Genomic DNA, 576,716 nt, shown 5'->3' with positions numbered 1-576,716 from the left:
TGGACTTTGGTGCTCAAACATGTAAAAACTATGAACATAGCAAACATTTCTCATGTGTTTTATGTATTTGTACCTCTGTACTTGTTATTGTCTGTGTCCTATGTGAGATTCATGTCTTGTGTTTATTAGCTGTGTGGGTAACATTTCTGCATCGTGATACAATTAATTATAATGCTTCGGCGGCAATACCTCTCCTACTAATCCCTAAATGGGTGGCCGACTCTCACATTGCCTATTACTTTTCTATTCTCTATCCCCATATACGAGTGGTCGACTTCTGTGGTCGATCCAAAACTCTTTCATTATCATTTATATACGAGTGGTCGACTTCTCTGGTCGATACAAAACTCTTCTTCATTATTTTAACTGTGGCTGGACACATCCTAGCGTAAATATTGTATACATATGTATTTCAGCAGAAACCTCATCACTGCTTGTAATCACTCGCAGACCATCTACCACTTGTTGCTAATAAAGTTTAATCTAATCGTCTCAGGATCACTACGTATTGTTCGCTCTAATTGTGTCCACTTACTTCGTTTTGGCGCCGTCCTGCTTCTCTTCGTCAGAATAATAAAAAAACACAGAATAATGAAAATATAGAAGACTGTTTTCTCTGTATATATGCATATGTAATTTCTTTGCATTTCATAACATGTATGAAAAGTTTCTCTACATAGTTTATAGGGTGTTCTCCTGCCTGTATGGAAGATGATTTTAGCTCTTAAAGCCTAGGTTATGTTCTTGTTTTGTAAACTTCATGCTGCATGTTATCTTTTGTTACTATGTATAGTCTATGATCGGTTTCTGAACTACTCAATTAGTACTTCTTTTGTTCCAATTGATCCCTTTTTAGTCTCTTCTTTTTATCTTGAATAGAGAAGAAGGATAGACGACAGATTTTAGTTCAAAATGATGAAGAGAGAAGAACTAACAGCATGGAAAGAAAGGAAGTAAACTCTTAGTTAACTCGGGTACCTGTTAGGCGTCAGGTATCTAACACTGCAGAGTGCTATTGTCCCCTGAGGTTTCTCTGTTTCTGATGGTACTGCGTCCCTGTCAAAATGACTGGCTACAAATTTGATTTTCTGCTGTTCTGTCATGTTGTCAGGTATGATGCCCTCAAACTGACGAATGAAAGCAACAGGATGTATACTACCTTTGCTAGAAAAGTTACGAAATTTGTAAGAGTTGGCGTTACTGATTACTTCATTAATATGAACAATGGCCTTAAATTTTTCTTGTTTAATCCCACATTTCGAGTTTCTTTTTTAACACTACTTCCATATTGTCTATGTTTTTTCTCACCTCAGTTAGCTAAGGTATATTTCCGAACTGTTGTTCCATTTCTCTCAAACGACCCTGATCGTATTTGTATTACCATTAAAAAAAGTTTCTGTTCGTAAAACATTATGGCTAAGGGCTGCATTTTCATCCTTTAAGTCTATGGCCTGTTTGTTTTGCCTTTCATGGGTGTCTTTGCAAGTTTTGTTTATTTTACTCTGATCATTACTTAATTTAATGACTTCATCCCTAACTGACAATACAAAAGTATCTTGAGCATGCATGAGATCATTTACTCGTATTTTCACTACTTCGTCATCAATCTTATGATTAACTTCTTGCTTACACGTAGCTAATTTTTGACCCCATTCTTTACTCTTATGTTCAATTATTTTCTCACAAGCCCCTATACCAGTTTCATGAGAATCAAACCAGGTCCCTAAATGCTTAAACATACGGTTAATTTTTGCTATCTCCCCGTTTGTTGCTTCTGTTTCATCAGTAAGTAACTTTTGCCCTTTCTTTAATTAATTTGAATCCTATTTCAATTCTTTTTCCCCATTTTGTATCTTTTCTTCTAGCATTTCTTAAAATTCATTTTGCCCAGATACTAACTCCATTAATATTTCAACCATACTTTTATTATTACCTTGCATAGGCCATGTATCAGTTGACGCTGTTCTATGCCTTAATATACTTGTTCGACTTGTTGATTTATTAGCAATGGCTGTCAGGGACAACACCTCTGATATCACCATTCATCTTATTTAACTTATCATTGACACTAATGCCATCTACACCAGAATCCACCTCTCTAGTTTCACTTTTGCTCCTATCTGAAATTACGTTTTCTTGGAAGATTTCAGTTTCTACATCAGATGATTCTGGTAAATAGCTATCGTCCATTAGATTTTGTACACTTTCCTCATCTACCATTGAATCTAATTTTTCCTGTACATCTCCGTTACTGACTTTAGCTTAATATGCTCTTTAGGTATATTACTGATTTTATCTGGCATGCCCTGTAATTGGCTTGTTCTTCAATTTCATTACTCTGAGGATGCACTGCCTCTCTACTTCTAAGATTGTACCGCATTTCACTTTCCCCCGACATTTTGGTTTTAAAGAAATTATTACGAAACAATTTTCTTAAAAATCCCTATGCTTCCTCTCGCTAATTGTAAAGTGAGTAGCGTACACGCTACCTTCTTCTCCGGCGCGATGCTGCTGCTCGCAGAGTTTTTTTTTCCCTTTTTTGTCGCTTTGGGTGTCTTCGGCTGCCGTAGTCGACCACAGACATCTACCTCTGCCGTTCGCCGCTGGATGACGTTGGACTGCAGCTGGTGGGGGGACAGGTGTTGCTCCCATGTCATCCGCCTTGCCTGCTGTACGCTGCTCTGCTGAGTGCTCCCTGAAGCGTTGTTTCTCGTTGTTTCTCGTGTCGATGAAATAAAACGTAATCCCTTTGGACCACGCACACACTTATAACTTTACACTTCGATTTTACGATTTCACTTTCAACTACGCGATGTGGATTAATTAGCTACTATTAAATTTTGTTGCCTAGCCTAACAGTCCAAAGAAATTTACAAAAATTCAAAGAGGTTATAATTTCGCAGTTCGAACAGTGTCGCTTTTTATCTTTTTCACTGTTCATGCACTTCTGATTCGGGCGTTTTATGATAATCATTACAGTTCACTGTTCTCACTATGATTTTCACGTCTCACCAAGTTCACAGTTCTCCTTAACGGGTATTAGCTTCTTCTTTAAACACACGTTCCCTGCAAGGGATTCGGTGTATAAATTATGTGTCCCTTTGGAAGTCAGATCTGGAAGCTGGAGAGATCTGGAGAGATTGAATAAGAGTCTCTGACCGTTCTTTCCTGTAGTCTTCTAAAGTTGTGTCCCCAGCGCAGAAGACAGCTCGTGTCCGATTGTGTTTTTTGCAGGATGCCACTTGCTCAGGTTATTCTCTGTATCTGCAGAGGGCAAGATCTATAGTACTGACAATGATGATTGGCGACACTTCGCATTAATGTATTTAAATATTCACACATTTACACTGTCTGTAACAACACTCGACATAGCTTTCTTAATTGTATGGTAACTTTTCCATCCGGCTTCCGAAATATGCTACACATGTCCGGCTCTCCTGCGCGCACTAGACAGAGTGAGTATTACTTATTCACAACTAAGTTACACCCGATATAGAGTACAACGTGTCCGGCTCTGAAGGACACCCGAAACAGAGTATTACGTATTCACATCTAAGTAACGCGCGATGCTGAGATACGTGTCCGACCCTCCAGAACGGCCGAAACAGAGTGAGTAGCTCAGCCAAAGTACTTCGTCTCCCAGGCGCGCCAATGCAACCCAAAGGTGTCTTAAGCACATCTGTTGCAATATCGTTACACTTACGTTTCTCAAGCCTAGTGAAATTCAATAAAGAAAAGCGATAGACTCGTAGGGTACCCCTGAAAGATTGCCTTACTACAAATTGCGTTAAATACAATGAAAAGTATATAAATAGTTAATAAGAGAAGTTAGGCGTTTTGGCGCCTAGCACCCGAACGTGCCGATCAATCAGAAGCAAGTTGAGTACAATTAGCGGGAATCTTCCACGGGACTGGTATATACTTTACTATCTGTCTTTCGCTTGTACCTCAGCCCACTTTTGTATCATACGCTGCTTCACGTGTACCGAACTTGATCAATACGAGCTTCTAGCAAAATAAAATACTGGCGGCTACATCTAGGAATATCACACCACACTCGAACTCTGGCATCAGCTCTCACCAACTGAGATCGGGGCCCATCTGACCAGGCAACGGTCTTTCAGTCGTTTAGGGTTCACGTGATATGGTCAGGCGCCAAGGAGGGGCACTGCAGGTGATTTCATGCGGTCCGCAAATTCACTCGCGTCTGTCGTCTACAACCACAGCCAATTAACTCCGCTTTCGCCGCATTGTCCTAATTGATACTTTCGTCGTATGTCTCTCATTGATTTCTACGCTAATTTCACTCAGTGTTGCTTGTTTGTTAGCAAACGCCGCTACTCTCGGTTGGTAAGTGGAGGCCATCGGCCACTGCGTTGTCCGTGGTGAGAGGTAGTGCCTGAAATTTGTATTCTCTCCACACTTTTGACACTGTAGGTCGCGGAATACTGAATTCCCTGATGATTTCTGATGTGTTGGTGAATGTGCCAACACCTTGTAGATAGAGGAGACCGAAAATGCACGCTATCTAACGCAGACGGGCGTGAATTCTGGAACAGGATAAGTAGTGAATTCTAATAAGAAAAGTATGCAGCTCCTCTAATACTTAACTTTTATTTATCCTTGTTGTGAATACAGCATTCTTGATGAGACATTTCATACGATAACTATCAAATTATGTAAGGCTAATAGCGCCTTGCTAAGTCGTAGCCATTAACTTAGCTGAAGGCTTTTCTGTCTCTCGGCAAATGAGAGCAAAGGCTTCGTCCGTATAGGCGCTAGCAACGTCGTCGTACAACTGGGGCGAGTTCTCGTACGTCTCTCGAGACCTGCCGTGTGGTGGCGCTAGGTCTACGATCACACAGTGGCGACACGCGGGTCCGACATGTACTAATGGACCGCGGCCGATTTAAGCTACCACCTAGCAAGTGTGGTGTCTGGCAGTGACACCACAATTTCCAAAGTGGAATATCCCATGTGTCTAGGTCCAACTACCATACCGCCTGCAAAATATGTTAACAACCGCCGTGCGCCCATGATCACATCGGACACATCAGATACCTATACATGTAAATCACCAGAGTACAAACGACAGCTTCGCCAATGTATTGCCCTTCTGTACCCTGTGCACACGATAGCACGGCCATCTGTATATGTCGATATCGCTATCCCATGACTTTTGTCAGCTCAGTGTATATGGAGTGTCCTAGAATTGACAGCAGATTATTTATCACGTTAGTATTCCCAAAGCTATCGTACTGAGAGGTTAAATATTTCCAACTGTCCGGCACCGATATTACGGTCCGAACCAGTCCAAACCCTGCGCTGGATAAAAAAAAAAAAAAAAAAAAAACGATTGTTGAACAAGACATGCATATGGTGGGATCATTTCCTTTTGCTGTGTTAGTTTTTCTGTAAGTTACTACTTGCCATCATAAGGTAAAACTGCCACTGGTGTGAATACTTCGTTCCGCCCTCACCGTTATCATCTAGTATCTGTGGACTGACAGCTATGCAGTTTTAGGGGAGAACTAGATTTCTACAGATTATCAAGAGCTCCGAACCACGGTGCAACTTCGCATTTTTCATTTATGCAATAAATACCAGAAAAGAAGTCCTAGGACACTAAGTTCTGATTCACAGGTCTTTACTTTTGTAGTACATTACATAAACCCTTGAACACCTCGCTATAGATACTGAAACTGTACTGAATCTCATGTCCTTAGTGTGGCAACTGTATGACATCACATGGGCTTTCCGCTTTGTTTGATGTCTTGTCTACTGATTTACAGAAATTCTCAATCAAGCAAAAATCTGAAATGAAGTCATAATTTCGAGACCCATTCGTAAAAATCACGTAATATTTCCTCTTGCTTTTTTGAAATATGTTGACAAGGTGGTTTCTTTAAAAGAGCAGCGACAGGTTTCCTGCAAATTCCAGAATGAGATTTTCACTCTGCAGCGGAGTGTGCGCTGTTATGAAGCTTTCCTGGCAGATTAACACTGTGTGCCGGACCGAGGCTCGAACTCGGGACCTTTACCTTTCGCGGGAAAGTGCTCTACCATCTGAGCTACCCAAGCGCGACTCACGGCCCGTCCTCACAGCTTTACTTCCGCGGAGTTGGGAAAGTAGGAGACGAGGGACTGGCGGAAGTGAAGCTGTGAGGACGGGGCGTGAGTCGTGCTTGGGTAGCTCAGATGGTAGAACACTTGCTCGCAAAAGGCAAAGGTCCCGAGTTCGAATCTCGGTCCGGCACACAGTTTTAATCTGCCAGGAAAGTTTCCTGCAAATTGTTTGTCCAGTCTGATCTTGTACTCCATCTACACTGAGGTGAACAAAAGTCATGGGATAGCGATATTGACAGAGGGTGGTACTATCACGTACACGACATACAATAGCGCATTGCATTGGCGGAGCTGTCCTTTGTACTCAGGTGATTCGCGTAATAAGGCTTCCGACGTGATTATGGGCGCACAATGGTAATTAACAGACTTTGAACGCGAAGTGGTAGTTGGAGCTAGACGCATGGGGCATTCCACTTCGGAAATAGGGAATTCGAATTTCCGGGATTCACAGTGTCAAGAGTGTGCTGAGAATATCAAAATTCAGACATTACCTCTCACCACAGGCAACGCAATGACCAATGGACTTCACTTCACGACCGAGAGCAGCGGCGTTTGCATAGAGTTGTCAGTGCTAGCAAGTAACACAGCGTGAAATAATTGCAGAAATTAACGTCAAACGTATCCATTCAGCCAGTGTCGCGAAATTTGGCGCCAATGGACAATGGCAACAAACGATCGACGTGAGTACCTTTGCTAACAGCACGACTTCGCCTGCAGCGTTTGTGCTGGTCTCGTGACCAAATCGGTTGAACCCTAGCCGACTGGAAAACCGTGGCCTTCTCAGATGAGTCCCGATTTCAGTTGGTAAGAGCTGATGTTAGCGTTCGAGTGCGGTAGAGACCACACTAAGCCATGGACTCAAGTTGTCAACAAGGTACTGTGGAAGCTGGTGATGACCCCATAATGGTGTGGCCTACGTTTACTTGAAATAGAGTGGGTCATCTAGTTCAACTGATCATTGATTGGAAATGATTGTGTTCGCCTACATGGAGACCATTTGTAGCCATTCATGGATTTCATGAAATTCTTATGTATGACAGTCCTCCATGTCAGAACATTCTGGACAGTTCGTGCGAATTGGCCACTCAGTTCAGTTTGCGCACAAAATCCTGCACCGGCAACACTTTCGCGGTAATGGACTGCTTTGGAGGTGGCATGGCTCAACACTCATATTTCTGCAGGGGCTTCCACCGACTTGTAGAGCCCACCAGATTTCGAATTGCTTCTCGGGATAAGGAGGTCCAACACGATATTAGTAGGTACCCCTTGACTTTTATAATATAATAACCACGCAAACGGCGGGAGTTTAGGTTCAGGAAGAAGAAACAAAAACACGAAGGCTGCGGATAACATTGTAATTCTGATAGCGACTGCTCAGAATTAGGAAGGATAGTCGAATGGAAGACATAGTCAGAAGTTATAAAATAAACGCTAGCAAAAGTGAAACAAATTAACGGGTTGTAATCGAATTATGTCAGACAACGATGAGGGAATTAGACAAAATGAGATACTGAAAGTAATAGATGAATTTTGTTATTTGGGTAGCTTAATAACTGACGATAATCGAACTAGAGAGGGTATAAAATGTAGACTGGTAATAGGAGGAAAACGAGAAATGTTTTAACTTCAGATGCAAGTGGAGTATTAGGAAGTCTTTTTTGAAGGTATTTGTCCGCGTTGTAGCCTCTTATGGAAGTGAAATCTGGATGATAGAAACTGCAGATACGAAGAGAACAGAAGCTTTTTAAATATGGTACTACAGAAGGAAGCTTAAGATTAGATCTGTAAATCGAATAACAAATGAGGATGTACTGAACCGAATTGGGGAGAAAGGAAATTTGACATCTCATCTTTTTAATTTGCAATTCTCTCTGTTCTCTGACTAATTTATGACACCGTTATTAAAATATAGTTATCTGCTCCTATCCGTCACTTTATTTTATGACTCATATTTTGCGATACGTTTGGATTTTAGGCATAGATTGTCCACATTTTGATTCTGATGACATCTGTGTTGATGAGTTTACAAGTGCTGTAATTAAAATTGGTATCGCATCGCATTTTATGAACTACAGAATTTTTCCGATTTATTTCATCCAAAATAATCGTTGATGCTAAATCAGTATTTTGCTAGTTTATTACTTTCTGTTAATTAATAAGCTGTCAATGATGATTTTCTTTGATTCTCAAAAGTTCCAGCAAATCCGGATGGAGGTATGCTTGCTAAAAAAGGAAAAAGAACGAAACCAGATCTACATAGAGACATTGTGCTTTTAATTATTTACAGCGTACAGTCGTTTTAACGTGGTGAAAACAAATAACTCGGCAAATGAAATGTAGTAACCTGTGTTTCCGTGGCCGGTACACCTACTTAGGTTCCAACGTATCTGTGCTCGGAGAGCCTCGGCGGGAAGGATGGAGTACATTGTGTGCCATCTAGCGGCGCCACGCTGAAGCCGTACCTCAAAGCCTTTCGGCGCCTTCTTTATCGTGGTGTTGACCCCTGGAATCTCGGATAGAGACACTTCACTCATTTAAGAATGCTAACAAATTTCTAGAAATGACTGTGAATCTGCGAACTGCAGTTTTAGCAGCACCGATCGCTAGGGGAAATACTATGGCTTCAGCGGTCGCCACACAATATTGGTATCATGCGCTGCTTACGGGTTATATGCCCTTTCCTTAGCACCGGAGCTGTTTTGGAACCTCCCTACAGTCAAGGAGGATGTGAAATTTCGAGAATTTGCCGAAATAGTCCATTATGTGTCCTCCGTCGCTTGCTCACACAGCCCTTATCGAGATAGTGGGAAGGATCGGACCGATCCCTAACGCAGAATCCGGCACCAGCTGGCAAGATACCACTTTCCTCCGTCACCAACGATACATACACATGGTTGTAACACACTTACGTGAGATCCATCCCGAAATTCAGTAACGACATTCCTTCCCCCTGTTGTAAAAGTTAAACAAAACAGTAGTAAACCTTTTGTTCTCTGACAAGCAAAATCTATGACGGCTTGCTGTTGGCTACATTCAGTTTCATACGTCAGAGAAATAGTTGAAAAAAAAAAGACCATGTTGGGCTGTCGGTCGAAAATAGGAAGTACCTGCTCTAGCGCTTTTTTTTCCTGAATCATTAGTCTTCTAGCAGGTTGGATGCGGCCCGCCATGATTGCGTCCGCAGTTATTTGCTGCACGTATTCCAATATCTGTTTTCCTCTACAGTTTCTTCCTTATACAGCTCCCTCTAGTATCATGGAAGTTATTCCCTGACGACGTAACAAATGTCTTGTCATACTGTTCTTTCTTGTTGTTAGTGTTTTGATGTATCCATTTCCTCACAGATTCTGTGGAGAACCTCCCCATTCCTTACCATATCAATCCACCTAATGTTCAATATTCTTCTGTGGCATCACATCTCAAATGCTTCGATTGTCTTCTGTTCCGGTTTTCCCATAGTCCAAGTCTCACTACCACACAATGCTTCGTTCCAAACGTACATTCTCAGAAATTTCTTCCTAGAGTTAAGACCTACGTTTCATACTAGCAGGCTTCTCTTGGCTAGGACTGTCCTTTTTACCAGAGCTATTCTGCTTTTTATGTCTTCCTTGTTCCGTCCCTCATTGGTTAGTTTGCTGCCTAGGTTGCATAATTCCTTAACTTCATATACATCGTAATCACCAATTTTGTGTTAAGTTTCTCGCTGTTCTCATTAGTGCTACTTCTCATCCGTTTCGCCTTTCATAGATTTACGCTCAAAACCATATTCTGTACACAATAGGGTGTTGATCCCATTCGACAGATCCCGTGATTCTGCTTCACTTTCACTGAGGACAGCAACGTTACCAGCGAGTCTTATCTTCGACAAAAATGAAATGAAATGATCGTGTGGCATTGATAGCCAGGAGGCCCCACCCGGGGAAGTTCGGCCGCCGAGCTACAAGTCTGCTTACTGATCATGAAGAGGACAGCACAACACCCAGTCCACGAGCGAAGAAAATCTCCAACCGGGCCCGCTGCATGGTAGGTACATACGTTACCACTCAGCTAAGCAGGCGTACTTAGCGTCGATATTTTTGCACCTTAAATTTTAATCCCGCTCTTGAAACTTTCTTTTATTTCCGTCATTGCTTGTTAGATGTAGAGATGTCAACTGAACTGCCTATTGGGCTATTAATTATCGCTGTATCTATAGCTTCAGTGAACTTCAAGCGTATCTCTCCATTCCTTAATATTTCCGTATCCCACATCTTTGCGCTCTGATTCTTCCTCACTAGTCTCTGAAACTTCAATCTATTCTTCATCATTACTAAATTGTAATCTGAGCTTACATTTGCTCCTGGGCACGCCTTGCAATTCAGTATCTGATTTCGGAATCTCTGCCTGACCATGATGTAATCTAACTCAAATCTTCCCGTATCTCCCTGCCTTTTCCAAGGATACCTCCTTCTCTTGTGGTTCTTGAAAAGAGTATTCGCTATTACTTACTGAAATATGTTTCAGAACTGAATCAGTCTTTCTCCTCTTTCATGCCAAGGTTTGTCATCGATTTGATGAGAACACCCCTATCAATGTACTGACTCTCTTCCCTAACTTCCCATTCATAGCGAACCCCACTCTCGGTACACAATTTTCTACTCCTGGTAATATTACCCTATACTCACTTGACTAGCATTACAGGATAGAAAAATAGCTTGAAATATTAACGTCAAAAAGATAGAATCTCCAGCATTTGTTACCTTTATCTATCCTTATAGAGCGCAAGACAGCCTAACGTGCAGTCGCAGAGTTGCAAATTCGGCTGTACTGTTGGTATTGTTGCATAATAAGGCGTTAAGCTATCGTGGTCTTTGTTCAATCCTACGGTGTTCAGGGTCAATTTTGGGAGGTTTTTGACATTTATCTAGTCGAATTCTGGGGCTTCGGTGACACTGTACAAACAACTAAAAAATGTAGCTTCCAAAACGCATTTGATTAAAACGACGTTGAAAACTAGAAACAAGAAAATAATGAAAGAAATCCGTTAACATGATCAGATATGAAGATTTTTATTCAAACAGTGATTTAGATGGTATCAAAGTAAATAATTTTTTTTGAAACTTTAATTCCTGTTTCTCCTCTTTGAAGAGTATTATTCAACAGCATTTTCGTTAGTAACATTCGATGACATGTAAGAAAATTATTCAGTTTATTTCCAGCTTCAGATTTTTAATTTTCACTTCACCCTAACACTGTGAGTAAAATATTTTTTTGTAAATAATTTCTTGCTTTATTTTATAACCCATTGGGAACCGTGGGTTTAATCATGGACGCATTTAATTTAGGACCACTAATTCGAAAAAGGTGGCATCCTAATCATACTAATAATTTAGGTAGAGGTACTTTCCACACCGTAATGGAATACGGTAACCTGTTAGATATAAAAGTAACCAAACTTCAAAAAACTACTCGGTAATATCCATGACTCCTTTGAAAAATGAAATGTTTTGAGTGTCTCCTATAATATTTAATTTTTGGGCATGACATGTCTTCAAATTTACCAGATTAGCTATGTCAAGAATGGCAGATTTAGAATCTTACCACAACTTGGACAAATTTCTGTCGACCTCCATACCGTGTATGCTTTGTAAGATATCTCATTTACAGTTCCGGTAGGCAGAAAACATTACCGATACAGATAGTGCAAGACACAGTCAAGGAAACAATAAAATGTCTAGCTGCGAATTTTTTTATTTGGCGTTTGACTCTGTATTGTGTCTGTAAAGTGACTTATAGTAGTTGTCATTAAGTTCCGTATGAAATTGCTCTGACTAAAGATGCCCTCTTACTGAGAGAATAAAGCACCAGAACGTATTATAATTACGCTAGCTGACTGCTCTTGACGTATGATTCGATAGAGGTGCACATACGGAGCACAATCGGTACTTTTTGGCGTCTAAAGTAATGTATTGTTATTAAATGAGCAAATTTCTCATCACTGAATTTAACCTTAGGTCCCATAAGCATAATATCAATTACACCTAGGAGGCAACGCATATACCATAATTGTGGGTTCAGTGATAATTTGCAACAGTTAGCTGTTAATATCTAGTAATACAACATTCCCACAAAAAATTTTATCAGTACGGCATAAAAACTGTTGGTCTGCAGTTCTCAGAAAAAATTATCTTCTGGAATCTGAAAAAACTTTATTAAAATAGTAGAACTCCTTTCTGCCCATACAGTCCATACAATGTGAGAAGTGGTCTCATCGAACTGACGATTGATCTGAAGTCACAGACCATTTCTTTTATTATTTTTGTGCAAGGTATCGGTGCAGGCCTCGTGGTTGCTCATTGTCCCTATCATGAAAATGTGCTTCAGTACCCAAGGAATATTTCTTCTCCAATATGGATTTACACATTCGTGATTACGGCGAAGGATTACCTTTTCTTCCAGAGTAGGTGCATGGAGAATTATTGTGTACAATTCGCACTATTACTTCTTGAATACAAATCATACGCTGCTTTTATACATCGCTCTCCATCTTCCTCATTATAATTCAGTGCAGACACACTCATTATCACAACATATCACACCCAAACAAAAGCGCACGTTCAGACCGGCACAGAGTGGAAAAGAATAGAATAAAGAAGAAGGTTTCGTTCCATTTCAAACGTGTAAGCCATGTAGGCTGTGACAGCCCCATCAGCCTTCATTGGCCAAGTCCACTCTCACTTCAAACATCGTACCGAAGACACTCTAGCATAGTAAAAGCAACAGTAAGTATACAGAAAATCGTTAAGTGGATGGAGATATGACAGTAAAGATTGCTCGCGAACAGTAGACACATAAAACATAATTTTTCGAAGTTGGCAAATTATAGCAGACAACTTTCAACTTTCTTTTCTTTCTTAAGGTCATAAAACGTTCTTTTTCGCACCATTCACAGTTATATGTTGACAACACGCAGTCCATTTTTTTCATTACCTGTGATCGATAGCAATTCAGGTACACTGCTTGTGTTGGAGAGGTCATCGACTGTGACCACTTGTAAACAATAATACTCTCACACCCTACACTAGGCAATTTTTATCTGCCTGGGACATATTGCCTCAAAATTAAATTAAAAGTAATTCCAGTCCACCAGTTGTGACCATGGTTTCCAGGAAGTCTTCCCTGGTTGTAGGGCAAATACACGAACTGGAAATCTCCCTTGCAAATATTCTTATTTAAGGCTCTCCCCATGCCAACAACAGCTCGCCCAGTATTTGGCTGAAATGTCCCTGACTATGAATGGGCAAATACTCCGACAGCTACTCTACCTAGAGGATGACCAGTATATAAAAAGTATGCTATCAAATGGTTAACGTACCGTGCAGTGGCAGTCGATGAACATCTTTCAGACCTGTGCTATAATAACTTCTTTGGCATTAAGGATCTATCAGTATGCAATTTATCATCCATTCCATTGTGCCAAATCAGACAACGACATGACTTTATAGGAAAATAAGAGAAACAGCGAAGAAATTTGGATTAAATGAAGTTACTCAAACGTTACTGATTACTGGTTCTACACCGGGAGCAAAGTAGAATGCACACCAGCCGTCAAAAAAGTTTCTAGACTGATTTTATTCCTCGCGTACAAGCGACGTCAGCGCAGCAACTACGGTAGTAGCTTGAACTAACAACTGTAAACAACAGATGTGCGTTAGACCACTAACTTGTGAGCGCGCAGTCTAAAGTATTGGACGTGCACAGTGTTGTATCAACACTGTTGTGTCACAAATCTCTAAATCAAGTTTCCAAGACATTCTCCAGAATGTTATGAAGAAGAGAAAAGTGTGGGGAAAGTGTGTCCTGCACACATTTACTCCCAAACACGAACACTGTAGCCACCTGCCACGACTTGATGGAAATGCAGAACACGGACCACTCTTTTCCGGAACAAATCATCATGGGTGATGAAACTTGATCTTATCAGTGCGGACCTACCATAAAACGACAAAGTGCACAAATTCGTATGACATAAGTAACATTCAAGCCGAGGTGACGAGCGATTTGAACAGCGTCCCAAAGAAAGGCCTTTCTGACGGTTTAACATGGCTCTATGAACGTTCTGTATTTGTATGCTTGGTGGAGGGGTTATGTAGTTCACCTACTTTTTTCTGTTTCTTATTAATCCAGTCTCAAAACTTTTTGGACTGATGGGGTACACACTCCGTCCCTGTGACCTCTAATCTTGGAGCATAGGACTTCTGTGCGCCTGTAAATTCCTGCGTTGTGCCATGTTGTAATTCAGCAAAAAGATTCGATCGCTTGGTGCTTGATTAAGGATTGTTTACTTATTTCTGGTTATAAACCTTGTGTCACTGGCTATAAATCTAAGGAACCGAGACACTGCTGGACAGGAATAATCACAGGCAATGATGGTCGAGTGGTGTATTTATAACGCAAAATGATGTAGATTTTACCACATGGGAAATCAGGATGACAGACGTCAATAACTTTCATGTTTGATACAGGTCATGCCCCCAACATGAAGGTCGATATCGGACGCTCAGTAAGGAATATGCCCTCCTCGAGAACTAATGGACGTTTTACACCTGTTATTCACGCTGGCTACCAAACTGTTGAGGAGTCGTTAAGGGATATAAGGGATATTGTCCTACTCATCTCTCAATGCGGCTCTCACTTTTTCCGAGGTTCAAGAAGCGGTTGTTCGTTCAGAAACACTTCTGTAAAGAACATCCCTAACAAGCCCTACAGGACATAGGTGCTGGGAATACGTAGGCCTCCAGGCATCCCATACGTTCAATATCTCCACAGAGGTCCTGTATTGACGGGCATTGTTGTCCATAAACAGCAAGTCGGGACCTTCCGCACCCACAAACAGACGGACAGGATATAGATTAATCCGCCTGTCATATCGCAGCTGTTTTCGGCCATTGTGCGTAATGCCTACCAACACCATAACGCATATGCCATACCGATGACGTTCATGAGCATTCTGGTGACCAGAATCATTTACTACTGTGAAGCGGTGTTCGTGGGCTATCACTCTGAACCACTAGCTGTTGCCGACCCCAGCATGCTCCTCTTTCTCGACGATGGCGTGGTTGAAGAGGGATGTATTGAACAGACTCCCGAGCATGCAAACCAGCATGCTTCAATCGTCGCGAAATGGTTCTGGCAGAGAAAGGTGTACAGGAGCAGTTGGAAGGTCAGCAGCTATTTGCCTAGGAGTGTGATGTCTCTTCCTTTTCGCCACTAGGGCTACGTATCGATCGTCTTGCGGTGTGGTGGACGAACTACTACCACCGGCATGCTTTCGCACAGCATTTCCACCTTCAGTGTCCTTTCTAAATCGCGAGGTGACACTTTCGGACACACTCGCGAAAGAACTTGCCCCCCTTCTGACAGCCGTGTACCGCAAGTCTCTAGAGGAACGGAAGGTTCCAAATGATTGGAAAAGATCACAGGTAGTCCAAGTCTTCAAGAAGGGTCGTCGAGCAGATGCGCAAAACTATAGACCTATATCTCTGACGTCGATCTGTTGTAGAATTTTAGAACATGTTTTTTGCTAGCGTATCATGTCGTTTTTGGAAACCCAGAATCTGCTCTGTAGGAATCAACATGGACTCCGGAAACAGCGATCGTGTCAGACCCAACTCGCTTTATTTGTTCATGAGACCCAGAAAAAATTAGATACAGGCTCCCAGGTAGATACTATTTTCCTTGAGTTCCGGAAGGCGTTCGATACAGTTCCGCACTGTCGCCTGATAAACAAAGTAAGAGCCTACGGAATATCAGACCAGCTGTGTGGCTGGATTGAAGAGTTTTTAGCAAACAGAACACAGCATGTTGTTATCAATGGAGAGACGTCTGCAGACGTTAAAGTAACCTCTGGCGTGCCACAGGGGAGTGTTATGGGACCATTGCTTTTCACAATATATATAAATGACCTAGTAGATAGTGTCGGAAGTTCCATGCGGCTTTTCGCGGATGATGCTGTAGTATACAGAGAAGTTGCAGCATTAGAAAACTGTAGCGAAATGCAGGAAGATCTGCAGCGGATAGGCACTTGGTGCAGGGAGTGGCAACTGACCCTTAACGTAGACAAATGTAATGTATTGCGAATACATAGAAAAAAGGATCCTTTATTGTATGATTATATGATAGCGGAACAAACACTGGTAGTAGTTACTTCTGTAAAATATCTGGGATTATGCGTGCGGAACGATTTGAAGTGGAATGATCATATAAAATTAATTGTTGGTAAGGCGGGTACCAGGTTGAGATTCATTGGGAGAGTCCTTAGAAAATGTAGTCAATCAACAAAGGAAACACTCAGTCTTCAGGCCACAAGTGGCCCATCGAGACCATCCGACCGCCGTGTCATCCTCAGCTGAGAATGCGGATAGGAGGGGCGTGTGGTCAGCACACCTCTCTCCCGGTCGTTATGATGGTTTTCTTTGACCGGAGCCGCTACTATTCGATCGAGTAGCTCCTCAATTGGCATCACGAGGCTGAGTGCACCACGAAAAATGGCCACAGCACATGGCGGCTGGATGGTCACCCATCCAAGTGCCAGCCACGCCCGACAGTGCTTAACCTCGGTGATCTCACGGGAACCGGTGTATCCAATGCGGAAAGGCCGTTGCCTCATCAACAAAGGAGGTGGCTTACAAAACACTCGTTCGACCTATACTTGAGTGTTTCTCAACAGTGTGGGATCCGTACCAGATCGGGTTGACGGAGGAGATAGAGAAGATCCAAAGAAGAGCGACGTGTTTCGTCACAGGGTCATTTGGTAAGCGTAACAGCGTTACGGAGATGTTTAGCAAACTCAAGTGGCAGACTCTGCAAGAGAGGCGCTCTGCATCGCGGTGTAGCTTGCTGTCCAGGTTTCGAGAGGGTGCGTTTCTGGATGAGGTATCGAATATATTGCTTCCCCCTACTTATACCTCCCGAGGAGATCACGAATGTAAAATTAGAGAGATTCGAGGGCGCACGGAGGCTTTCAGACAGTCGTTCTTCCCGCGAACCATACGCGACTGGAACAGAAAAGGGAGGTAATGACAGTGGCACGTAAAGTGCCCTCCGCCACACACCGTTGGGTGGCTTGCGAAGTGTAAATGTAGATGTAGATGTAGACTCACTACTGTGGCCACCGTAGTGTCACTTTGAGCGACTTCGAACCGTCCAAATGCTCGTCCACGATCGCAGGTACTCAAATGAAATATTGCAGATATGTTGTCATAGCACACGGAATTTCGCACTAAACAGTTCGACAAGAATCTTCGGCAAATGCTGCACTGCATGAACTGTTGAATGCATACAGTAGATTCATGCACAGGCTTCGCTCGAGTTAATAAGACCCGCCATCTACATTCCCTTTTACTGTCATTGGCTGGGTGTTCCGCAGCAATTGTCGGTTATTCCGTAGCAATTAGCTGTTGTTCCCAAGCAAGTACCATTTGTTGCTTAACAATTTCAAGCACTGTAGTATGAGAAACAAGAAAGTAGTAAATCAGAATAAAAATATGTTCAAATGTGTGTGAATTCCTAAGGGACCAAACTGCTTAGGTCATCGGTCCTTAGACTTACACACTAATTAAACTAACTTATGCTAAGAACAACACACACACACACCCAAGCCCGATGGAGGACTCGAACCTCTGCCAGGAGGGAAATCAGCACAGTGTTACAGTGTTTCATTAGAAGATGCCCTCAGGTCATAACCATTACTTGCTCACATTAACTACAAATTTTACGCTCTTCCTTGTGCTTCTGTTCCTACAAATGGCAGCTGAAAATTTAGCGCTCCACAATTACTTCATGTTTTTGTTTGTTTACTGTTTACATCCTTCAGGAAACTGACAAACATTTGCAACACTGTTCCAGAAATGTGTTGCCTGTCACCATGTACAAGTACCTCTCTTGATAACATAAGTCACATCAGGTACACAAAAATATAGATGACCTTGAAAACTTGACATTTAATGTTCTGGTAAGAAAACTACATTGTTGCATTTACTGTACGTGTGTCTACAACAATGTGGCAACATAAACTTGATAGGCAGTACGTGACTTTAGACACCAAGTATGTAGAAATGTATTTCGCTTTATAGTGACAAGTAGACACTCTTGAATATTTAAGATTCTGCTAGGCGAAGTCCTACACAGCTGACTCGAAATTTTTAATACCTGTAGTGGCATGCCTGATCAAACGATTGTTTTGAAGAGGCAGCAGGATTATTTATGAGACTTCAATTTAGAAAGAAGACGCAGTACTGGTTTGGCTAATTCATCGTTTTATTCGGCATGTCATGGCGTTCTTTTTCACAAGAGAATGTATAACTTAAAAATAATTGAAAAAAGGCTCACAAAGTAGAGTTTTGAAACGATACAGCAGAGCTGAATGCGTTTCTCTTGTTTTTTATTAGCTTTGAGCAGAACATTTTTTTCTTCAGTAGAAGTCTGAAACATCCGATATAATAAGATCCTGTAAATGAAAATATTTTTCTCTGTGTTCTGGTGACATTTTGTAACCACCATTTTTTAGATAAGCAAGAAACAAATTACAAAGATCTCTGGCTGGCAGGCTCAGACAGCTGCAGTTTTAAAACCATGTAGTACAGAGAGTTCTGCTTCACACAGAACATGTTGGTCATCTTTGGTCTGGAAACCGATAATTCATCATGACATAGGCTTCGAACGTTCTCGATTTATGTCAGTAGGACTTGTTCAGATCACATATTTCTCGTAGTCGCATTAAAACCATTTTATTTATAACAACATGGTATCAGCAGACGTCTTATTTAACACAATATAGTAAACGCCACATACACCGTCCATCCAAAAAGTACCGATATTGATTCCATTTCTGGTGTATAAGCGACGTTGTAAGCTATTTGTCGTGTCCTTCACTGTTTAGGTATCGATCTCCACAAGACAAAGAACAGAAATGTGCAGCGTCTCGGTGGAAAAGAATTCTTTGCAGCTTTAACAGGTGCATTCCATGTAGCGCTACAGTGGATGCACCAGATGATTTCTGCAACTCGGTCCGTATCAGCGAAGCAGCAACCTGTTAAATCTCACCTGCCTTACCTGGTGTGCACTCTTTCCGATGTTGCGCTCCAACTAGTAGCACATACACAATCATCGAATTAAAAGAGAGGCCTGTGAAGTGGTTGATTGGCCAGAAAATAAAATTCTTAGCAGAATGCTCTATCGTCGAGACTCTGTCTTTGCCATTTAAGTTGGTGTACATGAGAAAAGATTTAAAATCAAAAATAAATGTACATCATGCCAGAACTCATGGACTCTTCGCGGAAGCCACTAATTCAAAGTAGTCGTCTTTCCAGCTTAACTCTGGCGGACGAGCGACACCATTACGATATCACACAAAATATGCTGCCACACGGGACATTATAAGAGAAACTCTCCGCTACTATTACGTTTCCACATGGGACTGCGACCGAAAGGCCATCTATAATTATCTACCACGACAGTGAGTATATACACAGTAAGACAGTAAATGAAGTCCTACTTACCAGTACGAATGTGAGACATAACATAATATCATAACCTAACCTTCGTTGATCTGATATAACCATGTCTAAATCTTTAGTTAATATCACAGTTAAAAATATGTTTTCACCATTAGAAAAATCACTTCCAGTGCAACTGTACGTAATTATATTTCACAGACATTAGGTGAACTAAGAATAAATCTAACTGCGCCGCTGAGGTAGCGCTTCCATCTGCTACATGATCTGAACTCATCCAACAAGCATTGCTATCTATTGAGGACATGCGACACTACCTCTACATTTTTCAGACTGTGGCTTCAGACAAATCACATACTTAGCGTTTTCTGAGTCACACCAGTAACGCACACTTACACGCAGTTGAAGCACTTCTTGTAATAACTTTATGATCGATGTTTTGGAAATTTGTGGTAAGTTCCTTTGGGACCAAACTGCGAATGTCATCGGTCCCTAGGCTTACGCACTAGTTAATCTAACTTAAAGTAACATACGCTAAGGACAACACACACATCCATGCCCCAGGGAGGACTCGAACCTCCGACGGGGTAGCCGCGCGATCCATGGCAAGGCGCCCGAGACCGCACGGCAACCCCGCGCGGCAATCGATTTTTCTGTTATAAAGGAAGAGACTATCCTGCTGTTTCTAAGGGTGTTATTCCATCAAGACTGCGTCCTACTTTTTAGTGTCGATGGGAGTAATCGTATGACAGTCTTCTAGAACATTTGAGACACCTTGCTGTAGCCCCTCTCTGGAACCTCGCTTCCGCTCTTTTAACAGACTCACTTCTCCACCTTGCATGACAAAGGTCGAGCATGGCTGCCGTTAATCTCGCGAATTCTGATGCGCTACGCGATTAAAATCCACTTAACTCTGGAACCAAACCTAATATTTATATGTGGGTTGCATCCATAAATTGCAAAATCCACAGAGCTTATTTTATTCTCTGTTCGAACACAAATTATACTTTTCGTCAGATGAAGAGCTTACTGTAACGTTTAATTCGGAAATGAGCATGGAAACTGCCTTGTTTCAGTGTCACTGTAATAACAATGGTGGCAGCTTAAACTAACAACTGTAAATAATACAGGCGCATTCGAACAGCTGTTTGTGAGCTGTTAATGTTAGGTGGTGCATGTGTGGTCATAGTCTGTCACGGTGGTTGTGTCGCAAATCGCAATGGTCCAACTCTCTAAATGAAGTGCTGAAGACATTCTCTTGAATGTTCTGAAGAAGAGTAAAGTGTGGGCAAAGTTATCCTTCACATCTTGCCCCGGAACAAAAACAATGGCATGTGGTTGATTGTTGCAACTTGATTGAAATCCAAAGTACGAACAACTCTTTTCTGGGAAAAAATCTTCTTTGAACATGAGACTGCTCTCTCGATGAGAACCTACCACAAAACTATCAAGTCCTGAAATTCAAATGAAAGAACAATAGTTCGACGGCATACAGACATTCAAGTCAGTGTGACGTGCCAGTTGAACAAGATCTTTTCTGACGCAATCACGTTATATGAAAATTTTTATCATTGTACTCAAGTCGAGGGATGGGGAGGGGTGGGGAGACAATGTAGAACACCTAAAGCACTAAATTCACCATTAACGTATCTCTATTTTTTAGTAATCCAGTCTTGAAACTTTTTGGACTAGGGTAGCTTCAGAAACATACACTGAGGTGACAAAAGTCATGGCGTAGCGATATGCGCTTATACAGATGGCAGTAGTATCGCGTAAACAAGGTATAAAAAGGTAATGCGTTGGCGAAGCTGTCACTTGTACTTCGGTGATTGTGGAAAGATTTCTGAGTCATTACGGTCGCAAAACGAGAATAGAGTCTCAACTCGAAATGGTAATTATACGACGAACGAGAGCAGCAGCGTTTGCGTAGGGTTGTCAGTGCTAATAGACGAGCAGCACTACCTAAATAGCCGCAGAAATCAATGGTGGACTTAGGACAAACGTATCTGTTAGGATAGTGTGGCGAAATTTAGCGTTAATTGGATACAGCGGTGCTTTTGCTAATGCGAGTGCCTTTGCTAACGGCACGACATCACCTGCAGCACCGCTCCTGGGCTCTGGATCATATCGGTTGGACCGTAGACGACTGGAAAACCGTAGCCTGGTCAGATGAGTCCTGATTCAAGGTGGCAAAAATTTCTGGTAGGGTTCGAGTGTGGCACAGATCCCACGAAACCATGGCCCAGGTTGTCAACAAGGCACTCTGCAAACTGGTGGTGGCCAACAATGGTGCGGTCTGTGTTTACGTGACATGGACTGCCTCCTCTGGTCCAACTGAACCATTCACTGACTGAAAATGATTATGTTGGCTACTTCGAGTCCATTTTCAGCCACCAGACGCGTTTCGCTTTATTGAGGTAAGGCATCATCAGTGGTCTGTAATTAAGTAGTCTGGTGAAAAAAATCACGCAGTTTTGTAGTTGCAACGACACAACAAAAATACCCTCAAGAATTATAAAGCAACTACGGACACTATGGCCACACAAATGAAGAATTCATTTTTATTAATTAACAAGGTTCCTGTCGACGGGCCATCCTTGTTCGTGATTGGTTTGAAAAACATTTTGGACAATTCGCGAGAATGATTTGGCCAGTCAGATCGTCCGACACGAATCACATCGAACATTTATGGGACGTATTCGAGAGGTCAGTACGTGCACAAAATCCTGCACCGCCAACATCATGGCTCAATATTTCTGCAGGCGACTTCAACGACTGGTTGAGTCCATGCCACTTCGACCTTCTGCACTATGCCGGGCAAGAGGAGACCCCACACGACATTAGGAGGTACCCTATAACTTTTGTCACCTCAGCATACAGAGAATTCAGATTTGACAAATGATTGAAACATCTGTATACGTGAAGATGGTCTCTTAAGTATAACGTACTAGCTGAATTAGTAAAATTTATTAATGTACAGCAATTTGTAGTACGACACAGCGATTTTTCACAATTTCCTACAGACACGTTGTAGATCATCTCTTACGGCCAAGAATGAATTCCTTAACGCAAGCCGGCCGCGGTGGTCTAGCGGTTCTAGGCGCTCAGTCAGGAACCGCGCGACTGCTACGGTCGCAGGTTCGAATCCTGCTTCGGGCATGGGTGTGTGTGATGTCCTTAGGTTAGTTAGGTTTAAGTAGTTCTAAGTTCTAGGTGACTTATTACCACAGATGTCGAGTCCCATAGTGCTAAGAGCCATTTGAACCTTAACGCAATAGACGTGATTCGTGGGAATGCTGTGTACAATTGGAAATCAGTAAGTCAACTGGAATCGCAAATAGAAGATTGTGGACTTTTAATAGTGACAGCCCGACAGGATGCAGCACTTAGGATATGTTACGATGGACTACGAGCTCTGGTTTCATGTATGGGACATAAAAGAATGTGATAAGCGCAATATCTATAGCATGACATAGCACATGCGTGGCAAATGTGCCTGATAATGATAGCACGAGTTCAATAAAGCACATTACCCTGCAACAGAGAGCCGGTCGGAGTGGCCGTGCGGTTCTAGGCGCTACAGTCTGGAACCGAGTGACCGCTACGGTCGCAGGTTCGAATCCTGCCTCGGGCATGGATGTGTGTGATGTCTTTAGGTTAGTTAGGTTTAATTAGTTCTAAGTTCTAGGCGACTGATGACCACAGAAGTTAAGTCGCATAGTGCTCAGAACCATTTGAACCATTTTTTGCAACAAAGAATGTATTCTTTTATTATAAACAATTATGCGTGAAGATGGTATCTTAGCTCTTACTGATGTACTTTCCTCTTCATACTACTGGTCTCGCGGTTCTAGGCGCGCAGTCCGGAACCGTGCGACTGCTACGGTCGCAGGTTCGAATCCTGCCTCGGGCATGGATGTGTGTGATGTCCTTAGGTTAGTTAGGTTTAAGTAGTTCTAAGTTCTAGGGGACTGATGACCACAGCAGTTGAGTCCCATAGTGCTCAGAGCCATTTGAACCTCTTCATACTGAATTTAAATAATATAGTGCTAGTTGTAATTTTGTGGATGAGAATACAGTCATCTACATTTGCATTTGCGGTGTTAAACATAGATTGTTTATGGATTGTTTGAAGACGTTTAACTTCAGGTAACTAAGATTCTTACGCCCGCGTACTTTCAGTAACAGGAAACTGTTGCGTTTCATAGACAGCTATCAGTAACTAATGTTTGACTATAGACCATTGTAAGCAATATAAATTAAATAATATCTCCCAATAATATAAGAGATTTTAATTGTTCAGTTTGTATCAGCGAAGTTTGTGTTTACCTTAATTCTTGAGGTGGTTTCTTCCGAAACACAACTGTGTTCGTGTAACATAGTAGCTACGACTTGATCTGTGCCGAAAGCATGTGTCTATCGAAGCACAGCTATTATGAGCATTCATAGTTACCTCTGGGGTACTGCAAGAAAACTACAAGACATATAGAAAAAACCTATCACTGGATAGAGTATCTCCTCAAGTTTCAATTCATAGTACGCGCCGTGGCGTAGTTACAGAGCGCATCGCTGGGGGTAGGTATAGCAGAACACGTGGACAATTCATCTGCTTCATATTGTCACAAAGAATTATTTTGCGTTATCAGGTAGGCAAACCAATGAACCGGTTACCAAAGTGGACGGCTGTCGGTGTGCCTTTCAGACCATTTAATTGCTCGCAAATATTGACATTTATCATGTCAGAAACGGAGCCCATATAAAACATCTGAGATATGGGTTAAAAACTTGGAGAGATGCTCTATCCAGTCATATGTGTCTTATTTCTGTGTGTCTTGTAGTTTTTTCTCAGTCATCTTCTGAAACCCCGAAGGTACTTACGAATAACTCTGTACACTGAAAAGAGTTGTGGGCTCCTAATCTGTCCCTAATAAAGTCCTGCCGGAGGACGATGAGAATTAATTGAATGATACTTGAACGCCACATCTCTTTTCAGTCTGATTCCCGTTTAGCACTTCCATCTGTTTGTTACCTTTCTTCTTCCAGCCGTTCCATCTTTGATGATTTTATCCACTCTTTAAATCATAGAAACATATCTGCTGGTAATGGTTCTTACATTTCTCTTATTTCGAGATGTGGAAGCGTTGTCTCAATCACCAAGCGCCGAGAACCACACTAACAAATATTGAAACAGTCTTCGGCTTTCTGGAGCCTGATAACGGGATCATTGGCCTAAAGGAGAAAAATAATTGAAATTTCATTAGAGATTACAATCTTTTGTACGATTTTATAGACATAACGTCTTTGGATCTTCAGTGACTAATCACGACACAGTAATCTTGACACAACCCAAGCCGCTTTTTTTAATTTTTTTCTGGTTAATGGTTTCGTCTGTCCATCTTCAGACGAAAATGTTGAGGTGGTGGCAGCGCCGCAATAGTCAACTTTACTGGCACCAGGCAGACGTAATGCTTGCAATGCACCAAGGTTGGTGTAAAATATTTTCCCCGATCGTGCCTTTTGTCCATAGCTTCATCGCTGGAGAAGCTCTCATAGACAGATACAACGGCCGCCCTCATTAAGTTTCAGTGTGCAACTACAGTAACGTGTGTATGGAAGGAAGAGACGTACCGACAGATTGACGGTTTGGATCGGGGGTTGAGCTCGAATAGCTCAGTTGATAAAATCCTGTACAAATTTGAGTCATAGTCTGGCACATGGTTTTATTCTGTTAGGAGGTGTCGTTACAGTGTAAATTTCGCTGTAGAGTGAAAGACTAATACAGCAAAAAGTCTCTTAGGGTGACCGTGAACTTCTGACGTGAGCATCGAGGAAACACACGCGTCATTGCCAGGCTGCACCTTCACTCAAAACTTTTGGCTGTGCCCGTTCACGAGAAGTATGAGTTTCCCGTCCGATCTAGAACGGATTATGTAACCAATCGTATTTACTATCAATTGCGTTTCAACATTATGACATTTATGCATTCATTATTCTTCGATGGTTAACCAAAAAGTAAGCTTCTCATACCTCTTAAATTTAGCGTGTATTGCAGTCTGTAAAGGGGTCCGCATCTGAGTAGACGTATCTCAGGATCTCAGTTACTCCAATCTCGTATACAGCAGCTGCCGCTCTTCTATCACCGAAGGTTTAGTGCCTGGAGAGGACGACTGTGTTTCTTCCTGCCGCAACCTGGATCGTTAGCTGTGTAGTAACGTTTCCGAGGCCGCGTAAAGTACCGTCGATTGAAAATTGTAGCCATGCTTTTCTAACTGTAGAGGTGGACGTTAAAAGTAAGCGATGTCGGGATGTTTGTGCATGCAGTTACTCCAATCTCTATAAAGTCTCCATGTCAATGAGTATATCAGCGACAACATTGTGGGGATTTTACCTCTGTGCTCGTTCATCCAGGAGTGTTCCTGCAGCGAGATATGCAGGAGAGCTTGTGACACTGCAACACACAGCCCACAAATCCCTTTCAACATTTTCCAGAGATAGGGTCTAATTTGCATGAGCAAAATATTAGTTTTCTGTAATTTCGAGATTTCACCTGCAAGTAAAACAAAATAAGTTTCTTGGTGTTTGACATGCATTTTGTAGAACGATATGCAATTTTATATAAATCATAAGCGTTATATCGGAAGGGAAATGTTAGATAAAGTTAGTTCCTGTATTTGTTAGAGAATAAACAATGATCTTAGCGACGAGTCTGCGCATTGATTTGTTACTTGAGAGTGTGCACACTTAGTGCTCCAGTACCAGCCATGATGTAGTGTGGATGAGTGTGTCACATGCAACTCGAGAAATTGGCCAGTATGATCCCAAGTCATATTTTACGTGACACATTGAAAGTGACGTTCGCCGGCAGATAAATTAAGCTCCAGATAACACCAAGAGCCTGCCCCTAAATCGTCTGTACTTAGTGTGTTCTCGTAACAGCTGGGGCTAATGGAGCACTGTCACAGACGCCGAACTGGTGTCATCTCAATAGCATCGACAACATTTGAACCGTACGCTAGTCATGTAAAATTCTAACTTCTCGTTCTTGTCATTAACCTCAGTGAGTGTTATGTGGGCTAGTGTTCTGGACTTTTACTATTGTTACAGAATCGAGTGCCGTTGATGAATATCTAATCCGTGAGTTAATGAAAGAAACAAGTTCAAAAAATTATGAGTTCTGTCTTGTTAGAAAACAATACAATTTTTTCATTAATAAGATCTCTTTCCGACAGTTTGTTCAATAGCATAAGAAGAAACAGTGAAAAACCGTCATTATTTGAATGGAAGTATTATTAAAATAACACTAAGTTAATTTAAATGGAATAATAGAGCCAAACTAGAATTTTATTTTTCTGGAATTTTCATATTATGGTTGATTTTGTAAAAGTGTTCTCTGTTTCTTGCTTGGGGTTTCGTATTTCGGCGTTTGAACTGCGTTGAAGTTTGACAGTTATTGTTCCGTGCAAAAATTGTAAATAAGTTAAAAAATTGAAATTCTATAATCTCCATTTGTGGAGATGAGTTTTCCCACTACAGGTAAACTTTTATTGAAGATCACGTAATTTTGAATGTAATAGAGAGAACTCACTAGTTAGCCATTCCTATAACGATTATCTGCATTTTTAACACTACTGCATTTGATTTTCTTTAGTGATTGAGAACGATAATATTTTTCTATCGAACTGAGTGACGTACATCTGTTAGTTTCGTCTGCAAACTGATTCATCAGCTTACCCTTGTTCAAGTAAGTGACAAAGCGATTACTCTTCTGATAGCTAAGAGATTAGTCAACGTAATTTATTCAGTTAGATTGGCGTAGGAACCTGGAAATGTTTTCACTGAGCGGTTGTAGGTTATTCAAAATTTCGCGCTACGTTTCATTTATCTTATATATGTGATCTGCAGTATTTTACAACTATCATTCAAAATTTACCTGAGAAGAAAAGTAAGTTATTTGTAGACGTAACTTGCTGTACATTTTCCTCACTAATCGGTTATTATTTGCGATACGACAAGGCTTACGCTATCATGGTAATTTGTGCAGCCAATTAGAAAGAGGGAAAGTTTACAAGCTTCTGCGAGGTTCATAAATTAGGAGAGAGATAATGTTTTGTGCCTAGCCGATGTCAACATTTGCGAGCTAACAATACGGTACCCACGTGCGCCACAGCCATTACGAAGAGACTGTCGTGCTGTGCCATGCCAATTCCATAAGCACGTATGTTGTATCAGCAGTGATGCCAACGAACTTGTGACGTCACACTATGCGGCTTGTCCCCTACACTTCGCGAACGCTTAGCTCCGTGCTGGGCCCACGGGAAATCAAAATTTAATTGAACTAAAGATCTTAATCTTGTTGTGTGCTGTCGAGAACTTGAATACATTTAAACACGCAATCAAGTACTGTGAAATAGTTACTCGCCCCCTGCCGGAGACGGCTGCTGGCATTCGTAAGACCTCCGGTGTCACGTGCTGTGACGGACGCGCCACGGCCGGCCTTTCCCGTGGTCCTCGTGCTTGACTTGTTCCCCCAGCACTCCTCGGTTGCCCTTGTGCCAAGAGCCGCTGCGCGGGCCTGACTTCCTCCGCTGTCGACGACCCACTGAGAACTCATTCAGATTATTGTCAACTAACTACACCTAGAACTTGTTGCACCGTTTGTGCCGCTACAATATGCCACAAACTATTCATCTGAACCCACCTTAACTCTGTCATTCACAAAAACCCCCGCGAGCAACACTTGTTCCAGTAATGTGCAGTGACCAGAGTTCCACTCGCCACTCCACGTGGCAGTTTACAACGCTGTAACTCTTCAGCACAGACAATGGAACAAAAGTAGCGAAAGACAGCAAAATTATCATTCCGTATCCCACCAGTCCACAACTCGCCAATCAGCACGAAATGTGTGTGTCCACTGGAGTTGCTTCTCTGCGCCTGTGCGATTACAACCTTTCCGGCGAGATAGAAGTAGGATAGTGCAGGACCAGTTGCTGTTACTGGTCGTCGTCCCGTTCTGGTTCCGGCTCTGGGAACACGTACTTGGTGACAGAGCGCCGCTCCGGAGAGATCGGCATGTAGGCAGCGTCAGTAGGGTTGCCGTCGTCCGGGGACCAGGAACCCAGGTCGAACGTGTACCGCACCTCGCCGTCCTCGCCCACGAGAGCGTAGCGCGTCAGCAGCACGGGCGGCCCCTTCTGCAGCGGGCGCTCGGTTTGCCGCTGCCGGCTGCGGACGCTGCCGTCTCCGGACGTCGGCACCGCGGAAGACGACGTGGGCGGCGACGTGTCCGCGGTTCCCGGCGGCTGCTTCTTCTGCTTGCGCGTGCTGGACGCCCGAGAGCTGCTGGACGTCGGCAGTGAAGTCAGCACCACGCTGCTCAGGCGCTTCCGCAGCTTGCTGTTGCACAGCACGAAGAACACGAACAGCACCAGCCTGCACACAGCACAACCACTTTCGTGCATACAGCCATGTTTACTTACCTCCAACTCTCTGCAACTACAGGGTGAAAAGTATTTAAACCGACAAACTCTGCGAGGTTGTAGGGGACATAGTGAAAGGTCTCTGTTGGATTCCTTTCATGTTAATTTCTTAAATATGTTGTCATTTACGGCATAATTTCCTCTTCTAAATTTACTGTGGTGTTTCTGACTATCTGGGAGGAGACTGAGCAGTGGAATGTGTTACTTTTACACATAAACAAGAACGATCTGTCACACTACTACACAGTTTATATGTAATTCATGTCACACAGTCTCATACGGAACCTACATCCACTTTCTTTTATATACTGTATATGATAAGATACTGTCATCCCCCTTCCCTTCTGTGTGAGAGGATGAATGAGCAAATGTATTTCTAGTTGCATGCTTGAGGGTAGCAGACAAGCCTGTCTGCTAGAGAACAGTAGGACCAACGTCGGAACAGGTAGCTACGCTTTCTAAAAGCAGAGAGGTTTCTATTCTTAGTATGGTCCTGTCCATCCCTTGTCATGTTGATATAGGGAGCTGCCTCTCTGGTCACTTCCGTTTGTATTTGTAAAGCACGCTCGGTAGGAGCCCAGCAGGTCAGTCTGTCTGTGGCGAGCGTCTGAAGTGGTAAGATCTCCGGCTAAGCGCGTCTCTGCTAAGTCCGTAGGACAATGGATTTCTTAAGTTCAGCCTAACTGAAAATTTAATCACCTTTATTTCAGGTTTAGCTCTAAAATATCTAATGTTATCTTAAATTGCAACGCAGTGTATTTCGAGTGTGAAGTTCAGAATATCTTCCAGTAGTTGCTTTGTCACTACTTTGTGAGTAAAGTGGAACCACATGTTGATCAGAAACTCTAACTAAGATCATCAATCTTAAATGCGAATGTGCGTGAGATTATAACGTCTCGTCTTGACAATATTTTTCAATATAGCAACTTTTCTTTATGTTCAACCCACGTGGAGTGTACTTTGTGAGACCAGTACCACGTGCTTATACAATTGTTTGACCCATCAGGTTAATAATAAGACGATAGTAACCAGTTCGAGGTTTTTCTTTAGTAAATTGCGTTTCGATGTAATTTATTTTTATCAAAATTATTGTGGAGTTACACTCTTTGTGTAAACCAAGTTGATCACGTGAAGCATGTGGTGTAAGCATCAAAGTAGCCCTCAGCTATTCTTTTCGGGAAGATTTCACAGAGAGTTAGTATGAATTTAGTATACCAGTGTGTGGTAATTTCATGACGGACAGCATTGCGCTACGAACGTAACTTCTTTGGGTGAAAATTGAATCGGTTGGTTGTGGTTAATTTCCTCTTGCATATGTTTCAACGTTCTTCGTGTGTTATTTTATGAATGCAGTGTTGTCTGCAGTCTCCCAATCTTGGCTCCATATTTGATGTGTTCCGTAAGATTACAATCTCACATTTTCACAATCCTAAATAAGGCACCAGTTTAGTTATGAATCAAGTTTAATATGCTGAAATTTCAATGATCAATGTTAAAATAAATTTCCAAATATAAACTGATTTATTTCTTTTTATTTAAATTCTCTTTTATATATATATATATATATATATATATATATATATATATATATATATATATATATATATATATATATCACCGGTTGTCGGATGACTATTAAAAGATTATAATTAATGTTAGTCTGGTTGGGAATTTGGTAAGCTAGACTGGATTCCTGGTGAAACAGTTGCGCAGTAATGCAAGGTTGACTTCCCCAGACAGCTCACACCTTTTAACACACTTTTCTGGTCTTGAACATCAGCACCGCTTTCATAGCAAAATAAACCAACAATGCTACAATAGAAACAAATATTTTTCCCTAATGTCATTTTTTCCTACGAGGATTATTTAAACTGTCGGAGGCTGTATTACGCTCTGCAGTTGATAGAGGCCGTATTACGATCTTCAGTTGTAGGCAACTGCTGTCCACCAGTGTAGCAGTGCATTGTCTCTGTTTACTAATGGAGCGATACACCTAGAGTGAGTACACTGATATGGTTGGTGCCTACTACATAGCGCACCACAACGTACGAGGCCGGCCGGGCTGACGTGCGGTTCTAGGCGCTACAGTCTGGAACCGCGCGACAGCTACGGTCGCAGGTTCGAATCCTGCCTCGGGCATGGATGTGTGTGATGTCCTTAGGTTAGTTAGGTTTAAGTAGTTCTAAGTTATAGGGGACTGATGACCTCAGAAGTTAAGTCCCATAGTGGTCAGAGTCATTTGAACCATTTGAACAACGGACGAGTTGCACAGCGGGTTTATCAACAACAATATCCTAATCGCCGTATCCCGCATCATACGACCTTTCATGCTGTGTACCAACGTCTGTGTGAGACCAGGTCATGTAGCAGATTACCTGGACAGGGATGCCGTCACACGGTAAGAACGCTGCAATTTGAGGAAGCTGTCTTGCAGCATGTGGAGCAGGATCCTTCAATCAGCACTCGTGCAATTGCACGTCACATGGGGACGAATCACACGAATGTGAGAACAGTCCTTCGAGAGCAGTTTTTACGTCCATTTCACTTACAGCGTGTCCACAACCGAGAGCACAGTTTTCGCTGTGGTACCTGGAACAGTGTGAAATGCCTCCTCTGTGTTGTTCACCGATGAAGCAACGTTCGGGCGTGATGGAGTCTTCAACATGCACAATTCGCATGTTTGGAGTGAGGATAACCCAAATGCCACAGTTACTAGCGCTCATCAAGTGCGGTTTTTCGTTAATGTGTGGGTCGGTGTTACTGGAGACTGTTTAATTGGGACGTATCTGCTACCTAGTTGTTGTTTCTTGGTCATAAAAAAATGGAAAAGTGTTTGTTGGTTTAATTAATTTGCTGCCAGAGAAGTCTTCCTCTACCGGTTTAAATACTCCTCATAGGAAAAAATGACGTTAGGGAAAAATATTTGTTTTGATGTCCCCAACAACCTCCCAGAGTTTGTCGGTTTAAATACTTTTCATCCTGTATACTGCAGAAGAACCGATGATATTACTGCAGGCAAAAATCTTTACAAGAAATGGGTCAGTCTGACCACGTTTATAGTCTACTGGTTCATACACTATGAGATCCGCTAGTATAAACTGGTGTCCAAAATTAAAGTAACAAAAAGAAATTTTGCAATGTTGCGTTTATTTTGCCACAAAACAGTGCAAACAGGCGACAGTAAAGTAGAATACAGAACGCAAACAACTGCAACACGAGCAAGGGTAAAAAAAAAAAATGCTCTTCGTTTTTCTCAACTTAACTGATTTGCGCACACATTCCGACAACTGGTTAATGTGATCAGTAAGGAGTGTGGCGACTCTGGCAGCAATACAGGTCTGAAAACGATGGGTATACTATGAATGATGTCATCAGTCTCATGTTGAGGTAGTAACGCCCACCGCTGGAGAACTGCCCGCAAGTCTTGGAGCGTGGTGGGTGCTGACCTGATGCAACCCGTCTCCCTAGTGCACCCAGTCATGCTCTGTGGGATTCACATCGGGAGAGCGTGCAGGCCACGAGATCTGTGCAATGTCTTCCGCTTCCAAGAAAACATCAACCACACGTGCTCTATGAGGCATTATCGTTCTTCAATACGACGTCTGCACGGCTGGTTCCGGCGGAGGTTCGAGTCCTCCCTCGGGCATGGGTGTGTGTGTTTGTCCTTAGCTTAATTTAGGTTCAGCAGTGTGTAAGCTTAGGGACTGATGACCTTAGCATTTAAGTCCCATAAGAAAAAAAATTACGAAGTCTGGACCCACAGCACCTCGCCATAACCGCAGATGACGTCCCAATATATCGTGAGGATACCTGCCAGCAGTTAAGCCTTGCCGACTCACCAGCACATTTTCATGAAGAAGAGTTAGAGTGGTAAACATAATCCCTGCACACACCATTAGGGATCCTCCTCGATCTCGTTCTTTTTCCATAATGTCTGGGTCCCGAAATCGTGTTCCATGTTCCCTCCAGATGCGAATCTGGAGCGAACCACTCTCCAGAATGAATCTGGACTCATCTGTGAAAACAACAATGGTTTACTCCTCGACTGTACAGGTAGCGTGTTGATGACTCCACTCTGGTCATTCCCTTCTGTGAAGACGCATCAGACAGACTACAACACGTCCAGTGGACGCTGAGAACTCACATGCCGGTAGCCGTGCAGTACTAAGGCGGTAACGTCGTGCCCTTACGGCCAAATAACGGTCCTCTAAACCACACGTGGTCTGCCCTGCCCTGGTCTTCGGGATACAGTTTCGGTCTCTATAAACAGTCGCCACACCAGAGAAACAACACAACGATTCACATCAATAAATCGGGCCAAATCAATTTGCGACTGTCCTACTTCCTTTCCTTCTGTGGCCCTCCACCACAGGGAGTCCGGTAAGTGTGCCATACTGCACCGTTTGTGACTGTGTGCACAGCGACTGTGGATGTGGGGGTGACGTGCGCAAAGGCTGTGCTGATTCCCAAATTCTGCCTCACACAGTGCAATATGCAGACAGTTAAAATACGATGGCACACAGAACGATGTCAACAAATTTTACATACATATGACACACACAATTCCGTCCCTATGGTTACCAAGGGAGACGGAAGGCAAGTGGGCTTAAAAAATTTGATTTGTAGATTTTAGCATATTTGGAATACCTCGCCTTTCCTGCGTGAAGCAGTTTTTGTTTTATATAAATACTACAATTTTTTCGTGGGACATGATTGTTCTTCTGACGCACGGCATTTGCCCGGATGATCCTGACACTTGGTGCAAGTACAGCAGACGTGCCAGCTATGACCACAAACATTCTTTACCTGCATCAGTAATGAATGACATTAAACCCATACTTAGAGACCTTTGTAAAGATAAAGATACCTTGTTCAAGAAATGTCTTCGTGGGAAAACCCAAAATTTAATGAATGTGTGAATTCTGTCATTTGGAACCGGTTACCGAAAACTGTATTTGTTCAGCTTACAACCCTCAAATTTGGTGTTTATGATGCTATTTTATGCTTCAATGGTAGTGTGATTAGAAAACTGGATGTTTAGGAATTATTGGGCATAAAATCTAGTGTAAATACTGCAAAATCGTTGGCGCAAATAGATAAAGAGAGAATCCGCAAATCAGATATTGAAAATTTAAAATGTACAAAAGAAGCCAGACAGAAAAGAAGAGGGACCAAGAGAAGAAAAAAGACCAATACGGTTCAGATGATGTTCAGTATGGTGCAGGAAAATATTAGTGGTAAGTAATTCTCATCAATAACTATACTAGAATTTCAATATTAAACTTTAAATGGATTTTTCTCAAAACTACATTTTTTTTGTTTCAGATACCATTATTTGATAAACTAATGGGGTTAGAAACATGAAATTTGGTCAATTTGTACTGCAGATGCTAATAAGTTATTACAACTAAATTGAGAACCACCAAACAATCAGAAACTGTTTTATAATATTTAATGTACAAAAAAAGTTAAATTTTACTAGTGAAAGAATAAAATTGTTTTTCTTCAAAACCATAAGAGGTATTATGTTCGTTTTACTTGTGAATTGAGGCATATATGTTATATATATGCAGTAAATTTTTCGTTGTTTTATCACTTATAGTTCTTTTGAAAAGTGTACCTATTCAAAGGGTAAAATAGCATTGGCACAATAGGTATAAAAATTGCCTTCCGTCTCCCCTTGACGACTGTAATTTAAAGTGGAGCAGCCAGCCAGAAAGTTAAAGAATAAAATAAAATTTGACGGACCATGAGAAAGCAGACCCGTGCTAGACAGGATAAACGCGAGAGAGGTGGAGAGTGTGCGAGATAGAAATCTTAATGTGTGTTCAGACGTAAAGATTCTGAACAAAATATACGTTGGACAAATAGTGAAACAGACTGTTTAAAAATTCAGCTCATATACGGGGAAAAGCCTGTAAGGGTATAGGAGAGGACGTGTACTCAGAAATTATTGTTAAGGAAAAAATTCGTTACGTTGCGCCATTTCCGAGTTATTAAGGATAGAATTGAGCCCATCGGGTAATCGTGTGCGCAAATTCGGGCACACTGCCAGAGATGGTGACGCCAAGCGTGTTCTTCGTTAGTTTCCTCAAATCGGAACAAACGTAGCTTTTGGTCACCTAGCTTAAATTTGTCGCTTCTGAAAGGTACATTTCGACTAGTAATGAGCGTTTCAAGAAATGGTGACTCATGGACCCACAGATGTCTGTGCATCACCGCATTTTAGCGTGTGCAAGTGCTTGAGTTTATGCGCGTCAACTCTAAATAAATCAGAAATGGCACAACGAACAGATTTTTCTCTTAACAATCATTTATCAGCACAACCTCCGTTGCAACTTCCTTACAAGATTTTCAGACTGCTTCAGAAAAAAAACATTAAGAAACAGAAGAGGAAATAGATGAAGGTGAGGCAGAAGTTATGCTAGAAAAACGAGGCGGAGCACAAAGAGACCAAATCTGCAGCAAGACACCTGGAGTAGAATGTATGATTTCATAGTTATTAAGCTCTTAGGGAGAGCCAATCACGAAAAATCTATTCCACCTGGCAGGCAAGGTGTATGAGGGAAGCGAAATATCATCCAATTTAAAAAAAGAATTAAAGAAATTCATTTCCAAAGAAGGTAGGTGAGGACAGGTGCGAACGTTATCGAACTATCAGTTTAATAAATCGTGGTTGTAAGACACTAAATCGAATTATTTAGTGTAGAGTGGATAGAGTGGTAGAGTTTGATTTGAGGGAGGATCAGTACCGGGTCCGGGATACATGTGACGCAGTAGTGACCCTACGACTTATCTCAAAAGGTAGATTAAAAGAAAAAAAACAATATTTATACGATTTTTAAATGTAGAGCAAACTTTTGACAACGTCGGCAGAGATACACTCTTTGAGACTTTGACATTAGAGGGGATAACATAGGAGTGAAAAGTAATCTATACCTTATACAGTAACCAGACTACTGATATAAAAGTCGAAGGACATGAAAAGTAAGCAGTAGTTTCGAGAGAAGAGAGCCAGTACTGCAGCCTGTCACCATGTTATTCCATCTGTACAGTGGGCAAGCAGTAAGGAGAACCAAGCAGAAAACTGAAAAGGAATTAAAGCTCAGTTCGCCGACGACACTGTAATTCTTCCAGACCCGAAACTTGTAACAATACAATAAAATCATTTCTAAAAATCTTGTGGTTGGTTGCAGTAGTTCCTACAGTGTAGCAAAAAACTGTCCTTTTTTTCATCCGTCGTCAGTCTTCTGAATGGTTTCAAGCGTTCCGCTGCGAATCTTCCTTCGTGCCTTCTCCATCACGTATTAGCACTTGCACACAATCTCCTCATTTATTTGCTGGAGGAATTACAATCCTACAGTTTTTGCACCCTACAGCTCCCTCTAGTACCCTGGAAGTTTTCCACGATGTCTTAATAAACAGAGGGGTCCAAAAAAATGTATCCATTGTTTAAAAGTCCATAACTGGCAAACAAATTGACGGAGTTGTCTCATTTTTGGTGAAAGTGTAGCTTAAAGTCCAACTTAAAGATATTGCTGTAGGTGTTCGAAATGGCCACCATTAACATCCACACACAAACGATGCCACCGAACTGCAGCACGAACTACTGACTGCAGTGTGTTCTGTTGGATTTTGCACATGGATGTACGATGGATTCTTGAAGTTCATCCAATGTGCGTGGCTTTTGTCGATAAACGACGTCCTTCAGTGTCTGGGGAACGTGGTGGATACCCCACAGAATCTCTACGGCCTATCCAACTTCCACCGGCACAGTTACCGGTGAGGTGTACCTTCAGAAGCTTCAGACATCCATTTCACCTGCCATTCAAGACTTGTATGGAGACAGAAGAGTTTACTTTCAACAAGATGGTGCCCCAGCCCACTATCAAAGTCGTGTTAGGGCGTATGTCGAGGAAAATCTACCAGGGAGATGGATAGGCCATAGAAGTGCTAAGGAGTATCCACCACGTTCCCCAGACCTAACTCCTCTGGACTTTTACCTGCGGGGAACACTAAAGGACACTGTTTACCGACAAAAGCCACGCACATTGGATGAACTTCGAGTCTCCATCGTACATTCATGTGCAAATATCCAACTGAACACGTTGCAGTCAGTAGTTCGTGCTGCAGTTCGGCGGCATAGTTTGTGTGTGGATGTTGATGGTGACCAATTCGAACACCTACAGTGATTCTTTAAGTTGGACTTTAAGCTACACTTCCACAAAAAATGAGACAACTCCGTCAATTAGTTTGCAAGTTATGGACTTTTAAACAGTGGATACATTTTTTTGGACCCTTCTGTATGTCTTGTCGCCCTGTACTTTTTTCTTGTCTGTTTTTTCCACAAATTACTTTCTTCCCCGATTGTAAAGAGAAACTCCTCATTTCTTATCTTATGACTCCACCTAATTTTCAACATCTTTCTATAGCACCACATCTCAGACGATTTGATTCTCTTCTTTTCCAATTTTCCAATAATGCATGATTCACTACCATACAGTGCTGTCCTCCAAGTGTTCATTTCCGGAATTTTCACAGAGGATAGTACAGCCATCAGCCAATCTTGTCACTGATTTCTTTTCACCTTGGGTTTTAATCCCTCGCATGAAATTTTATTTCCGTTATAACTTCTGCGATGTACAGACTGAATAGTAAGGGAGGAAAGACTGCATTGTTGCCTGGAAAAGTTACCATAAAATTAAGAAACCTATGTCGAGTACTGTAAAGGACAGTGTAAATGTGTAAATATTTGTATAATAACCAAACAGGATACATTAATGAGAAGTGTCGCCTACCATCATTGTCAGTACTACAGATCTTGCCCTCTGTAGATACAGAGACTAAGTTGGGCAATTGGCATCCCGCAAAAAGCACAATCACAGGTTCGAATTGATAGTGTAGCGGCCTCCGCCGACGACCGACGAGCTGTCTTCTGCGCTGGGGACACAATTTTAGAAGAGGACAGGTTGGTGGAAAGAACGATCAGAGACTCTTTTTCAATATCTACAAATCTCGCCAGTTTTCAGATCTGACTTCCAAAGGGGCACATAATTTATACGATACTAATTCACAAGACACTCTACTTCAATTTCGCTACAAGATGACTTTCTAACAGCAAGAAACACGCCATCGCTAACTGTATTTAGCCTATCCTTTCTGAATACCCTTAGGTCCTACGCAACAATTACGGCTGAACTTATCTCCGTCTTTAGCTCTAGCTTTCAGTGCCTATAATGTAAACTGGCAGTGGCAAGGAAAGCGTTTCTGAAGAAGAGGAATTTGTATAGATTTAAGTGTCAGGAAGTCGTTTCTGAAAGTATTTGTATGGAGTGTAGCCATGTATGGAAGTGAAACATGGACGATAAATAGTTTGGACAAGAAGAGAATAGAAGCTTTTAAAATGTGGTGCTACAGAAGAATGCTGAAGATTAGATGGGTAGATCACGTAACTAATGAGGAGGTATTGAATAGAATTGGGGAGAAGAGGAATTGTGGCACAACTTGACTAGAATAAGGGATCGGTTGGTAGGACATGTTCTGAGGCATCAAGGGATCACCAATTTAGTATTGGAGGGCAGCGTGGAGGGTAAAAATAGTAGAGGGAGACCAAGAGATGAATACACTAAGCATATTCAGAAAGCTGTAGGCTGCAGTAGGTACTGGGAGGTGAAGCAGTTTACACAAGATAGAGTAGCATGGAGAGCTGCATCAAACCAGTCTCAGGACTGAAGACCACAACAACAACAACAACAACAACGATTTGAGTGACAGTGCCTTACCTGGCTCTTTAAATATACTCAGTTTCTAGACGGTTCACCACTCCCCTTTTTACGGGTATATAGTAAGACACTTGGTTGCCTACGTAGAGCGATCCTGGTGAGGTAACGCCCACAGGTACGCAACACACCTAACGTATGGGCAACGCGGGTACGACGTTAACTACTAGGAAAACTACTGTGGCCCACACTTACTTATGGTAGTCTACGGTAGCCTACGATAGTTTTACAACTTTAATCGTAGCTGGTACCCTTTCACACTGAATTGTAGCAGCGCTCTTAAAGAACAATGGACAATAAAACCAGCTGAAAGGTCAATGAAGTATAGGAGAAAATGGAGATGGCAGTTACCCCTGCGGCGTGGCGACGACGCAGAAGAGGTAGGCGAGTGCAGGCACCCTGGCCGGCGGCCCCAGCAGCCATGGCAGGCCCAGCAGGAAGAACAGCATGACCGCGGTGAGGGCGCGCCGCCGCAGCTGCGAGGGCCCGTGTCTGTAACAAGAGAGCAGCCGCGTCACGTCGCCACCCCAGCCAGCACGCTGACCATGTGCCGCTGCAGCAGCAGCACTGCTCCAGTACTCCTGTGAACACTCAATGTGTCTGGACAAACGGCGTGGTGATGATCGTTGAGACGCCCCTACCTTTCTTGAAATACTACACTTGATTCAATTTGTGGGCCTAGCATATGAAGAAACCGTTTGCCTACTACTGCCCGTGGCTTTTCTATAAATAAATACCACGCGAAAATGGCAACTATTGATGAAAACAGTTCTCTGCAGCAAAGCGTAATTACCAGATAGGTTATCAAAATATCAACAACAAAACACTCAACTACATCCTTTTCATTCACAAATCAAAATTTGATTATTCCACAGAAGTCACGGTTTGTTCACATTCACGAATTTGATGATAAACACAGTAAGGTTGACCAATAAATTACACTACTGGCCATTAAAGTTGCTGCACTACGAAGATGACGCGCGACAGACGCGAAATTTTATTCGACAGGAAGGAGATGCTGTGATATGCATACGATTAGCTTTTCAGAGCATTCACACAACGTGCTGACATGAAGAAAGTTTCCAACCGATTTCTCATACACAAACATCAGTTGACCGGCGTTGTCTGGTGAAACGTTGTTGTGATGCCTCGTGTAAGGAGGAGAAATGCGTAACATGAAGTTTCAGAATTTGATAAAGGTCGGATTGTAGCCTATCGCGATTGCGGTTTATCGAATCGCGACAACGCTGTTCGCGTTGGTCGAGATCCAATGACTGTTAGCAGAATATGGAATCGGTGGGTTCAGGATGGTAATACGGAACGCCGTGCTGGATCCCAACGCATCACTGGCAGTCGAGATGACAGGCATCTTATCCGCATGGTTGTAACGGATCGTGCAGCTACGTTTAGATCCCTGAGTCAACAGATGGGGACGTTTGCAAGACAACAACCATCTGCACGAACAGTTCGACGACGTTTGCAGCAGCATGGAACATCCGCTCGGAGACCATGGCCGCGGTTACCCTTGACGCTGCATCACAGACAGGAGCCCCTGCGATGGTGTACTACAGCATCTTGATGGTCGTATCCGTGTTTAGCGACATCGCGGTGAACGCACATTGGAAGCATGTATTCGTCATCACCATACTGGCGTATCACCCGGCGTGATGGTATGGGGTGCCATTGGTTACACGTCTCGGTCACGCTTGTTCGCATTGACGGCACTTTGAACAGTGGACGTTACGTTTCAGATGTGTTACGACCCGTGGCTCTACACTTCATTCGATCCCTGCGAAACCCTACACTTCAGCAGGATAATGCACGACCGCATGTTGCAGGTCCTGTACGGGCCTTTCTGGATACAGAAAATGTTCGACTGTTGCCCTGGCCAGCACATTCTCCAGATCTCTCATCAATTGAAAACGTCTGGTCAATGGTGGCCGAGCAACTAGCCCGTCACAATACGCCACTCACTACTCTTTATGAACTGTGGTATCGCGTTGAAGCTGCATGGGCAGCTGTACCTGTGCACACCATCCAAGTTCTGTTTGACTCAATGCCCATGCGTATCAAAGCCGTTATTACGACCAGAGGTGGTTGTTCTGGGTACTGATTTCTCAGGATCTATGCACCCAAATTGCGTGAAAATTTAATCTCAGGTCAGTTCTAGTATAATATATTTTTCCAATGAATACTCGTTTATCATCTGCATTTCATCTTGGTGTAGCAATTTTAATGGCCAATAGTGTATTACTCTTGCCAGTGTCGACACTAACAGTACGTATTCAACACGGGTCGCTTAAGGCGATGGGACATCCCAATGCCCCATCCGCCAGAAATACCTGTACCAGCGAAAAATGTACTAGATGGTGAATCTCATTAGCTGGCGCATGCTAACCCAAAAAGTACAAGCAGAACCGGTTCTAGAAAATTTTTCCACACAAACGACTATCAATTGGCGTGGCCCCGTCCCACCCTCTCTCCTCTGCACCCTTGTACACTTCACCCGTGTTATTTTCCACTACTAACTTCTGGTGTGATGAATACTGGCTAATAACAACAGCAGCAGAAAATGGTATAACGGGAGCAGGATTCGTTATGAACAGGAAAATAAACTAAAGAGTGAATTACTGTGAACAGTTCACTTACAGGGTTCTCCTCATCGAAATCGACAGTAAACAACGCCGACAGCGATAGTTCGGTGAACATGCTGATGTCACAAGTAGAAAATGAAGAAATAGAAAAAAGTATATGAGGATATTGAACAGATAATTCAGTACGTAAAGGGAGATGGAAATCCATTAGTAATGGGGACTGGAATGCAGTTGTAGGGGTAGGAGTAGAAGAAAGGACCTCGGGAGAATGTGGGCTTGGTACTAGGAATGAGATAGGAGAAACATAAATTCCAGCTAGTAATAGAGAATACTCCGTTCAAGACTCACTGGAGGAGGAGGTGTATTGGCAAAAGCCTGGAGATACAGGAAGATATCATTTAGATTACATCGTGATCAGGTAGACATTCCTAAGTCAGATATTGGGCTGTAAGGCGTACCCAGAAGCAGATGTAAACTCAGATCACAATGTAGAAGTGATGAAGAGTAGGCTGAAGTTTAAGAGACTTGTCAGGCAGAATCAGTTCGAAAAGAAGGGGGTTACGGAAGTACTAAGAAATGAATAAATGCGCCTAGGTTCCCTGTGGTTATAGATACCGAGATGGATAATAGTTCGGTAGTTAGTTCAGTGGAAGAGGAATGGACATGTCAAAAAACTGCAATCACAGCTATTGGAAAGAAAAATAGGTACAAAGGAGTTAACTGCAAAGAAATTATGGGTAACAGAAGAAATACTTCAGCTGCTGTATGAAAGAAGTAAGTACAAAAATACTTGGCGAACGAACTGCTTGTTTTTGTGTGATAATTGCCCTCTTTATTTTTGTTTTAGTTTTGTAATTCAGTTTCTCTACAATGTTTGTGTCATATCCATTTTTTTCCACTTCCATTTCTATAGCTAATAATTTGATTATCTAGGGCACATACCAGACAAAAACAAATAGTTCATCACTAACACACATGCACACATGATCATTAAATACCCACGAAAACAAGCAGATGATGCACTCTCACTTACAGCAACAAAGTAGCTCAAAGGGTAGGCAACGTGCACAAGAAACAAAGACTAAAAATAGCCTACAGAACAGCTAACACAGAGGGCAATCAATACAAATACAGACAAAAACAACACATCTGGTACTTAACAACTGACGTGCCAGAAATGCAAATCAATTTATACTGAATAAACAAGTAGAACTTTAATATCATTCACACAGAAGAGCCTTACAAAGTAACAGCTGTCATTCTACATTTGCTGAATATCCATGAACACTGGCTTTAAAACTCTCGGGCGTAACAACAGGCACCCCTAAAAACTAATAACTGAAGAAAGTCATAAAATACAAAAAGTCACAATCGAAGGAACCAAATAATAAACGAATACATAGTTTTCTGCAACGGAAATCTGTTCTCTGGCCTCAAAAAACTTTTAGCAACACCAACCTATTCACATAGAATTAATTAATGCTGGGCCTTACTTTGATATTCCCAGTCCTTAAAGTTCTAGACCAGTAACTTTTATAGTTTAAGGACTATATGGCTTCTGACGACAGACGGTGAAAGGAAAACTGTAATGCAAAATATAGAAAAACAGGAAAAGTACTGCATATGGAAACAACGTAAGTACACAAATCATTATCTGTATGTTCAGATTTGTAAATGCATTCTTAGAAACTCGAATTTACATGTATACGAGTAGTGAAGGTCTTTTTCCTGTTGTCTAATAGAAAGAAAATAAAGGTCCATTGATGACGCTGAAACAGAACCCATTTTATCACAAGACCTTCTTAAAATTACAACACACAGTCTGAAAAATTATCCTTCTTTTGTCGAGAGTACACTTCTTCAGAACTTGTTGCAGATAAGCCAGTGAAACAAATGACTCGATCAAGCGCTCGCAAATCACCACATTAGATTCAGAATTACATAAACAATTTACTTTCAGAAATGGCACAAAAATTTCATTTGAAAGACTTCATAGTCATTTACTAAACACATGGCAGTAATGCAACTGCAATAACAACGTACACCAACGAAAAAGAAAAAAACTCCAGTACTTGACTTGGTACCTCTATCCATAAAGCATTACGTCTTCTTAAACTACGTTCAAAATAATTCTGTATTACAAAGAGACTGAAGACACTGTGGACTCAGATAAAGCACCACCAAGGTAATCGATTGTAATCATTAATTTTTATACATATGCTAACAAACATTATTGAAATTATTCATCCGAGAGGAAATTCCTAATGTCGAAACATAAAATAATAGATTTATTCTCCTCTTTGCCAGAACCGTCGCAAGACTCATGTTACCTAACTGAACTCCGATACCTTCCACTCGACTCTGGTCACAGAATGTTATTTAGGTACAGCAGTGGCACACTGCCAATGTGCTCACCGTACGTCATTTTTGACCAAACTGCCTGTCAGTGTGCGTGCGAGAGGTGAAATAACTTTCCGAGAACTGGGATCTATTTCTGTTTACAACGTCAATTTGACACAAATGACTAAACAAAATTATGAGAAGGCACACGAATTAATTAAAGAGTGTGCTTTTGAGTTTATTTAAATATCAAGCTAGTTACGTAACGAGTAATTTATCGCTGGAAGATTTCCAGAGTATCTGAAATATGTTGTAATTAAACCTCTATGCAAGAAAGGCGATAAAAAATATCACCAATGTTCTGTGAAATTGTGTGATAATGCCATTGGGCAGAGAAAGGCAAGAAAACGGTTGCTCCTTTTAAGGTGAATCGATTTGACATTGGTGATTCTCCACGTGTATGAACACCTTCGGGGTTTGATGAAGATCGTTTAAACGCATTAATCCACAATGATCCATGTAAATGTGCCCGAGAACTGCAAATGTGGTGAACTGTGATCATTCCGCCATCGCGCGACATTTGCATGTGTATGGGCTCCTCATGTCCTAAGCCAAAATCACAAAACTCTCCCAGTGGTCTTATGTGCATCTCTGCTCGCTCGTCATCAATTGGCTCTGGAACAACACCGATCATTCCTGTCCTGTACCGTTGCTGGTGACAATAAATGGTAACTTTAAGCTAACGTACGGACAAGAAAGGAATGGTTGAGCCCAAACAAAGCAGCAACTTCCCGTACAAAGAGCTGCGCGCAGATAATGTTATCCACCTGGTGGAACAGTGAAGGTGTGGTCTCCTACCGAAATTGCTTCCCCGAGATGTACGTACGTACGATGATTTTATTCCTTACTTAAAACATAGATACCTTACTATCTGCCGGCCGGAGTGGCCGTGCGGTTCTAGGCGCTACAGTCTGAAGCCGAGCGACCGCTACGGTCGCAAGTTCGAATCCTGCCTGGGGCATGGATGTGTGTGATGTCCTTATGTTAGTTAGGTTTAATTAGTTCTAAGTTCTAGGCGACTGATGACCACAGAAGTTAAGTCGCATACTGCTCAGAGCCATTTAAAACCAAGCCTTACTATCTGTAATAGGCGGAAGAAAATAATCAGAAGTTAGCACAAGTTATCGGAATTTTGAATCAACTATTACTGAGTAGCTTGAAGATGAAGCTCTCTTTGATCAAGAAGATAGTAGAGATTCAGAGACTGATAGCAGTCAGGAAAACGAGCAGACCCCTTACATCGTCCCAAGTGAAACAAGCAATGAATAATCGAGTAAACCACTGCCAACAATCAGTAGAATACAAATACACAATATCGTGAATATTCCACTTGATGCAGTAAGATAGAGAGAAACCAAAAAGGAAAATCCATTCGAAATGAATGGTTTCACGTCCAGCGATGTTTTATATCCATCATTTTCACTGGAAAGACAATTTGACGGTTATACGTTGTACAACACTGCTAAGTCTCTGCAGCAAAGCACCATTGTAGATGAAAGACTTAATAACAAGTAAGGGAAGGTTTTATTCTATAATGAATGTAAATCAGGAATTGATTCTCTTATACCATAAGGCACGTACATACGCTTGAAAGGGACAGTCAAGAAGATCGAACATTTGTCTTATGGAAAAATGTATTGGATGTAACAGCAATAAATATCTTTTGGTTAATTTCACAGTAACATATGAACTACACAGAAGCAAGAGTTAATGAAAGCAAAACTTTTCTCACATGGAGAACGCTTTGGAATTTCTCGCGAACAGACGAAGTTTGCGGAAACTAGAAGATCATCGAAAAGAAGATGCTTCATTGGCCCATGTCGATTAGACCGAAAAGTGATCAATCATTCTGCAAATGCACAAATAATATATGCAAAGAACACGGGGGAGTTATTTGTACAGAGTACTACTTTTAATGAGCAAATATTCTGGTGTGGCTCAGTGAAATTGACAGTTTATTATTCTATTCTCGAAAATTATATAGTAATTTTTAATATTGTGTTTCGTATTAGACTACAATCAAGGTCACAATATCAAAATAAACACTTTCTTACTTATTATGTGCTACCAACCCCTTCAAAATTTGATCATATTTCCTTTAATGTGGTTTGTGGGTTTAAAGGGACCAGACTGCTACGGTCATCGGTCTATTTCCTTTAATACCAGTATTTAGTACTCGTTTTAAGGTAATGCAGGCACTCATGACTCCAAGGGTTAAACAATACCTATTTCCGATCCAGATATTACCGGAGACAAGGAATATAAAAACAAAATAATTGGTATACTTCGCTTAGTTTCATTCCATAATATCGTAATTTTTTGGGATAATTCATAGAGCAGTCCGAGTCTAAAAGTGTGGAGTATAAAATACCAGCTGTGTATTCCCAAGAACGTCATGTAGAGGCCTGTTGAAGAAACTGGGGTTACTAACTGCTGCTTCCCAGTGTGTTTATGCCCTAGTGAAATTTCTCGTAAATAATACAGAGCCTCCCAGAAATGGTGAGACAAACTGCGGGAGGTTGCAGAGGGTATCTTGGGGAACAAATCGAAAACAGGAACACGTGACTGGAAACGCCACACAACGACGCTACAGGGCGTTTGAGTTATAGGCGCCAGCACCTGCTACGAGGCCACACTTTCGGCAGCAAATGTGATTTTGTACGCTGCTGGATCGTAGGTGGAACGTCTTGCAGTGCTGTTTGTTAATCAGTGATCTACCGTATTGCAGGGATGTGGACTGTTATATTTCATTCACTGTTCCAAACATTCCCAAACATTTTCTATCGGAGCGAACTAAGTAATTTAACACGCCTGTCAAGGTGCAATTCTGTATCCTAATGTTCGTCAAAGCAAGAACGAAAGTATGCAGCTCTGCGAAAATGGCTGTTGTCGCCTTGGAAGATCCCATTTTCAGCACACTCGTCATAAGAGAGGGAAGGATATATTCGTAAATTGTTATTTCTCACTGTCATAAATAACTACCAAAAATATTTGTTACCGAAAAATAACGATTATCGGAATAACTTACACCGAAAAGTAATACATTAGCACATCTCTGCTCATCATGAAGATGTAGGAAAAAGGTAACAATTGGTCACTGACAATCTTGACGTAAACATCCTGATTCATTGAAGAATTTTCTGAGGATATCAGCTGAGTCGTGATGTTGTTTCTTTGCAATGTTTCGACGCGTTTACTACCCGGAACCTTCAGTTCACCTGAAGATAACGAGTAAGACAGTCATCGAAACGTTATGAAAACATGACGTCACGACTCGGCTGATAAACCGAGAAGATTTCATCAGTGAAATACACTGCGAAAGTCTGCATTTCGATATCCTGGTTGATGTTTACGGTAATTTGAATGATTCTGCCAAAGTCATGGTATGGGATACACCCCTAAAAGCAAAAATAATCACTTCTGGTCTGAAGCATGTGCTCCCCACACTGTGGGATAACCGTCTTATTGGGCTGTAGGTTCACTCGATGCTTTGCATCATTTGAAAAGAGAAAAAAAATCGTCAGACCACACTACATGTATACAGCCAATTTTCTGCGTTACGTGGTCCAAACGTGCAGTTCCATGTGCTACTATGATCAATAGCCCTTACGAAGTATCGATGTCCTTATTTCCACTGAATACAGTGGCCTTCACAATGTATAGCGAATACATAGAAAGAAGGATCCTTCATCGTATGATTTTATGATAGTGAAACAAACACTGGTAGCAGTTACTTCTGTAAAATATCTGGGAGTATGCGTACGGAACGATTTGAAGTGGAATGATCATATAAAATTAACTGTTCGTAAGGCGGATGCCAGGTTGAGATTCATTGGGACAGTCCTTAGAAAGTGTAGTCCATCAAAAAAGGAGGTGGCTTACAAAACACTCGTTCGGCCTATACTTGAGTATTGGTCATCAGTGTGGGATCCATACCAGGTCGGATTGACGGAGGAGATAGAGAAGATCCAAAGAAGAGCGGCGTGTTCCGTCACAGGGTTATTTGGTAAGCGTGATAGCGTTCCGGAGATGTTTAGCAAACTCAAGTGGCAGACTCTGCAAGAGAGGCGCTCTGCATCGCGGTGTAGCTTGCTGTCCAGGTATCGAGAGGGTGCGTTTCTGGATGAGGTATCGAATATATTGCTTCCCCCTACCTATACCTCCCGAGGAGATCACGAATGTAAAATTAGAGAGATTCGAGCGCGTACGGAGGCTTTCCGGCGGTCGTTCTTCCCGCGAACCATACACGACTGGAACAGGAAAGGGAGGTAATGACAGTGGCACGTAAAGTGCCCTCCGCCACACACCGTTGGGTGGCTTGCGGATTATAAATGTAGATGTAGAATATTCACTCGGAAAATGGCGGAGGCTGGACTTGCATTCACGAACAGCAGCAGTTTCTGCCGAGTCTGAAATCAGTTCTCATTGACAACTCTCGCTGCTCGTCTTCTGTCTGCTAGAATGGGACCTTTATACATCCACTGTTCTTATTGCCTGTAACGTGACTGTGAGTAGTATACCATTCCATGTAATCAGGTTAATGAGTGCGCATCGGTACACGAAGAAATCGGACAATTTGACTTATGGTTTGGTCATGGGGACTTCCTCACATAATAGCTCGTCTTTATCGTTCTCATCGTCTCCCCGTTGAGTCATCTTACTCCAGTGCCATGTGCATTTCACACCATTGCCACGTCCTACGCCAGTAGAACCAGCTGTACGGTGCTACGAAATAACCAGTGTGCTCGTTTAATATGGTGATTAATATTTGATCTGGTGAGATTACAATAACTGTGAGTTCATATCTTTGAGAAGTGCGGAATACCTGGTAACTACAACGCCGCCTCCACAGCTGCAAGCCGGGAAGAGCACTGTGAATAGCAGGTAGAGGAATATGGCGGCGTTGACTACGACGCAGGCAGCGGTTGGCAGCAGGACAGAGGCGTAGAAGGCGGCTCCTTGGGGGTAGCACAGGAAGTCTGCAGCGCTGTCCTGACGTAGCGGGTAGCCCGCCGTGGGTCCCGAGGCTGCCAACAGCACCCCCACCGGCAACAGCGGCGACAACCACGAACACGCCGAACACACCAGCACGACGTGCGGGACCCGTGCCTGCACACACGACGCAACACACATCAATGCGTTGTTGTCATTATTTAACACGGGTAATCATTTGCTTATCAATACCGCCTCGAAAAAACAATGTTACGCAATTAATTTATTGTTTACTTGTCTACAGGCCTGGTATAAATTGAGATTCCTCCTCCACAGTACCTTACAAACGGCTAGAGGAGCCAAAACAAAACGTTGCAGGAAACTGATAAACTGGAGTGTTGTAGGGTAATTTGTTTTAAGGGGGGTAGGACGTCAAACGGGCCGACTTGGAGCAGGAGAGGCACCACAGGACATTTTAGTTTCCACTGTCTATAATTTTACAAATAAATTCACAAAACTTTGAAAGTATGATCAGGAAGGATTCAGGATTGATACTCATAGTAGTGGAAGCTCAAAAACGTAACAAAATACATTTTTTTCGTGTGAAATTTCATCATTTTTTTCCCTTACTACTGGTTGCATTTGTTGCTATAGGCACACTTTTCTTCTTAAGTAAGAGAGATACTTCGATGAATTTTGCACACCATACAAACTATTGTTACATGTGTATGAAACTCTAGAGTTTATTTAATTTATGAAAAAATGAATGAACTGTTACATTTTAAACTTCTTGGTTAGAAAAAACTCAAATTTTATAGTTAATTATCTCAATTTTTACCACAGTTTTTAACAGATTTGGAAAATTCTAGAGTTTCATACACCTGTATGTACTGCTTGTTTGGTGTGCATAATTTATCGAGGAATCTCTCTTACTTAGGAAGAAAAGTGTACGTACAGAAACAAATGCAGCCAGTAGTAAGTGAAAAAATGATGAAATTTCACATGTAAAAAAAAGGTATTTTGCTACGTTTTTGAACTTCCACTGCTATGAGAGTGAGTCCTCAATCCTTCCTGGTCATGCTGACAAAGTTTTATGAAGTTATTTGTAAAAGTATAGACAGTAGAAATTAAAATGTCGTGTGGTGCCTCTCCTGCTCCAAGTCGCCCCGTTTGATGTCCTACACCCCTTAAAGGGAAACAATCAGTACTGGGTTAGCTGAAGCGAACAGCAGCGACACAGAATCGTATGACGCGTTGGTTGGCCGGTAGGGAGGTGAGGGGGGCGTTAAAGTTTCCAAAGTGGTCAAACAAATCTAAATTGTTGTGACTTTCGTCCGGCCGTAACTGTAGATTCTTTGATTGCTCTGGGAGAAGGCTCTGGATCACGAGAACATCCGATGAAAGGAAATATTGTTGTTATTAAACATCAGATTGAGAAGGGGAAGCAACATATACTTGCATGGCTCCCTTTCCCGTTAAGAAAGTGCTGCGTACCATTGTGGAACAGCGAGGCTCTGTGCCAGCGATGTGCGACTTGAGAAGTAGAGTTTGCTAAGAAACTCCCGGACGCCACTTGCACTGAAAATGTACCTCAGGGCCAGTTTAAAACTGAGTTGGAAGGATATTACGAGGGGGGGGGGGGATGTAAGTAGTATGTTAACGTCGGCCTCGACTGTCTTGTCCACACAATGACACGTCGGACACGGTTGGCAATGTGAAAAAAATTTGGCACATAGGAAGTAAATGATTAAGGTTGTCCAACAACCAAAGCCAACAGATTTACAATAATTGACACTATAATTATGAGCTTGGATTTAAAACACATATAACATTTTAACACTTAAATCATTAGCCATGACAGAGTCTGAGTGGTTTGAAAAGTTTATAAATCACGCAGAAATGTTCATTCATTAACCACTCTGCGTTTGTCACACATACTAGTTTCACATGCAACAAAATAACAGTATATCTCTGTAGATTTACACAAATTACAAATCTTATAATGACGCCCATGTAATGGTGCGTTCGTATTTTACAGGAGATAAAAAGAGAGTGATATCGTCTGGCGGTGGACGATGGGTTGTGCGCTTGTTTTTGTAATATTCAAATGTCTCCAGAGTCTGTCTTTAATATCGGTGTTTTTACATGCTTGCTGAATTAGTCTGTAGTTTCTTACGCGCGTCAGTGACGCTGGATTCATTTCTCCTTGTAAATCGTCAAAATACGTCATTACAATACGTAGTTAAATATTATACACTGGCAAGTAAATGGCTCTTGGCCTCTTTCATTACTCAAATCAGTGTTTTATGTGACGAGATGTGGCGGTGTGAAAATGCAGCATCTCAAGTCTTAGCAAACTGGAACATATGAAATATTAGTTCACTTTATTACATTAATGAATAACAAATTTACTTAACTTTGACACACTTCTTTGCCGTAGGAATACTGCATAATTTACAACCGTCGCTGACTAGCCAAGCATAAATTTACGGACTTACAAACTGTTCTCTTGCTCTATGAGTACAATGTTCAACCTTTCCTGAAGTACATATTCATCAGAAACTTTAACATCTCTTTGACCTCACACTGCAATGCTCACTCCTCATGACGTCACGAACTGCGCAGGCGCTCCCACGCTTGGTCCTGTATTGATTTCTGGCGCGAGGGCACTGCTGTGCTCAGGAGAGGAGACAAGCGGTAGCGCATTGCTGAAGATCGCTGGTATGGTATGACAGAGGAGGTCAAAGGCTAATAATGAGGGTGTACAAAAAAGCAGCCACAGGAATTGCTATCACGTCGTTAATTAACATCCTGAAGAAGGAAAGAAATGTGGCGATGAAAATGATGACAGATTAAGTTCCCACGATATAAAAATGTTATTTATAAAACGGAATATATTAGTGTCTAATGCATTCTTATGTATGAACTGTGTTTCTCGTCTACAAAACAAACTTGTTACTTTCACTCATGGTATTTTTTTGTTGACACAGTGCACTCAAGGCTCCGTTCAGTACTGTCTGGTTTTGTCACAGTTCATGGTGTTGTTTCTTTCCTGGCAGTCTTAATTGTTTATTAATAGTGACTACAGTGTGAATAGATTTACGGATGAAAAACTGGTCGATATGTATATTGTGCATAGGTCCACTGAATGCAATGCACGAAGTCATTATGCTGAACTGATCCCATAGTATCGGCAGCGGCATCACGGGTTCTTTTACAGTGAGGGTTGTGTATTGCTCTGCGTTTTGTGTTGTACGTTTTTTGATTTGATATTACAGGTTATTTTACTGGTGTGGACGTATTTTTAAGAAACAAAGGTAATTGGTTCCACTAACCGAATAAATCATAATCAAATTATAGCCTTTTAACGAGCCACTGGGGCCTCAAACCAGAAGCGGAGGGTTCTTTGTATACCCATGTCCCTTCCCCCTTTCCTCTTCCAGTTACGAATGGTGTTCGGGAAGAACGATTGATAGTAAGCCTCCGCGTGAGCTCGAATTACTCTAATTTTACTTTCATTGTCTTTTCGCGAGAGATATACGAAGGAAGATGCAATATATTGGTTGGCTCTTCTAGAAAATTTATGTTCGTTCTCGGAACTTCCTATTTATTTCATTCCTAAGTGATTTATACTGCTCTATCCCTGTCTTTCCTAAAACATTTTTATATTTCCTACTGTCAACTGAAGTATTTCTTCTGTTACCCAAGATTTCTTCTCAGTAAGCTTCCTCTTACCTATGTTTGTCTGTCCAACACCTGCAATTGCTCTTTTTAGAGTTGTCCCTCCCCGTTCAACTCAGCTGCCTACTGTGATATTCCTTATCTTGGTAGCCATGTATTTAGTAGACATCAAACACATCTCACCATTCCTCAGTACTTCGGTTCTTTCACACTGATTCTTCCACGCGAGTCTCTGAAACTTCACCTCTTCACTACTAAATTATGGTCTGATTCCATGTATGCCCCTGGGTACACCTTATAATCCAGTATCTGTCTAATCAGGGTGAGATACAGCTGTAATCTTCGCGCATCTCCGGGACTATACTGAGTGTACCTCGTCAACTGCATCAACTGAAATATGGATTGTTTCGTTGATCAAGATTTGCGCAATATGCACCTCATGTCTGAGTATACCTTGTCCTTTTGTGGTAACTGAAATATGGATAGTTTGGTTGATCAAGATTTGGCCAATATTCACCTTATGAAAACGTTCATTGAATGGAGTGGAAGAATTGCACAATGACGCAATGCTGCTACAGTAGCCCACAGTGACAGCAGCCCCATCACAGTAGTGCAGCAGCTGAATCACCGAAAGCCGGGACTGTAGCCCAGCAACACAAACCAGGCCGCAGATACCAGCCAGTGACCTACCAGCTCAGCAACGTCACCAGACAAGGCTTCCTCAGACAATGCTTCAGTGTGAGGGACTCCACATCAGGCCGCCATCCCTGCTCCAGATACGTCGAAGTGAGCTGTTCAACCGCCAGCACGTGGGAACGGGATTTCAACCCCCAGGATCAGCCCGTCGGGAGGTCATCGCAACTGAGCCGTCCGATGACACACAGCCTGTGGCGGTCGTCGCTGCATCTATGACACTGCTTCCGCCAGGCCACAAACCAACGACCTCTGCCTGAATGTCCAACCCGGGCACAGGGACGTCGCCTCGCTGCTGCACCACCACCCAGCAGCCGTAGCAGCCTGGCCTCCGTTACCGTACACGGGGAATGCCTTCATTGAGACGCCACTACAAGTGGGGGTCCAAGGATCACCTCCCGCTATCATCAGCCGGTTTGTTTCAGATGTGGTGAACCGCGTCTGTTCGTGCTCATCAATAAGGTTTTCTATCAACTGACTGGTTGCCTTTCTCACCGACTCCATCGCCAACTCCAGAAGAGAACTAGTTGCCCACTCCTTACCCTGCAGTAAACCCCGTTATAATATCGTGTGAGGGTTATTGCATTAATTTTTTAATTTGTATGTTTTGGTATGCGCTTGTTACTAAATGAAAAAGTGACGAAACACGCTGCCCTTTTCGATCTTCTCTATTTCGTCTACGAATCCTATCGTATACGAGCCCCAGACTGATGGTAATTAACCGAGTATCAGTCAGACGAGTATTTTGTTAGTTACCTAGTAGTCCTCGGAAAATATCCTCGGACAACCTCAGAAATTTTGTTGGCGGTGTTCGAGTTCCTCTTCTGCAGCAGTCAGTAGATCATTTGTGAACTCTGTACCAATAAACGGCCATTATAAATTAATTAATTTTTAATGATTTGACTTATTAGTTACAAATCTCACATTATTTGGTAGTTTCCACTTATAACAGTGAGTGTAACTACAACCACTGTGACTGTGGTTGATGTCATTATTACATTATTATGAGTATCTACTATTAATGACTTCCAGCACTGACTACAATCAGTTTCTGTCGTTTGACGATATTTTGGGATTTATTACGAAACATATCACTACGATTTCTAGGTCTTACTCTCTCTCTCTCTCTCTCTCTCTCTCTCTCTCGCTATGATGAAATCAAAGCTCTTTCATACATGTAAGCCCAAGTGTGATAATGCTTCTAGTTAGTTGTAATAATGACTTAAGGTACATTATGTGTAAATAGCTTTCAGTATAATTGCGTCTCTCCCCTGTTAACATCTGTGTTGTATCCGCTTTTATGACTTTCACTGGACTTCGCGCTTCACGCCCATACACCGGTGTCACATTCGACAGATGCCTCGATGTTCATTCTAACAAAGCCTGTCTTCCACCAGGCTGTATGGCGTTTCAGAGGTAACTTGTGGCGTAGGACAGAGAGCAGTGCTTAACACATTGGCTGTGGTGAGTGGCAGGCTAATGTGCACCTAATCTGACTGATTTTTGTTCGGTTCGGATGGACTGCAGTGTGCGAGAGAGAGAGAGAGAGAGAGAGAGAGAGAGAGAGAGAGAGAGCATAGCTTGGTGGAAGATGATCAATACCACCTGTGCTAATGACACAGCCCCCTGTGCAGCTTCATTAACCACACATACAAGGTGCGACAATAAAGTAATGAGACTGATTTTCTTTGCAAGATGTGGTAACCCTGCAGTCTTGCATAGGCACGATATCTTTGTCCTTGGTCCGTAAGCTGCTTCTAGTCCAAGCGGCACATCGATGCAACTGCTCAGTCGTGAGTTGTGCTGTAATAAGTTAACAAGTGTTTGTGTCTCTCGTCACGGAAATGGAACCACATAATATTGCTCACCGGTATGCTATTTCTTTTTGCGTTGAATTGGGTGAAAACGCGACAACTTATGGTAAGCTTCAGAAGGCTTTTGGAGAGGAGGTTATGTCAAGAGCTCAAGTTTTTGTTGGCATGAAATATAAAATGTTTAGTGAAGGTAGAACGAATGCCAAAGTCAAAAGTGAAATGCATGATTGTGTGCTTCTTTGATTCCAAGGGAATTGTTCATAAAGAGTGGGTGCCTCCTGGACAAACAGTTAACCAATATTACTACAAAGAAATTTTAGAAAGACTTCTTAAAAGAGTTCTTCGTGTCTGTGCCAACATTGCGGATAATTGGATTCTGCAGCACGATAATGCGTCATCCCATACTGCTCGGTCAGTACAGCAATTTTTAACCTTAAAACAAATTTCAGTACTACCACAGTCACCTTATTCACCAGATATCGCTCTGCGCAACTTTTTTCTATTTTCAAGAGTCAAAACGACGGTCAAGGGACACCATTTTCAAACAACGCAAGACGTCCAAAATCCTGTGACGAGGGTCTTGGAAGGTATTACAGAAGATGAGTTCCAGAAATGTTACCATCAATGGCAGAAGCGCTGGAAAAAGTGCGTGCTATCAGAAGGAACTACTTTGAAGGAGACAACACTAAACTTGACTAAAATGGCACTCAACATTTTTCTTCACATCAGTCTCATTACTTTATTGTCGCACCTCGTATCTATTTCACATGCCCATAGCACGTTAAGCTGCAGTGTGCACAGGTTCGGTGCTCTTCCTCGACCAACCACTAACCCTCATATTGCGTTGTGACTTAGCTAACTGCCAAGTTCCCATTGCCGCTTGGAGAGAGCCACGCGCCTGTTGTATCGCGAAAGGTGAGTGCGCGTCCATGTGAAGACGATGGAGGCCGAGGTGTGTGCAAAGCAATGGACAGGGGGCGATGAACGCTTAGACGGCTCAGCCTCGTGGAAGCAGTGTCCTCGTGGTCGATGTGTTTGTCAGGCAAGGTGTAGATTTCTATACTGGGGAGTTGTCAGGGTGGTGGCAGGCAAGACTTGGCGTCCAGAGATGCAGACATGGAGATATGCAGACACAGTGATGTGCGGGTAGGGGGATGTGCAGACACAACCAGTTCACAGAAATATTTTCCTGCGCTGAAGGGGTGGGTACCCTGCCCCCACGCCCATAGCCTCTCGGACGCTCGCCCTCTTCCCCGCCCCTTATTCAATAGCTGTGTGAATGCCATGCTGGTCGAAACACTTTTCCATTTGCTTACTATGCTTCTGAAGTTAGGACAGGACATAATGGAGATTAAAATGAAAAAGGGAAATTGCTGAAATAATAGTTCGTGTTTCCTACTCTATAAACAAACAGAAACCATTACGTGACCTCAGGACAACCCTTAAGTAGCAGGATATGCATCAAAGTATATGTTCATACTTCACATTTAAAACCAAGCAAAAACCTAGATCTTCTTTTTTCAACAGTATTTTAACACATAATTCTTAGCTGGCGTACGTTTATACAATAATAAATATATCTGAGACTCCAGAATGTCGTTTTTAAATGATTCTGTGGAACACTGTTTTCATCTTGAATAGTGAGAGTGTTAGCATGTCGAACTAAATCACAGCTGTATTCCATATCCTAACTGTGGATAACTGATTTATACAATAACTGATAGTCTGCAAAACGCAGTCCAGTCTCACGAAATTTTGACGAACAAATAAGGAATCGGCACATATAGATGTAGGAATACTTAGGTACATGCTTATCAAAATTTAAATCTTTATGTACTTAAGATTTCTATTTCTGTTTGTTTACACTTACGTGTTACATTTACATATTACTGATCTTCATCATAAAACTAAAAAAAGTTAGTTACATTTATTTAATTAACTAAAAACCTTACTGTGTGACGTATTTTCACTACAGCTATACTGCTAGCTTTTGCTGACATTACAACACTAAACATTACTCAAATGACGTTTTTGTCGCCAGAAATTTCAGTTACTCATCACCTTCTCTCTGCTGCTATTTCTTCTCTAATTACCATGTTTTGTCTCTCTATTCTGTCTTGAGAAATCGTTAACAATTTTCCATACGATACAAGAAACATCGTATTTCATTTAACAAATTTACTATAGCATGTAGTTATTTTTTCTCAGACATTCACTTTCGTATATTTTTTAATGTCATAGCTAATAAAATAGCGAGAAATGCTTCCCCATTCTTAGACAGCTTGGACTCTTTAACTTTTGTTTCCAAATGGAAATACTGAAATACGTATTGGGGAAGTGATGGTCGCTTTTATAACTTAGGTGACAAACGTCATGAGATAGCTCCGAACACCGTGCCCGACGTCCTGTTACCTGGCGTAGTGTAGCATTTGCACGTGGTATGGACTCAAGAAGTCATTGGAAGTCCCCTCCAGAAATATTGACCCATCCTGCCACTAAATCCATAATTGCGAAAGTGCTACCAGTGCAGGATTTTGTGCAAGATCCGACAAATCGAATACGTCCCATAAATGTTCTATGGGACTCATGTAGGGTGATATAGGTGGTCAAATCATTTTCTCCAGTTGTCGAGAATGTTCCTCAATCCAATCGCGAAAAATTGCGGCCCGGTAACATGAGACCGTTGTTTGTGAGCATTAAGTCCATGAATGGCTACGTATGGTCTCCAAGTATCCAAACATAAACATTCTCAATCAATGATCGCTGCCGTTGCACCAGAGGATCCTGCCCAATTCATGTAAATACAGCCCACAACATTATGGAGCCACCAGCAGCTTGCTCAGTGAATTGTTGAAACCTGAGTCCGTGGCTTCGTGGGGTCTGCACCAGAGAAGAACCCTACCACCAGCTCCTACAAACTGAAATCGGGACTCATCTGACCAGGCCACGGTCAGATGATATGGTTGCAGACCAAGGGCAGAATCTGCTGGCGATGTCGTGCTGTTAGCTAAAGTACTCGTGTCGCTCTTCTGCTGCCATAGGCCATTAATGCAAAATTTTACCACACACTCCTAACGGATAACTTAGTCGTAAATCTCACATATTCCTGTGGTTATTTCACGCAGTATTACCTGTCTGTTAACACTGACAACTCTACGCTTACAGGCCGGCCGGAGTGGCCGAGCGGTTCTAGGCGCTACAGTCTGGCACCGCGCGACCGCTGCGGTCGCAGGTTCGAATCCTGCCTCGGGCATGGATGTGTGTGATGTCCTTAGGTTAGTTGGTGACCTCAGAAGTTAAGTCCCATAGTGCTCAGAGCCATTTTTCTACGCTTACATCGCTGCCCTCGGTAGATAAATGAAATCCATCGACCACTGCGTTGCCTATGGCGTGAGGCAATACCTTAAATTTGGTAATCTCGGCACAGTCTTGACATTGTGGGTCTAGGAATATCGCATTCCCTAACGACTTCCGAAATGGAATTTCCCATGTATCTAGCTCCAACTAACATTTCATGTTCAGAGACTTAATACCCGGCATGCGGTCGTAATGGGGTTGACAACTTTTTCACGTGAACCAGTTGAGTACAAATGACAGTTACGCCGATGTACTGCCCTGCCAGGCAGATGACGGTTGGAATGCTGACATCACAGTTACAGATTTTCTGCGGAAAACAGTTATGTTGGCCGCTGATGCAGCATATATGTGGATCGTGATAACCCCTTCAGCTCAACTAAGGCCTGAAGATGGAGCATTGAAGCGCTGAAACTGGTAGCTACACGATAAATACACTACTAGCCATTAAAACTGCTACACCACGAAGATGACGTGCTACAGACGCGAAATTTAACCAACAGGAAGAAGATGCTGTGATATGCAAATGATTAGCTTTTCAGAGCATTCACACAATGTTGGCGCCGGTGGCGACACCTACAACGTGCTGACATGACGAAAGTTTCCAACCGATTTCTCATACAGAAACATCAGTTGACCGGCGTTTCCTGGTGAAACGTTGTTGTGATGCCTCGTGTAAGGAGGAGAAATGCGTACTATCACGTTTTCGACTCTGATATAGGTCGGATTGTAGCCTATCGCGATTGCGGTTTATCATAGCGCTCGCGTTGGTCGAGATCCAATGACTGTTAGCAGAATATGGAATCGGTGGGTTCAGGAGGGTAATACGGAACGCCGTGCTGGATCCCAACGGCCTCGTATCACTAGCAGTCGAGATGACAGGCATCTTATCCGCATAGCTGTAACGGATAGTGCACCCACGTCTCGATCCCTGAGTCAACAGATGGGGACGTTTGCAAGACAACAACCATCTGCACGAACAGTCCGACGACGTTTGCAGCAGCACGGACTATCAGTTCGGAGACCATGGCTGCGGTTACCCTTGACACTGCATCACAGAAAGAAGCGCCCGCGATGGTGTACTCGACGACGAATCTGGGTGCTCAAATGACAAAACGCAATTTTTTCGGATGAATCCAGGTTCTGTTTACAGCATCATGATGGTCGCATCGGTGTTTGGCGACATCGCGGTGAACGCACATTGGAAGCGTGTATTCATCATCGCCATACTGGCGTATCACCCAGCGTGATGGTATGGGGTCCAATTGGTCTTGTTCGCATTGACGGCACTTTGAACAGTGGACGTTGCATTGCAGATGTGTTACAACCCGTGGCTCTGTCCTCTATTCGATCCCTGCGAAACCCTACATTTCAGCAGGATAATGCACGACCGCATGTTGCAGGTCCTATATGGGCCTTTCTGGATACAGAAAATGTTCGACTGCTGCTCTGGCCAGCACATTCTCCAGATCTCTCACCAATTGAAAACGTCTGGTCAATGGTGGCCGAGCATCTAGCTCGTCACAATACGCCAGTGACTACTCTTGATGAACTATGGTATCGTGTTGAAGCTACATGGTCAGCTGTACCTGTACACGCCATCCAAGCTCTGTTTGACTCAATGCCCAGGCGTATCAAGGCCGTTTATACGGCCAGAGGTGGTTGTTCTGGGTACTGATTTCTCAGGATCTATGCACCCAAATTGCGTGAAAATGTAATCACATGTCAGTTCTAGTATAATATATTTGACCAATGAATACCCGTTTATCATGTGGATTTGTTCTTGGTGTAGCAATTTTAATGGCCAGTAGTGTAAGATCGGATGAAGGGCTGTAGGCGTTTCATTTTTTTACAGTAGTGTGTAGCTGTGGTCCCCAAAACCTCCAGGGAAAAGGATGGACATAGGTAAAGTTGATGGAGGGGTCGGGAAAGATGCTGATGCGACAGCTCGAAAGCAGAGGTTTGTGGGCATCAGCTGCCTTCCATTGGCCTGCCTGAACTACCTGGCAAAGGTGGCGCCTGAAAACCTCCGGCAAAGCCTGTCGTCGGGCCGTGTCTGGCCGGCCTACCTGCGCGCCGACGACAGTGCTGAGGCGCAGCAGCTGCAGCACGGCGGCGGCCGTGGTCCAGGCGGCGGCGGCGAGCAGCACGTAGTGCAGCGCAACCCCCAGCGCGACGCAGCCGGCGGAGGCGCGCGGCTGCCACCAGCCCTGGCCTCCCAGCGTCACCAGCGCGAACAGCAGGTCGCGCGCCGCCACCGCGCCGCCCAGCTGCAGCAGCACGCGGGACCTGACAACAAGCCGCGCGCGGCGGCCGTGAAGCCCCAACACCACGAGTGTCACCTCACAGGTTAGAAGAGGCGTGCTTCTCGTTCTACAGTCAGAACCACAACTCCGCCGACAAAACTGAAAGAGGGCAATGTGTCAGAAGCACACAATTACACATCACAACATTTATTACGAGGAACATTTCATAAATCTTTATCTACATACATACTCCGCAATCCACCATACGGTGCGTGGCGGAGGGTACCTCGTACCACAACTAGCATCTTCTCTCCCTGTTCCACTCCCAAACAGAACGAGGGGGAAAATGACTGCCTATTTGTCTCTGTACGAGCCCTAATCTCTCTTATATTATCTTTGTGGTCCTTCCGTGAAATGTAAGTTGGCGGCAGTAAAATTGTACTGCAGTCAGCCTCAAATGCTGGTTCTCTAAATTTCCTCAGTAGCAATTCACGAAAAGAACGCCTCCTTTCCTCCAGCCAGAGACTCCCACCCGAGTTCCTGAAACATTTCCGTAACACTCGCGTGATGATCAAATCTACCAGTAACAAATCTAGCAGCCCGCCTCTGAATTGCTTCTATGTCGTCCCTCAATCCGCCCTGATAGGGATCCCAAACGCTCGAGCAGTATTCAAGAATAGGTCGTATTAGTGTTTTATAAGCGGTCTCCTTTACAGATGAACCACATCTTCCCAAAATTCTACCAATGAACCGAAGACGACAATCCGCCTTCCCCACAACTGCCACTACATGCTTGTCTCACTTCACATCGCTCTGCAATGTTACGCCCAAATATGTAATCGACGTGACTGTGTCAAGCGCTACACTACTAATGGAGTATTCAAACATAATTTCGGGATTCTTTTTCCTATTCATCTGCATTAATTTACATTTATCTATATTTAGAGTTAGCTGCCACTCTTTACACCAATCACAAATCCTGTCCAAGTCATCTTGTATCCTCCTACAGTCACTCAACGACGACACCCTCACGTACACCACAGCATCATCAGCAAACAGCCGCACATTGCTATCCACCCTATCCAAAAGATCATTTATGTAGATAGAAAACAACAGCGGACCTACCAAACTTCCCTGGGGCACTCCAGATGATACCTTCACCTCCGATTAACACTCACCATCGAGGACAACGTACTGGGTTCTATTACTTGTCTTCGAGCCACTCACATATTTGGGAACCAGTCCCATATGCTCGTACCTTAGTTAGGAGTCTGCAGTGGGTCACCGAGTCAAACGCTTTCCGGAAGTCAAGGAATATGGCATCTGTCTGATACCCTTCATCCATGGTTCCCAAGATATAATGTGAAAAAGGGCGAGTTGCGTTTCGCAGGAGCGATGCTTTCTAAAGCCGTGCTGATGCAGCTTCTCTGTCTTAAGGAAATTCATTGTATTCGAACTGAGAATATGTTCGAGAATCCTGCAACAAACCGATGTTAAGGATATTGGTCTGTAATTTTGAGGATCCGTCCTTCTACCCTTCTTATATACAGGCGTCACCTGCGCTTTTTTCCAGTCGCTCGGGACTTTACGTTGGGCAAAAGATTTGCGATAAATGCAAGCTAAGTAAGGGGCCAATGCAGTAGAGTACTCTCTGTAAAAACGAATCGGAATCCCATCAGGACCTGGCGATTTATTTATTTCCAACCCATTCAACTGCTTCAAAACCCCAGGGATGTCTATCACTATGTCCTCCATACGGGGATCTGTACGAGACTCAAACGGGGGTATGTTTGTACGATCCTCCTGCGTGAAAGATTTCTCAAATGCTAAATTTAAAATTTCAGCTTTCGTTTTGCTGTCTTCCGTTGCCAGGCCAGACTGATCAGTGAGTGACTGGATGGAAGCCTTCGACCCGCTTACCGATTTTACGTAAGACCAGAATTTCCTTGGGTTTTCAGCAAGATCTTTTGCTAAGGTATGACGGTGGTAGTGGTTGAATGCTTCGCGCATCGCTCTTTTTACAGCAACACGAATCTCTATTAACTTTTGCCTGTCCTTAATTTCCCTATCTTTCTTGTACCGCGAGTGCAAATGCCTTGCTTCCTGAGCATTCTCCGAATTGCGCTGTTAAACCACGGTGGGTATTTTCCGTCCGTAACCCACTATCTTGGCACATACTTGTCCAATGCGTGATTTACAATGTGTTTAAAATTTGTCCATAACTCTTCCACGTCCATCGTACCGGAAATAAATGCAATCGATTCATTTACTAAGTGGGATGCTAACAACTGCTTATATGCTATTTCTAGTAAGAATACTCTCCTAGCCTTCGTGACCGACTTTTTAACTTTCGTAGCCATAGTCGCACTGGTTGGTGTTACTCTGGATTGTTTCATGCAACAACAACAAAAATTACGTCAGACGTAGTTGGGAGCTTTCGGAAGAAACCTGTGTTTTTGTTTTATCACTGCATACTCTAACATAAAATTGGTGAGACTTGAAAATGAACCCTCCAGGGGTCTCGGGTACTGTGACTGTTGGATACCAGTGGTCATACATTGAGATCTAAACTTTACGCGGCAAAAACCCAATAGCAATTCACATTGCGTTAAGCGAAGTTTGTGGTGAGGTTACAGTGAAGCATAGCACAGTTTCACGTTAAGCTAATCGTTTCCGTGGTAGTCGTACGAACATAGACGATAATCCAAGACCTGGAAGGGAAAAAACGTCAACAGATGAGCGATGTGTGAAACTTGTGGCTAATATTGTTGAAGAAGATCGCAGTATGCCGGCCGGTGTGGCCGAGCGGTTCTAGGAGCTACGGTCGCAGGTTCGAATCGTGCCTCGGCATGGGTGTGTGTGATGTCCTTAGGTTCGTTAGGTTTAAGTAGTTCTAAGTTCTAGGGGAGTGATGACCTCAGATGTTAAATCCCATAGTGGTCGGAGCCATTTTTTTGAAGATCGCAGTGCGACTTGTGAGCGACTCTCTGAAGCCACGGGAGTTCCCCCAACACCAGTATTCCATATTCTGACAATTTGGAGAAGAGAAAAATTTCTGCGGCATGGATCCTACACTGTTTGACACTGACCTGAACATTGTAACCCTGCTCAAACAACGATTCGGACGTGCAGCTCAAGGATTCTTCTGTCGAATTGTGGCTGTTGATGAAACGTAGATTACAGACTTTGAATCGGAATTGAAATCACAGTCCAATGAGAGGAGAGCCTCAGCTTTTCCGCGTACAATTAAATTTCGACGCGCTCAGTCGAAGCCCAAGCAAATGATAAATTTTGTTTATATTCTCCAAAGAATCATCATGGCATGTAGAATCCCATGTGGAACAAGTGTTACAGCAGTATATAATCGTAACTTCATGCAAAACCTGCGCAGAAAAATGCACAAAACCAGACCTCAGTTGTTCGAGGCTGGGCCACTCATTCTCTACAATAATGTTCGCCTGCATATCGCCAATGTTGTAGCCACAAAACTACGCGAATGCGGATGGAAAGTGTTGTCGCATTCTCTCTACATTCCAGACATGAATCCACCAGACTTAGACTTGTTCCCCAAGTCGAAAAAACCCTATGCTTGGATGTCGTTTTCTTTCTCTGGAAGAGTCCGCAGCTCGTGGTCGTGCGGTAGCGTTCTCGCTTCCCACGCCCGGGTTCCTGGGTTCGATTCCCGGCGGGTCAGGGATTTTCTCTGCCTCGTGATGACTGGGTGTTGTGTGCTGTCCTTAGGTTAGTTAGGTTTAAGTAGTCCTAAGTTCTAGGGGACTGATGACCATAGATGTTAAGTCCCATAGTGCTCAGAGCCATTTGAACCATTTTTCTCTGGAAGAGCTTACTACAAACATTACCAGAGCCATTCGACAGACGAACAGAAATGGTGTCCTGGATGGAATAATGAGCTTTGGAGACGTTGGGATTCAGTCATAGACAATCAGGGAGACTAAACTGAAGGACTGTAAAGAGATAGTGAAAAAATTATTTGTGAAATGTCCCTGTAACTTATCAATCTACAGAAATGAAACAATTCTTCCCCTCAGAATTGCCCTCTGTAGTGCTGGTCTGAAAAGGCAAAACCTTGTTCCAGGCTGTGCAGTTTAAGGTAAGTAAACCTTGGGACTCTGTGAGTCGACTCTTTGTCCCGCGGATGTCTTGCCTCGGACCAGGCTGCCCCGACTCTTTATTGCGATGATTCTGGTGTATTGCGGGCTAGTATTTCTTGCGTCTTTTGCGCCCTACCCGAAATGGTATTCAAGGACACTATGTTTTGCAACACCGGGTGGTGTGGACGTGCGTCGCAATTGTTTGTTGTCTCATTTCAATGACTGGAATAGCAGTCGTGTTGTGGGGCACAGAACTGACATTGCAATCCATAGACGAAATGCACACTAATCGTTGTTTGTCGCATGTATCTTTTAGACAGTATAGAAACCACGACGTAAAAATCAAAACGTTGAAAAGTTTATCCGAAAAATGTAACGTATATCTTTGTCGGTAACAGAAAGCACAAAGAACGAAGAACTTAAAGCGTAGAACTTGACCAGTTAAATGAAGTTGGTTCAGGTACGACACTTTATTATTCTTATTGGCTACTGTAGAGTCCAGAGGAAGCAGAAATATTGACGAAAGTACAGAGGATGTAAAGTATGTTAAAAATTTATTTTTAAGAACGTTTTACTTGTTATTACCTATAGTTAACAACCTTTCCCAAATCAATAGTGAAGTAACAATTTAATTGCGGAAATCGGTGCACACAATAACGTAGCTGTGTTTGGTAACATTTAAAGGTCAAGAAATACGTACGTTGTCTCATACGATTTCATTTTTTCACAGCTCTGAACCATCGTGTGAGACAAAGTAATCACGAAATTCATTTCGTATTTCCCTCGCATCGTTCGCCTATCCTCGCGGAATATTTTGCATGGAGACAATTGCCTCAGAAGGTGAAATTTCAAATCTCCATGATCCTGGTATGAAACTCAGATCAGAATTTTGTACATCCATAGCGCCAGGGGGAATAACTTTGACCATCGATGATGCATTTATTCGAAGTAAGTTATGGAAATAGGCCCAAGGAAGAGTCACTGTTTCTACTATCATAGGATCCAAACCAATGGTTTTTAAAAGTAATCGGAATTTTGAACTCAAAATCCCAACCATATACTGAATAATTCGTCGATCTTGGCTTAGGTGATAGCTGAATACTCTTTCCGCCATTATTAAACCATTGCTACAACTGGGAAAATTTTTCATCAAGATTGGAGATAATGGCAGAGTCATCCACAACGAACATATACGGAACATTAATTTCTCCTACATTTAATGGCACAGGCTGAGGCAAATCCAGGTGCCCATTAGAGAGATCATGGTATAGTGAACAGTAATAGAACACTTCTCCATCTGAAATGCAACCCTGGCACCCTATAACTAGGTATTTCAAATTACAATTATCGTCAGCAAATGCCAGAACTGCAATGCTATGAATTCATTTGTATTTAAAATATGTGCTACCCCTTCCATTAGGTGCTACAGTTTCAATGTATCTTCCACCAATACTGTCAATACAGAGAGGGAAATTCCACCAGAACGAAAATAATTGTTTTTTGTGTTAATAACTGTGTTAATAAATAAGTGATGATTATTTTGTTACAGGAAGCTTCTGTAAGTAGTTGGATAAAAACCGTTCTGAGCCACTTTCTTTGCGAGGGTTGCATACATTCAGAGGTAAGCAAACATTCAGGGGCAAATTATCCCACTCCCTATCTCTTAACCTATTGTTCTTCTCCATATCAGCCCTTAACCTATAGTTCTTCTATGTCACTTTTGATTTTTAACGTACCATTCTGCACACACTTTGATATCAAATAATTATGCAAAGTAATTAATTAATCAATTAATTACAACCTCCCCTTGATGAAATCATCAGCTTTCCATGTCAACCCCTCCCTATCCCCTTAACACATTGTGCCGCTTTTTCCTCTCTGCCAACACTTTTGATATAAAAAGAGGCTCACTTGTGCTACAAGTTCATCAACTAGTTAATACTGTTCTGTTCCGTGTCACCACTTAACTCACTGTACCACTCCCTATCCCCTATCTCTCTGGGAAATCCCCCAGCCTTCCTTCCTCCCTCCCTCACAGAAACCCTGCCCCATTTTGATATAAAGATTGAGCTATTAAATTGATTGATTAATTAATCTATATCCTTTCCTCTGTGTATGTGTGTGTGTGTGAGACAGTCTTTTTTCCTTCCACTCTGTTGGTGCTATTAGGTCAAAATCCATGCTTTTTCGAACCCAAAACTCCAGTTTCAGCCCACCATCCCTTCTGGGTAAAAAGAGAAACTGATTACTGTGTATAATATCTCACTGACTATTTTGCAACATACTTAAATGCAGGGCAGGGCTATGTATTTCAGATAGATCACTTAGAAGACACCCCAGCAGTGACACCCACAACACTCTCACTTGCCACCAGTGCTGACTTGCTGGGCGTGCACCACAGGGTCATGCGCCAACTGCTGCAGCATGCTTTTGCAAGCTTCGATTGATGAATGTGTGCAGGGTGCTGGTATGGAATATGTGCAGTCTAATTCCATCTGACGGCCTTGGGAGAGCCAGTCCTGACAAAACTTTACCATCTGGTGAGCAAGATGTATGAGGCAGGTGAAATACCCTCAGACTTCAAGAAGAATATAATAATTCCCATGCCAAAGAAAGCAGGTGTTGACCGAACTATCAGTTTAATAAGTCACAGCTGCAAAATACTAACACGAATTCTTTACAGATGAATGAAAAAACTGGGAGAAGCCAACCTCGGCGAAGATCAGTTTGGATTCCACAGAAATGTTGGAACACGTGAGGCAATACTGACCCTACAACTTATCTTAGAAAATAGATTAAGGAAAGGCAAACCTACATTTCTAGGATTTGTAGACTTAGAGAAAGCTTTTGACAATGTTCACTGGAATACTCTCTTTCAAATTCTAAAGGTGGCAGGGGTAAAATACAGGGAGGGAAAGGCTATTTACAAACCAGATGGCAGTTATCAGAGTCGAGGGTCATGAAAGGGAAGCAACGGTTGGGATGGGAGTGAGACAGGGTTGTAGCCTGTCCCCGATGTTATTCAATCTGTATATTGAGCACGTAGTAAAGGAAACAAAAGAAAAATTTGGAGTAGGTATTAAAGTCCATGGAGAAGACATGAAAACGTTGAGGTTCGCCGATGACATTGTAATTCTGTCAGAGGCAGTAAAGGACTTGGAAGAGCAGTTGAACGGAATGGACAGTGTCTTGAAAGGAGGATATAAGATGAACATCAACAAAAGCAAAACGAGGATAATGGAATGTAGTCAAATTAAGTCGGGTGATGCTGAGGGAATTAGATTAGGAAATGAGACACTTAAAGTAATAACGGAGTTTTGCTATTTGGGGAGCAAAATAACTGATGATGGTCGAAGTAGAGAGGATATAAAATGTAGACTGTCAATGGCAAGGAAATAGTTTCTGAAGAAGAGAAATTTGTTAACACCGAGTATAGATTTAAGTGTCAGGAAGTCGTTTCTGAAAGTATTTGTATAGAGCTTAGCCATGTATGGAAGTGAAACATGGACAATAAATAGTTTGACAAGAAGAGAATACAAGCTTTCGAAATGTGGTGCTACAGAAGAATGCTGAAGATTTGATGGGCAGATCACATAACTAATGAGGAGGTATTGAACAGAATTGGGGAGGAGAGGAGTTTGTGGCACAACTAGACAAGAAGAAGGGACCGGTTGGTAGGACATGTTTTGAGGCATCAAGGGATCACAAATTTAGCATTGGAGGGCAGCGTGGAGGCTAAAAATCGTAGAGGGAGACCAGGAGATGCATATACTAAGCAGATTCAGAAGGATGTAGGTTGCAGTAAGTACTGGGAGATGAAGAAGCTTGCACAGGATAGAGTGGCATGGAGAGCTGCATCAAACCAGTCTCAGGATTGAACACAACAACAACATCAACAATTCCATCTCTTGTACTGTTAGGATTCTCGGTTGCCAGCACATGCAAGAACTCCTTCCAAGGCAGCTGATGTGACTGGACATGTAAGTATGTGTTCCAATGTAACTGACTGCACCTAAGGAAAACTCCTGTCTTGTTCGAAGCAGTCTATAGAGGCTCCTCTGTACCAACAGAGTGCAGGGGAAAAAAGTTCCCTTCCCATACACATGAAAAAGGATATAGATCTAACTAATTAATCAATCAATTTGATAGTACAGTTTTTTGATATTAAATGATGCAGGGTTTCTGGGAAGGAGGGAGGAAAGCTGGTGGATTTACCAGAGGGATGAGGGATAGTGTGGGGTACAATAGATTAAGGGATAACATGGAACAGAAAAATTTGAAGTGCAATTGAGCTATTTTTTATATCAAAAGTGCTGGCAGAGGGGAGAAAGTGACACAATACGTTAAGGGGAGAAGGGGGAGTGACAAGTAAATTCCATGGAGTTATCAGAGGAGGCAGTAATTGAACAATTAACTACTTTGCATAATTAATTTGATATCAAATGTATGCACAGAACAATAGGTTAAGGAATCAAAAGTGAATAGAAGATCAATAGGTTAATGGCTGACAAGGAGCAGAAAAATAGAATAAGGGGAGGGGAAGGGTATAATCTGGCCCTGAATATATGCTTGTCCCTGAATGCATGCAACCCACATAAACAAAATGGCTGAGAACTCTCTTTACCCTACTACTTCTGTAGGCAACTCGTCTACCAAAAGGGCTTGTGTCTAGAGGAGGATTCTGAACTATTTACTCAGAAAGAACAGTCAGGGTGCCAAACCGAAAATTTACATCAGAGAGAGAGAAACATTTCATGAAAAACAAAAAGAGATTGAAACTATCATTTTCAGCTTCTGAAGACATCACAGCACAAGTCTTAACTTGCATAAAATCTATATTTGAGGCCATGGCGAATAGGGATAGTTGTTCTATATTTGCAGATTTGTATTCGGTTCAACCTGCAAAATGCTGATTATTCACATCATATTCGGCCTTTACCTCGTCAGCACATATGGATTATTACATAGTTCACCCTCTGTTTCAATCTGAGCGAAGTGAGCTAAACAGTTCACATTTGTCCTGCAACTTTCAACATTATAGCAGCAATTTTAGTGAGAAAGAGGATTGATATATTATTGTCCCTTCAGTTTTTGGTGTTGATCAGTGTGTGTGTGTGAATATTCAGTGTTTTGCTATTTTTTGCAGTTAAATTTATTCATGCTAATTAAATAACTCTTATATTGCACTTTATAGTTCAGTTACATTAGTTAGATATTGTGATGTACTTCGAAGAACACATAATAGGCTCACACACCTCTGGAATGAACTGGAATATTAATTGCTTCGGTATCTTTAAAGTGTACACTAGACTTGTGCACGAATTTCCAGTAGCAAGGAATCTGAGTGTGACCAGATGTTGGCTGGTGTGATACTTTATTTAAAATCAGCACTTTTCTTTTGAGTAGCAACGTTGACTAAAATAATTTCAAAATCGACTGAAGATATTCTCAAAACTTTCTAAGCCCTATACGTATTCCAACTTTAAAGTGTCCTACAGATTATTCCCATACTGATTCCCACAATTAAATAATTTGTGAACCCACAACCTTCTCTGTTGTTTTTTCTTACGTTTATTCCCAATATTAATTGTACAAAACAGAGCTAACGAATTTCCCGAGAGAGCAACTTGCTCTGACATCTTCTGCACTCGACTGACCTGAAACATAAATGTTGGCGTAGACACTATTCTTTGGCGCGAAGCAGCGTCTGGGCTGAGACCGAACGAGTCGAAGCAGCACTGATTCCGAGCCCCAGTGTGTATTTGCCTTTAGAGGAATCGAGTACCAACTGTCCTAATGCCTGTCCAGACCACGCCTAACGCATTGAATTCCTCTCCTACTTAAGGACTGATTCCATTTAGTGTTTACAATGAGAGTGGATAGAGTTAGGATAGAAGGAGATAGCACAACTGTAACAGTGCATCACAGACTCAAATACGTATATTTTCATAAAAGGCCACAAACATATCAAAAATACAGCTCGTAGACTGAGCTGGGTAAAAAGGCACTTTCCAGAAAGGAAGGACGTGCTGACAATGTAGCTGCCATGGGTCAGCCAAGCAGATAAAGGTGCATTGATGAAATTGTGAGGGTTCTCAATAAGCATGCAGTGGTTCGCAGCTCGTGGTCGTGCGGTAGCGTTCTCGCTTCCCGCGCCCGGGTTCCCGGGTTCGATTCCCCATGGGGTCAGAGATTTTCTCTGCCTCGTGATTACTGTGTTTTGTGTGCTGTCCTTAGGTTAGTTAGGTTTAAGTAGTTCTAAGTTCTAGGGGACTGATTACCATAGAAGTTAAGTCCCATAGTGCTCAGAGCCATTTGAACCATTTTATGCGCCTGCAGTCGAAAACAATAATTGGAATAGAGTGTCTCGCAGTTGTGTCAGCAAAAGTTCCAAAGGACATGAACGTATTACCGAACCGGTAGACCACTCACACATAGGTAATCAGACGACACAAATGAAGAAGACACAAATAACTGAGAACGAGCAAGAGAGATAGAGTGTAATGATGAAACATGGCAGCAGAACTTGGCCGACTACATTAACGTCGGCACCGAGGCGTTGGTGGTAGGGTTGCGATCGTATTCACGAGTTTACAGGGTTATCCTGGATGAACTGATTGTCACAATAACTAACCGTTTCTTTGACTAACCGGCAATCGTCTTTTCAGGTGCCCGTAGGCACTCACAAGGGGATGGTCCAGTCCAACAGGTCGAAACTTGCTCTGAAATATTTTGTACATGAAGAATACACCGAAAAGAACGCAGTGTCAAAATTTTATCCTCTAAGATACACTGTAAATATTTAAAAGAAGTTTTGACTAATTGCCAGATTTGTAGCTCGCGAGATGGCTTGAAAAACGTACACTCCTATCATAGCTGTAGGGAACAGTGCATGCACATTACAGCAGACACGTAGCCTTGGGCGATGGTGCATCGGTAAAAAGATATTACGATCGTAATTTGTAAAGTGAATTTAAGTCTCTGTAGCACAATTTCTCTGACACAATTGTTCACAGATGCAATTCGCTATTTCTAACTCATTTAGTATCCACAATATTTAGCAATTACCTTTGTGTTGTCACTAAGTGTTAATGGAGATAAAATTGTATTAATTTTCTTCGTGTTTTCTTTGTATATATATGAAATATGAAGCATATGTTATGCAACTTAAATGACATACGTTTCATGTTGACGTACATATTTGTTATTTATTAGTTAATTTCTTGGACTTGCACTCGAATGATGTCGAAATTTCGTTAGAAATTGTGAAAATATTAGAAAGAACAGCAAATTGACAATTCTCTGCTGATTAAAGTCCAGAACAAAAATAACCTTCCTAACCAAAGAAAACATGTACAACAATAGCCTCCAGTGACAAAGAAAAAGCCTGTTAAGTTTTTGGTTAAACGGAGAATGGAGAAAACACTTTAACTTAAGCAATGTGAAAGCTAGTTTCGCTTCTAAAATCTGAAAGTGAACTGCGTAAAAGAAAGAAATATTTACACAAAGTATGAAATATATGCCAAAATTAGACCCACAAAAATGTGAAAGAAACACTATTGGTAAGTTTTAGAACTGTCTTTCAGGATCCATGCACCGTTACCAAGTGAGAACTATGAGGCTGCTGCCTCTGAATTGCAAGTGAGATGTACATTACTCATTTCCTTACTTATTCGACCTGGTTAAAGAGATTCGGGAAATTACACGGGCAAGGAAGTCGTGAAATTACTAGGTTTATTTGTTTATTTCAAGTGAACGTGTACCGGACACATCATCAATAGGTAAAACTACAGAGAAATTTGTATCTGGCGTGAAGATAAAGCTTCCTGGTATACCATAAAAGCTTGTGTATAAAGCTAATCAGTCAGGTTCCGTGCAAGAACTGAGTGCAAACTGCACTTTACCTTTTAGAGTGAAAAAAGGCAGAGTCCCTGGTGCAGTCGATGATTGCTAAGACACATTCACATACAACATAAATACATAAATTACTGTTTCTGGTGCTTTATATCTATCTTCACAAACATCAAGGCACATTAGTACCAAAAATTTAAAAAAATGGCTGTTTAGTTTCAAAAGTCTTGTGATCAACATAGTGTGGAATCTGAAAAAATTCTGTCACATCCGCAACGATTTCTTACCAGTTGCAAGAAATAATTCATTGCTTTTGTTTGACTCTTGGCTTGGAGACGACATCCCTGTCGTCAGGAGAACGACGAAAACACTGTTAATATAATTCTGATTCCACTTGGAACTAATAGTGTGCTTCAGTCTCTCGATAAAGAAGTTTTTGTGACAGCGTAGAGCATTTTTCAGAAAATTGTCGACAGTATAATTTCGGATAGCTCTTTGTCATTTCAGGTTTATCAGGAGAGCAGTATTGTTAAACTTACTGTAAGTCATTTGTGCACTGTCACTTTGGATCAACGCGTTTTACCAATTTGATTAAGTACGTCCTGTATGCAGCACAATATGCAGAACAAAGGTCACTGTCATTTCTTACTGCATTCCAGTTCTGTCTAAATAAAACTAGCAATTACTGTGATGAGCCTAATGCATTAATTTTTCTTTTATTAGATGTGCTTAGTGTAAGGGAAAAGTCTGTTTCGTCATTCAAGAGACACTTCGCATTATTGTGGCGACTGCATGGAATAAGCAAGGAACTGTTTTACTGTAAGTAAAATATAAAAGTACTCAAAAACTGTCATAAGACCTGTGTTGCAGGAATTATTATAAAATATTTCATGTGCACAAATTAAAGCCCAGACAGACGGAAGTCGTCTGTAATATGACGTCATACACTGCCTTGGTTTTCTTTTCTTTGTTAGTCACTTGTTTAAAATTCATATCTGCAACAGTTTAGCTGTAAATATGAACTTTAAGTTATTCAAAAAAACCAATGATTTGAGACGGTTTTAGTATCGTTTAAGTGCCTGAAATGGATGCGTGTACATTTTTGACTTTGCTCTACGCGGCGCTAATTTCTCCTGCCGTGGACGCGTCTGATCATTCGCTGACTTGCGCGCTAGGCCGGAAGCGATGTACAAACCACTGTTATAGCCGGTTCCAGCTGCAGAAAAAATGAGTAACCTTAACAGCCTTTTAAAAAAATACTTGCATTACCCCTCAGCAGCGAAAATTAACTTTGTCTCGGAAACTGGCAGAAAATACAAAGAGATTCTTGGCGTATGTGAAGTATATTAGCGGCAAGAAACAATCAATGCCTCGTCTGTGCGATAGCAATGGAGATACTGTTGAAGACAGAGCTCCGAAGCATACTAAACACAGCCTTCCGAAATGCCTTCACAAAAGAAGACGAAGTAAATATTCCAGAATTCGAATCAAGAACAGCTGCCAACATGACTAACGTAGAAGTAAATATCCTCGTAGTGAAGCAACTTAAATTACTTAATAAAAGCAAGTCTTCTAATCCAGACTGTATGCCAATTAGTATCGTTTCAGAGTGTGCTGATGCATTAGCTCCATACTTGACAATCATATACAACCGTTCGCTCGACAAAGATCCGTACCCAAAGACTGGAAACTTGCACAGGTCACACCAATATTCAAGAAAGGTAGTACGAGTAATCCACGCAATTACAGGCCCGTATCATTAACGTCGATATGCAGCAGGATTCTGCATCATATATTGAGTTCGAACACTGTGAATTACTTCGAAGAAAACGGTCTATTGACATACAGTCAACATGGATTTAGAAAGCATCGTTCTTGTGAAACACAACTAGCTCTTTATTCGCATGAAGTGTTGGGTGCTATTGACAAGGGATTTCAGATCGATTCAGTATTTCTGGATTTCCAGAAGGTTTTTGACACTGTAGCACACAAGAGGTTTATAGTGAAATTGCGTGCTTATGGAATATCGTCTCAGTTATGTGACTGTAATAGTGACTTCATGTCAGAGAGGTCACAGCTCGTAGTAACTGACGGAAAGTCATCGAGTAAAACAGAAGTGATTTCTGGCGTACCCCAAGGTAGTGTTGTAGGCCATTTGCTGTTCCTTATCTACAGTATATGAACGATTATATCTATATAAACGATTTGGGAGACAATCGGAGCAGCCGTCTTAGGTTTTTTGCGGATAACGCTGTCGTTTGTCGACTAATAAAGTGATAAGAATATCAAAACAAACTGCAAAACGATTTATAGAAGATATCTGAATTGTGCGAAAATTGGCAGTGGACCCTAAATAACGAAAAGTGTGAGGTCATCCACATGAGTACTAAAAGGAATCCGTTAAGCTTCGGTTACACGATAAATGAGTCAAATATAGAGGCCATAAATTCAACTAAATACCTAGGAATTACAATTAATAATAACTTAAATTGGAAGAAAATTTTGTGGGGAAGGCTAACCAAAGATTGCGTTTTATCTTCAGGACACTTAGAAAATGTAACAGATCTACTAAGAAGACAACCCACACTACGCTTTTCCGTCCTACCTTACCAGGTAGGACCGACGGAGTACATCGAAAAAATTCAAACAAGGGCAGTACGTTTTGTAATATCGCGAAATATGGGAGAGAGTGTGACTGAAATGATACAGGATTTGGGCTGGACATCATTAACAGAAAGGCGTTTTTCGTTGCAACGGAATCTTCTGACGAAATTCCAGTCACCAACTTCCTCCTCCGAATGCGAAAATATTTTATTGACACCGACCTACATAGGGAGAAACGATCACAACGAACAAATAAGGGAAATCAGAGCTCGTACGGAAAGATATATGTGTTCGTTCTTTCCGAACTCTATACGTAATTGGAATAATTGAGAATTGTGAAGGTGGTTCGATGAACCCTCTGCCACGCACTTAAATATGATATGCAGAGTATCCATGTAGATGTAGATGTAGTTGCGCATTGTCCAAGGATTCAGTAGCTGTAATTATTGAACTCCACTCCCTAATGTATGCACGCACTCAGTCGGCTGGCGTCCGTGAAAGGAAATAAACGATTGCAAACGGTAAGTGGGTATTTCTGACCCTTCCACAGTCGCGAAGTAGTATTTCTGTGCCATTTTTCAGTTTATCTCTCTTCATAAATGTTTCGTGGTTTTTGGTGTTTTTAGTCAAAATGGACAACGAAGAAATGGAGGCTGAGCGTATACGCCGTTGCCTGGTGGAATTATCAGACAGTGAAAACGACTTTACGACAGATTTCACTGAAAATGAAAATTGTGTAAGTGAGCGCAGTGGCAGTAGTGGTACTAAACAAGATGCAAGTGAAGGCAGTGACAAAGAAGATAATATACCACCAAATTAGCTACAAAGTACTGCCCACAATGCTGCGTTACCAGAATTAGTCGAGCGATCGGAGAATTAGTTACGCAGTTCATTTTATTTTGGTAAAGATTGATCCAAATGTTGCAAAAATCCACCTCAACAACAGGTTCGGACCTGTTCTGAAAATACCAACAGGCAGATACCTGGCGTGAGTTTAGTGACAAGACTATCAAAGACAGAGCTTGAATGCTGCAGTCTGTTCTGCAATGAAAATATGCTTAGTATTTTCTTGAAATATACAAACTTGCAGATTGCAGAAAGAAAGGCAGCTTGTGAAGTAGTTGCAAATCATTATTTTATGAAGAAAATGACCATGAGCGAGCTGAAGGCTTATATATGCTTGTTGTACACTGCTGGAGTTTACCGATCCGGGACGCAGGTCACCCTTGACCTTTGGGTTTCAGACAGAACAGGCTGACAATGACACGGCAACGTCTTCGATTTATTCAAAGCGGTGAAGAAAGAAAACAGCTGGACAACCTAGCACCAGTACGTTAGATATTTGAAATATTCGTTGAAAACTGCAAGAAAGCCTGTGTACTAGGAGAATATACAACCATAGATGAAATCATGCTTGCATTCAGAGTCAGATGTAAATTTAGATAGTACGTTTCATCAAAACAATACATTTAATATTTGGCTTGGTCGACGCAAAGAATTTCTATATCTTCAACCTCGAAATATAAGCTGGGAAGCAGCCAGAGGGACCGTTTCCACTGAGTAATAAACCATTTGATGCGGTGAATCGGCTGGTGCAACCCATTTCAAAAACAAGCCATAATGTGACTTTTGATAATTGGTGCAGCTATGAAATAGTGTCACATCTGCTGAAAGGACACAAGATAACTTCCGTGCCAACAATGCGTAAGAACAAGAGGCAAATCCCTCCTGAAGTTTGGAAAACTGGTGGTATAGAAATATATTTATCTAAGTTCGGTTTCCAAAAGGATATTACACTTGTTTCTCATATACCAAAGAAAAACGAAATTGTTTTTCTCATGTCTGCTCTTTACCACAATGCTGAAATTGATGAAGCGACAGGAGATAAAAAGAAACCAAAGATAAACATGTTTTATAATTCTACGAAATGTTGAGTTGACGTTGCAGATGAGCTGTCAGTGACTTATGATGTAAGCCGCAACTAAAAAAAAAAAAAAAAAAAAAAAAAAAAATGCCTCAGACTTTCTTCTATGTAGTAGCCAGCATAAATGCTGCTATTTCTATGCGATCAAATCACAATGAAAACCAAAAGCGTCGTAATTTCATAGAAACACTAGGCCATATGCTCGTCAGTGAACACTTGAGTGCCCAACAAGAACTACCTCAACTGCCAAGCACTTTTGCGTAAGAGAATTAGAGAATTTTGTGGAGAATCTTCACAAGAACTGACTGCCGGTATCCAAGGTGTAAGAAAAAGGTGCCTCATGTTTCTGAAGGTCTCATAAGTACATTTGTCAAGAACATATCGTTCCATTCTTCCAACAGTGTGCTATGGCAAGAGATGATTAAGAGCTTATGTGAAAAGTTTATTGTTCATTTTGTGTTCAAGAAATATTTATCTCGTAAACACTTAGCAAAATATCCTAATTACTGATAAGAATCTGGGGTTTTATAGATTTTAAAAAATATGTTGAGAGCTGTTAAAATGATTATTTTGGAGACTTTATATAAAAAATATAAATAAAAATTAAGTAATAAAACATTTGTTCACTTAATAGGTCTATTTCTATGAAAATCCTTTAATTAATACATAATTCGTTAATTTAATTTCCATCTTTTGTTAAAAAGCGCCAAAAAATACTAAAAAATATAAATCGAAAACAGGGTCAATATGACCCTCCACATCCTTGATGTACCCGTTTTGCACCACATCCTCGCCGGGTTAATGGAACCGAATAGTATTAATGCAAGACGATAGAGTGCAATTCTCGTTGCTTTCATAATATAATAAGTAAATTATCCTTGTACTTTGTGTACAAGGACTGAAGTTAACCAACTGGGTGTACAGCATCTGTATGCACATTTTTCTACAGATGGTTGTGGATCTCGGCTGTTCAGTACAGAATGTCAAATGGAAACACTTTTTGATGGGAAAGTATTCTCTCATTTTATCCCTTAATATATCTCTAACTTTGATGTTACTGCCTGTACAGTTTGGTATTGTTATATATTACTGCATATTACCACTGTATGTAAGACTTGCACCCTGCACCTTCTTGTTATGCATTTCTCACTGTTGCAAATTGTTGTCTGTACACAAGGGCCGAAGATGGCGTAACTTATAGCAGAAACTGGTTGGTCAATAAAATAACAATTTGGAAATTAGATGGCTGAAAACGGTATGCAAAGGTTATAGCCTGTATATTTTTAATGGGTCGCCCTACCAGGAAAATGTGTAGGACTAGTTAAAGGATCTTGGAATTTAAGTTAAGCCTGCGTAAACAGGTGTTTATTTGTTCTGTAGGATTCATGAAATTAACAAAAAATTGACATAGAGCAAAGTTACTGAATTAAACTGACCAAGAATAATTTTATCACTGTATGTGTTAGTGTTTCATTCTTCTGGTGGATTCAGGCAGTCACTTTGTCTCCAGTGCAGATTTGTCTTCCAATAATTCATTCGTAGATTACGGTTTTTTCCCACTACCTAAGATATCCAGTCATTGCTGGGACATTCAAGTGTTGGTTTCGTACTGTCTTATGTCAATAATTGTCAGTTTTTGTATTCATTGCCATTCTTTAGATCGAATATATCCTCTAATAATTTCTTATTACTACATATGTCAGCAAGGAGATTTATAACAAACAGGCATTAATGTGGACTATTATTTCATTTCCCAGTTAGAGATCACCCTGTTTGTCATCTTTTGTGAGGTGCGACACCCATGTCTCATGTTTGCTATGGTTACACCTGTCCTACTAGTTATCCGTTGTGTGATACCTTTTATTAAAGGCATATGAGCGATATGAGTATTGGGTAGTCCAACGTATGTGGATCATTCTGACATCTACAGCGGAATTTCAATAGGCTCAGCAGCACTTTCACACATCACCACATGCATTGCAACAAAATGGCTCTGAGCACTATGGGACTTAAATTCTGAGGTCATCAGTCCCCTAGAACTTAGAACTACTTAAACCTAACTAACCTAAAGACATCACACATATCCATGCATGAGGCTGGATTCGAACCTGCGACCGTAGCGGTCGCGCGGTTCCAGACTGTCGCGCCTACAACCGCTTGGCCACTCCGGCCGGCGGAACATGCTCGGATTTTCTTTCACATGTTGACTAGATTGTTGTCGTAATGGAAATGGAATACCAAAGCCGGATTTTCACAGTATTTCTTATTCAGACGACTTGTTTCAACATTACATTTCCGTCATCTTCAGGTCCTACTATTAACCAAATAAGTACTTCCCGTCATTGGCTCTTGTATCATAGGCCTCGGTTCGTAATATACTCTCCTCATGAATAAAGGTCCGCAGCACCTAGTTATTGTACGGATCATATGTTACATGAGCCATTGTTTGGAAGTACTTACACTGAAGAGCCAAAGAAACTGGTACACCTGCCTAATTTCGTGTAGGGCCCCCGCAAGCACGCAGAAGTGCTACAACACAACGTGGCATGGACTCGAATAATCTCTGAAGTAGTGCTGGAGGGAAATGACACCATGAATCCTGCAGGGCTGTCCATAAATGCTTAAGAGTACGAGGGGATCGAGATCTGTTCTAAACAGCACGTTGCAAGGCATCCCAGATATGCTCAATATTGTTCATGTCTGGGGAGTCTGGTGACCAGTGGAAGTGTTTAAACTCAGAAGAGTGCTCCTGCAGTAGCTCTGTAGCAATTCTGAAAGTATGGGGTATCGCATTGTCCTGTTGGAATTCCCCAAGTCCGTTGGAATGCACAATGGACGTGAATGGATACAGGTGATCAGACAAGATGCTTACGTTCGTGTCACATGTCAGAGTCGTATCTAGACGTATCAGGGGCCCCTAACACTCCAATTGCACACGACCCACACCATTCCAGAGCCTCCGCCAGCTTGAACAGTTCCCTGTTGACATTCAGGATTCATGAAGTTATGGTCGATTCTTTTCGGTCGTCGATGGTCTCGTTCTCGTAGGACCCTTTTCCGGCCTTAGTGACGTCGGAGATTTGATGTTTTTCCGGATTTCTGATATTCACGATACACTTGCGAAATGGTTGTACTGGAAAATCTCCACTTCATCGCTACCTCGGAGATGTCCCATCGCTGTTGCGCCGAACTTAACACCACTTTCAAACTGACTTAAGATCTTGACAACTTGCCATTGTAGCAGCGGTAATCGATTTACCAACTGCGCCAGACACTTGCCTAGTACAAGTGTAGCCGAGTGCAGCGCCGTATTCTGCCAGTTTACATATCTCTGTATTTGAATACGCATGCCTATAACAGTTTCTTTGGCGATTCAGTGTATGTGGTTAACAGTAGGACCTGAAGATGACGCAAATGCAGCCTTGAAAAAAGTCGTCTGAATAATAATGACTTTGAAAATACGGCTGTAGTGTTCCATTTCCATTACTTATATTGTCAGACACTGTCCAACGTCCACAAGAAGAATGGATTTTCTCAAGTCGAACATTTTGGTCGCGACATTACTGTGCTGCCATACCCCACTCTGTGAGAGCAGACGTTTTGGCGTCATCTAGCGTGTAAGAAGATTGGCTGCAGCTACGCACTGCAAGCGTCAACTGATGTCAAGCACTCTAATCAGGTTTATGTCAGTAGATAGGCCAGGCTATGCCACTGGATTGCTCCCTTTATTGGGGACACTTATTAACGAGTTGAGTGTTGAGTACTCGTCCATCATCGTCTTGAAACGCGAACCTGAAGTTAAAATGCAGATTGTAGGACTCTACACCGCACCAGTCCAGAACCTGACTGATACAATTCCATGTTTAGTCCAGGGGACATCATGCCTCGGACGTGTATTGGTACTTGGGCGCGTCCACACCGTTGCGTGGCGATCATCGGAAGTCACACAAATTCTGGACTCGACGGTGTTGGCTTGCCCATCTTTTTCGCACACTACTTAAGGCCATATTGATCTTGTGTACATGATTGTGTGACGGCTGAGTCGACGCTGCCCACCAAGTTCCCTTAGACAAGGCCATGCGCAGCTCTATAGGGGTTCTCCTTGAAGTACCTACGAGCAATAACTTTTAGATATCGGCTATCAACATGCGTTGTTGTCGTGCCCACTACATTTGCAACTTCCTCTGTTCAGTTAGATCGCTACCGAAGGTTTTCTGGAATGATACGCTTCTGTAACTAGTTATCTATTGGTACCAACAATGTTTGTCTTTGGCACTGTTCGTAAGGTTTTAAAGAAGAGCTCCCTCAATTCCGGTTTAACGCCCTCGAGCAGGTCCCATCCAGCCTCATGGTGAACCCTGTAGGCTGTATGAAGACACACAACAGTTTTGCCAAGCTTGGCGTCAGATCTCGTTATGACATCCGGGTGGCACGATTCGGTGTTTGGGACATGACAGCATGGTAACGTGCCACTCTGACTGTATGCAGGATTAGCATATTTTAATATGAGTTTGTTAATTATTTACAGAGATCATGCTGTTAACGCCGGCCGTTGTGGCCGAGCGGTTCTAGGCGCTTCAGTCTGCAACAACGCGACCGCTACACTCGCAGGTTCGGATCCTGCCTCGGGCATGGATGTATGTGATGTCCTTAGGTTAGTTAGGTTTAAGTAGTTCTAAGTCTAGGGGACTGATGACCTCCGATGTTAAGTCCCATACTGCTTAGAGCCATTTGAATCTTGTCTTTTTTTTGTCTTTGTAAAGTAAGCGATACAAAACTATGTGCTATTAATTTGTAAATTCATCGATCTCTTTAAAAATGAGCTCTATTCAATATTTTTCATTACATACGGATTCTACGTACTTTAGCTCACTTTGTAATGTATTGGAAATTTGTGTACGACGTGTTTCGATCACTAACATCGTACTTGCTATCGCGGCTTAACTACTTTCTGCAGGTAATGTCCTTGTCACTACTTTCCTATTCAGACGAGTTTGAGCTTAGTTGATCTTAGCCATTATCCCAATACCACTCGATGCGGGTGTGTACTACTTGCCATCACAAATGGTAGTGATTCTCTAGGATTCTTACTACTATCGGTATCAAGACTGCAAAAAATCGTGCTGAACGTTATACTTTACTTTTGTGTGCGTGACTTTTCAGTATAATGGATAGGTGACGGTGTTTGACGAAGCTGGCAGAGTGTCAGTTCTTAATTGGATAAAGTGTGATTATTTGATGCCTTGTATTTCTTAGCTATAATGACACAGTATGTCCACGTCCTCAGGACACCCCAAAGAGTTTAGGCCCCTTTGCTTATACATTTCTTACGCGAAGTCTGAAATTTGTTACGATTAATCAAGTTCTTGAAAATAATTTTATTTGCAGTGTTCATTATACATCGTCGTGCACAACAAGTCTTTCCTGTCTAGATAATATTCGAAAATTCTGCAGTTAGATCACGTTACTAATCAAATCTTGGGTCTAAACATTGTATATGAGTGGACATTTTCAATGCAGGACATATTTGCTATTTGTATTTAAACGTTGCATGGAGCTTGACTTTCACGGGCTAAAAGCCCTTCTTGCGAGCTAAGGCCTTCCTGCAAACAGAGCCAAATCTGTGACAATGTACACTTGAATATCACAAAAATCAGAAAAGTTAGATCTCGAACAGAGGTTTATCGAAAGTTGTTCTACCCATGCATTATTCCCTAATCGAAGGTGTGGTGTTGTTGACTATCGACAACTTCACTGCCGCAGTCGACCACCGCAGAGACACTGCACTTAACGTTGAGTCACCGGCGGCAGCAATCTGGACGACGCTCAAAGCCACGCCTCACGCTCAAGCCACTGACGCGCAGCTTGCTATTACACAACGTCATAGGAGACAAATAAGGGAAGCTCTGCTTCTAGCTACTTGTTGGAGTCGCAGAGTCCTCGTTCTTCCGAGCTCACGTCGGTCTAGTGCATATGGAGTAATGGAGTACAGTATTGTCGCCCAGCTGACAAGTGTACAGTAATTGTGGCGAGTAGATTTCAAGTACTTCACATTCCCCTGAGAAGGACACGAACAAGCTGGCGTTTTTTCTGCTTTGTGGTGCAATAACCGGAAAGTTTAGCCGACTGCTAAAGGTGCAAATAATCGAAAGGGTCTTAGAGCTCCAGCAAAAATTCAATAGCTAATGAAGCCTGTGAAAGACAGTGTAGGTCTCAGAATTCCGGAAGTATATAAAATACGGTGTGCATGTAGAGAATTTATGTCGGACAGATTGTGCCTACTACTGAACGCGCCGTGTAGAATACGAGATATGTTTTCGACTACGTCATCTTGAGAAATCAGTAGCAGCAGAATATGCTCTAGAAAATAGACACCGTGCTACATTCAGTGAGACATGTTATTACACGGACTAGTAGCTTGTACAGTATCATAAAGAAGCGATCGAGATATAAATTTCCGACAGCACCCTTAGTAAAGAAGGCAGCCTGCAGCTAAGCACAGCTTGGAACCCAGCTGTTGAAAGGTTGAAGCGGGAGCGAAAAGCACACAACAGAAACATTACATATAGCGGTGGAGGAAGCACCAGTGACGTCCCAAAAGCAGTGCGGTTGTATAAAGACGGCAGCAGAAATTATTCGAGAGTCAACATCTGACAATGGCCGAAGAGGACTCGGCAGAAAGCTCGTGGATTTTAAACCACTTGACAAGGCTGGAAGCCCAAGAGCGTTTAATCACTACACATTCTCAATATCATGCAGCACAATGTTGGCTGTGTCTTTGCGTAGTAGCTGCAACCAAAGCGTTATTATTCCCATGCTTGCAAGCTTAAGTTACAGCAAACTGGAGAGCTATAAATTATAAGCGTTGTATTCTGACTTTTCTATGGCCATTGATCCATATTCAAACTGAAGTACAACAAAAGGAGGAAATGATAATGGTATTATTGGTACTTACGTAGCTCAGACGTTTCGCGTAGATGCCTTCAATGCTTTTGACATACTGAAAAGTGTTGTTCTGTCTATTGCTTAGCTGAACTGAGATTGCAGGTTTACTTTTAACTCCATAGCTCAAATGGTTGTACATAGCGGTATTAAAAGAAGCACTCCGTCTGCAGGCCACGAGTGGCCTACCGGGACCATCCGACCGCCTTGTCATCCTCAGAGCAGGATGCAGATAGGAGGGGCGTGGGGTCAGCACACCGCTCTCCTGGTCGTTATGATGGTATTATTGACCGAAGCCGCTACTTTTCGGTCGAGTAGCTCCTCAATTGGCATCACGAGGCTGAGTGCACCCCGAAAAATCGCAACATGGCATGGCGGCCTGGATGGTCACCCATCCAAGTGCCGACCACGCCCGACAGCGCTTAACTTCGGTGATCGCACGGGAACCGGTGCATCAAGTGCGGCAAGGCCGTTGCCCTCTGTAATCAGGCTCAGAGGAAAATTGATACCAAATGATTACTGTGTCATCCTATGCCATATGGCGTCGTTTCGATGAGGGGTGGGATCAGCACAATGCTCTGTCGGCCGCTGTCATCTTTCCAGAGTTTGTAGCCGGTACTTCCCATTCAAGAAGCTCCTCAGTCGGCCTCACGAGGGTGAGTGTGCAGCGCTCTAGTCCTCCCATCAACGGTAAAACTCTGTCAGTACAGATTCTCTGCTCCATTCCTCTCATCAAGAGAAAAACTCTGTGAGTACTGGGAATCGAACCCAGATCCTCTGCGTCACAGTCAGACACACTGACCGAATTGTCATGGAGGTGGACCATCAAAAATATGTTTAAGCTTATGTTCAATGCAGATAATAGCCTTTTCTATAGATGGCGAATGCTGTGAGAACATTAAGAGAACATTAGCTTTGTACACACAAACATGGATTTCATGTATACTGCACACTTACATGTATGATTATCTGTAGTTTGCCAGCCGCGCTTTGTAGACGAGCGGTCTGAGGCGCCTTGCGACAGTTCGCGTCCCCCCGTTCCCCTCCCCCCCCCCTCTCCACACCCCCACTGTCGGAGGTTCGAGTCCTCCCTCGGCGATGCGTGTAAGTTTAAGTTAGATTAACTAGTGTGTAAGCCTAGGAACCGATGACCTCAGCAGTTTGGTCCCATAGGAACTTACCACAAATCTCTGTAGTTTTACACCATACGATTCCAGAGGTAATGTTAAATTTATCTGTGGTATTCAGCCATGCGGCTTGAACTGTTGTACTGAAACCAGTTGACAAAAACACTGGCTCACAACAAAGCTCATTCTCACGACCTGGCTGATTTACTGAACAGCACAAATAAGAGGAAAATTGCACTTTATACTTAATTCCATGAGAACTGCATCCATGGTGGTAGACGTAAGCTTGGCTTCCCCCCTCTTCGACCTGATACATCATACACTGTCCCTTTTTCACCATATTTTTCACACCCTACCCCTCTTCCATCTAGTCATCAATCCCTGTCCCTCTTCCACCATGCTCCTCACACACTGTCCTTCCTTGCTTCACCTCTCTCATCACACCGTCTCCCTCCTACACATCACATCTTCTCTCCCTCCCATCTATTTCTTCACACCCATTCCTGTTCCATACGAACATTTACGAAATCCCACCTGCCACCTAAACCACCCATTCTCCACCACTCTCTCTGTCTGTCTCTTCCTGTACCATGTCCATCGCCTCCATCCCCTCTCTTTGTTCATCTCCTCCTGTCCTCTACTTTCTCCTCCCTCCCCTTTCTGTACATCTCCTGATCACTGCTCTCTGTCCATTTCTTGTTCTCCTGCTCCTCCCCTTTCTCTGACCATATTAACATGCCCCTTTCTGTCCTTTCTCCTTCCCCTCTCTATCCATCTTCTTGTCCCTCTGCTCATCTCCTCCCACTGCCGCTATCCATTGATTCCTCCCCATCGCTCTATGTCCCTCTTATCCTCCCTTTCTCTCTCCTCTCTCTCTCTCTCTCTCTCTCTCTCTCTGTCCCACCATCTCCCATTCACTTTCTATTTCCTCCTTATTCCCTCCCTCTGCCTACCTCCTATGTCCACCAATCTGTCTCCTCCCCTCATTCTCACTGCCCATATCTTCCCCTTCTCTCCGCTCATTCTCTTCTTCTCCATTTCTCACTCCATTTCTTAATCCCTCTCTCCATGTCACTCGCTTTCACCCCCAACCCACGGTTATGGAAGGTGGTTCTCACCCCATGGTTCTGCTTTCGAAATAGTAATTCATAAGATTGAATGAAACATATCCTGTGGTTTAGAGGAAAATGTGTCACACACACACACACACACACACACACACACACACACACACACGCACGCACAACATTCCTTTTATATATTATTTATTTTATGGTCTAGAGGTAGCGTCTTGGATTAGCAATCAAAACGTCCTCGTTTCCAGGTTGTAACGCCGTCACTACTCAGATTTTGAATAAAACACAATAGAAATGGCGGCAGAAGATTTTCGGCACAAGAAGTCACGCTCATTCGGCTATCGGCCCCAGTAAAAGAAGCCGGAGGAGCAGAGAGAGGTTCAGCGCACACTCTTGCCCTAAAGGCGGATGAATCAGCAATGATCAGCGGTGTGAGGATGCAGAAGGCAATGAAAACTACTGCGCTAAAGATACAATGTGAATCAACAGCACATGTTGCCTGTGCTTGAAAAAGTAACACGATGGTCCCTCCATTGACAAAAGATTCCGGAATAGCCACGAATTCTGATCTCCGAGAGGGGATTGACAAAGGAGAGGTGACCAAGAGAAAACGATTGAGTAACCAACGAAGGGATAACGTTCTAGGTGTCGGGGAGTGGAATGTCAGAAGTTTGAACGTTGTAGGGAAACTAAAAAATTTGAAAAGGGAATCTAAGACTCAGTCCAGGTAAAATGGGGGTCAGTGAAGCGAAATGGCAGAAAGACAAGGATTTCTGGTCAGACGAATATAAGGTAATATCAACAGCTGTAGAAAATGGTATAACGAGAGTAGGATTCGTTATGAGTAGGAAAGTAGGGCAGAGAGTGAGCTACTGGAAAACAGTTCAATGATAGGGTTATTCTCATCAGAATCGACAGCAAACCATCACCGGCACCTTCAGCTGGGAAAGTATATGAGGATATTGAAGGTAATCCGGTACGTAAAGGGAGATGAAAATCTAATGGTCATGGGGGCATGGAATGGGGTTGTAGGGGAAGGAGTAGGAGAAAGGATCACTGGGAGAATATGGGCTTGGTACTAAAAACGAGGGAGGATAAAGACTTGTTGAGTTATGCAATAAATATCAGTTATTAGTAGCGAATACTCTCTTCAAGAATCACAAGCGGGGAGGAGGTGTGCTTGGGAAAGCCCGAGAGATACGGGAAGATTTAGTTACATTGTATCACGTTCAGGCAGAGTTTCCGGAATCAGATACTGAATTGTAAGGCGTACCCAGGAGCAGATATAGAGTGAGACCACAATTTAGTAGGAAGAGAAGGCTGACGATCAAGAGACAAGGCAGGAAGAATCAATGCGCAAAGAAGTGGAACACGGAACTACTGAGGAATGAAAAGATGAACTAGAAATATCTGAAGCTGTAGATATTGCAATACGGAATAGTAAAATAGACAGTTATGCTGAAGAGGAATGGACATCTCTAAAGAGGGCAATCGCAGAAGTTGGAAAGAAAACCATAGTTACAGGGAAGACAACTGCAATGAAACCATGAATAGCAGACTAAATACTTCAGCTGACCGATGAAAGAAGGAAGTACAATAAAGTTCAGAGAAATTCAGAAATACAAGCCACTTAGGAAAGAAGTAAATAGGAAGTGCAGGGAAGCTAAGGCAAAATGGCTGCATGTAAAATGTGAAGAAATCGTAAAGGAAATGATTATCGGAAGGACGGATTCAGCATATAGAAAACTGAAAACGACATTCCTTGAAATTAAAAGCAAGGGCGGTAATATTGAGAGTTCAAAGGAAATCCACTGTTGAATTCGGAGGAGAGAGCGAATGAATCGAAAGAGCATACTGAAGGCCTCTACGTGTGGAGAAGACTTGTCTGACGACGTAATAAAAGAAGAAATAGGAGTCAACAGGGAAGAGATAGGGTACCCAATATTAAAATCAGAATTCAAAAGAGCTGTAGAAGACTTAATATCAACTAAGGTAAAAGGGATAGCTAACATTCCTACCGAATTTCTAAAATCCATGGGAAAAGTGGCAACATAACGGCTATTAACGTTGGTGTGTAGAATGTATGAGACTGGCGATATACCATCAGCCTTCCGGAAAAACATCATCCACACAATTCCGAAGATAATAAGAGCCGAAAAGTGCGATAATCATGGCAAAGTAAGCTAAACAGCTCGTGCATCCAAGCTGCTGACAAGAATAACATAGCGAAGAATGGAAAAGAAAATTGAGGATGTGATGACGATCAGATTGGTTTTACGGAAGGTAAAGGCACCAGGGAAGCAGTTCTGACGCTGGGAGCAACACTAAAGAAAAAGCAGGTCATTTTGTCGATCTGGAAAAAGCATTAGACAATGTAAAATGATGCAAGATGTTCGAAATTCAGAGATAAATAGGGGTGAGCTACAAGGAGAGACGAGTAATATACAATATGCACAACAGAAAAGAGGGAATAATAACAGCGGACGACGAAGAAGGAAGTGCTCGGACTTTTTTTTTTTTTTTTTTTTTTTTTTTTTTTTGAGGGGCTTCGGACAGGGATTAGTCTTTCACCCCTACTATTCAATCTATACAGCGAAGAAGGAATGTGGGAAATATAAGAAAGATTCAAGGTTGAGATTAAAATTAAGGGTGAAAGGATATAAATGACAAGATTCGCTGATGACACTACTATCGTCAGTGAAAGAGAGAAAGGATTGCAGGATGTGTTGAAAGGAATGAGTATGGAATATGGGTTGAGAGTAAATCGAAGAAAGGTCAAAGTACTGAAAAGTAGCAGAAATGAGAAATGAGAGACATTTAACAATACAATTGGGTATCAGAAAGTAGACAAAGGAATTCTGCTACCTAGGCAGCAAAATAATCTATGACGGACGGAACAAGGAGAACGTAAAAAGGAGAGCAGCACTGGGAAAAAGACATCCCTTGCCAAGAGAAGTCTGCTAGTATCAAACACAGATCTTAACTTGAGGAAGAAATTTCTGAGAATGTACGTTTAGAGCATAGCACATGGTGGTAGTGAGACATAGACTGTGGGAAAACCAAAACAGAAGAGAATCGAAGCCTTTGAGATGCGGTGCTGCAGAAGAATGTTCAAAATTATGGGGAATGATAAGGTAAGAAATGAGGAGGTTCTTCGAAGAACTGACAAGGGAAGGAAGATATGGAACAGTACTGGCATAGACGCGGAGTGTCCCCATGAGTCGTCGGGAATAGCTTACTGAAAACTGACTTGCGATCTCATGTTTCCATATGTTGATAACTACTGACACCATACCATACACAGTAACGACTTGCATGGCGTAGAGTCACAGTCGACGGAGACTGCTCTGTGGTATGCAGCAATGAGTGTCAGTTCTGTTTGTAGAGGTCAGATTGTTGCCAATGTGTCCAGAGACGACCTGTTGGAAGGTCACTGGAAGCAGCTTTTTTATTTAAGACGCATACCTTTCCATCTTTTGTAATCGTAATGTGGGAACTACTGGAGAGGGCATCGTTACTGACTGGCTAATTGTCGAAGGGAGGCTGAATACTCGCCAGTATGTGGCAAGAATGGGACCAGGACACCAAATAGTATTCCAGCATGGTAAAGCGGGACCCAGCACTAGAGTGAACATCACAAATACCGTGAGGAATTTATGGATATTTCACTAGACCTAAATGGTTCAAATGGCTCTGAGCACTATGGGACTCAACTGCTGTGGTCATTAGTCCCCTAGAACTTAGAACTACTTAAACCTAACTAACCTAAGGACATCACAAACATCCATGCCCGAGGCAGGATTCGAACCTGCGACCGTAGCGGTCTTGCGGTTCCAGACTGCAGCGCCTTTAACCGCACGGCCCACTAGACCTAACTGGTCCCCTGATTCGAAACTTATAGAGCATGCCTGGAATGCCACGTAAGAGCTGTATACTTTCACACCATACTTCAACCAGCTATCTTCTCCAAATGAGAGTCCATATTTTCGGGTTTGGGAAGAAATTCGTCAATACGACATTCGAAGGCTCTTCGCTTTCATACCACAACGAATACAAAAGTGTGTTCGTTCCTGTGGGTGTCACACTTCATACTGATGTTGACGGTGGGTATCACTTCAGAATGGAATGAAGGTTTATCAAATACAACGCACTGTATGATTAAGATTTTCAGAAATTTTGATAAATATCGGAATGGTGCTTCAATAGTGTACCACTATCAGTTCTCCTCAGTGCAATAATCCTTGTAGTGACTGCATTATGAGCTGGATGGGTTTATTCTAGTAGCGCAGACGTGTAAGTGTTTGTTTGTTAGTTTCTTCGTGCGTTTGTTCTGACTTACCCGTAATTTAAATGCTGTACCTGCTACAAATAAGTTAGTAAACACTCCGCTCCTTCCTCATTACGATACACACAGCCTCTAAAAGTGATAGAATTAATCTACCCACTCCAAATTAATTAAATAGTGTCCATTCACACACAAAACTTTATAAGAATGATGTTTGGACAACATAGTTGTGGAGTAACAGTGATTGATATAAAATTAACTTAGTATTAAGAAAACAGTCTTAATCGCGTTTTTTTTATTTGTTTAGTGCTGACCGGTTTCAGCCCATCGCAGGGGCCATCTTCAGGGCGAACATACTGTGAAATTACAATACATATCTAGACAAAACTAATGACAACCATCTTATAAAAGTGGATTACGTAAATATAGTTTTTACCCGCTGGGCGACTGCTGGTGACATATGACTGTATAAACGTTATAAACGTTTACACAGTCATACTAAATATAAAGGCAAAATGTTCATATTTTTGGGCGGACGCCTCTATACACAGTGTAGGCTGCCAATATCTTGCGCACTATAACGATGGATTCCCTTCGAAGTGTAGTATCGATCCTATCGTTACCTAGGCGACGGACAGCAGCGTGGCAAAGGGGGCAGCCATATTGCGCCGCTGCCATGACAACAGCGTCCATAGGGCCTGGACTATTCAACATATAACATTGTAGCAGAGAGGAAAGCCATGTTCGGCCACTACCATGACAACGGCGTACATAGCACCTGGACTAGAGGGTTCTGTATATATGATTACAGATAGGCACACTTAAACTTGTTACGTTATTAAATAATAGATATAGGATATAAATAAGCACAAAGTAAATAGAATACAGACAGGAAATTGTTCCCTTCCCCAATAGCATATTATGAATGAAGATAAGGTAACTTACTAACGTTCTTTTATAAGTTTGACGTGAAAAAGTTTTTTGGTTTCCTTAAATTGTAAACTTAACGCAAATTGTATTTATACTTCAAATCTTTAAGCCTAGATGCCTACCATTGGTCACCGCTTACGCTCACGTGCTCATAGCTTGCTATATAAACCCAGGCATAAGGTAAATTCATTATAATCCCCTCCCGATTGCGGGTGGCGGAGTTGCCATTGGTAACCACCGCCAGATTCCGGTTCGGCTCCAACCTCTCCTTTCCGACCCCACCGAACGTCTGATCCTTAGTCTCTTCTTCCCCGGCCTTACCGTCACCTGCGCCACCATCTATGTCCGCCCTAACGCCCCTATCCCTTTCGACTTCTCCTCCTACGTGATCGCCGCAGACTTCAACGTCCATAGTCGTTCCGCCGCCCAGTTACGGCGGTGGCATTGGTTCCTCTCCACCCTCCAAGGCGACCTCGTCTCCATTCCCCAGGACACCCGCCCCGAATCCAACTCCACTCCCGATGTCATCCTCTCCTCCCCCAACCTCCCTGGCCGCTTAGCGGTGGATCTCCTGGACCACATTGGTAGCGGCCATCTCCCTGTCCTCCTCACCATTTCAGACGGTCGTCGCCCCCGCCCCAAACCTCGTAATGACCCTCCCCCGAAGTAAGTCCATGGTTATTCCCGTGCCGACTGGAATGCCTACCAGGATACCCCCTCCACCGAGGTCGAAGTCCACCCCTTCACCTACCACCACCCTGACAATGTAACCCATGCTGCCTCCTTTCTCCAGCAGACCTTGTCTGAGGCCATGGAAGCCCACGTCCCTACTGTCGCCATCCACCCCTACCGTCCTACCTTACCCCCACAGGCCGTCCTCCTCCTCCTCCGTAAATCCCGCCGTCTCTACCGTGCCTTCCTCCACACGCGTGACCCGGACACACTACGACGCCACCGGCAACTCCAGCGACACATCCGAAACTTGCTCGCGGCTAAGAAACGCCGGGACTGGCGGCAGACATGCACCCGTTTAAATGCTATCCTACCTATAACCTCGTCCAATTTCTGGTCAGCCTTCCGTCGCCTTACCGGAACTAAACCTTCCCCCTACTATTCTTTTCTCCATGATGATCACCCCTTCCCTGACACCCTTAGTAAGGCCAATCACTTTGCCTCCTACCTCTCCGATGACTTTTCCATCCCCGACGATCCCCAGTTCGATTACTCCCTCTTCCCGGATGTCCGCGATCGAACTGACACCTCTGTCCCTCCCCTCGCACCTGGTTTCCAGTACTTGGACAACACTGCACATACGGAACTCAATACCCCTATCACTACACATGATCTCATTGCTACACTCCGCACAAAACGCAACACCGCTCCTGGTCATGATCGTGTCACCTACCGCCACCTTCATGAAGCTCCTGTCTCTTTCCTCTCCAACCTGGCCAGGCTCTACAATGTAGTCCTGTCCACCGGCTACTACCCCAACCTGTGGAAAACCTCCCGTATCCTGATGTTCCTTAAACCCACCAAACCGCCGTCCGCCATCTCCTCCTACCATCCCATCAGCCTTACCTTGGTCTTCAGCAAGGTCCTGGAATCCATCCTCACCCGACGCATCCACCAGCATCTCCGCCAGCACCGCTTCCTTCCCGTTACCCAGTGTGGCTTTCGGCCATCCTGCTCTTCCGATGACCTTCTCCTTCACCTCACTCATCTCCTTTCCGAACAGCTTAATTCCCGTCGCTCCGCAATCTTCCTATCCCTGGACCTCGAACGTGCCTATGACTGCGTATGGCATTTTGGTCTCCTCTTCAAGCTCCAAACCTTTGCCCTTCCCATTAACTACGTCCATCTGATCAGCTCCTTTCTCTCCCACCGTCCTTCCTATGTCACCATCCATAACACGGATTCTTACACCTTTTTTCCCTCCGCCGGTGTGCCCCAAGGCTCCGTCCTCTCCCCCTTTCTGTACCTTTAGTATACAGCGGACATGCCGCCGCCGTCACCCCCTATCCACCTACTCCAGTTTGCTGGTGACACCGCCTTACTTGTCCTTGCCCCCACCGTGCAGCGTTCCCAACACCTTCTCCTATCCCATCTTGACTGGTTCACCACTTGGTGCAACCAGTGGTTGCTCAGGGTCAATCCCTCCAAAATCTAGGCGATCATTGTAGGCAAAACCACCCCTTCCTTCCGCCTCCTCGATCTTTATCTAACCATCTATGGCCGTCCTATCGCCCGCACCCCCACCCTTAAGTACTTTGGCGTCACCCTCGACCGTCGCATCTCCTGGGCCTCCCATGTCCGGTTAATCCAAGCCAAGGCACGCTCCTGACTCTGTCTCCTCAAGCTCCTTTCCGGCCGTACATGGGGTCTGGACCCCTCCACCATACTCCACACCTATAAATCCCTCATCCATCCTATGTTACGCCCATCTGGACTGGATCTCGCCCCCCCCTCCTACCTTTTATAAACCCCTTCAAGTCCTCTCCGCCTCACGTATCGCATCTGTCTCCCCTACCCCACGCGGATCCTGTACGACCTAATTCCGTTCCCCCACCTCCTCCTTTGCCTCGAACAAATATGAATCCTCTACACCTCCTGTAAACTCGATCCTCCTCATCCGCTTGTCTCACCCATCCTCTCCCACCCCTACCCGCTGCCGCGCCTGTATTCCGACGTCCCACCCAGTCTCCATCTCTCCACCCATTTTACCCTCTCCCAAGGTGGCTTCTGCCAGCTCCCCCTCCCTGATGATGCCCTCCTCCCCTACATCTACACCTCCTATCAATTTTGATCCTCCCCCCACTTCCTGTGTATTTTCCTTTGGGCACCCTCCCTCCCTTCTCTCTCCTTTTCCCTGATCCCCCCTTCCTCCACCCCTCTTCCTCCGGGCTTCCCCTCCCCCTTCCTCCCTCCCCCCTATCTCCCCTGCCGTGGCATCTCTGCTCTCCCCTCTCCCCCTCCCACCCCACCTCCTCCTCTCTTGGCAGGTCCCCGGACTCGTACACCTCAGTGAACATCGCGCGCTGGAGATCCTCGCCATCAGTGTCTAGTGTGTGTGCCTTCGTGTTTGTTTTTAGTGTTCTTTCGCCATCACACCAGCACCGTTCACCTGTGCCGTGGCAATCGTCCTTTTTTTTTTTTTTTTTTTTTCGCCTTGCACTGCAGTCTGGAATTGCAAGACCGCTACGGTCGCAGGTTCGAATCCTGCCTCGGGCATGGATGTTTGTGATGTCCTTAGGTTAGTTAGGTTAAATAGTTCTAAGTTCTAGGGGACTAATGACCTCAGCAGTTGAGTCCCATGGTGCTCAGAGCCATTTGCGCCTTGTCAACAGGTTTTAGTGTTTTTTCTTGTCCAGCGTGAACGGCTTCATGTACCTTGTTTTTCATGTCTACAGTTTTTACACGCCATTTTTATTGTATTATCTGTACCTACTTTCTGTCATTTATTGTACCACTCGTGGCTGAAGAGCAGCGTACTATGCTGCTGACAGCCCACCTTTGTACAAGGTGTTTAAAATAACAATAAAGAAAAAAAAAGTAAATTCATTATACTCTACACTTCCCGCCGCCTTGATCCCCCTCACCCCCTGGTTGCTCCTCTTCCCTCCCATCACCGCCCCCTGCCATGCCTTCACTGTTGTGTCCCCCCTACCCTCCATCTCTACACCCTTCATCTCCTTTCCCAAGGTGGCTTCCATCAACTCCCCCTCCCAGATGATGCCCTGTATATTATTTTACCTGTCTGCTTCATATGTATTTTAGTAGCGTCATAATCCCTTGGTTCTATGTTTTAAGTTCCACGATTTTTTCGCCATGTTACCCTTTATCTCCGATTTTGTCACCTGTTTTTTATTATATATTATCTTCTCCTTTTTTAAACAAAGCCTGTAGGCTGAAGAGTGGCATACTAAGCTGCTGCCAGCCCGCCCCCTTCGGGGGGAATCGAAATTCAATAAAGAAAAAAAAGTAAATTCATTAGTCTCCTGTCACACCATGGTAAACATGACGCCACTAGCAGTCGCCCAGCGGGTAAACATTATGTTTACGTAATCCACTCTTATAAGATGGTTGTCATTAGTTTTATCTAAGATATGTATTGTAATTTCACAGTATGTCCGTCCTGAAGATGGCCCTGCGATGGGCTGAAACCGGTCGGCACTAAATAAATAAAAAACGCGATTAATACTGTTTTCTTAATACTAAGTTTATAAGAATGACCTCTCAGCGAATTACAAGTTTATTGATCGGATACGTACCACAGTAGCACAAAATTTCTAAAATGACTATATCTTTCTCCGTGCATAACCTTTTGACTGAAGTTAGGCTATTAGTCTATTTTCAAGCGGTAGTTGACGTTCATGAACAAAAGCTGTGAAGCTATCCAGCCCCAGCACAGAGCAGGCAAACATGTGACTAACGAACTTTGGTCATGAGTAAAATGGTACAAAAATACAGTAATAGCAGTAGCTGAAACGAATGCACTACACATTGCCACCCAACTGTACCAGAAAAAATGGCACAGCACTTGTAATTGTCTAATAGTGAAAAATAATTAATAATTAGAATCAAAGGCGCAAACAGATGGTGATTTCAGAAAGAGCCGTTACCCCGGTTTGCTGCGCCACTCGGGGGCGAGCGCGGCGGCGGCGCCGAGCCCCGCGGCGCCCAGCAGGGAGGCGCAGACGCCGGCGAGCGAGAGCGCCTCCAGCGCCCCGGCGTGGCCGCCCCACTGCAGGTCGGCGTCCGTCACCAGCTGCGCGAAGTGCGTCAGGTGCCGGCAGCGGCACACGTCGCTCACCTGCCAACACACGCTTCTTCAGCTCACACCGTGACGTGATACTTGCGACGGAAATCGGTAGTTGAGATGTGCATGTACAGACGAACAAGGATCATTAAGTCAAAAACAAGAGATTCACAAACTGAGCAGGTCAATAAATCGTTGATCCACCTCCGGGTCTTATGCAAGCTGTTATTCGGCTTGGCACCGACTGATAGGCTAACTGGATGTGCTTGTGAAGGTAACAAACCAAATTCTGTCCAAGTGGCGCGTTATAGCGTCAAAATGCCGAGCAGCTTGGGGGGACCTTCCCATAATATTCCAAAAAATGTGTGTGAAGTCTTATGGGACTTAACTGCTAAGGTCATCAGTCCCTACGCCTACACACTGCTTAACCTAAATTATCATAAGGACAAACACAGACACCCATACCCAAGGGAGGACTCGAACCTCCGCCGGAACCAGTCGCACAGTCCATGACTGCAGCGCCCTAGACCGCTCGGCTAATCCTGCGCGGCCATAATACTCCAAACATTCTCAATCGTCGAGACATCCGGCGACTTTGCCGGCCAAGGTAGGGTTTGTCAATCACGTAAACATGTAGTAAAAACTCTTGCAGTGTGCGGGTGGCCATTATACCGGGTGATCAAAAAGTCAGTATAAATTCGAAAACTTAATAAATCACGGAATAATGTAGATAGAGAGGTACAAATTGACACACATGCTTGGAATGACATGGGGATTTATTAGAACCAAAAAAAAAAAATACAAAAGTTCAAAAAATGTCCGACAGATGGCGCTTCATCTGATCAGAATAGCACTAATTAGCATAACAAAGTAAGACAAAACATAGATGATGTTCTTTACAGGAAATGCTCAATATGTCCACCATCATTCCTCAACAATAGCTGTAGTCGAGAAATAACGTTGTGAACAGCACTGTAAAGCATGTCTGGAGTTACGGTGTGGCATTGGCGTTTGATGTCGTCTTTCAGCATCCCTAGAGATGTCGGTCGATCACGATGCACTTGCAGCTTCAGGTAACCCCGAAGCCAATAACAGCACGGACTGAGGTCTGGAGACCTGGGAGGCCAAGCATGACGAAAGTGGCGGCTGAGCACACGATCATCACCAAACGACCCGCATCTGTCGGACATTTTGTGAACTTACTTTTTTTCTTTTCTTTTTGTAAAAAAACCCATGTCATTCCAGGCATGTGTCTCAATGTTTACCTCTCTATCTACATTATGAGGGTACCTGTGGTCTAGGGATAGCGTCTTTGATTCATAATCAAAACGTCTTTGGTCCCGGGTTCGATCCCCGCAACTGCCTAAATTTTGATAAATAATCAGCATTGGCGGCCGAAGACTTCCGGCATAAGAATTCAGCCTCATTCTGCCAATGGCCTTGTCAAAGAGGGTGGAGGAGCGGATAGAGGTTCAGGGCACTCTCTTGTCCTAGGGGTGGGAAATTGCCCTAAAGGCGGAAGAATCAGCAATGATCAACGACATGAGGATGCAGAAGGCAATGGAAACCACTGCATTAAAGACACGTAATGTGTATCCACAGGACATGCGGCCTGTAATTGAAGAAGTGTCATGATGATCTCTCCATTGGCAAAAGATTCCGGAATAGTCCCCCATTCGGATCTCCGGGAGGGGACTGCCAAAGGGGAGGTTACCATGAGAAAAAGATTGAATAATCAACGAAAGGATAACGTTGGGGCCTTGAATGTCAGAAGCTTGAACGTGGTAGGGAAACTAGAAAATCTGAAAAGGGAAATGCAAAGGCTCAATCTAGATACAGTAGGGATCAGTGAAGTGAAGTGGAAGGAAGACAAGGATTTCTGGTCAGATGAGTATTGGGTAATATCAACAGCAGCAGAAAATGGTGTAACTGCTATAACGGCTTCTGATACCAAATGTAACAGTTGTGATACTAAATGTGGCACTTCTGTCACTAAATGTAACTGGGTTTTCTCTTTTGATGCAAGTCAATTGTCAGGATGAGCATTCTAAAGCATTCTGTCAGGGTGAAAATATTAAATAAATTAACTTTTCTCTCTTAACAACATGTGGGCAGGGTGGGTTCTTCCTTGGCTCGGGTATGAGGTCGAATGAAACATCATTTTTACATAAGATAACTTTTATTGAAGATTCGTACAACTGTATCTTACGGGATGTTCTGGTTCGGAGAGCGGCAGCTGTGTCGTTTGTGACGTCTTCTGCTGCGGCAGCGGCGGCGGCGGCGGCGGCGTCTGATTACGCGTAGCGGTGTGTATCTCGTGTCGCTGTCTCGCCCAGCTGACGGGAGACGCTCAGCGCGAGGTGGCCGGTTTAATTATTGCGAGCGAAGTCGTGCGTCGGATGATACCTTGGGAGTGGCGTCCCAGTGTTTCTCTTCTCTATGCGGCCGCGTGTGTTGTGCGTCGACCAGCGGAGCGGCGCGGCGGGGGAAGGCCAGTGTCCCGGACTCGAACCACGGACTCCCGCTTGCCAGTCTTCGGCTGTCAGGTCTTCATCCCAGCTCACAGGTGACTACTGATGTGAGGCCGTCTCCTTCCCGTCCTCACGAGTCACCCGGGTATGTAAAAACCAGACTTCAAATACCTTTTAACTTCTGTCTTCTGGCGCTACGGCGGCTGCTTGCTATTCCATTACAGCGGCGGACTTGGTTCGTCTGTGCATGATGCAGACTCTTCTTGCATGACGGTCTCCAGCACCGAAACTGACTGAAAACTACTGCTACTCTTCTTTTCTTCCTTCGTCTCTCGTCTTCGTCTTCGTCTCCGCACCCGTCTCCGTCTTCGTCTGTCTCCATCTTCGACTCCGTCTCCGGCTTTATCTGTCTGGCCCACTGCGTCTTGCGTATTTATTCACTTCAGTTTACTGGAGGTGAACGACTTCACGGTCATTGCCTCGTCTGTCACGTTGAAAAGCTTCTCGAAGAATCTTCTTAACGTCGGTCATTGGCTCTTGGAATGTAGGCGAGGGCCTTTGATCACACGTGACGGCTGAGAAACACGTGAGCCGGTCATTGCCTCTTCTGTCACGTTGAAAAGCTTCTCGAAGAATCTTCTTAACGTCGGTCATTGGCTCTTGGGATGTAGGCGAGGGCCTTTGCTCACATACGACAACTGAGAAACACGTGAGCCGGTCGGGCGATGCCCTGACGGCTGAATCGACAGCGCCCGCTTATGTGGAAGTTGCTGACTTCATGGTCATTGTTTCTTCTGTTCTGCTGTTCGGCCCGCTGTTTGCGAGTATGTAACTCTCTAAACTAAACCAAGTTTTTCATTTATATTCTAATTTCTAGTTCACTTTGATTTCACTAATTTATTTACTTAAGTACCACTCAACATTCCTCCACCCTTCGGAGAAATTCGCCCTCGAATTTACCACTCAACATTCCTCCACTCTTCACACGGCAAGAGCACAAGCATTGAAAACTCTCGACTTAGAAAATTACACACGCTTCACATTAAGTATGTTGAAAATACTTTAGCACTTTACTAAAGCACTGTACGCTCATGAATCACATAGTTCACACATAAATGGTTGTAATAAGTGTAACAAATCTTTATGACAATGAATGAACAAAAATAGATTATTCACTTAGAAAGTAACATAGCAACACCTGTTTAATGTACCCTATACTAATGCAAGAATGTCTATTCTACAGTATTGTTTATTTTAACATGAGACTGTTTAATAAAGAATGAAGTAAAATAAACAAAATTAATACACTAATGCTCAAAAGTAACCACTGAAGTACACCAGTTAAGAGTGTGGTATCCAATTAACAGGGATTTGATGAAGTGGTATATTATTATTTGGCTTATTTTTTCGTCTTAAATAAAAGAAAACTGTACAAAGCAGAAACACCAACACAAAGGTTCCAGATATACCCGTTCCTAGCATTATAATTTTAGTTTTGTGTTCACCTTTTAATTTTAAAACATGTTGCATCATAATATTGGCATCAATTTTGCCTTGCTGTGAGTTTATGAACGTATCTAATGACTTCGGAAGGGAACTGTCAAGGGAGTCATTGAGGTAGGATAGGTTTTGTGTAGGAAAAAAAAAAACAAAAACAAGGAAAAGAAGGAATACATTGTTAACTACAAGATCTACATGTTTCTACGTTCAAATATATTTTCTTAGAAAATAAACCATTATAATTTATTAATTATTTACATTTGTATACTGTCCACAGTCTACTGAGATTCCACTAGGATATTCGCACTCTTGGTCGAAGATTGTATGGTGCCATGTCTGTATGTTGTGCTTGCGTGGCCACTCTTTTTCCTTTACGGGAACTTCCTCCACCCTTCGGAAAAGCAGACACAATTGTTGAAGGAATTACATCTGGAGCGCCCTTGAAAGGTTTTAAACGACTTGCATGCACAATGGTAGTTCGGGTGGGCAGTTGCAATTTAACGTTGACTGGTGACGTGATCTCAATAATTTGGTAAGGACCTCTGTAGTTTGTTACAAATTTCTTCGTTTTTCCTTTAGCAATGTAAGGAGTCGAAACCATAACCCACTGACCGATTTTGTAATTTGGATATTTAGCTTGGGTATTACCTAATCTTTCCTGTCGTTCCAAAGCCTTTGTATTAGATTTTTGAACCTTTTTCCATACATCCTTCATCATTCGACTGAAATCTCTTACTGTTTCTCCGACTTTTCCGTTTTTCTGCCTGATTACATCAAAAGGGGACGGCATTTTTCTGCCATAGACCACTTCATAAGGTGACATGCCAGTTGCTTCATGCGTTTTGGCGTTGTATACCGACACGATTATTGGTAAATACGTATCCCAATTGGAATGTTGTTCGTTAATATAATAACTAAGCATCTTGCCAATTGTCCGATGAACTCTTTCTGTGCGCCCGTTGCACTGAGGGTGTAACGGAGTTGTGCGTAATTTGCGTATTTTTAGTAAGTGGCATAGCTGTTTCATTAGTTCAGACATAAAATTAGATCCCTGATCTGTGCTAATAGCTTCAGGTACGCCAAATTTAAGTATCCAGTTGTTAACTAAAGCTTGGGCAACTGTATTTGCTTGCTGATCTGGGAGACTCATCATAGCTAGATAGCGTGAAAAGTGATCTATAATTGTAAGGACATACTTATTACCAGCAGGTGTTCTATGATATGGCCCGTAGAGATCTAGTCCACAGATTTGAAACGGACATGAAGCCTCGGGGAGCCTCTGTAAGGGTATTTTTGAACGAGAAAGTTCAGCTCGTTGTGCGCACGCAATGCAATTACGAACGTACTGCACAACATCCTGCTTTCTGGTTTGCCACCAAAATCGCTCTGCTACACGTCTTTCGGTTGTCCGCTGTCCACCGTGTCCTGCAAGGATATGATCGTGGGCCTCTGCCATTATTTCTTGTCTAAGGTGTTGGGGAACAACAATTCGCGGTCCAAGTTTTGTTTTACGGCATAATACCCCATCTTCAAAGCAGAATTGTTTTTGAGTTGCGAATTATTTGCATTCTGTATCCTGATCTTGTGCCCTTCTCCAGTCCTCAGTATCTCGGCCTGTTGCTTCCAAAAGTGCTATTTTCCGACTTAGGCAATCTGCATTCGTGTGTTTTTTGCCTGGTTTGTGGATAACTTCGAAATCCATTTCGGAAAGACATAGGGCCCAACGGGTGAGACGACTAGATGGATCCTTTAATCCAAGTAACCATTTTAAAGCTGCGTGGTCTGTAATGACCTTGAATTTCCTACCATACAAATAGCATTTAAAGTATTTGATACCATAAATAACACTTAACAATTCTTTCTCCGTTGTGGAGTAATTTCTTTCTGCCGTTGTTAGTTGCCTCGAAGCGTAGGCTATGGGGTGTTCCGCGCCATTAATATTCTGACTCAAAACAACTCCTACTGAATGACCACTTGCGTCACAGGATAAAATAAATTCTTTATTATAATCTGGGTAGGCTAATACTGGACTGTGTGTTAACTTATCTTTAAGGGTTTGAAATGCTAATTCACAATCTTCAGACCAATGAAATTTTGTACCCTTTTTCAATAATTGGGTTAAGGGTCGGGCAATTTCAGCGAAATTTTGAACATATTTCCGGTAGTACGATGCGAGACCAATGAAACTTTGTACTTCCTTAACGTGTTGTGGTGTTGGGAAGTCCTTAACTGCCGAAATTAATCGAGGATCTGTTTTAATTCCTTTTTCACTAATGACATGCCCTAGGTATGTAACCTCTGTCAATGCAAAACTACATTTTTCCATATTTAATGTTAATTTAGCTTTTCTAAGTCTCTGAAAAACATTACGCAGACGCACAGCATGTTCATTAATGTCTTTGGAGAATACAATAATATCGTCTAGATATACACAACATTGCTGAGTTTTGAGTCCTCGCAATACTCCATCGAGTAGTCTTTGAAAAGTTGCTGGTGCATTTTTCAAACCGAAAGGCATTCTTTTAAATTGCCAATGGCCTCCAGGGGTAGAAAATGCTGTTTTATGCCTATCTTCAGGTGCAACTTCCAATTGATGATATCCGCTACGTAGATCGATTGTTGAAAAGTATTTACTGTTACCCAAACTGTCAATGATATCTGTAATGTTTGGAAGAGGATAAACATCTGAGATAGTTTGTTTGTTAAGGTGTCTGTAGTCACAACAAAATCTATATCGTTTCGTACCGTCGGAAGACTTCTTTGGAATAATTACGATATTTGAATTATAAGGCGAATCAGAATATTCTATAATTCCATCTTTTAGATGCTGTTCTATAAATTCATCCAGTACTGGCTGTAAGTGATGCGCAACTCTTTAAGGCTTCCTATAAACTGGGGGGCTATTTCCTGTTGGGATCCTATGCAGTGTGATATCTGTTGCTGGCAGTGGACCTTCTGCATTAAATAAATCTTGGAACTCAACTAAAACTGCTTCTATCGTGTCTCTATCATTTCCTTTCAAATGCTGAATCTTCTGGCGTAATGCGGTTTTATAGGCGTCTGGTTTCTGACCATCGTTAATATCTAACCAAATGAAATCTTCTTCTTCAAAAGTACTGACTGTAGCTACTAATATTCCCTTATGCAACTCTTTGTCCTCCACTCCGAAATTGTCAATATGTACCGGTACTTTTCTTTCTCCCTCAACGTCTTGAACCCGTACAACACTTCTACGTACAAAACAATGTGATACATCTAATTCCTCATTTTCCTCTAAAGGCTCTATTAGACATACTGTATCTGTAGGTACTTCGGGGTCAACGGTCATCCAGACAAGTTTTCCTGAGCCAGATGGTATCTGATCCCGCGAATCAACCTTCAAGGACGTTGCACGCAGTATAGTTGATTTCGCCTTCCGGTTAGGGAAATCTTGCGGCAGCGGGCCCTTTGCAGCGGTGTCACCTAGCTGAAACACTATTCCGCTAAGTTTCACAGTTTGCTGTCTGAGGTCAATTTTAGCGTGATGTTTATTCAGGAAATCCAGTCCTAGGATCGCGTCGTACCCGTCAGTTACTTTTGTTACCACTTCTACATCTTCCTTAAATTGTACACCGTGAATATAGAAAATCAGTGATGTACATCCTAATGACTTCACTGTACCTCCTCCTACTCCACTCAATCTATACCTTGGAGGGTCATATTTCTTTTCTCCAATACATTCATTACTTACTATTGATACGTTTGCGCCTGTATCCACTAGTATCCTTGCCTCTTTATCCTGTATGGTAGCAGATAACCAGCATTCCGCCTTCACATTCGCCTTAATGGCATGAAATTTTATTGGGAACGCCTGGCGGCGGCTCCGACATTCCCGTTTGAGTTTAACTGGTTTCTATTTCCAAAAACTTTCTTAGACCTGCATTCCTTGAATGTGTGACCTACTCTTTGACAATTAGTGCATTGAGGTTGTCTGCAGTTTTTTGCTATATGTCCCTGTCGATCGCACCTAAAACATCGTACTCCTGCTGAAAATACATTTCGCTTCTCCTTGTATCTGGTGGCAATGTCAATTTCTTCAAAAGCTGTCGCCACAGATACAGCTTCTGCTAAATTTTTAGGAAACTCTGCCCTGACACGACGGGACATTTCAGGAGGTAACCCACGTAAAAATGTATCCAGAGCTCTATTTTCTGCCTCTTGTAAAATAACTTTATTTGCTTCATCACTAGTTGTCAACTGATAGGTGTTAATATTAACTTTTCTAATCCTATCTACAAAACTTTCTAACGACTCGTTTTGCCTCTGAGTGATAGTGTTTAATTTTTCCCTATAAAATCTACAGCTGTTCTGTTTTTGAAAACGTTTAAGCAATCCTTTCTTCAATTCCTCAAATGTTGGAGCATTCCGTAATTCTTCATGGTATAAGACGTGTGCTTTAGCCTCTCCTAGCAATCTTAACTTTGTCATTTGTAAGAGCTGTTCATCTGACCATGATCCTAACTTTGCAGCTGCTACTAAATCATCAAAAAAGGCTGTTATGTCCTCGCCAGGTTTACCTGAAAAAGGAGTTACTAAGGCTGCTGCTGAGGAATCTAGGGTGGGAGGGATTGAACTGGTTTGCCTAACCTCACTCAACTGTTTAAATAATGCATTATTATCACTTTTAAGCTGTGCTATTTGATTAACTAAGCTCTGAATAGCTTCATCAGTAGAAACCGCCTGTGGTGCTGACTCTGACTTTGTACGATTTCGTGTCATCATTTTGCAACTATTAGTTACACAATCTTACCACTTAATAAAAAAGATGTTTAAATATTTTCGACAAACCCTTAAAATCATGAGAGAGAATACGCATCTAAATAAAGAAAATATTACGACTGCTATGCAAACCTCTATCCTTTCACACATTAAACAATACTAACTGTGGACCTTTAGTGACTGTCATTCACACCTCATATTGAGCCAAGGGTTTTTTCTCTGACACCAAATGTAACAACTAAACGGCTTCTGATACCAAATGTAACAGTTGTGATACTAAATGTGGCACTTCTGTCACTAAATGTAACTGGGTTTTCTCTTTTGATGCAAGTCAATTGTCAGGATGAGCATTCTAAAGCATTCTGTCAGGGTGAAAATATTAAATAAATTAACTTTTCTCTCTTAACAACATGTGGGCAGGGTGGGTTCTTCCTTGGCTCGGGTATGAGGTCGAATGAAACATCATTTTTACATAAGATAACTTTTATTGAAGATTCGTACAACTGTATCTTACGGGATGTTCTGGTTCGGAGAGCGGCAGCTGTGTCGTTTGTGACGTCTTCTGCTGCGGCAGCGGCGGCGGCGGCGGCGGCGTCTGATTACGCGTAGCGGTGTGTATCTCGTGTCGCTGTCTCGCCCAGCTGACGGGAGACGCTCAGCGCGAGGTGGCCGGTTTAATTATTGCGAGCGAAGTCGTGCGTCGGATGATACCTTGGGAGTGGCGTCCCAGTGTTTCTCTTCTCTATGCGGCCGCGTGTGTTGTGCGTCGACCAGCGGAGCGGCGCGGCGGGGGAAGGCCAGTGTCCCGGACTCGAACCACGGACTCCCGCTTGCCAGTCTTCGGCTGTCAGGTCTTCATCCCAGCTCACAGGTGACTACTGATGTGAGGCCGTCTCCTTCCCGTCCTCACGAGTCACCCGGGTATGTAAAAACCAGACTTCAAATACCTTTTAATGGTAAAACAGGTGTAGGATTCGTTATGAATAGGAAGGTAGGGCAGAGGGTGTGTTACTGTGAACAGTTCAGTGACCGGGTTGTCGACAGCAGACCAACACCGACAACGATAGTTCAGGTAAACATGCCGACGTCGCAAGGTGAAAATGAACAGATAGAGAAAGTGTATGAGGATATTGAAAGCGTAATGCAGTATGTAAAGGCGGACGAAAATCTAATAGTCATGGGCGACTGGAATGCAGTTGTAGGGGAAGGAGTAAAAGAAAAGGTTACAGGAGAATATGGGCTTGGGACAAGGAATGAAAGAGGAGAAAGACTAATTGAGTTCTGTAACAAGTTTCAGCTAGTAATAGCGAATACCCTGTTCAAGAACCACAAGAGGAGGACGTATACTTCTACATCTACATCTACATCTATACTCCGCGAGCCACCTTACGGTGTGTGGCGGAGGGTACTTATTGTACCACTATCTGATCCCCCCTTCCCTGTTCCATTCACGAATTGTGCGTGGGAAGAACGACTGCTTGTAAGTCTCCGTATTTGCTCTAATTTCTCGGATCTTTTCGTTGTGATCATTACGCGAGATATATGTGGGCGGTAGTAATATGTTGCCCATCTCTTCCCGGAATGTGCTCTCTCGTAATTTCGATAATAAACCTCTCCGTATTGCGTAACGCCTTTCTTGAAGTGTCCGCCACTGGAGCTTGTTCAGCATCTCCGTAACGCTCTCGCGCTGACTAAATGTCCCCATGACGAATCGCGCTGCTTTTCGCTGGATCATGTCTATCTCTTCTATTAATCCAACCTGGTAAGGGTCACATACTGATGAGCAATACTCAAGAATCGGACGAACAAGCGTTTTGTAAGCTACTTCTTTCGTCGATGAGTCACATTTTCTTAGAATTCTTCCTATGAATCTCAACCTGGCGCCTGCTTTTCCCACTATTTGTTTTATGTGATCATTCCACTTCAGATCGCTCCGGATAGTAACTCCTAAGTATTTTACGGTCGTTACCGCTTCCAATGATTTACCACCTATGGCATAATCGTACTGGAATGGATTTCTGCCCCTATACTTGGAAAAGACCAGGAGATACGGGAAGATTTCAATTAGATTACATCATGGTCAGACAGAGATTCCGAAATCAGATACTGGATTGTAAAGCATGTCTTCATTTAGCCGCTGCAGCTACGTAAGCCGGGTGACCTTGAACGAGTTTCGCTCGGCCGCCACTAGGGCTGGGCGGATCGCGCTAAGTTTTAACTAAGTGCGATCCGCAGAATTGCTAGACTTCCGGCGCCGCCATTGTGGTTTATCGGGGCGCCACTTCCTGCCGCGCCCAGTCTTATCAGTATGTACATCCACTCCAGGGGCAGCTGCATGCTCATTCGACTCGAGGCAGCCGCACAAAGCACACAGCCATGCCTTACCGTCGGAGAAGATATTATAGGAAGCAGAGAATGCCAGTATATAAAACAGTGGACAGTTTTGGTTTTGTAGCAAATAATGTAGTACAAGAAGAGCTTCTTACTGGTCCTATTACATTTGTAGGATCTAAGATTAATTTCTCATGTACCACTACAGAGGTTGTTACTGGCAATCAGGGCACTCAGGGATGCTCTCTGGGGCACTCTGGGATGCTCTGTGGATCATTGTTTATTTTATTGATCAGTTTAAGTACTAAGGAATGAAGAGATACGTTTGAAGTTCTCTAACGCTATAGATACAGCAATAAGGAATAGCGCAGTAGGCAGTACAGTTGAAGAGGAATGGACATCTCTAAAAAGGGCCATCACAGAAGTTGGGAAAGAAAACATAGGTACAAAGAAGGTAGCTGCAAAGAAACCATGGGTAACAAAAGAAATACTTCAGTTGATTGATGAAAGGAGGAAGTACAAACATGTTCTGGGAAAATCAGGAATACAGAAATACAAGTCGCTGAGGAATGAAATAAATAGGAAGTGCAGGGAAGCTAAGACGAAATGGCTGCAGGAAAAATGTGAAGACATCGAAAAAGATATGATTGTCGGAAGGACAGACTCAGCATACAGGAAGGCAAAACTACCTTTGGTGACATTAAAAGGAACGGTGGTAACATTAAGAGTGCAACGGGAATTCCACTGTTAAATGCAGAGGAGAGAGCAAATAGGTGGAAAGAATACATTGAAAGCCTCTATGAGGGTGAAGATTTGTCTGATGTGATAGAAGAAGAAACAGGAGTCGATTTAGAAGAGATAGGGGATCCAGTATTAGAATCGGAATTTAAAAGAGCTTTGGAGGACTTACGGTCAAATAAGGCAGAAGGAATAGTGGTGGTGGTGGTGGTGGTTAGTGTTTAACGTCCCGTCGACAACGAGGTCATTAGAGACGGAGCGCAAGCTCGGGTTAGGGAAGGATTGGGAAGGAAATCGGCCGTGCCCTTTCAAAGGAACCATCCCGGCATTTGTCTGAAACGATTTAGGGAAATCACGGAAAACCTATATCAGGATGGCCGGAGACGGGATTGAACCGTCGTCCTCCCGAATGCGAGTCCAGTGTGCTAACCACTGCGCCACCTCGCTCTGTAAAGAAGGGATAGATAACATTCCATCAGAATTTCTAAAATCATTGGGGGAAGTGGCAACAAAACGACTATTCACGTTGGTGTGTAGAATATATGAGTCTGGCGACGTACCATCTGACTTTCGGAAAAGCATCATCCACACAATTCCGAAGACGGCAAGAGCTGACAAGTGCGAGAATTATCGCACAATCAGCTTAACAGCTCATGCATCGAAGCTGCTTACAAGAATAATATACAGAAGAATGGGAAAGAAAATTGAGAATGCGCTAGGTGACGATCAGTTTGGCTTTAGGAAAAGTAAAGGGACGAGAGAGGCAATTCTAACGTTACGGCTAATAATGGAGGCAAGACTAAAGGAAAATCAGGACACTTTCATAGGATTTGTCGACCTGGAAAAAGCGTTCGACAATATAAAATGGTGCAAGCTGTTCGAGATTCTGAAAAAAGTAGGGGTAAGCTATATTGAGAGACGGGTCACATACAATATGTACAACAACCAAGAGGGAATAATAAGAGTGGACGATCAAGAACGAAGTGCTCGTATTAAGGAAGGTGTAAGACAAGGCTGTAGCCTTTCGGCCCTACTCTTCAATCTGTACATCGAGGAAGCAATGATGGAAATAAAAGATAGGTTCAGGAGTGGAATTAAAGTACAATGTGAAAGGATATCAATGATACGATTCGCTGATGACATTGCTATCCTGAGTGAAAGTGAAGAAGAATTAAATGATCTGCTGAACGGAATGAACAGTCTAATGAGTACACAGTATGGTTTGAGAATAAATCGGAGAAAGACGAAGGTAATGAGAGGTAGTAGAAATGAGAACAGCGAGAAACTTAACATCAGGATTGATGGTCACGAAGTCAATGAAGTTAAGGAATTCTGCTACCTAGACAGTAAAATAAGCAATGACGGACGGAGCAAGGAGGACATCAAAAGCAGACTCGCTATGGCAAAAAAGGCATATCTGGCCAAGAGAAGTCTACTAATATCAAACACCGGCCTTAATTTGAGGAAGAAATTTCTGAGGATGTACGTCTGGAGTACAGCATTGTATGGTAGTGAAACATGGACTGTGGGAAAACCGGAACAGAAGAGAATCGATGCATTTGAGATGTGGTACTATAGACGAATGTTGAAAATTAGGTGGACTGATAAAGTAAGGAATGAGGAGGTTTTACGCAGAATCGGAGAGGAAAGGAATATGTGGAAAACACTGATAAGGAGAAGGGACAGGATGATGGGACATCTGCTAAGACATGAGGGAATGACTTCTATTGTACTAGAGGGAGCTGTAGAGGGCAAAAACTGTAGAGGAAGACAGAGATTGGAATACGTCAAGCAAATAATTGAGGACGTAGGTTGCAAGTGCTACTCTGAGATGAAGAGGTTAGCACAGGAAAGGAATTCGTGGCGGGCCGCATCAAACCAGTCAGTAGACTGATGAAAAAAAAAAAAAAATCTACATTATTCCGTGGTTTATTCAGTTTTCCAATTTATACTGACTTTTTGATCACCCAGTACTGCTGAAATGTAAGCCCAGGATAGGATGCCATGAATCACAACAGAACGTACTTGACTTAACGCTGCTACTTGCATTTTGTAGGTTATTATTACGCTTCACTTTCTCTAAAGGCAGCTGTGATACACCTCGATATACACTTCTTTTAATATGTAGGGATTTGAAGAAAGCAAAAGTAAAATGAAATATCTTCTCAAAGTGGGCGGCTGCTTGGTGATTTTCCTTAATAAATATTTGACTTACTCTGTCCCGTGTCCGGAATGGATCAAAGGAGATCACTAGGGCAGGCGACAGTCAGGATGGTATCCTACCACTGCTTCGGGCGTCTATAAATACGTCTTCACTGGCCATAGGAACTCAGTTCGAAGCGAGATCATCACTAAAAACAATTCGACTCCAGTCAATGAGGTTCGCCAATGCACTACTGACTTGCTTAATTTTTGGAGCCCTTTCTCTTGAATATATCATCCAAGTTTCCTGAAATTGTTATCACGTGTTCATCTGTACATGTACACCATATCTGTCGGTTTCCATCCCATTAAGATGCGACATTCATTTTGTTTTAGAGTGTTTTTACTCTGTCGAAGTGGAAGTGTTATCCTCACCAACCCCTTCCACCTCATCCCCATGCACTCTAGCCCAGACTCCATCCAAAGGTCATACAATATTTCTCCCACACCAACAGAAATGCTCGTCGGGAACCCATAGACACCCAGACTGGAAATCACCCACTAACCTTCCAGCAGCCCGATGGTATCCCTCAAGCCACATCCTTCCTGCAGCAGACCTTGTCAGGTGCTATATTCTCTCACGTTCTTAGCAAGACCATATATCCTCATTGGCCCACCCTCCTCCCACAAACCTTGATTCAATCACTTTTACCGGTCCTTCCTATGGACTCATGACCAGGGTACGATTACACACCATGGCCACACACAGAGACACACAAAGAATTTATTAAATGCTAAAAAAGACAGCAGACTCATGTTACACTCAAATTTACGCTTCCAAGTAAGGGAAACGTTCCACCGACTCACTGTCAGTAATCCCGTCCCTCACTGCCTGCTACTCCACAACCAACATCGCCTACCTGACAACTTGAGCAAAGCTACTTTGCATCCTGTCTCTCCGACATCTTCTTCATTCCCAATGACCAACCCTTTAATTACACCATATTCCCCACAGTACGTGAATGCACAAATAACGTTGTCCCACCCTGGCTCCTAGTTTCCACTTCTTGGACAACATAACACAAAAAGAATTAAATATACCCCAGAGCCTTGTTGCCTTCGCCCATTCTTCGTCACTGTTAACAATACCAATTCCCCATCGAGCGAGGTGACTCAGTGGACATGCATTCGAGAGGATGACAGTTCAGTCCCGCGTTCGGCCATCCTGATTTAGATTTTCCGTGAATTCCCTAAATCGCTCCAGACAAATGCCGGGATGGTTCCTTTGAAATGACACAGCCGATTTCCTTCCCTGTCCTTCCCCAATCCAATGAGACCGATGACCTCGCTGTTTAACCTCCTCCCCCAAACAACCCACAACCCAACCCCAACCAATTCCCATGCCTTCAAGCGCACTGCAGGTGTGCCCCAAGGCTCCATCTCAAAATGGTTCAAATGGCTCTGAGGAATATGGGACTTAACTGCTGTGGTCATCAGTCCCTTATAACTTGGAACTACTTAAACCTAACTAACCTAAGGACATCACACACATCCATGCCCGAGACACGATTCGAAACTGCGACCGTAGCGGTGGCGCGGTTCCAGACTGTAGCGCCTACAACCGCTCGGCCACCACAGCTGGCCAAGGCTCCATCTGCCCTGATCTCTTTGATCACCTGTACGCTGACAATGTGCGTGAACCACATCCACCAGTCCACTTCCTTCAGTATACTGATAACACCGCTTTCCTCGCTCTCTATTCTGCACTACTGAAAACCCAATGAACCCTCCAAATGTAACCCAATCAGTTTAGCTACTAGTCCAACATGATTGCTCCTCAAGAACAGCCCCTCCAAAAACTCAGGAATCAATTATACGATGAACCACCCTCAGCTTCTGCCTCCATGTTTCCTAACTCACCATTTACAACCACCCTGTCCAGCTAACTAATACAGTAAAATATCTTGGACTAAGCCTTGACTGGCAGCTAACATCAAAATCTCACCCAAAACTCCCAAACCACGCAAACAACGAATCTTCTCCAATATTTACCTATCATATATCTCTTTTCTCATCTATCCCACTTCACATGGAGACTCCTCTTCCTGTCTTCTCTTTTCATATCTCCCCATCCTTGATACCACGGCTATGTCCACCCACCAGAGTCCACATCGCATCCTCTCACACCACTGTCCGCCTTCCTTCACCTCCATAGTCACTACCATGCAGACCCCGACATACATCTACTCACACTCTTCAAACTTGTAGCACACATTTTCCCCAGATCTTTTTCCCCCAGTAGAGGTCCTGCAGCTTTGAAGTGGAAGTACTGTGCTGTTTGTTAGAAGAACATCACCATTTCTGCAATGTATTTTAAAAGTATATATTTTTGTGTTTTTATGTTTTATTCCTTCGATTTTAATTTAAATAATAAATAATAAACACTACTGACATTTTATGTGACAAAACAAAAATCATCGTTTTTATAGTTTTTAAAATCATATGTAAACTTTCCACCTTTTATAATATTTATTTCGTCTTTGTTTATATTTTCAAAGCTCTCGGGTCAACACTGGAATATTACGCCGCTACTAGCCCATCTCCTCGCCCATATGGGGCGACGTGGGTGAAATAACAACAAAGAGAAAGAAATGTTTTCGTTGCTAATATAGGATGTATAGAGTGATTACAATTAAACTTTGTAATTAAACTGTTGTTACTTGACAGTGGCCCCATGACAAGAGAGTCGTTGTAGCACAATTAAATGTTGTGGAAATATTTTTAAGGAAACGCAGAAGAGGAATAACGAATAAACTATTGAAAGCATCACAGTTTCATTTCCACACGAGAGGGCAGCTTTTTGCTAACTGAGCTGCCGTACGAATGCCGGTGCCTAACACAAGTCATGACACTGACACCACCAACAACCCAAATCCTGCAGCGCACAGTCTGATCATCATTCGTGTGAAGTTGGGTACACATGGGCTAAATAATTGTCTCAAGTAGCGAAAGTTGAATTACTGCCACCTTGTACTTCTCGTCACTTCAAATGGTTCAAATGGCTCTGAGCACTATGGGACTCAACTGCTGTGGTCATCAGTCCCATAGAACTTAGAACTACTTAAACCTAACTAACCTAAGGACATCACACACATCCATGCCCGAGGCAGGATTCGAACCTGCGACCGTAGCAGTCGCACGGTTCCGGACTGCGCGCCTAGAACCGCGAGACCACCGCGGCCGGCTTCTCGTCACTTCACTCTCCCTGACTTCCGTCTCACCATCCATGACCATCTTACTAACTCAGTAAGAAATATTGCACCACCGCCCTTCCGCTCACTAACCTGGTGCCTCCATCAACTTATCAACACACAAAAGCCCATAATAAAAGTTACTGAAACTATTTACAGGTAATACATGGGAGTTTACTGCGTTCCACAATCCACTACACATACGTAAGTTTTATTTGTACTATATTCAGCGGGCAGAGGTTCAGGGCACTCTCTTGCCCTTGGGGTGGGAAACTGCCCCTAAAGGTGGAAGACTCAGCAATGATAACGGCATGAGAATACAGAAGGCAATGGAAACGACTCCATTAAAAACACACAATGTGTATCGAGAAGACATGTGGTTTGCAATTGAAAAAGTGTAACGATGAGCCCCCATTGGCAAAAGATTTCGGAATAGTCCCCCATTCGGGTCTCCAGGAGGGCACTGCCAAGGGGCCCATAAGAAAAAGATTGAATAACTAACGAAAGGATAACGTTCTAAAAGTCGAAGCGTGGAGTGTCAGAGGTTTGAGCGTGGCGGGGAAGCTAGAAAAACTGAAAAAGGAAATGAAAAGGCTACATTTACATATTGTGGGGTCAGTGAAGTGAAATGGAAAGAAGACAAAGATTTCTGGTCTGATGAACAACAGCAGCAGAAAATGTTATCAACAGGAAAGGATGGCAGAGAGTGTTTTACTGTAAGCAATTCAGTGACAGGGTTGTTCTCATCGGAATCGGCAACAAAACAACACCGAGAACGATAGTCAGGTATGCAGGCCGACGTCGCAAGCTGAAGAGGAAGAGATAGAGAAGGTGTATGAAGATTGTATTGTATTGTATGGAACTGGGGACCTAGAAACGACGGAAAGGCTTCGTCCCTGCAGCAACCCGCAGTGTTACACAGCCTCACAGCAGGCTATAGCAGTCTGTTCTCCCCACACCGAACCCAGGGTTATTTGTGCGGTTCGGCCCACGTGGACCCCCCCCCCCTCCCCCTCCCTCCCAGGAACGTCTCACACCAGACGAGTGTAACCCCAATGTTTGCGTGTTAGAGTAATTATGGCGTACGCATACGCGGATAAAGTGTTTGTGAAGCAATCGCCGACATTTACATCTACATCTACATCCATACTCCGCAAGTCACCTGACGGTGTGTGGCGGAGGGTACCCTGAGTACCTCTATCGGTTCTCCCTTCTATTCCAGTCTCGTATTGTTCGTGGAAAAAATGATTGTCGGTATGCTTCTGTGTGGGCTCTAATCTCTCTGATTTTATCCTCATGGTCTCTTCGCGAGATATACGTAGGAGGGAGCAATAAACTGCTTTACTCTTCGGTGAAGGTATGTTCTCAAAACTTTAACAAAAGCCCGTACCGAGCTACTGAGCGTCTCTCCTGCAGAGTCTTCCACTGGAGTTTATCTATCATCTCCGTAACGCTTTCACGATTACTAAATGATCCTGTAACGAAGCGCGCTGCTCTCCGTTGGATCTTCTCTAGCTCTTCTATCAACCCTATCTGGTACGGATCCCCCACATAGTGTAACTGAAGCGGAATAAGGGGAACCAGCCCACATTCGCCGAGGCAGATGGAAAACCGCCTTAAAAACCATCCACAGATTGGCAGGCACACCGGACCGCGACACTGATTCGCCGGGCGGATTCACGCCGGGGACCGGCACGCCTTCACGCACGGCTAAACGGGAGGGCGCTATATGAATTTACTGAACGGTCATTCAATATGTAAAAATTGATGAAAATCTGATAGTCATGTGAGACTAGAGTGCGGTTGTAGGGGAAGGAGTAGAACAAAAACTTTTACACAGTTTCGTATGCTTTAAAATTTGTTAAGTATTCATGAGCATCATATTCGACTCATTACCCCTTCTGAATTTTCGTGTCATCAACATGTATAAATTTAAGAAAAAGGACATTAAAATGAATCGACTAGTGGTTTAAGAAAGGCGAAAGTCATGTACGCAGCATATTTTTCGGTTCAAATTAATAATTCACCATAAAATGATCACCAGCAAACCTATAATATATCAAAAATAGTTTTGCATCATCCCGGTTCCCAGAACTCCTGAAGGTAGACGTTGACTGTGGATACTGTATCAAAGACACAGAACCTTTGACTGTTCAGAGGTTTCACTAAACCAGCTCAAAGTTACCGATCAGTTCCAGTCATTCCACCAGGAAGGAGGTACACGGCTCGTGTTGTCCGTAGATCAACCATGCCTAGACGGTCAATACCGTGGTTCGATCGTGTCTGCATTGTCGTTTTGTGCCAGGAAGGGCTCTCAACAAGGGAATCTCCAGGCGTCTCTGAGTGAACCAAAGCGATGTTGTTCGGACATGGAGGGTATACAGAGAGACAGGAACTGTCGATGACATGCCTCGCTCAGGCCGCCAAAGGCCTACTACTGCAGTGGATGACCGCTATCTACGGATTATGGCTCAGAGAAACCCTGACAGCAACGCCACCATGTTGAATAATGCTTTTCGTGCAGCCACAGGACGTCGTGTTACGACTCAAACTATGCGCAATAGGCTGCGTGATGCGCAACTTCACTCGCGACGTCCATGGCGAGGTCCATCTTTGCTACCAGGACACCATGCAGCGCGGTGCAGATGGGCCCAACAACATGCCGAATGGACCGCTCAAGATTGGCATCACGTTCTCTTCACCGATGACTGTCGCATATGCCTTCAGCCATACAGTCGCCGGAGATGTGTCTGGAGGCAACCTGGTCAGGCTGAACGCCTTAGAGACACAGTCCAGCGAGTGCAGCACCTCTGAAGATCTCGCTGTATGGTGGTACAACATGCAATGTGTGGTATTCATGAGCAGTAAAAAGGGCGGAAATAATGTTTATGTTGGTCTCTATTGCAATTTTCTGTAATGGTTACGGAACTCTCGGAACTGAGGTGATGCAAAACTTTTTTTGTTGTGTATAGTATATTTTATTACTGTCCGTGCCTCATTCGGTAAAAAGTAAACCCTGTCTGCCAGTCTATCTGATTATTTAGACCCCTTCTTCTGAGGGAACGCGTAGACGTATCAAGTTGAAATTTAGGTCACGTTGTAAGGTCTACGCTCCCTTGATAGTGTAAAAAATTTGAGCTTCTGAGTAAACGCAATCAAAATACTTTGATACTCGCGAACTCATTCATTAAAAACTATAGTGCACTTCCCGTTCACCTAAAATCATGAACTTCGGCAACAAGCAAGGATTCGCAGTACAGATAAATGAAATAATTTAGAAATTGTTAATCTGTAAGTATATCACATGAAAACAATATTTATTTTATCATTTGTTATCAGTCTGTCTGCTCTGTCGGTATATTATGACCTCTTCGTCTCAGGAATAGGTAGACGTGTCAAGCTGAAATTTGTGTCACATATTAAGATGTATGGTCCCTTGGTGGTATATTGAATCTCAACTTCTAAGTCGGTGCATTCGACTGACACGGTCATTTGTGTTACATATTTTCAAACTCGTAAATTAAGTTGGTTCTAAGTTCACCACCGGCGATTTAGCACCTTTTAGCTGGTGGTTGAGTCCAGCTGCAGCCAGTTTTCTGCCCCAGGGGGCAGTCCTTCAAGTCCAGCACGGTGCAACTAATTTACCACCTACGCATGGGTCGTCCTACGGATGCTGTGCATCTCCATTCACAAGGGGTATAAGGTTTCAATCTATCCACTGTCGTACCGTGCGCCTAAATCGATACGAGCGAGCCCCATAAGCACACGGTATCTCCCGCCATGATTTTGTGATTTCATTATTCATGCGAAACAGAAAACAAACGTACGCTAGTAGTTTTGATCAGCTGTCGACTTTGGTACCACTTTAAGGAAATCTAAGGACACTAAGCTTTGCCTGTGAGCAGCACTAAACTCGACGAGCATAACAATACTCCCCGGAGTGTAATGTGCCTAACACTTTTAAATATACCACACAACTACATTGACAGTAATGACTTGGTAATCAGATAAACGACTCAAGAATCGTTGTCAACTTCTTCTTGCCTTTAAAAAGCTGTACTATATGATTTGTGAAACAAGAATGGAATACTCCTATGGCAAGGTGTGCCGGCTCTTCTCGGTATAAAATCAGATTCCTTCTTACAGAAATATACCACGGATCGAAATACTACTCCGGCATTCGCCGCTACGTAAATTCTGAAAGCAAGTGTTGAAGTGGAATCTCTGTGTGCAATGAGTGCTCCTAAAACACGTTGGCAATAACACTAATTATGTAATCATAAGTTTACATATCAGGTTAGCTTTAAAATAGTGTCATTATTTGTAGAAATTCAACTATCAACTCTGAGCTCAAAACGAAGTTCAAGTACAAATAATGTATATTTTGTAATAATATGCTACAATGCTCGTTGCAAATAGCTATTCGCTATGTCTGAATGTTGGTTGGCAAATGAAAACTTTCAGTCAGTGCTCTTATAAATGTTTTAATTTCACTGAATTACGTGTTGGCCAAACTCTTTACTCAATTCTATCTTACTGCGCAGCCAGGTTAATCGTATTAATGATTGGGTATGTCAACAGAACTCTTAATGAAATGGTCCACTAGTAATGGTTTCTTCTCCTACGCCAAACTTTTCATCTCACAGGGGCACTTATAACCTACGTCCTCAATTACTTGCGGGATGTATTCCTATCTCTGTCTAGCTCCAATTTCTTCCCTCTACAGCTGCCTCTACTGCTATGATGAATCAGACGGCTTCAGCTGTAAGATAAATCTTCATTTCTGATCCAGCTAGCTTCACGGTTTCGGAGTCACATCTTCAGAGAGTCTTGTGATTAGCTACTACTAGCTGATATTTATTGCATAACTCAGTTAGTCGTTCACCTCTCTCATTCCTACTACAAAGCTCATATTCTCCTTTCCCCTTTCTTCTACTCTTTTGCCAACAACCGCATATGAATCCGACACGACTATTAGATTTTCACCTCTTTTTACGTACTGAATTACCCGTTTCTTATCCTCATATGGATTCTCTATCTCTTCATCTTATGCCTGCGACGTCGGCATGCGTATCTGAACTACTGTTGTCGGTGATGGTTTTCTGTCGATTCCGATACGAACAACCCTATCGCTGAACTGCTCACAGTAACTCACGCTCTGCCCTAACTTCCTATTGATTACAAATACTTCTGTCGTTATGTCATTATCTGCTGCTGCTGATATTACCTTATACTAGTCTGACCACAAATCATCGTCTTCTTTCCACTTCACTTCGCTGACACCCTCTACATCTAGACTGAGTCTTGGCATTTCCTTTTTTCAGATTTTCTAGCTTCCCTACCACGTTAAAACTTCTGACATTCCGCACCCCGTCTCATAGAACGTTATACTTTCGTTGGTTATTTAATCTTTTTCTCATGGTCACCTTTCCCCTTGTCAGTCCTCTCACGGAATTCCGAACAGGAGACTTGTCCAAAATCTTTTGCCAATGGAGAGATGTTCATGACACTTCTTTCAGTTACAGACTGCATGTCCTGCGGACACATATTATGTGTCTTTAATGCACTGGCTTCCAAAGCCTTCTGCGTGTTCCACCCGTTGATAATTGCTCATTCTTCCGTCTTTTGGGGACAGTTTCCTACCCCAAGGACAAGAGAGTGCCCTGATCGCTATCGGCTCCTCCACCCCCTTTGGCAAGGCCGTTGGCAGAAGGAGGGTGACTTCTTACGGCGGAAGTGTTGTGCTTACTGATTACAAAGTCAGACAGTAGCATTTGCTGCATATGTAGCTAGAAGATTCGATTTAGAATGTAATAAATATAAGTAATTTCTGAATTATTTTCAGTAAGACGAATTTCAGTATCGTTAAAATGTGTTTATTTTATTCAAACCAGAAAGAAAAAAAACCTCTGTTTCTGCGTCTTTTTCCTATTAATTGAAATTTTTACATTTACTTGCAAATACTATGTATCACACGAAGCACCTCAGATTTCACTTTCCGAAAGAATTACAATTACATAAATAATTAATTGGGTGGTGCTTGAATGAAATCTTGACAGATGTCTAATACAGATTACGTAGATACAACAAACTCTGGTTAAGAACAAAAAATTATCGGTCTCAAGACGAAATATATCTCTAAGGAGATCAGAAATTGTACATCATGATCTTTCTTTGACTTGTAACTATAATGGCTATGATAAATGTGGCCTTGGCTTTCTATTCATTTCAGTGTAAAGTCATTTATATTCCATTTGAGAAAAAAAAATATTCTGTGACATAAGTTACTTTCCTTATGGAGGTGGCAGACCCATCTTGTGGCAGCTCTTACACTGATGAACAGGCGGCCTAGTGAGCGCTAATCGTCGCTGCTATCGTGGTTTGAAGTTGATACAGCAGGAAACGTCCTTCTTGACACAAAAGCCAGTCGTATATGGAAGAAAAACAAATCAGTGTTGCTATTTCTTTTTATCACGATACAGTAATGTTATTACAATAATTTAACGCTATTATAAAAAGTGACTTATCTGTTTTATAGAGGAAAATTTATTCACCAGCATACCCACATATCAGCAGAGCGACAGAATGAAGGAAGCAGTATCATAGGCACAATTCATTATAAAATGACGAGATATCGTCGATTACATGACAATGTAAGCTTACCATTGTGGTTCGTTATAACAGGCAACACAGGTGACGGCTAGATGAATCACGGCGTGTGCCCGCCTCTAGCTGTGCGACCTGCCTTGAGTTGCTCGTGCTGGTGGTGGGGCTGGGAGGTGCTGGCGGGGGAGGGGGAAGGGGAAATGAAGATGAAGTGCTCAGACAACACACGTGTCGCCGCAGACTCCGTGTGTTAGCACACACGCCAACCGCTGACGTGGAGCAGGGCACTAGCCGCCTGTAGCATCAGTGACGCTGCGCTCGCTGTTGTCAGCACACACCCATGTGCGGAAGTGGGGGGGGGGGGGTCTCCGGCTCCAAGAGTCGTTAGGAGAGTTGTAGTTGTTCTTGAAACGTCCCCTTGTACATGACTGTGCTTAAACCGACACACAATATTTCGCTACAATATTTTTAGCGCAACGCAATCTGACTTTCAATAATCCCTACAAAAGAATGGCCCTGACTAACATTAAACTATACCTTTCACAAATCACTTACCTCACAAAAATCTTCGCTACTCAAGCTACTGCAATACAGTGAGCGCCACTACTGGCAGCTAAATAAAAGATTCAAACTACTGAAGGCACTAACTACTGATAGGCATAGTTAGCAAATGAAAGATTTTAATAGAGAACAAACAATGTATTTACCTTAATAATGTTGAAAACTCATAATATACATAGCAGTTGATGACATCCAAATTTGAAAAATTTCAAAACTCCGCCATCTCTCTCCCCACATCCACCACTGCTGGTGGCTCACCACCAACTGCGCGACGCTACGCGCTGTTAACATCCAGCTGCCGCTGCCCAACACTACAATGGCAGACAACAATGCAAACTAGCCACAGACTGCACAAAGCACAGCCAGTGATTTTCATACAGACCGCTACGTAACATTGCCAATAAGAAAACATAAACAGCCTACTTACATAGCCCCCATGCTCCCCACAAAAATTTTACAAATTGTTTTGGGCAGTGGCCAATAATGATTTGATAAAATTTTTCATAATTACAATAACAAAGATATCAAACGCACACACTTATTGATACAATGTTGGTCAAAAGCTAAACTTTCTCACAGTCCATAAAGACAGTCCTAATCGTTCATCACAGTAAAATAGCAGTGTTTTTCTCAAATTCTGAGCAGTAAAAGAAAATGCACACGGAAGTAGTGGATTTCCATGCAGTCTTGAAGAAGTAGTGTTGTCCTTCCAACGGAAAGACAGTGCTGACTCTTGACATGCAGACAGGTAATGGGCCACAACAGAGCAAACCCACAGCAGAGTCAGTCGAAGTTTTGAAGAATATTGGTAGGTAGGTCATCACAGAGTAGACCCACTGTAGTCCTGGTAGAGGTTATGGTATTGGTGGGTCACCAGAGGTGCAGACCCACTGCAGTCCTTGTAGAAATAATGGTACTGGTGAGTCAGCAAAGGTGTAGACCCACTGTAGTCCTTGTAGAAATAATGGTATTGGTGGGTCATCGAAGGTGCAGACCCACTGCAGTCCTTGTAGAAATGGCCAGCAGCCATCTGTTGCGACTGTGCAGGTGCACAATCACCATCAAAGAGTCTTGCGGAGAATATAGCAAGTCCATAACCACCACTTGTGCATTCACAAAGTTTTTGGAATTGTCCTTAGAACCAGCAATGCTGTTATCCAGTTCCTTGCTGAATTATTAACACACGTGTAAACACTAACAGTCCCTACTTCTCACATATTGTCCATATACTATGACCAACAGAAACGTGTGCAGTGAAATGGAACTTACAAGTTACTTAATTTGATGAACTGGTGTCAATTACAATTTTATAACATAAGAAAACAATAACAAAGGTACAAAATACATCATTAAAGAAAATAATAGTGCAGATAACATTTGTAGTAATATGGGCTTTACAAAAGAATCGAAATAACATATACATCAATGTTACAGGAATTATGACATAAGTACATACATAAAAGATCAGAATAATTATTGAAACATCGACTTCACACATGAGCATTAAAACAGAACAGAATTAATAATGTCTAACATCTTTACAAAGTAAATAACATATTATTAATGCCAATTGTATTTGAGGATAACAGTATTCCTCATCATAGTGAATGTAGCTTAGTATTAGAAGAGAAAAAAAATTCTGTGAAACAGTACACAGAGACAGGAAGAAAACAAATACACAAGGGTACACAAACACATAGGGGAATAACACAATGGAAAGGACAGGGTTCGTTTTCAGTGTAACATTTGGTACTGCAGTATTTTGCGAACAAAACCTTTTTTGTTCTTGGAGATCTCCCTTCGTTCTTCATTATTTCCAAAAAGTCCTATCTATACCTGCTTGCTGTACTTTTCTCGTATAGCCTCTCAGTGCATTTCTTCAAATTCATTGCAACTCATTCTCTTATAGGCTACCCCCTCTTAAGCTAACTTAAATCTACTGAGCTCAGATGCTAAACTAAGGGGCGAGGCAATGCAGCAGCACAAAACAATTAACACAAACAGCAATGACAAAAAAATGGAAAATTGCAAAGCAAGCTACAGTAAATCTAAATTACCAAGCAATGCAACATTACAACTAATATGAGCCAATGTGCAGCAACAAGAAAAATAAATCAGTAGTAAAACTAGCTTAGCAGAGTAACACAAAGTCAAATTCAGTAGCACTATGCCTGGCAAACAACAGCAGAAAATGAAAGCTCAAGCAGAAAAAATATTACACTAAAAATGGCCATGTCTAATACCTATGTCACATCTTAATACTAGAGTGATGCATCACAATTTATTCTAGAAAAGAAATTACCAAGTCATTAAAAATAGTATTTATGCAATTCCTGTGAAGGGAAATGTCTATTTGTGCTCTCTTTTCTAAGAAAGTTTATCAGAAACGTATTCTTTACTGGGTCTGTAGACAGAAAAGAGTGATATTAGTACATCTATTAAATTTTATAATAATCAATGCTGCAGTGCAACTAGAAACTAGATATTAAACAAAATGAGCAATCTCACAACTAGAAAGACAATGGATGTAAAATGTTTCTCATCATTTCATTAGGCATTTTAGTAAATATCATAAATTAAGAGCTCCACAGTGTAATCATATGTTTTCAAGTTCGAGCGTGTCGTATTTGCGATGCTTTCTACAAACGAATGTCAATAGCGAGGATAATGGCATCATTTTTTTTTTTTTTTTGCACCTAATGGATTTCTTTTGTCAGACGTCTACCTCTCAGCTGGGCGCCCAAAACGCATTACGCCAAGGTCACTTACCTTTCTTGCTGAAATATTTACGACGGCAGTTTCCACCACAGTGACAGTCTCATATAAAAATGTTTCACAGGTCAAGAATTTGGGTTACACATCTGTAGAAACAAAATCCTATAAATATAACAGCGTCCAAAAAATTTTCGCCAGCATTGTGATACATTCACGCATATACACACATTTCATAACTCTTAAAGTATGATTCTTGGTTTCCAACAACCTTTTTCACAAACCAAAGTCCCTAACCACTACTCATTATTCCTTACCTTATTCGTCGACACTTCTTCAATATTTCATCATTACAGATATGTAGCATAATCAAATAACTCATATAGCATCAGCTTACTGATCATACCGCAACAGCATAATACACATAGTCATCGTAATAATATCATCATAACACCTCAGTCAACTCTCAGAATCGTTGTAGCTTCCTCCAATAATTTCAAAACCTAAAAAAAATTCTCTGCTCATGTCAAAAGTGTCATCTGCCTCAAACGTACTTTAAAAATCATGATCCCATACCAAGTATATCATTCAAAGCCCTCATAGTATCACAATGGTTCTGAAAAAATATGAACAGTTCACAAAGTACAGACAAAATACAATTTCATAAGTGTAAAGTTATCCATCTGTGTAATTGCGTAAACATCTGTCACTGATGTAATAAAAAAATGTTTGTTTCTCTGTTAAATAATCAGATGGCTGTGTAATTTATGTGTTAGAGAAATATGGTACCGATGTGTCAAGTTGTGTAAGCAAATACCATATTAGCTAGGGCTCCTTGTGCTTGCCAAACACATGGTACACAAAGTAAGCGTGTACCCCCCTGAGGATTAATGTAATTATGCCCTCAGGTGTTACAGATTACTACAATGGAATGAAATTATTACAGAAAACCTTTGTATCATTGTACTTCAAATATCTTTAAAAATAAATGTTTTAAGTATAAAATTAATCACACAAATACGTGTACTGTAGCGCTAAACTGTGCATCTTGTTGTGAGATAATCTCTGTGGAAGTGTCGTAGTTATTGTCCTCCGAAAGCTAAGTTCTGCAGAAGTCAATGTACTTACCTCATGATAAACAAAAGTGAAATGCTTTGCGTGTAGATATCTTAGTTATTACGCTTATTGCCGTGATGAGGAAAGTACTGTGCTGTAACGTATTGTTGTCCTACAGAAAAGGCTGTCGCCTTGTAGCTATAGCACAAAAGTTACTACTAAAACATGTTTTACTTTCCAGAATAATACAGAAAAACTGTGCAGATATAAAACAGATACACTGCAAAAGCAACATTGTAAATTGTCACTCATTAGTAGCGTCGTGATAAAATCGTGTAGCTGTGACATAAACTAACCACTGTCTCATCTGGTATCTCACAGAAAGTACTTTAAATCCAGAATGTATTTTCAAGTAAACCAAAATGTTGCATTAGAATCTCATTAGCAGTACCAGTATATGTTCTAAGTATGTGAGCCTTATAGTCGTTACGTAATCGTGCAACTAACAAGCAAGAATGTACAAATACAACACTGTGTCGTCTGTTCACTATAACAATGCATTCGTAATTTCTGTTTAAAAATGTTCCCTAGGTTCTAGACTGGATACTTAACTTCAAACATTGTTGTATGTTAACAGATTCTAAGTCTGACAAAGCATACTAGCAATGTAAAGTGAAAAGTTATATGGCAAAGACAAAGTTAAAAAGCAGATTATCTTTCAATAAACGGTTTTACATGTGAAATGTGGTGTAAACCTTTACTCTTCCTAGTACGCAGACTTTCAACTGAAAAGCAATTGTCATGTTTTATACGTCGGTAAGGAATGCTAAATCTTTTCTCAAGGTTAGCGTCTGTGTTATTTTTCTCTGAGCCAGCCGGCGCAGGTGGCTGCCTGCGGAGCGAGTCATTGTCTGTCCCTTTGTTGGCGTGCGTCGTTATTGGGATTAGGAGACCTAACTTCTACAAATTCACCTCCTCGAGAGGGCCCTGCTCTGTTTGAATCCCGCCAGTTCTGATGCAATTCAGGTCTGTCGTTACGATCATATCGTCTGTCGTCATGTCGGTACATGCCATAGTTTCTTTCTTGTTGGTCACGTGGTGGAGAATTTCTCCCTGAATCGTAACTGCGCGCTGGACCGTTGCGTCTAAAGTTATTCTGTCTCCCTTGATAATAATTATTTTGGTTCCCAAATTGTCTGTTTCTCTGATTGTCTCTGTGATAGTCACTACCGCGGAGAGGTAATCTTTCTCTGTAATTATTACTACTCTGCCAACGGTTGTCATACGGGTGGTGTCTGTTTTGGTCACGATATGTGTTGTGAGAATAGCCTTGTCGTGTCCAGTTATTATTTCTTTCATCGCAGAATTGTGACAGATGTGACCTGTAATTGTTGTGCTCCTGTTTCCGCGTTCCCCGATTGTCAGTGTCAATTTCCAGTTCTTGTAACAGTCCCTGAAAAGCCTCAATGTCTTCTTTGCAACGTCCTGCTAAAATAATATGTCGTAAATGTTCAGGTAATTTGATTCAGCAAATGCGGATGAGTTCTGAGGGGCTGTATGGGTTTGACAGGTACTGATTCTTGTGAACATGTCTTCAAAATATTTCACAAGACTGGAGAATTCAGATTGTTCAAAATGTTTCATCATTATGATGCCATGTTTTACTCGGTCTTGTGTGGCTTGAGACCAATATGCTGAGAGGAAGGCATGGTAAAATTCTCCTTCACTGTGGCAATCGTGAATGACCGATCGCATTCTTACAGCTGGTTCATTCTCTAAGTAGCCACACATAAATTCTAATCTGTGTTCTAACGACCAGTTGGGAGGAAAACAATGAGAGAATTGATGGAGCTATGCTTGTGGATGAATGTCGTTGCCAGAATTCTTAAATGTTTTGAATTTACGTGTAGTAATGAACAGCTTATAGTCAAAATCATCATGTCGGCGAGTCGCATATCGGTCATTGTTAGGTCGTGTCGGCCGTTCCATCTCAAAATTCGGTGCACATTGCCAATTTCTTTCATAACTTCCGCAATGCCCTGTGTTACTATTTTGCGGCCTTTCCGTATTTCTAAGACCCTCTTCCCGTGTTGGAGCGCGAGTGTCCTCTGAAATACGTAATTCTTGTATTACCTGTGTCAGCTGATCTTGTACTTCCCGGATTTCTCTTTGGTGTTGCGTATTAATTTGATTCAGATTTTGTTTCAGCTTCCTAATTTGTTCGCTCTCTTCTGTGTCATTAAAGACTACCGGTTTTGTGTCATTCAGATTATCATCTACCTTCGTAGATAAATTACACTCCTGGAAATGGAAAAAAGAACACATTGACACCGGTGTGTCAGACTCACCATACTTGCTCCGGACACTGCGAGAGGGCTGTACAAGCAATGATCACACGCACGGCACAGCGGACACACCAGGAACCGCGGTGTTGGCCGTCGAATGGCGCTAGCTGCGCAGCATTTGTGCACCGCCGCCGTCAGTGTCAGCCAGTTTGCCGTGGCATACGGAGCTCCATCGCAGTCTTTAACACTGGTAGCATGCCGCGACAGCGTGGACGTGAACCGTATGTGCAGTTGACGGACTTTGAGCGAGGGCGTATAGTGGGCATGCGGGAGGCCGGGTGGACGTACCGCCGAATTGCTCAACACGTGGGGCGTGAGGTCTCCACAGTACATCGATGTTGTCGCCAGTGGTCGGCGGAAGGTGCATGTGCCCGTCGACCTGGGACCGGACCGCAGCGACGCACGGATGCACGCCAAGACCGTAGGATCCTACGCAGTGCCGTAGGGGACCGCACCACCACTTCCCAGCAAATTAGGGACACTGTTGCTCCTGGGGTATCGGCGAGGACCATTCGCAACCGTCTCCATGAAGCTGGGCTACGGTCCCGCACACCGTTAGGCCGTCTTTCGCTCACGACCAAACATCGTGCAGCCCGCCTCCAGTGGTGTCGCGACAGGCGTGAATGGAGGGACGAATGGAGACGTGTCGTCTTCAGCGATGAGAGTCGCTTCTGACTTGGTGCCAATGATGGTCGTATGCGTGTTTGGCGCCGTGCAGGTGAGCGCCACAATCAGGACTGCATACGACCGAGGCACACAGGGCCAACACCCGGCATCATGGTGTGGGGAGCGATCTCCTACACTGGCCGTACACCACTGGTGATCGTCGAGGGGACACTGAATAGTGCACGGTACATCCAAACCGTCATCGAACCCATCGTTCTACCATTCCTAGACCGGCAAGGGAACTTGCTGTTCCAACAGGACAATGCACGTCCGCATGTATCCCGTGCCACCCAACGTGCTCTAGAAGGTGTAAGTCAACTACCCTGGCCAGCAAGATCTCCGGATCTGTCCCCCATTGAGCATGTTTGGGACTGGATGAAGCGTCGTCTCACGCGGTCTGCACGTCCGGCACGAACGCTGGTCCAACTGAGGCGCCAGGTGGAAATGGCATGGCAAGCCGTTCCACAGGACTACATCCAGCATCTCTACGATCGTCTCCATGGGAGAATAGCAGCCTGCATTGCTGCGAAAGGTGGATATACACTGTACTAGTGCCGACATTGTGCATGCTCTGTTGCCTGTGTCTATGTGCCTGTGGTTCTGTCAGTGTGATCATGTGATGTATCTGACCCCAGGAATGTGTCAATAAAGTTTCCCCTTCCTGGGACAATGAATTCACGGTGTTCTTATTTCAATTTCCAGGAGTGTATTTAGCTGATCCGAAAGTTCAACTACTTTCTCTGATAATGAACTAATGTCCTCCATGTGTCTTTCTGAACCAATTTTCTGAGGATCTACTGTGTCCTTTAAGTTTTCTTGAGTTTTTGCAAGTTGCATAACCGAATCGGTAGATGCAACTGAGTCAATTTTGATGAACAATAGTTTGCAGTTCTTTTATGGCTGCTTCATGATTCTGTAATGCATTTTCATGCCGCGAAAAAATAGGTTGAAAATGCTCACAAATTTGTGTTTTTACGTCATTACAGACTTTTTGACATTTCGTTTCAATGTTATGTAACTCAGTAGTTAAATCTTCACGTGTTTGTTCAAGTGTGGTGTCTAACTTTTGAAGATTTTGTTCCATTGTGTCTAACTTTTTAAGATTTTGTTCCACTGTGTCTAACTGTTGCTGTGTTTGTCTCTGGTGTTGTTCCATTGTGTCTAACTGTTGCTGTGTTTGTCTCTGGTGTTGTTCGATTGTATCTAACTTTTCAAGCTTTTGTCCCATTTGTTGCATTAATTGTAATAACAATGCACTGGTGTCTGAAACATGTTCCTCAGTGCTTTTCGGCAGTGAATTTGCACCGGCAACATTCACTTTTTGACAAGCGGAAAATATGTCTTGACTCATTTGAAAAAACGGTGAGGACGCAAAACCTGAATCTACAGTATTTGCAAAATTGTGTCCTGTCATTTCAGATTCCTGAGGCGAGCTGTTCCCGAGCGATCGATCGATAATGCTTCCCTGTTCACTACCTGTTTCACTGTCCACGCCATTGTTTGCAGCCCGCTCCATTTCCCTATGCACAGTTACCAAATTACTACTTTGAACGTCTGTTAATTCATTACACAGTGGTGCTGGCAAGCTACGCTCGTCGTCACTATTATTTCTCAGTTTACTTTGGAGCCTAGGGTTACGTTTTTCACACGCCATTATTGTCACAATATTTCACACGATAACACAGAAAAGCACAATTTGAAGAGCAAAAATAAGAGAACACATTAACATAGCACTGAAAATAATATGTAGTTAATTGCAAGCGCAGCTGCGATATACTTGGTGCAAATCTACATGCATGCCACAACTGTTTTACTGTACAACAATGAAAGGCTGCAACTATAAAGGAGATTCTCTCTACAATTACGCGCTAGCAATAAACAATAGCTACACTAATTACACAAACTACAAGAAAAAAATCAGAAGATTCCAGTGAGGTATCCTCGGCTAAGGGTCGACATATGAAACGTCCCTGCCGGCCGAAGTGGCCGTGCGGTTAAAGGCGCTGCAGCCTAGAACCGCAAGACCGCTACGGTCGCAGGTTCGAATCCTGCCTCGGGCATGGATGTTTGTGATGTCCTTAGGTTAGTTAGGTTTAACTAGTTCTAAGTTCTAGGGGACTAATGACCTCGGCAGTTGAGTCCCATAGTGCTCAGAGCCATTTGAACCATTTTTTGAAACGTCCCCTTTTGAAGAATTGTACATGACTGTGCTTAAACTGACACACAATATTTCGCTACAATATTTTTAGCGCAACGCAGTCTGACTTTCAATAATCCCTACAAAAGAATGGCCCTGACTAACATTAAACTATACCTTTCACAAATCACTTACCTCACAAAAATCTTCGCTACTCAAGCTACTGCAATACAGTGAGCGCCACTACTGCCAGCTAAATAAAAGATTCAAACTACTGAAGGCACTAACTACTGATAGGCATAGTTAGCAAATGAAAGATTTTAATAGAGAACAAACAATGTATTTACCTTAATAATGTTGAAAACTCATAATATACATAGCAGTTGATGACATCCAAATTTGAAAAATTTCAAAACTCCGCTATCTCTCTCCCCACATCCACCACTGCTGGTGGCTCACCACCAACTGCGCAACGCTACGCGCTGTTAACATCCAGCTGCCGCTGCCCAACACTACAATGGCAGACAACAATGCAAACTAGCCACAGACTGCACAAAGCACAGCCAGTGATTTTCATACAGACCGCTACGTAACATTGCCAATAAGAAAACATAAACAGCCTACTTACATTCTGTTAACAAAATGTATATCTGCTAATGATATTTCCTTGCCCAGTCACCGGTCATCATTCTGCCGTCAACCCACACCTTAACTCAAAACCTTCAATTGTAAAGGGTCAAGCCGGCTGGTGTGACCGTGCGGTTCTAGGCGCTTCAGTCTGGAACCGCGTGACCGCTACGGTTGCAGGTTCTAATCCTGCCTCGGGCATGGGTAAATGTGATGTCCTTAGGTTAGTTAGATTTAAGTAGTTCTAAGTTCTAGGGGACTGATGACCACAGATGTTAAGTCCCATAGTGCTCAGAGCCATTTGAACCATTTGTAAAGGGTCATCTACCTCAGGTCTTTACAATACCTGCATAATCCGCCAATTTAAATCACAGACGCAGCTCGTCATCAAAAAGAAATTTAATAAATTTACTTTTCACTTGTTTCTTTGTTATCTGACAGATTATCGCGATGGTTTGAGTCGAAATGCATAAAGATATAGTTTTTCAAAATAAAGTTATCAAGAAGGAAAACCTGGAACCCTGCGTGTATTCAGATGGACACAGATCTCCGTTGTGATTCTGGGAACAATGTTCAATAATGAACTTTTAGCAGGCTGGAATAGCTGTAGTTCAGCAACTTCTTTTAATCAGTACAATGAAAAACCAGTTCAAAGTTGCAAATTTTACTTTTTTTATTCACTCTATGACTAGCTTCGGGCCGAAACCCATTTTCAAATCATTATAACACAATCAAAAATGGTATTTTACATCTTAGGAAATACAATTTTTGACCATGTTACGATGAGTCTCGGCCCGAAACTAGTCATCGGGTGAATAAAAATTGCAAAATTGCGACTTTGGGCTGTTTTTTCATTGTAATGTTCAATAGGCATCAACCTGTTATAATAAGTGGTCAAGTATTTCCAGGTAATGCCCTATCTTAATAATTTCATTTGTCTATTTCTTGTACAACTCATCAGTCTTTCACTCCTTTATGGCTGCTGACTTGTCTGTGATGTCTTCATAGAATGGCTGTGTTTTTATTAAATGAGCTAGAAATAGTTTCTGAACTGAAATATTCGCTAAAGAAGAAAGTCTTTCTTCTGAAATTGCGTTACACAGGCATCTTTTCAAGCGCTTCAAGGAAGAAAATCTTCATTCCACAGATAAAAGAAGAGATAGACAGAAAGATGCAGAATATCTTATGGGTATTTTATCTTGGTGTTCCCTTCCAACGTGAAACGGTGTTTCTAATAAAAAACTTTGTGTCATACGCAGGGTTCATATTTAAACATGCATCACTGAACACATTACAGATGGAAGTGTGCTCCACTCATACAAAAACCCTTACTTTACTGTCTGCACCTGGAACCTGAAGTAGCAAGAATAAAATTTCCATGTACCTCAACGCGTGTCACCTCCACAGCTAACCTCAAGTACGTGACGGCAAGATTTCTATAACAACCATACATTCACGCTCGACCTGTGACTCTGTCCATGAGGCTGAGCTGTCAGAAGGAAAGGTTAACTCACTTCGCCTGGTCAGAATCGCGCACTTGCTCCTACATGAGAGTTCTCTGTAGTAGACAACACGGAAATACATTTGGAATAAAAGATAAACATTTTTAAAGTGTGGTAAGATAAAAACATTGGTGAAGTTCCCCCTCACCTACTACCCCGGAACAGCCGCCCTTGCTTGGGCAACGAGAGAACTGTGTGAAAGGCCTTGACCGAAAGATACCGAATCTCTCACTTTCTAGAAACAGCTGCGTAGCACTCTTTGACTTGGCGTGAGGAAAAGCTGGGCGGACAGTGCTTATATTAGGAGCTCATTTTACAGGACACGGTATGTATTGGTCCCAACTGATATTCTGAATTTCGTAATGATGCTGTTTTGTGTCACGGTCGACCATGCCACTTGACTGATTTGATGCTTCTCGTTCATGAAACTATCATAGTGAAACATTACACTAAGCATTTGCGACTCCCTTTGCCCAACGATAGACGGATGACACTTCATATCCGGAACCACGCGGCTGCTACGGTCGCAGGTTCGAATCATGCCTCGGGCATCGATGTGTGTGATGTCCTTAGGTTAGTTAGGTTTAAGTAGTTCTAAGTCTAGGGGACTGATGACCTCAGATGCTAAGTCCCATAGTGCTTCGAGACATTTGAACCATTTGAACCTCACATCCAAAATATTAGCCAATTCTTCAGGAGCCCCGTCGAGCCTCCCGCTGACCCTCATTACTATCGCACTGAAATTCCAAGTAATTACGCGTATTTTTCACAAACTACAACATGATCGCGAATGGAACAGTGATCCAGAAAGTTTAGAATAAATTTCTTTATTTCACGTTCACAAACGTTCAGTAACTTGTTACATCATCAGAAGACCGGTTTCGGTCAGCAACGATCAACTTCGGATCTGTTTTAGAAACATTTGCCAATATAACGGAGCCATAGTAGCATCCTCAAATGATAAACACGAAATCAGCGCCAGCCAGCGTCGTCACACATACACTGATCGTCTCATTATGACTACCGACCTACTATCGATATATACCCTCCAGGCGATAGCTGCATCGCCTGACGAGGAATGACTGCTAGCCAGACACATGCACGGTGCATGTAGTATGAGTGAGCTACTGTCCATGTGTAGAATGGGGGAGGCACGCGACCTGTCGAGTTTCATCAAGGGCAGATTGCGATGATCCAGAGTCTCGGCACGAGTGTTTTGGAAAATCGGGTGTTCGGGAGTACTGTGTTGAGCATCTTCAACACGTGGCGAAACTAAGGTGAAACCACATCCAGACGATGTGGGATTGAGTGGTCACCCCTCATTACAGATGTCGGACATCGTAGGATGGACAGACTGGTTAGAAAGGACAGACGGCGAACTGTGGAGGAACTAACATCAGACATTAATGATGGACAGAGTACAAGTGTGCCTGAACACGCAGTGTACCGATCACTCCTAACTATGGGCCTTCGCAGCCGACGATCCATACATGTACCAATGTCTACACAACGACGTCGGCAACTGCGACTGAAATGGGCACGTGACCAACGACACTGGACGTTGGGTCAGTGGCCGAGAGTTGCATGGTCTGATGAATCCCAATACTTTCTTCACCATTCCGATGCGATGGCGAGAATCTGTCGTTTTCGAGAGGAACAGCTCCTTGACACCTGTGCTGCTGGCTGGGGACAAGCTGGCCCGGGTCCAATGGAGCTCGTGCAAGGCACCATGACTGCTGAGTAGTATCGTACACTGTTCGCAGACCACGTAAACCCCTTCATGTTAGTCATGTTTCCCGATTGGAGTGACATTTTCCAACAAGATAATGCGCCGTATCACAAGACCAGGAGTGTGATGGAGTGGTTCAGTAAACATAGCGACGATTTCCAATTGATACGCTGGCCCCCAACTCGCCAGAACGCATTTCGAATGTGATTGAATGTGGCGTCAGAGCTCATCGAATCTCTCGCCGGAATTTAAGGGAATTAGGTGACTTGTTTAGCGACCTACCAAGGCCTCATTGCTTCCATGCCTCGATGGGTCGCCGCTGTTATTTGTGCCAAAGGTGGACGTACTGGCTGTTAGGTAGGTGATCATAATGTTCTGGTTTATCAATGTATATAAAATATGGTATATACTAGAGTCATGTAGTTAACATCGCTACTGTTTTGTTTTGAACAGTAGGGCTATTAACAACACGACTATAGTATATATACCATATTTAATATTTGTGTGAAGAATTCGTTTTCGTCTTTTGGCGATGCCGCAATGGCTCCATTATGTTACATGTTTTTAGAACAGATCTGAATATAGTCATTGGTGACCGAAACCGGTATCTGAGGACCTACCAAGTTTGTGATTATAGCCGTAAAATAAAGAAATTTAATTACACTAGTTGTACTCGACATCACTATTCTCGGATATCTGCAATGTTTACTAATCTAGTGCAGTGCTCACCTAGTACAATACTCGTTGACTTTTTACTAGTATCATTCCTATTATGTCCATGGTAAAATGTTCCAGATCATTGTCTGTAGCTTCTATCTGCTGCAAATGCTCGTTTAACATATGGTTTGTGTGCATCAGGTTTTTGGAGGACTGATTTTCCATTTTGGATTATTTTGTGTTTATGGTATTTATATGCAGGTGATAAAAGTCTTGGGAGGCCTCCTTATGCCCAGCACAGTGCAGCACCTAGGCGTGGCATGGCACGACAAGTCGTTGGAAGTCGACTGCACAAATATTCAGTCATGCTGCCTCTATAGCCGTCCGTAACTGCGGAGGTATTTCCGGTGCAGGCTTTTGTGCTCTAACTGACCATACAATTATGCCTTATAAGTGCTCAATGGGATACATGTCAGACGAATGTGGCCAAAACATTCGCTCGAATTGTCCAGAATGTTCTTAAAACCAATTGGTAACCACTGTGTCCTGGTGATAGGGCGCATAATCATCCACAAAAATTCTATGAATGGCTGAAAATGGTCTCCAAGTATCAGAACATAACCATTTTCAATCAATGGTCGGTGCGGCGGAGCAAGAGGACCAAGTTCATTCTAGCGCACTCATTATGAAGCCACCACCGGCTTCCACAGCGCCTTGTTGACAACTTGGGTCCATGGCTTCTTAGGGTCTGCGCCACTATAAACTATGTGTCCCTTTGGAAGTCAGATCTGGAAGCTGGAGAGATCTGGAGAGATTGAATAAGATTCTGTGACTGTTGCTTCCACCAACCTGTTGTGTTCTAAAGTTGTGTCCTCAGCGCAGAAGACAGCTCGTAGTCGTGGGATCTTAATCAGTGGAGGCTGCTACGCTTTCAGTTAGAACTTGTGATTGTGATTTTTGCAGGACGCCACTTGCCCAGGTTAGTCTCTGTATCAATAGAGGGAAAGATCTGTAGTACTGACAATGATGGTAGACGACACTTCTCATTAATATATCCCGTTTGGTTATTATTCAAATATTCACACATTTACACTGTCCTTTACAACACTCGACAAAGATTTCTTAATTTTATGGTAACTTTTCCATCCAACTTCCGAAATACGATACACAAGTCCGGCTCTCCGGTACGCACTAGACAGAGTGACTATTACGTATTCACAACTAAGTTACACCCGACATAGAGTAGATCGTGTCCGGGTCTGAAGAATATCAGAAACAGAGCGGCTATTACATATTCACATCCAAGTGATGCACGGTACTGAGATACGTCTCCAACCCTCCAGAACGCCCGAAACAGCGTGACTAGCGCAGCCGAAGTACTGTGTCTCCCAGGGTCGCCAAAGCAACCCATAGGTGTCTTAAGCACTTCGGTTACAATATCGTTACACGTATTTTTCTCAAAACTAGTGAAATTTAATAAACAAAAACGAAGACTTGCAGGGTACCCATGAGAGATTGTCACAGGACTTAATTTCGGCCGGAACGCGCCGAAACGCGTTTCGGCACCTCCCAGAGACCCCTTTTTTTATTTTTTTTATTCAGTTCAGCACCGCAAATTTGAAATAGTACACCTGTATTAAATCACAACGTAACTATAATTTGCCGCTGCGCTAGCACAAGTGAATGTGACAATGGGTCGCCAACGTGATGTGACGGGCAGGAGGTACTTTGTGTGTGTGTACGCACGTACAGTATACACAAGGTAAGTTGAGTATCATTCCAAAGTTGTGATCGGTACATATCGCCTTTTGTTTACAACTGCCAATAACCTTAGAGATGTAGTAGCAAGGTGACGTCTCATAATTATTATGTGTGTCAATGAGAAATAAGTAACGTAAGCGGTTTTGAATGTGAACGTCTGTATAATGTGCTTTCACGAAATCATTTTATTCCGTGTCGTAATTTATGTCATAGCTACTAATCAAATGTGGGTATGGAGCACGCATGACTAAAAGTTGGCAGCCTTTCGAGCCGATACGTCCCTTTGTCCACGGCACTCTTGACTTTTCAATCGTTATCTGCCTACACCCTTGTTAGAACATGGTTGACCCTATATAGTAGAGGAGAGCTCCCACAGGGAGGCAAATTTGAACTCCCAATGCAGAACGGCGATGTATATGTTTGATCCGTTAGTCTGTCTGTCTATCTGCGCCAACATAGTTCTCAAACGAAAGTTCAAATTTTAAAGCCGTTTTTTATTTGAAAGCTGGTTTAATCGTGACGGTTCTTAGCTATATTTCTGAAAGTCTGTTCAGCCGTTTAAATTTAATCAACTATATGAAGTAAAAATGTTTTCCGCCAGCGTGCTCTCTTGAAATACGTTACGTAGTCCATAAGAACTACATCACGTTATGTAGTACCAGACTGTAGAGCTCAAAAAGATGTACCTAAATAAAAAATTACGGTTGAACGATAATGATGATTTTTGTCTTCTGAAGTCGCCTGTTTCAGCACCTACAAATCAGAAAAAGCATGTTTGTGACTCAACTGTGAAAGACAAACATATGCTCTCGCCGACTTTTTGTGGTTCTTTTTGAGGTCTACAATTCATTACTAAATCAAATGATTTTGCTCTAATAGTTTAAGCAGCGTACTGCAAGAGAGCGCGACGGCAGCCCACTTTCTTGCGACTTGACTTACAATTATACCCACAGCTTATTTCTTGTGCTAGCTAAAGTAGCTAAATGTATACTAGTAGATAGTAAATGAATATGTCTGTGAGTTAAAAAAAATTGTAAATCGCATTAGTGGTTCTCGAGTTATAATTGCCCATCTGTGTCTGTTTGTGAATTCAGTCTTTGTAGTCCACGATTCAGACAGGTCGTGTCTACGGCTTTTCCATTTGAATCAATTTACCTTGTTAACCGTCGCTGCTTCACAGCTGCCTGTACCATCTGTCTGTCACTTGTACCTCACTCCACTTTTGTACCATATGCTACTTCACGTGTATCAAGCTGCATCATGACGAGCTTCTAACGAAAAAAAATACTAACGGCCACAGCTAGGAATATCATACATGCCCCTCCATCTTTTATTTCCAAAATTAGTCTTTTCTCGCAGACAATTAACAGGTTTGGAAATGAGAAACTTTTGCTCCGAAGTTGGAAAAAAATTGAAGTTTCCAATCTCTCAGTAGCTGCCCTGCTCCCTCATTCACGGAAATTCTTAAAAAAAAAAAAACAAAAATATCACCCCAGTTAACCAAAACCATTGACTTACTAATGCTAAACATATACCTTCCCATCTTAAGCCTACCTAAAACCTTAACTAAGCACACGTTACATCATGAACTTCTTGCTGCAAAGTATCATTTATGATTTTCAGCTCATAGCTGTCCTTTAAATTTTCTGTGGTCTTGTTATTCAACAATAAACATTGGCACTTGGTCCGTTGAATCTCCTCATAGACACTCACTACACTTATTGATGTTTATATATGATAGGAACTAAACAATATATGTTGTCGGCGTATTGCCATCCATCTTTACACATCATACGTTTTTCATCTAATATCTGCGCAGGGCCGTCCACTTTTACCTAATAACATTCACAGTTTTTTACTTATGCTAGCACTAGACCGTTCATATATGTTGTTTGCTATCACACAGCTCAGAAATACTCTGAATTATGTCAGCATATAAGAGTCCTTACATAAAATTCATTCACAAACGTTACATAGTTTTACAATACACACAAAGTGTCATTGAATAAAATACGATAATATTTACAGAGTTTTTTTCACTGCTGTGGTGACTATAGGGCTTTCATTTGAAATGTCTCCTCACGTGGCTAATGCTTTATTTTCCTCACGTGGCTGATGCTTTGTTTTCCTAAATTTGACTCATCGGTCAGTGCGCTCTCGCACTCCGTGTTAATATTTTGCAGTTACACTTTGGGCATGACTCACCCCAGTCAGCGCTTACTTCCATTCAAGTTTGTACTGGTGCTCGATGCGCCGCTATATGACATCTACGTATTGAGACTCGAAATGATAATGGGAATAGCTCTCATTTTATACTTCAGGTTTTATTTTTATTTCACTCGATAACTTAACTAGGCGTTCAAACAAGATTCACAGGCCTTTTGACAGAACTGAAGATATCCTAGATCGTGATGACAGAGAAAAATAGCGAAACAAATCCTATTGCTTTAGTTCGCTCGTAGGTGATTATGGACTTTGGTGCTCAAACATGTAAAAACTATGAACATAGCAAACATTTCTCATGTGTTTTATGTATTTGTACCTCTGTACTTGTTATTGTCTGTGTCCTATGTGAGATTCATGTCTTGTGTTTATTAGCTGTGTGGGTAACATTTCTGCATCGTGATAAAATTAATTATAATGCTTCGGCGGCAATACCTCTCCTACTAATCCCTAAATGGGTGGCCGACTCTCACATTGCCTATTACCTTTCTATTCTCTATCCCCATATACGAGTGGTCGACTTCTGTGGTCGATCCAAAACTCTTTCAGTATCATTTATATACGAGTGGTCGACTTCTCTGGTCGATACAAAACTCTTCTTCATTATTTTAACTGTGGCTGGACACATCCTAGCGTAAATATTGTATACATATGTATTTCAGCAGAAACCTCATCACTGCTTGTAATCACTCGCAGACCATCTACCACTTGTTGCTAATAAAGTTTAATCTAATCGTCTCAGGATCACTACATATTGTTCGCTCTAATTGTGTCCACTTACTTCGTTTTGGCGCCGTCCTGCTTCTCTTCGTCAGAATAATAAAAAAGACACAGAATAATGAAAATATAGAAGACTGTTTTCTCTGTATGTATGCATATGTAATTTCTTTGCATTTCATAACATGTATGAAAAGTTTCTCTACATAGTTTATAGGGTGTTCTCCTGCCTGTATGGAAGATGATTTTAGGTCTTAAAGCCTAGGTTATGTTCTTGTTTTGTAAACTTCATGCTGCATGTTATCTTTTGTTATTATGTATAGTCTATGATCGGTTTCTGAACTACTCAATTAGTACTTCTTTTGTTTCAATTGATCCCTTTTTAGTCTCTTCTTTTTATCTTGAATAGAGAAGAAGGATAGACGACAGATTTTAGTTCAAAATGATGAAGAGAGAAGAACTAACAGCATGGAAAGAAAGGAAGTAAACTCTTAGTTAACTCGGGTACCTGGTAGGCGTCAGGTATCTAACACTGCAGAGTGCTATTGTCCCCTGAGGTTTCTCTGTTTCTGATGGTACTGCGTCCCTGTCAAAATGACTGGCTACAAATTTGATTTTCTGCTGTTCTGTCATGTTGTCAGGTATGATGCCCTCAAACTGACGAATGAAAGCAACAGGATGTATACTACCTTTGCTAGAAAAGTTACGAAATTTGTAAGCGTTGGCATTACTGATTACTTCATTAATATGAACAATGCCCTTAAATTTTTCCTGTTCAATCCCACATTTCGAGTTTCTTTTTTAACACTGCTTCCATATTGTCTATGTTTCTTCTCACCTCAGTTAGCTAAGGTATATTTCCGAACTGTTGTTCCATTTCTCTCAAACGACCCTGATCGTATTTGTATTACCATTAAAAAAAGTTTCTGTTCGTAAAACATTATGGCTAAGGGCTGCATTTTCATCCTTTAAGTCTATGGCCTGTTTGTTTTGCCTTTCATGGGTGTCTTTGCAAGTTTTGTTTATTTTACTCTGATCATTACTTAATTTAATGACTTCATCCCTAACTGACAATATAAAAGTATCTTGAGCATGCATGAGATCATTTACTCGTATTTTCACTACTTCGTCATCAATCTTATGATTAACTTCTTGCTTACACGTAGCTAATTTTTGACCCCATTCTTTACTCTTATGTTCAATTATTTTCTCACAAGCCCCTACACCAGTTTCATGAGAATCAAACCAGGTCCCTAAATGCTTAAACATACGGTTAATTTTTGCTATCTCACCGTTTGTTGCTTCTGTTTCATCAGTAAGTAACTTTTGCCCTTTCTTTAATTAATTTGAATCGTATTTCAATTCTTTTTCCCCATTTTGTATCTTTTCTTCTAGCATTTCTTAAAATTCATTTTGCCCAGATACTAACTCCATTAATATTTCAACCATACTTTTATTATTACCTTGCATAGGCAATGTATCAGTTGACGCTGTTCTATGCCTTAATATACTTGTTCGACTTGTTGATTTATTAGCAATGGCTGTCAGGGACAACACCTCTGATATCACCATTCATCTTATTTAACTTATCATTGACATTAATGCCATCTACACCAGAATCCACCTCTCTAGTTTCACTTTTGCTCCTATCTGAAATTACGTTTTCTTGGAAGATTTCAGTTTCTACATCAGATGATTCTGGTAGATAGCTATCGTCCATTAGATTTTGTACACTTTCCTCATCTACCATTGAATCTAATTTTTCCTGTACAACTCCGTTACTGACTTTAGATTAATATGATCTTTACGTATATTACTGATTTTATCTGGCATGCCCTGTAATTGGCTTGTTCTTCAATTTCATTACTCTGAGGATGCACTGCCTCTCTACTTCTAAGATTGTACCGCATTTCACTTTCCCCCGACATTTTGGTTTTAAAGAAATTATTACGAAACAATTTTCTTAAAAATCCCTATGCTTCCTCTCGCTAATTGTAAAGTGATTAGCGTACACGCTACCTTCTTCTCCGGCGCGATGCTGCTGCTCGCAGAGTTTTTTTTTCCCTTTTTTGTCGCTTTGGGTGTCTTCGGCTGCCGTAGTCGACCACAGACATCTATCTCTGCCGTTCGCCGCTGGATGACGTTGGACTGCAGCTGGTGGGGGGACAGGTGTTGCTTCATTGTCATCCGCCTTGCCTGCTGTACGCTGCTCTGCTGAGTGCTCCCTGAAGCGTTGTTTCTCGTTGTTTCTCGTATCGGTGAAATAAAACGTAATCCCTTTGGACCACGCACACACCTATAACTTTACACTTCGATTTTACGATTTCACTTTCAACTACGCGATGTGGATTAATTAGCTACTATTAAATTTTGTTGCCTAGCCTAACAGTCCAAAGAAATTTACAAAAATTCAAAGAGGATATAATTTCGCAGTTCGAACAGTGTCGCTTTTTATCTTTTTCACTGTTCATGCACTTCTGATTCGGACGTTTTATGATAATCATTACAGTTCACTGTTCTCACTATGATTTTCACGTCTCACCCAGTTCACAGTTCTCCTTAACGGATATTAGCTTCTTCTTTAAACACACGTTCTCTGCAAGGGATTCCATGTATAAATTATGTGTCCCTTTGGAAGTCAGATCTGGAAGCTGGAGAGATCTGGAGAGATTGAATAAGAGTTTCCGACCGTTCTTTCCTGTAGTCTTCTAAAGTTGTGTCCCCAGCGCTGAAGACAGCTCGTCGGTCGTGGGACCTTCTTCGGCGGAGGCTGCTACGCTCTCAATTTGAACCTGTGATTGTGCTTTTTGCAGGATGCCACTTGCCCAGGTTATTCTCTGTATCTACAGAGGGCAAGATCTATAGTACTGACAATGATGATTGACGACACTTCGCATTAATGTATTTAAATATTCACACATTTACACTGTCTGTAACAACACTCGACATAGCTTTCTTAATTGTATGGTAACTTTTCCATCCATCTTCCGAAATATGCTACACATGACCGGCTCTCCTGTGCGCACTAGACAGAGTGAGTATTACGTATTCACAACTAAGTTACACCCGATATAGAGTACAACGTGTCCGGCTCTGAAGGACACCCGAAACAGAGTATTACGTATTCACATCTAACAAGGGAACCTCCCCATCGCACCCCCTTCAGATTTAGTTATAAATTGGCACAGTGGATAGGCCTTGATAAACTGAACACAGATCAATTGAGAAAACAGGAAGAAGTTGTGTGGAACTGTGAAAAAATAAGCAAAATATACAAACTGAGTAGTCCATGGTCCACATAGGCAACATCATGGACAATGTGAGATTAGGAGCGCCGTAGTCCCGTGGTAGCGTGAGCAGCTGCAGCTTGGTTCAAGTCTTCCCTCGAGTGAAAATTTTACTTTCTTTATGTCTGCATAGTTATTATCTGTCCGTTCGTTCATTGACGTCTCTGTTCACTGTAATAAGTTTAGTGTGGTGTCACTGCCAGACACCACACTTGCTAGGTGGTAGCTTAAATCGGCCGCGGTCCATTAGTACATGTCGGACCCGCGTGTCGCCACTGTGTGATCGCAGACCGAGCGCCACCACACGGCAGGTCTCGAGAGACGTACGAGAACTCGCCCCAGTTGTACGGCGACGTTGCTAGCGACTATACTGACGAAGCCTTTGCTCTCATTTGCCGAGAGACAGTTAGAATAGCCTTCAGCTAAGTTAATGGCTACGACTTAGCAAGGCGCCTATTGTATCAGTGCATGTATCTTACGAGTCTCCTTTGTATAGTCAAGAGAGATGTATCAAAGGAAGCATTAAAAGTTAAGTATATACCAAAGCTACGTATTGTCTTTATAGCAGTCATAACTTATCCTGTTCCAGACTTGACGCCAGTCGGCGTGTGTGTACGCGTGCCTTTCGGTTTCCTCCTCAGTGTGGCGTGACTAGCTTGTTACGCCACAACATTTAGTGTCTGTGTTTTGCGACCGGATCGCAAAACCGTGCGATTAGTAGACGACAGGACGTGCCTCTCCAATGGGAAACGAAAACATTTGATCTCAAGGTCATAGGTCAACCGATTCCTCCACAGGAAAACACATCTGATATAATCTATATGACACTGGTGACGGCATGTGCGTAACATGACAGGAATATGTTGTCGACCCACCTAACTTGTACACTTGGCGAATGGGTAAAAAGATTCTTCTACCTTGCCCGATTTAGGTTTTCTTGTGGATGTGATAATCACTCCCAAAAAAAGTGATGAAAACATAAGAGTTTGTCATAAACTGAAAATAAAAAAATAAACTTTTCACCCGATGGAAGATTTGAACCAAGGACCTTTCGTTCCGCAGCTGCTCACGTTACCGCGAGACCACAGCGCTCCCGCGTTCCCAGTCTCCTTGATGTTGCATATCTTCCCATGAACTACTCAGATTGTATATTTTGCTTATTTTTTCACAGTTCCACACAACTTCTTCCTGTTTTCTCAATTGATCTGTGTTCAGTTTTTCAAGGCCTATGCACTGTGACAACTTATAACTAAATCTGAGGGGGGTGCGATGGGGAGGTTCCCTTGTAAGTATCGCGCGATGCTGAGATACGTGTCCGACCCTCCAGAACGGCCGAAACAGAGTGAGTAGCTCAGCCAAAGTACTTCGTCTCCCAGGCGCGCCAAAGCAACCCAAAGGTGTCTTAAGCACATCTGTTGCAATATCGTTACACTTACGTTTCTCAAGCCTAGTGAAATTCAATAAAGAAAAGCGATAGACTCGTAGGGTACCCCTGAAAGATTGCCTTACTACAAATTGCGTTAAATACAATGAAAAGTATATAAATAGTTAATAAGAGAAGCTAGGCGTTTTGGCGCCTAGCACCCGAACGTCCCGATCAATCAGAAGCAAGTTGAGTACAATTAGCGGGAATCTCCCACGGGACTGGTATATACTTTACCATCTGTCTTTCGCTTGTACCTCAGCCCACTTTTGTATCATACGCTGCTTCACGTGTACCGAACTTCATCAATACGAGCTTCTAGCAAAATAAAATACTGGCGGCTACATCTAGGAATATCACACCACACTCGAACTCTGGCATCAGCTCTCACCAACTGAGATCGGGGCCCATCTGACCAGGCAACGGTCTTTCAGTCGTTTAGGGTTCACGTGATATGGTCAGGCGCGAAGGAGGGGCACTGCAGGTGATTTCATGCGGTCCGCAAATTCACTCGCGTCTGTCGTCTACAACCACAGCCAATTAACTCCGCTTTCGCCGCATTGTCCTAATTGATACTTTCGTCGTATGTCTCTCATTGATTTCTACGCTAATTTCACTCAGTGTTGCTTGTTTGTTAGCAAACGCCGCTACTCTCGGTTGGTAAGTGGAGGCCATCGGCCACTGCGTTGTCCGTGGTGAGAGGTAGTGCCTGAAATTTGTATTCTCTCCACACTTTTGACACTGTAGGTCGCGGAATACTGAATTCCCTAATGATTTCTGATGTGTTGGTGAATGTGCCAACACCTTGTAGATAGAGGAGACCGAAAATGCACGCTATCTAACGCAGACGGGCGTGAATTCTGGAACAGGATAAGTAGTGAATTCTAATAAGAAAAGTATGCAGCTCCTCTAATACTTAACTTTTATTTATCCTTGTTGTGAATACAGCATTCTTGATGAGACATTTCATACGATAACTATCAAATTATGTAAGGCTAATAGCGCCTTGCTAAGTCGTAGCCATTAACTTAGCTGAAGGCTTTTCTGTCTCTCGGCAAATGAGAGCAAAGGCTTCGTCCGTATAGGCGCTAGCAACGTCGTCGTACAACTGGGGCGAGTTCTCGTACGTCTCTCGAGACCTGCCGTGTGGTGGCGCTAGGTCTACGATCACACAGTGGCGACACGCGGGTCCGACATGTACTAATGGACCGCGGCCGATTTAAGCTACCACCTAGCAAGTGTGGTGTCTGGCAGTGACACCACAATTTCCAAAGTGGAATATCCCATGTGTCTAGGTCCAACTACCATACCGCCTGCAAAATATGTTAACAACCGCCGTGCGCCCATGATCACATCGGACACATCAGATACCTATACATGTAAATCACCAGAGTACAAACGACAGCTTCGCCAATGGATTGCCCTTCTGTACCCTGTGCACACGATAGCACGGCCATCTGTATATGTCGATATCGCTATCCCATGACTTTTGTCAGCTCAGTGTATATGGAGTGTCCTAGAATTGACAGCAGATTATTTATCACGTTAGTGTTCCCAAAGCTATCGTACTGAGAGGTTAAATATTTCCAATTGTCCGGCACCGATATTACGGTCCGAACCAGTCCAAACCCTGCGCTGGATAAAAAAAAAAAAAGATTGTTGAACAAGACATGCATATGGTGGGATCATTTCCTTTTGCTGTGTTAGTTTTTCTGCAAGTTACTACTTGCCATCATAAGGTAAAACTGCCACTGGTGTGAATACTTCGTTCCGCCCTCACCGTTATCATCTACTATCTGTGGACTGACAGCTATGCAGTTTTAGGGGAGAACTAGATTTCTACAGATTATCAAGAGCTCCGAACCACGGTGCAACTTCGCATTTTTCATTTATGCAATAAATACCAGAAAAGAAGTCCTAGGACACTAAGGTCTGATTCACAGGTCTTTACTTTTGTAGTACATTACATAAACCCTTGAACACCTCGCTATAGATACTGTAACTCTACTGAATCTCATGTCCTTAGTGTGGCAACTGTATGACATCACATGGGCTTTCCGCTTTGTTTGATGTCTTGTCTACTGATTTACAGAAATTCTCAATCAAGCAAAAATCTGAAATGAAGTCATAATTTCGAGACCCATTCGTAAAAATCACGTAATATTTCCTCTTGCTTTTTTGAAATATGTTGACAAGGTGGTTTCTTTAAAAGAGCAGCGACAGGTTTCCTGCAAATTCAAGAATGAGATTTTCACTCTGCAGCGGAGTGGGCGCTGTTATGAAGCTTTCCTGGCAGATTAACACTGTGTGCCGGACCGAGACTCGATCTCGGGACCTTTGCCTTTCGCGGGAAAGTGCTCTACCATCTGAGCTACCCAAGCACGACTCACGGCCCGTCCTCACAGCTTTACTTCCGCGGAGTTGCGAAAGTAGGAGACGAGGGACTGGCGGAAGTGAAGCTGTGAGGACGGGGCGTGAGTCGTGCTTGGGTAGCTCAGATGGTAGAACACTTGCTCGCAAAAGGCAAAGGTCCCGAGTTCGAATCTCGGTCCGGCACACAGTTTTAATCTGCCAGGAAAGTTTCCTGCAAATTGTTTGTCCAGTCTGATCTTGTACTCCATCTACACTGAGGTGAACAAAAGTCATGGGATAGCGATATTGACAGATGGTGGTACTATCACGTACACGACATACAATAGCGCATTGCATTGGCGGAGCTGTCCTTTGTACTCAGGTGATTCACGTAATAAGGCTTCCGACGTGATTATGGGCGCACAATGGTAATTGACAGACTTTGAACGCGAAGTGGTAGTTGGAGCTAGACGCATGGGGCATTCCACTTCGGAAATAGGGAATTCGAATTTCCGGGATTCACAGTGTCAAGAGTGTGCTGAGAATATCAAAATTCAGACATCACCTCTCACCACAGGCAACGCAATGACCAATGGACTTCACTTCACGACCGAGAGCAGCGGCGTTTGCATAGAGTTGTCAGTGCTAGCAAGTAACACAGCGTGAAATAATTGCAGAAATTAACGTCAAACGTATCCATTCAGCCAGTGTCGCGAAATTTGGCGCCAATGGACAATGGCAACAAACGATCGACGTGAGTACCTTTGCTAACAGCACGACTTCGCCTGCAGCGTTTGTGCTGGTCTCGTGACCAAATCGGTTGAACCCTAGCCGACTGGAAAACCGTGGCCTTCTCAGATGAGTCCCGATTTCAGTTGCTAAGAGCTGATGTTAGCGTTCGAGTGCGGTAGAGACCACACTAAGCCATGGACTCAAGTTGTCAACAAGGTACTATGGAAGCTGGTGATGACCCCATAATGGTGTGGCCTACGTTTACTTGAAATAGAGTGGGTCATCTAGTTCAACTGATCATTGATTGGAAATGATTGTGTTCGCCTACATGGAGACCATTTGTAGCCATTCATGGATTTCATGAAATTCTTATGTATGGCAGTCCTCCATGTCAGAACATTCTGGACAGTTCGTGCGAATTAGCCACTCAGTTCAGTTTGCGCACAAAATCTTGCACCGGCAACACTTTCGCGGTAATGGACTGCTTTGTAGGTGGCATGGCTCAACACTCATATTTTTGCAGGGGACTTCCACCGACTTGTAGAGCCCACCCGATTTCGAATTGCTTCTCGGGATAAGCAGGTCCGACACGATATTAGTAGGTACCCCATGTCTTTTATAATATAATAACCACGCAAACGGCGGGAGTTTAGGCTCAGGAAGAAGAAACAAAAACACGAAGGCCGCGGATAACACTGTAATTCTGCTAGCGACTGCTCAGAATTAGGAAGGATAGTCGAATGGAAGAGATAGTCAGATGTTATAAAATAAACGCTAGCAAAAGTGAAACAAATTAACGGGTTGTAATCGAATTATGTCAGACAACGCTGAGGGAATTAGACAAAATGAGATACTGAAAGTAATAGATGAATTTTGTTATTTGGGTAGCTTAATAAGTGACGATAATCGAACTAGAGAGGGTATAAAATGTAGACTGGTAATAGGAGGAAAACGAGAAATTTTTTAACTTCAGATGTAAGTGGAGTATTAGGAAGTCATTTTTGAAGGTATTTGTCCGCGTTGTAGCCTCTTATGGAAGTGAAATCTGGATGATAGAAACTGCAGATACGAAGAGAACAGAAGCTTTTTAAATATGGTACTACAGAAGGAAGCTTAAGATTAGATCTGTAAATCGAATAACAAATGAGGATGTACTGAACCGAATTGGGGAGAAACGAAATTTGACATCTCATCTTTTTAATTTGCAATTCTCTCTGTTCTCTGACTAATTTATGACACCGTTATTAAAGTATAGTTATCTGCTCCTATCCGTCACTTTATTTTATGACTCATATTTGCGATACGTTTGGATTTTAGGCATAGATTGTCCACATTTTGATTCTGATGACATCTGTGTTGATGAGTTTACAAGTGTTGTAATTAAAATTGGTATCGCATCGCATTTTATGAACTACAGAATTTTTCCGATTTATTTCATCCAAAATAATCGTTGATGCTAAATCAGTATTTTGCTAGTTTATTACTTTCTGTTAATTAATAAGCTGTCAATGATGATTTTCTTTGATTCTCAAAAGTTCCAGCAAAACCGGATGGAGGTATGCTTGCTAAAAAAGGAAAAAGAACGAAACCAGATCTACATAGAGACATTGTGCTTTTAATTATTTACAGCGTACAGTCGTTTTAACGTGGTGAAAACAAATAACTCGGCAAATGAAATGTAGTAACCTGTGTTTCCGTAGCCGGTACCTCTACTTAGGTTCCAACGTATCTGTGCTCGGAGAGCCTCGGGGGAAGGATGGAGTACATTGTGTGCCATCTAGCGGCGCCACGCTGAAGCCGTACCTCAAAGCCTTTCGGCGCCTTCTTTATCGTGGTGTTGACCCCTGGAATCTCGGATAGAGACACTTCACTCATTTAAGAATGCTAACAAATTTCTAGAAATGACTGTGAATCTGCGAACTGCAGTTTTAGCAGCACCGATCGCTGGGGGAAATACTATGGCTTCAGCGGTCGCCACACAATATTGGTATCATGCCCTTTCCTTAGCACCGGAGCTGTTTTGGAACCTCCCTACAGTCAAGGGGGATGTGAAATTTCGAGAATTTGCCGAAATAGTCCATTATGTGTCCTCCGTCGCTTGCTCACACAGCCCTTATCGAGATAGTGGGAAGGATCGGACCGATGCCTAACGCAGAATCCGGCACCAGCTGGCAAGATACCACTTTCCTCCGTCACCAACGATACATACACATGATTGTAACACACTTAAGTGAGATCCATCCCGAAATTCAGCAACGACATTCCTTCCCCCTGTTGTAAAAGTTAAACAAAACAGTAGTAAACCTTTTGTTCTCTGACAAGCAAAATCTATGACGGCTTGCTGTTGGCTACATTCAGTTTCATACGTCAGAGAAATAGTTGAAAAAAAAGACCATGTTGGGCTGTCGGTCGAAAATAGGAAGTACCTGCTCTAGCGCTTTTTTTTCCTGAATCATTAGTCTTCTGACAGGTTTGATGCGGCCCGCCATGATTGCGTCCGCAGTTATTTGCTGGACGTATTCCAATATCTGTTTTCCTCTACCGTTTCTTCCTTATACAGCTCCCTCTAGTATCATGGAAGCTATTCCCTGACGACGTAACAAATGTCCTGTCATCCTGTTCTTTCTTGTTGTTAGTGTTTTGATGTATCCTTTTCCTCACAGATTCTGTGGAGAACCTCCCCATTCCTTACCATATCAATCCACCTAATGTTCAATATTCTTCTGTGGCATCACATCTCAAATGCTTCGATTGTCTTCTGTTCCGGTTTTCCCATAGTCCAAGTCTCACTACCACACAATGCTTCGTTCCAAACGTACATTCTCAGAAATTTCTTCCTAGAGTTAAGACCTACGTTTCATACTAGCAGGCTTCTCTTGGCTAGGACTGTCCTTATTACCAGAGCTATTCTGCTTTTTATGTCTTCCTTGTTCCGTCCCTCATTGGTTAGTTTGCTGCCTAGGTTGCATAATTCCTTAACTTCATATACATCGTAATCACCAATTTTGTGTTAAGTTTCTCGCTGTTCTCATTAGTGCTACTTCTCATCAGTTTCGCCTTTCATAGATTTACGCTCAAAACCATATTCTGTACACAATAGGGTGTTGATCCCATTCAACAGATCCCGTGATTCTGCTTCACTTTCACTGAGGACAGCAACGTTACCAGCGAGTCTTATCTTCGATAAAAATGAAATGAAATGATCGTGTGGCATTGATGGCCAGGAGGCCCCATCCGGGGAAGTTCGGCCGCCGAGCTACAAGTCTGCTTACTGATTATGAAGAGGACAGCACAACACCCAGTCCACGAGCGAAGAAAATCTCCAACCGGGCCCGCTGCATGGTAGGTACATACGTTACCACTCAGCCAAGCAGGCGGACTTAGCGTCGATATTTTTGCACCTTAAATTTTAACCCCGCTCTTGAAACTTTCTTTTATTTCCGTCATTGCTTGTTAGATGTAGAGATGTCAACTGAACTGCCTATTGGGCTATTAATTATCGCTGTATCTAAAGCTTCAGTGAACTTCAAGCGTATCTCTCCATTCCTTAATATTTCCGTATCCCACATCTTTGCGCTCTGATTCTTCCTCACTAGTCTCTGAAACTTCAATCTATTCTTCATCATTACTAAATTGTAATCTGAGCTTACATTTGCTGCTGGGCACGCCTTACAATTCAGTATCTGATTTCGGAATCTCTGCCTGACCATGATGTAATCTAACTCAAATCTTCCCGTATCTCCCTGCCTTTTCCAAGGATACCTCCTTCTCTTGTGGTTCTTGAAAAGAGTATTCGCTATTACTTATTGAAATATGTTTCAGAACTGAATCAGTCTTTCTCCTCTTTCATGCCGCGGTTTGTCATCGATTTGATGAGAACACCCCTATCAATGTACTGTTCACAGTAACTGACTCTCTTCCCTAACTTACCATTCATAACGAACCCCACTCTCGGTACACAATTTTCTACTCCTGGTAATATTACCCTATACTCACTTGACTAGCATTACAGGATAGAAAAATAGCTTGAAATATTAACGTCAAAAAGATAGAATCTCCAGCATTTGTTACCTTTATCTATCCTTATAGAGCGCAAGACAGCCTAACGTGCAGTCGCAGAGTTGCAAATTCGGCTGTACTGTTGGTATTGTTGCATAATAAGGCGTTAAGCTATCGTGGTCTTTGTTCAATCCCAGGGTGTTCAGGGTCAATTTTGGGAGGTTTTTGACATTTATCTAGTCGAATTCTGGGGCTTCGGTGACACTGTACAAACAACTAAAAAATGTAGCTTCCAAAACGCATTTGATTAAAACGACGTTGAAAACTAGAAACAAGAAAATAATGAAAGAAATCCGTTAACATGATCAGATATGAAGATTTTTATTCAAACAGTGATTTAGATGGTATCAAAGTAAATAATTTTTTTTGAAACTTTAATTCCTGTTTCTCCTCTTTGAAGAGTATTATTCAACAGCATTTTCGTTAGTAACATTCGATGACATGTAAGAAAATTATTGTTTATTTCCAGCTTCAGATTTTTAACTTTCACTTCACCCTAACACTGTGAGTAAAATATTTTTTTGTAAATAATTTCTTGCTTTATTTTATAACCCATTGGGAACCGTGGGTTTAATCATGGACGCATTTAATTTAGGACCACTAATTCGAAAAAGGTGGCATCCTAATCATACTAATGATTTAGGTAGAGGTCCTTTCCACACCGTAATGGGATACGGTAACCTGTTAGATATCAAAGTAACCAAACTTCAAAAAACTACTCGGTAATATCCATGACTCCTTTGAAAAATGAAATAATATTTAATTTTTGGGCATGACATGTCTTCAAATTTACCAGATTAGCTATGTCAAGAATGGCAGATTTAGAATCTTACCACAACTTGGACAAATTTCTGTCGACCTCCATACCGTGTATCGTTTGTAAGATATCTCATTTACAGTTCCGGTAGGCAGAAAACATTACCGATACAGATAGTGCAAGACACAGTCAAGGAAACAATAAAATGTCTAGCTGCGAAATTTTTTTTTTTGGCGTTTGACTCTGTATTCTGTCTGTAAAGTGACTTATAGTAGTTGTCATTAAGTTCCGTATGAAATTGCTCTGACTAAAGATGCCCTCTTACTGAGAGAATAAAGAACCAGAACGTATTATAATTACGCTAGCTGACTGCTCTTGACGTATGATTCGATAGAGGTGCACATACGGAGCACAATCGGTACTTTTTGGCGTCTAAAGTAATGTATTGTTATTAAATGAGCAAATTTCTCATCACTGAATTTAACCTTAGGTCCCATAAGCATAATATCAATTACACCTAGGAGGCAACGCATATACCATAATTGCGGGTTCAGTGATAATTTGCAACAGTTAGCTGTTAATATCTAGTAATACAACATTCCCACAAAAAATTTTATCAGTACGGCATAAAAACTGTTGGTCTGCAGTTCTCAGAAAAAATTATCTTCTGGAATCTGAAAAAACTTTATTAAAGTAGTAGAATTCCTTTCTGCCCATACAGTCCATACAATGTGAGAAGAGGTCTCATCGAACTGACGATTGATCTGAAGTCACAGACCATTTCTTTTATTATTTTTGTGCAAGGTATCGGTGCAGGCCTCGTGGTTGCTCATTGTCCCTATCATGAAAATGTGCTTCAGTACCCAGGGAATATTTCTTCTCCAATATGGATTTACACATTCGTGATTACGGCGAAGGATTACCTTTTCTTCCAGAGTAGGTGCATGGAGAATTATTGTGTACAATTCGCACTATTACTTCTTGAATACAAACCATACGCTGCTTTTATACATCGCTCTCCATCTTCCTCATTATAATTCAGTGCACACACACTCATTATCACATCATATCACACCCAAGCAAAAGCGCACGTTCAGACCGGCACAGAGTGGAAAAGAATAGAATAAAGAAGAATGTTTCGTTCCATTTCAAACGTGTAAGCCATGTAGGCTGTGACAGCCCCATCAGCCTTCATTGGCCAAGTCCACTCTCACTTCAAACATCGTACCGAAGACACTCTAGCATAGCAAAAGCAACACTAAGTATACAGAAAATCGTTAAGTGGATGGAGATATGACAGTAAAGATTGCTCGCGAACAGTAGACACATAAAACATAATTTTTCGAAGTTGGCAAATTATAGCAGACAACTTTCAACTTTTTTTTCTTTCTTAAGGTCATAAAACGTTCTTTTTTGCACCATTCACAGTTATGTGTTGACAACACGCAGTCCATTTTTTGCATTACCTGTGATCGATAGCAATTCAGGTACACTGCTTGTGTTGGAGAGGTCATCGACTGTGACCACTTGTAAACAATAATACTCTCACACCCTACACTAGGCAATTTTTATCTGCCTGGGACATATTGCCTCAAAATTAAATTAAAAGTAATTCCAGTCCACCACTTGTGACCATGGTTTCCAGGACGTCTTCCCTGGTTGTAGGGCAAATACACGAACTGGAAATCTCCCTTGCAAATATTCTTATTTAAGGCTCTCCCCATGCCAACAACAGCTCGCCCAGTATTTGGCTGAAATGTCCCTGACTATGAATGGGCAAATACTCCGACAGCTACTCTACCTAGAGGATGAACAGTATATAAAAAGTATGCTATCAAATGGTTAACGTACCGTGCAGTGGCAGTCGATGAACATCTTTCAGACCTGTGCTATAATAACTTCTTTGGCATTAAGGATCTATCAGTATGCAATTTATCATCCATTCCATTGTGCCAAATCAGACAACGACATGACTTTATAGGAAAATAAGAGAAACAGCGAAGAAATTTGGATTAAATGAAGTTACTCAAACGTTACTGATTACTGGTTCTACACCGGGAGCAAAGTAGAATCCACACCAGCCGTCAAAAAAGTTTCTAGACTGATTTTATTCCTCGCATACAAGCGACGTCAGCGCAGTAACTACGGTAGTAGCTTGAACTAACAACTGTAAACAACAGATGTGCGTTAGACCACTAACTTGTGAGCGCGCAGTCTAAAGTATTGGACGTGCACAGTGTTGTATCAACACTGTTGTGTCACAAATCTCTAAATCAAGTTTCCAAGACATTCTCCAGAATGTTATGAAGAAGAGAAAAGTGTGGGGAAAGTTTGTCCTGCACACATTTACTCCCAAACACGAACACTGTAGCCACCTGCCACGACTTGATGGAAATGCAGAACACGGACCACTCTTTTCCGGAACAAATCATCATGGGTGATGAAACTTGGTCTTATCAGTGCGGACCTACCATAAAACGACAAAGTGCACAAATTCGTATGACATAAGTAACATTCAAGCCGAGGTGACGAGCGATTTGAACAGCGTCCCAAAGAAAGGCCTTTCTGACGGTTTAACATGGCTCTATGAACGTTCTGTATTTGTATGCTTGGTGGAGGGGTTATGTAGTTCACCTACTTTTTTCTGTTTCTTATCAATACAGTCTCAAAACTTTTTGGACTGATGGGGTACACACTCCGTCCCTGTGACCTCTAATCTTGGAGCATAGGACTTCTGTGCGCCTGTAAATTCCTGCGTTGTGCCATGTTGTAATTCAGCAAAAAGATTCGATCGCTTGGTGCTTGATTAAGGATTGTTTACTTACTTCTGGTTATAAACCTTGTGTCACTGGCTATAAATCTAAGTAACCGGGACACTGGTGGACAGGAATAATCACAGGCAATGATGGTCCAGTGGTGTATTTATAACGCAAAATGATGTAGATTTTACCACATGGGAAATCAGGATGACAGACGTCAATAACGTTCATGTTTGATACAGGTCATGCCCCCAACATGAAGGTCGATATCGGACGCTCAGTAAGGAATATGCCCTCCTCGAGAACTAATGGACGTTTTACACCTGTTATTCACGCTGGCTACCAAACTGTTGAGGAGTCGTTAAGGGATATAAGGGATATTGTCCTACTCATCTCTCAATGCGGCTCTCACTTTTTCCGAGGTTCAAGGAGCGGTTGTTCGTTCAGAAACACTTCTGTAAAGAACATCCCTAACAAGCCCTACAGGACATAGGTGCTGGGAATACGTAGGCCTCCAGGCCTCCCATACGTTCAATATCTCCACAGAGTTCCTGTATTGACGGGCATTGTTGTCGATAAACAGTAAGTCGGGACCTTCCGCACCCACAAACAGACGGACAGGATATAGATTAATCCGCCTATCATATCGCAGCTGTTTTCGGCCATTGTGCGTAATGCCTACCAACACCATAACGCATATGCCATACCGATGACGTTCATGAGCATTCTGGTGACGAGAATCATTTACTACTGTGAAGCGGTGTTCGTGGGCTATCACTCTGAACCACTAGCTGTTGCCGACCCCAGCATGCTCCTCTTTCTCGACGATGGCGTGGTTGAAGAGGGATGTACTGAACAGACTCCCGAGCATGCAAACCAGCATGCTTCAATCGTCGCGAAATGGTTCTGGCAGAGAAAGGTGTACAGGAGCAGTTGGAAGGTCAGCAGCTATTTGCCTAGGAGTGTGATGTCTCTTCCTTTTCGCCACTAGGGCTACGTATCGATCGTCTTGCGGTGTGGTGGACGAACTACTACCACCGGCATGCTTTCGCACAGCATTTCCACCTTCAGTGTCCTTTCTAAATCGCGAGGTGACACTTTCGGACACACTCGCGAAAGAACTTGCCCCCCTTCTGACAGCCGTGTACCGCAAGTCTCTAGAGGAACGGAAGGTTCCAAATGATTGGAAAGAGCACAGGTAGTCCCAGTCTTCAAGAAGGGTCGTCGAGCAGATGCGCAAAACTATAGACCTATATCTCTGACGTCGATCTGTTGTAGAATTTTAGAACAAGTTTTTTGCTAGCGTATCATGTCGTTTTTGGAAACCCAGAAGCTACTCTGTAGGAATCAACATGGACTCCGGAAACAGCGATCGTATGAGACCCAACTCGCTTTATTTGTTCATGATACCCAGAAAAAATTAGATACAGGCTCCCAGGTAGATACTATTTTCCTTGACTTCCGGAAGGCGTTCGATACAGTTCCGCACTGTCGCCTGATAAACAAAGTAAGAGCCTACGGAATATCAGACCAGCTGTGTGGCTGGATTGAAGAGTTTTTAGCAAACAGAACACAGCATGTTGTTATCAATGGAGAGACATCTACAGACGTTAAAGTAACCTCTGGCGTGCCACAGGGGAGTGTTATGGGACCATTGCTTTTCACAATATATATAAATGACCTAGTAGATAGTGTCGTAAGTTCCATGCGCCTTTTCGCGGATGATGCTGTAGTATACAGAGAAGTTGCAGCATTAGAAAACTGTAGCGAAATGCAGGAATATCTGCAGCGGATAGGCACTTGGTGCAGGGAGTGGCAACTGACCCTTAACATAGACAAATGTAATGTATTGTGAATACATAGAAAGAAGGATCCTTTATTGTATGATTATATGATAGCGGAACAAACACTGGTAGCAGTTACTTCTGTAAAATATCTGGGAGTATGCGTGCGGAACGATTTGAAGTGGAATGATCATATAAAATTAATTGTTGGTAAGGCGGGTACCAGGTTGAGATTCATTTGGAGAGTGCTTAGAAAATGTAGTCCATCAACAAAGGAGGTGGCTTACAAAACACTCGTTCGACCTATACTTGAATGTTTCTCAACAGTGTGGGATCCGTACCAGATCGGGTTGACGGAGGAGATCGAGAAGATCCAAAGAAGAGCGGCGCGTTTCGTCACAGGGTTATTTGGTAAGCGTGATAGCGCTACGGAGATGTTTAGCAAATTCAAGTGGCAGACTCTGCAAGAGAGGCGCTCTGCATCGCGGTTTAGCTTGCTGTCCAGGTTTCGAGAGGGTGCGTTTCTGGATGAGGTATCGAATATATTGCTTCCCCCTACTTATACCTCCCGAGGAGATCACGAATGTAAAATTAGAGAGATTCGAGGGCGCACGGAGGCTTTCAGGCAGTCGTTCTTCCCGCGAACCATACGCGACTGGAACAGAAAAGGGAGGTAATGACAGTGGCACGTAAAGTGCCCTCCGCCGCACACCGTTGGATGGCTTGCGAAGTATAAATGTAGATGTGGACTCACTACTGTGGCCACCGTAGTGTCACTTTGAGCGACTTCGAACCGTCCAAATGCTCGTCCACGATCGCAGGTACTCAAATGAAATATTGCAGATATGTTGTCATAGCACACGGAATTTCGCACTAAACAGTTCGACAAGAATCTTCGGCAAATGCCGCACTGCATGAACTGTTGAATGCATACAGAAGATTCATGCACAGGCTTCGCTCGAGTTAATAAGACCCGCCATCTACATTCCCTTTTACTGTCATTGGCTGGGTGTTCCGCAGCAATTGTCGGTTATTCCGTAGCAATTAGCTGTTGTTCCCAAGCAAGTACCATTTGTTGCTTAGCAATTTCAAGCACTGTAGTATGAGAAACAAGGAAGTAGTAAATCAGAACAAAAATATGTTCAAATGTGTGTGAATTCCTAAGGGACCAAACTGCTTAGGTCATCGGTCCTTAGACTTACACACTAATTAAACTAACTTATGCTAAGAACAACACACATACACCCAAGCTCGATGGAGGACTCGAACCTCCGGCAGGAGGGAAATCAGCACAGTGTTACAGTGTTTCATTAGAAGATGCCCTCAGATCATAACCATTACTTGCTCACATTAACTACAAATTTTACGCTCTTCCTTGTGCTTCTATTCCTACAAATGGCAGCTGAAAATTTAGCGCTCCACAATTACTTCATGTTTTTGTTTGTTTACTGTTTACATCCTTCAGGAAACTGACAAACATTTGCAACACTGTTCCAGAAATGTGTTGCCTGTCACCATGTACAAGTACCTCTCTTGATAACATGTCACATCAGGTACACAAAAGTATAGATGATCTTGAAAACTTGACATTTAATGTTCTGGTAAGAAAACTACATTGTTGCATTTACCGTACGTGTGTCTACAACAATGTGGCAACATAAACTTGATAGGCAGTACGTGACTTTAGACACCAAGTATGTAGAAATGTGTTTCGCTTTATAGTGACAAGTAGACACTCTTGAATATTTAAGATTCTGCTAGGCGAAGTCCTACACAGCTGACTCGAAATTTTTAATACCTGTAGTGGCATGCCTGATCAAACGATTGCTTTGAAGAGGCAGCAGGATTATTTATGAGACTTCAATTTAGAAAGAAGACGCAGTACTGGTTTGGCTAATTCATCGTTTTATTCGGCATGTCATGGTGTTCTTTTTCACAAGAGAATGTATAACTTAAAAATAATTGAAAAAAGGCTCACACAGTAGAGTTTGAAACGATACAGCAGAGCTGAATGCGTTTCTCTTCTTTTTTATTAGCTTTGAGCAGAACATTTTTTTCTTCCGTAGAAGTCTGAAACATCCGATATAATAAGATCCTGTAAATGAAAGTATTTTTCTCTGTGTTCTGGTGACATTTTGTAACCACCATTTTTTAGATAAGCAAGAAACAAATTACCAAGATCTCTGGCTGGCAGGCTCAGACAGCTGCAGTTTTAAAACCATGTAGTACAGAGAGTTCTGCTTCACACAGAACATGTTGGTCATTTGTCGTGTCCTTCACTGTTTAGGTATCGATCTCCACAAGACAAAGAACAGAAATGTGCAGCGTCTCGGTGGAAAAGAATTCTTTGCAGCTTTAACAGGTGCATTCCATGTAGCGCTACAGTGGATGCACCAGATGATTTCTGCAACTCGGTCCGTATCAGCGAAGCAGCAACCTGTTAAATCTCACCTGCCTTACCTGGTGTGCACTCGTTCCGATGTTGCGCTCCAACTAGTAGCACATACACAATCTTCGAATTAAAAGAGAGTCCTGTGAAGTGGTTGATTGGCCAGAAAATAAAATTCTTAGCAGAATGCTCTATCGTCGAGACTCTGTCTTTGCCATTTAAGTTGGTGTACATGAGAAAAGATTTAAAATCAAAAATAAATGTACATCATGCCAGAACTCATAGACTCTTCGCGGAAGCCACTAATTCAAAGTAGTCGTCTTTCCAGCTTAACTCTGACGGACGAGCGACACCATTACGATATCACACAAAATATGCTGCCACACGGGACATTATAAGAGAAACTCTCCGCTACTATTACGTTTCCACATGGAACCGCGACCGAAAGGCCATCTATAATTATCTACCACGACAGTGAGTATATACACAGTAAGACGGTAAATGAAGTCCTGCTTACCAGTACGAATGTGAGACATAACATAATATCATGACCTAACCTTCGTTGATCTGATATAACCATGTCTAAATCTTTAGTTAATATCACAGTTAAAAATATGTTTTCACCATTAGAAAAATCACTTCCAGCGCAACTGTACGTAATTATATTTCACAGACATTAGGTGAACTAAGAATAAATCTAACTGCGCCGCTGAGGTAGCGCTTCCACCTGCTACATGATCTGAACTCATCCAACAAGCATTGCTATCTATTGAGGACATGCGACACTACCTCTACATTTTGCAGACTGTGGCGTCAGACAAATCACTTACTTAGCGTTTTCTGAGTCACACCAGTAACGCACACTTACACGCAGTTGAAGCACTTCTTGTAATAACTTTATGATCGATGTTTTGGAAATTTGTGGTAAGTTCCTTTGGGACCAAACTGCGAATGTCATCGGTCCCTAAGCTTACGTACTACTTAATCTAACTTAAAGTAACATACGCTAAGGACAACAAACACAGCCATGCCCCAGGGAGGACTCGAACCTCCGACGGGGTAGCCGCGCGATCCATGGCAAGGCGCCCGAGCCCGCTGGTAACCCCGCGCGGCAATCGATTTTTCTGTAATAAAGGAAGAGACTATCCTGCTGTTTCTGAGGGTGTTATTCCATCAAGACTGCGTCCTACTTTTTAGTGTCGATGGGAGTAATCGTATGACAATCTTCTAGAACATTTGAGACACCTTGCTGTAGCCCCTCTCTGGAACCTCGCTTCCGCTCTTTTAACAGACTCACTTCTCCACCTTGCATGACAAAGGTCGAGCATGGCTGCCGTTAATCTCCCGAATTCTGATGCGCTACGCGATTAAAATCCACTTAACTCTAGAACCAAACCTAATATTTATATGTGGGTTGCATCCATAAATTGCAAAATCCACAGAGCTTATTTTATTCTCTGTTCGAACACAAATTATACTTTTCGTCAGATGAAGAGCTTACTGTAACGTTTAATTCGGAAATGAGCATGGAAACTGCCTTGTTTCAGTGTCACTGTAATAACAATGGTGGCAGCTTAAACTAACAACTGTAAATAATACAGGCGCATTCGAACAGCTGTTTGTGAGCAGTTAATGTTAGGTGGTGCATGTGTGGTCATAGTCTGTCACGGTGGTTGTGTCACAAATCGCAATGGTCCAACTCTCTAAATGAAGTGCTGGAGACATTCTCTTGAATGTTCTGAAGAAGAGTAAAGTGTGGGCAAAGTTAATCCTTCACATCTTGACCCGGAACAAAAACAATGGCATGTGGTTGATTGTTGCAACTTGATTGAAATCCAAAGTACGGACAACTCTTTCCTGGGAAAAAATCTTCATTGAAAATGAGACTGCTCTCTCGATGAGAACCTACCACAAAACTATCAAGTCCTGAAATTCAAATGAAAGAACAATAGTTCGACGGCATACAGACATTCAAGTCAGTGTGACGTGCCAGTTGAACAAGATCTTTTCTGACGCAATCACGTTATATGAACGTTTTTTTCATTGTACTCAAGTCGAGGGAGGGGGAGGGGTGGGGAGACAATTTAGAACACCTAAAGCACTAAATTCACCATTAACGTTTCTCTATTTTTTAGTAATCCAGTCTCGAAACTTTTTGGACTAGGGTAGCTTAAGAAACATACACTGAGGTGACAAAAGTCATGGCGTAGCAATATGCGCTTATACAGATGGCAGTAGTATCGCGTAAACAAGGTATAAAAAGGTAATGCGTTGGCGAGGCTGTCACTTGTACTTCGGTGATTCATGTGGAAAGATTTCTGAGTCATTACGGTCGCAAAACGAGAATAGAGTCTCAACTCGAAATGGTAATTATACGACGAACGAGAGCAGCAGCGTTTGCGTAGGGTTGTCAGTGCTAATAGACGAGCAGCACTACCTAAATAGCCGCAGAAATCAATGGTGGACTTAGGACAAACGTATCTGTTAGGATAGTGTGGCGAAATTTAGCGTTAATTGGATACAGCGGTGCTTTTGCTAATGCGAGTGCCTTTGCTAACGGCACGACATCACCTGCAGCACCACTCCTGGGCTCTGGATCATATCGGTTGGACCGTAGACGACTGGAAAACCGTAGCCTGGTCAGATGAGTCCTGATTCAAGGTGGCAAAAATTTCTGGTAGGGTTCAAGTGTGGCACAGATCCCACGAAACCATGGCCCAGGTTGTCAACAAGGCACTCTGCAAACTGGTGGTGGCCAACAATGGTGCGGTCTGTGTTTACGTGACATGGACTGGGTCCTCTGGTCCAACTGAACCATTCACTGACTGAAAATGATTATGTTGGCTACTTCGAGTCCATTTTCAGCCACCAGACGCGTTTCGTTTTATTGAGGTAAGGCATCATCAGTGGTCTGTAATTAAGTAGTCTGGTGGAAAAAATCACGCATTTTTGTAGTTGCAACGACACAACAAAAATACCCTCAAGAATTATAAAGCAACTACGGACACTATGGCCACACAAATGAAGAATTCATTTTCATTAATTAACAAGGCTCCTGTCGACGGGCCATCCTTGTTCGTGATTGGTTTGAAAAACATTTTGGACAATTCGCGAGAATGATTTGGCCAGTCAGATCGTCCGACACGAATCACATCGAACATTTATGGGACGTATTCGAGAGGTCAGTACGTGCACAAAATCCTGCACCGCCAACATCATGGCTCAGTATTTCTGCAGGCGACTTCAACGACTGGTTGAGTCCATGCCACCTCGACCTTCTGCACTATGCCGGGCAAAAGGAGACCCCACACGACATTAGGAGGTACCCTATAACTTTTGTCACCTCAGCATACAGAGAATTCAGATTTGACAAATGATTGAAACATCTGTATACGTGAAGATGGTCTCTTAAGTATAACGTACTAGCTGAATTAGTAAAATTTATTAATGTACAGCAATTTGTAGTACGACACAGCGATTTTTCACAATTTCCTACAGACACGTTGTAGATAATCTCTTACGGCCAAGAATGAATTCCTTAACGCAAGCCGGCCGCGGTGGTCTAGCGGTTCTAGGCGCTCAGTCAGGAACGGCGCGACTGCTACGGTCGCAGGTTCGAATCCTGCTTCGGGCATGGATGTGTGTGATGTCCTTAGGTTAGTTAGGTTTAAGTAGTTCTAAGTTCTAGGGGACTTATTACCACAGATGTTGAGTCCCATAGTGCTCAGAGCCTTTGAACCATTTGAACCTTAACGCAGTAGACGTGATTCGTGGGAATGCTGTGTACAATTGGAAATCAGTAAGTCAACTGGAATCGCAAATAGAGGATTGTGGACTTTTAATAGTGACAGCCTGACAGGATGCAGCACTTAGGATATGTTACGATGGACTACGAGTTCTGGTTTCATGTATGGGACATAAAAGAATGTGATAAGCGCAATATCTATAGCATGACATAGCACATGCGTGGCAAATGTGCCTGATAATGATAGCACGAGTTTAATAAAGCACATTATCCTGCAACAGAGAGCCGGCCGGATGATGTCCTTAGGTTAGTTAGGTTTAATTAGTTCTAAGTTCTAGGCGACTGATGACTCAGAAGTTAAGTCGCATAGTGCTCAGAGCCATTTGAACCATTTTTTGCAACAGAGAATGTATTCTTTTATTATAAACAATTATCCGTGGAAATGGTATCTTAGGTCTTACTGATGTACTTTTCTCTTCATACTGAATTTAAATAATATAGTGCTAGTCGTAATTTTGTGGATGAGAGTACAGTCATCTAGATTCGCATTTGCCATGTTGAACAGAGATTGTTTATGGGTTGTCTGAAGACGCTTAACTTCAGGTAAGTAAGATTCTTACGCCCGCGTACTTTCAGTAACAGGAAATTGTTGCGTTTCATAGACAGCTTTCAGTAACTGAAGTTTGGCTGTAGATCATTGTAAGCAATATAAATTAAATAATAACTCCCATAATATAAGAGAGTTTAATTGTTCAGTTTGCATAAGCGAAGTTCGTGTTTACTTAATTCTTCAGGTTGCTTTTTCCGAAACACAAATGTGTTCGTGTAATATAGTAACTACGACTTGATCTGTGCCGAATGCAGTCTGCGTTTGGTAAGTGCACGTATCTGTCGAAGCACAGTACTGTCAAAGTGTTGTAAAATTAATCATTATGAGCATTCATAATTACCTCTGAAAACTACAAGACATATAGAAGAAAACCTGTCAATGGATAGAGTATCTGCTCAAGTTTCAATTCATAGTACGCGCCGTGGCGTAGTTACAGAGCGTATAGCAGAACACGTGGACAGTTCATCTGCTTCATATTGTCACAAAGAATTATTTTGCATCATCAGGTAAGCAAACCAATGAACCGGTTACTAAAGTGGACTGCTGTCGGTGTGCCTTTCAGCCCATTTAATTGCTCGCAAATATTGATATTTATCATGTCAGAAACGGAGCCCATATAGAACATCTGAAATATGGGTTAAGAAATTCGAGACATGCCCTATCCAGCCATATGTGTCTTATTTCTGTGTGTCTTGTAGTTTTTGCTCAGTCATCTTCTGAACCCTGTACACTGAAAAGAGTTGTAGGCTCCTAATCTGTCCCTAATAAAGTCCTGCCGGAGGACGATGAGAATTATTTGAATGATACTTGAACGCCACATCTCTTTTCAGTCTGATTCCCGCTTAGCACTTCCATCCGTTTGTTACCTTTCTTCTTCCAGCCGTTCCATCTTTGATGATTTTATCCACTCTTTAAATCATAGAAACATATCTGCTTGTAATGGTTCTTACATTTCTCTTATTTCGAGATGTGGAAGCGTTGTCTCAATCACCAAGCGCCGAGAACCACACTAACAAATATTGAAACAGTCTTCGGCTTTCTGGGGCCTGATAACGGGATCATTGGCCTAAAGGAGAAAAATAATTGAAATTTCATTAGAGATTACAATCTTTTGTACGATTTTATAGACATAACGTCTTTGGATCTTCAGTGACTAATCACTACACAGTAATCTTGACACAACCCAAGCCGCTTTTCTTAATTTTTTTCTGGTTAATGGTTTCGTCTGTCCATCTTCAGACGAAAATGTTGAGGTGGTGGCAGCGCCGTAATAGTCAACTTTACTGGCACCAGGCAGACGTAATGCTTGCAATGCAGCAAGGTTGGTGTAAAATATTTTCCCCGATCGTGCCTTTTGTCCCTAGCTTCTTCGCTGGAGAAGCTCTCATAGACAGATACAACGGCCGCCCTCATTAAGTTTCAGTGTGCAACTACAGTAACGTGTGTATGGAAGGAAGAGACGTACCGACAGATTGACGATTTGGATCGGGGGTTGAGCTCGAATAGCTCAGTTGATAAAATCCTGTACAAATTTGAGTCATAGTCTGGCACATGATTTTATTCTGTTAGGAGGTGTCGTTACAGTGTAAATTTCGCTGTAGAGTGAAAGACTAATACAGCAAAAAGTCTCTTAGGGTGACCGTGAACTTCTGACGTGAGCATCGAGGAAAAACACGCGTCATTGCCAGGCTGCACCTTCACTCAAAACTTTTGGCTGTGCCCGTTCACGAGAAGTATGAGTTTCCCGTCCGATCTAGAACGGATTATGTAACCAATCGTATTTACCATTAACTGCGTTTCAACATGATGGCATTTATGCATTCATTATTCTTCGACGGTTAACCAAAAAGTAAGCTTCTCATACCTCTTAAATTTAGCGTGTATTGCAGTCTGTAAAGGGGTCCGCATCTGAGTAGACGTATCTCAGGATCTCAGTTACTCCAATCTCGTATACAGCAGCTGCCGCTCTGCTATCACCGAAGGTTTAGTGCCTGGAGAGGACGACTGCGTTTCTTCCTGCCGCAACCTGGATCGTTAGCTGTGTAGTAACGTTTCCGAGGCCGCGTGAAGTACCGTCGATTGAAATTTGTAGCCATGCTTTTCTAACTGTAGAGGTGGACGTTAAAAGTAAGCGATGTCGGGATGTTTGTGCATGCAGTTACTCCAATCTCTATAAAGTCTCCATGTCAATGAGTATATCAGCGACAACATTGTGGGGATTTTACCTCTGTGCTCGCTCATCCAGGAGTGTTCCTGCAGCGAGATATGCAGGAGAGCTTGTAACACTGCAACACACAGCCCACAAATCTCTTTCAACATTTTCCAGAGATAGGGTCTAATTTGCATGAGCAAAATATTAGTTTTCTGTAATTTCGAGATTTCACCTGCAAGTAAAACAAAATAAGTTTCTTGGTGTTTGACATGCATTTTGTAGAACGATTGTGCAATTTTATATAAATCATAAGCGTTATATCGGAAGGGAAATGTTAGATAAAGTTAGTTCCTGTATTTGTTAGAGAATAAACAATGATCTTAGCGACGATTCTGCGCATTGATTTGTTACTTTTGAGTGTGCACACTTAGTGCTCCAGTACCAGCCATGATGTAGTGTCGATGAGTGTGTCACATGCAACTCGAGAAATTGGCCAGTATGATCCCAAGTCATATTTTACGTGACACATTGAAAGTGACGTTCGCCGGCCGATAAATTAAGCTCCAGATAACATCAAGAGCCTGCCCCTAAATCGTCTGTACTTATTCAGTGTGTTCTCGTAACAGCTGGGGCTAATGGAGCACTGTCACAGACGCCGAACTGGCGTCATCTCAATAGCATCGACAACATTGGAACCGTAACGCTAGTCATGTAAAATTCTAACTTCTCGTTCTTGTCATTAACCTCAGTGAGTGTTATGTGGGCTAGTGTTCTGGACTTTTACTATTGTTACAGAATCGAGTGCCGTTGATGAATATCTAATCCGTCAGTTAATGAAAGAAACAATTTCAAAAAATTATGAGTTCTGTCTTGTTAGAAAACAATACAATTTTTTCATTAATAAGATCTCTTTCCGTCAGTTTGTTCAATAGCATAAGAAGAAACAGTGAAAAACCGTCATTATTTGAATGGAAGTATTATTAAAATAACACTAAGTTAATTTAAATGGAATAATAGAGCCAAACTAGAATTTTATTTTTCTGGAATTTTCATTTTATGGTTGATTTTGTAAAAGTGTTCTCTGTTTCTTGCTTGCGGTTTCGTATTTCGGCGTTTGAACTGCGTTGAAGTTTGACAGTTATTGTTCCGTGCAAAAATTGTAAATAAGTTTAAAAATTGAAATTCTATAATCTCCATTTGTGGAGATGAGTTTTCCCACTACAGGTAAACTTTTATTGAAGATCACGTAATTTTGAATGTAATAGAGAGAGCTCACTAGTTAGCCATTCCTGTAACGATTATCTGCATTTTTAACACTACTGCATTTGATTTTCTTTAGTGATTTAAAACTATAATATTTTTCTATCAAACTGAGTGACGTACATCTGTTAGTTTCGTCTGCAAACTGATTCATCAGCTTACCCTTGTTCAAGTAAGTGACATAGCGATTACTCTTCTGATAGCTAAGAGATTAGTCAACATAATTTATTCAGTTAGATTGGCGTAGGAACCTGGAAATGTTTTCACTGAGCTGTTGTAGGTTATTCAAAACTTCGCGCTACGTTTCATTTATCTTATATATGTGATCTGCAGTATTTTACAACTATCATTCAAAATTTACCTGAGAAGAAACGTAAGTTATTTGTAGACGTAACTTGCTGTACATTTTCCTCACTAATCGGTTATTACTTGCGATACGACAAGGCTTAGGCTATCATGGTAATTTGTGCAGCCAGTTAGAAAGAGGGAAAGTTTACCAGCTTCTGCGAGGTTCATAAATTAGGCGAGAGATAATGTTTTGTGTCTAGCCGATGTCAACATTTGCGAGCTAACAATACGGTACCCACGTGCGCCACAGCCATTACGAAGAGACTGTCGTGCTGTGCCATGCCAATTCAATAAGCACGTATGTTGTATCAGCAGTGATGCCAACGAACTTGTGACGTCACACTAGGCGGCTTGTCCCCTACACTTCGCGAACGCTTAGCTCCGTGCTGGGCCCACGGGAAATAAAAATTTAATTGAACATGTACCAACTAAAGATCTTAATCTTGTTGTATGCTGTCGAGAACTTGAATACATTTAAACACGCAATCAAGTACTGTGAAATAGTTACTCGCCCCCTGCCGGAGACGGCTGCTGGCATTCGTAAGACCTCCGGTGTCACGTGCTGTGACGTACGCGCCACGGCCGGTCTTTCCCGTGGTCCTCGTGCTTGACTTGTTCCCCCAGCACTCCTCGGTTGCCCTTGTGCCAAGAGCCGCTGCGCGGGCCTGACTTCCTCCGCTGTCGACGACCCACTGAGAACTCATTCAGATTATTGTCAACTAACTACACCTAGAACTTGTTGCACCGTTTGTGCCGCTACAATATGCCACAAACTATTCATCTGAACCCACCTTAACTCTGTCATTCACAAAAACCCCTGCGAGCAACACTTGTTCCAGTAATGTGCAGTGACCAGAGTTCCACTCGCCACTCCACGTGGCAGTTCACAACGCTGTAACTCTTCAGCACAGACAATGGAACAAAAGCAGCGAAAGACAGCAAAATTATCATTCCGTATCCCACCAGTCCAAAACTCGCCAATCAGCACGAAATGTGTGTGTCGACAGGAGTTGCTTCTCTGCGCCTGTGCGATTACAACCTTTCCGGCGAGATAGAAGTAGGATAGTGCAGGACCAGTTGCTGTTACTGGTCGTCGTCCCGTTCTGGTTCCGGCTCTGGGAACACGTACTTGGTGACAGAGCGCCGCTCCGGAGAGGTCGGCATGTAGGCAGCGTCAGTAGGGTTGCCGTCGTCCGGGGACCAGGAGCCCAGGTCGAACGTGTACCGCACCTCGCCATCCTCGCCCACGAGAGCGTAGCGCGTCAGCAGCACGGGCGGCCCCTTCTGCAGCGGGCGCTCGGTTTGCCGCTGCCGGCTGCGGACGCTGCCGTCTCCGGACGTCGGCACCGCGGAAGACGACGTGGGCGGCGACGTGTCCGCGGTTCCCGGCGGCTGCTTCTTCTGCTTGCGCTTGCTGGACGCCCGAGAGCTGCTGGACGTCGGCAGCGAAGTCAGCACCGCGCTGCTCAGGCGCTTCCGCAGCTTGCTGTTGCACAGCACGAAGAACACGAACAGCACCAGCCTGCACACAGCACAACCACTTTCGTGCATACAGCCATGTTTACTTACCTCCAACTCTCTGCAACTGCAGGGTGAAAAGTATTTAAACCGACAAACTCTGCGAGGTTGTAGGGGACATAGTGAAAGGTCTCTGTTGGATTCCTTTCATGTTAATTTCTTAAATATGTTGTCATTTACGGCATAATTTCCTCTTCTAAATTTACTGTGGTGTTTCTATCTGGGAGGAGACTGAGCAGTGAAACGTGTTACTTTTTCACATAAACAAGAACAATCTGTCACACTATTACACTTTAAAACACAGTTTATATGTAATTCATGTCACACAGACTCATACGGAACCTACATCCGCTTTCTTTTATATACTGTATATGATAAGATACTGTCATCCCCCTTCCCTTCTGTGTGAGAGGATGAATGAGCAAATGTATTTCTAGTTGCATGCTTGAGGGTAGCAGACAAGCCTGTCTGCTAGAGAACAGTAGGACCAACGTCGGAACAGGTAGCTACGCTTTCTAACAGCAGAGAGGTTTCTAATCTTAGTATGGTCCTGTCCGTCCCTTGTCATGTTGGTATAGGGAGCTGCCTCTCTGGTCACTTCCGTTTGTATTTGTAAAGCACGCTCGGTAGGAGCCCAGCAGGTCAGTCTGTCTGTGGCGAGCGTCTGAAGTGGTAAGATCTCCGGCTAAGCGCGTCTCTGCTAAGTCCGTAGGACAATGGATTTCTTAAGTTCAGCCTAACTGAAAATTTAGTCACCTTTATTTCAGGTTTAGCTCTAAAATATCTAATGTTATCTTAAATTGCAACGCAGTGTATTTCGAGTGTGAAGTTCAGAATATCTTCCAGTAGTTGCTTTGTCACTACTTTGTGAGTAAAGTGGAACCACGTGTTGATCAGTAACTCAAACTAAGATCATCAATCTTAAATGCGAATGTGCGTGAGATTATAACGTCTCGTCTTGACAATATTTTTCAATACAGAAACTTTTCTTTATGTTCAACCCCCGTGGGGTGTACTTTGTGAGACCAGTACCACGTGCTTATACAATTGTTTGACCCATCAGGTTAATAATAAGACGATAATAACCAGTTCGAGGTTTTTCTTTAGTAAATTGCGTTTCGATGTAATTTATTTTTATCAAAATTATTGTGCAGTTACACTCTTTGTGTAAACCAATTTGATCACGTTAAGCATGTGGTGTAAGCATCAAAGTAGCCCTCAGCTATTCTTTTCGGGAAGATTTCACAGAGACTTAGTATGAATTTAGTATACAAGTGTGTGGTAATTTCATGACGGACAGCATTGCGCTACGAACGTAACTTCTTTGGGTGAAAATTGAATCGGTTGGTTGTGGTTAATTTCCTCTTGCATATGTTTCAACGTTCTTCGTGTGTTATTTTATGAATGCAGTGTTGTATGCAGTCTCCCAATATTGGCTCCATATTTGAAGTGTTCCGTAAGATTACAATCTCACATTTTCACAATCCTAAATAAGGCACCAGTTTAGTTATGAATCAAGTTTAATATGCTGAAATTTCAATGATCAATGTTAAAATAAATTTCCAAATATAAACTGATTTATTTCTTTTTATTTAGATTCTCTTTTATATATATATATATATATATCACCGGTTGTCGGATGACTATTAAAAGATTATAATTAATGTTAGTCTGGTTGGGAATTTGGTAAGCTAGACTGGATACCTGGTGAAACAGTTGCGCAGTAATGCAAGGTTAACTTCCCCAGACAGCTCACACCTTTTAACCCACTTTTCTGGTCTTGAACATCAGCACCGCTTTCATAGCAAAGTAAACCAACAATGTTACAATAGAAACAAATATTTTTCCCTAATGTCATTTTTTCCTACGAGGATTATTTAAACCGTCGGAGGCTGTATTACGCTCTGCAGTTGATAGAGGCCGTATTACGATCTTCAGTTGTAGGTAACTGCTGTCCACCAGTGTAGTAGTGCATTGTCTCTGTTTACTAATGGAGTGATACACCTGGAGTGAGTACACTGATATGGTTGGTGCCTACTACATAGCGCACCACAAATACGAGGCCGGCCGGCCGGGCCGTGCGGTACTAGGCGCTACAGTCTGGAACCGCGCGACAGCTACGGTCGCAGGTTCGAATCCTGCCTCGGGCATGGATGTGTGTGATGTCCTTAGGTTGGTTAGGTTTACGTAGTTCTAAGTTATACGGGACTGATGACCTCAGAAGTTAAGTCCCATAGTGGTCAGAGTCATTTGAACCATTTGAACAACGGACGAGTTGCACAGCGGGTTTATCAACAACAATATCCTAATCGCCGTATCCCGCATCATACGACCTTTTATGCTGTGTACCAACGTCTGTGTGAGACCGGGTCATGTAGCAGATTACCCGGACAGGGATGCCGCCACACGGTAAGAACGCTGCAATTTGAGGAAGCTGTCTTGCAGCATGTGGAGCGGGATCCTTAAATCAGCACTCGTGAAATTGCACGTCACATGGGGACGAATCACACGAATGTGAGAACAGTCCTTCGAGAGCAGTTGTTACGTCCATTTCACTTACAGCGTGTCCACAACCCAGAGCACAGTTTTCGCTGTGGTACCGGGAACAGTGTGAAATGCCTCCTCTATGTTGTTTACCGATGAAGCAACGTTCGAGCGTGATGGAGTCTTCAACATGCACAATTCGTATGTTTGGAGTGCGGATAACCCACATGCCACAGTTACTAGCGCTCATCAAGTGCAGTTCTTCGTTAACGTGTGGGTCGGTCTTGTTGGAGACTGTTTAATTGGGACGTATCTGCTACCTAGTTGTTGTCTCTTGGTCGTAAAAAAAATGGAAAAGTGTTTGTTGGTTTAATTAATTTGCTGCCAGAGAAATCTTCCTCTACGGGTTTAAATACTCCTCATAGGAAAAAATGACATTAGGGAAAAATATTTGTTTTGATGTCCCCTACAACCTCCCAGACTTTGTCGGTTTAAATACTTTTCATCCTATATACTGCAGAAGAACCGATGATATTACTGCAGGCAAAAATCTTTACAAGAAAAGGGTCAGTCTGACCACGTTTATCGTCTACTGGTTCATGCACTATGAGATCTGCTCGTATAAACTGGTGTCCAAAATTAAAGCAACAAAAGGAAATTTTGCAAGGTTGCGTTTATTTTGACACAAAACGATGCAAACAGATGACATTAAAGTAGAAACAATGTAAAGAATACAGAACGCAAACAACTGCAACACTTTTTACCAACTTAACTGATTTTCAGACACATTCCGACAACTGATAAATGTGCTCAGTGAGGAGTGTGGCGACTCTGGCAGCAATACAGGTCTAAAAACGACGGGCATCCTATGAATGATGTCATCAGTCTCATGTTGAGGTAGTGTAAGTAGGCTGTTCAGGATTTTATATTGTAAGTAGGCTGTTTAGGTGTTTATATTGGTAACGCCACGCAGCGCTCTGTATGAAAATCACTGGCTGTGCTGTCTGCAGTCTGTGGCTGGTTGGCAGTGTTGTAATTTTCGCTATTGTAGTGATGGGCAGTTGGATGTGAACAGCGCGTAGCGTTACGCAGTTGGAGGTGAGCCGCCAGCAGAAGTGGATGTGGGAAGTGAGATGGCGGAGTTTTGAGAGCGGATGATCTGGACGTGTGTCCATCAGAGAGAGTAAATTTGTAAGACTGGATGTCATGAACTGATATATATATATACACTCCTGGAAATGGAAAAAATAACACATTGACACCGGTGTGTCAGACCCACCATACTTGCTCCGGACACTGCGAGAGGACTGTACAAGCAATGATCACACGCACGGCACAGCGGACACACCAGGAACCGCGGTGTTGGCCGTCGAATGGCGCTAGCTGCGCAGCATTTGTGCACCGCCGCCGTCAGTGTCAGCCGGTTTGCCGTGGCATACGGAGCTCCCTCGCAGTCTTTAACACTGGTAGCATGCCGCGACAGCGTGGACGTGAACCGTATGTGCAGTTGACGGACTTTGAGCGAGGGCGTATAGTGGGCATGCGGGAGGCCGGGTGGACGTACCGCCGAATTGCTCAACACGTGGGGCGTGAGGTCTCCACAGTACATCGATGTTGTCGCCAGTGGTCGGCGGAAGGTGCACGTGCCCGTCGACCTGGGACCGGACCGCAGCGACGCACGGATGCACGCCAAGACCGTAGGATCCTACGCAGTGCCGTAGGGGACCGCACCGCCACTTCCCAGCAAATTAGGGACACTGTTGCTCCTGGGGTATCGGCGAGGACCATTCGCAACCGTCTCCATGAAGCTGGGCTACGGTCCCGCACACCGTTAGGCCATCTTCCGCTCACGCCCCAACATCGTGCAGCCCGCCTCCAGTGGTGTCGCGACAGGCGTGAATGGAGGGACGAATGGAGACGTGTCGTCTTCAGCGATGAGAGTCGCTTCTGCCTTGGTGCCAATGATGGTCGTATGCGTGTTTGGCGCCGTGCAGGTGAGTGCCACAATCAGGACTGCATACGACCGAGGCACACAGGGCCAACACCCGGCATCATGGTGTGGGGAGCGATCTCCTGCACTGGCCGTACACCACTGGTGATCATCGAGGGGACACTGAATAGTGCACGGTACATCCAAACCGTCATCGAACCCATCGTTCTACCATTCCTAGACCAGCAAGGGAACTTGCTGTTCCAACAGGACAATGCACGTCCGCATGTATCCCGTGCCACCCAACGTGCTCTAGAAGGTGTAAGTCAACTACCCTGGCCAGCAAGATCTCCGGATCTGTCCCCCATTGAGCATGTTTGGGACTGGATGAAGCGTCGTCTCACGCGGTCTGCACGTCCAGCACGAACGCTGGTCCAACTGAGGCGCCAGGTGGAAATGGCATGGCAAGCCGTTCCACAGGACTACATCCAGCATCTCTACGATCGTCTCCATGGGAGAATAGCAGCCTGCATTGCTGCGAAAGGTGGATATACACTGTACTAGTGCCGACATTGTGCATGCTCTGTTGCCTGTGTCTATGTGCCTGTGGTTCTGTCAGTGTGATCATGTGATGTATCTGACCCCAGGAATGTGTCAATAAAGTTTCCCCTTCCTGGGACAATGAATTCACGGTGTTCTTATTTCAATTTCCAGGAGTGTATATATATAAAGGTACGGCCAAACTTTCAGGAACATTCCTCACACACATAGAAAGAAAATATGTTATGTGGACATGTGTCCGGAAACGCTTTCTTTCCATGTTAGAGCTCATTTTATTACTTCTCTTCAAATCACATTAATCATGGAATGGAAACACACAGCAACAGAACGTACCAGCGTGACTTCAAACACTTTGTTACAGGAAATGTTCAAAATGTCTTCCGTCGCATGGAATCCCTGATGCGCTGATGCAGCCCTGGAGAATGGCGTATTGTATCACAGCCGTCCACAATACGAGCACGAAGAGTCTCTACATTTGGTACCGGGGTTGCGTAGACAAGAGCTATCAAATGCCCCCATAAATGAAAGTCAAGAGGGTTGAGGTCAGGAGAGCGTGGAGGCCATGGAATCGGTTCGCCTCTACCAATCCATCGGCCAGCGAATATGTTGTTGAGAAGCGTACGAACACTTCGACTGAAATGTGCAGGAGCTCCATCGCGCATGAACCACATGTTGTGTCGTACATGTAAATGCACATGTTCTAGCAGCACAGGTTGAGTATCCCGTATGAAATCATGATAACGTGCTCCATTGAGCGTAGGTGGACGAAACTAAAATGAGCTCTAACATGGAAATTAAGCGTTTCCGGACACATGTCCACATAACATCTTTTCTTTATTTGTGTGTGAGGAATGTTCCCTGAAAGTTTGGCCGTACCTTTTTGTAACACCCTGTGTAACGACTATTGAACAATATTAAGGTAAATACATTGTTTGTCTTTCATTTGCTAACTATGCCTATAAGTACTTACTGACTTCAGTAGCTACAATCTTTTATTTAGCTGGCAGTATTGGCGCTCGCTGTATTGCAGTAGTTCGAATAACGAAGATTTTTGTGAGAAGTGATTCATGAAAGGTATAGGTTATTGTTAGGCAGGGCCATTCTTTTGTAGGGATTATTGAAAGTCAGATTGATTTGCGCAAAAAATATTGTGTGTCAGTTTAGTGATGATCAGAACAAGTAAAGAAAGAAATGTCTGAGTACGTTCAGTTTTGCTCAGCTGTTTAAAAATCAAATAACGTAAAGGGTTTACCAGCACAGTAATTCATAAATTTTTCTAAGGGGACTTTTCAGTAGCAACGTCCACTCTTCCTGGAGAGCTGCCCGCAAGTCTTCGAGAGTGGTGGGTGCTGACATGATGCAACCCGTCTCCCTAGTGCACCCACTCATGCTCTGTGGGATTCACATCGGGAGAGCGTGCAGGCTACGCCATGCGTGCAATGTCTTCCGGTTCCAAGAAAACATCAGCCACACGTGCTCTATGAGGTAGGACATTATCGTTCATCAATGCGACGCTGGACCCACAGCAGCTCGCCATAACCGCAGACGACGTCCCAATATATCGTGAGGATACCTGGCAGCAGTTAAGCCGTGCCGACTCACCGGCACATTTTCATGAAGAAGAGTTAGAGTGGTAAACATAATCCCTGCACACACCATTAGGGATCCTCCTCGATCTCGTTCTTTTTCCATAATGTCTGGGTCCCGAAATCGTGTTCCATGTTCCCTCCAGATGCGAATCTGGAGCGAACCACTCTCCAGAATGAATCTGGACTCATCTGTGAAAACAACAATGGTTTACTCCTCGACTCTACAGGTAGCGTGTTGATGACTCCACTCTAGTCATTCCCTTCTGTGAAGACGCATCAGACATAGACTACAACACGTCCAGTGGACGCTGAGAACTCACATGCCGGTTGCCGTGCAGCACTAAGGCGGTAACGTCGTGCCCTTACGGCCAAATAACGTTCCTCTAAACCACACGTGGTCTGCCCTGCCCTGGTCTTCGGGATACAGTTTCGGTCTCTATAAACCGTCGCCACACCAGAGAAACAACACAACGATTCACATCAATAAATCGGGCCAAATCAATTTGCGACTGTCCTACTTCCTTTCTTTCTGTGTCCCTCCACCACAGGGAGTCTGGTAAGTGTGCCATACTGCACCGTTTGTGACTGTGTGCACAGTGACTGTGGATGTGGGGGTGACGTGCGCAAAGGCTGTGCTGATTCCCAAATTCTGCCTCACACAGTGCAATATGCAGGCAGTTAAAATACGATGGCACACGGAACGATGTCAACAAATTTTACATACATATGACACACACAATTCCGTCCCTATGGTTACCAAGGGAGACGGAAGGCAAGTGGGCTTCAAAAATTTGATTTGTAGATTTTAGCATATTTGGAATGCCTCGTCTTTCCTGCGTGAAGCAGTTTTTGTTTTATATAAATACTACAATTTTTTCGTGAGATATGATGGTTTTTCTGACGCACGGCCTTTGCCCGGATGATCCTGACACTTGGTGCAAGTACAGCAGACGTGCCAGCTATGACCACAAACATTCTTTACCTGCATCAGTAATGAATGACATTAAACCCATACTTAGAGACCTTTGTAAAGATAAAGATACCTTGTTCAAGAAATGTCTTCATGGGAAAACCCAAAATTTAATGAATGTGTGAATTCTGTCATTTGGAACCGGTTACCGAAAACTGTATTTGTTTAGCTTACAACCCTCAAATTTGGTGTTTATGATGCTATTTTATGCTTCAATGATAGTGTAATTAGAAAACTGGATGTTTTGGAATTATTGGGCATAAAATCTAGTGTAAATACTGCAAAATCGTTGACGCAAATAGATAAAGAGAGAATCCGCAAATCAGATATTGAAAATTTAAAATGTACAAAAGAAGCCAGACAGAAAAGAAGAGGGACCAAGAGAAGAAAAGAAGGCCAATACGGTTCAGATGATGTTCAGTATGGTGCAGGAAAATATTAGTGGTAAGTAATTCTCATCAATAACTATACTAGAATTTCAATATTGAACTTTAAATGGATTTTTCTCAAAACTACATTTTTTTGTTTCAGGTACCATTATTTGATAAACTATTGGGGTTAGAAACATGAAATTTGGTCAATTTGTACTGCAGATGCTAATAAGTTATTACAACTAAATTGAGAACCACCAAACAATCAGAAACTGTTTTATAACATTTAATGTACAAAAAAAGTTAAATTTTACTAGTGAAAGAATAAAATTGTTTTTCTTCAAAACCGTAAGAGGTATTATGTTCGTTTTACTTGTGAATTGAGGCATATATGTTATATATATATGCAGTAAATTTTTCGTTGTTTTATCACTTATAGTTCTTTTGAAAAGTGTACCTATTCAAAGGGTAAAATAGCATTGGCACAATAGGGATAAAAATTGCCCTCCGTCTCCCCTTGACGACTGTAATTTAAAGTGGAGCAGCCAGCCAGAAAGTTAAAGAATAAAATAAAATTTGACGGACCATGAGAAAGCAGACCCGTGCTAGACAGGATAAACGCGAGAGAGGTGGAGAGTGTGCGAGATAGAAATCTTAATGTGTGTTCAGACGTAAAGATTCTGAACAAAATATACGTTGGACAAATAGTGAAACAGACTGTTTAAAAATTCTGCTCATATACGGGGAAACGCCTGTAAGGGTATAGGAGAGGACGTGTACTCAGAAATTATTGTTAAGGAAAAAATTCGTTACGTTGCGCTATTTCCGAGTTATTAAGGATAGAATTGAGCCCATCGGGTAATCGTGTGCGCAAATTCGGGCACACTGCCAGAGATGGTGACGCCAAGCGTGTTCTTCGTTAGTTTCCTCAAACCGGAACAAACGTAGCTTTTGGTCACCTAGCTTAAATTTATCGCTTCTGAAAGGTACATTTCGACTAGTAATGAGCGTTTCAAGAAATGGTGACTCATGGACCCACAGATGTCTGTGCATCACCGCATTTTAGCGCGTGCAAGTGCTTGAGTTTATGCGCGTCAACTCTAAATAAATCAGAAATGACACAACGAACAGATTTTTTCTCTTAACAATCATATATCAGCACAACCTCCGTTGCAACTTCCTTACAAGATTTTCAGACTGTTTCAGAAAAAAAACACATTAAGAAACAGAAGAGGAAATAGATGAAGGTGAGGCAGAAGTTATGCTAGAAAAACGAGGCGGAGCACTAAAAAGACCAAATGATTTCATAGTTATTAAGCTCTTAGGGAGAGCCAATCACGAAAAATCTATTCCACCTGGCAGGCAAGGTGTATGAGGGAAGCGAAATATCATCCAATTTAAAAAAAGGATTAAAGAAATTCATTTCCAAAGAAGGTAGGTGAGGACAGGTGCGAACGTTATCGAACTATCAGTTTAATAAATCGTGGTTGTAAGATACTAAATCGAATTATTTAGTGTAGAGTGGATAGAGTGGTAGAGTTTGATTTGAGGGAGGATCAGTACCGGGTCCGGGATACATGTGACGCAGTAGTGACCCTACGACTTATCTCAAAAGGTAGATTAAAAGAAAAAAGCAATATTTATACGATTTTTAAATGTAGAGCAAACTTTTGACAACGTCGGCAGAGATACACTCTTTGAGACTTTGACATTAGAGGGGATAACATAGGAGTGAAAAGTAATCTATACCTTATACAGTAACCAGACTACTGATATAAAAGTCGAAGGACATGAAAAGTAAGCAGTAGTTTCGAAAGAAGAGAGCCTGTACTGCAGCCTGTCACCATGTTATTTCATCTGTACAGTGGGCAAGCAGTAAGGAGAACCAAGCAGAAAACTGAAAAGGAATTAAAGCTCAGTTCGCCGACGACACTGTAATTCTGCCAGACCCGAAATTTGTAACAATACAATAAAATCATTTCTAAAAATCTTGTGGTTGGTTGCAGCAGTTCCTACAGTGTAGCAAAAAACTGTCCTTTTTTTCATCCGTCGTCAGTCTTCTGAATGGTTTCAAGCGTTCCGCTGCGAATCTTCCTTCGTGCCTTCTCCATCACGTATTAGCACTTGCACACAATCTCCTCATTTATTTGCTGGAGGAATTACAATATCTGTGTTTCCCTACAGTTTTTGCACCCTACAGCTCCCTCTAGTACCCTGCAAGTTTTCCACGATGTCTTAATAAACAGAGGGGTCCAAAAAAATGTATCCATTGTTTAAAAGTCCATAACTGGCAAACAAATTGACGGAGTTGTCTCATTTTTGGTGAAAGTGTAGCTTAAAGTCCAACTTAAAGATATTGCTGTAGGTGTTCGAAATGGCCACCATTAACATCCACACACAAACGATGCCACAGAACTGCAGCACGAACTACTGACTGCAATGTGTTCAGTTGGATATTTGCACATGGATGTACGATGGATTCTTGAAGTTCATCCAATGTGCGTGGCTTTTGTCGATAAACGACGTCCTTTAGTGTCTGGGGAACGTGGTGGATACTCCACAGAACCTCTACGGCCTATCCATCTTCCACCGGCACAGTTACCGGTGAGGTGTACCTTCAGAAGCTTCAGACATCCATTTCACCTGCCATTCAAGACTTGTATGGAGACAGAAGAGTTTACTTTCAACAAGATGGTGCCCCAGCCCACTATCAAAGTCGTGTTAGGGCGTATGACGAGGAAAATCTACCAGGGAGATGGATAGGCCATAGAAGTGCTAAGGAGTATCCTCCACGTTCCCCAGACCTAACTCCTCTGGACTTTTACCTGTGGGGAACACTAAAGGACACTGTTTACCGACAAAAGCAACGCACATTGGATGAACTTCGAGACTCCATCGTACATTCATGTGCAAATATCCAACTGAACACGTTGCAGTCAGTAGTTCGTGCTGCAGTTCGGCGGCATAGTTTGTGTGTGGATGTTAATGGTGACCAATTCGAACACCTACAGTGATTCTTTAAGTTGGACTTTAAGCTACACTTCCACAAAAAATGAGACAACTCCGTCAATTAGTTTGCAAGTTATGGACTTTTAAACAGTGGATACATTTTTTTGGACCCTTCTGTATGTCTTGTCGCCCTGTACTTTTTTCTTGTCTGTGTTTTCCACAAATTACTTTCTTCCTCGATTGTAAAGAGAAACTCCTCATTTCTTATCTTATCACTCCACCTAATTTTCAACATCTTTCTATAGCATCACATCTCAGACGATTTGATTCTCTTCTTTTCCAATTTTCCAATAATGCATGATTCACTACCATACAGTGCTGTCCTCCAAGTGTTCATTTCCGAAATTTTCACAGAGGATAGTACAGCCATCAGCCAATCTTGTCACTGATTTCTTTTCACCTTGGGTTTTAATCCCTCGCGTGAAATTTTATTTCCGTTATAACTTCTGCGATGTACAGACTGAATAGTAAGGGAGGAAAGACTGCATTGTTGGATGGAAAAGTTACCATAAAATTAAGAAACCTATGTCGAGTACTGTAAAGGACAGTGTAAATGTGTGAATATTTGTATAATAACCAAACAGGATACATTAATGAGAAGTGTCGCCTACCATCATTGTCAGTACTACAGATCTTGCCCTCTGTAGATACAGAGACTAAGTTGGGCAAGTGGCATCCCGCAAAAAGCACAATCACAGGTTCGAATTGATAGTGTAGCAGCCTCCGCCGACGACCGACGAGCTGTCTTCTGCGCTGGGGACACAATTTTAGAAGAGGACAGGTTGGTGGAAAGAACGATCAGAGACTCTTTTTCAATATCTATAGATCTCGCCAGTTTTCAGATCTGACTTCCAAAGGGACACATAATTTATACGATACTAATTCACAAGACACTCTACTTCAATTTCGCTACAAGATGACTTTCTAACAGCAAGAAACACGCCATCGCTAACTGTATTTAGCCTATCCTTTCTGGATACCCTTAGGTCCTACGCAACAATTACGGCTGAACTTATCTCCGTCTTTAGCTCTAGCTTTCAGTGCCTATAATGTAAACTGGCAGTGGCAAGGAAAGCGTTTCTGAAGAAGAGGAATTTGTATAGATTTAAGTGTCAGGAAGTCGTTTCTGAAAGTATTTGTATGGAGTGTAGCCATGTATGGAAGTGAAACATGGACGATAAATAGTTTGGACAAGAAGAGAATAGAAGCTTTTAAAATGTGGTGCTACAGAAGAATGCTGAAGATTATATGGGTAGATCACGTAACTAATGAGGAGGTATTGAATAGAATTGGGGAGAAGAGGAATTATGGCACAACTTGACGAGAAGAAGGGATCGGTTGGTAGGACATGTTCTGAGGCATCAAGGGATCACCAATTTAGTATTGGAGGGCAGCGTGGAGGGTAAAAATAGTAGAGGGAGACCAAGAGATGAATACACTAAGCATATTCAGAAAGCTGTAGGCTGCAGTAGGTACTGGGAGATGAAGCAGTTTACACAAGATAGAGTAGCATGGAGAGCTGCATCAAACCAGTCTCAGGACTGAAGACCACAACAACAACAACAACAACAACGATTTGAGTGACAGTGCCTTACCTGGCTCTTTAAATATACTCACACAGTTTCTAGACGGTTCACCACTCCCCTTTTTACGGGTATATAGTAAGACACTTGGTTGCCTACGTAGAGCGATCCTGGTGAGGTAACGCCCATAGGTACGTAACACACCTAACGTATGGGCAACGCGGGTACGACGTTAACTACTAGGAAAACTACTGTGGTCCACACTTACTTATGGTAGTCTACGGTAGCCTACGGTAGTTTTACAACTTTAATCGTAGCTGGTACCCTTTCACCCTGAATTGTAGCAGCGCTCTTAAAGAACAATGGACAATAAAACCAGCTGAAAGGTCAATGAAGTATAGGAGAAAGTGGGGATGGCAGTTACCCCTGCGGCGTGGCGACGACGCAGAAGAGGTAGGCGAGTGCAGGCACCCTGGCCGGCGGCCCCAGCAGCCATGGCAGGCCCAGCAGGAAGAACAGCATGACCGCGGTGAGGGCGCGCCGCCGCAGCTGCGAGGGCCCGTGTCTGCAACAAGAGAGCAGCCACGTCACGTCGCCACCCCAGCCAGCACGCTGCCCTTGCGCCGCTGCAGCAGCAGCACTGCTCCAGTACTCCTGTGAACACTCAATGTGTCTGGACAAACGGCGTGGTGATGATCGTTGAGACGCCCCTACATTTCTTGAAATACTACACTTGATTCAATTTGTGGGCAGTCGGATGTTACGAAAGGAGGCAACTTATAAACGCCTAGCATATGAAGAAACCGTTTGCCTACTACTGCCCGTGGCTTTTCTATAAATAAATACCACGCGAAAATGGCAACTATTGATGAAAACAGTTCTCTGCAGCAAAGCATAATTACCAGATAGGTTATCAAAATATCAACAACAAAACACTCAACTACATCCTTTTCATTCACAAATCAAAATTTGATTATTCCACAGAAGTCACGGTTTGTTCACATTCACGAATTTGATGATAAACACAGTAAGGTTGACCAATAAATTACACTACTGGTCATTAAAGTTGCTGCACTACGAAGATGACGCGCTACAGACGCGAAATTTTATTCGACAGGAAGCAGATGCTGTGATATGCAAACGATTAGCTTTTCAGAGCATTCACACAACGTGCTGACATGAAGAAAGTTTCCAACCGATTTCTCATACACAAACATCAGTTGACCGGCGTTGTCTGGTGAAACGTTGTTGTGATGCCTCATGTAAGGAGGAGAAATGCGTAACATGAAGTTTCAGAATTTGATAAAGGTCGGATTGTAGCCTATCGCGATTGCGGTTTATCGTATCGCGACAATGCTGCTCGCGTTGGTCGAGATCCAATGACTGTTAGCAGAATATGGAATCGGTGGGTTCAGGACGGTAATACGGAACGCCGTGCTGGATCCCAACGCATCACTGGCAGTCGAGATGACAGGCATCTTATCCGCATGGTTGTAACGGATCGTGCAGCTACGTCTCGATTCCTGAGTCAACAGATGGGGACGTTTGCAAGACAACAACCATCTGCACGAACAGTTCGACGACGTTTGCAGCAGCATGGAATATCCGCTCGGAGACCATGGCCGCGGTTACCCTTGACGCTGCATCACAGACAGGAGCCCCTGCGATGGTGTACTACAGCATCTTGATGGTCGCATCCGTGTTTGGCGACATCGCGGATAACGCACATTGGAAGCATGTATTCGTCATCACCATACTGGCGTATCACCCGCGTGATGGTATGAGGTGCCATTGGTTACACGTCTCGGTCACGCTTGTTCGCATTGACGGCACTTTGAACAATGGACGTTACGTTTCAGATGTGTTACGACCCGTGGCTCTACACTTCATTCGATCCCTGCGAAACCCTACACTTCAGCAGGATAATGCACGACCGCATGTTGCAGGTCCTGTACGGGCCTTTCTGGATACAGAAAATGTTCGACTGTTGCCCTGGCCAGCACATTCGCCAGATCTCTCACCAATTGAAAACGTCTGGTCAATGGTGGCCGAGCAACTAGCCCGTCACAATACGCCACTCACTACTCTTGATGAACTGTGGTATCGCGTTGAAGCTGCATGGGCAGCTGTACCTGTGCACACCATCCAAGCTCTGTTTGACTCAATGCCCAGGCGTATCAAAGCCGTTATTACGACCAGAGGTGGTTGTTCTGGGTACTGATTTCTCAGGATCTATGAACCCAAATTGCGTGAAAATGTAATCTCATGTCAGTTCTAGTATAATATATTTTTCCAATGAATACTCGTTTATCATCTGCATTTCATCTTGGTGTAGCAATTTTAATGCCCAATAGTGTATTACTCTTGCCAGTGTCGACACTAACAGTACGTATTCAACACGGGTCGCTTAAGGCGATGGGACATCCCAATGCCCCATCCGCCAGAAATACCTGTATCAGCGAAAAATGTACTAGACGGTGAATCTCATTAGCTGGCGCATGCTAACCCAAAAAGTACAAGCAGAACCGGTTCTAGAAAATTTTTCCACACAAACGACTATCAATTGGCGTGGCCCCGTCCCACCCTCTCTCCTCTGCACCCTTCTACACTTCACCCGTGTTATTTTCCACTACTAACTTCTGGTGTGATGAATAGAGGCTAATAACAACAGCAGCAGAAAATGGTATAACGGGAGCAGGATTCGTTATGAACAGGAAAATAAACTAAAGAGTGAATTACTGTGAACAGTTCACTTACAGGGTTCTCCTCATAGAAATCGACAGTAAACAACGCCGACAGCGATAGTTCGGTGAACATGCCGATGTCACAAGTAGAAAATGAAGAAATAGAAAAAAGTATATGAGGATATTGAACAGATAATTCAGTACGTAAAGGGAGATGGAAATCCATTAGTAATGGGGACTGGAATGCAGTTGTAGGGGTAGGAGTAGAAGAAAGGACCTCGGGAGAATGTGGGCTTGGTACTAGGAATGAGATAGGAGAAACATAAATTCCAGCGAGTAATAGAGAATACTCCGTTCAAGACTCACTGGAGGAGGAGGTGTATTGGCAAAAGCCTGGAGATACAGGAAGATATCATTTAGATTACATCGTGATCAGGTAGACATTCCTAAGTCAGATATTGGGCTGTAAGGCGTACCCAATACTGATTTCTCAGGATCTATGCACCCAAATTGCGTGAAAATGTGTTCTCATGTCAGATCACAATGTAGAAGTGATGAAGAGTAGGCTGAAGTTTAAGAGACTTGTCAGGCAGAATCAGTTCGAAAAGAACGGGGTTACGGATGTACTAAGAAATGAATAAATGCGCCTAGGTTCTCTGTGGTTATAGATACCGAGATGGATAATAGTTCGGTAGTTAGTTCAGTGGAAGAGGAATGGACATGTCAAAAAACTACAATCACAGCTATTGGAAAGAAAAATAGGTACAAAGGAGTTAACTGCAAAGAAATTATGGGTAACAGAAGAAATACTTCAGCTGCTGTATGAAAGAAGTAAGTACAAAAATACTTGGCGAACGAACTGCTTGTTTTTGTGTGATATTTGCCCTCTTTATTTTTGTTTTAGTTTTGTAATTCAGTTTCTCTACAATGTTTGTGTAATATCCATTTTTTCCACTTCCATTTCTATAGCTATTAATTTGATTATCTAGGGCACATACCAGACAAAAACAAATAGTTCATCACTAACACACATGCACACATTATCATTAAATACCCACGAAAACAAGCAGATGATGCACTCTCACTTACAGCAACAAAGTAGCTCAAAGGGTAGGCAACGTGCACAAGAAACAAAGACTAAAAATAGCCTACAGAACAGCTAACACAGAGGGCAATCAATACAAATACAGACAAAAACAACACATCTGGTACTTAACTACTGACGTGCCAGAAATGCAAATCAATTTATACTGAATAAACAAGTAGAACTTTAATATCATTCACACAGAAGAGCCTTAGAAAGTAACAGCTGTCATTCTACATTTGCTGAATATCCATGAACACTGGCTTTAAAACTCTCGGGCATAACAACAGGCAACCCTAAAAACTAATAACTGAAGAAAGCTATAAAATACAAAAAGTCACAATCGAAGGAACCAAATAATGAACGAATACATAGTTTTCTGCAACGGAAATCTGTTCTCTGGCCTCAAAAAACTTTTAGCAACACCAACCTATTCACATAGAATTAATTAATGCTGGGCCTTACTTTGATATTCCCAGTCCTTAAAGTTCTAGACCAGTAACTTTTATAGTTTAAGGACTATATGGCTTCTGACGACAGAAGGTGAAAGGAAAACTGTAATGCAAAATATAGAAAAACAGGAAAAGTACTGCATATGGAAACAACGTACGTACACAAATCATTATCTGTATGTTCAGATTTGTAAATGCATTCTTAGAAACTCGAATTTACATGTATACGAGTAGTGAAGGTCTTTTTCCTGTTGTCTAATAGAAAGAAAATAAAGGTCCATTGATGACGCTGAAACAGAACCCATTTTATCACAAGCAGACAAATTAAATTTATTCGGAGGCCATTCTTGAAATTACAACACACAGTCTGAAAAATTATCCTTCTTTCGTCAAGATTACACTTCTTCAGAACTTGTTACAGATAAGCCAGTGAAACAAATGACTCGATCAAGCGCTCGCAAATCACCACATTAGATTCGGAATTACATAAACAATTTACTTTCAGAAATGGCACAAATATGCATAACATTTCATTTGAAAGACTCCATAGTCATTTACTAAACACATGGCAGTAATGCAACTGCAATAACAACGTACACCAACGAAAAAAGAAAAAAACTCCAGTACTTGACTTGGTACCTCTATCCGTCTTCTTTAACTACGTTCAAAATAATTCTGTATTACAAAGAGACTGAAGACCCTGTGGACTCAGATAAAGCACCACCAAGGTAATCGATTGTAATCATTAATTTTTATACATATGCTAATAAACATTATTGAAATTATTCATCCGAGAGGAAATTCCTAATGTCGAAACATAAAATAATAGATTAATTCTCCTCTTTGTCAGAAGCGTCGCAAGACTCATGTTACCTAACTGAACTCCGATACCTTCCACTCGACTCTGGTCACAGAATGTTATTTAGGTACAGCAGTGGCACACAGCCAATGTGCTCACCGTACGTCATTTTTGACCAAACTGCCTGTCAGTGTGCGTGCGAGAGGTGAAATCACTTTCCGAGAACTGGGATCTATTTCTGTTTACAACGTCAATTTGACACAAATGACTAAACAAAATTATGAGAAGGCACACGAATTAATTAAAGGGTGTGCTTTTGAGTTTATTTAAATATCAAGCTAGTTACGTAACGAGTAATTTATCACTGGAAGATTTCCAGAGTATCTGAAATACGAGGGGCGTTCAGAAAGTAAGCTCCGATCGGTCGCGAAATGGAAACGACTATGAAAATCCGATAAAGCTTTGCACAGATGTGTTGGGTAGTGTCTCTAGTATAACCCCAGTTAGCATCACGTCGCTCTTCTCATTTTTGAGCTCGCAGTGAGTGCGTAACGATGTCTAGAAAATAGTGTCTGCCGCCAAGTACGAGGGCCTGGTGAGAAATTTCGCCTGAAGCTATGCAGCTAACATTACATAACTGTCGTGCTGTTTCTTCTTCAAGACAATTCTCAGCCGCATTCTGCAGGGGCAATGAAGATGCTCCTGCATCGTTTATAAATGGAAATGTTAGATTACCCACAATACAGTCCGCAGTTGTCTCCCCCTGAGTTTCATCTCTGGTCACATGAACCGCTGTCTTTGAAGAAAACATTTTGACACAGACAACGAGGTGTAGGCCAGCGTGGAGAATTGGCGGAAAGCACTGGCGGCTGCCTTCTATGATGAGGCTATTGAAAAGTTGGTACAACGCTATGACAAAAGTCTAAGTCAGAACGGCGACTACGTAGAGAAGTAGCTGAAAGGTGTAGCTAATTGTTACAAGTAAAACATTTCTGATGTTCACTGTGGTTTCAATTTGGCAATCAATCGGAGCTTACTTTCTGAACAGGCCTCGTATGTTGTAGTTAAACCTCTATGTAAGAAAGGCGATAAAAAATATCACCAACGTTCTGTGAAATTGTGTGATAATGCCATTGGGCAGAGAAAGGCAAGAAAACGGTTGCTCCTTTTAAGGTGAATCGATTTGACATTGGTGATTCTCCACGTTCATGAACACCTTCGGGGTTTGATGAAGATCGTTTAAACGCATTAATCCACAATGATCCACGTAAATGTGCCCGAGAACTGCAAATGTGGTGAACTGTGATCATTCCGCCATCGCGCGACATTTGCATGTGTATGGGCTCCTCATGTCCTAAGCCAAAATCACAAAACTCTCCGGCCGGCCGAAGTGGCCGTGCGGTTAAAGGCGCTGCAGTCTGGAACCGCGAGACCGCTACGGTCGCAGGTTCGAATCCTGCCTCGGGCATGGATGTTTGTGATGTCCTTAGGTTAGCTAGGTTTAACTAGTTCTAAGTTCTAGGGGACTAATGACCTCAGCAGTTGAGTCCCATAGTGCTCAGAGCCATTTGAACAAAACTCTCCCAGTGGTCTTATGTGCATCTCTGCTCACTCGTCATCAATTGGCTCTGGAACAACACCGATCATTCCTGTCCTGTACCGTTGCTGGTGACAATAAATGGTAACTTTAAGCTAACGTACGGACAAGAAAGGAATGGTTGAGCCCAAACAGAGCAGCAACTTCCCGTACAAAGAGCTGCGCGCAGATAATGTTATCCACCTGGTGGAACAGTGAAGGTGTGGTCTCCTACCAAAATTGCTTCCCCGAGATGTACGTACGTACGATGATTTTATTCCTTACTTAAAACATAGATACCTTACTATCTGCCGGCCGGAGTGGCCGTGCGGTTCTAGGCGCTACAGTCTGGAGCCGAGCGACCGCTACGGTCGCAGGTTCGAATCCTGCCTGGGGCATGGATGTGTGTGATGTCCTTATGTTAGTTAGGTTTAATTAGTTCTAAGTTCTAGGCGACTGATGACCTCAGAAGTTAAGTCGCATAATGCTCAGAGCCATTTAAAACCAAGCCTTACTATCTGTAATAGGCGGAAGAACATAATCAGAAGTTAGCACAAGTTATCGGAATTTTGAATCAACTATTACTGAGTAGCTTGAAGATGAAGCTCTCTTTGATCAAGAAGATAGTAGAGATTCAGAGACTGATAGCAGTCAGGAAAACGAGCAGACCCCTTACATCGTCCCAAGTGAAACAAGTAGTGAATAATCGAGTAAACCACTGCCAACAATCAGTAGAATACAAATACACAGTATCGTGAATATTCCACTTGATGCAGTAAGATAGAGAGAAACCAAAAAGGAAAATCCATTCGAAATGAATCGTTTCACGTCCAGGGATGTTTTATATGCATCATTTTCACTGGAAAGACAATTTGACGGTTATACGTTGTACGACACTGCTAAGTCTCTGCAGCAAAGCACCATTGTAGATGAAAGACTTAATAACAAGTAAGGAAAGGTTTTATTCTATAATGAATGTAAATCAGGAATTGATTCTCTTATACCATAAGGCACGTACATACTCTTGAAAGGGACAGTCAAGAAGATCGAACATTTGTCTTATGGAAAAATGTATTGGATGTAACAGCAATAAATATCTTTTGGTTAATTTCACAGTAACATATGAACTACACAGAAGCAAGAGTTAATGAAAGCAAAACATTTCTCACATGGAGAACGCTTTGGAATTTCTCGCGAACAGACGAAGTTTGCGGAAACTAGAAGATCATCGAAAAGAAGATGCTTCATTGGCCCATGTCGATGAGACCGAAAAGTGATCAATCATTCTGCAAATGCACAAATAATATATGCAAAGAACACGGGGGAGTTATTTGTACAGAGTATTACTTTTAATGAGCAAATATTCTGGTGTGGCTCAGTGAAATTGACAGTTTATTATTCTATTCTCGAAAATTATATAGTAATTTTTAATATTGTGTTTCGTATTAGACTAAAATCAAGGTCACAATATCAAAATAAACACTTTCTTTCTTATTATGTGCTACCAACCCCTTCAAAATTTTATCATATTTGCTTTAATACCAGTATTTAGTACTCGTTTTAAGGTAATGCAGGCACTCATGACTCCAAGGGTTAAACAATACCTATTTCCGATCCAGATATTACCGGAGACAAGGAATATAAAAACAAAATAATTGGTATACTTCGCTTAGTTTCATTCCATAATATCGTAATTTTTGGGATAATTCTTAGAGCAGTCCGAGTCTAAAAGCGTGGAATATAAAATACCAGCTGTGTATACCCAAGAACGTCATGTAGAGGCCTGTTGAAGAAACTGGGGTTACTAACTGCTGCTTCCCAGTGTGTTTATGCCCTAGTGAAATTTCTCGTAAATAATACAGAGTCTCCCAGAAATGGTGAGACGAACTGCGGGAGGTTGCAGAGGGTATCTTGGGGAACAAATCGAAAACAGGAACACGTGACTGGAAACACCACACAACGACGCTACAGGGCGTTTGAGTTATAGGCACCAGCACCTGCTACGAGGCCACACTTTCGGCAGCAAATGTGATTTTGTACGCTGCTGGATCGTAGGCGGAACGTCTTGCAGTGCTGTTTGTTAATCAGTGATCTACCGTTTTGCAAGGATGTGGACTGTTATATTTCATTCACTGTTCCAAACATTCCCAAACATTTTCTATCGGAGCGAACTAAGTAATTTAACACGCCTGTCAAGGTGCAATTCTGTATCCTAATGTTCGTCAAAGCAAGAACGAAAGTATGCAGCTCTGTGAAAATGGCTGTTGTCGCCTTGGAAGATCCCATTTTCAGTACACTCGTCATAAGAGAGGGAAGGATATATTCGTAAATTGTTATTTCTCACTGTCATAAATAACTACCAAAAATATTTGTTACCGAAAAATAACGATTATCGGAATAACTTACACCGAAAAGTAATACATTAGCACATCTCTGCTCATCATGAAGATGTAGGAAAAAGGTAACAATTGGTCACTGACAATCTTGACGTAAACATCCTGATTCATTGAAGAATTTTCTGAGGATATCAGCTGAGTCGTGATGTTGTTTCTTTGCAATGTTTCGACGCGTTTACTACCCGGAACCTTCAGTTCACCTGAAGATAACGAGTAAGACACTCATCGAAACGTTATGAAAACATGACGTCACGACTCGGCTGATAAACCGAGAAGATTTCATCAGTGAAATACACTGCGAAAATCTGCATTTCGATATCCTGGTTGATGTTTACGGTAATTTGAATGATTATGCCAAAGTCATGGTATGGGATACACCCCTAAAAGCAAAAATAATCACTTCTGCTCTGAAGCATGTGCTCCGCACACTGTGGGATGACCGTCTTATTGGGCTGTAGGTTCACTCGATGCCTTGCATCGTTTGAAAAGAGAAAAAAATCGTCAGACCACACTACATGTATACAGCCAATTTTCTGCGTTACGTGGTCCAAACGTGCAGTTCCATGTGCTACCATGATCAATAGCCCTTACGAAGTATCGATGTCCATATTTCCACTGAATACAGTGGCCTTCGAATGTATTGCGAATACATAGAAAGAAGGATCCTTTATCGTATGATTTTATGATAGTGAAACAAACACTGGTAGCAGTTACTTCTGTAAAATATCTGGGAGTATGCGTATGGAACGATTTGAAGTGGAATGATCATATAAAATTAACTGTTCGTAAGGCGGATGCAAGGTTGAGATTCATTGGGAGAGTCCTTAGAAAGTGTAGTCCATCAAAAAAGGAGGTGGCTTACAAAACACTCGTTCGGCCTATACTTGAGTATTGCTCATCAGTGTGGGATCCATACCAGGTCGGATTGACGGAGGAGATAGAGAAGATCCAAAGAAGAGCGGTGCGTTCCGTCACAGGGTTATTTGGTAAGCGTGATAGCGTTCCGGAGATGTTTAGCAAACTCAAGTGGCAGACTCTGCAAGAGAGGCGCTCTGCATCGCGGTGTAGCTTGCGGTCCAGGTATCGAGAGGGTGCGTTTCTGGATGAGGTATCGAATATATTGCTTCTCCCCACCTATACCTCCCGAGGAGATCACGAATGTAAAATTAGAGAGATTCGAGAGCGTACGGAGGCTTTCCGGCAGTCGTTCTTCCCGCGAACCATACACGACTGGAACAGGAAAGGGAGGTAATGACAGTGGCACGTAAAGTGCCCTCCGCCACACACCGTTAGGTGGCTTGCGGATTATAAATGTAGATGTAGAACATTCACTCGGAAAATGGCGGATGCTGGACTTGCATTCACGAACAGCAGCGGTTTCTGCCGAGTCTGAAATCAGTTCTCATTGACAACTCTCGCTGCTCGTCTTCTGTCTGCTAGAATGGGACCTTTATACATCCACTGTTCTTATTGCCTGTAACGTGACTGTGAGTAGTATACCATTCCATGTAATCAGGTAGACGAGTGCGCATCGGTACACCAAGAAATCGGACAATTTGACTTATGGTTTGGTCATGGGGACTTCCTCACATAATAGCTCGTCTTTATCGTTCTCATTGTCTCCCCGTTGAGCCATCTTACTCCAGTGCCATGTGCATTTCACACCATTGCCACGTCCTATGCCAGTAGAACCAGCTGTACGGTGCTACGAAATAACCAGTGTGCTCGTTTAATATGGTGATTAATATTTGATCTGGTGAGATTAGAATAACTGTGAGTTCGTATCTTTGAGAAGTGCGGAATACCTGGTAACTACAACGCCGCTTCCACAGCTGCAAGCCGGGAAGAGCACTGTGAATAGCAGGTAGAGGAAGATGGCGGCGTTGACTACGACGCAGGCAGCGGTTGGCAGCAGAACAGAGGCGTAGAAGGCGGCTCCTTGCGGGTAGCACAGGAAGTCTGAAGTGCTGTCCTGACGTAGCGGGTAGCCCGCCGTGGGTCCCGAGGCTGCCAACAGCACCCCCACCGGCAACAGCGGCGACAACCACGAACACGCCGAACACACCAGCACGACGTGCGGGACTCGTGCCTACACACACGACACAACATACGTCAATGCGTTGTTGTGATTATATAACACGGGTAATCATTTACTTTTCAATACCGCCTCGAAAAAACAATGTTACGCAATTAATTTATTGTTTACTTGTCTACAGACCTGATATAAACTGAAATTCCTGTTCCACAGTACCTTACAAATGGCTAGAGGAGCCAAAACAAAACGTTGTAGCAAATTGATAAACTGGAGTGTTGTAGGGTAATTTGTTTTAAGGGGGGTAGAACGTCAAACGGGCCGACTTGGAGCAGGAGAGGCACCACAGGACATTTTAATTTCCACTGTCTATAATTTTACAAATAAATTCACATAACTTTGAAAGTATGATCAGGAAGGATTCAGGATTGATACTCATAGTAGTGGAAGCTCAAAAACGTAACAAAATACATTTTTTAACATGTGAAATTTCATCATTTTTTTCACTTACTACTGGTTGCATTTGTTGCTATACGCATACGTTTCTTCCTAAGTAAGAGAGATACTTCGATGAATTTTGCACAACATGCAAACTATTGTTACATGTGTATGAAACTCTAGAGTTTATTTAATTTATGAAAAAATGAATGAACTGTTACATTTTAAACTTCTTGTTTAGAAAAACCTCAAATTTTATAGTTAATTATCTCAATTTTTACCACAGTTTTTAACAGATTTGGAAAATTCTAGAGTTTATACACCTGTATGTACTGCTTGTTTGGTGTTCAAAATTCATCGAGGAATCTCTCTTACTTAGGAAGAAAAGTGTACCTACAGAAACAAATGCAGCCAGTAGTAAGTGAAAAAATGATGAAATTTCACATGTAAAAATAAGGGTATTTTGCTACGTTTTTGAACTTCCATTGCTATGAGAGTGAGTCCACAATCCTTCCTGGTCATGCTGACAAAGTTTTATGAAGTTATTTGTAAAAGTATAGACAGTAGAAATTAAAATGTCGTGTGGTGCCTCTCCTGCTCCAAGTCGGCCCGTTTGATGTCCTACCCCCCTTAAAGGGAAACAATCAATACTGGGTTAGCTGAAGCGAACAGCAGCGACACAGAATCGTATGACGCGTTGATTGGCCGGTAGGGAGGTGAGGGGGTCGCAAAAGTTTCCAAAGTGGTCAAACAAATCTAAATTGTTGTGACTTTCGTCCGGCCGTAACTGTAGATTCTTTGATTGCTCTGGGAGAAGGCTCTGGATCATGAGAACATACGATGTAAGGAAATTTTATTGTTATTAAACATCAGATTGAGAAGGGGAAGCAACATATACTTGCGTGGCCCCCTTTCCCGTTAAGAAAGTGCTGCGTACCATTGTGGAACAGCGAGGCTTTGTGCGAGCAATGTGTGACTTGAGAAGTAGAGTTTGCTAAGAAATTCCCGGACGCCATTCGCACTGAAAATGTACCTCAGGGCCAGTTTAAAACTGATTTGGAAGAATGTTACAAGGGGGGGGGGGATGCAAGTAGTATGTTAACGTCGGCCTCGACTGTTCTGTCGACACAATGACACGTCGGACACGGTTGGCAATGTGAAAAAAAACTTGGCACATAGGAAGTAAATGATTAAGGTTGTCCAACAACCAAAGCAAACAGATTTACAGTAATTGACACTATAATTACGAGCTTGGATTTAAAACACATATAACATTTCAACACTTAAATCAGTAGCCATGGCAGAGTCTGAGTGGTTTGAAAAGTTTAGAAATCACGCAGAAATGTTCATTCATTAACCACTCTGCGTTTTTCTCTCATACTAGTCTCACATGCAACAAAATAACAGTATATCTCTGTAGATTTAAACAAATTACAAATCTTATAATGACGCCTATGTAATGGTGCGTTCGTATTTTACAGGAGATAAAAAGAGAGTGATATCGTCTGGCGGTGGACGATGGGTTGTGCGCTTGTTTTTGTAATATTCAAATGTCTCCAGAGTCTGTCTTTAATACCGGTGTTTTTACATGCGCGCTGAATTAGTCTATAGTTTCTTAGGCGCGTCAGTGACGCTGGATTCATTTCTCCTTGTAAATCGTCAAAATACGTCATTACAATACGTAGTTAAATATTACACAGTGGCAAATAAATGGCTCTTGGCCTCTTTCATTACTCAAATCAGTGTTTTATGTGACGAGATGTGGTGGTGTGAAAATACAACATCTCAAGTCTTAGCAAAGTGGAACACATGAAATATTAGTTCACTTTATTACATTAATGAATAACAAATTTACTTAACTTTGACACACTTCTTTGCCGTAGGAATACTGCATAATTTACAACCATCGCTGACTAGCCAAGCATAAATTTACGGACTTACAAACTGTTCTCTTGCTCTATGAGTACAATGTTCAACCTTTCCTGAAGTACATATTCATCAGAAACTTTAACATCTCTTTGACCTCACACTACAATGCTCACTCCTCATGACGTCACGAACTGCGCAGGCGCTCCCACGCTTGGTCCTGTATTGATTTCTGGCGCGAGGGCACTGCTGTGCAGAGGAGAGGAGACAAGCGGTAGCGCATTGCTGAAAATCGCTGTTATGGTGTGACAAAGGAAGTCAAAGGCTAATAATGAGGGTGAACAAAAAAGCAGTCACAGGAATTGCTATCACGTCGTTAATTAACATCCTGAAGAAGGAAAGAAATGTGGCGATGAAAATGATGACAGATTAAGTTCCCACGATATAAAAATGTTATTTATAAAATGGAATATATTACTGTCTAATGCATTCTTATGTATGAACTGTGTTTCTCGTCTGCAAAACAAACTTGTTACTTTCACTCATGGTATTTTTTTGTTGACACAGTGCACTCAAGGCTCCGTTCACTACTGTTTGGTTTTGTCACAGTTCATGGTGTTGTTTCTTTCCTGGCAGTCTTAATTGTTTATTAATAGTGACTACAGTGTGAATAGATTTACGGATGAAAAACTGGTCGATATGTATATTGTTTATAGGTCCACTGAATGCAATGCACGAAGTCATTATGCTGAACTGATCCCATAGTATCGGCAGCGGCATCACTGGTTCTTTTACAGTGATTGTGTATTGCTCTGCGTTTTGTGTTGTACGTTTTTTGATTTGATATTACAGGTTATTTTACTGGTGTGGACGTATTTTTAAGAAACAAAGGTAATTGGTTCCACTAACCGAATAAATCATAATCAAATTATAGCCTTTTAACGAGCCACTGGGGCCTCAAACCAGAGGCGGAGGGTTCTTTGTATACCCATGTCCCTTCCCCCTTTCCTCTTCCAGTTACGAATGGTGTGCGGGAAGAACGATTGATAGTAAGCCTCCGCGTGACCTCGACTTACTCTAATTTTACCTTCATTGTCTTTTCGCGAGAGATATACGAAGGAAGATGCAATATATTGGTTGGCTCTTCTAGAAAATTTATGTTCGTTCTCGGAACTTCCTATTTATTTCATTCCTAAGTGATTTATACTGCTCTATCTCTGTCTTTCCTAAAACATTTTTATATTTCCTACTGTCAACTGAAGTATTTCTTCTATTACCCAAGATTTCTTCTCAGCAAGCTTCGTCTTACCTATGTTTGTCTGTCCAACACCTGCGATTGCTCTTTTTAGAGTTGTCCCTCCCCGTTCAATTCAGCTGCCTACTGTGATATTCCTTATCTTGATAGCCATGTATTTAGTAGACATCAAACACATCTCACCATTCCTCAGTACTTCGGTTCTTTCACACTGATTCTTCCACGCGAGTCTCTGAAACTTCACCTCTTCACTACAAAATTATGGTCTGATTCCATGTATGCCCCTGGGTACACCTTATAATCCAGTACCTGTCTAATCATGGTGAGATACAGCTGTAATCTTTGCGCGTCTCCGGGACTATACTGAGTGTACCTCGTCAACTGTAACAACTGAAATATGGATTGTTTCGTTGATCAAGATTTGCGCAATATGCACCTCATGTCTGAGTATACCTTGTCCTTTTGTGGTAACTGAAATATGGATAGTTTGGTTGATCAAGATTTGGCCAATATTCACCTTATGAAAACGTTCATTGAATGGAGTGGAAGAATTGCACAATGACGCAATGCTGCTACAGTATCCCACAGTGACAGCAGCCCCATCACAGTAGTGCAGCAGCTGAATCACCGAAAGCCGGGACTGTAGCCCAGCAACAGAAACCAGGCCGCAGATACCAGCCAGTGGCCTACCAGCTCAGCAACGTCACCAGACAAGGCTTCCTCAGACAATGCTTCAGTGTGAGGGACTCCACATCAGGCCGCCATCCCTGCTCCAGATACGTCGAAGTGAGCTGTTCAACCGTCAGCACGTGGGAACGGGATTTCAACCCCCAGTATCAGCCCGTCGGGAGGTCATCGCAACTGAGCCGTCCGATGACACACAGCCTGTGGCGGTCGTCGCTGCATCTTTGACACTGCTTCCGCCAGGCCACAAACCAACGACCTCTGCCTGAATGTCCAACCCGGGCACAGGGACGTCGCCTCGCTGCTGCACCACCACCCAGCAGCCGTAGCAGCCCGGCCGCCGTTACCGTACACGGGGAATGCCTTCATTGAGACGCCACTACAGGTGGGGGTCCAAGGATCACCTCCCGCCATCTGCAGTCTGTGTGTTCCAGATGTGGTGAACCTCGTCTGTTTGTGTTCATCAATAAGGTTTTCTATCAACTGACTGGTTGCCTTTCTCACCGACTCCATCGCCAACTCCAGAAGAGAACTAGTTGCCCACTCCTTACCCTGCAGTAAACCCCGTTATAATATCGTGTGAGGGCATTAATTTTTTAATTTGTATGTTTTGGTATGCGCTTGTTACTAAATGAAAAAGTGACGAAACACGCTGCCCTTTTCGATCTTCTCTATTTCCTCTACGAATCCTATCGTATACGAGCCCCAGACTGATGGTATTTAACCGAGTATCAGTCAGACGAGTATTTTGTTAGTTACCTAGTAGTCCTCGGAAAATATCCTCGGACAACCTCAGAAATTTTGTTGGCGGTGTTCGAGTTCCTCTTCTGCAGCAGTCAGTAGATCATTTGTGAACTCTGTACCAATAAACGGCCATTATAAATTAATTAATTTTTAATGATTTGACTTATTAGTTACAAATCTCACATTATTTGGTAGTTTCCACTTATAACAGTGAGTGTAACTACAACCACTGTGACTGTGGTTGATGTCATTATTACATTATTATGAGTATCTACTATTAATGGCTTCCAGCACTGACTACAATCAGTTTCTGTCGTTTGACGATATTTTGGGATTTATTACGAAACATATCACTACGATTTCTAGGTCTTACTCTCTCTCTCTCTCTCTCTCTCTCGCTATGATGAAATCAAAGCTCTTTCATACATGTAAGCCCAAGAGTGATAATGCTTCTAGTTACTTGTAATAATGACTTAAGGTACATTATGTGTAAATAGCTTTCAGTATAATTGCGTCTCTCCCCTGTTAACATCTGTGTTGTATCCGCTTTTATGACTTTCACTGGACTTCGCGCTTCACGCCCATACACCGGTGTCACATTCGACAGATGCCTCGATGTTCATTCTAACAAAGCCTGTCTTCCACCAGGCTGTATGGCGTTTCAGAGGTAACTTGTGGCGTAGGACAGAGAGCAGTGCTTAACACATTGGCTGTGGTGAGTGGCAGGCTAATGTGCACCTAATCTGACTGATTTTTGTTCGGTTCGGATGGACTGCAGTGTGCGAGAGAGAGAGAGAGAGAGAGAGAGAGAGAGAGAGAGCATAGCTTGGTGGAAGATGATCAATACCACCTGTGCTAATGACACAGCCCCCTGTGCAGCTTCATTAACCACACATACAAGGTGCGACAATAAAGTAATGAGACTGATTTTCTTTGCAAGATGTGGTAACCCTGCAGTCTTGCATAGGCACGATATCTTTGTCCTTGGTCCGTAAGCTGCTTCTAGTCCAAGCGGCACATCGATGCAACTGCTCAGTCGTGAGTTGTGCTGTAATAAGTTAACAAGTGTTTGTGTCTCTCGTCACGGAAATGGAACCACATAATATTGCTCACCGGTATGCTATTTCTTTTTGCGTTGAATTGGGTGAAAACGCGACAACTTATGGTAAGCTTCAGAAGGCTTTTGGAGAGGAGGTTATGTCAAGAGCTCAAGTTTTTGTTGGCATGAAATATAAAATGTTTAGTGAAGGTAGAACGAATGCCTACATCTACATCTACACCTATACTCCGCGAGCCACCTTACGGTGTGTGGCGGAGGGTACTTATTGTACCACTATCTGATCCCCCCTTCCCTGTTCCATTCACGAATTGTGCGTGGGAAGAACGACTGCTTGTAAGTCTCCGTATTTGCTCTAATTTCTCGGATCTTTTCGTTGTGATCATTACGCGAGATATATGTGGGCGGTAGTAATATGTTGCCCATCTCTTCCCGGAATGTGCTCTCTCGTAATTTCGATAATAAACCTCTCCGTATTGCGTAACGCCTTTCTTGAAGTGTCCGCCACTGGAGCTTGTTCAGCATCTCCGGAACGCTCTCGCGCTGACTAAATGTCCCCATGACGAATCGCGCTGCTTTTCGCTGGATCATGTCTATCTCTTCTATTAATCCAACCTGGTAAGGGTCCCATACTGATGAGCAATACTCAAGAATCGGACGAACAAGCGTTTTGTAAGCTACTTCTTTCGTCGATGAGTCACATTTTCTTAGAATTCTTCCTATGAATCTCAACCTGGCGCCTGCTTTTCCCACTATTTGTTTTATGTGATCATTCCACTTCAGATCGCTCCGGATAGTAACTCCTAAGTATTCTACGGTCGTTACCGCTTCCAATGATTTACCACCTATGGCATAATCGTACTGGAATGGATTTCTGCCCCTATGTATGCGCATTATATTACATTTATCTACGTTTAGGGAAAGCTGCCAGCTGTCGCACCATTCATTAATCCTCTGCAGGTCTTCCTGGAGTACGTACGAGTCTTCTGATGTTGCTACTTTCTTGTAGACAACCGTGTCATCTGCAAATAGCCTCACGGAGCTACCGATGTTGTCAACTAAGTCATTTATGTATATTGTAAAAAATAAAGGTCCTATCACGCTTCCTTGCGGTACTCCCGAAATTACCTCTACATCTGCAGATTTTGAACCGTTAAGAATGACATGTTGTGTTCTTTCTTCTAGGAAATCCTGAATCCAATCACAAACCTGGTCCGATATTCCGTAAGCTCGTATTTTTTTTCACTAAACGTAAGTGCGGAACCGTATCAAATGCCTTCCTGAAGTCCAGGAATACGGCATCAATCTGCTCGCCAGTGTCTACGGCACTGTGAATTTCTTGGACAAATAGGGCGAGCTGAGTTTCACATGATCTCTGTTTGCGGAATCCATGTTGGTTATGATGAAGGAGATTTGTATTATCTAAGAACGTCATAATACGAGAACATAAAACATGTTCCATTATTCTACAACAGATTGACGTAAGCGAAATAGGCCTATAATTATTCGCATCTGATTTATGACCCTTCTTGAAAATGGGAACGACCTGCGCTTTCTTCCAGTCGCTAGGTACTTTACGTTCTTCCAGAGATCTACGATAAATTGCTGATAGAAAGGGGGCAAGTTCTTTAGCATAATCACTGTAGAATCTTACGGGTATCTCGTCTGGTCCGGATGCTTTTCCGCTACTAAGTGATAGCAGTTGTTTTTCAATTCCGCTATCGTTTATTTCAATATTTTCCATTTTGGCGTCCGTGCGACGGTTGAAGTCTTTGTTTCCGTAGTACCTTTCGTACATGATTGTTATACCACGGTGGATCTTTCCCCTCGCTTTGGACCTTAGTCGGTACGAACTTATCTAAGGCGTACTGGACGATGTTTCTGAATTTTTTCCATTTTTGTTCCACATCCTCTTCCTCAGAAATGAACGTTTGATGGTGGTCACTCAGATATTCTGCGATTTGTGCCCTATCACTCTTGTTAAGCAAATATATTTTCCTTCCTTTCTCGGCATTTCTTATTACACTTGTAGTCATTGATGCAACCACTGACTTATGATCACTGATACCCTCTTCTACATTCACGGAGTCGAAAAGTTCCGGTCTATTTGTTGCTATGAGGTCTAAAACGTTAGCTTCACGAGTTGGTTCTCTAACTATCTGCTCGAAGTAATTCTCGGACAAGGCAGTCAGGATAATGTCACAAGAGTCTCTGTCCCTGGCTCCAGTTCTGATTGTGTGACTATCCCATTCTATACCTGGTAGATTGAAGTCTCCCCCTATTACAATAGTATGATCACGAAACTTCTTCACGACGTTCTGCAGGTTCTCTCTGAGGCGCTCAACTACTACGGTTGCTGATGCAGGTGGTCTATAGAAGCATCCGACTATCATATCTGACCCACCTTTGATACTTAACCCAGATTATTTCACATTCGCATTCGCTAATAACTTCACTGGATATTATTGAATTCTTTACTGCTATAAATACTCCTCCACCATTGGCGTTTATCCTATCCTTGCGGTATATATTCCATTCTGTGTCTAGGATTTCGTTACTGTTCACTTCCGGTTTTAACCAACTTTCCGTTCCTAATACTATATGCGCACTATTTCCTTCAATAAGCGATACTAATTCAGGAACCTTGCCCTGGATACTCCTGCAGTTTACCAATATTACGTTAACTTTTCCTGTTTTTGGTCTCTGAGGACGGACGTTCTTTATCAACGATGCTGATGTTCTCTCTGGTAAGCCGTCAGGTATTTTATCGTTTCGCCCAAGGGGGGGTCCCTCTAACCTAAAAAACCCCCGTGTGCACGCCACACGTACTCTGCTACCCTAGTAGCTGCTTCCGGTGTGTAGTGCACGCCTGACCTGTCTAGGGGGGGCCCTACAGTTCTCCACCCAATAACGGAGGTCGATGAATTTGCAACCATTATAGTCGCAGAGTCGTCTGAGCCTCTGGTTTAGACCCTCCACACGGCTCCAAACCAGAGGACCGCGATCGACTCTGGGCACTATGCTGCAGATATTAAGCTCAGCTTGCACTCCGCGTGCGATGCTGGTTGTCTTCACCAAATCAGCCAGCCGCCGGAAGGAACCAAGGATGGCCTCAGAACCCAAGCGGCAGGCGTCATTCGTTCCGACATGTGCTACTATCTGCAGCCGGTCACACCCAGTGCGTTCAATAGCTGCCGGAAGGGCCTCCTCCACATTACGGACGAGACCCCCCGGCAAGCACACCGAGTGCACACTGGCATTCTTCCCCGACCTACCCGCTATTTTCCTGAGGGGCTCCATAACCCGCCTAACGTTGGAGCTCCCTATAACTAATAGGCCCGCCCTCTGTGACTGTCGGGACCTTGCCGGAGAATCGGCCACTGGCCCAACAGGCGAGGCATCCTGTGGTGGCTCGGAAACGATGTCATCACCACTAGGAAGCACCCCGTACCTGTTGGAAAGGGGTAAGGCAGCTGCCACGCGGCCAGATCCCACGTTCGCCTTTCGGCCAGGCACACGCGAGCCCACCACTGTCCGCCATTCACCTTGGAGTGATGGCTGACCGGTAAGATGCTCACTGCCGGAAGACGCGGCGACATCAGGGGTTCCATGTGATTCCAAGGCCACCGAAGTAGGCATAGGTCTCACCACAGTTGCCCCAACGCCACTACGAGCCGACGCCTGCGCCTCGAGCTCGATGAGCCTAACACACAAAGCCTCCACCTGCCCCCGAAGAGTGGCCAATTCTCCTTGCGTCCGCTCACAACAACCACAGTCCCTACACATGACTATGTTTACCCTACTCTATACGGTGACAAATTCCCAAGATAATCTTCTGATGAGCTACTCTGATAATCAAGAAACACTCACTGAAATACGAGACGCGAAAACTACGCTAGGTTTTCCCAGAAAAAACTATTTAAAAGCTAAGCGCAGCAAATAAGTACAAAATAAATTTCTCTCCTAACGATCAAGAACTGTTAGTTTCTATGCAGAGCAGATAAACACAAATAGAATCCCTTCCTTAGTGGAAGGTCGTAAACAAAATGCAAAATAAACGCTTTATACAAACAGTACTCGCTGCTGCTGGTGCTCTCGCTCTGGCTGTCACAAGACAACTGCTGATTCAAGTGACTAGTGGCTAACGGCCGCGAAACAAACAAAAGACGGTTTTAGGGCGCTTTCTGTTCTAAACGATCAAGAAAACACTAAGAAATCTAACACGAAAACTACGTAAAGTTTTATCAAGAACTGTTAGATACTATGCAGAGCAGATAAACACTAGTAGAATCCCTTCCTTAGTGGAAGGTCGTAAACAAAATGCAAAATAAACGCTTTATACAAACAGTACTCGCTGCTGCTGGTGCTCTCGCTCTGGCTGTCACAAGACAACTGCTGATTCAAGTGACTAGTGGCTAACGGCCGCGAAACAAACAAAAGACGGTTTTAGGGCGCTTTCTGTTCTAAACGATCAAGAAAACACTAAGAAATCTAACACGAAAACTACGTAAAGTTTTATCAAGAACTGTTAGTTACTATGCAGAGCAGATAAACACTAATAGAATCCCTTCCTTAGTGGAAGGTCGTAAACAAAATGCAAAATAAACGCTTTATACAAACAGTACTCGCTGCTGCTGGTGCTCTCGCTCTGGCTGTCACAAGACAAGTCAAAAGTGAAATGCATGCTTGTGTGCTTCTTTGATTCCAAGGGAATTGTTCATAAAGAGTGGGTGCCTCCTGGACAAACAGTTAACCAATATTACTACAAAGAAATTTTAGAAAGACTTCTTAAAAGAGTTCTTCGTGTCTGTGCCAACATTGCGGATAATTGGATTCTGCAGCACGATAATGCGTCATCCCATACTGCTCTGTCAGTACAGCAATTTTTAACCTTAAAACAAATTTCAGTACTACCACAGTCACCTTATTCACCAGATATCGCTCTGTGCAACTTTTTTCTATTTTCAAGAGTCAAAACGACGGTCAAGGGACACCATTTTCAAACAACGCAAGACGTCCAAAATCCTGTGACGAGGGTCTTGGAAGGTATTACAGAAGATGAGTTCCAGAAATGTTACCATCAATGGCAGAAGCGCTGGAAAAAGTGCGTGCTATCAGAAGGAACTACTTTGAAGGAGACAACACTAAACTTGACTAAAATGGCACTCAACATTTTTCTTCACATCAGTCTCATTACTTTATTGTCGCACCTCGTATCTATTTCACATGCCCATAGCACGTTAAGCTGCAGTGTGCACAGGTTCGGTGCTCTTCCTCGACCAACCACTAACCCTCATATTGCGTTGTGACTTAGCTAACTGCCAAGTTCCCATTGCCGCTTGGAGAGAGACACGCGCCTGTTGTGTCGCGAAAGGTGAGTGCGCGTCCATGTGAAGACGATGGAGGCCGAGGTGTGTGCAAAGCAATGGACAGGGAGCGATGAACGCTTAGACGGCTCAGCCTCGTGGAAGCAGTGTCCTCGTGGTCGATGTGTTTGTCAGGCAAGGTGTAGATTTCTATACTGGGGAGTTGTCAGGGTGGTGGCAGGCAAGACTTGGCGTCCAGAGATGCAGACATGGAGATATGCAGACACAGTGATGTGCGGGTAGGGGGATGTACAGACACAACCAGTTCACAGAAATATTTTCCTGGGCTGAAGGGGTGGGTACCCTGCCCCCACGCCCATAGCCTCTCGGACGCTCGCCCTCTTCCCCGCCCCTTATTCAATAGCTGTGTGAATGCCATGCTGGTCGAAACACTTTTCCATTTGCTTACTATGCTTCTGAAGTTAGGACAGGACATAATGGAGATTAAAATGAAAAAGGGAAATTGCTGAAATAATAGTTCGTGTTTCCTACTCTATAAACAAACAGAAACCATTACGTGACCTCAGGACAACCCTTAAGTAGCAGGATATGCATCAAAGTATATGTTCATACTTCACATTTAAAACCAAGCAAAAACCTAGATCTTCTTTTTTCAACAGTATTTTAACACATAATTCTTAGCTGGCGTACGTTTATACAATAATAAATATATCTGAGACTCCAGAATGTCGTTTTTAAATGATTCTGTGGAACACTGTTTTCATCTTGAATAGTGAGAGTGTTAGCATGTCGAACTAAATCACAGCTGTATTCCATATCCTAACTGTGGATAACTGATTTATACAATAACTGATAGTCTGCAAAACGCAGTCCAGTCTCACGAAATTTTGACGAACAAATAAGGAATCGGCACATATAGATGTAGGAATACTTAGGTACATGCTTATCAAAATTTAAATCTTTATGTACTTAAGATTTCTATTTCTGTTTGTTTACACTTATGTGTTACATTTACATATTACTGATCTTCATCATAAAACTAAAAAAAGTTAGTTACATTTATTTAATTAACTAAAAACCTTACTGTGTGACGTATTTTCACTACAGCTATACTGCTAGCTTTTGCTGACATTACAACACTAAACATTACTCAAATGACGTTTTTGTCGCCAGAAATTTCAGTTACTCATCACCTTCTCTCTGCTGCTATTTCTTCTCTAATTACCATGTTTTGTCTCTCTATTCTGTCTTGAGAAATCGTTAACAATTTTCCATACGATACAAGAAACATCGTATTTCATTTAACAAATTTACTATAGCATGTAGTTATTTTTTCTCAGACATTCACTTTCGTATATTTTTTAATGTCATAGCTAATAAAATAGCGAGAAATGCTTCCCCATTCTTAGACAGCTTGGACTCTTTAACTTTTGTTTCCAAATGGAAATACTGAAATACGTATTGGGGAAGTGATGGTCGCTTTTATAACTTAGGTGACAAACGTCATGAGATAGCTCCGAATACCGTGCCCGACGTCCTGTTACCTGGCGTAGTGTAGCATTTGCACGTGGTATGGACTCAAGAAGTCATTGGAAGTCCCCTCCAGAAATATTGACCCATCCTGCCACTAAATCCATAATTGCGAAAGTGCTACCAGTGCAGGATTTTGTGCAAGATCCGACAAATCGAATACGTCCCATAAATGTTCTATGGGACTCATGTAGGGTGATATAGGTGGTCAAATCATTTTCTCCAGTTGTCGACAATGTTCCTCAATCCAATCGCGAAAAATTGCGGCCCGGTAACATGAGACCGTTGTTTGTGAGCATTAAGTCCATGAATGGCTACGTATGGTCTCCAAGTATCCAAACATAAATATTCTCAATCAATGATCGCTGCCGTTGCACCAGAGGATCCTGCCCAATTCATGTAAATACAGCCCACACCATTACGGAGCCACCAGCAGCTTGCTCAGTGCATTGTTGAAACCTGGGTCCGTGGCTTCGTGGGGTCTGCACCAGAGAAGAACCCTACCACCAGCTCCTACAAACTGAAATCGGGACTCATCTGACCAGGCCACGGTCAGATGATATGGTTGCAGACCAAGGGCAGAATCTGCTGGCGATGTCGTGCTGTTAGCTAAAGTACTCGTGTCGCTCTTCTGCTGCCATAGGCCATTAATGCAAAATTTTACCACACACTCCTAACGGATAACTTAGTCGTAAATCTCACATAGATTCCTGTGGTTATTTCACGCAGTATTACCTGTCTGTTAACACTGACAACTCTACGCTTACAGGCCGGCCGGAGTGGCCGAGCGGTTCTAGGCGCTACAGTCTGGCACCGCGCGACCGCTGCGGTCGCAGGTTCGAATCCTGCCTCGGGCATGGATGTGTGTGATGTCCTTAGGTTAGTTGGTGACCTCAGAAGTTAAGTCCCATAGTGCTCAGAGCCATTTTTCTACGCTTACATCGCTGCCCTCGGTAGATAAATGAAATCCATCGACCACTGCGTTGCCTATGGCGTGAGGCAATACCTTAAATTTGGTAATCTCGGCACAGTCTTGACATTGTGGGTCTAGGAATATCGCATTCCCTAACGACTTCCGAAATGGAATTTCCCATGTATCTAGCTCCAACTAACATTTCATGTTCAGAGACTTAATACCCGGCATGCGGTCGTAATGAGGTTGACAACTTTTTCACGTGAACCAGTTGAGTACAAATGACAGTTACGCCGATGCACTGCCCTGCCAGGCAGATGACGGTTGGAATGCTGACATCACAGTTACAGATTTTCTGCGGAAAACTTATGTTGGCCGCTGATGCAGCATATATGTGGATCGTGATAACCCCTTCAGCTCAACTAAGGCCTGAAGATGGAGCATTGAAGCGCTGAAACTGGTAGCTACACGATAAATACACTACTAGCCATTAAAACTGCTACACCACGAAGATGACGTGCTACAGACGCGAAATTTAACCAACAGGAAGAAGATGCTGTGATATGCAAATGATTAGCTTTTCAGAGCATTCACACAATGTTGGCGCCGGTGGCGACACCTACAACGTGCTGACATGACGAAAGTTTCCAACCGATTTCTCATACAGAAACATCAGTTGACCGGCGTTTCCTGGTGAAACGTTGTTGTGATGCCTCGTGTAAGGAGGAGAAATGCGTACTATCACGTTTTCGACTCTGATATAGGTCGGATTGTAGCCTATCGCGATTGCGGTTTATCATAGCGCTCGCGTTGGACGAGATCCAATGACTGTTAGCAGAATATGGAATCGGTGGGTTCAGGAGGGTAATACGGAACGCCGTGCTGGATCCCAACGGCCTCGTATCACTAGCAGTCGAGATGACAGGCATCTTATCCGCATAGCTGTAACGGATAGTGCACCCACGTCTCGATCCCTGAGTCAACAGATGGGGACGTTTGCAAGACAACAACCATCTGCACGAACAGTCCGACGACGTTTGCAGCAGCACGGACTATCAGTTCGGAGACCATGGCTGCGGTTACCCTTGACACTGCATCACAGAAAGAAGCGCCCGCGATGGTGTACTCGACGACGAATCTGGGTGCTCAAATGGCAAAACGCAATTTTTTCGGATGAATCCAGGTTCTGTTTACAGCATCATGATGGTCGCATCGGTGTTTGGCGACATCGCGGTGAACGCACATTGGAAGCGTGTATTCATCATCGCCATACTGGCGTATCACCCAGCGTGATGGTATGGGGTCCAATTGGTCTTGTTCGCATTGACGGCACTTTGAACAGTGGACGTTGCATTGCAGATGTGTTACAACCCGTGGCTCTGTCCTCTATTCGATCCCTGCGAAACCCTACATTTCAGCAGGATAATGCACGACCGCATGTTGCAGGTCCTATACGGGCCTTTCTGGATACAGAAAATGTTCGACTGCTGCTCTGGCCAGCACATTCTCCAGATCTCTCACCAATTGTCTGGTCAATGGTGGCCGAGCATCTAGCTCGTCACAATACGCCAGTGACTACTCTTGATGAACTATGGTATCGTGTTGAAGCTACATGGTCAGCTGTACCTGTACACGCCATCCAAGCTCTGTTTGACTCAATGCCCAGGCGTATCAAGGCCGTTATTACGGCCAGAGGTGGTTGTTCTGGGTACTGATTTCTCAGGATCTATGCACCCAAATTGCGTGAAAATGTAATCACATGTCAGTTCTAGTATAATATATTTGACCAATGAATACCCGTTTATCATGTGGATTTGTTCTTGGTGTAGCAATTTTAATGGCCAGTAGTGTAAGATCGGATAAAGGGCTGTAGGCGTTTCATTTTTTTACAGTAGTGTGTAGCTGTGGTCCCCAAAACCTCCAGGGAAAAGGATGGACATAGGTAAAGTTGATGGAGGGGTCGGGAAAGATGCTGATGCGACAGCTCGAAAGCAGAGGTTTGTGGGCATCAGCTGCCTTCCATTGGCCTGCCTGAACTACCTGGCAAAGGTGGCGCCTGAAAACCTCCGGCAAAGCCTGTCGTCGGGCCGTGTCTGGCCGGCCTACCTGCGCGCCGGCGACAGTGCTGAGGCGCAGCAGCTGCAGCACGGCGGCGGCCGTGGTCCAGGCGGCGGCGGCGAGCAGCACGTAGTGCAGCGCAACCCCCAGCGCGACGCAGCCAGCGGAGGCGCGCGGCTGCCACCAGCCCTGGCCTCCCAGCGTCACCAGCGCGAACAGCAGGTCGCGCGCCGCCACCGCGCCGCCCAGCTGCAGCAGCACGCGGGACCTGACAACAAGCCGCGCGCGGCGGCCGTGAAGCCACAACACCACGAGTGTCACCTCACAGGTTAGAAGAGGCGTGCTTCTCGTTCTACAGTCAGAACCACAACTCCGCCGACAAAACTGAAAGAGGGCAATGTGTCAGAAGCACACAATTACACAACATTTATTACGAGGAACATTTCATAAATCTTTATCTACATACATACTCCGCAATCCACCATACGGTGCGTGGCGGAGGGTACCTCGTACCACAACTAGCATCTTCTCTCCCTGTTCCACTCCCAAACAGAACGAGGGGAAAATGACTGCCTATTTGCCTCTGTACGAGCCCTAATCTCTCTTATATTATCTTTGTGGTCCTTCCGTGAAATGTAAGTTGGCGGCAGTAAAATTGTACTGCAGTCAGCCTCAAATGCTGGTTCTCTAAATTTCCTCAGTAGCAATTCACGAAAAGAACGCCTCCTTTCCTCCAGCCAGAGACTCCCACCCGAGTTCCTGAAACATTTCCGTAACACTCGCGTGATGATCAAATCTACCAGTAACAAATCTAGCAGCCCGCCTCTGAATTGCTTCTATGTCGTCCCTCAATCCGCCCTGATAGGGATCCCAAACGCTCGAGCAGTATTCAAGAATAGGTCGTATTAGTGTTTTATAAGCGGTCTCCTTTACAGATGAACCACATCTTCCCAAAATTCTACCAATGAACCGAAGACGACAATCCGCCTTCCCCACAACTGGCACTACATGCTTGTCTCACTTCACATCGCTCTGCAATGTTACGCCCAAATATGTAATCGACGTGACTGTGTCAAGCGCTACACTACTAATGGAGTATTCAAACATAATTTCGGGATTCTTTTTCCTATTCATCTGCATTAATTTACATTTATCTATATTTAGAGTTAGCTGCCACTCTTTACACCAATCACAAATCCTGTCCAAGTCATCTTGTATCCTCCTACAGTCACTCAACGACGACACCCTCACGTACACCACAGCATCATCAGCAAACAGCCGCACATTGCTATCCACCCTATCCAAAAGATCATTTATGTAGATAGAAAACAACAGCGGACCTACCAAACTTCCCTGGGGCACTCCAGATGATACCTTCACCTCCGATTAACACTCACCATCGAGGACAACGTACTGGGTTCTATTACTTGTCTTCGAGCCACTCACATATTTGGGAACCAGTCCCATATGCTCGTACCTTAGTTAGGAGTCTGCAGTGGGGCACCGAGTCAAACGCTTTCCGGAAGTCAAGGAATATGGCATCTGTCTGATACCCTTCATCCATGGTTCCCAAGATATAATGTGAAAAAAGGGCGAGTTGCGTTTCGCAGGAGCGATGCTTTCTAAAGCCGTGCTGATGCAACTTCTCTGTCTTAAGGAAATTCATTGTATTCGAACTGAGAATATGTTCGAGAATCCTGCAACAAACCGATGTTAAGGATATTGGTCTGTAATTTTGAGGATCCGTCCTTCTACCCTTCTTATATACAGGCGTCACCTGCGCTTTTTTCCAGTCGCTCGGGACTTTACGTTGGGCAAAAGATTTGCGATAAATGCAAGCTAAGTAAGGGGCCAATGCAGTAGAGTACTCTCTGTAAAAACGAATCGGAATCCCATCAGGACCTGGCGATTTATTTATTTCCAATCCATTCAACTGCTTCACAACCCCAGGGATGTCTATCACTATGTCCTCCATACGGGGATCTGTACGAGACTCAAACGGGGGTATGTTTGTACGATCCTCCTGCGTGAAAGATTTCTCAAATGCTAAATTTAAAATTTCAGCTTTCGTTTTGCTGTCTTCCGTTGCCAGGCCAGACTGATCAGTGAGTGACTGGATGGAAGCCTTCGACCCGCTTACCAATTTTACGTAAGACCAGAATTTCCTTGGGTTTTCAGCAAGATATTTTGCTAAGGTATGACGGTGGTAGTGGTTGAATGCTTCGCGCATCGCTCTTTTTACAGCAACACGAATCTCTATTAACTTTTGCCTGTCCTTAATTTCCCTATCTTTCTTGTACCGCGAGTGCAAATGCCTTGCTTCCTGAGCATTCTCCGAATTGCGCTGTTAAACCACGGTGGGTATTTTCCGTCCGTAACCCACTATCTTGGCACATACTTGTCCAATGCGTGATTTACAATGTGTTTAAAATTTGTCCATAACTCTTCCACGTCCATCGTACCGGAAATAAATGCAATCGATTCATTTACTAAGTGGGATGCTAACAACTGCTTATATGCTATTTCTAGTAAGAATACTCTCCTAGCCTTCGTGACCGACTTTTTAACTTTCGTAGCCATAGTCGCACTGGTTGGTGTTACTCTGGATTGTTTCATGCAACAACAACAAAAATTATGTCAGACGTAGTTGGGAGCTTTCGGAAGAAACCTGTGTTTTGTTTTATCACTGCATACTCTAACATAAAATTGGTGAGACTTGAAAATGAACCCTCCAGGGGTCTCGGGTACTGTGACTGTTGGATACCAGTGGTCATACATTGAGATCTAAACTTTACGCGGCAAAAACCCAATAGCAATTCACATTGCGTTAAGCGAAGTTTGTGGTGAGGTTACAGTGAAGCATAGCACAGTTTCACGTTAAGCTAATCGTTTCCGTGGTAGTCGTACGAACATAGACGATAATCCAAGACCTGGAAGGGAAAAAACGTCAACAGATGAGCGATGTGTGAAACTTGTGGCTAATATTGTTGAAGAAGATCGCAGTATGCCGGCCGGTGTGGCCGAGCGGTTCTAGGAGCTACGGTCGCAGGTTCGAATCCTGCCTCGGCATGGGTGTGTGTGATGTCCTTAGGTTCGTTAGGTTTAAGTAGTTCTAAGTTCTAGGGGAGTGATGACCTCAGATGTTAAATCCCATAGTGGTCGGAGCCATTTTTTTGAAGATCGCAGTGCGACTTGTGAGCGACTCTCTGAAGCCACGGGAGTTCCCCCAACACCAGTATTCCATATTCTGACAATTTGGAGAAGAGAAAAATTTCTGCGGCATGGATCCTACACTGTTTGACACTGACCTGAACATTGTAACCCTGCTCAAACAACGATTCGGACGTGCAGCTCAAGGATTCTTCTGTCGAATTGTGGCTGTTGATGAAACGTAGATTACAGACTTTGAATCGGAATTGAAATCACAGTCCAATGAGAGGAGAGCCTCAGCTTTTCCGCGTACAATTAAATTTCGACGCGCTCAGTCGAAGCCCAAGCAAATGATAAATTTTGTTTATATTCTCCAAAGAATCATCATGGCATGTAGAATCCCATGTGGAACAAGTGTTACAGCAGTATATAATCGTAACTTCATGCAAAACCTGCGCAGAAAAATGCACAAAACCAGACCTCAGTTGTTCGAGGCTGGGCCACTCATTCTCTACAATAATGTTCGCCTGCATATCGCCAATGTTGTAGCCACAAAACTACGCGAATGCGGATGGAAAGTGTTGTCGCATTCTCTCTACATTCCAGACATGAATCCACCAGACTTAGACTTGTTCCCCAAGTCGAAAAAACCCTATGCTTGGATGTCGTTTTCTTTCTCTGGAAGAGTCCGCAGCTCGTGGTCGTGCGGTAGCGTTCTCGCTTCCCACGCCCGGGTTCCTGGGTTCGATTCCCGGCGGGTCAGGGATTTTCTCTGCCTCGTGATGACTGGGTGTTGTGTGCTGTCCTTAGGTTAGTTAGGTTTAAGTAGTCCTAAGTTCTAGGGGACTGATGACCATAGATGTTAAGTCCCATAGTGCTCAGAGCCATTTGAACCATTTTTCTCTGGAAGAGCTTACTACAAACATTACCAGAGCCATTCGACAGACGAACAGAAATGGTGTCCTGGATGGAATAATGAGCTTTGGAGACGTTGGGATTCAGTCATAGACAATCAGGGAGACTGAACTGAAGGACTGTAAAGAGATAGTGAAAAAATTATTAGTGAAATGTCCCTGTAACTTATCAATCTACAGAAATGAAACAATTCTTCCCCTCAGAATTGCCCTCTGTAGTGCTGGTCTGAAAAGGCAAAACCTTGTTCCAGGCTGTGCAGTTTAAGGTAAGTAAACCTTGGGACTCTGTGAGTCGACTCTTTGTCCCGCGGATGTCTTGCCTCGGACCAGGCTGCCCCGACTCTTTATTGCGATGATTCTGGTGTATTGCGGGCTAGTATTTCTTGCGTCTTTTGCGCCCTACCCGAAATGGTATTCAAGGACACTATGTTTTGCAACACCGGGTGGTGTGGACGTGCGTCGCAATTGTTTGTTGTCTCATTTCGATGACTGGTATAGCAGTCGTGTTGCGGGGCACAGAACTGACATTGCAATCCATAGACGAAATGCACACTAATCGTTGTTTGTCGCATGTATCTTTTAGACAGTATAGAAACCACGACGTAAAAATCAAAACGTTGAAAAGTTTATCCGAAAAATGTAACGTATATCTTTGTCGGTAACAGAAAGCACAAAGAACGAAGAACTTAAAGCGTAGAACTTGACCAGTTAAATGAAGTTGGTTCAGGTACGACACTTTATTATTCTTATTGGCTACTGTAGAGTCCAGAGGAAGCAGAAATATTGACGAAAGTACAGAGGATGTAAAGTATGTTAAAAATTTATTTTTAAGAACGTTTTACTTGTTATTACCTATAGTTAACAACCTTTCCCAAATCAATAGTGAAGTAACAATTTAATTGCGGAAATCAGTGCACACAATAACGTAGCTGTGTTTGGTAACATTAAAAGGTCAAGAAATACGTACGTTGTCTCATACGATTTCATTTTTTCACAGCTCTGAACCATCGTGTGAGACAAAGTAATCACGAAATTCATTTCGTATTTCCCTCGCATCGTTCGCCTATCCTCGCGGAATATTTTGCATGGAGACAATTGCCTCAGAAGGTGAAATTTCAAATCTCCATGATCCTGGTATGAAACTCAGATCAGAATTTTGTACATCCATAGCGCCAGGGGGAATAAATTTGACCATCGATGATGCATTTATTCGAAGTAAGTTATGGAAATAGGCCCAAGGAGGAGTCAGTGTTTCTACTATCATAGGATCCAAACCAATGGTTTTTAAAAGTAATCGGAATTTTGAACTCAAAATCCCAACCATATACTGAATAATTCGTCGAACTTGGCTTAGGTGATAGCTGAATACTCTTTCCGCCATTATTAAACCATTGCTACAACTGGGAAAATTTTTCATCAAGATTGGAGATAATGGCAGAGTCATCCACAACGAACATATACGGAACATTAATTTCTCCTACATTTAATGGCACAGGCTGAGGCAAATCCAGGTGCCCATTAGAGAGATCATGGTATAGTGAACAGTAATAGAACACTTCTCCATCTGAAATGCAACCCTGGCACCCTATAACTAGGTATTTCAAATTACAATTATCGTCAGCAAATGCCAGAACTGCAATGCTATGAATTCATTTGTATTTAAAATATGTGCTACCACTTCCATTAGGTGCTACAGTTTCAATGTATCTTCCACCAATACTGTCAATACAGAGAGGGAAATTCCACCAGAACGAAAATAATTGTTTTTTGTGTTAATAACTGTGTTAATAAATAAGTGATGATTATTTTGTTACAGGAAGCTTCTGTAAGTAGTTGGATAAAAACCGTTCTGAGCCACTTTCTTTGCGAGGGTTGCATACATTCAGAGGTAAGCAAACATTCAGGGGCAAATTATCCCACTCCCTATCTCTTAACCTATTGTTCTTCTCCATATCAGCCCTTAACCTATTGTTCTTCTATGTCACTTTGATTTTTAACGTACCATTCTGCACACACTTTGATATCAAATAATTGTGCAAAGTAATTAATTAATCAATTAATTACAACCTCCCCTTGATGAAATCATCAGCTTTCCATGTCAACCCCTCCCTATCCCCTTAACACATTGTGCCGCTTTTTCCTCTCTGCCAACACTTTTGATATAAAAAGAGGCTCACTTGTGCTACAAGTTCATCAACTAGTTAATACTGTTCTGTTCCGTGTCACCACTTAACTCACTGTACCACTCCCTATCCCCTATCTCTCTGGGAAATCCCCCAGCCTTCCTTCCTCCCTCCCTCACAGAAACCCTGCCCCATTTTGATATAAAGATTGAGCTATTAAATTGATTGATTAATTAATCTATATCCTTTCCTCTGTGTATGTGTGTGTATGTGAGACAGTCTTTTTTCCTTTCACTCTGTTGGTGCTATTAGGTCAAAATCCATGCTTTTTCGAACCCAAAACTCCAGTTTCAGCCCACCATCCCTTCTGGGTAAAAAGAGAAACTGATTACTGTGTATAATATCTCACTGACTATTTTGCAACATACTTAAATGCAGGGCAGGGCTATGTATTTCAGATAGATCACTTAGAAGACACCCCGGCAGTGACACCCACAACACTCTCACTTGCCACCAGTGCTGACTTGCTGGGCGTGCACCACAGGGTCATGCGCCAACTGCTGCAGCATGCTTTTGCAAGCTTCGATTGATGAATGTGTGCAGGGTGCTGGTATGGAATATGTGCAGTCTAATTCCATCTGACGGCCTTGGGAGAGCCAGTCCTGACAAAACTTTACCATCTGGTGAGCAAGATGTATGAGGCAGGTGAAATACCCTCAGACTTCAAGAAGAATATAATAATTCCCATGCCAAAGAAAGCAGGTGTTGACCGAACTATCAGTTTAATAAGTCACAGCTGCAAAATACTAACACGAATTCTTTACAGATGAATGAAAAAACTGGTAGAAGCCAACCTCGGCGAAGATCAGTTTGGATTCCACAGAAATGTTGGAACACGTGAGGCAATACTGACCCTACAACTTATCTTAGAAAATAGATTAAGGAAAGGCAAACCTACATTTCTAGCATTTGTAGACTTAGAGAAAGCTTTTGACAATGTTCACTGGAATACTCTCTTTCAAATTCTAAAGGTGGCAGGGGTAAAATACAGGGAGGGAAAGGCTATTTACAAACCAGATGGCAGTTAACAGAGTCGAGGGTCATGAAAGGGAAGCAACGGTTGGGACGGGAGTGAGACAGGGTTGTAGCCTGTCCCCGATGTTATTCAATCTGTATATTGAGCACGTAGTAAAGGAAACAAAAGAAAAATTTGGAGTAGGTATTAAAGTCCATGGAGAAGACATGAAAACGTTGAGGTTCGCCGATGACATTGTAATTCTGTCAGAGGCAGTAAAGGACTTGGAAGAGCAGTTGAACGGAATGGACAGTGTCTTGAAAGGAGGATATAAGATGAACATCAACAAAAGCAAAACGAGGATAATGGAATGTAGTCAAATTAAGTCGGGTGATGCTGAGGGAATTAGATTAGGAAATGAGACACTTAAAGTAATAACGGAGTTTTGCTATTTGGGGAGCAAAATAACTGATGATGGTCGAAGTAGAGAGGATATAAAATGTAGACTGTCAATGGCAAGGAAATAGTTTCTGAAGAAGAGAAATTTGTTAACACCGAGTATAGATTTAAGTGTCAGGAAGTCGTTTCTGAAAGTATTTGTATAGAGTTTAGCCATGTATGGAAGTGAAACATGGACAATAAATAGTTTGACAAGAAGAGAATACAAGCTTTCGAAATGTGGTGCTACAGAAGAATGCTGAAGATCTGATGGGCAGATCACATAACTAATGAGGAGGTATTGAACAGAATTGGGGAGGAGAGGAGTTTGTGGCACAACTAGACAAGAAGAAGGGACCGGTTGGTAGGACATGTTTTGAGGCATCAAGGGATCACAAATTTAGCATTGGAGGGCAGCGTGGAGGCTAAAAATCGTAGAGGGAGACCAGGAGATGCATATACTAAGCAGATTCAGAAGGATGTAGGTTGCAGTAAGTACTGGGAGATGAAGAAGCTTGCACAGGATAGAGTGGCATGGAGAGCTGCATCAAACCAGTCTCAGGATTGAACACAACAACAACATCAACAATTCCATCTCTTGTACTGTTAGGATTCTCGGTTGCCAGCACATGCAAGAACTCCTTCCAAGGCAGCTGATGTGACTGGACATGTAAGTATGTGTTCCAATGTAACTGACTGCACCTAAGGAAAACTCCTGTCTTGTTCGAAGCAGTCTATAGAGGCTCCTCAGTACCAACAGAGTGCAGGGGAAAAAAGTTCCCTTCCCATACACATGAAAAAGGATATAGATCTAACTAATTAATCAATCAATTTGATAGTACAGTTTTTTGATATTAAATGATGCAGGGTTTCTGGGAAGGAGGGAGGAAAGCTGGTGGATTTACCAGAGGGATGAGGGATAGTGTGGGGTACAATAGATTAAGGGATAACATGGAACAGAAAAATTTGAAGTGCAATTGAGCTATTTTTTATATCAAAAGTGCTGGCAGAGGGGAGAAAGTGACACAATACGTTAAGGGGAGAAGGGGGAGTGACAAGTAAATTCCATGGAGTTATCAGAGGAGGCAGTAATTGAACAATTAACTACTTTGCATAATTAATTTGATATCAAATGTATGCACAGAACAATAGGTTAAGGAATCAAAAGTGAATAGAAGATCAATAGGTTAATGGCTGACAAGGAGCAGAAAAATAGAATAAGGGGAGGGGAAGGGTATAATCTGGCCCTGAATATATGCTTGTCCCTGAATGCATGCAACCCACATAAACAAAATGGCTGAGAACTCTCTTTACCCTACTACTTCTGTAGGCAACTCGTCTACCAAAAGGGCTTGTGTCTAGAGGAGGATTCTGAACTATTTACTCAGAAAGAACAGTCAGGGTGCCAAACCGAAAATTTACATCAGAGAGAGAGAAACATTTCATGAAAAACAAAAAGAGATTGAAACTATCATTTTCAGCTTCTGAAGACATCACAGCACAAGTCTTAACTTGCATAAAATCTATATTTGAGGCCATGGCGAATAGGGATAGTTGTTCTATATTTGCAGATTTGTATTCGGTTCAACCTGCAAAATGCTGATTATTCACATCATATTCGGCCTTTACCTCGTCAGCACATATGGATTATTACATAGTTCACCCTCTGTTTCAATCTGAGCCAAGTGAGCTAAACAGTTCACATTTGTCCTGCAACTTTCAACATTATAGCAGCAATTTTAGTGAGAAAGAGGATTGATATATTATTGTCCCTTCAGTTTTTGGTGTTGATCAGTGTGTGTGTGAATATTCAGTGTTTTGCTATTTTTTGCAGTTAAATTTATTCATGCTAATTAAATAACTCTTATATTGCACTTTATAGTTCAGTTACATTAGTTAGATATTGTGATGTACTTCAAAGAACACATAATAGGCTCACACACCTCTGGAATGAACTGGAATATTAATTGCTTCGGTATCTTTAAAGTGTACACTAGACTTGTGCACGAATTTCCAGTAGCAAGGAATCTGAGTGTGACCAGATGTTGGCTGGTGTGATACTTTATTTAAAATCAGCACTTTTCTTTTGAGTAGCAACGTTGACTAAAATAATTTCAAAATCGACTGAAGATATTCTCAAAACTTTCTAAGCCCTATACGTATTCCAACTTTAAAGTGTCCTACAGATTATTCCCATACTGATTCCCACAATTAAATAATTTGTGAACCCACAACCTTCTCTGTTGTTTTTTCTTACGTTTATTCCCAATATTAATTGTACAAAACAGAGCTAACGAATTTCCCGAGAGAGCAACTTGCTCTGACATCTTCTACACTCGACTGACCTGAAACATGAATGTTGGCGTAGACACTATTCTTTGGCGCGAAGCAGCGTCTGGGCTGAGACCGAACGAGTCGAAGCAGCACTGATTCCGAGCCCCAGTGTGTATTTGCCTTTAGAGGAATCGAGTACCAACTGTCCTAATGCCTGTCCAGACCACGCCTAACGCATTGAATTCCTCTCCTACTTAAGGACTGATTCCATTTAGTGTTTACAATGAGAGTGGATAGAGTTAGGATAGAAGGAGATAGCACAACTGTAACAGTGCATCACAGACTCAAATACGTATATTTTCATAAAAGGCCACAAACATATCAAAAATACAGCTCGTAGACTGAGCTGGGTAAAAAGGCACTTTCCAGAAAGGAAGGACGTGCTGACAATGTAGCTGCCATGGGTCAGCCAAGCAGATAAAGGTGCATTGATGAAATTGTGAGGGTTCTCAATAAGCCTGCAGTGGTTCGCAGCTCGTGGTCGTGCGGTAGCGTTCTCGCTTCCCGCCCCCGGGTTCCCGGGTTCGATTCCCCACGGGGTCAGAGATTTTCTCTGCCTCGTGATTACTGTGTTTTGTGTGCTGTCCTTAGGTTAGTTAGGTTTAAGTAGTTCTAAGTTCTAGGGGACTGATTACCATAGAAGTTAAGTCCCATAGTGCTCAGAGCCATTTGAACCATTTTATGCGCCTGCAGTCGAAAACAATAATTGGAATAGAGTGTCTCGCAGTTGTGTCAGCAAAAGTTCCAAAGGACATGAACGTATTACCGAACCGGTAGACCACTCACACATAGGTAATCAGACGACACAAATGAAGAAGACACAAATAACTGAGAACGAGCAAGAGAGATAGAGTGTAATGATGAAACATGGCAGCAGAACTTGGCCGACTACATTAACGTCGGCACCGAGGCGTTGGTGGTAGGGTTGCGATCGTATTCACGAGTTTACAGGGTTATCCTGGATGAACTGATTGTCACAATAACTAACCGTTTCTTTGACTAACCGGCAATCGTCTTTTCAGGTGCCCGTAGGCACTCACAAGGGGATGGTCCAGTCCAACAGGTCGAAACTTGCTCTGAAATATTTTGTACATGAAGAATACACCGAAAAGAACGCAGTGTCAAAATTTTATCCTCTAAGATACACTGTAAATATTTAAAAGAAGTTTTGACTAATTGCCAGATTTGTAGCTCGCGAGATGGCTTGAAAAACGTACAATCCTATCATAGCTGTAGGGAACAGTGCATGCACATTACAGCAGACACGTAGCCTTGGGCGATGGTGCATCGGTAAAAAGATATTACGATCGTAATTTGTAAAGTGAATTTAAGTCTCTGTAGCACAATTTCTCTGACACAATTGTCCACAGATGCAATTCGCTATTTCTAACTCATTTAGTATCCACAATATTTAGCAATTACCTTTGTGTTGTCACTAAGTGTTAATGGAGATAAAATTGTATTAATTTTCTTCGTGTTTTCTTTGTATATATATGAAATATGAAGCATATGTTATGCAACTTAAATGACATACGTTTCATGTTGACGTACATATTTGTTATTTATTAGTTAATTTCTTGGACTTGCACTCGAATGATGTCGAAATTTCGTTAGAAATTGTGAAAATATTAGAAAGAACAGCAAATTGACAATTCTCTGCTGATTAAAGTCCAGAACAAAAATACAGTACCTTCCTAACCAAAGAAAACATGTACAACAATAGCCTCCAGTGACAAAGAAAAAGCCTGTTAAGTTTTTGGTTAAACGGAGAATGGAGAAAACACTTTAACTTAAGCAATGTGAAAGCTAGTTTCGCTTCTAAAATCTGAAAGTGAACTGCGTAAAAGAAAGAAATATTTACACAAAGTATGAAATATATGCCAAAATTAGACCCACAAAAATGTGAAAGAAACACTATTGGTAAGATTTAGAACTGTCTGTCAGGATCCATGCACCGTTACCAAGTGAGAACTATGAGGCTGCTGCCTCTGAATTGCAAGTGAGATGTACATTACTCATTTCCTTACTTATTCGACCTGGTTAAAGAGATTCGGGAAATTACACGGGCAAGGAAGTCGTGAAAGTACTAGGTTTATTTGTTTATTTCAAGTGAACGTGTACCGGACACATCATCAATAGGTAAAACTACAGAGAAATTTGTATCTGGCGTGAAGATAAAGCTTCCTGGTATACCATAAAAGCTTGTGTATAAAGCTAATCAGTCAGGTTCCGTGCAAGAACTGAGTGCAAACTGCACTTTACCTTTTAGAGTGAAAAAAGGCAGAGTCCCTGGTGCAGTCGATGATTGCTAAGACACATTCACATACAACATAAATACATAAATTACTGTTTCTGGTGCTTTATATCTATCTTCACAAACATCAAGGCACATTAGTACCAAAAATTTAAAAAAAATGGCTGTTTGGTTTCAAAAGTCTTGTGATCAACATAGTGTGGAATCTGAAAAAATTCTGTCACATCCGAAACGATTTCTTACCAGTTGCAAGAAATAATTCATTGCTTTTGTTTGACTCTTGGCTTGGAGACGACATCCCTGTCGTCAGGAGAACGACAAAAACACTGTTAATATAATTCTGATTCCACTTGGAACTAATAGTGTGCTTCAGTCTCTCGATAAAGAAGTTTTTGTGACAGCGTCGAGCATTTTTCAGAAAATTGTAGACAGTATAATTTCGGATAGCTCTTTGTCATTTCAGGTTTATCAGGAGAGCAGTATTGTTAAACTTACTGTAAGTCATTTGTGCACTGTCACTTTGGATCAACGCGTTTTACCAATTTGATTAAGTACGTCCTGTATGCAGCACAATATGCAGAACAAAGGTCACTGTCATTTCTTACTGCATTCCAGTTCTGTCTAAATAAAACTAGCAATTACTGTGATGAGCCTAATGCATTAATTTTTCTTTTATTAGATGTGCTTAGTGTAAGGGAAAAGTCTGTTTCGTCATTCAAGAGACACTTCGCATTATTGTGGCGACTGCATGGAATAAGCAGGGAACTGTTTTACTGTAAGTAAAATATAAAAGTACTCAAAAACTGTCATAAGACCTGTGGTGCAGGAATTGTTATAAAATATTTCATGTGCACAAATTAAAGCCCAGACAGACGGAAGTCGTCTGTAATATGACGTCATACACTGCCTTGGTTTTCTTTTCTTTGTTAGTCACTTGTGTAAAATTCATATCTGCAACAGTTTAGCTGTCAATATGAACTTTAAGTTATTCAAAAAAAAAAACCAATGATTTGAGACGGTTTTAGTATCGTTTAAGTGCCTGAAATGGATGCGTGTACATTTTTGACTTTGCTCTACGCGGCGCTAATTTCTCCTGCCGTGGACGCATCTGATCATTCGCTGACTTGCGCGCTAGACCCGAAGCGATGTACAAACCACTGTTATAGCCGGTTCCAGCTGCAGAAAAAATGAGTAACCTTAACAGCCTTTTAAAAAAATACTTGCATTACCCCTCAGCAGCGAAAATTAACTTTGTCTCGAAAACTGGCAGAAAATACAAAGAGATTCTTGGCGTATGTGAAGTATATTAGCGGCAAGAAACAATCAATGCCTCGTCTGTGCGATAGCAATGGAGATACTGTTGAAGACAGAGCTCCGAAGCATACTAAACACAGCCTTCCGAAATGCCTTCACAAAAGAAGACGAAGTAAATATTCCAGAATTCGAATCAAGAACAGCTGCCAACATGACTAACGTAGAAGTAAATATCCTCGGAGTAGTGAAGCAACTTAAATTACTTAATAAAAGCAAGTCTTATAATCCAGACTGTATGCCAATTAGTATCGTTTCAGAGTATGCTGATGCGTTAGCTCCATACTTGACAATCATATACAACCGTTCGCTCGACAAAAGATCCGTACCCAAAGACTGGAAACTTGCACAGGTCACACCAATATTCAAGAAAGGTAGTACGAGTAATCCACGCAATTACAGGCCCGTATCATTAACGTCGATATGCAGCAGGATTCTGCATCATATATTGAGTTCCAACACTGTGAATTACTTCGAAGAAAACGGTCTATTGACATACAGTCAACATGGATTTAGAAAACATCGTTCTTGTGAAACACAACTAGCTCTTTATTCGCATGAAGTGTTGGGTGCTATTGACAAGGGATTTCAGATCGATTCAGTATTTCTGGATTTCCAGAAGGTTTTTGACACTGTAGCACAGAAGAGGTTTATAGTGAAATTGCGTGCTTATGGAATATCGTCTCAGTTATGTGACTGTAATAGTGACTTCATGTCAGAGAGGTCACAGCTTGTAGTAACTGACGGAAAGTCATCGAGTAAAACACAAGTGATTTCTGGCGTACCCCAAGGTAGTGTTGTAGGCCCTTTGCTGTTCCTTATCTATATGAACGATTATATCTATATAAACGATTTGGGAGACAATCGGAGCAGCCGTCTTAGGTTTTTTGCGGATAACGCTGTCGTTTGTCGACTAATAAAGTGATAAGAATATCAAAACAAACTGCAAAACGATTTATAGAAGATATCTGAATTGTGCGAAAACTGGCAGTGGACCCTAAATAACGAAAAGTGTGAGGTCATCCACATGAGTGCTAAAAGGAATCCGTTAAGCTTCGGTTACACGATAAAAGAGTCAAATATAGAGGCCATAAATTCAACTAAATACCTAGGAATTACAATTAATAATAACTTAAATTGGAAGAAAATTTTGTGGGGAAGGCTAACCAAAGATTGCGTTTTATCTTCAGGACACTTAGAAAATGTAACAGATCTACTAAGAAGACAACCCACACTACGCTTTTCCGTCCTACCTTACCAGGTAGGACCGACGGGGTACAGCGAAAAAATTCAAACAAGGGCAGTACGTTTTGTAATATCGCGAAATATGGGAGAGAGTGTGACTGAAATGATACAGGATTTGGGCTGGACATCATTAACAGAAAGGCGTTTTTCGTTGCAACGGAATCTTCTGACGAAATTCCAGTCACCAACTTCCTCCTCCGAATGCGAAAATATTTTATTGACACCGACCTACATAGGGAGAAACGATCACAACGAACAAATAAGGGAAATCAGAGCTCGTACGGAAAGATATATGTGTTCGTTCTTTCCGAGCTCTATACGTAATTGAAATAATTGAGAATTGTGAAGGTGGTTCGATGAACCCTCTGCCACGCACTTAAATATGATATGCAGAGTATCCATGTAGATGTAGATGTAGTTGCGCATTGTCCAAGGATTCAGTAGCTGTAATTATTGAACTCCACTCCCTAATGTATGCACGCACTCAGTCGGCTGGCGTCCGTGAAAGGAAATAAACGATTGCAAACGATAAGTGGGTATTTCTGACCTTTCCACAGTCGCGAAGTAGTATTTCTGTGCCATTTTTCAGTTTATCTCTCTTCATAAATGTTTCGTGGTTTTTGGTGTTTTTAGTCAAAATGGACAACGAAGAAATGGAGGCTGAGCGCATACGCCGTTGCCTGGTGGAATTATCAGACAGTGAAAACGACTTTACGACAGATTTCACTGAAAATGAAAATTGTGTAAGTGAGCGCAGTGGCAGTAGTGGTACTAAACAAGGTGCAAGTGAAGGCAGTGACAAAGAAGATAATATACCACCAAATGAGCTACAAAGTACTGCCCACAATGCTGCGTTACCAGAATTAGTCGAGCGATCGGAGAATTAGTTACGCAGTTCATTTTATTTTGGTAAAGATTGATCCAAATGTTGCAAAAATCCACCTCAACAACAGGTTCGGACCTGTTCTGAAAATACCAACAGGCAGATACCTGGCGTGAGTTTAGTGACAAGACTATCAAAGACAGAGCTTGAATGCTGCAGTCTGTTCTGCAATGAAAATATGCTTAGTATTTTCTTGAAATATACAAACTTGCAGATTGCAGAAAGAAAGGCAGCTTGTGAAGTAGTTGCAAATCATTATTTTATGAAGAAAATGACCATGAGCGAGCTGAAGGCTTATATATGCTTGTTGTACACTACTGGAGTTTACCGATCTGGGGCGCAGGTCACCCTTGACCTTTGGGTTTCAGACAGAACAGGCTGACAATGACACGGCAACGTCTTCGATTTATTCAAAGCGGTGAAGAAAGAAAACAGCTGGACAACCTAGCACCAGTACGTTAGATATTTGAAATATTCGTTGAAAACTGCAAGAAAGCCTGTGTACTAGGAGAATATACAACCATAGATGAAATCATGCTTGCATTCAGAGTCAGATGTAAATTTAGACAGTACGTTTCATCAAAACAATACATTTCATATTTGGCTTGGTCGACGCAAAGAATTTCTATATCTTCAACCTCGAAATATAAGCTGGGAAGCAGCCAGAGGGACCGTTTCCACTGAGTAATAAACCATTTGATGCGGTGAATCGGCTGGTGCAACCCATTTCAAAAACAAGCCGTAATGTGACTTTTGATAATTGGTGCAGCTATGAAATAGTGTCACATCTGCTGAAAGAACACAAGATAACTTCCGTGCCAACAATGCGTAAGAACAAGAGGCAAATCCCTCCTGAAGTTTGCAAAACTGGTGGTATAGAAATATATTTATCTAAGTTCGGTTTCCAAAAGGATATTACACTTGTTTCTCATATACCAAAGAAAAACGAAATTGTTTTTTCTCATGTCTGCTCTTTACCACAATGCTGAAATTGATGAAGCGACAGGAGATAAAAAGAAACCAAAGATAAACATGTTTTATAATTCTACGAAATGTTGAGTTGACGTTGCAGATGAGCTGTCAGTGACTTATGATGTAAGCCGCAAAAAAAAAAAAAAAAAAAAAAAAAAAAAAAAAAAAAAAAAAAAAAAAAAGCCTCAGACTTTCTTCTATGTAGTATCCAGCATAAATGCTGCTATTTCTATGCGATCAAATCACAATGAAAACCAAAAGCGTCGTAATTTCATAGAAACACTAGGCCATATGCTCGTCAGTGAACACTTGAGTGCCCAACAAGAACTACCTCAACTGCCAAGCACTTTTGCGTAAGAGAATTAGAGAATTTTGTGGAGAATCTTCACAAGAACTGACTGCCGGAATCCAAGGTGTAAGAAAAAGGTGCCTCATGTTTCTGAAGGTCTCATAAGTACATTTGTCAAGAACATATCGTTCCATTCTGCCAACAGTGTGCTATGGCAAGAGATGATTAAGAGCTTATGTGAAAAGTTTATTGTTCATTTTGTGTTCAAGAAATATTTATCTCGTAAACACTTAGCAAAATATCCTAATTACTGATAAGAATCTGGGGTTTTATAGATTTTAAAAAATATGTTGAGAGCTGTTAAAATGATTATTTTGGAGACTTTATATAAAAAATATAAATGAAAATTAAGTAATAAAACATTTGTTCACTTAATAGGTCTATTTCTATGAAAATCCTTTAATTAATACATAATTCGTTAATTTAATTTCCATCTTTTGTTAAAAAGCGCCAAAAAATACTAAAAAATATAAATCGAAAACAGGGTCAATATGACCCTCCACATCCTTGATGTACCCGTTTCGCACCACATCCTCGCCGGGTTAATGAAACCGAATAGTATTAATGCAAGACGATAGAGTGCAATTCTCGTTGCTTTCATAATATAATAAGTAAATTATCCTTGTACTTTGTGTACAAGGACTGAAGTTAACCAACTGGGTATACAGCATCTGTATGTACATTTTTCTACAGATGGTTGTGGATCTCGGCTGTTCAGTACAGAATGTCAAATGGAAACACTTTTTGATGGGAAAGTATTCTCTCATTTTATCCCTTAATATATCTCTAACTTTGATGTTACTGCCTGTACAGTTTGGTATTGTTATATATTACTGCATATTACCACTGTATGTAAGACTTGCACCCTGCACCTTCTTGTTATGCATTTCTCACTGTTGCAAATTGTTGTCTGTACACAAGGGCCGAAGATGGCGTAACTTATAGCAGAAACTGGTTGGTCAATAAAATAACAATTTGGAAATTAGATGGCTGAAAACGGTATGCAACAGGTTATAGCCTGTATATTTTTAATGGGTCGCCCTACAAGGAAAATGTGTAGGACTAGTTAAAGGATCTTGGAATTTAAGTTAAGCCTGCGTAAACAGGTGTTTATTTGTTCTGTAGGATTCATGAAATTAACAAAAAATTGACATAGAGCAAAGTTATTGAATTAAACTGACCAAGAATAATTTTATCACTGTATGTGTTAGTGTTTCATTCTTCTGGTTGATTCAGGCAGTCACTTTGTCTCCAGTGCAGATTTGTCTTCCAATAATTCATTCGTAGATTACGGTTTTTTCCCACTACCTAAGATATCCAGTCATTGCTGGGACATTCAATTGTTGGTTTCGTACTGTCTTATGTCAATAATTGTCAGTTTTTGTATTCATTGCCATTCTTTAGATCGAATATATCCTCTAATAATTTCTTATTACTACATATGTCAGCAAGGAGATTTATAATAAACAGGCATTTATGTGGACTATTATTTCATTTCCCAGTTAGAGATCACCCTGTTTGTCATCTTTTGAGAGGTGCGACACCCATGTCTCATGTTTGCTATGGTTACACCTGTCCTACTAGTTATCCGTTGTGTGATACCTTTTATTAAAGGCATATGAGCGATATGAGTATTGGGTAGTCCAACGTATGTGGATCATTCTGACATCTACAGCGGTATGTCAATAGGCTCAGCAGCACTTTCACACATCACCACATGCATTGCAACAAAATGGCTCTGAGCACTATGGGACTTAAATTCTGAGGTCATCAGTCCCCTAGAACTTAGAACTACTTAAACCTAACTAACCTAAAGACATCACACATATCCATGCATGAGGCTGGATTCGAACCTGCGACCGTAGCGGTCGCGCGGTTCCAGACTGTAGCGCCTACAACCGCTTGGCCACTCCGGCCGGCGCAACATGCTCGGATTTTCTTTCACATGTTGACTAGATTGTTGTCGTAATGGAAATGGAATACCAAAGCCGGATTTTCACAGTATTTCTTATTCAGACGACTTGTTTCAACATTACATTTCCGTCATCTTCAGGTCCTACTATTAGCCAAATAAGTACTTCCAGTCATTGGCTCTTGTATCATAGGACTCGGTTCGGAATATACTCTCCTCATGAATAAAGGTCCGCAGCACCTAGTTATTGTACGGATCATATGTTACATGAGCCATTGTTTGGAAGTACTTACACTGAAGAGCCAAAGAAACTGGTACACCTGCGTAATTTCGTGTAGGGCCCCCGCAAGCACGCAGAAGTGCTACAACACAACGTGGCATGGACTCGAATAATCTCTGAAGTAGTTCTGGAGGGAAATGGCACCATGAATCCTGCAGGGCTGTCCATAAATGCTTAAGAGTACGAGGGGATCGAGATCTGTTCTAAACAGCACGTTGCAAGGCATCCCAGATATGCTCAATATTGTTCATGTCTGGGGAGTCTGGTGACCAGTGGAAGTGTTTAAACTCAGAAGAGTGCTCCTGCAGTAGATCTGTAGCAATTCTGAAAGTATGGGGTATCGCATTGTCCTGTTGTAATTCCCCAAGTCCGTTGGAATGCACAATGGACGTGAATGGATACAGGTGATCAGACAAGATGCTTACGTTCGTGTCACATGTCAGAGTCGTATCTAGACGTATCAGGGGCCCCTAACACTCCAATTGCACACGACCCACACCATTCCAGAGCCTCCGCCAGCTTGAACAGTTCCCTGTTGACATTCAGGGTCCATGGATTCATGAAGTTATGGTCGATTCTTTTCGGTCGTCGATGGTCTCGTTCTCGTAGGACCCTTTTCCGGCCTTAATGACGTCGGAGATTTGATGTTTTTCCGGATTTCTGATATTCACGATACACTTGCGAAATGGTTGTACTGGAAAATCTCCACTTCATCGCTACCTCGGAGATGTCCCATCGCTCTTGCGCCGAACATGACACCACTTTCAAACTGACTTAAGATCTTGACAACTTGCCATTGTAGCAGCGGTAATCGATTTACCAACTGCGCCAGACACCTGCCTAGTACAGGCGTAGCCGAGTGCAGCGCCGTATTCTGCCAGTTTACATATCTCTGTATTTGAATACGCATGCCTATAACAGTTTCTTTGGCGATTCAGTGTATGTGGTTAATAGTAGGACCTGAAGATGACGCAAATGCAGCCTTGAAACAAGTCGTCTGAATAATAATGACTTTGAAAATACGGCTGTAGTGTTCCATTTCCATTACTTATATTGTCAGACACTGTCCAACGTCCACAAGAAGAATGGATTTTCTCAAGTCGAACATTTTGGTCGCGACATTACTGTGCTGCCATACCCCACTCTGTGAGAGCAGACGTTTTGGCGTCATCTAGCGTGTAAGAAGATTGGCTGCAGCTACGCACTGCAAGCGTCAACTGATGTCAAGCACTCTAATCAGGTTTATGTCAGTAGATAGGCCAGGCTATGCCACTGGATTGCTCCCTTTATTGGGGACACTTATTAACGAGTTGAGTGTTGAGTACTCGTCCATCATCGTCTTGAAACGCGAACCTGAAGTTAAAATGCAGATTGTAGGACTCTACACCGCACCAGTCCAGAACCTGACTGATACAATTCCATGTTTAGCCCAGGGGACATCATGCCTCGGACGTGTATTCGTACTTGGGCGCGTCCACACCGTTGCGTGGCGATCATCGGAAGTCACACAAATTCTGGACTCGACGGTGTTGCCTTGCCCATCTTTTTCGCACACTACTTAAGGCCATATTGATCTTGTGTACATGATTGTGTGACGGCTGAGTCGACGCTGCCCACCAAGTTCCCTTAGACAAGGCCATGCGCAGCTCTATAGGGGTTCTCCTTGAAGTACCTACGAGCCATAACTTTTAGATATCGGCTATCAACATGCGTTGTTGTCGTGCCCACTACATTTGCAACTTCCTCTGTTCAGTTAGATCGCTACCGAAGGTTTTCTGGAATGATACGCTTCTGTAACTAGTTATCTATTGGTACCAACAATATTTGTCTTTGGCACTGTTCCTAAGGTTTTAAAGAAGAGCTCCCTCAATTCTGGTTTAACGCCCTCGAGCAGGTCCCATCCAGCCTCATGGTGAACCCTGTAGGCTGTATGAAGACACACAACAGTTTTGCCAAGCTTGGCGTCTGATCTCGTTATGACATCCGGGTGGCACGATTCGGTGTTTGGGACATGACAGTATGGTAACGTGCCACTCTGACTGTATGCAGGATTAGCACATTTTAATATGAGTTTGTTAATTATTTACAGAGATCATGCTGTTAACGCCGGCCGTTGTGGCCGAGCGGTTCTAGGCGCTTCAGTCTGGAACAACGCGACCGCTACACTCGCAGGTTCGGATCCTGCCTCGGGCATGGATGTATGTGATGTCCTTAGGTTAGTTAGGTTTAAGTAGTTCTAAGTCTAGAGGACTGATGACCTCCGATGTTAAGTCCCATACTGCTTAGAGCCATTTGAATCTTGTCTTTTTTTTTGTCTTTGTAAAAAAGCGATACAAAACTATGTGCTATTAAATTGTAAATTCATCGAGCTCTTTAAAAATGAGCTCTATTCAATATTTTTCATTACATACGGATTCTACACTCCTGGAAATTGAAATAAGAAAACCGTGAATTCATTGTCCCAGGAAGGGGAAACTTTATTGACACATTCCTGGGGTCAGATACATCACATGATCACACTGACAGAACCACAGGCACATAGACACAGGCAACAGAGCATGCACAATGTCGGCACTAGTACAGTGTATATCCACCTTTCGCAGCAATGCAGGCTGCTATTCTCCCATGGAGACGATCGTAGAGATGCTGGATGTAGTCCTGTGGAACGGCTTGCCATGCCATTTCCACCTGGCGCCTCAGTTGGACCAGCGTTCGTGCTGGACGTGCAGACCGCGTGAGATGACGCTTCATCCAGTCCCAAACATGCTCAATGGGGGACAGATCCGGAGATCTTGCTGGCCAGGGTAGTTGACTTACACCTTCTAGAGCACGTTGGGTGGCACGGGATACATGCGGACGTGCATTGTCCTGTTGGAACAGCAAGTTCCATTGCCGGTCTAGGAATGGTAGAACGATGGGTTCGATGACGGTTTGGATGTACCGTGCACTATTCAGTGTCCCCTCGACGATCACCAGTGGTGTACGGCCAGTGTAGGAGATCGCTCCCCACACCATGATGCCGGGTGTTGGCCCTGTGTGCCTCGGTCGTATGCAGTCCTGATTGTGGCGCTCACCTGCACGGCGCCAAACACGCATACGACCATCATTGGCACCAAGGCAGAAGCGACTCTCATCGCTGAAGACGACATGTCTCCATTCGTCCCTCCATTCACGCCTGTCGCGACACCACTGGAGGCGGGCTGCACGATGTTGGGGCGTGAGCGGAAGACGGCCTAACGGTGTGCGGGACCGTAGCCCAGCTTCATGGAGACGGTTGCGAATGGTCCTCGCCGATACCCCAGGAGCAACAGTGTCCCTAATTTGCTGGGAAGTGGCGGTGCGGTCCCCTACGGCACTGCGTAGGATCCTACGGTCTTGGAGTGCATCCGTGCGTCGCTGCGGTCCGGTCCCAGGTCGACGGGCACGTGCACCTTCCGCCGACCACTGGCGACAACATCGATGTACTGTGGAGACCTCACGCCCCACGTGTTGAGCAATTCGGCGGTACGTCTATCCGGCCTCCCGCATGCCCACTATACGCCAGTGTTAAAGACTGCGATGGAGCTCCGTATGCCACAGCAAACTGGCTGACACTGACGGCGGCGGTGCACAAATGCTGTGCAGCTAGCGCCATTCGACGGCCAACATCGCGGTTCCTGGTGTGTCCGCTGTGCCGTGCGTGTGATCATTGCTTGTACAGCCCTCTCGCAGTGTCCGGAGCAAGTATGGTGGGTCTGACACACCGGTGTCAATGTGTTCTTTTTTCCATTTCCAGGAGTGTACTTTAGCTCACTTTGTAATGTATTGGAAATTTGTGTACGACGTGTTTCGATCACTAACATCGTACTTGCTATCGCGGCTTAACTACTTTCTGCAGGTAATGTCCTTGTCACTACTTTCCTATTCAGACGAGTTTGAGCTTAGTTGATCTTAGCCATTATCCCAATACCACTCGATGCGGGTGTGTACTACTTGCCATCACAAATGGTAGTGATTCTCTAGGATTCTTACTACTATCGGTATCAAGACTGCAAAAAATCGTGCTGAACGTTATACTTTACTTTTGTGTGCGTGACTTTTCAGTATAAAGGATAGGTGACGGTGTTTGACGAAGCTGGCAGAGTGTCAGTTCTTAATTGGATAAAGTGTGATTATTTGATGCCTTGTATTTCTTAGCTATAATGACACAGTATGTCCACGTCCTCAGGACACCCCAAAGAGTTTAGGCCCCTTTGCTTATACATTTCTTACGCGAAGTCTGAAATTTGTTACGATTAATCAAGTTCTTGAAAATAATTTTATTTGCAGTGTTCATTATACATCGTCGTGCACAACAAGTCTTTCCTGTCTAGATAATGTTCGAAAATTCTGCAGTTAGATCACGTTACTAATCAAATCTTGGGTCTAAACATTGTATATGAGTGGACATTTTCAATGCAGGACATATTTGCTATTTGTATTTAAACGTTGCATGGAGCTTGACTTTCACGGGCTAAAAGCCCTTCTTGCGAGCTAAGGCCTTCCTGCAAACAGAGCCAAATCTGTGACAATGTACACTTGAATATCACAAAAATCAGAAAAAGTTAGATCTCGAACAGAGGTTTATCGAAAGTTGTTCTACCCATGCATTATTCCCTAATCTTAAGTGTGGTGTTGTTGACTATCGACAACTTCACTGCCGCAGTCGACCACCGCAGAGACACTGCACCTAACGTTGAGTCACCGGCGGCAGCAATCTGGACGACGCTCAAAGCCACGCCTCACGCTCAAGCCACTGACGCGCAGCTTGCTATTACACAACGTCATAGGAGACAAATAAGGGAAGCTCTGCTTCTAGCTACTTGTTGGAGTCGCAGAGTCCTCGTTCTTCCGAGCCCACGTCGGTCTAGTGCATATGGAGTAATGGAGTACAGTATTGTCGCCCAGCTGACAAGTGTACAGTAATTGTGGCGAGTAGATTTCAAGTACTTCACATTCCCCTGAGAAGGACACGAACAAGCTGGCGTTTTTTCTGCTTTGTGGTGCAATAACCGGAAAGTTTAGCCGACTGCTAAAGGTGCAAATAATCGAAAGGGTCTTAGAGCTCCAGCAAAAATTCAATAGCTAATGAAGCGTGTGAAAGACAGTGTAGGTCTCAGAATTCCAGAAGTATATAAAATACGGTGTGCATGTAGAGAATTTATGTTGGACAGATTGTGCCTACTACTGAACGCGCCGTGTAGAATACGAGATATGTTTTCGACTACGTCATCTTGAGAAATCAGTAGCAGCAGAATATGCTCTAGAAAATAGACACCGTGTTACATTCAGTGAGACATGTTATTACACGGACTAGTAGCTTGTACAGTATCATAAAGAAGCGATCGAGATATAAATTTCCGACAGCACCCTTGGTAAAGAAGGCAGCCTGCAGCTAAGCACAGCTTGGAACCCAGCTGTTGAAAGGTTGAAGCGGGAGCGAAAAGCACACAACATAAACATTACATATAGCGGTGGAGGAAGCACCAGTGACGTCCCAAAAGCAGTGCGATTGCGTAAAGACGGCAGCAGAAATTATTCGAGAGTCAACATCTGACAATGGCCGAGGAGGACTCGGCAGAAAGCTCGTGGATTTTAAACCACTTGACAAGGCTGGAAGCCCAAGAGCGTTTAATCACTACACATTCTCAATATCATGCAGCACAATGTTGGCTGTGTCTTTGCGTAGTAGCTGCAACCAAAGCGTTATTATTCCCATGCTTGCAAGCTTAAGTTACAGCAAATTGGAGAGCTATAAATTATAAGCGTTGTATTCTGACTTTTCTATGGCCATAGATCCATGTTCAAACTGAAGTACAACAAAAGGAGGAAATGATAATGGTATTATTGGTACTTACGTAGCTCAGACGTTTCGCGTAGATGCCTTCAATGCTTTTGACATACTGAAAAATGTTGTTCTGTCTATTGCTTAGCTGAACTGAGATTGCAGGTTTACTTTTAACTCCATAGCTCAAATGGTTGTACATAGCGGTATTAAAAGAAAGAAGCACTCCGTCTGCAGGCCACGAGTGGCCTACCGGGACCATCCGACCGCCTTGTCATCCTCAGAGGAGGATGCAGATAGGAGGGGCGTGGGGTCAGCACACCGCTCTCCTGGTCGTTATGATGGTATTCTTGACCGAAGCCGCTACTTTTCGGTCGAGTAGCTCCTCAATTGGCATCACGAGGCTGAGTGCATCCCGAAAAATCGCAACAAGGCATGGCGGCCTGGATGGTCACCCATCCTAGTGCCGACCACGTCCGACAGCGCTTAACTTCGGTGATCGCACGGGAACCGGTGCATCAAGTGCGGCAAGGCCGTTGCCCTCTGTAATCAGGCTCAGAGGAAAATTGATACCAAATGATTACTGTGTCATCCTATGCCATATGGCGTCGTTTCGATGAGGGGTGGGATCAGCACAATGCTCTGTCGGCCGCTGTCATCTTTCCAGAGTTTGTAGCCGGTACTTCCCATTCAAGAAGCTCCTCAGTCGGCCTCACGAGGGTGAGTGTGCAGCGCTCTAGTCCTCCCATCAACGGTAAACCTCTGTCAGTACAGATTCTCTGCTCCATTCCTCTCATCAAGAGAAAAACTCTGTGAGTACTGGGAATCGAACCCAGATCCTCTGCGTCACAGTCAGACACACTGACCGAATTGTCATGGAGGTGGACCATCAAAAATATGTTTAAGCTTATGTTCAATGCAGATAATAGCCTTTCCTATAGATGGCGAATGCTGTGAGAACATTGAGAGAACATTAGCTTTGTACACACAAACATGGATTTCATGTATACTGCACACTTACATGTATGATTATCTGTAGTTTGTCAGCCGCGCTTTGTAGACGAGCGGTCTGAGGCGCCTTGCAACAGTTCGCGTCCCCCCGTTCCCCTCCCCCCCCTCTCCACACCCCCACTGTCGGAGGTTCGAGTCCTCCCTCGGCGATGCGTGTAAGTTAGTTTAAGTTAGATTAACTAGTGTGTAAGCCTAGGAACCGATGACCTCAGCAGTTTGGTCCCATAGGAACTTACCACAAATCTCTGTAGTTTTACACCATACGATTCCAGAGGTAATGTTAAATTTATCTGTGGTATTCAGCCATGCGGCTTGAACTGTTGTACTGAAACCAGTTGACAAAAACACTGGCTCACAACAAAGCTCATTCTCACGACCTGGCTGATTTACTGAACAGCACAAATAAGAGGAAAATTGCACTTTATACTTAATTCCATGAGAACTGCATCCATGATGGTAGACGTAAGCTTGGCTTCCCCCCTCTTCGACCTGATACATCATACACTGTCCCTTTTTCACCATATTTTTCACACCCTACCCCTCTTCCATCTAGTCATCAATCCCTGTCCCTCTTCTACCATGCCCGCATCTCGTGGTCGTGCGGTAGCGTTCTCGCTTCCCACGCCCGGGTTCCCGGGTTCGATTCCCGGCGGGGTCAGGGATTTTCTCTGCCTCGTGATGGCTGGGTGTTGTGTGCTGTCCTTAGGTTAGTTAGGTTTAAGTAGTTCTAAGTTCTAGGGGACTTATGACCACAGCAGTTGAGTCCCATAGTGCTCAGAGCCATTTGAACCATTTTTTCTTCCACCATGCTCCTCACACACTGTCCTTCCTTGCTTCACCTCTCTCATCACACCGTCTCCCTCCTACACATCACATCGTCTCTCCCTCCCATCTATTTCTTCACACCCATTCCTGTTCCATACGAACATTTACGAAATCCCACCTGCCACCTAAACCACCCATTCTCCACCACTCTCTCTCTGTCTGTCTCTTCCTGTACCATGTCCATCGCCTCCATCCCCTCTCTTTGTTCATCTCCTCCTGTCCTCTACGTTCTCCTCCCTCCCCTTTCTGTAGATCTCCTGATCACTGCTCTCCATTTCTTGTTCTCCTGCTCCTCCCCTTTCTCTGACCATATTAACATGCCCCTTTCTGTCCTTTCTCCTTCCCCTCTCTATCCATCTTCTTGTCCCTCTGCTCATCTCCTCCCACTGTCGCTATCCATTGATTCCTCCCCATCGCTCTATGTCCCTCTTATCCTCCCTTCTCTCTCCTCTCTCTCTCTCTGTCCCACCATCTCCCATTCACTTTCTATTTCCTCCTTATTCCCTCCCTCTGCCTACCTCCTATGTCCACCAATCTGTCTCCTCCCCTCATTCTCACTGCCCATATCTTCCCCTTCTCTCCGCTCATTCTCTTCTTCTCCATTTCTCACTCCATTTCTTCATCCCCCTCTCGATGTCACTCGCTTTCACCCCCAACCCACGGTTATGGAAGGTGGTTCTCACCCCATGGTCCTGCTTTCGAAATAGTAATTCATAAGATTGAATGAAACATATCCTGTGGTTTAGAGGAAAATGTGTCACACACACACACACACACACACACGCACAAATTCCTTTTATATATTATTTATTTTATGGTCTAGAGGTAGCGTCTTGGATTAGCAATCAAAACGTCCTCGTTTCCAGGTTGTAACGCCGTCACTACTCAGATTTTGAATAAAACACAATAGAAATGGCGGCAGAAGATTTTCGGCACGAGAAGTCACGCTCATTCGGCTATCGGCCCCAGTAAAAGAAGCCGGAGGAGCAGACAGAGGTTCAGCGCACACTCTTGCCCTAAAGGCGGATGAATCAGCAATGATCAGCGGTGTGAGGATGCAGAAGGCAATGAAAACTACTGCGCTAAAGATACAATGTGAATCAACAGCACATGTTGCCTGTGCTTGAAAAAGTAACACGATGGTCCCTCCATTGACAAAAGATTCCGGAATAGCCACGAATTCGGATCTCCGAGAGGGGATTGACAAAGGAGAGGTGACCAAGAGAAAACGATTGAGTAACCAACGAAGGGATAACGTTCTAGGTGTCGGGGAATGGAATGTCAGAAGTTTGAACGTTGTAGGGAAACTAAAAAATTTGAAAAGGGAATCTAAGACTCAGTCCAGGTAAAATGGGGGTCAGTGAAGCGAAATGGCAGAAAGACAAGGATTTCTGGTCAGACGAATATAAGGTAATATCAACAGCTGTAGAAAATGGTATAACGAGAGTAGGATTCGTTATGAGTAGGAAAGTAGGGCAGAGAGTGAGCTACTGGAAAACAGTTCAATGATAGGGTTATTCTCATCAGAATCGACAGCAAACCATCACCGGCACCTTCAGCTGGGAAAGTATATGAGGATATTGAAGGTGTAATCCGGTACGTAAAGGGAGATGAAAATCTAATGGTCATGGGGGCATGGAATGGGGTTGTAGGGGAAGGAGTAGGAGAAAGGATCACTGGGAGAATATGGGCTTGGTACTAAAACGAGGGAGGATAAAGACTTGTTGAGTTATGCAATAAATATCAGTTATTAGTAGCGAATACTCTCTTCAAGAATCACAAGCGGAGAGGAGGTGTGCTTGGGAAAGCCCGAGAGATACGGGAAGATTTAGTTACATTGTATCACGTTCAGGCAGAGTTTCCGGAATCAGATACTGAATTGTAAGGCGTACCCAGGAGCAGATATAGAGTGAGACCACCATTTAGTAGGAAGAGAAGGCTGACGATAAAGAGACAAGGCAGGAAGAATCAATGCGCAAAGAAGTGGAACACGGAACTACTGAGGAATGAAAAGATGTACTAGAAATCTCTGAGGCTGTAGATATTGCGATACGGAATAGTTAAATAGACAGTTATGCTGAAAAGGAATGGACATCTCTAAAGAGGGCAATCGCAGAAGTTGGAGAGAAAACCATAGTTACAGGGAAGACAACTGCAATGAAACCATGAATAGCAGACTAAATACTTCAGCTGACCGATGAAAGAAGGAAGTACAATAAAGTTCAGAGAAATTCAGAACTACAGAAATACAAGCCACTTAGGAAAGAAGTAAATAGGAAGTGCAGGGAAGCTAAGGCAAAATGGCTGCATGTAAAATGTGAACAAATCGTAAAGGAAATGATTATCGGAAGGACGGATTCAGCATATAGAAAACTGAAAACGACCTTCCTTGAAATTAAAAGCAAGGGCGGTAATATTGAGAGTTCAAAGGAAATCCACTGTTGAATTCGGAGGAGAGAGCGAATGAATCGAAAGAGCATACTGAAGGCTTCTACGTGTGGAGAAGACTTGTCTGACGACGTGATAAAAGAAGAAATAGGAGTCAACAGGGAAGAGATAGGGTACCCAATATTAAAATCAGAATTCAAAAGAGCTGTAGAAGACTTAATATCAAGTAAGGTAAAAGGGATAGCTAACATTCCTACCGAATTTCTAAAATCCATGGGAAAAGCGGCAACATAACGGCTATTAACGTTGGTGTGTAGAATGTATGAGACTGGCGATATACCATCAGCCTTCCGGAAAAACATCATCCACACAATTCCGAAGATAATAAGAGCCGAAAAGTGCGATAATCATGGCAAAGTAAGCTAAACAGCTCGTGCAGCCAAGTTGCTGACAAGAATAACATAGCGAAGAATGGAAAAGAAAATTGAGGATGTGATGACGATCAGATTGGTTTTACGGAAGGTAAAGGCACCAGGGAAGCAGTTCTGACGCTGGGAGCAACACTAAAGAAAAAGCAGGTCATTTTGTCGATCTGGAAAAAGCATTAGACAATGTAAAATGATGCAAGATGTTCGAAATTCAGAGATAAATAGGGGTGAGCTACAAGGAGAGACGAGTAATATACAATATGCACAACAGAAAAGAGGGAATAATAACAGCGGACGACGAAGAAGGAAGTGCTCGGACTTTTTTTTTTTTTTTTTTTTTGAGGGGCTTCGGACAGGGATTAGTCTTTCACCCCTACTATTCAATCTATACAGCGAAGAAGGAATGTGGGAAATATAAGAAAGATTCAAGGTTGAGATTAAAATTAAGGGTGAAAGGATATAAATGACAAGATTCGCTGATGACACTACTATCGTCAGTGAAAGAGAGAAAGGATTGCAGGATGTGTTGAAAGGAATGAGTATGGAATATGGGTTGAGAGTAAATCGAAGAAAGGTCAAAGTACTGAAAAGTAGCAGAAATGAGAAATGAGAGACATTTAACAATACAATTGGGTATCAGAAAGTAGACAAAGGAATTCTGCTACCTAGGCAGCAAAATAATCTATGACGGACGGAACAAGGAGAACGTAAAAAGGAGAGCAGCACTGGGAAAAAGACATCCCTTGCCAAGAGAAGTCTGCTAGTATCAAACACAGATCTTAACTTGAGGAAGAAATTTCTGAGAATGTACGTTTAGAGCATAGCACATGGTGGTAGTGAGACATAGACTGTGGGAAAACCAAAACAGAAGAGAATCGAAGCCTTTGAGATGCGGTGCTGCAGAAGAATGTTCAAAATTATGGGGAATGATAAGGTAAGAAATGAGGAGGTTCTTCGAAGAACTGACAAGGGAAGGAAGATATGGAACAGTACTGGCATAGACGCGGAGTGTCCCCATGAGTCGTCGGGAATAGCTTACTGAAAACTGACTTGCGATCTCATGTTTCCATATGTTGATAACTACTGACACCATACCATAGACAGTAACGACTTGCATGGCGTAGAGTCACAGTCAACGGAGACTGCTCTGTGGTATGCAGCAATGAGTGTCAGTTCTGTTTGTAGAGGTCAGATTGTTGCCAATGTGTCCAGAGACGACCTGTTGGAAGGTCACTGGAAGCAGCTTTTTTATTTAAGACGCATACCTTTTCATCTTTTGTAATCGTAATGTGGGAACTACTGGAGAGGGCATCGTTACTGACTGGCTAATTGTCGAAGGGAGGCTGAATATTGGCCAGTATATGGCAAGAATGGGACCAGGACACCAAATAGTGTATTCCAGCATAGTAAAGCGGGACCCAGCACTAGAGTGAACATCACAAATACCGTGAGGAATTTATGGATATTTCACTAGACCTAACTGGTCCCCTGATTCGAAACTTATAGAGCATGCCTGGAATCCCACGTAAGAGCTGTATACTTTCACACCATACTTCAACCAGCTATCTTCTCCAAATGTGAGTCCATATTTTCGGGTTTGGGAAGAAATTCGTCAATACGACATTCGAAGGCTCTTCGCTTTCATACCACAACGAATACAAAAGTGTGTTCGTTCCTGTGGGTGTCACACTTCATACTGATGTTGACGGTGGGTATCACTTCAGAATGGAATGAAGGTTTATCAAATACAACGCACTGTATGATTAAGATTTTCAGAAATTTTGATAAATATCGGAATGGTGCTTCAATAGTGTACCACTATCAGTTCTCCTCAGTGCAATAATCCTTGTAGTGACTGTATTATGAGCTGGATGGGTTTATTCTAGTAGCGCAGACGTGTAAGTGTTTGTTTGTTAGTTTCTTCGTGCGTTTGTTCTGACTTACCCGTAATTTAAATGCTGTACCTGCTACAAATAAGTTAGTAAACACTCCGCTCCTTCCTCATTACGATACACACAGCCTCTAAAAGTGATAGAATTAATCTACCCACTCCAAATTAATTAAATAGTGTCCATTCACACACAAAACTTTATAAGAATGATGTTTGGACAACATAGTTGTGGAGTAACAGTGATTGATATAAAATTAACTTAGTATTAAGAAAACAGTCTTAATCGCGTTTTTTTTATTTGTTTAGTGCCGACCGGTTTCAGCCCATCGCAGGGGCCATCTTCAGGGCGAACATATTGTGAAATTACAATACATATCTAGACAAAACTAATGACAACCATCTTATAAAAGTGGATTACGTAAATATAGTTTTTACCCGCTGGGCGACTGCTGGTGACATATGACTGTATAAACGTTATAAACGTTTACACAGTCATACTAAATATAAAGGCAAAATGTTCATATTTTTGGGCGGACGCCTCTATACACAGTGTAGGCTGCCAATATCTTGCGCACTATAACGATGGATTCCCTTCGAAGTGTAGTATCGATCCTATCGTTACCTAGGCGACGGACAGCAGCGTGGCAAAGGGGGCAGCCATATTGCGCCGCTGCCATGACAACAGCGTCCATAGGGCCTGGACTATTCAACATATAACATTGTAGCAGAGAGGACAGCCATGTTCGGCCACTACCATGACAACGGCGTACATAGCACCTGGACTAGAGGGTTCTGTATATATGATTACAGATAGGCACACTTAAACTTGTTACGTTATTAAATAATAGATATAGGATATAAATAAGCACAAAGTAAATAGAATACAGACAGGAAATTGTTCCCTTCCCCAATAGCATATTATGAATGAAGATAAGGTAACTTACTAACGTTCTTTTATAAGTTTGACGTGAAAAAGTTTTTTTGGTTTCTTTAAATTGTAAACTTAACGCAAATTGTATTTATACTTCAAATCTTTAAGCCTAGATGCCTACCATTGGTCACCGCTTACGCTCACGTGCTCATAGCTTGCTATATAAACCCAGGCATAAGGTAAATTCATTATAATCCCCTCCCGATTGCGGGTGGCGGAGTTGCCATTGGTAACCACCGCCAGATTCCGGTTCGGCTCCAACCTCTCCTTTCCGACCCCACCGAACGTCTGATCCTTAGTCTCTTCTTCCCCGGCCTTACCGTCACCTGCGCCACCATCTATGTCCGCCCTAACGCCCCTATCCCTTTCGACTTCTCCTCCTACGTGATCGCCGCAGACTTCAACGTCCATAGTCGTTCCGCCGCCCAGTTACGGCGGTGGCATTGGTTCCTCTCCACCCTCCAAGGCGACCTCGTCTCCATTCCCCAGGACACCCGCCCCGAATCCAACTCCACTCCCGATGTCATCCTCTCCTCCCCCAACCTCCCTGGCCGCTTAGCGGTGGATCTCCTGGACCACATTGGTAGCGGCCATCTCCCTGTCCTCCTCACCATTTCAGACGGTCGTCGCCCCCGCCCCAAACCTCGTAATGACCCTCCCCCGAAGTATGTCCATGGTTATTCCCGTGCCGACTGGAATGCCTACCAGGATACCCCCTCCACCGAGGTCGAAGTCCACCCCTTCACCTACCACCACCCTGACAATGTAACCCATGCTGCCTCCTTTCTCCAGCAGACCTTGTCTGAGGCCATGGAAGCCCACGTCCCTACTGTCGCCATCCACCCCTACCGTCCTACCTTACCCCCACAGGCCGTCCTCCTCCTCCTCCGTGAATCCCGCCGTCTCTACGCTCCTGGTCATGATCGTGTCACCTACCGCCACCTTCATGAAGCTCCTGTCTCTTTCCTCTCCAACCTGGCCAGGCTCTACAATGTAGTCCTGTCCACCGGCTACTACCCCAACCTGTGGAAAACCTCCCGTATCCTGATGTTCCTTAAACCCACCAAACCGCCGTCCGCCATCTCCTCCTACCATCCCATCAGCCTTACCTCGGTCTTCAGCAAGGTCCTGGAATCCATCCTCACCCGACGCATCCACCAGCATCTCCGCCAGCACCGCTTCCTTCCCGTTACCCAGTGTGGCTTTCGGCCATCCTGCTCTTCCGATGACCTTCTCCTTCACCTCACTCATCTCCTTTCCGAACAGCTTAATTCCCGTCGCTCCGCAATCTTCCTATCCCTGGACCTCGAACGTGCCTATGACCGCGTATGGCATTTTGGTCTCCTCTTCAAGCTCCAAACCTTTGCCCTTCCCATTAACTACGTCCATCTGATCAGCTCCTTTCTCCCACCGTCCTTCCTATGTCACCATCCATAACACGGATTCTTACACCTTTTTTCCCTCCGCCGGTGTGCCCCAAGGCTCCGTCCTCTCCCCCTTTCTGTACCTTTAGTATACAGCGGACATGCCGCCGCCGTCACCCCCTATCCACCTACTCCAGTTTGCTGGTGACACCGCCTTACTTGTCCTTGCCCCCACCGTGCAGCGTTCCCAACACCTTCTCCTATCCCTTCTTGACTGGTTCACCACTTGGTGCAACCAGTGGTTGCTCAGGGTCAATCCCTCCAAAATCTAGGCGATCATTGTAGGCAAAACCACCCCTTCCTTCCGCCTCCTCGATCTTTATCTAACCATCTATGGCCGTCCTATCGCCCGCACCCCCACCCTTAAGTACTTTGGCGTCACCCTCGACCGTCGCATCTCCTGGGCCCCCCCATGTCCTGTTAATCCAAGCCAAGGCACGCTCCTGACTCTGTCTCCTCAAGCTCCTTTCCGGCCGCACATGGGGTCTGGACCCCTCCACCATACTCCACACCTATAAATCCCTCATCCATCCTATGTTACGCCCATCTGGCCTGGATCTCGCCCCCCCTCCTACCTTTTATAAACCCCTTCAGGTCCTCTCCACCTCACGTATCGCATCTGTCTCCCCTACCCCACGCGGATCCTGTACGACCTAATTCCGTTCCCCCACCTCCTCCTTTGCCTCGAACAAATATGAATCCTCTACACCTCCTGTAAACTCGATCCTCCTCATCCGCTTGTCTCACCCATCCTCTCCCACCCCTACCCGCTGCCGCACCTGTATTCCGACGTCCCACCCAGTCTCCATCTCTCCACCCATTTTACCCTCTCCCAAGGTGACTTCTGCCAGCTCCCCCTCCCTGATGATGCCCTCCTCCCCTACATCTACACCTCCTATCAATTTTGATCCTCCCCCCACTTCCTGTGTATTTTCCTTTGGGCACCCTCCCTCCCTTCTCTCTCCTTTTCCCTGATCCCCCCTTCCTCCACCCCTCTTCCTCCGGGCTTCCCCTCCCCCTTCCTCCCTCCCCCCTATCTCCCCTGCCGTGGCATCTCTACTCTCCCCTCTCCCCCTCCCACCCCACCTCCTCCTCTCTTGGCAGGTCCCCGGACTCGTACACCTCAGTGAACATCGCGCGCTGGAGTTCCTCGCCATCAGTGTCTAGTGTGTGTGCCTTCGTGTTTGTTTTTAGTGTTCTTTCGCCATCACACCAGCACCGTTCACCTGTGCTGTGGCAATCGTCCGTTTTTTTTTTTTTCGCCTTGCACTGCAGTCTGGAATCGCAAGACCGCTACGGTCGCAGGTTCGAATCCTGCCTCGGGCATGGATGTTTGTGATGTCCTTAGGTTAGTTAGGTTTAACTAGTTCTAAGTTCTAGGGGACTAATGACCTCAGCAGTTGAGTCCCATGGTGCTCAGAGCCATTTGCGCCTTGTCAACAGGTTTTAGTGTTTTTTCTTGTCCAGCGTGAACGGCTTCATGTACCTTGTTTTTCATGTCTACAGTTTTTACACGCCATTTTTATTGTATTATCTGTACCTACTTTCTGTCATTTATTGTACCACTCGTGGCTGAAGAGCAGCGTACTATGCTGCTGACAGCCCACCTTTGTACAAGGTGTTTAAAATAACAATAAAGAAAAAAAAAGTAAATTCATTATACTCTACACTTCCCGCCGCCTTCATCCCCCTCACCCCCTGGTTGCTCCTCTTCCCTCCCATCACCGCCCCCTGCCATGCCTTCACTGTTGTGTCCCCCCTACCCTCCATCTCTACACCCTTCATCTCCTTTCCCAAGGTGGCTTCCATCAACTCCCCCTCCCAGATGATGCCCTCTCTCCTTCCATTTATCCCTCCTATTAACTCTGATCCTCCCCCCCCCCTCCTTTCCTCCGTCCTTTCCCCCCTTCCATCGTGTGTTTCTCCCCGTCGAACTTCTCCCTACCTCCCTCCTCATCCTCCACTGGCTCCTTTAACCCCTCCTCCCCCTTCGCTTTTCCTCACCTTCCCCCCTTTTTTTATTTTCCCATCATCAGTTTCCCACCACCTGTTCTCGGCTGTCGTATGGCATATTTTAGTACAGTGTTCCAGTGACTGTTCAGTGTTGTTTCGTCTTTTCCCGTGTTGCGAATAGAAACCATGCTGTCGCTGGGTGTGAATTTTATTTTTGCGAACAGAAACCAGACTATCGCCGCGTTTTTTAATTGTCTGTATATTATTTTACCTGTCTGCTTCATATGTATTTTAGTAGCGTCATAATCCCTTGGTTCTGTGTTTTAAGTTCCACGATTTTTTCGCCATGTTACCCTTTATCTCCGATTTTGTCGCCTGTTTTTTATTATATATTATCTTCTCCTTTTTTAAACAAAGCCTGTAGGCTGAAGAGTGGCATACTAAGCTGCTGCCAGCCCGCCCCCTTCGGGGGGAATCGAAATTCAATAAAGAAAAAAAAGTAAATTCATTAGTCTCCTGTCACACCATGGTAAACATGACGCCACTAGCAGTCGCCCAGCGGGTAAACATTATGTTTACGTAATCCACTCTTATAAGATGGTTGTCATTAGTTTTGTCTAAGATATGTATTGTAATTTCACAGTATGTCCGCCCTGAAGATGGCCCTGCGATGGGCTGAAACCGGTCGGCACTAAATAAATAAAAAACGCGATTAATACTGTTTTCTTAATACTAAGTTTATAAGAATGACCTCTCAGCGAATTACAAGTTTATTGATCGGATACGTACCACAGTAGCACAAAATTTCTAAAATGACTATATCTTTCTCCGTGCATAACCTTTTGACTGAAGTTAGGCTATTAGTCTATTTTCAAGCGGTAGTTGACGTTCATGAACAAAAGCTGTGAAGCTATCCAGCCCCAGCACAGAGCAGGCAAACATGTGACTAACGAATTTTGGTCATGAGTAAAATGGTACAAAAATACAGTAATAGCAGTAGCTGAAACGAATGCACTACACATTGCCACCCAACTGTACCAGAAAAAATGGCACAGCACTTGTAATAGTCTAATAGTGAAAAATGATTAATAATTAGAATCAAAGGCGCAAACAGATGGTGATTTCAGAAAGAGCCGTTACCCCGGTTTGCTGCGCCACTCGGGGGCGAGCGCGGCGGCGGCGCCGAGCCCCGCGGCGCCCAGCAGGGAGGCGCAGACGCCGGCGAGCGAGAGCGCCTCCAGCGCCCCGGCGTGGCCGCCCCACTGCAGGTCGGCGTCCGTCACCAGCTGCGCGAAGTGCGTCAGGTGCCGGCAGCGGCACACGTCGCTCAGCTGCCAACACACGCTTCTTCAGCTCACACCGTGACGTGATACTTGCGACGGAAATCGGTAGTTGAGATGTGCATGTACAGACGAACAAGGATCATTAAGTCAAAAACAAGAGATTCACAAACTGAGCAGGTCAATAAATCGTTGATCCACCTCCGGCTCTTATGCAAGCTGTTATTCGGCTTGGCACCGACTGATAGGCTAACTGGATGTGCTTGTAAAGGTAACACGCCAAATTCTGTCCAAGTGGCGCGTTATAGCGTCAAAATGCCGAGCAGCTTGGGGGGACCTTCCCATAATATTCCAAAAAATGTGTGTGAAGTCTTATGGGACTTAACTGCTAAGGTCATCAGTCCCTAAGCCTACACACTGCTTAACCTAAATTATCATAAGGACAAACACAGACACCCATACCCAAGGAAGGACTCGAACCTCCGCCGGAACCAGTCGCACAGTCCATGACTGCAGTGCCTCAGACCGCTCGGCTAATCCTGCGCGGCCATAATACTCCAAACATTCTCAATCGTCGAGACATCCGGCGACTTTGCCGGCCAAGGTAGGGTTTGTCAATCATGTGAACATGTAGTAAAAACTCTTGCAGTGTGCGGGTGGCCATTATACCGGGTGATCAAAAAGTCAGTATAAATTCGAAAACTTAATAAATCACGGAATAATGTAGATAGAGAGGTACAAATTGACACACATGCTTGGAATGACGTGGGGATTTATTAGAACCAAAAAAAATACAAAAGTTCAAAAAATGTCCGACAGATGGCGCTTCATCTGATCAGAATAGCACTAATTAGCATAACAAAGTAAGACAAAACATAGATGATGTTCTTTACAGGAAATGCTCAATATGTCCACCATCATTCCTCAACAATAGCTGTAGTCGAGAAATAACGTTGTGAACAGCACTGTAAAGCATGTCTGGAGTTACGGTGTGGCATTGGCGTTTGATGTCGTCTTTCAGCATCCCTAGAGATGTCGGTCGATCACGATGCACTTGCAGCTTCAGGTAACCCCGAAGCCAATAACAGCACGGACTGAGGTCTGGAGACCTGGGAGGCCAAGCATGACGAAAGTGGCGGCTGAGCACACGATCATCACCAAACGACCCGCATCTGTCGGACATTTTGTGAACTTACTTTTTTTCTTTTTTTTTTTTGTAAAAAAACCCATGTCATTCCAGGCATGTGTCTCAATGTTTACCTCTCTATCTACATTATAAGGGTACCTGTGGTCTAGGGATAGCGTCTTTGATTTATAATCAAAACGTCTTTGGTCCCGGGTTCGATCCCCGCAACTGCCTAAATTTTGATAAATAATCAGCATAGGCGGCCGAAGACTTCCGGCATAAGAATTCAGCCTCATTCTGCCAATGGCCTTGTCAAAGAGGGTGGAGGAGCGGATAGAGGTTCAGGGCACTCTCTTGTCCTAGGGGTGGGAAATTGCCATAAAGGCGGAAGAATCAGCAATGATCAACGACATGAGGATGCAGAAGGCAATGGAAACCACTGCATTAAAGACACGTAATGTGTATCCACAGGACATGTGGCCTGTAATTGAAGAAGTGTCATGATGATATCTCCATTGGCAAAAGATTCCGGAATAGTCCCCCATTCGGATCTCCGGGAGGGGACTGCCAAAGGGGAGGTTACCATGAGAAAAAGATTGAATAATCAACGAAAGGATAACGTTGGGGCGTGGAATGTCAGAAGCTTGAACGTGGTAGGGAAACTAGAAAATCTGAAAAGGGAAATGCAAAGGCTCAATCTAGATATAGTAGGGATCAGTGAAGTGAAGTGGAAGGAAGACAAGGATTTCTGGTCAGATGAGTATTGGGTAATATCAACAGCAGCAGAAAATGGTAAAACAGGTGTAGGATTCGTTATGAATAGGAAGGTAGGGCAGAGGGTGTGTTACTGTGAACAGTTCAGTGACCGGGTTGTCGACAGCAGACCAACACCGACAACGATAGTTCAGGTAAACATGCCGACGTCGCAAGGTGAAAATGAACAGATAGAGAAAGTGTATGAGGATATTGAAAGGGTAATGCAGTATGTAAAGGGGGACGAAAATCTAATAGTCATGGGCGACTGGAATGCAGTTGTAGGGGAAGGAGTAAAAGAAAAGGTTACAGGAGAATATGGGCTTGGGACAAGGAATGAAAGAGGAGAAAGACTAATTGAGTTCTGTAACAAGTTTCAGCTAGTAATAGCGAATACCCTGTTCAAGAACCACAAGAGGAGGACGTATACTTGGAAAAGACCAGGAGATACGGGAAGATTTCAATTAGATTACATCATGGTCAGACAGAGATTCCGAAATCAGATACTGGATTGTAAAGCATGTCTTCATTTAGCCGCTGCAGCTACGTAAGCCGGGTGACCTTGAACGAGTTTCGCTCGGCCGCCACTAGGGCTGGGCGGATCGCGCTAAGTTTTAACTAAGTGCGATCCGCAGAATTGCTAGACTTCCGGCGCCGCCATTGTGGTTTATCGGGGCGCCACTTCCTGCCGCGCCCAGTCTTATCAGTATGTACATCCACTCCAGGGGCAGCTGCATGCTCATTCAACTCGAGGCAGCCGCACAAAGCACACAGCCATGCCTTACCGTCGGAGAAGATATTATAGGAAGCAGAGAATGCCAGTATATAAAACAGTGGACAGTTTTGGTTTTGTAGCAAATAATGTAGTACAAGAAGAGCTTCTTACTGGTCCTATTACATTTGTAGGATCTAAGATTAATTTCTCATGTACCACTACAGAGGTTGTTACTGGCAATCAGGGCACTCAGGGATGCTCTCTGGGGCACTCTGGGATGCTCTGTGGATCATTGTTTATTTTATTGATCAGTTTAAGTACTAAGGAATGACGAGATACGTTTGAAGTTCTCTAACGCTATAGATACAGCAATAAGGAATAGCGCAGTAGGCAGTACAGTTGAAGAGGAATGGACATCTCTAAAAAGGGCCATCACAGAAGTTGGGAAAGAAAACATAGGTACAAAGAAGGTAGCTGCAAAGAAACCATGGGTAACAAAAGAAATATTTCAGTTGATTGATGAAAGGAGGAAGTACAAACATGTTCTGGGAAAATCAGGAATACAGAAATACAAGTCGCTGAGGAATGAAATAAATAGGAAGTGCAGGGAAGCTAAGACGAAATGGCTGCAGGAAAAATGTGAAGACATCGAAAAAGATATGATTGTCGGAAGGACAGACTCAGCATACAGGAAGGCAAAACTACCTTTGGTGACATTAAAAGGAACAGTGGTAACATTAAGAGTGCAACGGGAATTCCACTGTTAAATGCAGAGGAGAGAGCAAATAGGTGGAAAGAATACATTGAAAGCCTCTATGAGGGTGAAGATTTGTCTGATGTGATAGAAGAAGAAACAGGAGTCGATTTAGAAGAGATGGGGGATCCAGTATTAGAATCGGAATTTAAAAGAGCTTTGGAGGACTTACGGTCAAATAAGGCAGAAGGAATAGTGGTGGTGGTGGTGGTGGTTAGTGTTTAACGTCCCGTCGACAACGAGGTCATTAGAGACGGAGCGCAAGCTCGGGTTAGGGAAGGATTGGGAAGGAAATCGGCCGTGCCCTTTCAAAGGAACCATCCCGGCATTTGTCTGAAACGATTTAGGGAAATCACGGAAAACCTATATCAGGATGGCCGGAGACGGGATTGAACCGTCGTCCTCCCGAATGCGAGTCCAGTGTGCTAACCACTGCGCCACCTCGCTCTGTAAAGAAGGGATAGATAACATTCCATCAGAATTTCTAAAATCATTGGGGGAAGTGGCAACAAAACGACTATTCACGTTGGTGTGTAGAATATATGAGTCTGGCGACGTACCATCTGACTTTCGGAAAAGCATCATCCACACAATTCCGAAGACGGCAAGAGCTGACAAGTGCGAGAATTATCGCACAATCAGCTTAACAGCTCATGCATCGAAGCTGCTTACAAGAATAATATACAGAAGAATGGGAAAGAAAATTGAGAATGCGCTAGGTGACGATCAGTTTGGCTTTAGGAAAAGTAAAGGGACGAGAGAGGCAATTCTAACGTTACGGCTAATAATGGAAGCAAGACTAAAGGAAAATCAGGACACTTTCATAGGATTTGTCGACCTGGAAAAAGCGTTCGACAATATAAAATGGTGCAAGCTGTTCGAGATTCTGAAAAAAGTAGGGGTAAGCTATATTGAGAGACGGGTCACATACAATATGTACAACAACCAAGAGGGAATAATAAGAGTGGACGATCAAGAACGAAGTGCTCGTATTAAGGAAGGTGTAAGACAAGGCTGTAGCCTTTCGGCTCTACTCTTCAATCTGTACATCGAGGAAGCAATGATGGAAATAAAAGATAGGTTCAGGAGTGGAATTAAAGTACAATGTGAAAGGATATCAATGATACGATTCGCTGATGACATTGCTATCCTGAGTGAAAGTGAAGAAGAATTAAATGATCTGCTGAACGGAATGAACAGTCTAATGAGTACACAGTATGGTTTGAGAATAAATCGGAGAAAGACGAAGGTAATGAGAGGTAGTAGAAATGAGAACAGCGAGAAACTTAACATCAGGATTGATGGTCACGAAGTCAATGAAGTTAAGGAATTCTGCTACCTAGGCAGTAAAATAACCAATGACGGACGGAGCAAGGAGGACATCAAAAGCAGACTCGCTATGGCAAAAAAGGCATTTCTGGCCAAGAGAAGTCTACTAATATCAAACACCGGCCTTATTTTGAGGAAGAAATTTCTGAGGATGTACGTCTGGAGTACAGCATTGTATGGTAGTGAAACATGGACTGTGGGAAAACCGGAACAGAAGAGAATCGATGCATTTGAGATGTGGTACTATAGACGAATGTTGAAAATTAGGTGGACTGATAAGGTAAGGAATGAGGAGGTTTTACGCAGAATCGGAGAGGAAAGGAATATGTGGAAAACACTGATAAGGAGAAGGGACAGGATGATGGGACATCTGCTAAGACATGAGGGAATGACTTCTATTGTACTAGAGGGAGCTGTAGAGGGCAAAAACTGTAGAGGAAGACAGAGATTGGAATACGTCAAGCAAATAATTGAGGACGTAGGTTGCAAGTGCTACTCTGAGATGAAGAGGTTAGCACAGGAAAGGAATTCGTGGCGGGCCGCATCAAACCAGTCAGTAGACTGATGACAAAAAAAAAAAAAAAAAAAAAAAAAAAAAAAAAAAATTAAAATCTACATTATTCCGTGGTTTATTCAGTTTTCCAATTTATACTGACTTTTTGATCACCCAGTATTGCTGAAATGTAAGCCCAGGATAGGATGCCATGAATCACAACAGAACGTACTTGACTTAACGCTGCTACTTGCATTTTGTAGGTTATTATTACGCTTCACTTTCTCTAAAGGCAGCTGTGATACACCTCGATATACACTTCTTTTAATATGTAGGGATTTGAAGAAAGCAAAAGTAAAATGAAATATCTTCTCAAAGTGGGCGGCTGCTTGGTGATTTTCCTTAATAAATATTTGACTTACTCTGTCCCGTGTCCGGAATGGATCAAAGGAGATCACTAGGGCAGGCGACAGTCAGGATGGTATCCTACCACTGCTTCGGGCGTCTATAAATACGTCTTCACTGGCCATAGGAACTCAGTTCGAAGCGAGATCATCACTAAAAACAATTCGACTCCAGTCAATGAGGTTCGCCAATGCACTACTGACTTGCTTAATTTTTGGAGCCCTTTCTCTTGAATATATCATCCAAGTTTTCTGAAATTGTTATCACGTGTTCATCTGTACATGTACACCATATCTGTCGGTTTCCATCCCATTAAGATGCGACATTCATTTTGTTTTAGAGTGTTTTTACTCTGTCGAAGTGGAAGTGTTATCCTCACCAACCCCTTCCACCTCATCCCCATGCACTCTAGCCCAGACTCCATCCAAAGGTCTGTTAACAATACAATACAATACAATACAATACAATACAATACAATACAATATTTCTCCCACACCAACAGAAATGCTCGTCGGGAACCCATAGACACCCAGACTGGAAATCACCCACTAACCTTCCAGCAGCCCGATGGTATCCCTCAAGCCACATCCTTCCTGCAGCAGACCTTGTCAGGTGCTATATTCTCTCACGTTCTTAGCAAGACCATATATCCTCATTGGCCCACCCTCCTCCCACAAACCTTGATTCAATCACTTTTACCGGTCCTTCCTATGGACTCATGACCAGGGTACGATTACACACCATGGCCACACACAGAGACACACAAAGAATTTATTAAATGCTAAAAAAGACAGCAGACTCATGTTACACTCAAATTTACGCTTCCAAGTAAGGGAAACGTTCCACCGACTCACTGTCAGTAATCCCGTCCCTCACTGCCTGCTACTCCACAACCAACATCGCCTACCTGACAACTTGAGCAAAGCTACTTTGCATCCTGTCTCTCCGACATCTTCTTCATTCCCAATGACCAACCCTTTAATTACACCATATTCCCCACAGTACGTGAATGCACAAATAACGTTGTCCCACCCTGGCTCCTAGTTTCCACTTCTTGGACAACATAACACAAAAAGAATTAAATATACCCCAGAGCCTAGTTGCCTTCGCCCATTCTTCGTCACTGTTAACAATACCAATTCCCCATCGAGCGAGGTGACTCAGTGGACATGCATTCGAGAGGATGACAGTTCAGTCCCGCGTTCGGCCATCCTGATTTAGGTTTTCCGTGAATTCCCTAAATCGCTCCAGACAAATGCCGGGATGGTTCCTTTGAAATGACACAGCCGATTTCCTTCCCTGTCCTTCCCCAATCCAATGAGACCGATGACCTCGCTGTTTAACCTCCTCCCCCAAACAACCCACAACCCAACCCCAACCAATTCCCATGCCTTCAAGCGCACTGCAGGTGTGCCCCAAGGCTCCATTTCAAAATGGTTCAAATGGCTCTGAGCAATATGGGACTTAACTGCTGTGGTCATCAGTCCCTTATAACTTGGAACTACTTAAACCTAACTAACCTAAGGACATCACACACATCCATGCCCGAGACAGGATTCGAAACTGCGACCGTAGCGGTGGCGCGGTTCCAGACTGTAGCGCCTACAATCGCTCGGCCACCACAGCTGGCCAAGGCTCCATCTGCCCTGATCTCTTTGATCACCTGTACGCTGACAATGTGCGTGAACCACATCCACCAGTCCACTTCCTTCAGTATACTGATAACACCGCTTTCCTCGCTCTCTATTCTGCACTACTGAAAACCCAATGAACCCTCCAAATGTAACCCAATCAGTTTAGCTACTAGTCCAACATGATTGCTCCTCAAGAACAGCCCCTCCAAAAACTCAGGAATCAATTATACGATGAACCACCCTCAGCTTCTGCCTCCATGTTTCCTAACTCACCATTTACAACCACCCTGTCCAGCTAACTAATACAGTAAAATATCTTGGACTAAGCCTTGACTGGCAGCTAACATCAAAATCTCACCCAAAACTCCCAAACCACGCAAACAACGAATCTTCTCCAATATTTACCTATCATATATCTCTTTTCTCATCTATCCCACTTCACATGGAGACTCCTCTTCCCGTCTTCTCTTTTCATATCTCCAAATCCTTGATACCACGGCTATGTCCACCCACCAGAGTCCACACCGCATCCTCTCACACCACTGTCCGCCTTCCTTCACCTCCATAGTCACTACCAAGCAGACCCCGACATACATCTACTCACACTCTTCAAACCTGTAGCACACATTTTCCCCAGATCTTTTTCCCCCAGTAGAGGTCCTGCAGCTTTGAAGTGGAAGTACTGTGCTGTTTGTTAGAAGAACATCACCATTTCTGCAATGTATTTTAAAAGTATATATTTTTGTGTTTTTATGTTTTATTCCTTCGATTTTAATTTAAATAATAAATAATAAACACTACTGACATTTTATGTGACAAAACAAAAATCATCGTTTTTATAGTTTTTAAAATCATATGTAAACTTTCCACCTTTTATAATATTTATTTCGTCTTTGTTTATATTTTCAAAGCTCTCGGGTCAACACTGGAATATTACGCCGCTACTAGCCCATCTCCTCGCCCATATGGGGCGACGTGGGTGAAATAACAACAAAGAGAAAGAAATGTTTTCGTTGCTAATATAGGATGTATAGAGTGATTACAATTAAACTTTGTAATTAAACTGTTGTTACTTGACAGTGGCCCCATGACAAGAGAGTCGTTGTAGCACAATTAAATGTTGTGGAAATATTTTTAAGGAAACGCGGAAGAGGAATAACGAATAAACTATTGAAAGCCTCACAGTTTCATTTCCACACGAGAGGGCAGCTTTTTGCTAACTGAGCTGCCGTACGAATGCCGGTGCCTAACACAAGTCATGACACTGACACCACCAACAACCCAAATCCTGCAGCGCACAGTCTGATCATCATTCGTGTGAAGTTGGGTACACATGGGCTAAATAATTGTCTCAAGTAGCGAAAGTTGAATTACTGCCACCTTGTACTTCTCGTCACTTCACTCTCCCTGACTTCCGTCTCACCATCCATGACCATCTTACTAACTCAGTAAGAAATATTGCACCACCGCCCTTCCGCTCACTAACCTGGTGCCTCCATCAACTTATCAACACACAAAAGCCCATAATAAAAGTTACTGAAACTATTTACAGGTAATACATGGGAGTTTACTGCGTTCCACAATCCACTACACATACGTAAGTTTTACTTGTACTATATTCAGCGGGCAGAGGTTCAGGGCACTCTCTTGCCCTTGGGGTGGGAAACTGCCCCTAAAGGTGGAAGACTCAGCAATGATAACGGCATGAGAATACAGAAGGCAATGGAAACGACTCCATTAAAAACACACAATGTGTATCGAGAAGACATGTGGTTTGCAATTGAAAAAGTGTAACGATGAGCCCCCATTGGCAAAAGATTTCGGAATAGTCCCCCATTCGGGTCTCCAGGAGGGCACTGCCAAGGGGCCCATAAGAAAAAGATTGAATAACTAACGAAAGGATAACGTTCTAAAAGTCGAAGCGTGGAGTGTCAGAGGTTTGAGCGTGGCGGGGAAGCTAGAAAAACTGAAAAAGGAAATGAAAAGGCTACATTTACATATTGTGGGGTCAGTGAAGTGAAATGGAAAGAAGACAAAGATTTCTGGTCTGATGAACAACAGCAGCAGAAAATGTTATCAACAGGAAAGGATGGCAGAGAGTGTTTTACTGTAAGCAATTCAGTGACAGGGTTGTTCTCATCGGAATCGGCAACAAAACAACACCGAGAACGATAGTCAGGTATGCAGGCCGACGTCGCAAGCTGAAGAGGAAGAGATAGAGAAGGTGTATGAAGATTGTATTGTATTGTATGGAACTGGGGACCTAGAAACGACGGAAAGGCTTCGTCCCTGCAGCAACCCGCAGTGTTACACAGCCTCACAGCAGGCTATAGCAGTCTGTTCTCCCCACACCAAACCCAGGGTTATTTGTGCGGTTCGGCCCACGTGGACCCCCCCCCCTCCCCCTCCCTCCCAGGAACGTCTCACACCAGACGAGTGTAACCCCAATGTTTGCGTGTTAGAGTAATTATGGCGTACGCATACGCGGATAAAGTGTTTGTGAAGCAATCGCCGACATTTACATCTACATCTACATCCATACTCCGCAAGTCACCTGACGGTGTGTGGCGGAGGGTACCCTGAGTACCTCTATCGGTTCTCCCTTCTATTCCAGTCTCGTATTGTTCGTGGAAAAAATGATTGTCGGTATGCTTCTGTGTGGGCTCTAATCTCTCTGATTTTATCCTCATGGTCTCTTCGCGAGATATACGTAGGAGGGAGCAATAAACTGCTTTACTCTTCGGTGAAGGTATGTTCTCAAAACTTTAACAAAAGCCCGTACCGAGCTACTGAGCGTCTCTCCTGCAGAGTCTTCCACTGGAGTTTATCTATCATCTCCGTAACGCTTTCACGATTACTAAATGATCCTGTAACGAAGCGCGCTGCTCTCCGTTGGATCTTCTCTAGCTCTTCTATCAACCCTATCTGGTACGGATCCCCCACATAGTGTAACTGAAGCGGAATAAGGGGAACCAGCCCACATTCGCCGAGGCAGATGGAAAACCGCCTTAAAAACCATCCACAGATTGGCAGGCACACCGGACCGCGACACTAATTCGCCGGGCGGATTCACGCCGGGGACCGGCACGCCTTCACGCACGGCTAAACGGGAGGGCGCTATATGAATTTACTGAACGGTCATTCAATATGTAAAAATTGATGAAAATCTGATAGTCATGTGAGACTAGAGTGCGGTTGTAGGGGAAGGAGTAGAACAAAAACTTTTACACAGTTTCGTATGCTTCAAAATTTGTTAAGTATTCATGAGCATCATATTCGACTCATTACCCCTTCTGAATTTTCGTGTCATCAACATGTATAAATTTAAGAAAAAGGACATTAAAATGAATCGACTAGTGGTTTAAGAAAGGCGAAAGTCATGTACGCAGCATATTTTTCGGTTCAAATTAATAATTCGCCATAAAATGATCACCAGCAAACCTATAATATATCAAAAATAGTTTTGCATCATCCCGGTTCCCAGAACTCCTGAAGGTAGACGTTGACTGTGGATACTGTATCAAAGACACAGAACCTTTGACTGTTCAGAGGTTTCACTAAACCAGCTCAAAGTTACCGATCAGTTCCAGTCATTCCACCAGGAAGGAGGTACACGGCTCGTGTTGTCCGTAGATCAACCATGCCTAGACGGTCAATACCGTGGTTCGATCGTGTCTGCATTGTCGTTTTGTGCCAGGAAGGGCTCTCAACAAGGGAATCTCCAGGCGTCTCTGAGTGAACCAAAGCGATGTTGTTCGGACATGGAGGGTATACAGAGAGACAGGAACTGTCGATGACATGCCTCGCTCAGGCCGCCAAAGGCCTACTACTGCAGTGGATGACCGCTATCTACGGATTATGGCTCAGAGAAACCCTGACAGCAACGCCACCATGTTGAATAATGCTTTTCGTGCAGCCACAGGACGTCGTGTTACGACTCAAACTATGCGCAATAGGCTGCGTGATGCGCAACTTCACTCGCGACGTCCATGGCGAGGTCCATCTTTGCTACCAGGACACCATGCAGCGCGGTGCAGATGGGCCCAACAACATGCCGAATGGACCGCTCAAGATTGGCATCACGTTCTCTTCACCGATGACTGTCGCATATGCCTTCAGCCATACAGTCGCCGGAGATGTGTCTGGAGGCAACCTGGTCAGGCTGAACGCCTTAGAGACACAGTCCAGCGAGTGCAGCACCTCTGAAGATCTCGCTGTATGGTGGTACAACATGCAATGTGTGGTATTCATGAGCAGTAAAAAGGGCGGAAATAATGTTTATGTTGATCTCTATTGCAATTTTCTGTAATGGTTACGGAACTCTCGGAACTGAGGTGATGCAAAACTTTTTTTGTTGTGTATAGTATATTTTATTACTGTCCGTGCCTCATTCGGTAAAAAGTAAACCCTGTCTGCCAGTCTATCTGATTATTTAGACCCCTTCTTCTGAGGGAACGCGTAGACGTATCAAGTTGAAATTTAGGTCACGTTGTAAGGTCTACGGTCCCTTGGCAGTGTAAAAAATTTGAGCTTCTGAGTAAACGCAATCAAAATACTTTGATACTCGCGAACTCATTCATTAAAAACTATAGTGCGCTTCCCGTTCACCTAAAATCATGAACTTCGGCAACAAGCAAGGATTCGCAGTACAGATAAATGAAATAATTTAGAAATTGTTAATCTGTAAGTATATCACATGAAAACAATATTTATTTTATCATTTGTTATCAGTCTGTCTGCTCTGTCGGTATATTATGACCTCTTCGTCTCAGGAATAGGTAGACGTGTCAAGCTGAAATTTGTGTCACATATTAAGATGTATGGTCCCTTGGTGGTATATTGAATCTCAACTTCTAAGTCGGTGCATTCGACTGACACGGTCATTTGTGTTACATATTTTCAAACTCGTAAATTAAGTTGGTTCTAAGTTCACCACCGGCGATTTAGCACCTTTTAGCTGGTGGTTGAGTCCAGCTGCAGCCAGTTTTCTGCCCCAGGGGGCAGTCCTTCAAGTCCAGCACGGTGCAACTAATTTACCACCTACGCATGGGTCGTCCTACGGATGCTGTGCATCTCCATTCACAAGGGGTATAAGGTTTCAATCTATCCACTGTCGTACCGTGCGCCTAAATCGATACGAGCGAGCCCCATAAGCACACGGTATCTCCCGCCATGATTTTGTGATTTCATTATTCATGCGAAACAGAAAACAAACGTACGCTAGTAGTTTTGATCAGCTGTCGACTTTGGTACCACTTTAAGGAAATCTAAGGACACTAAGCTTTGCCTGTCAGCAGCACTAAACTCGACGAGCATAACAATACTCCCCGGAGTGTAATGTGCCTAACACTTTTAAATATACCACACAACTACATTGACAGTAATGACTTGTAATCAGATAAACGACTCAAGAATCGTTGTCAACTTCTTCTTGCCTTTAAAAAGCTGTACTATATGATTTGTGAAACAAGAATGGAATACTCCTATGGCAAGGTGTGCCGGCTCTTCTCGGTATAAAATCAGATTCCTTCTTACAGAAATATACCACGGATCGAAATACTACTCCGGCATTCGCCGCTACGTAAATTCTGAAAGCAAGTGTTGAAGTGGAATCTCTGTGTGCAATGAGTGCTCCTAAAACACGTGGGCAATAACACTAATTATGTAATCATAAGTTTACATATCAGGTTAGCTTTAAAATAGTGTCATTATTTGTAGAAATTCAATTATCAACTCTGAGCTCAAAACGAAGTTCAAGTACAAATAATGTATATTTTGTAATAATATGCTACAATGCTCGTTGCAAATAGCTATTCGCTATGTCTGAATGTTGGTTGGCAAATGAAAACTTTCAGTCAGTGCTCTTATAAATGTTTTAATTTCACTGAATTACGTGTTGGCCAAACTCTTTACTCAATTCTATCTTACTGCGCAGCCAGGTTAATCGTATTAATGGTTGGGTATGTCAACAGAACTCTTAATGAAATGGTCCACTAGTAATGGTTTCTTCTCCTACGCCAAACTTTTCATCTCACAGGGGCACTTATAACCTACGTCCTCAATTACTTGCGGGATGTATTCCTATCTCTGTCTAGCTCCAATTTCTTCCCTCTACAGCTGCCTCTACTGCTATGATGAATCAGACGGCTTCAGCTGTAAGATAAATCTTCATTTCTGATCCAGCTAGCTTCACGGTTTCGGAGTCACATCTTCAGAGAGTCTTGTGATTAGCTACTACTAGCTGATATTTATTGCATAACTCAGTTAGTCGTTCACCTCTCTCATTCCTACTACAAAGCTCATATTCTCCTTACCCCTTTCTTCTACTCTTTTGCCAACAACCGCATATGAATCCGACACGACTATTAGATTTTCACCTCTTTTTACGTACTGAATTACCCGTTTCTTATCCTCATATGGATTCTCTATCTCTTCATCTTATGCCTGCGACGTCGGCATGCGTATCTGAACTACTGTTGTCGGTGATGGTTTTCTGTCGATTCCGATACGAACAACCCTATCGCTGAACTGCTCACAGTAACTCACGCTCTGCCCTAACTTCCTATTGATTACAAATACTTCTGTCGTTATGTCATTATCTGCTGCTGCTGATATTACCTTATACTAGTCTGACCACAAATCATCGTCTTCTTTCCACTTCACTTCGCTGACACCCTCTACATCTAGACTGAGTCTTGGCATTTCCTTTTTTCAGATTTTCTAGCTTCCCTACCACGTTAAAACTTCTGACATTCCGCACCCCGTCTCATAGAACGTTATACTTTCGTTGGTTATTTAATCTTTTTCTCATGGTCACCTTTCCCCTTGTCAGTCCTCTCACGGAATTCCGAACAGGAGACTTGTCCAAAATCTTTTGCCAATGGAGAGATGTTCATGACACTTCTTTCAGTTACAGACTGCATGTCCTGCGGACACATATTATGTGTCTTTAATGCACTGGCTTCCAAAGCCTTCTGCGTGTTCCACCCGTTGATAATTGCTCATTCTTCCGTCTTTTGGGGACAGTTTCCTACCCCAAGGACAAGAGAGTGCCCTGATCGCTATCGGCTCCTCCACCCCCTTTGGCAAGGCCGTTGGCAGAAGGAGGGTGACTTCTTACGGCGGAAGTGTTGTGCTTACTGATTACAAAGTCAGACAGTAGCATTTGCTGCATATGTAGCTAGAAGATTCGATTTAGAATGTAATAAATATAAGTAATTTCTGAATTATTTTCAGTAAGACGAATTTCAGTATCGTTAAAATGTGTTTATTTTATTCAAACCAGAAAGAAAAAAAAACTCTGTTTCTGCGTCTTTTTCCTATTAATTGAAATTTTTACATTTACTTGCAAATACTATGTATCACACGAAGCACCTCAGATTTCACTTTCCGAAAGAATTACAATTACATAAATAATTAATTGGGTGGTGCTTGAATGAAATCTTGACAGATGTCTAATACAGATTACGTAGATACAACAAACTCTGGTTAAGAACAAAAAATTATCGGTCTCAAGACGAAATATATCTCTAAGGAGATCAGAAATTGTACATCATGATCTTTCTTTGACTTGTAACTATAATGGCTATGATAAATGTGGCCTTGGCTTTCTATTCATTTCAGTGTAAAGTCATTTATATTCCATTTGAGAAAAAAAATATTCTGTGACATAAGTTACTTTCCTTATGGAGGTGGCAGACCCATCTTGTGGCAGCTCTTACACTGATGAACAGGCGGCCTAGTGAGCGCTAATCGTCGCTGCTATCGTGGTTTGAAGTTGATACAGCAGGAAACGTCCTTCTTGACACAAAAGCCAGTCGTATATGGAAGAAAAACAAATCAGTGTTGCTATTTCTTTTTATCACGATACAGTAATGTTATTACAATAATTTAACGCTATTATAAAAAGTGACTTATCTGTTTTACAGAGGCAAATTTATTCACCAGCATACCCACATATCAGCAGAGCGACAGAATGAAGGAAGCAGTATCATAGGCACAATTCATTATAAAATGACGAGATATCGTCGATTACATGACAATGTAAGCTTACCATTGTGGTTCGTTACAACAGGCAACACAGGTGACGGCTAGATGAATCACGGCGTGTGCCCGCCTCTAGCTGTGCGACCTGCCTTGAGTTGCTCGTGCTGGTGGTGGGGCTGGGAGGTGCTGGCGGGGGAGGGGGAAGGGGAAATGAAGATGAAGTGCTCAGACAACACACGTGTCGCCGCAGACTCCGTGTGTTAGCACACACGCCAACCGCTGACGTGGAGCAGGGCACTAGCCGCCTGTAGCATCAGTGACGCTGCGCTCGCTGTTGTCAGCACACACCCATGTGCGGAAGTGGGGGGGGGGGGGTCTCCGGCTCCAAGAGTCGTTAGGAGAGTTGTAGTTGTTCTTGAAACGTCCCCTTGTACATGACTGTGCTTAAACCGACACACAATATTTCGCTACAATATTTTTAGCGCAACGCAATCTGACTTTCAATAATCCCTACAAAAGAATGGCCCTGACTAACATTAAACTATACCTTTCACAAATCACTTACCTCACAAAAATCTTCGCTACTCAAGCTACTGCAATACAGTGAGCGCCACTACTGCCAGCTAAATAAAAGATTCAAACTACTGAAGGCACTAACTACTGATAGGCATAGTTAGCAAATGAAAGATTTTAATAGAGAACAAACAATGTATTTACCTTAATAATGTTGAAAACTCATAATATACATAGCAGTTGATGACATCCAAATTTGAAAAATTTCAAAACTCCGCCATCTCTCTCCCCACATCCACCACTGCTGGTGGCTCACCACCAACTGCGCAACGCTACGCGCTGTTAACATCCAGCTGCCGCTGCCCAACACTACAATGGCAGACAACAATGCAAACTAGCCACAGACTGCACAAAGCACAGCCAGTGATTTTCATACAGACCGCTACGTAACATTGCCAATAAGAAAACATAAACAGCCTACTTACATAGCCCCCATGCTCCCCACAAAAAATTTTACAAATTGTTTTGGGCAGTGGCCAATAATGATTTGATAAAATTTTTCATAATTACAATAACAAAGATATCAAACGCACACACTTATTGATACAATGTTGGTCAAAAGCTAAACTTTCTCACAGTCCATAAAGACAGTCCTAATCGTTCATCACAGTAAAATAGCAGTGTTTTTCTCAAATTCTGAGCAGTAAAAGAAAATGCACACGGAAGTAGTGGATTTCCATGCAGTCTTGAAGAAGTAGTGTTGTCCTTCCAATGGAAAGACAGTGCTGACTCTTGACATGCAGACAGGTAATGGGCCACAACAGAGCAAACCCACAGCAGAGTCAGTCGAAGTTTTGAAGAATATTGGTAGGTAGGTCATCACAGAGTAGACCCACTGTAGTCCTGGTAGAGATTATGGTATTGGTGGGTCACCAGAGGTGCAGACCCACTGCAGTCCTTGTAGAAATAATGGTACTGGTGAGTCAGCAAAGGTGTAGACCCACTGTAGTCCTTGTAGAAATAATGGTATTGGTGGGTCATCGAAGGTGCAGACCCACTGCAGTCCTTGTAGAAATGGCCAGCAGCCATCTGTTGCGACTGTGCAGGTGCACAATCACCATCAAAGAGTCTTGCGGAGAATATAGCAAGTCCATAACCACCACTTGTGCATTCACAAAGTTTTTGGAATTGTCCTTAGAACCAGCAATGCTGTTATCCAGTGCCTTGCTGAATTATTAACACACGTGTAAACACTAACAGTCCCTACTTCTCACATATTGTCCATATACTATGACCAACAGAAACGTGTGCAGTGAAATGGAACTTACAAGTTACTTAATTTGATGAACTGGTGTCAATTACAATTTTATAACATAAGAAAACAATAACAAAGGTACAAAATACATCATTAAAGAAAATAATAGTGCAGATAACATTTGTAGTAATATGGGCTTTACAAAAGAATCGAAATAACATATACATCAATGTTACAGGAATTATGACATAAGTACATACATAAAAGATCAGAATAATTATTGAAACATCGACTTCACACATGAGCATTAAAACAGAACAGAATTAATAATGTCTAACATCTTTACAAAGTAAATAACATATTATTAATGCCAATTGTATTTGAGGATAACAGTATTCCTCATCATAGTGAATGTAGCTTAGTATTAGAAGAGAAAAAAAATTCTGTGAAACAGTACACAGAGACAGGAAGAAAACAAATACACAAGGGTACACAAACACATAGGGGAATAACACAATGGAAAGGACAGGGTTCGTTTTCAGTGTTACATTTGGTACTGCAGTATTTTGCGAACAAAACCTTTTTTGTTCTTGGAGATCTCCCTTCGTTCTTCATTATTTCCAAAAAGTCCTATCTATACCTGCTTGCTGTACTTTTCTCGTATAGCCTCTCAGTGCATTTCTTCAAATTCATTGCAACTCATTCTCTTATAGGCTACCCCCTCTTAAGCTAACTTAAATCTACTGAGCTCAGATGCTAAACTAAGGGGCGAGGCAATGCAGCAGCACAAAACAATTAACACAAACAGCAATGACAAAAAAATGGAAAATTGCAAAGCAAGCTACAGTAAATCTAAATTACCAAGCAATGCAACATTACAACTAATATGAGCCAATGTGCAGCAACAAGAAAAATAAATCAGTAGTAAAACTAGCTTAGCAGAGTAACACAAAGTCAAATTCAGTAGCACTATGCCTGGCAAACAACAGCAGAAAATGAAAGCTCAAGCAGAAAAAATATTACACTAAAAATGGCCATGTCTAATACCTATGTCACATCTTAATACTAGAGTGATGCATCACAATTTATTCTAGAAAAGAAATTACCAAGTCATTAAAAATAGTATTTATGCAATTCCTGTGAAGGGAAATGTCTATTTGTGCTCTCTTTTCTAAGAAAGTTTATCAGAAACGTATTCTTTACTGGGTCTGTAGACAGAAAAGAGTGATATTAGTACATCTATTAAATTTTATAATAATCAATGCTGCAGTGCGACTAGAAACTAGATATTAAACAAAATGAGCAATCTCACAACTAGAAAGACAATGGATGTAAAATGTTTCTCATCATTTCATTAGGCATTTTAGTAAATATCATAAATTAAGAGCTCCACAGTGTAATCATATGTTTTCAAGTTCGAGCGTGTCGTATTTGCGATGCTTTCTACAAACGAATGTCAATAGCGAGGATAATGGCCTCATTTTTTTTTTTTGCACCTAATGGCTTTCTTTTGTCAGACGTCTACCTCTCAGCTGGGCGCCCAAAACGCAATACGCCAAGGTCACTTACCTTTCTTGCTGAAATATTTACGACGGCAGTTTCCGCCACAGTGACAGTCTCATATAAAAATGTTTCACAGGTCAAGAATTTGGGTTACACATCTGTAGAAACAAAATCCTATAAATATAACAGCGTCCAAAAAATTTTCGCCAGCATTGTGATACATTCACGCATATACACACATTTCATAACTCTTAAAGTATGATTCTTGGTTTCCAACAACCTTTTTCACAAACCAAAGTCCCTAACCACTACTCATTATTCCTTACCTTATTCGTCGACACTTCTTCAATATTTCATCATTACAGATATGTAGCATAATCAAATAACTCATATAGCATCAGCTTACTGATCATACCGCAACAGCATAATACACATAGTCATCGTAATAATATCATCATAACACCTCAGTCAACTCTCAAAATCGTTGTAGCTTCCTCCAATAATTTCAAAACCTAAAAAAAATTCTCTGCTCATGTCAAAAGTGTCATCTGCCTCAAACGTACTTTAAAAATCATGATCCCATACCAAGTATATCATTCAAAGCCCTCATAGTATCACAATGGTTCTGAAAAAATATGAACAGTTCACAAAGTACAGACAAAATACAATTTCATAAGTGTAAAGTTATCCATCTGTGTAATTGCGTAAACATTTGTCACTGATGTAATAAAAAAATGTTTGTTTCTCTGTTAAATAATCAGATGGCTGTGTAATTTATGTGTTAGAGAAATATGGTACCGATGTGTCAAGTTGTGTAAGCAAATACCATATTAGCTAGGGCTCCTTGTGCTTGCCAAACACATGGTACACAAAGTAAGCGTGTACCCCCCTGAGGATTAATGTAATTATGCCCTCAGGTGTTACAGATTACAACAATGGAATGAAATTATTACAGAAAACCTTTGTATCATTGTACTTCAAATATCTTTAAAAATAAATGTTTTAAGTATAAAATTAATCACACAAATACGTGTACTGTAGCGCTAAACTGTGCGTCATGTTGTGAGATAATCTCTGTGGAAGTGTCGTAGTTATTGTCCTCCGAAAGCTAAGTTCTGCAGAAGTCAATGTACTTACCTCATGATAAACAAAAGTGAAATGCTTTGCGTGTAGATATCTTAGTTATTACGCTTATTGCCGTGATGAGGAAAGTACTGTGCTGTAACGTATTGTTGTCCTATGGAAAAGGCTGTCGCCTTGTAGCTATAGCACAAAAGTTACTACTAAAACATGTTTTACTTTCCAGAATAATACAGAAAAACTGTGCAGATATAAAACAGATACACTGCAAAAGCAACATTGTAAATTGTCACTCATTAGTAGCGTCGTGATAAAATCGTGTAGCTGTGACATAAACTAACCACTGTCTCATCTGGTATCTCACAGAAAGTACTTTAAATCCAGAATGTATTTTCAAGTAAACCAAAATGTTGCATTAGAATCTCATTAGCAGTACCAGTATATGTTCTAAGTATGTGAGCCTTATAGTCGTTACGTAATCGTGCAACTAACAAGCAAGAATGTACAAATACAACACTGTGTCGTCTGTTCACTATAACAATGCATTCGTAATTTCTGTTTAAAAATGTTCCCTAGGTTCTAGACTGGATATTTAACTTCAAACATTGTTGTATGTTAACAGATTCTAAGTCTGACAAAGCATACTAGCAATGTAAAGTGAAAAGTTATATGGCAAAGACAAAGTTAAAAAGCAGATTATCTTTCAATAAACGGTTTTACATGTGAAATGTGGTGTAAACCTTTACTCTTCCTAGTACGCAGACTTTCAACTGAAAAGCAATTGTCATGTTTTATACGTCGGTAAGGAATGCTAAATCTTTTCTCAAGGTTAGCGTCTGTGTTATTTTTCTCTGAGCCAGCCGGCGCAGGTGGCTGCCTGCGGAGCGAGTCATTGTCTGTCCCTTTGTTGGCGCGCGTCGTTATTGGGATTAGGAGACCTAACTTCTACAAATTCACCTCCTCGAGAGGGCCCTGCTCTGTTTGAATCCCGCCAGTTCTGATGCAATTCAGGTCTGTCGTTACGATCATATCGTCTGTCGTCATGTCGGTACATGCCATAGTTTCTTTCTTGTCGGTCACGTGGTGGAGAATTTCTCCCTGAATCGTAACTGCGCGCTGGACCGTTGCGTCTAAAGTTATTCTGTCTCCCTTGATAATAATTATTTTGGTTCCCAAATTGTCTGTTTCTCTGATTGTCTCTGTGATAGTCACTACTGCGGAGAGGTAATCTTTCCCTGTAATTATTACTACTCTGCCAACGGTTGTCATACGGGTGGTGTCTGTTTTGGTCACGATATGTGTTGTGAGAATAGCCTTGTCGTGTCCAGTTATTATTTCTTTCATCGCAGAATTGTGACAGATGTGACCTGTAATTGTTGTGCTCCTGTTTCCGCGTTCCCCGATTGTCAGTGTCAATTTCCAGTTCTTGTAACAGTCCCTGAAAAGCCTCAATGTCTTCTTTGCAACGTCCTGCTAAAATAATATGTCGTAAATGTTCAGGTAATTTGATTCAGCAAATGCGGATGAGTTCTGAGGGGCTGTATGGGTTTGACAGGTACTGATTCTTGTGAACATGTCTTCAAAATATTTCACAAGACTGGAGAATTCAGATTGTTCAAAATGTTTCATCATTATGATGCCATGTTTTACTCGGTCTTGTGTGGCTTGAGACCAATATGCTGAGAGGAAGGCATGGTAAAATTCTCCTTCACTGTGGCAATCGTAAATGACCGATCGCATTCTTACAGCTGGTTCATTCTCTAAGTAGCCACACATAAATTCTAATCTGTGTTCTAACGACCAGTTGGGAGGAAAACAATGAGAGAATTGATGGAGCCATGCTTGTGGATGAATGTCGTTGCCAGAATTCTTAAATGTTTTGAATTTACGTGTAGTAATGAACAGCTTATAGTCAAAATCATCATGTCGGCGAGTCGCATATCGGTCATTGTTAGGTAGTGTCGGCTGTTCCATCTCAAAATTCGGTGCACATTGCCAATTTCTTTCATAACTTCCGAAATGCCCTGTGTTATTATTTTGCGGCTTTTCCGTATTTCTAAGTCCCTCTTCCCGTGTTGGAGCGCGAGTGTCCTCTGAAATACGTAATTCTTGTATTACCTGTGTCAGCTGATCTTGTACTTCCCAGATTTCTCTTTGGTGTTGCGTATTAATTTGATTCAGATTTTGTTTCAGTTTCCTAATTTGTTCGCTCTCTTCTGTGTCATTAAAGACTACGGGTTTTGTGTCATTCAGATTATCATCTACCTTCGTAGATAAATTATTTAGCTGATCCTAAAGTTCAACTACTTTCTCTGATAATGAACCAATGTCCTCCATGTGTCTTTCTGAACCAATTTTCTGAGGATCTACTGTGTCCTTTAAGTTTTCTTGAGTTTTTGCAAGTTGCATAACCGAATCGGTAGATGCAACTGAGTCAATTTTAGCTTGCAGGGTCTCATGATTTTGATGAACAATAGTTTGCAGTTCTTTTATGGCTGCTTCGTGATTCTGTAATGCATTTTCATGCCGCGAAAAAATAGGTTGAAAATGCTCACAAATTTGTGTTTTTACGTCATTACAGACTTTTTGACATTTCGATTCAATGTTATGTAACTCAGTAGTTAAATCTTCACGTGTTTGTTCAAGTGTGGTGTCTAACTTTTGAAGATTTTGTTCCATTGTGTCTAACTTTTTAAGATTTTGTTCCACTGTGTCTAACTGTTGCTGTGTTTGTCTCTGGTGTTGTTCCATTGTGTCTAACTGTTGCTGTGTTTGTCTCTGGTGTTGTTCCATTGTATCTAACTTTTCAAGCTTTTGTCCCATTTGTTGCATTAATTGTAATAACAATGCACTGGTGTCTGAAACATGTTCCTCAGTGCTTTTCGGCAGTGAATTTGCACCGGCAACATTCACTTTTTGACAAGCGGAAAATATGTCTTGACTCATTTGAAAAAACGGTGAGGACGCAAAACCTGAATCTACAGTATTTGCAAAATTGTGTCCTGTCATTTCAGATTCCTGAGGCGAGCTGTTCCCGAGCGATCGATCGATAATGCTTCCCTGTTCACTACCTGTTTCACTGTCCACGCCATTGTTTGCAGCCCACTCCATTTCCCTATGCACAGTTACCAAATTACTACTTTGAACGTCTGTTAATTCATTACACAGTGGTGCTGGCAAGCTACGCTCGTCGTCACTATTATTTCTCAGTTTACTTTGTAGCCTAGGGTTACGTTTTTCACACGCCATTATTGTCACAATATTTCACACGATAACACAGAAAAGCACAATTTGAAGAGCAAAAATAAGAGAACACATTAACATAGCACTGAAAATAATATGTAGTTAATTGCAAGCGCAGCTGCGATATACTTGGTGCAAATCTACATGCATGCCACAACTGTTTTACTGTACAACAATGAAAGGCTGCAACTATAAAGGAGATTCTCTCTACAATTACGCGCTAGCAATAAACAATAGCTACACTAATTACACAAACTACAAGAAAAAAATCAGAAGATTCCAGTGAGGTATCCTCGGCTAAGGGTCGACATATGAAACGTCCCTGCCGGCCGAAGTGGCCGTGCGGTTAAAGGCGCTGCAGCCTGGAACCGCAAGACCGCTACGGTCGCAGGTTCGAATCCTGCCTCGGGCATGGATGTTTGTGATGTCCTTAGGTTAGTTAGGTTTAACTAGTTCTAAGTTCTAGGGGACTAATGACCTCGGCAGTTGAGTCCCATAGTGCTCAGAGCCATTTGAACCATTTTTTGAAACGTCCCCTTTTGAAGAATTGTACATGACTGTGCTTAAACTGACACACAATATTTCGCTACAATATTTTTAGCGCAACGCAGTCTGACTTTCAATAATCCCTACAAAAGAATGGCCCTGACTAACATTAAACTATACCTTTCACAAATCACTTACCTCACAAAAATCTTCGCTACTCAAGCTACTGCAATACAGTGAGCGCCACTACTGCCAGCTAAATAAAAGATTCAAACTACTGAAGGCACTAACTACTGATAGGCATAGTTAGCAAATGAAAGATTTTAATAGAGAACAAACAATGTATTTACCTTAATAATGTTGAAAACTCATAATATACATAGCAGTTGATGACATCCAAATTTGAAAAATTTCAAAACTCCGCCATCTCTCTCCCCACATCCACCACTGCTGGTGGCTCACCACCAACTGCGCAACGCTACGCGCTGTTAACATCCAGCTGCCGCTGCCCAACACTACAATGGCAGACAACAATGCAAACTAGCCACAGACTGCACAAAGCACAGCCAGTGATTTTCATACAGACCGCTACGTAACATTGCCAATAAGAAAACATAAACAGCCTACTTACATTCTGTTAACAAAATGTATATCTGCTAATGATATTTCCTTGCCCAGTCACCGGTCATCATTCTGCCGTCAACCCACACCTTAACTCAAAACCTTCAATTGTAAAGGGTCAAGCCGGCTGGTGTGACCGTGCGGTTCTAGGCGCTTCAGTCTGGAACCGCGTGACCGCTACGGTTGCAGGTTCTAATCCTGCCTCGGGCATGGGTAAATGTGATGTCCTTAGGTTAGTTAGATTTAAGTAGTTCTAAGTTCTAGGGGACTGATGACCACAGATGTTAAGTCCCATAGTGCTCAGAGCCATTTGAACCATTTGTAAAGGGTCATCTACCTCAGGTCTTTACAATACCTGCATAATCCGCCAATTTAAATCACAGACGCAGCTCGTCATCAAAAAGAGATTTAATAAATTTACTTTTCACTTGTTTATTTGTTATCTGACAGATTATCGCGATGGTTTGAGTCGAAATGCATAAAGATATAGTTATTCAAAATAAAGTTATCAAGAAGGAAAACCTGGAACCCTGCGTGTATTCAGATGGACACAGATCTCCGTTGTGATTCTGGGAACAATGTTCAATAATGAACTTTTAGCAGGCTGGAATAGCTGTAGTTCAGCAACTTCTTTTAATCAGTACAATGAAAAACCAGTTCAAAGTTGCAAATTTTACTTTTTTTATTCACTCTATGACTAGTTTCGGGCCGAAACCCATTTTCAAATCATTATAACACAATCAAAAATGGTATTTTACATCTTAGGAAATACAATTTTTGACCATGTTACGATGAGTCTCGGCCCGAAACTAGTCATCGGGTGAATAAAAATTGCAAAATTGCGACTTTGGGCTGTTTTTTCATTGTAATGTTCAATAGGCATCAACCTGTTATAATAAGTGGTCAAGTATTTCCAGGTAATGCCCTATCTTAATAATTTCATTTGTCTATTTCTTGTACAACTCATCAGTCTTTCACTCCTTTATGGCTGCTGACTTGTCTGTGATGTCTTCATAGAATGGCTGTGTTTTTATTAAATGAGCTAGAAATAGTTTCTGAACTGAAATATTCGCTAAAGAAGAAAGTCTTTCTTCTGAAATTGCGTTACACAGGCATCTTTTCAAGCGCTTCAAGGAAGAAAATCTTCATTCCACAGATAAAAGAAGAGATAGACAGAAAGATGCAGAATATCTTATGGGTATTTTATCTTGGTGTTCCCTTCCAACGTGAAACGGTGTTTCTAATAAAAAAACTTTGTGTCATACGCAGGGTTCATATTTAAACATGCATCACTGAACACATTACAGATGGAAGTGTGCTCCACTCATACAAAAACCCTTACTTTACTGTCTGCACCTGGAACCTGAAGTAGCAAGAATAAAATTTCCATGTACCTCAACGCGTGTCACCTCCACAGCTAACCTCAAGTACGTGACGGCAAGATTTCTATAACAACCATACATTCACGCTCGACCTGTGACTCTGTCCATGAGGCTGAGCTGTCAGAAGGAAAGGTTAACTCACTTCGCCTGGTCAGAATCGCGCACTTGCTGCTACATGAGAGTTCTCTGTAGTACACAACACGGAAATACATTTGGAATAAAAGATAAACATTTTTAAAGTGTGGTAAGATAAAAAGATTGGTGAAGTTCCCCCTCACCTACTACCCCGGAACAGCCGCCCTTGCTTGGGCAACGAGAGAACTGTGTGAAAGGCCTTGACCAAAAGATACCTAATCTCTCACTTTCTAGAAACAGCTGCGTAGCACTCTTTGACTTGGCGTGAGGAAAAGCTGGGCGGACAGTGCTTATATTAGGAGCTCATTTTACAGGACACGGTATGTATTGGTCCCAACTGATATTCTGAATTTCGTAATGATGCTGTTTTGTGTCACGGTCGACCATGCCACTTGACTGATTTGATGCTTCTCGTTCATGAAACTATCATAGTGAAACATGACACTAAGCATTTGCGACTCCCTTTGCCCAACGATAGACGGATGACACTTCATATCCGGAACCACGCGGCTGCTACGGTCGCAGGTTCGAATCATGCCTCGGGCATCGATGTGTGTGATGTCCTTAGGTTAGTTAGGTTTAAGTAGTTCTAAGTCTAGGGGACTGATGACCTCAGATGCTAAGTCCCATAGTGCTTCGAGACATTTGAACCATTTGAACCTCACATCCAAAATATTAGCCAATTCTTCAGGAGCCCCGTCGAGCCTCCCGCTGACCCTCATTACTATCGCACTGAAATTCCAAGTAATTACGCGTATTTTTCACAAACTACAACATGATCGCGAATGGAACAGTGATCCAGAAAGTTTAGAATAAATTTCTTTATTTCACGTTCACAAACGTTCAGAAACTTGTTACATCATCAGAATACCGGTTTCGGTCAGCAACGATCAACTTCGGATCTGTTTTAGAAACATTTGCCAATATAACGGAGCCATAGTAGCATCCTCAAATGATAAACACGAAATCAGCGCCAGCCAGCGTCGTCACACATACACTGATCGTCTCATTATGACTACCGACCTACTATCGATATATACCCTCCAGGCGATAGCTGCATCGCCTGACGAGGAATGGCTGCTAGCCAGACACATGCACGGTGCATGTAGTATGAGTGAGCTACTGTCCATGTGTAGAATGGGGGAGGCACGCGACCTGTCGAGTTTCATCAAGGGCAGATTGCGATGATCCAGAGTCTCGGCACGAGTGTTTTGGAAAATCGGGTGTTCGGGAGTACTGTGTTGAGCATCTTCAACACGTGGCGAAACTAAGGTGAAACCACATCCAGACGATGTGGGATTGAGTGGTCACCCCTCATTACAGATGTCGGACATCGTAGGATGGACAGACTGGTTAGAAAGGACAGACGGCGAACTGTGGAGGAACTAACATCAGACATTAATGATGGACAGAGTACAAGTGTGCCTGAACACGCAGTGTACCGATCACTCCTAACTATGGGCCTTCGCAGCCGACGATCCATACATGTACCAATGTCTACACAACGACGTCGGCAACTGCGACTGAAATGGGCACGTGACCAACGACACTGGACGTTGACTCAGTGGCCGAGAGTTGCATGGTCTGATGAATCCCAATACTTTCTTCACCATTCCGATGCGATGGCGAGAATCCGTCGTTTTCGAGAGGAACAGCTCCTTGACACCTGTGCTGCTGGCTGGGGACAAGCTGGCCCGGGTCCAATGGAGCTCGTGTAAGGCACCATGACTGCTGAGTAGTATCGTACACTGTTCGCAGACCACGTAAACCCCTTCATGTCGGTCATGTTTCCTGATTAGAGTGACATTTTCCAACAAGACCAGGAGTGTGATGGAGTGGTTCAGTAAACATAGTGACGAGTTCCAATTGATATGCTGGCCCCCAACTCACCAGATCTGAACGCGATCGAACACATTTCGAATGTGATTGAATGTGGCGTCAGAGCTCATGGAATCTCTCCCAGGAATTTAAGGGAATTAGGTGACTTGTTTGTGCAAATGTGGTGGTAACTCTCTCCAGCGACCTACCAAGGTCTCATTGCTTCCATACCTCGAAGGGTCGCCGCTGTTATTTGTGCCAAAGGTGGACGTACTGGCTGTTAGGTAGGTGATCATAATTTTCTGGTTTATCAATGTATATAAAATATGGTATATACTAGAGTCATGTTGTTAACATCGTTACTGTTTTGTTTTGAACAGTAGGGCTATTAACAACACGACTGTAGTATATATACCATATTTAATATTCGTGTGAAGAATTCGTTTTCGTCTTTTGGCGATGCCACTATGGCTCCATTATGTTACATGTTTTTAGAACAGATCTGAATATTGTCATTGTTGACCGAAACCGGTAATCTGAGGACCTACCAAGTTTGTGATCAGAGCCGTAAAATAAAGAAATTTAATTACACTAGTTGTACTCGACATCACTGTTCTCGGATATCTGCAATGTTTACTAATCTAGTGCAGTGCTCACCCAGTACAATACTCGTTGACTTTTTACTAGTATCATTCCTATTATGTCCATGGTAAAATGTTCCAGATCGTTGTCTGCAGCTTCTACCTGCTACAAATACTCGTTTAATATATGGTTTGTGTGCATCAGGTTTTTGGAGGACTGATTTTCCATTTTGGATTATTTTATGTTTATGGTATTTATATGCAGGTGATAAAAGTCTTGGGAGGCCTCCTTATGCCCAGCACAGTGCAGCACCTAGGCGTGGCATGGCACGACAAGTCGTTGGAAGTCGACTGCACAAATATTCAGTCATGCTGCCTCTATAGCCGTCCGTAACTGCGGAGGTATTTCCGGTGCAGGATTTTGTGCTCTAACTGACCATACAATTATGCCTTATAAGTGCTCAATGGGATACATGCCAGACGAATGTGGCCAAAACATTCGCTCGAATTGTCCAGAATGTTCTTAAAACCAATTGGTAACCACTGTGACCTGGTGCTAGGGCGCATAATCATCCACAAAAATTCTATGAATGGCTGAAAATGGTCTCCAAGTATCAGAACATAACCATTTTGAATCAATGGTCGGTGCGGCGGAGCAAGAGGACCAAGTTCATTCTAGCGCACTCATTATGAAGCCAACACCGGCTTCCACCGCGCCTTGTTGACAACTTGGGTCCATGGCTTCTTAGGGTCTGCGCCACTATAAACTACAGGGTGTTTAAAAAATGACCGGTATATTTGAAACGGCAATAAAAACTAAACGAGCAGCGATAGAAATACACCGTTTGTTGCAATATGCTTGGGACAACAGTACATTTTCAGGCAGACAAACTTTCGAAATTACAGTAGTTACAATTTTCAACAACAGATGGCGCTGCAAGTGATGTGAAGGATATAGAAGACAACGCAGTCTGTGGGTGCGCCATTCTGTACGTCGTCTTTCTGCTGTAAGCGTGTGCTGTTCACAACGTGCACGTGTGCTGTAGACAACATGGTTTATTCCTCAGAACAGAGGATTTTTCTGGTGTTGGAATTCCACCGCCTAGAACACAGTGTTGTTGCAACAAGACGAAGTTTTCAACGGAGGTTTAATGTAACCAAAGGACCGAAAAGCGATACAATAAAGGATCTGTTTGAAAAAGTTCAACGGACTGGGAACGTGACGGATGAACGTGCTGGAAAGGTAGGGCGACCGCGTACGGCAACCACAGAGGGCAACGTGCAGCTAGTGCAGCAGGTGATCCAACTGCGGCCTCGGGTTTCCGTTCGCCGTGTTGCAGCTGCGGTCCAAATGACGCCAACGTCCACGTATCGTCTCATGCGCCAGAGTTTACACCTCTATCCATACAAAATTCAAACGCGGCAACCCCTCAGCGCCGCTACCATTGCTGCACGAGAGACATTCGCTAACGATATAGTGCACAGGATTGATGACGGCGATATGCATGTGGGCAGCATTTGGTTTACTGACGAAGCTTATTTTTACCTGGACGGCTTCGTCAATAAACAGAACTGGCGCATATGGGGAACCGAAAAGCCCCATGTTGCAGTCCCATCGTCCCTGCATCCTCAAAAAGTACTGGTCTGGGCCGCCATTTCTTCCAAAGGAATCATTGGCCCATTTTTCAGATCCGAAACGATTACTGCATCACGCTATCTGGACATTCTTCGTGAATTTGTGGCGGTACAAACTGCCTTAGACGACACTGCGAACACCCCGTGGTTTATGCAAGATGGTGCCCGGCCACATTGCACGGCCGACGTCTTTAATTTCCTGAATGAATATTTCGATGATCGTGTGATTGCTTTGGGCTATCCGAAACATACAGGAGGCGGCGTGGATTGGCCTCCCTATTCGCCAGACATGAACCCCTGTGACTTCTTTCTGTGGGGACACTTGAAAGACCAAGTGTACCGCCAGAACCCAGAAACAATTGAACAGCTGAAGCAGTACATCTCATCTGCATGTGAAGCCATTCCACCAGACACGTTGTCAAAGGTTTCGGGTAATTTCATTCGGAGACTACGCCATATTATTGCTACGCATGGTGGATATGTGGAAAATATCGTAATATAGAGTTTCCCAGACCGCAGCGCCATCTGTTGTTGAAAATTAACTACTGTAATTTCGAAAGTTTGTCTGCCTGAAAATGTACTGTTGTCCCAAGCATATTGTAACAAACGATGTATTTCTATCGCTGCTCGTTTAGTTTTTATTGCCGTTTCAAATATACCGGTCATTTTATAAACACCCTGTATGTGTCCCTTTGGAAGTCAGATATGGAACCGAACGAGGTGGCGCAGTGGTTAGACACTGGACTCGCATTCGGGAGGACGACGGTTCAATCCCGCTTCCGGCCATCCTGATTTAGGTTTTCCGTTATTTCCCTAAATCGCTCCAGGCAAATGCCGGGATGGTTCCTTTCAAAGGGCACGGCCGACTTCCTTCCCCGTCCTTCCCTAATCCGATGAGACCGATGACCTCGCTGTCTGGTCTCCTTCCCCAAACCAACCAACCAACCAACCAACCAATCAGATATGGAAGCTGGAGACATCTGGAGAGATTGAATAAGAATCTGTGACTATTCCTTCCACCAACCTGTTGTGTTCTAAAGTTGTGTCCCCAGCGCAGAAGACAGCTCGTCAGTCGTGGGATCTTAATCAGTGGAGGCTGCTACGCTTTCAGTTCGAACTTGTGATTGTGATTTTTGCAAAAAAAATGGCTCTGAGCACTATGGGACTTAACATCTTAGGTCATCAGTCCCCTAGAACTACTTAAACCTAACTAACCTAAGGACATCACACACATCCATGCCCGAGGCAGGATTCGAACTTGCGACTGTAGCAGTCCCGCGGTTCCGGACTGTAGCGCCTAGAACCGCACAGCCACCGCGGCCGGCCTGATTTTTGCAGGATGCCACTTGCTCAGGTTAGTCTCTGTATAAAAAGAGGGAAAGATCTGTAGTACTGACAATGATGGTAGACGACACTTCTCATTAATATATCCCGTTTGGTTATTATTCAAATATTCACACATTTACACTGTCCTTTACAACACTCGACAAAGAGTTCTTAATTTTATGGTAACTTTTCCATCCAACTTCCGAAATACGATACACAAGTCCGGCTCTCCGGTACGCACTAGACAGAGTGAGTATTACGTATTCACAACTAAGTTGCACCCGACGTAGAGTAGATCGTGTCCGGGTCTGAAGAATATCCGAAACAGAGCGGCTATTACATATTCACATCCAAGTGATGCACGGTACTGAGATACGTCTCCAACCCTCCAGAACGCCGGAAACAGCGTGACTAGCGCAGCCGAAGTACTGTGTCTCCCAGGGTCGCCAAAGCAACTCATAGGTGTCTTAAGCACTTCGGTTACAATATCGTTACACTTATTTTTCTCAAAACTAGTGAAATTTAATAAACAAAAACGAAGACTTGTAGGGTACCCATGAGAGATTGTCACAGGACTTAATTTCGGCCGGAACGCGCCGAAACGCGTTTCGGCACCTCCCAGAGACCCCTTTTTTTATTTTTTTTATTCAGTTCAGCACCGCAAATTTGAAATAGTACACCTGTATTAAATCACAACGTAACTACACTCCTGGAAATTGAAATAAGAACACCGTGAATTCATTGTCCCAGGAAGGGGAAACTTTATTGACACATTCCTGGGGTCAGATACATCACATGATCACACTGACAGAACCACAGGCACATAGACACAGGCAACAGAGCATGCACAATGTCGGCACTAGTACAGTGTATATCCACCTTTCGCAGCAATGCAGGCTGCTATTCTCCCATGGAGACGATCGTAGAGATGCTGGATGTAGTCCTGTGGAACGGCTTGCCATGCCATTTCCACCTGGCGCCTCAGTTGGACCAGCGTTCGTGCTGGACGTGCAGACCGCGTGAGACGACGCTTCATCCAGTCCCAAACATGCTCAATGGGGGACAGATCCGGAGATCTTGCTGGCCAGGGTAGTTGACTTACACCTTCTAGAGCACGTTGGGTGTCACGGGATACATGCGGACGTGCATTGTCCTGTTGGAACAGCAAGTTCCCTTGCCGGTCTAGGAATGGTAGAACGATGGGTTCGATGACGGTTTGGATGTACCGTGCACTATTCAGTGTCCCCTCGACGATCACCAGTGGTGTACGGCCAGTGTAGGAGATCGCTCCCCACACCATGATGCCGGGTGTTGGCCCTGTGTGCCTCGGTCGTATGCAGTCCTGATTGTGGCGCTCACCTGCACGGCGCCAAACACGCATACGACCATCATTGGCACCAAGGCAGAAGCGACTCTCATCGCTGAAGACGACACGTCTCCATTCGTCCCTCCATTCACGCCTGTCGCGATACCACTGGAGGCGGGCTGCACGATGTTGGGGCGTGAGCGGAAGACGGCCTAACGGTGTGCGGGACCGTAGCCCAGCTTCATGGAGACGGTTGCGAATGGTCCTCGCCGATACCCCAGGAGCAACAGTGTCCCTAATTTGCTGGGAAGTGGCGGTGCGGTCCCCTACGGCACTGCGTAGGATCCTACGGTCTTGGCGTGCATCCGTGCGTCGCTGCGGTCCGGTCCCAGGTCGACGGGCACGTGCACCTTCCGCCGACCACTGGCGACAACATCGATGTACTGTGGAGACCTCACGCCCCACGTGTTGAGCAATTCGGCGGTACGTCTATCCGGCCTCCCGCATGCCCACTATACGCCCTAGCTCAAAGTCCGTCAGCTGCACATACGGTTCACGTCCACGCTGTCGCGGCATGCTACCAGTGTTAAAGACTGCGATGGAGCTCCGTATGCTACGGCAAACTGGCTGACACTGACGGCGGCGGTGCACAAATGCTGCGCAGCTAGCGCCATTCGACGGCCAACACCGCGATTCCTGGTGTGTCCGCTGTGCCGTGCGTGTGATCATTGCTTGTACAGCCCTCTCGCAGTGTCCGGAGCAAGTATGGTAGGTCTGACACACCGGTGTCAATGTGTTCTTTTTTCCATTTCCAGGAGTGTATAATTTTCCGCTGCGCTAGCGCAGGTGAATGTGACAATGGGTCGCCAACGTGATGTGACGGGCAGGAGGTACTTTGTATGTGTGTACGCACGTACAGTATACACAAGGTAAGTTGAGTATCATTCCAAAGTTGTGATCGGTACATATCGCCTTTTGTTTACAACTGCCAACAACCTTAGCGATGTAGTAGCAAGGTGACGTCTCATAATTATTATGTGTGTCAATGAGAAATAAGTAACGTAAGCGGTTTTGAATGTGAACGTCTGTATAATGTGCTTTCACGAAATCATTTTATTCCGTGTCGTAATTTATGTCATAGCTACTAATCAAATGTGGGTATGGAGCACGCATGACTAAAAGTTGGCAGCCTTTCGAGCCGATACGTCCCTTTGTCCACGGCACTCTTGACTTTTCAAACGTTATCTGCCTACACCCTTGTTAGAACATGGTTGACCCTATATAGTAGAGGAGAGCTCCCACAGGGAGGCAAATTTGAACTCCCAATGCAGAACGGAGGTGTATATGTTTGATCCGATAGTCTGTCTGTCTATCTGCGCCAACATAGTTCTCAAACGAAAGTTCCAATTTTAAAGCCGTTTTTTATTTGAAAGCTGGTTTAATCGGGACGGTTCTTAGCTATATTTCTGGAAGTCTGTTCAGCCGTTTAAATTTAATCAACTATATGAAGTAAAAATGTTTTCCACCAGCGTGCTCTCTTGAAATACGTTACGTAGTCCATAAGAACTACATCACGTTATGTAGTACCAGACTGTAGAGCTCAAAAAGATGTACCTAAATAAAAAATTACGGTTGAACGATAATGATGATTTTTGTCTTCTGAAGTCGCCTGTTTCAGCACCTACAAATCAGAAAAAGCATGTTTGTGACTCAACTGTGAAAGACAAACATATGCTCTCGCCGACTTTTTGTGGTTCTTTTTGAGGTCTACAATTCATTACTAAATCAAATGATTTTGCTCTAATAGTTTAAGCAGCGTACTGCAAGAGAGCGCGACGGCAGCCCACTTTCTTGCGACTTGACTTACAATTATACCCACAGCTTATTTCTTGTGCTAACTAAAGTAGCTAAATGTATACTAGTAGATAGTAAATGAATATGTCTGTGAGTTAAAGAAAGAAACATGTAAATCGCATTAGTGGTTCTCGAGTTATAATTGCCCATCTGTGTCTGTTTGTGAATTCAGTCTTTGTAGTCCACGATTCAGACAGGTCGTGTCTACGGCTTTTCCATTTGAATCAATTTACCTTGTTAACCGTCGCTGCTTCACAGCTGCCTGTTTCATCAGTCTGTCACTTGTACCTCACTCCACTTTTGTACCATATGCTACTTCACGTGTATCAAGCTGCATCATGACGAGCTTCTAACGAAAGAAAATACTGGCGGCCACAGCTAGGAATATCATACATGCCCCTCCATCTTTTATTTCCAAAATTAGTCTTTTCTCGCAGACAATTAACAGGTTTGGAAATGAGAAACTTTTGCTCCGAAGTTGGAAAAAAATTGAAGTTTCCAATTTCTCAGTAGCTGCCCTGCTCCCTCATTCACGGAAATTCTTAAAAAAAAAAAAAAATCACCCCAGTTAACCAAAACCATTGACTTACTAATGCTAAACGTATACTTTCCCATCTTAAGCCTACGTGAAACCTTAACTAAGCACACGTTACATCATGAACTTCTTGCTGCAAAGTATCATTTATGATTTTCAGCTCATAGCTGTCCTTTAAATTTTCTGTGGTCTTGTTATTCTACAATAAACATCGGCACTTGGACCGTTGAATCTCCTCATAGACACTCACTACACTTATTGATGTTTATATATGATAGGAACTAAACAATATATGTTGTAGGCGTATTGCCATCCATCTTTACACATCATACGTTTTTCATCTAATATCTGCGCAGGGCCGTCCACTTTTACCTAATAACATTCACAGTTTTTTACTTATGCTAGCACTAGACCGTTCATATATGTTGTTTGCTATCACACAGCTCAGAAATACTCTGAATTATGTCAGCATATAAGAGTCCTTACATAAAATTCGTTCACAAACGTTACATAGTTTTACAATACACACAAAGTGTCATTGAATAAAATACGATAATATTTACAGAGTTTTTTCACTGCTGTGGTGACTATAGGTCTTTCATTTGAAATGTCTCCTCACGTGGCTAATGCTTTATTTTCCTCACGTGGCTGATGCTTTGTTTTCCTAAATTTGACTCATCGGTCAGTGCGCTCTCGCACTCCGTGTTAATATTTTGTAGTTACACTTTGGGCATGACTCACCCCAGTCAGCGCTTACTTCCATTCAAATTTGTACTGGTGCTCGATGCGCCGCTATATCACATCTACGTATTGAGACTCGAAATGATAATGGGAATAGCTCTCATTTAATACTTCAGGTTTTATTTTTATTTCACTCGATAACTTAACTAGGCGTTCAAACAAGATTCACAGGCCTTTTGACAGAACTGAAGATATCCTAGATCGTGATGACAGAGAAAAATAGCGAAACAAATGCTGTTGCTTTAGTTCGCTCGTAGCTTATTATGGACTTTGGTGCTCAAACATGTAAAAACTATGAACATAGCAAACATTTCTCATGTGTTTTATGTATTTGTACCTCTGTACTTGTTATTGTCTGTGTCCTATGTGAGATTCATGTCTTGTGTTTATTAGCTGTGTGGGTAACATTTCTGCATCGTGATACAATTAATTATAATGCTTCGGCGGCAATACCTCTCCTACTAATCCCTAAATGGGTGGCCGACTCTCACATTGCCTATTACTTTTCTATTCTCTATCCCCATATACGAGTGGTCGACTTCTGTGGTCGATCCAAAACTCTTTCATTATCATTTATATACGAGTGGTCGACTTCTCTGGTCGATCCAAAACTCTTCTTCATTATTTTAACTGTGGCTGGACACATCCTAGCGTAAATATTGTATACATATGTATTTCAGCAGAAACCTCATCACTGCTTGTAATCACTCGCAGACCATCTACCACTTGTTGCTAATAAAGTTTAATCTAATCGTCTCAGGATCACTACGTATTGTTCGCTCTAATTGTGTCCACTTACTTCGTTTTGGCGCCGTCCTGCTTCTCTTCGTCAGAATAATAAAATAAAAGAATAATGAAAATATAGAAGACTGTTTTCTCTGTATATATGCATATGTAATTTCTTTGCATTTCATAACATGTATGAAAAGTTTCTCTACATAGTTTATAGGGTGTTCTCCTGCCTGTATGGAAGATGATTTTAGCTCTTAAAGCCTAGGTTATGTTCTTGTTTTGTAAACTTCATGCTGCATGTTATCTTTTGTTACTATGTATAGTCTATGATCGGTTTCTGAACTACTCAATTAGTACTTCTTTTGTTCCAATTGATCCCTTTTTAGTCTCTTCTTTTTATCTTGAATAGAGAAGAAGGATAGACGACAGATTTTAGTTCAAAATGATGAAGAGAGAAGAACTAACAGCATGGAAAGAAAGGAAGTAAACTCTTAGTTAACTCGGGTACCTGTTAGGCGTCAGGTATCTAACACTGCAGAGTGCTATTGTCCCCTGAGGTTTCTCTGTTTCTGATGGTACTGCGTCCCTGTCAAAATGACTGGCTACAAATTTGATTTTCTGCTGTTCTGTCATGTTGTCAGGTATGATGCCCTCAAACTGACGAATGAAAGCAACAGGATGTATACTACCTTTGCTAGAAAAGTTACGAAATTTGTAAGAGTTGGCGTTACTGATTACTTCATTAATATGAACAATGCCCTTAAATTTTTCCTGTTTAATCCCACATTTCGAGTTTCTTTTTTAACACTACTTCCATATTGTCTATGTTTTTTCTCACCTCAGTTAGCTAAGGTATATTTCCGAACTGTTGTTCCATTTCTCTCAAACGACCCTGATCGTATTTGTATTACCATTAAAAAAAGTTTCTGTTCGTAAAACATTATGGCTAAGGGCTGCATTTTCATCCTTTAAGTCTATGGCCTGTTTGTTTTGCCTTTCATGGGTGTCTTTGCAAGTTTTGTTTATTTTACTCTGATCATTACTTAATTTAATGACTTCATCCCTAACTGACAATACAAAAGTATCTTGAGCATGCATGAGATCATTTACTCGTATTTTCACTACTTCGTCATCAATCTTATGATTAACTTCTTGCTTACACGTAGCTAATTTTTGACCCCATTCTTTACTCTTATGTTCAATTATTTTCTCACAAGCCCCTATACCAGTTTCATGAGAATCAAACCAGGTCCCTAAATGCTTAAACATACGGTTAATTTTTGCTATCTCCCCGTTTGTTGCTTCTGTTTCATCAGTAAGTAACTTTTGCCCTTTCTTTAATTAATTTGAATCCTATTTCAATTCTTTTTCCCCATTTTGTATCTTTTCTTCTAGCATTTCTTAAAATTCATTTTGCCCAGATACTAACTCCATTAATATTTCAACCATACTTTTATTATTACCTTGCATAGGCCATGTATCAGTTGACGCTGTTCTATGCCTTAATATACTTGTTCGACTTGTTGATTTATTAGCAATGGCTGTCAGGGACAACACCTCTGATATCACCATTCATCTTATTTAACTTATCATTGACACTAATGCCATCTACACCAGAATCCACCTCTCTAGTTTCACTTTTGCTCCTATCTGAAATTACGTTTTCTTGGAAGATTTCAGTTTCTACATCAGATGATTCTGGTAAATAGCTATCGTCCATTAGATTTTGTACACTTTCCTCATCTACCATTGAATCTAATTTTTCCTGTACATCTCCGTTACTGACTTTAGCTTAATATGCTCTTTAGGTATATTACTGATTTTATCTGGCATGCCCTGTAATTGGCTTGTTCTTCAATTTCATTACTCTGAGGATGCACTGCCTCTCTACTTCTAAGATTGTACCGCATTTCACTTTCCCCCGACATTTTGGTTTTAAAGAAATTATTACGAAACAATTTTCTTAAAAATCCCTATGCTTCCTCTCGCTAATTGTAAAGTGAGTAGCGTACACGCTACCTTCTTCTCCGGCGCGATGCTGCTGCTCGCAGAGTTTTTTTTTCCCTTTTTTGTCGCTTTGGGTGTCTTCGGCTGCCGTAGTCGACCACAGACATCTACCTCTGCCGTTCGCCGCTGGATGACGTTGGACTGCAGCTGGTGGGGGGACAGGTGTTGCTCCCATGTCATCCGCCTTGCCTGCTGTACGCTGCTCTGCTGAGTGCTCCCTGAAGCGTTGTTTCTCGTTGTTTCTCGTGTCGGTGAAATAAAACATAATCCCTTTGGACCACGCACACACTTATAACTTTACACTTCGATTTTACGATTTCACTTTCAACTACGCGATGTGGATTAATTAGCTACTATTAAATTTTGTTGCCTAGCCTAACAGTCCAAAGAAATTTACAAAAATTCAAAGAGGATATAATTTCGCAGTTCGAACAGTGTCGCTTTTTATCTTTTTCACTGTTCATGCACTTCTGATTCGGGCGTTTTATGATAATCATTACAGTTCACTGTTCTCACTATGATTTTCACGTCTCACCAAGTTCACAGTTCTCCTTAACGGGTATTAGCTTCTTCTTTAAACACACGTTCCCTGCAAGGGATTCGATGTATAAATTATGTGTCCCTTTGGAAGTCAGATCTGCAAGCTGGAGAGATCTGGAGAGATTGAATAAGAGTCTCTGACCGTTCTTTCCTGTAGTCTTCTAAAGTTGTGTCCCCAGCGCAGAAGACAGCTCGTGTCCGATTGTGTTTTTTGCAGGATGCCACTTGCCCAGGTTATTCTCTGTATCTGCAGAGGGCAAGATCTATAGTACTGACAATGATGATTGGCGACACTTCGCATTAATGTATTTAAATATTCACACATTTACACTGTCTGTAACAACACTCGACATAGCTTTCTTAATTGTATGGTAACTTTTCCATCCAGCTTCCGAAATATGCTACACATGTCCGGCTCTCCTGCGCGCACTAGACAGAGTGAGTATTACGTATTCACAACTAAGTTACACCCGATATAGAGTACAACGTGTCCGGCTCTGAAGGACACCCGAAACAGAGTATTACGTATTCACATCTAAGTAACGCGCGATGCTGAGATACGTGTCCGACCGTCCAGAACGGCCGAAACAGAGTGAGTAGCTCAGCCAAAGTACTTCGTCTCCCAGGCGCGCCAATGCAACCCAAAGGTGTCTTAAGCACATCTGTTGCAATATCGTTACACTTACGTTTCTCAAGCCTAGTGAAATTCAATAAAGAAAAGCGATAGACTCGTAGGGTACCCCTGAAAGATTGCCTTACTACAAATTGCGTTAAATACAATGAAAAGTATATAAATAGTTAATAAGAGAAGTTAGGCGTTTTGGCGCCTAGCACCCGAACGTGCCGATCAATCAGAAGCAAGTTGAGTACAATTAGCGGGAATCTTCCACGGGACTGGTATATACTTTACCATCTGTCTTTCGCTTGTACCTCAGCCCACTTTTGTATCATACGCTGCTTCACGTGTACCGAACTTCATCAATACGAGCTTCTAGCAAAATAAAATACTGGCGGCTACATCTAGGAATATCACACCACACTCGAACTCTGGCATCAGCTCTCACCAACTGAGATCGGGGCCCATCTGACCAGGCAACGGTCTTTCAGTCGTTTAGGGTTCACGTGATATGGTCAGGCGCGAAGGAGGGGCACTGCAGGTGATTTCATGCGGTCCGCAAATTCACTCGCGTCTGTCGTCTACAACCACAGCCAATTAACTCCGCTTTCGCCGCATTGTCCTAATTGATACTTTCGTCGTATGTCTCTCATTGATTTCTACGCTAATTTCACTCAGTGTTGCTTGTTTGTTAGCAAACGCCGCTACTCTCGGTTGGTAAGTGGAGGCCATCGGCCACTGCGTTGTCCGTGGTGAGAGGTAGCGCCTGAAATTTGTATTCTCTCCACACTTTTGACACTGTAGGTCGCGGAATACTGAATTCCCTAATGATTTCTGATGTGTTGGTGAATGTGCCAACACCTTGTAGATAGAGGAGACCGAAAATGCACGCTATCTAACGCAGACGGGCGTGAATTCTGGAACAGGATAAGTAGTGAATTCTAATAAGAAAAGTATGCAGCTCCTCTAATACTTAACTTTTATTTATCCTTGTTGTGAATACAGCATTCTTGATGAGACATTTCATACGATAACTATCAAACTATGTAAGGCTAATGGCGCCTTGCTAAGTCGTAGCCATTAACTTAGCTGAAGGCTATTCTGTCTCTCGGCAAATGAGAGCAAAGGCTTCGTCCGTATAGGCGCTAGCAACGTCGTCGTACAACTGGGGCGAGTTCTCGTACGTCTCTCGAGACCTGCCGTGTGGTGGCGCTAGGTCTACGATCACACAGTGGCGACACGCGGGTCCGACATGTACTAATGGACCGCGGCCGATTTAAGCTACCACCTAGCAAGTGTGGTGTCTGGCAGTGACACCACAATTTCCAAAGTGGAATATCCCATGTGTCTAGGTCCAACTACCATACCGCCTGCAAAGTATGTTAACAACCGCCGTGCGCCCATGATCACATCGGACACATCAGATACCTATACATGTAAATCACCAGAGTACAAACGACAGCTTCGCCAATGGATTGCCCTTCTGTACCCTGTGCACACGATAGCACGGCCATCTGTATATGTCGATATCGCTATCCCATGACTTTTGTCAGCTCAGTGTATATGGAGTGTCCTAGAATTGACAGCAGATTATTTATCACGTTAGTATTCCCAAAGCTATCGTACTGAGAGGTTAAATATTTCCAACTGTCCGGCACCGATATTACGGTCCGAACCAGTCCAAACCCTGCGCTGGATAAAAAAAAAAAAAAAAAAAAAAAACGATTGTTGAACAAGACATGCATATGGTGGGATCATTTCCTTTTGCTGTGTTAGTTTTTCTGCAAGTTACTACTTGCCATCATAAGGTAAAACTGCCACTGGTGTGAATACTTCGTTCCGCCCTCACCGTTATCATCTACTATCTGTGGACTGACAGCTATGCAGTTTTAGGGGAGAACTAGATTTCTACAGATTATCAAGAGCTCCGAACCACGGTGCAACTTTGCATTTTTCATTTATGCAATAAATACCAGAAAAGAAGTCCTAGGACACTAAGGTCTGTTTCACAGGTCTTTACTTTTGTAGTACATTACATAAACCCTTGAACACCTCGCTATAGATACTGAAACTCTACTGAATCTCATGTCCTTAGTGTGGCAACTGTATGACATCACATGGGCTTTCCGCTTTGTTTGATGTCTTGTCTACTGATTTACAGAAATTCTCAATCAAGCAAAAATCTGAAATGAAGTCATAATTTCGAGACCCATTCGTAAAAATCACGTAATATTTCCTCTTGCTTTTTTGAAATATGTTGACAAGGTGGTTTCTTTAAAAGAGCAGCGACAGGTTTCCTGCAAATTCCAGAACGAGATTTTCACTCTGCAGCGGAGTGTGCGCTGTTATGAAGCTTTCCTGGCAGATTAACACTGTGTGCCGGACCGAGGCTCGAACTCGGGACCTTTACCTTTCGCGGGAAAGTGCTCTACCATCTGAGCTACCCAAGCGCGACTCACGGCCCGTCCTCACAGCTTTACTTCCGCGGAGTTGGGAAAGTAGGAGACGAGGGACTGGCGGAAGTGAAGCTGTGAGGACGGGGCGTGAGTCGTGCTTGGGTAGCTCAGATGGTAGAACACTTGCTCGCAAAAGGCAAAGGTCCCGAGTTCGAATCTCGGTCCGGCACACAGTTTTAATCTGCCAGGAAAGTTTCCTGCAAATTGTTTGTCCAGTCTGATCTTGTACTCCATCTACACTGAGGTGAACAAAAGTCATGGGATAGCGATATTGACAGAGGGTGGTACTATCACGTACACGACATACAATAGCGCATTGCATTGGCGGAGCTGTCCTTTGTACTCAGGTGATTCGCGTAATAAGGCTTCCGACGTGATTATGGGCGCACAATGGTAATTAACAGACTTTGAACGCGAAGTGGTAGTTGGAGCTAGACGCATGGGGCATTCCACTTCGGAAATAGGGAATTCGAATTTCCGGGATTCACAGTGTCAAGAGTGTGCTGAGAATATCAAAATTCAGACATCACCTCTCACCACAGGCAACGCAATGACCAATGGACTTCACTTCACGACCGAGAGCAGCGGCGTTTGCATAGAGTTGTCAGTGCTAGCAAGTAACACAGCGTGAAATAATTGCAGAAATTAACGTCAAACGTATCCATTCAGCCAGTGTCGCGAAATTTGGCGCCAATGGACAATGGCAACAAACGATCGACGTGAGTACCTTTGCTAACAGCACGACTTCGCCTGCACCGTTTGTGCTGGTCTCGTGACCAAATCGGTTGAACCCTAGCCGACTGGAAAACCGTGGCCTTCTCAGATGAGTCCCGATTTCAGTTGGTAAGAGCTGATGTTAGCGTTCGAGTGCGGTAGAGACCACACTAAGCCATGGACTCAAGTTGTCAACAAGGTACTGTGGAAGCTGGTGATGACCCCATAATGGTGTGGCCTACGTTTACTTGAAATAGAGTGGGTCATCTAGTTCAACTGATCATTGATTGGAAATGATTGTGTTCGCCTACATGGAGACCATTTGTAGCCATTCATGGATTTCATGAAATTCTTATGTATGGCAGTCCTCCATGTCAGAACATTCTGGACAGTTCGTGCGAATTGGCCACTCAGTTCAGTTTGCGCACAAAATCCTGCACCGGCAACACTTTCGCGGTAATGGACTGCTTTGGAGGTGGCATGGCTCAACACTCATATTTCTGCAGGGGCTTCCACCGACTTGTAGAGCCCACCAGATTTCGAATTGCTTCTCGGGATAAGGAGGTCCGACACGATATTAGTAGGTACCCCTTGACTTTTATAATATAATAACCACGCAAACGGCGGGAGTTTAGGTTCAGGAAGAAGAAACAAAAACACGAAGGCTGCGGATAACATTGTAATTCTGATAGCGACTGCTCAGAATTAGGAAGGATAGTCGAATGGAAGGGATAGTCAGAAGTTATAAAATAAACGCTAGCAAAAGTGAAACAAATTAACGGGTTGTAATCGAATTATGTCAGACAACGATGAGGGAATTAGACAAAATGAGATACTGAAAGTAATAGATGAATTTTGTTATTTGGGTAGCTTAATAACTGACGATAATCGAACTAGAGAGGGTATAAAATGTAGACTGGTAATAGGAGGAAAACGAGAAATTTTTTAACTTCAGATGTAAGTGGAGTATTAGGAAGTCTTTTTTGAAGGTATTTGTGCGCGTTGTAGCCTCTTATGGAAGTGAAATCTGGATGATAGAAACTGCAGATACGAAGAGAACAGAAGCTTTTTAAATATGGTACTACAGAAGGAAGCTTAAGATTAGATCTGTAAATCGAATAACAAATGAGGATGTACTGAACCAAATTGGGGAGAAAGGAAATTTGACATCTCATCTTTTTAATTTGCAATTCTCTCTGTTCTCTGACTAATTTATGACACCGTTATTAAAATATAATTATCTGCTCCTATCCGTCACTTTATTTTATGACTCATATTTTGCGATACGTTTGGATTTTAGGCATAGATTGTCCACATTTTGATTCTGATGACATCTGTGTTGATGAGTTTACAAGTGCTGTAATTAAAATTGGTATCGCATCGCATTTTATGAACTACAGAATTTTTCCGATTTATTTCATCCAAAATAATCGTTGATGCTAAATCAGTATTTTGCTAGTTTATTACTTTCTGTTAATTAATAAGCTGTCAATGATGATTTTCTTTGATTCTCAAAAGTTCCAGCAAATCCGGATGGAGGTATGCTTGCTAAAAAAGGAAAAAGAACGAAACCAGATCTACATAGAGACATTGTGCTTTTAATTATTTACAGCGTACAGTCGTTTTAACGTGGTGAAAACAAATAACTCGGCAAATGAAATGTAGTAACCTGTGTTTCCGTGGCCGGTACATCTACTTAGGTTCCAACGTATCTGTGCTCGGAGAGCCTCGGCGGGAAGGATGGAGTACATTGTGTGCCATCTAGCGGCGCCACGCTGAAGCCGTACCTCAAAGCCTTTCGGCGCCTTCTTTATCGTGGTGTTGACCCCTGGAATCTCGGATAGAGACACTTCACTCATTTAAGAATGCTAACAAATTTCTAGAAATGACTGTGAATCTACGAACTGCAGTTTTAGCAGCACCGATCGCTAGGGGAAATACTATGGCTTCAGCGGTCGCCACACAATATTGGTATCATGCGCTGCTTACGGGTTATATGCCCTTTCCTTAGCACCGGACCTGTTTTGGAACCTCCCTACAGTCAAGGAGGATGTGAAATTTCGAGAATTTGCCGAAATAGTCCATTATGTGTCCTCCGTCGCTTGCTCACACAGCCCTTATCGAGATAGTGGGAAGGATCGGACCGATCCCTAACGCAGAATCCGGCACCAGCTGGCAAGATACCACTTTCCTCCGTCACCAACGATACATACACATGGTTGTAACACACTTACGTGAGATCCATCCCGAAATTCAGTAACGACATTCCTTCCCCCTGTTGTAAAAGTTAAACAAAACAGTAGTAAACATTTTGTTCTCTGACAAGCAAAATCTATGACGGCTTGCTGTTGGCTACATTCAGTTTCATACGTCAGAGAAATAGTTGAAAAAAAAAAGACCATGTTGGGCTGTCGGTCGAAAATAGGAAGTACCTGCTCTAGCGCTTTTTTTTCCTGAATCATTAGTCTTCTAGCAGGTTGGATGCGGCCCGCCATGATTGCGTCCGCAGTTATTTGCTGGACGTATTCCAATATCTGTTTTCCTCTACAGTTTCTTCCTTATACAGCTCCCTCTAGTATCATGGAAGTTATTCCCTGACGACGTAACAAATGTCCTGTCATACTGTTCTTTCTTGTTGTTAGTGTTTTGATGTATCCATTTCCTCACAGATTCTGTGGAGAACCTCCCCATTCCTTACCATATCAATCCACCTAATGTTCAATATTCTTCTGTGGCATCACATCTCAAATGCTTCGATTGTCTTCTGTTCCGGTTTTCCCATAGTCCAAGTCTCACTACCACACAATGCTTCGTTCCAAACGTACATTCTCAGAAATTTCTTCCTAGAGTTAAGACCTACGTTTCATACTAGCAGGCTTCTCTTGGCTAGGACTGTCCTTATTACCAGAGCTATTCTGCTTTTTATGTCTTCCTTGTTCCGTCCCTCATTGGTTAGTTTGCTGCCTAGGTTGCATAATTCCTTAACTTCATATACATCGTAATCACCAATTTTGTGTTAAGTTTCTCGCTGTTCTCATTAGTGCTACTTCTCATCAGTTTCGCCTTTCATAGATTTACGCTCAAAACCATATTCTGTACACAATAGGGTGTTGATCCCATTCAACAGATCCCGTGATTCTGCTTCACTTTCACTGAGGACAGCAACGTTACCAGCGAGTCTTATCTTCGATAAAAATGAAATGAAATGATCGTGTGGCATTGATGGCCAGGAGGCCCCATCCGGGGAAGTTCGGCCGCCGAGCTACAAGTCTGCTTACTGATTATGAAGAGGACAGCACAACACCCAGTCCACGAGCGAAGAAAATCTCCAACCGGGCCCGCTGCATGGTAGGTTACCACTCAGCTAAGCAGGTGGACTTAGCGTCGATATTTTTGCACCTTAAATTTTAATCCCGCTCTTGAAACTTCCTTTTATTTCCGTCATTGCTTGTTAGATGTAGAGATGTCAACTGAACTGCCTATTGGGCTATTAATTATCGCTGTATCTATAGCTTCAGTGAACTTCAAGCGTATCTCTCCATTCCTTAATATTTCTGTATCCCACATCTTTGCGCTCTGATTCTTCCTCACTAGTCTCTGAAACTTCAATGTATTCTTCATCATTACTAAATTGTAATCTGAGCTTACATTTGCTCCTGGGCACGCCTTACAATTCAGTATCTGATTTCGGAATCTCTGCCTGACCATGATGTAATCTAACTCAAATCTTCCCGTATCTCCCTGCCTTTTCCAAGGATAGCTCCTTCTCTTGTGGTTCTTGAAAAGAGTATTCGCTATTACTTACTGAAATATGTTTCAGAACTGAATCAGTCTTTCTCCTCTTTCATGCCAAGGTTTGTCATCGATTTGATGAGAACACCCCTATCAATGTACTGTTCACAGTAACTGACTCTCTTCCCTAACTTCCCATTCATAACGAACCCCACTCTCGGTACACAATTTTCTACTCCTGGTAATATTACCCTATACTCACTTGACTAGCATTACAGGATAGAAAAATAGCTTGAAATATTAACGTCAAAAAGATAGAATCTCCAGCATTTGTTACCTTTATCTATCCTTATAGAGCGCAAGACAGCCTAACGTGCAGTCGCAGAGTTGCAAATTCGGCTGTACTGTTGGTATTGTTGCATAATAAGGCGTTAAGCTATCGTGGTCTTTGTTCAATCCTACGGTGTTCAGGGTCAATTTTGGGAGGTTTTTGACATTTATCTAGTCGAATTCTGGGGCTTCGGTGACACTGTACAAACAACTAAAAAATGTAGCTTCCAAAACGCATTTGTTTAAAACGACGTTGAAAACTAGAAACAAGAAAATAATGAAAGAAATCCGTTAACATGATCAGATATGAACATTTTTATTCAAACAGTGATTTAGATGGTATCAAAGTAAATAATTTTTTTTGAAACTTTAATTCCTGTTTCTCCTCTTTGAAGAGTATTGTTCAACAGCATTTTCGTTAGTAACATTCGATGACATGTAAGAAAATTATTCAGTTTATTTCCAGCTTCAGATTTTTAATTTTCACTTCACCCTAACACTGTGAGTAAAATATTTTTTTGTAAATAATTTCTTGCTTTATTTTATAACCCATTGGGAACCGTGGGTTTAATCATGGACGCATTTAATTTAGGACCACTAATTCGAAAAAGGTGCATCCTAATCATACTAATAATTCAGGTAGAGGTCCTTTCCACACCGTATTGGAATACGGTAACCTGTTAGATATCAAAGTAACCAAACTTCAAAAAACTACTCGGTAATATCCATGACTCCTTTGAAAAATGAAATGTTTTGAGTGTCTCCTACAATATTTAATTTTTGGGCATGACATGTCTTCAAATTTACCAGATTAGCTATGTCGAGAATGGCAGATTTAGAATCTTACCACAACTTGGACAAATTTCTGTCGACCTCCGTACCGTGTATGGTTTGTAAGATATCTCATTTACAGTTCCGGTAGGCAGAAAACATTACCGATACAGATAGTACAAGACACAGTCAAGGAAACAATAAAATGTGTAGCTGCGAATTTTTTTATTTGGCGTTTGACTCTGTATTGTGTCTGTAAAGTGACTTATAGTAGTTGTCATTAAGTTCCGTATGAAATTGCTATGACTAAAGATGCCCTCTTACTGAGAGAATAAAGCACCAGAACGTATTATAATTACGCTAGCTGACTGCTCTTGACGTGTGATTCGATAGAGGTGCACATACGGAGCTCAATCGGTACTTTCTGGCGTCTAAAGTAATGTATTGTTATTAAATGAGCAAATTTCTCATCACTTAATTTAACCTTAGGTCCCATAAGCATAATATCAATTACACCTAGGAGGCAACGCATATACCATAATTGTGGGTTCAGTGATAATTTGCAACAGTTAGCTGTTAATATCTAGTAATACAACATTCCCACAAAAAATTTTATCAGTACGGCATAAAAACTGTTGGTCTGCAGTTCTCAGAAAAAATTATCTTCTGGAATCTGAAAAAACTTTATTAAAGTAGTAGAATTCCTTTCTGCCCATACAGTCCATACAATGTGAGAAGTGGTCTCATCGAACTGACGATTGATCTGAAGTCACAGACCATTTCTTTTATTATTTTTGTGCAAGGTATTGGTGCAGGCCTCGTGGTTGCTCATTGTCCCTATCATGAAAATGTGCTTCAGTACCCAAGGAATATTTCTTCTCCAATATGGATTTACACATTCGTGATTACGGCGAAGGATTACCTTTTCTTCCAGAGTAGGTGCATGGAGAATTATTGTGTACAATTCGCACTATTACTTCTTGAATACAAACCATACGCTGCTTTTATACATCGCTCTCCATCTTCCTCATTATAATTCAGTGCAGACACACTCATTATCACAACATATCACACCCAAGCAAAAGCGCACGTTCAGACCGGCACAGAGTGGAAAAGAATAGAATAAAGAAGAATGTTTCGTTCCATTTCAAACGTGTAAGCCATGTAGGCTGTGACAGCCCCATCAGCCTTCATTGGCCATGTCCACTCTCACTTCAAACATCGTACCGAAGACACTCTAGCATAGCAAAAGCATCAGTAAGTATACAGAAAATCGTTAAGTGGATGGAGATATGACAGTAAAGATTGCTCGCGGACAGTAGACACATAAAACATAATTTTTCGAAGTTGGCAAATTATAGCAGACAACTTTCAACTTTTTTTTCTTTCTTATGGCTATAAAACGTTCTTTTTTGCACCATTCACAGTTATGTGTTGACAACACGCACTCCATTTTTTTGCATTACCTGTGATCGATAGCAATTCAGGTACACTGCTTGTGTTGGAGAGGTCATCGACTGTGACCACTTGTAAACAATAATACTCTCACACCCTACACTAGGCAATTTTTATCTGCCTGGGACATATTGCCTCAAAATTAAATTAAAAGTAATTCTAGTCCACCAGTTGTGACCATGGTTTCCAGGACGTCTTCCCTGGTTGTAGGGCAAATACACGAACTGGAAATCTCCCTTGCAAATATTCTTATTTAAGGCTCTCCCCATGCCAACAACAGCTCGCCCAGTATTTGGCTGAAATGTCCCTGACTATGAATGGGCAAATACTCCGACAGCTACTTTACCTAGAGGATGAACAGTATATAAAAAGTATGCTATCAAATGGTTAACGTACCGTGCAGTGTCAGTCGATGAACATCTTTCAGACCTGTGCTATAATAACTTCTTTCGCATTAAGGATCTATCAGTATGCAATTTATCATCCATTCCATTGTGCCAAATCAGACAACGACATGACTTTGTAGGAAAATAAGAGAAACAGCGAAGAAATTTGGATTAAATGAAGTTACTCAAACGTTACTGATTCCTGGTTCTACACCGGGAGCAAAGTAGAATCCACACCAGCCGTCAAAAAAGTTTCTAGACTGATTTTATTCCTCGCGTACAAGCGACGTCAGCGCAGTAACTACGGTAGTAGCTTGAACTAACAACTGTAAACAACAGATGTGCGTTAGACCACTCACTTGTGAGCGCGCAGTCTAAAGTATTGGACGTGCACAGTGTTGTATCAACACTGTTGTGTCACAAATCTCTAAATCAAGTTTCCAAGACATTCTCCAGAATGTTATGAAGAAGAGAAAAGTGTGGGGAAAGTTTGTCCTGCACACATTTACTCCCAAACACGAACATTGTAGCCACCTGCCACGACTTGATGGAAATGCAGAACACGGACCACTCTTTTCCGGAACAAATCATCATGGGTGATGAAACTTGGTCTTATCAGTGCGGACCTACCATAAAACGACAAAGTGCACAAATTCGTATGACATAAGTAACATTCAAGCCGAGGTGACGAGCGAGTTGAACAGCGTCCCAAAGAAAGACCTTTCTGACGGTTTAACATGGCTCTATGAACGTTCTGTGTTTGTATGCTTGGTGTAGGGGTTATGTAGTTCACCTACTTTTTTCTGTTTCTTATCAATACAGTCTCAAAACTTTTTGGACTGATGGGGTACACACTCCGTCCCTGTGACCTCTAATCTTGGAGCATAGGACTTCTGTGCGCCTGTAAATTCCTGCGTTGTGCCATGTTGTAATTCAGCAAAAAGATTCGATCGCTTGGTGCTTGATTAAGGATTGTTTACTTAATTCTGGTTATAAACCTTGTGTCACTGGCTATAAATCTAAGGAACCGAGACACTGCTGGACAGGAATAATCACAGGCAATGATGGTCGAGTGGTGTATTTATAACGCAAAATGATGTAGATTTTACCACATGGGAAATCAGGATGACAGACGTCAATAACGTTCATGTTTGATACAGGTCATGCCCCCAACATGAAGGTCGATATCGGACGCTCAGTAAGGAATATGCCCTCCTCGAGAACTAATGGACGTTTTACACCTGTTATTCACGCTGGCTACCAAACTGTTGAGGAGTCGTTAAGGGATATAAGGGATATTGTCCTACTCATCTCTCAATGCGGCTCTCACTTTTTCCGAGGTTCAAGGAGCGGTTGTTCGTTCAGAAACACTTCTGTAAAGAACATCCCTAACAAGCCCTACAGGACATAGGTGCTGGGAATACGTAGGCCTCCAGGCATCCCATACGTTCAATATCTCCACAGAGGTCCTGTATTGACGGGCATTGTTGTCCATAAAGAGCAAGTCGGGACCTTCCGCACCCACAAACAGACGGACAGGATATAGATTAATCCGCCTGTCATATCGCAGCTGTTTTCGGCCATTGTGCGTAATGCCTACCAACACCATAACGCATATGCCATACCGATGACGTTCATGAGCATTCTGGAGACCAGAATCATTTACTACTGTGAAGCGGTGTTCGTGGGCTATCACTCTGAACCACTAGCTGTTGCCGACCCCAGCATGCTCCTCTTTCTCGACGATGGCGTGGTTGAAGAGGGATGTACTGAACAGACTCCCGATCATGCAAACCAGCATGCTTCAATCGTCGCGAAATGGTTCTGGCAGAGAAAAGTGTACAGGATCAGTTGGAAGGTCAGCAGCTATTTGCCTAGGAGTGTGATGTCTCTTCCTTTTCGCCACTAGAGCTACGTATCGATCGTCTTGCGGTGTGGTGGACGAACTACTACCACCGGCATGCTTTCGCACAGCATTTCCACCTTCAGTGTCCTTTCTAAATCGCGAGGTGACACTTTCGGACACACTCGCGAAAGAACTTGCCCCCCTTCTGACAGCCGTGTACCACAAGTCTCTAGAGGAACGGAAGGTTCCAAATGATTGGAAAAGATCACAGGTAGTCCCAGTCTTCAAGAAGGGTCGTCGAGCAGATGCGCAAAACTATAGACCTATATCTCTGACGTCGATCTGTTGTAGAATTTTAGAACATGTTTTTTGCTAGCGTATCATGTCGTTTTTGGAAACCCAGAATCTTCTCTGTAGGAATCAACATGGACTCCGGAAACAGCGATCGTGCGAGACCCAACTCGCTTTATTTGTTCATGAGACCCAGAAAAAATTAGATACAGGCTCCCAGGTAGATACTATTTTCCTTGACTTCCGGAAGGCGTTCGATACAATTCCGCACTGTCGCCTGATAAACAAAGTAAGAGCCTACGGAATATCAGACCAGCTGTGTGGCTGGATTGAAGAGTTTTTAGCAAACAGAACACAGCATGTTGTTATCAATGGAGAGACGTCTACAGACGTTAAAGTAACCTCTGGCGTGCCACAGGGGAGTGTTATGGGACCATTGCTTTTCACAATATATATAAATGACCTAGTAGATAGTGTCGGAAGTTCCATGCGGCTTTTCGCGGATGATGCTGTAGTATACAGAGAAGTTGCAGCATTAGAAAACTGTAGCGAAATGCAGGAAGATCTGCAGCGGATGGGCACTTGGTGCAGGGAGTGGCAACTGACCCTTAACAAAGACAAATGTAATGTATTGCGAATACATAGAAAGAAGGATCCTTTATTGTATGATTATATGATAGCGGAACAAACACTGGTAGTAGTTACTTCTGTAAAATATCTGGGAGTATGCGTGCGGAGCGATTTGAAGTGGAATGATCATATAAAATTAATTGTTGGTAAGGCGGGTACCAGGTTGAGATTCATTGGGAGAGTCCTTAGAAAATATAGTCCATCAACAAAGGAAACACTCCGTCTTCAGGCCACAAGTGGCCCATCGGGACCATCCGACCGCCGTGTCATCCTCAGTTAACGATGCGGATAGGAGGGGCGTGTGGTCAGCACACCGCTCTCCCGGTCGTTATGATGGTTTTCTTTGACCGGAGCCTCTACTATTCGATCGAGTAGCTCCTCAATTGGCATCACGAGGCTGAGTGCACCCCGAAAAATGGCAACAACACATGGCGGCTGGATGGTCACCCATCCAAGTGCCAGCCACGCCCGACAGTGCTTAACTTCGGTGATCTCACGGGAACCGGTGTATCCAATGCGGCAAGGCCGTTGCCTCATCAACAAAGGAGGTGGCTTACAAAACACTCGTTCGACCTATACTTGAGTGTTTCTCAACAGTGTGGGATCCGTACCAGATCGGGTTGACGGAGGAGATGAGAAGATCCAAAGAAGAGCGGCGCGTTTCGTCACAGGGTTATTTGGTAAGCGTGATAGCGTTACGGAGATGTTTAGCAAACTCAAGTGGTAGACTCTGCAAGAGAGGCGCTCTGCATCGCGGTGTAGCTTGCTCGACAGGTTTCGAGAGGGTGCGTTTCTGGATGAGGTATCGAATATATTGCTTCCCCCTACTTATACCTCCCGAGGAGATCACGAATGTAAAATTAGAGAGATTCGAGGGCGCACGGAGGCATTCAGACAGTCGTTCTTCCCGCGAACCATACGCGACTGGAACAGAAAAGGGAGGTAATGACAGTGGCACGTAAAGTGCCCTCCGCCACACACCGTTGGGTGGCTTGCGAAGTATAAATGTAGATGTAGATGTGGACTCACTACTGTGGCCACCGTAGTGTCACTTTGAGCGACTTCGAACCGTCCAAATGCTCGTCCACGATCGCAGGTACTCAAAGAAATATTGCAGATATGTTGTCATAGCACACGGAATTTCGCACTAAACAGTTCGACAAGAATCTTCGGCAAATGCCGCACAGCATGAACTGTTGAATGCATACAGAAGATTCATGCACAGGCTTCGCTCGAGTTAATAAGACCCGACATCTACATTCCCTTTTACTGTCATTGGCTGGGTGTTCCGCAGCAATTGTCGGTTATTCCGTAGCAATTAGCTCTTGTTCCCAAGCAAGTACCATTTGTTGCTTAGCAATTTCAAGCACTGTAGTATGAGAAACAAGGAAGTAGTAAATCAGAACAAAAATATGTTCAAATGTGTGTGAATTCCTAAGGGACCAAACTGCTTAGGTCATCGGTCCTTAGACTTACACACTAATTAAACTAACTTATGCTAAGAACAACACACACACACCCAAGCCCGATGGAGGACTCGAACCTCCGGCAGGAGGGAAATCAGCACAGTGTTAGAGTGTTTCATTAGAAGATGCCCTCAGATCATAACCATTACTTGCTCACATTAACTACAAATTTTACGCTCTTCCTTGTGCTTCTATTCCTACAAATGGCAGCTGAAAATTTAGCGCACCACAATTACTTCATGTTTTTGTTTGTTTACTGTTTACATCCTTCAGGAAACTGACAAACATTTGCAACACTGTTCCAGAAATGTGTTGCCTGTCACCATGTACAAGTACCTCTCTTGATAACATAAGTCACATCAGGTACACAAAAGTATAGATGATCTTGAAAACTTGACATTTAATGTTCTGGTAAGAAAACTACATTGTTGCATTTACCGTACGTGTGTCTACAACAATGTGGCAACATAAACTTGATAGGCAGTACGTGACTTTAGACACCAAGTATGTAGAAATGTATTTCGCTTTATAGTGACAAGTGGACATTTGAATATTTAAGATTCTGCTAGGCGAAGTCCTACACAGCTGACTCGAAATTTTTAATACCTGTAGTGGCATGCCTGATCAAACGATTGTTTTGAAGAGGCAGCAGGATTATTTATGAGACTTCAATTTAGAAAGAAGACGCAGTACTGGTTTGGCTAATTCATCGTTTTATTCGGCACGTCATGGCGTTCTTTTTCACAAGAGAATGTATAACTTAAAAATAATTGAAAAAAGGCTCACACAGTAGAGTTTTGAAACGATACAGCAGAGCTGAATGCGTTTCTCTTGTTTTTTATTAGCTTTGAGCAGAACATTTTTTTCTTCTGTAGAAGTCTGAAACATCCGATATAATAAGATCCTGTAAATGAAAGTATTTTTCTCTGTGTTCTGGTGACATTTTGTAACCACCATTTTTTAGATAAGCAAGAAACAAATTACAAAGATCTCTGGCTGGCAGGCTCAGACAGCTGCAGTTTTAAAACCATGTAGTACAGAGAGTTCTGCTTCACACAGAACATGTTGGTCATCTTTGGTCTGGAAACCTATAATTCATCATGACATAGGCTTCGAACGTTCTCGATTTATGTCAGTAGGACTTGTTCAGATCACATATTTCTCGTAATCGCATTAAAACCATTTTATTTATAACAACATGGTATCAGCAGACGTCTTATTTAACACAAAATAATAAACGCCACATACACCGTCCATCCAAAAAGTACCGATATTGATTCCATTTCTGGTGTATAAGCGACGTTGTAAGCTATTTGTCGTGTCCTTCACTGTTTAGGTATCGATCTCCACAAGACAAAGAACAGAAATGTGCAGCGTCTCGGTGGAAAAGAATTCTTTGCAGCTTTAACAGGTGCATTCCATGTAGCGCTACAGTGGATGCACCAGATGATTTCTGCAACTCGGTCCGTATCAGCGAAGCAGCAACCTGTTAAATCTCACCTGCCTTACCTGGTGTGCACTCGTTCCGATGTTGCGCTCCAACTAGTAGCACATACATAATCGTCGAATTAAAAGAGAGGCCTGTGAAGTGGTTCATTGGCCAGAAAATAAAATTCTTAGCAGAATGCTCTATCGTCGAGACTCTGTCTTTGCCATTTAAGTTGGTGTACATGAGAAAAGATTTAAAATCAAAAATAAATGTACATCATGCCAGAACTCATAGACTCTTCGCGGAAGCCACTAATTCAAAGTAGTCGTCTTTCCAGCTTAACTCTGACGGACGAGCGACACCATTACGATATCACACAAAATATGCTGCCACACGGGACATTATAAGAGAAACTCTCCGCTACTATTACGTTTCCACATGGAACCGCGACCGAAAGGCCATCTATAATTATCTACCACGAGAGTGAGTATATACACAGTAAGACAGTAAATGAAGTCCTACTTACCAGTACGAATGTGAGACATAACATAATAACATGACCTAACCTTCGTTGATCTGATATAACCATGTCTAAATCTTTAGTTAATATCACAGTTAAAAATATATTTTCACCATTAGAAAAATCACTTCCAGCGCAACTGTACGTAATTATATTTCACAGACATTAGGTGAACTAAGAATAAATCTAACTGCGCCGCTGAGGTAGCGCTTCCACCTGCTACATGATCTGAACTCATCCAACAAGCATTGCTATCTATTGAGGACATGCGACACTACCTCTACGTTTTGCAGACTGTGGCGTCAGACAAATCACTTACTTAGCGTTTTCTGAGTCACACCAGTAACGCACACTTACACGCAGTTGAAGCACTTCTTGTAATAACTTTATGATCGATGTTTTGGAAATTTGTGGTAAGTTCCTTTGGGACCAAACTGCGAATGTCATCGGTCCCTAGGCTTACGCACTACTTAATCTAACTTAAAGTAACAGACGCTAAGGACAACACACACATCCATGCCCCAGGGAGGACTCGAACCTCCGACGGGGTAGCCGCGCGATCCATGGCAAGGCGCCCGAGACCGCACGGCAACCCCGCGCGGCAATCGATTTTTCTGTTATAAAGGAAGAGACTATCCTGCTGTTTCTAAGGGTGTTATTCCATCAAGACTGCGTCCTACTTTTTAGTGTCGATGGGAGTAATCGTATGACAATCTTCTAGAACATTTGAGACACCTTGCTGTAGCCCCTCTCTGGAACCTCGCTTCCGCTCTTTTAACAGACTCACTTCTCCACCTTGCATGACAAAGGTCGAGCATGGCTGCCGTTAATCTCCCGAATTCTGATGCGCTACGCGATTAAAATCCACTTAACTCTAGAACCAAACCTAATATTTATATGTGGGTTGCATCCATAAATTGCAAAATCCACAGAGCTTATTTTATTCTCTGTTCGAACACAAATTATACTTTTCGTCAGATGAAGAGCTTACTGTAACGTTTAATTCGGAAATTAGCTTGGAAACTGCCTTGTTTCAGTGTCACTGTAATAACAATGGTGGCAGCTTAAACTAACAACTGTAAATAATACAGGCGCATTCGAACAGCTGCTTGTGAGCAGTTAATGTTAGGTGGTGCATGTGTGGTCATAGTCTGTCACGGTGGTTGTGTCACAAATCGCAATGGTCCAACTCTGTAAATGAAGTACTGAAGACATTCTCTTGAATGTTCTGAAGAAGAGTAAAGTGTGGGCAAAGTTAATCCTTTACATCTTGACCCGGAACAAAAACAATGGCATGTGGTTGATTGTTGCAACTTGATTGAAATCCAAAGTACGGACAACTCTTTCCTGGGAAAAAATCTTCATTGAAAATGAGACTGCTCTCTCGATGAGAACTTACCACAAAACTATCAAGTCCTGAAATTCAAATGAAAGAACAATAGTTCGACGGCATACAGACATTCAAGTCAGTGTGGCGTGCCAGTTGAACAAGATCTTTTCTGACGCAATCACGTTATACGAAAGTTTTTTTCATTGTACTCAAGTCGAGGGAGGGGGAGGGGTGGGGAGACAATGTAGAACACTTAAAGCACTAAATTCACCATTAACGTATCTCTATTTTTTAGTAATCCAGTCTCGAAACTTTTTGGACTAGGGTAGCTTCAGAAACATACACTGAGGTGACAAAAGTCATGGCGTAGCGATATGCGCTTATACAGATGGCAGTAGTATCACGTAAACAAGGTATAAAAAGGTAATGCGTTGGCGAAGCTGTCACTTGTACTTCGGTGATTCATGTGGAAAGATTTCTGAGTCATTACGGTCGCAAAACGAGAATAGAGTCTCAACTCGAAATGGTAATTATACGACGAACGAGAGCAGCAGCGTTTGCGTAGAGTTGTCAGTGCTAATAGATGAGCAGCACTACCTAAATAGCCGCAGAAATCAATGGTGGACTTAGGACAAACGTATCTGTTAGGATAGTGTGGTGAAATTTAGCGTTAATTTGATACAGCAGTGCTTTTGCTAATGCGAGTGCCTTTGCTAACGGCACGACATCACCTGCAACACCGCTCCTGGTCAGATGAGTCCTGATTCAAGGTGGCAAAAATTTCTGGTAGGGTTCGACTGTGGCACAGATCCCACGAAACCATGGCCCAGGTTGTCAACAAGGCACTCTGCAAACTGGTGGTGACCAACAATGGTGCGGTCTGTGTTTACGTGACATGGACTGGGTCCTCTGGTCCAACTGAACCATTCACTGACTGAAAATGATTATGTTGGCTACTTCGAGTCCATTTTCAGCCACCAGACGCGTTTCGCTTTATTGAGGTAAGGCATCATCAGTGGCCTGTAATTAAGTAGTCTGGTGAAAAAAATCACGCATTTTTGTAGTTGCAACGACACAACAAAAATACCCTCAAGAATTATAAAGCAACTACGGACACTATGGCCACACAAATGAAGAATTCATTTTTATTAATTAACAAGGCTCCTGTCGACGGGCCATCCTTGTTCGTGATTGGTTTGAAAAACATTTTGGACAATTCGCGAGAATGATTTGGCCAGTCGGATCGTCCGACACGAATCACATCGAACATTTATGGGACGTATTCGAGAGGTCAGTACGTGCACAAAATCCTGCACCGCCAACATCATGGCTCAATATTTCTGCAGGCGACTTCAACGACTGGTTGAGTCCATGCCACTTCGACCTTCTGCACTATGCCGGGCAAAAGGAGACCCCAAACGACATTAGGAGGTACCCTATAACTTTTGTCACCTCAGCATACAGAGAATTCAGATTTGACAAATGATTGAAACATCTGTATACGTGAAGATGGTCTCTTAAGTATAACGTACTAGCTGAATTAGTAAAATTTATTAATGTACAGCAATTTGTAGTACGACACAGCGATTTTTCACAATTTCCTACAGACACGTTGTAGATCATCTCTTACGGCCAAGAATGAATTCCTTAACGCAAGCCGGCCGCGGTGGTCTAGCGGTTCTAGGCGCTCAGTCAGGAACCGCGCGACTGCTACGGTCGCAGATTCGAATCCTGCTTCGGGCATGGATGTGTGTGATGTCCTTAGGTTAGTTAGGTTTAAGTAGTTCTAAGTTCTAGGGAACTTATTACCACAGATGTTGAGTCCCATAGTGCTCAGAGCCATTTGAACCATTTGAACCTTAACGCAATAGACGTGATTCGTGGGAATGCTGTGTACAATTGGAAATCAGTAAGTCAACTGGAATCGCAAATAGAAGATTGTGGACTTTTAATAGTGACAGCCTGACAGGATGCAGCACTTAGGATATGTTACGATGGACTACGAGTTCTGGTTTCATGTATGGGACATAAAAGAATGTGATAAGCGCAATATCTACAGCATGACATAGCACATGCGTGGCAAATGTGCCTAATAATGATAGCACGAGTTTAATAAAGCACATTACCCTGCAACAGAGAGCCGGCCGGAGTGGCCGTGCGGTTCTAGGCGATACAGTCTGGAACCGAGTGACCGCTACGGTCGCAGGTTCGAATCCTGCCTCGGGCATGGATGTGTGTGATGTCCTTAGGTTAGTTAGGTTTAATTAGTTCTAAGTTCTAGGCGACTGATGACCACAGAAGTTAAGTCGCATAGTGCTCAGAGCCATTTGAACCATTTTTTGCAACAAAGAATGTATTCTTTTATTATAAACAATTATGCGTGAAGATGGTATCCTAGCTCTTACTGATGTACTGTCCTCTTCATACTGAATTTAAATAATATGGTGCTAGTTGTAATTTTGTGGATGAGAATACAGTCATCTACATTTGCATTTGCGGTGTTGAACATAGATTGTTTATGGATTGTTTGAAGACGTTTAACTTCAGGTAACTAAGATTCTTACGCCCGCGTACTTTCAGTAACAGGAAACTGTTGCGTTTCATAGACAGCTATCAGTAACTAATGTTTGACTATAGACCATTGTAAGCAATATTAATTAAATAATATCTCCCAATAATGTAAAAGATTTTAATTGGTCAGTTTGTATCAGCGAAGTTTGTGTTTACTTTATTCTTGAGGTGGTTTCTTCCGAAACACAACTGTGTTCGTGTAACATAGTAGCTACGACTTGATCTGTGCCGAAAGCACGTATCTATCGAAGCACAGCTATTATGAGCATTCATAGTTACCTCTGGGGTACTGCAAGAAAACTACAAGACATATAGAAAAAACCTATCACTGGATAGAGTATCTCCTCAAGTTTCAATTCATAGTACGCGCCGTGGCGTAGTTACAGAGCGCATCGCTGGGGGTAGGTATAGCAGAACACGTGGACAGTTCATCTGCTTCATATTGTCACAAAGAATTATTTTACGTTATCAGGTAGGCAAACCAATGAACCGGTTACCAAAGTGGACGGCTGTCGGTGTGCCTTCCAGACCATTTAATTGCTCGCAAATATTAACATTTATCATGTCAGAAACGGAGCCCATATAAAACATCTGAAATATGGGTTAAAAACTTGGAGAGATGCCCTATCCAGTCATATTTGTCTTATTTCTGTGTGTCTTGTAGTTTTTTCTCGGTCATCTTCTGAACCCCCCGAAGGTACTTACGAATAACCCTGTACACTGAGAAGAGTTGTGGGCTCCTAATCTGTCCCTAATAAAGTCCTGCCGGAGGACGATGAGAATTATTTGAATGATACTTGAACGCCACATCTCTTTTCAGTCTGATTCCCGCTTAGCACTTCCATCTGTTTGTTACCTTTCTTCTTCCAGCCGTTCCATCTTTGATGATTTTATCCACTCTTTAAATCATAGAAACATATCTGCTGGTAATGGTTCTTACATTTCTCTTATTTCGAGATGTGGAAGCGTTGTCTCAATCACCAAGCGCCGAGAACCACACTAACAAATATTGAAACAGTCTTCGGCTTTCTGGAGCCTGATAACGGGATCATTGGCCTAAAGGAGAAAAATAATTGAAATTTCACTAGAGATTACAATCTTTTGTACGATTTTATAGACATAACGTCTTTGGATCTTCAGTGACTAATCACGACACAGTAATCTTGACACAACCCAAGCCGCTTTTTTTAATTTTTTTCTGCTTAATGGTTTCGTCTGTCCATCTTCAGACGAAAATGTTGAGGTGGTGGCAGCGCCGTAATAGTCAACTTTACTGGCACCAGGCAGACGTAATGCTTGCAATGCAGCAAGGTTGGTGTAAAATATTTTCCCCGATCGTGCCTTTTGTCCCTAGCTTCTTCGCTGGAGAAGCTCTCATAGACAGATACAACGGCCGCCCTCATTAAGTTTCAGTGTGCAACTACAGTAACGTGTGTATGGAAGGAAGAGACGTACAGACAGATTGACGATTTGGATCGGGGGTTGAGCTCGAATAGCTCAGTTGATAAAATCCTGTAAAAATTTGAGTCATAGTCTGGCACATGGTTTTATTCTGTTAGGAGGTGTCGTTACAGTGTAAATTTCGCTGTAGAGTGAAAGACTAATACAGCAAAAAGTCTCTTAGGGTGACTGTGAACTTCTGACGTGAGCATCGAGGAAAAACACGCGTCATTGCCAGGCTGCACCTTCACTCAAAACTTTTGGCTGTGCCCGTTCACGAGAAGTATGAGTTTCCCGTCAGATCTAGAACGGATTATGTAACCAATCGTATTTACCATTAATTGCGGTTCAACATTAAGGCATTTATGCATTCATTATTCTTCGATGGTTAACCAAAAAGTAAGCTTCTCATACCTCTTAAATTTAGCGTGTATTGCAGTCTGTAAAGGGGTCCGCATCTGAGTAGACGTATCTCAGGATCTCAGTTACTCCAATCTCGCATACAGCAGCTGCCGCTCTGCTATCACCGAAGGTTTAGTGCCTGGAGAGGACGACTGTGTTTCTTCCTGCCGCAAACTGGATCGTTAGCTGTGTAGTAACGTTTCCGAGGCCGCGTAAAGTATCGTCGATTGAAATTTGTAGCCATGCTTTTCTAACTGTAGAGGTGGACGTTAAAAGTAAGCGATGTCGGGATGTTTGTGCATGCAGTTACTCCAATCTCTATAAAGTCTCCATGTCAATGAGTATATCAGCGACAACATTGTGGGGATTTTACCTCTGTGCTCTTTCATTTGGAGTGTTCCTGCAGCGAGATATGCAGGAGAGCTTGTAACACTGCAACACACAGCCCACAAATCTCTTTCAACATTTTCCAGAGATAGGGTCTAATTTGCATGAGAAAAATATTAGTTTTCTGTAATTTCGAGATTTCACCTGCAAGTAAAACAAAATAAGTTTCTTGGTGTTTGACATGCATTTTTTAGAACGATTATGCAATTTTATATAAATCATAAGCGTTATATCGGAAGGGAAATGTTAGATAAAGTTAGTTCCTGTATTTGTTAGAGAATAAACAATGATCCTAGCGACGATTCTGCGCATTGATTTGTTACTTGAGAGTGTGCACACTTAATGCTCCAGTACCAGCCATGATGTAGTGTCGATGAGTGTGTCACATGCAACTCGAGAAATTGGCCAGTATGATACCAAGTCATATTTTACGTGACACATTGAAAGTGACGTTCGCCGGCAGATAAATTAAGCTCCAGATAACATCAAGAGCCTGCCCCTAAATCGTCTGTACTTATTCAGTGTGTTCTCGTAACAGCTGTGGCTAATGGAGCACTGTCACAGACGCCGAACTGGCGTCATCTCAACAGCATCGACAACATTTGAACCGTAACGCTAGTCATGTAAAATTCTAACTTCTCGTTCTTGTCATTAACCTCAGTGAGTGTTATGTGGGCTAGTGTTCTGGACTTTTACTATTGTTACAGAATCGATTGCCGTTGATGAATATCTAATCCGTCAGTTCATGAAAGAAACAAGTTCAAAAAATTATGAGTTCTGTCTTGTTAGAAAACAATACAATTTTTTATTAATAAGATCTCTTTCCGTCAGTTTGTTCAATAGCATAAGAAGAAACAGTGAAAAACCGTCATTATTTGAATGGAAATATTATTAAAATAACACTAAGTTAATTTAAATGGAATAATAGAGCCAAACTAGAATTTTATTTTTCTGGAATTTTCATTTTATGGTTGATTTTGTAAAAGTGTTCTCTGTTTCTTGCTTGGGGTTTCGTATTTCGGCGTTTGAACTGCGTTGAAGTTTGACAGTTATTGTTCCGTGCAAAAATTGTAAATAAGTTAAAAAATGGAAATTCTATAATCTCCATTTGTGGAGATGAGTTTTCCCACTACAGGTAAACTTTTATTGAAGATCACGTAATTTTGAATGTAATAGAGAGAGCTCACTAGTTAGCCATTCCTGTAACGATTATCTGCATTTTTAACACTACTGCATTTGATTTTCTTTAGTGATTTAAAACGATAATATTTTTCTATCGAACTGAGTGACGTACATCTCTTAGTTTCGTCTGCAAACTGATTCATCAGCTTACCCTTGTTCAAGTAAGTGACATAGCGATTACTCTTCTCATAGCTAAGAGATTAGTCAACATAATTTATTCAGTTAGATTGGCGTAGGAACCTGGAAATGTTTTCACTGAGCTGTTGTAGGTTATTCAAAATTTCGCGCTACGTTTCATTTATCTTATATATGTGATCTGCAGTATTTTACAACTATCATTCAAAATTTACCTGAGAAGAAAAGTAAGTTATTTGTAGACGTAACTTGCTGTATATTTTCCTCACTAATCGGTTATTGTTTGCGATACGACAAGGCTTACGCTATCATGGTAATTTGTGCAGCCAGTTAGAAAGAGGGAAAGTTTACAAGCTTCTGCGAGGTTCATAAATGAAGAGAGAGATAATGTTTTGTGTCTAGCCGATGTCAACTTTTGCGAGCTAACAATACGGTACCCACGTGCGCCACAGCCATTACGAAGAGACTGTCGTGCTGTGCAATGCCAATTCAATAAGCACGTATGTTGTATCAGCAGTGATTCCAACGAACTTGTGACGTCACACTAGGCGGCTTGTCCCCTACACTTCGCGAACGCTTAGCTCCGTGCTGGGCCCACGGGAAATCAAAATTTAATTGAACATGTACCAACTAAAGATCTTAATCTTGTTGTGTGCTGTCGAGAACTTGAATACATTTAAACACGCAATCAAGTACTGTGAAATAGTTACTCGCCCCCTGCCGGAGACGGCTGCTGGCATTCGTAAGACCCCCGGTGTCACGTGCTGTGACGGACGCGCCACGGCCGGTCTTTCCCGTGGTCCTCGTGCTTGACTTGTTCCCCCAGCACTCCTCGGTTGCCCTTGTGCCAAGAGCCGCTGCGCGCGCCTGGCTTCCTCCGCTGTCGACGACCCACTGAGAACTCATTCAGATTATTGTCAACTAACTACACCTAGAACTTGTTGCATCGTTTGTGCCGCTACAATATGCCACAAACTTTTCATCTGAACCCACCTTAACTCTGTCATTCACAAAAACCCCTGCGAGCAACACTTGTTCCAGTAATGTGCAGTGACCAGAGTTCCACTCGCCACTCCACGTGGCAGTTCATAACGCTGTAACTCTTCAGCACAGATAATGGAACAAAAGTAGCGAAAGACAGCAAAAATATCATTCCGTATCCCACCAGTCCACAACTCGCCAATCAGCACGAAATGTGTGTGTCGACAGGAGTTGCTTCTCTGCGCCTGTGCGATTACAACCTTTCCGGCGAGATAGAAGTAGGATAGTGCAGGACCAGTTGCTGTTACTGGTCGTCGTCCCGTTCTGGTTCCGGCTCTGGGAACACGTACTTGGTGACAGAGCGCCGCTCCGGAGAGGTCGGCATGTAGGCAGCGTCAGTAGGGTTGCCGTCGTCCGGGGACCAGGAGCCCAGGTCGAATGTGTACCGCACCTCGCCGTCCTCGCCCACGAGAGCGTAGCGCGTCAGCAGCACGGGCGGCCCCTTCTGCAGCGGGCGCTCGGTTTGCCGCTGCCGGCTGCGGACGCTGCCGTCTCCGGACGTCGGCACCGCGGAAGACGACGTGGGCGGCGACGTGTCCGCGGTTCCCGGCGGCTGCTTCTTCTGCTTGCGCGTGCTGGACGCCCGAGAGCTGCTGGACGTCGGCAGCGAAGTCAGCACCGCGCTGCTCAGGCGCTTCCGCAGCTTGCTGTTGCACAGCACGAAGAACACGAACAGCACCAGCCTGCACACAGCACAACCACTTTCGTGCATACAGCCATGTTTACTTACCTCTAACTCTCTGCAACTACAGGGTGAAAAGTATTTAAACCGACAAACTACGCGAGGTTGTAGGGGACATAGAAACAAATATTTTTCCCTAATGTCATTTTTTCCTACGAGGATTATTTAAACCGTCGGAGGCTGTATTACGCTCTTCAGTTGATAGAGGCCGTATTACGATCTTCAGTTGTAGGTAACTGCTGTCCACCAGTGTAGTAGTGCATTGTCTCTGTTTACTAATGGAGCGATACACCTAGAGTGAGTACACTGATATGGTTGGTGCCTACTACATAGCGCTCCACAACGTACGAGGCCGGGCGGGCCGTGCGGTACTAGGCGCTACAGTCTGGAACCGCGCGACAGCTACGGTCGCAGGTTCGAATCCTGCCTCGGGCATGGATGTGTGTGATGTCCTTAGGTTAGTTAGGTTTAAGTAGTTCTAAGTTCTAGGGGACTGATGACCTCAGAAGTTAAGTCCCATAGTGTTCAGAGTCATTTGAACCATTTGAACAACGGACGAGTTGCACAGCGGGTTTATCAACAACAATATCCTAATCGCCGTATCCCGCTCATACGACCTTTCATGCTGTGTACCAACGTCTGTGTGAGACCAGGTCATGTAGCAGATTACCTGGACAGGGATGCAGTCACACTGTAAGAACGCTGCAATTTGAGGAAGCTGTCTTGCAGCATGTGGAGCGGGATCCTTCAATCAGCACTCGTGCAATTGCACGTCACATGGGGACGAATCACACGAATGTGAGAACAGCTCTTCGAGTCTCGAAGGACTGTTCTCACATTCGTGTGATTCGTCCCCATTTCACTTACAGCGTGTCCACAACCCAGAGCACAGTTTTCGCTGTGGTACCTGGAACAGTGTGAAATGCCTCCTCTGTGTTGTTCACCGATGAAGCAACGTTCGGGCGTGATGGAGTCTTCAACATGCACAATTCGCATGTTTGGAGTGAGGATAACCTAAATGCCACAGTTACTAGCGCTCATCAAGTGCGGTTCTTCGTTAATGTGTGGGTCGGTGTTGTTGGAGACCGTTTAATTGGGACGTATCTGCTACCTAGTTGTTGTCTCTTGGTCATAAAAAAATGGAAAAGTGTTTGTTGGTTTAATTAATTTGCTGCCAGAGAAATCTTCCTCTACCGGTTTAAATACTCCTCATAGGAAAAAATGACATTAGGGAAAAATATTTGTTTTGATGTCCCCTACAACCTCCCAGAGTTTGTCGGTTTAAATACTTTTCACCCTGTATACTGCAGAAGAACCGATGATATTACTGCAGGCAAAAATCTTTACAAGAAATGGGTCAGTCTGACCACGTTTATAGTCTACTGGTTCATACACTATGAGATCCGCTCGTATAAACTGGTGTCCAAAATTAAAGTAACAAAAAGAAATTTTGCAATGTTGCGTTTATTTTTCCACAAAACAGTGCAAACAGGTGACAGTAAAGTAGAATACAGAACGCAAACAACTGCAATACGAGCAACGGTAAAAAAAAATGCTCTTCGTTTTTCTCAACTTAACTGATTTGCGCACACATTCCGACAATTGGTTAATGTGATCAGTAAGGAGTGTGGCGACTCTGGCAGCAATACAGGTCTGAAAACGACGGGTATACTATGAATGATGTCATCAGTCTCATGTTGAGGTAGTAACGCCCACCGCTGGAGAACTGCCCGCAAGTCTTGGAGAGTGGTGGGTGCTGACCTGATGCAACCCGTCTCCCTAGTGCACCCAGTCATGCTCTGTGGGATTCACATCGGGAGAGCGTGCAGGCCACGCCATCCGTGCAATGTCTTCTGGTTCCAAGAAAACATCAACCACACGTGCTCTATGAGGAAGAGCATTATCGTTCATCAATACGACGTCTGCACGGCTGGTCCGGCGAAGGTTCGAGTCCTCCGTCGGGCATGGGTGTGTGTGTTTGTCCTTAGCTTAATTTAGGTTCAGTAGTGTGTAAGCTTAGGGACTGATGACCTTAGCATTTAAGTCCCATAAGAAAAAAAATTACGAAGTCTGGACCCACAGCACCTCGCCATAACCGCAGATGACGTCCCAATATATCGTGAGGATACCTGCCAGCAGTTAAGCCTTGCCGACTCACCAGCACATTTTCATGAAGAAGAGTTAGAGTGGTAAACATAATCCCTGCACACACCATTAGGGATCCTCCTCGATCTCGTTCTTTTTCCATAATGTCTGGGTCCCGAAATCGTGTTCCATGTTCCCTCCAGATGCGAATCTGGAGCGAACCACTCTCCAGAATGAATCTGGACTCATCTGTGAAAACAACAATGGTTTACTCCTCGACTGTACAGGTAGCGTGTTGATGACTCCACTCTACTCATTCCCTTCTGTGAAGACGCATCAGACATAGACTACAACACGTCCAGTGGACGCTGAGAACTCACATGCCGGTTGCCGTGCAGTACTAAGGCGGTAACGTCGTGCCCTTACGGCCAAATAACGGTCCTCTAAACCACACGTGGTCTGCCCTGCCCTGGTCTTCGGGATACAGTTTCGGTCTCTATAAACAGTCGCCACACCAGAGAAACAACACAACGATTCACATCAATAAATCGGGCCAAATCAATTTGCGACTGTCCTACTTCCTTTCCTTCTGTGGCCCTCCACCACAGGGAGTCCGGTAAGTGTGCCATACTGCACCGTTTGTGACTGTGTGCACAGCGACTGTGGATGTGGGGGTGACGTGCGCAAAGGCTGTGCTGATTCCCAAATTCTGCCTCACACAGTGCAATATGCAGACAGTTAAAATACGATGGCACACAGAACGATGTCAACAAATTTTACATACATATGACACACACAATTCCGTCCCTATGGTTACCAAGGGAGACGGAAGGCAAGTGGGCTTCAAAAATTTGATTTGTAGATTTTAGCATATTTGGAATGCCTCGTCTTTCCTGCGTGAAGCAGTTTTTGTTTTATATAAATACTACAATTTTTTCGTGAGATATGATGGTTTTTCTGACGCACGGCCTTTGCCCGGATGATCCTGACACTTGGTGCAAGTACAGCAGACGTGCCAGCTATGACCACAAACATTCTTTACCTGCATCAGTAATGAATGACATTAAACCCATACTTAGAGACCTTTGTAAAGATAAAGATACCTTGTTCAAGAAATGTCTTCATGGGAAAACCCAAAATTTAATGAATGTGTGAATTCTGTCATTTGGAACCGGTTACCGAAAACTGTATTTGTTCAGCTTACAACCCTCAAATTTGGTGTTTATGATGCTATTTTATGCTTCAATGATAGTGTAATTAGAAAACTGGATGTTTTGGAATTATTGGGCATAAAATCTAGTGTAAATACTGCAAAATCGTTGGCGCAAATAGATAAAGAGAGAGTCCGCAAATCAGATATTGAAAATTTAAAATGTACAAAAGAAGCCAGACAGAAAAGAAGAGGGACCAAGAGAAGAAAAGAAGACCAATACGGTTCAGATGATGTTCAGTATGGTGCAGGAAAATATTAGTGGTAAGTAATTCTCATCAATAACTATACTAGAATTTCAATATTAAACTTTAAATGGATTTTTCTCAAAACTACATTTTTTTTGTTTAAGGTACCATTATTTGATAAACTAATGGGGTTAGAAACATGAAATTTGGTCAATTTGTACTGCAGATGCTAATAAGTTATTACAACTAAATTGAGAACCACCAAACAATCAGAAACTGTTTTATAACATTTAATGTACAAAAAAAGTTAAATTTTACTAGTGAAAGAATAAAATTGTTTTTCTTCAAAACCATTAGAGGTATTATGTTAGTTTTACTTGTGAATTGAGGCATATATGTTATATATATGCAGTAAATTTTTCGTTGTTTCATCACTTATAGTTCTTTTGAAAACTGTACCTATTCAAAGGGTAAAATAGCATTGGCACAATAGGGATAAAAATTGCCTTCCGTCTCCCCTTGACGACTGTAATTTAAAGTGGAGCAGCCAGCCAGAAAGTTAAAGAATAAAATAAAATTTGACGGACCATGAGAAAGCAGACCCGTGCTAGACAGGATAAACGCGAGAGAAGTGGAGAGTGTGCGAGACAGAAATCTTAATGTGTGTTCAGACGTAAAGATTCTGAACAAAATATACGTTGGACAAATAGTGAAACAGACTGTTTAAAAATTCAGCTCATATACGGGGAAAAGCCTGTAAGGGTATAGGAGAGGACGTGTACTCAGAAATTATTGTTAAGGAAAAAATTCGTTACGTTGCGCCATTTCCGAGTTATTAAGGATAGAATTGAGCCCATCGGGTAATCGTGTGCGCAAATTCGGGCACACTGCCAGAGATGGTGACGCCAAGCGTGTTCTTCGTTAGTTTCCTCAAACCGGAACAAACGTAGCTTTTGGTCACCTAGCTTAAATTTATCGCTTCTGAAAGGTACATTTCGACTAGTAATGAGCGTTTCAAGAAATGGTGACTCATGGACCCACAGATGTCTGTGCATCACCGCATTTTAGCGCGTGCAAGTGCTTGAGTTTATGCGCGTCAACTCTAAATAAATCAGAAATGGCACAACGAACAGATTTTTTCTCTTAACAATCATTTATCAGCACAACCTCCGTTGCAACTTCCTTACAAGATTTTCAGACTGTTTCAGAAAAAAAAACATTAAGAAACAGAAGAGGAAATAGATGAAGGTGAGGCAGAAGTTATGCTAGAAAAACGAGGCGGAGCACTAAAAAGACCAAATCTGCAGCAAGATACCTGGAGTAGAATGTTTGATTTCATAGATATTAAGCTCTTAGGGAGAGCCAATCACGAAAAATCTATTCCACCTGGCAGGCAAGGTGTATGAGGGAAGCGAAATATCATCCAATTTAAAAAAAGAATTAAAGAAATTCATTTCCAAAGAAGGTAGGTGAGGACAGGTGCGAACGTTATCGAACTATCAGTTTAATAAATCGTGGTTGTAAGATACTAAATCGAATTATTTAGTGTAGAGTGGATAGAGTGGTAGAGTTTGATTTGAGGGAGGATCAGTACCGGGTCCGGGATACATGTGACGCAGTAGTGACCCTACGACTTATCTCAAAAGGTAGATTAAAAGAAAAAAAAAAACAATATTTATACGATTTTTAAATGTAGAGCAAACTTTTGACAACGTTGGCAGAGATACACTCTTTGAGACTTTGACATAAGAGGGGATAACATAGGAGTGAAAAGTAATCTATACCTTAAACAGTAACCAGACTACTGATATAAAAGTCGAAGGACATGAAAAGTAAGCAGCAGTTTCGAAAGAAGAGAGCCAGTACTGCAGCCTGTCACCATGTTATTCCATCTGTACAGTGGGCAAGCAGTAAGGAGAACCAAGCAGAAAACTGAAAAGGAATTAAAGCTCAGTTCGCCGACGACACTGTAATTCTGCCAGACCCGAAACTTGTAACAATACAATAAAATCATTTCTAAAAATCTTGTGGTTGGTTGCAGTAGTTCCTACAGTGTAGCAAAAAACTGTCCTTTTTTTCATCCGTCGTCAGTCTTATGAATGGTTTCAAGCGTTTCGATGCGAATCTTCCTTCGTGCCTTCTCCATCACGTATTAGCACTTGCACACAATCTCCTCATTTATTTGCTGGAGGAATCACAATCTCTGTGTTTCCCTACAGTTTTTGCACCCTACAGCTCCCTCTAGTACCCTGGAAGTTTTCCACGATGTCTTAATAAACAGAGGGGTCCAAAAAAATGTATCCATTGTTTAAAAGTCCATAACTGGCAAACAAATTGACGGAGTTGTCTCATTTTTGGTGAAAGTGTAGCTTAAAGTCCAACTTAAAGATATTGCTGTAGGTGTTCGAAATGGCCACCATTAACATCCACACACAAACGATGCCACCGAACTGCAGCACGAACTACTGACTGCAATGTGTTTAGTTGGATATTTGCACATGCATGTACGATGGATTCTCGAAGTTCATCCAATGTGCGTGGCTTTTGTCGATAAACGACGTCCTTTAGTGTCTGGGAAACGTGGGTGGATACTCCACAGAACCTCTACGGCCTATCCATCTTCCACCGGCACAGTTACCGGTGAGGTGTACCTTCAGAAGCTTCAGACATCCATTTCACCTGCCATTCAACAAGATGGTGCCCCAGCCCACTATCAAAGTCGTGTTAGGGCGTATGTCAAGGAAAATCTACCAGGGAGATGGATAGGCCATGAAAGTGCTAAGGAGTATCCACCACGTTCCCCAGACCTAACTCCTCTGGACTTTTACCTGTGGGGAACACTAAAGGACACTGTTTACCGACAAAAGCCGCGCACATTGGATGAACTTCGAGACTCCATCGTACATTCATGTGCAAATATCCAACTGAACACGTTGCAGTCAGTAGTTCGTGCTGTAGTTCGGCGGCATAGTTTGTGTGTGGATGTTAATGGTGACCAATTCGAACACCTACAGTGATTCTTTAAGTTGGACTTTAAGCTACACTTCCACAAAAAATGAGACAACTCCGTCAATTAGTTTGCAAGTTATGGACTTTTAAACAGTGGATACATTTTTTTGGACCCTTCTGTATGTCTTGTCGCCCTGTACTTTTTTCTTGTCTGTGTTTTCCACAAATTACTTTCTTCCCCGATTGTAAAGAGAAACTCCTCATTTCTTATCTTATCACTCCACCTAATTTTCAACATCTTTCTATAGCACCACATCTCAGACGATTTGATTCTCTTCTTTTCCAATTTTCCAATAATGCATGATTCACTACCATACAGTGCTGTCCTCCAAGTGTTCATTTCCGGAATTTTCACAGAGGATAGTACAGCCATCAGCCAATCTTGTCACTGATTTCTTTTTACCTTGGGTTTTAATCCCTCGCGTGAAATTTAATTCCGTTATAACTTCTGCGATGTACAGACTGAATAGTAAGGGAGGAAAGACTGCATTGTTGGATGGAAAAGTTACCATAAAATTAAGAAACCTATGTCGAGTACTGTAAAGGACAGTGTAAATGTGTGAATATTTGTATAATAACCAAACAGGATACATTAATGAGAAGTGTCGCCTACCATCATTGTCAGTACTACAGATCTTGCCCTCTGTAGATACAGAGACTAAGTTGGGCAAGTGGCATCCCGCAAAAAGCACAATCACAGGTTCGAATTGATAGTGTAGCGGCCTCCGCCGACGACCGACGAGCTGTCTTCTGCGCTGGGGACACAATTTTAGAAGAGGACAGGTTGGTGGAAAGAACGATCAGAGACTCTTTTTCAATATCTACAGATCTCGCCAGTTTTCAGATCTGACTTCCAAAGGGACACATAATTTATACGATACTAATTCACAAGACACTGTACTTCAATTTCGCTACAAGATGACTTTCTAACAGCAAGAAACACGCCATCGCTAACTGTATTTAGCCTATTCTTTCTGAATACCCTTAGGTCCTACGCAACAATTACGGCTGAACTTATCTCCGTCTTTAGCTCTAGCTTTCAGTGCCTATAATGTAAACTGGCAGTGGCAAGGAAAGCGTTTCTGAAGAAGAGGAATTTGTATAGATTTAAGTGTCAGGAAGTGGTTTCTGAAAGTATTTGTATGGAGTGTAGCCATGTATGGAAGTGAAACATGGACGATAAATAGTTTGGACAAGAAGAGAATAGAAGCTTTTAAAATGTGGTGCTACAGAAGAATGCTGAAGATTAGATGGGTAGATCACGTAACTAATGAGGAGGTATTGAATAGAATTGGGGAGAAGAGGAATTGTGGCACAACTTGACTAGAATAAGGGATCGGTTGGTAGGACATGTTCTGAGGCATCAAGGGATCACCAATTTAGTATTGGAGGGCAGCGTGGAGGGTAAAAATAATAGAGGGAGACCAAGAGATGAATACACTAAGCATATTCAGAAGGCTGTAGGCTGCAGTCGGTACTGGGAGATGAAGCAGTTTACACAAGATAGAGTAGCATGGAGAGCTGCATCAAACCAGTCTCAGGACTGAAGACCACAACAACAACAACAACAACGATTTGAGTGACAGTGCCTTACCTGGCTCTTTATATATACTCACACAGTTTCTAGACGGTTCACCACTCCCCTTTTTTACCGGTATATAGTAAGACACTTGGTTGCCTACGTAGAGCGATCCTGGCTCTGAGCACTATGCGACTTAACTTCTGAGGTCATCAGTCGCCTAGAACTTAGAACTAATTAAACCTAACTAACCTAAGGACATCACACACATCCATGCCCGAGGCAGGATTCGAACCTGCGACCGCAGCGGTCACGCGGTTCCAGACTGAAGCGCCTTTAACCGCACGGCCACACCGGCCGGCGAGCGATCCTGGTGAGGTAACGCCCATAGGTACGCAACACACCTAACGTATGGGCAACGCGGGTACGACGTTAACTACTAGGAAAACTACCGTGGTCCACACTTACTTATGGTAGTCTACGGTAGCTTACGGTAGTTTTACAACTTTACGTAGCTGGTGCCCTTTCACCCTGAATTGTAGCAGCGCTCTTAAAGAACAATGGACAATAAAACCAGCTGAAAGGTCAATGAAGTATAGGAGAAAGTGGAGATGGCAGTTACCCCTGCGGCGTGGCGACGACGCAGAAGAGGTAGGCGAGTGCAGGCACCCTGGCCGGCGGCCCCAGCAGCCATGGCAGGCCCAGCAGGAAGAACAGCATGACCGCGGTGAGGGCGCGCCGCCGCAGCTGCGAGGGCCCGTGTCTGTAACAAGAGAGCAGCCACGTCACGTCGCCACCCCAGCCAGCACGCTGACCATGCGCCGCTGCAGCAGCAGCAGCACTGCTCCAGTACTCCTGTGAACACTCAATGTGTCTGGACAAACGGCGTGGTGATGATCGTTGAGACGCCCCTACCTTTCTTGAAATACTACACTTGATTCAATTTGTGGGCAGTCGGATGTTCCGAAAGGAGGCAACTTATAAACGCCTAGCATATGAAGAAACCGTTTGCCTACTACTGTCCGTGGCTTTTCTATAAATAAATACCACGCGAAAATGGCAACTATTGATGAAAACAGTTCTCTGCAGCAAAGCATAATTACCAGATATGTTATCAAAATATCAACAACAAAACACTCAACTACATCCTTTTCATTCACAAATCAAAATTTGATTATTCCACAGAAATCACGGTTTGTTCACATTCACGAATTTGATGATAAACACAGTAAGGTCGACCAATAAATTACACTACTGGCCATTAAAGTTGCTGCACTACGAAGATGACGCGCTACAGACGCGAAATTTTATTCGACAGGAAGGAGATGCTGTGATATGCAAACGATTAGCTTTTCAGAGCATTCACACAACGTGCTGACATGAAGAAAGTTTCCAACAGATTTCTCATACAAAAACATCAGTTGACCGGCGTTCTCTGGTGAAACGTTGTTGTGATGCCTCGTGTAAGGAGGAGAAATGCGTAACACGAAATTTCAGAATTTGATAAAGGTCGGATTGTGGCCTATCGCGATTGCGGTTTATCGTATCGCGACAATGCTGCTCGCGTTGGTCGAGATCCAATGACTGTTAGCAGAATATGGAATCGGTGGGTTCAGGACGGTAATACGGAACGCCGTGCTGGATCCCAACGCATCACTGGCAGTCGAGATGACAGGCATCTTATCCGCATGGTTGTAACGGATCGTGCAGCTACGTCTCGATCCCTGAGTCAACAGATGGAGACGTTTGCAAGACAACAACCATCTGCACGAACAGTTCGACGACGTTTGCAGCAGCATGGAATATCCGCTCGGAGACCATGGCCGCGGTTACCCTTGACGCTGCATCACAGACAGGAGCCTCTGCAGTGGTGTACTACAGTATCTTGATGGTCGCATCCGTGTTTGGCGACATCGCGGTGAACTCACATTGGAAGCATGTATTCGTCATCACCATACTGGCGTATCACCCGGCGTGATGGTATGGGGTGCCATTGGTTACTCGTCTCGGTCACGCCTGTTCGCATTGACGGCACTTTGAACAGTGGACGTTACGTTTCAGATGTGTTACGACCCGTGGCTCTACACTTCATTCGATCCCTGTGAAACCCTACACTTCAGCAGGATAATGCACGACCGCATGTTGCAGGTCCGGTACGGGCCTTTCTGGATACAGAAAATGTTCAACTGTTGCCCTGGACAGCACATTCTCCAGATCTCTCACCAACTGAAAACGTCTGGTCAATGGTGGCCGAGCAACTAGCCCGTCACAATACGCCACTCACTATTCTTGATGAACTGTGGTATCGCGTTGAAGCTGCATGGGCAGCTGTACCTGTGCACACCATCCAAGCTCTGTTTGACTCAATGCCCAGGCGTATCAAAGCCGTTATTACGACCAGAGGTGGTTGTTCTGGGTACTGATTTCTCAGGATCTCTGCACCCAAATTGCGTGAAAATGTAATCTCATGTCAGTTCCAGTATAATATATTTTTCCAATGAATACTCGTTTATCATCTGCATTTCATCTTGGTGTAGCAATTTTAATGGCCAATAGTGTATTACTCTTGCCAGTGTCGACACTAACAGTACGTATTCGACACGGGTCGCTTAAGGGGCTCCGGAACGCCCTATACTTGCAATGTTAAAATAACGCTTATAAATTACATCTTTCCTCACAAAGTATTTGAGGTAGGAAGTTGAACTTTTTACAGATTATTTATTGGAATATGGGCTACAACTTAACGCAGGGATTTTACAAAATTTTAGTTCAGTTATTAAAGATGATTTTTTTTTCAATTGTAATGAAAATTCACAACATTTTTTTGCAATTTTTTATTTATATATTCAAAAATATACAGTTTTTTGGAAAAAGGCTGTGTTAAATTATGCAGAAGGTACTGTGTAACATTTACTGAAAGTTTGAAATAAATATGTTTGGAAGATCCTTAGAAAACATGTAATTAGTATGAGAAAATAAAAGTTTTGGGAATCGAGCGACAAAGATTGGATTAACTTTTTAGTGCATTCCAGGTCCATAGGATGGATTATCTTCGTCCTCTGCAAACTCCTCCTCCAGCTTCCTCTTGTTCCTCCTCCTGTTTACTCTTGCTTGTATTTCTAGACTCTTTACAGCCCTGTCTGCAGCCCGAAGGCGTTCTTTGTCTAAAGCAAGCATCGCTCGTACCATGTTAGAACCTATCTTCATTCCCATATTTCTAAATACCTTGCACCTTACAATGTTGCCATCATTGAAAGTCGCAACAGCATCATACACACCAAAGTGAAGTGTTTCTATTCCAACAAATACAGTCTTGGGGATTCTCGACCATATAACACTATTTACACTTTCATTGGGGTTTTGAGTTTTTCCGTGAATACACTTTTTCAACAGTTCAGGTGCTGCTAAGTCTCTGAAAATAGGTTTTATCACCTCCATTATTGCATGAGGCAAACTATGCTTATGAGTGTACACTTCACCAGTTAGCAATCCTTTGTTATATTTACACCAACTGTCTTCTTCTTTGGGACACAAGCTATGTTGGGGATTTTCATCGGTTGAAGAAGTATGAAAAAAAAAAGAGCCCAAACAGCCTTCTTCATTTCGTCGACACTTTGTGTATTTTGCCTAATAGCCATTCCATAATAGTTCTGTATTTTGTCAATTACACTGTCAGTTAACCTTCCCTTCCCATCCAACCCTTTACCATCACTGAGTTTTTGTTGTTTGTACGAAGCTTTCAGTCGCCGAAGTCTTGTTCCCATTCGCTTCTGTACGTGTCCAATACACTCAGATTTCTGCACTACAACATCATCACCATAGGGCTTCAGTCCTTGAACATGTTTGAAACTTTTAGAATCACCGTCACCAAGGTAATTAACATATCGCACTTTATCACGCGCCTCAGAACGCTGGAATATACTGGCAACACCAGCCACTTCCATTCCTCCACTACTGCCACTATAGTTAGCTTTGCAATTATTTTCATGTGTACCTTTATATTTTTGTGGACATCTACAATACTTTGATATTACTGCTACATCTAAAACTTTCCCTGTATACATACTGGTGGCAGATACTACACCATGAAGAGATGTGTGTCCCCGTTTATGCCAGGTACCATCGAACGCTGCAGTCAAATCTCTGTTACCATTATTTTCCATTACTGCCTCTTCCACAGCGTTCTTCATAGACTCTATACAGACATCTTCTACTTTAGACCCTATTAATTTATTATAGGTCGTAAACTTGGTTGGGGGATTTGGAAGATTCATGATGCCACAGAAAATTGCACCTGCAGTAGCAGCCTTACCAACTGAACGCAAGGAATAAACAAATCTAATGTTGTGTTCGTAGATTTTGCTACCATTTTCTTCAGTTGCAGTTACTGCAACACTGTTCCAAAAGGTGGTCATGTATGAACACTTATCACATTTCAGTTGTATTTCACTAGCAAGTCCTACGTGCTTTATTATGGAGAGCTCCAGACCAACTTCACTACAATGAATACATCTTACACAGTTTGAAAATATTCCTTTGAGAACCGACATATCAAATATTTCATTCACATCCGATTCGCCCATAAAACATTCATAGTTTTCACTCATTGAACCAAGCTTCTTCTGTGAAGTATTTTCTTTCCGACTTTGACTGCTATGGGCAGGTGTACTTGAGAGGTTAGGTTCACTCACTTGGTTATCGTCTTTATTGTTTACAGTAATAACACATACCTTTGGCTTTCCAACATTTCTCCTTTTCTTAAAAGCCTTCAGAGGATTTCTAATAACTTTACTTTTACTCATTATTATACTTCAACAAAACAGAGACTCAAGAAACAGAATTAATTACGAATATTTTCGAGATAACGACAGAGTAAATAAACATGAAACAATCGACAATCACACCAGCGATATATATTGAACCATCACAGGTTAGCCACAACACATACTTTATCTCACATCACTAAAATGAACCTGATGAACACGGACGTTAATAATAACACCATTTGACAGCAGTTTAACAGCGCCACAGTGGGTCACGCCCATGTAGAACACATTTCAAAAAAAAATTTAAAAATAGTTGTAGTCTTCGGAATCGAATAAATTATATATCTATTAAAAGGTAATAGTCTGCAGATTCAGAAAACGCAAAAAAGTAAAAATTGAACTTTTCATGATTTTGAGCCTTTCCGGAGCCCCTTAAGGCGATGGGACATCCCAATGCCCCATCCGCCAGAAATACCTGTATCAGCGAAAAATGTACTAGACGGTGAATCTCATTAGCTGGCGCATGCTAACCCAAAAAGTACAAGCAGAACCGGTTCTAGAAAATTTTTCCACACAAACGACTATCAATTGGCGTGGCCCCGTCCCACCCTCTCTCCTCTGCACCCTTGTACACTTCACCCGTGTTATTTTCCACTACTAACTTCTGGTGTGATGAATACAGGCTAATAACAACAGCAGCAGAAAATGGTATAACGGGAGCAGGCTTCGCTATGAACAGGAAAAAAAACTAAAGAGTGAATTACTGTGAACAGTTCACTTACAGGGTTCTCCTCATCGAAATCGACAGTAAACAACGCCGACAGCGATAGTTCGGTGAACATGCCGATGTCACAAGTAGAAAATGAAGAAATAGAAAAAAGTATATGAGGATATTCAACAGATAATTCAGTACATAAAGGGAGATGGAAATCCATTAGTAATGGGGACTGGAATGCAGTTGTAGGGGTAGGAGTAGAGGAAAGGACCTCGGGAGAATGTGGGCTTGGTACTAGGAATGAGATAGGAGAAACATAAATTCCAGCTAGTAATAGAGAATACTCCGTTCAAGACTCACTGGAGGAGGAGGTGTATTGGCAAAAGCCTGGAGATACAGGAAGATATCATTTAGATTACATCGTGATCAGGTAGACATTCCTAAGTCAGATATTGGGCTGTAAGGCGTACCCAGAAGCAGATGTAGACTCAGATCACAATGTAGAAGTGATGAAGAGTAGGCTGAAGTTTAAGAGACTTGTCAGGCAGAATCAGTTCGAAAAGAAGGGGGTTACGGATGTACTAAGAAATGAATAAATGCGGCCGGCCGAAGTGGCCGTGCGGTTAAAGGCGCTGCAGTCTGGAACCGCAAGACCGCTACGGTCGCAGGTTCGAATCCTGCCTCGGGCATGGATGTTTGTGATGTCCTTAGGTTTAACTAGTTCTAAGTTCTAGGGGACTAATAACCTCAGCAGTTGAGTCCCATAGTGCTCAGAGCCATTTGAATAAATGCGCCTAGGTTCTCTGTGGTTATAGATACCGAGATGGATAATAGTTCGGTAGTTAGTTCAGTGGAAGAGGAATGGACATGTCAAAAAACTGCAATCACAGCTATTGGAAAGAAAAATAGGTACAAAGGAGTTAACTGCAAAGAAATTATGGGTATCAGAAGAAATACTTCAGCTGCTGTATGAAAGAAGTAAGTACAAAAATACTTGGCGAACGAACTGCTTGTTTTTGTGTGATAATTGCCCTCTTTATTTTTGTTTTAGTTTTGTAATTCAGTTTCTCTACAATGTTTGTGTCATATCCATTTTTTTCCACTTCCATTTCTATAGCTATTAATTTGATTATCTAGGACACATACCAGACAAGAACAAATAGTTCATCACTAACACACATGCACACATGATCATTAAATACCCACGAAAACAAGCAGATGATGCACTCTCACTTACAGCAACAAAGTAGCTCAAAGGGTAGGCAACGTGCACAAGAAACAAAGACTAAAAATAGCCTACAGAACAGCTAACACAGAGGGCAATCAATACAAATACAGACAAAAACAACACATTTGGTACTTAACAACTGACGTGCCAGAAATGCAAATCAATTTATACTGAATAAACAAGTAGAACTTTAATATCATTCACACAGAAGAGCCTTAGAAAGTAACAGCTGTCATTCTACATTTGCTGAATATCCATGAACACTAGCTTTAAAACTCTCGGGCATAACAACAGGCACCCCTAAAAACTAATAACTGAAGAAAGCTATAAAATACAAAAAGTCACAATCTAAGGAACCAGATAATAAACGAATACATAGTTTTCTGCAACGGAAATCTGTTCTCTGACCTCAAAAAACTTTTAGCAACACCAACCTATTCACATAGAATTAATTAATGCTGGGCCTTACTTCGATATTCCCAGTCCTAAAAGTTCTCGACCAGTAACTTTTATAGTTTAAGGACTATATGGCTTCTGACGACAGACGGTGAAAGGAAAACTGTAATGCAAAATATAGAAAAACAGGAAAAGTACTGCATATGGAAACATCGTACGTACACAAATCATTATCTGTATGTTCAGATTTGTAAATGCATTCTTAGAAACTCGAATTTACATGTATACGAGTAGTGAAGGTCTTTTTCCTGTTGTCTAATAGAAAGAAAATAAAGGTCCATTGATGACGCTGCAACAGAACCCATTTTATCACAAGCAGACAAATTAAATTTATTCGGAGACCTTCTTGAAATTACAACACACAGTCTGAAAAATTATCCTTCTTTCGTCGAGATTACACTTCTTCAGAATTTGTTACAGATAAGCCAGTGAAACAAATAACTTGATCAAGCGCTCGCAAATCACCACATTAGATTCGGAATTACATAAAAAAATTTACTTTCAGAAATGGCACAAATATGCATAACATTTCATTTGAAAGACTCCATAGTCATTTACTAAACACATGGCAGTAATGCAACTGCAATAACAACGTACACCAACGAAAAAAGAAAAAAAACTCCAGTACTTGACTTGGTACCTCTATCCGTAGAGCATTACGTCTTCTTAAACTACGTTCAAAATAATTCTGTATTACAAAGAGACTGAAGACCCTGTGGACTCAGATAAAGCACCACCAAGGTAATCGATTGTAATCATTAATTTTTATACATATGCTAACAAACATTATTGAAATTATTCATCCGAGAGGAAATTCCTAATGTCGAAACATAAAATAATAGATTAATTCTCCTCTTTACCAGAACCGTCGCAAGACTCATGTTACCTAACTGAACTCCCATACCTTCCACTCGACTCTGGTCACAGAATGTTGTTCAGGTACAGCAGTGGCACACTGCCAATGTGCTCACCGCACGTCATTTTTGACCAAACTGCCTGTCAGTGTGTGTGCGAGAGGTGAAATCACTTTCCGAGAACTGGGATCTATTTCTGTTTACAACGTCAATTTGACACAAATGTGATGTGTCGGCAGCTGGGCCAACACCTTGTAGATAGAGGTGGCTTAAAAGGCACGCGAGACTAACGCAGACGGGCGTGAAGTACTGGAACAGGATACGTAATTAATGCTATGAAGAAAAGTACGTAGCTGGTATAATACTTATCTTTAATCAATCATTGTGGTACATCGCACAAAGGAGACTTTAATTACAATCACTGTAAGGCTAATGGCGCCTTGCTAGTTCGTAGCCATTAACTTAGCTGAAGACTATTCTGTCTCTCGGCTAATGAGAGAGAAAGGCTTCGTACGTCTAGTCGCTAGCTCTGTCGTCCGTACAACTGGGCTGAGTTCGAGTCAGTCTCTCGAGACCTGCCTTGTGGTGGCGCTAGGTTTGCGATCACACAGTGGCGACACGCGGGTCCGACATGTACTACAGGACCGCGGCCGATTTAAGCTACCACCTAGCACGTGTGGTGTCTGGCTGTGACACCACAAAATGACTAAACAAAATTATGAGAAGGCACACGAATTAATTAAAGGGTGTGCTTTTGAGTTTATTTAAATATCAAGCTAGGTACGTAACGAGTAATTTATCGCTGGAAGATTTCCAGAGTATCTGAAATACGTTGTAGTTAAACCTCTATGTAAGAAAGGCGATAAAAAATATCACCAATGTTCTGTGAAATTGTGTGATAATGCCATTGGGCAGAGAAAGGCAAGAAAACGGTTGCTCCTTTTAAGGTGAATCGATTTGACATTGGTGATTCTCCACGTTCATGAACACCTTCGGGGTTTGATGAAGATCGTTTAAACGCATTAATCCACAATGATCCACGTAAATGTGCCCGAGAACTGCAAATTTGGTGAACTGTGATCATTCCGCCATCGCGCGACATTTGCATGTGTATGGGCTCCTCATGTCCTAAGCCAAAATCACAAAACTCTCCCAGTGGTCTTATGTGCATCTCTGCTCGCTCGTCATAAATTGGCTCTGGAACAACACCGATCATTCCTGTCCTGTACCGTTGCTGGTGACAATAAATGGTAACTTTAAGCTAACGTACGGACAAGAAAGGAATGGTTGAGCCCAAACAAAGCAGCAACTTCCCGTACAAAGAGCTGCGCGCAGATAATGTTATCCACCTGGTGGAACAGTGAAGGTGTGGTCTCCTACCAAAATTGCTTCCCCGAGATGTAAGTACGTACGATGATTTTATTCCTTACTTAAAACATAGATACCTTACTACGAGTATCTGCCGGCCGGTGTGGCCGTGCGGTTCTAGGCGCTACAGTCTGGAGCTGAGCGACCGCTACGGTCGCAGGTTCGAATCCTGCCTGGGGCATGGATGTGTGTGATGTCCTTATGTTAGTTAGGTTTAATTAGTTCTAAGTTCTAGGCGACTGATGACCACAGAAGTTAAGTCGCATAATGCTCAGAGCCATTTAAAACCAAGCCTTACTATCTGTAATAGGCGAAAGAACATAATCAGAAGTTAGCACAAGTTATCGGAATTTTGAATCAACTATTACTGAGTAGCTTGAAGATGAAGCTCTCTTTGATCAAGAAGATAGTAGAGATTCAGAGACTGATAACAGTCAGGAAAACGAACAGACCCCTTACACCGTCCCAAGTGAAACAAGCAATGAATCATCGAGTAAACCACTGCCAACATTCAGTAGAATACAAATACACAATATCGTGAATATTCCACTTGATGCAGTAAGATAGAGAGAAACCAAAAAGGAAAATCCATTCGAAATGAATGGTTTCACGTCCAGGGATGTTTTATATCCATCATTTTCACTGGAAAGACAATTTGACGGTTATACGTTGTACGACACTGCTAAGTCTCTGCAGCAAAGCACCATTGTAGATGAAAGACTTAATAACAAGTAAGGGAAGGTTTTATTCTATAATGAATGTAAATCAGGAATTGATTCTCTTATACCATAAGGCACGTACATACACTTGAAAGGGACAGTCAAGATGATCGAACATTTGTCTTATGGAAAAATGTATTGGATGTAACAGCAATAAATATCTTTTGGTTAATTTCACAGTAACATATGAACTACACAGAAGCAAGAGTTAATGAAAGCAAAACTTTTCTCACATGGAGATCGCTTTGGAATTTCTCGCGAACAGACGAAGTTTGCGGAAACTAGAAGATCATCGAAAAGAAGATGCTTCATTGGCCCATGTCGATGAGACCGAAAAGTGATCAATCATTCTGCAAATGCACAAGTAATATATGCAAAGAACACGGGGGAGTTATTTGTACAGAGTATTACTTTTAATGAGCAAATATTCTGGTGTGGCTCAGTGAAATTGACAGTTTATTATTCTATTCTCGAAAATTATATAGTAATTTTTAATATTGTGTTTCATATTAGACTAAAATCAAGGCCACAATATCAAAATAAACACTTTCTTACTTATTATGTGCTACCAACCCCTTCAAAATTTTATCATATTTGCTTTAATACCAGTATTTAGTACTCGTTTTAAGGTAATGCAGGCACTCATGACTCCAAGGGTTAAACAATACCTATTTCCGATCCAGATATAACCGGAGACAAGGAATATAAAAACAAAATAATTGGTATACTTCGCTTAGTTTCATTCCATAATATCGTAATTTTTGGGATAATTCTTAGAGCAGTCCGAGTCTAAAAGCGTGGAATATAAAATACCAGCTGTGTATACCCAAGAACGTCATGTAGAGGCCTGTTGAAGAAACTGGGGTTACTAACTGCTGCTTCCCAGTGTGTTTATGCCCTAGTGAAATTTCTCGTAAATAATACAGAGCCTCCCAGAAATGGTGAGACGAACTGCGGGAGGTTGCAGAGGGTATCTTGGGGAACAAATCGAAAACAGGAACACGTGACTGGAAACACCACACAACGACGCTACAGGGCGTTTGAGTTATAGGCACCAGCACCTGCTACGAGGCCACACTTTCGGCAGCAAATGTGATTTTGTACGCTGCTGGATCGTAGGCGGAACGTCTTGCAGTGCTGTTTGTTAATCAGTGATCTACCGTATTGCAGGGATGTGGACTGTTATATTTCATTCACTGTTCCAAACATTCCCAAACATTTTCTATCGGAGCGAACTAAGTAATTTAACACGCCTGTCAAGGTGCAATTCTGTATCCTAATGTTCGTCAAAGCAAGAACGAAAGTATGCAGCTCTGTGAAAATGGCTGTTGTCGCCTTGGAAGATCCCATTTTCAGTACACTCGTCATAAGAGAGGGAAGGATAAATGGTTCAAATGGCTCTGAGCACTATGGGACTTAACATCTATGTTCATCAGTCCCCTAGATCTTAGAACTACTTAAACCTAACTAACCTAAGGACATCACACAACACCCAGTCATCACGAGGCAGAGAAAATCCCTGACCCCGCCGGGAATCGAACCCAGGACCCCGTGCTCGGGAAGCGAAAACGCTACCGCGAGACCACGAGCTGCGGACAGGGAAGGATATATTCGTAAATTGTTATTTCTCACTGTCATAAATAACTACCAAAAATATTTGTTACCGAAAAATAACGATTATCGGAATAACTTACACCGAAAAGTAATACATTAGCACATCTCTGCTCATCATGAAGATGTAGGAAAAAGGTAACAATTGGTCACTGACAATCTTGACGTAAACATCCTGATTCATTGAAGAATTTTCTGAGGATATCAGCTGAGTAGTGATGTTGTTTCTTTGCAATGTTTCGACGCGTTTAGTACCCGGAACCTTCAGTTCACCTGAAGATAACGAGTAAGACACTCATCGAAACGTTATGAAAACATGACGTCACGACTCGGCTGATAAACCGAGAAGATTTCATCAGTGAAATACACTGCGAAAATCTGCATTTCGATATCCTGGTTGATGTTTACGGTAATTTGAATGATTATGCCAAAGTCATGGTATGGGATACACCCCTAAAAGCAAAAATAATCACTTCTGGTCTGAAGCATGTGCTCCGCACACTGTGGGATAACCGTCTTATTGGGCTGTAGGTTCACTCGATGCCTTGCATCGTTTGAAAAGAGAAAAAAATCGTCAGACCACACTACATGTATACAGCCAATTTTCTGCGTTACGTGGTCCAAACGTGCAGTTCCATGTGCTACCATGATCAATAGCCCTTACGAAGTATCGATGTCCATATTTCCACTGAATACAGTGGCCTTCACAATGTATTGCGAATACATAGAAAGAAGGATCCTTTATCGTATGATTTTATGATAGTGAAACAAACACTGGTAGCAGTTACTTCTGTAAAATATCTGGGAGTATGCGTACGGAACGATTTGAAGTGGAATGATCATATAAAATTAACTGTTCGTAAGGCGGATGCAAGGTTGAGATTCATTGGGAGAGTCCTTAGAAAGTGTAGTCCATCAAAAAAGGAGGTGGCTTACAAAACACTCGTTCGGCCTATACTTGAGTATTGGTCATCAGTGTGGGATCCATACCAGGTCGGATTGACGGAGGAGATAGAGAAGATCCAAAGAAGAGCGGCGCGTTCCGTCACAGGGTTATTTGGTAAGCGTGATAGCGTTCCGGAGATGTTTAGCAAACTCAAGTGGCAGACTCTGCAAGAGAGGCGCTCTGCATCGCGGTGTAGCTTGCTGTCCAGGTATCGAGAGGGTGCGTTTCTGGATGAGGTATCGAATATATTGCTTCCCCCTACCTATACCTCCCGAGGAGATCACGAATGTAAAATTAGAGAGATTCGAGCACGTACGGTGGCTTTCCGGCAGTCGTTCTTCCCGCGAACCATACACGACTGGAACGGGAAAGGGAGGTAATGACAGTGGCACGTAAAGTGCCCTCCGCCACACACCGTTGGGTGGCTTGCGGATTATAAATGTAGATGTAGAATATTCAGTCGGAAAATGGCGGAGGCTGGACTTGCATTCACGAACAGCAGCAGTTTCTGCCGAGTCTGAAATCAGTTCTCATTGACAACTCTCGCTGCTCGTCTTCTGTCTGCTAGAATGGGACCTTTATACATCCACTGTTCTTATTGCCTGTAACGTGACTGTGAGTAGTATACCATTCCATGTAATCAGGCTGACGAGTGCGCGTCGGTACAAGAAATCGGACAACTTGACCTATGCTTTGGTCATGGGGACTTGCTCACGTAATAGCTCGTCTTTATCGTTCTCATCGTCTCCCCGTTGAGCCATCTTACTCCAGTGCCATGTGCATTTCACACCATTGCCACGTCCTACGCCAGTAGAACCAGCTGTACGGTGCTACGAAATAACCAGTGTGCTCGTTTAATATGGTGATTAATATTTGATCTGGTGAGATTACAATAACTGTGAGTTCGTATCTTTGAGAAGTGCGGAATACCTGGTAACTACAACGCCGCTTCCACAGCTGCAAGCCGGGAAGAGCACTGTGAATAGCAGGTAGAGGAAGATGGCGGCGTTGACTACGACGCAGGCAGCGGTTGGCAGCAGGACAGAGGCGTAGAAGGCGGCTCCTTGGGGGTAGCACAGGAAGTCTGAAGCGCTGTCCTGACGTAGCGGGTAGCCCGCCGTGGGTCCCGAGGCTGCCAACAGCACCCCCACCGGCAACAGCGGCGACAACCACGAACACGCCGAACACACCAGCACGACGTGCGGGACCCGTGCCTGCACACACGACGCAACACACATCAATGCGTTGTTGTCATTATTTAACACGGGTAATCATTTGCTTTTCAATACCGCCTCGAAAAAACAATGTTACGCAATTAATTTATTGTTTACTTGTCTACAGGCCTGGTATAAATTGAGATTCCTCTTCCACAGTACCTTACAAACGGCTAGAGGAGCCAAAACAAAACGTTGCAGCAAATTGATAAACTGGAGTGTTGTAGGGTAATTTGTTTTAAGGGGGGTAGGACGTCAAACGGGCCGACTTGGAGCAGGAGAGGCACCACAGGACATTTTAATTTCCACTGTCTATAATTTTACAAATAAATTCACAAAACTTTGAAAGTATGATCAGGAAGGATTCAGGATTGATACTCATAGTAGTGGAAGCTCAAAAACGTAACAAAATACATTTTTTTACATGTGAAATTTCATCATTTTTTTCACTTACTACTGGTTGCATTTGTTGCTATAGGCTCACTTTTCTTCTTAAGTAAGAGAGATACTTCGATGAATTTTGCACACCATACAAACTATTGTTACATGTGTATGAAACTCTACAGTTTATTTAATTTATGAAAAAATGAATGAACTGTTACATTTTAAACTTCTTGTTTAGAAAAAACTCAAATTTTATAGTTAATTATCTCAATTTTTACCACAGTTTTTAACAGATTTGGAAAATTCTAGAGTTTCATACACCTGTATGTACTGCTTGTTTGGTGTGCATAATTCATCGAGGAATCTCTCTTACTTAGGAAGAAAAGTGTACCTACAGAAACAAATGCAGCCAGTAGTAAGTGAAAAAATGATGAAATTTCACATGTAAAAAAAAGGTATTTTGCTACGTTTTTGAACTTCCACTGCTATGAGAGTATGTCCTCAATCCTTCCTGGTCATACTGACAAAGTTTTATGAAGTTATTTGTAAAAGTGTAGACAGTAGAAATTAAAATGTCGTGTGGTGCCTCTCCTGCTGCAAGTCGCCCCGTTTGATGTCCTACCCCCCTTAAAGGGAAACAATCAGTACTGGGTTAGCTGAAGCGAACAGCAGCGACACAGAATCGTATGACGCGTTGGTTGGCCGGTAGGGAGGTGAGGGGGGCGCTAAAGTTTCCAAAGTGGTCAAACAAATCTAAATTGTTGTGACTTTCGTCCGACCGTAACTGTAGATTCTTTGATTGCTCTGGGAGAAGGCTCTGGATCACGAGAACATCCGATGTAAGGAAATATTATTGTTATTAAACATCATATTGAGAAGGGGAAGCAACATATACTTGCGTGGCTCCCTTTCCCGTTAAGAAAGTGCTGCGTACCATTGTGGAACAGCAAGGCTTTGTGCGAGCGATGTGCGACTTGAGAAGTAGAGTTTGCTAAGAAACCCCCGGACGCCACTCGCACTGAAAATGTACCTCAGGGCCAGTTTAAAACTGAGTTGGAAGAATATTACGAGGGGGGGGGGGGTGTAAGTAGTATGTTAACGTCGGCCTCGACTGTTCTGTCCACACAATGACACGTCGGACACGGTTGGCAATGTGAAAAAAAACTTGGCACATAGGAAGTAAATGATTAAGGTTGTCCAACAACCAAAGCAAACAGATTTACAGTAATTGACACTATAATTATGAGCTTGGATTTAAAAAACATATAACATTTTAACACTTAAATCATTAGCCATGACAGAGTCTGAGTGGTTTGAAAAGTTTATAAATCACGCAGAAATGTTCATTCATTAACCACTCTGCGTTTTTCACACATACTAGTTTCACATGCAACAAAATAACAGTATATCTCTGTAGATTTACACAAATTACAAATCTTATAATGACGCCCAAGTAATGGTGCGTTCGTATTTTACAGGAGATAAAAAGAGAGTGATATCGTCTGGCGGTGGACGATGGGTTGTGCGCTTGTTTTTGTAATATTCAAATGTCTCCAGAGTCTGTCTTTAATATCGGTGTTTTTACATGCTTGCTGAATTAGTCTATAGTTTCTTAGGCGCGTCAGTGACGCTGGATTCATTTCTCCTTGTAAATCGTCAAAATACGTCATTACAATACGTAGTTAAATATGATACACTGGCAAGTAAATGGCTCTTGGCCTCTTTCATTAGTCAAATCAGTGTTTTATGTGACGAGATGTGGCGGTGTGAAAATGCAACATCTCAAGTCTTAGCAAACTGGAACACATGAAATATTAGTTCACTTTATTACATTAATGAATAACAAATTTACTTAACTTTGACACACTTCTTTGCCGTAGGAATACTGCATAATTTACAACCGTCGCTGACTAGCCAAGCATAAATTTACGGACTTACAAACTGTTCTCTTGCTCTACGAGTACAATGATCAACCTTTCCTGAAGTACATATTCATCAGAAACTTTAACATCTCTTTGACCTCACACTACAATGCTCACTCCTCATGACGTCACGAACTGCGCAGGCGCTCCCACGCTTGGTCCTGTATTGATTTCTGGCGCGAGGGCACTGCTGTGCTGAGGAGAGGAGACAAGCGGTAGCGCATTGCTGAAGATCGCCGGTATGGTATGACAGAGGAAGTCAAAGGCTAATAATGAGGGTGAACAAAAAAGCAGTCACAGGAATTGCTATCACGTCGTTAATTAACATCCTGAAGAAGGAGAGAAATGTGGCGATGAAAATGATGACAGATTAAGTTCCCACGATATAAAAGTGTTATTTATAAAACGGAATATATTACTGTCTAATGCATTCTTATGTATGAACTGCGTTTCTCGTCTACAAAACAAACTTGTTACTTTCACTCATGGTATTTTTTTTGTTGACACAGTGCACTCAAGGCTCCGTTCAGTACTGTTTGGTTTTGTCACAGTTCATGGTGTTGTTTCTTTCCTGGCAGTCTTAATTGTTTATTAATAGTGACTACAGTGTGAATAGATTTACGGATGAAAAACTGGTCGATATGTATATTGTTTATAGGTCCACTGAATGCAATCCACGAAGTCATTATGCTGAACTGATCCCATAGTATCGGCAGCGGCATCACGGGTTCTTTTACAGTGAGGGTTGTGTATTGCTCTGCGTTTTGTGTTGTACGTTTTTTGATTTGATATTACAGGTTATTTTACTGGTGTGGACGTATTTTTAAGAAACAAAGGTAATTGGTTCCACTAACTGAATAAATCATAATCAAATTATAGCCTTTTAACGAGCCACTGGGGCCTCAAACCAGAGGCGGAGGGTTCTTTGTATACCCATGTCCCTTCCCCCTTTCCTCTTCCAGTTACGAATGGTGTGCGGGAAGAACGATTGATAGTAAGCCTCCGCGTGAGCTCGAATTACTCTAATTTTACCTTCATTGCCTTTTCGCGAGAGATATACGAAGGAAGATGCAATATATTGGTTGGCTCTTCTAGAAAATTTATGTTCGTTCTCGGAACTTCATATTTATTTCATTCCTAAGTGATTTATACTGCTCTATCCCTGTCTTTCCTAAAAAAAATTTATATTTCCTACTGTCAACTAAAGTATTTCTTCTGTTACCCAAGATTTCTTCTCAGTAAGCTTCCTCTTACCTATGTTTGTCTGTCCAACACCTGCGATTGCTCTTTTTAGAGTTGTCCCTCCCCTTTCAACTCAGCTGCCTACTGTGATATTCCTTATCTTGGTAGCCATGCATTTAGTAGACATCAAACACGTCTCACCATTCCTCAGTACTTCGGTTCTTTCACACTGATTCTTTCACGCGAGTCTCTGAAACTTCACCCCTTCACTACTAAATTATGGTCTGATTCCATGTATGCCCCTGGGTACACCTTATAATCCAGTATCTGTCTAATCATGGTGAGATACAGCTGTAATCTTCACGCGTCTCCGGGACTATACTGAGTGTACCTCGTCAACTGTAACAACTGAAATATGGATTGTTTCGTTGATCAAGATTTGCGCAATATGCACATCATGTCTGAGTATACCTTGTCCTTTTGTGGTAACTGAAATATGGATAGTTTGGTTGATCAAGATTTGGCCAATATTCACCTTATGAAAACGATCATTGAATGGAGTGGAAGAATTGCACAATGACGCAATACTGCTACAGTATCCCACAGTGACAGCAGCCCCATCACAGTAGTGTAGCGGCTGAAACGCCGAAAGCCGGGACTGTAGCCCAGCAACAGAAACCAGGCCGCAGATACCAGCCAGTGGCCTACCAGCTCAGCAACGTCACCAGACAAGGCTTCCTCAGACAATGCTTCAGTGTGAGGGACTCCACATCAGGCCGCCATCCCTGCTCCAGTTATGTCGAAGAGAGCTGTTCAACCACCAGCACGTGGGAACGGGATTTCAACCCCCAGTATCAGCCCGTCGGGAGGTCATCGCAACTGAGCCGTCCGATGAAACACAGCCTGTGGCGGTCGTCGCTGCATCTTTGACACTGCTTCCGCCAGGCCACAAACCAACGACCTCTGCCTGAATGTCCAACCCGGGCACAGGGACGTCGCCTCGCTGCTGCACCACCACCCAGCAGCCGTAGCAGCCTGGCCTCCGTTACCGTACACGGGGAATGTCTTCATTCAGACGCCACTACAGGTGGGGGTCCAAGGATCACCTCCCGCTATCATCAGCCGGTTTGTTTCAGATGTGGTGAACCGCGTCTGTTCGTGTTCATCAATAAGGTTTTCTATCAACTGACTGGCTGCCTTTCTCACCCACTGCATCGCCAACTCCAGAAGAGAACCAGTCGCCCACTCCTTACCCTGCAGTAAACCCCGTTATAATATTGTCTGAGGGTTATTGCATTAATTTTTTACTTTGTATGTTTTGGTATCTGCTTGTTACTAAATGAAGAAGTGACGAAACACGCTGCCCTTTTCGATTTTCTCTATTTCCTCTACGAATCCTATCGTATACGGGCCCCAGACTGATGGTAATTATCCGAGTATCAGTCAGACGAGTGTTTTGTTAGTTACCTAGTAGTCCTCGGAACTGCTTGCCGTGATCAGCCGTCACAGTTTCTCAGAAAATATCTTCGGACAACCTCCGAAATTTTGTTGGCGGTGTTCGAGTTCCTTTTCTGCAGCAGTCAGTAGAACACTTGTGAACTCTGTACTAATAAACTGTCATCATAAAGTAATTAATTTTAAAGATTAGAATTATTAGTTACAAATCTCACATTATTTGGTAGTTTCCACTTCTAACAGTGAGTACAACTACAACCGCTGTGACCGTGGTTGATGTCATTATTATGAGTATCGAATATTAATGACTTTCAGCTCTGCCTACAATCAGTTTCCGTCGTTTGACGATATTTTGGGATTTGTTATGAAACATATCACTACGTTTTCTAGGTCTTACACACACTCTCTCTCTCTGATGAAATCAAAGTTCTTTCACACATGTAAGCCCAACAGTGATAATGCTTCCAGTTACTAGTAATAATAACTTAAGGTACATTATGTGTAAATAGCTTTCAGTATACGTCTCCCCCTGTTAACATCTGTGTTATATCCGCTTTTATGACTTTCACTGGACCTCGCGCTTCAAGCCCATACACAGGTGTCAGATTCGACAGATGCCTCGATGTTCACTCTAATAAAGCCTGTCTTCCACACAGACCGTATGGCGTTTCAGAGATAACCTCTGGCGGAGGACAGAGAGCAGTGGATAACACGTTGGCTACGGTCAGCGGTGGGCTAACGTGACTGATGTTTATTCGGTTCTTCGGTTCGGATGTACTGCAGTGTGCGAGAGAGAGAGAGAGAGAGAGAGAGAGAGAGAGAGAGAGAGAGATGATGGAAGGTACCGAAGATGATCAATACCACCTGGACTAATAACACAGCCCCCTCTGCGGCTTCATTAACCACATATATCTACACTGCCCGCATCCCGTGGTCGTGCGGTAGCGTTCTCGCTTCCCACGCCCGGGTTCCCGGGTTCGATTCCCGGCGGGGTCAGGGATTTTCTCTGCCTCGTGATGGCTGGGTGTTGTGTGATGTCCTTAGGTTAGTTAGGTTTAAGTAGTTCTAAGTTCTAGGGGACTGATGACCATGGATGTTAAGTCCCATAGTGCTCAGAGCCAAGTTTCATGATGTTGTTGTTGTTATAGCTACACTCATGCTCATAAATTAAGGATAATGCTGATACATGGTAAAACAACGCTCTGGTGGGCAGTTTGCGGGTTTAAATCACCTCGGGGTACGACCATGAGTTGCATTTGACTTGCTGTCGTCGGACGGTGGCGCTGGCAGCAGTCCACATACGCAGAGGTGTGTTGGTACATGTCAGAGTATGGTGCAGCGAGTAAGTGTGCAGACGTTTTCATACGTACTAATGGCGACTGTGTGTTGAAAATGGCTCAAAGAACACATTTTGATGACATTAATGAGGGGCAGAATATTAGGGCGACTGGAAGCTGGTCAAACACAGCAGGTCGTAGCACGGGCCCTCCGTGTGCCACAAACTGTGGTTTCAAGATTATGGCAACGATTCCAGCAGACAGGAAACGTGTCCAGGCACGTCCAAAGTGTACAACACCACAAGGAGACCTATATCAAACCATCAGTGCCCGCAGACGGTCACGGAGTACTGCAGGTAGCCTTGCTCGGTACCTCATCGCAGCCACTGGAACAGTTGTCTCTAGACACACAGTCTACAGACGACTGAACAGACATGGTTTTTTCGCCCGGAGATCTGCAAGGTGCATTCCACTGACCCCTGATCACAGGAGAGCCCGTAAAACCTGGTGTCAAGAATACAGTACATGGTCATTGGAACAGTGGTCCCGGGTTATGTTCACCGACGAGTCCAGGTATAGTCTTAACAGTGTTTCTCGCCGGGTTTTCATCTGGCGTGAACCAGGAACCAGATACCAATCCCTTAATGTCCTTGAAATGGACCTGTATGGAGGCCGTGCTTTGATGCTGTGGGGTGGTATTATGATTGGTGCACGTACACCCCTGCGTGTCTTTGACAGAGGAACTGTAAAAAGACAGGTGTACAGGGACGTCACTTTGCACCAGTATGTCCGCCTTTTCAGGGGTGTTGTTTCCCACCTTCCTCCTGATGGATGATAACGCACGGCCCCACCGTGCTGCCATCGTGGAGGAGTACCTTTAAACAGAAGACATCAGGCGAATGGAGTGGCCTGCCTGTTTTCCAGACCTAAACCCCATCGAGCACGTCTGGGATGCTCTCGGTCGACGTATCGCTGCACGTCTTCAAACTCCTAGGACACTTCTGAAGCTCCGACAGGCACTGGTGCAAGATTGGGTTTCTATACCCCAGCAGCTGCTCGACCACCTGATCCAGAGTATGCCAATCCGTTGTGCTGCCTATGTAAGTGTGCACGGTGATCATATCCCATACTGGTGTCGGGGTACATGCGCAGGAAACAGTGGCGTTTTGTAGCAAGTGTGTTTCGAGACGGTTTTCTCAACTTATCACCAATACCGTGGACTTACAGATCTGTGTCGTGTGTGTTCCCTATGCGCCTATGCTGTTAGCGTCCGTTTTGTGTTGTGTGGCACCACATTCTGCAATTATCCTTAATTTATGAGCATGAGTGTATTTCACATGCTCATAGTACGTTAAGCTGCAGTGTTCACAGGTTCGGTGCTCTTCCTCGGTCCACCTCTAAGCCTCGTACTGCGTTGTGACTTACCTAACTGCCAAGTTACGATTGCCGCTTGGAGAGAGCCACACGCCTGTTGTTTCGCGAATGGTGAGTGCGCGTTCATGTGAAGACGACGGAGGCCGAGGTGTGTGCAAAGGAATGGACAGGGAGCGTTGAACGCTTAGTCGGCTCAGCCTCGTGGAAGCAGTGTCCTCGTGGTCGATGTGCTTCTTAGGCAAGGTGTAGATTTCTATACTGGGGAGTCGTCAGTGTGGCGGCAGGCAAGACTTTGGACGCCAAGTCCAGAGATGCAGACATGGAGATACGTGGACACAGTGATATTCGGGCACGTAGATCTGCGTGCAGGGGGATGTGCAGACACAACCAGTTCACAGAAGTATTTTCCTGGGCTGAAGGGGTGGGTACCCTGCCCCCACGCCCATAGCCTCTCGGACGCTTGCCTTCTCCCCCTCCCTTCATTCAATAGCTGTGTGAATGCCATGCTGGTCGAAACACTTTTCCCTTTGCTTACTATGCTTCTGAAGCTAGGACAGGACGTAATGGAGATTAAAATGAAAAAGGGAAATTGTTGAAATAATAGTTCGTGTTTCCTACTCTATAAACAAACAGAAACCATTACGTGACCTCAGGACAACCCTTAAGTAGCAGGATATGCATCAATGTATATGTTCATACTTCACATTTAAAACCAAGCAAAAACCTAGATCTTCTTTTTTCAACAGTATTTTAACACCAAATTCTTACCTGCCGTACGTTTATACAATAATAAATATATCTGAGACTCCAGAATGTCGTTTATAAATGATTCTGTGGAACACTGCTTTCATCTTGAATAGTCAGAGTTTTAGCTTGTCGAACTAAATCACAGTATTCCATATCCTAACTGTGGGCAACTGATTTATACAATAACTGATAGTCTGCAAAACGCACTCCAGTCTCACGAAATTATGACGAATTAGTAAGGAATCGGGACATATAGATGTAGGAATACTTAGGTACATGCTTACCAAAATTTAAATCTGTATGTACTTAAGATTTCTATTTCTGTTTGTTTACATTTATATATTACATTTACATATTGCTGATCTTCATTCCAAATGAAATAATAATCATAAAACTAAAAAAAGTTAGTTACCTTTATTTAATTAACTAAAAACATTTCTGTGTGACGTATTTTCACGACAGCTATACTGCTGGCTTTTGCTGGCATTACAACACCAAACATTACTCAAATGACGTTCTTGTCGCCAGAAATTTCAGTTACTCATAAGCTTCTCTCTGCTGCTATATATTCTCTAATTACCATGTTTTGTTTCTCTATTCTGTCCTGAGAAATCGTTAGCAATTTTTCATTAGATACAAGAGACATCGGATTTCATTTAATAAATTTACTAGAGCATGTCGTTATTTTTTCTCAGACATTCGCTTTCGTATATTTTTAATGTCATAGCTAATAAAATAGCGAGAAATACTTCGCCGTTCTTAGACGGCTTGGCTTCTTTAACCCACGTCTCCAAATGAAAATACTGAAATACGTATTGGGGGAGTGATGGTGGCTTTTATAACTTAGGTGACAAAAGTCATGAGATAGCTACGAATATCGTGCCCGACATCCTTTTGCCTGGCGTATTGCAGAATTTTCACGTGGTATGGACTGAAGAAGTCATTGAAAGTCCCCTGCAGAAATATTGACCCATCGTGCATTTATAACCATCCATAATTGCGAAAGTGCTACCAATGCAGGATTTTGTGCAAGATCCAACCTCTCGAATACGTTCCATAAATGTTCTATTGGTCTCATGTAGGGTGATCTAGGTGGTCAAATCATTTTCTCCAGTTGTCGAGAATGTTTCTCTATCCAATTGTGAAACATTGCGGCCTGGTGACATGAGACCGTTGTTTGCGAGCATGAAGTCCATGAATGGCTGCGTATGGTCTCCAAGTAGCCAAACAAAAACATTTTCAATCAATGACGGTTCAGTAGTACCAGAGGAACCTGCCCATTTCATGTAAATACAGCCCACACCATTATGGAGCCATCAGCAGCTTGCTCAGTGCATTGTTGAAACCTTGGTCCGTGGCTTCGTGAGGTCTACACCAGAGAAGAACCCTACCATCAGCTCCTACAAACTAAAATCGGGAATCATCTGACCAGGCCACGGTTTTCCAGTCGTTTAGGATCCAACTGATATGGTTGCGGGCCTAGGGCAGGAGCTGCATGCGGTGTCGTGCTGTTAGCTAAAGTACACGTGTCGCTCTTCTGCTGCCATAGGCCATTAATCCAAAATTTTACCGCACACTCCTAACGCATACCTTAGTCGTAAATCTCACATAGATTCCTTTGGTTATTTCACGCAGTACTACCTGTCTGTTAACACTGACAACTCTACAGGTACATCGCTGCCCTCGGTAGGTAAATGAAATCCATCGACCACTGTGTTGCCTATGGCGTGAGGCCATGCCTGATATTTGATAATCTCGGCACAGTCTTGACACTGTGGGTCTAGGAATACCGTATTCCCTAACGACTTCCGAAATGGAATTTCCCATGTATCTAGCTCGAACTAATATTCCATGTTCAAAGTCTTAATACCCGTCATGCATCCGTAATGAGGTTGAAAATTTTTCCACGTGAATCAATTGAGTACAAATGACAGTTCCGCCGATGCAGTGCCCAGCCAGGCAGTTGACGGTTGGAGTGCTGACATCACAGTTGCAGATTTTCTGCGGAAAACAGTTATGTTGGCCACTGATGCACCACATATATGGATCTTGATAACCCTTTCAATTCAACTAAGGTCTGAAGATGGAGCGCTGAAACTGGTAGCTACACGATAAATACACTACTAGCCATTAAAATTGCCACACCACGAAGATGTCGTGCTACAGACGCGAAATTTAACCGACAGGAAGAAGATACTGTGATATGCAAATGATTAGCTTTTCAGAGTATTCACACAATGCTGGCGCCGGTGGCGACACCTGTAACGTGCTGACATGAGGAAAGTTTACAACCGATTTCTCATACACAAACAGCAGTTGACCGGCGTTGGCTGGTGAAACGTTGTTGTGATGCCTCGTGTAAAGAGGAGAAATGCGTACCATCACGTTTCCGACTTTGATAAAGGTCGGATTGTAGCCTATCGCGATTGCGGTTTATCGTATCGCGACATTGCTGCTAGCATTGGTCGAGATCCAATGACTATTAGCAGAATATGGAATCGGTGGGTTCAGGAGGGTAATACGGAACGCCGTGCTGGATCCCAAAGGGCTCGTATCACTAGCAGTCGAGATGACAGTCATCTTATCCGCATGGCTGTAAAGATCGTGCAGCCACGTCTCGATCCCTGAGTCAACAGATGGGGACGTTTGCAAGACAACAACAATCTACACGAACAGTTCGACGACGTTTGCAGCAGCATGGACTATCTGCTCGGAGACCATGGCTGCGGTTACCCTTGACACTGCATCACAGACAGGAGCGCCTGCGATGGTGTACTCAACGACGAACCTAGGTGCACGAATGGAAAAACGTCATTTTTTCGGTTGAATCCAGGTTCTGTTTACAGCATCGTGATGGTCGCATCCGTGTTTGGCGGCATCGCGGTGAGCGCACATTGGAAGCGTGTATTCGTCATCGCCATACTGGGGTATCACCCGGCGTGATGGTATGGGGTGCTATTGGTTACACGTCTCGGTCTCCTCTTGTTCGCACTGACGGCACTTTGAACAGTGGACGTTACATTTCAGATGTGTTACCCTTCATTCGATCCCTTCGAAACCCTAAATTTCAGCAGGATAATGCACGACTGCATGTTGCAGGTCCTGGGCCTTACTGGATACAGAAAATGTTCGACTGTTGCCTTGGCCAGCACATTCTCCAGATCTCTCACCAATTGAAAACGTCTGGTCAATGGTGGCCGAGCAATTGGCTCATCACAATACGCCAGTAATTACTCTTGAAGAACTGTGGTATCGTGATGAAACTGCATGGGCAGCTGTACCTGTACGGGCCTTTCAAGCTCTGTTTGACTCAATGCCCAGGCGTATCAAGGCCGTTATTACGGCCAGAGGCGGTTGTTCTGGGTACTGATTTCTCAGGATCTATGCACCCAAACTGCGTGAAAATGCAATCTCATGTCAGTTCTAGTATAATATATTTGACCAATGAATACCCGTTTATCAACTGCATTTCTTCTTGGTGTAGCAATTTTAATGGCCAGCAGTGTAAGATCGTAAGAACGGCTGTAGGCGTTTCATTTTTTTACAGTAGTGTGTAGCTGTGGTCCCTAAATCCTCTAGTCAAAAGGATGGACATAGGTGAACACAATAGTTGATGGAGGGGTCGGGAAAGATGCGACAGATTGGAAGGAGAGGTTTGTGGGCATCACCTGCTCGAGGGAGGCCTTCCATTGGCCGGCCTGAACTACCTGGCAAAGGTGGCGCCCGCAAACCTCCTGCAGACCCTGTCGTCCGCACGTCTCCCTACCTGCCCGTGTCCGGCCGGCCTACCTGCGCGCCGGCGACAGTGCTGAGGCGCAGCAGCTGCAGTACGGCTGCTGCGGTGGTCCAGGCGGCGGCGGCGAGCAGCGCGTAGTGCAGCGCCACCCCCAGCGCGACGCAGCCGGCGGAGGCGCGCGGCTGCCACCAGCCCTGGCCGCCCAGCGTCACCAGCGCGAAAAGCAGGTCGCGCGCCGCCACCGCGCCGCCCAGCTGCAGCAGCACGCGGGACCTGGCAACACGCCACGCGCGGCTGCCGTGAAGCCCCGACACCACGAGTGTCACCTCATAGGTTAGAGGACGCGTGCTTCTCGTTCTACATTTTGAACCACAACTCCGCCGACAAAACTGAAAGAGGGCGATGTGTCTGAACAACACCAACTCAAAGGAAGGCCTCGGCGCTTGTTCGTGACGTCACGTCAGCTACGTACGGCGAACGCCAGGTCTGTTGCAGGCATACTCATAATGGTGGTGTCTCCCTCCCTGACACAGGAAAATGTGAAACTATTGGTGGTAGTTGAGCAACACACATTGTTATGAGAGATTTCTGCAATCAATTAATTGTGCAATTCATTACACTTCTTAACAAATAGTGTACTTCTGAACTTAAATTTCCACCTGTTTTAAGGATTGACATACAAAAACAACTTCATGGTCCAGCAGCAACAGAACTCGTGCTTCTTTACCTTATTTGTAAATCTGAGGAAGTTACGTTTGTACTGGGTTGCTTTTACAAGAAACTGTGAACATATTGGTGCTCTTCTTTAGGTATCTTGGTTGACTATGGGGTGAGGAGCACTGAATGTTAATGAAATATCTTACGATTGTACACGTTGGGGGAGCGGGTGGGGGACAGAAGAAGAGGCAAAAGAGAGATACTAGTTTTAACAAATAAAATTTTTTTATCTTGTAAAGTTCCTCCTTTCAGTTGCAAGAGGGGAATATTTATCTTTTCTAATGTGCATGTTTAAAAAAGTTTAAGCTCAGCAGTATTTTCGATGTATGAACCTATTTTCTTTCCTGTTTAGAATACCTTTCGTTGAAAACGACTGTAAACTAATGACTGGCAACAGTTGGACATTTACACATGTAAATTAGTTAACATTTCCAGTGACGATGTCAAACGAAAACAAATAAATAAAAGAAACGATTTCATTGTAAGGGGGTCGGGGTAAGTTTCGATAGCAAAATGGATCAAGTAAATTTCCGAAGCTCGCAATGGGGCAAAGCATCTTTTCATATTGATCTACGTTTGTTTCGTCAGGATTCAGTAATATAGAACTATGATCTTCATTTGTAGCTTTACGATAGTAAGAAAATCTTTCATCTAAATAAAACTGCAGAATCCAAAACAATACCAAACAATATGTCCAAAAATAAGAGATTTATAGTGATAAGCACGTCCAGGCGTTTCTGCCTGCAGCAGACCTGGCGTTCGCCGTGCCTAGCTGACGTGACGTCACCAACAAGCGCCGAGGCCTTCCTTTGAGTCGCTGTTGGTCTGAAGCACACAATTATACACCACAACATTTATTACGAGCAACATTTCATAAATAACGCACAGGTTGGTGTTACTCTGGATTGCTTGATACAACAACAATAAAAATTACGTCAGACGTAGTTGGGAGTTAGCGGAAGAAGCAAGTGTTTTTGTTTTTTCACTACGTACTCTAACATAAAATTGGCGAGAAGTGAAAACAAACCCTCCAGTGGTCTCAGGTACTGTGACTATTGCACACTAGATGTCATACATTGAGATCTAAACTTAACGCAGCGAAGACCGGACAGCAGTTCACAGTGCGTCAAGCGAAGTTTGTGGTGGGTTTACAGTGAGGCGTAGCACAGTTTCAAGTCGAGTTAATCGTTTTCGCGGTGGTCGTACGAGCATAGACGATAATCCAAGACCTGGAAGGGAAAACGTCAACAGATGAACGATGTGTGAAGCTTGAGCCGGCCGCTGTGGCCGAGCGGTTCTAGGCGCTTCGGTCCGAAACCGCGCTGCTGCTACGGTCGCAGGTTCGAATCCTGCCTCGGGCATGGATGTGTGTGATGTCCTTAGGTTAGTTAGGTTTAAGTAGTTCTGAGTTCTAGGGGACTGATGACCTAAGATGTTAAGTCCCATAGTGCTCAGAACCATTTGAACCATTTGACTGATGACTTCAGACGTAAAGTCCCATAGTGCTTAGAGCCATTTGAACCATTCTGTGAAACTTGTGGCTAATGCTGTTGAAGAAGATCGCAGTGCCACTTGTGAGCGACTCTCTGAAGCCACGGCAGTTCCCCCAACATCAGTATTCCATATTCTATTTGAAGAAGAGAAAAATTTCTGCGGGATGGATCCTTCACTGTTTAACACTGACCTGAACATTGTAACCCTGCTGAAACAACGATTGGACCGTGAAGGTCAAGGATTCTTGACTCGAATTGTGGCTATTGATGAAACGTGGATTAGAGACTTTGAATCAGAGTTGAAATCACAGTCCAATGAGTGGAGAGCCTCAGCTTTTCCGCGTCCAAAAATTTTTGACGCGCTCAGTCGAAGCTCAAGCAAATGATAAATCTCCACAGAACCATCATGGCAGGTAGAATCTCATGTGGAACAAGTGTTACAGCAGTATATAATTGTAACTTCATGGAAAACCTGCGCTGAAAAATGCACAAAACCCCTCAGTTGTTCGAGGCTGGGACACTAATTCTCTATAACAATGTTCGCCTGCATATCGTCAATGTTGTTACCACAAAACGGCGCGAATGAGGATGGGAAGTGTTGTCGCATTTTCTCTGCATTCCAGACATGAATCCACCAGACTTAGAATTTTTCCCCAAGTTGAAAAAACCCTATGCTTGGATGTCGTTTTCTTTCTCTGGAAGAGCTTTTTACAAACATTAGCAGAGCCATTCGACAGACGAACAGAAATGGTGTCCTGGATGGAATAATGGGCTTCTGAGACGTTGGGACTCAGTCATAGGCAATCTGGGAGACTCAACTGAAGGACTGTAAACAGATAGTGAAAACAATAGTAACAAAAAAATGTGAGTTATTTGTGAAATGTCCCTATAACTTCTCAATCTACAGAAATGAAACAAATCTTTCCCTCAGAATTGCCCTCTGTAGTGCTGGTCTGAAAAGGCGGAACCCCGTTCCAATCTGTGTGATTTAAGGTAAGTACACCTTGGGACTCTCTGAGTCGACTCTTTGTCTGGACAGAGTCCCGCGTATGTCTTGCCATCGACCAGTCTCCCCTGACTCTTTGCCGCAATGAATCTGGTGTATTGCGGGCTAGTATTTCTTGCGTCTTTTGCGCTCCACCCGAAATGGGATTCATGGACACTATGTTTTGCAACACCGCGTAGTGTGGACGTGAGTCGCAACAAGCCAATAACTACCACCATTTCGCCCGTGTTTGTTGACTCATTTCGATGACTGGTATCACAGTCGTGTTGTGGGGCACCGAACTGATATTGCAACATATAAACGAAATGCACACTAAACGCTGTTTGTTACATGTATCTTTTAGACAGTATAGAAATCACGGTGTAAAAACCAAAACATTGAAAAGTTTGGCAGAAAAATGTAACGTATATCTGTGACAGAAACAGAAAGAAATGATACATACACTGAAAGAACTTAAAGCGTGGAACTTGACCAGTGAAATGTAGTTGGTTCAGCTACGATACTTTATTATTCTTATTGGCAATTGTAGAGTCCAGAGGAATCAGAAATACCGACGAAAGCACAGAGGATGGTAAAGTATGTTAAAGATTTATTTTTAAGATCATTTTACGTTTAATTACCTATATCTATCAACCTTTCACAAATCAATAGTCAAGTAATAATTTAACTGTGGAATGCAGTGCACACAATAACGTAGCTGTCTTTGCTAACATTAAAAGGTCAAGACATAGGTACGTTGTCTCACACGAAAACATCTGTCCACAGCACTGAACCATCAATGACACAAAGTAATCGTGAAATTCATTCTGTACTTCCCTCACATCGTTCGCCTATCCTCGTGGAATATTTTGTATGAAGACAAGTGCCTCAGAAGCTGAAATTTCAAATCTCCATGATCCTGGTATGAATTTTGTACATCCACACCTGACCATCGTTGATGTATTTATTCGAAGTAAGTTGTGGAAGAGCCACTGTTTCTAATTTCATAGGATCGAAACCAATGGATTTTAAAAGTACTCGGAATTTTGAACTCCAAATCCCAAACATATGCTGAATAATTCGTCGAGCTTGATTCAGGTGATAACTGAACTCTTTCTGCTGTTATTAAACCATTGCTACGACTGGGAAAAGGTTTCAAGATTGGAGTTAACTGCAAAGAGTCATCTGCAACAAAACACATACCGAACATTAATTTCTCCTACATTTAATAGCACAGGCTGAGGCAAATCCAGGTGTCCATTAGAGAGAGATCATGGTATAGTGAACAGTAGTAGAACACTTCTCCTTCCGAAATGCATCCCTGACACCGTATAACTAGGCTTAAAAAACTACAATTATCGTCAGCAAGTGCCAGAACTGCGATGCAATGAATTCCTTTGTATTTAAAATATATGTTACCACTTACATTAGGTGCTACAGTTTCAATGTGTCTCCCACCAATACTGCCCATACAGTGAGAGAAATTCCACCTGAACGAAAATAATTGTTTTTGTGTAGATAATTGTGTTAATAAATAAATGATTATTATTTTATTACAGGAAACTTCTGTAAGTAGCTGGATAAAAACGGTTCTGAGCCATTTTCTTCACGATGGTTGCATACATTCAAGGATAAGCAAACATTCAGGGGTAAATTGTCCTCCTTCCGCTCTCTTAACCTATTCTTCTGCTCCACATCAGCCCTTAACCTATTGTTCTTTTATGTCACTTTTGATTTTTAACCTACTGTTCTGCACACACTTTGATATCAAATTAATTATGAAAAGTAATGATTAATCAATTAATTACAAGCTCCCCTTGATGACGTCATCGGCTCCCCCTGTCAACCCCTCCCTATCCCCTTATGTGTATTGTGCCGCTTTCTCCCCTCTGCCAACACTTTTGATATAAAATATGGCTCACTTGTGCTACAAGTTCATCAACCAATTAATATCGTTCTGATATGAAACTTCCTGGCAGATTAAAACTGTTTGCCCGACCGAGACTCGAACTCGGGACCTTTGCCTTTCGGGGGCAAGTGCTCTACCATCTGAGCTACCGAAGCACGACTCACGCCCGGTACTCACAGCTTTACTTCTGCCAGTACCTCGTCTCCTACCTTCCAAACTTTACAGAAGCTCTCCTGCGAACCTTGCAGAACTAGCACTCCTGAAAGAAAGGATATTGCGGAGACATGGCTTACCCACAGCCTGGGGGATGTTTCTAGAATGAGATTTTCACTCTGCAGCGGAGTGTGCGCTGATATGAAACTTCCTGGCAGATTAAAACTGTGTGCCCGACCGAGACTCGAAGTTCTGCAAGGTTCGCAGGAGAGCTTCTGTAAAGTTTGGAAGGTAGGAGACGAGGTACTGGCAGAAGTAAAGCTGTGAGTACCGGGCGTGAGTCGTGCTTCGGTAGCTCAGATGGTAGAGCACTTGCCCGCGAAAGGCAAAGGTCCCGAGTTCGAGTCTCGGTTGGGCACACAGTTTTAATCTACCAGGAAGTTTCATATCAGCGCACACTCCGCTGCAGAGTGAAAATCTCATTCGGGAATATCGTTCTGTTCCATGTCACCCCCTACCTCACTGTAGCACTCCCCATCCCCTACCCCTCTGGGAAATCCCCCAGCCTTCCTCCCTCCCAGAAACCCTGCCCCATTTTGATATAAAAATTGAGCTATCAAATTGATTGATTAATTAATTCCTGTGTGTGTGTGTGTGTGTGTGTGACAGTCTTTTTTCCTTGCATTCTGTTGGTGCAGTTAGGTCAAAATCCATTATGTTTCCATCCCACAACCCCCCATTTTGGCCCACCACCTTCTTCTGGATAAAAAAATATGTTACTGCGTATAATATCTCATTGACTATTTTGCAGCGTATTTAAACACAGGGCAGGGCTGTGTATTACAGAAAGATCACTTAAAAGACACCCCAGCAGCGTCACCCACAGCACTATCACTTGCCACTGGTGCTAACTGCTGGACACACACCACAGAGCCCTGCAACAATTGCTGCAGCATGCTTTTGAGGCTGCAATTGACGAATGTATGCAGGGTGCTGGTATGGAATACATGCAGTCTAATTCCATCTCCGGAACTGTTACGATTCTCAGTTGCCAGCACATGTAAGAACTCCTTCTAAGGCAGCTGACGTGACTAAGCATGAAGTATGTGTTCCAATGTAACTGACTGCACCTAAGGAAAATTCCTGTCTTGTTCAAAGACTTCTATGCCTCCCACAAAGAATGTCTTGTGCTCTCTGATCTCATGGACCTTCCTGTGAATAAAGCATCCTGATTGGTTGTTACTGACTTTACCTGCCAAAATTCTGCTGTTGGCAAGGGACCATTGTCCCCACTTTCTACAGACAGACAAATTACGAGAAGTTCATCGGAAAACTATTTTTGTAAAGATTGAAACAAATGTTCAACAGCTGTATGGTGTGGGATCCTTACCAGATAGGACTGACGGAGTACATCGAAAAAGATCAAAGAAAGGCAGCACATATTGTATTATCGCGAAATATGGGAGAGAGTGTCACAGAAATGATACAGGGTTTGGGCTGGAAATCATTAAAAGAAAGGCGTTTTTCGTTGCAATGGAATCTTTTCACGAAATTCCAATCACCAACTTTCTCCTCCGAACGCGAAAATATTTTTTTGACACCGACCTAGAAAGGGAGGAACGATCACCATGATAAAATAAGGGAAATCAGAGCTCGTACGGAAAGATATAGGTGTTCATTCTTTCCGCACGCTATACGAGATTGGAATAATAGAGAATTGTGAAGGTGGTTCGATGAATCCTCTGCCAGGCACTTAAATGTGATTTGCAAAGTATCCATGTAGATGTAGAATTGCACTTAAAGTTAAACCCTGCAAAAGTGGTCTGCAGATCAAGAAATGTGGAACTATTGACAAAGACACTTAGTCAATTGCACTGCTCAGCTATTGTCGAGGAAAACTTGAATTTTTTTCGCGTAAAACCCATCTCCAATCAGGCTATATCACCACAAACGACTGTACCGCCACGCCACATCGCTATGGCACTGTAGTAAACACAAATTATATCCTGCACCATACACAGTTCTGCATATAGGTATCGTCTGCCAGGCACTCCTACATATACTGTAAAGCACATATGCTGTATATAGTCGCAGTGTTAAATATCCCAGCGAGGTTTGGCGGCCATACACTGTGACCACCCGTCACGAGGCAACTGCCCCCAGCTTGTGCTGGCCTGATGCGTGATCAAGTCACCCTCTGTGGACAGCGGCCACTCTCTGAACTGGTGTACAAATGCTGGGCTGGTGCTTCCCACATGACAGCATCTACTAGCATTACTGTTTCTGGATGGGCCTGCATGCTGCCATGGTTTCTGCAACGAGTTGTGAGCATCACCAAACTCTGGGATTACTATGATGTTTACTTTCTGAACTCAGTCGATGAGAAATGCTTCATGAGACACAAATTAACTTACCGATTTTGAAACCAACATCAACTGCAATATCAGATTTACATGTCAAGAAACGAGGACATCTGCAACACTTTTATGCTGAAATCATTGAGTAGTAGAGAGAGAGAGAGAGAGAGAGAGAGAGAGAGAGAGAGAGAAGCTTGTAGCAACTTGTCTTACTACAGCCCTGACAAAGACATGTGATGTCATTGATAACACCACTTCAGAGTATAACAAGAGCCTTCTGTTTCCAGTGTGCAATCATCAATCACAAATGGATAAAAGACTCAAGAACAGAGCGCTTTCTGCAAGCTGCTAAACGTATTTCTCAGAAAGACTGGAACCCCTGGAACAAGATCGAAACACCTATTTTCACGGATAAAGAACTGAATGGTCAACAGTGACGTGCTGAGATATCTTCTCCTTTGTGTATTCCTGTTTCTCAGATTTAATATTACGCATTAAATGAGTGTATTTCACGTTAAGGTTTTCCGGAACGGTTTCTCTCCATCCCTTCAGCTAGTGTGTTAGACTGATCGAAGATACTCTTTGACATTTCTCACGGTGTAGTTCGTTGGATTCAATATCAAGTGAGAGATGTTCACAATACCGCTTTCGAAAAAATAGATGGGAATGCTGCATTGTAGTATAACCTAATCCACATGAAGTTGACGACAGAGCTCACTCAAAGATCCCTTCTAAACGCCCTTACATATCATGTGCAAAGAGTGCACAGTGCGAGACCCCAGTCCTACGAAGCAGCGGTCACAGATACGATTCGCGAGTTGCAGTGGTAATCAGGCGTTTCCCGTTGTGGGAGGTAACAGATAAGAGCAGACTATTTTAACAGGTGAGACAATACTAAGAGAGGAAATACAGCCTATGACATACTACTGTACGGGATTTTCATGAAACTTTAGCGATGTGAAAACATGTGTTTCCTCAGTCGCTACGATTATGGGGCAGGATATACATTTAGGAAGGAGTGGTCAGCAGATAGGTACTTTGCTATTGTTCACAGAGCCGGTATGCATTGGTTTGCAGAAAGTATTCAAGAATGTCTTTGAAGCCAGAACACTTACCAGTAGGTGAGATGTTCTAGACAGGTGTTTTGTTTATGAAGACCCTGTATGATTTCGACAGTTCGACCTGTAGCTGTATTACCTCTCTCTCTCTCTCTCTCTCTCTCTCTATCTCCATCTGTAAACTCACACAGTTCCAGAAGCCTCTTGTTCGACTGTGAGGTATACCGCCATTCTAAACGTATCCTGTCTCTGTCTGGTTGAGAGAACATTGATTCTCATATGTTGTTTGCATGGAGATGGTGTAACAATTGCGAAAGAGACATTTGTTGGTTTTCTAGATGTGAGAAACATATATTATCGTAAGTATTAAAGCCTTAGTTGACTTTGTGATGTATGAAGATCTATAATCTGGAATCTGTTATGTAATTGACATCAGTATTTGTAAAACAAAAAAACAAAAAAACAAAAAAAGTGGAACTACCAGGTTTGCTCTATTTTTTAGTTTTTACATAAAAATCTTCGCACACGAGATAAGTTACTAGTTACTCGAAGGTTTTCAGCACATCTCTTACGGCTCTTTGAAGATATAATTTCCACTCTTTACGTTCAGAATTATACTGTTGGGGCTTTTGGTAGCATAGTGGTAGGTAATTAATATAGAGAACAGTCGCTAGAAATTTTCATATGCTACTCGATGATTTCAGAATAAAAGTATCTCACATATCCCCGTTTTTTTGACATGTAAAATCAGATATTGCAGCTGAAATCGGTTTCGAGATTGGTAAATTAATTCATGACTGACAAAACATTTCTCGTCGACACAGCTCAAAAAATAAATATTATTGTAATCCCAGAGCCTGGAGATGGTCACAACTCGTTGCAGAAACCATGGCAGCAAGCAAGCCCAGCCAGTGATAGTACTGTTAGCAGATGCTTACGTGCTGGAAGAACCAGCCCAGCCTTTGTACGCCAGTTCAGAGAGTGGCCCCTCTCCACAGAGGGCGCCCCGATAACATATCAGGGCAGCTGCCTCATGACAGTTGGCATTGTGAACGGCTGACCGACCTTGCAGGTATATCCATCACTGTTACTAATTATGGTGCATGTGCTTGTATTCTGTGTCTTCACAGTATATGTAGGAGTATCTGGCGGTCGATAGCTACATGCAGAAGTGATGATTTTGTATGGTGCAAGAAATGAATTGTGTTTACAACAGCGATGTAGTGATGTGACATGATGGTACAATCGTTTGTGGTGATACAGCCTGATTGGAGATCGCTTTCACGCCGAAAAATTCGAGGTTTCCCCAACAGCAGCAGAGCAGTGTAATTGCCTGAGTGTCTTTGTCAATAGTTTCACATGTTTGACTGTCAGTGCAATGTGACTGCTGTATGTTTTTTTTCGATCTTTACAAAAATAGTTTTTCACTGAACTTCTCGTAATTTGTCTTTCTGTAGAAAGCATCAGATAGTTGTCCCATGCCAGCAGCAGCATTTTGGTGGGTAAATTCACTAAGAACCATTCGGGATGGTTCATTCACAGGAAGTTCCAGAGCTTCAGATAATCAAAAGTCATTCTTTGTGGGGGACACAGGAGTCTCTACAGACTGCTTCAGACAAGACAGGGAAAGAATTTCGCTTAGGTGCAGCCAGTTACATTAGAACACATTAGACGTATAAGTTGCATCAGAAGGAGTTTCACATGTACTGACAGCTGAGCACTCCTAACAGTACCGGTGACAGAATTAGATGGCACTCATTCCTTACTGGCACAGTGCACATGTCCCTCTTTCGCAGCTTGCAAAAGCATTCTGCAGCAGTTGGCACTTGGCCCTGTAGTGCGTGACCAGCAGTCGGCACCAGTGGCAGGCAGGGTGGTTGCGAGTTTTTTTTTATTTTGTCAGATGTGTTTTAAGCGATCTCTCTGACATATATATAGCCCTGTGCTATGTTTAAATTTTACCAAAATAGTCAATGGGATATGTACTAATCATTTTTTTCACATTGAAGGGGTAGGGGACCAAACTGGGGCTTGTGGGATTGAAGCAGTATGAATTTTGACCCAACTGTACCAACAGGTTGCAAGGAAAAAAATCCCCCCCCCCCATACACATGCAAAATAATACAGATCTAATTAATTAATCAATAAACTTGATAGCACAGTTTTTTAATATCAAATGATGAAGGGTTTCTGGGACAGAGGGAGGAAAGCTGGGGTATTTATCAGAGGGGTGAGGGATCATGAGGGGTACAATAGTTTAAGGGATGACATGGAACAGAAAAATGTTAATTTGTTGATCAATTTGTAGTGCAATTGGGCTATTTTTTGATATCAAAAGTGCTGGCAAAGGGGAGAAAACAACACAATACATTAAGGGGTGAGGGGGGGAGTGACATGGAAATTGCATCAATTTATCAGAGAAGGCAGTAATTGATCAATTAATTACTTTGCACAATTAATTTGATATCAAATGTGTGCACAGAACAATAGGCTAAGAAATCAGATGTGAATAGAAGAACAATAGGTTAATAGCTGGCAAGCAGCAGAAAAATAGAATAAGGGGAGGGGGAAGGGGATAGTTTGGTCCTGAATATATGCTTGTCCCTGAATGTATGCAACCCACATATACAAAATGGCTGAGAACTCTCTCCACCCTTCTACTTCTGTAGGCAACTCATCTGCCGAAAGGCCTTGTGTCAAGAGGAGGATTCTGAACTATTTACTCAGAAAGAACAGTCACAGTGCCAAACTGAAAATGTACACCAGAGAGAGAGAAACATTCCCTGAAAAACAAAAAGCGATTGAAACCATCATTGTCAGCTTCCGAAGACACCACAGCACAAGTCTTGACGTGCAAAAAATCTATATTTGACACCATGGCAAATAGGGATAGTTGTTCTATATTTGCGGATTTGTATTTGGTTCAGCCTTCAAAATGCTGATTATTCACATCATATTCGGCCTTTACCTCGTCAGCACATATTGATTATTACATAGTTCAGCCCCTGTTTCAATCCGAGCTAAGTGAGCTAAACAGTTCGCAGTTGTCCTGCAACTTTCAACATTATAGCAACAATGTTAGTGAGAAAGAGGACTGATGTATTATTGTCCCTTCAGTTTTTGGTATTGATCAGTGTGTGTGTGTGTGTGTGTGTGTGTGTGTGTGTGTGTGTATGAATATTCAGTGTTTTGCTATTTTTGGCAGTTAAATTTATTCATGATAATTAAATAACTCTTATATTGCACTTTATAGTTCAGTTACTTTAGTTAGATATCGTGATGTACTTCAAAGAACACATAATAGGCTCAAATACCTCTGGAATGAACTTGGATATTGATTGCTTCGGTATCTTAAAAGTGTACACTAGATTTGTGCACAAATTTCCAGTAGCAAGGAATCTAAGTGTGACCAGATGTTGGCTGGTAATATACTTTATCTAAAATCAGCACTTTTCTTTTGAGTAGCAACGTTGACTAAAATAATTTCAAAGTCGACTGAAGATATTCTCAAAACTTTCTAAGCCCTATAGTATTCCAACTTTAAAGTGTCCTATAGATTATTCCCATACTGATTCCCACAATTAAGTAATTTGTGAACCCACAACCTTCTCTGTTGTTTTTTGTTACGTTTATTCGTAATATTAATTGTACAAAACAGAGCTAACGAATTTCTCGAGAGAGCAACTTGCTCTGACATCTTCTGCACTCGATTGACCTGCAACATGAATGTTGGCGTGGACACTGTTCTTTGGCGCGAAGCAGCATCTGGGCTGAGTCCGAACAATGAATCGAAGCAGCACTGACTTCGAGCCCTGGTGTGTGTTTGCCTTTAGAAGAAGAGAGTACTCACTGCCCTAATACCTGTCCAGACCACACCTAACGTATTGAATTCCTCTCCTACTTACGGACTGATTCCACTTCGTGTTTACAATGACAGTGGAGAGAGTTAGGATAGAAGGGGATAGCACAACTGTAAGAGTGCACCACGGAAACAAATACGTATATTTTCATAAAAGCCCACCAACATACCAAAAATACAGCTCATAGATTGAGCTGGGTAAAAAGGCACTGTTCAAAAAGGGAGGACGTGCTGACAATGCAGCTGCCATGGGTCAGCCAAGCAGATCAAGGTGCAGTGATGAAATTGTGAGGGTTCTCAATGCGCCTGCAGTCGAAAACAATAATTGGAGTAGAGTGTCTGGTAGTTGTGTCAGCAAAAGTTCCAAAGGACATGAACATATTACCGAACCGGTAGACCATTCACACATAGGTAATCAGACGACACAAATGAAGAAGATACAAATAACTGAGGACGAGCAAGAAAGATGGTGTGGAATGATGACACATGGCAACAGAACTTGGCCGACTACATTAGCGGCGGCACCGAGGCGTTGGTGGTCGGGTTGCGATCGTATTCACGAGTTCACATCGTTATTGTGGATGAACTGATTCTCGCAATAACTAACCGTTTCTCTGACTAATCGGCAATCGTGACTTCAGATGCCTGTAGGCACTCACAAGGGAATGGTCCGGTCCAACATGTCGAAAACTGCTCTGAAATATTTTGTACCACGTACATGAAGAATACACCGAAAAGAACGCAATGTCAAAATTTTATTCTCTAAGATAGACTGTAAATATTTAAAAGAAGTTTTGAATAATTGCCAAATTTGTAGCTCGCGAGATGGCTTCAAAAATGTACACTCCTATCATAGCTATAGGTAACAGTGCATGGACATGACAGCAGACACGTAGCCTTGGCTGATGGTGCATCGGTAAACAGATATTACGATCGTACTTTGTAAAGCGAATTTCAATCTCTGCCAGTTTCTCTGACACAACTGTCCACAGATGCTATTCGCTACTTATAACTCATTTAGTTACCACAACATGTAGCTATTACCTTTGTGTTGTCACTAAGTGTTAATGGAGATAAAATTGAATTAATTTTCTTTGTCTTTTCTTTGTATATCCTTGCTAATTGCATGTGTATTTGTGCAGGTTTTAGAGTGTCACAATAGAGTGTACTGAAATGTTTTCATCCTTCCATAGGTGAAATATGAAGCACATGTTATGCAACTTAAATTACATACGTTTCCCTTTGACGTACATACGTGTTATTTATTAGTTAATTTCTTGGACATACATTCGAATGATGTCGACATTTCGTTAGAAATTCTGAAAATGTTAGAAGGAACAGGAAACTGACAATTCTCTGCTGATTAAAGCCCAGAACAAAAATACAGTACCTTCGTAACCAAAGAAAACATGTACAGCAATAGCCTCCTGTGACAAAGAAAAAGCCTGTTAAGTTTTTGGTTAATCGGAGAATGGAGAAAACACTTTAACTTAAGCAATGTGCAAAGCTAGTTTCGCTTTGCAAAATCTGAATGTGAACTGCGTAAAAGAAAGAAAGATTTACACAAAGTACGAAATATATGCCAAAATTATACCCACAAAAATGTGAAACAAAAACTGTTGGGAAGATTTAGAACTGTTTGTCAGGCTCAGTGCATCGTTACCAAGTGAGATATACGAGACTGGTGCCTCTGAATTGCAAGTGTTATGAAAATTACTCATTTCCGTACTTCTTCGACCTGGTTAAAGAGATTTGGGAAATTATACGGACAAGGAAGTGGCAAAATTACTAGGTTTATTTCAAGTGAACGTGTACTGGACACATAATCAATAGGTAAAACTACAGAGAAATTTGAAGCTGGCGTGAAGATAAAGCTTCCTGGTTTACCATAAAAGTTTGTGTATAAATCTAATCAGTCAGGTTCCGTGCAAGAACTGAGTGCAAACTACACTTTACCTTTTAGAGTGAAAAAAGGCAGAGTCCCTTATGCAGTCGATGATTGGTAAGACACATTCACATACAACATAAATACATGAGTTACTGTTTCTGCTGCGTTATATATATCTCCACAAACATCAAGGCAAATTAGTACCAAAAATTAAAAAAAAGTTGTTGTTTAGTTTCTAAAGTATTGTGATCAACATAGTGTGGAATCCGGAAAAATTATGTTACATCCGAAACGATTTCTTACCAGTTGCAAGAAAGAATTCATTGCTTTTGTTTGACTCTTGGCCTGGAGACGGCATCCCTGTCTTCAGGAGAACGACGAAATCACTGTTAATATAATTCATATTTTGGATTCCACTTGGAACTAATAGTATGTTTCCGCCTCTCGATAAAGAAGTTTTTGTGATAGTATAGAGCGTTTTTCAGAAAATTGTCGACACTATAATTTCCGATAGCTCTTTGTCATTTCAGGTTTATCAGCAGAGCAGTATTGTTAAACTTACTGTAAGTCATTTGTGCACTGTCACTTTGCATCAACGCGTTTTACCAATTTCATCAGGTACGTCCTGTATGCAGCACAATATGCAGAACAAAGGCCACTGTCAGTTGTTACTGCATTCCAGTTCTGTCTAACTACTATTACTGTGATGTGCCTAATGCATTAATTTTTCTTTTATCGGATGTGCCTAGTGTAATGAAAAAGTACACTTCGCATTATTGTGGCGACTGCAGGGAATAAGCAAGGAACTGTTTATCTGTAAGTAAAATACACAGTACTCAAAAACTGTCATAAGACCTGTGGTGCAGGAATTGTTATAAAATATTTCATGTACACAAATTAAAGCCCATACAGACAGAATTCGTCTGTAATATGACGTCATACACTGCCTTGGTTTTCTTTTCTCTGTTAGTCACTTGTATGACATTCATATCTGCAACAGTTTAGCTGGAAATATGAACGTTAAGTTATTCAAAAAACTAATGATTTGAGACATTTTTGATATCGTTTAAGTGCCTAAAATGCATACGTGTACACTTTTGACTTTGCGCTACGCGGCGCTACGTCTCCTGCCGTGGAGGATCATTCGCTGACTTGCTCGCTAGGCAGGAAGCGCTGTACACCACTGTTATAACCGGTTCCATCTGCAGAAAAAAATTAGTAACCTCAATAGTCTTTTTAAAAAATACTTGTAGTACCCTTCAGCAGCTAAAATTTTCACAGTGTAATTCTTTCGGTATACTCATCTTGTGTCAAAAATTTCAGGCTGGGTTTCGACATGTCAGATTGGACCATTCGCTTGCCAGTTGAACTGTCTCAACACACCACATAAATGGTAGGACCATATGGTTTCGGGACTGACTGTTCTACGTACCGACAAACACAGAATACAAATCATTAGCCAAGACAGGGAATACGTTCGTAACGAGCGCAAGAAAAATACGTAAGCCACAGGAGTATGTTAAATGTAGCCCTTGCTGCATTTACAAATGGCATAAGCAGAAAGACGAACGCACCCAGAGGGAGAGGCTGAAAAAAGTCCTAGCTGGTGGTTACATTGTGAGTTAACGCCAGCTCACAACCAACTCATACTCCTAGAGTAACTGGAGTCAACTTTCCATGGCTAACCCGGCGAGAATGGGTACGGTCAATTTGAACCTGCTCGTTTTGTTTTGTTGGCAGTTCTTTGATGCTGATCCTCCTTGGTACACAAAACGGGTCAGAAACAACGAAACAAACATGCCAAATTTAAATAGACGCAAAATCCCCAAGATTGGCGATCTTTTACAGAAGCTCGAAATTTAGCTCGGGCTTCAATGCGAGATGCTTATAACAGTTTCCACAACGAAACTTTGTCTCGAAAACTGACAGAAAATCCAAAGAGATTCTGGGCGTATGTGAAGTATATTAGCGGCATGAAACAATCAATGCCTTCTCTGCGCGATAGCAATGGAGAGACTATCGAAGACAGAGCTCCAAAGCATACTAAACACAGCCTTCCGAAATGCCTGCACAAAAGAATACGAAGTAAATATTCCAGAATTCGAATCAAGAACAGCTGTCACCATGAGTAACGTAGAAGTAAATATCTTCGGAGTAGTGAAGCAACTCAAATTACTTAATAAAAGCAAGTCTTCTGGTCCAGACTGTATGCCAAATAGGTTCTTTTCAGAGTATGCTGATGCATTAGCTCCATACTTGACAATCATATACGACCGTTCGCTCGACAAAAGATCCTTACCAAAACACTGGAAACTTGCACGGATCACACCAATATTCAAGAAAGGTAGTAGGAGTAATCCACGCAATTACAGCCCCGTGTCATTAACGTCGATATGCAGCAGGATTCTGCATCATATATCGTGTTCTAACACTGTGAATTACCTCGAAGAAAACGGTCTATTGACACACAGTCAACGAGGATTTAGAAAACATCGTTCTTGGGAAACACAACTAGCTCTTTATTCACACGAAGTGTTGAGTGCTATTGACAAAGGATTTCAGACCGATTCCGTATTTCTGGATTTCCAGAAGGCTTTTGACACTGTACCACACAAGCGGTTTATAGTGAAATTGCGTGCTTATGGAATATCGTCTCAATTATGTGACTGTAATAGTGACTTCTTGTCAGAGAGGTCACAGTTCGTAGTAATTGACGGAAAGTCATCGAGTAAAACAGAGGTGATTTCTGGCGTACCCCAAGGTAGGGTTGTAGGCCCTTTGTTGTTCCTTTTATATATAAACGATTATATCTATATAAACGACTTCGGAGACAATCTGAGCAGCCGTCTTAGGTTGTTTGCGGATGACGCTGTCGTTTATCGACTAATAAAGTGATCAGAATATCAAAACAAACTGCAAAATGATTTATAGAAGATATCTGAATTGTGCGAAAATTGGCAGTGGACCCTAAATAACGAAAAGTGTGAGGTCATCCACATGAGTGCTAAAAGGAACTCGTTAAACTTCGATTTCACGATAAATCAGTCCAATCTAAAAGCCGTAAATTCAACTACATACCTAGGAATTACAATTACGAACAACTTAAATTGGAAGAAAATGATGTGGGGAAGGCTAACCAAAGATTGCGTTTTATTCTCAGGACACTTAGAAAATGTAACAGGTCTACTAAGGAGACAACCTACACTACGCTTGTCCGTCCTCTTTTAGAATACTGCTGCGCGATGTGGGATCCTTACCAGATAGAACTGACTGAGTACATCCAAAAAGTTCAAACAAGGGCAGCACGTTTTGTATTATCGCGAAATATGGGAGAGAGTGTCACAGAAATGATACATGATTTGGGCTGGACATCATTAAAATAAAGGCGTTTCTCGTTGCGACGGAATCTTCTCACGAAATTCCAATCACCACCCACAAAATATTTTGTTGACACCGACCTACATAGGGAGAAACGATCACAACGAAAAAATAAGGGAAATCAGAGCTCGTACGGAAAGTTATAGGTGTTCGTTCTTTCCGAGCTCTATACGCAATTAGAATAATAGAGAATTGTGAAGATGGTTCGATGAACCCTCTGCCACGCACCTAAATATGATATGCAGAGTATCCATGTAGATGTAGATGTAGATGTAGATGTAGTTGCACATTGTCAAAGGTTTCAGTAGCTGTAATTATTGAACTCCCCTCCCTAATGTACGCACGCACTCAGTCGGCAGGCGTCCGTGAAAGGAAATAAACGATTGCAAACGGTAAGTGGGTATTTCTGACCCTTCCACAGTCACGAAGTAGTATTTATGTGCCATTTTTCAGTTTATCTTTTTTCACGAATGTTTCGTGGTTTTTGGTGTTTTTAGTGAAAATGGACAACGAAGAAAGGGAGGCTGAGCGTTGCCTGGTGGAATTATCAGACGGTGAAAACGACTTTACGACAGATTTCAGTGAAAATGAAAATTGTGTAAGTGAGCGTAGTGGGAGTAGTGGTACTAAACAAGATGCAAGTGAAGGCAGTGACAAAGAAGATAGTATACCACCAAATGAGCTACAAAGCTTACCAGAATTAGTCGGGGATCGGAGAATTAGTTACGCACTTCATTTTATTTTGGTAAACATTGATCCGAATGTTGCAAAAATCCAACAACAAGTTTGGACCTGTTCTGAAAATACCAACAGGCAGGTACCTGGCGTGAGTTTAGTGATAAGGTTAGCAAAGACAGAGCTTGAATGCGGCAGTCTGTTCTGCTATGAAAATATGCTTAGTATTTTCTTGAAATACACAAACTTGCAAATTGCAGAAAGGAAGGTAGCTTGTGAAATAGTTGCAAATCACTATTTTATGAAGGAAATGACCATGAGCGAGCTGAAGGCTTATATAGGCTTGTTGTACACTGCTGGATTTTACCGATCTGGGACGCCGATCACCGTTGACCTTTGGGCTTCAGACAGAACAGGCGTTGAAATATTTCAGCTGACAATAACACGGCAAAGTTTTCGTTTCATTCAAAGCTGTGAAGCAAGAAAACAGCTGGACAACCTAGCACCAATACGTTAAATATTTGAAATATTCGTTGAAAACTGCAAGAAAACCTATGTACTAGGAGAATATACAACCATAGATGAAATCATGCTTGCATTCAGAGTCAGATGTAAATTTAGACAGTACGTTTCATCAAAACAATATATTTCATATTTGCCTTGGTAGACGCAAATAATTTCTATATCTTCAACCTCGAAATATAAGCTGGGAAGCAGTCAGGGGGACCGTTTCCACTGAGTAATAAACCATTTGATGTGGTGAATCGGCTGGTGCAACCCATTTCAAAACCAAGCCATAATGTGACTTTTGATAATTGGTGCAGCTATGAAACAGTGTCACATCTTCTGAAAGAACACAAGATAACTTCCGTGCCAACAATGCGTAAGAACAAGAGGCAAATCCCTCCTGACGTTTGCCAAACTCGTGGTACAGAAATCTACTTCTCTAAGTTCGGTTACACTTGTTTCTCATATACCAAAAAAATTGTTTTGCTCATGTCTACTCTTTACCACAATGCTGAAATTGATGAATCGACAGGAGATAAAAAGAAACATTTTTTTATAATTCTACGAAATGTGGAGTTGACGTTGCAGATGAGCTGACAGCGACTTATGATGATGTAAGCCGCAACTCAAAAAAAAAAAAAAAAAAAAAAAAAAATGGCCTCAGACTTTCTTCTATGTAGTACTGAATATGGCCAGCATAAATGCTGCTATTGCTCTGCGATCAAATCACAATGAAAGCCAAAAGCGTCGTAATTTCATAGAAACACTAGGCCATATGCTCGTCACCTGAGTGCTCGGCAATAAATACCTCAACTGCCAAGCACTTAGCGTAAGGGAATCAGAGAATTTTGTGGAGAATATTCACAAGAATTGAATGCCGCAATCCAAGGTGTAAGAAAAAGGTGCCAAAAGTGTCCCTATGCTAGACATCGTAAGACACCTCATGTTTGTGAAGGTTGTCATAAGTAGATTTGTCAACACCATATCGTTCCATTATGCCAACAGTGTGCTATGGCAGGAGATGATTAACAGCTTATGGGAAAAGTTTATTGTTCATTTTGTGTTCAAGAAATATTTATCTCGCAAACACTTAGCAAAAAATCCTAATTACTGATAAGAATGTGTGGTTTTGTAGATTTTAAAAAATATGTAACGTTAAGAGGTGTTAAAATGATTATTTTTGAGACTTTATTTAAAAATTAAGTAATAAAATATTTGTACGCTTAATAGGTTTATTTCTATGAAAATCATTTAATTAATAAATAATTCATAAATTTAATTCCCATCTTTTGTTAAAAAGTGCCAATAAATACTAAAAAAATATAAATCGAAAACAGGGTCAATATGAACCTCCACATCCTTGATGTACCCTTTTTGCACCACATCCCCGCCGTGTTAATGAAATCGAATAGTAGTAAAACAAGACAATAGAGTGCAATTCTCGTTGCTTTCATAATATAATAAGTAAATTATCCTTGTTCTTGGACGTTGTGTACAAGGACTGAAGTTAACCAACTGGTTATACAGAATCTGTATGCCCATTTTTCTACAGATGGTTGTGGAATCTCGGTTGTTCAGTACAGAATGTCAAATGGAAACACTTTTTCATAGGCAAGTATTCCCTTATTTTATTCCTTAACATATCTCTAACTTTGATGTTACTGTTTGTATAATTTGGCATTGTTATATGTTACTTCATATTACCACTGCACCCTGCACCTTTTTGTTATGCATTTCTCACTGTTGCAAATTGTTGTCTGTACACAGGGGCCTGAAGATGGTGTAACCTATAGCAGAAACTGGTTGGTCAATAAAATAACAATTTGGAAATTAGATGGCTGAAAACGGTATACAACATGTTACAGCCTGTATATGTTTAATGGGTCGCCCTACCAGGAAAAGGTGTAGGACTAGTTAATGGATCTTGGAATTTAGGTTAAGCCTGCCTAAACAGGTGTTTATTTGCTCTGTAGGATTCATGAAATTAACAAAAAATTGACATAGAGCAAAGTTACTGAATTAAACTGACCAAGAATGATTTTATCACTGTATGTGTCAGTGTTTCATTCTTCTGGTGGATTCAGGCAGTCACTGTGTCTCCAGTGCAGATTTGTCTTCCAATAATTCATTCGCAGATTACAGTTTTTTCCCGCTACCTAAGATAGCCAGTCTTTGCTGGGAAATTCAAGTGTTGGTTTAGTACTGTCTTATGTCAATAATTGTCAATTTTCATATGCTTTGCCATTCTTTAGATCGAATATATCCTCTAACAATTTCTTATTAATACATATGTTAGCAGGGAGCTTTATAATAAACAGGAATTAATGTGGACTATTATGTCATTTCCCAGTTAGAGATCACCCTGTTTGTCATCTTTTGTGAGGTGCGACACCCATGTCTCATGTTTGCTGTGGTTACACCTGTCCTACTAGTTATCCGTTGTGTGCATTCTGACATCTACAGGGGTATGTCAAAAGGCTCAGCTGTACTTTCACACATCGCCTCATGAATTGCAACATGCTCGGATTGTCTTTCACATGTTGACTAGATAGTGGTCGTAAAAGAAATGGAATACCAAAGGCGTATTCTCACAGTATTTGTTATTCAGACGACTTGTTTCAACATTACATTTCAATCTTCAGGTCCTACTATTAACCAAATAAGTACTTCCAGTCATTGGCTCTTGTATCATAGGACTCGGTTCGGAATATACTCTCCTCATGAATAGAGGTCCGCAGCACCTAGTTATTGTACGGATCATATGATACATGAGCCAGTGTTTGGAAGTACTTACACTGAAGAGCCAAAGAAACTGGTACACCTGCCTAATATCGTGTAGGGCCCCCGCAACCACGCAGAAGTGCTGCAACACGACGTGGCATGGACTCGACTAATCTCTGAAGTAGTGCTGGAGCGAAATGACTCCATGAATCCTGCAGGGCTGTCCATAAATCCTTAAGAGTACGAGGGGATCGAGATCTCTTCTAACACGTTGCAAGGCATCCCAGATATGCTCAATAATGTTCAAGTCGGGGGAGTTTGGTGGCCAGTGAAAGTGTTTAAACTCAGAAGAGTGCTCCTGCAGTCACTCTGTAGCAATTCTGAACGACCGAGCGAGGTGGCGCAGTGGTAAGACACTGGACTCGCATTCGGGAGGACGACGGTTCAATCCCGCGTCCGGCCATCCTGATTTAGGTTTTCCGTGATTTCCCTAAATCACTCCAGGCAAATGCCGGGATGGTTCCTCTGAAAGGGCACGGCCGACTTCCTTCCCCATCCTTCCCTAATCCGATGAGACCGATGACCACGCTGTCTGGTCTCCTTCCCCAAAACCAACCAACCAATTCTGAACGTATGGGGTATCGCATTGTTCTGCTGGAATTCCCCAAGTCCGTTGGAATGCGCAATGGACATGAATGGATACAGATGATCAGACAAGATGCTTACGTATGTGTCACATGTCAGAGTCGTATCTAGACGTATCAAGGGCCCCTTAACACTCCAATTGCACACGCCCCACAGCATTACAGAGCCTCCACCAACTTGAACAGTTCCCTGTTGACATTCAGGGTCCATGGATTCACGAAGTTATCTCCATACCCGTACACGTCCATCCGCCCGATACGATTTGAAACGAGACTCGTCCGACCAGGCAACATGTTTTCAATCATCAACGGTTCAATGTTGGTGTTGACGGATCCAGGCGAGCCGTAAAGCTCTGTGTCATGCAGTCATCAAGGGTACACGAGTGGGCCTTCGGCTCCGAAAGCCCATGTCGATTATCTTTCGTTGAATGGTTCGCACGCTGACATTTGTTGTTGGCCCAGCATTGAAATCTGCAGCAATCTGCGGAAGGATTCCACTTCTGTCACGTTGAACGATTGTTTTCAGTCTTCGATGGTCCCGTTCTCGCAGAATCCTTATCCGGCCGCAGCGACGTCGGAGATTAGATGTTTTTCAGGATTCCTGATACTCATGGTATACCCGTGAAATGGTTGTACTGGAAAATCTCCACTTCATCGCTACCTCGGAGATGTCCCATCGCTAGCGCGCCGACTATAACACCACTTTGAAACTGACTTAAATCTTGACAACCTGCCATTGTACCAGCAGTAACCGATCTACCAACTGCGCCAGACACTAATACAGGCGCTGCCGACCGCAGCGCCGTATTCTGCCTGTTTACATATATCTGTATTTGAATACGCATGCCTATAACAGTTTCTTTGGCGCTTCAGTGTATTTGGTTAATAGTAGGACCTGAAGATGACGCAAATGTAGTGTCGAAACTAGTGGCCTGAATAATAAAGACTTTGAAAATACGGCTGTAGTGTTCCATTTCCATTACTTATATTTCCAGCCGCTGTATTACGTCCACAAGAAGAATGGACTTTCCCAAGTCGAACATTTGGATCGCGTCATTACTGTGCTACCATACCTCACTCTGTGAGAGCAGACGTTTTGGCGTCATTTAGCGTGTAAGAAGATTGGCTGCAGGTACGCACTGCAAGCGTCAACTGATATCAAGCACTCTAGATCAAGTTTATGTCAGTAGATAGGCCAGGCTATGCCACTGGATTGCTCCCTTCGTACTGGGGATTCTTATTAACGAGTTGAGTGCTGAGTACTCGTCCATCATCGCCTTGAAAGTCGAACCTAATGCAGAGTGTAGGACTGTTCACCGCACCAGACAAGAACTTGACTGATGCAATTCAGTGTTTAGCCCAGGGGACATCATGCCTCGTACGTGTATTCGTACTTGGGTGATCATCGGAAGTCACGCAAATTTTGAACTCGACGGTATTTGCTTGCCCATCTTCTTCGTACACTACTTAAGGCCAAACTGACCTTGTGTACGTGACTGTGTGATGGCTGAGTCGACGCTGCCCACCAAGTTCCCTTAGACAAGGCCATGCACAGCTCTGTAGGGGTTCTCCTTGAAGTGCCCACGAGCCATAACTTTTCGATACCGGCTATCAACATGAGTTACTGTCGTGCCCCCTAAATTAGCAACTTCCTCTGTCCAGTTACTTCGCATATTACTTACCGCAACTTTTCTGGAAAGATACGCTTCTGTAACTAGTTATCTATTGCTATAAACAACGTTTGTCTTTGACACTGTCCGTAAGGTGTTTAAGAAGAGCTCTCTCAATTCCGGTTTAACGCCTTCGAGCAGGTCCCATCTAGTCTCACGGTGAACCCAAGGTAGGGTGTATGAAGATACTCAACAAAAAAATGGTTCAAATGGCTCTGAGCACTATGGGACTTAACTTCTGAGGTCATCAGTCCCCTAGAAATTAGAACTTCTTAAACCTAACTAGCCTAAGGACATCACATACATCCATGCCCGACGCAGGATTCGAACCGGCTACCGTAGCGGTCGCGCGGTTCCAGTCTGTAGCGCCTAGAACTGCTCGGCCACTCCGGCCGGCGATACTCAACAGTTTTGCCAAGCTTGGCGTCAGATCTCGTTATGACAGTCGGGTGGCACGGTTCGGTGTTTGGGACATGACTGTGTGGTAAGGTGCCACTTTGACTGTATGCTGGATGAGCATATTTTAATATGAGTTTGTTAATTATTTACAGAGATCGTGCTGTTAACGGGTGATTATTTTCTTGGTCAGCATCGCTAAATTTAAGGTAAAAAAATTTATTCAATCTTTCATGTCTTTAAAGCATGTTTTCCTTGTGAAAATATGATATTTGTACCTTTGTAGCCGGTCGCTTAGGCCGAGCGGTCCTAGGCACATAAGTCTGGAACCGCACTGCTGCTACAGTCGCAGGTTCGAATCCTGCCTCGGGCAGGGATGTGTGTGATGTCCTTAGGTTAGTTAGGTTTAAGTAGTTCTAAGTCTATTTAACTATTCCGTATCGCAATATCTTCAGCCTCAGAGATTTCTGGTACATCTTTTCATTGCTTAGTACTTCCGTGTTCCACTTCTTTGCGCATTGATTCTTCCTTCCTTGTCTCTTGATCGTCAGCATTCTCTTCCTACTAAATTGTGGTCTCAGTCTATATTTACTCCTGGGTACGCCTTACAATTCAGTATCTGATTCCGGAAACTCTGCCTGAACGTGATACAATGTAACTAAATCATTCCGTATCTCTCGGGCTTTCCCATGCACACCTCCTCTCCGCTTCTGATTCTTGAACAGAGTATTCGCTACTAATAACTGATATTTATTGCATAACTCAATTAGTCTTTCTCCTCCCTCGTTTCTAGTACCAAGCCCATATTCTCCAAGTGACCCTTTCTTCTACTCCTTCCCCTACAACCCCATTCCATTCCCCCATGACTATTAGATTTTCATCTCCCTTTACGTACCGGATTACACCTTCAATATCCTCATATACATTCCTTATCTGATCACCTTCAACTGAACAGTCGTTGCCGGTGATGGTCTGCTGTCGATTCTGATGAGAATAACCCTATAATTGAACTGTTTTCCAGTAGCTCACTCTCTGCCCTACTTTCCTATTCATAACGAATCCTGCTCTCGGTATACCATTTTCTACAGCTGTTGATATTACCTTATTTTCGTCTGACCATTTTACCTGGACTGAGTCTTAGATTCCCTTTTCAAATATTTTAGTTTCCCTACAACGTTCAAACTACTGACATTCCACTCCCCGACTCCTAGAACGTTATCCCTTCGTTGGTTACCCAATCTTTTTCTCTTGGTCACCTCTCCCTTGTCAATCCCCTCTCGGAGGGGATCTCCTCAGCACGGATCTATGGAACGAAAAACTAATCTAATCTAATCGGAGATCCGAATTCGTGGCTATTCCGGAATCTTTTGTCAATGGAGGGACCATCATGTTACTTTTTCAAGCACAGGCAACATGTGCTGTTGATTCACGTTGTATCTTTAGCGCAGTGGTTTTCATTGCCTTCTGCATCCTCACACCGCTATCATTGCTGATTCTTCCGCCTTTAGGGCAAGAGTGTGCGCTGAACCTCTCTCTGCTCCTCCGGCTTCTTTCACAAGGCTGATAGCCGAATGAGCGTGACTTCTTGGGCCGAAAATCTTCTGCCGCGATTTATTCAAAATTTGAGTAGTGGCGGAGTTACAACCTGGAAACGAGGACGTTTTGATTGCTAATCCAAGACGCTACCCCTAGACCATAAAATAAATAATATATAAAAGGAATGTGTGTGTGTGTGACACATTTTCCTCTAAACCACAGGATATGTTTCATTCAATCTTACGAATTACTATTTCGAAAGCAGGACCATGGGGTGAAAACCACCTTCCATAAGCGTGGGTTGGGGGTGAAAACGAGTGACATCGAGAGGGGGATGAAGAAATGGACTGAGAAGTGGAGAAGAAGAGAATGAGCAGAGAGAAGGGGAAGATGTGGGCAGTGAGAATGAGGGGAGGAGACAGATTTGTGGACATAGGAGGTAGGTAGAGGGAGGGAAAAATGAGGAAATAGAAAGTGAATGGGAGATGGTGGGACAGAGAGAGAGAGAGGAGAGAGAAAGAGAGGATAAGAGGGACATAGAGCGATGGGGAGGAAGCAATGGATAGCGACAGTGGGAGGAGGAGGTGAAAAGGGGAGGAGATGAGCAGAGAGTTAGCAGGACAAGAAGTTGGATAGAGAGGGGAAGGAGAATGGACAGAAAGGGGCATGCTGATATGGTCAGAGAAAGGGAAGGAGCAGGAGAAGAAGAAATGGACAGGGAGCAGTGATCAGAAGATGTACAGAAAGGGGAGGGAGCAGAAAGTAGAGGAGAAGAGGAGATGAACAAAGAGAGCAAGGAGAGGGGATGGAGGCGATGGACATAGTGGCTACAGAAAGAGACAGACAGAGAGAGTGGTGGAGAATGGGAGGTTTAGGTGGAAGGTGGAATTTCATTAATGTGCGTATGAAACAGGAATGGGTGTGATGAAATAGATGGGAGGGAGAAACGGTGTGATGTGTAGGAGGGAGAAGGTGTGATGAGAGAGGTGAAGCAAGGAAGGACAGTGTGTGAGGAGCATGGTGGAAGACGGACAGGGATTGAAGACTAGATGGAAGAGGGGTAGTCCGCATCTCGTGGTCGTGCGGTAGCGTTCTCGCTTCCCACGCCCGGGTTCCCGGGTTCGATTGCCGGCGGGGTCAGGGATTTTCTCTGCCTCGTGATGGCTGGGTGTTGTGTGCTGTCCTTAGGTTAGTTAGGTTTACGTAGTTCTAAGTTCTAGGGGACTTATGACCACAGCAGTTGAGTCACATAGTGCTCAGAGCCATTTGAACCATTTTTTTTGAAGAGGGGTAGCGTGTGAAAAATATGGTGAAAAAGGGACAGTGTATGATGTAGCAGGTCGAAGAGGGAGGAAGCCAAGCTTACATCTACCATCATGGATACAGTTCTCATGGAATAAAGTATAAAGTGCAATTTTCCTCTTATTTGTGCTGTTCAGTAAATCAGCCAGGTCGTGAGAATGAGCTTTGTTGTGAGCCAGTGTTTTTGTCAACTGGTTTCAGTGCAACAGTTCAAGCCACATGGCTGAATACCACAGATAAATTTAATATTATCTCTGGAATCGTATCGTGTAAAACTACAGAGATTTGTGGTAGGTTCCTATGGGACCAAACTGCTGAGGTCGTCGGCTCCTAGGTTTCCACACTAGTTAATCTAACTTAAACTAACTTACATCCATGCCCGGTGGAGGACTCGAACCTCCAACAGTGTGGGAGGGGGGGGGTGGGGGAGGGGGAGGGGGGGTGGCGAAATGTGTCAAGGCGCCTAGACCGCTCGGCTACCCCGCGCAGCAGGAAAACTACAGAGAATCATACATGTAAGTGTGCAGTATACATGAAATCCATGTTTGTGTGTAAAAAGCTAATGTTCTCACAGCATTCGCCATCTATAGGAAAGGCTATTATCTGCATTGAAAATAAGCTTTAAACATCTTTTTGATGGTTCACCCTCATGACAATTCGGTTAGTGTGTCTGACTGTGACGCAGAGGATCTGGGTTCAATTCCCAGTACTCACAGGGATTTTCTCTTAATTAGAGGAATGGAGCAGAGAATCTGTACTGACAGTGGTTTACCGTTTATTGGAGTACTGGAGCGCTGCACACTCACCCTCGTGAGGCCGACGAGCTTCTTGAATGAGAAGTACCGGTTACAAACTCTGGAAAGCTGACAACGGCCGACAGAGCATTGTGCTGACCCCATGCTCCACCACCTCTCATCGAAACGACGCCATATGGCAGAGGATAACACAGTGATCAGTTGGCATCAGTTTTCCTCTGAGCCTGATTACAGAGCTTCTTTTTTTACTATCGCTATGTACAACCATGTGTGCTATAGAGTTAAAAGTAAACCTGCAATCTCAGTTCAGCAAAGCAATAGACATAACAACGCGATTTGCACACTGTTCTGTATCTCAAAAGCATCGAAGGCATCTACGCGAAACGTCTGAGCTACGTAAGTACATGTAATACCATTATCATTTCCTCCTTCTGTTGTACTTCAGTTTGAACATGGACCTATGGCCATAGAGAAGTCAGAATACAACGCTTATCATTTATAGCTCTCCAATTTTCTGTAACTTAAGCTTGCAAGCATGGGAATAATAACGCTTTGGTTGCAGCTACTACGCAAAGACACAGCCAACAATGTGCTGCATGATATTGAGAATGTGTAGTGATAAAACGTTCTTGGGGGTTCCAGCCGTGTCAAGTGGTTTAAAATCCACGAGCTTTCTGCCGAGTCCTCCTCGACCATTGTCAGATTTCTGCTGCCGTCTTTATACAACCTCACTGCTTTTGGGACGTCGGTGGTGCTTCCTTCATCGCTATATGTAATGTTTTTGTTGTGTGCTTTTCAAGCTCACTTCAACCTTTCAACGGCCGAGTTCCAAGCTGTGCTTAGCTGCAGGTCACCTTCTTTACTATGGGTGCTGTCAGAAACTTTTATCTCGATCGCTTCTTTTATGATGCTGTCCAAGAAGCTACTAGTCCGTGTAATAACATGTCTCACTGAATGTAACACAGTGCCCATTTTCTAGAGCATATACTGCTGCTACTGATTTCTCAAGATAACGTAACCGAAAACATATCTCGTGTTCTACACGGCGCTTTCAGTAGTATGCACAATCTGTCCGACATAAAATTCTCTAAACGCACACGGTATTTTATATACTTGTGGCATCCTGAGACCTACACTATCTTTCACAGGCTTCATTAGCTATCGAACTTTTTCTGGAGCTCTAAGTAAGACCCTTTCGATTATTTGCACCTTTAGCAGTCGGCTAAACCATCCGGTTATTTCACAAAAAAAAAAAAAAAAAAAAAAAAAAAAAACTCCTACTTGTTCGTATCCTTCTCAGGGGATTGCGAAGTACTTGAAATCTACGCGCCACAATTACGTACACTTGTCACCTGGGCGACAATATTGTACTCCATGACTCCATATACACTTGACCGACGTGAGCTCGGAAGAACAAGGACTCTGCGACTCCAACAAGTAGCTAGAAGCAGAGCTTCCATTATTTGTCTCCTGTGACGTTGTGTAATAGCAAGCTGCGCGTCAATGGCTTGAGAGTGAGGCGTGGCTTTGAGTGTCGTCCAGATTGGCGCCGCCGGTGACGCAACGTTAGGTGCAGTGTCTCTGCGGTGGTCGACTGCGGCAGTGAAGTTGTCGATATCAACAACACCACACTTTCGATTAGGGAATAATGCTTGGGTAGAACAACTTTCGACAAACCTCTGTTCGAGATCTAACTTTCCTGATTTTTGTGATACTCAAGTGTACATTGTCACAGATTTGGCTCTGTTTGCAGGAAGGGTTTTAGCTCGCAAGAAAGGTTTTTAGCCCGTGAAAGTCAAGCTCCATGCTACGTTTAAATGTAAATAGCAAATATGTCCTCCATTGAAAATGTCCTCTCATATACAATGTTTAGACTCAAGAATTTAATTAGTAACGTGATCTAACTGCAGAATTATCGAATATTATCTAGACCGGAAAGACTTATTGTGCACAACGATGTATAATGAACACTGCAAATAAAATTATTTTCAAGAACTTGATTAATCGTAACAAATTTCAGACTTTGCGTAAAAAATGTGTAAACAAAGGGCCTTAAACTCTTTGGGGTGTCCTGAGGACGTGGACATACTGTGTCATTATAGCTAAGAAATACAAGGCATCAAATAATCACACTTTATCCAATTAAGAACTGACACTCTGCCAGCTTCGTCAAATCCCGTCACCTATCCTTTATACTGAAAAGTCACGCACATAAAAGTAAAGTATAACGTTCAGCACGATTAGTACCGATAGTAGTAAGAATCCTAGAAAATCACTACCATTGGTGATGGCAAGTAGTACACACCCGCATCGAGTGGTATTGGGATAATGGCTAAGATCAACTAAGCGCAAACTCGTCTGAATAGGAAAGTAGTGTAAAAGACATTAATTAATTTAAAAAGTAGTTGAATGTGACGCCCTATAATTACCTGCGGAAACTAGTTAAGCCGCGATAGCACGTACGATGTTATTGATCGAAACACGTCGTACACAAATTTCCAATACATTACAAAGTGAGCTAAAGTAGAATCCGTATGTAATGAAAAATATTGAGTAAAGCTCATTTTTAAAGAGTTTGATGAACTTAAGAATTAATAGCACACAGCTTTGTATCGCTTTTTTACAAAGGCAAAAAAAAAAAAAAAAAATGATTCAAATGGCTCTAAGCACTATGGGACCTATAAATATGACTGTATAAACGTTATAAACGTTTACGCAGTCATATTAAATATAAAGGCAAAATGCTCATATTTTTGGGCGGACGCCTCTATACGCAGTGTAGGCTGCCAATATCTTGTGCACTATAACGATGGATTCCCTCCGAAGTGTAGTATCGATCCTATCGTTACCTAGGCGACGGAGAGCAGCGTGGCAAAGGGGGCAGCCATATTGCGCCTCTACCATGACAACAGCGTCCATAGGGCCTGGGCTATTCAACAGATAACATCGTAGCAGAGAGGACAGCCACGTTGGGCCACTATCATGGCAACGGCGTACATAGCACCTGGACTAGAGGGCTCTGTATATACGATTACAGATAGGCACACTTAAACTTCTTACGTTATTAAAAAATAGATATAGGATATAAATAAGTACAAAGTAAATAGAATACCGAGAGGAAATTGTTTCCTTCCCCATATCATATTACGAATGAAGATAAGGTAACTTACTAACGTTATTTTATAAGTTTGACGTTGAAAAGTTTTTTCAGATAGTTTTTTATGTTTATTTCGTAACAGTGTTTTTTTTTAAATGAACATGGTTTCTTTAAATTGTAAACTTAACACAAATTGTATTTATACTTCAAATCCTTAAGCCTAGATGCCTACCATTGGTCACCGCTGGAGGCGATGCTTACGCTCACGTGCTCATAGCGTACTATATAAACCCAGGCACAAGGGAAATTCTTCTTGACCAATTCACCGCTTGGTGCAACCAGTGGTTCCTCCGTGTTAATCCCTCCAAGACCCAGGCGATCATCATAGGCCGCACCACCCGCTCCTTCCGCCTCCATGATTTCTACTTTACCATTTATGGCCGTCCTATCCACCTCACTCCTACCCTCAAATACCTTGGCCTCACACTCGACCGCCACCTCACCTGGACTCCCCATCTCCTTACCATCCAAAACAAAGCTCACAACCGCCTCCGCCTCCTGAAACTCCTGTCCGGCCGGACGTGGGGTCTGCATCCTTCCACCATCCTTCACACCTACAAATCCTTGATCCGCCCCATCCTTTGTTATGCCAGCGTCGCTTGGATTTCCGCCCCTCCCCAGCTCTATAAAGCCCTCCAAATCCCCGAACGCCATGCGCTCCACCTCGCCTTCCGCATCCGCCTTCTGTCCCCAACGCGCATCCTCTACGACCTCATCCCCTTACCCCACCTTCTCCTTTCCCTTGAACACATCTGCACACTATATATTGTCCACCGGCTTGATCTCCCTCACCCCCTGGTGTCTCCCTTCCTCTCCATCCACAACCAGTTGCCGCGCCTTTACTGTTGTGTCCCACCCTCTCTCCATCTCCACACCCTCCATCTCCTTTCCCAACACAACTTCCACCGTCTACTCCTCCCGGATGATGAGCTTCGCCCTGATATCTACCCTTCCTACCAACTCTAACCCCATCTTCCTGCCTGCTCCTCAGGGCTCCCTCTCCTCCCCCTCCCTCCTCCTGAGCAGCTTCCCCCTCCTACTCCCCCTCCATCTGTTGTGCCTCATTTCAGTGTCTCTGCACTCCCTCCTGCCCTGTCTTCCCTCTTCCTCTCCCGCCCCACGTGTCTCCTGCTTCTTTGTTAACCCACTGATGCCCCTCCTCTCTTCATCCCACCACTTCCCCAGCTGCCCCATGCTCTCCCCTCCTTTTCCATCCTCTTTGACCTTTCCCTCGGCAGGTCCCACCTGGCAGTTTCATTCTTTGTCATGTGTGCTCCAAGTGGGTTTTAAGTGTGTTGTTCTGAAGTGTTTTTAATACTGTGGCCGACCTTTAACCTGTGCATGCACATTCAGTGTCTTCTCTGTGTTTTAAGAATCGCCAACTGTGTGTTTTAACTTTCTGGTGACTTTTTTAACTGTCCCCCATGAACGTCTCCATGTCCGTGTATTTTTACCTCCATTTTCTCCCCTTACTCTGTTTTATGTTCCCCTTTTTTATCTCCTTATGTATGTATCATTTTATTCTCGTTTTAGTTGTCGTGTCACTCGGCTGAAGAGCGGCGGATTGTGCCGCTGACAGCACATATGGGGCAGGGGAATGAAATCACAATAAAGAAAAAAAAAGGCAATTCTTCCTCCCCCCTTATGAGTCCTCTCCCTCCTTTGGTTCCCCCCCCTTTCGTTTTTCCTCTCCTCCCTCCTTGTTCCCCCCCCCCCCCCCCCATCTGCCCTCGGCTGTAGTGTGTTATTTTGTGCCGACATTTTAATACAGTGTTTACAGTGAGTGTTCAGTGTTGTGTGTCCTCTCCGAAGTGTTGCGAACGGCCGTCATACTGTCGCTGGGTGTGATTTTTATATCTCTTGCGCACAGAAACCAGACTGTCGCCATGTTTTTTAATTGGCTGTCTACTATGTTCCCTGTCTGCTTCCTGTGTATTTTATAAGCTTTGCCAACCCTTTGCATTATGTTTTAACTTTCCACAATTTTCCGCCGTTTTACAATTTCAGTGACCGTTTTATCGCCTGCTTTTATTGTTTCTTATCTTCTTTCTTACGTTTTAAAAAGTCTGTAGGCTGCAGAGCAGCGCACTAAGCTGCTGCCAGCCCGCCCCCTTTGGGGAGAATCGAAATACGATAAAGGAGAAAAAAAAAAGGAAATTCTTTACAGTCTCCTGCGACACCATGGTAAATGTGACGCCACTAGCAGTCGCCCAGCAGGTAAAAATTATATTTATGTAATCCACTCATATAGATGGTTGTCGTTAGTGTTGTCTAAGATATGTATTGTAATTTCACTGTACGTTCGCCCTGAAGATGGCCCCAGCGATGGGCTGAAACTGGTCGACACTAAATAAATAAAAAGAAGCGATTAAGACTGTTTCCTTAATACTAAGTTAAGTTTATAATAATGACCTCTATGCGAATTACTAGTTTATTGTTCGGATACGTACCACAGTCTCACAAAAGTGCTAAAATGACTATATCCTTCTCTGTGCATAACCTTTTGACTAAAGTTAGGCTATTACTCTATTTCCAAGTGGTAGTTCACGTTCATGAACAAAAGCCGCGAAGCTGTCCAGCCCCAGCACAGAGCAGGCAAACGTTAGAGTAACGAACAATTGTCTTGAGTAAACTGATATAAAAATACAGTAAAAGCAGTAGCTGAAACTAATGCACTGCACGTTGCCACCAAACTGAACCAGAAAAAATGGAACAGCACTTGTAATTGTTTAGTAGTGAAAAATAATTAATAATTACAATCAAAGGCGCAAACAGATGGTGATTTTTAGAAACAGACGTTACCCCGGTTTGCTGCGCCACTCGGGGGCGAGCGCGGCGGCGCCGCCGAGCCCCGCGGCGCCCAGCAGGGAGGCGCAGATGCCGGCGAGCGAGAGCGCCTCCAGCGCCCCGGCGTGGCCGCCCCACTGCAGGTCGGCGTCCGTCACCAGCTGCGCGAAGTGCGTCAGGTGCCGGCAGCGGCACACGTCGCTCACCTGCCGACACACGTGACCGTGGCGTAATGCTTGCGACGGAAATCGGTAGTTGTGATGTACATGTACAGACGAACAAGGGTTATTTAGTCAAAAACAAGAGCTTCACAAACTGAGCAAGTCAATAAATCTTTGATCCACCTCCGGCTCTTATGCAAGCAATTATTCGACTTCGCACCGATTGATAGGCTTGCTGGAAGTTCTCGTGTAGGTAACAGCCCAAATTCTGTCCAAGTGGCGCGTTACAGCGTCAAAATGCCGAGCTGCTTGGGGGGACATTCCCATAAAACTCCAAAAAATGTGTGTGAAATCTTATGGGACTTAGCTGCTAAGGTCATCAGTCCCTAAGCTTACACACTGCTTAACCTAAATTATCCTAAGGACAAACACAGACACCCATACCCGAGGGAGGACTCGAACCTCCGCCGGGACCAGTCGTACAGTCCATGACTGCAGCGCCCAAGACCGCTCGGCTAATTCCGCGCGGCCATAATACTCCAAACATTCTCAATCGTCGAAACATCCGGCGACTTTGCCGGCCAAGGTAGGGTCTGTTCAAATGGTTCAAATGGCTCTGAGCACTATGGGACTCAACTGCTGAGGTCATAAGTCCCCTAGAACTTAGAACTACTTAAACCTAACTAACCTAAGGCCAACACAGACATCCATGCCGAGGCAGGATTCGAACCTGCGACCGTAGCGGTCGCGCGGTTCCAGACTGTAGCGCCAGAACCGCTCGCCCACCAGCGGGCGGCAGGTAGGGTCTGTCAATAACGTAAACATGTAGTAGAATGGTTCAAATGGCTCTGAGCACTATGGGACTCAACATCTTAGGTCATAAGTCCCCTAGAACTTAGAACTACTTAAACCTAACTAACCTAAGGACATCACACACACCCATGCCCGAGGCAGGATTCGAACCTGCGACCGTAGCAGTCCCAAACATGTAGTAGAAACTCTCGCAGTGTGCGGGTCGCCATTATACCGGGTGATCAAAAAGTCAGTATAAATTGGAAAACTGAATAATTCACGGAATAATGTAGATAGAGAGGTACAAATTGACACACATGCTTGGAATGACGTGGGGTTTTATTAGAACCAAAAAAATACATAAGTTCAAAAAATGTCCGACAGATGGCGCTTCATCTGATCAGAATAGCACTAGTTAGCATAACAAAGTAAGACAAAGCAAAGATGATGTTCTTTGCAGGAAATGCTCAGTATGCCCACCATCATTCCTCAACAATAGCTGTAGTCGAGGAATTATGTTGTGAACAGCACTGTAAAGCATGTCCGGAGTTATGGTGTGGCATTGACGTCGGATGTTGTCTTTCAGCATCCCTAGTGATGTCGGTCGATCACGATACACTTGCAACTTCAGGTAACCCCGAAGCCAATAATCGCACGGACTGAGGTCTGGGGACCTGGGAGGCCAAGCATGACGAATGGTGGCTGAGCACACGCTCATCACCAAACGACCCGCATCTGTCGGACATTTTGTGAACTTTGTTTTTTTTTTTGCTTGTAATAAAACCCCATGTCATTCCAAGCATGTGTCTCAATTTTTACCTCTCTATCTACATTATTCCGTGCTTTATTAAGTTTTCAAATTTATACTGACTTTTTGATCACACGGTATTGCTGAAATGTAAGCCCAGGATAGGATGCCATGAATCACAACAGAACGTACTTGTCTTAACGCTGCTACTTGCATTTTGTAGGTTATTATTATGCTTCACTTTCTCTAAAGGCAGCTGTGATACACCTCGATATACACTTCTTTTAATATTCAGTGGTTTGAAGATGGCATGCTGAATTGTTAAAACTGATAGCGAAAGTGAAATCAAATATCTTCTCAAAGTGGGCGGCTGTTTGGTGATTTTCCTTATTAAATATTTGACTAGCTGCTGTCCCGCGTCCAGAATGGATCAAAGGAGATCACTATGGCAGGCGAGAGTCAGGGTCAGTCAGGGTGGTATCCTATCACTGCTTAGGGTGTCTGCAGATACGTCTTCACCGGCCATAGGGACTCTGTTCGAAGCGAGATCATCACTAAAAACAATTCGACTCCAGTCAATGAGGTTCGCCAAAGCACTACTGACTTGCTTAATTTTTGGAGCTCTTTCTGTTGAATATATCACCCAAGTTTTCTGAAATTCTTATCACGTGTTCATCGGTACATGTACACCATATCTATCGGTTTCCATCCCATTAAGATGCGACATTCATTTTGTTTTAGAGTGTTTTTACTCTGACGAAGTGGAAGTGACAACCTACTTGTTATCCTCACCAACCCCTTCCACCTCATGCCCATACACTCTATCCCAGACTCCATCCACAGGTCATACAAAATTTCTCCCCCACCAACAGGAATACCTATCGGGAATCCATAGACACCCAGACCGGAAATCACCCACTAACCTTCCAGCAACCTAATGGTATTCCTCAAGCCACATCCTTCCTGCAGCACACCTTGTCAGATGCTATATCCTCTCACGTTCTTAGCAAGACCATATACCCTCATTATTCCACTCTCCTCCCACAAACCTTGATTCCATCACTTTTACCGGTCCTTCCTACGGACTCATGACCAGGGTACGATTACAAATGGTTCAAATGGCTCTGAGCATTATGGGACTTAACATCTTAGGTCATCAGTCCCCTAGAACTTAGAACTAATCAAACCTAACTAACCTAAGGACATCACACACATCCATGCCCAAGGCAGAATTCGAACCTGCGACCGTAGCAGTCCCGCGGTTCCGGAATGAAGTGCCTAGAACCGCACGGCCACCGCGGCCGGCTGGTATGATTACACACCATGACCATACACAGAGACACACAAAGAACTTATTAAATGCTAAAAAAGACAGCAGACTCATGCTACACCCCAATTTACGCTTCCAATAATGGGAAAGCATTCCATCGACTCACTGACAGTAATCCCGTCCCTCACTGCCTGCTCCTCCACAACCAACATCGCCTACCTGACAACCTGAGCAAAGCTGACTACTTTGCATCCTGTGCCTCTGATATCTTCTTCATTCCTAATTACCAACCTTTTAATTACTCCAAATTCACCACAGTCCGTGAACGCACAAATATCGTTGTCCCACCCTGGCTTCTAGCTTCCACTTCTTTGGCAACATTACACAAAAAGAATTAAATATACCCCAGCGCCTTATTGCCTTCGCTCATTCTTTCTCACTGTTAACAATACCAATTCCCCATCGAGCGAGATGGCTCAGTAGTTAGCACACTGGACTCGCATTTGGTAGAACGACGGCTCAATCTCACGTCCGGCTGTCTTGATTTAGATTCTCTGTGATTTCCCTAAATCGCTCCAAGCAAATGCCAGGATGGTTTCTTTGAAAGGGCACTGCCGATTTCCTTCCCCGTCCTTCCCCAATTCAATGAGACCAATGACATCGCTGTTTAGACTCCTCCCCCAAACAACCCAACCCCCAACCAATTCCCATGCCTTCAAGCACACTGCAGGTGTGCCCCAAGGCTCCATCTGCCCTGATATCTTTGATCACCTCTACGCTGAGAATGTGCCCGAACCACATCCACCAGTCCACTTCCATCAGTATGCTGATAACACCGCTTTCCTGGCTCTCTATTCTGCACTACTGAAAACCCAGTGAGCTCTCCAAATGAAACTCAATCAGTTTATCTACTGGTTCAACATAATGGCTCCTCAAGAACAGCTCCCCTCCTCCCCCGCCCGCCCCTCCCGGGAATGTCTCACAACAGACGAGTGTAACCCCAATGTTTGCGTGGTAGAGTAATTATGGTGTACGCGTAGTAGGGGAAAATGTTTGCGCAGCAACCGCCGACATAGTGTAACTGAAGCGGAATAAGGGGAACCAGCCCGCACTCGCCGAGGCAGATGGAAAACTGCCTTAAAAACTATCCACAGACTGGCCGGCACACCGGACCTCGACACTAATCCGCCGGGCGGATTCACGCCGGGGACCGGCACGCCTTCACGCACGGCTAACCGGGCGGGCGCTATATAAATTTACTGAACGGGTCATTCAATACGTAAAAATCGATGAAAATCTGATAGTCATGTAAGACTAGAATGCAGTTGGAGTAGAACAATGGGTTGCAGCAGAATTTACGCCTTCTAGTAGGTATGAGAGAGGAGAAAGACTAATTGTACTATAATAAATTTCAGCTATTTATAGCTTATACTCTGTTCAAGGATCACAAGAGGAGGAGATATACTTGAAAAAGGCCGCGAGATACGGAAAGATTTCAATTAGATTACATTATCGTCAGACAGAGATTCTGAAATCATACACTGGATTGTAAGGAGTACCCAGGAGTAGACTGGAGTTTAAGAGACTAGTCAGGAAGAATCGGTGCGCAAAGAAGTGATGTAAGGAAATACTGATGTGATGATAGATACTACGATCAGGGATGGCTCAGCAGACAGTTCAGTTGAAGAGGGCACTCACAGAATTTGGAAAGAGAAACTTAGGTACAAAGAAGATAAATGCGGAGAAACCGTGGGTAACATACTTCAATGCTTCAATTAATCAAAGAAAGACGGAAGTACAACAATGTTCAGAGAAATTCAGGATTACAGAAAACCATGTCACTTGGGGCTGAAAGAAATAGTAAGTGCAGAGAAGCTAAGGCGAAATGGCTGTATGAAAAATGTGAAGGTATTACTGACTTAGCGTATGGAAAAGTCAAGACAACTTTATGTAAAATTAAAAACGAGTGTGGTAACGTTAAGAGCGTAGTGGGAATTCCAATGTTAAACGTAGAGGAGAAAGCGGATAGGTAGAAACAGTACATTGAAGGTCTCTATTAGAGGGAAAACTTGTCTGATGACGTGGCATATGAAGCAACAGGAGTCGATTTAGAAAAGAAAAGGTATCCAGAATTAGAATCAGAATTTAAAAGAGATTTGGAAGACTTAAGGCAAAGGGATATATAACATTCAATCACTATTTCTAAAAGAATACAGGGAGGGTCAGAGCGGCAACAAAACGACTGCTCACGTTGATGTGTAGAGTCTGATGACACATATCAACAGATATTCGGAAAAAATATCATCCATTCAATTCCGAAGACTGCAAGAGAAGGCAAGTTTGAGAATTACCGCACAATCATTTTAACAGCACATGCATCCCAGTTGCTGACAAGAATAATATACCGAAGATTGGAAAAGAAAATTGAGGATGTATTAAATGACGATTAATTTGGCTTCAGGAAAGGTAAAGGCACCAAACAGGTAGTTCTAACGTTGCGGTTGATGATCGAAGAAAGACTAAAGAAAAATCAAGATACGTTCATTGGATCTGTCTACATGAAAAAAGCGCTCGACAGTGTAACATGGTGTAATATGTTCGAAATTCTAAGAAAAATAGGGGTAAGCTATAGGAAGGAAAGACTGGTAATACACTAATATGTAACAAAACCAAGAGGGAATACAAGAGTTGAGGACAATGTACGAAGTGCTCGGATTGAAAGGGGGTAAGGGAGGGATGAAGCCTTTCGTCCCTACTGTTCAATTTGTACCTCGAAGGATCAATGATGGAAATAACTGAGAGGTTCAGGAGTGGAACTAAAATTCAAAGTAAAAGGATATTAACGATAAGATTCGCTGATGACAGTGTTACCGTCACAGAAGGTGAAGAAGAATTGCAGGATATGGTGAATGGAATAACAGTGTAATAATTACTGATCATGGATTGAGAGTGAATCGAAGAAAGATTAAAGTTATGTGAATTATCAGAATGAGAACAGCGAGAAACTTAACATCAGAATTGGTAATCACGAAGAAGATGAAGTTAAGGAATTCTACTACCTAGGCAGCAAAATAACCCTTGACGAACGGAGCAATGAGGACATCAAAAGCAGAGTAGCGCTGACAAAAAAGGCATTCCTGGGCAAGAGAATTCTACTAGCATCAAACATAGGCCTTAATTTGAGGAAGAAATTTCTGAGGATGTACGTCTGGAGCACAGCATTGTATGTTAGTGAAACATTCACTGTGGGAAAACCGGAAGAGAAGAGAATCGAAGCATTTGAGATATGGTGTTAGAGACGAATGTTGAAAATCTGGTGGACTGATAATATAAGGAGTGAGGAGGTACTGCCCAGAATAAGAGAGGAAAGGAATATATGGAAAACACTGACCAGAAGAAGCGACAGGGTGACAGGAAATCTGTTAAGACATCAGGGAACAGCTTCCATGCTAATAGCGGGAGCTATAGAGGGCAAAAACTGTAGAGGACGTAGCCTGCAAATGCTTCTTTGTGATGAAGAGGTTGGCAAAGAAGAGGATTTCATGGCGGGTCGCACCAAATCGGTCAGAAGACTGATGACTCGAAAGAAAAATAATAATGATAATGTTTGCACCCCGTAAATGATACCACTTCGTACAAGTCCCAGCACGCCATGTAGTCTGCCTTGTCTCTGTATGTGCTTACCCTCTCCTACATGTATCCTCGTAAAACATTCCCCTCCCCCCCCCCCCTCTCGAGGCCCCCACCCGTCTTCTTAAATTCCTCAAATATCTTCGTAAATCCTATACATAACAATCGCTACCCATTTACCTATACAATATTCTCAAATTCAGGACTACTATCCCGCATATACAGGGTGTTTCAAAAATGACCGGTATATTTGAAACGGCAATAAAAACTAAACGAGCAGCGATAGAAATACACCGTTTGTTGCAATATGCTTGGGACAACAGTACATTTTCAGGCAGACAAACTTTCAAAATTACAGTAGTTACAATTTTCAACAACAGATGGCGCTGCGGTCCGGGAAACTCTATAGTACGATATTTTCCACATATCCACCATGCGTAGCAATAATATGGCGTAGTCTCTGAATGAAATTACCCGATACCTTTGACAACGTGTCTGGCGGAATGGCTTCACATGCAGATGAGATGTACTGCTTCAGCTGTTCAATTGTTTCTGGATTCTGGCGGTACACCTGGTCTTTCAAGTGTCCCCACAGAAAGAAGTCACTGGGGTTCATGTCTGGAGAATAGGGAGGCCAATCCACGCCGCCTCCTGTATGTTTCGGATAGCCCAAAGCAATCACACGATCATCGAAATATTCATTCAGGAAATTAAAGACGTCGGCCGTGCGATGTGGCCGGGCACCATCTTGCATAAACCACGAGGTGTTCGCAGTGTCGTCTAAGGCAGTTTGTACCACCCAAATTCACGAAGAATGTCCAGATAACGTGGTGCAGTAATCGTTTCGGATCTGAAAAATGGGCCAATGATTCCTTTGGAAGAAATGGCGGCCCAGACCAGTACTTTTTGAGGATGCAGGGACGATGGGACTGCAACATGGGGCTTTTCGGTTCCCCATATGCGCCAGTTCTGTTTATTGACGAAGCCGTCCAGGTAAAAATAAGCTTCGTCAGTAAACCAAATGCTGCCCACATGCATATCGCCGTCATCAATCCTGTGCACTATATCGTTAGCGAATGTCTCTCGTGCAGCAATGGTAGCGGCGCTAAGGGGTTGCCGCGTTTGAATTTTGTATGGATAGAGGTGTAAACTCTGGCGCATGAGACGATACGTGGACGTTGGCGTCATTTGGACCACAGCTGCAACACGGCGAACGGAAACCCGAGGCCGCTGTTGGATCACCTGCTGCACTAGCTGCACGTTGCCCTCTGTGGTTGCCGTACGCGGTCGCCCTACCTTTCCAGCACGTTCATCCGTCACGTTCCCAGTCCGTTGAAATTTTTCAAACAGATCCTTTATTGTATCGCTTTTCGGTCCTTTGGTTACATTAAACCTCCGTTGAAAACTTCGTCTTGTTGCAACAACACTGTGTTCTAGGCGGTGGAATTCCAACACCAGAAAAATCCTCTTTTCTAAGGAATAAACCATGTTGTCTACAGCACACTTGCACGTTGTGAACAGCACACGCTTACAGCAGAAAGACGACGTACAGAATGGCGCACCCACAGACTGCGTTGTCTTCTATATCTTTCACATCACTTGCAGCGCCATCTGTTGCTGAAAATTGTAACTACTGTAATTTCGAAAGTTTGTCCGCCTGAAAATGTACTGTTGTCCCAAGCATATTGCAACAAACGGTGTATTTCTATCGCTGCTCGTTTATTTTTTATTGCCGTTTCAAATATACCGGTCATTTTTGAAACACCCTGTACTAACACAGGCTCGTCCAAACTGTGTCCCTGGGCCGCTAGCGCCCGCGATCGCCCGCGACCAGCGCCCCGGGCGAATTCGAATGTCGTCGCAGTGGCCGACCCGTGTCGCTTAGCTGGCCGTGCGGACCGCCCGCCGAGCCTCGCCATGTCGCTGTACGCAAATATTGCAATACATAAAAATTTGTTTTGCGACCACACATCGCTGTCCGTTTCAGCGGAACTGGGGGAAAACGCATCTAAAACCAACCTTTTGTGTTAGTTTTTTATTTGAGTTTCAATTAATGAAACAATTAATTGTTAAAGTGATAAAAGTGTTTTAAAAACAGGATTGTACAAAATTAATTGTATGCTCTATTTTGGCGTGGTACGAGCAGGAAACAGGTGGGCAAAGTTTGTGCGCAAGTTACAATTGATCGCTGAGAATTGGGAAAGCAGGGAAACCCTTTGCTGCTGGGAATCTCATCAAGGATTGCCTGGTCGACTCGGCGGCTTGTATTTCTCCACCAGACCTCACGGAAAAACTTGAAAAAATAGCTCTTTCGCCTCAAACTATTGCTCACAGAGTCGAAAATATGGTCTCAGATATGGAGCAGCAATTAATGGAGAGAGCGGCAAACTTCAATTCAGTTTCTATCTCTCTTGACGAGTCCGCGGACGTTGCGGATATAGCTCGTCATATTCATTCGAGCTGTCGACGACAATCTGCGTGTCACAGAAGAATTTCTCGATCTTATACCATTAAAACACACAACCACGCGTTTGGATGCTTTTCTAGCCGTGGGAAACGTGTTAGAGTCAATGGGTTTAAAATGGGAACGCCTGACCAGTGTAACAAGGGATGCTGCCCCTGCGCTACGAGGGATACGCACTGGATTTCTGAGTTACATGAGGTCAAAAATGGCTGAAGTTGGCTGTTCCTTATTCTCGACAGTCCACTGTCTGATATACCAAGAGGCACTTTGTGCGAAGATTGTCAACATAAAAAAAATGTTATGGACACAGTTCTTCGAACGGTTAATTATCTTAGCTCGCATGGACTCACACATCGCCAATTTAAAGAATTTCTGGCTGATATCGAAGCGGAATACCCGGACATCCCCTACCACACCGACATAAGATGGCTGAGCAGAGGAAAGGTGCTTCATTGGTTTTTCTCCTTGAGGGGCGAAATAAATACCTTTTTGGAAATGAAACGATGTCCAGAAGAATTACTTTATGATCCTAAGTAGGTGGCGAATTTGGATTTTTTCAGTGACCTTACTGGTCATTTAAATACTTTGAACATTTCACTCCAACGCGAAAATCACTATGTCGTTGATTTAATGCAGACGATTCAAGCATTAAAAAAAAACTTATTTTGTGGAAAAAACAATTGCACGAGAAGAATTGTGGACACTTTCCTGCACTAGACAGCGTTAAAGAAGATGTGGATTTTTCAGATTATGTTGCAATCATTTAAGAATCACAAGAACGGTTTGAAAACAGATTTATGGAGATAAGTGAGCTTCAGTCGGCCTTAGGTATATTTGTTTGCCCGTTTTCCCTTCGGGCAGAGGACGTCTCACAAGGGCTTCAACTAGAGCTGATTGACCTGCAGTGCGATACCCGCCTGAAGGACCGCTTTCTCATGTGTAAAACTTTGGATGACTTTTACAGCTGTCTTCCACGAGAGAAATATCCTCTTTTGCACAAGGACGTGGCCTAAGTTCTCTCAATGTTTGGTTCCATGTACATCTATGAGCGCTTTTTCTCTCTTTTAAAGCTTGCTAAGACTAAGAACCGTTCATTACTTGGCGATAAAAATTTGAGTAATTCTTTGAGGTTATCAGTCTCATGGAATATTGCACCAAACATTGACAAAACCGTTTCCCCGAAAAAGGAAAAAAGTGTAAAATGTTAATTGTCTTCTTTAACAATGTTGACTGTAAGAATTAAAGAGCTCTATAACCTTAATTCTATTTTTTAATAAGTTTTCAAACTTGGTCGGTTAAAACGTACGAAACAGCAAACTAAGGATCCGGTTTCTAAACTCTGAGGGATACAAAGAGATGTAGCCCGAAGTATAACAAAAAATATTTACTTGTAACTGCTGACACTAAGAATGAGACTCTATATCCCTTACGTAAAGTTATTTCTAAAATAGAATATTTATGACTCTAGTTCATTTAAGAAAGTGATATAATTTTCAGAAGACGCCTATTGTACATATGACGAGTGTGCAGTGCAGTACTAATAGAATGAACCTGTGGGTCAGAAAACAACTAAGATGTTCTTCTATTCTTGTTTTGGATATTATTGTCTAAAGATTTGCGTAGTAATTCTGCCACACGAACACTAGTTGTTACCTAAACGGTAAATGGTTTGCATGTTTTACCGCTCATCGGTCTCTTTTTACAGAGGAGCGCCTCCTCTGTTATTTTGTTTGCGTTGGATCTGAGTGCGGGACAGTCCAGGGCAGAGCAGTGCTGTGCGGTCTCACTCGCTCCGCAGCTGTCTCTCTCGCTCTTATGGCGACACCAGCGACACACGGTCGCGGACGGGGCGCTGAACTACACTGCCTGGCGCCCGCGGGGCGCGGGCGCTCCCGCAGGGCGCAATTCTTGGATGAGCCTGTACTAACACTTCCCAGCCGCTTTGGCTCCACACCTTACATGTCTTATCCGAGGGTAATAGAAATAGGCATCCTCTCCCTGGATCAAGTATCCACACTATCACATACTCATCCCACCAGCTATACCCCTAATTTAACTACCCTGTTCCTAGGTCAAGGCTCCAATATCCCTCCCAGTCTCCTGAACCACTCTGGTTACCCCATTTTTCACTAGGTCCCGCTTCCCAGCTCAGAATCATCCTTCCAAATAGCCATTCATTTAAATGCGATCTCCTATTGCGTCTCTGTTCATGATCTCTTTCTTCCCGGCCACAAAGAATCTATTGCTGCATGGTAACCCCGTCACCATCAACCTTACCATTTGTGTTTTCCCCGTTTTGATATAAAGAAAGAAAATTCTGCATATTTTTTAACATCTGAGCAGAATGAAATAAGATGGGGTAGCGTTAATTCCAACTAGAATGGTCTCCGCTACACTGAAGCTGACATTTTTTTTTTTTAAGTTGACGGCAGAATGCTCTTTCTGTCACTGCAGCTTTCAGTTACCTAAGGGAGGGAAGCCATGTGTGCTACATGTCTGAAATATGCGAACTTTTTGGTCTCTGCGATCGTATTTTCAATGTTTACGTATTCTATATTCCGAGACGAAAAGTGGAGCCAGCCCAGCATTTGCCAAAACGTGCATGGGTAAGCGCCTAAAAACCACACGCATGTTGGTTGGTGTACCACCTACGGACGTTAATCCGTCTCGCGGCTTCAATCCGGGTCTGGCTGACTTTACTGTTTCAGAAGCTAGCGCGTTGCGTGTGACGCTGTACCAGCACGTCAGTGAAATGGCCAATGAAGAAGAAAAACCTTTTTTATATTGGTGAGCACGATACAAGAGTGATACACCGTTCCGTTACTGCACTGTAGTGGCTGTTTTTGCCACTTTTTACAAATTCTTATATTATAACTTGAATCGCCCTCCAGTTTGAATCCATTTCACGAGAAAATGAGCTATTTGGAACTTGGGCAATACGGGTAAGGAAAGAGTGCTTGTAGCCCCCAAAATTGCAAAATCCAGATAATAAGAAAACCATCTGCACCGCAAGATATTATTAGAAATTAGAAATTTGTGGTAAGTTCTATGGGACCAAACTGCTGAGGTCATCGGTCCCTAGGCTTACACACTACTTAATCTAACTTAAACTAACTTTCGCTAAGGACAGCACAAACACACATGCCCAAGGGAGGACTCGAACCTCCGACGGAGGCAGCCGCGCGAACCGTGGCAAGGCGCACTAGACCACATGGCTAACCCGTGCGGCGGGATATTACTTCTGAACAATAATTACATTCATTACCTTTTGTAAGTGGATTACTTACTTTAGTTTCCATAACTGAAACCTTTATCATTTCAGAGATCGCATTAGTCAGGTGTCACGATGCATCAGAGACCACAAGCCAAGTTCACGCAAGGTATTAGTCGCAGTAAGTACATTCTACAGTTCGATAAACGGAATACTTATTTTCTCGGGATTTACTCGTACGAAATAACTGGAACTAAAGTGTCATTATTTACACAAACATTAAAGTATTTCTTTTACAGTTTCTGGCTGTGTTAATTAACTGTACTGTGAAATGTCACACTAGATCTAAGCTGAGTGATGGATTGGCAACAGCATGAATTCTGACGCAGGAACTGAACCTGTGTAATAAAATTATTTGATCAATATCAAAGAAAGAAGCTAGCACAAAAACTAGCTTGGTTCTTACAGTTAGCTACGAAATTTCTTGGTATCTTTACCTTTGCTAAAGCCAAACTGATAGTCATCTAACACATCCTCTGGTTCCTTTCCGTTCTTCTGTGTGTTAGTCTTATCAACAACTTTGGCACGTTAGCAGTTAAGCTGATTGTGCGATATTTCTCGCACTTGTCAGCACGTGCAATCTTCGGAATTGTGTGGATGATATGTTTCCGAAAGTCTCATGACACATCACCAGACTCATACACTCCACACATCGACGTGAATAGTCGTTTCATTGCCACTTCCCCCAATGCTATTGGAAATTCTAGTGGAATGGTATCTGTTCGTTCTGCCTCATTTGAACTTAAGTCTTCCAAAACTCTTTTAAATTCTGATTCTATTACTGGATCCCCTATCTCTTCTAAACTGGCTCGTGTTTCCTCTTCTATCACTTCATCAGACAAGTCTTCGCCTCGCAGAGGCCCTCAGTGTACGTTTTTCAACCATCTGCTCTCTCCTGTGCATGTAACAGTGGAATTCCCATTGCACTCTTAATGTTACCACCCTTGCTTTTAATTTCGCAGAAGCTTATTTTGACTTTTCTATATGCTGAGTCAGTCCTTTCGACAATCATTTCTTTTTAGATTTTTTCCTACAGCATTTTCGCCTTAGCTTCCCTGCACTTCCTGTTTATATCGTTCCTAAGTGACTTGCATTTCTGCAATCCTGAATTTCCTTGAACATTTTTGTATTTCTTTCTTTTATCGACTAGCTGAAGTATTTCTTTCGTTACCCATGGTTCCTAAGCAGTTGTACCTACGTCTATCTTTCCAACCTCCGTGGTTGCCCTTTTTAGTCATGTCCATTTCTCTTCAACTGAACTTTCTACTCAGCCATCCCTGATCGCGGTAATTATCGCCTTAGAGATCTTCAAGCGTATCTCTCCGTTCCTCAGAATTTCCTTACTCCACTTATTTCTCTACTGATTCTTCCTGACTAGTCTCTTAGACTTCAGTCTGCTCTTCTTCACTACTAAATTGTGATTTGAGCCCTTATCCGCTCCTGGGTACCCCTTTCAATCCAGTATATGATTTCAGAATCTCTGCCTGACCATGATGTAATCTAACTAAAATCTTACCGTGCCTCACGGCCTTTTCCAGGTATATCTCCCCCTCTTGTGAACCTCGAACAGAGTATTCGCTACCTCTGGTTGAAAATTACTGGAGAAACCAATTAAACTTTCTCCTCTCTCATTCCTTGATCCAAGCCCATGTTCTCCAGTAAACTTTGCTTCTGCTCCTTCCCCCATAACTGGAACGCAGTACCCCACGACCACAGATTTTCATTCCCTTCTGCGTATTGAATTACCCGTTCAGTATCCTCAAATAAATTCTCAACATCTTCAGCATGTGACGTCGGCATGTATACCTGAACTGTTGTTGTCGGTGTTAGTGTGCTGTCGATTCTTATGAAAACAACCGTTTCACTGAACTGTTCACAGTAACTACTTTCTGCTCTACCTTCAAATTCATAAGGAATCCTATTCCAGTTATATCATTTTCTGCAGCTGTTGCCGGCCGGTGTGGCCGTGCGGTTCCAGGCGCTTCAGTCTGGAACCGCGTGACCGCTACGGTCGCAGGTTCGAATCCTGCCTCGGGCATGGATGTCTGTGAAGTCCTTAGGTTAGTTAGGTTTAAGTAGTTCTAAGTTCTAGGGGACTGATGACCACAGATGTTAAGTCCCATAGTGCTCAGATCCATCCATCTGCAGCTGTTGATATTACCCTATATTCACCTGACCAGAAATCCCTGTCTTCTTTCCAGTTTACTTCACTGATCCCGACTATATCTAGACTGGGTGTTCGAGTTTCCACTTTCAGATTTTCTAGCTTCCCTACCACGTTCTCATTTCTGACATTCCACGGACCGACTCGTGCAATGTTGTCATTTTGTTGGTTAGTCAATCTTTTTCTCATGGACATCTTCCTCTCCCCCTTCATAGTCCCCTACCGGAGATCCCAGTGGGGGGCTATTCTGGAATTTTTTGCCAATGGAGAGATAATTGTGGGCTTTCCAAAAAAAAAAAAAATGTTGCCCTCCACTACTAACCCTCAGATTGCGAGCTGAAATATCAAAACCGTTGTCCAGAGGGTGGGATACATAGTTGCGGCATTACATGCCAAATACTGCTGCGTCTACTACAGTATACAATATGAATAAATCCATGAATCGAATGGTCGGAGGATGCTATCACTCGGCAATTGCGAAATTTGAATGTAACATAGAAATTTATAAAAGAAAGATTTCAATTAAATAAAATCGGGAGGTCCTATTTCAAAGACTTTAAATGATGAGTATGATAGCAGAACTACATTTAAGAATGCTGCTTATTTCTGCAAAACACTTATTGGTGTCGATGGTCCAGCAATTAAATAAAATATAAGTTGCATAACAGGGAAACAATAGATTCCTGCTTCACATAATTAGTTATGAACAACAACATAGCTCGCGAGATATTTTACGTCTTCACTGCAGAAGTCACGGAAATCTCACAAGTACACAAGTCGGCACAACGAAATATTTTTATCTCCCACGACCACGCACAAACTGCTCAACACTCTCCAAGTATTTCCTGCAACCTTCGTCGCGCCTTACCGTCCATCACCCCCCGTGTCCTATGCCACGAGATGCTCCTCCCCCATTTCCATACAGTCTCTCCATTGACTTCAGTAGTCGCCTACAGCAGTAACGAGCGCTGTGATTGGCTAAAGTTCTCCCGCCATGTTTCCAAGCCAATGCACACTAACAAAAATATTGAAGCACATACGAAATACTGGATTTACATTTAAATAACTTGAAATTAAATGAATATGCCTACGGCTGAACCATAAACAGACTCTAACACACAGTATTAAATACATAAACAAATTAAATAAACATATATCAAAGGAACAGAAACAAAAGTAGGCCAGTAGCCTAATGTCTCTGTGCTTCCTAAAGCACAGTAAATATTTGACCAATTACTTCATGAATAGTATATATCGGATGTAAACAAAGACATAGACGAGTAAATATATTTATGAGCATGCTGATACCGTTTTTTTGTGTAACTGTGGAGTACTTATGGTCTGACGTGATCAATAGTAAACGGCCACTTTGACATCCAATAACTCATGTACTATTCTAGTTACATGCCTGTAATTCGTACCAATTTAGGTTTACACTAATAGCTTTCTAAAGACATATCGACCAACAAAATCGGATGAACCGTTTAGACTTTCGAAACTCGTTGCTGGGTGTTACTTGTTAACTTCAAACTAATAAAGATATTTAAAATCGGATTACACAATCAGAATCGACGTGCAAATAATGGTAATGTACATGTTTCTTTTTAAGGTATCATGATTTCTCTGGCTACTATTAATTTCTACATGAACTGTGAAATGTCTGCCATTATGATTTCACAGAGTCCGCCATCTTTAGCACTCCCAGCATACAAATCTCCTTCATCGACACAAAGCACAGTCCTCGACACAGTGTCAACGTGGAACTCCCAGCCACGTGGTCAGCCTGGACCATGCGCTGAGGCTACCCCTGTTGCTCTGGCTAATGTTTGGCAACACGCAGTTGCTGAGGAGCCCCGGCTTGCAGAGCGGCCTGTGCGGCCATGCCAACTCCGAACTTAGAATATTTTCAGGGCGCCACAACTTGCCCGTTACCTCACAACATCATGACACTTTTTTAATTACAGGCCACCTCTCCTATGAATACACATTATGTGTCTTTAATGCAGTGGTTTCCATCGCCTTCTGCATCCTCATGCCGTTGATCAGTGCTGATTATTCCGCTTTTAGGGGCAGTTACCCATCCCAAGGGCAAGAAGTGTCCTGAATCTTTGTCCCCTCCTCCAACCTCTTTGACAAGGCTACTGGCGAATGAATGTGGCCACCATATTGTCCTGTTTTTTAATCAAAATTTAAGTGGAGGTGTGGTTTATACCCACGAATGAGGACTTTTTGGCTGTTCAGCAAAGAAGCTAACTCCAGACCATTTTTTATTTTATTTTATTTTATTTTATTTTTTAGTATTTTTTTAAATATATGGAATCGAGTGTACCTGTCTCGAGACTTTACATCCACATTGCGCAACGGTTTACCAATTTGTTTGTTTACTTATTTTCTTTTAGCAAGAGAGGGATATAAAGTTTAATCGAAACCAAAAAATGTACCAAATCAGCAGATAACGTCAGAAAATACAAATTCGGAAAATTGACCTTTCCTTGTAGGCAGATGGAAGGTAGGGGTGATGGGAGATGAGTACGTGTAGGTCGCCTCTAGCTCGATGGCGGGGCAGGGGGTGGGGTGGGCAGGGGTCGACCACACGAGGCCTGGCCACTGCGTGCCCGACGGCATCATCCAACTAAAAGCCGACAAGAAGGGACCGTCAAAGAAGGAGATAATTGTACCCACAAAATTTTGTAGTGTGACTCAGAAGAGATAGTTAGGGGAGAGGGGAATGGGAAACAAGGACAGGGTGGTATCAGGCGCTATGACCACCACAGGTTTGAAATAAGCTGAGGCACTGTTAGTAGTGTAACTCAACAGCAGTCTTATCATCCACGCCAGGCATATCCCAGTGAGTGGGGTACCGCGCAAAATCCCACGGAGGTAATTGACACAGTAGAAGTGGTAGCGTTAATGTCGTGGAATCGCCGCATCCTCATTCTGTAGCATGGTTCAAAGAACAAGTCGCGATTTGTCTCTTTCTCCATGACGTTAGGCCACTGTTCATCCTTTCACCAGCCGGCCGCGGTGGCCGTGCGGTTCTAGCGCTGCAGTCCGGAACCGCGGGGCTGCTACGGTCGCAGGTTCGAATCCTGCCTCGGGCATGGATGTGTGTGATGTCCTTAGGTTAGTTAGGTTTAAGTAGTTCTAAGTTCTAGGGGACTGATGACCTAAGATGTTAAGTCCCATAGTGCTCAGAGCCATCCTTTCACCCAGACTATCGCATGAGTTCTGGCTGCAGGAAACTCACGTCCTCTGAGCAAATGGAAGCGAGTGGTTCGACCACAGATGGATAGGCACGGAGGAAATGGGCGACCATTTGCCGCCGCAGCGTCCAGATTTCACGAATACCGGCGCAGGGCAGGCGATGGGCTTCATTGTCCACCAAGTGACATGTGGAGCATAAAGGAGTATCCATTAGACAAGTCGCATGTAGATGCTTGTTAATGGCGAATTTCCCACACGCAAGGTGATACCATGTCAGCCTAATATCAGGAGGTTCGGTTGATGCAGATGCCACACCGCCGTCCAGCTGGTTAATGGATATTCGATCCCAACGTTGTTGCAATGTATACCACGTAGTACTTGAATGTAGAAATCCTTTGGATGTGGGGGCGTGTACACTGGAAGCCACTGCATACATAGCTAAGGTCCACAAAAAAGACAGACAGGTGCGCAAAGGTCCTACTGACACTGGAGCGGAGGTGGAGGCTGGCGTGTATATGTCCAACGGTTGTCACGTGAGTTGCCTGTGCCTAACTCTGCCAGGTTCCCTTGCGTTCCGTGGAGGGCGAGTGTATCATATTTGACTTTAACCCTTAACCCGAAGCATGGGTCTCTCAGGCCCCTTGTTTATTTTAAATGTCAAGTGTGGCAGCACTGCAAAAAAGCGCGGCTTCACTTTTCCAGTACTTACGCCGCAATACTTTCCACGTGTAAAGCAAAAGTCAACAACCAGTTTTACTTCGTCAGTGAAGACATACAGAGTATTGTTTAGGGGAGTGCGCGAAGTTGTGTGCCTGAGATACCGCATGTTTCGTATAACATACAAGAATTTGGTAAGTCCAATAAACCGCATGTTTCTAATTACGACATATTCTACTTTCAGTGACTGTCATTTTATAGCGTCTTTTTCTATGCGTGGATTTATGTCATATTTCAGGTATGACATGGATCGACTTCCCAAGAAAAGTAACATATCTGCAGCTAATCCAGATTTGTATGCTTGGGTGCAAGCGCAGTTACGAGATTTAGATGAAGAGGAAAATGGGTCGATGACGACACATCTGACGATTCTGTTGGTGATCCAGATGTCGTGATAGGTCATAGTCACCATGAAACAGATTCATACTAGTGAAGAAAATATTTTATTCGAAGAAGAGCCTGGAGCAGTCTATGCTACAGGTAACACTTCACAGCAAACACAGTACTTTTATGGTAAAAATAATTTCCAATGGGAACGTTCTGAGCCCGTTAGAAAGAGAAGAACATCAGAGCACGACATTTTGAAAGGTGGAATGCCTTGCCTAACAGCCAAAAGTCGAAGTTTGAGACAAAGTCCTTCTAAATCTCAAATATGGGAGAATTAATTTGATGATGACATGATAGATAAAATAGTTTTACATGCAAACGTGAAACTGAATACAATAAGGACAAAGTTGCAGGAAACAACTCACCTGTCCAATTACTGAGATACTGACAACGTTGAATTCAAAGCTTTCATAGGCCTTCTAATGATGACATCAATATTCAAATCGTCTCATGAAGATATGTTGTCTCTTATCGAAAAGGCATATGGCATAAAAATTATGTACCTGGCAGACTTAGGAAGCACTTACCTCTTCAATGCCTACATACACTACTGGACATTAAAACTGATACACCATGAAGAAATGCAGATGATAAACGGCTATTCATTGGATAAATATATTATACTAGAACTGACATGTGATTGCATTTTCACGCAATTTGGGTGCATAGATCCTGAGAAATCAGTACCCAGAACAACCACCTCTGCCCGTAATAACGGCCTTGATGCGCCTGGGCATTGAGACAAACAGGGCTTGGATGGCGTGTACAGGTACAGCTGCCCACGCAGCTTCAACACGATACCACAGTTCATCAAGAGGAGTTACTGGCGTATTGTGACGAACCAGTTGCTCGGCCATCATTGATCAGACGTTTTCAATTGGTGAGAGATCTGGAGAATGTGCTGGCCAGGGCAGCAGTCGAACATTTTCTGTATCCAGAAAGGCCAGTATAGGACCTGCAACATGCGGTCGTGCATTATCCTGCTGAAATGTAGCTTCAAGGCTGACTGCAGCCATGGTCTCCGCGCTGATAGTCCATGCTGCTGCAAACGTCGCAGAACTGTTAGTTGGTTGTTGTCTTGCAAACGTCCCCATCTGTTCACTCAGGGATCGAGACGTGGCTGCACGATCCGTTACAGCCATGCGGATAATATGCCTCTCATCTCGACTGCTAGTGATAAGACGCCGTTGGGATTCAGCACGGCGTTCCGTTTTACCCTCCTGAACCCACCGATTCCATATTCTGCTAACAGTCATTGGATCTCGACCAATGCGAGCAGCAATGTCGCGGTACGATAAACCGCAATCGCGATAGGCTACAATCGGACCTTTATCAGAGTCGGAAACGTGATGGTACGCATTTCTCCTCCTTACACGAGGCATCACAACGACGTTTCACCAGGCAACGCTGGTCAACTGCTGTTTGTGTATGAGAAATCGGTTGGAAACTTTCGTCATGTCAGCACGTTGTAGGTGTCGCCACCGGCGCCAACGTTGTGTGAATGCTCTGAAAAGCTAATCATTTGCATATCACAGCATCTTCTTCCCGTCGGTTAAATTTCGCGTCTGTAGCACGTCATCTTCGTGGTGTAGCAATTTTAATGGCCAGTAGTGTATATTGAGGGAAATATAGTGATGGATGTGGTATGACAGAAGAAGAGAAAAAGCTTGCCAAACGAACTCAGGGTGTTTTCCGTCTGTGCAAACCAATACAAGGAAGTAACAGAAACAGTACTGCTGACAATAGGTTTACATCTATAGAACTCTTTCGTGAGCTGGGCAAAAGAAGACTAACATACGTAGGAACGGTCAGAAAGAACAAACGCGAAATTTCCCAAGAGTGTTTGGCTGATAAATGTACGCCTGTTGGGTCAGCATTATATGGATTTTTTGAGAATACAATACTGGTTTCATTTGTTTCTAGGAGAAGCAAGGCAGTAATTCTTGTGTCTTCAATGCATCATTCCACTGAAAATGATACCATAAAAATAAGTCAGAAATTATTTGTTACTATAATGAAACGAAATCTGGAGTAGATTTGCTCGACATGAAATGTGCCAATTATTCGTCAAACAGACGTACAAGGCGCTGGACAATGGCAGTCTTTTACACACTTGTAAACGTCAGTTGCGTGAACAGTTTTGTTCTGTATTTGTGCTCCAGAGGAAACACCATGCTAACTCGTCTCAAATTCACCAAAAGTCTGGCCATGGAGCTGAGAGCGGCACATCTAAGAAGACAGCTGGAAAATCAAAATTCACCTAGAAATATCAAGGAAATGATTGACAAAGTTCTGGGAGACATACAGCAATCAAGCGAAGCAATCAAGTGATAGAATAGACAAAAGGAAGACGTGTATGTGGTGTCCTGCGTCCAAGGAGAGGAAAACGGCGTATAACTGCATCAAATGTGTAATTGCCTGGAATGGAGCAGAAAGATGTGTGTCGACTGTGCAAAAGAGATGTGATTTAATATTTCAGTTCAGTTGATTATTATCTTTTTCTTTACATTTTGTGCAATATTTTATTTATATCTAGAAATACATTGTCTGGTATAATATTGGCCGAATTCTTATGAAAACTGACACTGAATGACTGCACGTACTTGTGATATTTCGTGTTTATTTTAGATAATTTGAATGACAAAGTGCACATATGTGCTGAAAAGTATTAAATTTACTTATAACATGAATTAACTGACTATTTGCTTGATTTATGTCAACTTATGTGGAGTTCTGTGATATAAAATATTAGGTGATCTGAGAGACCGCATGTTTCTAGTTACGCACATTTCAGAGTTGTTTCGGGTTAAGGGTTAAAAATGTTGCCATCCGGAAGTAGTCCAACGCGACCTGTAGGCTGTGATCAGTAATTGGCGAGTTTGGATGGAGCTGTGCTATGTGCAACAGCTTAGAAACCACATGCAAGCTCAAATATTCCACACGTTGCAAAGTGTCAAGGCAACGGAGGCGATGTTGTTGAAAGGTCACGTGGGTGACTTGGAGAGCACCCTGAAAGTTGACATTGTGATGCGATGGGCGATGGATGTAAAGACGACACCTAGGCAATGGAAGCTCTGGACGCAATGCAGAGGCGTAAATTTTTCTCGTTTGAGTTCGTGGTCAATTGGAATTGCTGTAGATTTGGCAACACTCAAAGCAATGCCCGTCATGTCCCTGTATGTGGAAACCAGATCAAGTATACACAAGGTCTCTTCCTATGACCATACCAGCAGCAGCAGGTCATCTGTACAGATACAACTGCGGAACGCGTACCTGTGTACTGCCAAAGGTGCGTCATGAGTTTTCCGATAAGTGTCTTGGAAGGATACGACAACATCGTTTCCCAATAAGGGGTTTCAACAAATGGTGGCTGTCGTCAACAGTTTGTCGAACATCGTTGTCAGCCTTGGCGCCAGTGTTCCTGGAAAGCTGGTAAAATTCCACAGAGAAAACCACGTTAAGCTACTTGCTTGGAACACCCGACTAATGACCTCAGCAGTTGAGTCCCATAGTGCTCAGAGCCATTTGAACCATTTGGAACACCCTTTGCTGTCGTATTCTTGAACCGACACAGGTGATGTCCTGCATCAGAACTTCTGCGTTCGAGACTGTACAAGTGATGTGGGACGAAACTTTCTGCCGATCAAGAACTTCATATTGTTCATATGTTCATACTAGTAAATTGTGGCGAAAGTGTTCCACAAAGGCCAGCCACATTATCTACCTGGTTAGCGGCCCGATACCCCCTGTGAGCGTCGGGATCTGAAACCAACTGTTGCCGTCGGCGCTTCCTGTCAATCACGATGTGCTGTCCTGAGGGGTCTTCCTGCCACGCCGTATCTTGACGGCGAGTCCTCACTCGCTACAATCTGAGACGGGTCAGCACCACTATGAGAGCACTGAGCTTACTGCGACCCATATGAACGGCCAGGGGCACTGGTTGCATATAAAGGTGATGAAGCACAGCAAACTAGAAGTATGTTGTATGGCGGTTCGATGAAGATACCTCTCCGCGAAACTGTCTGAAGACTCGCTGTATCGCAGGCTTATGCACTCCAGTCACCAAACCATAGTCGTCGAACATGCTAGACGCCGTCTTCGCACGATGTCCAAACCTCCACTACACGCCGTCGGTAGTCGGGATTGGTAAGGTGTGTGGTGTTTAATTTCCAAGGCACCCGACTGCAGCAAATTGCCTACCGTGGGAGAAGGATGATGCTGACGTATGCACAGTGGCCCGAGAACGCCCAGGGTCAGCGTTCTGTATCTTTGATAGCACTGACGAACTCCTGGGAGATATAAATCCTATCTATGCGACTCGCAGAGCGGCCCATCTGGTACCTACAGCCTTGCGCATCGCCATGTCGGATCTGCCAAGTGTCACAGAGGGAAAGGTCGCGGACGACGAAGCACCATTCCTGGCAGTGTTTGAAGCGTGGTTGTTGATCTTTCCGATGTAAAACACAATTGAAGTCGCCGCCAAGTAGTTAGTGTTCGTTGCGGCCACGAAAGAGGGGAGCGATCTCCCCAGAGTAAATTTGTCCTTCTATGGCGAGAACCAGATGGAGTGTATACATTTACAATGCGGTTGCCCTTCATGGTAAGCACCATACCCCTCGCGGATGGCAGGTACATGACGTATTCAACTGTTATGTCATCAAAAACATAGGCGACCACTCTGCATCCAAGGTCATCAAGAGGAGAGGCGTAGCAGGCCTAACTTGCCGCCTCTAGCAGGGCGGCTAAACGCACATCCTGAAAAGGTGTGACTTCAAAGTCGGAACCGCAAATCATTTCACGCAGAAGTTGGAGTTTCACCTGTATACTAATGTTTTTGATATTAATCGCAGTTGTGGTCCACCGCATATGGGGATTCCACCGGCAGGCATTCAAATGGGCCCAACTGACAGTGCTGCTCGCTGGGTGTCCCTGAAATCCACAGCTGCTGCCTTGTGCTTATTGCCCCGTCGGGGATGCCATAGGCACCAGCGAGGGGTGCGGCGAGTCCTCGATGTTGTCGCTCCATGCCGATGTCTTCGTCGCCTCGGATGTGTGCATATGCATACCCCACCAACGACGACCGCAGAATGGCCTAGCCGCCAAGGGGGTGGAGTTTTTCCAGATCATCTGTTTGCGCAGGCATCTCGGTTATCACTGCTGGTCTGTCTCCAAAAGCTACATTGTGGTCGTCTTCACTTTGAGGCGCCACCAGGGCAGTCGGTCACTGAATTGCGGATGGAGGACGAGGCATCCTGATCGGTGGCCGTACGGCGCCACGACTTGCGCTTCTCTTGTGACCGCTGCTTGCTCGCCCAACCTTCGGTGTTGGAAGACGGGAGGGATTCCTGACGTTCCAGCACAAAAGCTTCGTAGGAACAATGAGTGTTGTCGTCGATGTCGTAGGAGGAGGGAGGGACGCAGGCGCCTCCATTCAGTCGGATACCGCAGGTAGGCGAGTCACTTGTGACAGTGGCTTTGTTGATCACCGACCAGTGAGCGGCGAAGTGAGGGCCACCGTGTAGGTGACAGGCAACACCGTTGGTGGGGTCTCTCTCAGCACCTCAGCACGCAGCAACCGAGTGATGCGCTGTCTCAGGCATTCCAAATGGAGATGACTCTCCTTGCCATACCCAGACCAGGTCCTGGGTTGGGCGCCGTATATAACGATTTCGCGACATCCACTGGCACGTGGCAGCGAAGGTCAATCGCGATCTGACGCACCACGTTTAAAATGGAGAACGTATTGAACTGAGTCCAGTGTTCTGCTGTCTGGTGGTGAACCACCCCGACGTTTCCGTCAGCGTGACAAAACCGGAGGCCATGTTGAGCACATTTCGCAATCTTGTCACACGTCGCATTAGCAAGACCTTGACATTTATGACACTATTAACAATGGAAAGGAGTATTTCCATTATGTCCGATGATCGTATCTTCGCCTCATTAGGGAGGAAGCCTTCTACTCCCAGCGCTTTTGGTGGTGTATATTCATTGTTAAAACTGAATCGAAGTGTTTCTTTCCAGAAGCGGTTGGCTACATTCCTGCTCGCAAGCAAGCGGAATCTAAATCCGTAAAGTAAACAAAGCAGGCTATGTGCGTCGCAGGCGGAAACATAAAGCGTCCTCGCTGCTCGGCTTCTAAATCCCGATCGGCCATGGGTGCTGCACTGAAAATATCTGTAGAGCATTGCACATGTTGAGGATACCCTCTGTATATTTTGTTTGGAAACAGACTTGTTCGTTTCACTTGTGACACTCGTCGACAACAGTAATGCCCACTTCATTCCACGCTCTCAAGCTTAGTTTCAGCAGGTCGGATGAACTGATCGTATGGTACAGTTGGCCGGGATGTCCCCGTCGGTTTCGGCCGCCAAGCGCAAGTCTTATTTAATTCGGCGTCACATTGGGCGACTTGCGGCCGGTGACGAGGAAATAATGATGAGGAAAACACAACACCCAGTCCCCGAGCGGAGAAAATCTCCAACCCGGCCGATAATCGAACCCGAGTCCAGTGCATGGGAGGCAAGCACGTTACCATCCAGCTAAGCAGGCGGAAAGCAAATCCGAATGTGTTTCACGTATATTTTTCTATCAATGTTAACTGTACATTAACAGTAACGAGCAGCAACATTGGCCGGTTTACTAAGAAGAGTTGGCCGACATGCAGCTGGTGTAAGGGTTCACTGAATGTAACGGTATAGCGGCACATTGACTCTATGGCGAGTTGTTCCCGCGGCGACGGCAACGCGTCACGGTACTTTTGAAACTTTATTACTTTGTGTTCTGTAGTTTACGTCAGGATTTTTCACACCTGTGAAGGTTATTTTCATGGAAACAAAGGAAAATGGGCTAACAAACCGTTTAAATCATAGTTATACTATTATTCATTCACAAGCCACCAGAAAATACGGGTACATTGTACCGAAATACTCAGAAAATATCCCTGAACAACGTCCGAAATTTTATCGGAGGAGTTCGGGTTCACCCGTGTAGGAATGAAATACTGTACGACAATACGTCACGAATTCATGGTGCGCCCAAAACTTCCGGTAGAAACACATCGAAAGCGTAAGCCATGTTCTGAAGTGTTCGGAATTCGTTGAAAGAAGTTGAAAGTTCACCGATCCCTATCAGGCAATGGTTTGCGGAGACTTCGGGATTCAGCTATCGAATGTATGGATCTGATATTATTAATCTCATACAGCATCTTCATTGCTAGAGCACGTTATGACTATCATTTGTACGTGTTCAAATGTGACAGATTTCGTTTCGTACAGTCCAAATCAAATTTCTTCCCACCTGTGTTAATGAGGTCTCTCTTTATAGAAATCATCGAATTGGCTTATGTCCAAGCGAGTTGCCGTTAAAAAGAGCTGGCACACACCGCTTTATTTTGACAAGGACTGCAGGTATTTTCTTCTAACCATTCACATCTCATGTTACGAATTATGCATAGCCATACTTCTTCAGAATTGTCTGTTTAAGGCCTGTATTACATCCACGTCTTTGACCGGTCAGTGCCTCAGACGTTTAGTTTGATTGGATTTTGCCAGACGCGTCACGTGACTACCATACGTAATGTCTACTTTATCCGATGTTCGGTTGTGAGCCTCCCAGCACCTCACGTTACGGATACCTGTAACCTCATCATTCAGCAGCAGAAAATCTCACTGGACTGGTGTCCTGGCTGTGCACGTATATATTCCTAAAATATTCTCAAACTCCTTCTCTATTTCTGCTGTTCACTACACAAAGAAGTTAACTTGCAGCCTGTGACCTATTAAGTACCGTCGTTTCATTCATGGCAACTACTGGAACAGTAAATTCTGTAATAATTTTTCCCACAGTCATTCATATGTACATCTCCATTTATCACTGTAAAAAACTGAACAACAACTCAATTATTCTCTCAGTTACGCTTCTTTTTCTTTTCGTTTCTCAGCCATGTACGTAACTTTTATAGTCTCCCCATTACTTATGTTCCACCACTTTTCCATGTTATTTTTTCCTAGTGGTTCTCGGCGCGCAGTCCGGAACCGCGGGACTGCTACGGTCGCAGGTTCGAATCCTGCCTCGGGCATGGATATGTGTGATGTCTTTAGGTTGGTTAGGTTTAAGTAGTTCTAAGTTCTAGGGGACTGATGACCACAGAAGTTAAGTCCCATAGTGCTCAGAGCCATTTTGTTATTTTTTCTCACTATGTGTTCTTCCGCGTCCACATGAATCTACTTATAAGTAATTTTTTTAATCTAAAATTTACAAAGAAATATAAACTGTTGTTCTGCTAGTAGCATTTGTACTATTCCTGTCACAACTGCCTTTGAATGTGAGATCCAAAAGAAAGTGTAAAATACGAAGAATGTTGGCACTAATATTTCGAGGAGTAACAACTATAAAAGAAATAAATTAAAGTTTAAAAATACCATTTCAATCAAATTGCCAATTTATTGGCGGACATTGTCCACTTTCAGGAAACAAAAAATTAACATTTGTCAGGGTGTGCTGAAAAGTAATGCCTCCGAAAATCTTATCTGAAAGCTAACTTTATTAACATTCTACATCTTCATTCGCCATGGCTACTTCTTTATTTCTCAACATAATCAACGACGAACACATTTCTCCCAGCGAAAGACCAGTTTGTTGATACCGTCACTATAGAACGTCTGACTTTGTTGACGATGCCACAACCTCTTCTCTGCTATCAAAATGAAGCCCTCGAAGGTGTTCCTTAAGTTCTGGGAACAGACATAAATCGTATGGGGCTAAATGGGACTGTACGGGGGATGATCGATAACAGTGAACCAAAGGCGTCGGATTGTTACAGATGTCGCAGCACTCACGCTTGATCTGGCATTTTCATGCTGAAGGAGAGGATGCTCCTAGTGTGGACGAACTGTTCGAATTCTAAACTCAATTACAGCACGCTTTTTTTCACGCACCGACGCCGTAACATCACACACCGCCATGATACAAGCTACAATCCGGAGCCCTTTAGCGGCAGAGTGATGCAGACATGTATACATGCAGAATAAAGATGAAGAATGTTAACAGCGTTTGTTTTATTTATAAAGGTTTAAGAGTTTTCACATAAAAAATTCGAAGGCAGTAGTTGTCAGCACGCCCTCGGAAAACCCCTTTTCACATGTGTCCAAATTCCTCGCCGATTCATTAGTGGAAATCGTCTACTTTGAGGTTGAGGGTAGGCCAAATTTACTGTGGGAGTTCATTTTTTTCTTTTTAACTAAAGTAAAACAAATTATAATCGAGCTTATGCTTATATGCTGTACATAGTGTTCAATTTTTTGTCATTGTGTGAAATATACTTGAGTCCTTATTTAATCACTTCAGTAAGCTACAATGAACATGGTGAAATATTTACAGCAGTATTAATCATAAATTATTTGAAGCATTGATGTCTACGAGCGGAGGAATACATTGCAGGTCCATTGGACAAACACTGCACTCACTTGAGTATAATGGGAAGAAGAAATGTGTCATAGATATATATTTCATATAAGTTTAGACGCTTGTGTCATGTATATTCGTAGCTATATGTGTCAAATAGACTGTTTTGGTTGGAAAAAGTTAGATTCTCAAGTAAACTGAAGTACAAGGTAATCAGATAGAATGAATTACCATATTATAAAACGGAGACGGACGAGAAACAATGAGATTAAATTGCTGATAATTGTGTGAGCTGTAGTTCTTCATGTCATGAAGGAAAAAAACTACTTCGGAAGAAATAGATTTAATGACAAGAAAGGTCAATCTAATACCACAGGATAGTTCAAGAAATACTTACAAACTTATTTGTGAAATACGCTGAACAGGAAATTCAAAATGGCTCTCAGCACTGTGGGACTTAACTTCTGAGGTCATCAGTCCCCTAGAAATTAGAACTACTTAAACATAACTCACCTAACACACATCCATGCTCGAGGCAGGATTCGAGCCTGCGACGGTAACGGTAGTGCAGATCCATACTGTAGCGCCTAGAACCGCTCGGCCACTCCGGCCGGCTAACAGGAAATTCACAACGTCTGTTTTGAGAGAGAAATGTAAAGAAACCAGAAAAGTCATAAGTAACGGAGAAAATGGTATAGCCTGCTGAAAGCTTGGACATAATTTCGGACAACAGAAACTGAATGGTTCTAGCAAATGCAAATGAAATCACAGTTACACTAGAAAAGTGTAAGCAAATGCAGAGAATAAAGTGAAAGCCCGTAACAGAAGGAAAATAATGCTTACTGTAATGGAAGAAGAGAAAATATTTTAGAAGAAGTAAGGTGTCATTTGAAATGCCATGAACTTGACAAAGATTTAAACGTTTTAGCTTCATCAAATGTCAATGACACGATGTCTTCGAAGACAATAAAATTCCTTGGAGTGTCTAGGAACTTTAAGCATATACAGCACTTTCACTAAAATCAGTGTAAGAGAAGGCGTACACCATTTTTTCATAAAAAGTACTGAGGAATACTTCAGTAGATTGATATGATTTATAACGCAAACAATTTTATATCTATACTTCTAAGATATCAGCTGCAATAAACAGAGAATATAAATTCGAATTGGAGGACATACCGCGTGATTATCAAACGAGGGCTAAAGCAACCTACAAATCAACTCTGACGTTGTAGTAGAAAGAATGAATAAAAATGATGTAACTTTTATGGTACCTGTGGATCTAGAAGATTTCAGACACGTATCAGGAACCATATTTCAGATCCTGATGGATACAAATTGTATAAAACGTGCAGAAGATGGAAAATTGTTCCAAATGTACAAAAACCGTTTTTGAAATGGTAGGTCTCAGACTAAATTCTAAACTGACATAAAATCTGAGTCGTGGGTTCAATGCAGGTATTACCGGTACAAAATAAAATATACAAGGAAAATGTCTGTAGTACCTCACACCAGAAGATGGATTTCGTACTGATATGTGCAAAAGTATACAGAAGTAGCCGATGTGCCAATAAAGGGAAAAGTGCATGAAACATAAACAATCAGTAATGAATAGCGCAGGTTACTGAAGACGATGAGTGTAGGAAGTCTACGTTCATTAGAGATGTTCAGATGGACAGCGTCGACTCAGTGGCCTGGAGAGTTTGTTTGAAGGAGAAAAAAATGAACAAGTAGTTTCAGAAAACGTAACATCACTGGACAATAAACGGTACTTTTGAAAAGTTTACAGGAACAAATAAGCTCTTGCAGAGAAAATAAATGATTTTCAAAGGCAGAAAGCACAGCAAAACATCCGTCTGTCATTTCGAATACAGTTTAATAGACCTGCCAAGAAAGTGTGTATGTTTATTGGTGAAGACTGCTTTTTCCTAATAAAACAATAAAAGCTAAATAGCTTTCCGTGTTGCTGTTATTTTCTTGGTAATAAAAGTATTTCCTAAGTAGCAGAACGTCAAGTATTCATTTCGTTTTATTCTAAATTTTGCCTTATTGTTTCACATTTAATTATAAGAATTACTTCTTTGCTAATGTTTTCATACCTTAGGACAAAAAGTAAAAGGGTTTTGACAAATGGGGGCTCAAATCTGCACTCTTAAGTCTTCTTGTTCTGCTATATAGTTAATTCAGTATACAGATTGTTTGGTACTAGTAGACTAGCGCTTGATATTCGCAAGGTAAGTGCTTCGAAAGAAGTATGTCTTTACTTTTAGAAGCTACAGAATGTACAATACAAAAATGAAAAAATCGTTTCTCGGTTAAAATACAGTAATTTCCTACTGGATTCTTGTTAAGAGATTTATGGTCTCGGCCACAAACAGAAAAATTAATATAACAAGAAATTTGTGATTTTCTGTTCAAAATGTGTATTTCATAACGGAGGGTATGTCAGTTATGATGATTATTGAAAATGATAATATCTGTATTAGCATTACGAATGTTAGTTGTAACTGTATTACTTCCAACAATTTGACACAATGAGAAAGAGTTGAATTTGTACATTCTAATTTGTATACATTTATGGAAGCGTGAACAAGACATAGGTAGAACGGCCAAATTTGTAACTATCCTTACAGACTTTTGTAAACAAAAAATGATATGAAGATGCAGGAACAAGTGACAAATTCTCCAATGTTTGGCAAATCGGGACGAAATATTGTACTAGAAATGCAAACACTACCACGAGGGAAATAATAAAAATATTGAAAACTACAATGATTTCCAACCCGATTACGCAACTGAGTGATTATATTCTAATATATTTAGAATGAATATAGACTTTGAAAGAAACTGATTCGTGGTCTATTGGATGATTTTTGTGACATAGATAGCTGCCCCGAAACAAATTATTTTTAGCGGTACATATCGTAATAGTAGCTGAATCACTTCTTCGCTTCAAAACTTAGTATATAACAACAGAGGAAGTATGCTATATCATATGGTGGCTAGTGTAATAGGTCTACGAATGAAGTGCACACAAGAGAAAGAGAGAGAGACAGAGAGGAGGAGAGAGAGAGAGACTAACATTGGTTATAATTTATTGGCAACTTTTCTCAAACAGAAAATTCAGTATCAGCAAGTTTACCTTCACTAGTGGGAAGTTCTTATTACATCTGTGCATCTTGAGCAGCCAAAGTCTAGGGCAAGCAAAGTTCACTTGGTTCATCTCATGACTCATCACATACATTTAGATGGTATGGCACTTGTATAGGCTAAGGGGCATACTGGGATGACGGGCAATGAGAAGACCGACCATTTAGAAAACACGGAACAAAGAATACTTCCTAGACATCGATGTTGTTGGACTATCCAAAGAGTGAATGGAATAAGGAATGGATTATAGATGTGTTGCACTAGAGTTATAGCTAAAAATATATCTTTAGGTGCCGAATGAACCTTTATATACGAAGAGTAAGGCATAAATGATAAACACCACAAGACGGTTTGTGACGACCAGACAGAATTCCACTCGTGCTCGCTAACGAAAATATTTTCCCAAAATTCATGCCATTAGAGCCAATGTTTGTTTCTCTCTCTCTCTCTCTCTCTCTCTCTCTCTCTGTGTGTGTGTGTGTGAATGTGTGTGTATGTATATACATCTGTGTGTCTTTGTGTGAGGGGGGATGCGGGAGTTAGATGTAATTTGGTCATTAAGATATTATCATATTACTGAATTTATATTTTTTGAATTACTCAGTTACTGAATGAGTGAGTAAGACTGGTGCCTCCAAAACAGTCTTATAATTTGATGCTGTATATAGAGAGGCCAATAATAAAATAAGAAAAGAAATAGCCTTGATATCTAGTAAGAGTTCAATGAGACATTGGAATGATTGCATTTTACTTTCAAGAAAGTTTCAGGAGCCGCCTGGATTGAGCATAGCAGGTGGAAAACCCAGTGACTGAGCGACGCTTACCTCGCCTCGGAACTCCAGACTGCATAGGCTGAAGTCCCAAACGCTCCTCTCCAGGTCCCAAAGCCCGCACCGTCGCCTGACGCCGCCGTACGTCGGCCTCAACACGATGTCCACGTATCGTTCGTCGTCAGTGGAGGAATTGATAATCTAAAAGTAACGAATATTGTGCCTTCATCAGTCACTAATTGGTGATGTAAGATACATATTAATTAAATGGATGTCAGGTCATCAGAATCAGTGCAGAAAAAGAACTATGTTTTGCTTAAAAATTGTATGCTCTCCACTCATGTGTTTCTTTTAATTCGTCAGTCTTTCGAATAGTTTCATGTTGCCTTCCACATTTTTCCTACCTGATGCTAATCTTCTCATTTGTACATAAAAAATGGCTCTGAGCACTATGGGACAACTTCTGAGGTCATCAGTCCCCTAGAACTTAGACCTACTTAAACCTAACTAACCTAAGGACATCACACGCATCCATGCCCGAGGCAGGATTCGAACCTGCGACCGTAGTGGTCGCGCGGTTCCAGACTGTAGCGCCTAGAACCGCACGGCCACCCCGGCCGGCCATTTCTACATAACCCAGCATCTTATATTATCAGTTTGGCATACTCTGTCCCTAGTCTTTCCCTAATACTTTCCCTCTTTAAAGTTGCCCATAATAATGACAACTTTCGCAGCGGTTCTTTTTCTGCGTATTCTACGTAAACTGCAATACACTGATAAGATGTAGCTGTACCAGGCATCACTGTAAGCATTACAGTTTTTGACAAACTTGTAAAGGATGTCTCAAGTGAAACACTTCGGCTAGCGGGTGGGAAGCTAATGGGAAGCTAGCGGTATCTTTAGTTTCGCTGGAACTGGCCGTTTGAATGACACAAAGCGAGTCGAGTCTAGTTTGTGCTTGTCATGGTTAACTGTCAGCGCCTTCCAGCTGCTGAGGAGCTGCCATGTTTGAGTAATACGTATACCATATTAAGTAGCCCTGAAGTCTCTTTATGTTGACCAATCTCGGAATATGTGGTACAAATGTTTGGCGAGGTTCTGGCTAGAATCGCGCAGCTTGCGTAACATAATTTACAGCGTTTCCAGATCTTTAATGTTTATTTATTCAAGTTCAGACTTTACGTTTGCTGTCCAGTGAGATGGTAAGTTCCCGAAACATGATACAGAATCGGTTTACGAGTACATTATTCCAACTCAATACTAGCGCCGCTGAATTCATCACACTCTCGTCTAGTAAAATGTTTCCAGTAGTTTTTAACGCACATGAAAGTCTTGTTATTCAATTCTTTCTTTTGTGGTTATCTGTAATACCACGTGCTTCACATAACGACGATTGTATGCTTTACTACAGTAGTGACTTTGCTTTAGATGAAATTACAATCTCTTGCTGACGGTATTTTTGTTCTGTCGTTACCACTACAAGAAATCGGGTGTTTTTCTCACCAGACATGTTTCGCTTTCTTGAATCGAAGCATAATCAGTGGTTTGTAAGTAACGATATTTTCAATTTTATTTGTTTTCTAGATGGGAAAGCAGTTCGTTGATAAACTGTTGGTTTTTACTTACGAACAGTTAACGAACTGTATTTCGATCTATAAAACAAGTCAAGTTGTAAATGTGTTTCATTACAGACCACTGACGATGCTTTACTTCTATAAAACGAAACGCGTCTGATCGGAAAGCAGTTCGTTGATAAATTGTCGGTTTTTGCTTTCGAATGGTTAACGAACTGTTTTTCGATTTATAAAACAAGTCAAGTTGTAAATGTGTTTAATTACAGGCCACTGATGATGCTTTACTTCCATAAAACGAAACGCGTCTGGTGAGAAAAACACCCAGTTTCTAGTAGTTGTGACGACGGAAAAAAATACCTTCCGAAACCGTAAAGCAGCTAGGGCAATACGGCAGCACCACGAAAAATTTAATAATCATTTGAACCAGAGTGTATGAGCATTATTCGTAATCCCTTACCACTATTTGAAGATTCTCTTTTTTCACGATGGTATGTGGACTTCGCAATGTACAACGAATTAGATGTGTAATTTTTTAGATTTTCTACCTTCAGCTTGGAGGCCAGTCTTTGTGAACTACTGCTTTCCTAAACACTAGTATCAGGAGTATGCTTCGGCTATTTCTTTGCACGCTTTTCAGGCCAGAAGGTGATTCATCATATGGAGGTGCGCAGACAGCAGGCGCTACGTCGCCTTATGTGTGACGTGACTGCTGTGTGTTATTGGATTTCAGAGTTCTAAATAGGTTAACAGACTGAGCCACGCATGCTCATAGCAGGTAACCTGTCTACAAAGTGGGTTACCTACACATCTCTCAAAACACTTAATGAAATTACTACAAGTAGGTGCCCTTACAGAATTGACTGAAATGTTCAATCATGATCACTTTCTTGCAGTTTCTTCAATTTTTCAATTACTTTCATAGTTATAGTTAGTGTTATACACTGAAGCGCCAAAGGAACTGGTATAGGCATGCATATTCATATAGAGAGATATGTAAAAAGGCAGAATACGGCGCTGCGGGTAGACGACAATAAGTGTCTGGCGCAGTTGTTAGATCGGTTACTGCTGCTACAATGGCACGTTACCAAAACTTAAGTGAGTTTGAACGTGGTGTAATAGTCGGCGTACGAGTGGCGGGACACAGAATCTCCGAAGTAGCGATGAAGTGGGGATTTACTAGTGCAGCCATTTCACGAGTCTACCATGAATATCAGGAATCCGGTAAAACATCAAATCTCCGACATCGCTGCGGCCGGAAAAAGATCCTGCAAGAACGGGACAAACGACGACTGATGAAAATCGTTAAACGTAACATAAGTGCAACCCTTCCGCAAATTGTTGCATATTTCAATGCTGGGCCATCAACAAGTGTCAGCGTGCGAACCATTCAACGAAACGTCATAGATATGGGATTTCGGAGCCGAAGGCCCACTCGTGTACCGTTGATGACTGCTTGCCTCGCCTGGGCCCATTAACACCGACATTGGACTGTTGATGACTGGAAACACGTTGCCCGGTCGGACGAATCTCGTTTCAAATTGTATCGAGTGGATGGACGTGTACGGCTATGGAGACAACCTCATGAATACAAGGGCCCTTCATGTCAACATGGGACTGTTGAAGCTGGTGGAGGCTCTGTAATGGTTTGGGGCGTGTGAAATTGGAGTGATATGGGACCCATGATACGCCAAGAAACGACCCTGACAGCTGACACGTAAGCATCTTGTCTGATCACCTGCATCAATTCAAGTCCATTGTGCCTTCTGTCGGACTTGGGCGATTCCAGCAAGACACTGTGACAGAATTGCTAGAGAGTTGTTCCAGGAACACTCTTCTGAGTTTAAACACTTCCGCTGGCCACCAAACTCACCAGATATGGACATTATTGAGCATATCTGGGACGCCTTGCTACGTGCTGTTGAGAATAGATCTCCACCCCCTCGTACTCTTCCGGGATTATGGACAGCCCTGCACGATTCAAGGTTTCAGTTCTCTCTAGCACTACTTGAGACATTAGTCGAGTCCATGCCATATTGTACTGCAGCACTTCTACGTCCTCACGAGGGCCCTACACGATATTAGGCAGGTGTACCAGTTTTTTGGGTCTTCATTCTATGATGATTTGATGAGTCTAAATCTTTATTTACAAGAGCGTATTTGTTGAGGACATTTTTCAAGATCCATATTTGATTATAATTCGAATCTCAACTGCAGGTACGAGTTTATACCCTCTACTGGTCCCTACAGCGGCACGTTAAATATTCCTAGATACCACAGTAGACATGCCACTATCATATCCCTTAATGTGGCTAGAGTCTTACATAGGCTTCTCTCCCCGCATATGCTCTTCAGTACTTACTCATTTCATGTCTTTTGTACTTATCTGAGAAAAATTCAATACAGAACATTACCTCTTACAGTTCAGAAATAATCCCACAATAATCTTTATCCTAAACAACCTGTAAAGCCCCTTGCTACTATGAACTTCTTCGTATGTTTCTTGTGCTTTATATGTTGTCAAACTGATACCGTACTTCACCGTTTCCACTGCAAAATACTAGTGGTAGATAGCGATATAATACTTCTAAGAACAGTACACACAACAAAATTAAATGACCACCTTTTCGAAACACCGTAATTGACTCCCATTGCGATGCATAAGTTTGAAATTTGGCTCAGAGGTGTCTACAACCTTACGCTGTGATGGTACAATAGCGTGACACACTGCGACGTCACCCTTGGGCTTTAAGGCGCATCAGACTGCAAGGTGTCGACACATGCGAAAAATAGGCCAGAAGTCAGAAGTTCATGTGACTTGTAAGGTGGATTAGTGATGTCACATTGGTACCAAATTTCACCCGATTTCTCTCTAGAGCCACGGTGGACGTGCAGACGATAGGAAGGTCGACACACCCCACACCCTTTCCTACGTTTCACCCCTTCTTTTGACGTCTCTGCGATGGTGGTCAAAACGGTGACAGTTACAATTGAACTCAAGTAGTTTGGTATGGGTGGCCGAACAAACGATTTCAAGCAGACTGCCGCTCAGAATCGACACGAGAAGTCCTCATGGAGCGATATACACGGCGTCAATTAAACCATACCTTTCCTTAGGGCGTTGATTCCAGCGCACTTCGCAATGGAAAAGGACAGTTCTCAGAGCGACGAGCAACACGAGGACTTTCTTGACAGCCTTCGACGATGCTGATACCCCGATAAGATTGGACCTCTCTCTAAAGATACTCCACTCTTTGGAGTGCAGTGCAACCGCAGATTTTGCTCTTATGTTTAGGTTGATAACACTACAGACCTTTCAAAACTATTCGACAAAATATGAGCGTGATCCGAAGAAACAAAGGGAGCTTACGTTGTTACGGCCCACCCGCTTCACGCCCTCCTGTCGCTTGGTCATGTAAGGGCTTGACAGTGACACGGGCGTGAATAAACTGAGAAAGGGTTCCTCTAAAGTCCCCGCCTTCCTTCGGTTTAGCAATCCCCTCGGTGGCTCGCGCCCACATTCCTTGAGAATTTTGAAGATGTACAGATGTACCCTTACGGAGACACCTTGCGAAGTAATGCTTGACACCTGCAGGCAGGCAAAGAATTGGAATTGCTGAACTGGAGGTCTTACAGGGTCATTTCCCTTTTTATTCACGCACATGTTAATGTCGCACCGTTCCGTGATAACGCCACGGGTTCTCGTGAGGGCTGTAAAGCATAAGAACCCTTTGCTGCTTGGGATCACGTTCAAATTTAATATAATGGTTCTAAACGGTCCCTAGTGGGTCCAACCTGTACGCGACAGCAAAACCTGTGGTCGTGCTACAGTCCAAACGATGCGATCAGTGGGAATGCAGCCCCACAATGTCCTTAGAGAGGATTTGAAACTTATAGGGTCAAAGCTTCGTCAAAGGTTCTCAAGAACGTCGTCCTGTTGCTCTTTGTTCTCCCGAGTGGCTTAATTGACTCCCTTTATGTCACCTCATGAGAACTTTTACTGTCAGTTACGGGCGGCGATGTGTCTGAAATCTTTTCCCCGTCCACTCACAAAAAAAAAAAAAACATAAAAAAACGCGTGATTTCAATGCTGAGTGTCGCCGTTCTGACCTCTACCGCAGAGATGTCAAAAGAAGGGATGAAATGTGGGTAACAGAGCGTGTGACGACCTTTCCACCATTTGACGCGTCCACGGTGGGGTTGGGCAGAAGTTTGGAGAAATTCGGTACCAATGTGATATCATTATCCCAAGTTACAAGTCACATGAACTTCTGAGCTCAGGTCTTTTCTGCTCATATGTCGACTCCTTCTTGTTGGAGGCGTCCTCGAGTCCGAGGGTGATTCCTCAGGGTGTCACACTATTACACCATTATGGAGGAAGATTTGAGGCACCTTTGAGCCAAATGTCACTCTTGTACGCCGGAACTGGAGATACTCACGGGTTTTCTAAAAAGTGGTCGTTAAATTGTGTTGCGCATTCTGTTTTTCGAATGACATCCAACACCTTATATTTAGTGACATTTATAAAAACTGAAGTCAGTGGCCACAGTGGTAACACCGGTTCCCGCCAGATCACCAAAATTAAGTACTGTCGGGCTTGGCTAGTCCTCGGGTGGGTGACTATCCGCTCTGACTAGCGTCGTTGGCGGGCTGTGTGCACTCAGCTCTTGTGAGGTCAATTGAGAAGCTACTTGATCGAGAAGTAGCGAATCTGATAAGAGGAAAACTGACAACGGCTGGGAGAGCCGTCTACTGACCACATGCCCCTCCATATCCGAATCCTGTGACGCATGCCGGCTGAGGAAAACACTGCGGTCGTTCGGTACAGATGGGCCTTGCAAGGCCTATTCGGACGGAGATTATACAAGCCGAGGCACGAAGGAGAAACGATTCGAACGAATCTAGTCTTGAAGAATGTATGAGACGGTGTAACAGGAATAAGTGGCAGTTTACAAAGAGATGGACTACAAGTAGCAACATCAGCTTCCCCTCTTGTGTGACGAGTAAGATCAAAGCAAATACGGTGAACAGCATTCCAACGGAGAGTATTGTGAAGCAATGAGCCAACGTAGCCCGTCGAATCTAATGGGCAGCTGACTGTGAATTGACATCTCTGGTAAAAAAGGATTAGTTGTCCGTAGTATTTCTGTTCATTTATTGATGGGTGGATGGAATCAATGCACAGATGTGGATAGTATTCGAGTATCCACTGGAATACGGCGCGTGAGCACTGCCATCTCGTTCGCATGACTATAACGGAGTGCATATTATTTGTCCGCAGTATTGCCTTGACGCTGCAGGAGTGTGTGACGGTACGTCACATAAATATTGACATTTTTATCGGTTGTAAACCGTAGTTTACATATTTCATGAATATAATTGGTACAAAAGATACAGTTAATGTTCTTGAAACAACTGGTATGCAGCGATAATTTAAGAGTAGCATCTTTATTTAATGTCTATGAAAATAAAAAAGGATCGAAAGAGACGCGATTGTACGGCCGAGGAGGAAGGACGTACTTTATGGGACACACATTGTTTTGTTTCGCGATACGGAAGGCAGCCATTGAGCGGCTACACATATTTTATGTAAGTTATTCTGTATTATTCTGAAATAAACTTATTATTGTTATCAAAAAATGAATTTCCTTGTAATAGTTGTCACCTCAAATGCTGGCAGTGGCTAATTATTTTTAATAAGCATTTTTCAGTAATTTGCGCTGCGGGAAGCTCATCTTCCGATGCAGCCTCTGGTCGGCTATTACGCGCCGATGTATTAATTTATTTTTCAGTGTTAACAGTAACTGTAAATGCGAGAGATTTCGTTGTAAGAACCTTTTTAAACTGCAACGGATAATTAATTTACCTTAAAGTTCATTTTTTTAAATTATACAGATTCCATGATTTCAGTAAGTTTTATCTTGGCCGCTCCACGGCAACAATCGAAATTCTCTCGAGCCTTGCTTTGCAATCAATAAATAGAAATTAACAAATTTATATTCATTTCAGTGAACGGCAACTATATTTTTGTCATCACGTTCAAAATCTAAAGTTGGTACATGAATAACTGCGGCCCTTCAAGAACCCGTTTCATATTTACTTATGCACGTAAGTAAAACTGATCAGAAAAGATACTATCCCTAAGAGAAATAACCATGCTCTAACAAAAGAAAAATTCATGCTGATAACTTAAAAATATAAATATGTAAAATATATATCTAAATTTTCTTTGTATATAACGTAACAAATGGCACCGACGTCACAAGTGAACGGGAGTGGACCTGCCGCGGGCTGGAAAGGTCCCATGCTCGTCATTCCTTAGTCTTCCACTGGAAAGATACCACAATCGCCTCAGCATGGATAGGCCACTGGAATGCTGTCGTTGACGTGGAAAAGTTTAATATGTTCGGAAGGGGTCCGCTGTGGTCGCCTTACAGTCATGGAAATATTAAACATCACTGTAGTAACAGCAGCCTGTCGGGTGAGTACTGTCGAGCGGCATGGAGGAAAACACCAGATGTGATGGCTTTGGGAGGCGTTGCAGACAACTTCCATATAATCACGACAATGAATGGTATCACAATGAGAGAGGTTTTAGATCTCGAGTTATTGGCTCTCTTTTGGGCGATTAGATGTGATTTATTGTTGCAGTTGACTATCCGTAGTAGTATGGCAAGTAACATTCTACAAACAACGACCGATACCATCACTTGCCTAGCCTGCAAGTTAACTACACATGTCACTGTTCCAACATGGTCTGGGATATGGTCAGTATGTCAGTTACTTGTCACAGCTTTCCACCACCCACTATTGACATTTATTGTGATTTATTCTCCAAATCTCGTTCATGAAGAAAACTTGCGAACGTATCCGAGTCCTCTTTGATACTACCGGGTGATCAAAAAGTCAGTATAAATTTGAAAACTTAATAAACCACGGAATAATGTAGATAGAGAGGTAAAAATTGACACACATGCTTGGAATGACTTGGGGTACTACCGGGTGATGAAAAAGTCAGTATAAATTTGAAAACTTAATAAACCACGGAATAATGTAGATAGAGAGGTAAAAATTGACACACATGCTTGGAATGACATGGGGTACTACCGGGTGATCAAAAAGTCAGTATAAATTTGAAAACTTAATAAACCAAGGAATAGTGTAGATAGAGAGGTAAAAATTGACACACATGCTTGGAATGACACGGGGTTTTATGAGAACAAAAAAAAAATAAAAAAAGTTCACAAAATGTCCGACAGATGGCGCTGGACAGCAAAATGTCAGCAATTGCTACCGTGACGGGTGAGAGGTACGCCGATATGCTACACAATCGCATCATTCCCAGCCTGGCTGATAAACACCTGCTGGAACGTACGATGTTTATGCAGGATGGCGCTCCACCCCGTATTGCTGGACGCGTGAAAGATCTCTAGCGCGCGTCGTTTGGTGATGATCGTGTGCTCAGCCGCCACTTTCGTCATGCTTGGCCTCCCAGGTCCCCAGAACTCAGTCCGTGCGACTATTGGATTTGGGATTACATCCGAAGCCAATGCTTCACCATAACTCCGGACATGCTTTACAGTGCTGTTCACAACATAATTCATCCACTACAGCTACTGTTGAGGAATGATGGTGGACATATTATTTCCTGTAAAGAACATCATCTTTGCTTTGTCTTACTTTGTTATGCTAATTATTGCTATTCTGATCAGATGAAGCGCCATCTGTCGGACATTTTTGAACTTTTGTATTTTTTTGGTTCGAATAAAACCCCATGTCATTCAAAGCATGTGTGTCAATTTGTATCTCTCTATCTACGTTATTCCGTGATTTATTAAGTTTTCAAATTTATACTGACTTTGTGATCAGCCGGTACTTCGTGCACTTAAGAGGCACTGATATCAGTAAGTTGTGGCATTGCCCGGTATAATATATAAACGCTGTGAGCACCTGTGGTCTACCTGAACACTGATGACGTCACTGTTGAGGACGTAGCCGAGTTGCTGGAAGGCTACGCCTACGCCCGCTCGGCGAAAGTACGTGAAGGCCAGCCGCGCAGCCTGCGCCGCCGCCGCCGACAGCACTGCAGCGGACACGTCCCTGCGAGAGGTCAGCGAAGTCGCAGAGCTCCCGTCCTGAGGACACCAAAGGTAAATGCCTGGTTGTATTTCCTATCCACCTGACTGCACCGCGTGGTCTGTCTTACAAAGTTAGCTACCGTGTACTTTCCCACCACTGCTGCGATGCGACAATCGAGTATGATGGCACAGTGTTATTTGGGATGAGACAGCTCTATTCCCCGACCGGCCACCATGGTGTAGGTTTCCTGTTATTTCCCTAAACTGCCTAAGACAAATGCCGACACTTCCTTTCAAGGAATGTTATGATCAGGCGAAACTATTTTCGTCTGGTCACAACTGCGGGTTCTTTGATTGCTCACTTAGAAGGCTCATCACACCAGAATACATGAAATATTAGCTCTTTTATTACATAAATTAATAAAAAATTTATATGGACACAATTTTTTGCCACAGAAGTACTGGATAATTTATAACTGTCCTGACTAGCAAAGCATCTCTAGATGAGCTTATTAACAATTGATCTCTTGAAGTACAAAGTTCATCATTAACAACACTACAAGTTCATCAAGTTCATCTCAAACTCTAATTACTCGTTGGTCCGGGGCGATGGTGGTGACTGCTGTAGCTGAGGTTTCGAACTGGGGCTGAGTTGTTGCATGCTCAGCACTATGTTGACCTCAGAGCGAGGTCGCTGATGTTGCTTAGTGGGAGGTTGTAGCTTTATGTGATTGCCCTACCATTGTAAATCATTCACTAGCCGAGCAGTCACTCGGCAACAACTACAGTTAGCAAATAACGTTGCGAGAATGTAAAAAACGAACGTCCTGTGACGTGACGTGTTTATTGTGAAAGCGCCGTCAGAGATGCAGCGAGCTATTGACGTTGAAAGCCGCTGCGCGAAAGGCGGACAAAAGAAGAACACTTTTACACATTCTTTTGACGTACGAGATATTCTCGATGAGCAGTTACTCACTCTTCTGTCTCTTGTAATTTGTGTCGGACACGCATGTCTTGCCACCGTATTATTATTATTTAAAAATATTATTTTAGTGTAATGTGAAAGCGCCATACTGAATAGCAGTAGATTTATGTGAGAATCTATATTGCGCGACGTGTATCTGGAGCTTCAGAGCATTTCACGAATTGTTTCGTCGAAATCGGACGGAAGTTGCATACGGCGAAATATTTTCTCCGCACCTTATTCTACTGGTAAATGCATGATAAACTTCGGTCCCTTAGGAACTTCATGTTGATCTATCCAAAAACAATTATATTTTCAATAGTCATTTAACCTCCTCTGCAAAGCAACTTCTGACTGATCAGACGATTCAACAAGGAACAGCTGCACGCAGTCGTCGTAAAATTCCTGACCCGTAAAGGTATTAAAAATATATATGCTTTTCTCTGCAAATATATTACCATCGCCGATTACAGCTGTAAGTTAATGAACAAAAGTAAATACACTGTTATAAGGTGCGGTCTTCTGTATCGCCTCCCACACGTCGTTGCGGTTTGCAGGGAAGCCCCGGTAATGTCTGTGGTATCGATTCACGTCGCCGACTTTGATATGGCACCGCGACCTCTGGACGGCATCGAACATTCCATTCCTCATTTTCTTCAATCAAGCTTGTGCTTTAGCCCTAATCACATCTTCATCAATGGGGTGTTAAATCGTAATCATCCTTCATTCGAAATGGAACCCTCTCAGTTGAAGGGCTTGTTGCACGGTAAGCAGATTTTTGCAGCTTGTAACTACAAACCTTTTAATTTTCAGATATTTGAGTTATGGTTGTTTTACATTCATAACACCTTTTGCAGTTGAAACGTCCAACTATTTGCTTTTACGTCATGAATGCTTGTTTTCGTGTTTGAGTGAGGACATCGCTCTGAGGACATGGCAGGCCTTGGACCATTACAGAGGGCACATCAGGCTCGAAGAATTATATTACTGCCTGTAATTGAATAATTACACAGTTAAAAGCTGTAATTACTTAATGATAGCTTATTCATGCATAGCTCTGATCAGTATATTTAGTACTTCTAATGACAGTAACATGTAAAGTGTTGCATCAGCAAAAGAGAAAATGTTTGTCTTATATGTGCCTGTAGAGGTTAAATAAGAGTGCAAATAACTTTACGTCGTCCACAACCAACACCATCGATGGCATCACATGCGACTGACAGTCATATACGCTGGAGTCCCAATGCCCTCAGAAACTGAACACTGCTCGTTGGTGTAGCAGGCACGTGACGCGGTAATGAAAGTACACAAGTGGAGGTTAGACGAAAGGGGAATCGTTCTATGGACCAAAAATTAAGAAATTGACTGAAATAAGCGTTTTCAACAAACGGCAGATTGTTAGGAAGGAGCACCTAGGAAACGGAGGAGCTAGTCTGCCATTTGCGTGTTACTGTCGTTTTTACCTATGGAAAGTGGTTGAAGGATGATGAAATTACGTGTAGGCTATAGGGTGTTGGATGTCCACACCTTATCACAGATATGGTGCAGGCACAAGTGTTCCAGATCACACTGTTGAGCAAACGTTTCTGAGCATGTGGCTCTACAGAAATCGACCCCGATGTTTTCCCACGTTCACTCGACATCATCAATTACGATAGCGGGAAGCGCGCGATAATCGACTGTGTGTAAATAAAAATGTGTTTCATGGTCAAATGAATCATGTTTCTTGTTACACCAGATCGATGGTCCCGCCTGGAGATGCCGTCGTGCAGGAGAACATCTCATCGATACACGCACATCGCCACGGACTCAAGTGGTGAGGCAGTATTATGTTGTGGGGGACGTGCACTACGGTCTCCATGGGTCCTGTGTTAGTAATTGTGGTGTCACAGCCAGACACCACACGTGCTAGGTGGTAGCTTAAATCGGCCGCGGTCCTGTAGTACATGTCGGACCCGCGTGTCGCCACTGTGTGATCGCAAACCTAGCGCCACCACAAGGCAGGTCTCGAGAGACTGACTCGAACTCTACCCAGTTGTACGGGCGACAGAGCTAGCGACTAGACGGACTAAGCCTTTCTCTCTCATTAGCCGAGAGACAGAATAGCCTTCAGCTAAGTTAATGGCTACGAACTAGCAAGGCGCCATTAGCCTTACAGTTATTGTAATTAAAGTCTCCTTTGTGCGATGTACCACAATGAGTGATTAAAGATAAGTATAATAACAGCTACGTACTTTTCTTCATAGCATTAATTACGTATTATGTTCCAGTACTTCACGCCCGTCTGCGTTAGTCTAGCGTGCATTAAGCCACCTCTATCTACAAGGTGTTGGCCCAGCTGCCGACACATCAGTAATCGAGGGCCGTACGACGGCCTTGGACTACGTAAACATTACCGTGGATCGCCTGCGGCCTTTCATGCTTAGCCGGCCGGAGTGGCCGAGCGGTTAAAGGCGCTACAGTCTGGAACCGCACGACCGCTACAGTCGCAGGTTCGAATCCTGCCTCGGGCGTGGATGCGTGTGATGTCCTTAGGTTAGTTAGGTTTAAGTAGTTCTAAGTTCTAGGGGACATATGACCACAGCAGTTGAGTCCCATAGTGCTCAGAGCCATTTGAACCTTTCATGCTTGTTGCCTTTTCAGTTCAAATGGTTCAAATGGCTCTGAGCAGTATGGGACTTTACTTCTGAGGTCATCAGTCCCCTAGAACTTAGAACTACTTAAACCTAACCAACCTAAGGACATCACACACATCCATGCCCGAGGCAGGATTCCAACCTGCGACCGTAGCGGTCTCGCAGTTCCAGACTGTAGCGCCTAGAACCGCTCGGCCACTCCGGCCGGCCGCCTTTTTCGTCGGTGATGAGTCTCTACGAGGCATGCTGCTGGTCAAAGAGCTTCACACTCTTCACCTGTCGCTGAAGCTACTCCACAGAAGCCCTCCTAGCAACCCCTAAAGTGGAGTGAGAGGCGAACAGATAAAGAAGAAATCTGGTAAGAAACAAGAAACTCCAGTGGATCCCACACTAACAGTCCCTACCAGTTTCGCGTCAGAGGACGAGGTGGAGATATTAGCGTCCTCCAAGCACCTAGACCTCGCCGACGCCTCAGCAGCGATGGTAATAGATACAGGTACTCAACCAGAAGCTACAGATGACCCTGAGGTGTAAACTGCTTCCTTGGTCCCTTCATACCTTCCCAGATTACAGGAAGTGTCATTATGTAGTGGAATTGCATCGTATTTTCCCCCTGCCTGACTGAGCTACGATAACTTCTCAGCCACTCCTGCTCTCTGCGTTGCCCTTCTGGAAACCCAGACCCTCACCCTTCGTGGCTACTTGGGATGTTACGAAAATCGTAATGATTGTAACAGGGTGTCACTTGCAACATGTAGCTTCCTCCAGATGTTGAAGTACCACAAAATGTATTGGCTGCACTAATTTCTCAACTTCACCCTTTACCTTTCCTATTTTTGGGTGATTTCAGTGCACTTAACCCTTTATAGGGGTGAGCCAAGATTACTAGCTATCGTAACAATATCGAGAATCTACTAGCTCAATTCGACCTTTGCCTCATAAGTACAAGTGCCCCTAATCATTTCAGTGTGGCACATGACACATACTCAGCCACTGATCTCTCAGTTTGCAGTTCTGGCCTTCTACCATCTTTATACTGGAGATTTCGTGGCGACTTGTGTGGCAGTCTTTCTTATCCCTCCTCCGAAGCCACTCACCTAGACGCTTGCCCAGATATCTCTTACCAAGGCTGAGTGGGATGCTTTCAGCTCAACTATCACTGTTGGATCTCCATCGCATGGCACCATCGATGTCGTGGTTTCTACAGCTGAATCGGCAATCGCTTGTTCCTCAGGTTGCCAGAGGTGGAAGACAGTGTCTCGGTAGTGGAAATCGCTGTGACGATTAGAGATCGTTTGAGGGTCCTCAAACGTCATAAGTGGTACCCATCAATGTAGCATCCCATTTCCTTCAAATGGCTCTGTGCCTGGGTCCATCAGATAATCAAAAGACGGAAGCAGGAGTGCTGGGAACAGTACGTCGCCACCATTGGAACTTGAACCTCTCCTTCCCAGGTTTGGACTGGGATCAGGCGCCTCTACAAGTATCACAATCCTGCAGGTATACCTGGGATTTCCACGAATGGAGCTGTCTAAACAGACCCAGAAGCAATCAAAGAGCATTTTGCTGAGCATTATGCTTGAACGTCTGTATCAGTTACCATCTCGCCTCTCGTACCGTAAAACAGCGGGTGGAACGAAACCGCTTATCTTTTACTACACGGCATCTTGAGCCATACAATGGCCCGTTCAGTGAGTGTGAATTTCTCAGTGCCCTTGCACATTGTCGCGAAAAAACTCCTGGGCCATAATGCATCCATCCTCAAATGATTAACCATCTATCAACGTATTAGCAGCGCCACATCCTTGTCATCTTCAACCGTGTCTAGAGCGACAACAAATTCCCATCACAATGACGAGAAAGTATAATCTTTCCAGTGCTAAAATTTGGTAAGGCCCCGTTAAATCAGGATAGCTATCCTCCTATTAATCTCAGGACGTTCTGTGTAAGCTGGTTGAACGTATGGTGCGTTGGCTTCTTGAGTCTCGGAGCCTTTTTGGCTCGGTCCTAAGGCTTTCGCCAAAGTCGTTCCACCACTGACAACTTGTTATAACTGGAATCTGAAACTGAACCGCCCTTCTCCGCCGTCGTCACCGATATGCCGTCTTTCTTGACCATATGAAAGCATACCAAATTCTCAGTACATAACATGAGTGGGGTCTCCACGGCGCACTCCCTTGTAGAGAACTTTTTGTTGCTCTGCATCTTCAGAATTCGAGTCAGTGCCTCACACAGTTCCCACCACACCAAAGAGAAAGGGGTACCACAGGGCTCTGTACTGAGCATCCATCTCTTTTTAGTTGCCATTAATGGTCTCACAGCAATTGCGGGGCCTTCGTGTCACCCTTCTTACCTGCTGACGACTTTTCCGTTTCCTTTTACCATTATACTATTAGTGTGGCTGAATGTCGACTGCAGGGTGCCATACAATAGGCCGAGTCATGGGGTTTCACCCATGGCTTTCAATTTTCAACCACCAAGACTTGTGTCATGAATTTCTGTCGCCGTCGTACAGTTCACCCTCTCCCACAACTTTATGACCATCTTCTTAATTTAGTGGGCTCTTATCGCTTTTTAGGACTGGTTTTCGACGCCCACTTAACTCGGCTTCCCCATCTTCGTGAGCTGAAGAGGAAGTTTTGGCAGCATCTTTACAATCTTCGTTGTCTGAGCTGCACCGACTGGGGTGCATATCGCCCTACACTGTTTCATGTGTACAAAGGCCTTGCACAGTCCCGTCTTGTCATTGGGAACCTGGCGTATGGTTCAGCATCGCCCTCAGTACTGCAGATGCTGGACCCTACACACCTCTCCAAAGTTCGAATTGCGACGGGTACTTTCCGAACCAGCCTTGTGAGCGGTCTACTCGTGAAAGCTGGGGTTCCTTCATGGCAGATCATGCAACAACAGTTGCTTGCCAATTACATAGCTCACATTCACAGCTCACCTAAACATCCTCACTCTCTCCTTTCCCCTAACATGGCAATCCATCTCCTACAATGGTGGTTCAGATCGGGAATTACAACTGCAGTCAGTGTCCAGCCCCTTATCACTTTCCCTCTACCACCTCTCCTACAAGTCCACTCACATACACCTTCATGGTCTATACCCCGACCACAGATTCAGATGGATCTATCACTAGTCCCAAAAGACTCAGTTCATCCTGCGGCCCTTTTCCGCCTGTTTCTCTCTATTCTTGACATTCGAAGTGGGTTTTTATCATTTCTTTTAAGGGTGGGAAACACATCTTCATCTTTCAGGCCGTCAAGCTACCTGCATTTCAATTCTTCCTCGCTCCTACTGGTGCTGTCTGTTCGACTTGGTGTTTGTCTTTCCTGTGTTTCTCTTGCATTTTGTTTTCAGGCTGGAGATTTTGGTGTGTTGCAGAGTGGCTGGTTCATCCTTTATTACTCTAGCGATCATCCAGCCAGGACGTCTGCTATATCGTTTTAACGCCTTCTACAGCATTTATCTTTTCAGTTAATGTTTTTAGTTTTGGTTTCTGCATCAGTTAGTTTATCGAATTTTATTCCTTTCCCGGATTTCAACCAATAGGATTCTTTTGGATTATGGTTTTAACCCGAGACCTGTGTGACCAAAAAAAGGGATTGATAACCGTGCAGTTCAGTCCCATTAATCTACAAACCAACCAAAGAACCTTACTCCTCTGATGAACTCCATTATACCTCGTCGAACACTCTAACCTACAACGCCCATGCAAGGCGGAATCCCATGCTGACAAAGCAGAACAACGGCTTCAGTATCCCTCAGTAGCGGTCACTGCACCGTACCGTTACACACGGAAAATGTAAATCACGATTGGAGACAGATTACATGCACCCTTAGTTCTTTCATTCCAAACTGGTGGGTGTAGGCGGGGATTCAACCCGCTCTTCGGCCAGTTGACAAGCCCTAACTGAGATGAAGAATACTAAGATAAAGTTGAGATATTTAGATGTAATTAAAAAAATTGAAGTATGAAAGTTAGGGCTGTACTTATAAAAGTAAATACTGTCGTTTTATTAATGTATTATTTAAAACAGTAACAGCAAGTGGTAAAACGAGAAACAATAAGAGTACATTTAAAACACAAATTAAAAAACTCTGATCTGAAAAAACACACCTCACTTTCAGTAAGAATGTGAGAACCTGCCCTGGGATAGGTAGTCCCATGTTGAAGTGGAAAAGGTTGGTCTTTGAGGAGGGTGGGAGGGTCATGGAATGGTAGTGTAAAGATGGAGTACTGGTGTGTGGTATCGATGGAATAGGGGTGGATGTTGGGAGAAAAGAAGGGAGGAGTTGGTGGGGCTATCAATGAACCTATAATCTGAAGGGGAAAAGGGAGCAGGGGTTGAAGAGGGGAAGCGGAAAGGCGTAGGGAAATATAGGGAGTGAAAGGGAGCCCTGATTAGGTGGAATGGTAGGGTGGATTGAAGATTGGTGGAATGGGTAAATGACTGGACGGAATTCATGGTCTGGGAGGTGGAGAGTGTTGAAATTTCTTTGGAAGAGGATGTGGAGGGTTTGCAAGTGTAGCCTTGGTGGAATGTATCGCTAGAGGCGTAGCAACGTACAAGGATTGGAAATTAGCGAGCAAACTATAGGAACATTGGAGTCAAGTTCTCAGGTGGTGTAAATTGTTTGAATGTGATTGAGGAGAGCTGGGAATGTGATGAGCTGCCAAAGGATTCGTGTGAAGGAAGATGAACGGATGCGGAAAGCAAGATGGAGTGCATGATGTTCAATGCTAGAAGGTACTTATATAAATTTGGCGCATGATGCAAGGTGAAAGCCGGCCGCAGTGGCCGAGCGGTTCTAGGCGCTACAGTCTGGACCCGCGCGACCGCTACGGTCGCAGGTTCGAATCCTGCATCGGGCATGGATGTGGGTGATGTCCTTAGGTTAGTTAGGTTTAAGTAGTTCTAAGTTCAAGGGGACTGATGACCTCAGATGTTAAGTCCTGTAGTGGGTAGTGCTCAGAGCCATTTTTGCAAGGAGGAGTGCACGATGTTCAAGTACTTATAGAACTTTGGTGGCGCAGATACCCATGCAAAATTTGCATACGAAGGGATGTGTCAGATCAAGGTTTTGTAGGTGTGGAGGGCAGTGGAGGGGTGCAGCCGCCAAGTCCGGCTTATTAGTAAATTCAGTCTATCGTGTACTTACTGTTGGATGGTCAGTAGATGAGGTTTCCAAGTTATTTGCGTCGATGGTTAATTCAAGATATTTTAGTGTATTAGTTAACTGTATAGGACGATCATAAATAGTAAGGTAGAAGTCATGGAGCCAGAAGGTACAGGTGGTTCGTTCTATATTTATTGCCTGGGTTTTGGAAGAGTTGATCTTCAGGATCCATTGGTTAGGTTATCTGACTGAAGTGGATGTGGAGAGCTCATTGGGATTTCTTGCGTATAGGACAGAGAACGAGGAAATCGGTATCATCAGCATACTGAAGGAGGTGAAATGGTGAAGGAGCGTATCGACAGTACAGAGGAAATAAAGGAGAGGAGAGGACGGAGCCTTGGGGCATTCCTAGAGAGCTACACAACAAAACCAGCTAGCATTATTTTACTTTAGGTTCGTTATACTTTCTTTCAGCTTTATGTGAGAACGAAACGAAATGTTATGCAGTTCCCGTGAGACTTACAATGTACATCATAAGAAAAAAGGGAAGAAATAACCAAGACGTACGGTTTAATGATATGTGTGCTGCACTGTACCTTTTGAGCGTCGAGCGCCATCACCTCAGCGCCATCTGCTGACACCACGGCTCCCTGGACCTTTTCAGCGACCAGAAGCGTTGCGCGGTTGCCCTTCGTCGTCAGGAGCTTGTTCGTCTTCGCCGTGCCAGTTAGAGGTATCGTAGCCGCGTACATCTCAAATCCTTTCAGTGACTGACTTACCTGAAATTTCAAGGCAATGAGTGAGTAAATGTGGGATCCCCGATAATACCTAGTACCTTCTGAGTGCGGATTTTTGTGAAGATTGCATTATCTAGGTCTGTTATGAATACGCCGTTTTATTAGCAGCTTTTGTTTGAGAGTGTCGCTGATCTGAAACTTCCTGGCAAGGTAAAAGCGCGTGGCTAAACGGGACTTGAACTCAGGACTGCTGTTTTTCACAGGCAAATTCTCTACCCACCAAATAAATTCGCAATTGCGAATAAGCATCACCATCAGCTGTAGAATGGAATGACGACAACGAAACTCTGTGCCCGATCGGGACTCGAACCCGAATTTCCCGCTTATCACGAGCGGCCGCCTTACCATTTGGCTATTCGTGCACGCTTCACGGCCAAATCCAAAGCTCCATATGTCTTCAATCACGCGTCTACGACCTATACTCGTACATCCATTTCCGTACAGGTCAGACGCTGTACTTGAAAGTCACTTGCCCGGTATTGGTAGATAAATACGATACTGCAGGGTCTATGTTATCCATTGGACATGCAATGGAACTTTGCGTCATAATCAGAATAACACAGGCAATGCAATATCGTAAATTCTCTATCTTCTGAGCTATTGAAGCACAGCTCAGGAGCCTCTCCCCCCCCCCACCCGCCCCCCTCCTCACTGACAATTTCGCCAGTACGCCTTCTCCTACCTCCAGATCATTGTCGAAACAATCCGCCTGGCTATGGCTAAGCCAGGTCTCCTTTCTTCCAGGAAAGTTAGTGCGACAAGGGAAGCGGAAGAACTTCTGTGAAGTTTGAAAGCTAGAAGAAAGAGTACTGGCTTAGGGACGCTGTGAAGCCGGGTCGTGAGTCGTGCTTGGATCATGAATGTATTTGTAAGGAATGCGCGCAATCGAATTAAGATTATCTTTCAGAACAGATACTGCTGTGGCGCGCACAGCCACACAAACGCAACGGTCGGCTACCGCGGCAGAGTTAACCGACGCCGGCAACTTAGTACCGGCGCGTTCCGCCAGCTGGCGCTAGAGGCGTTCCCGCCAAACATTCAATCAGCCCCGAACTACGCACGCTCACGAGGCTTTTTCCGGCGCGGATGGTCACGCTATGATATCACAATCCGCCAATCAGGGATTGCCAACGGCCGCCAGTCATCACTCCGGAATCAGAGGAGGAAGACTGAAGCCGCCGTGTTAAACAGCCGGAAGAAAAGGAAGCAGGCGTCTTTCGACCCGCCGCGGACTTCCGCCCGGAAGATACTTCGACGCAGCTGGAACGTCCAGGTGCCACGTCTTCGCCACGCCGGCCAACGACGCCGGAATCTGCGCCCGTCTACTTCCTCGGCGTCCGCCGGGAAGCGTTTAGAGAAAACCCGACAAAGGAACGTAAATTCAGTTCAGTTGCTAATATTTCAGTTCAATAAGGTGGTATAATTCTTTGACTTGTTATAAAATTTTGGTAGGAGAAGAAGCTTTTTGTTTTCGAAGAAAGTTCATATTTTTGTAAAAATTAAGCGTTGGTATTGCTACACCTAATAAAATTTTTTTTCTCAAATCTGTGTTGGTCTGTGGATATAACAGATACAGTTGCAGAAGTTTCTTCGTTAGGACTGTCCTTTCACGGTTTCGCATGATGCCGTAGAACAAGAGACAAGTTAGATACACGAAAAATATTAAAATTACTTGAGGAGTTGGAAAAGTAATTTAAAACGGTGCAGAATGCATTCACCAAGATGTGGATACTTCCGCTGATCTTAAAGACGCCAAATTCCTCGCGTCATACATCCATAGCATTTTTTTATAGTCTGACCTTCACAACAATGGCGTAGATTTTTGTAACATTTTATGTAATGAGCCGCTTGTTCCAGTCCACCTGTCATGTGCAGCTTACCTATATAAAGAAAAACTCAAAGTATTGACAGGAGATGCTCCAAGTATTAAAGGAATCATTTTGATATTGAAAGGCCAATGTACATTTAAAGTCATGATACGCTTCTGACGCATTCAGCATTTCGGTCTCTTTAGCTACCAGGACCTTCAGTTAGGAGAAACAAACTGACGTCCCAGTCTGTCTCATTTGTTTTCAGTGGCCTGAAATTGTTCACGTCAGGTTTCCCCGCTTGTAGTCTTTAGAGTTGCCTTGCATGATGAGTAAGCTGAACGATGTGTTGAGATGAGATACTTTTCCGTACCTAAAATTACACCTTTCTCACAAGAGAACGCACAGGATCTATTAAAAATTCCACCGGACCAAAGATGGGTCTGCACCCCTGCACCATTTTCCACATTTACAAATACTTGACGTGACTCATCTTTGATTTATTTGAATGCTCTCTGATAATAATATCCTGAATGCAATTATCACTCCCCTTCGTATCACTGAACTCTTCGTATTCCGTTTCATTTCAATTTCCCCTACACGAATCATTTACCATTTCATCAAATTCCTCTCTATTCTACTCCATATTGTACATGTATCATGCACATCCCAACATTTTACTGCAACAATCCTACTGTCTTCTCATTTACAGTTTTGAGATTTCGCTGTAGCGATAACAACAGTCTACCCTTCAACACAACTTGTACAGGCTTCATACACAAAGAATGACACCTGTCCTTTCTGTAAGAACCAAGCAATATTAGGGCTTCCTCAACACATCCCATCCATTCCATTTCTCTCTTCTTCGTTGCCACGGTCCAGCTTCCACATGTGTTGTGCCTGCACAAAGACCAGTTTTTCTTCCCACCAGTGGTCTTGTGCACATAACAGACCTCTGCTACCAAACTCTTTACACCACCAAATTCCAACATATCCGCACCCAATACAGGCAATTTAGTGCAGTCAAATGTAAAATTGTATCCTCATTACACTATGTGATCAAAAGTATCCGCACACCTGGCAGAAAATGACTTTCAAGTTCGTGGCGCCTTCCATCCCTGGAATTCAATATGGTGTTGGCCCACCCTTAGCCTTGATGACAGCTTCCACTCTCGCAGGCATCCGTTCAATCAGGTGCTGGAAGGTTTCTTGGAAAATGGCAGCCCATTCTTCACGGAGTACTGCACTGATGGGGGGTATCGATGTCGGTCGGAGAGGCCTGGCACGAAGTCGGCGTTCCAAAACACCCGAAAGGTATTCCATAGGTTTCAGATCAGGACTCTGTGTAGGCCAGTCCATTACAGGGATGTTATTGTTGTGTAACCACTCCGCCACAGACCGAGCATTATGAACAGGTGCACGATCGCGTTGATAGATGCAATCGCCATTCCCGAATTGCTCTTCAACAGTGTGAAGGAAGAAGATGCATAAAACATCAATGTAGGCCTGTTAAGTGATAGTGCCACGCAAAACAACAAGGGGTTCAAGCCCCCTCCATGAAAATTACGACACACCATAACACCACCGCCTCCGGATTTTACTGTCGGCATTACACACGCTCGCAGATGACGTCCACTGGACATTGACGATACCCACACCCTGCCATCGGATCGCCACATTATGTACCGTGATTCGTCACTCCACACAACGTTTTTCCACTGTTCAATCGTCCAATGTTTACGCTCCTTACACCAAGCGAGGCGTCGTTTGGATTTTACCTGCGTGATGTGTGGCTTATGAGCAGCCGCTCGACCACGAAATCCAAGTTTTCTCTCCTCCCGCCTGTCATAGTACTTGGAATTCTTGTGTGATGGTCTGGATAGATGTATGCCTATTACACTTTACAACCCTCTTCAAGTGTCAGCAGTCTCTGTCAGTCAACAGACGAGGTCGGCCTGTACGCTTTTATGTTGTACGTGTCCCTCCACGTTTCCACTTCACTATCACATCGGAAACAGTGAACCTAGGGATGTTTAGGTGTGTGGAAATCTCGCGTACAGACGTATGACACTGGTGACACCCCATGTCCTGGCCATGTTCGAGGTCCGTGAGTTCCGCGGAGCGCCCCATTCTGCTCCCTCGCGATGTCTAATGATTACTGATGTCGCTGATATTGAGTACCTGGCAGTAGGTGGCAGCGCAGTGCACCTAATATGAAAAACGGTTGTTTTTGGGGGTGTCCAGACACTTTTGATCACATAGTGTATTTCCATCAGGTTCAGCAAATAATTTTTAATATCATTGTATCTACCATGCGTTCAATTATTAAGAAACTTAATACGGCATGTTTTTAACATATTAAAACTATCTTTGTGTAAAAGTCTTTTGGCAATAATAGAAGGTCCATCTATGCAGCCACCAGTCGACTTCCTAATTTCCTAGCCTGTAAAGGGCAGGAAGAGAGAGAAAAATGGATATTAATTTTAAAAACTACACGCAAGAATGTAATGGAGAAATTTTCGCAGCACTCAGTCCCAATTGTCATTTATAGTCGAGCAGTATATTCAGGAACAGAATCTAAAGTCACTGAAGCCATTGAAACCGAGGCATTGAAATTTTAGTGACTGACACATCTACAAATATACACAGGAGTGTGGAGACAGAGGAGATGTAATAGATGAGAGTCATGATGTTCAGAAATACGATGGTAGATGGCAGACAGGCGGTCAGAGCGACTTACCTGCGACTGAGAGAGTATGCTCGATTCGACCAGTATTGTGTCCAAACAGGACACTAATGTCTGAGGTGTAGGCGTTGTGCTACCAGTTCTGCCAATCGGATGTTGGAAGTTACTCGGATCCAATGTCGCCAGAGCTTCCTGCACGCTTACGGAGGCCTCAGTGACTCGCGACGAATTGTGCACTCTGGTGCGCGGCGAAGGCTGCAACCATTTAAAGGAAATATTCATCTCATTGCTAGTGAAACAAAGGAAGATACGAAATCAACATAACAAAGAAAAAGGTGTATGCTCATGAGACTGTGTCGCTTTTATTTTTTATTCGTTAAGCAGAAACTCAAAATAAATTTCGCAGGAGGAAGGGATAATAAAGATAAGTTTAGCTCCACCCAGATTCTTGTGTAAAGTTCCTCTGAAAAAAAGCAGGTTGCTCGTACATTCCGCTGCTAGACAGATTACTGGGGGCAGTTATGACACTAAAGATTCTGCACATTTGGTGTTGAAAACCCGCCATCGTGTTTGTTCGATACTATCAACTGTTTGCAAACACTACTGCGAAAAGCCAAATCCACGCATTGAAATACGTGAAAGAAATAATATTGAGATACTGTGTAAGTTGTACGCTGTATGTTGTCATATTCCTGGTTTATTAAGTTATGAATAGGTTAATCAAATGAAAGTAGACGGTTCCAAAGACCTTTTGAAGCCTCAGACATCTTGGGACTTGAACAGGTCTCTGGAATCATATAGTTTCATTTCATTAAAGCACCTACGTCTGGGTTTAAAGTAGGATCTCCCGTTTCGTTTGATGCTGAGGTGCTATTTCAATACAGATTGACAGCCTCTGCAAAGCTGTTTGAGTTTAGGGGGAATACGAAGTGGGCCGAGGCGTGAATAGGAATTTGGATTGAGAAGGCCCTTGCAATTGCGCATAGCCGTTGTGCTAGGGTAGTGTAGTGATTAACGCATTTGTCTAGTGAGCAGCAGATCGGAGTTCAAATCCTGGTCTTGGTACAAATTTTCATTCGTCGCTTCAATCTGCATACTTACCGGTACATGCATAAAACGAACAGACTACTGTGACCAATAATTTCCCGTATAGCTATCTCCAGTTATATTGGTGTTCTATAGTTGTCTATCGAGCTGAATAAAGAGGTGTCGGCTGTGATCATGGGCGATAATGTTTTAGTCTGCTCTCTCCTGATTTCTCATTTCTTATGCGAATGTTATTGCTATTGACGATCGGATCAGACGACGTCGTGGCATGTATCGAACATGAAATTTAAGAGAAGGAATTAACGGACGTCTTTGAGAGGGTATTGTTAGGTGAGGTGATAATTCCATAGACGGAGAGATTCCTAAGGAAATATATCATTCTCCTAACCTTGCAGAAATGGCAACATAATGAGCTAGATAATATTCAGGATGAATTCTGCATTGTTCACAGTTTCCTCAACAGTCACAAGAGGTGCACGATTATTATAGGATACGGCACTCCCCGTCTAGATTCTTGTTGTTGGTCCTTGATGTTGCTGCCCAAGAATCTCTGTTAATTTCGGCTGTCCTTGACAAATTCACAACCGTAAATGACCATCAGTTAGGGCTAGGCCGACTATTCCTCATCACTGAACACGACGCCCTGCTAGTTGTTGTTTTCGCTACCGTCAGAAGCAAGTTTCTCTATGATGAGGAGTTATAGGGAGCTTGACACACTCACGTCTGTTCCGGAAAAATAGGTCCTTAGTTGGCGCAATGTGTCCAACATTGGTACTAATACCTACATTGATCGGCCCTTGTGGCCGTGCGGTTCTAGGCGCTTCAGTCTGGAGCCGCGCGACCGCTACGGTCGCAGGATCGAATCCTGCCTCGGGCATGGATGTGTGTGATGTCCTTAGGTTAGTTAGGTTTAAGTATTTCTAAGTTCTAGGCGACTGATGACCTTAGATGTTAAGTCCAATAGTGCTCAGAACCTTTGAACCATTTTGAGCCTACAATGATCGCGGTGTGATACGAAATGGTGCAGCTGCGTCCAGAGTCGCGACTACTGCAGCTCACTTGAACTACTGGAGCCAAAACTGATACATATGTCGTTCAACTTATTCTATGGAAGATCCATCCAGCGTCCAACAGACCAACAGTGCAACCTTGCTTAAGAAGGGACATCCGTGAAACTGACCAAAGATGTTAATTTTCAATTTTTTTTTTTTATACATTAATAGAGTTCATGGATTACAGGGATACAAAATTTCAGTGATGAAATCGGATCCGAAGTGTCTGAAAAATAATGGAATGTGTGACGCAACCTTACTGACACACCCATTTTGAAAGCAACAGTTCAATACTAGTTCGGTGAACAAAAATTCCGCAGATCGCTTTCAAGCAAACTTGCATGGTATACATTTAGAACGCTGTGACATATACTCTTTGGTTTCATGGAACTTCTGTGACTCTGTTCCCTATGTTAGATACAATAACAAACCAGCTCCTTTTTTTTATGAAGAAACAGTTCTTGTTTTGCCTTGCGCTATTGATGGTGATATGTGCAAGAGTTCGATTATTTCACCGTTCGATAATGCCACGGCGACAAAGAATGTATAAAAAACTGCAGTATGGGCTGCATGTTTCCACATGGTGTCAGCAGATGAACATCCAATTTATCATCTGCACCACATTAGCTAGTATCAATATCTATATGCTCAGAGCGAAAACAACACCTATATTCATAAGGAAAGGTTTGCAAATCGTATCCTAGATATTGCCAGTGCTACTTACTGGTTTGTGTCCGATCCTGAAATTCTAAAAATCTGGCAAAAATGTGGCATGGAAAACCCAGGATTCACACGTGTCTCTAAACTCACTCATATGGAAACGATGCCCTGAATCCAAAATTTCATCTGCTACAGTTGTCAGAACTGCGACTTAGGTCGCATTTCTTGTATTTTGTGATAGGAACGTAGGGAGCATGAAGGTATTCGAGCGAATGGGCTTGGATATAGAATGTATTCACTCAAGACACCTTGAGAAAAATAGTACCTCTCTGCAGCTGAAACTTCAGTTAAAGACCTGGTAAACGAAAGAAGGCACGAAACAAGCCTTGAAGGGAAAGGCGACCCTGAGTACAAATCTTGGGTCTTCTGATAATGTGACATAAGGAAAAACATTACATTGAAAATAATGTTTTGTGAAGTTTATGTACCCTTTTGTCGAAGGCTATATTTATCAAATATTGTACACTTATCTCTATAAAAGCAATAAACATTATGTGAAACGTAAATTTTGAAATTTTGAATGTAATCTGAGATATGGGAAAAAGTACTTGGAATTTTGCATGGATTGTATATTATACTTACAGAACTATAATGAAAAATTACTAAAATTAACCTATTCTGTGCACTCAAAAAACCTCTTGAGAGAAGTTTTCCGCGTGCAAAGAGATCAAATAGACAAGATTTTTTAAAAAATGTCATAAATTATTTATGAGAAAAGATGTATAAAACTGATGGAAAAAATCGCAACAACAACAAGAAGTAGTGCGACATAATAGAATTTTTTTTGTTTATTTATAGACGCAATCACAGGAAAATTAAAGAGACCTTTGGAGAAAAGAGAACCACTTGCATGAATATCAAGAGCTCAGATGGAAACCCAGTTCTAAACAAAGAAGGGAAAGTAGAAAGGTGGAAGCAGTATATAGACGGACTATACAAAGGCGATGTTCTTGAGGACAATATTATGGAAATGGAAGAGCATGTAAATGAAGATGAAATGGGAGATATGATACTGCACGAAGAGTTTGACAGAGCACTGAAAACCTAATTTGAAACAAGGCTCCGGGAGTAGACAACATTCCATTAGAACTACTGATAGTCTTGGGAGAGCCAGCCCTGACAAAATTACCATCTGCTGAGCACGATGTATGAGACAGGCGAAATACCCACAGACTTCAAGAAGAATATAATAATTCCAATCCCAAAGAAAACAGGTGTTGACAGATGTGAAAATTACGGAACTATCGGTTTAATAAGCCACGGCTGCAAAATACTAACACGAATTCTTTACAGACGACTGTAGAAACTGGTAGAAGCCGACCTCGGGGAAGATCAGTTTGGATTCCACAGAGATGTTGGAACACTGAACCTACGACTTACCTCAGAAAATAGATAAAGGAAAGGCAAAACTACGTTTCTAGCATTTGTAGACTTAGAGAAAGCTTCTGACAATGTAGACTGGAATACTCTCTTTCAAATTCTGAAGGCAGCAGGGGTAAAAGACAGGGAGCGAAATGCTACTTACAATTTGTACAGAAACCAGATGGCAGTCAAAAAACTCGAGGGGCATGAAAAGGAAGCAGTGGTTGGGAAGAGAGTGAGACATGGTTGTAGCCTAGCCCCGATGTTATTCAGTCTGTATATTGAGCAAGCAGTAAAGGAAACGAAAGAAAAATTCGGAGTAGGCATTAAAATCCATGGAGAAGAAACAAAAACTTTGAGGTTCGGCGATGACATTGTAATTCTGTCAGAGACAGCAAAGGACCTGGAAGAGCAGTTGAACAGAACGGACAGTGTCTTGAAAGGAGCATATAAGATGAACATCAACAAAAGCAAAACGAGGGTAATGGAATGTAGACGAATTAAGTCGGGTGACGCTGAGGGAATTAGATTAGGAGATGAGACGCTTAAAGTAGTAAATGAGTTTTGCTATTTGGGGAGCAAAATAACTGATGATGGCTGAAGTAGAGAGGATATAAAATGCAGACTGACAATGGCAAGGAAAGCGTTTCTGAAGAAGAGAAATTTGTTAACATCGAGTACAGATTTAAGTGTCAGGAAGTCGTTTCTGAAAGTGAAGCGTGGACGATAAATAGTTCAGACAAAAAGAGAACAGAAGCTTTCGAAATGTGGTGCTAAAGAAGAATGCTGAAGCTTAGATGAGTAGATCACATAACTAATGAGGAGGTATTTAATAGAATTGGGGAGAAGAGAAATTTGTGGCACAACTTGACTAGAAGAAGGGATCGGTTGGTAGGACATTTTCTGAGCCATAAAATGATCCCCCGTTTTATTACTGGAGGGCAGCGTGGAGGGTAAAAATCGTAGAAGGAGACCAAGAGATGAATACACTAAATAGATTCAGAAGGATGTAGGTTGCATTAAGTACTGGGAGATGAAGAAGCTTACACAGGATAGAGTAGCATGGAGAGGTGCATCAGACCAGTCTCTGGACTGAAGACCACAACAACAACAATCATATGTGTTTCTCACGTCTCGTGAACCAGGAAATGCCTCTTCCACTTGTGTTTTACCATGTCAGTGCAAACAACACATCAGAATCTATATTCTATCAACCAAATAAAGATGTGGAATGTGTAGAATGGCAGAGCTATAAGTCAACTTGTCAGTTTTCATGGGTGGGGAATAATTGTCCAATGCAAACACTATCCACATTGAATCTTCTCAAATTTCAACATAAAAATTGGAGAATACTCACGACACATGCAGTCACGAAGGCTGTCCAACACATATTATCAGTTTACTGTTCTCTCCCCCAAAAGGGTGAGACTGTTACATCAACTGCATTCATGTTACTAGCCTGACCGGGTCAGGACTCCCAGCGATGGCTTGCACCTTAAGCTGGAAGTGTCCACTCGTTCCAGCAACAGGCTACCTCCGTGGATGACTCCCATGACCCAGAGTAGACCTGAGTTGGCGTTCGATGTGGATCTGCAACGTGTTGTATCTGGAGTAATGTTGGGTGGCAAATCTACAATACACTACATCCAGAATAGGGTTTGAATGTGGATCTGCCATGCGTTATATCCGCAGCGATGTGTGGTATGAAACATCTGGGATAGGCTTCAAAGGTGGATCCACAATGCGTTACGTATAAGATAAGGTTCGAAGGTGGATCCACCAAATGTTAAATCCGGAGACGTGTTCTATGACCGAAGGTGTATCCACTAGTGGGATGACTGGGTCACGTTTATGGGAGTCATCCACGCCAAATGCACAGACACAGACGTATAGAAAATAGATCTAATGCACTGCAACTTGAGAATATGTAACTGGAAGTGATTGGATGCTTTCGAGTACAGTGCTATACTATACCATCTCATTAATGTGTGGCTGTATCTCATGCATAAGAATGAGACTCACGAAGGACTGTCTCCTTTCATCCTACGACATCTAGTACTCTAAATAGGGTGATTGGGGTGATCATGTGCCATCATCGTGGATCTTTAGAGTATAAAAGGATGTGTGATAGGCGCAGTGAGACGTCTTGGATGGCTGTTATTACTGGAGAATCTAGACAATCTTGTTAGAAATATTGGTGTATAAATTACATCGAAGATGTTATAATCTTTACAGGATGAATTTAAATGTGCTTACATCCACTGCAGAACCCTTTTTCAAAGAGTATGCCGCACGGGGTAGCCGCGCTCTTTGAGGCGTCTTGTCACGGTCTGTGCAGCTCCCAACTTCGGAGGTTCGAGTTGTCCCTCAGGCATGGGTGTGTGTTGTCCATAACATGACAGTTTAAGTTGGATAAAGTAGTGTGTAGGCATAGGGACCGATGACCTCAGCAGTTTGGTCCCATAGTACCTTACCACAAATTTCCAAAGAACTTTCAAAGAACATTTTGCTATTTGTAAAGCTTTAGCGCTATCGAAAATAATAAAGTGGTTGATATCGACACTTCGCGATTGAAAATATGGGTGCAGATTGTCTCTCTCTCTCTCTCTCTCTCTCTGTGTGTGTGTGTGTGTACAGCTGTCAGCGGTAGATGATGCAGTTCAGACACATAAGTTGCTGCCAGGGAAATGCACTCTGCAGGTAGAGAGGGTAAACGGACACTCTTATGACCCAAGATGCTACCTGCAGTGGACACACTGTCAACTAACGAATAACTTATTACTAGGGTAATAAAAATAAATACTTGAAAGCTACAGTTCGTAGCTGTTCTGGGAGGATTGTGGGTACGTATCAGAGTTGTAAAGTATAAACAGAAATAACGAAACACTTCTGATAAGCAATAAGAGCATATACTTGCGGAAAAAATATCTGAGCAACAACAGAAGTCAACTTTGTATATATGTGAACTCTCTGCTGTAGATGCCTGCACAATGGAGTGGAAATCAAATGAACGTGGAGAACTGTTTCCAGACTTTGAGTTTCTGTTAAGTGCAGCACAATGTGAGTCTGCAGACAAACTCTCTGATGGGTCAGGGCAGTACAAGGAATTGTTTCCAAACTTCGTGTTTCCGATACATCTATCATCTGCACCAACTGTTCAGCTGCACATGGGCACAAAGCAACTGTTACTATATCGTCCTATCCAAAATAAATGCATGTGGATCGCAGGGGAGAGGGCGCAGTCTTAGTTTTTTAGTAGATTGTTGTATAAGACACGCAAATATTCTCATAGAAAATCAAACAACACATGGATATGTAAGCAATATGACGATATACATATCGAAAACTGTCGAAAAAATATATAAAAGACATAAAATACGTAATATTTGAGGAAAACCTGGTATAATCACGAAAAAGTGAAGTGAAATACGTAAAATTGATGGAAATACGATGAAATTTATAAAATAGCGAAAATTTAGCAAAAGTTACGAAAATTCACTGAGAATACATAAACCCCCCCCCCCCCAAAAAAAAAAAAATTCATGAAATGAGTACTTACCGAAATCAATAAAACTGCGTGTTCTGGAGGAGAGTGGGCCAATGCTGCATATACACACCTTAATAGTGGAAAGAGGAGGCATTCTAGAGCTGTGGTGTTTAGCCGAAACCGCTATATTGTCCTGCACGCGGGCAAAACAACCTAACATTGGACCTGACTTGTGTATGCAAGAGGAAGGTTACCAGAGACGGTGGTAAACTGCGACAAGACTGTTATATCTCGTCTGGCTACTGATTGTGGTGTTTATTTCCTTGTAAGATGTCGCTATTTCTTCGTATGCATTTTCAGCTGGCGATGATCATTTTATAGGATTGTTGTGAACCAATCAATATTTTCGAACCGCAGTTGTGATTGAACTTTATAAACAGCGGGCGTCATACATCTCTGGAAATCTAGGTAGTGTTTATGTTACAAAGAATAGATGTTTACTTTGCAGGGTAGTTGTTTTCTCACTTAAAATTTGTCACCACAGTTTATCGGAGAGAAACGTTCAGGGAGAATGTATGTCATACGCTGTAAATATATGCCATACATGGGAATATTAACAGCATTGCATTCCACTCGAGTGATAGGTCAAAAACCGCACTAATGTACCTCTAAGCGTGTTTAAGTGCGTAGCATTGTAGCCCTTAGATTGTGTTTTTGTACTACGCTCATTTCTCTCTTTCCGATACCTTCGGACACCAAACATCGGAACAAGACTTCAAAATTGTTACCTCAAGTGATTCACGTAATATGTTTCGAATCCTTTTCTAAGTTACTGACAGAGGTTTGTGAGGTACTGAAAACCCTGTGCGCACATTTCCTTGACAGTTGTCCTGTTTACAAAGTTAGTACAGCATGGTGTGTAATTTCACACGTCAAACATCGCTGCTATGCATTTGTCTGTTTCCTCACAAGATGCATTTTCCATTGTTGGCCATCGTTTTATAGGAATGATGTGAGCATAGCATAATTTCTGAACCATAATAAGATGTGTGCACTGGGCCCTATACACCTCCAGAAAGCTGTATTGCTTTTATATCACAAACAACCTATGTTTTTCTATGGCGTAGAAGGAAGCAGTTTTATCATCTTAATGTTGGTCACCGTAGTGAGAAAGAAAACTTGAAGTTGGATACATGTCAAATGAAGGACATATACCAAGTGGCACACACACGCTATCGTCCATTACCGTTAGTTAATTCCAGATACCACAGACGCCGAAAGCTTTGCCCAAACAGAACAGTAAAGGAACCTTCAGCTTGCTAAACGTAAGAGCAGCACTTGAAAACAAATACTTTTGAGCTATAACCGGTCTTATAGCTCTTCGCTAGGAAACTTGCTTGTTGTAGGAGGTGTGCCGGACTCGATTCCTGGGCTTGAGAAAGGTGTCTGTGTAGAAGAATGATGTCCCTAAGCAAAACAATATGCACAAGGGTCAAAACATATTAATTACCTGTTCCAAGGCATATCTACATGTGATAAATATTTATTAACAACACACTATTCACCAATTCGTGCTTCATAACTAGCAGTATTACCTAAATGCTCTCATATCTTTGATTGGAGTAAAGAACAATGACTATAATGAACATCATAAATGATCTTCCTTTAAACCTATGTTATAGACTGACAGATCTGTATAACTGCATTATTCATAATACAAATGTTCAAATGCATGTCCTTCTTGTTGCATGCATTGATGTAAGCGCCTCTCGGTATTAGCATGTCTGCAGGTATTGAAGTGCAAGAATGACGTATTCGTTCTTTTAGCGCATCCCGATTTTCCAGTTCCGTTTCGTAAACACTGGCTTTGATATAACCCCATAAAAATGCAATGGCATTAAATCAGGCGATCTCGCTGACCATCGAGTGCAACCATCACAAGCTATCCACCGTTTTGGGTACACACTGTTGAAATATTCCCTAACCCTTCTACAATAATGGGATGGCGCACCATCGTGCTGAAACCATTGCCTCACAGCTAACTTAAGTGGGATGTCTTGTAGGAGATGCCCAAGGTTCAGCTCATTCTGTAGCAATTGAAAATACAGCCGATCAGTTAGTTGAGAGCCAACAAAACTAGTCCAATGTTGTGTTCTCCTAGAATGCTGCACCATTCGTTAACAGCCCAGTGCGCTTGCATGTGATGTCGTCGTAACCAGTGACGATTTTCAGCAGCTTAGTAATGTAGATTGTGTCTATTGACAGTGGCGTCATTGGTGAAATAGCATTGATCTCCCCATAAAATATACTTGATGAAATCTGGATTTACGGCTACTTTATTTAAGAGATGTCTGCAGAACGATTATCGATCTACGAAATCGTTTTCATATAGCTGTTGGTGTACGTGCAGGTGCAGTATGATGTTTTCGTTCCTCCAGACTCCTTTGTACCGAAGATCTCGATATCTCCAGGTCCGCAGGAGCTCTTCCTTGTCCCGATTACTGGGCGAGATCTAACGACTTTCATATATTAATAATAATGGCCATAATAGTACTATTATTATTACTGTTTTAGTTACAAATAATACTGCAACGTAATGCAATAGCATGATAACACTTTCGTTTATACCACATTGTATGTGCGTGTTATTTTCACTTAATTAATGCTTGTCGTGCATGACATTAGAGAATTAAGAACGTTGCACTCTGCACAACCAATATTTCAGAAACCACATGGCTTTAATATTACAGCGTGTTGAAGTGCAGATCCATGTAGCCTTAGGTGTACGAGTGTTTATGTTCTACGATCGTTTCTCTCTTGCCACTACCTTCGTGTACCGACATCAGACACTAGGACAATACTTTAGAATTGATAGCACAGTTGATTTATGTAAAACGCTTCAAACTCTGTCCATGTGGAGCTTCATCATGCATAAACCACACGTTTCTCCTTAACCAACTGTTATATCATCACAACACTCTCATATCTACTATACATCGACAAGGGGTGCTAACCTCCTCGACGTGCACCAGTCTGGAGAGATCTTGTGCACTTGGATGGATACCCTGAGTATGACTGGTGCGGAACAGTGTTCGTTGAATCGCAGCTACAGACTCGGCTCGCTCTGTTGCTTCATAAGACATGGAATGTGGCGGGTATAGAAGCCTTCTATTTCTGATGAGTTGCAAATTAAATCGGCGACGTTATTGTAGGGAGGGTTGGTTAAAGACAATGCGGGGAGTTCTTTCAATCTCGAAATTTATCCTGAAAATGCGAGAGTACTCTGTGACTCCCATCCACATAGGGCCAATCGTAAATCCGCACTGTGATCAAAGTGCTAGAAATACGTAGATAACCTAACTGGATCCGTGTAGGATGCCATCTGGTACCCTTTGATGTGTGTGTTAGAGAATTAAACATGAATGGACGTACTGCATAGTCATCTATCTACATTTACAATCTAGCGTATCGTGCTCGCAATGTAGTGGACTGGTGCTTTAGCAAAGATACAAAACCTAGGAAGTATGCTGTAGTGTCACAGGTTGGCGTTAAAATTACAGAAGAACTGGTAAGACTGCTAATATTGATCACACTATCAGCTGTGGTGCTTATTACAGCACATCGTCCCATATCGATGGTGACTTTTCTATCTTATCCGTCCACTGATACATTGTTGATTACCACATAATGATTGAATGACACCACATGTTTGAGATTTAGAGAAACTTGGTGGAAGCAGTACCTTCTGGGGATGGGCAGCACCGAAACAATGATCACGTACATGGCCACAATATGAGGAATCAAAGCACTTGGTCTTTGAAACGGAACACCGAGACGTCTGCTACCCCATCACTGTGGAAATGAAACTGATGTAGAGGTCATCACCTTTGGTCACCTGTTTGGAAACACTCCACAATGCTGCAGACTTTTCCGGTTTCCATGTGCTGCGATGTTTTCCACATTTTGTCAATAAGAAACACCACCTCTGACTTTTATTTCAACCATCCTGTGTGTCACAGGAGCAGCATAGTTTACATCACTCGATGTCCAGATTTCTGTGAGCGACAATGGATCAAGACGTGTTAATATATGTTTAGCACCTAATACGGACCTCGAATTCATGGTAGACAAACAAAATGTATGGCTGTGTACACAGCTGTAGTCATAAACTGCTGCGATGTGTTACAGCAAAAAACAATATATCAAATTGCTTATGAAACAACAGCACAGCAATCATCTCCTTGCGACTGGTAGTCGCTGTGGTCATCCTCCAGTACAAGCGACAAAACTTTACACATGTCCATGGAAGTGACTTGGATTACTAGTCGCCTGCTCCAGTGGACCGATCCATGTGTATTTAATGGGATAACCACATATGTTTGATGTGAACATGCATATGGTATTTGTTTCCTGATATATCGGAAGAGAGAAATGCGGTAAAATCTTATTGAATTGAGTTCTCTACTAGGTGATGTTAGCGAAGATTTTTATTTCGTAGTTTTACTCCTTTGTGCGTTACAAAAAAATGAGGAGAGGGTCAGAGAGAGAGAGAGAGAGAGAGAGACAGAGACAGACAGAGAGAGAGAGAGAGAGAGAGAGAGAGGGAGAGAGACAGAGACTGTGCTGCCAACGAAGACTTAGACACTATTGCACTGTGGTATTTCTATTGTGATAATCATAGAAATAGGATAACCAAGATCAGGACATATAAAGGGTGATATTCATAGACTTTCATCCAATATCGATGAACGGTAGGTGTTATGCTTCTGAAGTTCTTTCTGCCGACCATGTATAGTCTGAATGTTGATAATTTCCTCCTCTATATTAGTGTGCTAATTTTCTAGTTCTGATAGCTGATGGAACAGTGCCGTTGGAACAAGATCTGATTCAGCAGGGATCTGTGTTTTGGCTGGGGTATCAGTTCTAACTGCTCTGACAAAACGCTGGCTATTGAGCAAGAACACATGTAACATAAATAAAAGATGAAGGGCTTTTTAATGGTAATTACGCCATTTATTACTCGACAAATATGTGATAAAGACGATGTGACGCCGGCCGAAGTGACCGTGCGGTTAAAGGCGCTGCAGTCTGGAACCGCAAGACCGCTACGGTCGCAGGTTCGAATCCTGCCTTGGGGATGGATGTTTGTGATGTCCTTAGGTTAGTTAGGTTTAACTAGTTCTAAGTTCTAGGGGACTAATAACCTCAGCAGTTGAGTCCCATAGTGCTCAGAGCCATTTGAACCATTTTTGAACGATGTGACGGAACGGTTTTGCAACTGGGAATCCATGGTAGGCCGTGCAAAAGGTACCCAGCTCGTGTTTGTGTAGGACTACCATAATTTTTCGGACCTAAACACGATACTCACGCAACGTGTCAGGAATGTTATGCTGTTGCAATGTAACAGTACTGTGGTCAATATTCCAGCATGTGCAGAAAAAAATGACTGTCTGTTAGTAAGGGAGATATATATTTGACGTGGCGAAATTGTGACTTCAGTGCGTCGATAGCCGTAAGGGATATGAATGATTCTGCGTCATAAGGAAGATATAGATTTACCTGAGGAATTAATATTTCCAAAGCTGCAGTAGTTAGGAGGAGGGATTTCCGATACACTCATCGTTAAACGTCACCAGATTGGTAGTACATTCATAACATTTAATTGTAATTAAACTGATAAATATGTGGTTAGTTTCTAGGACTACACTGCTTGATGTGTGAGGGGCGTGGAGGAGGTAGCCAGTGGCCAGAACGACCGGACATTTCTGGCTTAGGGTGCAAACCATAGCACAGAGTCCCGAACCAGTCAGGTTGTGATCGGGGATGCAGTTGACCTAACCGTGTCACCCTCTATGTGGGAGAATAGCAAACTAACACTCAGCATGTGCTGGGCAGCCCTTCGTAATAGCGTGGATTGCCAGTATTCTTCGACTTTAATGTGGAAATTTGAGAAGATTCAATATTATGAGTGTTTGCTTTGGACAGCTATTCCCCACCAACGTAAATTGACCAGTTAACTGCTTCTACTGCATTCTACACTTTCCTTTCTTTATGTAGTTGAGAGAACTTAGACTGTGATGTGTTGTTTGCTTCGAGATCGTGAAACACAAGGGGAAGAGACTTTGCTGGTTCTCTAGACATGAGAAACACATAAGATTATGAATGTTAAAAGCTTAGTTGACTTTGTAAAGTAAAAGGATGATCTGGAAACGGTTATAACATTGACGTCGATATTCGGTAAAAAATTTAAGTGGGAAAAATCTTGGCAGATGAGGTAAGTTTCTAGTTACTCAGTGGTTTGCTGCATGGCCCCCATGATAGCCTCGCTAAGGTCTTGGCTTTTTAGCGATATGTTTGCAAGTCATTGTCTTCAGAATTATACTGTGGTATGTGGTTGATATCGAGAACAGCCGCGTAAATGGTATGATATTTTGGCAAACCGTGTGAAAATACATGAAATTATGGTAATTTTCGTATGCTATCCGATGATTTCAGCATAAAAGTGTCTCAAAGACGTCGTTTTTTGACGTGTAATATTAGATACTGCAGCTGATATCGATTGATTAATTGACTGACGGAGCATTTCTCATTGACAGAGGTCAGAAAATAAATGCTTTTATTATCCCAGAGCCTGGAGATGGTCGCAACTCGTTGCAGAAATTATGGCAGCAAGCAGGCCAGACCGGAAACATTACTGTTGGTTGACGTCTTTGTGCTGGGGGAACCCACAAACCCTTTGTACACCACTTTGGAGAGTGCCCACTGTATGCGGAGGGTGCTTTCATCGAGCACTGGGCTATGAAAGTGCCTCATGTCTGTTGGCCACGGTGGATGACTGACTGAGCTTACAGGCAGAATCTAGTGCTGTGACTCCATACAGTGCACATGCTTATGTTTGGGGGTGTGTTTGTCTTTGTGGTGTATATATGAGTCTCTGGTGCACGACGCTACACGCAGGATGCAGAACTGATGATTTTTTATGGTATTTGAGGTTGCTTTCATACCAAGCAGTAACACAGTAGTGTAACTGGCGAAGTGTCTTTGGCGGCAGTTTCTGTATTTCATGATCTGTAGATCATTTCTGAAGGGTTTAACAGTCAATGCAATATGATTAATGTACGTTTTCCGATCTGTACAAAATAATTTTCCGCTGAATTCTCGTAATTTGTGCAGCTGTAGAAAGTGTCAAGACAGTCCTCACACACCAGAAGCAGTAATTTGGTGGCTAAATTTAGTGAGAACCTATCAGAATGCTCCATTCACAGGATGTTCCATGACATCATAGAGTCACAAGACATCATTTGTTTGTGTATGTGTGTGTGTGTGGGGGGGGGGGGAGTGGGAATAGAAGTCTCTACAAAACAATATAGGGGCAGAACAGGATACTACAGGAAGTTCCGTGACATCAGAGGGTGATGTGTTTCCTTCTTTATTCGAGTTTTTAGAGGCAAGAACAGACAGATCAGTCTCCTCTGTTTCAGACAGGTGGGATGCGATCCCCCACCTGCCATTGTGGCCTTAGAGCGCCTCCAGAGCATCAGCTGTAGAACATTGAAAATTCACCGAAAATTCAAGTCATTTTTCTCGTCAATAGGACAGTGCTTCGAATTCTAGGAGAATGTTTTAGACATCCGCTCTGCTGTGTGTCTGTGTGTTTCTGATGACCTGTTGTGGATTTCGAAACATGTTATCAACTTTTAGGTATGTAATTTCCCTAATTTCCCGTCTGCGCTTAGACGCCAGTGTGATTCGAAAAGTGATGAAAATAAAAAGGAAAAGCTTTAACATGCCTGACTCCAGCAGGAAATATAAACCAAGCCCACTTAGCGTTTCAGAAAAAATGATGAGTACCACAGTAGCTGCAGGATTCATAAATTTTCTTTCTCTACGACAGTGCCTTCAAATAAGAAGCTAAAGTCGAAAACTGGCGAGTGTCCTGTTTAGAGTTACATAGATGTTTACTTCCAGTTGTAGGTGAAGGGAGCACTCTATGTAGAGTTTGAGTCTGCTTGTTACTAGTTTCGAGCGGTACTGTAATATTTTTAACACCAGTTGTTAGACATAATCAGTCTGAAGCTGTAGGATGATCTTTAGAAATAAATAATCTGTGTGAAATCCATCTACGCAAACTGGTTAAATAAACAGTATTCTGCGCTTCCTTGTCTGGTGCAAATTGCATAAACAATAACCCATTGCTGGAAATTGTTTGATGCAATGTTAATCACGATATATAAGCCTACTTTTGTGAGATATTCCCAGTCCAACCGTCCTACACAGACTGGGCGATTTTTCTCACCTTTTTTTCTGGGAGTGGTGGCATGTCCTCTGGTGGTGGCATGCATAATCGTTTAAACAAATAAACACAGTGACATTGTCTAAATAATTAGTATACTATTCCTTCCTACCTGGCAGCTCAACAGAGACTTAGCGAGTTTCCCACCATTTCCAGGGCAGATGGGTGGAGGGGGAAGGATGGACTGAGGGGAGAGGGGCAAGTGGCAGGAGAGGGGTAGTGGCAGAAGGGACGCATGTGCAGTGGGTGGGGGTAATTGATTGATCAAATAATTAATTTGTGTAATTGATGTGATAGCAATCAGATACAAAAAGTAGGCTAGAAGCCGCTTTGCCCTACTACTATCGCTATCCCATGTCTTCTGTCACCTCAATGTACTTTGATGCAGTGATTTATAAAAGTGATGTATTTTGAAATTGCAATGGAAACTGAATTCGATACATACATTTCCGTAATAGCATTGAAGTCAGTATCAGAACCTGTTAAAAAACACAGAACAGAAAGTTCCAACACTTCTATGAATCCCGGGCAAAAGATTTTAACAAAATGTTACCTTTTTAAAAACCGCCAGTCGTAAAAGTTTCAAAAAGTTACAATGGAGATAGAATAAAACTAAATTATAATCGTAATGACAGAGTCAGATAGCGGAAAACACGTGACAGTTTGCATTACATTGGAATCAACAATCAGAGATGTGTAACCATTCTTAAACGTTACGAGAATAAGAGGGAAAAAAAAGTGGATCTCATACCTGCTACAACTGATACTACGCAGAAGACAGGAACAAAAGTACAGATGTAGAAAATAAGTTTTCCTTCTTATCCATGCTGAATAGTCCAATGTTTTGAGGTGTGCATTCTTTACGGAACTACAGATAAATAAACATACACTAGCTTACGAACTAGACGTTATGGAACGTTAAGAAAACACAGCGACTGATCTTCGGTGTTTATAAAGGGCGGGATCTAATGAATAACCAGATTCTTACGAGGTGTGATACATTTCATAGCTATATTATTTTCTTCACACATTGTAACTTACTGTTGTGCTAAAGGAAAGGTGACTGTTATTCACAGTGACACCAGGCTGCTGATAGGCAAACAGTATGTGATTCTCCAAGTCGTTCCAGTAGAGAACACTGCCGTCTCTCATACACAAGAGCGTCCTGTTGCCTCTGGTCACGACTCCACCTACGAAGATACAAAGAATCGCGTTACTACAAAAACAGATTGAACTACAAAAACATATTGAAATGTGATTCAGATCGAATGTGGTCAAATAACTAGACGGTCGCTCGCTGAAAATGTAATTGCTGAGATTCAGTGTTTACATGTTATGAGCACAGAACCCGACGGCCTGCGTGTACACGAGTCGGTTGCTTATCTGGAGTGTACCCAGACGAGGCTGCTTGTAACAGGAAGCTCGGAACTAATTGGCTTCCACTGATTATCTGACTGCCCGGAATAAATAATACGTTTAGTAGCTCAGAGCACCACGTGAACAAAACATCTGTCTCTGAAACTGTGTGTTCGTTATGTTTCTCATTTACCGGGTGTCACTTGTTCCTCGCCAAAACATAACGAAGGAATTTTTAGCTATCGTTGACTGACGGTGACGAAAAGCAAGGTCCATATCAGGCTATGACACGAACAGAGAATTTGCACATTTATGTACAATTTTGACGCAGTATCGTTTACCACACTGAATGAAACATTTGATACTAGCCTTTATTAGAGTGAAAACTATCTACACCTGTTCATGCGGCTCACATATCCACAGTGGATACTGCAGCAGGATATACTTATTCACTGGTAGAATTTCCTCAGATCTGAATTTGAGTAACTTATGGAGGATTCCAAAGTGCAAGCAAACACTTTCATATAATATTTTCTTGCACAATTTTTCTGAAATGAAGTTTGTGGGATTCGATGGGGAGATATCGTAGAGTAAAAAAGTTGTTATCGCTGGTTCTGATACTCCTTCCATTTGCGCAGTCAGATTTTATTATGTTTTGCAGTTCAGTAGGTTGAGAGAGAGAGAGAGAGAGAGAGAGAGCGAGAAGAGAGAGAGAGAGAGTGTACGTGCATGGGAAGTGAACTCAACCTGTTACACTTACCATGCCTTACAAAGCTGTTAAGAAGATGAGCTCCAAGACATCATGAAGAGGTTGCTCTTTAATTCCTATCAATTACAGCTGTTATATTTTGTTCTGATATTAAATTTCCAAAGATAAAAAGAACTGGCAAACGTTCATAAGCTCCACTGAGCAAAATATGATATTATGAAGGCTTTCACGACCTGTTATGTTAGTTGTTGGTGGATCTTCTGGGTTGTGCGGTCATGGCCAATGGAAACTTTTTTGTTCCTGACGTTTCATTCGGGAATGAACAACTTCGTGGACTACGACCATACTCCCTGGAAAACTCATCAACAACTGAAATGTTATATTATTGAAAATATTTTAATATATCAGCAAATAATATGCACTGCAATTTACGTTGCGCCGATAAGAAAAATTGTTTTTGCGTAGCTGCCTTCTGAAAACCCGTCATGGACCATTCAATGAAAAATATTGAGGAAGAGATACTGCAGATTCTTACAGGCACGGATTCTTCATCTGTATACGCCAGACTAATGTGCATAAATGTACAGTAATTTTTTGCGTGCATATAAAAGGAAGGTACTCAATTTTTGACCAGTTATTGAAGTGTCCGCTCAAGTTCACGCAAAAAAAGAAAAAAGAAAAAAAATCAGGCATAAAACGAATATAAATTTTGTTGTAACATATATAAATAGTCTCCGCTGACAGACTTAGTTTTGAACAGAATAACTGAAAATAAGTCACTTCTTGAATACTGGAAGAACAATCATAATATGTGAATGCTGAGGCCTGGAACTGTCCATGCCCTACGCATGCCACAGTGAAAATCCGCTCGAGAGGACGAGAAAATATTAAAGTGCCAAAGGGATGCACAAGACCTTAAGTCTGGCGTTTTACTGATGGAAAGCAGAGACAAATATTATTAAGTCCATTCGCTAGGGTCGTAGCCTGGGAGATCATATCTGTGTGGTGTAGATACCACGAATAGTGTAGTTCAGTAGCTGACAGGTACTTGAGGTGAAGGTCGACGTGAATGGCGTCGTCGTCGTCGTCGTCGTAGCAGCAGCTCTAAGGCGACATCTTTAATGAGGGAATATTTTCGCTCTCAGCGGCTGGCCCAGGGAGCTCTCACATTTTAGCCTGGCCGCTGCCCCAATTGCTGCCCGGGTGCCAGGATACTGCAGGTACTACTTTCGGTCATGGGGTCCACAGAGGAGAAAATGTCAACAGGGTCTGACCTCTGGCAGTTTTTGGGGCGCCGCCTGTTGTCTGGGCAGAGCGTGGCCGTCCCTTTTCTGTCGCCTGAAGGGTTGCCCCTGCTGCGTGGTGCCTGCATAAGCAGTCTGTGTTGCTGGTTGCAGGCTTAGTAGGAAGACGGCTTCGAAACACTTGGTATCTTGTACATTGTGTAAATAGGCGCTGCAAGGTATTGCATTTTGTGAAACTAGACTTATTTATGAGGGTGGTTTGGCAAGTGTTGTAAAAATAGCAGGGAAAAAATGTTTGTTTCATAAACAACTCGCCTTGCTTCCCGACATTGTCTCATTTGAAGGATACAGATTTGGTCCAGTTATCCTCCAACTTTTATCATCCCATCAGTAAAACGTGTTCTGTCAAACTCTGAAAATTACTCGTTGAGTGCAACTACTACTTTCACATCTGATGAAAATGTCTTCCCAGCAAACCAAAGTTTCCAGTTAGAACACAGGAAGAAGTCACTTAGAGCAAAACTTGGTGAATAGGATGGGTGAGGAATTAGTCCAAAGCTCAGTTCATGAACTTCCAATATTTTTGTCGCAGATGTGTGGGATGGTGCATTATCCTGGTGAAAGAGCACTTTTTTGCATGCCACCATTGGTCTTTTCTCAGCTAATGTATTTTCAGACTATCCAACAATGAACCTAAAAGAGTCCAGTTATGTATCTGCCTTTTCCAAGTAATGAATGGGAATTATTCCCTGGGAATCCTAGAAAACAGTGGCCACCACTTTACCATATGGCAAAATGGTCTTTTTCGTCTTCGGTGGACTTTCACCAGCCTTTGTCCATTGTTTTGACTGATGTTTTTACTCTAGTGCGAATGATGGATCAAAGTTTCATAGACAGTCACAAACCGGCGCAAAATGTCTTGTGCTGGAATGTTGTGCCAGATGCGCTTTTATTCGACTGTGATCAATCGCGGCACCGTCTCACTCACAGCGTTATCATAGCCAAATCTCTCTGTAGGGTACTACGCACTCGCTCGGCTGAGATGCTGACAGTGTCATAAATCTCACGAATTTTTATTTGCGGTCTTGCATTACCGTATCATTTTGTCCTTTGGGGTCATCTCATTTTAATGGCCGGAGCGTGCCTACAGTGCCTGTCCGATCACGTTTAAATCCATTAATCCAGAAGTAAATGATGGTGGAGATTTTGCGTGAACTTCTTCCAGTTTTGTTTTGACTTGTGCGGCTGTCGAACCCTTCAGATGAAAATGTGTAATAACAGCACGAAAATCGGGTTTCTCCATTTTTAATTGCAGGCGACACACTGACCAATTCAGGCTGCCGTGAACAACGCACTGTACGCTGCACACTGTTGAAATTCTTAATGCAATTCTTGGGATAATCAAGTTTACCAGTCATGAATGTGCAACAAAAACGCTCTTACATGGAACTTTACCGGACTTAACAAACCACCCTAGTATATAATTGTAAACTTAAATGCCTTGATTTTCCAGTTTATATCTACAGTAAACATTACTTTTGCATGTGATTTTTGCGACTGATTTGCTGCTTATTCAACAAAAACTTTTTTGCTTTGTCATTACAACCTCTGATCTCTTTAGAAACGTAATCAACAGAATAAGCAAGGATTTATACTAGAATATTATGAACGACATTAATCAGGAAATTATTGTAACGCACCCAGCCGGTGAAAACCATACAGGAAACGAAGAACATAATAATGGTTTGTGTTCTTAAAAAAAAGACAGGTAAAGGAAGGTAAAAAATGCATTTACTTTTTCACGTTAGGTATATTTGGCAGTTACGATTAGTGTCGTTGAGTCATAATTGAATCAGTGTAGGTAACTGAAATGACCCACAATGACGACTTAATAGTCAAACGCGTGTACAAAATACTGCTGTCAATGCTTTCATTATGACAGCTGAATACGATGTTTCTATGTTTACTGTAGAACCTTGAGTGTATATCGTCGTTGTCGTTAAAATACATCGTTAATAGTTCCCGACAGATAAACTTCGAGAAGTGTTAGGTCTTTAAAGTCAATATCGTATCTTTGATTTCTCCATGAAACAAGTGGAGGGTCAGTTAAATAAGTCCTGATATCTCAATCTGGTGACATGGAGTCTCCAGACAGCTCATAAATGGAGGAAAAATCGATGTCTGATCCATGTAAAGATACTTGACCAGTTTGGTACCTCTAATGAAAAAACTGACCAATTCTACAACACGATGACGGAATACGTGAGCTATTAAAACCTGGTAGATCGTATTTTTTTGTGACCTGCTGGTATAGAATACAGCGATGCGCGCGGGTTTCTGAGACTGGATCGAGTCCCTTAGGCGAAAAAAGGAAGATTGGGTATAACGTTCCGTCGACATCAAGATCATTAGAGACTGTTCTTGGGACGGATTAATGACCATGGTCGGTGCACCTGTCAGCCTGAGTGCCATTGCCGGCCGGAGTGGCCGAGCGGTTAAAGGCGCTACAGTCTGGAACCGCACGACCGCTACGGTCGCAGGTTCGGATCCTGCCTCGGGCATGGATGTGTGTGATGTCCTTAGGTTAGTTAGGTTTAAGTAGTTCTAAGTTCTAGGGGACTTATGACCACAGCAGTTGAGTCCCATAGTGCTCAGAGCCATTTGAACCTTTTTTTAGTGCCATTTTCAGGAGGTTTCCCACCCTCGTTTAGGCAAATGCCGGGCAGGTTCCCAATTTCGTTTCAGAAAAATGCGATACATTATCACACAAAAAGTTTACACCACAGCCAGCCACGATGTACCAAACTTCGCCTAGGCGGAGTGGTCGGACTATCTGCGGGCTACGGCTCGGCCGGTCTCGATTTGCCCTGTCCTTCCGGGAAGTACACGCTACAGCGCGACATTTTATTTAGTATTGCCGTGTGGCACTTTTCGGTCGGCACAACTGTCTTCAGTACGACAGAATCTTAATGTTGGCGTTGTTTACTTTTCGCTATAGGTTCGTGGAATGCAGGGTTTTCACAGGTATAGTGAATGCTCACGCAAAAAGAATCACTCTATCGTCACAAGTCTTCAAAAATGAATGGGATTTACAGAAAAGAGGGATGATCATTCTCAATACATACTGTACATTCACATAAGCGACAGGTACTGCACGTTTGCTACGAAACGGTATTACAACACCATGCAGAAATTTTTTTAAGATGTATTTGATAAGGAAAGAGTAAAAAATTACAACGATCGACAGACGGGATTCGTTGTTCAGCGCTAAATTCGCTGGAATGGAGCACATTAAGAAGTTGGTGGTATGTATAATAAAATTTCTGAAGTTGTATGCATTATTCCACTGTCAGCGTAACATTTTTCGATGCAACTGAACCAAGGTAACGAAACTTTATGTATTACTGAAAAATACGGTAACTTTGTCAAGAGGCATGCCTGGATCGATGTTCCGATTTAAAATTCGCTATTACGGAATTTATGGAGGAGGAAGAAGTTCAGGAACGAAAATAAGAATGTCCTGAATGGACTGCACACTTTCCGCAGTAAGACACTGTAAGATGAGAGACAACTTCTTTCTGATTTGGTGGGGATGCATTTAAAAAGAAGGTCGCGTTATTGAAGGGACACATTCTGACAAATGAAGTCCCGTTACTTAAGTTCACTACCATCAAAGAAAAGAGGAAACTTGAAGAATTCATTGTGGCCTTGAAAGAATTATAAGCGTCTTTTCGTAAACATTTTGGGTACACTGCCAGATTTACAGTTGTTTTCGAACTGTTTTCGAGACCGTTTGACATTTCAGTTGAAAGCGCTCCTGTGCATCTGCAGATGTAAGTGATTGACGTGCAAGGTAATTTCCATTTTAATGATAAATCATTTTATGTTAAAACTGTCCAGGACATATACATTGATTTCCTCAGGCATAATTTCCACTTCTCCGTAATGAGGTCGCAAAGGTGCTATAATATTTCGATGGATATAGTTGTGCAAACGACCTCTTTCGATTATGAGACTAATTAGGTCACGATTACGGAGCAACTTGGTTGCAAAAATTCGTTAAATTGTATGTGACTGTTCTAAAGTTGACAGCTTGTACCAGATAGCCGGCCGGTGTGGCCGAGCGGTTCTAGGCGCTTTATTCAGTCGTAGGTTCGAATCCTGCCTTGCGCATGGATGTGTGTGATGTCCTTAGGTTAGTTAGGTTTAAGTAGTTCTAAGTTCTAGGGGACTGATGACCTCAGATATTAAGTCCCATAGTGCTCAGAGCCATTTGCACCATTTGAACCAGATAAAATTTATATGACGTCTTCTTGGAACCAAAAATAATAAATAATACAGAAAATATGTTTTGTTTGTGATACATGTTGTTGAGAAATGTGAATATAAAACCAAGTCGTAATTTGGGCGACTGAATTGCCATTTAAAAGCTGCACGTACACAGTTTCCCACTCTTTCCCCCTCAGGCAGCATCCCGTGGCGGTGGGGTGAACGTGCGGCAAGGCTGAGATCGGTATGGCACTCGTGTCAGGAGATGATCTGCGAGTCGAAATATTGGTCGGCTCTGGTTTACACAATTCAGACAGGTGTCACACTCGATTTACCTCCCTTGTGTAACCGACGACTGTGTCGACAGGAATGGTATCTGCCCCCAAATTTAAATAAAATAAATTTGCCGCTCAGTGGAGACCATACTAGATGGGACAGACGCTAACAAAAAGATTAGTTCTCTTCTCCAGCTGAATTCTTGGATCTACAGGAGCCCAGTACATACATTTTGGTGATTTAAATTTTCATTGCGCTGAATTGCACTTCTAAAGACTAGAAACACTTTCTGAAACTAAGACCATGTATTGGAGTAAGAGTGCACCATTTCAAGTACTTCAACTTCCAGGTACAAATAGGTTTGTGAACTTAGGAGATGACAGTGAGAAGTTTTCGAACGCCGGCACTTTACCCAGATCTTACTTTTCGCACGTCAGGACAGTACTGTCGGCTTCAAGTCTGTCACGCGTTGGTAAGAGACTTCCAGGCTCGTTTTGTCAGGTACTGCGTTCACAATTGCAGTACAACTCCAGTACAGCCTTGCATAACTCAAAGGAAAGCATCGTTCAGTCATTCTTGTTTCACTGACTTGTGCACACAGCACTCAAGTGACTTTCGTAATTGATTATTTAAACATTACCGTACAGTAATGGGCAATAACTGTAACACTGTTTCATTCTGTTCCAAAGAGTTGGCTCTTAATAACTGAGTAATCTTTTACATGACCCCCTCTATTCCGTATCTCCAGACCCATCGTATTTAAAATTTTCAGTTTAAGTGCGATTGAAGGTCAGAAGTCTGATCAAAACTGATGAAGCTGTGGAAATTATGGAAAAAGAGATATCAGTATGTGCTTAGTTGTTCTTCGATCATACGGAATTACCGTAAAAGTGACATGAAAATCGCTGACTTTAAGGGGAGATGATGATCCACTGCAATGAGATGACATTCATGAGATCGTTGCAAGGGAAATGGTGAACTTCATAATCGTACCAGACCACACCCATACTCCACTAACGAGTCAGATGTTAAACAGATTTTCGAAAGTGACGAGAACATAGTATCAGTTGTGCGACTATAAACTGCCGGCTGTAATGCCTGTGTGGTTCTAGGAGCTACAGTCTGGAACCGAGCGACCTCTACGGTCGCAGGTTCGAATCCTGCCTCGGGCATGGATGAGTGTGATGTCCTTAGGCTAGTTAGGTTTAATTAGTTATAAGTTCTAGGCGACTGATGACCTCAGAAGTTAAGTGGCATAGTGCTCAGAGCCATTTGAACCCATTTGACTATAAACTATGACATTCAGAACGGTGGAATATACACTCATATAGGAGAACGAAAGATGCAAACGGTTAACGGTTACGATCTCGGTAGCAGCAAGTGGGCCTTACAAACGAAATTGTAAGGATCATTGGTGTGTCATTAGTGTGTTTTGTTGTGACGAAAGACTAAATAAACGTGCATGTCCCGGAAAAATTTACTGGAAGCGGACATGTACGCATAGTGCACAGTGATGTAGTGCTTCACCTACAAATTAGGACTTACAGTGTGGTAGGTCAAAACTTGAATTCCGTACCTTATTAATCACAATACAGCAAAATGAAATTCACCGTTGTTGTCAACCGCCATCTTTTACGATCGAACACAAGGGCAGAGACAGCATCAGAGGACTGACTCCAAACGCAGACTTAGCATGAAGACACGTCTTCGCAGTTCCATCACTTCTCTGTTGCCAGCAGCCGGCCTTTGGGACCGAGCGGTTCTAGGCGCTTCAGTCTGGAACCGCGCGACCGCTACGGTCGCAGGTTTAATCCTGCCTCGGGCATGGATGTGTGTGATATCCTTTGGTTAGTTAGGTTTAAGTAGCTCTAAGTTCTAGGCGACTGATGACCTCAGATGTTAAGACCCATATTGCTTAGAGCCATTTCAACCATCTGTTGCCAGCGATGTTAATAAAAGCATGAGAGAAACTAGCTTGACTTATGACGTTTATGAGATAAAAACCGAGGTTTAACGGTAAATGTGTATGAGTAGTGAACATCTTTTGATTCCAGACTCAATTAAAATATTATCATTCATATAAAAGACTACAATCTTGTGTAGTGGAGGTTATTTTCTTAAGTTGAAACCTTGCAAATTATTTCAACTTGGGCTGAACCGCACAATAACCCTGGGTTCGGTGTGGGGCGGTGGTGGGGTGAGTGGACTACTGTGGCCTGTTGTGGGGTTGTGTACCACTGAGGGCTACAGCGGGGACGAAGCCTCTACGTCGTTTCTAGGTCCCCGGTTCAATACACAATACACGCACACAAGTTTATTAGTAAAATTTCTGTTTATTAAATATTGGATTATTATATAAATTAGGGAAAGCAATGAGCACTATTTTAATATCAATCCCTGCAGTCAGAAACCAGCAACAAACCCATGACATAAGAATCGGTGCAACATTGTAAAGAAAATAATGAACCTGTAGCCATGTGGAGTGGCCTGTTAGATGGTATGCAGTGTGCAAGACTTACCCCCACCTGGTCCATGTGGTAGCTTCTCGACGTTGTCCTCAGACATCAGTTGCATTGCAGAATGGTATTGTCCCTAGTTGGGAAGTATTTCACAAAGTACAGTAGCCGTGAAGTGCAACGCTCAATTTGCGTTAAAAGATTAAAAAAAAAGAGGACACACAACAAACTCGCAACATCATACAAGGAGAGAACTTCCACAATGTTCCTTGGGAGATAGGGTAAATTTTATTGATGTACCTATAATTTTATTGGTGTGCTGTAAATGCGGGGTAACAACTGAATCCTTAACGTTGTGGTCGCTTCAGGACGAAAAATTGATACCATCCAAAAGGATCGATGCAGGGAAATCATCAACGTGTCACCATTTCCTTTCGCCGCGCAGCGACCGTCTCCTACACTTCTTTGCTAGACACACAGGCCGACTTTTGCCACTGCCTCAATCCCATATCGATGGTGATCTCTTACTCCTTCGCCTTGATTAGAATTTTTCAGTCTCTGTTCGAAGTCCGTGTTCGTCGCTGGGAGTAATAGCAATAAAATCAGTTAACTCAGAAACCGGTTATTTTGAGCAGTTTTAGCACTCAGGTTAAACTGGAAACAAATGAGGTGGTGTAACTGAAAAACGGTTGCATCCGCGATAATCGCCATCCCAACTTCACGCCAGAATTGTGCCTACTCAAGACACAGTTGATTTTTATTAACTCAGCAGTGGGCTGATACACTTTGTTTTGGCTCCTCTAGTGGCAGGTTACAGCATTTTGTCGCAGAGTTTTCGTTGTTTAGCTGGACGGTGTAGATGTACTTGCAAAAAGCGAATCTCCATTATCTAGAGGTGATAATTAAAACCCTGTCTTCATGAGTACCCCTCGTAAATTCTATCCCTGAAGTATAGTTCTGGAAGCTCTAAACTACTAGGTTATGGCAGCCATATCCTATTCATTAACTGAACTCGAAACACTAACAGCCAAAAGTTCCTTTAGATGTGGGAATAATTAGAAATCACAGGTTATGAAAAAGATTAATAGGGCTGATACTTCAACAATCCGTACTTTAAGAATCCATACTTCACCAAGTGCTGATGACTTGCGTAATGTATTACAGATACTATTTTACTTGTTGCAAGTTAATTAACAATAAGAAGCTGAATTTAAACCAGGGAAACAGTTTCCAGAAGCTTCCCAGCAGATTAAATCGACTTCTCCTATTTGGTGTTGGGCCTCCGGCTTCGGCCCATCGTAGTGACTGCGGTTTTGTTGCTGCCGTGAATTTGTGCCCCCACGGCTGACGCACACTACCAAGCCAACGTACAAAAACAGTCAAATTAATTTTGAAGCACTGAGTGCAGTGCCAGAAATCGTTCTTCACTTTCTGATTGGTCTGAGTTCAACAAATAATGCGATGTCTTGAATGTAGGATTCTCGCAGCCAATCGCTGAGATAGAGCGTAACACAATTTTTTGGCTGATATCTATGTTACGCCAGCTACCTCACAAATTTTTACTCACCTTCTAGTACCACAACATGCACATTTTCAAAGTAATCGTCTATGGCCGTAGTCTTTGGGCGTCCTCTATGTATACATCTTCAAACGAAATGAGACCACGTTTCAAGTCTTTAGTTCACTGAATTGTTTAAATTATTGAACACATCCCATATACGCCTTGACCAACTTGGATGACTGTTCGTTAAGAATGCGTCGCCCAAAACAAAGTACTTTCCGTTTTTCAATTTGAAAGAATCACACAAGACATTTTAAAAAGCAAGCAATTCCGCAGATCTACTTGACGGCTATAGTGAAGTTGACACATTATTGTGCAACTTATATCAAACCGTATCTTTGCCAGTCCGAGCTATTTTCTCCTTGCTTTCGTATATACTTGCTGTGTATTTCGGAAGATTCAGTGGTTTGAATATATAATTAAGAAAACTCATAAAATCGAGAATATTACCGGAATCAGTAGTCTATTGGGGGAAAATAGCATGAGCATTTTAACACATTTCCTGATTAATGAAAATTGCCGCTATTGACTTCACTATATTTTGTTATTATCTCCGCAGCACTGAGTGGCATTTCTCGCGGGAAAATTTTGAAGGACTTACGTGAGTTTCACAGTGTTCATATTGCGAACAGCTCATAATTACATTTTAACACTTTCGTTTACAGGTACAATCACTTTCGTCAGTTCAAAGGTATTCAGTGCTAACTATTTAGAGCTAACTCTTTCTTTTTAAAAGTCAGTCATCTCCACCGATCAAAAAACGCGGCGCGGAGTTCTTCTATAGTGCTGCAGTCTATTCATCGGTCAGATAACGTGAGACTAATCCGGCAGACCGAACGTATAGACTTTTCTTCGTGCTACAAAATCACAACTGACCGGTGAACTCTTCTAAAAATAGAAGTAATTCAGTGCGGAAGAAGTATCAAGACGTGGTTTCTACAAGATAACCATGTCAGTGGAGGCGCAGTTAATTGGTATCTTATGCCAAACTGCACATTTGCAGGACAGCAATGATGAAAATTTATCCCTACAATATGAATAACAGATCCAACGGCCTTGCCGCATGGTAACACCGGTTCCCGTCAGACCACAGAAGCTATCGGGCTGGACTAGCACTTGATTGAGTGACCGGTCTGCCGAGTATTGTTGGCAAGTGAGGTGCACTCAGCCCTTGTGATGCCAACTGAGGAGCTACTTGATTGAGAAGTACCGGCTTCGGTCATGAAAACTGACAGTGGCCGTTAGAGCGATGTGCTGACCACATTGTCCTCAATATCCGTATCCAGTGACGCCAGTTGTCTGAGGATGACACGGCGGTCGGTCGGTACTGTTGGGCTTTTACGATCTTTTCCGACGGAGTTTTACACGAATAACACATGTTGCTAATGCCGTCATGCCTTAAAGTATTAGTATCAGAGACAAGACGGAACTGAGACAGTTAAGCAATTGTTATTCTTCAGTTTCTCCCAGCGTATTTCTTGCTCGAACAGTCCACGGGTGTACTGCTGGTCCATAGTGTCCAACGGGCACAATATTTCGGCGATCAGATATGTCGCCATCGTCAGGTGCGCTGACGAATTGAGCTCATGAGGGCGGGCGGCCGTCTTAAATACCCTCCCCTCACGAGACATTTTAAGGCCCTCCGTGTGCCAAAAAGTGTGATCTTAAGATTATGGCAACGATTCCAGCAGGCAGGAAACGTGTCCAGGCGCTAGAGTACGGGACTTCTACAGTGTGCAACACCACAAGAAGACCGATGTCTCACTATCAGTGTCCGCAGACGGAGACGGCGTACTGCAGGTAGCTTTGCTCGGGACCTCACCGCAGCCACTGGAACAGTTGTCTCCAGACACACAGTCTACAGACGACTGAACAGACATGGTTTATTGGCTCGGAGACCTGTAAGGTGCATTCCACTGACCCCTGGTCACAGGAGAGCCCTTAAAGCCTGGTCATTGGAACAGTTATGTTCACGGACGAGTCCAGGTACAGTCTGAACAGCGATTCTCACCGTGTTTCATCTGGCGTGGACCAGGAACCAGATACCAACCCCTTAATGTCCTTGAAAGGGACCTGTATGGAGGTCGTGGTTTGATGGTGTGGGGTGGGATTATGATTGGTGCTCGTACACCCTTGCATATCTTTGACACAGGAACTGTAACTGGTCAGGTATATCGAGACGTCATTTTGCAGCAGTATGTGCGCCTTTTCAGGGCTGCAGTGGGTCCAATCTTCCTCCTGATGGATGATAACACACGCCCCACCGAGCTGCCATTGTGGAGGAGTACCTTGAAACAGAAGATATCAGGCGAATGGAGTGGCCTGCCTGTTCTCCAGACCTAAACCCCATCGAGCACGTCTGGGATGCTCTCGGTCGACGTATCGCTGCACGCCTTCAAATCCCTAGGACACTTCAAGAGCTCCGACAGGCACTGGTGCAAGCATGGGAGGCTATACCCAAGCAGCTGCTCGACCACCTGATTCAGAGTATGCTGACCTGTTGTGCAGCCTGTGTACGTGTGATGATCATATTCCATATTGAGGTCGGGGTACATGCGCAGGAAACAGTGGCGTTTTGTAGCACATGTGATTCGGGATGCTTTTCTCAACTTACTACCAATACCGTGGACTTACAGATCTGTGTCGTGTGTGTTCCCTATGTGCCTACGCTGTTAGCGCCAGTTTTGTGTAGTGCCGCGTTGTGTGGCCCCACATACTTAATTTATGTGCATGAGTGTAGATGGTAGCATTATGAAACGCATCGTCGGAAAGTGCAAAGGTCAGAGTAAATACAGATGGCAGCATTATGAAGTAAGCCATCGGAATGTCGGAATATCAGGGTACCGTGTAATTTGGAAGGGAAAGCTGCCCAGCGTGTGGCCGGCCGGGGTCGCCGAGCGGTTCTAGGCACTACAGTCTGGTACCGCGCGACCGCTACGGTCGCAGGTTCGAATCGTGCCTCGGGCATGGATGTGTGTGATGTCCTTAGGTTAGTTAGATTTAAGTGGTTCTAAGTTCTAGGGGACTGATGACCTCAGAAGTTAAGTCCCATAGTGCTCAGAGCAATTTGAACCATTTGAACCCAGCTCGTGCTCGATGCCGAGATTACGGATGATAAATGTTTGTGGGACTGCGTGAAGGACTGGGTCTGCTCAATTGAATGATGTAGTTGGACAGTGTGTGAACATGGCACGTTAACTGTGTCAAATAGATGTTACAGCAGTGGAGTATACCTTCCGTTTTCTTTCTGTTTCATGGAGAGTAAAATCCACCATCTGTTTACGTACGGTATGTGCAGCGGTACTTGACTAATGCAGCTTGAATTAATATGTACTGTGCTATGTTGCTGCGATAAGAGGGTGTTATCATCGCTGTGATTGGAGCCGTGCGAGTGTTGCACTCTTTGGGGTGGGAGGGAACACTGTTTGTACACTCTTCTGTACACTGTACGGCTCTTGCAGTTGTGTCGAGTTACACTGAGCTCGTTTGACGTTACCGTTTGCACTTTTCCGTTTGCCTTAAGAATGAAATTGATTTCCTTCCTATTGGTCGTCAGGCGCATATTCTCTGTTGTTTCGGCAGATATTTCCAAATTCTTTCTTGCAACTTCTAGCTGATGTCAGCCAAAAGAAATACTGTACATCACGTCTTTCATATTACGCCCAGCGTTGACGGAATGCATCGGTTTCTTTCACTGTTCAATTATGTATTAACAGGATCAGTGAAACACGATGAATACTCAGTACTCCAACAACAATACTCAGTACTCCAACAACGATTCAGCAACGCCCTGGTGTATAGCGGTAACAGTGAGCGCGAGCCAGGGCGGCGCTTTTGGTGATGGAGTACCCGTTACTCCCGGTGTTTTACTGTTAGTTTCATAAATACCAATAAAACAAAAATCAAACTAGACTAATTTGGGAACACTCTGTCCTATGGGCATGTAAACTCCACTCATTTTGTTTACAACGGGAAACAAACCCATGCTTTCCATCGACGCTGGGCATCGCATGAAGGATGTGGTGAGCAGCGTTTGTTTGGGCTGACTCAAGCTATAAGTTGCAAAATAAATATTGTAAATAACTGCCGAAGTACCGGAGAAAAAGAGCCTGACCAGTCTCAATGGATGCACTGAGAAGACTGTTACAAGCACTACTATGTCCAAGGGGTCATGCTGCTCTAATTCTAAATATCGTTAAGACTTTTACAGGTTTATTACAAATGATTGAAGCGATTTCACAGCTCTACAATAACTTTATTATTTGAGATATTTTCACAATGCTTTGCACACACATACAAAAACTCAAAAAGTTTTTTTAGGCATTCACAAATGTTCGATATGTGCCCCTTTAGTGATTCGGCAGACATCAAGCCGATAATCAAGTTCCTCCCACACTCGGCGCAGCATGTCCCCATCAATGAGTTGGAAAGCATCGTTGATGCGAGCTCGCAGTTCTGGCACGTTTCTTGGTAGAGGAGGTTTAAACACTGAAGCTTTCACATAACCCCACAGAAAGATATCGCATGGGGTTAAGTCGGGAGAGCGTGGAGGCCATGATATGAATTGCTGAGCATGATCTCCACCGCGCCGAAAATTCAAAGCGTTTGACTTTGTCATCGGGTGTCAGGGCTTGTAGCAATTGTAAACGGTAAGGCTTCTGCTTTAGCCTTTTCCGTAAGATTTTCCAAACCGTCGACTGTGGTACGTTTAGCTCCCTGCTTGCTTTATTCGTCGACTTCCGCGGGCTACGCGTGAAACTTGCCCGCACGCGTTCAACCGTTTCTCGTTTCTTCGCTCACTGCAGGCCGACCCGTTGATTTCCCCTTACAGAGGCATCCAGAAGCTTTAAACTGCGCATACCATCGCCGAATGGAGTTTGCAGTTGGTGGATCTTTGTTGAACTTCGTCCTGAAGTGTCGTTGCACTGTTATGACTGACTGATGTGAGTGCATTTCAAGCACGACATACGCTTTCTCGGCTCCTGTTCCCATTTTGTCTCACTGCGCTCTCGAGCGCTCTGGCGGCAGAAACCTGAAGTGCGGCTTCAGCCGAACAAAACTTTATGAGTTTTTCTACGTATCTGTAGTGTGCCGTGACCATATGTCAATGAATGGAGCTACAGTGAATTTATGAAATCGCTTCAATCATTTGTAATAGCCCTGTAGAATAGTGTAATATTAAGACTGTAAGTTATCTGCTGGCTTACATGGCACTGTGACCAGTGTTGGTACTCGTTGTTATTATGACAGTTGTTGTTAAGATTTTGGGGGATTATTTATAGTGCTTTGAAACTGTGGCCATTTTGATATACGTACATATTAGGCGAGTGCCGTCACGGTAGTCAACCGGTGTTTATGACTGCCGATTGCGTGGCATGATATTAGTACGGTTTTCTTTGCAGATGAGCATACTGTGGGCATCCAAACAGTACTTAACTGGTGCACCCTCTCGTGCGGCGACGCTGTGGCCTGTAGCATGTCGTATACAGACCAGGGGGCCAAACGGAACATAAAAGAGTCAGCCGCTGTTTACTGGACGGAATATAAAACGTTTTGTTTGGGCAACCTGTTATTAATGTATACAGATGATTACGTTTTCAAAATGTATGGCTCATTTTCAAGGAATCTGAACTTAAATTGCATCTGTGGAATTTAATATGGTAAGTTTTTTAAGTAATAAACCTGCTCCACATCATCCAATGGAACAGCACTATATGACACATGGTTAGGTGGCGCAGACGTTCCTTGTGTGGTCAAACAAGTCTGAACTAGGACCTATTTCACCACTGAGCTAGTTTGGACATTTTATACTTCGCCACCTCCCCCCAGAAATATTTGTCATTCCTTCTGGAATAATCTGTATGAAGGGTGGTTTCTCAGCATGTATATGATCATCATCATTTTCTCTGGGCAATTGTCCCACTTCAACGCGGGGTCGGCCTTGTTACTATGGACGTGGCAATGTTAGTGTGACAGGGTGGCCAGGTACCCTTCCTGTCGCCAGTATTAGTTAGCTTGATATAAAAATTTATTCCGAAGTATGTCTTTGGCTTGGAAGTTGGTACAGCACAGACATGTAGGGGAAGAGCTATATCGTTGGTGCAAGCTAAGTCTCGGCGCCTGTTTTAAAAAGCTAATCTCCATCTCTGATGTCATAATCTCCATATTAAAAAGTTGGACAAAATTGGAGCTTGGTTATTATACTGAATATTCATGTATTTGGACAAGAAAAGTGGGAACGGCTAGATAGGAATAAATAAGGTGAAATTACTTTTAAGAAACTTTACTTTATCAGATTATGTGTAAAAATGCCTATAAACATCATTATTCAAGTGTATTTTAGTGTTTTCTTATTAAGAAATGCCATTGTTGTTTACTTCAAAGATGTTTCTCTAAAAATGGTTCAAATGGCTCTGAGCACTATGGGACTTAACTGCTGAGGTCATCAGTCCCCTAGAACTTAGAACTACTTAAACCTAACTAACCTAAGGACATCACACACATCCATGCCCGAGGCAGGATTCGAACCTGCGACCGTAGCGGTCGCGTGGTTCCAGACTGTAGCGCCTAGAACCGCTCGTCCAATCCGGCCGGCTGATGTTTCTCTAGTGGAGGTCTGTTCAAAGTATTGTGGTTGCTTGGGAGCGAGAATAGCAAGTAATTTTTCTATGTTAATTGTGCTATCACGCAGGTCAGTCAAGTTTTTTGATTACGAATCTTGCAACTTCGTTGTCTTAAATAAATTCATTATCAAACCACAGCCAGTTCACGAACTTCATTAAATCATTCGTATGCTAGAGACCATAACCTGCGCTTAACGTCAGCCGTAATAATACCTGCGCAATAATCTGCACTCGGTGTGAAAATGAGTACAATCCTTGAAACCAATATTACTCCATAAACTCTACAATCGTTTCCAACAGAGGGAACACAAAAGTTGCAGTATAAGAATATCTTGTGTTTATAGTGAGCTGTTTTAGACAGTAAGTAGTATCAGAAGGCACACATACCTGCTAAGGTCCTTGGATACTTAGCATTTACATATCCTCCATTCACCTCCTGCCAACAGTATCCCAGGAATACTGGCTGCAAGGCTCTGACCTCGCTCCACAGCAGACACTCGAAACAAGAGATTACTTCGCGCCTAACGCGATACAGTGCTGGCACGTACGGGCCCTTGGCAGTCCCGCACTTGCGCCTGTGGTACACCGTGGAGTTGAATCCCCTGATGTAGGAGTATCTGTGAAAAAATATAGATGACAACATTATGAAATAGTGCACCATCGGGAAGTGCGAAGGCCAGCGTACAGTTCGATTTGAAATAATACGCATGGTCATTCTAATTCTACACGGTTTGAAATTTCTAACATTTTCAGGTAATAAGAGTGAGTGTTTTAATTTCTCTCTCTTTCATACACACACACACACACACACACACACACACACACACACATACATACACACTAATTGCAGATATTTATAATGGTGACTGAGGACTGAGTACTGAACAACATTACATCAGTATTTACGCCATTTGCAGACTAATAATTATAGCCATTACAAGTCGTATGTTTTTAGTTTGTTTAGTGCCTCAAGTATTGGAGAGAGTAAGCCATCAATGCTTATTTTTCCCTGAGCACAAGGTCAGGTGCTAAAGTGTGGACACAAAACAATTGGTCTAGGCGTAGTTCACTTAGTGGTGCAGTTATGACCATGCAGAAAACATCAGGTAGTAATACGATATTGCAGTGCCTGTGTTATTCCAAATTACGATGCAGTGTTCCTTCGTGACATGTTTGTGGGAAGACAGTACTTATTAAGCTGCAACATATAAAAATATCTGCTCTTATACCCGTTACATTATAAAACCGGCAAATTTCAGGGACGGATTCCTGGTTGGAAATGTAGGAAGAAATGTTCCATGAACATGTGTCCGAAAATGGATCTTTGCCGCGGTAGATGGCACTGACGAACGAAAGTTCTTCTGCCCAAGTGCCGTGTATTCCTTGTGTGTTTCAGGCTGCGTGAATGACGCAGCGTAATGTAAGAAGCAGAATTGTTCGGCATTTATGTCGGGAATAAGTCGCGATGGTGCTGCAAGGAACGGTCGAGAGGCAGCACAGCTATAACGAAACAAGTACCCTCACAGATATCAACCACAACCACAACATTTACAGCCATTTTGGGTGTTTTTGTGATAATAGCTCCATTCAGGCAAACGAACGTGCAGGGAGGTGGCAGACTGTGCATATACCATATTTGGTGGACTGGGTTCTATAGGATATTGAGATGAACCCTAGTACAAGCTCCAGGAAAGTGGCAAGTCAACATGTTGTGAACCAAAGTACGATTATGTGCATCCTGGATGACAACCTCTGCTACTCGTATCCCTGTCACACGTAACGAGTGCAAGGATTATCAGCAACGGATATCCCTCTATGGGAACGATTTTGTCGATGATTTTTGCACCAGACCACAAGAATTATGGGATTACTGTTATCGGTCCTCTTTACCGACGAAGCAAACATTACCAGAACTGGCACCATCAGTCTCCGTAGTAGTCATCTGTGGGCTACAGACACGGCACTTGCTCAACGGAACCTTCATTTGTCAGCGCCATCTGCCGTGGCAGCGATGCGTTTCCGGACATATCTTCGTAGGACCTTTCTTCCTCCATTGCCCTTCAGGAAACCGTCCCTGCTGTTTGTCGGTTTTATTAATGCACACCCTAGCACATTACTAGCCATTCCGGCAGTAATTCGATGTTGCTGTATATTTACGGAACTGGATACCTTCTAATATGGACTATCCTTGGGAAGAGTCAAGGATCTCGAAAATTTCTTGACCACTTTGGTTCAAATTTTTAGTCGATACTCTAATAAACATTTGGATGGGCATAGACTGTATATTTTTTAAACAACAATGTTAAGCTTTCCTGTTACAGTTTACAACGCGGAATAAAATGCTGTTCTGTAATGTGAAAACGTGCATTTTTGTTTTCTTTCATACAGTTGGTTTTTACTACGACAGGGGTGGAGGGGGGAGGAGGGATTTAAACCATTAGACAAATAGTAAGAAAATGAAACACCTATAGCCGTCCTTACGATGTCATTTATTGTGTGGCTACCAGTTTCGGCGCGTCAGTGCACCATCTTGAGGCATAAGTTGATTCTGAGGCACCGAAACCGGTAACCACACAAGTCGGATGTAGGTGTTTCATTTTCTAAGAATAGTGAACGGCCGTATTTCCTCATACCTCCAATCACAAGGATGGACATACAAAAAAAAAAATTAGACGATCTGTTCCTCCCATATACGATGAGGTGCAAAGTCATGGGATAACGATATACACACATACATATGGCGGTAGTATCGCGTACACAAGGTATAAAGGGGAATGCATTGATGGAGCTGTCATTGAGTATTCAGGTGATTTATGTGAATAGGTTTCCGACGTAATTATGACTTCACGACGGGAATTAACAGACTTCGAACGAGAAATCATAGTTGCAGCTAGACTCGTGGGTCACTCCATTTCAGAATTCGGTAGGGAATTCAACATTCTGAGACCTACAGTGTCAAGAGTGTGCCGAGAATACCAAATTTCAGAACAACGCAGTGGCTGACGGCCTACACTTACCGACCGAGTGAATGGCGTTTTCGTAGAGTTGTCAGTGCTAAAAGACAAGCAACACTGCGTGCAATAACCGCATAAATCAATGTGGAATGTACCACGAACATATTCGCTTTGACAGTGCGGCGAAATTTGGCGTTAATGGGCTACGGCAGCAGATGAGTGACGCGAATGCCTTTTCTAACAGCATGACATCGCCTGCAGCGACTCTTCTGGGTTCATCACTGTATCGTCTGGATCTTAGACTATCCTAGACTTGGAAATCAAAACCGTGGTCTTGTTAGAGGAGTCCTGATTTCAGCTGGTAAGAGCTGATGGTGGGGTTTGAGTGTGGCGCAAGCCCCACGAAGCCATGGACCCAAGTTGTCGGCAGGGTACTGTGCAAGCTGATGGTGGCTCCATAATTACGTAGGCTGTGTTAACATGGAACGGACTGGATCTTCTGGTCCAACTGGCCGATCTTTGACTGGAAATGGTTACGCTCGGCTACTGGGAGACTATTTGCAGACCTTCATAGCCTTCATGCTGCCAAACAATAGTGTCATGCCACTGGACAACAATTGTTTGGGACTCGTTTGAAGAACATAACTAGAGAGTTAGAGCGAATGATTTAGCCACTTAGGTCGCCCGACATGAATCCCGTCGAAAATTTATGGGACATGATAGAGAGTTCAGGTCGTGCACAACATCCTTACCAGCAATACCTTCGCACTTATGAACGGCTTTAGAGGCAGTAGGGCTCAGTATTTCTGTAGGGGAACTGCAGCGACTCGATGAGTCCATGCCAAGTAGAGTTGCCGTAATACACTGGGCAGAAGGAGGTCCGACACAATATTAGGAGATATCCCATGATTTTTATCACCTGAGTATACTCACACATATACAGGGTGTTCATTTTAACTCAACAAATTGAAATATCTCGAAAACTATCCATCGGATCAAAAAAAGTTATAATTCCCATTTCTTTTTCTCCGAAGGCGACATCCAGTGATACCACATTAGACACCCCCTCAACCCCACCCTGTGCGTGGATGGCGGGCGGCAATTTTGAAATCTTCAATGGCAACCCCCCTTTTTTTTATTGCAGATTACGTTTCTAGGATAAAATTTGCATACATTTTGTCAAAAGAATTTTCTCCGTTTCGTCCCAGATGGCGCTGTAATCGGAGGAATAAAAATGGATACACAATAGTAATTTACGACGTGCTAGTCAATGCCCCTTGAATATTCAATAGCATGCAGAATCCCACCACCATGCTGAGAGGGTATGACAGGCCAGTATTTCTTAATTTCTAATTGGAAACTCCAATCGCAACATTGTATTCCTGCGACATACCGAACGGGGGACTACACGACGAGACACTGTGGCCGTTTCTGGATGCGAACGTTACTCTACTTTTCCAATTGATAAATATTCAAACGTAGTACTGCCAGCTTCAAATGACGTTACACAGGACAGGAGTATATCTGTGGAAATGTCAGCACAGGCGTTTCTGATACGGTCGACCATGTCTGCACGGCCTGTTGGCACCTACTGTTACACCTTTTCTTTTATTATCCCAACAAAAAAAAAAAATCCAGCGACGTAAAATCCGGTTACACTCGCCTGAAGATGGCTGTAAGGTTGTCAGCCGAAATATCGTGGAAAGAAGTCGATGAGATCCGGCTGCAATCCCGAAATCTTGTGGAAGTGTCATTGGATATTCAAGGGTCTTTGACCAGCATGTCGTAAATTACGATTGTGTGCCCATTTGTATTCCTCCGATTACAGAGTCACCTGTGTCGAAACTAAGAAAATGCTTAAGACAACACTTTTGTAGATTTTGCCGTAGAATCGTAATCTGCAATAAAAAAGGGCGATCCCCATTAAAGATTTTAAGGACACCCCAACACCCACGCATGGGATTGTGTGGCAGCTCGAGTGTGGTATCACTCCGAGACAAACGAATTGGAGTTAGGACTTTTTTTGATCCGATATGTAGTTGTCGAGATATTTCAATGTCTTCCGTTAAAATAATGAGTGTGTGCGTGTGTCAAGAGTTGGTAGCAAAACCCCACTAGTCAAAAAATCGAAAAATGAGGTTTAGAGGCGCCATCATGCATTGCGCACGCGGTTGCACAATTGCTTCTGTCAAATCAAGTGAAGTCGTAGTGTATGAGAATAGCAAAATATGGAGTCTCGGCAAAATCCCTACATGTCTGGACTATTGCTGGCAAGAACACCACTAGAATGAGATTTTCACTCTGCAGCGGAGTGTGCGCTGATATGAAACTTCCTGGCAGATTAAAACTGTGTGCCGGACCGAGACTCGAACTCGGAACATTTGCCTTTCGCGGGCAAGTGCTCTACCAACTAAGCTACCCAAGCACGACTGTCGCCCCGTCCTCACAGCAAAGGTCCCGAGTTCGAGTCTCGGTCCGGCGCACAGTTTTAATATTCTTGGATGTTTCATATCAGCGCACACTCCACTGCCGAGTGAAAATCTCATTCTGGAAACATCCCCCAGGCTGTGGCTAAGCCATGTCTCCGCAATATCCTTTCTTTCAGGAGTGCTAGTTCTGCAAGGTTCGCAGGAGAGCTTCTGTAAAGTTGGGAAGGTAGGAGACGAGGTATTGGCAGAAGTAAAGCTGTGAGGAGGGGGCGTGAGTCGTGCTTGGATAGCTCAGTTGGTAGAGCACTTGCCCGCGAAAGGCAAAGGTCCCGAGTTCGGGTCTCGGTCCGGCACACAGTTTTAATCTGCCAAAAACTTTCAAGAACACCACTAGATATTGATGCTCAGCTCAACTCCCGAGAAACCACTGGAACACTACACTTTGTTTACAACCGTTCTCGTTCTTCTAGGTTACACTCCTCAAGTTTTTACGTTAATATGCATACAAATGATACAGAGTGGACGCGAAAAAACCAAGGAAGAGGAAAAAGAATGATCACATTCGCGATGCCAAAGTGCGTGGTCGAGAAGACGTTCACCACTTCGGGAAATTCGCATGACTGGAGAGAACTGGAGGTTTGTAGTATCACGTATTTACTGTTTTGTCATTAGTCAGTGGTATCGCATGGATTATCATAAGGTGAACATTTCTAAGCTGGTACATTTGAAATAGCTCAGACGTCAGTTTTATTTCTATTTGTCTTTACCATTCTTCAAAAATTAATAGAAAGAATGCCATGTAACACCGAAAATGCAGGATGCATGTCACCTGTTAGCGATAAATAATTTTTTCTCTGAATTTTGTGTAAATATTTGTAGTTTAAATCTTTCTTTTAATAAGGAAGGACATTGCTTCACTGTATGTGTAAATTTAGGTAGAAGTATGTTGACGTTTCATTGTATTTATCTGTGTCTTACAGTGAAACTTAGAAGCTCTGGGAAAAAGTCAAAGTAATTGTTATTTGCATCGACTTGCAACGATAATAGCAGTGCTTGTGCACTGTAAAATCTTTGGAGAGGGAGTTGTTGCGCGGAGAGAGAGGGAGACGGGTTCCAGAGGTTGTAGTGTGCGGAAGCGTGGTGTTAACGCTCTCGCAGTAGAGAGTACCATTTTCGGTGGCTACATGTACGCGCGCCAGCCAGATGTCTAGTAGCAGGAGTACGGACAGTGGACGGGCGGAAGAGGCTGTATTAAGTACGATTCCCCGTTCCTGTAATTAGCCATGCTACCACAAGATGCTACCGTCTTCAACAACAACAGCAGCAGTTCCAGCAACACAGTTTCGTCGTCGGATCCGAGTTTCGTCGTTTGCACAGCACTGAAGTAAGACCGTGCATTGGTACAAAGTATTAACGGCTAACCCAGCAGCACAACAGCAGGAGTACGGACAGTGGACGGGCGGAAGAGGCTGTATTAAGTACGATTCCCCGTTCCTGTAATTAGCCATGCTACCACAAGATGCTACCGTCTTCAACAACAACAGCAGAAGTTCCAGCAACACAGTTTCGTCGCCGGATCCGAGTTTTGTCGTTTGCACAGCACTGAAGTAAGACCGTACATTGGTACAAAGTATTAACGGCTAACCCAGCAGCACAACTGACTGTGATTTTATTGGTAAAATTTGTTTAAATAATAATTAGTTAAACTCATGTCGATTGTGTCCTTATTGCCCCCAGGTAGGTTACAGCCATAAAATATACTTCTTTTGTTTATACTATAAAAGTAATTTTGCAAAAGAAAATATATATTTGATGCTTTAATGGTGCCTACTATTTTTTATTTTCACAAGCGTATTGGTTTTATTTCGCAACTGGCCAGGACAGTGATCAAAGAACTGGTACTGTACCGGTAAAACCCGTTCGAATGGACACCTCAGTTATCGTAATTTTTATTGCTGTCTCCTGTTATTTCTGTGATTGTGGTATACCTGTCACATCTAAAGAAAATGTAGTCCCTAAACACTTTATCTTTGAAATATAATCAGTTATTTTCTATCTGTTTTTCTATCTGTGTTAGAGGCTCCGCTGTTTTGAGAAAGTAGGGGAAGAAGCCCGGCGCAAGATCGTTGCAGTCTTTAACAAAATGGTGTCGAAAGATACTAATCTCAGTGTTTTGACAGGCACGCATGTTATCGCTAACTTTAGACCAAGAAAAGTGATGGAAACAATATGACATCTCGGGCAGCGACTTTCACCTACAGCGAGCATGTAACAGGAGATGTTGCTGTTTGTGGAACTGCTTTTTCCCTCTAGTACCATGGACTCTGTGCAGAACCTCCTCATTCCTTACCTTATCAGTCCATCTAATTTTCAACATTCGTCTGTAGCACCACATCTAAAATTCTTCGATTCTCTCCTGTTCCGGTTTCCCCACAGTCCGTGTTTCACTACCATACGATGCTGTACTCCAGACGTACATTTTCAGAAATGTCTTCCTCAAATTAAGGCCGATAATTGGTATTAGTAAACTTCTCTTGGCCAGGAATGCCCTTTTTGCCATTGTTAGTCTGCTTTTGATGTCCTTGCTCCGTCCGTCATTGGTTATTTTACTGCATAGGTAACAGAATTCCTTAATTTCATCTACTTCATGACCATCAGTCCTGATGTTAAGTTTCTAGCTATTCTCATTTCTATTAATTCTCATTACGTTCGTCTTTCTTCGATTTACTCTCAATCCATACTCTGTACTCATTAGACTGTTACTTCCGTTCAGCAGATCATGTAACTCTTCTTCACTTTCACTCATGTCATCAGCGAATCTTATCATTGATATCCTTTCACCTTGAATCTTTTTTCCACTCTTGAACTTTTCTTTTATTTCCATTATTGCTTCCTCGATGTACAGATTGAACATTAGGCGCGGAAGACTACATCCTTGTCTGACACCCTTTTTAAAACGAGCACTTCGTTCTTGGTCGTCCACTCTTATTATTCCCTCTTAGCTGTTGTACATATTGTACATGACCCATCTCTCCCTATAGCTTACCCCTATTTTTCTCAGAATATCGAACATTTTGCACCATTTTACATTGTCGAAAGCTTTTTCCAGGTCGGCAAATCCTATGAACGTGTCTTGATTTCTCTTTAGCCTTGCTTCCATTATTAACCGCAACGTCAGAATTGCCTCTCTCGTGCCTTTACCTTTCCTAAAGCCAAACTGATCGTCATCTAGCGCATCCTCTATTTTCTTTTCCATTCTTTTGTATATTATTCTTGTAAGCAGCTTCGATGCATGAGCTGTTAAGCTGATTGTGCGATAATTTTCGCACGGGTCAGCTCTTGCCGTCTTCGGAATTGTGCGGATGATGTTTTTTCCGAAAGTCAGATGGTATGTCACCAGACTCATACGTTCTACACACCAACGTGAATAGTCGTTCTGTGCCGGCCGCGGTGGCCGAGCGGTTCTAGGCGCTTCAGTCCGGAACAGTAGGACTGCTACGGTCGCAGGTTCGAATCCTGCCTCGGGGATGGATGTGTGTGATGTCCTTAGGTTAGTTAGGTTTAAGTAGTTCTAAGTTCTAGGGGACAGATGACCTCAGATGTTAAGTCCCATAGTGCTCAGAACCATTTGAACCATTTTAGTCGTTCTGTAGCCACTCCCCCCCCCCCCCTGCGATTTTATAAATTCTGATGGAATGTCATCCATCCCTACTGCCTTATTTGCTCTTTTAAATTCTGATTCTAATACTGAATCCCCTATCTCTTCTAAATCGACTCCTGTGTCTTCTTCTATCACATCAGACAAATCTTCTCCCTCATAGAGGCTATCAATGTATTCTTTACACCTATCCACTCTCTCGTCTGTATTTAACCATGGAATTCCCGTTGCACTCTTAATGTTATCATCATTGCTTTTAATGTCACTGAAGGTTGTTTTGACTTTTCTGTATGCTGAGTCTGTCCTACCGACAATCATTTCTTTTTCGATTTCTTAAGATTTTTCATGAAGCCATTTCGTCTTGCTTCCCCGTATTTATTTCATTCCTCAGCGACTTGTATTTCGGCATTCCTGAGTCTCCCGAAACATTGTTGTACTTCTTCCTTTCATCGATAAATTGGGGGTATTTCTTCTGTTACCCACGATCTCTTCACTGTTAGCTTCGTTATACCTATGTTTTCCTTCCCAACTTCTGTTATCGCCCTTTTTAGGGATGGCGATTCCCCCTCAACTGTACTGTCTACTCAGATATTCCTTACTGCTATATCTATAGTCTTAGAGAACTTCAAGCGTATCTCGTCATTCCTTAGTACTTCCGTATCCCATTTCTTTGCGTATTGATTCTTCCTGACGGATGTCTTAAACTTCAGCCTACTCTTCATCGCTAATATGTAGTGATTGAGTCTATATCTGCTCCTGGGCCTGCCTTACAATCCAGTATCTGATTCCGGAATCTCTGTCTGGCCATGACGTAATCTAACTGAAATTTTCCCGTATCATTCGGCCAAGTATACTTCCTCCTCTTGTGATTCCTGAACAGAGTATTCGCTATTACTAACTGAAGTTTATTACAGAACTCAATTAATCTTCCTCCTGTCTCATTCCTTGTCCCACGCCCATATTCTCCTGTAACCTTTTCCTCGACTGTTTCCTCTACAACTGCATTCCTGTCCCTCATGACTATTAGATTTTCATCTCCCTGTACATACTGTATTACCCTTTCAATATCCTCATACACTTTCTCTATCTTCAGAATGCGACGTCGGCATGTATACCTGAAGTATCGTTGTCGGTGTTGGTTTGCTGTCGATTCTGATAAGAACAACCCTATCACTGAACTGCTGATAGTAACACAATCTCTGCCCTACCTTCCTATTCATAACAAATCCTGCTCCCGTTTAACTATTTTCTGCTGCTGTTGATATTACGCTATACTCATCTGACCAGAAATCCTTTTCTTCTTTCCACTTCACTTCACTGACCCCCACTATATCTAGTTTGAGTCTTTGCATTTCCCTATTCACATTTTCTAGTTTCCCTGCCACGTTCAAGCTTTTGACATTCACGCCCCGACTCGTGGAATGTTATTATTTCGCTGATTATTCAATCTTTTTCTCATGGTAACCTCCCCTTTGGCAATCCCCTCTCGGTGATCCGAATGGGGGATTCGCTTTAGCAAGAAATAAAAGCAGATAAGAAGATACGGAGAGAAAACGTTTTGAGGTACATAAAGCCGTTCACCTCAGAGCGGTGCAGGCATTCTTTGATGGAAAGAAAAAGTTCGTTCTGAAAGCCAAACAGGGAAAAGTTAACTGCGTCTTACTTGCTTATATACAAAATTTATCTCCTCCTCATATCTACCAACGAGTGTTGTATACTACATCTGACAGTTGTGGCATTATATCTTTGAAAACAGTAAATGTTTAAATACACAGATATTTGGAAACTGAGGGGAAGAAGGGTCCAATGGGATTCTGCTGCATTTCAAAAACAGCATCTCACACTCAGAGTTAACCGAGGAGCTGGTTGTGACAACTGTCCTGGGGAAAACAAAAATAAAATAATGGTTTACGTCCTCTTCTGTATAGTGCACGTTCTTAAAATTTTTGTAAAAAGGGTTAGGTACTTATTTCCCGTTCATGGTCATAGCAATCTACCAAAGGACCATGGATTTTCATTTATTTCTGGGCAACGCAGGATAATTATCATCGCCGAACTTCCCGAAACCTGGGATGAAAGGCTCCTGAAGGCCCAAGCATGTCCATATCCATTTGTTTTTGGTATATTCACCCACCGTAATTTCAAGGATTTTAAAATAGCAATGGACAGTTTGTTTTTAAAATCAACAAAGCCGGCATTCAGACTTCAGGGTGTTTGGTCTATACAATTAAACTTAAAAAGAAACTGTATATTTGATACACGCGTACCATGGTACTTGGAGCTCCAAAGTGATTCAAAACTCCCGATACAATCAGCTTACTGCGAGCTTTCACAGCCCCTCTTGGACTAAAGCCTGAGAAGGCTTCACTTGACGACCGAGAGCAGCGGCATTTGCATAGGTTTGTCAGTGAAAACACACAAGCAACGCAGCGTGAAATAATCCCGGAAACAAATGTGGAACGAACGACGAAAATATCCTTGGTGCGAAATTTGGCGCTAATGGGTATGGCAACAGACGACCGACGCGAGTGCCTTTGTTGACAGCACGGCATCGCCTGCAGCGCCTCTCCTGAGCAAGTGACGATATCGGCTGGGCCAAATATAACTAGATTTCAGTTGGTTAAAGCTGATAGTAGGATTCCAGTGTGGCGTAGACCCCACGAAGCCATGGCCCAAGGTTGTCAACAAGGCAGTCTGCAATCTGGTGATGGTCCCATTATGGTGTGGGCTTTCTTTACATGGAGTGGAATGGATCGTGTGGTCGAAATGAACCTGTCGTTGACAGGAAATCGTTATGTTCGGCTGGAGACCATTTGCAGCCATTCATGGACGTCATGTTCCAAGACAAAGATAGAATTTTTATCGATGACAATGCGCCATGTTATCTGGCCACAGTCGTTCGCGATTGGTTTGAAGAACATTGTGCACAATTTGAGCGAATGATATGGCCATGCAGATCGCCCGACATGCATCCCATGGAACATTTATGGGACATAAAGACAAGAATTCAGCTCGCGTACGAAATGCTGCCCCGGCACACAGTATCCCATCTCAGTGAACATCACCATTATGAGTATGCTGTTGACATTCCTGCAAGATGAAAACAGCCGTCCTTACGGGGCTGAACGTACACTTTTACAGTCGTACGAACACACAGGCACGCTACTGCTTCTTCCAAAAGAAAAGATGTGTTGCAATTCTGAACAGTGGATGAAAGGCAGCACTTGACACCAACGCAGTTCGGTAGCTCTTCGTGATCTAATAATTTTTTCATCTGGATATGCATACGTCAGATACTTGTGAACTCCGTCCTTCGTCGAAATAAGGCCGTTATCAAAGCTCAAGACGGTGTTACATGTTATTAGCGTGATTTATCTTGCGTGTGACTAATCTTTTTCCAGTGTGGACACAAGAACAGATTCTTATTTTAAGACCGCTGCTCTTTTTCATTTTTGATGTGTGTTTTGAATGTAACTATGATAACTTAGCTAATTGCCGGCCGAAGTGGCCGAGCGGTTCTAGGCCCTACAGTCTGGAACCGCGCGACCGCTACGGTCGCAGGTTCGAATCCTACCTCGGGCATGGATGTGTGTGATGTCCTTAGGTTAGTTATGTTTAAGTAGTTCTAAGTTCTAGGGGACTGATGACCTCAGAAGTTAAGTCCCATAGTGCTCAGAGCCATTTTTTTTAACTTAGCTAATTAGTGTCCCATGTGAGCATAAGTCGTTAGAAAAAGGCTTTACCCATTATTACATAGCATTTTATGCTTTATTCTACGTTAACATTTTTACGTAATAAGGAAAACAAATTTTTTCTGTTAAATTACAGGACGTATACACAGCGACTTCGATTGCACAAAATTTTGTGAATTGGCCACGGTTTCACCTGCACTAGGGCAATCTTCATCAGAATAAAAAGTTACATGGAAAACAGGTAATCACACCATGTTCTAAAAAATCTGAGCAAAAGTGTTTCGTTAAACATGTTTTCCATGTAACTTTTTATTCTGATAAAGATTGCCCTAGTGCAGACGAAACTGTGGTCAATTGCCAAAATTTTGTGCAACCGAAGCGGCTGTAAATACGTCCTCTAATTAATTATCGTACGGTTGCTGGATCACAGCCAATAAAATGGTTAAAATTTCTATTCTATTACTTACTTATCGCTCTCTTTATCTTCTCCACTGCCACTATCATTGTCGTGGAATGTGCATCGGCCGCACTCGTACAGGTATGGTTCCTAAACAGTTACAAAACATTGAATAAACAGAAGAAGAAAAGAGATAGTAACAGATTAAAAAGCGAAATTGCAATGATTTTAAAATTGTAATCTGATCCCAGTAAAATAGAGTAGATACATACGCGCGCGCACATACACACATACACACACACACACACATACACACACACACACACACAAACACGCAATCATACGCTTCTTATAAGTTGTAGCTCGGTGCCGTGTAGCTGTATTTTTGTCATGGCAAAACATCTCGAATGTTTTTGTCGCTGCAATTTACTTTCATAAATTTTTCGCTGTTTGCCTAGAAATCATTGCGAAACTTTGCCAGAGTGTGAAGAGACTATCAGGACTTGTGTTCCAAATAAAATGAACATATTACACCGCCATTTCCAGTTGCAACAGATGCTGTGATTTGGAAATGCAATGAGAGGTAACTGAATTACAAGATCCTTGTATTTGTATTACTTTTCCTTAGAACACGTGCTATGGTGAATTTCCTGCGGTGATACTGTGATATTCACTACCTGGCAAAGGTAGTGAAACACACAGAAGACATCGTTGGATGTCGCTGCAACTTCGTACTATCGGCAGGTACTTAAATGATCAGAGCTACAATTCTCTGTGACAGGTCGAACGGTCACCAGATTGCTTTAATTTTGTTGATGTTTAGTGTTGTTTCAGGCCTGGTAGTGTTATAAGATGCTTGAAGGCCTTCAGATGTTTGAATCACCACTGTGAAGGATATGGAGATGCTGCGTTCTCGTGTGAGACAGCATTTCGTCAGCTGGTCGAACTGTGAAATATCGAAATTTGCGGATCATTCTGATGCGACAGTGGTCCGATGTTGGGCCATACGGAAACGTGAGGGTAGTTATATTAGTCGTCGAGGTGTTGATCCGTCACATCTGTCCAGCACAAGGGGGATCGCCGTATTGTGCACCAAGCACATTGTAACGATTTCACATCAGTGTCTCCATCCGAGAACAAGTAATGGAGTCCCAATAACATCCTATGTTCTTCCACACTATTTGTCAGAGACAAGCAACAGCTGGACTAAGGAAGTACCATCCCATGGCCGGCCGGAGTGGTAGAGCGGTTCTAGGCGCTACACTCTGGAGCCGCGCGACCGCTACGGTTGCAGTTTCGAATCCTGCCTCGGGCGTGGCTGTGTGTGGTGTCCTTAGGTTAGTTAGGTTTAAGTAGTTCTAAGTTCTCTGGGACTGATGACCTCAGAAGTTAAGTCCCATAGTGCTCAGAGCCATTTGAAATATTTTGAACCATCCCATGCGTTGGCTACCGTAAACACCACAACATTTAGGCTAAGTCTGGAGTGATGACATGATTGTGAAGAACTGACTGCTGTTGAATTACGTCGCACAGCGCTCAATGATGAACCGCGGTTCTGCGGTAACCTGTGCGATCATCGTCGGTGAGTATGGCGGCGACATGGGAAGAGGCCCCTTCCTTCCAGTAGTTTGGTGAAGCACAGCGGTGTTATTTCTGGCTTTATGGAGTGAGGGGGGGGGGGGGCACTGCTTATGACCTCAGGTGACAGCTGGTAGGGGTTGTTGAAACAATGATATGACAACGGTACGGGATAGTCATCCTATGTTCTCATGTGTTACCTCTCATACAATGTTTGTGGTGTCATTTTTCAACAGGAAAATCGTCATCCAGACATGACAGGTGTCTCTATGAACTGTCTGAGTGATGTTAGGGACTCCTGGGGCCAGCGAGGTCATTAGATCTGTACCCGACAGAACTTTTGTGGGACCGTCCAGGACATGAATTCCGTACCAACGCAAGTATCCAGGCTAGCTAGCCTCGGGAGAAGATTCAACGGCCTTATGACTGCCTTCCCAAACGCATCAGTGCCTGCATCCAGGCCAGAGTGGATGTAACGTCATCACGAAGCGTGGGCATATAAGTCCTGTCCAAATGTGACTCGATTTTGTAGTCAATCAGTTAACATCACATATCTTCCAACCAGTAAAGTGCCATTTTGTTTGTTCCTTCCCTGGTGGATGCTTTACTTTTTTTGTCACGAAATGTGGATGTACAGGCATTTCCAATTTTTAATATTACGTTGAAATGCAGACCACATCAGCTCTATGTTTGAATCGTTTTTTACTATTCTGAACATCTTATTACTCGTGAAAAAATAGAACGAAATAGAAGTTCGCAGCATCGCAATCCAATATTTGTTATAGAGGAGCCAACAAATTTCGGCATATTTTCCTCTATATGGTTTGGAGTCTTGTTACGTGATGCATGCATCAGAAAGAGACAGATCTGTTTCCGGATTTCGTTTTAACCTCAGAGCTAATATTCCATGTGAAATGCACAACGTTTCACAGTAAAACTTCTTACAAACAATATGATCCTCGCCACTAGCTGACTGTTATCTATATAGTCGTAATGTAATATTTCCCATCTTAAAATGAGGAGAATTTCTGTCGAGGCTCACTTCTATATCGGACACACTATCTGTGCAATTTTTAGTTTGTGGAAGGTGGCGTGCAGAGGGCTACATTGACTGAACCACAGAAGTAAATTCTAGATAGTTTCAATCAGATGCAGCCTTGCTTATTTCATCACTTTTAAAGCTGTTATGTCCCCATTGAATTTATTTTCTGTTAACCATGGCTCTTAACATGCGATTTAAAGACTGTGACCACCTCATTTACTAATTCAGATCAAAAGGAGAAAGTGTGTCCTCACAATTAACCTATACGAGAGCCATTCTGAACTCATTAAGCACAGTAACGACTGTAGAATTTGATTTTAACCTTTTGAACACTATGCCATTCACAAAGCGATGCTCTGCATGGGTTTGCATGTTTCTTCATTTCAGATCGTCGCCATACTTGCAATAAAATTTTTCGTTGTTTTCTCAAGTGAAAAGCAGCACTCGTGGTCTTTAGGATGCCACAATCAGGATGGCGGTTCAACGCTGGGTGCAAACTTTTCCCATGAGAGAAGCAAAGTTTAACTCACTTGTGGTTAAGAAATAACCACTCGTAGCACACCCATGTTGCCTGTATGAATGTTAGACACCGTTTTGGACTATCCTGTATCCGGCCTGCCCGCGCAGGGCGCACCTTCGTGATTGGTCGGTAGTGTCCACCAATCATTTGTAAAATTACATTAATTCTTTCATTAATCTTTTTAGGTCATTTTTAATAATTGTAATCGTTGCTGTATAGATGCCGGTGTGAGTAAAATCATCAGTATTGTCAGATTGGTCTCTTGATAATTTAAACATTAAATAGTAATACTGGGCGTTATGGATCTTGGTGTCGATTCTGATATTGTATTCCCTGTCGTGGAATCTCTCCAAACGCAACCATTTGTGTTCTGGCGTAAGCGGGAGCCTACGCATGGGGTGGCACTGAGCCGTGTTGGGCTAATGTTATGAATTGGTTTATATCTTAGTTCCTCTTCTGTGTTTGGTTTCCCACGGTTATTGCGATTATGCTGTTGTTCTCTCTCTCCGTTAGAGGCAGCAGCGGTGTGTATCGATAGTCGCACCTTGTACTAGCTTTGGTCTTGTGCTTATAGTTCCCGGCTGTGCTGTGTGCGTGCAGTCGGTCGGTTGGCGTGGAGCAGCGTGGAAACCTCCGCGGGGCGTTGTTTGGCCGGGCCCCCTGGCGGTTTCTACGCAGTGTCGGAGTGTGTGGAGCTGTTCAGATTGCTACGAGGTCCGTGGCTCACCGACTCTGGACACGAAAGTTGAGTTTGGATTTAATTTACCAGCAAGTCAAGACTGTTCACATTGTGCCGTTTGGTTCTCGTTGTTGGCTGTTGGGACATTCCCGTGGACAACAACGTGTGTGTTCGAGTTGGCGAAGGCTTAGCCACGGTCTGGTGGTGCCTATCTGTATTTCGTTATTTACAATCGAAGTGCACTGGTGGAATTTTCTGACTTGTGGCCGCTAACGTTCCGGTTATCTGGCCTGGCAGTGGACGTAAATTCAGGCAGTGTCCTTTCCTCACCGTGTTGTCGCTGTCCAGCACAGTGTGTAGTTTGACAGCTTAATGTATGCTTGGTTGTGGGCGTCCATGCCTTTTTACGTTTTGCATTGAACTCCCGGTTGTGTGCTGGTCGAGTGGAGCACAGGTTACCTTGCCGGTCTGTTGACTGTCTGTCGGTTGGGCCGACTGCCTGTCTCACATAAGTGATCATTAGTATTTCAAGTGCTGGCCAACTCCCGGAACTTCTGAGCGCCGTTAGGTGCACTGCCTTTTCTTATTTTCTGTTGTGTGTATTTGTATGGCTTATAGCCGATGGTTTTGAATTAAAGTTGAATTGTTTTTAGTGTTGTTTTAAGTTATGGGCCTTCAGCTGCTTCAAAATTAAAATTCCTTGCGTGTCAATTGTTAGATTGTTTGGGCCTTCAGCCTGATTAATATGTTGTTTAAAGATAAAGCCTTGGCCTGCTGCTACTAAAAATTATTTTAGTTGTGTTTTAAGTCATGGATTTTCAGCTGTTTTAAAGTTCCTTGCTTGTCAAGTGTTAAATTGTTTGCTGCCTTCAGCCTAATTTAAGATAAAGCTTTGTTGTTTAAATTTATTTTACCTTGAGTTTTAAGTCATGGGGCCTTCAGCCGTTTTTAAAATTAAGGATCTTTGTCTTTCGAGCATTAGACTGTTTGGGGCTTTCAGCCTAATTGAAGATAAGGCCTTCCGCATGGTGTCTTTTTTTTGTTTAATTTTACTTTGAGTCTTAAATCATGGGCCTTCAGCCGTCTACTTAACGTGAGGCCTTCTGCCTTCTAAATATTCCCTTTGGCGTCTGAATTTCATGTTAATGGTTTGTAGCGTTTTTTTAAAATTAAAGTGGTTGTGCCCTTAAATCATAAGATAGTGTGGCGTATTCAGCCGATAACTAAGTTCAAGAATTTGTACTGTAATGTTTGGTCAAATAAATAAAATTATATGTCTTCGAGTGTAACTGACAGCCGGTCATTTTGGCCCCTTTCCACAGTTCCAACTACCTGCCCTGTCATGCCGGTTTAGCAGGGCGTATCAGGTACTTCCATATTCCGGTTGCTGATAGTCCCTGTTCAGCGGTGTGGAATGACACAGAATGTTGCAGGTAGTTTATATCTGTTCTCGTTTGGTAGATGTAGATCCAAAGGGGTTATGATGTGCTTGATGCACAATTCGCACATCCTCCCTTTTCGTGGTCAGATATTCTCAACCATAAAATTGCAGACTATGTCTGCCTTCACGTTCTTATGCAGTGCAACATCGCCCAAGATCAAAACCCTACAAATCTGGATATTGCACGCTTCGATCAACTGGACAAGTGGAGACATAGAATGATGCTTCTTTCAATGTCCGTCAGGTATTGATAATATTATTTCACACAAGTACACGGCATCTCTGTATCTTCACCACCTGACTCGTTTCACGCTCCTTTCATACCCTACCAGACTTGGTAGTAACACTAAACACGAACATCGTTAATGCACTCTGGAGCCTCTCTGCTTAACACACAATCGCATTCCGTATTATTTACATACTCGACGATGGTGTGTACTCACAGCTACACTGAGGATCATGTCCCTTTGGTGCTCCTTTTTTATTTTTTTCAGGCTGTGTTCAACTATCTGCTGGTCCAGAGGTTGTATCACAAACACCGTAACTAATGAGCTATGCTGATCGCCAATGACAGGAGTTACAGCAAAGACAAACCTCGCTGGACGGTTGGCCAATTTCGGTCTATGGGGTGACAGCCTCCTGAACTGTCATGCGAAGGAGCCACACCACGTATTGTACGTCATTTGATATGGGGCTCCATTGAGCCCCTTCCTCCCTTTCAGAGCGCTTAGCTGAGCTTCTGCTACGTTTTGGAACATCACTTTGTCACATGTGACAGTGTAGTCAGGCTTCGGTTTTCCGTACAGCTGATCTCCGTGCTTCGTGTGATTTCGTGGTTTAGGAATAATCCTTACCTAGTGGACATATTTGTGATTTCTGTGTAGGGGAAAGTGCTGTAACTTCGAACACTTTCCAGACTTTCGCTTCTACTCAGCCCTGTAATTGAAGTTTAATGTATTTTTTTATTCCATTTTGAAATGACAGCATTCACTTTATGTGTGCCGCAGTCTGATCCTGGGTTTTCCAAATGTGAAAATCTATTCCAAGGTACGACTTGGACATGTACCTAGGAACAAATATTCTGTTCAAATTTAAAAGTGTTCCAACGGGAAAATTTTGTCAGTACTGAATTTAACAGTTGTTTGTTACATTATTACTCTGATACATACCAATAATCAGTAAGTGACGTCAAATTAAGAACAAGTGTCATCAAAAACCAGTTACAAGTTAAAAACATTTTGAAATAGCAGCTGCTGGCAGCTGACACATATTTCCATTTCCCAGACAGCGAACAATGTTAAGAAGTTGAAGGAACTCAGTTCATTTGCAAATATAACGTGTTCCATAGTAAAAAGACCCTCCATTTCAAGCCACAAGGTGGTGAATGACTTGGAGCATGCCTTAAACGTCTACACGTCACGTAACTAGTTTTAAAAATACACAGAATTTTACTCAACAAAAAACTCTGTAACTGAAGAATTAATAATATCCTCAAGATAGTTTTAATAAATCAGGCAGCACTTACATATAAAGGATTCATAATATTTATAAACGCTGCACAAAACATGTCATGTCTCACAACACCAAAAGCAGTAGAAAGTGGGAAAACTCCCTTCGGCGGTCTTTACTGCGCATTCTTTTACGTGGTTCTAAAAACGGTCAGTGTACTGAAACTGCAATCAAACACCTCCATGTACAACATCTTCCCCTACCAATCTAACTTAAATGAATTATGCAGGTCGTAGCGCAAGATGAGAATGTCGATGGTTGTGATGACTGGTTTTATGTACTAGGTTTTTTGTTCCGCGTCACCTATGCTCAGGAATCACGCTTAAGACACAATTGGCATACACTGCGTGGACCTTCTTCCATTTTTCGTTGAGGAAGAAGATGTCGCGATCTGGCTGTTGAACAAACCCTCGGGATCTTCCAGAAAACGATCTTATTTTAGTATGTGTGCCTGCTACGCCAGTTCTGGCAGCAACATTGTGTTTGTAGTCCGTATGCTTAGTCATGGCAGGACAAGGAATGCTCTGATCTTGAATTCATCTTTCATTCTATTCTGTTTACCGATCTCCCTTGTATCCTCAACAAAAGGTAGACGCTGGGTAGGGCAAGTTCCCGGAAAATCGTCGACCTAGAAAGGTCTCTGATTGTAGGATTTCCCTTCAGGTGATAATTTAGTTAATCGGCAGCTGTGTGGACATTAGAACAGCGTGATCGTTCTCCTTGGGTCTTCGTCCGTTTCTAGTTCTGGCACTGTTCTCATTGAAGTTAATACCACTACTTATGCCAGCTATAGCACCCACATTCTAAATTGTCGGAAAAAGTGCGGTACCCTCAAGATCTGTGTTCAGTGGTATATGTGCATTCTGCGGCGTTGTAGTGTTAGTGATTCATTCATCACGGTCGACGGCGATTAGATGGCGCTGAAGAGGTCCTTCTGTGCGTCCTCTGCTATGACTCTACAGGCAGTAAGTGTGCTGAGTTTAGAGCTGAGAAGTGTTTGCAACATTCATTCTAGGGCACAATCATACCCCGCAGACGAGTATATATTCATTTTGAACAACTTCATCATCTTGAACGTGTTCGCGTTGTGGACCTGTGGGAATCCAGGTGACGTATTGACTGGATTCTGCAAATGTCGGGCAACATGTGGTGTGTCGCTTCTTTCAGCAGTGGTCTGTGGAACATTCCCACATTATAGACAAGGTTCTGGACGTCCACGCAGTACACATGCTCCTCAAGTTCGACGCATCGAGCGAGCATCGGTGACCGACCGAAAATCATCCAGGTAAGAAATCGGGGCACAGGCTGCACCTGCTGTGTCGCCGGCCGCGGTGGCCGTGCGGTTCTGCCGCTGCAGTCCGGAACCGCGGGACTGCTACGGTCGCAGGCTCGAATCCTGCCTCGGGCATGGGTGTGTGTGATGTCCTTAGTTAGGTTTAAGTAGTTCTAAGTTCTAGGGGACTTATGACCTAAGATGTTGAGTCCCATAGTGCTCAGAGCCGTTTGAACCATTTTTTTGAACCTTCTGTGTCACCAAGGACCACTGGGAAATGCCTGCTTGCAGCAGGACTAGCATCACATATGTTTCTGGCCAAAATTCCACACCGCCGAGCAACACATCTCTACCGTCGTGGAAGGGTTGATTGGAGAGCGGAATGGTGCTCTGTGATGGGGGCAGGTTCTGTCTGTATGCGAATGATGGACGTACATGCGTATGACGAAACCTGACGAGCTGCTTATTCCAGGATGCATTCGCTCACAACTCACTGGTACCATCCAAGGCTTAATGGTGTGGGGGGCTGGCCAACAGTTACATCTCGCTGTCACAACTGGTGTTTCTGCAGCGTAAAGTAACCAGTGCTGCATTGCACAGGCTGTTATCCCCTGCCTCTGCCATTTATTCGATAGGGAGGTGATGGGCTTTTTCCGCAGGACAATGCGCGTCCATGTATGGCTCTTGTGACGCAAGGTGCTCCTCGTGGTGTATAACTGTCAGGCCAGCAAGGTCAACAGATCCCTTGTCTATTGAACTGCTATTGGACATATTGAAGTGAGAACTTTCTCGTTTCCCATAAGCTGCAAGAACAATTGCCGAACTACAACAAAAGGTGCAAGATGCCTGGGACAGCCGGCCGCTGTGGCCGAGCGGGTCTAGGCGCTTCAGTCCGGAGCCGTGCTGCTGCTACGGTCGCAGGTTCGAATCCTGTCCCGGGCATGGATATGTGTGATTTTCGTAGGTTAGTTAGGTTTAAGTAGCCCCAAGTCAAGGGGACTGATGACCTCAGATGTTAAGTCGCATAGCGCTTAGAGCCATTTGAGCCATGACTGGGACAATCTACCGCAGGATGCCATTCGGCACCTTTATGAATCCATTCGAGAATATTTGTCTTCGTTTCCACCAGAGGCGGGTACACTGATTGCTGATCGACTTTGTGGGCACCCTTTACTATGAAATGTGTGTCTCCTACAACAATTAACTACCTGCCACGGCACTTGTCAGTAGAATGACGTTTTGAATTCTGATTTCGGCAGTGTAGCAACACTTAAACACTGCCTCTTCTCCACCGATGTCTACTTCGACTCTCCCCGTTACTTTCCTCACACTAAGCAGCCAATTCAGATAGTACTCAGACAGGGCAATTAGTGGAAAATTTTGTATATGTTTTCTTTGGCTAGGTTTCTATATGTTTTCGAGGGTGTAGAATCTGCATTTTCAAAGTCACTCCAAAATTTCGGCTTGGGAAAAAAATTATTTTGTTTCCCGTTTGTAACTAGTGAACGACACAATTTTCGGCAACTTTGACTATTATGGAAATAAAAAGAGTAAAATTGCCACAAAATAGGTCTGTTTGACTTTTTTCTTCAGACCAAACGTATGGCGTGTGGCGCATGTTGAAGTTAGCGCGATTTCAAAGCTGAGGTGGAACATCTCAGGATGTTGTGTTGCTTGTTCAATTGCCTGTGGTTGGTTCCTAATCAATTCAGCAGCGTTCGTGATGCGACGAAGCAGTTCATCTCGTCTATTTACCTTTACTTAGTGCACCTCTGTTTTCATCCAACCCCATAAACAGAAATCTAAAGGTGTAAGGTCAGGTGGTCTTGGAGTCCAGTTAATAGCACCGCCACGACCAATCCAGCGTTTAGGGTAGATGCGGTTGAGATGGTTCAAATGGCTCCAAGCACCACGCACCACAGGACTTAACATGGTTCAAATGGCTCTGAGCACTATGGGACTTAACTTCTAAGGTCATCAGTCCCCTAGAACTTAGAACTACTTAAACCTAACTAACCTAAGGACATCACACACATCCATGCCCGAGGCAGGATTCGAACCTGCGACCGTAGCGGTCGCGCGGTTCCAGACTGAAGCGCCTAGAACCGCTCGATCACACCGGCCGGCCTAGAGGAACGTCTTCCAATAGTTCCACAAATGAATTTTCCATAAAATGCAGGTACCTCTCTCCCGTCAATTGCTGATTGATAATAAATAGACCTACCAAAGGTTACTGGTCATGCTGCACAAACATTTATGGTAAAACGAACTTGGAAATCGCTGTCCGCTGAAGCGTGTGTATTCTCCTGCGACCATTGATGATTATTTCGTGTGTTGTTTATTCCATGTCGTGAAAACTGGGCTTCGTTAGTGAATAGTGTATATGAAAGCAAATGACAATTCTCAATTACCCAATGACAGAACTGAAGTCGTTGGGCATGGTCGCCAACGTGGATGGATGTTTTGGACACGCTGTGTGAGAAATGGATACAGGCTTTCCGTACACGTGTCTGTGGGACATTCATACGCAGGGACATTGTTCGTATGTTCGTACTGGGACTTCGCTCAACAATTGAGATAATTTCTTCCTGTTCTTGCAAAGTTTGTTGACGTGCACGCTCGGACGAAAACTGTCTGCTTGGAAGTGAACCTGTTGCACGCAAAGTGATAAACACTTTGGTAAACACCTCGCGATCACGTAATTGTCGAGTCGGAAAGCGCCTGTGGTGTTCTTCTCTTTTAGGGTAGCACTATTGTCGCAGAAACCATAAACATACACCATATCTGCGTATTCCTCATTACTGTATAGACGTGTGGCATTGGTTTTTTTTTTTTTTTTTTTTGAAATTTGAGGTAAGATCTTATGGGACCAAACTGCTAAGGTCCTCGGTCCCTATGCTTACTTAAGCTAACTGAAACTCACTTATGCCAAGGACAACACACACACCCATGCTCGAACCTCCGACGGAGGAGGCCGCGCGGACCGTGGCAAGTCGCCCCAGACCGTGCGGCTACGCCGCGCGTCTGGCATTGCTACTAGCTCTTGTACGAACACAATTAACATCGTACACTACATAGCTAACCGATCCGTCGCCAGTACACTACACTATGCGGCTTACACGGCACAACTGCGCATACAATGGGTGATTGTTCTACGTACCTCGTACGTCACATGACCATAATACGCGGTAAGCGGCATAGCGTAAACATGGAATGTACCCGTGCATTGTTTGCAAGAAAATCACGTTACGGCGCAGTTTCATTGCGTATATGTTCACTTTGTGCGCACCAGTTTTGCAGAATGAAAGTTCCTTTCAGTACCCACGCCTCCCTAAAGAAGCATTTGCGGACCTATGTTCATATAATATTTTTTGTTCATAATTACTTATACTGTCAGTGTTTAAAATATTAACCTTTCTTCCCGAAACACCCTGTATAATCCCATTTTGCAGACGAATCGAGAGTAGTGGAGCACAAAGCTCGAATAAGATGAAACTTCTTTGAAATTTCTTTAAATTTATTTTATGATAAGGGGCGATCAAAAAGTTTCCGATCGAAGGCCGTTAAGTGTGTTAGGGGAGTGTTATGGGACCATTGCTTTTCACAATATATATAAATGACCTAGTAGATAGTGTCGGAAGTTCCATGCGGCTTTTCGCGGATGATGCTGTAGTATACAGAGAAGTTGCAGCATTAGAAAATAGCAGCGAAATGCAGGAAGATCTGCAGCGGATAGGTACCTGGTGCAGGGAGTGGTAACTGACCGTTAACATAGACAAATGTAATCTATTGCGAATACATAGAACGAAGAATCCTTTATTGCATGATTATATGATAGCGGAACAAACACTGGTAGCAGTTACTTCTGTAAAATATCTGGGAGTATGCGTATGGAACGATTTGAAGTGGAATGATCATATAAAATTAATTGTTAGTAAGGCAGGTGCCAGGTTGAGATTCATTAGGAGAGTCCTTAGAAAATGTAGTCCATCAACAAAGGAGGCGGCTTACAAAACAACCATTCGAGCTATACTTGAGTATTGCTCATCAGTGTGGGATCCGTACCAGTTCGGGTTGACTGAAGAGACAGAGAAGATCCAAAGAAGAGCGGCGCGTTTCGCCACAAGGTTATTTGGTAAGCGTGATGGCGTTACGGAAACGTTTAGCAAACTCAAGTAGCAGACTCTGCAATAGAGGCGCTCTGCATCGCGGTGCAGCTTGCTGTCCAAGTTTCGAGAGGGTGCGCTTCTGGATGAGGTATCGAATATATTGCTTCCCCCTACTTATACCTCCCGAGGAGATCACGAACGTAAAACTAGAGAGGTTCGAGCGCGCACGGAGGCTTTCCGGCAGTCGTTCTTCCCGCGAACCATACGCGGCTGGAACAGGAAAGTGAGGTAATGACGCCACACACCGCTGGGTGGCTTGCTGAGTATAAATGTAGATGTAGATGTAGAAGTCCAGAATGATATGCCAGTCAGGCAAAATTGCCGTGAGCATAGAGACAATCATCTCGACGGCGCTCCAGGTTGAAGGTAGTCGGTGTCCTGCTGCGTGAAGAAGTTCGTATCTGCCTGCTGCACATCTTCGTCACGGCAGAAGTCGTTAACCCTTAAAGCGTTCTTTAAGGAGCCGTAGACGTGATAATCGCACGGAGAGAGATTAGGACCATAGGGCAGATGCTCGAGTGTGTCTCACGTGAGTTACATTTGGGATGTGGGGACGTGCGTTACCATGAAGTAGCAGCTCCCTTTGGCGCACCATTCGATAGCAATGGTTTTCGTGAGAAGTGCTGCCCCATACACATTCTCCATTCTCCGATGGATGTCTACCGGTGTTTGTCCTTCGGCAGCCAAGAAAAGAATAACTGCACGTTGGTCTTGTTTGGGTGCATTGGTAATAACGCCACCATAGTTCACGTTTGCGCATTTACGCACGTGCATCGGAAAGACACGAATACCACACTAATCCCTTGACTGCATGTCGATACTTATATCCCCGCATCGGAGTCGCGCTACGTTGCATATTCGGTGAAGTGACGCCCTGAAACTGAAACTTTTTCATCAGCCCTTGTTGTGCCTGTGATATTCAGTTCGAAGACTGGTTTGATGCAGCTCTCCATGCTACTCTATCCTGTGCGAGCCTCTTCATCCGAGAATAAGTACTGCAGCCTACACCTTACTGAATCTGCTTGCTGTATTCGTCTCTTTTGGTCTCTCCCTCTCTCTCCGATTCCCCCCCCCCCCTTTCCCTCCAGTACTAAATTGGTGATCCCCTGATGTCTCAGGAAGTGTCCTCTAAACTGAGCCCTTCTTTTGGTCAAGCTGTGCCACAAACTCCTTGTCTCTCCCACCATAGTTCACGTTTGCGCATTTACGCACGTGCATCGGAAAGACACGAATACCACACTAATCCCTTGACTGCATGTCGATACTTATATCCCCGCATCGGAGTCGCGCTACGTTGCATATTCGGTGAAGTGACGCCCTGAAACTGAAACTTTTTCATCAGCCCTTGTTGTGCCTGTGATATTCAGTTCGAAGACTGGTTTGATGCAGCTCTCCATGCTACTCTATCCTGTGCGAGCCTCTTCATCCGAGAATAAGTACTGCAGCCTACACCTTACTGAATCTGCTTGCTGTATTCGTCTCTTTTGGTCTCTCCCTCTCTCTCCGATTCCCCCCCCCCCCCCTTTCCCTCCAGTACTAAATTGGTGATCCCCTGATGTCTCAGGAAGTGTCCTCTAAACTGAGCCCTTCTTTTGGTCAAGCTGTGCCACAAACTCCTTGTCTCTCCTATTCCATTCGGCCCATCTAATCTTCAAGGTTCTTCTGTAACACCACATTTCGAAAGCTTTTATTCTCTTTTTTTCTAAACTGTTTGTCGTCCAGTTTCACTTCAATACACGGCTACACTCCAAATACATTCAGAAAAGACTGTCTATAACTTAAATCCATGTTCGATGATAATAAATTTCTCTTCTTCATAAATGTTTTTCTTGCCATTGACATTCTACATTTGATATCCTTCTGCCATCACCAATTATTTTACTGCCCAAATAGCAAAACTCATTTACTACTTTAACTGTGTCGCTTCCTAATGCAATTCCCTTAGCATCACCTGATGTAATTACATTATTCTTGTTTTGCTTTTTGTATGTCAATCTTACATCCTTCTTCCAAGGCACTGTCAATTCCATTCAGCTGCTCTTCCAAGTCATTTGCTGTCTGTCACGTAATTACAATACCTTCGCCGAACCTCAAGTTTTTTATATCTTCTCCCAGAACTTGAATTTCTCGTTCAGAGTTTTCTTTTGTTTCCTTTACTGCGGCTCATTGTACAGATTGAATAATATCGGGGCAGGATACAGACCTGTCTCACTCGCTGGTTCTGTACAAGCTTTTCTGTACAGGCTCTAAATAGCCTTCTGCTCCATGTATTTTACTCCAGCTACCTTCAGAAATTCAAAGAATGTGTTCCTGTTAATATTGCATTCGTGGGTTTGCCTTTCCTTAGCCTATCTTCTAAGAGAAGTCGCAGGATCAGTACTGTCTCGCGCGTTCCTACATTTCTCTGGAAGCCAAACCGATCTTCCACGAGCTCGGCTTCTACCAGATTCTTTCATTCTTCTTTCAACAATTCGTGTTAGTATTTTTGTAACCATGACTTATTAAACGGATAATTCGGTAATTTTCAGACCTATCAGCAGCTGCTTTCTCTGGAATTGGAACTACTACACTCGATGTATGTCGCCTGTCTCATACATGTTGCACACCAGATGGAAGAGTTTTGTCATGGCTGGCTCTCCCAAGGCTAGCAGTAGTTCTGACGGAATATTATATACTCCAGATGTCTGGTAGCGTTATCGTATCTCCCATCTCACCTTCGTTTACGTCGTCTTCTCTTTCTATAATATTGGCTTCATCTCACTTGTATAGACCCTCTATATACTCCTTCCGCCTTTCTGCTTCCCCTTCTTTGCTTAGGACTGGTTTCCCATCTGCACCCTTTATATTGATACAGCTGCTTCTCTATTCCCCAACGGCCTCTTTAATTTTCCTGTAGGTGGTATCTATCTTTCCTCTACTGAAATATGCTTCTAATCCTTATATTTGTCCTCTATCCATTCCTACTTAGCCATTTTACACTTACTGCCAATCTCTCTCTTTAAACGTTTGAACTCTCTTTCGCCTGCTTTATTTGATGTAAATTTTCGCCTTCATCAATTAAGTCCAGTATTGTGTTATCCAATGATTTCTGCTAGGCCTTGTCTTTTTCCCTATTTCACGTAATATACTATTATAATAATTTTTATTACCATATACCAAAGTCAACAATACTATGACTCATTTACATCAGTTATATGAACACCTTCTAATCGTACCAATTGTAGGAGTGTTGAAAGCTTTCATTTTGCCGTTTGAACGAACATCATAGCATATTCAGGAATGAGGATGGAAGGTACCTCTTACGTGAGGATGACATTTTTACCAGTTTTAATAAATTACTGTCTCTTACTGATGTATTCACGATTCTTAGGAAGTGCTGTAGTCCGTAGCTGGCTATGAGTCGGAGAGCATTTCCCACGCTGGCTGGCTAGGTGACGAAGCGACCATATGTCGCGCGTAATGGGATAGGGCTCGGCGCTGGACCGTAGCAACAAGCGTCAGCCTGGGAAATATACATGTTGGGAAGTACCGCCATCTTGGCGCCAAAGTCACCGATTTTGTTTATTTATATTTAATAATTAAAGTCATTTATGACAACTTGAATACTAGGAGGAGCCTGTGGATGTTTAAAACTATTTATCATAATTTTTCCTCGTTAAAATTCACACCCGTTCATTAACAAATGCATATCTTAATAACTACGAACCTCATCGGAAATCCACGAACTATGACGAAACTAGTAAGAGATACGGACTGCGCGCCAAAGTCGACAGTCGGCGTTAAGAGCTCCTCCTGTCTTGTTCGATGGTAGCCATGCTCTCGGTTACGAGAGTTTGTGACATGAGTGTTTCATTATTGATCTAATAGGAATAAAAGTGATATTACGGCATTATGAATGTTAATTTCGAGTAAATAGATACCCCAAAGTTAACCGACAGCAATTTCAGATAATTAGCTTCCACTGACAGAGACATCCAATGCGCCAATGAAGAATCTGCACGGGACGACGAGAGCTGCACCGCGCACGGGTAGGAGGAAATCCGACGACACGAGCCATCAATGCGGATCAAGGAAGGTCCGACTTACACTCGCAAATTCCAGGTGGAAATGCTGACCAGTTATACTGTACGTCACATATACCACCCTCTACGGACTAGCGGCTAAGCTGAGTAATAACAGAAGCGAGGGGATCTTGCAAGGAGTTAGAGTTTGGTGATGGTGAACGAAATTACGCCACACGGTTGGTTTTACGAAGACAGTCCCGCAGATCTATTCTGTGGGGAATTTATCCTCTTCATTTTCAGGAACAATTTACTTCACCGAGAAACGTAATATGTCTACAACACTTTCCACTACGGATCACCATCTGACTGGACTAATGGTCCTCCGTCCTTCTTCAGCGCCATCGTTCACCGTCAACGTTGGTGTAACTTTTGTGTCGTCACCAGCAGGAAAACCCACCACTGGAAGCGGATGAAAGCTGATACGCTACAAAAGCTCTCCATGTTCTTCTATTCTCTCTGATAGCATACCGATGGTGACGATTTAAACTACTTGCCGATTCTAGCTGTTAAGCTGTACGGCCTGCTCCTTCTGTGGCCTCAGTGGAGCTAGTGTGGTGCTCAGATTACTACATCGTATTATGTGTACTTATCCACCAGAAAAGTGTGCAACGCTCACCATTCTCCACAACAAGAAGAACTTTCGCTGTGTACAAAAATAATCACAACGGAGGGGGGATCGTCATGTTACAGATTGTAAAGTGATAACGGGTGTCCTTTTTTTGGTGAGAAGCCATAACCGGTTTTATCCATTTAATGTCGATCAGAAGTGTACCTGCGACATGTCTAGGTGGACGTGTAGGTCATATTTTTCTACATGCAGCCGAAATATCTTAATGATCATGTACTTCCTTATGCCGATGCAATAACTGGCGATATAATCCGAGGCAGTTCAACGCTTTAGGTGGCCGTCGCAGCCATAACTAGGACTGTTGATATTTTTAAAAATATCGGAAATCCAATGTCACTATTTACATATCATTATCAGCCCTTGGTATGTCGAGAAAAAGTATCGATGTATCGATATGTCGACATAAAAAGTCAACGTATCAGACTATATAAATATCGGCTGCACATTGTAAATGTTCTCCCCGTTTTAGAGCTGTATATTTAAGTATTGATTGTTAGATATTATGTACATCAACAAACTAGCAGTCTGCTCATCCGCCTTAGAGCAATAATGGGAAGGAAAACAATCCACATTCACACTTGGCGATAACCACTTTGCTAACATTGTTAACCGCATGTAAGCTTCCGTCGTTCGGTTTCGTCGCATATCGGATTTTTCCGGAACATTTCAAGTCGACTTCCCTGTTTCTTCACGTCTGCAAACACCAGCGACCTACCAGTTGCAATGTCAAACTTGCGTGGTGAAGTTAAACTTTGCAGGCGAGCGCCGATAACGTCAGCATTCCCGCCCCCCACACGTCTCTGCCCACCGAAAAGACCAGAGTTGTCATTTAGATTTTTGTTCATCATTTTCAGCAACTGCTTTTGTTATTCTATTCACGCCGCCAACCCCCACCACCACCCCAGTAGTGCAATCGGACTTCTCTGTGCCACCTTTACTTACCTCACACAGTCAAAGAGAAAGACTGAACACAATGAAAGCTCTAAAACTAGTAAGACTCCTTCACACAGTAAAAGTAAAATTTTGTTCTTATACAGTTTCAAAAGAACAATTTCAAATATTTTCCGAAAATTGCAAAAAAAAAAATATTGGCTCTCTGTATTACTGCTTCGATATCGATACATCGAAACGTTGGGGAAAAATATCGCCGAACATATAGATATTTTTAGAAAAATCTCCATATATCGATATTTTATCAACCGGCTTAGCCAGAGCCCCACAGAATGTCCATGGAATGCTGTCGGAAAACCTCTAGCTGCCCGCAGACAGCCCTTCCATTCTGGACAGAAGATTATAAAAGAGACCATTCACACCGGCAGTGATACCACTGTACGTCGTGATTTGCACTGTGTTGGTTCTATATCGAACCGTTGCGTAGAAATCGTACGTTTCAAACATGTTTCACAAATTAACATAGATTACTTGTCTGACAATGTTTTTTGTGGTTTATCTTCGCGTCTTCTCAGTCCCGGTTTCAAGAACGTTTCAAGCTTATAAATATCAGGAGCCAAATTAACAGCGACTGTGGCCCATTTTCTTAGAAAAAATGCAGTCCAATAATGCCAAAAGGGCCAAGAGCATACCGGATTGTGACTCTTTTTAGTATGTGAAGGACGTCCGTGAATAAGGTGTGGATGCTCAAAAGCCCAGTAACGCAGGTTTTGTTTATTGACGGTCCTGTTTGAATGAAAATGAACTTCGTTGCTCATCAATAAAATCACATTATCACTCAAAATCACTTGCACTCTGCAAGCAAAGTCTTCGCATACGTCACAATCAGTTGCTGTATATTAAGAAGTTTGTATGGAGGGAATTTCAATGTATAAAAAAATCGGCTAACAGCTTCACGATTGACTGCTACCTCACTAGCATGACGTCCAGCTGACCGTCCTGGGCTTCTGACTATCGCTTCGCTTACCACCGCTAACATTTCCTGGATCTTTACACTGCGTACCAGACCTGTACACGTTTTATGTATTATGTTTCCAGTTGATTTGTAGTGTTCCAGCCGTCTCAAGATTGTGTTACAATTCCGAACTATTCCACGTCGACCGAGATTGAATTGTAACGAAACATTTGCTACATAGCCGTTACGGACTCACCTCTTCTAATGAAACTGTCATAGACGAACATACGATGATCGAAGTCCCAATGCCCCACTGTAGCTGACATTGTGTCTTGTCTAGAGAAGATCAATCCGCTACCACTATGTGCTCCCACCACCGCGCTCTTAGTACTGCGCCGTTCCAAACCGCCCGTCTTCCGTGTCACGCCATATTTTTTGATTTCAGCGTTGATACTGCACCCTACTTCATAGAGCTACTGCCTTGTACGCTCGCTCACACCTAGGTCTGCCACTATCCGCGCAATTCTTCCCTTCCATCACCACTTCAAAGACAATTTTCAGTAACGATTCAAATAATAATTTTTTACCTAATCTTTTCAATGTTTACGCTCTTAATTAGGCATTTATTCCCAATGACTCATTGCAGAACCTCTTCATTCTTCATTACATCAATCCATTTGGCCTTCAACAGTCTCCTCAACACCACACTTCATATGCTTCTAATTGTTTTACTTATGTGTTCCCCATTGTCGTTTGACAATCAATACACAGCTGTGCTCCAGCTGTGCAAACTATTTTCCAGATATAAACCAAAACTACAGAAATAATTAAAATGCTATGGAACTCATAGTAAATTACCAAAATTTCTAGACAGATAGACTATTAAAATTCACTCTTCTTAAGTAACTGACGATTTTGTTGACAGGAAGCGCAAATCGCCAAGGAATTAAAATAAAAAAATAGAAGTAGATTGTATAGACGTACAGAATTTTTTCCAAAATCTTATTTTTGTCAAGTTCTTATCTGAACGAAAAGAAGAGGGACAGGATTAAATGAAAGCTTGCTATAGATGGGCTACTTTAAGCGAGATTTCTTGAAGATGTTGAGAATTACGTCTGTTATTACATCAGGAGTCTACTGGGGTAACGTAATTTTATGACTGGAATTTTTAAACGTTGACTTAAAGTGTTCCACCCATTGCATGGACGTATTCCACCTTATATTATTGTTTCTTACTGTACATATAAACAGCCACAGGTGACGTATATATTTATTTAATACGTTTAGCCCATCAGCCGCAAGAATTGTGCCATTCAGCACCTCCGTCGAGACCGCTTTGTCTTATGGACGCTACTGAACTGTACTCTTAACCTCTAAGGTGTTGCCCCAGCGTAATGAATATCTGAGGACTCTCGCCTCTCATGTCCGAAAGTAGATCAATAAATCAAATAATAAGCGACCTGAGGCGGTTTATGTGGACATGTATCCCAAATTGTCACTGAGTTCCCTGTAGGTGATACTTTCGTTTGCTTATCTTGTTCTGTTTCTTTAAAAACCACCTCATTGCGAATATGTTTCTAACAAACACTCTTCGCCTTTGCCAGCAACCTTGTTTCTCCATTGTCGTGCATACTGATCAAGCAGAACATTATTACCACCGACCTATTACCGACATAACCCCGCCCAGGCGATAGCAGCGACACCTGGTGAGGAGTGATTGCTAGTCAGAAACACGCACGGTGAATGTAGTATCAGTGAGCGTGCTGTCCGTGTGTAGAATGTGGAAGGCGTGCGACCAATCTGAGTTTGACGGAGGGCAGGTTATGATGACCTGGAGGCTCGGTGCAAGCATTTCGGAAACGGCACGGCTTATTCGATGAGTGCCGTGAAGAGCGTCTTCAACACGTGGCGAAACCAAGATAATCTACTTCCAGACTTCGTGGAGTTGTGTGGCCAGCCCTCATTACAGATGTCGGGTGTCGCAGGGTAGGCACCCTGGTAAAACGGCACAGGCGGCCAACTGTGGCAGAACTAACATCAGAGTTTAACGGTGGGCAGGGTACAAGTGTGTCTGAACACACAGTGCACCGAACCGCGATCGCTCCTAACAATGGGCCTCTGCAGCCGACGATCCGTGCTTGTGCCACTGTTAAAACTACGAAATCGGCAACTACGTCTGAAATCCCTTACGCATCGGCACAAGATGTTGGCGCAGTGACAGAGCCTAGCATGGTCTGCCGAATCCTGATACCTTTCTCATCATGCCGATGTGATGGCGCGAATGCGTCGTATTCTAGGGAAACAGCTCCTTGACACCTGTACAGCGGGAAGGAGACAAACTGGCTGCGCCTCGGGCATGGATGTGTGTGATGTCCTTAGGTTAGTTAGGTTTAAGTAGTTCTAAGTTCTAGGGAACTGATGACCTTAGAAGTTTAGTCCCATAGTGCTCAGAGCCATTTGAACCATTTGAACCAAACTGGCGGCGGCTCCAATGTGCACAGGGGAACATTCATATGGATATACGTGCAAATCACCATGACGCCCACGAAGTGTCGTACACTGTTGCAGACCACGTACACAACTTCATGATGATCAAGTTTATCGACGGCAGTGGTATTTTTCAACAGGATAATGCTCAATGTCATAAGGCAAGGAGTGTGATGGAGCTGTTCGAGGAACATAGTAGCGAGTTCCCATTGATGTGCTGCCTCACCAAATCGTCAAATCTGAGACCGATGGAACACATCTGCGATGTGACTGAAAGTTGCGTCAGACCTCATCTCCCATTTCCCCCTCCCCGGTATATACGGGAATTAGGTGCCTCCAGCGATCTACCAAGGCCTTATTGCTTCCATATTCATGCCACGACGCATCGCCGCTGTTATCTGTGCCAACGGTGGACATACCGGCTGTTAGGTAGGGGTCATAATCTTTTGACTGATCAATATATAGAACTATTTTAAGCTCATACGTGTGGCCACACAAGACGTTTATCTGTTTATTTTAAACGCATTCGTACTTCAGCTTGTTATCGATACAAGTGCAAAATGTATTCTCGCAATATGCGGGTAATGTAATACACTGGACTCTTGCTAAACCGACCATTCCTTGCACGTGTGGGTGCCGGATTAGCGGAACTGCCGGATTGTTGAGAGTGTCTAAAATTTAGTATAAACGCATAGTGATTGTACTTTACCAAATCAAAAGATACAGTCATTTTTAAAGAAAAGTTAGTCCTTGAGTGTGTACATGCATATTAATATCACTCGACATTCACTCTGAAACATGTCACAAAGTTTTACTTGTCTCCACGACGTTACGCGACGGCAGTATGGTTTATCACACAACGGCGTTTCAAGCATGTCATAGGTCCTGCCATGTTTCTGATTTTTGCCTAATGTACTCCAGGAAAACGGCTCCAGCTTCAGCACCAGCAGTTTTACATATCCTCATGTTCTCTCGACCTATGTCCACTTCTTTATCAGTTTCATCGTAACTTTCCTGCAAGCTTATGATTACCTCTTTTCTGCTGAACTTTGGTCATAAATACCTGCTCGTCCAACACTATTGCCAGCAAAAATGGTTTTCTGCGAAGAACCTCAGTTCAGTTTATATCTAATTTCGAGTTTCTGGTTGAGGTCCAACATAACATGTTTCCATTTAGAAGTTATGATTACAATCTGTAAGGAAAGCCACAATTTCAGAGTGTACGGGAATGTTGGATATTAACTAACAACATTGTTGCAGACGAAATTTCATTATTGTAGGTGTCATTTCAGATTGAACGACTATAGGCTTGAAGTGTGCCGGATTGCTGAGAGGCCGGACAACTGAGGGTCGTATTAGCGAGAGTTTGGTGTAGCTCTGTAGCTTTTCTATGAGCACTGATACGATTTATTTTTTAACAACATAACCTCCCATCAGGCGTGATTGCTATGCTGATGATGGAACTATACCTCCGAAATACACACAGAAAACAAAAACATTAAAAACATTGAAATACAATAGTCGACAGAACTTTATTTACAAATGTATATCACATTTATTCCCCTATTGAAAATAGTTTTATGTGTAGTTCAGTAAAGAACTTTGTTGAAGTATAATATTTGTATCAGTAAACAGACTTAACGTAAGAATACGATTCGTAATTTTTGTTCTGGTATTAGTTTGATTTACTTTATTTATTTAATTTTTAAGACTTCAGTCGTACACTGTTCCCATTTGTACCTGTGAATCCGTAAATATCAACCGTTGAAGGAATTTTCCGATTTCTAAATTTTACCTCGTCGAAATTGTTATCACAACTGGAAGATCAGCTTCAGTCGTAGGCAAAAGAATCTCATTGTACACTTAATTACTTTTTCCAAATATTAAGATCGCACAACTTGTACGTTTTATTGGCAGAACACTTAGAAGATGTAACAAATCTATGCAAGAAAGTGCCTACACAACACATGCAAGTCGTCTTCTGAAGTATAGCTGCGCGGTATGGGGTCCATACAAGATAGTAATGACGAAAGACATCGAAGAAGTTCAAAGAAGGGTCCCTAATATAGCATCAACGTGAAATAGAGGTGAAAGTATCACAGTTATGATCCACAACTTGAGGTGGCAATCGTTACACAAAGGTGTTTTTGGATGCGGCGAAATATTTTCACGAAGCTTCAAACACCAACTTTCTCCTCCAAATGTGGAAATATCTTATTGAATCCCACGTACACGGGAAGTAATGACCATCGCAATAATATAAGAAACATCACAAATCACACCGAAAGATTTAAGTATTTACTTTTCCCATGCTCTACGCGAGAATGGAACGGACGGGCAATTGTATGAAAGTAATTTTATGAACCTTCTGCCAAGTGTGAACTGCAGAATGCTCATGTAGATGCAGATCAAAGCGAGAGTAGCACAGAAATTCTAGGGGCTTAACGTTAGTGAATGGAAAACTGATCAAATGATTAATACTTGTTACTGGTGCAGGAATATGTACGCACAACGACTGGAAAATGTAAGATGTTTGGTTAATATATATTTACTTGCCGTGAATTGTCCTCTCTTTATCTCGGGAATGAACTTCTTGTACGTTCTCTCCCAGCACTGGTGGTGTCTGTCAGCGGCGTACCACAGACGATATTCCTGTTGGCCGCTGGCTTCGCCCTCGAGCGTTACAGTTCCGAAGTACGCCTTGGGCTCCTTGGACCAGCCTCCGTCCTCCGCGTGGCACGTTGTCCAGATACTGGAGTTAAGGGCGCCTGGGAGATGCTTCGATGAAAATCCTATTATGAGTTCGTCATGCTTGGTATTATTACTGGACAGTTCCCTCACGAATTCGTTTCGCTGTATACACGCTCGCACGCTGTTCACAATGTTCCCTGGCAGCCGGGGCTGTCGGCACCACCACCTTACGGATTCGAGCCTGGCCATCAACCTCAGGCATACTGCGTTTTCCTCCGGCGTTGCGCGCGTGCCGGTGGTGGACGATAGCAGCAACAGCAGCGCCACCGTCTGGATCGGACGCCATACCATTCCTGGAAATTGTACACAAAACCTGTTAAAAGGCAATGAAACTACCAGTGCGTGAAATCAGAGTATCCAGAGTTACGTCTCCGAAACTTAGGTTTATAGAGAAGCTTCAGTCAGTGACGTAACTAGGATACGACAGCCGGAAGGCGCAGCGGGAGCCGCTTCCTTGTGGGTGTGGTTTTGTGACATTCGAAAAGCATGAGGACCGATAGAAGACATAGGGAAGAGCGAGGACGGAAGGGGCCGTGAAGAAGAAGAAGAAAACGAAGAAGGAAAATGATTAGAGGGTACTGTAATGGGAAAAGAGCAGGGGCATATGGAAGAAAACCATGAGATTCTGATTGGGTTGTGTTAAACAACATTTCCGTGGGACCTACCTCCTCCTGTTACGGAGGTGATTGTATCTTGCTTCCGGCTGCTAGATAGAGTTGAAGATATAGGTAAGAGCGAGGACGGAAGGGGCCGTAAAGAGAAGAAGAAAACGAAGAAGGAAAATGACTAGAGGGTACTCTAATGGGAAAAGGGCAGGGGCATATGGAAGAAAACCATGAGATTATGATTGGGCTGTGTTAAGCAACATTTCCGTGGGACCTACCTCCTGTTACGGAGATGATTGTATCTTGCTTCCGGCTGCTAGATAGAGTTTTTAACAGGAACACAGAGCGTAACATTTTCAGTAAACTCATGTATAATTTTTTGATGCTGTTCTCTTTTAGAAAATCGAAATTTGCAAATGATTTTGTGAATAAGAATTTTTATGAAATTTGAAGTTTATAAGAATATATTTTATAAATACAGTATTACATAACGAAAAATAATGTATCAATGGTAGATCTGATTTACATCAATGATGTTACTAATGTTAGGTATGGAAAAGCAAGGGCACGGACCTCTGTAGTAGAATGAGGAGTGTGGTGGGAAGGGGGGGGGGGGGTGGAGTGGTATTTTAGAGGTATCAAAGAAAAACGTGGTAGACTCGTTGTGAAGTACTGCAGATAGAAGCTAACGAACAGCTAACACCCCGTCGAAGAGATGCTAATTTTGTGTGGCGAAACTGATGTAAAAGCCTCGACTGATGGATATAATTGTCTCTATGGAAAAGAAGAAGACACTTTAGGCTCCATAGCACATCACGAAAGCATCCGCTGATACAGTGAGTCGAAATACGTTTCCAAAAATGCGTTGTATTAGCAATAAATGTGCAATGAGGCTGCACAGACTTTGTAAACGTCGATGGTCAACTAAACACATCTTGTTATCGTCTTCTGTTAGAGTAACAATTAGTTATGTAAATGCATGCATCAGTATGTGTGTCTAATACTGTTGTGTTATTTCAAATACATGTAATTCATACTGCCCCCTCCCCCCCACATGTGTCTTTCGTTTTATTGTTTTAACCTACTTGTTGAGTGTTGGCAACTTGATGATGAGACCATTTTCTCTTGAAACACTTAGTTGATGTGTGATGACTAAGATTAAAGTGGCTGAACACTACGAAGTAATATTGACATAATTTGCGAATAATTATCAAAGGTCTAAGTTAATTCTTTTATCCTTCATCTGTGGGAAGCATACATACAATTCCAGTAATGGTAATGGAAAACCCAGTAATCGTCGCACCATGGACTCCCAGAAATTAATAATTCTAGTGACTGTCGAGGTTCAGGAAGACTTTCGAGGAGTGATGAAGATTGTTCAAACGTATTAATCTACTACGATCCAATTCCGTGTACTGGAGAACTGGCAGATGTGATCAACTGTGATAATTCTACCATCGTGCGACATTTGCAAGCAACGGGGAAGGTTCAAATATTGGGTGTATGGGTATTGCAAGCTCTAAGACAAAATCACAAAAAATCTGCGAGTGGCAATATGTGCACCTCTACTTGCTAAACATCAATTGAGCCGTGAACAACACTGCCCAGTCCCATCCTGTATCGTAACTGGTGACGAGAAATGGCGGTGTTATGCTAATATAATTAAAAGAAACGAATGGTTAAACCCAAACGAGGCACCAATTCCGCCTACAAAGACCCGCGCGCATCCACAGAAGATAACATCATGCATCTAGTGGAACAGCGACGGTGTGGTGTACTACGAACTGCTTCCATCACTACATATTTCAAGTGGCATTTACACAAAACACAACTGTTGGTCGAGCCTTTAAATAAAACTCAATTAATGAAAATATTAATTGGTCCAATATCCACCAACGAAAGTCTGAAAATGATAGGTGAAGACTGTGTTAGAACAGATGAGATTTTACAATGTCTAAAAACGATAACAAAGAAAAGAATGAGACAAGACCTAGCACTCAGTGCAAAAAAAGTTTAAAGAAATAAAACACAGATGCTAGAATACCCAAGTACCATACTGGATATAAAGATTTTGTTAAGGCTCAAGGAGGTCGTTCAAAGTTAAAGAAGTAAAACAGCAGATTGTTCCTAGGACACAATGGTTCGTGGAAAGTGACTCGTAAACCACACCAAAAGCACTAATCCTTAAGGATCCAAAAAAGGGTAAAATTCAAAGGTATATTTAAAACATTGAGCATATTACAAATGGAAAACCGATTGGTTGACAATACGAGGTGCATTCAAGTTCTAAGGCCTCCGATTTTTTTTCTCCGGACTGGAAAGAGATAGAAACATGCGCATTGTTTTAAAATGAGTCCGCGTTCATTGTCAATACGTCCCAGAGATGGCAGCACCGTACGGCAGATGGAATTTTACCGCCAGCGGCGAGAATGTGAACTGTTTTAAATACTTAAAATAGCGACGTTTTCCTTACTTGAACAGCGAGCAATCATTCGTTTTCTGAATTTGCGTGGTGTGAAACCAATTGAAATTCATCGACAGTTGAAGGAGACATGTGGTGATGGAGTTATGTACGTGTCAAAAGTGCGTTCGTGGGTGCGACAGTTTAATGAAGGCAGAACATCGTGTGACAACAAACCGAAACAACCTTGGGCTCGCACAAGCCGGTCTGACGACATGATCGAGAAAGTGGAGAGAATTGTTTTGGGGGATCGCCGAATGACTGTTGAACAGATCGCCTCTAGAGTTGGCATTTCTGTGGGTTCTGTGCACACAATCCTGCATGACGACTTGAAAATGCGAAAAGTGTCATCCAGGTGGGTGCCACGAATGCTGACGGACGACCACACGGCTGCCCGTGTGGCATGTTGCCGAGCAATGTTGACGCGCAACGACAGCATGAATGGGACTTCCTTTTCGTCGGTTGTGACAATAGATGAGACGTGGATGCCATTTTTCAATCCAGAAACAAAGCGCCAGTCAGCTCAATGGAAGCACACAGATTCACCGCCACCAAAAAAATTTCGGGTAACCGCCAGTGCTGAAAAAATGATGGTGTCCATGTTCTGGGACAGCGAGGGCGTATTCCGTACCCATTGCGTTCCAAAGGGCACTACGGTAACAGGTGCATCCTACGAAAATGTTTTGAAGAACAAATTCCTTCCTGCACTGCAACAAAAACGTCCGGGAAGGGCTGCGCGTGGGCTGTTTCACCGAGACAACGCACCCGAACATCGAGCTAACGTTACGCAACAGTTTCTTCGTGATAACAACTTTGAAGTGATTCCTCATGCTCCCTACTCACCTGACCTGGCTCCTAGTGACTTTTGGCTTTTTCCAACAATGAAAGACACTCTCCGTGGCCGCACATTCACCAGCCGTGCTGCTATTGCCTCAGCGATTTTCCAGTGGTCAAAACAGACTCATAAAGAAGCCTTCGCCGCTGCCATGGAATCATGGCGTCAGCGTTGTGGAAAATGTGTACGTCTGCAGGGCGATTACGTCGAGAAGTAACGCCAGTTTCATCGATTTCGGGTGAGTAGTTAATTAGAAAAAAAATCGGAGGCCTTAGAACTTGAATGCACCTCGTACAGGAAGATATTAATAACTTCGGGATATACATCTGCATCTACTTGGACACTCTGAAAATCACACATAAGTGCCTGGCAGAGGGTTCATTGAACCACCTCCACCATAATTCTCTATTATTCAAATCTCGAACAGCACATGCAAAAGATGAACACTAACACCTTTCCGTGGGTGCTCGGATTTCCCTTATTTTATTATGATGATCGTTTCTCCCTATGTAGGTCGGCGTCAGCAAAGTGGAAGAGAAAGTTGGTGATTGAAATTTCTTGAGAGATTCTACCGCAATGAGAAACGCATTTGTTTTAATTATGTACGCCGCAAATCCTACATCATGTCAGTGACACTGTCTTCCCTATTTATCGATAGCACAAAACGTGCTGCTCTTTTTTGAACTTTCTCTATGTACTCCGTTAATCCCATCTGGTAAGGATCCCATTTCGCGCAGCAGTACCGCTAAAAAGGATGGGCTAGCGTAGTGTAGGCAGTCTCTTTAGTAGATCTGTTGCATCGTCTAAGTGTTATGCGAATAAAACGCAGTCTTTGATTCGCCTTCCCCACAACATTTTCTATCTGTTCTTTCCAATTTAAATTATCGTAATTGCAATTACTAGGTATTTAATTGAATTTAGGGCCTTCAGATTTGATTTATCGTGTAACCGAAGTTTAGTGGATTCCTGTTAGCACTCATGTGGATGACCTCACACTTTTCATTATTTATAGTCATTGCCTATTTTCGCCCTATACGGATATCTTTTCTAAATCGTCAAAAGCCTTCTGTAAATCTAGGAACACGGAATGAATTTGCAATTCCTTGTCCCTTCGTGTGAGTAAAGAGCTAGTTGTAATTCATAATGTTCGGACGCAATATATGTTCCTAAATCTTGCTACATTCCGACGTTAATAGTATAGGCCTGTCATTTAGTGGATTACTCCCACTGCCTTTCTTGAATATTGGTGTGATCTGTGCAGCTTTTCAGTCTTTGGGTACGGATCTTTCATCGAGCGAGCAACTGATTGTTAAGTATGGAGCTATTGAATCAGCATACTCTGAAAGGAACCTTACATTTAAGAATCGAGGAAGATGGTAAGATGAAGTATTAAGTATTTCACGTTCGAAAGAAACGGAATACAAGTTTGAGAAAAGATAACGAGTCGTAGGGGAATAGGTCACTGTTTGGGAAGGTTGACTGCCAGGAATGACTAAACGAAAGAACTAGATTAATTCTAGATCTAATCTAATATTAAAAAGAGGCGTAGTAAACAACTAATGTACACAATTCATTGAAGTAGTGCAAATCTATTGCTTAATACAGTACAAGCAGCAATTTTGATACTATTGAGCGCTTACGGTGGACTAAGAGATACTGATGATAATCTCTAATTCCAGAGGCCTAGGGTAACTATAAATCACCCTATTATAATGAGGGAGGTCATACAGAGTATACTGGGATTATTTTCCAGGAATAAGTAGAAAATTTTATGTAAAAGCATGGTATACTTTTGAGGTTCATTTTTGGTAGCAAGGAAGGAAGTAATGATGATTAAAGTTATTATATATAATGAGGAATTCTTTAAGGTGAAATGATTCATGATAACAGATAGCCGCAGTTAGGAAAAGTGTTGCTAGAGACAATGCTCTGCGTAAAAGTAATGAAGTATCATCGCTTTAAGGGAACCGAATACTTGCCTATGATGCACTCAAGTAAAAGTTAACCCTCGAAAGCAAGACAGCTACTTGAATGGAATACAAAGTAAAAGTAGACGGTTTCGAAACTTACTTAAACCCGATTAAGTTTTTTTCCAGGAAGTTAGTTGAATCTATTTTAGTACAAACCTGCAATTATGTATTAATGGAGAGTAGGAGGTTCTGTTTACTGTAACACGTATTTTTGGTAGTACAAAAACATATATGGTGTATGTAACAAACCAAGGGAGTGGCATAAATGTTCGGTGGTTCAAGACATAGGTCCCATTCCTATGTACGAATCAGCAAAGAAATTATGAAAGAAAAATAATAACAATATGAAAACATTATTGTCTGAGGACGGTGGTACTGTTCCTCACTGCGGACTATTCTATGGAAAATAACTCCAGGCATGGACTTGCGTGTAATAATGTTGACAAGATATCGTCGAAAAAAGTAATTTCTGCTAATTGATTGATAACACAGGTCTGTGACATAAAAATTGTTTCAAATTTATTAAGTGATTTTTACACTGTTTTCAACGCTGATTTCGGGAAAAATGGTGAAAAAATTCCACCACGTACAGTTATTTCACAAACTGCTTGTCTAGTTTTAGCTTTTTCCAATATTTCAGCATTCTAGTGATTTTGAATTTTGGTTTTTAGGATCTCCATAAACTGTTATTTAGTGGTTTTTATACAAGGTATACGTAAAATAAAGAGTAATTAGGAGAAACCAGCAGTATTCTCATGTCAGTGCCTGTCTGTCATGCTGCCCCTTCCCCCGCCATCACCAAGCAGTGAGCTTCTGCTATTGTCCTTCGGTTCTCATAACCTTTTCACTCTGTGCTATTCACGTGTTGTTGTTACTAGTGCTTTAAAGTAGTGACTATTTGCTTGTATTGTGAAGTTGTTTTATGGACAATGGACAATGGCTACCAGAGAATGTATTAACTCGCCAGATTGCTTTGGCTACGTTTGTGATAACTATACCGTTAAAAAGCAACAAAGAAATATTTCCGATTTTCTTGAAAAAGTATATTTCGCCTATTTTGGTGTAGAGTTAGGCGATCAAGATACTTCTCTCAAGAAGGTGACCTGTTGTTTTGCAGTGATGTTCCAGGACTTATGGTAGATTTCAAAATAGAATATGCTCCTGATGAGTGGAGACTTTTTATTGATTCTTCAAAAAGAAGTCTTAAAGCAGTACTTCTACACAACGGCAATAAGTATGCTTCTATACCAGTTGGACACTCGGTTCACTTAAAAGAATGTTACGAAAACTTTGAACTGCTTTTAACCAAACTCTGCTATTCAGACCACAAATGGACACTATGTGGTGATTTAAAAGTGATTTCAATGCTGCTTGGTCAACAAAGTGGCTATACAAAGTTCCCTTGCTTTCTCTGTGAATGGGACAGTAGAGACAGAAAGCAACACTACATAAAAGAAGTTTGGCTCTTGAGAAAAACCTTACAGATAGGGGTTAAAAATGTTGAGAGGAAAAGCCTTGTAGATCCCAAAAAGGTGTTACTTCCAACACCTTACATTAAGTTGGGGCTCATGAAACAATTTGTTAAGGCATTGCCAAAAGAAGGGGAGTGTTGCAGATATCTTACACAAAGCTGAAGTAAGGAATCTTTGTCGGACCAGACATTAGAAAACTAATGACAGATCCCAACTTTGTGGACAAAATGGAAACAGAAGGAAAGGCAGCGTGGACATCTTTTAAAATAGTTGTTACCGGTTTCCTAGGAAACAAAGGAGATCCATACTACAAGACAATTGTCACAGACATGCTCGACAGTTTTAAGAAGCTGGGCTGTAACATGAGCATTAAAGTTCATTTTCTCCACTCACATCTTGACTCCTTCCCTGCAAATCTTGCTGATGTAAGTGAAAAGCAGGGCGAAAGATTCCACCAAGACATCAATGAAATGGGAAGAAGATATCAAGGAAGATGGAACGTCAACATGATAGCGGACTACTGCTGGATGATAGAAAGAGATGATCCTCAACGAGTTCACAGCCGGAAAACCAATAAAAGAAGCTCCGACAGAAAGTTAAAGCGTTATTATAAGGACTTATGAGCTTAAAGAGAAATGGAAGTGTACTGAAAATGTAGTTTAGAACATGATTTATAAATTAAATAAAATTTTATGACGTTGGAAAAAATGTGTTAAATTTCTTAAATTTTATTATTATGCCCAGAAATACTCCCTGTTTCGTGAGAAAACCTGACGTGATACAAAGTGATAAAAAAAAGGATTGAGTTTTTGAAATTAACGCCGAAAATTACATAAAAGTCAGTTATCAACTTTCAAACAACTTTTAAAAAATAATTTTTTGCCGATATGTGTAATCCAAGACAATCAAATGATATATCTCATGGAAAAGTGATTAATGCAACACGAAATGGTAGTGACTATAGTGTTAATATGAACCGACGTGGTGGTTTTCAGTTACGTCTAACATAAAATGACAGAGATTTCCAAACCTAGTAGTAAGTACGGAGACATTATTTGATATGGGAATATGCTAATGATATCCAATGAAAAGATATAATACAATGTGTAAAAGTGTGTCACAGCCATGTGTCGAGCCGCTGGAGGCGGAGGGATGGGGTGGGAGGGACTGAAGGGGGTGGGGTTGTGCTGGTAATCATGACAGGATAGAGTACATCCTTGGTCAGCGCTACCTTACATCAATGAGGCGGTTCGATGCACTGTTCGTGGTAAGAACTCTTAGTATACACAGTATGTACGAGGGCGGTTCAGAAAGTAACCTCCGATTGGTCACAGTGCGGGTTGTGGGGGGAGTAGCGACGCCATCTGTGCGTTCACGTACTCAACAGGTCAGTCGGCATCAAGCCGTGGTCGAGTGAACGTCGTACCTGCGCTAGTTTAGTTTTTGTGGCAGTTTGAAATGTGTGCTGCAATAGAAAACCCCGCCAAATGTGAAGTGCGTGCTGTCATAAGGTTTTTTACAGCCAAAGGATATTCTGCAGCAGCTATTCATCGTGAGCTTTGTGCCGTGTACGGACCAAGAGTTATGAGTGAAGGAGTTGTCCGTGAATGGGTACGTTTATTTAAAAGTGGACGAGAAAACGTTCATGATGAAGAGAGGAGTGGTAGACCATCATTGGTGACTGACGAACTCGTTCAGACAGTTGATGCAAAAGTTCGTGAAAATCGACGTTTCTCAATGTCGGAGTTGTCTACTGGTTTTCCACAGATTTCTAAGACTCTCTTGTACGAGATAGTGACAGCAAGATTGGGTTACCGTAAGTTCTGTGCACGATGGGTGCCCAAAATTCTTACCGACCACCACAAAACTCAAAGAATGGCCTCTGCATTAGACTTTCTGTCACGTTATGAGGACAAAGGAGAACCATTGTTAAACAGAATCGTGACCGGTGACGAAACCTGGATTAAGTACGTGAACCCTGAGACAAAAGAACAATCAAAGATGTGGGCACATTCAAATTCGCCTACCAAACCAAGAAAAGCCTCGCAAGATTTTTCTGCCAGAAAACTGATGGCAACGGTGTTTTGGGATGCCAAAGGGGTGTTGTTGGTTGAATTCATGGAACGTGGTACGACCATTAATCAAGACGTGTACTGTGAAACAATAAAAAAGTTACGACGGGCTATACAGAACAAACGCCGTCGTATGCTGACTTCCGGTATCGTTTTTTTGCACGATAACGCCCGTCCTCACTCTGTTCGCAGAACAACGGCCCTTCTTGAGTCCTTCAAGTGGGACGTTATCAACCATCCACCTTACAGCCCAGACCTGGCGCCAAGTGATTATCACCTCTTCATGCATTTGAAGAAATGGCTCGGGTCACAGCGGTTTGATGACGACGAAGAGCTCAAAGATGCGGTCACAGGCTGGCTCCAGGCACAAGCGGGTGATTTTTATGCAGAAGGAATTTCAAAGCTTGTGAAGAGATACGATAAGTGCCTCAATCGCTATGGAGACTATGTAGAAAAATAGTGCAAAGATGTAGTTGTAAGATGTATATATTAAAATATTTTTATTTAACTTGGTGTATTTTTTTAAATCAACCGGAGGTTACTTTCTGAACGGCCCTCGTAATATTAGTATCAAAGGAAGCATAGTTAAGCTTTATCGGGCCATAATATCAAAAATGAGTATACATGTATAGTTTTATGTTAGAAAACAATGTGTACTGTTACATGGGCTTGAGGCCGTTGGTGCAGCGGTGGGGGACTTGCTCCAACAGGGTACGGCTTAGTTGAAAGCTTGTCACCGTATGCGCGAAGCAGACGGCCGTGTCAAACTGAAAGACACAGTTGTGGAGACTGCAGCCTTTGATTGTTATTAAAAAAAGGTATTTTTTGTATAGTATTAGTTGTTGCCTCGTTGTCTTCGCAGCATGCCGGCCGGAGTGGCCGAGCGGTTCTAGGCGCTACAGTCTGGAACCACGTGACCGCTACGGTTGCAGGTTCGAATCCTGCCTCGGGCATGGATGTATGTGATGTCCTTAGGTTAGTTAGGTTTAAGTAGTTCTACGTTCCAGGGGACTGATGACCAAAGCAGTTAAGTCCCATAATGCTCAGAGCCATTTGAACCATTTTTCTTCGTAGTATTAAGTCGCACTCATTCGTGTGAGCAAGTAGAGCTTCTGTTATTGTATTGAAGATACAAACGTATTATCGAGACTGATTAAAGTATTGAACACAAGACGTTATTAAAGGAAATTTAAAATGGTTCAAATGGCTCTGAGCACTATGAGACTCAACTGCTGAGGTCATAAGTCCCCTAGAACTTAGAACTACTTAAACCTAACTAACCTAAGGACAACACACACATCCATGCCCGAGGCAGGATTCGAACCTGCGACCGTAGCGGTCGCGCGGTTCCAGACTGTAGCGCCAGAACCGCTCGGCCACCAGCGGCCGGCGAAATTTAAAACCCTTGTTGAGAAGTTATATTACGCAAAAGTGTTTATGCTAGATGCTCATCGTAATAAATCTTGTCCACATGATATTACTGAACAGAACCCAATCATTACTTGAATGAGGCTGAGAAGAAGGGAAGTGGATTATCTTCGAGACTGCTGACTTTGCTGAACTGACTCTGGGTCTTGGAGGCAGTATTAATATCCACGATTAATTTTGATAGGCTAATACACGCTCTTTAAGTGATGTACAGTTTTCAAAATCGTAAAGGTGCCGTAATTTTTGACACTGACGTAACATTAACACAGAGATACGAGATACACAACTGCGCTTATGACTGATTAATTGCATGTGCTAATATCGCTGGTTGTCTTTGCCACGAAACAATACCCATACTTCGAGCTGCGCAAAAGACGTAAATTCCTTGAGATTAGGTGCATATGTACTTATCACAGTTACGTAATTAATGCCCTCCAGCCCTATTAAACAAGAAACTTCTAAGATAAAATATTTATGTGGAACAGTCGATCGTGATACCAACTCAATTAGTATTGGTGGGACGGTTTGAAACTTTGTCACGAAGTTAAGACAATCTTATTAGCCAATGTGAAGACTAGTAAGCTGCTAAGGGCATTGAATGACCGAACCTGTCAACATATTAGCATTAGAGTTGCTCATACAGTTCGAAACGTAATGTTCTTAACGAATTACACTATCAGATCGATTGACGAAAAGGGTGAAGAAATATTATGTGCACGTCGACCAGCAGCAGCATTAACGCATACACTTCAAAGTGCACCATACTATGTCACTTCTACTGAACAAATGCTCATAGCTCTTAAGGTATGCACCTTACAGCTCATGTTTACTGTACATATTTTTCTTAGTTCGGTCCATACTATATCCTCCCAGATAACTGTAAACAAAGAGTTTGTGGTAGAAACGATTTGTTTCACAGTATTGAAAATGAAGACTTGCTCATAGATCTGAAGGTGCCCGTTGAAAAGCTCATGCCACCTGAGACTTTTCTAGTATCGTGTATATTCAGCTATATGCGTTTGCGGCATTAACTGTGATACACCCTGTAACATAGAAAAATACACTTTACATACACTAGGCTTTCAGATTTTATCAAGTGTATACTGCCCCAGATATCAATTGGGATTTGTTCCTATTCTCCGGTCCTGACCAAGTTCTCTGGAGGTGGAAATCCTCACTCAAGTATTCCCATTACCATCTCATCTGAAAAAGTCCTGACTTTACAACGTATCAATATCCGAATACTGTAGTTAGAGAATACTCTACTTGAAGAATGAAAAGCGTACGTAAAAAGAGTTTTATAAGCAGCGAAATATTTGCGGATAAACCAAATGATTCAGAAAGTAGAGAATTTCTTCCCATAACTCCAGTCAACGATCACAAACGTGGTCAAAATATCGTTTTTGTTCCATAACGACCGCCTTGAAATGGAACAGGGTCATTATGGGTGGGAACTGATGACAGTTTGTTTTGTGGTCACTGACTAGAATTGAAGAGAGAAAAAATGAGCAGAAACGAAGATCTGGTTAACTGTGAATGAACCTTACAGTTAGCCTTCGCTTGGGATCTTGAACGATGACAGTTGATGTTAACTAGGAATCCATTTGGTTTCATCATTCGTCATGATACCGTCAGGTCTTGGCCTCATTTTTAGGTAATCTAGTTTCCTTCTTTCCTTTGACCATTTCTGAGATTTAATCTCCCTAACCACTATTAGTGGTTATATCTCGTGCATTTTGGAACAGTTCTCGGAGCGTGAAATAAAATTCCTCTGTACTTTTACCCCACTTACTTTTATTATAACCATGTTGTCCAAGCAAACCCCTTAGTTTGGATTTCGCTTGTCCCAACCACCAACTGAGTCTGCTGGGGTATTTCCTAAGATAGTGACACAGGCCTATCATGTTTACATTACCATAACTGTTGGTAGTGATCTCTGTGTAAAGTATTATTTAATGTACAGTAACTTTCCCGGAAACTCGTTTGCTTTTGTGATATAATCACAGCGATCGAAAAAATTTACAGGCCAATATCTGATTTATTGACTTAATGTAGTAAGTCTTTCGACTCCTGTCATGCCTATCTATTCCTTTGTTATTGTTGAGTAAATCAGTTACTGGTTATTCATGCTGTTAATCAGTTACTTTCAGCCGCTACTTGAGAATGAATAATCCTTCGTTCTGTAATTCCCAGTTGTTATCATTTCCATAGTTGAAATTTCTTTCCTAGTTTTCATTAACTTTTCAAGTATGTAATCTGTAAATGTGAATGAACCAAGGTTTGAGGATTCCGTGAGAAGTGTTTTGGAGGAAGACGACGATTTCAGCAGTGAATGTGACGTACTTTCAAGTGACGAAGATAATTTGCAAATACAGTCTGAACGTGATTCTGAGACTGATGCTGCAATTTCAGATGATGGTGATAATGAGGCGGAGAAGGAGGATGCATCATCAACAAACACGTTCAAAGGAAAGAACGTATTTTTATGGCCTGAAGTACCATCTAACAAAAATAAAACCCAATTTGAAATACTGTGAAAATTCATAGAGGTGCTAACTTGACCCAGAACATTAATCCGGAGATAGATACTGTCAAAAAATTATTAGAGACAATTACAGCTGAGGATGCTTGTAGCTCATACCTATGAGGAAATTAAAAAAAAAAAAAGATGCGCATATACTGACCACCGATTTCTTGATGATGTGGGCAGGGAAGAAATGCGCGCACTAGTGGAATTACTACATACGCCAGGTAGCGGAAAAGATGGCCACCTCAACACTCATAGAAGGTGGTGAGGCTCATCAGTCTACCTATATGTTATGTCTCAAATGAAGTTCGAATTTCTTCTAAATTGTCTTAGATTTCGTGATAAGACCAAGAAAAAATAGGAGATATTTCACCTATTCGTGAACTCTGGATAGCTTTTGCAAGTAGTTGCTGCTCTCGTTATTCTCCTCATATGTATGTAATAGCTGATGAGCAGCTTTTAGGATTTCGTGACAAATGTCCTTTCCGTATTTGCGTTTCTTCGAAACGTGATAAAAATTGCATCTAAATAATAACGTATCAGATCCTATTCCATATGTCGCGAAGGAGTCTAGAAACAGCCACGAAAGTCTGTCAGCGTACCATGTGAAAGCTCCGTCTACAACTAACCTTGGGACAGGTCGAAACATCACTTGCGACAATTCGTTCTCATCCTTATCTTTGAAAGATATGATAGTGAAAGAGAATTTGATAACTAAGACACACAGAATTACAGACATCGGCTGCTAGAGGCCATTCATTGAAATCAGTGGACAAAGCTGAAAACTGGCGCCAGACTGGGATTCGAAGCCGGGTCTCCTCCCTGCTGGGCAGATGCTCCGACCACTAAGCCATCCGGACACAGTGGTCATTGCAACTGCACGGACTACTCTAGGACGCCTCCCGCCAGACCCAGATTCTCAAGTTATCCACACACACAAAGAACAGACACCCCCCCCCCACACACACACATATATATATATATATATATATATATATATATATATAATATTTGGTAATTGTTAGTACGATGAGAAAAAAATGAGGGGGAAATCGCATCAAGTTTCTTACCAGACAGAAGAAAAGAAAGTGCTATCGTCGAAATTCGTTTTTCATAAAAAGAAAAAACACATGTCATTCTTCCTAGAAAGGGAAAATGTGTAGTAGTTTTATCAACTATGCGTAGTGGTCTTTATGTTGATCTGACAACAAATGAAACATAGAATTTCATAATAGTACCAAAGCGGCATTGGACAAAATTGTACACGCCTAATCTTTTTGGAGGACAAGAATTTTGGACCATGCAGCAATCCAGGCAAAAATAAATGCTTTTATTCTTTTCTTAGTACAGTCACAGTAACATATGAAAACAAAAGGTTTTCTAAAGAATCTTGGATTTGAACTTGCTACCACCACACATGCAAAAGCCCCTACAGAAAAAGTTCGTGACGGGAGCTGTCGGAGTAGGTATGACTTCTGGGAACCAAAAGAATAAAGGTCCCTTCAAAAAATGGTTCAAATGGCTCTGAGCACTATGGGACTTAACTTTTGAGGTCACCAGTCCCCTATAACTTAGAACTACTTTAACCTAACTAACCTAAGGACATCACACACATCCGTGCCCGAAGCAGGATTCGAACTTTCGACCTTAGTGGTCACGCGGTTCCAGACTGTAGGGCCTAGAACCGCTCGGCCACTTCGGCCGGCCCAAATAAAGGTCCCTCAAGATCACGAAAAGAGACCCACAAAACTGTATAAGCAAATAAGATGTCATTTGTGCTCTGTAGATAGAGACATAAAAGTGATACTAGATTGAGTAAAATGGTGTAGGTCTGCGTGTAATGACCATAGAAAAGAAAATTGTATATCTTGTTTCTCTTGAAACACAATGTCCTAATAAGCGATGTTAAATTGCTCTAAAGTGTTTATATTTTAAAAAAATGTTGGTACGTAACTGTGGACCAATTTTCACTCTAAAACTTTGGTAATGTTGCAGCTAAGTACAAAATAAAACACTGGGGTGAAGAATTCACTCCTTTTACCTTTGGTTGCTGTACTGTTGACGGTGTAAGCGGAGGGTTACATTTCCCACCATGTATTCTAGTTCTAGGCCTCCGCCGAAATTTTGTTTTTGACCTCTTTTAGTGTGATAGCAGCGTTAGAATCGTCTGCAAATGCGAATTTGCTCCATGCTATTAGTAAAGCAGACATAGTTTTCTTTTTGAAAAACTCGGCCTTTGCCTCTCTACAGCTGCTTCCAGACGGAGCGTAAATATTTACAAATATCATACCTTCCTTTTGTGCCGATATTCCTATGCGGCTTAAAAGTCTCTGAGTTTCTGCTACTAGAATACCATCTTTCTTTAAATATCGCACTTTTGGATCTGTTGAGAACTGCGTTTTGTCCTGCAGTTTCATCTAGATTGCTGATTCTGACTTCTTGCAGTACACTTACATCTGCTGCGTATAAGATTCATTGGAGACACGCCAGTTTTAACTTAATTAATATTGTGCTGGTATTTAAACTACGTTTTATAATTTTGATAGGTCATTGTTGCGCTTTGTGGTTATGGGTTACTTATTTTCGTTTCTGATGTCGATATTTGTCCCTGATACTGTGATAAGTCCGGATTTTGGTCTGAGACTGGGAGTCACCGCTCTTTTCCTACATTTCCGCTTGGTTCTACTTGACCCTAAAATCTCCTGTTTATGTGCTTCCTTTTCATATTTATTACTGCCTGCAAACAATTGGCGTTCGGCTTGCAAGATCGCTTCCAAGTCAGGCATTGTTATATCTCCAATCTCGCTTTCTCCATGGTCCTAATGGAAGTTGCTGTGGGCTCTTTGATTGCATTATTGTGCCCCTCTTCGTTACGACTCGCAGAAATTTTTCTCTTAGGCTTTTCAGCTGAAACCTGTCTCAGATTTCCTATGCCAGTAGACTCTGTTGTGTCCAGCTGCGATTATTCTGTTGTTTCAGTTGGTCAGTCCTCAGATGATCCCGCTAGATATACCACTGACAACGTTTGAGGGCTTGGCTCTGGAGCTCCACCCTCGTGTGGACATTGGAGGACCTCCTTCGCGGACATTCTGAGTTATCTGTTGTAAGCCTCCGACCACAGTTGCAACGTCCCCTTGACGTTCGTTTATTTTCCGTTTGCTGCCGCGACATTGCTAGTATCAGTTGTGTTCTATCACCATCAACTATACTACTGGCTTGAGTTTGAATGTAAAGTAATCAATCAGTATTTCCCGTTCCTAAATCGTCCTGACCCTTCCCATGTACGCCTAAAGGCGGAAATGCATGATTATTCAATGCATTTTGAATATCTTTGCTGTGTTAAGCGTTATTGTTTACCGTTTCGAAATCATTAAGAGCAACCGAACGTCTTTCAGCTGAATTGGCCCTGTTTGCTATCGGTTCTGTTCCTCTTACTGCTTCGACGTCAAAAAAAAAAAAAAAAAAAAAAAAAAAAAAAAAACGTTTAGTTAGGATGAGCTGCATGCGAAATTGTCAGTTGGAACATCTCCATTTACTGTGGTTTGTTTTATTCTGTATGAAGGAAGCTGTTGGTTAGCTCATATACGTAATGTAAGTCTGTTAGTATGCAACACTCACTACGGACGGGATTGATTTTTTAACTTTTATTTTGATAGCTCTCATTCCATTTGGAACAAGAAATGGTTAAAAAGCTTCCCGCCGTTCAGAATTGCACGAACATTTTCATTTGTCCGCAATTGGAGTATTATAAATTGGTATGAAACTTTCATGGAGATTGTGAAGACACGCGGGTCTGTCAAGATGCCTTTTACGGGACTAGCGGTAACGCAGAGAGAGAGTCTTTTATTAACTAAATTACGAATACACTCACGAATTACTCACTCGTACACTGAGTTGTTGCAAAGCATGAAATAGATCAAATCGCTGATATTAAGTCGAATACTGTCTACTTGATCTCTTGCTACTTTCATAAACGCAGTTATCTAGTTCTGAAATTCGAGAGCTGCTCATTATCCTTGATGAATTCTAGATTCTCAATGTTCTTACGGGGATAAGTTTCCATTGCTTTTTATATTTTTTCATACACATAGATACCCCAGCTATTTAACAGTAGCTACGCGAGACAGCACAATTAGCACTGGAGCTGTAACCCTTACCACGGCCTAATTACCAATGTAGAAGAGCTCAGACCACTGATATTAATCATACCGGGAAAGGACGTGGCACCTTGAGGATGGGTCACCAGTAACCTATGGAACAGATGTGCTCTCTTTTCCGCCTTGCCTTGAGGGAAATGTAACTATCACAAACTGGGTGCGTTTCTATACCAGAAAACTGTGGCGTAGACTGCCACAAACAATGGCATCTTTTCGTCGTATCCAGTAACCAAGAAAGAGGTCGGTGAGCGCTCTCAAAACCAAAAGCGAATAGTGAATTAAATATATGAACACTTTGCATTGAGTGATCTGACAGATTACGCTAGTAATATTTCACATGTCTTTAAAGTAGATGAAACAGAAATTCTGAGGATACGCAGCTGAGAGATTGGATTACCCAGTTATTGCACAGCAATTACGAAAGAGAACATCAGTACACAATTCGGCATGGAGTGTCCTTTGGACACCGAAATAAAACAAAACACCATTCATGACTTCCGTAAGGGGGCGGTAATGGTAGATGCCCTTCATGACGTCACACGGCTACGCTGCGGGTGGAGTGTGAATCCCTCTGACTCATCTTCCCGCGCATGTGTTTATTATCGATGTAGCATTTTACAGCGAAATGTCGACTCGAACGACAATCAGAAATCCTGCATGTATCTGAGTCGACAGCATACTGCTCGCTCTGAGGTGTGTGATCACACAACCACTCCACTGCTCATTCCGACCACTGTCATGTGACACTATCTGGCCAAATAGTGTCAGCTACTCCTCTGAAATTTTGTGAGTTCTGCTGATTTGTGCATATATGGAGAGTACCTCACCTTTTCGGCAGTCAGTGTTTATATCTCTTGAAGATGATGGGGAGACAACTGTCTAACAGTGAGAGGATTTAGTTAAGGCTGAAAGAGTTAAAAGTGAATGATCATATAAATGAAATAAACTCTGCTGATCAAGACGTGAAAGAGGCAGGCGAGGACAGTAGAAGTTTGGAAAGACAGTTATACTAAGTGGTCAATACAATTTATCGACAGGTTGTCGGATTTACTGATATGTAAGATTTTCTAATTTTTGAAATACACATTATAGTTTATCAGCGGAAATGAAGATGTGTTTAACAGAATGTTGGTGCGTTCCTGATGGTATACTAGAACTTGTTGGTTAGACCATTTGGAAAGCCAATGAATGAACAAATTCTCTTAGCATGGTTACATAGCAATAGAGACAATAAAACGCAAATGTCGTAAGGAAGACGTGAACGATAGCTAATATAAAGAACTACAGATTTATTAGACATTTGTCAGTACTATAAACGATTTTTATTACACATCTAAGTAAACACCTAGAAAAAATTAGCTACGTTTTAACCAGACAGCAGTTCGTTTTCAAAATGGCTATAGCGCTACTGGCTATAGCGTTACTGGTATGTGGGGGATCTGATTACCATGTTGTATTAATCATTTATTCTGGAGAAAGCGGAGTGCAATATCGATGGATCATTTAGCGTTCTTCCTTTTTGACGTCACTGAAGTATTGGTAAAGAAATTCCTTCAAACGATATTTAAATCTCTTTGGACACTGAAAAACGTGACCGTGATTGGAGCGTATCTGCTCTTCACAGATAATCAGCTCGCAAATAACCGCTGCTCCACGTCCGAAGTTTTCAAGGAAGTGTTGACTAGTCTTAGATCAAACGATATGACTAGCTCAGTTCAAAGAATATACCTGGCCGGGTGTGCGGTTAGAATAGCATTACCCTTGTGAGTCAGTGGAAAAACAGACCACCTCATAGAAAGCTATCCTGTTTTCTCGATGCATCCGCCGACGCACAGCGAGCAATCATGTTGAGTCACCAGGAGATAATTCCATAAATAGCCATCCGTCTCACGAGTTGAGTGCCAGAAAATAATTCACTTTACCCGTTTTGAAGAAATAAAGGAGTAATTTTTTCTTGTTGGAATACACTCTTGCTCCACGAATAGCGCCTTTGATTAGTAATTAAAACGTCATCGGGCACGTGTTCGAACCCCGCCACCGCTTATCTTTTGAATAATAATAATCAGCAATGGTGTCCGTAGACTTCCGACATAAGAAGTCACCCTCATTTTGCCAACGTTCTTGACAAAGAGGGCGGAGGAGTGGACAGTGGTTCAGGGCACTCTCTAGCCCTAGGGGTGGGAAACTGACCCCTAAAGGCGGAAGAATCAGCTTTGAACAACGGCATGAGGATTCAGTAGGTAATGGAAACTGCTGCATTAAAGAAACATAATGTGTATCCACAGGACAAGTGGCCCCTAATTGAAAAAGTGACATGATGGTCTCTCCACTGGCAAAAGATTCCGAAATAGTACCCCATCTCCGGGAGGAGACTATCCAGGAGGAGATGACCATCAGAAGAAGATGGAATAACCAATGAAAGAATAACGTTCTCGAGTCAGGGCGAGGTATGTCGGAAGACTGAACGTGGTAGGGAAGCTAGAAAATCTGAAAAGGAAAATACAAAGCCTCAATCTACACTCCTGGAAATGGAAAAAAGAACACATTGACACCGGTGTGTCAGACCCACCATACTTGCTCCGGACACTGCGAGAGGGCTGTACAAGCAATGATCACACGTGCGGCACAGCGGACACACCAGGAACCGCGGTGTTGGCCGTCGAATGGCGCTAGCTGCGCAGCATTTGTGCACCGCCGCCGTCAGTGTCAGCCAGTTTGCCGTGGCATACGGAGCTCCATCGCAGTCTTTAACACTGGTAGCATGCCGCGACAGCGTGGACGTGAACCGTATGTGCAGTTGACGGACTTTGAGCGAGGGCGTATAGTGGGCATGCGGGAGGCCGGGTGGACGTACCGCCGAATTGCTCAACACGTGGGGCGTGAGGTCTCCACAGTACATCGATGTTGTCGCCAGTGGTCGGGGGAAGGTGCACGTGCCCGTCGACCTGGGACCGGACCGCAGCGACGCACGGATGCACGCCAAGACCGTAGGATCCTACGCAGTGCCGTAGGGGACCGCACCGCCACTTCCCAGCAAATTAGGGACACTGTTGCTCCTGGGGTATCGGCGAGGACCATTCGCAACCGTCTCCATGAAGCTGGGCTACGGTCCCGCACACCGTTAGGCCGTCTTCCGCTCACGCCCCAACATCGTGCAGCCCGCCTCCAGTGGTGTCGCGACAGGCGTGAATGGAGGGACGAATGGAGACGTGTCGTCTTCAGCGATGAGAGTCGCTTCTGCCTTGGTGCCAATGATGGTCGTATGCGTGTTTGGCGCCGTGCAGGTGAGCGCCACAATCAGGACTGCATACGACCGAGGCACACAGGGCCAACACCCGGCATCATGGTGTGGGGAGCGATCTCCTACACTGGCTGTACACCACTGGTGATCGTCGAGGGGACACTGAATAGTGCACGGTACATCCAAACCGTCATCGAACCCATCGTTCTACCATTCCTAGACCGGCAAGGGAACTTGCTGTTCCAACAGGACAATGCACGTCCGCATGTATCCCGTGCCACCCAACGTGCTCTAGAAGGTGTAAGTCAACTACCCTGGCCAGCAAGATCTCCGGATCTGTCCCCCATTGAGCATGTTTGGGACTGGATGAAGCGTCGTCTCACGCGGTCTGCACGTCCAGCACGAACGCTGGTCCAACTGAGGCGCCAGGTGGAAATGGCATGGCAAGCCGTTCCACAGGGCTACATCCAGCATCTCTACGATCGTCTCCATGGGAGAATAGCAGCCTGCATTGCTGCGAAAGGTGGATATACACTGTACTAGTGCCGGCATTGTGCATGCTCTGTTGCCTGTGTCTATGTGCCTGTGGTTCTGTCAGTGTGATCATGTGATGTATCTGACCCCAGGAATGTGTCAATAAAGTTTCCCCTTCCTGGGACAATGAATTCACGGTGTTCTTATTTCAATTTCCAGGAGTGTACATATAGCGGGAATGAGTGAAGTGAAATGGAAAGAAGACAAGGATTTCTGGTCCATGGGTATAGGGAAATACCATTAGCACCAGGAAATGGTATAACGAGAGAAGGATTCAATATGAATAGGAAGGTAGGGCAGAAAGTATGTTAGTATGAACAGTTCAGTGATAAGGTTGTTCTCAGCAAAATCGACAGCAAACGAACACCACAACGATGTTTCAGGTATACATTCCCAGGTCGCAAGCTGAAGAGATAGAGAAAGTACATGAGGATATTGAAAGAGCAATGCAGTACGTAGAAGGAAATGAAAATCTAATAGCCATGGGGAATAGCCAAGGAGAAGAAGAAAGGGTTACGAGAGAATGTGGGCGTGATACTAGGAATGCGAAAGGAGAAAGACTAATAGAGTTCTATAATAAATTTCAGCTGCTAATAGCGAATACTCTGTTCAAGAATCATAGTGGGAGGAGGCATACTTGTTAAAGGCTGGTAGACAGGGGAAGGTTTCACTTAGATTACATCATGGTCAGACAGAGATTCCGAAGTCTATACTGTACGACGTACTCAGAAGCAGATATAGAGTCAGAACGCAATTTAGTAATGATGAAGAGTACGCTAAAGTTTAATAAACTAGCCAGGAACAATCAATACGTAAAAAGTCAGATACTAAGGTGCTAAAGAATGAAGACGTGTGCGTGAAGTTCTCTAAGGCTATAGATATTGTGACAAGCAATAGCTCAGTACGCAGTTGATTGAAGAGGAATGGACATCTTTAAAGAGGACAACCACAGAAGCTGGGATAAAAACATAAATACAAAGAAGGTAACTGCGAAGACACCATGGGTAACAGAAGAAATCCTTCAGTTGTTCGATGAAAGAAGGAAGTACAAAAATGTTGAGGGAAATTCAGGAATACAGAAATACAAGTCGCTTAGGAATGAAATAAATGATAAGTACAGGGAAGCTAATGCGAAATGGCTGAATGAAAAATATGAAGAAACTGGAAAAGAAATGTTTGGTGGAAGGACTGACTTAGCATATAGAAAAGTCAAACAACCTTCGATGACTTCAAAAGCAAAGGTGATAACATTAATACTGCAATGGGAATTCCACTGTCAAAAGCAGAGGAGAGAGTGCGTAGTTCGAAAGATTACACTTAAGGCCTCTGTGAGAGGGAAGACTTGTCTGGTGACGTGATAAAAGAAGAAACGAAGTTGATTTAGAATAGATAGGGGAATCAGAATTTAAGAGGGCATTGTAAAGCTTAAGGACAAATAAGGTAGAAGGGATTGATAACATTCCATCAGAGTTTCTAAAATCACTGGGAGGGGAGGGGGCGAGGAGGGGGGAGAAAGTGGCTACAAAACGATTATTCCAGTTGGTGTGTGGAGAGTATAAGTCTGGTAATATACCATCTGACTTTCGGAAAAATATCAGCCACACAGTTCCGTACATTCCAAGAGCTGACAAGTGCGAGAATTATCTCACAATTTGATTAACTGTTCATGCATTCAAGTTAGTGACAAGAATTATACACAGAAGAATGGGAAAGAAAATTGAGGGTCTGTCAAATGACGATCAGTTTGGCTTCAGGAAAGGTAAAGGCACCAGAGAGGCGGTTCTGATGTTACGGTTGATGATGGAAGTAAGACTAAAAAAAGAATCAAGGCACATTCGTAGGGTTTGTCAACCTGGAAAAAGCATTGGACAAAGTAAAATGGTGCAAGATGTTCGAAATTATGAGAAAAATAGGGGTAAGCTACAGGGAGAGGCGCGTGACATACAGCATCTACGAGAGCCAAGAGGGAATAATAAGAGTGCAAGACCAAGAACGAAGTGCTCGGATTAAAAAGAGCGTAAGAAAGGGATGTAGACTTTCGCTCCTACTGTTCAATCTGTCCATCGAAGAAGCAATGAGGGAAATAAAAGAAAGGTTCAAGAGTAGAATTACATTTCAAGGTGATAGGACATAAATGATACGATTTGCTGATGACATTGCTATCCTCAGTGAAAGTGAAGAAAAATTACAAGATCTGCTTAACTGCAAGAACATTCAACTGATGTAATGAGAAGTAGCAGAAATAAGAACAGTGAGAAACTTAACATTAGGATTGATGGTCACGAAGTAGATGAAGTTAACCTATAACAAAAGTAGCAAGGAGGATATCAGATGGAGACTAGCACTGGCAAAAAGGGCATTCCTGCCCAAGAAAAGCCTACTACTGTCCAACATAGGCCGTAATTTGAGAAAATAATATCTGAGAGTGTACGTCGGGAGCACAGCATTGTATGATAATGAAATACGAATGTGGCTACAACAGAACAGAAGAAAATCGAAGTATTTGAGATGAAGTGCTGCAGACAAATGTTGAAAATTATGTGGACTGATCAGGTAAGGAATTAGGAGATTCTGCACAGAACCGGAGAGCAAAGGAATATGTTGAAAACACTGACAAGAAGAAAAGAGAGGATGATATGATATCTCTTAAGAAATGTTACTAAACCAAATTGTTTCAAGTACTATGTACAGGTGTGTGAGTACTGTATGTTAGTTAGCCCGTCAAAGGTAGTGCATTTGTTATATCATGGGCCTCATACCAACCTGATTTAGATTTTTCGTAGTTTTCCCGAAACGCCTTAGAAAAATGCCTGAATGATTCCTTAAAGAAGGCCTCAGTTGGCCACCTGTCCTGTGATCTCCTTATTAAACACTTGTGTATCTTCCTGTGTCTTTATGTATGATGTTCTTCCTTTTATTAAGCTGACAACTTCTTTATCATTGCAAAATGATCCTTGGAAAAATGGATACAGACACATCACTAAATGAAAATACATCATCACTGAAGTTTTATCTCCCTGAATGCCTTACATGTCAGAATACAGCATCCAGTCAATACCTTGAACCCTGCTTCTAAGCGCGTATGGATTTTCGCTCAGTTTCAGTTTGCGTACCAGCATTACGTATATATAATCAGTACGAGAAACCTGTAGATATTTTGTGCAAAATGACAATTTGCTTTGTCTTTACAATTTCCTGATCGTATAATGACTCAATTACAATGAAGGTGCTCTTACTTTCATTCTGAAACCAGTAGCTCCTTGTTTTAGCCTTATCTATGAATACCATATACACATTTCCACACCTCACACGCTGATATATATACAACTACGCCATGACCATGTGGCCGCCTAATTGCATTGTTGTTCACACCTAGCACTACGACCGAGATCAAATTACGATTTGCGCCAATGTTCGGAGAATCTGTCGGAAGTCCGCAGAGTTTTTGGACTTTATACATACAGCTTTCAAGATGTGCATATTATAGTGGAAGTGGATGTTTCAGTGCACCTTCACTGGCCCATTTAGTGTAAGTGTATTACTGATTCCAGTTCTGTCACACAATACACATTGACTAGGGATAGTGCACTATCACTGGTGAATGTATACCTTCACCGCCAAGAGGTAAGGAATGTGAACCATGGCTGTAATAACAAAACAATCGTACTTCGAATGTTGCATTTATCACCTGTAGCTTGAAAACAGAGTCATACTATGTAAAATTCATTTATTGCAGCAAGGACGTGCACCATGGCACTCTGAGTTGCACAATAAATTTTTGTTTTTGCAAAAGCATCTCAGAGCCAGACATTTTTGTTGACAATAGCATTTGAAGAATCCCTGGCCGCTTCCCGTCGACTGAGACGTCGCAACTGTCCTCAGGGCAACTGTTTTCTCTGGTGGAACTTCCTCCTCAGAGATTATTCTTAGAGGGTAAGAACTGAACTGGGATCTGAATCAAAATGTTGTAGTTGTAGCCACAGTGGCATATCGCATCGTCCCGTCCATAATTATTTGAAAACAAACAATTTATTACTCTGCATGTTGTTGGCTCAGCACACCATCTCTCGTCCCGATTCGGTAGAAGCCATATACCGTTGACTTCGGACGGCATCCAAGATCGATCTAGCATCTCCTCTTCCTCTATCGAAGTTGGGAACTGGAACTCTCACAGTACAGCCCTTTCCCACTATCGGAAAGTAGCGATCTGAACACTGCCGCATTCTTGCTTGTTTCGTTCTGTGTTTTTTAATAGCACTCGTCTAAATCAGTCAGGCAATAGTCATTATTGTCAGGAATAGTTTCTTTCTCTTTGTTCTCAACCTTTTTCCTGTTGGTATGTTATCCTCTTGCAATGAAGATTTACTGTGATCATTATCCTGCAACGTTTCAGTCCCTGTCTCACTGCTAACACTCACTTGATTAATTATGTTTTCAATGTCATCCTCCGAGTGAAGGTTCATCAATGCTTCAGGAGGTAAACTTATTGAAGACAAAACATGTTTCGGAGGGCAGCCAAACATCACTTCGTACGGAGATCTTTTAATTCCAAAATATACAGCGCTATTCTTCATTACCTACACAAATCTTAATGCGCGGCTCCACTCCACAGTATTGAGGTTCTGCATGCATATAGTTAGCATATTTTTTATGTCTTGATTTGCTCGCTCTAAGCTGCCTTGGATCTGACTGTGTCTAGGCTTACCGTGGATAATCTTAAAATTGGGCCATAGTTCAGTTAAGCTACTCTTTATTTTGCTAACGAACTCTCTACCATTGACAGAGTGCAATACTGAGGAAGCGCCTTACAACGTAAAAATGTCAATAATGTTTTCGCATACCTCTTCAGCTGTTTCGGACTTCAGTGGCCTGAGAGCAACGAATTTAGTGAGATGGTCCTGAGAAACCAATACGAATCTGTAATCTCCATCTGGTTGCGATTGGAAGTCGATGACATCTGGAATTAAGCTTCTTGAACAACATTGGGTTCTCTACTATTCCATTTTTCTGACCTTTCTACTTTTGTAAACAAGGCTCACCCAAACTAAGATAGATTTCGACATCTCTGTATGTCATATTATAGAACTTTGACTTCAAGCATTTCATCATTCGGTCACGTCTACCGTGGTCAGTCATTACAAGAGCATCATGGAGAATATCATACAGTTCTTCATCATAAACATAGTATTTAATCTTATCTTCTTCAGTTACAGGTTGTATTAATTTGGTTACTCCATTCACTTCCAGCACTTCATATCTCTCCATAAACTTGTAGTCTTTACCGTCCCTCTTTCGTCCAGATTTTAGTTCAAATGGTTCAAATGGCTCTGAGCACTATGGGACTTAACATCTGAGGTCATCAGTCCCCTAGAACTTAGAACTACTTAAACCTAACTAACCTAAGGACATCACACACATCCATGTCCGAGGCAGGATTCGAACCTGCGACGTAGCGGTCGCGCGGTTCCAGACTGAAGCGCCTAGAACCGCTCGGCCACTACGGCCGGCAGATTTTAGTGATATAGCCTTTCTGGTAAGAGACTTATACTTTTCTCTGTCCATTAAGACAGAATTATGACTGAGATTTCCCCGTTCCACTATAAGATGTTCGTATAACTTCACTGATTCAACCATACCTGCACTACTGTGAACTGTAACTGCACTACTGTCAACCATAACTGCACTGCTGTATAACATAACAAAAACGAGCTGACGACAATCACATTCATGCTGATGGATGGTAGCATTGTTGGACACACCATAAATAACCTGGAAGCAGCGATGGTACACCTTCACTAATGGATAATATGCTACTGTACACTTTCCCTAGCCGAGTACAGTGATGGTTCACTTTCACTAGTGGATGTGTTTTTTGCAGTTTATGGTAAGCTCTCACTGACCATTTTAGTGATGGTGTACATCCACTAGGGGAGTTTTACCCTCTCTAATCTTTCACTTCCACTATAACATATACAAGCATGATGAAAAATGAAGCTACATATTGTGTTATAGTCATGCTTGGCATACAATATGTGCATAGCTGGAGCTATCTTATTTTTAAGTTTTAAGAACGCAAGTTACTTTATTCAGACACGTGGAGCAGTAATTCAGTACTTTTCCAGAATGCGTTTACATTTACGGAAGTTAAGAAAAAGTAGATGGAAACAATTGGCATCAGGAAGATTGTGAGATGCTAGCAACTAGCAGCTGAGACTTCAAAGCAGAATGGTCGTCTCCCCTACTATAGATGATAAGTCTCAAAAGACATTCAAGTAGCTTAAATCTAACACTCATTTATGGAAATAATTCCAATAGAGAGATAGCTCATTGTGAGGAAAACTTTAAGTGTTTATTAAATCAATGGAGGAATGGCATTTTAAACAGCACTGATGCGACAACAACAGAAATTTAAGGTAAAGACTTCGTAAAACGATGTAAAAGCATAGCAGCCTGAATCCTATGGTTTGTCTGAAACGCACAATGTTTAAGTATGGAGGTTGTATGGTTTTGCCTTGCTTCAGTTCAGACAGTTGTAAGAAAAACTTCTGCTTAAAATAGTTGCTTTACTTCGTAGCTATTTTGCATTTTTCAGTATAATAGTCGTACCAAAGGTGGAAGAAGTGGTGAATGACTGCGAAACATTCAAAGTAACAAAACAGCTGTAGGGGCTGTACGATAACCTATGTTCTCGTAGGTCAGACGAGATACAGAAAACAAACAGCGTTAACTAACACTGAAAAAGTTAGCGGACTATGTAACCGAGCAAAGGTTTCGACAGAACACATTGCTAACGAAAGCGAGAGATGCAGTTAACTTTACTAAAGTACTGTCTCGAAGCAGAAATGGGCCGCTCAGTGCAAGTGGAACAATGTTACACCCAGAATAGAAAGAAGACAAACATGTCGTAATGACAGAACATAGTACTGCGAAATATTGTTCTGAAGCGCAGTCGGGTTAGCAAACTGAACAGCATAAGACAGTTAAAGAAAAAAACCTGAAAAAACGGATCGCATTTCTGCTACGCCTATGACGCTGCCGAAATTTAGAAAAGGTGGACGGAAAATTTGAAATCTATAAGAGTTTGTCATGCTGCTGGACCGTCAGTGCAGAACAGGTCACCTCCAGTCTCCGTATTGCACTAACAAAATCTTCAGGCTTTACCGACAAATGTGTTGAATATAAAATTCTCTAGTTTACCAGCAAATAACGTGTAAGTCATACGCTAGAGATAACCGCTCCACATCTTCAGAATGAAAAAACCGCACAATTGTAAGTAGTGCTTGCACTCTGAGGGTCCTGCACAAACTTAATTATTTATATAGATGATAATAATAAGAATTTAGTGTGGCTCAACGGCGTGGTGCAAGTCTTACTGTTGAACACCACTTTGGTAACACGTTCGTTCGTAGAAACACCCCAGTTATCCAAGTGAGAACGCACAGTTTAATGTGGAATCCGAACCATGTATTGTTTCTAGCGACTCCTTACATCTTTCAGAGGTGAAGACTTGGTTAGAACGAAGACAGAAAACTACATGCTTCAACCGGGATTCGATCCAGCGACATTTCGGTTCGAGGCACAGGCTTTGCCCGTTTCTTTTTTTCTTTTTTCTTCATGGCATTAGGTATGGTTTATAACGTTTCCTGGTAAAACATGCTTTATAACTATGCAATCACAATTTTATTTATATATAGGCACTGATTAAGTCTGTGGACTCTGAATAATAATAGAATGGAGACAATTACGTTATATTTTATATTTGTAAAGGACTACGTACTAGATATGTGAAATAATATCTGTCTCCGCGAGTTCTGAAACCGCCACAGAAAAGAATTAGTAAAGAAAAACTCAGAGATTTCATGACAATCAGCCATTGTATAAATAGTAGTGTAAGAATAATAATGTCGTTGTCGTCTTCTTGGAGTCACGTAGAGAGGAGGAACCTGTGACGCTATGTTCAACGCATAGGTAGCTTTCATTTGTCAAGATTGCACGTAGGACGCCATTAGACGCTGATTATAAAGAAAGGCGTGTGAACTTGTTATTATTCGAGTTTTGAATATAGTTATTTAATGAAAATTCGTATGGTATTATTAGAAAGCTTGCCTGGTATTTTACCCATTTATTTAAGACATTTTCAGCTTTTTAAGTGCAGAACTGCGACACGGCGGAACGAGCCGCCGCCGCGGCAGATTCAAATATGGTAATAAGGGCAATCATAAGGCAATAAGCAGCTGGTAAAAAGTGAATTTAAAATTATTTCTTACAGCAGTTCGAGATCGGAATACAAAGTAGCAGATTTTACGTTGTTTTTCACAGGCGGACGCGGGCTGCTAATATTGTAAACTTTAACAGTGTCGAAGTTAAAATACTTTCATGTTTCAAAAGGAAATCTTGCTATGCAAAAACTCTGGACTGGTAAAAGTTATAGAAAAATCACTTTCTGGTTAATAATGATAGTCTCATGCTCTAGTGTTAGCCGTGGCCGGCCGAGGGGGCCGAGCGGTTCTAGGCGCTACAGTCTGGAACCGTGCGACCACTGCGGTCGCAGGTTCGAATCCTGCCTCGGGCATGGATGTGTGTGATGTCCTTAGGTTAGTTAGGTTTAAGTAGTTCTAAGTTCTAGGGGACTGATGACCTCAGAAGTTAAGTCCCATAGTGCTCAGAGCCATTTGAACCATTTTTTTTTTGTTAGCCGTGATACTGATTAATAATTAATGTTGACGAAAAATCCACAGCTAGTTTTGAGGTTCTTTAAGCATTGCATACGGTAACTTCATTATTTTTGATAACAGAAATAATTTCAGAACGTTTTTGCGATAGTTGTAGCAGAAATGGATATGTTGTGCATTCTATTGAGTTACAGTAACAAAACTGTTCATTTAATAAGAAGCCAGTTCCAGTACAATAATAATTAATCTCATTTGTTCGCAACAACATATTTTAGTGCATACAATTAACCAAAGTAAATCAGTGTACAGAAAAGATACTGGAGCGCGAAAGGTTGCTGGGCGGGCGTCATACGACACCCGTTTCTGTTCATCGCTGATTTTTTAACTCTTTTTTTTTAATACAGAGGTCAGCCAGCCCTCTGACCGCTGGATGAACAGGTGAGTGAGGTTTCGAGTATCAAAATACTCACATACAGTGTCGTATCTTTTGACTGCATTGTCTCAGAAGCTTAAATTATTCATACAGGCAAGGGGCCGTTGACCCTAGTATTTGACATAGCTTTTTACTTCCTAAGTATTTTATATACCGGGCAACCGCAGCTGTTGAAAGGCATGCTGTCAGGAAGAACTCCGCTCACAGCAGGTAAAGTTGTTGTTTATTAAAACACGACCGGTTTCGCGGCTTTAAGCCGTGTTATCAGGTGAGGAGGGAAAAGAACCATCCCAGCATTTACTATAAAGATCATAGGCACACCCATCACTCCTAGTCACATAGCTGCCCTGCTGTCATACTGATGCAGGCAAATTTTAAAGAGTGGGGCACTTCTTCTTTACCTTCCGCTCGCCATAGTATTGACGATATTCTCTGAATAGTAACTTGCGACTATAAGCGATGGGTATGCCTATGATCGTTTAACGTTGATCACCTGACGATGTGGCTTGAAGCCTCGAAACCAGTCGTGTTTTAAAAAACAACAATTTTACCAACTGTGAGCCGAGTTCTTCCTAACATCATGATTTTCTACTTAGCACCTCTACCCATTCCTCGGAAAAATGGATCTTGACAGACAGACAGACCGAAGGACAACAATGTGACTCTATAAGGGTTCCATTTATACTGACTGAGGTACGAAACCCCACAAATGAAAGCAGATTAAGATTAAACATCCTGTACACGAGCTCAAATTGGGGAAAGAGGAGGAAAAGACATGGGCTGCGTCTTCTTTAAAGGAACCATCCTAGCATTTACTATAAACGGTTTAAGGTAACCACATGAAACGCACTTCTGCATGATCATACGTGATATCGAACTGCGGTCGTCCCGAATGCGAGTCCAATTGTCTTACCACTGCGCCACTTCGCTCCGTCGGCATCTTAAAATGGTTGCTACTGGAGCCTGCAGGTTAGCAGTACGTTATTTGTCTCTGAATTTCTGCAAAATAATCAAGTGAGCAGCTAACATTGTCCCCAAGTATTTTGCCTTCCAGTTGTGTATGTGTATTTTTAGCACACACCTCAAAAAAGTTTTGCATCACTCCGGTTCCCAGAACTCCTGAAGATAGAGGTTGACTGTGGATATTGTATCAGAAACACAGTCTCTTTGACTGTTAAGAGATATCACTAAACCCGCCCAATGATGTAATCAGCCATGCACGAGCAGCGCCTATTAGACGGAGGGGGTCAGACATCCGATCAGTTCCAGTCGTTCCACCAGGAAGCAGGTACAAGGCTCATGTTGTCTTTAGTTCAACCATGCCTAGACGGTCAATACCGCGGTTCGATCAAGTCCGCATTGTTACTTTGTGCCAGGAAGGGCTCTCAACAAGGGAAGTGTCCAGGCGCCTCGGAGTGAACCAAAGCGATGTTGTTCGGACATGGAGGAGATACAGGGAGACAGGAACTGTCGATGAAATGCCTCGCTCAGATCTCCCAAGGGCTACTGCAGCAGTGGATGACCGCTACCTACGGATTACGGCTCTGACAGCAACGCCATCATGTCGAATAATGTTTTTGTGCAGCCACAGGACGTCGTGTTACGACTCAAACTGTGCGCACTGGGCTGCATGATGCGCAACTTCACTCCCGACGTCCATGGCGAGGTCCATTTTTTCAACCACGACACCATGCAGCGCGGTGCAGATGTGCCCAGCAACATGCCGAATGGACCGCACAGTATTGGCATCAGGTTCCCTTCACCGATCAGTGTTGCATATGCCTTCAAACAGACAGTCGTCAGAGACGTGTTTGGAGGCAACCCGGTAAGGCAGAACGCCTTGGACAAACTGTCCAGTGAGTGCAGCAAGGTGGAGGCTCCCTGCTGCTTTGGGGTGGAATTATGTGCTGCCGACGTACGACGCTGGTGGTCATGTAAGGCGCCGTAACGGTTGTTCGATACGTGAATGCCTTCCTCTGTCCGACAATTCTCGCTCCCATCGTACACATATTGTGAATGACTTCCTTCAGGATAACGACGACGCTCAACTAGAGTGGCCAGCATGTTCTTCAGACATCAACCCTATCGAACATGTCTGAGATAGATTGAAAAGGGCTGCTTATGGACGACATGACCCACCAACCACTCTGAGGGATCTACACCGAATCACCGTTGAGGTGTGGGACAATCTGGACCAAAAGTGCCTTGATGAACTTGTGGATAGTATGCCGCCACGAATATAGGCATGAGGACGTGCTACTGGGTATTAGTGGTACCGGTGTGTACAGCAATCTGGACCACCACCTCTCAAGGTCTCGCTGTATGGTGGTTCAACATGCAATGTGTGGGTGGCATGAGCAATAAAAAGAGCGGAAATGATGTTTGTGTTGATCTCTATTCCAATTTTCTTCATAACTTTTTTTTGATGTGTGTATAATCTTTCCTCTTTAATTCAGGTCCTTCATACGTTGGGTGATAGTACACCTATTTTGTTTTTTAATCAGTTCAGCAATCGTTAGCCAATACGACAAAAACACTCGGACAAGTGTTCTTACAGAAAGAAGCGTTGAGGCCTCTGCCAGTGATGGGAGAAGAAATAGGCGACGTCCCATATTGCGAGCTCTAGTGACTGCATACAACAGCCTATTTCGGAAACATGGTGTCAGACGATATGTCTCGGCTAGACAGGACCAGTCCCGACTGGAACCCATGGAATGGATCTGAATTGGCCTTACAAACTTCCTACAAATCATTATTTCATATTTACTCATTTACGCGTCCATTCTGACTTATACTGCTGACATTGTGTTAAAATTGGGAGTTTTTCCATTTGAAATATATCCGTTACCGTATTATAAATTTGCAAGCGTGACCATACATCAAAATCTTCAAAACTAGGTCCTTAGGGGAAAACTTTACGTTTCATGCTTTTAATAGCGTTATGCATCTCATACTTGAGAATGAGAAGTAACTATAAAAAGCAAAGCTTTCCATTCAACTTTCACTCGTGGTTGTGTCGAAGGCCTTTTGTATCTTCCACGTCGACGATTAGGGGAAGATGAATAGTACGTCTCTTGACACCGTTGCTGATAACACAGAGCTGTAGCAATTCTTCGAATCTTTCGAGCCCTATCAGTTTTCGTGTAATTCACATATCGCAACCTTTATTCCCTACTAGTGGCAGTCCGAGACAGTGACGTGCACCGAATCATAATGACGAAAGCAAGAAACTCTTTCGTAATGGTTTTTGGGTTTTATCATAGCAGATATATGAAGCGATGAAGTGTTATCCATAGACAACAAGAGCGCATTTATGTCTCTGCGAGACACTCCAAAAACAGAGACAAACATGGACCATGATTCGCTTTATTCTGTTCTGCTACTAGTCGTAGAGCAGTATTTGCGCACTTAATTGTAACTTCGCTGGTAGAGCCAAAAGGCAACATGGATTGTGGTTCGTACACACGTTGGTTTAAATGGTAATCAGTGGAAAGAACGACAGCCATACTCTCCATTTTGAAGAGAATATGCTATATGAACATGTACTACATTCTTCAATGTGTATTAGATGCAGTTATTTAAAACTATTAGACAGTGGGACATTGTTGATAATAAATTAGCGTATGTCATTTGTAATGTTCCTTTTTGTGTATTAGAGTCATTTTCCTTGTAAAACTCGTGTCTATACTTACGACAAATACACCATATGTAGGTAGGTACTATGATGCTAACCTTTATTATAGGCCCCGGGGAATTAACAAAACACTGGTTTAGTGAGCTACGCAATGTGCTGAAGTTATTAGTGGAATATTCGAACAGAAACTATAAAAGAGATATTAACTGTGAAACACAAAAGAAAAGATTTTTTAATTCGGTATTACTTAAAACGATTCCATTCGTAACAGTTTTGTATGACTGTATCTAATCAACAACTAAAAACACATCGATGTTTATAACATACTTTAGAATGATCTGTGAGCTGCCTTTTATCATATGTTCGTTTCATCGTGAAACACACTGTATATAATAATACTTTTCGTCTTGGGCAAGTGGACTGATGCCCCCCCCCCCCCCCACCTCATGAACCATAGACCTAACCGTTGGTGGGGAGGCATGCGTGCCTCAGCGATAAAGATAGCCGTACCGTAGGTGCAGCCACAACGGAGGGGTATCTGTTGAGAGGTCAGACAAACATGTGGTTCCTGAAGAGGAGCAGCAGCCTTTCCAGTAGTTGCAGGGGCAACAGTCTGGATGATTGACTGATCTGGCCTTGTAACACGAACCAAAACGGCCTTGCTGTGCTGGTACTGCGAAGGGCTGAAAGCAAGGGGAAACTACAGCCGTAATTTTTACCGAGGGCCTGCAGCTTTACTGTATGGTTAAATGATGATGGCGTCCTCTTGGGTAAAATATTCCGGAGGTAAAATGGTCCCCCATTCGGATCTCCGGGCGGGGACTACTCAGGAGGACGTTGTTATCAGGAGAATAAAAAAACTGGCGCTCTATGGATCGGAGCGTGCAATGTCAGATCCCTTAATCGGGCAGGTAGCCTAGGAAATTTAAAAAGGGAAATGGATAGGTTAAAGTTAGATATAGTGGGAATTAGTGAAATTCGGTGGAAGAGGAACAAGACTTCTGGTCATTTGAATACAGGGTTATAAATACAAAATCAAATAGGGGTAAAGCAGGAGTAGGTTTAACAATGAATATGAAAATAGGAATGCGAGTAAGCAACTACGAACAGCATAGTGAACGCATTATTGTGGCCAAGATAGATACGAAGCCCACGCCTACTACAGTAGTACAAGTTTATATGCCAACTAGCTCCGCACATGACGAAGAGATTGATGAAATGTATGATGAGATAAAAGAAATTATTCAGATAGTGAAGGGAAGCGAAAATTTAATAGTCATGGGTGACTGGAATTAGATAGTAGGAAAAGGGAGAGAAGGAAACATAGTAGGTGAATATGGATTGGTGGGAAGAAATGAAAGAGAAAGCCGCCTGGTAGAATTTTGCACAGAGCATAACTTAATCATAGCTAACACTTGGTTCAAGAATCATGAAAGAAGGTTGTATACATGGAAGAAGTCTGGAGATACTAGAAGGTATTAGATTATATAATGGTAAGACAGAGATTCAGGAACCAGGTTTTAAATTGTATGACATTTCCAGGGGCAGATGTGGACTCTGACCACAATCTATTGGTTATGAATTGTAGATTAAAACTAAAGAAACTGCCAAAAGGTGGGAATTTGGGAAATGGGACCTGGATAAACTGAAAGAACCAGACGTTGTAGAGAGCATTAAGGAACGATTAACAAGAATGGGGGAAAGAAATACAGTAGAAGAATAATGGGTAGCTTTGAGAGACGGAATATTGAAGGTAGCAGAGGATCAAGTAGGTACAAAGACGATGGCTACTAGATATCCTTGGGTAACAGAAGATATATTGAATTTAATTGATGAAAGGAGAAAATATAAAAATGCTGTAAATGAAGCAGGCAAAAAGGAATACAAACTTCTCAAAAATGAGATCGACAGGAAGTGCAAAATGGCTAAGCAGGGATGGGTAGAGGACAAATGTAAGGATGTAGAGGCACATATCACTAGGGGTAAGATAGATACTGCCTACAGGAAAATTTAATAGACCTTTGGAGAAAAGAGAACCACTTCTATGAATATCAAGAGCTCAGATGGAAAACAAGTTCTAAGCTAAGAAGAGAAGGATGAAAGGTGAAAGGAGTATATAGAGGGTCTATACAAGGGCGATGTTCTTCACAACAATATTATGGAAATGGAAGAGAATGTAGGTGAAGATGAAATAGGAGATATGATACTGCGTGAAGAGTTTGACGGAGCACTGAAAGACCTAAGTCGAAACAAGGCCCCGGGAGTAGACAACATTCCATTAGAACTACTGACAGCCTTGGGAGAGCCAGGCCTAGCGAAACTCTACCATCTGGTGAGCGAAATACCCTCAGACTTCAAGAAGAATATAATAATTCCAGTCCCAAAGAAAGCAGGTGTTGATAGATGTGAAAATTACCAAACTATCAGTTTAAGAAGCCATGGTTGCAAAATACTAACACGAATTCAATACAGAAGAATGGAAAAACTGGTAGAAGCCGACCTCGGGGAAGATCAGTTTGAATTCCGTAGAAATGTTGGAACACGTGAGGCAATACTGAACCTACGACTTATCTTAGAAAATAGATTAAGGAAAGGAAAACCTAAGTTTCTAGCATTTGTAGACTTAGAGAAAGCTTTTGACAATGTTGACTGGAATACTCTCTTTCAAATTCGGAAGGTGGCAGGGGTAAAATACAGGGAGCGAAAGGCTATTTACAATATTTACAGAAACCAGATGGCAGTTATAAGAGTCGAGGGACATGAAAGGGAAGCAGTGGTTGGGAAGGGAGTAAGACCGGGTTGTAGCCTATCCCCGATGTTATTCAATCTGTATATTGAGCAAGCAGTAAAAGAAACAAAAGAAAAATTTGGAGTTGGAATTAAAATTCATGGAGAAGAAATAAAAACTTTGAGGTTCGACGATGCAATTGTAATTCTCTCAGAGACAGCAAAGGACCTGGAAGAGCAGCTGAACGGAATGGACAGTGCCTTGAAAGGAGGATATAAGATGAACATCAACAAAAGCAAAACGAGAATAATGGAATGTAGTCGAATTAAATCGGGTGATGCTACGGGAATTAGATTAGGAAATGAGACGCTTAAAGTAGTAAAGGAGTTTTGCTATTTGGAAAGCAATATAACTGATGATGGTCGAAGTAGAGAGGATATAAAATGTAGACTGACAATGGCAAGGAAAGCGTTTCTGAAGAAGAGAAATTTGTTAACATTGAGTATAGATTTAAGTGTCAGGAAGTCGTTTCTGAAAGTATTTGTATGGAGTGTAGCCACGTATGGAAGTGAAACGTGGACGATAAGTAGTTTAGACAAGAAGAGAATAGAAGCTTTTGAAATGTGATGCTACAGAAGAATGATGAAGATTAGATGGGTAGATCACATAACTGATGAGGAGATATTGAATAGAATTGGGGAGAAGAGAAATCTGTTGCACAACTTGATTAGAAGAAGGGATCGATGGTAGGGCATATTCTGAGGCATCAAGGAATGGCCAATTTAGTATTGGAGGGCAGCGTGGAGGGTAAAAATCGTAGAAAGAGACCAAGAGATGATTACACTAAACCGATTCAGAAGGATGTAGGTTGCAGTGGGGACTGGGAGATGAAGAATCTTGCACAGGATAGAGTAGCATGGAGAGCTGCATCAAACCAGTCTCTGGACTGAAGACCAAAACAACAAGAAGAAGTGGACTGATTATAGCCAAAGGAACAACAACTGAGAAAAAACTGTTCATCTTAGAAGAGGAACGAAAAGTGTTATACCAGAGAAGAATGTGAAAAGTTTGTGGTACGAAGAAACAGAATTGGAACAAGAAGTAGAAAATATGATGGTCTATATGACAGTTATGTTGGAAGACGAAGAAATAAATTTAAATTTGTGTCACGCCCAGGACTTGAACCCAAATCTCCGTGCTTACTCAGCAGGTATGCAAGTCATTGCACCACCGCTGCTGTATAGGTAACACAGGTGCGGTGGTACAAATTTCAATTAATTTCTTCGGTTTCTAACGTTTTAGTAGATAAATTTGAAACTCATATGCCTCACGAAGAATTTAATTATATCAGAATATGACAGTTATACCTGAAATAAATGCGAAACAGAAGGTATACCGTGTATAGTTTTGATTTAACTAATACTCCTATGACAAAGTAGGAAAAGAAAATTTATGCTATGTATATACTGACCGAGAGTTTTTTGTGCCATTTAATTAGAATCATGCAATGAACATCCGAAAGAAAGTTTATCAAAATTGCAGATGAATGTTTATTGCCTGGAATGACCTAACATCTTAGTCTTGCATTATTGGTTTATGGACATGAATATTGAGATGAACCAACTAATAAGCCATAAGGACAGGGAAAATGTGAATGATATTTCTTAGAGGAGGTGAGGAAAAATTTTCGTAGATAGAAAGAGAAATTTAGCTGCCAGAAAGAATTTAAAAAAATCTGCTAGCCTGTAAAGTGACACGTAATCCATGCCTATAGAATAAATCTTGGTCACAAAATATGAAACTAGATGTTATAGCAAGTGTATATTAGGTTGGGAGAAACATTAATAAAAATGCTGACTAAAAGTAAATTTTGCATTCAGTGTAAGGCAAACATACGTTAACATCGGTGAAGATTGCGTACCGTATTTGATGTTTTACGATCTCAGTGACACAACAAAGCATAGAATTCATTGTGAAGCGAAAGGATGGAGAGTTGCTAGAAATATTAAATCTTCAAAGTGTTTGAATTACAGTCGACCTCACCAGGAAGTATTCCACCAGCATTCAGCATCATCAGTAGAGGAGACAAACGGATAAGGAAAGAAAATGTTTGCCACATAACCACTATTTAGTAACAACGTTTGAAGTAGTCAGTAACTTTTCATCTTCCGTCGATTAGCAAACTCACATGTACCAGAGGTGACACCTGAATTAGCTCAACTGCACTCACATCAGTGAAATCTTGAAGTTTTGACAGTAAACTTTGGATTTTCATTTATTTACGAATTCTCAACGTCGTCTAACTATGAGTTGTGTCTCCGAAAGCATAGCGCCATATTAAATACAGAAATAAAATATCCGTATAATATAGGGTGCATTAAAAGGAATCATCCGGTTTGGCAAGTCTATATCTGTGAAACTAATAAACATGTGCAATGAATTTCGTTTTTCGATGAACGGAAAACTCAAAAAGTTTTTTTTTCATACCTTTTCATAGGTTTTCAATACGCCCTCCTTGAGATGAACGACATATGTCAATGCGGTATTCAAATTGGTTCCACACTGCAGCGAACATGTTTTGAGTTACAGCTTCCACAGCGGCTGTTAAGCGATGTCTCAGTTCATTCATTTTTGCTGGTAATGGAGGCACGTAAACAGAGTCTTTTATAAACCCCCCACAAGAAATAGTCACATATAGTCATGTCCGGTGAGCTTTGAGGCCAGTATTGTAAGGCTGAGTCATTTCATCGAGTGCGACAGATCCATTGTTCAGTAATCCTTTGTTCTAAAAATTTCCGCACTTCCAGATGCCAGTGTGGCGGTGCTCCATCCTATTGGTGAGTGGGAAAAGGAAGTCCCCAAGCATGTCGAGATATGTGCTTCCTGTAACAGTGCTCCCGGCATATAAAAATGGACCATACACCTTTTCCCGTGAAACTGCACAAAACACATTGAATTTTGGAGAGTCGTCTTCATGTTGTGCGACTTCATGTGCTTATTCCGTACCCCATATTTTCACATTATGACCGTTCACCTTTCCATTTAAACGGAATGTTGCCTCAATACTAAACACCAAGCGTGAAACAAAACTGTCATCCTACATCTTACCAAGAACGAAATTACAAAACTCCACACGTTGTTAAACTTCCTGACAGATTAAAATTGTCTGTCCGCCCGTGACTTGAACTCTGAACCTTTGCCTTTCGCGGGCAAGCGCTCTACCATCTGAGCTACCCAAGCCCAACTCACGCCGCTTCCTCACAATTTTAGTTCCGCCAATACCTCGTCTCCTGCCTTCCAAGCTTCACAGAAGCTCTCCTGCGATGCTGCAGAACTAGCACTTCTGGAAGAAATAATATTGCAGAGACATGGCTTGCACACAGCCTGGGGGATGTTTCACATCAGCGCACTCTCCGCTGCAGAGTGAAAATTCATTCTGGAAACATCCACACGTTGTTGTTTGTCACCTTCACGAAGAGCTTTTAGTAGCTGAATTTTGTATGGTCTCATGTGTAAACATCAATGCAACATACGCCAGATGGATATCAGGGGTAGGGGGCATGTTGAGCTGTCGAGCGGCACGGCGAACAGATTTCTGCGGACTCATTGGGAAACAGTGGCGGATGCGTTCGACGTATGCCAAACACTCGGGCACGATCCGGCGATTATGCTTTACACAAGTAACCTGTTTCCGGAATTGTTCATGCCATCGTCTAATGATCCGCGCTGTAGGAGGGTCCACACCATACCTAGTACAAAGGTGACGCTGAACAGTTGTTGCTGATCTGCGCTGGTCAAAACGTAGAACACAAAACGCTTTTTGCAGTCCCGACTAATTTTTACTATAGCTGAAGTGGGCGCATGTTTCTTCTACCTAGCGGGAACCAAGTAAAGCTCGACAGTTTGCTCTTTCCAACAGTACGTTGTGCACGCACGTATCTCAAATAACATAATAGTCGTGACTTGTATTAAATCGGATGATTCTTTTTGATACAATCTGTATATTTGTGCTTTTCTGTAACTGAATGTGGCATTTTAAAAACGTTCACACTATGTATAATAATAAAATATGGGAAAAGGATCGTCCACTCGGCGGGAATCGACGAAAGAAGAATGAAAAAGGCATTGTTGTTCCACAACTGAACTTTGAGCGGAGGAAGGCTTGACGACAGAAAAAAAAAATGATTTCCCTATGAGCTTTTGAATGCGAATAAAATGATATATTGTGTAATCCCCACTCACGATAATGCCGAAAAAGTTTTGCTGCTGAATACGCAGCAAATTTGTGTCTCGCAAAACTTGTTTTCACACATTGTTTCTTGTGTCACAAGCATAAGTAACTGAAATAATTTTGTGTGAAAATATTCATAAGAAGCGAAGCAGTTTCTGGCTCTGATGTGACAGCGTCTTCTATGGTAGGCGCCCGCGAATGAGTAGGTAGTAAGCACTGTCCGTGTGGTCCGTCAACTACGCGGATCTCGCTGTTACGCAATGAGAAGAGCAAACACGCCGCCTAACCTCGAACCGGCAACTCAGTCTTTATCTCATGACGCCACTCACCTTCTGTCATACTTAATCTAAAGCAAACAAAACGAAACGCAGTCTGCGAGTAGGGACAGACTTAGCTCCTTCGTAAACGTCTTTAAGCAAATTTCGGAGTGGTACGAGATTCGTTTATAAGAAAGTGAGCTCGTGGCGGACAGTACCTGCTAAAGACGGTCCACGCCGACCGGAGGATCCTTGACGACTGCCCGCTATCTCAAGTGAACGCGATAAGGCGTTCGTCTCCGCCGGCGGTGTTCGCCAATCGCTGCCAAGTGCATGACGCATTCACTCAGTTCGGCAACCGGAAGTCATCAGTTAGTCCACGCATGGGAGGTAGTATGGCCCAGGCAACGAGACGTCCTGGAGCCACGTTCATCCACGTTCGTGGCAGGATACTACCGAGACACCGGTGCCACCAGTTTCTACCATGGTGCTACAAGTTAATGCAGGTTGTACTTAATGACGCCACTAGCCTTCCCCCACTACTGAAACACGCTATTCGACTGCTTAGTGGTGCCTACATCCCTTAATTTTGTTCCTTTATTCATGGAAAAACTTGCAGTAGCCGACCTTGCGGAAGATCTCTTTGGATTCCGTAGAAATGTTGGAATACGCGAGGCAACTCTAACACTAATCTTAGAACATAGGTTAAGGAAAAGCAAACCTACGTTTATAGCATTTGTAGACTTAGACAAAGCTTTCGACAATGTTAACTGGAATACTCTCTTTCAAATTCTGAAGGCGGCAGAGGTAAAATACAGGGAGCGAAAGCCTATGTTCAATTAGTGCAGAAACCAGATGGCAGTTACACGAGTCGAGGTGCACGAAAGCGAAGCAGTGGTTGACAGCGGAGTGAAAAAGGGTTGTAGCCTATCCCCGATGTTATTCAATCTGTATAATGAGCAAGCAGTAAAGGAAATAAAAGCAAAATTTGGAGTAGGACTTAAAATCCATGGAGATGAAATAAAAACGTTGAGGTTTGCCGATGACATTGTAATTCTGTCAGAGACAGCAAAGTACCTGGAAGAGCAGCTTAACTCAACGGAAAGTGTCTTGAAAGGAGGATATAAGATGAACATCAACAAAAGCAAATCGAGGATAATGGAAAGTATTCGAATTAAACCAGATGACGCTGAGGGAGTTAGATTAGGAAATGAGACACTTAAAGTAGTAAATGAGTTTTGCTATTTGGGGAGAAAAATAACTGATGAGGGTGAGGCAGAGAGGATATAAAATGTAGCCTGGCAATGGCAAGGAAAGCGTTTCTGAAGAAGAGAAATTTGTTAACATCGAGTATAGATTTCAGTGTCAGGAAGTCTTTTCTGAAACTATTTGTATGGAGTGTAACCATATATGGAAGTGAATCATGGACGATAAAGAGTTTGTACAAGAAGAGAATAGAAGCTTTCGAAATGTGGTGCTACAAAAGAATGCTGAAGATTATATTGGTAGATCACGTAAATAATAAGGAGGTACTGAACAGAATTGGGGAGAAGAGGAATTTGTGGCGCAACTTGAGTAGAAAAAGGGATCGGTTGGTAGGACACGTTCTGAGACATCAAGGGATCACCAGTTTTGTAGTGGAGGGAAGCGTGGAGGGTAAAAATTGTAGAGGGATACCAAGAGATGATTACACTAAGCAGATTTAGAAGGGTGTAGACTAAGGTAGTTTCTCGGAGATGAAGAGGCTTGCACAGGAAGGTGTAGCATGGAGAGCTGCATCAACCCAGTCGTTGGACTGAGGACCACAACAACAACATTCATTTATTTTCCGTCGACATAACAATCACTTTTTGGGCATTGTCATAGCTTAACATATACGTGAAGAGATACAAATTACTACTAACTGTGCTCATGTTACCAGTAAAACAGTAAACGTATCCGACGGTGGTTTCATAAGCCTCGTTAAAAGCAGGAAAAGTGATCGTTTCGTAAACAACTCACCTTCCTTCTCGATAGAGTCTCCTTTGAGGGATATAGATTTAGTCCAGCGATCCTCTAGCTTTTTCATCCCATCTAAAAAAACGGGTCTGTCAAAATCTGCAAAATACTCGTTGCAACCATCAGTTCGTCATTTGATGATAATTTCTTCCCAGCAAGCGAAAGTTTCAAGTTGGGAACAAACGGTCGTCAGTTGGGAACAAATGTGATGAATAGAGTGGATGAGGAACCAGTTCAAACCCCATTTCATGCACTTTCTCATTTTTATCGCTGGTGTATGGGATGGTGCATCATCCTGATGATAGAGAGACTTTTTGCGTGTCAGTCGTGGTATTTATTCAGCCAACGCAAGTTTTGAACGATCCAACAATGAAGCGTGGTAGGGTTCAGTTATCGTTCAGATTTTTTCCAAGTAATCTATGAGAATTATTCGCTTAAACATTGCCAGACATTGAGCTGAAATGTTGTGCTTCTTGTGGCGCATATGCCTGTGCTATTCTAGGGGCCTTAGTTGGACGGCCAGGGCGCTCGTCATCTTCGGTGCTTGTCCGATCACGTATAAATTCATTAATCGAAAAGTAAATGTTCTATTGTGCAGTGTCCGCGTGAACTTCAACCATTGCTGTTTTGATCTGTGCGGCACTCGAACCTTTCAAATAGCGAAGTTTAATAACAGCATGTAATTCGGTTTACTCTATTTTAAATTGCAGTCGACACACTGACTAATTCAGATATCTGTCAACAATGAACAGTACGTAGAGCATTATTGAAATTCTTTAAACGACCCTTGGAATAACAAAGCTTACTAACCATGAAGGTGCAACAAAAATGTTCAATTATTTCACAGAAATTGATCAGAGTTATCAAACCACCTTCATACACTAACATAAAATTCAGACATTATCGCTTTACTGCTACAAAAACAAGTTAAATAATGGTTTTACAAGGGGTAATGCAATTTGATCTTCTTCCTACTGACACAAGACTTTCTCTATTAACAAAGGTTCTGGTTATTCTTTGAGGAATTTACCTAAGCTATCTTAATATCAGATGCTGAAAAAGTCACCGTTATTTTATGTGGAGTGCTATTTCTTGCATTTGTGTAACTGATTTTTCTTAATTCACTCAAATTTCAACCTCCCCCTGTGTTGTAATTTCGTCCGTTACTCTTCGTTACATTATATTATGGACATAGTTTGCAATATGTACATGGAGTAGACAGTAAGTATTTTAATTGTGTGAAAATATTTCTACAAGACTCCCTCTTGATTATCTTAGCTAGTACCATTATTACCGCTTTTTATAGCCAAAATGCTTATTTGTATAGACTGCTGGTGCTTCACCCCCAGATCTCGATATCATACCGGAGATGCGCGGCTTTGTACATTAGCAATGCACGAAGAATGTTCTAGAATGTTGTGTGTTCCACGTTGGCACACTGGACTCAATGCTGATCACACATCTTTTAACATCTCTTACACACCTATAGGTTCTGCGTGGCGGGCTCATATCACATAAGATAAAAATACAGTGAGTGCAATTTTGCTTGCTATCAGTTTTGGGTAATAAGGTGAGAAACTATTGTTGCATGAAATACAGGCTGGATAATATATTTAACACTTCTGTAAAACGGTGAAAATTCTTGCAAAATATGGGTTACTTTAGCCCGCATCAGAGTGACCCCAAAATGCTAGAATATGATGGTGATTCTGAAAGTTTCTCAAACGTACAAGATGTTGAAAAATATGTCAGCAGTTGGGCAATATATTACACTTCTACACAGCAAAGAAGAATACTGCGTAAGTGGGACTGAGATGCGTGATGTGGTTGGTAAAGTGAACTGTAGGAAAGGCACAGACCTACTGCAAATAGCCATAACAAAACGATAAACCATTTTATCCTTGGGAGGATTTAATAAGTATTATCACTTCAACACGATTAACAAAACGTGGCTATTTTCAAGTTTCACAGATTAAGAAATTGGAGTAATGAGGCTTATATCCATATTGTACAGTATCTTTAACGAACGAAATATTCTCTTTGCAAATAGTGTATCATGTAATTCGGAAATGGTTTAGTCATTAAGTGAAACATACTACACTTTTATATTTACTGTATCACTTTCTCAATAAGTTCAATATTGCCTGTTCTTGCCTTCAAAATTTAGCATTTTATTTGTTTCTGATGCTCCTGAATGTCTACTCTAGCGCAAGGGTTTCCAAAGTTTTCCTTTGGTGGAACACTTTGAAATTCCTGGAGTTCTGATGGAACATTTTGTTTATTTTGAAGGGTAGTAAATTTTTTTTTTTGAATGAGAAGGGTTGTCTTTCTCAGTGATTACTTCAGTTTTAAATCATAATTAATAACACAGATACAACAATAAAATTTAAAAAATTGTTAGTACTGTTAAACTAGCGAAAAAAGCGACGCACTGTTATTAGTAGTTTTTTGAGGAGACTTATTCACTTCCCGTGGAAAACCAGTATTCCGCAGAACACAAATTGGGAATCCCTGCTCTAGAAATATTTCTCGACTTTAGTTTGTCCCCACATTACATTTCCTGTTTTTCATGAAGAAATGGCAAAGTGCGAATAATATCAGCTCTTTTCTTTTAAATGATACCACAGCAAGAGATGTGATGAATTTTTTAAATATCTTTATAGTTGTTCGTACTAGCTATTAACAATACTAGATAAATGTATTAGAAATTTTCGCTTTGCCTCTATCCTTTCTTTTCTTGCCTCATATAAAAGAACAGGCAAACTCCTGGTCAAAGTAAACTCAAGTTTACCGTATCCTACTTCGAAACACTTGCAGTACATTCCAGTTTTCGTGGAATATTTCTGCTGTAGTGCATTCGATTTAATTGTGTTTTCATTTTACTGTTAGAAAAGGTCAAAACATGGTGTTCAGGTTCCATTTTAAAGTTTTTGGAACTACTGGAATTGCGACGTGATATTAACGTAGAATTTAAGGTGTGTGTGTGTGTGTGTGTGTGTTTGTGTGTGTGTGTGTGTGTGTGTGTGTGTGTGTGTGTGTGTGTGTGTGTGTGTGTGCGCGTGCGAAAGTTCATATGTGATATTTATGAACGAGTGATGTGTATGATAATCTGCAAAACTTTTTGATGATTAAATAAATAAAACGAATACGAAACTAAGAAATGGACGTCGTATAAAGATGATGGTTTGAGAGAACGAACACTACAAATAGTATATTGTATATGGGAATGTGTCTTGACGGTTGAGATGCAAGTATTAGAGATGTTTGAAATGTCTACATTTGTGTATACAATGAAATTTTAAAATCAGTAATACTTCTGCAGATGACATTTAAATACCAACTATTGATTGGTTTGCCATCATAGCATTTTCGTTTTCAAATGTAATTTCTTTTATGTGGTGTTGCTTCAATTTAATTCCCGCGTGTAATCCAACATTTGGTTTTCTTTTCTTTGTATGCCACTCATTTCTCAGATCTAATGCCAATACCTGCTGAAGCGACTCTATTTCCAAAATTATGTGAGAAACAACTCTTGCAGCTTTTACCCCAATTATGTACTCCTCTAGCACCACAGATTGGTAATGTAATCCGTCTTGTTCAAAAAATGGTTCAAATGGCTCTGAGCACTATGGGACTCAACTGCTGTGGTCATAAGTCCCCTAGAACTTAGAACTACTTAAACCTAACTAACCTAAGGACAGCACACAACACCCAGCCATCACGAGGCAGAGAAAATCACTGACCCCGCCGGGAATCGAACCCGGGAACCCGGGCGTGGGAAGCGAGAACGCTACCGCACGACCACGAGATGCGGGCAATCCGTCTTGTAAACTTCAAGAAAAGATAAATTATTTACAAACAATGTTCGATGTATAGTAACATAAAGACGTGCTCATGTTTTTGTTTTACATTAACACGGTGCCCGTCGTTTTGCTAGAAGAGTATCTCAGGCCTTGGGTTTAGATAAATTATTTACAAACAATGTTCGATGTATAGTAACATAAAGACGTACTCATGTTTTTGTTTTACATTAACACGGTGCCCGTCGTTTTGCTAGAAGAGTATCTCAGGCCTTGGGTTTCTTACTGGCAAATTGAAGACACTTTTTCAGGCTATCACAGCACAAGTTTTATCTCACATTTTAACTTCTCACAACGGTTAAAAACATCACACAGTACTTAAGCACTGAAGAGACAAAACAAATGCTGTTGAATAAATATTTACGACCCGATCCTTAACGTATTTAGTAATGGACAAACTTGCGAACTTCTGAAAGTTTTGGAATGCAGACAACATTTAGCGATCAGAAGTTTTGCAACTGAAGAAATAACTATCCCTCACGGAAACTTTTCGGTCGCAGTCAAGGAGAAAAGTGTTGAAAGACATATTCAGCAATACTGCAAAAAGAAATACACATCTTTAATTACGTGAAATGAAATGAAAAAGAAAAAGGTTATTCCACTTTAATGTAGGGGTAAGTACTTCCTGCGTACGCGAGCGCACGCTTGAGTGTGAGTGTATGTGTGTGTGTGTGTGTGTGTGTGTGTGTGTGTGTGTGTGTGTCTAGGTACTGAAAAAGGTTCAAAGAGGCAATGATTCAGCTAAATTTAACGAAACTTTGTTATTTATAGTGCAACGCAACTGTAGCACGGATTTGTGAACCACACGACGGTGCAAAATCACAGCGACGAACGGAGCTCGGTACACGCCAGTTTTACTCACTGCAACTAAATGAAGACTTCTCAACCTACTAGATCAAACAGGAATTTTCAGTAACAAAAAAGTCCTTAGAACTGTTACATTAACGACGTGAGTTCGAAGATACACTCCAACTGATAGGTGCAACAATAAACAAGAGCCAGCCTGCAGATTGTGAATGGTGACGGCTACATAATCCTACAGTCTCGTTATGTTAGAGTCGTCGAACCTCGTAATCTTGTGGGGAGGTTGGTCGGCGGATACAATGGTGCAGAACTGTTCCACATAACATATTTGAGACAAGTTGTTAATGTAGTGCAGCGGCATAACTGATGTCGAAATTTTTTTCTCCGCCCATTGCAATCCACGACTGTCACACTTGCGACAGATCAAACGCTGTTAAGTCGCGCTTCGCAAATATAAACGAGCGCAGTCTGCTGTTTACGAGCCCGTCTCGTGGCTCGAACCCAATGCTAATGATGCGCACAGCAGTCAATTTCTTCTGTCGACCTGCTCGCGCAGGCCAAATTTCAATGTTATTGATAGGAAGACATGCGAGTCTTAACTTTTACGATTCTATTTTCCCTGTCCTGTACCAGTCGTTACCAATCAAAGTCATTAGTATGTAATTTTATATTGAAATGGGGTTCATAATAAATGCACATGAAACGATGGATGTATCGTAACTAACACTGTGTTGGGGGGACAGAGGTAACGAAGCCTGCTGGGTAATTTCCGGCCACCTGAAGAATCATTTAGAAGAGAACTGATTGTCCCGTAGTAAACGTACCTAACATAGAGTTCTAATTTTTATTAACATGTAATATTCTGCTTTTAAAAGTGCTCCAAGTCAGAAGCTGCATACGTTGCGTTATATTGCAATCAAGCCTTATTATGTTCTGTGGAAATGACATGCTAATGTTACATGATGTTACTAACTACCTAGCTATAACACAGGGGGAGAGTCTTGTACTTTGGAACAGGTTTCAGAATTTGGTCTCTAGCCACACCGTAGCAGATGTTTAATGTTCCTTCTTATCCCATTTTGAAGCAATACCATTCAAGCAATGTGGCTGGAGGCCGCTTACGAGAATGATATCAAAAACCTTTTTCGAACTCAGTAAATATGGAACAATATAAGAGCCCATGTAGGCAGTACATGATGCGAATAAAGTGTCCCACAAGAATGATGCTTTCCAAATCCATGATGGTTTGATGTAAATAGGTAATATATTCTGGAGTCTTTCATAACGCTGGAACAAATTATTCGTTCACACGACCTGCTACATGTCAATGTCAATGAAATGGATCTCTAAGTCAGTGGATTACATTTATTTTCTCCCATATGTATGCGGTGGTCTGTGCAACTTTCCGTTCTTCTCTCTAATAATAAGTACTAGACTACTCCCCATGACGATGTAGGAAAAGTAATTAAGTCACCGCATTGTTGATGCAAACACGGAACTCCTAAATTGTTAGTCCACACACGAAAGATATTGCATGTAGAAATATAATAGTTCTGCTACGACTATGATAGGGCCATGACAGCATAGTGGAACATGTCTGGTAACGCTTGATATTTTTTTTTTTACTTCTTGGAATGACAGGGAATTATCTTGATGCACTTGACATCTTGGTATACCGATGAAATATTCGGAGTGAATTCCACTTTGGTATTTCATCGGCTTATCAAACATACTTTACAGAGAGGAAGATTACTTCTGCTACGGTCGCAGGTTCGAATCCTGCCTCGGGCATGGATGTGTGTGATGTCCTTAGGTTAGTTAGGTTTAAGTAGTTCTAAGTTCTAGGGGACTGATGACCACAGCAGTTGAGTCCCATAGTGCTCAGAGCCATTTGAACCATTTTTGAAGATTACTTTCACGCAGCAGCTACAACTAATCTCGTTCACTACATTGCGAATTATATGTATCAGCCAACAACAGGGCTATATGAAGGCGATGAACGCTCCAATTGGTCGCTTCCTCCATGAAAATGTCGACGCACTGTAAAGAGTAAGAGACAGTAGCTCTTAGTCACAAACTGGCGCGAGAGTAATGTTTTACCTCCTCTGTGACATATCTACAAACAGTTATATCGAACTTAGATCGACGTGTTTAGAAACTTTGTCATAATAAGACGTCTCGCTATGTTTAGTAACCAGTAGATCTAGAGGTAAGAAACATAAAATACTGCGGAACTGCTTCTGAAAGAACATGGGTCTCTTAATGAAATCGTATCGCTGAATACTCTGTTAACTGTGTTTCTTTCGGCAACGACTCTCACAACCACATTGTCGTATTTACGTTCCAGTCCAGTAATGATCCTTGAGTTTGACAGAAGATATCACGTTTAATTAAGACATCCATTCGTTGTATGTATTATGATAGGACACCAGTTGTATTAGTGTAGTGCATATTACTAGCGTTTCCCGTTAAGTTATTGAACAAAATAGACACAGATACCAGAGAAATTCCCAACAATATATGCCACCTCGATAGCGAAAACCGTCTGATGACGTGCAGGTAGATTTTCGATCCCATGCATGTCACGACTTTCTAATTGTAATTAAGCCTCGTTTCAAGTGCAATCGCCAAAAAACAACAAACAAAAGCAAACAAAAGAAAACAAACACTAACTTTCTTCGTGGTCGATCGATAAGGGACGAGAAAGTTGAACACATGCGGATGATAGATTAGAAGATGTGCAGTAGGCGATTTTGCCAATCAAGCTCCTTAATGCTGTCTTTCAAGTAAACATTTGTTACTCTGTAATTGCAAGGCATTTCGTCTGTTGGCAACAAATAGCAACTGCGGTCACATCCCTGTGAAGCAGTTTGTAACAAAAAAGATTTTCTTTGTGCCACCAGATTTGCATCAATAACAAAACGTTTACAGATGTATACAGGCCATAGATTGAGATAATTTTTGTTAGAGCTTACAGACTAGCTTCTCCGTATGAAGTTACCATACGATACTTCAAATCACCATCAGGCCACACTGATTTAGGTTTACGGTGAGCTCCTTAAATACCGGGTGATCAAAAAGTCAGTATCAATTTGAAAACTTAATAAACCACGGAATATTGTAGATAGAGAGGTAAAAATTGACACACATGCTTGGAATGACATGGGGTTTTAATAGAACCAACAAAAAAAAAGTACTGCTAGACGCGTGAAAGATCTCTTGCGCGCGTCGTTTGGTGATGATCGTGTGCTCAGCCACCACTTTCATCATGCATGGCCTCCCAGGTCCCGAGACCTCAGTCCGTGCGATTATTGCCTTTGGGGTTACCTGAAGTCGCATGTGTATCGTGATCGACTGACATCTCTAGGGATGCTGAAAGACAACATCCGACGCCAATGCCTCACCATAACTCCAGACATGCTTTACAGTGCTGTTCACAACATTATTCCTCGGATACAGCTATTGTTGAGGAATGATGGAGGACATATTGAGCATTTCCTGTAAAGAACATCATCTTTGCTTTCTCTTACTTTGTTATGCTAATTATTGCTATTCTGACCAGATGAAGCGCCATCTGTCGGACATTTTTTGAACGTTTGTATTTTGTTGGTTCTAATAAAACCCCATGTCATCCCAAGGATGTGTGTCAATTTATACCTCTCTATCTACATTATTCCGTGATTTATTCAGTTTTCAAATTTATACAGACTTTTTGATCATCCGGTATATTACGGCAAATGCCAGGATCAACCCTCATAAAAGGGTCGCACGATGATTAATAGGTTGTCACACTGGCCAGTTATCGGATACACTGTCACTGACCGTAGTAGTAAACCGCAGAAACGTCCTTCATCAAAGCCTGATTGTCTTCCTGACTGTGGGGATCAATTTATCTCCAAACGATCGTACTTGATACGAAAAGACTTTACTTTCTCGACAGCACTCACTCCGTACAGGGTGCAAGTCTTTCGAATTGCCTCTACGCTTTCACTCTTTTATTAAACACAAACTTACCACGATGTTACAAATGTTAGAGTTTATTCCATTGTGGAATAATGATGTCAAAAATGAGAAATATTCAAGTTGTCGTGGTACGAGTAATACTACAAACTTGAACGAAGTACGACTATAGTTAAATACGTAGGTTGGAACTTAAATAATGGCAACACTGCTGTGGAGACATTGTGCAATGGAATATATTACTGTCTCTGATAGCACATAACTACCATACTACGAGAAAATAGACTCGCCCGTCCCACGTCACCGGCGTGCTCACAATCGAGGGAAAAACAGTCATTTGTGAGCGAGCAGTCTAACGTAACGGTGTCACTATGTTTTCGAAACAGGAACAACGAAGTTGTATCAAGATTGAACGTTCCAGAGGTCGCACAGCACGACAGTGTCATCAAGGTCTTCAAGAGACGTGGGGGGAATCGGCATTGCCGTGTAGAACAGTGGCACGTTGGGTAAAAGCCTTCAACGAAGGTCGGCAAACTGTGGCAGACATGCATCGGGTAGGTCGTCCTAGAACCTCTGAAGAAGAAGTGCATGCTGTTGCCGCGTTAGTGGACAGTGATCGCCCACGAAACCGGATTAGTGCACACGACTGTGCTTCGCATCCTGAAGGATCGCCTGGGCATGCGAAAAATTGAATCACGATGGGTTCCGCTTGACTTGACGGAAATGCAGAAATGGATGCGCTACGACGCTGCTCAGACGCACTTGGATCACTATGAGCGCGAAGGAGAGGCTTTCTTACGCCGTTTCGTAACACTGAATGAGACATGGGCCACGTCGTGTGAGACAAAACTGAAATGCCAATCCAACGAATGGCGTCATTATGGGTCGCCGCAAAAGTCGAAAGTGCGTTAGATCCCCAGTATGGTGGAAGTTATGGCGATTTTCGTGTACGAATGTGATGGTGTTATCCTAACGCATTACGTTCCTCCACGGCAAACCGTCAATGCACAGTATCACTGTTCGTTTTTGGAGCATCGCCTGCGACCAGCTTTGCGACAGAAGCGGCGACACTTTTTGCGCAACCCATCCATAATTTTGCACGACAATGCACGGGCGCATAGAGCGCAAGCTGTGGCTGCTCTGTTCGGTCGATGGGACTGGGAAGTACTGTACCATCCACCACACTCCCCGGACTTAAGTCCTTGTGACTTTGATTTTATTCCGAAGATGAAGGGACCACTTCGTGGAATTCGTTTCAGAACTGTTCCAAAGATTCGACCACTCCATTCGCACCATCAACAGAACAGGCTCTGCTAACGGTATAGTACGCCTTCCACATCACTGAAAACGGATTCTATACATCGCTGGTGACTACTTTGAAGGACAGTAACAGGTGCAAACATGTAACTCTTTTGTATCGGTTGTGAATAAATAGTTGCCACTATTTAAGTTCCCACCTTCGTACTCTTATAGTAACATGTCATACAAAAGCGGCCGCTGTCTGGTAGCGTTGAAGTTGGTCTTAACATGACATACACCCACTAGCCTTTTCACGAACATGTTTCTGCAAGAATTTCTTTTTTATTACTGGCAAGAAAGGGAACGATACTGTCTCTGACCTTCTGTCAGCCTGATACTCATAGCAGACAGATGGAATACGGCTTACAAACGAAAGGAAAAGGATTGGTTTGATGTCACGACTTTGCCTTCGCACTGCATGACGTTGACTGTTGGACCACAAATAGGTCATTCACAACAACAGCTCAAGTGGAAGTCGCCGGCCGGTGTGGCCAAGCGGTTAAAGGCGCTACAGTCTGGAACCGCGTGGCCGCTACGGTCGCAGGTTCGAATCCTGCCTCGGGCATGGATGTGTGTGATGTCCTTAGGTTAATTAGGTTTAAGTAGTTCTAAGTTCTAGGGGACTGATGACCTTAGAATTTAAGTCCCATAGTGCTCAGAGCCATTTGAACCATTTTCAAGTGGAAGTCAACAGTTCTCATGTCATGTGCTGCGTACAAAATTATTACAAATACATGACGCTAACACGTGTAAGATTCGGTAGTTGGTTGGAATGAGGCTAGCTTGTAATGGCTATGGGTGGATTCGATTCTCGCATCGAGATACAAGTTTCTAACAGCCACAATCGTACCCATACATCTACAGCTCCAGTAATGCAAAGTAAACAACGAAGGACTGTGCCATGGCACCAAATCAACGTTAAACATATCCATTCGCTACAGACTGGAACAGAGTCGGATTAGTTTCGGCTGTCAGAGGTGGAAGTCGCTGCTTGCAGAAACTCTGTCTCTAGTAAGCTTTCTTACACTAGTAATGTTATTTTAGTTCCCGAATCAATCCTCATGTAACATCATAGGACATTAATTTCTTATTTGCAATTACTTTGAGTTTTGAATATATTGGCACTGGTCTGGTATTCGAGTACCGATTCCAATTTTCTCTGGATTTGAACCTTTCGAGATGATACTGTCCCATCATTTCGTTGTTTTGTCACGACGCGAAACTCCTCCAGCTCGTTTCTGTGAACGGAGCGATGCTACTAGTGAAGAGAACATGACAGTTGACACTTTGTGTGGGGTCAACAACGATGATATGCATGGGCTTGAAGTCACGTGCAGCACAACAATATTCATTGCGTTACCTGGAGCCAAATATGTGCACATTCCACTACTGTTGAAGAAACACTAAATATTTAATGTCTGTTCGTAGCTATAAGACAATAGCGAAAAGTCCTGGTTTCGAATCCACGCCAGGGATTCTATCGTCGCTTCATGTTCCAATATCTCTCTATTGGTGAGCATTTTTAATGTCTGATATACAACTGCACTTAGTTAACAATTCATATAGGTACTGGCTTCTGCCCCCGTCTATCACCAGAGCTTTACTTTATGGCGTTTCACACTTGTGAATCTCACTTTTTTACATACCTTTCGTGGTTACTTCTCAGAGGTAATATAAGCTTCGTGGGCTTCCCGGTGCAGTGCTAAATATATCGTCATTTATTTCCAGATTCGGAGATTCAGCCTTGTAAAGTGATGCTGGTGAACGACTCGATATGTTACGTCTCTTTATGCCTAGTCGAGTCTCGGTCAGACACAGAAACTTTGTTTCCTTGACAGTGGGATGTATTTCGGATTAGGAATAAAAACCCTTCATGGCATGTAATGAGTGTGATAAAACTTCTGCAGCGTCACTTATTGTAACGAAGTTTAATTTACAAGAATTAGCGACTGTCTCATCTCTTATAACGTGTTTTCTAATATTTGTTGTATGACGTTTATTGGTTTACATCTGGACTGACTGCCATCAAGTGCAGTGTTCTCTATTAGTCTCTTGTGGTACCCACTGCGGTACTCCCAACTATGCTGCAGAGGGTTTGAGGGCCTGCGACACAGCTATGCTGTGTTGGTTGCATACAGTCAGGTGTACCCTACATATTGGAATTTGGGAGTGGCAAGCTTTTTGTACGGTCGAGTGTAAATAAATCCTATATACAAAAGTTTTTACAGTACATACATCATGTGTATGGACATTTTGGAATAAAGAAATACATAGTGCATATTCCAAAATTATTTATGTAAAGGGATAAATCTGGTTGCCAGAAGGAGCTGCATAAAAGTACTTTATGCCAACAAACATATCCACTAATACAGCATCATCTATGGATTTGGTAACCATTGACATCTTTGGGCTTTTACCGTGAGGAACTAGTGGGGTAACGTGCACAGTGATTGTCTCAGAAGTCTAATCATATTTATCACGCTTTATCGTGTATAAATAGCGACTAGTAAGTCTGTAATAAACATTTTGCTGTAGGAGAACCTGAGGCAGAAGATGGAGCCCAGAGCTGTAATCAGACGCAGCTACAGTAGTGCAGCATTGGTCATTGACCGCAGTGGACAGTGGTAGGAAGCGCACCTGTGTCGGTAGACCACTGCATTACGACACCCGTCCAGTCTCCAGTCTCTATAGCCCAAACCATGGCAAAATACAATAGGTGGTCTTTGCCCCTGTTCCAGGTCGTGTTCCTAGTACCGAAAAGTCAGCAAGCAGCAGCACCATGTAGACCTGGTCAAACCAGATTTTCATCATCGAACAGCTCGAATAACTATATGATGCCCAGGCCATGACGAATAATGCAGTGCCGATGACTCAGTCGTATTTGCTGCCGCCAGGGTATGACATTATATTCGCTGCCAGAGCTTCTGAGAGCTCAGTTATTTTTTAACCTTCAGGGAACTATGATGACGAGGGTTCAGTCATCCCTGCTCTTTCCTTGGTATCAGAGTGGGACTTCCATACAAACAAAAAGTATATGCATTTTATGATATCAGAATCAGTGCTTATGCAAACAGTTATTCAGTTTGACATTGACTAATGGTGGTTTTGGATGTCTTCCTGAGGAGTATCGTCCCAACTTCCGTCCAATTGGCGCACTATGTCTTCCGATTCCGAGCCGATAATGCTCCAAATGTTCTCAGTTGGGGAGAGATCCGGCGACCATGTTAGCCAAGATAGGATTTGGCAACTGTGAAAACAAGCGACAGAAAATCTCGCCGCGTGCTGGCGGGCATTATCTTGCAGAAATGTAATCCCAGGATGGCTTGCCATGAAGGGCAACAAAATGAGAAGTACAATATCGTCGACCCATCGCTGTGAGGATGTCGCAGATGGCAGCCAAATGGGTCCTGCTATTAAAAGAAATGGTACACCAGACCATCACTTCAGATTTTCGGGCCGTATGGCGGAAGACAGTCAGGTTGGTATCCCACATTGGTATGGGCGTCTCCACCCATGTCTTTGCTGGTCATCGGAGTTCAGTTTGATGCAGGACTCATGACTGAAGAAAATTCTACTCTAGTCAATGAACTTTTAGGCCCAATACTTGTTTCGAGACGCCCTGGACGGCGGTGGGATTCCAACCTGACTGTCGTCGCACGCCACATGGCCCAACAACCGGTAGTCATAGTCTGGGATGTGACATCAGTTGGCATGATATACCTCAGGAGTTCGTCCAACAACTCTGTTAGTCAATGGAAAGAAAATATTTGCTTGCATAAGGGCCAAAGGTGGATCAAAGCGTTATTGACTTGCACAGTTTTTGAGAAATTGCTCTTGAATAAATCACAATATTTTTTCTGAAGGTGTCATCATTTGTTTGTCTGTGTATTTAAATCAAATATACCGATCTATGTCCCGTTCGGATAATTCTTTCAAGATGAGTGACTCTTTTTATCTTAGAGTGTATTTTCCCACCGATCATCGTGTATGAGAAGACAACGATATTTCCGTGATCTTACTTATGATTTATTGTGAACGTCTGAGGTAAGTAAACAGAGCAGGAGTCATGCTTTGTTCCATTTTCGTTAACAAAACTTCTCTAGGGGAGCTATGTTGTTGTGGCCTCCAGTATGAAGACTGTTCAATACAGCTTCCCCGTTAGTCTAACTTGTTCAGGCGTCTTCATGTTACAAAATTATTACAACCTACATCCATTTGAACCTGGGCATTGTTGTTAAGCCTTCGTAAGATCCCCTCGTGGCTATCAAACCACAATAAAAGTTTCCCTGTTTGACTACGATTCCGTAGAAAGCGGTATAGATGTTGTGCAATGCAATAGTACAAGCAGATCATGAACAGTCAGAGAACTTGTACGACTATATTTAACGGTAATTAAGTACGTAAAGGGTGATGAAAACCCAATAACTAGGGGGACTGGAACGCGGTGTTAGGGGAAGGAGTAGAAGAAGTTGTTTATGGGAGTGTTCAGGCTTTGCAGTACCAGTTAGCAGCGAGAATGACTAATTTCACATGATTTTGCAACCTGAGGGTAATTTCCGTGTTTCATATACCTTGCGTACATATTGCAATTGTTTAGCCACTCCAAAAAGGGAAAAGAATTAGGCAACCAGTCGAAAATCCAATTAGTATTTTCATTGCAAACGTTTCCAGTCTTAAATCCAATCAGTATTTTCATTGAAGACCTTGATTTCAGCAATCGAATAGCTATATCCAGTGTTATGAAAATACAAGAAAACTTACAAGAATCAGCATATAAATTATGTAAGTTAAACCGCATTGTACAACAGTAGTGACGAAATGTTAAATAACGTACCATTTAAACTGAATCATAGAGACTTGTCAGACTTGTGACAACTACTTTAAGACGTACGTGTCTACATTCTAACTGAGGCTGTTGTTTACAGAGCAATACAAGCAGCCACAGATTAAGTCATATGGGTAGAACACCTTTTATATCACTAACGCCAATCCAAAGTTACCGGTACAGTTTTTGTATAAAATCGTTTTAAAATTAATAAATTGAAACTAAGTAATGTTTATTAAAATTAACAATTTGTCATAAAGCGAATTCCATGCCAGAAAACTACAGGACATTGCATAACTATGAAATTAATCTACGCAACAAAGTCAAATACTCTTTAAAATACTGTAAAACATTTTAATGGAAATTATACTTTGGTGAACACCTGTAGTAGCCTGTTATACACACTGAAATTTGTTACAGTATTATCTGTTGAGACGTCCATCACAATTAACATAAAAGCATGATTTGGAATGAAGTGCCTTAGATACAGAGCAGAAAGGATGTACTCATATTGCCGCATATTTTAACTAATGAGAAATAAATTCAAAATATATTGTGTACGACTGACGCTAAAAATATTAAAAAGCAAGAGATTAGCAAACATTTGAAGACCAACAACACCCGCAATAAATTTCGTTCTCGCATAGTAAATTGCCAAATATTTTCATGACATGTATATCCGCTCTGATATTTAGCCCTCTCACCAACCTTAACTCTTCCTCAACTAGCCCACTTCATATCGGGGTTCCTTTCTCCTTTTCTCTCTCCATCCAGCCGTATCCACTTTCTCTTAATGCTACGCTACCAACGTAGCAACTTCCTTTTCTCCACCTTTCGTCGTCCCACTGTCTACCCTAACACCTAACTTCATATCTATGATTTTCTACCTAACGCACCTCCTCATTATTTCCTACCTACGCCCCTCAACCCAATGGAACATATCCTCTACTCCCAAAATCCTTCCCTTCCAGTGCAGGTCCTTCAGATTTTATGTGAAAAGGCAGTGCTTTTTCTGAGAAGAATTTCACCTTTCTGCAATGTGTGTTCAATATGTTTTGGTTTATTAGCTGTCTGTCCTTTCGTTTCTAATTTTAAAAAAGAAAACGGTCCTAATGTGTTTATGCAGATGCCAACAGAATTCATCATACCCGTTGTTTTCAGAACAACGTGTAACGTTTCTCGTTCAGTAACATACTCATTTCGTTGTATTTTTGAAAATTGATCTTGGTTGAAGAACGGATTATTGTACTGTTGACAGCCCATCACCCACCCATGAGGGGTGAGGGAATGAAATGAAAATAAGGGAAACAGAAATAGCCCTGCATCTTCCGGCAGCTGTTGAGATAGACCGGCTTGGGTACTCTTCAGCGCTATACCCTATTTGTCGTCGCCTACTTCAGTGTCTGTGTAGACTGGTGGGGTTACTCCTCTATGCTTCGCATCAATATATGTTCCTATGTGCAGTTTATCAGCGTCTTCGAGACTTCGTCTACGTATGTTTTCGTTTACTTTCCTGCTTAAACTGGAAGGAGTTTGATATCGATACCTGCAGTTTACTTGCCCCTACAAGATAATTTCCATTTGTGTGGATGTACGTTCCTCGTCAGCTTATTTTGTGGATCATCGTCACTGCTGCCACTTCTATCTCGCCGCCACCAACCATCCATCAACCGCCCCACACGCCGCCACCACCGCTACCTATGCATCCGTCTCTGCAGCTTTCGCCACCACCTCCATCTGTTTTTCAACACCACTGCATCACCCAGACATTCGTTTACGTCTCCACCACAACTCGTCACCGTCGTCCTGGCATAACTTCAGTGGCCGTCCACATCAATCAAAGTCACACATCACTGTACGTCAATCTGGTTCATCACACAACGTCTTGTTTGTTGTTGTGGTCTTCAGTCCTGAGACTGGTTTGATGCAGCTCTTCATGCTACTCTATCCTGTGCAAGCTTCTTCATCTCCCAGTACTTACTGCAACCTACATCCTTCTGAATCTGCTTAGTGTATTCATCGCTTGGTCTCCCTCTACGATTTTTACCCTCCACGTTGCCCTCCAATGCTAAATTTGTGATCCCTTGATGCCTCAGAACATGCCCTACCAACCGGTCCCTTCTTCTTGTCAAGTTGTGCCACAAATTCCTCTTCTCCCCTATTCTGTTCAATACCTCCTCATTAGTTACATGATCTACCCATCTAATCTTCAACATTATTCTGTAGCACCACATTTCGAAAGCTTCTATTCTCTTCTTGTCCAGACTATTTATCGTCCATGTTTCACTTCCATACATGGCTACACTCCATACAAATACTTTCAGAAACGACTTCCTGACACTTAAATCTATACTCGATGTTAACAAATTCCTCTTATTCACAAACGCTTTCCTTGCCATTGCCAGTCTACATTTTATATCCTCTCTATTCCGACCATCATCAGTTATTTTGCTCACCAAATAGCAAAATTCCTTCACTACTTTAAGTGTCTAATTCCCTCAGCATCATCCGAATTAACTCGACTACATTCCATTATCCTCGTTTTGCTTTTGTTTATTTTCATCTTATATCCTCCTTTCAAGACACTGTCCATTCCTTTCTGCTGCTGTTGCAGGTCCTTTGCTGTCTCTGACAGAATTACAATGTCTTCTTGTTTTTGTTGATGTTCATCTTATATCCTCCTTTCAAGACACTGTTCATTCCGTTCAATTGCTTTTCCAAGTCCTTTGTTGTCTCTGACAGAATTACAATGTCATCGGAGAACCTCAAAGTTTTTATTTCTTCTCCGAATTTTTCTTTTGTTTGCTTTACTGCTTGCTCAATACACAGATTGAATAACATACAACCCTGTCTCACCCCCTTCCCAACCACTGCTTCCCTTTCATACCCCTCGACTCTTATAACTGCCATCTGGTTTCTGCACAAATTGTAAATAGCCTTTCGGTCCCTGGATTTTACCCCTGCCACCTTTAGAATTTGAAAGTGAGTATTCCAGTCAACATTGTCAAAAGCTTTCTCTAAGTCTACAAATGCTAGAAACGTAGGTTTGCCTTTCCTGCTTTCTTTGGGATTGGAATTATTTTATTGTTCTTTAAGTCTGAGGGTATTTCGCCTGTCTCATACATCTTGCTCACCAGATGGTAGAGTTTTGTCAGGACTGGCTCTCCCAAGGCTGTCAGTAGCTGTAATGGAGCGTCTATTATCTATCGTACCTCTCTCCATCTTCTGCTCCCACTGTCACAACATTTGTGCTTACACCATGTGGTACTCACAACTGACCTATATGTAGTTCACTTGTAATTGCAGATGATGTACATTTCCAGGACCAGCCTACATATTGTATATGATTGTGATATTCCGGCTGCGAGTACCAGCGATGATGCGATACCGTAATTTGATGCGACTACGCTCTTTGGCCTGACGACAATGCGCTTCGCTGGAAAAAAAAGAGGAGCATCTATGTTTTCTTTTTATTGTTGGGGATAAGGTATGCCGATTGGACATTGTGCTTTTTGAGGTCAGATAAGTTTGCATATAAAAGTAATTTGAAGCGAAGAGGTCAACATGTAATCGCGATTATCAAGAATAAAAATTGAATTTGTGGACAAAAAGAAGGTAAATATCTTTGTGAACCTTTATTCGATATTGGATCCTCGGACCTTCATAAAAACCATTAGCGGGTTTAGCAATACAGTGCATAGTGATTTCTTCGCGAATTAAGAATAGTGGGTCAATCTGCAATATTTCGCCGTCAGCTTGTATGTTCAAGACCTTCCCTAAGCGACCAGTTTGTTAGTCAGAAGATATTATACTGCCACTGTTGTTCAACCTTATCATTCTGTTAGTGTTTTCAGAAAAGAAAATCCTACGGCGACTGTGAATATTGTAGCTGCTAATGGATACGGCGTCTTCACAACGAGTTGTAGCAGTTTTCTCCGACTTTGCCTGGGGTTCTCTGAGAACCGGAGAAGCAGAAGCCTCCGACCGCCAACTCATCCTGTACCTAACCCGTTCTCTCCTTACAGCAGTCACGAAGCAAAAAACATTAATCTATAGTCAAATTTTTTTCACAGATTGTTTGTATTAGACACGTAGAAATTTTTATAATGTATGCAGCTAGACAAAAAAATTCAAAAGAGAATTGTTTAATGGAGTACCTGTCTTATCTTAGTCAAAAACAAAAAGTCACAGAGCAAGTTAATTAATTAATAATGTTTGTTTTTGCATAGCAGTTTCATTTCAAGGTGTACCTTTTACTTTGTCTGTACCAACACCAAAAAAGGTTTTGCACAGAACAGCTGGTCTCTTTTTGCTGTCGGTTAATATATGGACACGCCTGAGTTTATCATTTCTCAAAACTTGACTCACTGTTCCGCTTCTGCTTGCAAACACAGTGATTTTAAGGCATAGGGCGTAGTTTGTTCGTCCGCTTTGCACTGTCTCTGTTATTCATGAGCTGTTTTAATTCTTCAGTTATCCAAGGCGCAGTCTTCCTTTAACCTTTTACGATCTTTAGGAGAGCATAGCAGGTTTCATTCTCACATTTACGGTCTTTAGGAGAGAATATTTGTCATAAAGTTGAGTAAGTTTGTTTGTAAATTCATAAACCTTTTCCTTTATGTCCGAGAATGGAATAGAAGACGTCTCCCAAACTAATTCTTGCACTTCAGTTGCAAGTGAAGATAAATTAATGTGCTTGAATTCTCGTTATGTGTCAGCTGTGGTTTCATTCTACAACATTCTGGTATGTCATGAAAGTTAAGTCACAGGCATGCCATGTGCAGATAATTGAGAGGTATAAATTTCCCTTTTTGTGGATTTAGTTACAAATATATCTATGAGAGTGTGACTGCTGTTCATATGATGGGTTGTAGCAAGCTGAAGTAGCGACCCATTTCAAGAGGAAAACATACGCTTGAATTTCTCGTTGGAAGGACTGCTGTATAGCAAATTTATGTTAGAGTCACTAGCTATAATTATATACTCATAAGTGGATTCGAGACAAGAAAGAACAGTTTCCACAAAGGCAAACCCACCTACTTTAGGAGTTTCCCAGAGGCCAAATATCAACCACTTTATGTTAGGGAATTTCATTTCTGTATACATGTATTCCACTTCTTTCTCTTCATTATTGTTGCTGGACATGTGTAACACAACAGGTGATAAATCAGACCGTATATACCCTCCTGCTACATCCTTCGTCTGTCACATCTGTCATGACTTTGAAGGATGTCGCCATCTAGATTTAATGGCCTTATTTGAGTACTTGGTTTGAGCCAGATCTCCGACAGAACTATTACATGAATGCCTATGTCCTGAAATATATGACTGAACTTAACGAGATGAGCTGGCAGAGAAAGGACATTCGCGGGTGCAACATGATGCATAGTGCACCCAGGTGCAGACCCTTCGAGGATGCCGGTGGTGGGCAGTTGCGACTCTGGGTTCGCGCTTCCGTGGGAAAAAAACGTACGAAAACGCTGAAGTGGGTGAGCGCATGTTCCAAGAAGTGAAAGTGATCGGTAATGTCAGGAAGGAGGGAGGTTTTGTAGCCAAGGTGTGCGGAGTTTGCAGCAATTCTTAAACAGCCAAGTGGTGACAGAGGAAGAAACTCACCAAATAGAGCTAGAATAATCTGTGCACAAAAGTAATGTAGGCAGCATAAATGGAATAAAAATAGAGTGTAGAATTAAAGGCACTAATTATGAATATCAATAATAATATGATAATAAATTGCTAAATGAAAGTGGAAGTAAGACTAATATTAATAATGTCGTGTGACGAGGGCCTCCCGACGGGTAGACCGCTCGCCTGGTGCAAGTCTTTCGATTTGACGCCACTTCGGCGACTTGCGCGTCTATTGGGATAAAATGATGAGGATTAGGACGACACAACACCCAGTCCCTGAGCGGAGAAAATCTCCGACCAAGCCGGGAATCGAACCCGGGCCCTTAGGATTGACACTCTGTCGCGCTGACCACTCAGCTACCGAAGGCGGACGAAGTACGACTAAGTTGGTACGATAATTGACAAAGCAGATAAGAAACAATTAATAACAGAAAGTAGTACTGAAGTAAAAGAAACAGTTAAGTTATTGCTGAATATAACCTTCAGTACAAACACACAGACTAGCGTCAGGAAGAGTTGACATGCGCTTAGCTCCTAAAGCAAAGGTTTTAGAGTCACTTTGCATTGCAAACTGATCTTTTTCGAGTTTCGGTCTTCACCATTGTCCTATTATCATTTATCCATACGTTTTATAGGCCAGGTCTCAAAACCGCATTCTTCATAATTTTTAAATTTTCAGGCGTGAGATCCTCTCGTATTGGCAGACTCTACGAGATTCTTCTTCGCTGTGAAGATTTCAAATCTTTTCCTGTACGACACAAACTTCACTAATATTGGCCTAGGTTTTGCAGATCATAGCGTCCTATGTCCCACTCTATGACTTCTGTTAACGTCATTCAGTGTCACCTTCAGGCGAAGCTTTTTACTCACAAGATTCATCACTAATTGGTCAGTATTCTTTCTGCTATGCTTCAGAATCCGGAACAGTCTCAGATTATTGCGTCTCTGAAACTGTTCACGCCCGTCAGACTTCTCTGTAGGCTTCTGTTAGAATAATCGTGGCCTATCCTGAGTTTCCTTTAACGATTATCAGTTCCAGCATCAGTGATGGTCTGGACAGCAACCCCGACCGTATCCTGTGCTTGTCGCGTGGCACTAACCTCAACCTTAACGCATTCTCAAAGTTCAAGGTTTACTTGAAATTTATTGCTCTGCTTCTAATCAGCATTTTTTCTTCGATTTATTTATACTTTCTCTACGGCGAATTCGATTTAACATCCCTGTACTTTCTGTTGATCTACTTCTTAACTCCTGTACTGGTGTATACCACTTCTTTCATAAAAACTTTAGTATTTCGTTCTTGGTTCAAATGGCTCTGAGCACTATGGGACTCAACATCGTAGGTCATCAGTCCCCTAGAACTTAGAACTACTTAAACGTAACTAACCTAAGGACATCACACACACCCATGCCCGAGGCAGGATTCGAACCTGCGACCGTAGCAGCCCCGCGGTTTCGTACTGCAGCGCCAGAACCGCACGGCCACCGCGGCCGGCATTTCGTTCTTCCAATGTTTAATTAAATTATATCTTCTGTTATACAAGATTTCTTCACATGCACTCTTCATAATCGCTAATCTGTAATCTGTGTCTATATTTGCTTCTGGGAATGCCATGCAATCCAACACATGATTTCGAAACCTCTACCTCATAGTGACGTAATCCAGGTGGTACGTTCGTGTGTCGTCCGGTCTCTTCCAAGTATACCTTCTCCTCTTGAGATTCTTGAGCAGAGTGTTCCTAATGCTTGCTGAAGTTAATGAACACATAAACGAGTCTTTCTCCTATCTCGTTTATGCTACCAGTCCCTCATTCTGCACTCTATGTTTCATTCCTTCACCTACTATATTGTTCCAGTCCCCAGTGATTTTAAGATTTTTGTCTTCCTCCACATTCTGAGTGACCTGTTGACAGCCTTCTTTGCAGCTTCAGCATGTAACATTGAAAATGAAGATAAAATACGTTCCGCACCATGCAAAATTTTTCGGCATTTGATATCCGTTGATAACTTGTGCTCTACTTCTGATTCTGAATGTGGAAGCTTTATTATAGAAACTACAATCAATATGTAATGCATGTAATAATGTATTTATTTCTTACTGTGTAAAATTCATGGTAATTACAATGGAAATATTGTAACTTCCTGGGTAATAGCCAAGGGAACTTTATTTTAATGTATCGTTAGCATAGACGAAATGGCAGTATGTGTGCCGTTGTTTATGTTAGCGTATGGAGAGTCTCTGTCGTGCTTCGAGCAGAGAGGAAGCAGACCATCCGAGTCATGAAAGAGTGCGGAAATGCTTGTTGGGCGCTGTTGCAGAGGCGGTGTGCAGCTACTATCGCGCCAGTGTAGGCGCTCCAAATTCGTTAAACCGCGAATATTGAGAGCACGGGAGGAGTGAACAGGCGCAGGAAGCTGCAATTCTAGCTTTTGCCTGCCCCATAGTTATCCGTGGCGCTGGAGACCAGCAGCAGCAGCAGCAGCAATAGCGGCAGCACAGCATTGTCGTCGGTTACTTTCTTCGTCGTCCGCGCAGCTACAACATCGTAAAACTGTTAACTAATACTGTATAGTCATTACCCAGTGGCATTTACAATTTGAATGAAAATGCCGGAGACGACGTAGCTATCTGGATGCACTCTGAATAATTCTACTTATGTCTTGTCCACACTTTAATTTTTCAACAACCTTACGCGTTTCGACTTTTCCTCATTTTCGAAAATCAGGGCTATGTCAGTCATATGATACAATGTATCTAATGTTTTTATATGACTGACATAGCAATGCCTTTGAGAACGACGGAAAGTCGAAACGTATAAGGTTGATTAAAAATAAAGGTGTGGTGAAGACATAAGTAAGGCTATTAAAAGTTCACTGACATTTCTTTCAGAAACTTCAATAATTTTCGTCAATAACAACCTGCAGTAGTTGAAACGTGTAGGACACCTGTGTTTCATTAACCTTAGACATTGTTACCAAACACAGTTCCATGCAATCACGGAGTGTAGCAAAAATACGAAAATTGATTTACTACTCGTACTTACTGCTAGTATTGTTTGTTTGCTAGTGCCAAGCTTCAATCTAAATTTTGCTGCCTCACTAACTGTTCAGTCTCGTACTGCAAAACAGAGGCTTAACTAATTTCCAATTTTGAGTATTAATTTCATTCAATTAAAGTAACGTAAAATTTCACTGGCAAAACTAATAACTAATGATACAGCACAAATTAAGAGTGCACAATTTAATTTATCCTGTATTTAGCTTAGCGAATAAATTCTGCTGGCTTGGTACGTACCTAATTTTTATGTTAAAAGTAAATCAGTAGCTCTTTTGCTTATAGTAAATTCCATTTAATCCTTCAATAATTAAAAGTAATTTGCTTGACTTTTTCCAAATTTTGCATTACGCTATCCTGAGGTTACTGAAAGTCACTTTTTACGAAAAAAGGTTTCAGTTACAGTCAGTTATTTATTTAACCAGCAACTCCGTTTTCTTTTCTTTCAAAATTTAATATTTCAGATGAGTCATTGCAACCCTGTGCTTTCTGGTTCATTTATTTTCTCGTGAACTCTTGTGTTATTGAAAAAGACGGCAAATCTTCTGTTGCCATGCCAGTGATTATTTGCTTAATTTTCTTTGCCATCACCGTTCTTAAGACTCTGGATATTCGTTGCCCTGACTGGCTGGCGACCGTTTAATTATCCCTTTCTTGACATTTAGTATTTTTTTTATCAACAATATTTTTTGTCTTAAAATATTACATGGTACCCTTTCTCCAACTGTGTGGATCGTGAGTGATTGCACTAAATTCCTCCCATTTCAGTTGCTTTCGATAACGATATCCTGTGATTTACTTCGGTTTCAGTAGCTTCGAAAACCTTCTCTCTTCCACCGGCATTCGACGCCAAAATCACCGTTTTTGAAGGGCTGAAACCATTCTCTATACGTCCTTTACTAATTGGTGCCTCACCATTGGTCTTACCCAGCATTTTATCAGCCTCAGCCCCAGATGTCTTCTTGGTAAAGCAGAAATTTTAAACTTCCCGCCGATGCGACTACTGGGCTCCTAAGTTGAGATATGCAGTCGAGAATAACTTAATGATGTAATCACAAATCGACTAATAATATGACGCCGTTATGCTTACAAACGCCGAACATTATTGTCTGATACTTATGACCTACCACCTATAAAACGAGTTGCCGTTACTGCCACATATTGCAAAACCGCGGAAGTAATGTTGTAGACCTGAAATTATGCGAAATGATGTTTTGCTGTTGTTTTCCTGCATTACCGTATATTCTGGGTTGTCAATCAAACAGGAAAGTTGTACATCAGGATAACGCTATAGCCTTTTCAGTAGTTGCAGAGGCAACAGTCTGGATGACTGACTGATCTGGCCTTGTAACACTAACCAAAACGGCCTTGCTGTGCTGCGACTGCGAACGGCTGAAAGCAAGGGGAAACTACATCCGTAATTTTTCCCGAGGCCATGCGGCTTTACTGTATGGTTCAATGATGATGGCGTCCTCTTGGGTAAAATATTCTGGAGGGAAAATAGTCCCCCATTCGGATCTCCGGGCGAGGACTACTCAGGAGGACGTTGTTATCAGGAGAAAGAAAACTGGCGTTCCACGGATCGGAGCGCGGAATGTCAGTTCCCCTAATCGGGCAGTTAGGTTAGAAAATTTAAAAAGGGAAATGGATAGGTTAAAGTTAGATATTGTGGGAATTAGTGAAGTTCGTTGGCAGGAGAAACAAGACTTCTGGTCAGGTGAATACAGGATTATAAATACAAAATCAAATAGGGGTAATGCAGGAGTAGGTTTAATAGTGAATAGGAAAATAGGAATGCAAGTAAGCTACTACAAACAGCATAGTGAACGCATTATTGTGGCCAAGATAGATACGAAGCCCACGCCTACCACAGTAGTACAAGTTTATATGCCAACTAGCTCCGCACATGACGAAGAGATTGATGAAATGTATGATGAGATGAAAGAAATTATTAAGATAGTGAAGGGAGACGAAAATTTAATAGTCATGGGTGACTGGAACTCGATAGTAGGAAAAGGAAGAGAAGAAAACGTAGTAGGCGAATATGGAATTGGGTTAAGGAATGGAAGAGGAAGCCGCCTGGTAGAATTTTGCACAGAGCATAACTTAATCACAGCTAACACTTGTTTCAAGAATCATAAAAGAGTGTTGTATACATGGAAGAAGCATGGAGATACTAGAAGGTCTTAGATTATATAATGGTAAGACAGAGATTCAGGAACCAGGTTTTAAATTGTAAGACATTTCCAGGGGCAGATGTGGACTCCGACCACAATCTATTGGTTATGAACTGTAGATTAAAACTGAAAAGACTGCATAAAGATGGGAGTTTGAGGAGATGGGATCCTGGATAAACTGAAAGAACCTGAGGTTGTAGAAAGCTTCAGGGAGAGCATTAGGGAACGATTGACACGAATGGGGGAAAGAAATACAGTAGAAGAAGAATGGGTAGCTTTGAGAGATGAAATAGTGAAGGTAGCAGACAATCAAGTAGGTAAAAATACGACGGCTAATAGAAATCCTTGGGTAACAGAAGAGATATTGAATTTAATTGATGAAAGGAGAAAATATAAAAATGCAGTAAATGAAGCAGGCAAAAGGAATACAAACGTCTCAAAAATGAGATCGACAGAAAGTGGTAAATGGCTAAGCAGGGATGGGTAGAGGACAAATATAAGGATGTAGAGGCGCATATCACTAGGGATAAGATAGATACTGCCTACAGGAAAATTAAAGAGACCTTTGGAGAAAAGAGAACCACTTGCATGAATGTCAAGAGGTCAGATGGAATCCCAGTACTAAGCAAAGAAGGGAAAGCAGAAAGGTGGAAGGAGTATATAGAGGGTCTATACAAGGGCGATGTACTTGAGGACAATATTATGGAAATGAAAGAAGATGTAGATGAAGATGAAATGGGAGATACGATACTGCGTGAAGAGTTTGACAGAGCACTGAAAGACCTGAGTCGAAACAAGGCCCCCGGAATAGACAACATTCCATTGGAACTACTGACGGCCTTGGGAGAGCCAGTCCTGACAAAACTCTACCATCTGGTGAGCAAGATATATGAGACTGGCGAAATACCCTCAGACTTCAAGAAGAATATAGTAATTCCAATCCCAAACAAAGCAGGTGTTGACAGATGTGAAAATTACAGAACTATCAGTTTAATAAGTCACGGCTACAAAATACTAACGCGAATTCTTTACAGACGAATGGAAAAACTAATAGAAGCCGACCTCGGAGAAGATCAGTTTGGATTCCGTAGAAATATTGGAACACGTGAGGCAGTACTGACCCTATGACTTATCTTAGAAAATAGATTAAGGAAAGTCAAACCTACGTATCTAGCATTTGTAGAGTTACAGAAAGCTTTTGACAATGTCGATCGGAATACTCTCTCTCAAATTCTGAAGATGGCAGTGGTAAAATACAGGGAGCGAAAGGCTATTTACAATTTGTACAGAAACCAAATGGCAGTTTTAAGAGTCAATGGGCATGAAAGGGAAGCAGTGATTGGGAAGGGAGTGAGACGGGGTTGTAACCTATATCCGATGTTAATCAATCTGTATATTGAGCAAGCAGTAAAGGAAACAAAAGTAAAATTCGGAGTAGGAATTAAAATCCATGAAGAAGACATTGTAATTCTGTCAGAGACAGCAAAGGACCTGCCAGAGCAGCAGAAAGGAATGGACAGTGTCTTGAAAGGAGGATATAAGATGAGAATGAACAAAAGCAAAACGAGGATAATGGAACGTAGTCGAATTGAATCGGGTGATACTGCGGGAATTAGAGTAGGAAATGAGACGCTTAAAGTAGTGAAGGAGTTTTGCTATTTGGGGGGCAAAATAACTGATGATGGTCGAAGTAGAGAGGATATAAAATGTAGACTGGCAATGGCAAGGCAAGCGTTTCTGAAGAAGAGAAATTTGTTAACATCGAGTATAGATTTAAGTGTCAGGATGTCGATTCTGAAAGCATTTGTATGGAGTGTAGCCATGTATGGAAGTGAAACGTGGACTATAAATAGTTTAGACAAGAAGAGAATAGCAGCTTTTGAAATGTTGTGTTACAGAAGAATGCTGAAGATTAAATGGGTAGATCACATAACTAATGAGGAGGTAGTGAATAGAGTTGGAGAGAAAAGAAATTTGTGGCAGAACTTGACTAGAAGAAGGGATCGGTTGGTAGGGCATATTCTGAGGCACCAAGGGATCACCAATTTTGTATTGGAGGGCAGCGTGGAGGGTAAAAATCGTAGAGGGAGACCAAGAGATGAATATACTAAACAGATTCAGAAGGACGTAGGTTGCAGTAGGCACTGGGAGACGAAGAAGCTTGCACAGGATAGAGTAGCATGGAGAGCTAGCTGTATCAAACCAGTCTCTGGACTGAAGACCACAACAACAACAACAACGCCACACTGCGCGACGCATATACCTGAAATTTGGCTCAGAGGCGCCTCCAACCTTCCTCTGGAATGTTGCAAGAGCATGGCGCCCAGCGTTATCACCCTTGGGCCATGCGACACTTCGGATCCCAAGGTGTCCAGACAAGTGAAAACAAGGCCACAAATCGAAATTTCATGCGAGCTGTAAGAGGGTTTAATATAGTCGCACTGTCGCCAAATCTAACCACAATTCTGCCCATCGCCACCATGAGCGTGTCACATGACGTAAAGCTCATCACAGCCCCCATTTCAGACACACCGCAGCTCACAATCGACACGAAAAGCCACACGGGGTGGCATAAATGGCGCCAATAAGACCGCTCTAAGGACATTGCGAGCTTGTATTTCTATTGAACGTGATTGCTTCCCTTTGCGGTGCAGCGCGACAGCAGTTTTAGTTCTCATGTAGAAGTTAGAACCACTAGGGAGCACTGAAAACCATTCAAATAAATTTGAGCGTGATCCAAAGTAGGAAAGGGTACTTTGGCTTTTTCAACCCTTCTGCTTTCCGTCTCCCTGTGGCATGATCACATGCGAGTGCAACATTAAACGTGCCTCAATAAAACGGCAAAAATGTCCCCCTAGGTTCAGACTCCCCTATCCCAAAATTCGGAAACTTCTTCGGTGCCACCCACGCAACTTTGGGCCGCGCTTTAGAAATGTATAGTAAGATATTTTTTTTTTTTTAACAAGTCAGCCTGGTTATTGCCCTAGCACCTGAGGGTTAGGCAACGCATTCGACACCCCTTGCGTGTGATTTGCCTACCCTTAAGCGCTGGAAAAAGCCGCCAACTGAATTGGTGTCAAGAGTTTCTGACGGGCACATTTCTAACCTGCTAGACAAAGTTGCAAGCATGGTACCAGGATTGTTGCCGAACTGGGGCGTCCCAAAGGGACCGTTTCCCATTTTATTCACACACAAATTAATGTTGCACTCCAGCGTGATCCAGCGACATAGGAGGGCGGAAAGCAGGAAGGCAAAAAATGTAAGTACCCTTTGCTGCTTCGGATCACGCTCAAATTTCAGCAGATGGTTTTAAACTGTCCGTAGTGGTTCTGACCTGTAACCGAGAGGAAAAAATTGCGGACGCGCTGCACTCCAAAGAGAAAATTCATTCATATATTTCCGTGTCCTGTCAGCCTTTTCAGAAGGTAGCAACTCAGATGGCCTTGATGTTACCCTCGATCAGGTCCTGTGTTGTGTAGGGTTGTTCAAGTTGAGGACAAATTAGGAGGTGGGCCGGGTCTTGCAGGAGGTATCTCCATCAGCTGGAAGAATGCCCCATTTTCGCTTGTTGGTCTTGAAAAAAAGGAACGCCCATCCTAAGACGATTGAGTGATCTCCAAATCGGGTAGGCAAAGTCATTTCCTGGAGCTAGCTCTTCCTTTATAGGGATATCAGGTGGTAGCTTGCTCTTCCACCTGGTGATGCGGTTAGACTCCTCTTGTGGTTCAGTCCTGGCCTCCAAAGAGATGCGATTACATTACACAGGGGCGTAGACCCCGATGATGTTAGAGAAAGATTAAAATGTCAGCAGCGTTAAAAATCGTCAATAACATGTTCCTGGTGCTCATCGCACTGCAGACTGCCGTTTTCAGCCTCGAAGTATGCGGGAATCAATTCCCCAGAGAAAGGTTTGGTTTTATTGGCGCCCTTTATGCCAGCCCTAGCGCCCTTTTTGTGTCTGAAATGTTT

At 42.7% G+C, this 576,716-nt stretch overlaps 1 protein-coding gene, 1 non-coding gene and 1 pseudogene across 2 annotated transcripts; all 3 read right to left on the bottom strand.

The window, feature by feature from the left end:
- Positions 1–96,054: 96,054 nt before the first annotated feature.
- Positions 96,055–545,388, bottom strand: LOC126235444 (uncharacterized). The gene is made up of 10 exons (XM_049944167.1): positions 545,360–545,388; positions 503,690–504,177; positions 479,968–480,047; positions 467,155–467,384; positions 449,315–449,463; positions 432,367–432,567; positions 427,618–427,800; positions 418,181–418,354; positions 408,703–408,849; positions 96,055–96,249 (listed from the first exon to the last, which is right to left on the bottom strand). The coding sequence occupies exons 2-10, from the start codon at positions 504,173–504,175 to the stop codon at positions 96,055–96,057; spliced, it is 1,845 nt and encodes a 614-aa protein (XP_049800124.1). The 5' UTR covers positions 504,176–504,177; positions 545,360–545,388.
- Positions 296,438–296,554, bottom strand: LOC126238067 (5S ribosomal RNA; annotated as a pseudogene).
- Positions 347,757–347,831, bottom strand: Trnas-cga (transfer RNA serine (anticodon CGA)). Its single transcript has one exon. It is a non-coding gene; the product is annotated as a tRNA-Ser (tRNA).
- Positions 545,389–576,716: the final 31,328 nt, after the last annotated feature.

This window comes from Schistocerca nitens, chromosome 2 (assembly GCF_023898315.1).
Source record: "Schistocerca nitens isolate TAMUIC-IGC-003100 chromosome 2, iqSchNite1.1, whole genome shotgun sequence".
Taxonomy (NCBI): Eukaryota; Metazoa; Arthropoda; class Insecta; order Orthoptera; family Acrididae; genus Schistocerca; species Schistocerca nitens.
This window is presented reverse-complemented; position numbering and strand designations above follow the sequence as displayed.

Bases quoted from the DNA above. Each gene is read 5' to 3' on its own strand.
- LOC126235444 (XM_049944167.1), bottom strand. From the start codon at position 504,175: ATGGTATGGCGTCCGATCCAGACGGTGGCGCTGCTGTTGCTGCTATCG. The intron at 480,048-503,689 runs GCAAGTAAATAT...GTAACTGTTTAG, and splicing joins TAAAGAGAGGACAATTCACG to GAACCATACCTGTACGAGTG. The intron at 432,568-449,314 runs GTAAGTTACAAT...AAATGGTTGCAG, and splicing joins ACCTTTCCTTTAGCACAACA to CCTTCGCCGCGCACCAGAGT.